General features: G+C 38.7%; 2 protein-coding genes, 1 long non-coding RNA gene, 1 other non-coding gene and 1 pseudogene across 26 annotated transcripts, besides 24 other annotated features; 2 read left to right on the top strand and 3 right to left on the bottom strand.

The window, feature by feature from the left end:
* Positions 8,624-9,481: an enhancer, noted in NCBI's record as "OCT4-NANOG-H3K27ac hESC enhancer chr4:27125408-27126265 (GRCh37/hg19 assembly coordinates)". NCBI's record gives its function as "activates a minimal SCP1, AML or CMV promoter by ChIP-STARR-seq in primed H9 embryonic stem cells {active_cell/tissue: H9 hESC(primed)}" and the evidence as "EXISTENCE:reporter gene assay evidence [ECO:0000049][PMID:30033119]".
* Positions 9,482-10,340: an enhancer, noted in NCBI's record as "OCT4-NANOG-H3K27ac hESC enhancer chr4:27124549-27125407 (GRCh37/hg19 assembly coordinates)". NCBI's record gives its function as "activates a minimal SCP1, AML or CMV promoter by ChIP-STARR-seq in naive and primed H9 embryonic stem cells {active_cell/tissue: H9 hESC(naive and primed)}" and the evidence as "EXISTENCE:reporter gene assay evidence [ECO:0000049][PMID:30033119]".
* Positions 9,866-10,160: a silencer, noted in NCBI's record as "tiled region #8465; K562 Repressive non-DNase unmatched - State 24:Quies". NCBI's record gives its function as "represses a minimal TATA promoter and a strong SV40 promoter by Sharpr-MPRA in K562 cells {active_cell/tissue: K562}" and the evidence as "EXISTENCE:reporter gene assay evidence [ECO:0000049][PMID:27701403]".
* Positions 10,341-11,199: an enhancer, noted in NCBI's record as "NANOG-H3K27ac hESC enhancer chr4:27123690-27124548 (GRCh37/hg19 assembly coordinates)". NCBI's record gives its function as "activates a minimal SCP1, AML or CMV promoter by ChIP-STARR-seq in naive H9 embryonic stem cells {active_cell/tissue: H9 hESC(naive)}" and the evidence as "EXISTENCE:reporter gene assay evidence [ECO:0000049][PMID:30033119]".
* Positions 31,225-31,725: an enhancer, noted in NCBI's record as "H3K27ac hESC enhancer chr4:27103164-27103664 (GRCh37/hg19 assembly coordinates)". NCBI's record gives its function as "activates a minimal SCP1, AML or CMV promoter by ChIP-STARR-seq in primed H9 embryonic stem cells {active_cell/tissue: H9 hESC(primed)}" and the evidence as "EXISTENCE:reporter gene assay evidence [ECO:0000049][PMID:30033119]".
* Positions 41,554-42,153: an enhancer, noted in NCBI's record as "H3K4me1 hESC enhancer chr4:27092736-27093335 (GRCh37/hg19 assembly coordinates)". NCBI's record gives its function as "activates a minimal SCP1, AML or CMV promoter by ChIP-STARR-seq in primed H9 embryonic stem cells {active_cell/tissue: H9 hESC(primed)}" and the evidence as "EXISTENCE:reporter gene assay evidence [ECO:0000049][PMID:30033119]".
* Positions 57,198-57,792: an enhancer, noted in NCBI's record as "OCT4-NANOG-H3K27ac-H3K4me1 hESC enhancer chr4:27077097-27077691 (GRCh37/hg19 assembly coordinates)". NCBI's record gives its function as "activates a minimal SCP1, AML or CMV promoter by ChIP-STARR-seq in naive and primed H9 embryonic stem cells {active_cell/tissue: H9 hESC(naive and primed)}" and the evidence as "EXISTENCE:reporter gene assay evidence [ECO:0000049][PMID:30033119]".
* Positions 73,186-74,385: an enhancer, noted in NCBI's record as "P300/CBP strongly-dependent group 1 enhancer chr4:27060504-27061703 (GRCh37/hg19 assembly coordinates)". NCBI's record gives its function as "activates an origin of replication core promoter dependent on BRD2, BRD4, P300/CBP, MED14 and CDK7 cofactors, with strong dependence on P300/CBP, by STARR-seq in HCT116 cells {active_cell/tissue: HCT116}" and the evidence as "EXISTENCE:reporter gene assay evidence [ECO:0000049][PMID:35650434]".
* STIM2 (stromal interaction molecule 2) lies at positions 107,886-272,426 on the bottom strand. Of its 3 annotated transcripts, none has more exons than NM_001169118.2 (13): positions 271,898-272,426; positions 213,633-213,763; positions 175,541-175,655; positions 137,777-137,888; positions 133,920-134,035; positions 130,873-131,050; positions 130,163-130,340; positions 125,567-125,734; positions 125,261-125,284; positions 124,739-124,839; positions 124,265-124,503; positions 115,283-115,556; positions 107,886-110,748 (listed from the first exon to the last, which is right to left on the bottom strand). In NM_001169118.2, the coding sequence occupies exons 1-13, from the start codon at positions 272,046-272,048 to the stop codon at positions 110,271-110,273; spliced, it is 2,265 nt and encodes a 754-aa protein (NP_001162589.1). In that variant the 5' UTR covers positions 272,049-272,426; the 3' UTR covers positions 107,886-110,270. The 3 variants fall into 3 exon arrangements, with proteins under 3 accessions (NP_001162589.1, NP_001162588.1, NP_065911.3); NM_001169117.2 differs by lacking the exon at positions 125,261-125,284 and adding an exon at positions 112,199-112,266; NM_020860.4 differs by lacking the exon at positions 125,261-125,284.
* Positions 114,949-115,448: an enhancer, noted in NCBI's record as "H3K4me1 hESC enhancer chr4:27019441-27019940 (GRCh37/hg19 assembly coordinates)". NCBI's record gives its function as "activates a minimal SCP1, AML or CMV promoter by ChIP-STARR-seq in primed H9 embryonic stem cells {active_cell/tissue: H9 hESC(primed)}" and the evidence as "EXISTENCE:reporter gene assay evidence [ECO:0000049][PMID:30033119]".
* Positions 115,449-115,950: an enhancer, noted in NCBI's record as "H3K4me1 hESC enhancer chr4:27018939-27019440 (GRCh37/hg19 assembly coordinates)". NCBI's record gives its function as "activates a minimal SCP1, AML or CMV promoter by ChIP-STARR-seq in primed H9 embryonic stem cells {active_cell/tissue: H9 hESC(primed)}" and the evidence as "EXISTENCE:reporter gene assay evidence [ECO:0000049][PMID:30033119]".
* Positions 132,271-132,330: a silencer, noted in NCBI's record as "silent region_15342". NCBI's record gives its function as "represses an Ori minimal core promoter by ATAC-STARR-seq in GM12878 lymphoblastoid cells {active_cell/tissue: GM12878}" and the evidence as "EXISTENCE:reporter gene assay evidence [ECO:0000049][PMID:35858748]".
* Positions 220,146-220,440: a silencer, noted in NCBI's record as "tiled region #12765; K562 Repressive DNase matched - State 8:EnhW". NCBI's record gives its function as "represses a minimal TATA promoter and a strong SV40 promoter by Sharpr-MPRA in K562 cells {active_cell/tissue: K562}" and the evidence as "EXISTENCE:reporter gene assay evidence [ECO:0000049][PMID:27701403]".
* Positions 221,440-222,074: an enhancer, noted in NCBI's record as "OCT4-NANOG hESC enhancer chr4:26912815-26913449 (GRCh37/hg19 assembly coordinates)". NCBI's record gives its function as "activates a minimal SCP1, AML or CMV promoter by ChIP-STARR-seq in naive H9 embryonic stem cells {active_cell/tissue: H9 hESC(naive)}" and the evidence as "EXISTENCE:reporter gene assay evidence [ECO:0000049][PMID:30033119]".
* Positions 258,870-259,804, top strand: PIMREGP4 (PIMREG pseudogene 4; annotated as a pseudogene).
* Positions 271,730-272,299: a silencer, noted in NCBI's record as "silent region_15341". NCBI's record gives its function as "represses an Ori minimal core promoter by ATAC-STARR-seq in GM12878 lymphoblastoid cells {active_cell/tissue: GM12878}" and the evidence as "EXISTENCE:reporter gene assay evidence [ECO:0000049][PMID:35858748]".
* Positions 272,310-272,679: a silencer, noted in NCBI's record as "silent region_15340". NCBI's record gives its function as "represses an Ori minimal core promoter by ATAC-STARR-seq in GM12878 lymphoblastoid cells {active_cell/tissue: GM12878}" and the evidence as "EXISTENCE:reporter gene assay evidence [ECO:0000049][PMID:35858748]".
* On the top strand, positions 272,668-273,643 carry STIM2-AS1 (STIM2 antisense RNA 1). 3 transcript variants are annotated; one of them, NR_134674.1, is made up of 2 exons: positions 272,668-272,757; positions 273,239-273,643. It is a non-coding gene; the product is annotated as an STIM2 antisense RNA 1 (long non-coding RNA). The 3 variants fall into 3 exon arrangements; NR_134673.1 differs by having other exon boundaries at positions 272,668-272,926; NR_134675.1 differs by lacking the exon at positions 272,668-272,757 and adding an exon at positions 273,023-273,129.
* Positions 272,770-272,869: an enhancer, noted in NCBI's record as "active region_21401". NCBI's record gives its function as "activates an Ori minimal core promoter by ATAC-STARR-seq in GM12878 lymphoblastoid cells {active_cell/tissue: GM12878}" and the evidence as "EXISTENCE:reporter gene assay evidence [ECO:0000049][PMID:35858748]".
* Positions 273,644-274,347: 704 nt separating the features above from the next.
* Positions 274,348-556,590, bottom strand: TBC1D19 (TBC1 domain family member 19). Of its 19 annotated transcripts, none has more exons than XR_001741277.2 (23): positions 548,975-549,183; positions 520,026-520,098; positions 518,814-518,859; positions 512,579-512,654; positions 495,982-496,056; positions 494,433-494,496; positions 493,080-493,126; positions 473,560-473,670; positions 466,862-466,934; positions 461,080-461,118; positions 459,379-459,491; positions 449,518-449,592; positions 444,860-444,922; positions 415,250-415,334; positions 413,142-413,186; positions 397,780-397,812; positions 393,294-393,403; positions 390,668-390,759; positions 384,741-384,856; positions 379,377-379,447; positions 368,891-368,964; positions 368,530-368,671; positions 318,938-319,586 (listed from the first exon to the last, which is right to left on the bottom strand). XR_001741277.2 is itself a non-coding variant. In XM_047415903.1 (22 exons), the coding sequence occupies exons 1-22, from the start codon at positions 549,071-549,073 to the stop codon at positions 368,596-368,598; spliced, it is 1,656 nt and encodes a 551-aa protein (XP_047271859.1). In that variant the 5' UTR covers positions 549,074-549,183; the 3' UTR covers positions 363,266-368,595. The 19 variants fall into 19 exon arrangements, 10 of the variants coding, with proteins under 10 accessions (XP_047271859.1, XP_047271861.1, XP_047271860.1 ...); XR_007057936.1 differs by lacking the exon at positions 318,938-319,586 and adding an exon at positions 342,878-344,745; XR_925333.3 differs by lacking the exon at positions 318,938-319,586 and adding an exon at positions 349,912-363,534.
* Positions 275,470-275,519: a silencer, noted in NCBI's record as "silent region_15339". NCBI's record gives its function as "represses an Ori minimal core promoter by ATAC-STARR-seq in GM12878 lymphoblastoid cells {active_cell/tissue: GM12878}" and the evidence as "EXISTENCE:reporter gene assay evidence [ECO:0000049][PMID:35858748]".
* Positions 275,540-275,829: a silencer, noted in NCBI's record as "silent region_15338". NCBI's record gives its function as "represses an Ori minimal core promoter by ATAC-STARR-seq in GM12878 lymphoblastoid cells {active_cell/tissue: GM12878}" and the evidence as "EXISTENCE:reporter gene assay evidence [ECO:0000049][PMID:35858748]".
* Positions 275,950-276,049: an enhancer, noted in NCBI's record as "active region_21400". NCBI's record gives its function as "activates an Ori minimal core promoter by ATAC-STARR-seq in GM12878 lymphoblastoid cells {active_cell/tissue: GM12878}" and the evidence as "EXISTENCE:reporter gene assay evidence [ECO:0000049][PMID:35858748]".
* Positions 345,301-345,420: an enhancer, noted in NCBI's record as "active region_21399". NCBI's record gives its function as "activates an Ori minimal core promoter by ATAC-STARR-seq in GM12878 lymphoblastoid cells {active_cell/tissue: GM12878}" and the evidence as "EXISTENCE:reporter gene assay evidence [ECO:0000049][PMID:35858748]".
* On the bottom strand, positions 430,879-430,958 carry LOC124900179 (small nucleolar RNA SNORD74). The gene has a single exon (XR_007058527.1). It is a non-coding gene; the product is annotated as a small nucleolar RNA SNORD74 (small nucleolar RNA).
* Positions 471,426-471,720: a silencer, noted in NCBI's record as "tiled region #1278; HepG2 Repressive non-DNase unmatched - State 24:Quies, and K562 Repressive non-DNase unmatched - State 15:Elon". NCBI's record gives its function as "represses a minimal TATA promoter and a strong SV40 promoter by Sharpr-MPRA in HepG2 and K562 cells {active_cell/tissue: HepG2 | K562}" and the evidence as "EXISTENCE:reporter gene assay evidence [ECO:0000049][PMID:27701403]".
* Positions 548,866-548,955: an enhancer, noted in NCBI's record as "active region_21398". NCBI's record gives its function as "activates an Ori minimal core promoter by ATAC-STARR-seq in GM12878 lymphoblastoid cells {active_cell/tissue: GM12878}" and the evidence as "EXISTENCE:reporter gene assay evidence [ECO:0000049][PMID:35858748]".
* Positions 553,866-554,160: a silencer, noted in NCBI's record as "tiled region #5841; K562 Repressive DNase matched - State 23:Low". NCBI's record gives its function as "represses a minimal TATA promoter and a strong SV40 promoter by Sharpr-MPRA in K562 cells {active_cell/tissue: K562}" and the evidence as "EXISTENCE:reporter gene assay evidence [ECO:0000049][PMID:27701403]".
* Positions 563,927-565,126: an enhancer, noted in NCBI's record as "P300/CBP strongly-dependent group 1 enhancer chr4:26569763-26570962 (GRCh37/hg19 assembly coordinates)". NCBI's record gives its function as "activates an origin of replication core promoter dependent on BRD2, BRD4, P300/CBP, MED14 and CDK7 cofactors, with strong dependence on P300/CBP, by STARR-seq in HCT116 cells {active_cell/tissue: HCT116}" and the evidence as "EXISTENCE:reporter gene assay evidence [ECO:0000049][PMID:35650434]".

Here is a 576,716-nt window from a genome sequence, read left to right as displayed (position 1 = left end):
TAATTCTATCATATAACAGGAAGAAGAGAAAAGCCAGTTTATGAACACTTAAAATGTCTATGACCATGAGTCTTATCATTTTATTCTTTATCATTCTTAATTTAACAAGGACTATTTAGTGCTAAGTATAGATGTCAGTTTTCAGAAGCCTGCTTAACCAGTAAACACAGAGAAAAACTGCCTAGTAATATATTAAATTTTGGTCACCACTCAGTTTATTTCCCTAGAGAAATCTGGTATAATAAATTCCACTAGCAGAATTCTGGATTCTCCTGTTAGAGTTGGCAATGATGATAACTCTGGGGATATTGTGCCCCCAAATGATACCATTTAGTGGGGAAAAAAAAGGGAGGCAGAGTTTCAGTGTCATTCTTAATATCTATTCCTTCATTTAACAGACAATGATTGGCCGGCACACACTAGTCTATTTCACTCATTTAAAAAGCATTCCATAGCAGTCTATTATTTGGCAGATTCTGTTCTACAAATATGCATTAGCACCTGCAATGTACTAGAAACAAGCAATGCCAAGATGAATTCAATCCAACTCTACCCTGAAAAAAGTACACAGACCAATGGAAGATAGTGGTCATGTGATTAATAGACTACAATGCCAGGGTAGTGTTTGACAGCCAAGTTTTACTCTCTCAGTAAAACTGACCTTCCAGACCCATGGAAAGCCTCAGAATGTCTGCCCTCCTACCAAAACTACAGTAGAGAAAATAGGTAATTGGGTAGGATAAAGTAATGGCCCCACTTCTAGGTCATTGATTTTCAAATTTTCATACATAACAGAAGTACCTAGAAAAACTGATATCAATGTAGATTCTCAGGGCCCATCTCAAATGTTCAGATTCAGTTGATAGAGTCTTTGCTGTCAGACCCATGGGTGACAGTTATGGATTTTACTGTGTCTTCCAAAAACTTCATATGCTGATGTTCTATCCTTTGGTATTCCAATATGTGAGCTTATTTGGAAGTGAGGTTGCTGCAAATATAATTAGCTAAGATGAGTTCATATTAGGGGTGGGCCCTAGTCCAGTACGACTGTTACCTTTACGTATTACTCTGCTTGGGCCCCCATAACAAAATAGCACAGACTGAGTAGCTCAAACAACAGAAATGTGCTTCCTCACTGTCTTGATGCTGATGGTCCAAGATCAAGGTTAGTTTACCATCAGCAGGCCTAGTTTCCTCTGAAGCTTCTTTCAGTGGCACCTCCTTCTCACGTGGACCTCTTTCGGGTCCTCACGTGGCCATCTCTCTGTGTGCCCACATCCCTGGTGTCTTTCCGTGTGTCCAAATTTTCTCTCCACATAAGGACACCCATCAGATTGGACTAGGGCCCATCCTAACCTCATTTTAACTTAATCATCTCTTTAAAGGCCCTACCTCCAAATATAGTCACATTCTAAGGTACCAAGGTTAGAGTTTCAACATATAGATTGGGCAGAGGGAAGGCAAACATAATAGAGCCTATACACCTTATAAAAAGGGAAAATGTAGACATAAATGCACACAGGGAGAATGCCATGTGAAGATGAAGGCAGAGATCTGGTGACATAGCTGAGGCCAAGGACACCAAACACTGCCAGCAACCCATCAGAAGCTAGGGGAGAGACCTGAAACAGATTCTCCCTCATGCACGCAGAGGGAGCCAACCCTGCCGACGCCTGGATCTCAGACTTCTAGTTTCAGAATTGTGAGACGATCCACTTGTGTGTAGTCCACCGTTTGTGGTCCTTTGTCACAGCAGCCCTAGCCAACTGATCCACTCTCCTTTCCCACCACAGTCAATGCCACCAGACGTCCTGGTTAATAGTCCTGAATTTCTTTGCCTGAGACCTTTCCCTGGCTGCCAGAGTTTACAGGCTGGGGTATTAATGCTCCAGAAGCCGCCTTCAAATAAGAAGTGATGGAAGTTGATGTGTAAATACCCCAGATCCCTGCCCCTCAGAAGTAATAAATGTTCTGTAGCACAGAGTTCCTCTAGAGTATTAACCTTCAGTTGCCCCAGCCATAGGGGGCTTGATAACATACCTAAAATCAACTGACTCATCTTCTCTGCCCTCTTCCCCACTCCCCTACTGGGGTTTCCTTCACTGCCCCCACTTTACTCAATGCTTGCCTCAGGCTCTGTCCCTAGGGGTTGCAAATTAAGATATTGTTCCAGGGTAGGGCCTTGAGATTTTCATTTTTTTAAAATTATACTTTAAGTTCTAGGGTACATGTGCACAAAGTGCAGATTTGTTACATAGGTATACATGTGCCATGTTGGTTTGCTGCACCCATCAACTCGTCATTTTAACAAGCTCCCCTGTCACTGGAATGCAGGTAGTTTGTGGATCACCACTGGAGGCATGCTGTTTTGGGGAATCCAAGTTCTATCCCTGAGGCCAGTGAGAGAAACCCAAGGCTACATAATTAACTCCTATTGGTTCCTATCTGGCACAACCGTTGTGCTGAACTGAGCTTTTATGTGACATCCTTGATCATTATAAGTGAAATAGGAATTAAACATAAGTCCTAAATTCATCATAAAACTCTATTTCTAAATTCATTATAAAACTCTCACCATATATATAAAATTTCTCCCAAGATTTTTTTTTCTCTAAGAATTTTATGCCAGAAAATATTAAATTTCCTCTAAGGACCCAGAATGCTTCTCTGTAATAATGAGAGGTGTGGATTTGCTCTTTTTCCCTTTTTGGCCTAGTGACCAGGAAGCTCTAAGGCAAATCAGATGCTCAGTCACTATAATTATGGAGGCCACATTCATATTTGCTTCCCATCTCTTTCATGCTCTTACATTTCAATTCTACCTATATTTCGTTTTTGAAAGAGTCAAGGGAAAGGGAATAAAACAAACATTAGAGTGTGAATGAAGAATAATAAATTTTCTAAGGTTACCGAGGCACCAAGCCAAACAGCTTTTCCTCTACATTTTCTATGATGGAGTTTCTCCCAAGGAAATTTGATGTGGAGCACTTCATTGGCAAAGAATACCTAGGTGAAAGGGACTCTGAGTAAAAATGATTAATGGCATTTGACCTGAGCCAGTTCCCCAGTTACGCCTATTTGGCCTCTAAATCTGAATACATTCTGTGCTAAAAAAAAATGCGTCCGGGAAAAGAAAAAGATTGACTCAGTCAATAGGATCCCCAAAGGGAAATTTTACCATTGCTGCAGAACCGTGGTTGGGAAAGAAAGTACCCATGCACATTTCCTCTTGGGAAACCCCTGTTGAGAAGACAAGAGTTCTATTTTCCTTTCAGTTCAACTCCAGAGTGGCCCACTTCAGACAACTGCAGTTTTCTCTACTGAGTCACACTCCCCAAGCCCAAATTCCTGCCAGCCCCATGGGGGCTTCGAAGAAAGCGTAGAGGCTTTACTGTGCAGAGAACATGCTCAATGGTACCCTGAAAGTGATAGCTTCTCTTCATAAGGAGAGACACAGAGAAAAGACACAGGGACTGATACTCAAATAGAGACAGAGTGTGCAAAGCACAGCTTCATCTTCTCTAGCAGTTGTCTTTGCAGAATGTTCAGCATATTGTAGGCATTCAACATTTTGAGTTTGAGACATAATTTATTGATTCAACAACACATTATTTAATTCTTTCAATGACATCCTCACAAGACAGCTAAGAGAGAAAACCATTTGTATCTCAGAGGTGGGCAAAAAGAGCACAGAAAGATTGTGACTTATTTGAAGTCATATATGGCAAATGACTTAGGACTATTTATTCCCAGTCATTCCCTAGCAACCTGCACCTCCTCTTGGGTTTGATATCTCAGTTGATATCATCGCCACCCACACAACCTCTTTGGCTGAAATTCTCAGAGTCAAGCACAGCCCCTCCTGCTCCTTCCCCTCCTATATGAATTGCCACTAATTGCTTCTGTCTACCCCGGAGTCTAGCCCCTCCTCTCTGTCTTCATGGCCATGACCTGGCTCCCTCTTTGTCTCTCATCAGGACATTCAGCCAGTCAGGTGGTTTCCAGTCCATTCCATTTTGAGACCATGTTTGCAGAATCTGAACTAAGGGACTAAGCAATTGTGTTAAAGGAAGGAGAGGAGTGTTCCCTGCTCCAAAGGAACTTACAGTTGCGAGAAGACAGACAGAAAATTCCAATGTGTGAAAGTGCTAAAATGGGGCCATGGGGCCACAAGGCACAGGCATCCATTAATTAATTCATTGAACAAATACTTACACAAACATTGAACAAACTCTATGCCAGACACTAGGCGAGGTGCTGGAGATCATCTGTGAGTAAGACCATCCAAAGACCCCGTACCCATGGAGCTTGTACTTTCATGGAGGAGACAAACAAAAATACTCCATTGATGATAGATGAGATAAATGACAGATGAATAGAAAGAGGGTAATATAAATTACTGTAAATAAAAAGGAAGCCAGAGGGGTATCAGTGTAGGTTCTAATATAAACAGGGTGATCGAAGAAAGCCTCTCTGAAGATGCCGTGGGAGCTGAGACTGGAAGAAGTGAAGCAGTGCACCGAACACCAGTGCAAAAGCTTCCAGGCAGAGTGAATGGTAAGTATGCAAACTGTGCAACAGGAATGTGCATTTCCCTCCAGCCAGAGCCATAGCCCAGGAAATCCTCACGGAGAAGACAAATGTGTGCTGACTGAAAGAATGAATGAGGCAGCCAGGGATGGTGGCTCATGCCTATGATTCCAGCACTTTGGGAGGTCAAGGAGGGTGGATCACCTGAGGTCAGGCATTTGAGACCAGCCTGGCCAACATGGGGAAACCCTGTCTCTACTAAACATACAAAAATTAGGCAAGCGTGGTGGCATGAGCCTGTAGTCCCAGCTACTCCAGAGGCTGAGGCAGGAGAATCGCTTGCACCCGGGAGGCAGAGGTTGCAGGGAGCCAAGATACCACTGCATTCTAGCCTAGCGACAGAGCGAGACTCCGTCTCAAAAAACAAAAAAAAAGGAATGATGCCGGGCGCTATGGCTCACGCCTGTAATCCCAACACTTTGGGAGGCCAAGGTGGGTGGATTGCCTGAGCTCAGGGGTTCGAGACCAGCCTGGGCAACATGGCAAAACCCCCTCTCTACTAAAAATACAGAAAATTAGTCAGGCGTGGTGGTGCGTGCCTGTAATCCCAGCTACTTGGGAGGCTGAGGCACAAGAATCGTTTGAACCCCAAGAGGGGGAGGTTGCAGTGAGCCGAGATCGTGCCACTGCACTCCAGCCTAAAAGGACACAACGAGACTGTCTCAAAAAATAAATACATAAATAAAAGAATGAGTTGCTGCCAGATGGAAAAGGACAAAGAGCGACCAGCTGAGGGCAGACACAGGCAGAGCACAAAGCCAGGAAAAAGGAGTGCTTTCTCCTGGGATCTCCACATAGAAATATCTGGCCACCAAACGGCTTTGAACTGTGCCACCAGTTTCCTATCCCATGAACTCTCCAGGCTTTTTGCCTCATCTTTGTTCAATTTGAGCCATCTTTTTACACAGGCATTTCACCAAGAGAAGCTCTTTGAGATCGGAAGCTCCTATTAAAAGCTGGCCCACTCGCACCACAGTGAGGGATTTGGCCCATTTCCACACGCTGGACTGGCCTGAGGGTCCTGATGAGAAGAAACGGGGTGGGGAAACCACAACCCTGGCCCACAGGTTCCCGGGGAGGTGCGCTGCAGCTTTCAGGGGTGCTCGCCCTCCATTCTGGGCATTAGCTCAGGATATGGGCTTGGACATCGCTTTGCTTCACTGACTTTTTTGCAACGCTAAGCACTGCCTCAGTGTCTCCATCTGTTACACTAGGACCAAAAGTCTGTGCCCTCCCCTTGCTTTTCAGAGCCCTGTAAGATTATTTATGCATAGCCTATAAAGCCTGGTAAACTCCTCCAAGCACAGCTTTATGCAAATACAAGATTAAGCCTTCATCGGCAAGCAGAAGGTCGGTTTTCATTTCTACATCAGCTCTCTTTATTTTTTTGCTGTAGAAGGAAATCTATCACTCCAGTATTCACAACTGGAGGGGGAAAAAATTCCTGATTTTACTTCCATATAATCCAGAAGCCTATGGCTCCCAGAACTATTGCGGAAGAAGCCAGAAGAGGCCAGATGAGGCCTCACCGGGCAGAAGGAGCACAGCAGGGGCAAGCACTAGGACAAACAGCAGTAAAAGAAAGAAGTAATGGCCAGGTGCAATGACTCATGCCTCTAATCCCAGCACTTTGGGAGGCAGAGGCGGGTGAATCACCTGAGGTCAGGAGTCCAAGACCAGCCTGGCCAACATAGTGAAACCCTGTCTCTAATAAAAATAACAAAAAATTAGCCAAGCGTGGTAGCAGGTGCCTGTAATCCCAGCTACTCAGGAGGCTGAGGCAGGAGAATCACTTGAACCTGGGAGGCAGAGATTGCAGTGAGCTGAGATCGTGCCATTGTACTCCAGCCTGGGCAACAAGAGCAAAATTCCATCTCAAAAAAAAAAAAAAGAAGAAGAAAAAGAAGAAAAAGAAGTAATTAGGCCAGGCTGCAAGAGGAGAAGGGAAAGAAAGTAGGACACACAGCAGAGGTGGACAACCAGCGCTTACCATGCATACATCCCCAGGATCAGGAGGCTTAGAGGAGGCACCAGGAGAAAAACCAGCAGCTCATTGCCTTATCTCATAAACCAACTACTTCTGCGTGACCCCCTGCAATCCACGGAACCACCTGAGTCTCAATCATCTTGCTGAGAACTTGGGTATCATTTTTGGGTCTCCCTGTCATCTCACAGTCTAGTTAAGGAAGCTTGTGAGGCACAAAGTAGGGCTTTAAAGACAACCCTTAAATACAAAGGTTAGCCAGAGTGGTGGTGGGTGCCTGTAATCCCAGCTACTTGGGAAGCTGAGGCAGGAGAATTGCTTGAACCTGGGAGGCAGAGGGTGCAGTGAGCTGAGATCATGCCATTGCACTCCAGCCTGGGTAACAGAGTGAGACCTTGTCTCAAGAATTAAAAATAAATAAAAAGTTAGAGACAACCCTTAACTGGAAAACAAGACTATTCTACCCATGAAGTACCCAGAGCCAGACCACACCTATCTCCTGGAATGAGTTCTCCCATCAAGAAGTGACTCCTGTCTCCAGTCACCTCATCTGTTTCCCAGACCCACTCTCCGCTCCCACCTCCCCATCTGAGGTTTATACCTGCCCTACGGGACCCTTGACTTCTCAGCCAAGAATCAAGCCCCATCCATGCATGTCTGGCACTGACGCTCTATATTCAGGCTTGTTATGTCTCATGTGGAGGGAGGCATGCCAAATTCTACCTCTGCAGTAACTACTGAGTCTTTTATCCACTTATTCTCATGCATTTAACAAATAGGCACACCACTCCTACCATGTGTCACACACAATCGTGAACACTAGGACTCAGATGCACAAGCAGAAGATTCCTGCTCTCAGTTTAGCACTGGAGACAGAAGAAATGCCAATAGGACAGGGGTAGTTGATGGGTGTCTGGACCACTAAACACAGGTGGTCAAGGAAGGCCTCTCAGAAGAGGTGATATGTGACAGATGAGAGAGAGCCCGCCATGCAGAGATGTGGGGGGAGAGAGGTGGGGCATGAAGGAGGACAGCCAGTTCAAAGGCCCTGGGGCAGAATCAAGCTACATTCAGAAACCAGAAGGAGCTATGTGGCTGGAGCAGAGGGAAAGGGGGGAATTGGTAAGAGATGAGAGCAGAGAAGTTCCTCAGGCACCAGATATTCTAGGGCCCTGTTGGCTATGGTAAGGATTGAGGGTTTCGTAAGCGAAACTGGAAGGCATTCAAAGGTTTAAAACAAAGGAGTGATTTGTTCTGATCTGGGTATATATTTAAAGATCACCGTGGCTGCCGTTTGGAGGGAACAAAAGGAAGAAGAGAGGCCTATAGGGGCAGTTGCGGGGTCCAGGTGGGGGAGATGATGGCTCTGGAGAGGGGGCAGCCATGGAGATGGTGGTCCTTCCTGCTGTTCACCTGCCTTCATGCAGACCCTCCTCACTTCTTGCCCAGACTAATACAGTAGCTTCTGAATTCTTTATCCTTCTTCCCCAATCTCTCCCACATCAAATCAGCTCTAACACCACTACCTGGTAATGCATCCTAATGATAGCTGTGGAGCCACTGCTGGATGCCTGTGGAATCCGATTCACCTCCTCCTTATTTGCACATCACCATCACCCAGTTTAGGTTAATGAGAGGCACATGAGAGCCTACAGGGTGGCGCCTCCCAGAAACCTATTGCTTTCCTGAGATAAACAATAACAGACTTGGCTGATATGAGATCTTGGCCCTGTTTTTGCCTATGGTACAGTCACCATGCCCGGAGGTGGCATGACCACCTCTTAAGGATGGTGAAGCTCAAAGCTAGAAGAGACCTAGTTCCCAAGAGCATCTTTGAGCCCCTGGAGCATCCCCTGGATAGTCTGCCTCTGAATTCTTTTTTTAGCTGAGGAAAATGAACCTCTATTTGTTTAAGCCACTGTAGTTGAATTTCTATTAAGAGCAGCTGAACACATTTTCTCACCAAAGCAAGAAGCTCAGGGAATGAATTCACCTACAGCAATAGAAGATGTTAGCCCCAAGCATGTGGCTCATAAAACAGAGGGAGAATCGGGTTCTGATGAAAGCTAAGTCACTATCACATAAGGATTTTCAATAATACAAACTCTTAGTTTCTGTGGGGTAGTTGCTAGAATTCCATGATCTCCATATGGGCAGATGTGCTAATAGAAGAACATTGGGCCAAGGCCCAATGGCTCAGCTCCCCAGGGGAGTTTGTTCTGGATGCCCAGGTTCACTCCCCTAAACTCTGTGCATCGTGGGAGCATCCAGAGAGGCCTCAGAATGTGAGCTCCAAAGCAGTCACCTGAAAACAAATCACGGCCAGGCACAGTAGCTCACACCTATAATCTCAGCACTTTGGGAGGCAGAGGCAGGTGGATCACTTGAGCCAAGGAGTTCAAGACCAGCCTGGGTAACATGGCAAAACCTCATCTCTACTAAAAAATAAAAAATTAGCCAGATATGGTGGTGCATGCCTGTATAGTACCAGCTACTCGGGAGGCTGAGGCAGGGGGATCGCTTGAGTCTGGGGAGGTCAAGGCTGCAGTGAGACAAGATTATGCCACTGGACTCTGCCTGGGCAACAGAGTGAGACCTTGTCTCAAAAAAAAAAAAAATAACTTCCATTAACTGTTGGGTGTCAGAAGGCTAGATAGGGTCTGGAACAGAGACAACTCCTTCTCCTATAATTGTAATAGGTAAATTGTAACCATAATAGGTTCATTGCCTGAAGCACATGGCAAGTCAGTGCACCAAGGCATTGAGTAGTAGCAGAGAAAGAGGTTTAATCACAGGGTCACCAAACAAGGAGACAGCAGGAAACCTCAAGTCTGTCTCCTTGAGGAGTTTGGGGCCAAAGTTTTTAAGGGTTTTGGAGTGGGCCAAAGTGTGGAGATCATTGATTGGTCTGAGAGTGAAGGATTTAAGTCACGGGTCAAGGAGGTAAAGAAGCTGTATTCTCATGCTGATTTGGTTCCTCTGTGAAGGTCTTTTAACTGGTTGGCATCAGCTGTTTTGCTGGAATTCAGGATCTGCTTAAGCAATTCTGAAACAAAAGGCTTAGGATTCTAACATCAGAAATCCTAGCTACAGAAACAATGGGGATGCAAATAGCCAGTGTCTAGCATTGAGTGCCTTTCAGTTACACGGAAGTGGGTCAAAGTGCAGCCTGGTTAATGCTTATAACTATATTTCTGTCCAGAATTCTTGTTAACCATGTGAGAACAGCTCCACTCCAAGGTCCAAAAGAAACTCAGAGATGGGGCCAGGGGCATCCATGGAGGCCACCAGTCAGGCTGAAGCATAACATTACAGGCTCTGGGGGTCAGTCCAGACACAGGCAGGCAGCATCTCAAGGCCCTGTGTTGGAAAAAGGAAGGTTTCCCAGCAGGGAGAGGGCAGAGTATATGAGTCACCAGGGAACTCGTTAAAATACAGATTCCAAGTCAGTTGGTCTGGAGTGAAACCTGAGAGTTGCTAACAAGCTCAGAGGATGCTGAGGCTGCTCAACAGGTGACCACACTTTGAATAATGAGGAGTAAGAACACAGAATAGGGAGTGTGCCCTATGGGTATAACCAGGAAGCTACTGGGAGGTATGTGTGTGTGTTGTGCAGATGTGTGTGCTCATATTTTCACAATTGGGATGAGCAGGGACTCAGTAGCAATCAGATGAGTGAGAAATGGCGTTTAACACTGGGCAGGTTACCTATTGTTGACAAGAATTAAATCCTGTAAAAATATGTAAAGAGGTTTATTCTGAGCTGAATATGAGTGACCATGGCCCTATTTACAGTCCCAAGAGGTCCTGAGAACATGTGTCCAAGGTGGTTGGTTTACAGCTTGGTTTTATTCATTTTTGGGAGACATAAGGCATCAATCAATACATGTGAGGTATACACTGGTTTGGTCCAGAGAGGCAGGCTCACCTTTCCAGACTGAACCAACGTATACCTCACATGGTTTGGTGGGGGTGGGTAGGGAGGAAGCTTACAGATCACAGGTGGATTCACAGATTTTTCTGATTGGCTGTTGGTTGAAAGAGTTATTGAAAAACCTGGAATCAATAGAAAGGACTGTCTAGGGTAAGTTAAGAAGTTGTGGAGACTGAGATTCTTGTTATATAGATGAAGTCTCAATAGGTGGCCACCCTCAGAAGCAATAGATGGCAAATGTTTCCTATTCAGACCACTAAAAGGTGCTAGACTCTAAGTCAATCTCTTCAGGATTGGGAGGCCCTGGAAGGGGAAAGATCTAGTTACCTTAACAGAGATTCTTTACAGATGCAAATTTTCTCCCACAAAAGATGGTTCTGGAGGGTCATTTCAAAATATATCAAAAAAAATCTGGGGATAAAGAAGTTTGATTTTCTTTTTTATCTGTCACATGATGTTATGCCAGAGTCAGGTTGGAAAGTAAGTCATGTCATAAAGGGTTAAATAAAACCCATCTGATGAGATTTTATGGTTTGTAGGGCATGACAAACCTTGGTCTCTCAGATAGGAATTTGGGCAAGAGACGAAAAGGTCAGAGTTTAGTCCTCACTATGCAGAAAAGACATCGCTGAAGAATGTCCCAGGACAAGAGACATCCTTAGGAGCCCTGCCCGGCTGCCATCACTGCAGCTGTGAGCACTGCAGCACATGACTGGGGCCAGCATCCTCTTCAGATCCTCAATCTGTGTGGCTGCAATACACAAACTAGAGAAGCTGTCAAGTTTCTTCCTATGCAGTTCAGGTCTTCCTATGCAGCTGCCAGTTTCTTCTTGTGCACTCGGTTCCGACTGTGGTAACTGAAACTGAGTGCTAGGACTGAGTAAGGTCCTTGGAGTTCTTGGACTTGACACAGAAAAAAATAAAATAACCCAGAAAGGTCAATACATTCCTGCAGAGCAAGCTGGTGCTCAAGCCATGTGATCTAAATATAAGAAGGGATTTGACCTCAGATTGAATTCTAAGCCAGTAAAGCCAGACAGATTGCTTACCTCTATAATCAGTGAAAACAATAAAGCTATTTTCATTTGAAAGAAAGTAAAAATGCATAAAGGGCCTGGCCTTCTGAAAATTGCTCTAGATTGACTGCAAACCCAAGCATGCCCACGCTTTGCCAAAACTTAACCTGTACCGGCAGCTCAAATACTTAAAAGTCACAAGAATGTTCTTCTTTGCTCTTAAATGTGGACATGGGGGGAAAATGAGGAAGAAAAGGAGGCTGGATCTAGAGGAAATATAAAAGCTGGAGTGGATTTTTCCTCTCCTCTTTCAAGTTTGTTTGGAACTTTGTGAAGAAAATGTCCTGGTCTGTTCCATCACCCTCGGTTCTCATTTAAGCTGCACTGAGACTGTGTTTTGAATAAACAGAGCACAAGGGCAGTGCTTCAGAAAGAGCTTCATAGAGATTGAATGGATAGCAGAGAAAAGAGCCTAAAGCATGAAGATCTTGGGGCTCAGAATCAAACCTGAGTGTCCTAGGAAGCCTGTGTTTTCTTTCTCAAAAGTTTCATTTTTCTTCTCATCTCAAATTCTGATATCATCAGTTTGGGGTGGAAAGAGTAAATCTGGGAAGGATTGAGCCCCAGGAAGGAGCCCATTCGATCTGGTGCTGTCCCCAACCTACCCCACATGCATACAAACCTCCAGCTCAGCCTGCAACAGCCCTGACTCTATCTTGCTGGCTGCCAGGAAGTCAACCCAATGAGGCTGGAGGCCACACCTGCTATCTCCCTCCATATTTGTTCAATAACTTTGTTCTGGGATTCTCCGTTGAGGCCTTCGAATCTTTTTTCTCAGGAGATCCATGTAAAAGTGTCCTTAGGCTGGGCACACTGGCTCACACCTAAAAAAAGTGTCTTCATGAGCAAAAGAAATTCCCTTTTATCCTTCTGATATGGTTTGGCTGTGTCTCCATGCAAATCTCATCTTGATTTGTAGCTCCCATAATTCCCCCATGATGTGGGAGGGACCCAGTGGGAGATAATTGAATCATAGGGGCGGTTTCCCCCATATTGTTCTCTTGGTAGTGAATAAGTCTCACGAGATCTGATGGTTTTCTAAGGAGAAACCTCATTTTCTTGGTTCTCTCATTTCTCTCTTGCCTGCCACCATGTAACACATGCCTTTCACCTTGCGCCATGATTGTGAGGCCTCCCCAGCCACATGGAACTGTTTAAACCTCTTTTTCTTTATAAATCATCCAGTATTGGGTATGTCTTTATCAGCAGCGTGAAAATGGACTAATACACCTTCCTTCTTCTCATTGACATAAACCTACCTGCAGAAAGCTAAGACAGACCAGAGCATGTCAATCACCATAAAGAAGGAAAAAAATTTAACACTGATATCATATAGATAAGGAAGGTTGAAAGATTTCTGGAAGTTTTTTAAGCAATATAGCAAAAATGTAAACTTTATAAAAATTAAACTTGTGGACATAGAATTGCTGTGAATCACAGATTCTTTCTTTTTTTTTTTTTTTTTTTTTGGTGGGGGAGGCAGTTAAGGAAATAAAAACTGGCAAAGCATTAAGCTGTTCAATCAGTTTGCTCTTGTGTTGCTTTCAAGTAGTGACCACAGCCTTGCACGTTGCTGCTTGGGGTTCTGGGCTTTCAATTGCAGCTCTTGTTAAATGCATGTTTCATGGTCAATTAGAGCTTGAAAAAAATTGAAGTAGGAGAGAGGGGCCGTCCAAGTGAGTAAGTTCAATTGATAAAAGCCAAAGGAAAAGATCTACTTTCATATTCCAAAGCATGTAGAAAAGTGTCTTATGTTCAGCCCCTCTGATAATAATTAACCCAAGAAGCCGCTCAAAAGATGTACCCCAAAACGTGAGTTGTAAAGCAAAAGTAAAACGTAAAGAAGCAGAAGATGAAACTAGAAAGAATAACTCAAGGGATGAGGCTAACTAGATCAAAAAGATTCATAGTGTGGAAGATGACAGACCTAACAGGATTGAGGAGAGCCCCGAGTCTAGCTCATAGCTGACACAGTTTCTCCAAATCCCTCTGGGAGAGGCTGGAGGGGGCTGTGGGTAGACCTGTGGTGTGCTGTAGTGAAAAGAAAACCAGAATTGGTGATTTCAGGGCCAGTCTTAGATGGTGGTAGTTAAACGTCTCACCCAGTATCCATTCTAGAAATACCTACTAAGGATCTGCTAGGAGCCAAGCTCTGAGATGGACATTATGGTTCTGTCATGAACAGTATAGACAGGCCTAGAAGAATGCATATATATATATTTGCATGTGTAAATGTGTGTATGTGCATATTTATGCCCCTGTGCATACAAATACGCACATACACGTACAATCACAGAGAAAGTCATGGAATGGAATGGACAGCTCTAGAGAAATGCTTATTGAGGAGCGCTGACCTGACCTAAGGTTAAGGAAGCCTCCCTGAGGACGTGATGTTTAAACTGAGCCCCAAACCTTATAGGAGGAGGAGGAGGAGAAGGAGGAGGAGAAAAAGAGTCAGTTGTTGGGTACTTACAATGCATACAGCACTGTCGTAAACATTTAGCATGTATGAACTCATTTAATTCTTGCAACTTTACAAAGCATGTACTATTATTATCCCCATTGGGTAGATAGGGAAACTGAGGCACAGGGATGTAAGTAGCTTGGCTAAAGTATCCTCTCTGATGTATCAGTGATGTTCCTAGTCACCTGCACTGACTTTAAAAAATCTCCAAAGAATAACTAAAGTAAACATGATGTGATGGACAAACTCAAATGCCACTTTGCGTTTTTAATCTCTTCAACCCCCAAATCATTCTCTGCAATAGGAAGAGGCAACAGCCATGTGGCTGTGAGGGCTGGGCTGTGGGGGCTGCCCAGGAGCTGTGCAGCCTATGATGGGATGCTCTCCTGTGCCCTTCAGTCACAGTCAATACATGAGTGGACTCTGGGGCCAGCCTGCCTGGGCTCCAATCCCAACTCCAGGACTTAGCTGAGAGGAGTGGGTGACTTATTTCTCTCTGTGTGCCTCTGTTTTGTCATCTGTAAAATGGGAATAAGTATAGCACCTTATTATTATAAGGTACTTACTATAAGGCATTACTATAAGGAAGCCTTGCCTTTGAACTGGGGTGGAAAATCATTCAACACTAATTTATGTAGTTTTGTCCAAAAATTCAATGCTTTTCCAAAAGGGGTCATATGTGTAAGCCAGAGGTAAAGTCAGGCAAGGCTTCATGGAGGAGACAGAACATCATGCATTCATTCAGCAAAGATTTCCTGAGCAGCTGCTAAGTGCAGGCCATTCAATATTCTAACAGGAAGAGAACAGATAACAGCTAGTGAATTGCTGTTGCTCCAAGCCTCCAGGCCACCCCTGCCCGAGGGCTTCTCCTTCAGGATCCTGGGACTTACCCCCAGTCCACCGACCAAAGAGGTAGAAAGAGACTTCCAGAACCTCAGGACCTGCTCTGAGGCTCCCATACCCATGCTCTTTAGCAGGAGAACACAGTCTAGTGGAGAAGATAAAGAAGTAAACAGCTTCATCCCTGTCCCTACAAAGGACATGAACTCATTTTTTATGGCTGCATAGTATTCCATGGTGTATATGTGCCACATTTTCTTAATCCAGTCTATCATTGTTGGTCATTTGGGTTGGTTCCAAGTCTTTGCTATTGTGAATAGTGCTGCAATAAACATACGTGTGCATGTGTCTTTATAGCAGCATGATTTATAATCCTTTGGGTATATACTCAGTTGTGGGGTGGGGAGAGGAGGGAGGGATAGCATTAGGAGATATACCTAATGTTAAATGACGAGTTAATGGGTGCAGCACACCAACATGGCACATGTATACATATGTAACAAACCTGCACGTTGTGCACATGTACCCTAAAACTTAAAGTATAATAAAAAAAAAAAAAGAAGTAAACAACAAGTTACCAAACAGTGTGGCAAGATCAGAAATAGAACTGCTCAGAGAAGGGAGCACCGGGCAACAGCCTCATGGGTGGGGCATGATAACTGGCTTTACCAAGGAGGCAATTACTGACACCAGGCATAACTAGGAGCCACAGAGAATCAGCACCCCAGGCCAAGGGGACAGCAGCAGAAGAGTCCCAGAGGTGAGAAGGAGCAGACTCTGACATGTTAAGAGGTCCAAGAAGCAAGATTATGGGGCATCTGTTAAGAGTATTTTGAGGCAAGGAGAATAGGAAGGTGGGTGGGGGCTAAACACTGGCCAGCCTGGGATGCAATGAGAAGTCATTCAGGGACAGGAAGCTGGGGAGTGGGTTTTGATAAAATCGCCCTTGCAGTGGAGTGGAAAATGGACCAGAGGTACAAGAGGATGGAGGCAGAGAAGCTGGTAAAGGAATCGGGATAAGAAATGACAAGGTTCCCAATCTAAGTAGGGACAGAGTGGGTGAAAGCTGACAGGGGAATTGCAAAAGAAACAGAAAGGATGGGTGCAGCTGCTGAATGGAGAGTATAAGTGAGGTCGGGCAGTTCAAGGAAGGTGTCCAGATTTCTACCTGATCACACAGTACATGGGATGCCACCTCCCAAGTCAGGGTACCCCAATGGGAAAGACGATGGCCAATGATATATATACGGAGGGGACAAGAGATCATGCAGCCACTGCCATTGTGAGATGGCAGCCAGAGGGATTTTTAACAAATGTGCAAAAGATGACATCACTCCTGTGTAAAATTCCTACAATGTCCCTCTCTCCCTCAGAATAAGATCTAAGTCCTTTGTTCACTTAATCACATAATCAGGCCCCGGCATCTCCCTAACCTCATTACCTATCCTCGGCTTACTGTTCTTCAGGGACACTGGTCTCTTTCTTTTCTTTTTTATTTTTATTTTTATTTTTATTTTTTGAGATGGAGTTTTGCTCTTGTCGCCCAGGCTGGAGTACAATGGCACGATCTCAGCTCACTGCAACCTCCGCCTCCCAGGTTCAAGTGATTCTCCTGCCTCAGCCTCCCAAGGAGCTGGGATTACAGGCACGTGCCAACATGCCTGGCTAATTTTTGTATTTTTATTAGAGACGGGGTTTCACCATGTTGGCCAGGCTAGTCTCGAACTGCTGACCTCAGGTGATCCACCCACCTCGGCCTCCCAAAGTGCTGGAATTACAGGCATGAGCCACCATGCCCAGCCCTCTTTCTTTTCTTTATATCAAACTCATTCTTTCTCCTAGATACTTGTCCTTTGCTGTCCCTTTCATGTAATTTGTGTTTCTCCCTATTTTTCTTGTCATCCAGAACTCCTCCTAATGGTCGTCTTCCCAGAACCACTCTCTCTGACCACATGACCTGAGGTTGCCGACCCACCTACACCCACCCAGCTATTCGCTGTCACCTTTCTTTCTTTGTTTTCTTTATAGTCTGAACAACCATCTGAGATGATCTCAAGGGTGCGCGATTGATTAGTCTTTTTCTAGTCTACCCCACTGAGATGTAAGTGCCATGAGGGTAAAGGCGGGGTCTGCCATTTTGCCCCTGTCCTCCTCAATGCTTAGAACAGTCCTGGCTTACAGTAAATAGTCGGTAAATATCTCTGAATGAATGAAGGGACCCACGTGGGGCATGGGACCATCCACAGTGTTTGGTTTTGACTTTGGGGGAATACTGAGGGGGGAATGGGGTATACAGTATTATCAATCAAGTTGATAATAAGAAACAGACATCACACTCATGGGATGTTTGAGGTGAGCTTAGTAAAGAGACTCTTTACAAACAGGTGTGCAGAATGGAGGAAATTTACAAGGGATGAGGAAGAACCCCAAGGTTAAGAACAGCCAGAAGCTGTTACTTCTCCTGGTGAAAGGTATAAGGGAGACAGTTCCTAGAACCCAGAGGCAGTTGCAGGCACCTGCATGAGCTGTGAGCAACCCAGAGAGAAAGAGCCTGAGAAATAACCTCATCCTCCCAGCACTGGTCTCCTGTCGGTGCCTCTCATTGGATGAATCCAACCAGAAGCCAGGGAGAAGGGAGCCCAGGTGATGAGATTCCTATAGCTCAGCCTCTCAGGCAAAGAATGTGGAAAAAAAAAAAAAAAGAAAAAGTAGAATGTGGCCCTGAAGGACAAAAGGAAGTAACCTGTGCATGGTTTTATCAGCACCGTCAGAACACATACAATAGAGAAGAAGTGATTCAACAAAATGAGGCTGGACGAACAACAAAAGCAACATATTTCCACCATGCGTACAGAGTGACAAAAAAGAGCCTCATTTTTCATCACCTCTTTCTTGTCCCTTTGGAGTCCAGCCTTCTCTTTCTTCCTGGAGCCCCACCCCCAACCCCCTACAGCTTTGCACTGCCCTTTGCTTGTCAGACATGGGAGCAGCACAGTGCTGCAATCTGTAGAATCATCCTTTACATGTTGGCATTGCCTTGGGTTGTGGTGCAGAATAAACTGGAGGCATAAAAACAGATCGCTGCTCTGAAATTCTCACTGAGCTCAAAAGCAGCAGGAGACAGTAGAATAAGAGATTTGAATTTCATGCCCTCATCACCTGGGCCACGAGTTTTGAAAATGCAGAATTTTTAAAATGCTTACCTTGGAAATGACAGGACTCAAGCTTGGAATCCTCAGGAGGATTTGGGCTGCCCTGTGTGTTCCCCCACAGATCTAGGCATCTGCTTTTTCAGCACAGAGTTAAAGCCTGCAGACGTGGGTACACATATTCCATGATTTCGTTGAAGTATTTCATGTCATTTGATTCTTAGGCATCTAATTCTGTGTTTTGTCACAGTCTCTACATCATAGGCATAATCAAGAATTACCTATTAAAATCTTTAAATGTAGTAGTGTTTAAAGTCCCTTTGTTTCATATAATAGAAACTATGTGGAGGGGAGAAGAGAGGGAAAAGTTTAAATTCCATCTTCCTCTTGTCTAAGGAGGCATACGCCCTGTGGGGATGGACATCTTCTACCTTAGGAAGAGCTGGTGCATGAAAATATTCCTGCTTTCAGGACTTGCACTTCAGTGAATGGCAGTGCCAAGCAAGCCTGACCCCCAGAGCTCCAGGCCCTCAGGGGTTACCATTTGCTCCTGGGATCCCCCATCACTGTGAAGATACCTCCCTAATGGGGCCCCCACCATTGAAGGATATCTGTTTTCTTCCCTTTACATCATTAAAATCAAAGATCGATGCTGTGCTCTGGGAGGGATTTTGCAGGGCCAATTGGTGCCCCTGATAGATTAAGCAGCAGTGCCTGATAATCAAAAAATTTTCTCTTTGCAGAGTCACCCTCAGGCTTTAGAAATAGCCTGGAGTTGGACTGGGAGAGCTGTACGCAGGCCCTGGGCAAACGCTGGGCCCTGTGATGGCCCCGCTAGAGGCTGCGTGTGAATAGTTAAGAAGCAAAAGTGGAAAGAGAGAAAATGAGAAAATCGGGGTGGTGGGGGAGAAAAGGAAGCAGAAAAGAGAAGGGAATAAAATAAAGATTAACATAATGTGTCCATGGTCACTCATCTAGAAAGTAGGACAGGCAGGACTTAGATTCAAACCTGGGTCTAGTTGACTCCAAAGTCTATCTTCCTTCCTCTGTAACAGGAGAGGAGCCACAGGCTATTCCCAGCATATGAAGGGTACTCTTGCAAGGAGAATTCCCAGTTGATCTGTCTAGTTCTCCTGACTTCCACAAAAGCATTTTCAGTGTGAGCCGGACAATGGGCTGGTGTTTGAGGCCCAAACATAAACAAGACATAGTTCCTACCCTTGAGGAATCCACAGTTGCACAGAGAGGTAAATGTGCCAACAAATAACTACATCCAAAAAATGTAGTAAAAATAAGAACATAAACAAGTATAAAATGCCAACAGATCACAGATGGAGGAATAACAATTGATCTAGAGAATACGACAATGATATATAAAGATGGGGTTATTTGATATGGGTTTCAAGAAATAATTAGGTATTTCAACAACAGATGATGGCAAGAAAAGATATTACCAGCAAAGGAAGAGTTATTCCAAAAGGGAAATATGGGAACAATATGTAGACATGATGAAGTGACAGATTTGGTTCCATAAAAGCATGAACGGCCCCAAAATGGAGAAACTGTCCTAGAAAATAAGAAATTCCCCATTGCTGCAAAGGTCCAAGCAAAGTGTAGACCAATCGTGTGTCAATAAAAGGGCATCATGGGGAATTCTGCTTAGATTCCTTGATGCTCTTTGCAGTGTTCCTGATTCCCTCTGTCTGTGATTGAACCTTGGCTCACTCTGGAATTGGAATATGGTGCCCTGATGAAGGGCACAGTCTTGAAATCAGACAGTCCTGAATTGGAACCCCAGCTCTTCACTTGCCCAGGGTCATGTGACTGAACCTCTCTGAGCCTCAGATTCTGCACCTATGGACACTATTGCCTACCTCACCTGTTAGAATTAAATGAATTTGTGGTGTAGAGAACTCAGTAGTGTCTGGAGTGGAATATGAGTCCACAATATATAACCACGAACAAAGACATTATGATTACAGCAAAAGGTGGTGATATGATTAGGCTTTGTGTCCCCACCAAAACCTCATCTTGAATTGTAATCCCCATAATCCCCACGTATCAAGAGATGAGGTGAAGGTAGTTGAATCATGGGAGTGGTTTCCCCCATGCTGGTCTCGTGATAATGAGTGAGTTCTCATGAGATCTGCTGGTTTTATAAGGCGTTCTTCCCTTCCTGCCCTGCCAGCTTGTAAAGAAGGTGCCTTGCTTCCCCTTCACCTTCTGCCATGATTGTAAGTCTCTTGAGGCCTCCCCAGCCATGCTGAACTGTGAGTCAATTTAGCCTCTTTCTTTATAAACTACCCAGTCTTGGGCAGCTCTTTATAGCAATATGGAAATGGACTGATACAGGTGGGAACACCACCGAGGAAGAGTAGAAGATAGCTTTGACCTGCTTTATCACCTACGACACTCTTAGGTGCTGGGGTGGCAGTCACTGATAAGTAGGCACCATGGACAGGGCAGGGAAGGGTAGAGGAGGGTGACTTGTCTGAGTGCAGGGGTTGATCCTATCTTTATTTAAAATATTATATTTTGTTTCTTATAGATTATTTTTGCATTCATTTTGATTTTTTAAATATTGCGTTAATATATTATTTATATTGATTCTTGGTGTTTTTTAGTGCTGTCTTAAATTTAGGCAAATGCCTCACTCTCCAAGACTAAATGAAAACAGCTTTTAAGTTTGTGTTAATACCTGACTTCACTTGCTTCATCTTTTTCTTCTTTCTTTCTTTTTTTGCCTGCCCTATTATGAATTTTATAAAATAAAATTAAAAAACTTCAGAATTGGAAGGTAAGAGCTTTCCACTCAAAAATCAGCCTGAATTGTGTCATTACCTTGAGAAACCAAAGGAGTGAATTGAAACTAATACATACAATTCACATAACCTCCAAATGAGTAGTCTTCATGCAATTTTTGCCAAGAGCCTATGCTCAGAGGGCTTGTCAGGTGTAAAGTGCAGCAGGCTTCTACTAAGCGATGGCCAGGCATGTTTTGCAAAGTATAGAAGCCTTAATAAGTCTCCACGTTAGCAACTTCCTTAAGTCCTGGTCCTGCTGACCCTCTGCACCAGCCCTAAACGATGTTGTTAAGTAATTCAGTTTGAAGAACTCTTATGGAGATCAATTTTACTAATGTACACACAGCATAATAGAGACTCAGCTAGTGTAAAGAGAGGAATCACTTTTTTTTTTTTTAAATCAGAGAACAAGAACAAGAATTACCGATCAGGTTGGAGCCGTGGCCTAGGGATGGCTTCCCTATGGATTAACATTTCCTGACTTTGCACTTGGCAGAAAGGTTACAACTATTTATGTTATGTGCAAGCTATGCATAGTAATTAGAACTTCTGCACAGCTTTAACCATGACAGTTTGTGGGATTTCAATGCAGACATCAAAGGGCCTGAATTTCTGATGACAGTTGTCACTCAGAATTGGCAGCAAGAGCCTAGAAGAAGCCTACACTTCTCTCCCTCTCTGCATCACTCTCTCTTTATATATATAAAGCAGTACATATTTTATATACTGCATATATATGTATGTATGATAGCTTCTATCATTCCAACGTAGTCTTGATTCTTTTCTCAATTAACCCTTCTGTTATACATTTTTATTTTCCGAATGTAAACAGTTGCATTGTGAAGTCTGCAACTTAGCGACTATTTGCAAGATAGAGATCTAGTTCAAAGCCAAACCTTGGTCAGTGTAATGACTTATTCAAAACGTGCTGTGTTAATAGAAGGCAGGCATCAACAAATGGCAAACCATATAGAAACAAAGCATTTTAAAAGATGTGGCCTTAAATGCTTTTAAAAAAGCATTTAAAAGATATTCTAGAAACGACTCACAGAATCATTTTGGACAAAGACCAAGTGACTGCCTTGGTCTATTTGGGCTGCTATAACTGAAAGATTCTACCTGGGGGCTGAAAGCTTAAGGGAATGAATAATTCCTCCCTTCTCAGGCCCAGTCGCAAGGCGCAAAACTACTTGCACCAGCAGCGTGCACCAGCAAGATAGCAGAAGCTGGAAGAGAGCCGGCTGGAAGACATATACCCTGGCTGGAAGACACCTACCCTTGAAGATCGAGAAACAGGCCATCTGGGTACCACATAGCAGTTATGTCAGGCTAGGACACTTCCTGTTTACAGGAGACTATGAAACCCCTGCCCCGTCCTCACTTGGGGCTGACACCATTTTAGGCCTCAGCCCGCCTCCACCCAGGCGCTCATTAAAACAGCATGTTGCTCCACACCGCCTCGTGTTGTCTGTTGGCGCGCTCTTGGGGTTCGAACCAATACAAGAAACTTTCAATAACAAAATGCCATAAACTGGGTAGCTTATAAACAACAAAATGTTGTTTCTTACAGTTCTGGAGGCTTGAAAATCCAAGATCAGGTTACCAGGAGATTCAGTGTTTGGTGAGAGACCATCTTCTGCTTCATAGATGGCACCTTCTGGCTGCACCCTCAGATAGTATAAGGGACAAGGGTCTCTCTGGGAATCCCACTCAGGAGGGTGGGACCCTCATGACCTAATCACCTCCCAAAGGCTCCACCTCCTAATACCATCCATTTGGAGGTTTGGGTTTCAGCATATTAGTTTTGGGGAGACACAAACATTCAGACCATAGCAGTGACCTGTGAAGTTTATGCACATTAAGCCGAGCAGTTTCTGATTATGTGAGCAATCAGACTAAGACCCTGTGTATCTTCTGGTGTGCCCAAGTGTTCTATAGAAAATCTATTCTCTTAAAAGCCATGATTTTCCAGTAACAGAGCTCCCCATTTATATGCCTCCGTGACTCAGATTTTCCCAATATAATTTTGGCTATATGTTAAGTGCATTTGCAGCTTGAGCCCACGAAAAAGTAGGACATCAGAGAAGCATTAGATCACCCGGGCTACTTCATACCACTTAGAAGATTAGTAATCTACAAGGACACAAGGACACACAAAACTTGTTTTAAAATGCCTTTTGCTTTCCAGCATCTAACTTGAAATAGATTTCCAGGAAGAGAAGATAAGGGGATGAGAGGACAGGATGAAAACTAACATGGATGGGGCTCTGTTAAGCATCACACACTTTACTAGGCACTCACAGGCCTTCTCACATACTCTAGGTTGTAATGATTTGGAATAATCCATCTTTTTGCCTTTTTCTTTATTTTCAGAGAAACCCATTTACTCAAAGTACCTTGTGTATCTCATTTTAACGAATGCTTTGTATTAGTTTGGTTGCAAGTGACAGAATCTCAATTCAAACCAGTTTTGGCAAAAATGGAAATTTATTGGCTTTACTGCAAATAAAAATTGAGAAAGCAGATACGGGGGAAGAGCAGGCATGCAGCCCAGCTTGATGAAAACTGGAAAAGCCTGGAGACTGAATCTCATCAGGACTTTTCCCCTAAATCTTCTTTGTTCCTTTCGCTGTTGGTTTATTCCTCTTCAATGCACACTGCTTTTATCCTCACGTTGGAGGTTGGGGGAGAGGGGACGTGCCCTCCGCACCCCCACCCCAAGCACTCGAGCGTAACATCATACAGCCTCCACTTCAGGAGGGGGACTAACCAATGTCTCTTAAGACCAAAAATCCCAGAGAGAAGATCCATTGACCTAGCCTGGGTCAGGTGCTCAAAGTGAGGGTTCAAGATGGACATGACTGTGTTGGTGGTCACCATGGTGATGGGACGTAAGCACTTTCCCAGGAGAAAGGGGACAGTCTGCATGAGGCCCCTTTGAGTTCCCTCGACCCATCCAGAAAATCTCTCTCTCCTTGGTAAATGCCTAGTTTTATTCCTAACACATGAAAGGCTTCAGTAAGTATTTGTTGAATGTCAAGGGTTAAAAAACTGGAAGTAGAAGAAAGGGAAATGAGCAGAATAGACAAAATCCAGGGCTGACGATGATGCCAGTTCAAAGTAACATCTCTTTCCTGCAGGGGAGCTCACTACCTACAAAAGTGCCACTGAAAGCCCCAGGGGAAGTCACTCAAGGGTGTTCAGAAGAAGTGAGGATGCCTCTCCCCTCTGCTGGCTCTCAGCTGGAGCAGACCCTCGGTCCATACGGATAAGATGCTCCAGCTGCCAATGTTCCCAGGCTTATTTTATCTTCCCCCGCAACAATATTATTTTTCTTCCTTTTAGCAGCTGGTATGAGAATCCTTCCCCCAGGGAGAGACCCAGTTTTGTCAGGCAAGTGCTTTGATCAACGCACGCAGGGGCTTGGGTCAGCTGGTGCTGGGATCAGAGGAGCAGGTGGGGCTGCTTTCCTCCTGAGAGGAGGGAGAGGTTGAGGAGCAGAGGGAGGAGACAACAAGTCATTGGCACTTCCAAGGAAGCCCCAGAAGAAAAAAGGCTCTAATGGTGTGAGGTGCCTGGGCTCCACTATGTGAGCTCTCCCCATGACTCCCTGCATCCTTTACAAAACATCAGCAAGCCTCATTCACTCAGGAGGGTGGACTTCTTGAGGAAGCCTGAGAAGGGAATAGATTTTGTGGCAAAGTCTGAGTGGGGCACATGAAGAGTCTGACTGCATGGGCAAAGGAGGCAGCACTTGGCTTAGGTTCCCAACGCACAGATGTGAAAATGATCTGCATGCCATGCCATACTGTGCACCTGCTGGGGCCCACGCAGGGCAACACTGCAAGTGTCCAAGGTGAGGACAGCTGGCCTGTCCTTTCTGTTCTGTAAGGGAACAAGTCCAAGTTCTAACAAGTCCATCTGTTATGTCTAGTCCTTGTAAACAGGTCCCAATTTCCTGTTACTTTGCTGGGTGTTATGACCTGAGGTCTTTGACCCTCTCCTCTTCTCTATTATCTCTCTCTCTCCCTCTCTCTCTCTCTCTCTCCCTCTCTCCTCCAATCCACTGTGCTGTGCCTCCCTGTTTGCTGTTTATCCCACTGTTGTCTGGAAAACTCTTCTTTCTCTTTCAGATCTCTCTCTCTGTCTCTCTCTCTCTCTCTGTATGTATATATATATATATATATATATATATATATATATATATATATATATATACTTTAAATTCTAGGGTACATGTGCACAACGTGCAGCTTTGTTACATAAGTATGCATGTGCCATGTTGGTTTGCTGCACCCATTAACTTGTCATTTACATTTGGTATTTCTCCTAATGCCCCCACCCCACGACAGGCCCCAGTGTGTGATACTCCCCGCCCTGTGTCCAAGTGTTCTCATTGTTCAATTCCCACCTGAGTGAGAACATGCAGTGTTTGATTTTCTGTCCTTGTGATAGTTTGCTCAGAATGATGGTTTCCAGCTTCATCCATGTCCCAACAAAGGATATGAACTCATCCATTTTTATGGCTGTGTAGTATTCCATTGTGTACATGTGCCACATTTTCTTAATCCAGTCTATCACTGATGGACATTTGGGTTGGTTCCAAGTTTTTGCTATTGTGAATAGTGCCGCAATAAATATATGTGTGCATGTGTCTTTATAGTAGCATGATTTATAATCCTTTGGGTATATACCCAGTAATGGGATCACTGGGTCAAATGGTATTTCTAGTTCTAGATCTTTGAGGAATCTCCACACTGTCTTCCACAATGGTTGAACTAGTTTACACTCCCACCAACAGTGTAAAAGCATTCCTATTTCTCCGCATCCTCTCCAGCATCTGCTGTTTCCTGGCTTTTTAATGACTGCCATTCTAACTAGTGTGAGATGGTGTAGTTTTGATTTGCATTTCTCTGATGGCCAGTGATGATGAGCATTTTTTCATGTGTCTGTTGGCTGCATAAATGTCTTCTTTTGAGAAGTGTCTGTTCATATCTTTTCCACACTTTTGATGGGGTTGTTTGCTTTTATCTTGTAAATTTGTATAAGTTCTTTGTAGATTCTGGATATTAGCCCTTTGTCAGATGGGTAGATTGCAAAAATTTCCTCCCATTCTGTAGGTTGCCTGCTCACTCTGATGGTAGTTTCTTTTGCTGTGTAGAACCTCTTTAGTTTAATTAGATCCCATTTGTCAATTTCGGCTTTTGTTGCCATTGCTTTTTGGTTTTAGACATGAATTCCTTGCCCATGCCTATGTCCTGAATGGTATTGCCTAGGTTTTCTTCTAGGGTTTTTATGGTTTTAGGTCTAACATTTAAGTCTTTAATCCATCTTGAATTAATTTTTGTATAAGGTGTAAGGAAGGGATCCAGTTTCAGCTTTCCACATATGGCTAGCCAGTTTTCCCAGCACCATTTCTTAAATAGGGAATCCTTTTCCCATTTCTTGTTTTTGTCAGGTTTGTCAAAGATCAAATGGTTGTAGATGTGTGGTGTTATTTCTGAGGCCTCTGTTCTGTTCCATTAGTCTATATCTCTGTTTTGGTACCAGTACCATGCTGTTTTGGTTACTGTAGCCTTCTAATATAGTTTGAAGTCAGGCAGTGTGATGCCTCCAGCTTTGTTCTTTTTGCTTAGGATTGCCTTGGCAATGAGGGCTCTTTTTAGTTCCATATGAACTTTAAAGTAGTTTTTTTCCAATTCTGTGAAGAAAGTCATTGGTAGCTTGATGGGGATGGCATTGAATCTATAAATTACCTTGGGCAGTATGGCCATTTTCACGATATTGATTCTTCCTATCCATGAGCGTGGAATGTTCTTCCATTGTTTGTGTCCTCTTTTATTTCCTTGAGCAGTGGTTTGTAGTTCTCCTTGAAGAGGTCCTTCACATCCCTTGTAAGTTGGATTCCTAGGTATCTTATTATCTTTGAATCAATTGTGAATGGGAGTTCACTCATGATTTGGCTCTCTGTTTGTCTGTTAATGGTGTACAGGAATGCTTGTGATTTTTGCACATTGATTTGTATCCTGAAACTTTGCTGAAGTTGCTTATCAACTTAAGGAGATTTTGGGCTGACAAGATGGGGTTTTCTAAACATACAATCATGTCATCTGCAAACAGGGACAATTTGACTTCCTCTTTTCCTAATTGAATACCCTTTATTTCTTTCTCTTGCCTGATTGCCCTGGCCAGCCCTTCCAACACTATGTTGAATAGGGGTGGTGAGAGAGGGCATCCCTACATTATGCCACTTTTCAAAGGGAATGCTTCCAGTTTTTGCCCATTCAGTATGATATTGGCTGTGGGTTTGTCATAAATAGCTCTTATTATTTTGAGATACATTCCATCAATACCTAGTTTATTTAGAGTTTTTAGCATAAAGAGCTGTTGAATTTTGTCAAAGGCCTTTTCTGCATCTATTGAGATAGTCATGTGGTTTTTGTCTTGGTTCTGTTTATGTGAATGGATTACGTTTATTGATTTGCATATGTTGAACCAGCCTTGCATCCCAGGGATGAAGCCAACTTGGTCATGGTGGATAAGTTTTTGATGTGCTGCTGGATTCGGTTTGCAAGTATTTTATTGAGGATTTTTCCATCGATGTTCATCAGGGATATTGGTATAAAATTCTCTTTTTTGTTGTGTCTCTGCCAGGCTTTGGTATCAGGATGATGCTGGCCTCATAAAATGAGTTAGGGAGGACTCCCTCTTTTTCTATTTATTGGAATAATTTCAGAAGGAATGGTATCAGCTCCTCTTTGTACGTCTGGTAGAATTCAGCTGTGAATCCATCTGGTCCTGGACTTTTTTTGGTTGGTAGACTATTAATTATTGCCTCAATTTCAGAGCCTGTTATTGGTCTATTTAGAGATTCAACTTCTTCTTTTTTTTTTTTTTTTTTGTGAGACAGAGTCTTGCTCTGTCATCCAGGCTGGAAGCATGATCTCCGCTCACTGCAACCTCTGCACTCTGGGTTCAAGCAATTCTCTTGCCTCAACTTCCTGAATAGCTGGGATTACATGTGTGTGCAACCATGCCTGACTAATTTTTGTATTTCTAGTAGAGACGGGGTTTCACCGTGTTGGCCAGGCTGGTCTCGAACTCCTGATCTTAAGTGAACCACTCACCACGGCCTCCCAAAGTGCTGGGATTAGAGGCACAAGCCACTGCGTCCTGCCCAGATCTCATCTTTAAGGATCCTTTTTCTAGGGAAGCTTTCCCTATCTCCCCAAAGCTAAGTCCATGTTCCTTTTATGTGATCAGAGTCTCCTGGCTCATCTCAAACATCACCTTGACCATGTTGAGTTATGATGGTTTACTTGGAAGTTATCTACCTGTCTCTCCTACTAGACTATAAATGCAAGGAGGACAAGAGCTAGGTGTCTGCTTTGTTCGCTATGCCATCCCTAGCCCTCTCCAAAGTACAGTGCCTGCCACATAGCAGGTGCTCCATAAATATTTGTTGAATTTATTGAAGAAACCTACTGATCTGCTAACTCTTATGATCCACCTGGCCACTGTGACAACTTCCAGGAAACAAATACATGAGCCCTGATGGCATCAAATATGTGCTTTCTCTAGGGCAGCTGTGTGAAACCATAGAAGCAATGGCAGAACCTTCTAGAAGCCTCTTCATTGTCCTTGCTCTCTAAGCACATGAAACAGACACAGTACGGTCCTTATTCTCAAACGAGCCTGAATTCCCACGAAGGATAATGGACACACAGAAAGCCAAGGTGCACCCACAAAAGACAACAGCAGAGAGAAGGCAGTGAGCAGTTAAAGCCCACAGAAGAGAGGTCTCTTCCAAGAAGAGGCAGGGACCATCCCCAGAGGACTTGGCAAACAGATAGCATCTGAAAAGGTGGATTAAATTGGCAAAGTGTTGAAAACATGCAGACTCTACTCTTCAAGTCTCTGCAAAAAGGTAGCCATGGGAAAACCAGAGCCGCCCTGAGGTGGGGGGAAACCCTTGTAGCTAGAACCGATGATTCACAAAGGAAGAGGAGAAGAACCGAAAGCCTAGAAACAGCTCAGATAGATCATGGAAGTCTGAACTCCAGGTTATAGAGTTTGCACCCTGATCTCTAGGTAATAGAGAGCCTTGGAGAGTTTTAGGGGCATGTTTCCCTCAAAGTAGAGGTTGGGGACAATTAATCTGGCAAGATGAAGGAAGTGTCAGAAGAAGGAGGCTCCAGCAGCAGAGGGGTAGGCTAGGAGGCTGCAGTAGTGGTAGTGAGGTCAGAAGGGACTCATCTCTTCCAGATCAATCTGGACCACGGAGGCAAAGTGAGGAAGAAATGAGGTGAAGGGAAAGGAGGGCCAGGCTTGGGGGTGCATTGTGAGTAAAGAAGGATTTGATTTTTTTTTTTTTGAGACGGAGTTTCACTCTTGTTGCCCAAGCTGGAGTGCAAGGCATGATCTTGGCTCACTGCAACCTCTGACTCCCCAGTTCAAGCAATTCTCTTGCCTCAGCCTCCTGAGTACCTGGGATTACAGGTGTGCACCACCACGCCCAGCTAATTTTTTGTATTTTTAGTAGAAACAGGGTTTCACCATGTTAGCCAGCCTAGTCTCAAATTCCAGACCTCAGGTGATCTGCCTGCCTCGGCCTCCCAAAGTGCTGGGATCACAGGCGTGAGCCACCACACCTGGCCAAGAAGGATTTGATTTTACCTGAAGTATTTTAATTATTTACAATAAAAATGTATTTATGTGAAACTTAAGTGATTAAAAAGTATTAAAATTTTTTGAAGGAACAAGCAAGGGAAATAATAAGAAAGAAAGAACTAAAGGAAGTTGAAAGAAAAAGAAAGATTGAGGTAGAGCAGGAAGAAAGGAAGACAGGGAAGAAAGAAAATAAGAAAGTATAATTCAGTAGATTCAGGAGGATTACTCATTGAGAAATATTTACTGGGTGCCTTCGATGTGCCAAGTGCTCTTATAGGCACTAGGGTAAAATAATAGATAGGATAGAAAAAATTTCTTCCCTCGTGGAACTTATATTTAATGGAAAAGACAGATAATAAACAAGCTGATGCATAATTCCAAATAGTGATATGAAAATTTTTTAAAAAGCTAGCAGTATAAAAGGAGAGAGAATGTTCCTGCTATCTATTATTATATAAATATCAACCACCAAAGAGTGGGTTTTAATAATCATCATCCTTTGTTTTTTGTCTCGATTCTGCAGGTTGGGCGGGGCTGAGTGGGGACAGCCCATCTCAGCTCTACTCAGCATCTCTGGAGCAGCTCTGAGGTTAGAGGCTGGAACCATCTGGAGCCTTTTTCTCTCACCTGTCTGGAGTTGATGCTGGCTGGCAGCTGGCATCTGACACGGTACTGTTGGCTGGAACATCACATGGCCTCTCCATGTAGTATAGGCTTCCTCACAATATGGTGGGTAAATCCCAAGCGCAAACATCCTAAGATAGATGAGAGACAGGGACAGAAAGGGGGCATGAGTGGCAGGCTGGCACTACCTTGCATCTTCTAATCTAGACTCAGGGGTCCTCCAGCACCACTTCCATTGCATTCTCTTCCTAGAGGTGAGTCACTAAAGCCAGTCCATATTCAAGAAGTGGAAAATTGGATTCCACCTTTTTATAGGAGGCGTGCTAAATAATTTGTAGATGTCACAGACAACAATGTGAGAGAATGGTATGTATACCAGATGGTTAGTAAAGGGGACTCCAAATTCCATATCAGTCAGGATTCTCCAGAAAAACAGAACCAATAGGAAATTAGATAGATAAATAGATAGACAGATAGACTGATAGATTGATAGATATGATACACACATACATATATGCACAGATCTATGTAGATACACATGTACAGTACATATATAAGCCTATATACATATGTATATGTATATGCAGGCATATGTGTATGCATGTGTGTGTGCATGTATATGTAGATATAAAGAGTTATATTTTAAGGAGTTGGCACATACAATTGTGGGAGCTGGCAAGTCTGAAATTCACAGGTCAGGCCAATAGACTGGAAACCTGGGCAGAAGTTAGAGGATTGGGAACCACTGGAAGATTCTGGGCAGGGGAGTAGTATGATCCACTTCACTCCATTTAAAGACAGCACTGGCTGCCGGGGAGGAGGTATGCTGGAAGGATTGCCAAGTGTGAGCAGCTCCCAGGTCCAGGAGTGGGGAAGGATGAGTCGAAGAGGCACTGTGCAGGACAGCCCTGAGCTTCCCATGCCCACTGATGGAGCACAGTCGCCATGAGACAGAAACCAAGAAATCATCCTGGGGAGTGGCTTAGGGATTCTGTTAGAGAAAAATTAGTTTTGAAACAAAAACTGTACAACCCTCTAGAATAAAAGCAGTGGGAATTCAGGCCTAGAGCTGGCCTGCTGGCTCAGGGCTGCAGGTACGCTTCTCAAAGGCAGGGCTTAGAGGTGGTGTCTGAAACCATGGGCCTGAGGGGCTCAGGAAGGGCGAGAGAGGGAAGAGGGCACAAGACCTCCCAGCCACCAGCTCCTTAGGATTATCTATTCATGGCCACAGACAGAGGTTTCACGTGTTGAGGCAAGAAAAAGAAAACAGTTTGAAGAGAACACTCCTCTGTTCTCAGCCTCCTGAAAAGGTCACGCGTGTGATGAGGTATTAAAGGCAGTCCGGGAGACAGTTGAGGGCCAGCAGTATGCAGGCATGCATTACTTATGAGACTCCACTGAAATGTAAATTGGGGTGAGTTTATTGGTTCCCTTGGTCTTAAATGGAATCATAAAGTATTCACTGGGTCCAGCGAAGGCCTTTGAGATCTGGAGCTCTGCAAGAAATATGCGGCATACTAAGGTTACATTAATAAAAAATAAATAAATCCGTGTCCAAGAAACTCTTGCTTGTGCACTATAAAACTGCCCATTCTGTAGATATTAATGTTTAATGTGTTTGTAAAAAGCAGTCGGCTTTGCCGAGCACAGCAACAAAAACATCCCTCACCCCTCAGTACTTAACATCTCAGCACGTCTCCTAAGTGCTCTGGTGGAGAACACGCCAGCCTGGGTGGGAAAAGAGAGTTCTGGACAGTGCCTACTGGAGCCACATTAAAACACTGTTTCCCTAAGAGAAAACGTGCTCGTTTCCTCACCCATCAGCCGCTGCTACTGATGTAAGGGCGAGTCAGACTTGCATGCCCCCCCTCCACATACGACTGGCCTGCCGTGCTCAGGAGAAATGGTAAGAGAAATTGCCGTTCTCAACTGAATACGTAATGACTAGAAATCTGTTTAGAGAAAGGCACTCAAAAGATAACTGCTTCAAAACAAACAAGGTTTGTTTTATGGAAAAGATCTGATAAACACCTGACTCAGAGGAGCACAAATATTTCGCTTCAGACCACAGACGCAACCCCACCTGTTTCCTAGACGTTTCTAGAAAGTTCACACCAATCGATGGGCATCATCGCTTTCCTAGGCACGTCTGATCGGCTGCACTTGGTAGCTGTGATGTTCTGCTTTTGGTCCTGACTCAGTGCAGAGAAATTTCTGCTTCCCCTAAGCTGATCTGCAGTTGGGAAACAGGCTGCCACACCTAGACCTGCTGACCAAGCCTTACCGTGTTACCTTACACCTTGAGGAGCCACTGGGAACTAAATGGTAAAATAAGAACGGACTGTTACACAGAACAGAGCTAAACACTCAGGAATGGGAATAGATCGTTAAACCCAGCATCAGGTGCCCCACCCCACTCACCAGCAAACTGTAGCAAGGATCTGCAAAAAAGGAGTGGGAACAATAGCTAGAGACAGTCTCTCTCTCTCTCTGTCTCTCTCTGTCTCTCTCTCTCTCTCTGTATCTCTGTCTGTCTCTCTCTGTCTCTCTGTCTCTCTCTCTCTGTCTCTCTGTCTCTCTCTCTTTCTCTCTGTGTCTTTCTCCACATTCTGGAATTCAGCAGATCCATTTTCATTTCTGTCTAGACTTCAGCACCCACTGACTGTCTACCTGATGTCATGGACCAAGCTCTCCCTGACAGAACAAGCCTTCTAGCTTTAGAAGTGCTGGGAGAAACTTGGGGCCCTGCTTCTTATATGATAAGTGGAAGTCAGGCTTAACATGCTCCAAAGGAAAAGCTTTGCTTCTCACATCCAGTATTGTGGAGTCAATCGTATTCCCCAAAATATGTGCTGAAGTCTGAATCCCTGGTACTTGTGAATGTGACCTTATTTGGAAACAGGGTCTTTAGAGATGTAATCAAATTAAGATAAACCCCTCCTGGCTTAGAATGGGCCTTAAATCCAATGACTGGTATCCTTGCAAGGAGAGGGAATGGGAGACACACAGACATACAGGGGGAAAGACCGTGTGAAGACGGCAGCAGAGACTGGAGGGACGCTGCCACAACCAACAAATGCCAAGGACTGCCTGCAACCACAAGAAGCTAGAAGAGCCAAGGAAGGATTCTCCCCTAGAGACTTCAGAGAAATGATGGCTCTGCCAACATCTAGATTTCAGACTTTAGTCCTGTAAAACTGTAAGACAATACATGTCTGTCGCTATAAGCCACCCAGCTTGCAGCAGTGTGTTATGGAAGTCCTACAACACGAATGCACCCAGGGATACATGTGGGGAAGCTCAGGAATAAAAAAAGAGAAATGCCTGAGCTCAGTGGCACCAATGAGATCACGGTGAACACGAAGATATTCAGAACTGGCCCCAAAGAGGCCTCCCATTAGGGCCACACTGAGGTTACCAATAAAGCCCAACCAGGCAGGATGTGCTCAGGACGTATCTGTCCTCCTGAAGTTTCCAGGCAGTGTCAGCCACGAGAAAGGTGTCTCCAAGAGCCTTACCAAGGCAACAGAAGAACTGAGATGAGAGAAGTTGAACGCCCAGAGAGGTTGGGAACAGGGAGGAGGCTCAAACAGCTGTGTGCCCAGACAGCCACGTCGCATCATAGTCTGCTCCAAGGAGGGGGGCTGACTATCCCCAAATAGTTCCCCTCCAGCCTGCCACTAAATTGTTGTTTATTTCTAAAATGCCTTAGCTAAGAAGCACATAAACCACTCTCCACTGGTGCCATGACTCTTCCCCACTGGGACCCAGGAGCTGGAGCAGGACCTAGTAGAGACTAGACACTCCATAGCAATGAGCTGAATGACTGCACTGTGAAGGAATGCATGATTTGGTAAAAGCAGAGAGAAGAGAGGAGCCCCCTTTAGATCCCAGAAAGTTAAGCGGAGGAGAGTCGAGGGCTGCAGGAAGCACAGCAGAGAGGGGCTTCTGGAAATGGTGAGCAGAATGGGTGCCTTGGAGGGCGGCTCTGAAATGCCAGGGTCACTTAGTGACCCGGAATTTGCTAACCCTCCAGCCTTCTCTCACTCCCTTCTCTTACGTTTTATGCCCAATTCCTAATTGTTTCCAGTTGTCTGCACTTGCCTTGCTATTTTGGGCATCAGGCCTTTGCGCATGCTGTTCCCTGAGCCTGGAAGGTTGTCCTGTTGCATTCTCCAATACCATTGCTTGTCATCCCCTCCTCTAGGAAGCCCTCCTGGATAACCCCATCCAGTGCCTACTTGCACATCCCATGGTATTGCAACAACCTGGGGCCTTCCAGGGCTCCCTCTTTAGCTCACCTCTATAACTTCAGAAACTGAGACAAACTCCAGGTGAATGTCTCACTTAACTGGGGTGGGATGGGATGGGATGGACAGGATGGGACAGGATGGGATGGGAGTAGGGGGATGTGGAGAGGCAAGAATGACAAGGATGAGGATGGGGCTGGCCCAAAGAGGGGAAATACCAAATGAGGAATGGGCCAATAACCAAGACAGATTTGGGGTCTGAAGGGATTCTGCCTGGAATAAACCTGGTTTTGAGTCGTCCGTGAATGCCCTTTAAAACAGAGTGTGGACATATTTATTTAGGGAAGAAACTAAAGTAACGTGATTTGCCCCGTTTTTTGCTCCAAGTCCTCCTGGTTTGGCTTCTGGGATCTGCTTTCCCTAGACAGCCTCACGCTGGCATCCAGCAGCAAACAATCTTGTGGACAATTAATGTCAGCTGTTCTAGAAAGTCAAACCATGACTTCTTGGAATCAAGTCTGCCATCAGCTCATTGAAATGGACCTGCCTCCTTCCCCTTTTCTCTCTTGAATGATGAGGAAGTGAATGAATGAGTGAATGAATGAATGAATGAATGTGGTTTATCATGGCAGGATAAATAATACTTGGCCCTAACAACAAGCATAGCAGTGTGGAAACAGCACAGGTTTTGGAGTCAGATGGGCCCAGTTTAATGTCACTTCCTAGCTCCATGACCTTCTGCAAATGGCTGTCCCTCTGAGGGGCCCCAGTCTCTCAGCAACAATATGGTTGTTACTGAGAATTAAAGATCAATATATAAAGTTTCCAGCACCTAACAGGTGCTTCGTATCAAGAGTTTCCTTCCTCATTCCTCCATCCTCTCCTTCCTCTCTCCTTTGTTCCTTCCTTACAATCATTAACATTTGATAAACACCTACCAGATGGCAAGCCTTGCATGCAAGGGGCTTTCCTGTACATCTTCTCATTTAATCATTGCTCACATCCTTATAGGGTGAAGGCTAAGGTTAAATACTCTCCTGCATTCGTTTTCTAGGGCTGTTGTAACAAAGTACCACACACCAGGTGCTGAAAATCACAGAAATTTATTATTTGACAGTCTGGAAGCTGCAAGTCCAAGATCAAGATGTTGGCAGGGTTGCCTCCTTCTGAGTGCTGTGAGGGAGAATCTGTTCCACGCTCTCCCGTCGCCTCTGGTGGCTGCTGGCATTCCTTCGCTTGTCGATACATCACCCCAGTCCCTGCCTTCACCTTCACATGATGTTCCCATTGTCTGTGTCTATCTCTGCATATAAATTTCCCTTTTATAAAGAACACCGTCATATTGGCTTAGGGCCCATCCTCATGATGTCGTCTTAACTTGATCATCTGCACCACCCCTATCACCAAATAAGGCTACATTCACCGGTCCTGAGACTTCAACATCTTTTGGGGGACACGATTAGACCCATAACACCTCCCAAAGGGGAGAACCAAGACTCATGCCCGTATCCTTCTGTCTCTCTGCCTTTCTCCCAGAATTGCCTTGAGTTTAGCTTTTCATGCAACAGTTCAGGAAAAATGCAGTGTGAGCGCTCTCACCACAGGGAGACTGCTTGGGGGACAGCAGGTCAGACTGGAAAGAGATCTTAAGTGTCTTCCAGTACGATACTATCATTTTACAAATAAGGATATTGAGGTCCGAAGAGGGACAGCAACTTGTCCAAGGTCACACTGCTGGATAGAAATGAGCCAGGGCTAGAACTCAGGTCCCAGATTCCCCCTGCAGACCTTCTCTCTGCTGCAGAAAATTCCTCCACTAATCCCGCACCAAAAAGCTGCTAGCTCTTACATTCACACTCCCCATTAATGTTGAGAAAGAAAACATTTCTCAAACATAAATTTCTGAATAAAAGTCTTAAACGCTCAGTTGCATCAAATGACTGCAGTAAGCAAAGTGTCTGTTTTAACCAGAGGAAGAGACTATTATTATTATTATCATTATTATTACAATTCTAATACTCAGGTCAAAATTGTCAGCAAGACCAAGAATGCCACTTCTGTCCAGTTTGAAGAAAACAGGTGTAGAAAATGACTCGCAGAAATCGAGTCACAGTTTCAGCTAAATACATTTTTAATTCCTTATGTATTTTTTATATTTTGTTTTGTACAGGACTGTTTACCCAGTTAATGGTGAAGTGGAATGTATTGTCACCAAGTTGCTGGGGGTTTTTTCTTACTCAGTCTTGAAGTGCCCCCTAGTGAAATGTTTTTACATTTAAAAAGTTGAGAATTAAGCCAAAAATAAGATTTTCAAAAAGCAGAAGAACATTTTAGAAAAAAATGGGGACAAATTGGAGGTGGAGGGATGGCTTTGTTTTAAGGCGATTCGAACGTGATTATTTTACAATCCATTCCTGAGCCCTTTTCTATATGCACCCTCACGCCGGTTGCCTTGTAGACTCATCCCTGAGAAAGGAGGGTTTTACCTACAGAGCGCACAGCAGAGAAATCTTGCAAGCTGACTTGCAGCCAGTCAGAGGGGAGTAGCCAGCCCACCACAGACACACTGTGGCCACAAAAAGGCCAGGGATTCCGCCATTTTTCCAAAGAGGTATTGTGAAACCTATGCCAACACTAGGTTTGTGCTTAGGCAGTTTTAGGGAGCATCTTGTGATGTGAGGAAATCTGAGAGTCATTCCTTGGTCACTGCAAACCATGCAATGCTGATTGTATGGAAAACAGCATTTGAAAGGGGAGCTTGCGGAAGGAAAGGGAGAAGGGAGGAGGGTATATTGGAATTCTCTCTAATTTCTGCTCATTTTTGCTATAAACCTAAAATTGCTCTTAAAAAAGTGTGTTAATTTTTAAACAACATTTGACAGAGCAAACAAAACCCAAAGAAAGTGGTCTTAAAAGGCAACTAAACATCAGCTCCACCTAATTGACAGTTTGCAACCTTGACTATAAAAAATGTGCATTTCTAGTACGCACCTTCAGAGGTTCACATTTAATTGGTTTAGGGTGGAGCAGGCATTAGTCTTTCAAAAGCTCCCTCAAGCAACCTGATATGCAGCCTTGGTTGAGAAACGTGGACCAAAATGAGGCCCCCTGCCCAGACACCAAGCTCTCACCAAGTTTCTTCTGGAATGTGCTTTGGGTTCCCTTGGGGTCCTCCTCCTGCAGGCAGGAGGACAGAAGCCACTGGCCATTCAGAAGGGAAGGACATGCGGTATGCCCTATCCCCTGAGCCCCTGTGGCAAGTCACTAAAGTGGCTTCCCAGGTAAGCAGCTCACAAGAGGATTCAGCTGTCCACGTCAACTCAAATAATCTGGGTAATTTGATAAATGGGGACGGGCCACAAAGTAGTGCTGCAGTATGGGTTCCTCCCCAACCAGAATGCAATGCTCAGGAGGGCAGTGTGCCTCCCAGGGAATGCACCTCATACTGATGAGGCTGCTGGGAACAGCCCAGGGGCCACAGGCGCACCACACAGGCTGAGGTCCTAGCCATGCATCTGTCCTCAGCATTTCCTGGCCTCCGTCTGTTCCATCACCACAGGTCTCAGGCCTGGACACTCCCCTTGTTCTTTGCAGGATGGAGAAGGAGAGGCTGGTGGGAAACCCTCCTGATGACTTCATATAAAAACAAGAGCTTCTCAACAGTTATCTCTTTTTCTCCCTTTTAAGAGAAATTGCCATAGGATTCAGCTGTAGGTTGGATATGGCAACAAGCCAAGGGAATGTCCAAGGTCAAACCAGAAAAATGGTGGCAACTACCAGTTTCAGTGGTTCCCAAATGCTAATGCTCTTAAGAATCACCTGCAGCTCTTCAGAAAGATTCCCAGATTCCTAGCCCCATGTAGAGACGCTAATTCAGTAGGCCTGGGCTGGTTTCCAAGATTCCATTCAATCGTTCAGCAAATATTTAATAAGTTCCTACTACATGCCAAGCTCTGTTTCTGGGCCTAGGGACATGGTATTGAACAAATAGCCCTTTGCTGTTGTGGAGCTTACATTCTAGTGAATGCAATCTGCATTTTTAACAAGCTGTGTATGTGTTTTAGGTGCAGGAAGTTCCAGATCATGCTCTAAGAAGTGCTAATCATTCAACGTACTCACATTACAGACATGGAAGTTAAGGACCAGACAGGGAGGTAACTCACCATGAATTCCTCTGTCCTGTCTGTGGGCCGGTTCTGCCAACACCAGCCCCTCTTCTTGGCCACACTGTCTAGAGCCATCTAAACATTCTGCAGATGAGACTTTTGTTTTGGTCGCTCCTTTCCATATCAGAATCGAATAAAGGAAACACCTGCATTAGCTGCTAATCTTATATGTCTGAAAATCAAACGACCAATGGTATGGTTGTCTGATCAGCAGTCACACAGCAAATCAATGTCAGAGGTGCCAAGAATGTGAAGGGTTGTACTTCCCACCCTCTCTCAGGAGCACGGTCCCTGCCCAGGGCAACTGCAGCCTTCCTCTGGCCTTAGGATCGCCACACTCATTGCACTGTGCCGTGGGGCAGCAGTTCCTGTTACTGAAAGGCTTCTGCAAAATGCTGATTCCCAGGCCTGCCCCAGCCATCTCTGGGGATGAGACTTAAGAATCTATATTTTATAAATGCTCCCTGGGTAGTTCAGATGTTATTTCCAGGTGTGGAAACAATCAATATAGGAGGAAAAGCACAAGATTGTATTATGTCAGAAAGATCCGGGGTCAAGCCCCAGCTCTGCCACCTATTAGCTGCGTGGCCAGGGATAAGTTGTTTGACTTCTCTGAGATTCAATTCCTTTATCTGTTAAACTGGAGTAAATATACCTTCCCTCACAGAGTTGAGGGTGAGGATGAAATTTAAGAGTGTTTGCAGGTGTCTGGCTGGGGGGTCCCCCATGTGCAGTGGGGCGCAGTCAACAGATACATTTACTGATAAATTGCAGCCCTGACCAGGTCTGGGAGTAGCTCAGAGTAAGGTTCTAGACCCACTCAACTTTGGGCAAGTTATTTCACTTATCTGAAACTCAGCTTTCTCACATTAAAATGAAGATGATGCTAGTCATCATAATAAATTATTGAGTTGTTTTGAGGATTAGATGAAGGGTGAAGCAAATGTTGGCTGTTTTTATCACATACTCCTTCTGTACCATTGCTCATTCAATTATCTCTTTTTTTGTATTTTTTTAATATTTATTTTAAGTTCCAGGATACATGTGCAGAATGTGCAGGTTTGTTACATAGGTATACTTGTGCCATGGTGGTTTGCTGCAACTATTGACCCGTTCTCTAAGCTCCCTCCCCTCACCCCCCACCCTGCAACAGGCCCCAGTGTGTGTTGCTCCCCTCCCTGTGTCCATGCGTTCTCATTGTTCAACTCCTACTTATGAGCAACAACATGCAGTGTTTGGTTTTCTCTTCCTGTGTTAGTTTGCTGAGGAGGATGGATGAAGCTGGAAGCCATTAACTCTTTTTAAAGCCTAACAATCATTCTACCGCCTCTGTTTATCCCAGCCAGCTGCAAGAAGCCATCAAGATGTAATGGGAAAACCAGAGGCTAAGGAAGCCAAAAGTTCTGGGTTTGAATCTCAGCACATGGTCTTTGCAGTATGTGTCTTTGATTGTTTGCATAACATCTCTGAACCTCAGTTTAAATGCCATCAGTGAAACAGGCATACAACGTTCCCCAGACTTCAGGAATAACATTTCGATACTCATCTAATGCAGTCTGACCCCTCTGCTATGACTTTTATGAGCTTCCTCTCTCATTGTATTCCTGAGAGCCTGTAGGGAACCTTTCCATGTTACAAAAAGCAGCCCCTGCTGCTGCTTGGCAGCCCTCACTTCAGACCCCTGAGCCAGCACCTCTGCTGCTCCCCTCTTGCTGTCATGCTATAATTGCCTCTTCAAGCCAATATGCTCTACATTCTTCTGTATCCCCAGCATGGGACATCCCCTTTCTATTTTTCCTGCAAGCACCAGTAGCATAAGTTGTGGTGTTTTTGTCTTGACCAAAGGCCTGAGCAACGCATCAAGAAGTCTCAATATTAAAAAAGACTCTCAGTTTCTATCAGCTCTGTCAACTGCCCCTGCCCCCAAAATCCATCAGCTTTGTCCCTTCTTGGGGACTCCACTGAGAAAGAAAAAGGGACTAGAACTTCTTGGAGGATGGAGGGACAATGTCTAAAGAGGCCTCGGTGGTGGAGCAACAGCCTAGAACATACACGCTTTGACAACTGATTTGAGATTGTCACCCAAGAAAAAAGAGGAGTCTCTACCCAAGAAAAGCTGAGTAAGGGGATCCAGAGAATGACCACTGCAGAGGCTTTGCAGAGGAGGCCCAGTGGCCACATGGAAACCGAGAACTCACTGCTGTCGATGACCACTGGCTCCACAGGCCCTACGGCTCTTGTCAATGCAGGAGAGGCCAGATCCCTAGCCACTGACTGTCCAGCCAGAGTGACACCTGTCCATGCCACAGCACTGCCTGGCATCATCCAAGACCCCATGTGAATACACAAGAATACCCCAAGACACCTGGGAACACAAAGGTTGATGGACAGGGACATTTCACTGGGTGATGAGAGGACAGAAAGCCTCCCTACTTGTTTCATAGGGAATTCCACACCTCTCCTAGTGACATCTCTCAGGGGTTAGTGACAGCACTCTTTGTGTCTGAGGCCAGCTCTGCTCTTTCCCCACCCCACAGAGAGAAGCGTCATTGTTCTCTGACACTTGGCACCCAGCAGACAAGGGCTCCAGCCAGAACCAATGTGCTGCTTGGCGGAGGTGCTCAGCTCCCTGCTCTCAGGAGGTCCCTCGTTTCTGTATGGAATGCTGGATAAAAGACATCACACATTTGATAAGAACTATGGAACTGTACAACACACAGAGTGAACTCTAACATAATTTTAGTTACTACTACTGTACTAATATGGGTTCATCAACTGTAACAAACATCCCACACCAAGGCAAGATATTAACAGTAGGAGTGCCAGCTGCAGTGGCTCACATCGCTAATCCCAGCACTTCTGGAGACTGAAAGTGAGGATTGCTTGACCCCAGGAGTTCAAGACCAGCCTGGGCAACACAGTGAGACCCCATATCTACAAAAAAAAAAGCAGGAGGATCACTTGAGCCCAGGAGTTCAAGACCAGCCTGGCCAGCATAGTGAGACCCCATCTCTACAAAAAATCAAAAAATTAGCCAGGCATGGTGGCACACACCTGTGGTCCCAGCTACTCAGGAGGCTGAGGTGGGAGGATACCTTGAGCACAGAAGGTCGAGGCTGCAGTGAGCCGTGATCCTGCCACTGCACTCCAGCCTATGCGACAGAGTGAGATCCTTCTCAAAAACAAAACAAAAATAATAGGGGAAACTGGAGAGAAGAGGCCACGGAGAATATGCTGCAATCTCTGTATTTTCTGCTGAATTTCTATAAGACTAAAACTGTTAAATTGTAAAAAGTGGGGGAGCATTGGCCAGGTGAGCTTCCCTTGCAATGGAACGTATGGTCTCACCCATCAGAGTAAGAATCAGTTTAAATGTCAGCCAGGCAAATATATACTCATCCCTGTGCAGAAAAATGAAGCCCACCTGAGCAAATACACACATGTGTATGCCCACCCACTCCAGCCCTTCTGGGACCCCAGCACAGTGGCCCCACAACGAGACCACTAAGTTCGGGGGGCGTGGGGCCACCCTTCATGCACTCCACCCCTGAGGTCAGAGAGGCCCCGGCACCTCCTTAATCGTAATGAGCAGTAAAATCAGTGTAAATGAACCAGCCCACAGGAGACCACCAGTGGGGGCTTTGTATTATATCCCAGCCGCTCTCAGGGCTGGGAATTATTTACTCACAAAGGTGAATACTTTCTCTGGGGCTGCTTCCTGCCAGCAACATTTCCCCGCGTCTGCCTCCTGATAAATGTGTACAGAAGATCGCAGCCAGAAAGTCTGCATGCCCCAGTGGGTGAGCCCCCGTTAAATCTATCCAGGGCTGGTGAAAGCCACGTCTGCCACCCTGACTTAGTCAATTTGTCGGCTCTAAGGGGGAAAAAATTACATGAAAAAGAATGGCCAATTTTAAGACAGAGGTTGCTTTTTCATTATTGTAAAACGTTTAGTGTAAAGGGGTATTTATCACCCTTTGCTTACCGCATTCGGCTCTGCTTGCTAAAAATAAGGAGCACAACATTCCCATTATCCTGCAGGTGGTTACGTTTGCTTTAGCAAAGCTACCAGGGAGTTGAGTAGCATCCCCTCTTTGCCAGGAACACAGCTGAGGGAAGTTTCTGTGCAGCCACCCCACCAGGTGCCTTAACAAATGCAAAATGACACCACATGATGACAATAATCAAGTAGGAGGAAAGCCTTTGGTGGTTTTAAAAAGATGAAAGCATCCCTAATGCAAAATTTTCTCTCTGTGCAGAACGCCAACAGAAATATTTCCAGGAGATGCCTGTCCTCTCGGTGCCTCCAGATTACCCGCTTGCTCACCACTCTCCCAAACGCCCCTCACACATTCCAGGTGGGTATAGGATTCGCCACTCTCTGCTCACATATGTGCCCTTTTAAAAGAAATCATTAGGCATTTACTACAACTTCCTCTCCCCACCCATGTCCAGGAAGAGCACTGCACCTCACAGAAGGCCTGGCCCATAGACAATGCTCAATAGATATTTGTTGCCAGAGCAGAGAAGGGAGGAACAGTAGCAGAGAAAGGTGGGCAACTCGGGCTCCATATACAGGTAGGGAGAAAGCAACTCTCTCCCTAAGCAATCTGGCCATGGTGACAGCCTGGGAAAAGTGATGGTGTTAGAGTAGGTGGCTAGGCTGACATGAGCAGGGCAGAAGAGGCACCCTGCCCTGCCCCCATGCCAGCCCCTGGCCACCAGGAATGTCAGCCAACCATCAAGAGCTTATGGCCAGTTGGTTGTTAAACTGTCTCTGTAAAATAATTGGTTGCTGCCACTGCCAGGGAAAGGCAGTCTCCTAGTAGACAGAAAACACCTGAAGCTGGTGATCAGCCGCTTCCCAAAAAGATCTCAGGAGCTGGGCAAGTGTGCCCAGGCATGTGCACTAAGAGGCAAAATGGCAGAGTTTAACTGGTACATGACCTTCCTCTAGGAACACTAAACTGGTAAGGGAAGAACGCCTCAAGTGAGCACGTGCACAATTTCTGTAAACACACTGCGTGTGGCCCCTCCCAAGCACTGGCAGGGCACCACGCCTGCAGACAGCCTGCTCCAAGGGAAGAATCAGGGGAGAAGAAACACAAACCCCAAAACCATGCCAATGTATGAAACCCCAAGTCAAGGGTAGGATGGGGCACTGGGAGCTCTCAACATCACCCACGTCGTCCTCTCCCAAGCGTACTTCACTTCCTTTGGTTCTTGTTCTAAAACTTGTTAATAAACTCTCCCCCCTGCTCTAAAACCTGCCTTGGTCTCAACCTGCCTTATGCCCCTTGGCCAAATTCTTTCCTCTCAGGAGACAAGGATCAAGTTGCTGCAGACCAGTCCAGATTCACCACTGGTAACAATGGAAGGAGACAGATACAACCAAGAAGACTGATCTGGCCCATGATCTCATGCAACATGGCTCTACCTGTGGACTACTGCTGGCTTTATAATGAGATAAAGCAGCTACGAGCTGCAGTAATCAGTGCAGACCGGCAGACTACCTCTAATGGTGAGCTTAAGAGGCCTTCGGCTCTGATAGATTTTTCTCAGGTGAATATATTAAAGGCAATGTCTCAAATTTGCAAGGTATCCAGAACTGCAGTGGTAGATACCAAGATCAATAATGACAAAAATAATAATTTTTATTAGTAGTCAAAGACCATCAAGGAACACACTTGTGATTGGGTCTGTCGAGTCATTGCAAAGAGAAAGACAACACACCACAGAGAACCATGCCCCATCTCAGCAAGACAGTGATAGAAAGGCCTGGTTTTAAGATTGGGGTTTGTACTGGGGGATGGTGAAAAGGTTTCAAGGAAGCCAGGCTTTGCTCTGGAGACAGCTGGAGGGAGCACTTGTGGAGCTCACAGCCCAGGGACACGGGATCACTGGAAGACTCAGATCTAATCACAGGAGTATAGAACGCTGCCCCTCCCCCAACACCTTGCCATGTCAATCGGAGCTGGAACCACTCAGAAGAGTGACAGGAAGTGGGAGTAATTCTGTGATTGATTGTCCTCATCTAGAAGGCAGGAAGAGCAGGGTTCCCTAAAGACACAGCAATCACTCGCATTGGCCAGGAATGAGGAAGGATTGGTTGTTGGTTGTGGTTTGGACAATGTCCTCACTTTGTCTGCTCTCAGTCTCGTCTTGGTCATGATTTCTCAGGGTCACAGCATGGCTGTGTTGTCTGCTGTTGATGTTCTGTGAAATTGTCTGTGTTTACAGAGAACACTGTGGCCCTGTTTGAGTGTCAGGCCAGCTTCCGGCTGTCAGGAGCTGCATTTTTCTTTCTCAGCACCACTAATGACTACCATTGAGTTATTCATTCAACAAATATTTATTGAGAACCCACTATGTGCCAGGCACTGTTCTAGGCACTAGGAATACAAGACCAAGAAGACTAACAAGGTCCCTGCCCTGTGGAGTCTGTAATCTGGTAGGGAAGAGATACAGTTCTAACAATGAGCAAATAAACATAGGTCAGTATCATGTAAAACTAAGTAGTCTAGAGGAAAATAAAGCAGGATGGGGCTAGAGAGAGACATATAATATTGTTGTGATCAGAGGAAGTCCCCAAAAGGATGACATTAGGCAGAGCCTAAATGAAGTATAAAGCAGTCAACCATGAGAATACTGGGAAAAGCCATCTCAACAGCAGAACAAACAAGAGCAGAGGACCTGAGCATGGAGCGAGTGTGGCATGTTTGGAGAAAAGCAGTCACCAGTATGAGTAGAGGATGGTGAGAGGGGCAGGGTGTAAGAGGTGAGGACTGGGGACATAGGGGTAGGCAGGGGCTAGGTCAAGGCCTCAGCCAGAATTCTGACACTGCACTCAGGGTCCTGCTCAGCCGAGCCTTTAGTGACTTGCATTGTCACTCCCTGTTCTCAACATCTAAAGATTTCCATCACAAATAAAGTTTGAATGGGGCAGGAAGTGGGGAAGCCTGGATTAACCAAAATGCAAATTTTCAAAAGGAACGAGGAGCAGCTCCAGATGAAGTTTGTTGGGTTCAACTCTGAGCCCCACATTTAAGAAGGACAATGATAAACCAGAACACAATCAGGGAAGATTACTGGGTTGTCAGGGAATAGTCTGACAAATCAGATCATGTGAGAAACTTGTCCAAATGTTAGAGGCGTGTGAACCAGAGCAACTCCATCTTGAATAGGGGCTAGGTAAAATAAGACTAAGACCTGCTGGGCTGCATTCCCAGACGGTTAAGGCATTTTTAGTCACAGGATGAGACAGGAGGTCAGCACAAGATACAGGTCATAAAAACCTTGCCAATAAAACAGGTGGCAGTAAAGAAGCAGGCTGAAACCCACCAAAACCAAGATGGCGATGAGAGTGACCTCTGGTCATCCTCACTGCTACACTCCCACCAGCACGCGACAGTTTACAGATGTGATGGCAACGTCAGAGAGTTACCCTATATGGTCTAAAAACAGAAGGCATGAATAATCCACCCCTAGTTTAGCATATCATCAAGAAATAACCATTAAAATGGGTAACCAGCAGCCCTTGGGGCTGCTCTGCTTTTGGAGCAGCCATTCTTTTATTCATCTACTCTCTTAATAAACTTGCTTTCACTTTACTGTATGGATTCACCCTAAATTCTTTCTTGTGCAAGATCCAAGAACCCTCTCTCAGGGTCTGGATCTGGACTCCTTTCTGGTAACTCAAATACCTGAGGCTACTTATTTTAAACAGCAGAATGGGTGGTAAAAAATGGAAATAATCCCTGATCCTGTGCAAGCAGCGAAGTCAGTGGACAGGAGACCTTCTCTTGCCTTTGCCTTAAACTCTTGCCAAAAGACACCTACACCTGTTGGGTATCAATGGGACAACCAGCTTGCAAATCCTATCTTATTCAGTCTCAACCAGCTATTACAATCTCATCATCCAGATATCAGAGAAACTACTTGAAGAAGTTCATATTACTGTAACAACAAACATTGATTAAGCACTTACGCTAGGTCAAACATGTTCTAAGCACCAGTCAAAAATCATTTGCTCTTACCACTTTATGAGGTGAGTTCTTTTGCTGTCCCCATTTTAGAGACAAGAAAACTGAGGCTTAGAGGAGTGGTAACTTAGAAATAAGATATGGTTCCAGGATTTGAACCAAGGCTGTTGGATTCTGGGATCCTTATTCACAGCCACTAAGCAATACCGCTGCCCATAAGTGGAGGAAGAATGCTAAATTTGGAGCCCTAGAGTAGCTAGCCATGGTCCCTTCACTCCTCCCCACTGCCTTCATGCCAAGTGACTAGCTAGTCAAGAATTCTAGAAAGGTTAATAGTCAAGGAAAATAGGAATGGGAGACAGAAGAAGGACAAGAATTTTAAAAAGGAAAATAGCCCCATGTGGTTAGAGGTTGCCCAGGGCTGAAAGGAGAGTGGTGCTCCATGAACATGGGGTTTCCTCTGGAGATGATGGAAATGTTCTAGAACTAAACAGTGGTGATGACTGCACAACATTGTGAAGGTGTAAAATACTACTGAATTGCACACTTTAAAATCGTTAAAATGATCAATGTTCTGTTGTGTGTATTTTATCATAATTTTTTAAAGCATGGCATGCACTCATTACTAAGCACCTTTGAATTCCTGCCAAGTCCCTTCTTGCCCTGTAAGTCTTTTCCAGTTCCCTCCTTAGACTGCAAAAGAGAAGCAGTTGACTCTTCATCAGGTTGGCTTCCACACTATTTTAGGAGTAGTCATCAAGATCCTAGGATAGTGGGCCAATGTGGCCTGGACAAATGCACAGAACGGGAGCCCTGGCTTTCCTTTAAAAATGTTTGGAATTTGCTTCTTAGCTTAATATATCATGAACAGTTTCTCCTATTAATATCTGCATAATATTCCATTTTTGGTTATATCTTATTATGCCTTAATGTTCTGGTTGGTTCACTTTTACAAATGCACTGCAGTGAACATCATCATGTATACATCTTTGTGCCCTCCTCTGGATATTTTTAGGCTCTTTTTCGTGTCTACAGAAAGAGCCAATCTCCTTGGACCCTGCCATCTGTCTTCCCCCGTTCCCACCCAACGAGGATCCCAGGAGCTCACTTCGGCTTCAGCACACAGCAGAAGACCCTGAGAGATTTGCGCAGAATTTCCTCTCAGCCCTAGATCTTCATTGAGAAATATACTCATTCTTTTAGAGGGCATTCATTGATCTTCATTTGCAATTCGAATCATTCATTTAGAAAGCATTTGCAGACATTGTTCTGGGACATTAAACCAGGGCACGGGCAGCAAGGAAGGTAAACCCACTATTTAATCAAAGGAATTTAATCAAAGGGGAAAAAAGGAAAAACATTTTACTGGGGGCTCCCTAAGCTCACTGGATAGTTTCTTTCTTTGTAATAAATTCATCTGAGAATTGTACTTAGCCACGGTCATTTCTGAAGCTCTTTTTCTTTTAAAAAGAAAAAGGGAAGGGGATGTGCGTTTTATGCAATGAGATCGCTGCAAAAGGTTTGTATTCGTTTTGCTCAGTGCTAATCCCCACATTCAACCTCCACGCTGCTGTCGCTGAGTCAGCGCCGTTCCTTTAAGTGACCTGATTCTGTAATTCCATTATTAATATTATGAAAATGGCTTTCCTCTACAATATTTTGTGCTATCAATGGAAAAACCACAGTTCCAAAATGCATTAGCCGTTGCAGGCTCCGGCAGGATTATTTGCATCAATATAAACCGAGTTAATCATCGGTCCATTTGAATAATCAGTCACGTGGTGGCGCCCGCCCCTCGCCGGTGGCTCTGCGGCACCCGCCGCGGGGAGACGCGGAATTTCATTTGGGTCCCGCATTCTCCTAAGCACTGCAGATTTTCCTGCTCGCTATCGCGGCAACATCTTGCCGTTTACTTTGCAATTTTTCCTCTCCTGCCCTGACAGTGATGTAAGCCCGTTTCCAGCCCCCTAATCAGCGGGTGGGAGGTGGTAAATGGCATGTGTTAAAACCGATAAGCGTAAGGAGAGAAAGAAACGTTCATTAGGAAAAATAACGAGTCCGGGAATAATAAATGTCAGAACAGCGAAGATGCCTCTTATTTTTTCATAGTATTAAATTGTCCTTGCTATCTGAGGCCTTGAGCTAATACTAACTGATTTACAATTTTCAAAACCAAAATTAAGGCAGAAGGGGATCTGGGGCAAGGTGGAGGTGCAAATTAGATGCTGAGAGGGAGGCTTTTGATGAGCTCCGACCTAGGCATCTCTCCTTGCTTAAGCCTCCCTGTATCGCCAGGGATTTCCCACCGACAATATTGTTGGCAATTATTACAAAATTAAGGAGTTGAAGGCTGGGGAGAAAAAAAAAAACAGGAGCCAAAGAAATCTTTTTAAAATGCAAAGCAGATCACTTTACTCCACTTAAAACCATACTACAAAGTCCCATCGCTGCCGCAGTGGAATCCAAAGCTCTGCACAAAGCCACATGGGCTGGAAGATCAGAACCCACCTGTCTCTCTGTATTGCTCCACTCTCTGCCCCTCCACGGCCTCCACACAGCCTCTGTGTTCCAGCCACGCTGAGCTGCAAGATCAGAACCCACCTGTCTCTCTGTATTGCTCCACTCTCTGCCCCTCCACGGACTCCACACAGCCTCTGTGTTCCAGCCACGCTGGGCTTGCCTCTTACCCTGGGAGCTGTTTGCTCTCTTGGGCCTCTGTCTTTCTTTGAGCCTATCTGCCTGCCTACAGTTTAGCAGGGGCTTACTCTGCCTTCTGCTTCCAGATGATACCACTTCCTCTGATGCCTAAAGAAGAGGTTGTCCCACCAATTTTTCGAACACCCTACGAGTCCCCTTTGTAACACTCTCCACACTAACAAGTGTTCACCCTCTGTAGTGGGTGGAATGGTGGCTCCTACAAAGATTTGTCCATGTCCTTACCTCTGGAAACTGATAATGTGACTTTATTTGGAAGAAGGGTCTTTGCAGATGTTTCTCTTAAGGAACTCAAGATGAGATCATCCTGGATTATTGTGGTGAGCCCTAAACTCAATAAAGTGTCCTTATAGGAGACACACAGAGAGAAAAAGGAAAACACCATGTGAAGTCAGAGGCAGAGACTGGAGTGATGCAGCCACAGCCAAGGAATGTCTGGAGCCACCAGAAGCTGGAAGAGGTAAGAAAGGATTCTCCCCTAGAGACTTCAGAAGGAGGATGGCCCTGCTGACACCTTGACATCAGACTTCTGACTTCCAGAACTGTAAGTGAATACATTTCTGCTGCTTTAAGCCTCCAAGTTTGTAGTAACTAACTTGCCAGCTGCAGACAACAAATCTACTATCTCTCTTCCGCAGACTGTAAGCTTCTTGAGGCCAGGTTATGTCTACACTGGTCACCAGTCCCTCCAAAGAGATTAGCACAATTCCCAGCACATAGTACAGCTCAATATATCTCTGTTAAATCGATGGATGGATGGATGGATGGATGGATGCATGCATGAATGAATGAACAGTGGTAAAGTGCACAGTAGTATAGGAAGAAATAATTTTCTTCAGCATACGTCTCCAGCCTATACGTATCTAAGTAGAATAATTGAGTACCCTAATGGAAAGAGCTATTTTGTTTGCTAGTGAGAGAAACTAACCCAAGCTATGGGACAGTGTCTTGAGAACAGAAATGGATCCAGACCTCGGAGGACCCAGGAAGAGGAACTGGGAGCAGTGTTATTGCTCTATCTCTCATCTCAGCAACCCCCACCCCAAAAAACACACACATAGCTGCTTCCTTCTTCTCTCTTGCAACATAAGTTTTTTCTGCTTCTGCCTGGGAGAATCCGCCAAGCAAACCTTGTCTTTGGGGCAATCCAACTACCCAGAAAGAGTGACTCTCTTTCTCCATCCCAATCTAAATTCTCAGGGAAAAAATCTCTGATTGGTTAAACTTGGGTCAAGTGTCCACCTTTTGTTAATCGGGGGCAAAGAAGCAAACATGGCTATAAGGAGTAGCCTACCTTTGCAGTTCTTAAAACAGAGGGACTGAGCAGGTAATGCAGTAGACGCCCTCTCCAGCTACTCTGAGCTTGTCCTATATGGCAAATATCTGGGTGGCCTAATGTCTCTGGAGGCACCACAGCCTTCACAAGCTAGCAGCCTTGTGAACAGGTGGACATTCAGTACTTGAGAGTAGACTTTGATAGTCAGGTTGCACTCAGTCCTAATACACCCAGACTTATGCATGTTACCTTTGAATAACTGCAAACCACAGCTGCACATGCAGTGCAGACATGTTTCCTGGGAAATCTCAAGGAAGCTACACCCAGAGCTGCACCAGCCTGAGCAGGAACTGGAGGCCAGCCCTAAAGCTGGAAGATGATTTCCTCATGCACGGCACGCTCACTGCTAACTGGCCAGTGCAGAGTGCAAGAAACACGACCCACAAGAGGACATGCTGGAATTGATGCCTCCCTGAGAAATGAAACCCCCAGAAGCCTTTGCAAAGGACTAAGAGTGAGGTTAGTTTCTGTCTGTACAAGCCAGAGACTCAGGCTTTTGCAGATATGATTATACCATAGGGAAAAGCCACATTAAAAAAAAAAATCCAGAATAAGAGAAAACTACTTAGAGGCACTTATCATAATGAAGCTACATTAAATTACAACAAATAGATGTCCTCTTGAAAGAACTTGCACAGATAAAATGCCTTAACTGGCTGAGGGGGACTAAGAGTGTCAGAACCAGAAATGTCAAAACCAAAAGGGAAACTAACAGGAATCTAATTCAGGGGCCTCGCTTGACAGATGGTGGATTTCCAAGGGGATGAAGGGACTTGCCCTCTCTCATAATAGCTAGTGAGAAAGCCCTGGTTAGAAGTTAACTCTGCCAGGTCCCTAGTGGGTCCTATTATTGCCTCTCTTTCCCCGTACAGCAGTGAGTAAAACCAAGAGAGAGGGTAATTAAAGAGTGTTAAAGCAAAGGAAGAAGAAAAACCAAGAGAAAGCAAACAAACTCATCCAAACAAACCAGAATGCAGTAGTCAAGAAATAACATAGTCGTTCCCTCTGAAACCAGCCTGGGATATGGTAAGTGTGAAGTGAAGAGCATTTCATCAATTGCTAATTGCTGATACAGGGTAGGGCTCATCGTATACACATGACAAAGTCTCTTTTGAAAGGACAACAGTCAGTTTACAAGAATATTCCGTAAGGTCATTTTCTCTTTGCTTCTTTCACAAAACAACTGTGTTCTTTTTTGCATGAAGACAAAGGCTAACAAACACTTACTAGAGGGAGGAGTGGCCAGTGGAGGGGGCTCTTTGAGGGAGTGCCCAAGCCATCCTCCCAGGATGCTGACTCTTGATGACCTTCCCTAAGAAGCTAGGGCAGGTCTACAGGGTGGACAGCTGTTCTACATTTGCTGAATTAAAATAGGAGCACCCCTAACCCAAGCCTGTTCCAGCCGGTCATTGCCACTGGAATCGTGGGTCAAGTTGAGCTAGCTAATGAGCTGCATGAGCCAGGCCTATACATGAACTAGGAAATGTGTCCATAGAAATTAATATATCCGTTTTTGCCAATGAAAATTTTAAACGGTTAACTCCAGTCATCAAATCCATTTGGTGCACACTGATCCTATTGCCTTCCAAACCAAACTTCCCTCACTTCTCTTCCGATTAACTTCCCAGAGGGCAGCTGTGGTTTGGGTAGAACTTCAGAGAATCAGCTCCTCTCCAAAACCTAAAGAGAACACAAGCTGAGCTCTTGTGCCAAGTTACTACATTATGCCTGTCTGGGGGTGAAGGCTTCACACACAGAGATGAGAAGGAGAAGCCGCCACCGGGCCCTGTTCTGTCTCATGTTGCACACTCAGGATAGTTGGGTGTCATGTGTACAGAATAGGAAGGTGCCAGCCATGTTGTGTTCGGTGCTCTGGAAATAGCCACCTTGCTCCCATATCTTGCTCCTAAATTTCTGGGTCCCATTCTCTTGGCACCTTCTTTTTAATTAAAGAACTAAAACTTAATGAAGGTCCTCAACATGGAAAGAGACAGGACCCCAAGGAAACAGAGAAAAAGCAGATGCATTGGGATGAGCAAGGAGTAGGGCCAGAGGATGGGAGGTCAGCAGGCACAAGAGGGTGTGCTCACAAGAGAGTGGGAACAGATAGAGCTAATGGGGTTGAAGTTGTGAGTCTACCCTGAGGCAGACTGAAGAGTCTGGCTGTCAGGAATCCTCTTCTGTGCTGTGCAGAATGGAGGTGATAACCTGTGAGGTCCAATGGGGCCATGGAAGACAACACATAGGCAAAAAGATTCATAGGAAAAATGTATCTTACGTTCTTGCCATCTGCAATAGGAAGGCAGAAGATGCTGTTAAGTCCCATACAAGTTCCAGGCCAGGTTCCAGCAACCATGACATCTCAGATCCAGGACGACCATGCCTGATTCTTCCTTCCTGATCTTGGCCAGCCCACTGATCCCAACTCTCCAGCCTGATAGTAAAATTTTTCAAGGACTCTGTTGCCCTTCACTGTCCCTGGGCCTTGGTTGGAATCGCCCTCCCCGAATGTCAACTTTTGGGCAGCAGAGGTTGAGGTATGGGTGCTTTAATGCCCAGAAGGCAGCTGGACTCCTTGTCTGTGCAGGCACCTTCCCTCCTAGAACTCTGAAGGGGGAGGCAACATTTGCCAAAAGCACAAAGCAATAGTTATAACCAGTTCTCAGGAAAATGGGAGTGTCTTCCCATTACTGGTTCTATGATCCCTGGATCTATCAAAGAAAACAACCTACTGAGTCTGTTTTCTTTTTTGCCAAATGAAAATAAAAATAGATAGTTATTTTGTAAATTTAGATGAGATAATCCATGTAATGCACTGTGCATACACATGCTCCATGAATGCTGGGTATTATATAAAATGCTGCATCAGGCCAAGCACAGTGGCTCACGCCTATAATCCCAGCACTTAGGGAGGCCAAGGCAGGTAGATCACTTGAGGTCAGGAGTTCGAGACCAGCCTGGCCAACATGGCAAAACCCCGTCTCTACTAAAAATACAAAAAAATTAGCCAGACGTGGTGGTGCACTTCTGTAATCCTAGCTACTCAGGAGACTGTGGTGGGAGGATCAAGTGAAACTGGGAGGCAGAGGTTGCAGTGAGCTGAGATCACACCACTGCACTCCAGCCTGGGTGACAGAGTGAGACTCAGTCTCAAAAATAAAATAAAATAAAATAGAATGCTATATCATTATCATTCACCTACAGTTGCGTAAATAAGGATTTTCAAAAGACCCTCTGGGAATGAAGAACTGCTTCAAACTGGCTTTATGCCTCAGCCTATTCCTTTTGCAATTGGAATCTTCTCTTAGCTAATGCCTGTCCTCTTCAACACTTGTGCCAATTAATGGCCCCAGCACCCTGGCTACATCAAGAGTTAATGCAGACGTTTCACTAGATTGCTGTCTGGAGGTTATTCTGCATATCTATGCACTTCGCCATTCATTCATCTCTGACCCCCTTCCACACTCACAAGCACAGCAGCTACTTAAAAAAGAAAATACATAAAAGGCTTTCAGGAGACAGAAAAAATGTCTCATGTAATCCCTGTTCTAGTCTCATGATGCACTGACACAGAGGAGTGTACTAGAGCCCATGTTTAAGTCCATTTGAATTAAATCGTGCCTTTGCTGTGTCTCTGTATTACCCAGCACACAAGGGTCTCTGTCCAATAGTAAAGGTTGCCCACACTTTCGTAGTTCAAACCTGGGGACAGCAACCACTTTGTAAGCATCCAGGATCACCTATGCATTCATTTATCTCCTTACAAAATAGGTCCTTTGCAATTGTCACTTAAATCTGATTAGGATGAGGAAATAAAAGGAAGCCAGGATTTAAACAGGCTAGTGAGCTTAAATGAGATTCTATCGAACACACAAAATCATTAGCAAATGTGAATGTGATTGATGTAATATTGCATTAAGAGCTGTTTTAAAAAGCGTTCCTTTTGCAGTGTTTATTTATGGGAAGGCCGTTGGTCTCTTTCCCTATACATTTCCTCCTCACCACCCACTTCAGTGTTTGAATTGTTTTCCCTCTAAGATGTTGATACAAGAGAATCATTTATTCTAACTGGCTTCCGTTAGGCCCCTGTGATGTTCCCTGAACTGTGCCAACATTGAGACCCAGAAATGAAAACGTCACAGGCCCTGCCTCACCGGGACAGTGGTGGAGTGTGCAGCTGTGCAGGCTAAGGGCTAGAATGCAGACACAGGGAAAATGTCTAGGGTTGCAGACAAGGAAGAGAGTTGCTCATTTCAGAACCCTAAGAAGACATCACCGAGAACACATTTCGGAAGAGCTTTTAGGAGTGAGGATTTCACCAGGAAGAGAAGAGACCTTGTATGTGGAGGAAATAGTAGAGATTGGAAGGAGAGAAAGGGCTTAATGTTTTCATAGACGGCAATCCCAACAATAAGCCTAAAAGGAAAGTGATTCGCATTATGTATCAGGTAAGTTATTGACCACAAGTAATGGAAAGCAATACCACCAGTAAGTTGCCTGAACCATTAAGACAATTATAGTTTCTTTAAGAAACAATCTAGGAGTCTGTGGTTTCTACCTGGTTCCAGGGTCCACTCTGTGCCTCAGCTGTCATCAGATACCAAGGCTCTGACTATTCTTTTCTTCTACCATCCTCAGCGTGTTGGCTCTCTGCCCTCTTGCTTTGAATTTGCATTTGCCTTGCTTGTCACCTCATGACTGCAAGATGGCTGCCACAGCTGCAGACATCACATCCTCATGTTAGTGTCCCAAGAAGGAAGGAAGAGGTGGAGCCAATAGGATTTTTTTAAATCTGAAAGTAAAAGCTTTCCAGAACCATGCCCTCCTCCTCCAACTGACTTCTTCTTAGGTCTAAAAATAGATAATTTTCCACTCCTTATATATAAAGGGAGAAGGGATAAATGAGTATGTGGCAAAGGGAAATGGAATACTGTGACTGGATTGAATCAATCCTGATTTGTCCCTGAGGAAGGATACATGTTTGGGTTGATAACCAACAGTGCTGTTGAATTTATTATGGAATATCTAAGACATACAAAACAGCTTAAAGGATAACGTAATAAATAACCCAGTATTCATCATCCAACTTCAAAACTAATTCATAGCCAACATAGTTAAATCCCCCATATAGGACCCTTCTAGATTCCTCCCCTGTTTCTTTCCTCCCAGGAAGAACCCCGTCCTGATTTTAGAGATTTATCATTTATTTGCATTTATTTTTTTCTTCTTTCTCTCTCATTCGATAGCTCTCTCTCTCTTTCCATCTATCTACCTATTGAGAGAGAGAGAGAAAGATCTCTACTCAACTTACAGAATTTTTGAATACATTGAACATTCGTGTAGATATTATTACTACAAATATTTATTTGCAAATTGCTTTCTTTAATCAACATTATGTCTGTGGAGTTAGTCAATATTGATTCATGTAAGCTCTAGTTCATTCTTTTTCACCGCGATATAAAATTCCATCATAGAGCTTAATTTATTTCTCCCCGAATGGACACTAGGAAGTTTCCAATATTTTACTATTGTAAATCATACTTTTATGATTATTTTTAATGTTTCCTGACATATGTGTGTGTGTGTATATATATATATATATATGTCTATATGTAGATATATGTATGGATATGCACATATATCTATATGAATGTGTGTATATGTATGTATGCACATTATATATATGAATTCATATCAGGTATGTATCTAGAAGTGTAATTCTTGGTAATAGTGTATGAATATCTTCAACTTTACTGGATGTTGCCAAATTTTTCTCCAAAGTGGCTGTAACAATTTTCATTTCTACCAGCAATGGATAAGAGGTCCCATTACCCCACATCCTAACCAAAACTTGGTACCATCATACTTTTTAGTTTGAGTTTTTGTCAACCTGATGGTGTGAAATAATGCCTAATTTTAGCTTGCTTCCTTTATTTATATATTTATTTATTATTATTATTTTTTTTGAGACGGAGTCTCGCTCTGTTGCCCAGGCTGGAGTGCAGTGTTGCAATCTTGGCTCAGCGCAACCTCCACCTCCTGGGTTCAAGTGATTCTCCTGCCCCAGCCTTCTGAGTAGCTGGGATTACAGGTGCACGTCACCATGCTAGGCTAATTTTTTTGTGTTTTTAGTAGAGAAGGGGTTTCACCATGTTGGTCAAGCTGGTCTCAAACTCCTGACTTCGGATAATCCACCCCCCTTGGCCTCCCAAAGTGCTGGGATTACAGGCAAGAGCCACCGTGCCTGGCTTAATGTTAACTTTAATTTGCATTTTCCTTATTACTTGTAAGGTTAGCCATCTTTACATGTGTTTATTAGCAATTGATGTTTCCACTTCAGTAAATTATCTCTTAACCATTTTGCCCATTTTAACTAACTGTTTGTTTTTCACTTTTTGAATTTAAGAAGTTGTTTATGGGGGGAGGAGCCAAGATGGCCGAATAGGAACAGCTCCGGTCTACAGCTCCCAGCGTGAGCGAGGCAGAGGACCGGTGATTTCTGCATTTCCACCTGAGGTACCGGGTTCATCTCACTAGAGAGTGCCAGACAGTGGGCGCAGGCCAGTGGGTGCGTGCACCGTGCACGAGCCGAAGCAGGGCGAGGCATTGCCTCACTTGGGAAGCGCAAGGGGTCAGGGAGTTCCCTTTCCGAGTCAAAGAAAGGGGTGACGGACGCACCTGGAAAATCGGGTCACTCCCACCCGAATATTGCGCTTTTCGGACCGGCTTAAAAAACAGCGCACCACGAGATTATATGCCGCACCTGGCTCAGAGGGCCCTACGCCCACGGAGTCTCGCTGACTGCTAGCACAGCAGTCTGAGATCAAACTGCAAGGCGGCAGCAAGGCTGGGGGAGGGGCGCCCGCCATTGCCCAGGCTTGCTTAGGTAAACAAGCAGCCAGGAAGCTCGAACTGGGTGGAGCCCACCACAGCTCAAGGAGGCCTGTCTGCCTCTGTAGGCTCCACCTCTGGGGGCAGGGCACAGACAAACAAAAAGACAGCAGTAACCTCTGCAGACTTAAATGTCCCTGTCTGACAGCTTTGAAGAGAGTAGTGGTTCTCCCAGCATGCAGCTGGAGATCTGAGAACGGGCAGACTGCCTCCTCAAGTGGGTCCCTGACCCCTGACCCCCGAGCAGCCTAACTGGGAGGCACCCCCCAGCAGGGGCACAGTGACACCTCACACGGCAGGGTATTCCAACAGACCTGCAGCTGAGGGTCCTGTCTGTTAGAAGGAAAACTAACAAACAGAAAGGACATCCACACCAAAAACCCATCTGTACATCACCATCATCAAAGGCCAAAAGTAGATAAAACCGCAAAGATGGGGAAAAAACAGAACAGAAAAACTGGAAACTCTAAAACGCAGAGTGCCTCTCCTCCTCCAAAGGAATGCAGTTCCTCACCAGTGACGGAACAAAGCTGGATGGAGAATGACTTTGACGAGCTGAGAGAAGAAGGCTTCAGACGATCAAATTACTCTGAGCTATGGGAGGACATTCAAACCAAAGGCAAAGAAGTTGAAAACTTTGAAAAAAATTTAGAAGAATGTATAACTAGAATAACCAATACAGAGAAGTGCTTAAAGGAGCTGATGGAGCTGAAAACCAAGGCTCGAGAACTACGTGAAGAATGCAGAAGCCTCAGGAGCCGATGAGATCAACTGGAAGAAAGGGTATCAGCAATGGAAGATGAAATGAATGAAATGAAGCGAGAAGGGAAGTTTAGAGAAAAAAGAATAAAAAGAAATGAGCAAAGCCTCCAAGAAATGTGGGACTATGTGAAAAGACCAAACCTACGTCTGATTGGTGTACCTGAAAGTGATGGGGAGAATGGAACCAAGTTGGAAAACAGTCTGCAGGATATTATCCAGGAGAACTTCCCCAACCTAGCAAGGCAGGCCAACGTTCAGATTCAGGAAATACAGAGAACGCCACAAAGGTACTCCTCGAGAAGAGCAACTCCAAGACACACAATTGTCAGATTCACCAAAGTTGAAATGAAGGAAAAAATGTTAAGGGCAGCCAGAGAGAAAGGTCGGGTTACCCTCAAAGGGAAGCCCATCAGACTAACAGCGGATCTCTCGGCAGAAACCCTACAAGCCAGAAGGGAGTGGGGGCCAATATTCAACATTCTTAAAGAAAAGAATTTTCAACCCAGAATTTCATATTCAGCCAAACTAAGCTTCATAAGTGAAGGAGAAATAAAATACTTTACAGACAAGCAAATGCTGAGAGATTTTGTCACCACCAGGCCTGCCCTAAAAGAGCTCCTGAAGGAAGCGCTAAACATGGAAAGGAACAACCAGTACCAGGCACTGCAAAATCATGCCAAAATGTAAAGACCATCGAGACTAGGAAGAAACTGCATCAACTAACAAGCAAAATCACCAGCTAACACCATAATAACAGGATCAAATTCACACATAACAATATTAACTTTAAATGTAAATGGACTAAATGCTCCAATTAAAAGACACAGACTGGCAAATTGGATAAAGAGTCAAGACCCATCAGTGTGCTGTATTCAAGAAACCCATCTCACGTGCAGAGACAAACATAGGCTCAAAATAAAAGGATGGAGGAAGATCTACCAAGCAAATGGAAAACAAAAAAAGGCAGGGGTTGCAATCCTAGTCTCTGATAAAACAGACTTTAAACCAACAAAGATCAAAAGAGACAAAGAAGGCCATTACATAATGGTAAAGGGATCAATCCAACAAGAAGAGCTAACTATCCTAAATATATATGCACCCAATACAGGAGCACCCAGATTCATAAAGCAAGTCCTGAGTGACCTACAAAGAGACTTAGACTCCCACACATTAATAATGGGAGACTTTAACACCCCACTGTCAACATTAGACAGATCAACGAGACAGAAAGTCAACAAGGATACCCAGGAATTGAACTCAGCTCTGCACCAAGCAGACCTAATAGACATCTACAGAACTCTCCACCCCAAATCAACAGAATACACATTTTTTTCAGCACCACACCACACCTATTCCAAAATTGACCACATACACGGAAGTAAAGCTCTCCTCAGCAAATGTAAAAGAACAGAGATTATAACAAACTATCTCTCAGACCACAGTGCAATCAAACTAGAACTCAGGATTAAGAATCTCACTCAAAACCTCTCAACTACATGGAAACTGAACAACCTGCTCCTGAATGACTACTGGATACATAACGAAATGAAGGCAGAAATAAAGATGTTCTTTGAAACCGACGAGAACAAAGACATAACATACCAGAATCTCTGGGATGCATTCAAAGCAGTGTGTAGAGGGAAATTTATAGCACTAAATGCCCACAAGAGAAAGCAGGAAAGATCCAAAATTGACACCCTAACATCACAATTAAAAGAACTAGAAAAGCAAGAGCAAACACATTCAAAAGCTAGCAGAAGGCAAGAAATAACTAAAATCAGAGCAGAACTGAAGGAAATAGAGACACAAAAAACCCTTCAAAAAATTAATGAATCCAGGAGCTGGTTTTTTGAAAGGATCAACAAAATTGATAGACTGCTAGCAAGACTAATAAAGAAAAAAAGACAGAAGAATCAAATAGACACAATAAAAAATGATAAAGGGGATATCACCACTGATCCCACAGAAATACAAACTACCATCAGAGAATACTACAAACACCTCCATGCAAATAAACTAGAAAATCTAGAAGAAATGGATAAATTCCTCGACACATACACTCTCCCAAGACTAAACCAGGAAGAAGTTGGATCTCTGAATAGACCAATAACAGGAGCTGAAATTATGGCAATAATCAATAGTTTACCAACCAAAAAGAGTCCAGGACCAGATGGATTCACAGCCGAATTCTACCAGAGGTACAAGGAGGAACTGGTACCATTCCTTCTGAAACTATTCCAATCAATAGAAAAAGAGGGAATCCTCCCTAACTCATTTCATGAGGCCAGCATCATTCTGATACCAAAGCTGGGCAGAGACACAACCAAAAAAGAGAATTTTAGACCAATATCCTTGATGAACATTGATGCAAAAATCCTCAATAAAATACTGGCAAAACGAATCCAGCAGCACATCAAAAAGCTTATCCACCATGATCAAGTGGGCTTCATCCCTGGGATGCAAGGCTGGTTCAATATACGCAAATCAATAAATGTAATCCAGCGCATAAACAGAGCCAAAGACAAAAACCACATGATTATCTCAATAGATGCAGAAAAAGCCTTTGACAAAATTCAACAACCATTCATGCTAAAAACTCTCAATAAATTAGGTATTGATGGGACGTATTTCAAAATAATAAGAGCTATCTATGACAAACCCACAGCCAATATCATACTGAATGGGCAGAAACTAGAAGCATTCCCTTTGAAAACTGGCACAAGACAGGGATGCCCTCTCTCACCACTCCTATTCAACATAGTGTTGGAAGTTCTGGCCAGGGCAATGAGGCAGGAGAAGGAAATAAAGGGTATTCAATTAGGAAAAGAGGAAGTCAAATTGTCCCTGTTTGCAGACGACATGATTGTATATCTAGAAAACCCCATTGTCTCAGCCCAAAATCTCCTTAAGCTGATAAGCAACTTCAGCAAAGTCTCAGGATACAAAATCAATGTACAAAAATCACAAGCATTCTTATACACCAACAACAGACAAACAGAGAGCCAAATCATGAGTGAACTCCCATTCACAATTGCTTCAAAGAGAATAAAATACCTAGGAATCCAACTTACAAGGGATGTGAAGGACCTCTTCAAGGAGAACTACAAACCACTGCTCAAGGAAATAAAAGAGGACACAAACAAATGGAAGAACATTCCATGCTCATGGGTAGGAAGAATCAATATCGTGAAAATGGCCATACTGCCCAAGGTAATTTATAGATTCAATGCCACCCCCATCAAGCTACCAATGACTTTCTTCACAGAATTGGAAAAAACTACTTTAAAGTTCATATGGAACCAAAAAAGAGCCTGCATCGCCAAAGCAATCCTAAGCCAAAAGAACAAAGCTGGAGGCATCACGCTACCTGACTTCAAACTATACTTCAAGGCTACAGTAATCAAAACAGCATGGTACTGGTACCAAAACAGAGATATAGATCGATGGAACAGAACAGAGCCCTCAGAAATAATGCCGCATATCTACAACTATCTGATCTTTGACAAACCTGAGAAAAACAAGCAATGGGGAAAGGATTCCCTATTTAATAAATGGTACTGGGAAAACTGGCTAGCCATATGTAGAAAGCTGAAAATGGATCCCTTCCTTACACCTTATACAAAAATCAATTCAAGATGGATTAAAGACTTAAACGTTAGACCTAAAACCATAAAAACCCTAGAAGAAAACCTAGGCATTACCATTCAGGACATAGGCGTGGGCAAGGACTTCATGTCCAAAACACCAAAAGCAATGGCAACAAAAGCCAAAATTGACAAATGGGATCTAATTAAACTAAAGAGCTTCTGCACAGCAAAAGAAACTACCGTCAGAGTGGACAGGCAACCTACAAAATGGGAGAAAATTTTCGCAACCTACTCATCTGACAAAGGGCTAATATCCAGAATCTACAATGAACTCAAACAAATTTACAAGAAAAAAAACAAACAACCCCATTAAAAAGTGGGCGAAGGACATGAACAGACACTTCTCAAAAGAAGACATTTATGCAGCCAAAAAACACATGAAAAAATGCTCATCATCACTGGCCATCAGAGAAATGCAAATCAAAACCACAATGAGATACCATCTCACACCAGTTAGAGTGGCAATCATTAAAAAGTCAGGAAACAACAGGTGCTGGAGAGGATGTGGAGAAATAGGAACACTTTTACACTGTTGGTGGGACTGTAAACTAGTTCAACCATTGTGGAAGTCAGTGTGGCGATTCCTCAGGGATCTAGAACTAGAAATACCATTTGACCCAGCCATCCCATTACTGGGTATATACTCAAAGGACTATAAATCATGCTGCTATAAAGACACATGCACATGTATGTTTATTGCGGCATTATTCACAATAGCAAAGACTTGGAACCAACCCAAATGTCCAACAATGATAGACTGGATTAAGAAAATGTGGCACATATACACCATGGAATACTATGCAGCCATGAAAAATGATGAGTTCATGTCCTTTGTAGGGACATGGATGAAATTGGAAATCATTATTCTCAGTAAACTATCGCAAGAACAAAAAACCAAACACTGCATATTCTCACTCATAGGTGGGAATTGAACAATGAGATCACATGGACACAGGAAGGGGAATATCACACGCTGGGGACTGTGGTGGGGTGGGGGGAGGGGGGAGGGGTAGCATTGGGAGATATACCTAATGCTAGATGACGAGTTAGTGGGTGCAGCGCACCAGCATGGCACATGTATACATATGTAACTAACCTGCACAATGTGCACATGTACCCTAAAACTTAAAGTATAATAAAAAAATAAAATAAAATAAAATAAATAAATAAATAAATAAAAGAAGTTGTTTATGTATTCTAGATATTAATTCTTTATTTCTTCCTGTGAGTTATCTTTTTATTTTCTTAAAGGTAACTTTTGACAACCACGTTTTGTTTTAATGCAAATCAAATTTTTCCATTTTCGCTGTGGTTTGCAAGTTTGGAATACTATGAAATTCTTTTCAACATTATGTTTACAAAGATGTTCTATTTTCTTATAACTGTATTTAAAGTTTCATATTTAAGTCTTTCCATAATTAGGTCTTTAGGCCACATGTTAGGAATCTCATTTGATTATTCTCCATATTAATAACCAATTGCCAAGAAATAAAAACATATTATTGATAAATGCCCAGTTTCCCACCGCTCTGTAATGCTCACCACGCGTGCATGGAATTGTGTCTGGCCTCTCCCTCCTGTGCCAGTGACCTAGTTACCTGCGCCAACACTCTTCATCTGTACTCCAGCTTCACCTCGGTCTTGCTATCTGGTAGAAAAACTCCCCACCCCACGCCTTGTCCTTCCCCTTCACAGTTGTCTTGTCCAGGCATGGCCTTTGGCACAGACTAGAATGTGGAGGCACCCCTGTTCCCATTCAGCCTCTTCCAGCAAGTCTCCACCACTCTGGCTTCTTTACTGTTTAACCCATTAAGAGCATCCCTCACCTTTTCATTTGCACAGTAAGCAAAGAGTAGGTCATTTTGTACTTCTTCAAGTTGAAAGATTCGTTTCCCATTTGAAGCCCCATCTGAAAACCTACCCCATAAATAAGCAGAATTGCATTCACCAGTACAACGCCAGCGTAGCAGTGAAACATGCCCTGAGCTCACTAGTGAGAATTCAGGAGGGGAGTCTGAATTCTCTCATGCTTAACTGCAGCATCCCCCAACAAAAGCCAAGCAAAGCCACCATATAGGGGGACTTCAGGGAATCTCAGAGTCAGATGAATAGCAGGAAAGAATGGGGATTGGAGGGGAGGAGTTTTATTGTGACTCCATGTTTCCCCTCTGTCATCATGGGCTAGCCCAAGCCCCACCGGCACCCTCAATTCACTCTCTTCCCATTTTTTCTTTAACCTGATTGGGCAAGAAAGAACTTTCGGGTCCACCTCTTCCAGGCCTTCCCAGGATGTCCAAGGTCTCAGGATCTAATTTAATGTACAGATTTTCTAATCCAGTTCCCTGCCATTAATCTCTGTTCAATTCTCCTAAGAAACTCCTCATTTCTGTTTATATATTTCTAACTTCTACTTGACAAGTACTCAAATTATAAGCATCTTCCAAAATGTTTTAGGGGAAGGTATAATCTGGATATATGTTCCATTTCACAGAGAAGGAGCTGAGTGTCAGGGACATGAAGCAACTCGCTCCAAGATTTGTGACATATCCAGGGCTGGAATGTCCAGGCCAAGCTCTTTTCTCTTCTTACACATCCCTCCTCTCTCGTTGGCCTTCTGGCCCAGGGAACAAAAACTCCTGTGCCCAGTCTGGATGACAAGGACCTGCCATGCCCTTCTTTGCTAAGAGCTTTCCAGGAAACCACAGTGAAGTGGAACTTGGCTTCAAAGAACAAGGAACTTGTTGCCCCAGCTGTGCGGGGTGTGTATGTGCATGTCGTGTGTATGCACTTTAATAATTAAGTGTGTGCCTGAAACTCTGCAGCAATGGTGACCCCTCACGCCAATTCCCTTTTAATTCCTATGCCCTTAGCACTCCACCTAAGGCAAGGAGTTTTTTAAGCTTTTCACGCAAGGAGGAAAAATCTTGACACCAACTTAAAAGCTCTATTCACCCAGCAGGAACCATCATTTTGCTATTGGCGCGGAGACCTTGACTGATAAGCAGGGCCAGCTGCCCTGTCCAGAGTTCAGAAGCAAGAATTGTGGAGTGTGTTAGCGCAGGTGACAAGGGTCGCAGGGCAGCCTTGCTCAAAGATCTCAGCGGCCACAGGTAGACTCTCCCAAAGGGCAAGCAGGTTGAGCTGGTTGGAACATGTTCATTCCAGCAAGGGCGGGGTGGTCCCTTCGCGTTTGTGTGTGTGCAAATGGTTATCAGGTTCCCCAGCCCTGAGTTCCCCCTCCCATGTGCATCTCATGTCTAATCCAAAGGGCTTGGGGTGAGGTCCAATAATTTGCATTTCTAGCTTGTTCCCAGGAAAGCAGATGCTACTGGAACATGAGCCACCCTGTGAGGACCACAGCTCCAATTAATTCATGGTAAGCACCTCAAATCTGATGATAGCTCTCCGGCTCCGTGGGAACAGAGAAATAAATAGAACACGGTCCGTTCCTCCAGGAGCCTCAAGAATCAAACACCTCCCCTGTCTGCTTGTGGGGTTGCTTCTTATACTTTCGAGATAAGCCTGTGTTTCCAAATCCCAGCTAATCAAAAGAGCCATCCAGGAAGTGAGTCCATGAGCAATTATAAGGGTGACTGCACCTGTAAACTTCAAGGGGTCTGAATAAGGATAGGCATCATCCTTACAAACTAACACAGGAAGCTGATGGCCTGATGGCCAGGAAGCTTGAAAATACACAGAAGCCCAGGCTTCTTCCAGAAAATACAGAATTAGTACATCTGTGATGGAATCTGGGAATCTATATTTTCAACAAGCTCCCAAGATAATTTTCATGATAGTGAGAATTTAAGACAGACTTGATGACTGGGTGTGGTAATCCCAGCACTTTGGGAAGCCGACGTGGGCAGATTGATTTGAGTTCAGGAGTTCAAGACCAGCCTGGGCAATATGGCAAAACCCCATCTCTACAAAAGAAAATTAGCCGGGCACGGTGGCCCATGCCTGTTGTCCCAGCTACTCGGGAGGCTGAGGGAGGAGAATCTCTTGAGCCTGGGAAGCAGAGGTTGCAGTGAGCCAAGATAGTGCCATTGTACTCCAGCCTGGGTGACAGATCAAGACCCAGTCTCAAAAAAAAAAAAAAAAAAAAAAAAAAAGACAGACTTGAATTAAGTCACAGAGTTTTTAAAAGCCCAGAACTTCTACTACCAGGAATGTCTTAAAGTAACCCTTTAGTACTCTCACTTCTATTATCTATTACCTGGCACGAATTATTTCTAAAATAAGCTGGATCTCTCCCATAAAAAAAAATCCTGAATAAAGAGCCCTGGAATAACAGGGAGAAGACAAAAAAAAATGGGTGAGACCAAGGACAGGTACTCTTAGTAGGCCTGGGTGGAAGGCACTGGTAGATTGCAGATGGCCACAATGCTTCAGAGCCCCTCCCAAAAAGAAGTGAAGTCTACCCACCCCTTGAATCTGAGATGTCCTTGTGACCTGCTTTGAGCAATTGAGTATGACAGAAGGGACACTGGACAAGTTCCAATCCTAGGTCCCAACAGGTCTGACAGCTTCCCTTTTTGCAGGGCTTGAAACCCTGCTATCACCCTGGGAACAAGGCCAGGCTAGCCGCTGGAAGTTGAGTAAGACCTCATGGGGAAACTGCAGTCAAAAACCACCCTGATCCTTCCTAAGCCAGCAAGCCCCAGCCTCTAGCCACAAATGCTTGAACAAGATGGACCAGACACGCTGGAGCACAGTCCAAATTACCCGCAGAGTCAGGAGCTAAATGGATGGCCCTTGTTTTAAGCCACCAAGTTCTGGGGTGGTTGTTACATAGCATAAGTTGACTGATACAGGAAGGACACCAGGGAATGTCAGAGCAATCCTAAAAACCAATTCCATCACTGGACCATTTGCCTTGGGCCAGATCTAAGCATTGTGCCCCTGCTATGTGATAAAGCCACCCTCTGGGTCCCCGACGCCTTGCTTCCCCAAAAGTTCAAAGCTTTTCTCTGAGTAGTAAACTGGAAAACTCATCCTTCTAATAACCCAGCTTTGCTCATTGCCTCATTGCCCTAAACCCAGCCATAAGATTCATGAGAGAAGGGAAACAGCAGCCATTACATCACTTGCTTCAATTTCCATATAAGAAAACAGAGCAGGTCTGTCCTCAGCGTACACACATCTGAGTGTCCTGCAGCATCAAAGATTCTCCATGCAGTGGGGCATTCATGCTGAGCTAACTCTTAGCAAATGGGGTTGCTGCCTAAGCAGGTGGCAAAGTGATACGGTACAGTAAGCAGTGGGCCACGGATCTGGAAACCTGGATTCCAGTCCTGCCTGTCATCTTGGGCTCTCTGGATGGGCACTTACCCTCCCTGAATTCCAGGTCTTCAATGGTTGGATTTGATCACCAACACATTTCTAGGGTACCATAGAACAAGACATGAAGCTCAGGTAAGAGATCTGAGCCCCAGTTCTTGACAGAGCTGGCTTTGTGTATATGCGACTGTCATGCCAGACCCCTGTTGATGCCAGCAGGGATGGCACCGTGTCCAAGAGGCCAAGGAAGAGACCTGGAGCTGGCAAACGAGATATAGGGTATAAACAGTGCAGTCCAGGACCAGCGAGCTGGACAGGAAAACTGCTCTTGTTTGTAAAAAACATACAAGTTATGTGGCATTTTCACTTAGGAACCTCCACCTGGCAACTTCTATTTAACCCAGAACAAAGAGCCTCAATCCCCTGTCCAGCATGTGTTCCAAGGGATGGGCCCTAGGGGTTCAGATGGCCTTATAAATAAGGAGTGAGTTTCTGGGTTGGCCACTCCTGGATTCCTTAGCTGAGAGCTCTGAATACACATTCTTCCGAGACCATAGGGTCATTCTCAGGGTATGATTGAGTTATTGCTGTCAGGTGTATCTGCCATACAGCCACCCAGGCAAGTTGCACAGGGCTCCAGGCTCAGAAGATCCCCATACTTGGTTTAATACTCAATTATTGCTATCTTACAATCTTCATAATTTTATCTTTGAACTTGGTGTTTTTTATTGTGTTTTGGTTTTGGATTTTGGAGTTTTGTTTGTTTGTTTTTTGTTTTTTGTTTTGAGACAGAGTTTCGCTCTTGTTGCCCAGGCTGGAGTGCAATGGTACAGTCTTGGCTCACTGCAACTTCCACCTCCCGGGTTCAAGCGATTCTCCTGCCACAGGCACCTGCCACCATGCCTGGCTAATTTTTGTGTTTTTAGTTGAGACAGGGTTTCACCATGTTGGCCAGGCTGGTCTTGAACTCCTGACCTCAGGGGATCCACCCGCCTCGGCCTCCCAAAGTGCTGGCATTACAGGTGTGAGCCACTGCGCCTGGCCTGAACTTGGGTTTTATAAGTGAAGTCCAAAGAGACAGTAGAGCATGCACAAGAGCCCAGGAAACACATGAAATATGCGTATCTGCCTCTGTTCCTTGGTAGTACGTTTGCATACAATGTTCATGGTTCCCAATGAGCACAGAATTCCAGTGCATCCAAGGTGTGTGGGACTTCAGCAAAACTCAGGTCTATGACTGAATACGGGAGACACTGACAGCCCTGAGAAGTCATGCTTTCTGTTCAAACCACAACTTGCTTCAAGAGCAGAAGGAAAGCAATAGCGTTTTATGGCATCCAAACAACCAAAGAGCTTGCTGTGGGTTCAATTGTGTCCCTTGCTCCCCCAAAAATCATATGTTAAAGCCCTAACCTTGAGCACCTCTCAATGAAACCGTATTTGGAAATAGGGTTTTTGCAGATGGTAATTAGGATCAATTAAATCAGGATGAGGTCATACCGGGATAGGAGGCCCTACTGCAATATGGCTGATGGCCTTAGAAAAAGGGGCAGTGTGGGCACAGCACACAGACGGGGAGAATGCTATGTGAAGATTAGAGTTATGCTGCCACAAACCAACCAACTGCCAGGAGCTAGGAGGGAGACCTGGAAGATCATTCCCTATCCCTTTCAGAGGGAGCAAAATCTTGCAATCACCTTGATCTCCGATTTCCAGCTTCCAGAATTGTTAGACAGTAAATTTCGGTTGTATAAGCCACACAGTTGATACTTTGTTATGGCAGCCCCAGCAAACAGATACAGAACATACTATTTTTTCTTCCTCACATTACCTCCCTGTTAGTCAACCACTAATGCAGAAAATGATGACACAGAAGGAAAGGGAAAGACATGCGACCTATAAATCCTTTTCCTTTCTGTCTGTCCTTCCTTATGCATCAGTAAGCAAAATGTGGAGACTGTTGGTAGAATGTGTGCATATCAAACAGTGAAATAGCCAGGCACAGTGGCTCACACCTGTAATCCTAGTACTATGGGAGGCCGAGGTGGGTAGATCACTTGAGCCCAGGATTTCAAGACCAACCTGGGCAACACAGCGAGACCCCGCCTCTACAAAAAATCAAAAAACTAGGCAGGCATGGTGGCATGTGCCTGTGGTCACAGCTATTCAGGAGGCTGAGGCAGGAGGATCACTTGAGCCCAGAGGGTCAAGGCTGCAGTGAGCCATGATCCCACTGCTGCTCTCCAGCCTGGGCAACCAAGCAAAACCTTATCTCAAAAAAAAGTAAAAAAATAAAAAAAGTAAAATAAAAACAATTGAGTTAGTTTTGTGCAGCATTTCTACTGTACTGTTGAGAACAAAATATATATGCATTTACAAACTATGAACGAGTTATATAATTTTGATGATTCTACATTCAAGTTAAATGCTATTATGTTTGCATTTCAAAGTGGCATTGTACAATATAAAGATGAACAGTGAAATTCATGTAAATAATGCAAATTTTAATTTTTCTTTCCTTAGAACAACATTAAAGAGCAAATATGAAACACCGTGGCAAGTTCAAAAAGAGATCAGGGAAAACAGGAAACAGCTTTTTCTATTTCACTACTTTTAACAGCATGTTTGCCCCTGCTTTTAAAAAGGGGGACCTGCATTCCATTTGCATTGGGCCTTCAAATTATGTAGTCAAGAGCTATAGGAGGGCCGGGTGCAGTGGCTCATGTCTGTAATCCCAGCACTTTGGGAGGCCGAGGTAGGCAGATCACCTGAGGTCAGGAGTTTGAGACCAGCCTGGCCACCATGGCAAAACTCTATCTCTACTATTAAAAATACAAAAGTTAGCCAGGCATACTGGCAGGCACCTGTAATCCCAGCTACTCAGGAGGCTGAGGCAGGAGAATCGCTTAAACCTGGAAGGCAGAGGTTGCAGTGAGCCAAGATCACACCACTGCACTCCAGCCTGGGCAACAGAGTGAGACTCCATCTCAAAAAAAAAAAAAAAAAAAAAACAACTCTAGGAAATGCTGTTTCTACTCAGGTGCTCTAAACTTTGCTCTTCTCCAACTCCTAAGTCTGGATCTTTCTGATTTTACCTCTTAATAACTTTACATTCATATAGAAAACAAATGTTGTATAATCACAATGCTCAGGTATGCAAAAATTCACATTTTTTATTTCTCCATGACTGATACTTAGTTCTTGAGACTCCGCTTACCATTTAATGATAGAGGAAAAAAATTTTGAAAACTCAAAGAAACTCAGTGATGTGGAGATTTGAGTTCGGTTAATTCAGGATACTCTCTCTTTCGCTATTTACATGAATTTCACTATTCGTCTTTGTATTGTAAAATGCCACTTTTAAATGCAAATATAAGAGCATTTAACTTGGATGCAGAATTACCAAAGTTATATAAATTGTTCCCAAGGGAGAGATTAAAATCTAAGATGAAATCCTTGACCTCCCACGTTTATCCATGCTGATTTATGTCGAAATCTACAATTCCAGTTAGCCTTTGGTCATCAGTCCTCCTGCCACTGCAGATGTGGCGAAATGCTCACATCCTGGTCTGCGCTCCAGTCCACCCAGGTTCTCTGCATCCTTTGCTCGCTCACTGAGAGGTCAGGTCCAGCAGTTTGTCTCAGCTTCTTCCCGCTTCTCTTGGGTCTGTTAGAGATTCAGGGGTTTGACTTAAGTCTTCCTACCTTGGACCAGGGGTTGGCAAACTATTGCCCAGGAGCCAAATCTGGCCCATTCCCTGTGTTTATAAATAAAGTTTTACTAGAACACAGTCATGCCCATTCATTTACATTTTGTCCATGGCTGCCCGCACTCTACAACTAGAGTTGCAACCGAGACTATATGGCCCACAGCCTAAAATACATATCATCTGGCTCTTTATAGAAGAAGTTTGCCAGCCCGTGACTTAGATACACTGGCTGTTATCTTACCTACTGTCATTTCAATGAAGTAGCTACTATTTTCTTTAGGAAGCTTTCTGCTTCCTTGAGAAGCAAGACTTAAGTCTTTTTTACTTTGCAGAATCCTACAGACTTGCCAGGATTTTCCATCGACTCCAGGGACATTTGCCTATGTCCCAAGATGAAGAACCATCATTGCCTTAACCCGAGTGACATTCTCTCTGCCTGTCGTCTATCACCAACAAGTCTTCAGGTCTTTCTCACCACTTTGGACAAGAAAACTGGCTTTACATCATTGTGCATTGGGCACTTGTATTAGTTATCTATCGACATATAATACATTTACCCCAAAACATAGCAGCTCAGAAAAACAAACACTTAGGATCTCATGCTTTCTCTGGGTGAGGAATTTTGCATGACTTCGCCGGAGGCCTCTGGGGCTCATTGTCTCTCATGAGAGTGTGTCAATCTGTTTTTGACTCTGCCACCATCATCTCAAGGCTCCACTGGGTGAGCATCTGCTTTCAGGACTACCAGCAAGTCTCAAAAGGTCTGCTTCCAAACTCACTCACATCTTCTCTCCACAGGGCTGCCTCGTGACACAGAAGCTGGCTTCCCCCAGAGAGAGAAACAGCTCCCAAGACAAAAGCCACAGTCTTTTAATACTCTGCTTTTGATGTGATGTCCTGTCCCTTCTGCCATGTTCTCTTTGTTACAAGAAAGTCGGAAGTCCAGTCCACACTCAAAGGAAGGGGAATCGAGCTCCACTTCTAAAAGGGAGGAGTATCAAAGAATGTGTGGACATGGTCTTAAAACCACCACATCCCAGCACTCTTAGGCTCATGACAAACTCTGGCCTCAAAACACCTTTTCCAAAAAACCCTAGGCTATCAAGACAATTGTGTCTACCATGATCTCTAAAACTCCATTCAGAAACCTGTTTGAAAACCATTTGGGAGCATCTTTTTTTTTTCTTTTTTTTTTTGAGTCAAAGTCTGTCTCTATCACCCTGGCTGGAGTCCTGTGGCGTGATGTCAGATTGCTGCAGCCTCTACCTCCCAGGCTCAAACCATCCTCTCACCTCAGCCTCCCAAGTAGCTGGGACTACAGGCGAGCATTACCATGCTGGCTAATTTTTTTTTTTTTTTTTTATAGAGACGGGGCTTCACCATGTTGCCCAGGTTGGTCTCGAACTCAGGAGCTCAAGCAATTGGCCAGCCTCAGCCTCCCAAAATGTTGAGATTACAGGCAGGAACCACTGCGCATAGCCCATTCTGGTGACATCTTAATGCTCCCTTCATCTCACTCTTCCCATAGAAACAATGAATAGTTTGGGGGCCAAAAAAAAAAAAAAAAAAGCCAGCAAGAAAAACCTTGGTTATTATCTTCTAATTTTATCCTATGGTATTTACTTGAAAAAGCGTTTTGGATGTCTAAAATCTATCTGCTCAGACAAATAAATCAAGCTGATAAGATGAAATAAATGAATACAGGTAGCCATAGCAATGCACAATAAATCCTCCGCAGTTCTAAGCACATGATTATTTGAGTAAACATTTAGATCCACATAAAAATATTAGCAAGCCAGTCTTTCAGAATCAGATCACTGGAAAGAATTAACTGAAGAAAATCAAAGCCACTGCTCAAATAGAGTCCATTCTTTACAAATATATATATTTTCTTCTCTCTTCCAGGGTCCTTGCTCAACCCCACAACAACGACCCTGGAATTGTAGAAGTTTCATAATGTCCAATTTTAAGATCTCAGCCATGATTAAGACTAGAGTAATCAAGAAGATTAAAAATATTTCTTCACTTTCCTCCTTCTAAGAATAAGTAAGCATAAAAGTAATAGCCGCTAATTCTTATGTGCATGTTACCAGTTACTTTGTTAGGCACTTTACATACATTATCTCAAGTAATTCTCATCTTCACAACACCCATGCCAGAGAAATATTGCTATCTTGTTGGGTTTTTTTTTTCAGATGAGAAAACAGGCTCAGATAAATTAATTTATTTTCCCCAGGTCACATGCTATAAAATAATGAAGCCAGATTTCTAACCCATGTCCATCTGAGTCCTGAGTCTATTCTCTTAACAGTATTACCACACAAGGAATAAACCTGATACACACATCTTCCCGGAACATCAGTAATGTATGAAGATGAAGGCAGAAATACTGTTTCCATATTAAAATAAATATGACTATATTATGTATAGGAAAAATTAATATGCATTAAGATCAAATCAATGTCATGCTTTCAGCCTGTGGATTCGGACCACACATCAACATCTCTGAAAAGATTGGTTTCTCTGGGTTGCAGTCGAGGTTTCCTGCCAGAAAAGAAAGTTCAAGAAGCCCAGCACCCCACACCTCTCCCAAGTGAGTAAATAGCAAACTGAGAAGAATATCAAGATACTACATAAAATTTTTTGATTTTTCATTTTAAATACTGTCTTGATTCCTCATGGGACTTTCCCAACGCGGAAACAGCGATGACTGTACAAGGGAAAACAGATGATTATTTTGCTCGTTCCTGTCCCACCCTGCCCTCCTTGCCTTTGAGTTCTCATGCAATCCTATTGGGATCTTTGCAGGTGAATGAAACATTTTGATTTGCTTGTTGATTTCAAAGACAGCTCCCTGGGAAATACCACAGCGATTGTGTTCAAATTCACCTGAGTAAAATGTTTTTGCTTATTAGAAAACAATCTTTGCAACAGGAGCAAGCCATACATGAGATGCAGAGATCAGAAATGAGAGTCTTTCAGAAGGTTACTGATATTTCCTGAGATGTGCTAATGTGTCATATTTGACAGGAAGGTGAAGAGAGCAAAGTGGGGCCACCTGAAAGAGCACAACTCAATCACTTAGACCCCATTCACTGAAAATTCAGACGTGCCTGAGCTAATAGACAACTGCCTGCTATTTAGAGAGTGAGGATGTGTTACAAACACTGCAGACATGGACCTCATCTATTCCTCATGACAACCACTGTGGGGAAAGAATTGCCATCCCCATTTCACACGTGAGGAAAATCATATGTAAAAATGATGCAAGAGATCTGGGAATTTCCATAGGTCACTGAGCTAAAAAGTAGCAAGGCTGAGCCCCCAACTGGTTCTGCAGGGCCATCAATCACAGAGGCCCGCTAGACCCCAGAAGGTCCTGTATTATAACAGTCATGGCATTCTAATTTCTGATGTAATTGGAAGTCTTTTCTACCAGAGGCTTTCACACCCTTTGGAAGGCCTGGGGAAGCAGAGGCCAGCGAAGCAACTGCTTGAGTTCCTGAACCCATGAAGTGCCAGAGCCGTGGAGAAGCAGTAGGCAGTCCCTGGTGTCACCACCAGGGAGGTGTATTTTCACAGCAACATCCAATTAGAAGATAAATGCAGATTTGCTTTTCTAAACAGAATGCACTTAAACCAACACTCAGCTCTCCTTCCCTGAACAAATTCTCAGGGAAAGCTACTGGCTACAGATGAGCCTTTGCGATCACTTTCAGGTATTGTTCGGTGAGTGATTCCTGCAGGCTCACCCAGAAGCTGCTGCAAACCCCATGATGATCCCACACTTCTGCTGACAGTAACCCTGAAGGATGATATAGCTTCACCTGTTCTTCCACTTTCCAGACCTCATTCCAGTGCCTCTGATTGGCTGAATATAACCCAAAACCAAGCTGGAAACCATCATTCTCAGCAAACTATCGCAAGGACAAAAAAACAAACACCACATGTTCTCACTCATAGGTGGGAATTGAACAATGAGAACACATGGACACAGGAAGGGGAACATCACACACCGGGGCCTGTTGTGGGGTGGGGGGAGGGGGGAGGGATAGCATTAAATGACGAGTTAATGGGTGCAGCACACCAACATGGCACATGTATACATATGTAACAAACCTGCACATTGTGCACATGTACCCTAAAATTTAAAGTATAATAAAAAAAAGAACTGGGGGGCATTTAAGTAGTCCCTGATTCTTCCTTGCAATGCAGAAGAGAGTGGACAAAGACGCAGTAATGGTATTGAGCTGACCACAGCCAATGGTATTAGTAAATAATATATGCATCACCAATTTATTATCCCAATGTATAGATCTGGGACTATTAAAGGGAATTTTTAAAATGGCCGCCACCATTGTATCATTAATCTATGGCTGCGTAAGAAACCACTCAAAAATTAGTGCCTAAAGCAACAACTGTTTACTTGGCTCACAGTTCTCAAGGTCAGCAATTTGGGCTGTGCTCAGCTGGTCCTTCTTGTGTGTCTGTGGTCGGCTTCCAATAAGTCAGGTGGCTCCATTTCTCAGGGTGCACGTCTGGTGGCCGGGACAGTGGGGATACTGGGCCACATTTCTCTCATCTTCCAGAAGATTACCCAGGCTTGCTCCCATAGAAGCTGGCAGAGTTCCAAGGGTGTAAACAAAAGCTGCCAAATCTTTTGAGGGCCGGGCTCAGAATTGCTATCATGTCATTTTTGCCATATTCTACTGCACAAAGTGAGTCACAGGGCCCACTCCACTTCAGAGGACAGAGAAACAGACTCTGCTCCTGAAGAGAGAAGCCACAAACCCACATTCCAATGGGGCGGCATTCACAGAGTGGAATCATGGCGACTTTCGCAAACATTTTGGGAAAGAGTAAGGCAAATAAAGTTCAACATGTTTTTCAAGCCCCTTGCAGGACTTTAATACAAGGAAGTAGATGATCAGTCTCCAAGAAGAAGGCGTAATGTGTAGGGTCCCCACAACTTAGGTAGCCACAAAGCCCTTTTGGTTTGGGGCATCTTGTGGGCCAGTTGCTCTGGGAATCATCTCTGTGAAATACCACTCAGCCCCATTGTGAATTTCCAGTCTGAATCAAGGAAGAGGTCTATTTTAATCACTGAGAGGATGGAATGTCATCAGCGGGGTAGACGTTGTGTGGGGGAGAATGCCTTGTTTTATAGCGGGGCGGAGCGGGAAATAAAGTGCCCTATAGTACCTTAACCTTTGGTTTCCAGCCTGGAAAGACCACAGCATGTGTTCAACAGCCTCCCTAAAGTCATTATTGCTTCCGAGCTAGCTGAATTGCTCGATAATAACAATTCTTTGCACTTATGGAATGCGTTTCCTCCGAGGAGAGCCAAGTAATTTAGAATCACTTATTAATTAATCCTCAGCCCCCACATGAGATGAGGATGGGTTATTACGCATCTTTAACGGATGTGTGAAGTGGGTAAATGAAAACAAAATGACATTAACCGTCTGCCCAAGGTCACTGTGTTGTCAAACTCACTGGACACCCTCCCAGCTCCGTAGACCTCACTCGTCATTTTGGGTGCCTCTCTCACAGTGGCAGCGGAATTCCTCGGAGCTGGGTTCCGGCCATTTCAGGAAAGTCTGTGTTTACTGAATCAACCATGAGGATTTTGCTGTTTCATTTCATGGGGGGGCCGGGGGTGGGGTGGGGGCTTCATTTTTACTATTCCGCTTTTGGGTTTAGTGTTGATTTGAAAATTTAGTGTTCGGGTGTCCAAGAAGAGCTGGTTCTAATTGCACTTATCTTGCATTTTGTTCACAGAGACGTCACTTACTCGGGGAGAATATGCACTCACCAAGCTGAAACAGGGTGCCGCTGCCCACCGCACGCGAAAGCAGGACTCAGAAAGGAGGAGGGAAGCATGTGTTGTCCCCACCAGGGCCGCGTATTTTCACAGCAAAATCCAGTTAGGAGATACATGCAGACTGTCTTTTCTGAACAGAATGCACTTACCCCAGCACGCAGCTCTCCCGGGGTCCACTTCCCTTAGCAGCTGAACAAATTCTCAGGGAAAGCCCCTGACCACGGAGGAGCCTGCGCGATCACTTTCAGTCACCGTTTCCAATCTGTTTCCGAAAGGAGTTCTTCCCTAAATGTGTGTTTTTCCACACATACAAACCAAACCAATCTTAGTGGGTTTATTTTTGTAAAGGGAAGGGAGAACCTGTCACGTCGAAATAGCTACAAAGCCCATCGAAAACTTAGACACTGTGGGGTCTAGTTAAAACCTGTGTTTTAACTAATATCCCCATGGTCAGGTAATGAGAGCCAGGGCCAGCCTTCTGAGTTGCACAAAACCAGCTGCAGCTACCCCTGGTGAATGAGAATAGGCACTTCAGAGGACACAAAAATCCAGGAGCTGGTAAGGAGCTCTTCTTGCACATGGTCACTTTCAGGGTCAACTCGAGGGAAGAAAATTCTGCAACGTTTAGAACTTGGAGAAACACTCTTGATTCGATGCGGTTCGGGTTGTGCAGACTGACGGAACTTCATCTGTCCTTCATTCATTCCCTCTTTCATCAAATGTTTATTGAGCACATACTTTGCTGAAGGCCTGGTTCTGGGGCTCTTGGAGGATGGATCCAAAGCCTGCGGCCTGGAATGAAACATTCAATGAATTCCTTTTCTCTCTCTCTCTTCAGGTCTGTGTGCCAGGCCCAGTGTCAGGCTCTGCCTGGGTACCTTATGATTCCCACTCCCAGAAGCTTAGGGTGCAAATCAGAACTGTCTAGGAAGCAATCTAATTAAGGCTTCCTGGTAGACCCAAATGCCCCAGGTCTCAAAGGAAGAAGACAATGATGGTGGAACAGGAGTTAGAAGAGTAGAGTCCACCATGGGTCCAGATCATGGCGTGTTGTAAAAGGGGATCTCAGGCAGACAGGGGCACTAGAGGGCCAGGGGACAAGTGTATCATTGTGCCTGAGGACTGGCCTGCAGCTGGCAGCTGTTGGCTCACATGGTGAGATTCCCACGGGACTACACCAGCATCTTTTCTTACTTTCCCTCACTGTGAGCCACAACACTGCTTTTTTTGTTCCTGGGTCCTGAGATTAATCTTGCATGTCTGTGTGTGAGAGGTGGAAGTATGTCCTTACACGTGTTTTAACTAATGGCTCATTACTGGCTCAAATTTATCATCTTCAGCCCATCCTTGTCCCTCCCATCTGCCTTCACCTGCTAAATCCTCTCGATCATATTCCAAAGCTATATTTTACTGGTTTGAATCTCGTCTCTGCGACCACACAGCCCTCGGTAAAAGACTTAACTTCTGAGTTTCACCGCTTGCATCTGATAACATTGTGAACAAGAAATGAAACAACCTACATAAAGCACTTGGAACAGAGTTGGTAGCCAGTAAATGTTAATTCTGTTTTATCCCCCTTGCAACTTCTTCCTCTGTGTTCCCACCGCAGGTTGCTTATCCAGCTATATTTGACTAAGGTTAGAGGCTGCTTTGTATAAAAGTTAGTGACAACTGGTCCTTTACATTGATGATGAATAATTTAAAGGGAAGAAGAATCTATATTGACTATAAGGTAACAGAGATAGAAATAAAAGCACAGCCTTGGAGTGGGGGCAGGGCGGGAATCATAGCTGATTTGCATATGCACATTCACCAGGGAGTTAGAACCAGTCATTTGTTTATAACCCAATCCTATAATTTCAAATATTTACAAAGCATTCATCAAATCATACACAACCCTATTTTAGAAGAAAATCTTCCAGACATTGGCCACATAAGAAACTTACTCTATGTTCCAAGGGACAAAAGTAATTGATGGATGATGATAAAACAAATTGCTACCAAAAGGGGACATAAATGTGGAACCAAAGAACCCATGAGAGGATGAACATGTGACACTGCCGAAGGATTTGCTGGCTTTGGCTGGATCCCCGGGTGACCGCCAACGTTAGTGTATATGTAAGTTTCTAAAATATGTACCACATAGAGTGCAAAGTTTGGCAGACACCTGAGAAACAGCAACTAGTGGATAATGAATTAACACATATACCTTTTGGAGACGACTCCATTTTTTTCTGACCCATTTGGAAATGAAGCATTAAAAAGGAGATCCTGTAAGAAGCAAACAGAAATGCCAGCTCTCTACCAATGTTCTCTTTCAAGAATTCTTCCCAAATTTGGTGTGTTAATGACTTGTTAAGAATTAAGTGACCCAATATAAGACAGCAGTTATCTACTGAGTCTGATTTTTCAAAGACCACCCATTTCATGAACCAAGTTGAAAAACATCTTCCCTTATGAGCAAATAAGACTATTTGGGGAAAACAATAAGAGAGTAATAAATTTAACATCTTTTTCGACTCCACTTCTTACACCATGAAGAATGTTTTTGCATCTTCAGCAGGGAGGTTCTTGGTCTAAGTCACCAACCAGGTGCCTAAGCCACAAAAGTACCAGAGAAGGACTAGCCAGCACCTAAATTATCCACCAGCCCTTCCCTGTAACTGGCTGGAGAAAAACCAGAAGCAAATCTTCAAATATCTACCCATTCTGAGCCCTGCTCAGCACAACAGTATTGCTATAATTCCCTGCTCTTAGGGGAAGAAATGTACCTTCACCTGAATTTTATTTTGAATCAAATACACTTTGGGCAATCAAAAAGAGATGATTATTAATTGCCCCCACGTGGCAATGTCTTGGGGCTTAATTCAGAACAGTAATGGCTCCGGGGATAGAAAACATGTTCGAACTCTAAGTCAGCCCTAGCTTAACACATTCCCTCACCAAGCAGGAATCAGGAAAAGTGGTGAGATAGCAAGACAAAGCACAAGGTCACTAGAAGGCGACCTTCCAGTTGGAGGAAGGTGACCACATTTCAGTGGTGAGGGAGAGGTGTCCACCTTCCAGTGGTGGGGTGGGGAGGTGACCACCTTCCAGTTCTAAAGAGAGCAGCAGAAAAAGCAAGAATCAGCAGCTGTTCATCCACAGAGCTGTACTTATATATGACCAGGGAGACACAGACACACAAATTACAGATATACTCACATGTGCAATACACACGCTCAGCAGTGTGAACCACAATAAGGATAGCCCTGTTGGTAAGATGAGTGGGCTTCACACACACACATACACACACACAGAATGCATGCTTTCTGATACACGCACATGTGCACAGATCAGAAACATTTTCTTTAAAGATATTCATAAATGAAGAAATACGCTTTTTCTCTGCAAATTTGGACCTCTGTGACCTTCTGCATTGAAGGCATGGTATGACTAATCTGAGCTAACACAAGCCTGGTCACATTAAGGGTGTGTGCCCACCTCAGTTCGGCGACCTCCACATTTTCCATAATAATAAGAGATCCTTACATCGTTGCAGCTCTACTTAGCATTTGGGGTGTCAAAATCCCCTGGGACCCCAAAAGCCCCCTTTCTGTCACGTATCACAGTGTAGTAGGGCAAACATAATAGATTTCATCCAACCCAACTGCACAATTGGGAGATAGTTTTTAAATTTTATTCAGTAACGAGAGTGGTTTTATTGTTGTAGATACTGGAGGAATACAAATCGGCCAGATTTCTCGTCCATAAAAAAAGCCGGCATTAGAGTTGGGAGGAACGTGAAGTTGAAAAAGAAGAATTCTTCTCAAGATTTATGTGTAAATAAAGTTAAAGCACAAAACGGGGAAACCGGACTCTTTAATATGGCTCTCCTTTAGAAATATTTATACAAGCCTTTGAACCGAGCCCAACAATTCAGAGTTGACGCCATGCGGTGTTCTCAACATCTTATCAAATATTAAAAACCCCATTCTGCAGAACAACGACACTTTACATGCCGAAAAGGCAAAATAATATTTGAGCAAACTCCCCTTTGTTTCCACCAAGAGAAACTTGAGCACTTTTTTTCACCTTTTACATTTTCAGAAGAAACATCTTTTCCTTTGCTGCAGAATCTATAAGAAGCTGGCAACCTGGAAATGCTTATTGCACTCATCCTGGATTCCCCCCACAGGACCTCAGGATCTCAGGCTCTGAGCAGTGCTTAAGCACAATCCCAGGGCCTGGGCCAGATATGGAGGAGGCAACCAGTCTCCACGGCCCTCCTGTCTCCTATCCTGTGTCTCACTCGGTAAGAATGAGACAAGTAGGCTGGGCGCGGTGGCTCAGCCTGTGATCCCAGGACTTTGAGAGGCAAGGCAGGAGGATCACTTGAGGTCAGGAGTTCGAGACCAGGCTAGCTAAATGGTGAAACCTCATCTCTACTAAAAACACAAAAAGTAGCCGTCCATGGTGGTGCACATTTGTAATCCCAGCTACTTGGGAGGCTGAGACAGGAGAATCACGTGAACCTGGGAGGCAGAGGTTGCAGTGAGCCGAGATCGCACCACTGCACTCCAGCCTGGGTGACAGAGCGACTCTGTCTCAAAATAAAAGAACAAGACAGTTAACAACAGTGAAAGTCACTGTGGCCTGAGATGATCTGGGAAAGCTTTCTGAAAAAGGCAGGAACGTAGCTGAGCCTAGAAGCAAAGGGTGTACCTAGACAGCTGTTTCAAATTCCACGTCTTACGTATACTATTCCCTCTAACTGAATGGCCTCTTTTATCTTCTCAGAAAATACCTATGTAAGTCTAAACACAGGACGTCTCTCCACTGACCTACCTCTCAGCCCAGTTCTTCCCGTCCTGCTCCCTCCAGCCATTCAACTTTTGCAAATTCTGCCGATTACACAGCGAGCACTTTGACAAGAGAGCTTGATTTCACATGGGGCCTCCAGACCTGAGGTGAGAGGAGATTGTCCCCAGGTGGAAATAAAGATCTGGTGCTTCCCATAACAAGTTCTCATTAGCCAAAGGCTATAGTGTTGAAAATACATGCTATGTATAAAAGGTGACTTGTCTTCAAATTTTTCTTGTAACTAGAAAGATTGTCAGAATTTTAAATGCTCCACCACCCTAGCCAACATGGTGAAACACCATCTCTACTAAAAATACAAAAATCAGCCAGGCGTGGTGGCACGTGCCTATAGTCCCAGCTACTTGGGAGGCTGAGGCATAAGAATCACTTGAACCCAAGAGGCGGAGGTTGCACTGAGCTGAGATCCCGCCACTGCACACCAGCCTGGGCAATAAAGTGAGACTGTGTCTCAAAAAAAAAAAAAAAAAAAGAGAAGAATGTGGATATTTATTTGCTTGAATTCAGAATCCATTTACCTGGAGCTGAGGCCTATGAAAACCTGGACAAAAAGATCACCAGGCCCCATGCCTATCAGGGAAATCTTTGGAATGATTGCTAATGGGGTGGAGCTGGGCACTGGAGGCACTGAGTGGGAGGAGAAATTCTGTCATGGAGACAGAGGTGTGTCCAGGTAGGCTTGGTGAGAGACACACAGATTCGACATGGGTCCTGAAGGATGCAGAAGGGGGAGGGTGGTGGGGAGGAGGTGAGAAGGGCGTCTGGAAGGGCCAGGAACAGTGTGGATGGGTCAGCATGATCCCTGGTCAGGGGTGAGGGAGGAGACTCTGTGACAAGATTGGGCTGCTTCTCCATGTTGGGCTGCTCTTGCTAACAGGGGAGATGACTGAGAGCAAAGGTTACTTAATGAGATTTTTCTAGACATCTAATATGAGTGTCGCCCAACTGGAACCACAGGCCAGAGTCCATATAGGCTGTGGGAAGTGGGGTATGGCCATAGTGGAACAATGGGAAAACCATCTAAGATTCAGGGCATTTAACTTAGGGGTAGAGAGGAGTGTCGCACTGAAACCCTATTGACTCTAGTGGGGAAGGTACCAGATTCAAGAGGCTGGAGAGGAGACCCAGCGCCAGCAAACAAAACATGAGATTTTGGGGGGGTTTTTTGAGACAGAATCTCCCTCTGTTGCCCAGGCTGGAGCAAGTGGTGCCCTCTCGGCTCACTGAAGCCTCCACCTCCTAGGTTCAAGCAATTCTCCTGCTGCAGCCTCCTGAGTAGCTGGGATTACAAGCGTGCACCACCATGCCCAGCTAATTTTTGTATTTTTGTAGAGATGGAGTTTTACCATGTTAGCAAGGCTGGTCTCGAACTCCTGACCTCAAGTGATCTGCCTGCCTCTGCCTCCCAAAGTGCTGGGATTACATGCGTGAGCCACCGCACCCAGCCCATGAGATTTTACTGGAGGCTTACATACAGGGGAGAGGGCCCAGTGGCCGTGGGCTGGGCAAGATATCGGCCTTCCCTACAGTAAAGTGGTGGCGGCTAGGCAGGAAAACCACAGCTCCTTGCAAAAAGCCCGCAGTTCACGTAGCATTTCTACTTAACACCTTCTCCCTAACAACCTCCACCTGGCAATCCTCACTCAACCCAAAACTCAGGGCCTGAATCCCCGTGTTCCATGGCGTGGGCCAGGGGCTCAGATGTTCCTGATAGACATGGAACAAATCTCCGAGTTCGCCACTCCTGGATTCCCTAGCCCAGAACTCACATTCAGGTGCATCTGCCATACAGAGTCCTTCTCAGGGTACACTTAAATTATTGCTATCATGTGCACTTACCTACAAGGAGTCAGGGTTCAGTAGAAGTAAGGCTGTCTTTCTCATAATAGAAGGGCCAGGTCATGGCAGACTTTGCACCTGGGTTAAGTCGAGGCAGAGAGGTTTCCTCTCATGTGCCATTTCTGAGGAAATCATAGCACCTGCCTGGAGGGCTGTGCTGAGAAGGACATCAGCTCCTCAGAATTTCCCACAGACCTCTGCGTGAACAGCCCTGTTCCCCTCCCTGACTGCATTTCCCACCGCTGCGCTGAGCTGGGCTCACCATGGGGAAAAATGGCCCAACGGTTAGCCCTACCCCTCAGTGGGGCCATCTTTACGTTGACACAATGCCAACCACAACATTCCCATCCCTGAGCAAGTTTATGCAGCAACTGTAACACTTGAACCCTGGCTGGGAGAGGTCCTTGTGGAGCTTTTCCAACTCTAACGTTTTAGGATGGAACCAAGGTGATAAAAACACAAAACTTAACTCCTACTTAGATGGGGCCAAGATGAAATTGACCAGGCTTTCATAACAGAGAACTGCAGAGTCCCTGTTCACCTTCGGCTGTCAAGTGGATTAACCAGTACTCAAAAGGTGTTTCAAAACCCAAAGCACCACAGCAAAGAATTCAACCAGTGAAATATTAATGGGTTGTGCTGGAAGATAAAATTAAATACTTAGTATTTGTCGAGTACCAAAGAAAATTACACCAAATAACTCAAAACGAAATATTTAATTAGCTGCTCTGAAACGGATTTGTTCTGAAACCATTAATCTCATTAACACACACAACTTCCCTTTCACAGTACCTGCTTTGTTTTTGTATGAGGCCGACACGCAGCTCACATTTGTCTACTTGTGTATGTGGATATCTCTAAGAGCCTCCTCGTAATACAAACTGTGTTTCTGCTTCCTTGCTTCCCATATTTGTGGGTAACATTCATTATCCACAAAACAAAATAAAGAAATTGCTCCAAATGAGAAACAGTCGATGTTTCCAACTGCACAGAGAAGGGGCTATTTTTCCAACGTGCACTGCAGATGTGGCAGCTGAATGCATGTGCACACGAAAACGCTAAATGAACAGCCCGCATAATCGTGACAATTATACGTTGCAATATGTTCTGTTTCTACTCATTAACTCGGGAAGTTCCAAGGAGGGGTAAAAAGTCGGTCGTTCTGTTCTCTTAAAACTGCAGCTTTGTGGACTCTACCTGCTTACTGATAAATTTGACATTATTGAAAAAATACTGTAATAAATTTAGAAACAAAGATTATTCCCACTGAAAAATTATATAATTAACATTTTGAAAGCAGCTGGGATCGGGAGTATTGGAAATAATACCAATACAATACTGCCATCTAGAGGAAACTGGGAGAAACCACAGCCCTTTTTTATTTTTCTGATTGCCGTCTTCCCAGTTGTAAAATCAGCAGCGTAATAAAAGGGTTTGCTGGCTGGTATATGTGATAACGATGGGGAAGGGAGACTCACAGTTCCAAATAATGCAATCTTTAGATGAGAGATCTCAAAATTTTTCTTCACATCCCTGAACTCTGAGGCGTCGGAGACGTTGAGGAGGGGCATGTTAACCAGAAAAAGAGGGGCAAACTCAGATCTCCACGAGGCCCGCCAAGAGCCTGAATGCATGTGCAGCCCAGTCTTAGTATTGCCCTTCCTTTTTTTGCGTGTTTTTGGTTGTTTGTTTGTTTAAGGAAAGCTGAAAATGTGTACATGTGTGTGAAATCTCCAGATATTTTAATTTGGCAACTTCTAAAAAATTTAGCTGTGCGGTCTGAATAAAACATGTCTGAGGACCAGCTTTGGCTCAAAGACAGCCAGTTTGTGACAGCCAGTTTGTGATCTTTGGGATAGAAGAAAAAATATTGCCAGTGAATACTGACCAAATGAGAAAGGAAGAGAGAACCCAGGGGGCTGTTACCAGCTTAGAAATGTGTCAAGTGCTTATGTGCCACACTGAAATGCCAGTCTAGACAAGATTCGAACACAGCATTGGATTTAGCTGTCCTGCCCTCTGTAATTTATACAGCTGTGCAGTGTAAGGCTTAATGAAACCGTGCACCGTCTTTTATTATTATTATTATTATTATTATTATTATTATTATTATTACTTATTTAGTTATTTATTTTGAGATGGAGTTTCACTCTTGTCACCCAGGCTGGAGTCCAAGGGTGCGATCTTGGCTCACTGCAACCTCTGCCTCCCAGGTTCAAGTGATTCTCCTGACTCAATCTCCCGAGCAGTTGGGATTACAGGCGCGTGCCAGCACACCTGGCTAATTTTTGTATTTTTAGTAGAGACGGGGTTTCATCACATTGGCCAGGCTGGTCTCGAACTCCTGACCTCAGGTGATGCGCCCACCTCGGCCTCCCAAAGTGCTGGGATTACAGGCGTGAGCCACCATGCCCGGCCTGTGCACCATCTATCTGCAAATGCAGTAAGTGGTTTCCCCACTCACACGCTGATTCATCAGTAGGTTAGGCCAGTCCTTTCTCTACCCTGGTTACACCTGAGAAATCTCCCCCAGGAGTTCATCACCAGTTAATGGAAGACACAATGGGAGAGAAAGAAAGGAGAAGAAAGCACTAAAATAAAGTCAAAGACAGAAATTGCCAAAGAAGACAGGGGCTGTTGTTCTGATGTTTTCAAATAATCACATCATTGAACCAGGAAAAAAAATCATAACTAATAGTGGCCACAATGTCAAATAACCAAAAGAGACTTAGAGAAAAAAATGTGTACAAAGTGATGCCAGGCTCTGTATGTGCCTCTATTGAGTAAATAAATTTTTGCAGGTAGGGAACACAGTGCCAAGCAAGTTGAGAGGTTGCCATTGATTTGCACTCTCAGCTAATTTGCACTGAGGTGCTCCAGCTCGTTTTCCCTCTTGGTTAAATAATTGAGGGGTTATAACTGTCACAGAACAAAGAAAACCATGACATGAGTATCACAACTTTTGTATCTGATTCCACATACTTCTGATAAACAGATTAAGGAAGGACATTTCAAATACGTGTATGGGAGAGATCGGGAGGGAAAGGTTCACGGGCATGAGCAGTCAGAGAGGTGAGGCAGGTGCAGCTTCCCAACTCGCCCTTCTCTTCCTTGTTCCATTGTTTCAATGTATGAAAAAGGAGTGTTGAAATGTACTCTTGCAATTGTGGATTTGTCTGGTTCTTGCCTTAATTGCATGAGCTTTTGTTTCATGCATTTTGAAGCTCTGTTATCATGTACTTCTTATATAAACATATTTAGGATGTGTGTGCTTTGTTGGTAAATTAACCCTTTCCTCAATATGAAATGTCCCTCTTTATATGTAGTAACAATCTTTGTCTTGAAGGCTACTTTGTGTGAAATTGATATAAGCATACCAGCTTTCTTATGCCTACTATTTTGTAATACATAATTTCCCCCTCCTTTTTGACATGTGTATTTATACTTACATTTCATCATTTATGGGCAACACACTGTGGGTCTTACATTTTTATTCGGTCAGAAGTTCTCTGCCTCTTGAATAAAGAGTTTAGGCAGTTCACTTTAAGTAATTATTAATATGACTGGGTTTAATTGTATTATCTTGCTATTTGTTTTGTGTTTTTCCAGTTGTTTTTTTTTTTCTTTTTTCTGAGATGGAGTCTTGTTCGGTCACCCAGGCTGGAGTGCAGTGGCGTAATCTCAGCTCACTGCAACCTCCGCCCCCCAGGTTTAAGCAATTCTCCTGCCTTAGCTTCCGAAGTCGCTGGGATTACAGGCACGTGCCACCACACCTGGCTAGTTTTTGTATTTTTAGTAGAGGCAGGGTTTCACCATGTTGGCCAGGCTGGTCTCGAACTCCCAGCCTCCCAAAGTGCTGGGATTACAGACATGAGCCACCGCGCACAGCCTTTCCATTCTTTTTTGTTTGTTCTTGTTCCTCCATCTCTCCTTGCTTGTTTTCTTTTGAATTAACCAGATTTTTAATATTCTGTGTCTTCCATTGAGGTTTTAGCTATGTCTTATTTTTTATAGCAGCTACTCTAGTGAGTAGAACATTCACCCTTACCTTATTACACACTACAGAGTAATATTCCACTTCATGTGAAGTGCAAGGTGCTTTCAAGAGTATAGTTTCATTTTTGTCCCCTGAGCTATTGTCATATTTTGTTCAACATATATTGTAAATTTCGAAATGCAATATTACCTTTGCTTCAAAGTGTTACATGTTTCTTAAAGAAGTTGAGAAGTAAGGTTGGACACAGTGGCTCATTCCTTTAATCCCAGCACTTTGGGAGGCCAAGGCAGGAGGATCACTTGAGGCCAGAAGTTCAAGACCAGCCTGGCCAACATAACAAGACCCTGGATAAAATAACTTTTCATCTTCCAATTGATCTCAATTTTTAAAAAGATAAAGAAAAAAAGAAATTGAGAACAAAACAGTATTTTTTATATTTATCCATGTATTTAAAATTTCTGGTCTTTGCTTTACTTCCGTAGGTCTGAGTTTTCATCTAATGTCATTTATTTGGAGGCTAAAGAACTTCCGTTAGCATTTCTCATAGTGTAGATCTGCTGGCAACATATCTTTTCAGCTTTTTAAAAATGGATCTGAAAATCTATTTTATTCTAATTTTTGAAGGATATTCATGCTGGATAAAGTTAGCATGAAAACACCTGTCTTTGCTGACAGTTTTCCTTCTTCTTTCAATGAGTTTAAGAAGTTCTTATATGTCTTCTGGCCCTCATTACTTCCCAGTAGAAGGCATTTGTCATATGCATCTTTGTTCTCCTGTGTTGGGTCTTTTTTTCTTTGGCTTCTTTTAAGATTTTCTAAGTGGAGTTCTCTTTGTACTTATCTTGTTTGGGATTTACTGAGCGTCTTGGATGAATATTAATTTTTTACTACCCAATTTTGGGAATTTTCAGGTATTATTTTCTCAAATATTTTTTCTGCCCATTCCCTCCCTTCTCCTTTTCTTGAATCCCAATTATGTGGATGTTAGACAACTTAATAATCTCACATGATCACTAAGTCTCTGTTCATTGTTTTCATCTTTCCACTTTTTTCTCTTTCTTCTTCAGATGGGATAATTTTTATTGATTTCTCTTCAAGTTCACTGTACCTTTTCTTGTGAAGTCTCCAATCTGCTGTCAAACCCCTCCAGTAAAGTCTTCATTTCTAACAGCATACCTTTCGGTTATAGAATTTTCATTTGTTTCTTTTTATAAGGCTCATTGCTCTATTGAGGTTTTCCATTTGAGGTTTTCCACCTGTTCACTTATTGTGGCCATGTTTTCCTTTTTACCTCTGAACATATTTGTAATGGCAATCTTAAAATTTTAGTCTTTACAACATCTGAACTCTATAGTTCAGTTTAGTCTTTACAACATATAAAACTCTATTCCCATTAACTGGGTTTTGTTCCCTTGATCATGAGTAACATAATTCTAACTTCTTATATGTCTAGAAATTTTTTATTGTATGCTGGGCATTAGGTGTGATACATTATGAAGAGTCTAGATTATGTTGTCTTCTTTAAAGAATGTTAGTTTTGTTCTGCAAAGCAGTCAGTTGGTGCCAAGTTCCCCTACTCTGGCTTGGTTTTATTCCTTTTTCAGGGTGGTTCTGTTTTACATTTATTCCTAGTCCAGGACATTATTGCAGGAGTTGGCAAATATTGTGTGCATAGGACCAGGTAGTAAATATTTTGGCCTTTGTGAGTCAAATATGGTCTCTGTCTCATTTTCCTTCTTCCTCTCCTTTCCCCACTCCTCCTCTTCCTTCACCTTCTCCTGATGCTGCTGCTTCTAAAATGCAGAATTATTCTTGGATTGTGGGGTGCACAAATCAAGCCCAGAAGCCAGATTTGGCCACAGTTTTCTGACCTGTGCCCTAGAACATGATCCTACTCCTAGCACGTGGCCTTTATGAGGTTTGAAGCATTCACTGAAAACATTCCATCTGGTTTGTCCAAAACTCCAATGTCTCACAGTACCATACAACCCCTAGCCAATCAAAAGCCACTCTCTGCTAAGCCTCATGAAGCCTCACTCGGTGTATCTGCCTCCTAGCCCTGAGTGAAGGACCCGTAAGAAACCCATATCCTCCTTACCTGCACTAAAGTCCATAAACTGCACCAGACAGAAAGCTGCAGTGACTGTGTGGTTCACTTCTCTCAAGGAATATGGTCTCACGTTACTTGTTTTTCAGTGCGTGAAACTAACTTCCTCATATTTATTGACCTGTTTTATATTTGCTTGTGGCAGATCAGTTACGCTTATCAGAGCCAGAAATGGAAGTCCCTATATGTTATGCTTTGAACAGGTTGTGTTTTAGTGACTCTGAAACCTACGAGTGGAGCTGTATAGGGGGCAGATTATAAGGAATGGGTGGGATGTATAAAAATACAAACTGTTAGTACAGGACACTTGATATTGCATCAAGGGGTAAAAGTTCACAGGGAAAACACACAGTTGATAAGAGAAAAGGGTGAAGGACTGGATCAGGGTAAACACAAAGATGAGAGCTACCTGAGAGCTAAATGGGGAGAGTTGTCCAGTGGAAGAGAGCTCAGCCTTCTCTGGCTTAATTTTTTTCTCTGAGGTTTTACATTTTAGGAATGTCCCAAAGAGTTGTCAGTGTTCTCACTGTCTGTAGTATGTCCTTACCCTCAGGGGACATAGTGATTCAAATCTTATAAAATGGTTATTCATTGCATCTTTGTAAATGATTTTGCTCTCTTCCATTCCAGTATGATCAATTACTGTAATAAAAAAGAGTCCCCCCACCATTGAGTCCTGTCATCAACTTCTGGCTTTTCTCTCATACTTCCCTGAAGGTTCTGCTACAAGCTACAAGCTAAAAAGTAGTCTTTGAACAGACAGACATCCTCAGAACCTCAATGAAAAGGACGAGGTACTTTTACCCACCAATACTTTAATAGACTCATTACTTAAATGAGTACAGACTTCCAAGCAGATACCACTTAAACAACTACAGATTGTAGCAAGGGAGTCAGGATTTTTAGGGCTCTGTTTGAGTACGGAAGCAGCAACTTTGTAAAAGCAGAATGTAGTCTCTAGAGCCAGTGCAAATAATAATTACATGAGACTGAATGAACTGATAAAATGAATATAATTGTGGTTGTGATATTTTTAATTTACTTATTGTGTATTAACATTATTTTTAATATTCTAGTTTATTATAGGCATACAGTGAAGCCCTTTTTCTTTCTTCTTGACCTATCCCTAGCCTTTAAACTAAGGGTCATTGAACTATGGTCCATGGGCTAAATCCAGCTCACTACAGGTCAAATGCAGCCTATGACAGGCAAAATCCAGATATGCCCCCTTTTGATATACTGTCTATGGCTGCTTTCACGTTACAATGGCGGATTTGAGCATAAATCTTACATCAGACACTCATGGCCTGCAAAACTGAAAACATTGTGGTGGCACATGCCAGTAGTCCCAGCTACTCAGGAGGCTGAGGCAGGAGAATCGCTTGAACCCAGGAGGCTGAGGCAGGAGAATCGCTTGAACACAGGAGGCAGAGGTTGCAGTGAGCCAAGATTGCACCACTGCACTCCAGCCTGGAGACAGAGCAAGACTCCGTCTCAAAAAAAAAAAAAACAAAAAACTGAAAACTTTTATTATCTGGCCCTAACAATGAGATCACATGGACACAGGAAGGGGAACATCACACTCTGGGGACTGTTGTGGGGTGGGGGGAGGGGGGAGGGATAGCATTGGGAGATATACCTAATGCTAGATGACAAGTTAGTGGGTGCAGCGCACCAGCGTGGCACATGTATACATATGTAACTAACCTGCAAATTGTGCACATGTACCCTAAAACTTAAAGTATAATAATAAAAGAAAAAAAAAAGTTTGCTGACCCCTGTTTTAGACTATGCTTTCCCATGCTAAAATGAAATATTATTAAAATTGTGTTTTATTCTCACTGACACCTCAAAATTCAGGGACAAATAGTTTTAAGTTTCTTTTCCTTTAAGAACAGGGTAGCATTTGCAAGGAGCCAATAAGAAGCTCTTGTTGTTGTTGTCGTTAATCAAGATAAAGTCAGGAAAAAAATCAATTGTATAACCAAAGCCTTGAAGTGTTATATTAGAATAAATCTTATTTAAGCAGGTATGGCAAGTCCCCATTGATAAAAGGAGTTGTGTTTCATATGTGGAACCAAGGCTCACAAAGCCCTCCCGGGAGATTGGTCTATTCTATGGCTTTTGGAGTTCTGGATATTTAATTAGAGGAGAGAATGACTTCCTAGCAGACTAAGTACCTTAGCAGATTGGAAGTGGGAGGAGGAAGAGGTCGAGAAAATAAATTCATCAATATTTACAGGCACTCTAAGCAACACTGGTAGAAATTAATTTCTTGGGGTTGGTTTCCTAGCTTCAGGACATGAGCACAAATGAGTGATACAAAGTTCTCTGGAATAATATAGCCTGTTGAAAACACAACACTAGATTCCCTGTTAGTTCTTATGACAGAGGTTAATTTTTTGGCCTTATTAGTTGCTTAACACTATATGGCACTATGATCATAGTTCAAGGAAATTTACATATACTAATTAACACGTCTTGCTGCATTGTTAACTAACAGGACAAAATAAAATAAAAACAGCTTTTGAGATCAAGGATAATATTCAGGGATTATTTATGATCACAGAGGATGGCTGTTAGAAAAAGTATCCAACAAAGGAGAAAAACTGCAGCTAGGAGGCAGGACTATCAGCCCCCACTTGGACAGATGGAACAGTGTGTGGAGACTCACATTGTGAACTTTTACTCCAAGAACTACTGCAGGAACATACCAGGAAAACCAAAATAATTCACAGACCCTTTGAAGGAAGCGGCTTGCTGCTGCAAGCTCCCTAAGATAGACATAAAACTGTGAGTGCCCAAAGTGTGAAAAGGGGAAGGCTGCCTCCAAACACACATCTTCACTAGAGGACCTGAAAATCCAGATCACCAGAGAAGGATTTAACCTTACCTAGAGCTGAAATAAACTTAGAGAGCCCAGTGAAATATAAAGGTAGAAGAAGCAGTGAGAAGAGCCCTGTGGGCACTCCCAGTCCCCAGGGAAGCCATTTCTGACTTTGTCTCACAGGGGTCCTTGGGGAGGGCTGCCAGTAGAACTGAGGAAGGGCCATAGGCGGAAGGAAACTTCCAGATGAATTTTGTAATAATTTCATGAGCATGAACCTTCCTGGGCAGAACCTTCCAGGGCAGCAAACAGGAAGTACAGATATGAGCACAGAAACAAGTGGGGAAGGGTGGGGCCTGAAAGCCCTGCCTGCATTCTCAGTGGGGAGGCTTGTAGGTTGGTGCAAGATCTCAGCCCTGCTCGGCCGCTGCCTGGATATAAATTTGGTGCTGGTGGCGAGAGTGAGACTAGCCTTACTGGCTGTGTGGGAACTGGGTGAGGCCTATCACTGCTGGTTTTCCCCCACTTCCCTGGCGACCTGTATGACCCAGCAAAGGCAGCCGTAATCCTTCTGGGAATATAATTCCGTTGGCCTGAGAACCATTCCCCCATCTCCCATAGTGGCCACAGCAAGCCCCACCCAAGGGAAGTTGAAGCTCAGGCTCGCTTATCCCTGCTCCCACTTGATGGTTTTTCTCTACCTGCTGTAGTAGCTGAAGACAAAAGACATAATCTTTTGTGATTTCTATGGCCCCGCCCATTACCTGAGAAACCTGAATACCTATCCAGGTGAACTTAGGGCAAGCCTGTATCAGCTGATGCTCTCTTGAAAGCAAAACCTGGCTGGGCACGGTGGCTCACGCCTGTAATCCCAGAACTTTGGGAGGCCGAGGCAGGCGGATCACGAGGTCAGGAGATCGAGACCATCCTGGCTAACACGGTGAAACCCCGTCTCTACTAAAATAACAAAAAATTAGCCGGGCGTGGTGGTGGGCACCTGTGGTCCCAGGTACTTGGGAGGCTGAGGCAGGAGAATGGCATGAACCCAGGAGGCGGAGCTTGCAGTGAGCCAAGATCACGCCACTGCACTCCAGCCTGGGCAACAGAGCGAGACTCCATTTCAAGAAAAAAGAAAAAGACAGCAAAACCTCCTGGCTGGAGGCCAACCAAATGCTACCACAACCAGCATTTGAGAAAACCAGTGCACGAAACAAAACTACAACCAAGGACCCTCAGAGAGTCCACTTCACTCCCCTGCTACCTCCACCAGAGCAAATGCTAATATCCACCGCTGAAAAACTTGAAGATGAATCACATTACAGAACTCTTTACAGACACTGTCCAGTACCAACCCAGAGCCCTATAGCTCTGCTGTGTGGTAGACCCAGAAAAGCAATAACAATCACTGTAGTCTGGTTCTCAGGAAGCCCCAGCCCTAGTGGAAGGGGGAGAGGGCCACATCAAGGGACCACCCAATGGGACAAAAGAATCTGAACAGCAGCCCTTGAACACCAGATCTTTCCTCTGACATAGTCTACCCAAATAAGAAGGAAGCAGAAAAACAAATCTGGTAATATGATGAAGAAAGGTTTTTAACACCCCTAAAAGATCAGACTAGCTCATGAGCAATGGATCCAAATCAAGAAATTTCTGAGTTGCAAGAAAAAGAATTCCTAAGTTCGATTATTAAGCTATTCAAAGAGGAATCAGAGAAAGGTGAAAACCAATTTAAATAAATTTTTTAAATAATACAGAATATGGACCAGGACAATCTCCAGAGAAATAAATAGCACCAATAGAAAACAATCACAATTTCTGGAAACAAAGAAACACAGAAAAATGCAAAATACACCGCAAAGTTTCAACAATAGAATTGAACAAGTAGAAGAAAGAACTTCAGAGCTCAAAGACAAGTCTTTCAAATTAACCAATCTGACAAAGACAAAGAGAAAAGAATCAAAAGAAACGAACAAAGCCTCCAAGAAGTTTGGGATTATGTTAAATAACCAAATCTAAGAATAATTGGTGTTCCTGACAAAGACGAAAAATCTAAAAGTCTAGAAAACTTATTTGAGGGAATGGTTGAGGAAAACTTCCCTGGCCTTACTAGACAGCTAGACATCCAAATAGAATAAGCTCAAAGAACCTCTGGGTAATTCATTGCAAAAAGATCATCACCTAGACATATAGTCATCAGATTATCTAAAGTCAAGACAAAGGAAAGAATCTTAAGAGCTGTGAGGCAAAAGCATCAGGTAATCTATAAAGGATTATCAGATTAACGGCAGATTTCTCAGCAGAAACCCTACAAGCTAGGAGAGAGTAGGGTCCTATCTTTAGCATCTTTAAACAAAACCATTGTCACCGAATCATCCTGTATCCAGTGAAACTAAGTTTCATAAATAAGGGAAAGATAAAGTCTTTTTCAGACAAACAAGTGCTGAGAGAATTCACCACTACCAAGCTAGCACTACAAGAACTGCTAAAAGGAGCTCTAAGTCTTGAAACAAAGTCTCAAAATATACCAAAATAGAACTTCCATAAGGCATAAATCCCACAGGGCCTATAAAACAATAGCTCAATGGAAAAAAAAAAACCAAGGTATTTGGGCAACAACTAGTAATATGAACAGAATAGCATCTCACATCTCAATACTGATGTAGAATGGCAGAATGGATAAGAATTCACAGAAATTCACAAGTATCTGCTGTCTTCCAGAAACTCACCTAACACACAAGGACTCACATAAACTTAAGGTAAATATAACCTTCAGGGTAAAGGTGGAAAAAGATATTCCATGCAAATGGACACCAAAAGCAAGCAAGAGTAGCTATTCTCATAACAGACAAAAACAGACTTTAAAGCAACAACAGCTAAAAAAACTCAAAGAGGGACATTATATAATGATAAAAGGACTAGTCCAACAGGCAAAGATCACAATCCTAAATATATATGCACCAAATACTGGAGCTCCCAAATTTATAAAACATTTACTACTAGACCTAAGAAATGAGATAGATTGACACACAATAATAGTGGGGAATTTCAATACTCCACTGACAGCACTAGGCAGGTCATCAAGACAGAAAGTCAACAAAGAAACAATGGATTTAAACTATACCCTGCCACAAATGGACTTAAGAGATTTTTACAGCATTCCACCTAACAACTGCAGAATATACATTCTATTCATCAGCACATAGAACATCAGCATATGGTCTACAAGATAGACCATATGATAGGCCACAAAACAAGTCTCAACAAATTTAAGAAAATCAAAATTATATCAAGTACTCTATCAGACCACAGTAGAATAAAACTGAAAATCAACTCCAAAAGGTACCCTCAAAACCATGCAAATATATGGAAATTAAATAATCCTCTCCTCAATGATCATTGGGTCAATGATCTTAAAATCAAAAAGGAAATTTAAAAAACTCCTTGAACTGAATAATAGTGACACAATCCATCATAACCTCTGGGATATAGCAAAAGCAGGGCTAAGAGGAAAGTTCATAGCATTAAATGCCTATATCACAAAGTCTGAAAGAGCACAAACAGACAATCTAAGGTCACACCTCAAGGAACTAGAGAAACAAGAACAAACCAAACCTAAACCCAGCAGAAAAATAGAAATAGCCAACATCAGAGCAGAACTGAATGAAATTGAAACAAAAAAATACAAAAGATAAATGAAATAAAAAGCTGGTTATTTGAAAAGATAAATAAAATTGATAGACCATTAGTGAGATTAACCAAGAAAAGAAGACACAAGATCCAAATAAGCTCATGTAGAAATGAAACGGGAGATATTACAACTGATAACACAGAAATACAAAAGATCATTCAAGGCTACTATGAATACCTTCACAAGCACAAACTAGAAAACCTAGAGAAGATGGATAAATTCCTGGAAATATACCACCCTCCTAGATTAAACCAGGAAGAAATAGAAACTCTGAACAGATCAATAACAAGCAGTGAGATTGAAATGGTAATAAAAAATTGTCAACAAAACATAGTCCAGGACCAAATGGATTCACAGCTGAATTCTATCAGACATTCAAGGAAGAATTGGTACTAATTCCATTGAAACTATTCCAAAATATAGAGAAAGAGGAATCATCCCTAAATCATTCTATGAAGCCAGTATCACACTAATACCAACATCAGGAAAGGACATAACAAAAAAGAGAAAACTACATACCAATATCTCAGATGAACATAGATGCACAAGTCCTCAACAAAATACTAGCTGAGTCCAACAGCATATCAAAAAGATAATCCACCATGATCAAGTGGGTTTCATACCAAGAATGCAGGGATGGTTTAACATATGCAAGTGAATAAATGTGATACCCCACATAAACAGAATCAAAAACAAAAATCACATGATCATCTCAATAGACACAGAAAAAGCATTTGACAAAATCTAGCATCACTTTATGATTAAAACCTTCAACAAAATCAACATAGAAAGGACAAACCTTAAGGTAATAAAAGCTATCGATGACAAACCCACAGCCAACATTATACTGAATGGGGAAAAGTTGAAACTATTCCGCTGGAGAACTGGAACAAGACAAGGATGACCACTTTCACCACTTCTATTCAACATAGCTCCGGAAGTCCTAGCCAGAGCAATCAGACAAGAGAAAGAAATAAAGAGCATTCAAATAGGTAAAGAGGAAGTCAAACTCTCGCTGTTTGCCAATGATATGATCATATACCTAGAAAACCCCAAACACACATCCAAAAAGCTTCTAGAACTGATAAATGAATTCAGCAAAGTTTCAGGATACAAAATCAAGGTATGCAAATCAGTAGCACTGCTATACACCAACAGCAACCAAGCTGAGAATCAAATCAAGAAATCAATTCCTTTTACAATGGCTGCAAAATAAAATAAAATACTTAAGAATATAAGTAACCAAGGAGGTGAAAGACCTCTACAAGGAAAACTACAAAACACTGTTGAAAGAAATCATAGATTATACAAACAAATGAAAACACACCCCATACTCACGGATGGGTAGAATCAATATTGTGAAAATGACCATACTGCCAAAAGCAATCTACAAATTCAATGCAGTTCCCATCAAAATACCATCATCATTCTTCATAGAACTAGAAAAAACAACCCTAAAATACATATGGAACTAAAAATGAGGCCACATAGCCAAAGCAAGACTAAGCAAAAAGAAAAAAGCTGGAGCCATCACATTACCCAACTTCAAACTATACTATAAGGCAATAGTCACCAAAACAGCATGGTACTGGTATAAAAATAGGCACATATGGCTGAGTGCAGCGGCTCACTCCTGTAATCCCAGCACTTTGGGAAGCCAAGGAGGGAGGATCACCTGAGGGTGCGAGTTCAAGACTAGCCTGGCCAACATGTTGAAACCCCATCTCTACTAAAAATACAAAAAATAGCCTGGCGTGGTGGTGGGCACCTGCATCCCAGCTACTCAGGAGGCTGAGGCATGAGAATCTCTTGAATCCGGGAGGCGGAGTTTGCACTGAGCTGAGATGGCACCAATGCCCTCCAACCTGGGCAACAGAGACTCTGTCTCAAAAATAAATAAATAAATAAATAAATAAATAAATAAATAAATAAATAAATAAAAATTTAGAAATAATAATAATAATAGGCACATAAACCAATGGAACAGAATAGAGAACCCAGAAATAAAGCCAAATACTTACAGCCAACTGATCTTCAAAAAGCAAACAAAAACATAATAAAATAGGGAAAAGACAACCTATTCAACAAATGGTTCTGGGATAATTGGTAAGCCACATCTACAAGAATGAAACTGGATCCTCATTTCTCACTTTATACAAGAATCAACTCAAGATGGATCAAAGACTTAAATCTAAGACCTGAAACCAAAAATAGTCTAGAAGATAACAGAAAAATCCTCTAGATATCAGCTTAGGCAAAGACTTCATGATCAAAAACCCAAAGGCAAATGCAACATAAACAAAGATAAATAGATGGCACTTAATTAAACTAAAAAGCTTCTGCACAGCAAAAGAAATAATCAGCAGAGTTAACAGGCAACCCACAGAGTGGGAGGAAATCTTCGCAAATTGTGCATCTGACAAAGGACTAATATCCAGAATCTACAAGGAACTCAAGCAAGTCTCCAAGAAAAAAAACAAATAATCCCATCAAAAAGTGGGCTAAGGACATGAATAGACAATTCTCAAAAGAAGATATACAAATGGCCAACAAACATAAAAAATGCTTGACATCACTAATGATCAGGGAAATGCAAATCAAAACCACAATGTGATACCACCTTACTGATGCAAGAATGGCCATGATTAAAAAACCAAAAGAATAATATATGTTGGCATGGATATGGTTAAAAGGGAACACTTTTACACTGCTGGTGGGAATGTAAACTAGTACAACCATTATGGAAAACAGTGTGGAGATTCCTTAAAGAACTAAAAGTAGAACTACCATTTGATCCAGCAATCCCACTACTGGGTGTCTACCTAGAGGAAAAGAAGTCATTATATGAAAAAGACACACGCACACATGTTTATAGCAGCACAATTCACAACTGCAAAAATATGGAACCAGCTCACAATGAGTGAATAAAGAAAAATGTGGTATATATATACCATGGAATATATACCAGCCATAAAAAGGAACGAAACAATGGCATTTGCAGCAACCTAGATGGAGAGGGAGACCATTATTCTAAGTGAAGTAATTAGGAATGGAAAACCAAACAGCCTATGTTCTCACTTTTAAGTAGGAGCTAAGCTATGAGGATGCAAAGGCATGAGGATGCAAAGGCACAAGAATGATTTAATGGACTACAGGGACTCAGAGGGAAGTGTGGCGGTGGAGGAGGATAAAAGACTGCAAATTGGGTACAGTGTACACGGCTCGGGGGGTGGGTGCACCAAAATTTCTGAAATCACCACTAAAGAACTTATACATGTAACCAAACACCACCTGTTCTCCCAAAACCCACTGAAATAAAAAATATATTTCAAAAAGAAATTGACATAGAAGCCTAACACCTGCCCCCTCCAAATTTGGAGTATGGACAGACATGGATGTCAGGTGGGGAAACGGTTTTCTCTAAGTGGCTGTGTTGGTCTGAATTCAGATTTCCTTTATTGAGCAGTGGACTTTGGCTGGCTGCTAGGATTCATGGAGTGGCTCCTCAACTCTACATTTCAGTCATAAAACAACTTGCAAGTTGCTTCATCTCAGAGAATTTTGAACTGGAAAGAAGCTTATGAGGCCATCCTTCTCCCTTACCTCATGTCATCTTTTCATCTTTTGGAAGAATTTCCATTTAGTGGTCTCTGACCTAGAGTCGCCTGTACTTTCTTCTAAGATCTTCCTGGAAACTGACGTGCAAAATCAGCAGCAGTGGCAGCAACTCACCTTTCTCCTGTCCACATTGGTACACATTTGAACATTTTACTGAGTAGCTCCATAGCTATCTTTTATCTAGATTAAATAAACTTTTTATTTTCCTAAAAAAAAAAAACAGTGTCCAAAACCTGGAATTAAGCAAAAGAGATTTTTACATGTCCTTTTAGTGTTGTGTTGAACATTGCATAGTAGGCCTGCCCAGAGTTCTGATTCTCTAGGAGTGTATGCCTTTATTTGACTTGCTATTTACTATTTAGGATATTTTTCAACTTTGTAAGGGTGGATATTGATTGGAAAGAAAGCTGATAGAAATATAAGTTATTCTTGTTCAATAGGAAGGAAAATGAAACTCATCCCTGGAGAGATGCAAACAAAAATATTATAAGGTTATGGTTTATTTTGTATGTAATTAAACTATCTTATTCCAATGACTTTATATGCCCAGTCCTTTAGGTTTTCTTTAATTCAGCTTTACCACGCTGCTGGCCCTTTCATTAATGAGTTTAATGATTCTTTGACATCACTTCCCTTAAAAAAAAAACAACTTAGATATATAATCATTGGCTATCTTCCTAGATGCTTGGATGAGATATGAAAGCAAGAGAGTAAAGAATTTTTTTCTTTTAAGATAAAGATTTGAGCTTATTTCATAATGTGAAAAAAAGCCATGGAAAGAGAGATGTTAGAGAAACAGTAAAGATGAGACAATTAATGAATCAAATCCCAGAAAGAGCAGGAGGGCAAAAAATTCAAAACATGAATGTCTGGATGACTCTTGGTTACAAAAATAACTTTTCCTCTGATAGTGAAGAAAGGAAGAAAGGCTGGCTGTATGTGTATACACACACACACACACACAATTTTGTAAGTTAAGGGCAAGAATTTGAAGACGTTCATACCAAATGAGCAGTCTTACTGAGAGTCAGGATTGGGCGGTGCAGCACCCGATGTGAAGAGATCATATGGATTTGAATATTCACTGATGGAAACAGGAAAGGGATCTTATTGGAAAAACCGGGGAGTACGGGTAAAAAGAGAGTTGGCTGTACTCATCTGTGACGGGAAATCAGGGATGTGTGGGAAAAGTTGGGATGATTGCAGTGATGTGCTGTGGGATTGAGGTAGGTCAACATAGGAAGGAAAGCCAGTGTATGGAAAATGGACACAGAAAACGTGGGTAGGATCCATGAGGCCGGGCGCAGTGGCTCACGCCTGTAATCACGAGGCAGATCACGAGGTCAGGAGATCGAGACCATCCTGGCTAACACGGTGAAACCCCGTCTCTATTAAAAATTACAAAAAATTAGCCAGGCATGGTGGCAGGCGCCTGTAGTCCCAGCTACTTGGGAGGCTGAGGCAGGAGAATGGTGTGAACCTGGGAGGCGGAGCTTGCAGTGAGCCGAGATCCGGCCACTGCACTCCGGCCTGGGCAACAGAGAGAGAATCTGTCTCAAAAAAAAAAAAAAAAAAAAAAAGGTAGGATCCATGACAAGGCTGAAAAGAAGTGGAAGCAAAGGAGTGGCCCCCTGGAAGAGTAGGCAGTTTTGGCCAAAAAGGCACAGGAAGAGGTTGGGTATAATGAGTCCACAGGTAGACAGTTCCAGAAGATGACAAGATTTCCATGTGAGCATCATTGGTGTCTGTCACTCAAGTAATACAAAGGTCTTATCTCAACCTCTGAAAAGACTTTGGGATGGGATGCCGGAACAGGCTGGGAAATACGACTTCATTGAAGAACATCAGTGTGACATGGAGCTCTCACACACTGGTAAGGAGTTAAGAGGTGCTTTTTTCATAGAATCAGCATTTGACCTACCCCCAAGACACTCCATGTGACACAGGGCTGAAGATCACAGGGAGGGGGAGAAGGGTTCAGTGGACTTACTTGCAAAGGACACACTTGAGAGGGACCCAGCACTGTGGTAAGCCTTTCTCAGGCATCATCTCATGTAATACCCACAGCAATAGTGAAGCAGCATTATTAGCATCCCTACTTCATCCATAAGAAAACAGGCTCTGAGAGGTAAGTTATTTGTCCCATGTCATAGGTAAGAAACGCCAGGGGTCTCATGCTGAGAACTATCAGACTCCGAAGTCTATTTTCATAATTACTACAGCACATAATCCCCCCAAAATAAGGAAACAGGATTCAGGAGAGGGAGAGAAGTGGGAAAAGGCACTTAACGATTTATCAAGATGAGCATTCAGACACTTTGTTTTTTCCAAAGGGGGAGGAAAGCCCTAGGTACCACTACAGAGGTTCCCTTCTACACGTAGTAAAACTGTACCCATGTCCACAGGAAGACATAATGTTTTTAAAAATTGAGAATCCATTAAACAAACATACACCAGGAATACAAAGGAAACCCAAAGCCTTTGTACCTGTTGCTCCTGACTGTTCCATCTCTGCCTGGGATGTTCTTTTCTAGCTATTTCCATGACTGTCACTCACTTCCTTCATCTCATTACTCAGATGCCACCATCTACTTAACACAGGTCTTCTCTGACCACCCAAGTTAAAACTGAGACCCACCATCTCCACCATCACTACCTGGGCACTCCCTATTACCTTCGTCTAACATATTGCATATTTTGTTTGATTACTGTCTGCACCACTAGCATGTAAGCCCCAAGGGTGAGGGGCTTTTTTCTGTTTTGTTTACTGCTATACTCCTGGCATCTAGAAAGATTTCTGGCCCATGATAGAAACGCAAATATTTTAAAATTTATCTCAAGGCCAAGCAAGTGTCCATTGACACCCCTGCATTCACACACATGCACACGCACGTGCATACATGCACACGCACACACACTTGTCCTGAAGAGCAGAGTTCCCAGGTAAAGCTAAACATGAGAACTCGGCTTGTGCCTGTGGCATACATTTCTAACTCTACTCAAAACCCACTCCCTCCTTCTTTCTTATCAGTAGAACCCCAATTGTGTTTGAGGGCAGAAGCATACAATCAGTCAAGCAATGAATCAGTGCTAACCTGCTATATTTATCAGCTTCTGTAGCTGACGATGACTACATGGCATCTCAGTTCTGGCCAACAAGCTGAAAAGTGAGGCTGTCGGGTGAGGCTTCGCAAAAAGCTCTTTACAAGGGAGTAGCATCACTGGCACACACCATCCTGCCTTTGCCCTTCTTCTTCCTGCCATATGAATGTGATGTCAGCGGTTACCTTGGGCCATCAGGCAATTCAGGATGGGTAAGTCTGCTTAGTTTTCTGTGACTTGCAGCTGAATGCGATACTGTCAAAAACCCTGAGGTCAAAGTTGTGCTTTCCACTCTTCTCTCTTTAGCAAAAAAGCCACTTCTTCAGCAAAGCCTGTCCCTGCCTTCAAGTTAAGTTAGGCCCCCTTTAAGTAGTCTCACAGCCCTGTGAACCCTTTTTTCATAGCACTAATAACAAGCATGGTAATTTAATTACTTGTGAATTTGTTCAACAAAGTAGGAAAGGGCTGTGCTTCTTGTATTGTTTGCCCTGCACACAGCACATTGTATTCTCTCACTATTCAATAATTATTAAAATAAGATTGAATAATGTAAGAAATCACATTAATTATCAGATATGTAGTATAGCCATTAAATGCTGAGTGCAGGAGAGGTGGTAGAGACCAAGAGTGGATAGGCTAAATCTCTTTACTAAGCAAAAACCTGAAAGAATGTGTTCCTCCTATTGAGTCTATTCAGATATCACTCATCCTTCAGTGTTCAGCTCTAAAAATATATTTCTCCAAGAAAACATACTGGACATACTGGTCACTTTATGCCACTTTGATCTCCTCTTTTCTTGGAATCCTCCTGTAAGACAATGAAAATAGAGTATATACAAGTGAAAATAACACTCACTTGTATTGGATAATACTCTTGAACTGTTTTCTGGTCATTCCATTTGCAATGGCCTTTACCAACCTGGAGGTGGAAGGCAGCAATACTGTCTGTTGTTCATTTATTCACTCATCAGGCATGCAATGTATTCAGTGCCTAAAGTGCCAGTTCTTGGGAGTTCGAAGCTACACAAAGCAAAGTCTCTGCTCTTATGTAATTCAGTCTGTTGGGCAAACAAGTAAACAGGTCATTGCAATACGATGTGTCAAGTGCCGCAATAAATACAGAAAATTCTGCATATCTAATGGCTTCAGCACAGGAATTCAAGACTAGCCTGGACAGCATGGAGAAACATCTCTACAAAAAAGAAATACAAAAGAAGCCGGGGGACTGGGTGCGGTGGCTCACGCCTGTAATCCCAGCACTTTGGGAGGCCGAGGTGGGCGGATCGCCTGAGTTCAGGAGTTCGAGACCACCTTGGGCAACAGGGTGAACCCCGTCTCTACTAAAATACAAAAAAAAAAAAATAAATAAAAATAGCTGGGCATGGTGGTGCGTGCCTGTCGTCCCAGCTACTTGGGAGGCTGAGGCACGAGAATCGCTTGAGCCTTGGAGGCGGAGGTTGCAGTGAGCCAAGATCGCGCCACTGCACTCCAGCTTGGGGGAAAGAGAATCTGTCTCAGAAAAAAAAAAAAAAAAAAAAAAAAACCAATAATAATAATAAAAGAAGCCTGGTGTGATGGTGCACACCTGAAGTCCCAGCTACTCGGAGACCAAGGTGTGAGGATCTCCTGAGCACCCAGGGAAGTTGAGGGGACAGTGTTTCATGATTGCACCATTGCACTCCAGCCTAGGCAAGAGTAAGACCCTGTCTCAAAAAAAAAAAAAAAAAAAAAAAAAAAAGAGGGGGGGCGTGGAAAGAAAAATTCTGCACATCACAGAAATGGTATCTCACCCAGGTTGGGGGCATGCATGGAAGGCTTCCTAGAGATATCAGAGTTAAAGGTTTAGCGTTAGTTGCCTAAGATGGAAGGGGACGTTCCAGGCAAAAGCAGCAGCTTGCCTTACTTCAGAAATTGCATGAAGTTCTGTGTGACTGATTAGGTTATGTCCACAAAAGCCATGAGGCCAGAGGAGTAAGCAGGGTACAGAACATCAAGGGCCTTTGCTAGTCTTGGTTAAGTTTATATTTTATCCCACAGGCAACAAAAGGCATAGAAAAATTGTATCCAGAGAAAATCCACTGTGCAACTTAGAGAGCTCACCAATGAAAGGATGAAGCGGGTGGTGAGGCTGGGTTCAGTTTGCTTTTTGAAGTGAATAATATGAGAAATGGAGAAACAAAGCCCCAGGGCAGTAGAGAAGCGGGGAATTCACTGAGATATTCGGGGAACGAAATGGACAAGATTTGGTGAGTTGACAACAAATGTACCCTTCCCCTCCTCTCTCCTTCCCAAGGTCTCATGCCCAGGCCTATTTACAGGTTCATTTTCTTACCTTTAAGTCAAAGGCAACCTCTAGTAGAGCAGTTCACTGTTGCACCCAGGCTCCGTTTTACACCCCACACACCCAACACCCCTTTTTAATTTGTCATTGTACTTTTTGCTACAGATACACATCTTAAGTAACAGAAAGCTTTTTTTGTGGAGAACAATCAAGCAAAAAAGCCACATTTCTTATTCTGTAAACGTTTTCCAGTACCTCAGAGCTGGTGACCTTAAATTTCCCTAAAATCTGATGCCACCACACCCTAAGAAGCCAGAGGTCTGTAGAAATAATTCAGCAGTTGATGTTTTCACACATGGGAAAATTAGCTTATGTAGATATTTTAGAGCTAAGATGCCTCCATTAAAGAGGTGGTGCTTTAAGGAGTACACAGAGGATGTTTTTAAGAATGAGAACTGCAACACTGGATGGCTGCTAGCAATAAAAGCCATATCAAACTGAGCAAATCTGAAGCAAGAGATGAACTATTTTGACCCACATAAGATTTCTTAGAGTTCTACTTTTATAGGGAACTAGAACCTGGCAGGGCAAAACAGCACCATGTGGGAAGCGGATGCTTGGCTGTTGCTTCAAGGTCTGGTGATTGAGAATGGCTGAGCCACTGTGACTTCCTGGGGCAGAGCAGCTCTCACCAGCAGAAGGTGAATCGCCCTCCTTCCCTTTAGCTGGCTGCTCTCCCTTACTTTTGGAGGTTAATGAAGATACTGCAACATATCTAGTAAAAATTGTATTGCTTCACTGCTGGAGACTCTGGCCATCAAAATGCTGCAACTCATGAAAGACTGTAAGGCGTTTGTCTCAATCCCATCACACTAACAGGAAATCAAGATGTGGACTGAGGCTTCTCCATGATCTCCTATCTGGGCCTATATGGAACACTGCCCTAGAGAGGACCCTTTGAGAGCCACTTCAGAGACTTTGTAGATACCCAGAAAAGCCCAATCACGGGACTGAGGTCAAATCCTGAAATTTGGCCGGAAGCTCACTTGACATCAGCTGATTGAAGATAGCATCAGGGCTACCCTGACAAATCTGAAGGACAGTGTCTTTCAACAAAGACACTGTTTGAGAGGGGATGAACTGTCTTTAATCTGTACTATCCAGGCTTACATGAGATTGCTCAAATGCGGTGTTTCTGGCAAACACTTTGCTCCAAAATAAGCACCCCCACAGCTAGCAGCAGGTGTTTCCCTGGAGCTCAGTAACTACAAGCTCATTTGGCAGAACCAGGCCACTAGTGAGTAGAAACCCTAAAACTAACTTGCCCTTGGTCCTATACGTTTCTGTCACAGCCAATCTCTCCATGTCCTCAACAAAACAGCACCATTAAATTATCCTTGATTTAATAAATACTTTTGAACTATACAATCCCTCTCCCCACTGGGCCCCACCTCCCCAATATTCGCTTTTCATTTCTATCACTCCACTCATTACAAGGACTTTTGACTGATCTGTCTCCTCTATTAGATAGCAAGTTCCTTTAAAGAAGGCACCTGTCATCTTAGTCGTTATACCTTCAGAGTTTATCATGGTGCTTGGTATGTGGTAGACTATTAAACATTTGTTGAATGAGTTAAGCAGATCCTATATTGTCTCTTGCCTGTAATTTTTTGGGGAAAATCCACCTTGACCATATAAACAATGTGAAACTCTCCCATTCAAGACCCCAAATCAGGAGATCAATAAGACTAAAACTTAAATCTAGGTTTTCTTTCATTTACTTTTAAAATCACTATGAAAAATACATGTATCATTTTTTGAAATCACTGAATAGTTAGTAAATGAAGAATACAAGAATAGCTATATTTCAAAGACTAGCTAACTGTGCCAAAGATTTAGAAAAACAGTAGGACCCCAAGAACTTAATGGGCACAAAAACAAACAATTCACTAAAATAAAAAATACACAAGGCTAAGAAAACACGAAAAAAACCTTCCAACCTTATTAGACATTATATTTACCTATTAAATTAACAAAGTTTTAACCAAATGGTAATTCGGAAAAGGTAGTGTGAAGTCAAAGGGCACTCATACACATTCAAACATTGAATGGAGGGTGGTTATCAACATGGTTATATGAATAAGAAACCTTAAAAAGTTATGTCCAAGGCTTGTGAGACTACATGTGTGTATATATACATACACAGGTACATATATATTAAAATGTAAACTAAAAATCCTTATATTTTTCTGTAAACTTCTAAAACTATATGCCCTAGGAAACCAAAGTGTTGATTAGACTTTATGCAGTATGACTTAGAAATTAAGAACATGGCTCTATCACTAACTAGCTATATGACCATCAGCAAGTTGACTTTTTGGGCTTAGTTTCATCAGTAAAATGGTAATAATAATAAAAGTACCTACCTGACAGAGTTGGTGTAAAGATTAAATGAGAATATAAATTAAGAGTGTAGAACAGTGCCTGGCATATAGAGTGCTCAATAAATGTGAAATGCTCTTACTCCACATATCAGAAATTTAGAAACAGCCAAATGTTTAATGACAGAATACTTCAAAAGATTATGGTAAATTTATACAACAGCATATTATTATACAGTCATTAAAATGTTGCTCATGAAGTTTTAATGATGTTGGGATAATGCTTATATTAAGTGAAAAAGCATGATATAAAATTGAATATATAGTATGATTTCAATTATGTAAAATATACTTCAATATGTAGAAAAAGATCTAGCAGAAAGCATACTAAAATATTAAAAGTGATCATTTTGGATAGTAGTATTTGACCTGCTTGCTATTTTCTTCTTTATACTTTTCTATCATCGATCTTTTTTTTTTTTTTTTTACAGTAAGGAAAATATTGCTTTTAAAATCAGGAAAACACCATAATTTTAAAATGTTAAAGTAACAAATGGATAATTTTAAAAACTTACAGAAATGTCCAACTTTTCACATATAAATGATGTAATACAGAAATTACTGTAGCTTTCCAAAACTCAATAATTTCCTGTTGAATTTACAAATGTGTATACTGTATTAATGCAAAATAATTATCATAAGCAACATAAAGCAGTAAATATCCCTTGGTTGAATTTGTTTATAAATGAGTGTCTGAAATTGAGCACAAACAATGCACATGCTCCCTGACTGAAAACAGCCCACAGTCTCTTTGGCCAGCCTCCTCCACTCTAAGCAGCAGTGCCGGCCCCCAGCTGGTCCTGCTCCAGAGCTCCCTTCTCACCCAGGAGCAGCAGTGGGCCTTGCTAACAGCTCCTCCCATCTTCACTCCGTGCTCCAGCAACTTTTCCCTTCTCTATTCATCCAACTGCAAAGTTCTCATTCCTTTTGCAATTTTCAAAGGGAAGAACTCCTCCTGTCTGGTTATAAGAAATAGAAGGATAAAGTTTTCCCTTCACTCTGAATGAACACTCCAGAACCCTTTTCAGTTCTTTATGCACAACTTTTCCCCTCTCCAACAGCTTTCAACCCTGTGTTCCTCAACCCTACCTCTCAGGTTATCTTATCATTAGTGCAAAACGCTATGTTCATTTCAATCCGTTTTTGCCCTTACAGAACTCAATCTATTAAGTATATAAATATCAGCCAATATAAATACCATTCAAGTTTTTAACAATAGTAATAGAATAAACAATCACAATTTATAGGAGACATCAGGAAATTGTTCATATTCTTACTAAAGCATTTCTTTAAAGCAAATCTCAAAAGAAACTTCTGGTTTATCAATTAGCATTTTCACCTAAATAGCACTGGGTTAGACATATATTTTAGCCATAATGCTGAAAAAGCATTCTAACTAAAATGTATCAGTTGTTCATCCAAACATCCATCTGCATTGCAGTAACCAAATCACTTATGATTGCATATTTTTAAAGTGGTATAAGCAGAAACTCCCTAGATGTTAACATACTTTGTTGCTATATGGAACTTAACTCTCTACTGTTTTTTTAACAACAAAAGCTACCCTTATACAACCCACCAATTTAATGAACACCATACTTTATAAATTAATACAACGCAATCTAAATGCACCATAAATTTATATTTGTTAATCTTGATATTAGAACATTTTTACATTTCAAACTACATAAAAATATAACAATATAAAATAGAAATTTGTTGACAACTTACGTCCAAAACATCACTATTTCTTATATTGCAACTAAGCAACAAGACAGCTTACACAGCTCTCCAGAAAACATAGTGTTTTTTGTGTTATCAACAAAAATCAGCACAATCCCACACAATAATGTCTTCAATTTATTATCTTTTCCACAGTACACATTTTTCACAAACCGTAAATCCTTTGCAGTTATTCAAAGTGTGTAAACAATTGCCTGAATCCCCATATCCCCCCACCTCGGCTTAAGGTTGTGAATGTTTTAAGTCCTTCAATCAAGTTTCAACTCTTCCACTTGCATAAGGAATCAAGAGCCTTCTCTCTTTAAATTATGTGTGTTTTATCATACAGCCTGCAATGCAGTAAATCACAGTGAAAGCCCTGGGGAAAACAAAACAACATGATCTTTACAGCGGGACTTGAAACTTCACAATAGTAAATGCAGTTCAAGAAGCTTCCCATAATAAAAGCGCGGGTTTTCATTTCCAGAAATCAAGTCAATTAGAAACCCTAGGTTCTACTTAAAAACCCATTTTGATCTAAAAGTGAAAACAGTCCCCTATCCATAGTCATTTTATAAACTCTATACAGTTTCACTTGCAGAGATTTTTTTTTTTTCCAGTCTGGAAAACAGTAGTGCAATTACGTTTTACTTCTTTTAAGTTATATAGTCCAGGATGTAAATAGCTCTGTGGAAAGATAAGAAGATGCTCTGGTAAACAAGAAATTTTTGCAAGCCCATGCTGGCTTACGAGTCCATTAAAGCTTGTAAGTCCATCGTGGCTTTCAACAAAATGTTGCATATACATCACTGAGAACAAAGCAGAAATAAATAGGCAGAAATGACTGTAAACTGTCTCATTTCAATGATTTTTCAGTAATAACTGGCTTGATGAATTGATTATATATAGTCACTTAAATAAGCAGACAGTAGACAGTTGCCCTTCTGGATGTTCCACTATGGCATCCGGCCTGGAAAGCCCCAATGGAGTTACATTCCTAAAATTAAACCAAAAAAAAGGTGGGGAGTGGAGGGTGGGGGATAATAGTTTACAGATGCCACTTGAACATGATTCCATCAAGTCAGCCAGTTCACTTAGATTTCTTCTTAAAAAGGCTTTTGATTTTTGATGGCTTTTTGCTTTTCTCTCCATTATGACAAAGGTCATGTGGGATGCTGCTTATTCTGGCAACACTTGGGGCTTCCTGAACTGGTTTACTGTCGTTGCCAGCTGAGGAACATGATGTGTGGCGAGGTTTAGGCACCGGGATGCCACTGGAAAGCTGGTTCATGCTACAGGATTTCTCCAAAATGCCATTGTACACTTTGCTTGCAGGACTGAAGATCATACTCTTAGTTTCTGTCAGACCTACACAGTCGGGAGAACCCCAAGACACATCCACAGTTACAGGCGAATCCCCTCGGGAGGAATCCTCTAGGGACACCTCATCTCTTGATATCTTTCGCGGAGATAATGTTTGGTATATCTCGAGGCTTAAAGGAGGAGACTGTTTCCTTCCAATGGAAGAATTTAAGGAGTCACATTCTGAAGCTGTGTCTGGCACTTCCCTGAATGAAACACAAACAAAGGTACAAATTTTAAATCAGTATGTTCTTAAGAGTACTAGCAGACATTCTAACTAAAACAACTTTCATTGCTTTTTGAAATTTAAAAGAGGGAAATGATATGATTCTATATACATTTCAGCAAAATTAGAACATTACTTCTTTAAATAATATGGCTTCTCAAAACTCAATGCTGGATTTTTAACATAAACCATAATAAAGAAATCTTACAAACTACAGACAATATAAGGTACACCTCCTTTTTGTCAAATAAATTAAAATGTTAAATTTTACGGGTGATTCAGCTATCATCTCAGCTACTTTTATGTTTTGTTTCAATACTATTTTTCTTTCTAAATCAGAGTTAACGCTATTTTAAAAGATGAATTTTAGTCACTGCCTCTCCCTTTGTCATTAACTTGATGAACTATAGCTTTGTTAGGAAGGAAGAAATATACATGAAAGGAATTACACTAAAATGTAAGTTCTACCAAATTTAAAAGGGGGGCAGGGAATCGAGGCACATCAGAGTATGGCAGTGGAGGGGAGGGGCAAACATATGATGCTATTTTTAAAAAAAACAGACATTCAGTAAATTCTCACAGCATTCTTACTTTTGAATGTTTTCCTCCTTTTCTCCACAGTGGAAAAATAAATTTTGTAACCCCAAAACCAACATATAGTAAATGCCATCACCCATTCCTTCAAATCTCTCTCAAATCCACCATTCCTTATTATGTCCCCTGCTCCCATCCTTCCTCTGCAACAGCCAGGAACTCAACTAAATGATTGCAACGGCTTCCTAATTGGTCTTCCTGCTTTCATTCTCATTCTTCCCTCCCAGCTACTTCTCTACACAGCCATTAAAGTGATTTTTAAAAACTCAAGCAAAACATATCATTCACTTACTTGAAACTTCCCAGTGCTTTCTCTCATACTCAGAGTAAGATCCAAAGTCCTTGTCAAAGCGTACCAGGCCGTGTACATGTGGTCCCTGGCTGTCTCCAACTGCACACTCCCTTGTGTTCCTGTAACATGCCAACCTCGAGACCCCTCAGGGCCCTGCATTTGCTGTTCCCTCTGCTTGGTGTTATCTACTCTCCATCTCCACGTGGCTTACTTCTCCAGGGTACGCAGGTTACTGCTGCCTGCCCTAACCACCTTGTCTGAAACAGCATTCTCTTTCCTTTTACCTGTCTTTGTTTGCAACCCCAAAACTTACCAAAACCTAAAATGATATTTTATATTAACTTGTTTATAGGCAGAATCCCAGAAAAAAAGAAATAAATAAGGACAAGGAGCCTTATTAACTTCTGTCTTCTCTGCACTAGAAGAGTGGCAAGTTTACGGTAGGTACTTCATAAAAATGTGTTGGATGAATGAATGGAAGGGTGGGTGAATGAATGAATGAACAGAGTGAGATATTAAAGAACAGGGATCACATCTTACTCACTTTTTTTTTTTGAGAGCTTTACTACTTAGTCTCATTCACTTTTGCACGCACCGAGCCCAAGGTGAATACTGTTCACTCCATGAAAGGAAATGATTGAGAAATGAAAGGGAGAGTCAAGGTAAAAAGTGGCAAAAGAAATACAGTGTGAGAAGGGAACAGAGCTGAAGGCAGAACAGAAAGGCAAGAGCACATATGATTATAACCCAGCAGCTGGAACTAGGCCAGGTCCTTGTCTCACTTGTCTTGGCAGCTCATGTTATAGGCAAATGCACCTCTCATAGCAAGGACTAAATTCATATTTACAAAATGAATAAACTAAATGATCTCTTACCTTAGATGGCCTATGATTAATATCATTTTCATGTTACTGATGTACACATTTACTGGAGGTCTGGCACTTAATTTTGATGAATATTCTATGTTAATACCACATTTTAGATACATATTCAGATTGCTGAATTTAGTCATTTCTATGTACTTTACTCACATATGTCTATGAAGATCGTCTTTACTGCACTACAAGCTCTCGAAAGGTACAAAATCCCCTAAATAACGACCTAATGGTTTCACATAATACACCTACGTGTGCTGCATAATTCTCAAATGCTTTTATAATTCAATAATGGGTAGTGCTAACAGAAAGCAAGAAGCAGTTCAGATATGAGGAAATGATCAGACTCAGAAATCAATCATTGATAGAGGCATTTCTGCAAAGCCTTTTTTGGAATGGCTGTCCATTAATTGAACAGAATATATCACTGTTCCCTGAAGCTGTTCAGCTTCCAAAGTCAGAAGCTGATTCAGTTATAATTTTATGAATATTTTCTCTTCTGTTATGTGGCTTTGCTGCATTGTGTGTGAAATTCTAAGCTAGGCTAAAAGTATTTTAAAAACTAGCCTCTAAACTCTAAACAATGTGTGAAAAGAATACTGATTTAAGTCAGGAGACTTGGGTTCCTAAGATGGTCCTACCATTAATCAGTTGTAAAAGCCTCAGTAAATCACTTGATCTCTTGAGGTCTCAATTTTCCTATCTGTTAAAGTAAGAAAATTTGATTAATCACTAATGTTACCTTCTAGTTCTAACATTTGAATTGCGTAATGACAATAATCCAAAGTGTTGCTTCTTCTGCATAACTAATCTGACTTGGATAATAAGACATAATACAAGTTCAAATTTTATTTTCTTGCAGAGTACATACTCTTTGGAATGTTGAACTATCTGTACCACTTATGCTATTTTTTTCTATTTCTTTTTTTCCCCAGAGTGACATGGAGTTGAATTCACATGTAAGAAAACTCAAAATGAGGTTTAAATGAGCATATATGTGCATAAGGCATAGAACATTCCAACAGAGCGAGACTCCGTCTCATAAAAAAAAAAAATCAGTAAATATTCAACATTATTATTTTGTAAGGATTCTGGTGGTTCAATAGAGGAGAGACTGAAAATGAAGAGGAAGAAAAGTTTTCCAAATTCAAATCATTCTCTTATTTATGAGAGCTAGCTATGAAACTTTGACATTGCTATTGAAATGAGAACTGAACGTTCCATCAATGCAGGAAGTTTTATTAGACAGTGCAGCTCTCGAGTTTTCCTTCTGATTTCCAGAAACCACACAAGACCAGTTCTGTCAGTAAAGGCATCTTGCTGGTGACTATGATCATACTGCAAAGACAGACGAAAAGCTAGTCATAAAGTGTTAACCAAGCAAAGTCGCATCAGATTCTCCAACTGCAATGAAGATATAAAGCCTGCATTATCTCCTTAGGAATATGCTGCACTGATCACTTGCAAATCATAAAATTTTCTTTTACTACTAGATAATTATGAATGAAAAATGATTATTGATGATAATGTCACCTAAAGAGTCACATGATAAAGAGTGTAGACCACTCCCTTTTGCTTCTCATAGAAGAGGGTAAAGCCTTTGGGGACACATAGCTACTCAGTGGCAATACCTGAAACTACCACTCAATACCATACTGCTTTTAAAGAGTAATGTGGTTTAAGAACAGAGCTCCTCAAATTAAGAGTTTCATGGAGCACTGATGTCATTAAGTTGGACTGAAATACGCTGCTGCTATGCCCATTTTGTTAAGTTACTAATTTACTTTTCTAAGTTCCTGACATTTTCTTAAACCTTTGGCATATGATACTGCTTATGTGTTAGCAAGTACCAGCACATAACAGAATAAATCATTAAGTGACAACAAATATTTTTAAGTCAGTCATATCCGATATTTCTTCGTGTTCAAGTATATTCAAGCTCATGCTTTTCCATTTTACATATAAAATTGTTCATGACAAGTTTATGCTCTGAGATCTGAGTCAACCGTGTCCAGTGACCTCTAAGCAGTTACATCTCAAAATATCTACCTACATGTCTGTGGTAGGCAGAATTCTAAGATGGCTCCCAAATTCCCAGCCCCTGGTGTACACACACCTTCTTCCAGTTTTCCAATCAAACATAAAAATAGATGCTGCTGTAAAGGGATTCTGAAGATAAAATTAAGGCCCCAAACTAGTTGATGTTAATATAGAGAGATTATTATTATCCAGGGGAGCCTTTTACATTTTAGTCTAGAGATCAGAGAGACGGAAGTTGGAGACTCAAAGCAAAGGAGGAATCTACAGCAGAGAAATTCTCTATTGCTGGCTTTGAAGATGGGAGATCCTGTGGCAAGGAACAGTGGACAGCCTCCAGGACCTGAGAGCAGCCGCCATGCAGCTGACAGAAAGCACAGACACGGGGACCTCCGTCCTGGAGCCACAGGAAATGAAGTTCGCCACAACCACATGAACTTTGAGAACTGCAAGCTCCAGATGAGAATGCAGCCTGGCCAACACCATGATTTTAGCCTTGTAAGGCCCTGAGCAAAAACCCCAGTCACACCAGGCTTGGAATTCTGATGTACAGAACTAAGAGCTAAAAAATGGGTGATGTCTGAGGCTGCAAAGTCTGTGGTACCTTGATATGTAGCAACAGAAAATGGAAACATGCACCACTCCTCCCGCCCCCTCCTCACACCTTACCCCCAACCCAGCCCCAACATGCCCTGTAGATTATTCACTGCCAATACCATTGCTTTTCAGCAGAGAAGTAAATGGCCTCTTCCTCCTCTTCATTTCGATAAAGCGCAGGGCAACTTGACACTGAGAGGATATCTGGATCAGGGGAAGGCAAGGAGTGTGGTGTGTGTTGCGGGTGGTGAGGGTGCCGAGGGTGTGACGGGTGGGGGGCGTGTGGAGCAAGCTGAGCTCGCTGAGGCTGAGGCGAGGACGGCACAATGCTGCGGCGTGAACGGCACAGGCTGCTGCTTCTGGCTAATGATCCAGGAGGTTTAGCCATGGTCCCTGAAAAACACCAAGAAAGAAACATGCTCATGAAGTCCAGGGTTCCCTTTACAGTCACCACAAATACATACACACAAGAGAACTGATGTCACTAATATGTCACTGTTTCATCTCCCTTTACTGAAGTTACTGTACAGTTATTACCATTCTCTACTACCTACACTAGGAAAGTTAAGAAATAGAAACAAAAAAAAAACAGGTTTAAAAAACAAACAGAAGTGAACATAAACATGAGGCTTTAACAGAAAATCTAAATGTACTAACCAAAAAGGCTTAAAAATTTACCTAAGACAACAAATCTTTAAATTTAAAAACCTGTATTGTATCACAAATTTTTTATGACTGTTAACATAAAGAAAGGACAACAGAATAAAGTAGGCTGCAATGGTATCTCTTGAAATATCACAAGTTCTTTGAACTCAATCAGTTTTAAATCAAGGAAATCACTTAACTACTGTATGCACAGTCTCACAGCTGGTTAGGCAGAGTTCAGAGCAAAACTTGTTTCTTGAACACCCACTACTGTGGAACTAAACAGAAGTCTTAGATCCAACTATTTCTGCTACCAGTCTCAGTTGAGACTCATGCAGGTGGGTAAACAAACTTCCCCTACATCTTCAATATCCTCACTAAATGGGCATTCCATTTCTTACTCTTAACTGAACGAACATAACTCACCTAATAACAACCTTCTCAAGCTGAAGCTGTTCGCTCCTGCATGGTTCAGATGCTATAGCATCAGAACAAAAAGTGGGTGGCTTCGCTCCCCAGTACTGTCTGCACACCCTTACTTCTACAACCTTTTATACAAATGCATTCCTGCTGAAGCGAACACTATTAAGGGACATGACTGAATCTTCCACCTCCACTTCACTAGTCACTTCCTGGACATTCTCTCTCTTACTGGCCCTTACAACCCATCATCAGCATGGGCAACTTCACTTGTAAGGTTAGGCTTTGGGCCCACGTTAGGTATTGGAATAATGAGTCAGTGCTCTGGATAAAAGCCTGGACCTAGAAGGGCTACATTCCTCAGTGAAAGGGTAAAATTCTAACCAATTAGCAAGCAAATTTATTTTATTTCAAGATCTCTAAATATAGCCATTTTAAAGGGCTTCTGTGAAAAACTCAATACTCTGAGCCTACATCTCATATTAGATTGGAGTGCAAGTTCATACTACCAGAGGGTCTATGAAACTGTATTCCAAAGAGTTAATATAAAAAACTGCTCCCAACTTGGTGATATCCTTGAAACTACTGCCAGAAGCAAAGAAAGGCATTTTGAGGGGCACTTTACCACTCACACAGTATTTTCCAGGGTGGAATAATGCCAATCTCCTTAACAATAGCTAAGTAAAACATTATAAAACAGGAGAGAGAAAGCAATCCGCTATGCAAACACAAGAAACTGCTGTAACAATTGACCAAGAATATCAAATAAGAGGATTATCAAATGAAAACTAAAAAATAGGGATTTTTTTACATCATGAAACTATATAACAATAAATTGAAAATATGAGAAAAGAAAGCATTAAAACATAGAGTTGATGAAGAATCAAAGATAACTAATAGAAATGAAAAACAGTAATTAGAGTTAAAAATTCAAAGGATGAGTTAAAACTAGAACTGAAGAAATAATTAGTAAGCTAGAAGGCAGATCTGAGGAAATGTCTCTAAATGCAGCATAGATAGATCAAAAGACTATAAAAAGAAAGGTTAAGAAATGTGGAAGATAAGATGCAATATATAACTAATAAACTAATATTAGCACTAATATTTCTACATAACTAATATTCCAGAAGGCATGAAGAAAAAACAATATTCAAAGAGATAATGGCTAGTGTTTTTTTTTCAGAACTGATAAAAGACACATCCTTCAGATTCAAGAAACACACCAAATATTAGCAAAAAAAAAAAAAAACTGTTTAAATCCACACCCAATCATATTATAGGGAAACCATATGACAACAAAGACAATGAGAATATTTTTCAAGCAATCAGAGAAATGGCAGCTTATCTAAAAAGAACCCGAACCAAGTTGACTGACTACAAACTTCTCAACAGCAACAATGACAACCTCAAAATAACTGAGAAATAATTATTGAAAACTAATTGTTAATCTGGAATTTTATATCTAGTTACATTATTACTTTCAAGTGAGACTGAAAATAAAGTATTTTCAGGCAAAGACTAAGAGAATTTATCATTCCCAGTTGCTCACTGAAGTAGCTTTTACTGAAGAACATATTTTTAAGAAAGAAAAAAAAGAAATGAATAACAAGCAAAATGCAATGATAAACAGAGAAATAAACACATAAGTATATCTAAATTATGACTGAAAGAAACAACAAAAACAGTGACTGTTTTGAGAGACATTTGAAACAAAACAAAATACCAGACAACGTTAACACATAATTTAAGATGCGAGAGCAGTGGCTAAAATTAAAGCCTCTGAAGATCCTGAATTGTTCAAGAGAATGAGAGAAGATAAAAGGTGTGAAAAACAGAAACCACAAAACAAGATTCCAGAGATAAATTCAAACAGATCAGCAAGGAGAGTAAATATATTTGGATTAAATTTAACTTAGCCAGAAACATATTCTCAAATAGGATACAAAATAAAACCAGTTACTGCTATTTTCTTATAGAGATATATCTAGTGTCTAATAATGGAAAAATTTTGAAGAACGTGAAAAAGATACACTAGGCAAATATTAATCAAAAGAAAGCTATTATAGGTATTTCAATATCAGGTAGTATAAACTTAAAGGCAAAAAGCATAGCCATAAAGCAGTGTCCACATAACTATAAAAGGAACAGTTAAATCTGTAAAGAAGGTATTATACCTGAACTTGTATTCACCAATATAACTTAGTACAAATTATATAAAACAGAAATGGGCAGAATTGTAAGGAGAAACTGACCACCATGGGAGATTTTAACAAACATCTCTCTGCAACTCATAGAAGAACAGACAAAAATGTATACGTATACAGAAGATTTTATCCTAACACCTGATTTAACAGACTGTATAGTACCCTGTAACTAACAATTAAGAAAATGTAATTTCCAGATATAGACAGAACCATTAAAATATATGACCAATAAATACTAAGTCACAAGGCAAGTATCAGGAAATACAAAAAAAGTCATATTAACCTATTCTCTAATCACGCACAAGTAGAAATCAATAGGCAAAGATGTTTTTAAAACCCAACAGACAACAAAAAAAAAAACATACATACATATTTGGAAATTAAAACATATGCTTCTAGATAATTCATATTTCAAGGAAGTGACATATTAGTAATTAAAAACCTTTTAATATTTGATGATCATAATCAAATTAATATATCAAAACTTGTGGAGGTGGCTAAGGTGGTTCTTAAAGAGAAAATTCATAGCCTTAAAATAATATGAGAGAAAACAAAGACTTAAAATTCATGTGGGAGGTGTATAAATATTAAAACAATAAGTAAAAAAGTAAATTCCAAGAAAGGAAATAAAAGAGCAGAAATAAACAGACAATATTAACAAAACAAACAGGATTTCGACAAGAGTGAAATAAAATAGACAAACTGTCAGCCTGATAAAGGACACAAAAGAAGATACAGATAAGTAATTATTAGGAACAAAAAAATTTAAAGATGTAACTGAGATTTTTTACATCATATAAAACAGTATAAACAACTTAAAGCCAATAAATTTTAAAACTCAGATAAAACACAATATTCTAGAAACATGTAACTTCACAAATCTACACTTTTAATCATTAAAGAAGTTAAATTAATACTATAGTTTAAAACTCTGTTCCTTGCCAAAACATATATACATCAAGGTCAATCCATAGGCAATGTATTTAAAATCCTCAAAGAACAAATAATCCATACCTTAGACTATTTCAAGGTACAGAATAAAATCATACCATTTAATGGGTGATTATTGTAGCCCACCCAGGGGCTGGTTCCAAGTGTTTTACAGGTATTACTTAATTTAAATTTTGACATATCTCCACAAGGTAGGCTACATTTCACAGAAAAGGAAGCTGAAACTCAGGAGAGTGCCTCCCACTCAGTGTCCTGAGTAAAAGGTAATAGAATTACTACAAGGTGAACAAAGAATCAAACCCAAGCAATCTTGTTCCAGAATTCCACATCTTAACCCTACTTTATATTGCTGCCTCTCTAAAAGTAGAAAAGAATGGAATGAAAGAATAAGGAGTATAGTATTCCCCCTTATCCTTGGCAGATAGATTCTAAGACCCCAGTGGATGCCTGAAACCATGGATAGTCCCAAACTCTATACACACTATGTTTTTCCTATGCATACATACCTATAATAAAGTTTAATTTATAAATTAAGCACAGCAAGAGATTAATAACAGATAATAAAAAAGAACAATTATAATAATATACTGTAATAAAAGTTATGTAAATGCGGTTTCCCCCCACCCCCACCTCGAAATACCTTATTGTACTCTACTCACTATTTTCAGACCACAGTTGACCACAGGTAACTAGAAACCATGAAAAGCAAAACCACATATATGGGCAGAGGGGGACTACTCTTTCATTTATTTTATGATGTTAATATAATCTTGATACCAAAATCTAAGATAGTGTCAGGAAGAAAAATTACTGGCTAATCCAATGTGTGATTAAAGATGCAAAAATCCTAAATAACGAACCAAACGCAACTCATTCTAAAAATTGTACATTGTGACAAATATAGTTTCACTGACACTTAAAGGATTTATTTAAACAGATTAAAATTCAGCAGAATAAAAAACGAATGATCACTTCAAATTACGCAGAAAAATAATTTGGTAAAATTTAATATCCACTGATTAACCAAAAAAAACCATTCTTAGCAAGACAGAAATAGAAATGACTTTCCTTAACTTAAAAGTAATCTACCAAAAACATTAAAAAAAATACTTCCTGGTGAAATTCTGGCAGCATTCTCTTTAAAGTCAGAAATGGCAATCCCTATTGCCTGCAGTCACCATTTTCATTCAATATTTTACTGGAGGTCTTAGCTTGGGCAATAAAGAGGAAAAAATCTACTAGTATTAACATGAAAAATCCAAGACTACCATAAAATACTTAAATATATGTTTCTGTATTTGGTATTCTGTATTCAGCACACCAAATCCAACGGCATTTCCTCATCAGCAACAAGCAATCTGAAATACAGTTTTATAAGAAAGGTAACATATATACCTACCAAAAATTTATTAAGGTACCTAAAATTAATCTTTTTTTAAAAAAAGCAAGACCTGCACAGAGAAAATAAATTATCAATTTTACTTAAAGATAGAAAAGATCTCGATAAATGGAATTGATTAATAATTCTCCACAAATAAATTCACAAATTCAAAAAAAAATTTTTTAAACCCAATGGAACCTTTCATGGAATTTCATAAGCTGATCTTAAAATTCAGAAGATTAGTTAAGGGTAGAAATTCTGAATTTGAACAATAAAGGAAGACTTGGTCTTATCAAATATCAAAACTTTTTATAAAACTCTAGAAACTAAAGCAGAATAGGGCCAGTGAAACAAAATGGGAGAGCTGGGAGCACTTATGTATCTATGGAGAGAAGTGGTATTATAAGTCAGCAAGGATAGAACAGGAATGAAGCTGAGACAACTGTTTACCCGTATATCAAGAGATATATTTAGATTCCAACTTCACACTATGAACAAAAATAACTTCTAGGTGGATTAAAGGGCTAATGGATTAAAGAAAAACTTAAAAACTCTAAGGAGAGCAAACAACAACCTATCATCTGTTGAAAAAGACATAAAAAACACAAATCAGATTCACAATTTGCCATTCAAAAAGCCAAAGTTTAGAAGATATTTGCAACTCTCAAATAACCAGAAAATAGAAAGAACACTTCCACATCAGTATGGAATCTTGCAGGGATTCCACAGCAAGAACAAGCAACTCAGGAAGAAATCTGAACAACAAATGCCAATAAAGGAAATGGTACTCAACCTCAACAGTCATCAAGGAAATAAAAATTTTCATAATTGTGAGGTATCATTTCATACGCATTCGAGTTGCAAAACAAGTAAATCAGGTTATTCCAAGTACTGATGAGGATACAGGCACACAGGCACCCTTATAAAACAGTGGGTATGTAAACTATTTTGAGAGCAACTTGACAATGACTAGTAAAAGGTGCCTTCCCAATGACCCAGCAGTCCGTTTCTAGGTGTCCACACAGAGAAACTCTCAAAGTTATGCACAAGGAAATACAGGTAAAGATGCTTGTTGCACATTGTTTGTAAGGGCCAAGAAAGTAGAAAGTAGAAAAACGGATAAACTATGGATTTTTAAATACAATAAATAAACATATAAGTTATGGTTAACTCATTAAGCAGTGACTTTAATTCATCTCTACATAAACATGAAAAAATTTTGAAACATAACTTTTGAGCAAAAAGAGTTGTAAAATATCACCTAGTTTGATAACATTTATATACACTTCTAAACACGCAACCATTGTATATAATGTTATGGATATATATGTATGTAATAAAAGTACAACAGGCTTTAGCATAAGTCACAACTTTAAAACAGTGGGGAAGGGTAGGCAATGTGGTTTAAGTGTATTTGTAATAGTTTATTTCAGAGAAAAAGATAAAGAAAAATGTTAAAACCTGTTTATCTTTTTGGTAGGTGGGCATATTATTTTCAGTCACTTTAAGTGTGTGTGGATGGCTTTATAGGAAAGTTTAAATAAATTGTTATCACATTCTCACCAAGGAAAGCATTTAGCAGATATTTAAGAATAGGAAAAGACATTTTAAAAAGTAATAGGAAAACAACACCCATTCCCCTATCTACACAGAGCTAACCATTGATATTTTCTGTGTTTTTTCTTTCCATATAATTACACATAGACAATATTATTCTGTGTATATTGTTACAACCTTTTACTTTGTTCTTAACATACTACAGGCATGTTTCCTTGTCATTATTTCAAACTTGTAAAATTTACACATATCCATGGTAAAAAAAAAATTTTAACTGCTCAGGAGGGTATAGAAATGAAGAGCCTTCGTCCTTCCCTAGACTTCTATTGCCGAGAGTTTCCCATTTATCAGGTCCAGAAATTAGGCTTTTGTAACTAAGCAGAGTGGAGTACCTCTGTGGTGCCACTGGGTGGAGGCAGAGCTCTCAAATTGTAATCTTTGACATGAGTTATTTTTTAGAGATAATAAATCTGATCACAGCATTTCTTTCTTTTTCTTTTTTGAGACTGAGTCTTGCTCTGTCGCTCAGGCTGGAGTGCAGTGGCACAATCTCGGCTCACTGCAGCCTCTGCCTCCAGGGTTCAAGCGTTTCTCCTGCCTCAGCCTCCCGAGTAGCTGAGATTACAGGCGCACACCACCACGCCCAGCTAATTTTTGTATTTTTACTAGAGACAGGATTTCATCATGTTGGCCAGGCTGGTCTTGAACTCCTGACCTAGTGACCTGCCTGCCTCAGCCTCCCAAAGTGCCGGGATTACAGGCCACCGTGCCTGGCCTGATCACAACATTTCTAAAACATTAAATTTAAAATCAACTCTTGTACTTTTTTCTGATTTAAAAGTTTAAATTTGCCTGTATTCCACAATCACTTAAAACTAGAATAATTATTCACATTTAGTACAATTGTTTCCTTTTAACGGACATATGGATATCCAATACCTCTGCCCCCAACCCAAAAAGTGTTTTTTAAAAAGCAAAGAAAAAAACTAGTTAATCTAGATAATGCACTTTCATGCACAATTCAGATATTAAACACGGATTTTAAGGAGGAAATTCAACTTTTAAAAGCTATAGTTTTCAAACAAAAGCGTGTACTTATGAATCAGTGTTGCATTTGGCAAGCTTAAGTGCATATAATTCAAATAAACAAATACAAACTGAGAATATTCTAACTGCAGAGCTGGCCCAGATCTAGACATAACTTTGCAACCGTCATGACCTTGCAGTGTGGAGCAAGTGAAATGAATGCAGTCACACACTTCTAGTTTTGCTGTATTTACAATCTGTCCACTCTTCCTGCCTCTTTTAAGAGTTGAGTGCCGCCTCACTCTCCTTGCATTAACTGTCTGCTGTCAAACCAGAGAAGTAAAACCAGCAAAATAATACAAGTACATACCTGGAGTTAGTTAGTGGTAGAGCTAGGATTCAAATCCCTGTTTCCAAGATCTTCCCCTAATTTTTATTCCTACTATACATTAAGCGGCCATTTGAAAGGATATTTTCCCTGAATGCTCAGCACTTCATTCCCACACTGATTTGGCATTTATAGTGTGCTATCTTTACTGTCAATTATGTTTTTATATGACTCCTCATTTCAATTTAATTACAAGCAATGTTTTAAAAAAAGTCTTATATTCAACAATATAATGTTATATATAACAGTTGCTCAAATAAACACTTAATAATCAAATTTATAAAGCATTCAGATTTCTTTAAAGTGTGTGTATAAATATATAATATAAATATACACAAAGTATTGATATATGCATTGCATATGGTATTCTCAAATAGTAAATATTTAAATTACTAACAAAAAGAAAGAGAAAATGAAGGATAAACCCAATTTTTTCTCACAGATTTCGAAGTACATGATTCCTAAAAGGACATAGGAGAAAATTACTTTAAAACCTGTACCAACAATTTTTGTTGAAATTGCCACTTACCGGGAAATTGTGACACTATTGGGGGTGTGTCTTCATCTAAGTCATCAACTCCTCCAGCAATTGGATAGGGTGGAATGGAGACTCTGGGCATCACCACCCAGCTGTGATCAGAATAAAGGGAAGAGGTCAGGCTGGGGAGTCCTGAGTTATGGGCTATCTGAAAGCCACAGATCTTCTCAATTTGTTGCCAGCGAAAAAGTCGTTCTCGTAAACAAGTTGTCAACTCAGAGAGAGCTTTCCTGGAAAAGCCAATAAAGAAATTACTTACTGCATCAAAAGGTCTTTAATATGGCACTGAAAAAAGGCAATACATGAACAGACCATGGCAATTAACTAATTTCAAGAAGAAATAACCCACTCTTAAAACTAATGTAAATTATGTAATTATATAAATGATAAATATAAATTGTTCACAAATTACTCATTTTAACACAATAAACATAAATCAAATAAAAGTGAAAACAACATTCTTACTTTGCTTCCAGAATTTTGTGGTCTACCTCATCTAGGGAGGAGCTGTGTGCAACGTGCAGAGTCCCAAAGACTGTGCTTCTCTTCTTTTTAATTTTTTCTGCCTAGAAACCGAAAAGGACTAAATAAGGCTAGGTTTGAAAAAAATACAGACATTTTTGTATATATAACATAATAAAGTTTGTTTTGGTTTTGAATATATTAGCAATCATAAAACCAGTAGAGAATTACTAGCCAAGATATCCCTGCATTCCAAAAAAGAAAACAGATGAGGGAGAAAACGTGCTTTCCTAAGCCAATCGATGTAATTCAAAACTTTATTCTGGAGAATTTTTCTCTTATTTCTATGGTTCAGGAAGACCCGAATCTTGTACTAAAAGTAACAGAAGAACATTAGCTATATTATACTACAATGGTGCTAGTGAGTGAACTAAGCTTTTAAATTTTTTGGCTAGAATTCAGATTAAGACTTATTCTCATTCCACACAATTTAAGTGTCAAAGTTAATTTCCAGTAACTACTAACCTGAATCAGATATGAAGCAGCAACCTAGAGGAAAAAAGCTCTGTATAAAACTTTTATGATAATGATAAAAAAGAATAATGTTTAAATCACTAAGGTCACTTTGAAAAGTATACACTTCTCCAAATGCAGTAATTTTAATTTAAAGCTTATGATTACTAGAGTCTATTTACACAATAAGTTCCAGTTTGAAAAAAGAATCTGTAATAATAAAACTTTTATTCAGATCTGTGTATCCCAGCTGAGTAATCCCTCTAAGAATGCAGCCTAAGAAACAAATTTAGTAAATTTTGAAATACAAGAGAGTACCTCATCTTTAGCAATAGCTAGCTGCATTTCAGCGTTTTGTCTTTTAATATTGTAGTATTGCACTTCTACTTCATGTGTTAACTGAAGCCATTTCTGAAGTGCATCTGGAACAGACCAACTGCTTCTCAGTTCAAATTCTTTTTCGGCCTTTTTCAGAGCCATGCGAACCTAGAAGAAGGAAAGGAAGGAGGCAAGAAAGGAGAGAGGGAGGAAGGAAGGATTAAAATATTTTTTAGAACCCAAACTAAAAAAAAAAAAAAGCTATTTTAATTATGCTCTTTGTAAACATCGTTTTAAACTGCAAAGTCTAAATACAGTAGATTTCTAGCATTAAAATTAAGGCTGACAACAGAGCGAGACTCCGTCTCAAAAAAAAAAAAAAAATGAAGGCTGAGCTTCAAGTGCATCTTAAATCCACTAAGCAAAGTTGTGAAGGAGGGTAGAGAGGGCTTATTTATATCTTAAGTTGCAATATTTAGTTTTGTATGTTATGAAAACCAGACTCACTGAGGGGGAAAAAAAAGTCAAGGGTATATACAAATTAAAACTGATCATATTTTTCCCATAATGCATATTTCATTTATGAAGTATTATATAAAGAAATGTCCAAAATTGGGTGGATACACGTTCTACTCCTCCTCCTAATGTTTCCAGAAGAGCCTACTGTAGCTCCTTCACTATATACTCACTTTTTAAAAATTGTATTTTTCTGTAGTTTTTCATGACATCCTCTTTATGGCCAGTTATTTCTTACTGTTTCCAAGTATATCTGCCTATTATTGTCTGTTTTACCACTTCCGCTACATAATTCACTGCTTTGAATACACCAGAAACTAGCTAAGTGAACATCTGCAGAGCATGTACAGATTTTGAGAAAACAGATTCTGAGAGTCTACTTGATTTTTCTCATGAGAAACTATGCATAGTCTTCAGTATAACGATGTCATAGTATTTCTTCCACCTGCCCTTTAATGGAGCCAGACAATAAGCAGAGAAAAAACAAAAATGCTTGGTGGTTAGGTGATAAGTGCTAAGAAAAAGTATCATAAGGAAAGCCTCACTAAGGAAAGACACAAAAGGAATAGATAATTCATTCTTGGAATGATTTACTTAAAAACTAGCAAGAGCTTTCAAACTAAAGATATATAAAGACACAGGATGTAATTATGAAATTGTGCACATACACTCACACTCAAGACCTTGAGGCAAAGCTACGAGCGACTACGGAGCATCCTGCGTGTCGAGCACCACCCCGCAGATTAATTTTCCCCAAAGCTAACTAAGGACACTGAAGAGCAAAGGAATGTTTGATCTGAACAAACCCAACTTATTTGAATAAACTTTATAGTGTGCCAGAATAAACCAACAAGAGTACTATACACAAACTTCTGATAAAGAAATAGAACAGCTGTCAGTTAGTGTGAAAACAAAGAATTACGTAGAAAAATATATTTTAAGATTCCAAAATTAAAAACAAAATTCACAATGCAACACTAGGTGACAGTTCAAAAAGACACATTAAAGTAAGGGGAAGAGCACTAACTCACTGCAAACAAATCCCGAGCAACATCTGCCTACATAACTAACTGCAATGGCTTGGGACAATACTGTGTTTAATAAGTCAGTTGGGTAAGCTGTGTGGCGTCCCTGCTAATCTCTCAGGGAGATAAAATTTAAGCTCAGGTTCATGCAGACCTGCATAACACCACAAAATGTAAGTCCGCAAGCCCTTCTTCTCAGAAGATTTTAAAGCTAAAATTTCTATACAATTTTCACTTCCAAGGAATTATACAGAGAATCTCAACAAAATTCATTCAAGTTACTCTCTTTAATCATAGATTTTTCTTAATATTTCCATAAATGTATTTCCCCTAAAAGAGCTCAAAGGAAACACATTTAACATAAAAACTACTTACATATTTTTAGCATAAATTGAAGCTGAACAATGTTCAGATTGATTGCCAAATAATGACTCAAACCTGTGGAAAGTCTGACCTTCCAATAGTGGCAACTATTTAACTGTTTTCTCTGCTATTACTCATGAATGTTTCATTTGATCTAAATCCCAACCCTTAGTTTAAATCACATTGTTGTTTACAGGGGAATGAACACAGAAAAAATTGAGTAATAAACAGCTTTTGCAAACAATAAATAACTGTTTAAAATGTAATAATTATTTACATGATTTTTGTATCTTTGGAATAAAACAACAGTAAGTAAAAACATGATGTCACAAAAACAGCCTAAACATCTGAAAACTTCTTTTCTAGACCCAACTGTATTATTTTTCATCTCTGTAACCTTCAGTAAGTTCCTAAGGCTTATTGTCTCACGTATAATAGGGGTATTATCACTTGCCCTGATTAAAGGCTTCCTGAGACTTTTTCTAAGAAATTAATTTGTGAAAACTACTTAAATCACACAAAACATAAAGCAGTACTATTAGTCACCCAAAGTCTCTGTTCTAGGAAAAATAACACTATATAAAAAACATACCAGATTTTCCTGACTTCTAAATTTATGTTGATTATTCTCCAGACAAAATACAGTAATTCCTTGAACTACGTGGAATTGTGGGTTATGTCATATTATACATCATTTCTCAGTTAAACTTATTTCTACAAGCAAAGCTTTTAATAGCAGTATAAGAAGACACAGACTTTGGAATATGACACGCAAAACCTTGCCTTTACCAGTTAATAGCTGTGTAACCCAAGGCAAGTAAGTTATCTAGCCTCTCTACACAGCTCATTTGTAAATGAAGATAATACCTATGTGTTGTGAGGATTAAAATTTATGAGCAAACCACTGGCAATGTGTGTAGCATACACTTCTGGCACACAGTAAGCCCTCAGAAAATTGTGTTTCTTATTAATACGATCATGCCAGACAGTGTTCTTTTTAAAATACCAATTTCCTTCCTTTAAACCGCCTTTTATTGACCAAGGATCTAATGAGATTATTCATACCAATAATACCAATACATCACATTTTGGTAACTTCGGGGTCTACTGAGGTGTGCATGGTCTCTCTCCCAAAGCTTCAAGTTAGAATGTCCACAATTCTTGGGCCCTTTTTTTATATTGTCTCTTCTCCCTCACTGTGAGGCAGGCACCTGTGAAGTACTACCATCAGTTTATATCTCTGTAGAAGAATTCCAAACTACTGTTTTCTGATTCGCTCTTTTTTATATACAAAGTTTAGAAAGACAGAAATATACCAGAACAAACCGAGAGTTGGATGTCTTGGTGGAAAAAGGCAGGGAGTTCTTACAGGAGTGCAAAGGGCATAGTACCCACTTCTCGGATACCGTATGATTTCGACTAGGCCTTTTTTGTCAACTCCCTGATTCTTTGCTACATTCTGTGCTGATATGGTTTGTTAGTTGAATGAGGCATGACTGTAAAATACATCTAAGAGTCCTTAGAGGGAAGAGCTCCAAAAAACAGACATCTGGGGGTGTGAGAGAAGGAGTGGTTAACAGTTATAAAAAAGATGGCTGTGTTCAGTCAGACATATTCTCATAAAATGACAATCTTGAAGGAAACAGTAATGTATTCTCATGAGTTGACCTTATGTCATTCATCACTTAATTTGCATTTCTTATTTAGCACTCTATTAAGAAGGCAGCAACAGCGCATAAAACAAAGTGGAGGCAGAACACCTAAGTTCTTGCCCCTGCTTTATAACTGAGTCACCTCTAATTTTGAGCAAGTTTTATAATCCTCATTTTGTTCTTCAGTTTCATTATCAGTAAAGAAAGCATCAAAGTCAGAAGGAGGAGATGAGACCACAGAAGTAGAGGCTGGAATGATGGGCTTTCAAGACAGACGAAGGGGCATGAGCTGAGAAATGTGGGTGGCCTTTACCAGTGGAGAAGGCAAGGAAACACGTCCTCCCCTACAGCCTGCAGAGGGAACACAGTCCTGCAGGCTCGCCTCAACTCACTCTGACCTCCAGAACTTTACGATGATAAATTTCTGTTTATTTAAACCACTAAGTTTGTGGCTTTTTTTTTTCTTTTTACAGCAGGAACAGGAAACTAATGCATCTGTCTATAATTAAATTCTGCCAGCACCTCACCTTCTCCAAAGGACTCCGTGCAATGCCTAAATGCCTATATTCTATCTTAAGTAACTGAACAGGAGAAGCAGGTATTGGAAAGGAGCTTCAGAACTTTTAGCAGATTATGTTCTAAAACTATTTAACAGGATTCAAATGGATGTTTAATAGAGATCCTTTACCTTTGCAGAGAAGTTCAAAATTAGATATACTTTATATCTTACTACATTATAGTCAGAAACTTAAACATATTACAGATGTTAAACAAACACCTTAAATTTACTCAAGACAGTGAAGATGGCAAGGTAAGATTTCATGAATGAGTGAACATGATGGTAACTATCTTTCAGTTACTACTGTGTTATTTTGCTATATGAACTTTGATCAATGCTAACAACATAAACAAATGAGTCTTTTATCAACTGAGGAACTACAGTGGAACTAAATGTAGGAAACTGAAGAAAAACAGGACCTGGCTCCTCAGAGTGGCAATGTTAACATCTTTACAAGTGATTTTTTTTTTAATGTAAATACCTGTTCCAATTCCTGTTCTGCATACTGACGTCTACTCAATTCACATTCAGCTCCCTCCCTTAGCTCTCTCAGCCGACAAGCCTCCTCCTTTGCATAATTGATTTCATCCATCATTTTGCGCTCTAAATTTTGCTTTTCTACAGCAACATTTCTGTTTTCTTCCTGTGCCTTTTCAAGCCTTATAGAACAATAAAAATAAAAATTCCTCACAAAAATTTCCAGTTTTATTTTTTTTTACAAAATAATGAATACTGGGTCAAGCGATTAAATACATATTTCAATCAGAAATCATAGCATTTTTCATTAGCCTTAAGTTTGGTTAATACAAATATCAGGCAACTTACTATACAGCTATTTTGGTTATCCTGGGTTCAAATGACAGGGAAAGCAGGGAAATACTCTTCCGCAAAAAGCTTTTCAAAAATTCCTAATTATTTAAATCAAGTTAAAAATAAAATTTAACTACACATCTAATTCCACTATATTTGACTTACCTCCACTGTTCTTCTACTCATTTATTCTCAAGTATACACATTTATAATAAATCTGTAATTATAAAAGTATACTTTTCTAAAAATGTGAAATCAAATATGCATCTATTCCTGATGTGTATAATAACCTAAATGTAAGTATTTAAGCACATGCCCATATCACTTTTTTTACAAATTGTATTTGCCTACATAAATGAGTTATGATTTTTCTGAACTTACCTCTCCTGTAAGTCCATTAGACTTTGCTCTGCAGTTTGTAAGCTCTCTAAATCTTTCATCATTTTTGCAACATGTTCTTTTGATGTCTTATTCTGCGTATAAGCAAACCAGCAGCCTCCAACACCAATTACTATAGAAACTGTGAGGATAAAATCTTTCATCCAGTTATGAGGTGGGCCTATTAAAAGAATTACAGATGATTAAATTAATCTTTGAGTATGACAGGACCTCAATACAAAAAGACATTTTTTAAGTAGTATCTAAAACAAAACCAAAAATTGGAGATCTCTTTCCCATGCACAAGCTCTAGCCTTTTAAAATTCTTTCTTCAAATAATGACTGTGCTTCTTGTAACTCTTTGATATACTAGACTTATAGAAGGGCAGAGGTAAACCCATATAGACACACCACGCCCCTGCTGGTGGGAGAAGGAGTGGTCAAAGTCATGGGGACCCTTGAAAAAGCAACAGCACCTCCAATCATATGCTGCCAGAATGGTCCTCTGTGGGGTGAAGGGAGTCATCAAAAGTATCACCACCATCATCCCAACTCCCTTCCTTCAGTCAAGCTAGGCAGCTGTCACGTTTCTCTCACACTTATAAACCTGATCACTCACCAAAATGTATTTTCCCCAAGGAGGCAGCTATATAACTAATTAGGTTAGGTTAATCAGTGGTTCTCAAGGCTGGTGATAATTCCTCACCCACCCCTAGCAGACATTTGACAATTTTGGGTTGTCTCAACTTGGGGGAGTGGTTACTGGCACCTAGTGGGCAGACATCAGAAGTATTGCTGAACACCCTACAGTGCGCAAGACAACCTCCTCCCTGTGTCCCCTCTGCGGATGACAAAGACTTAACCAGAAACTATCCAGCCCAAAGAGTGACTAGTGCTAAGGCTGATAAAGCCTGGGTTAAATAGTAATAACAATTATTCAGTTTTAGGTGTCTATATGCCAGAGATATGGGGGTTACTGGTATGATGTTAACCCCCAGCCTTATGTCTAAAACAAAGAGTGAGGAGCCAGGGCCTACTGCCTTCAGTGATACAAAACACAGAAATCACTATTCAGATTTCCTGATTTAGCCCAGTCAGTACACACTAATTTTCACGGGGCTCTCTCGAACAGAGACACAATGATAGCTAATATATTATTTTAATGCTCCAAAGAGATACAGCTCACAGTGAAAAACTGCCTAAATGCCCAGGCCTCCGGCAGAAACATATTTTGAAGTTTGGTGACATAAAAGAGTTCTACAGAAGTTCCTAGGCTGACAAGTCTGGGGTTTGGCTATGTTTGTGTAGTGTGATATGTAGCATGCTCTATGTCAGAGACTCTCAGTTCTCCACATTGCCAGAGTGTACACCTTCACCCTTCCACCTGTAGGGGAAGAAATGTACTGCTGAAAGCTACAATCTCAAAAGCATTTTTTATTTCTGCCTCACACTGAGATGTTCAATTCAGGTTCTCCTTCAACTGTGAGCCCTATTCTCTGACCATAAATAACAATAAATAGATAAATAAGGTCCTACACTCAATAATAAGCACCACAGACTGGAAAAGATTAAAAAAAAAAAAACTTTAAAATGTATCTCTGTTCATTTGACAATGCTGGTTTTTAAAATAAATCTAACATAAGTGTTCTGACTATGGGGCACATTCACTCAACCATTCTAAGACAAACATATTTAAAATCATTAACTTTTTAATTGGTTTATTTAAATATTTGTTTACAATCTTTTTTGAGACTAGTTTGATTTCTTTTCAAATGACTTGGTAATATAATTTTTGGGGCTTAGAAAGGGGTTAGTTCCAAGATTAATAAAATATGAGTATTCCTGATCAAGTTGTAAATAGAAACAAATTCTATACTTTAATTCCTATTTTTACCAACCACTCACATGAGAAAAATTGGACAGAATCCCACAGAAGACAATCCCCCAATGGATTCAGTCTGGAAGTGAGGACAAGGAAAAGGTTGGAAAGGGCATCATCTCTATGGAACGCTCGGCATTTCAGTAGTGTTCTATTTCCTAGGGTTTGTAATTTCCACCAACAGTGCATTTCCACCAGCTCTCATATGGGGAGTTCCAGCTGTTTCACCAGCTGCTCTTTTAGCCCAAGCCAAAAAAGAACCACCAGTAAAGTCATAAAATCTATTCAACCAATTCTAGTTACCCTTTTTTAGAAGGGCCATTCCCAAGATGGTATCATAGAAACCTGAAAATCTCCTAACTCCAAGAATTCAGGGAGAATAAACATTAGTTTCCTACTTTATAACTTGTGGAAGGCATTTTTCTTGTATTAATTTTGTTATACTTTTTTGACTAAAAAAAAAAAACATAATTCCTTTAAAAGGTGTACTTTTCAAACACTTTCTCCCAAAGCTTTCTGAAAAAATTGAAATTAAATAAAACAAACATATTAAATTTCTCTTCTGGGGAAAAAATATTCCTGTCAAAGTAAATAAATACAAGGTTTATTTTCTTTACAGATATTGCATAACACTTTCTCAAATGTTTCTCTTCAAAACAATCAAATAACATTTTCTACTTCTTGCTCCTGCCAGTAGAGTTTGTTAATTTATAAAGCTTCAAGTGAGTCTTTGCTTTCCATCTATACCTAAAAATCCATTTTCTTGGTGTTTAGTGAAAACTGTTAGGCTCTATTGCTTCATGCCATCAAGATGGTTAGACTATATTATTTTTTAAGAGATTCCTCAGTGAATATCCAATTATAGTAACATCAACATTAAAACTCCTCCAAAGATCCAAAGTTTTAAATCTAAAAATTCTAAATTAACAGCTAAATATAGTTTTTTATATAACTTCTTACATTAGTAACCAGCTTTGAAAATTTCACACTCATGTTTCAATGACAGAAAATCCTATCTTATAAATCTTTTAAGGTAGTATTACACTTCTTTCACAGGTAATAGATGATTCTTCTTAGAGGCCTACTATCTTATTTTTCTCTTTCCTTAAATAACACAGAGATGATCAGGATATTCTTTTACATCATCCTCTGAGTGAGAGAGAATACTAACGTGTTAGAGGTCCAAACAAAACCACATCCAATGCCTTGAGCTGAAGTTTTTGTCTGTGACTCCGGTCACTGATTTTCAACTGGGAGATCATAAATGAAGGTTCGTGCACTGCTATCCTGTTTATTTGAAAAACACACACACATATATATATATATTAAATGAAAATATTTCTAGTATACAAATTTAAATATTTGAGCAACACATTTAACACTTTACATATTATTGATGATCACTGTTGGAGCTCATCCATGTGTGATTTAATAATTTGTTACATGTTTCAAAAACCTCTTCAGTGCAAACTTAGCTGTAGAAAGACTCCTGTATGTTAATAATTTAGTAGCTACATTGAAAAAGTTTTGGTTTTCTAAGGTTACTTTCTGTTATGACTTACTATGATTTAGAAATTTATAAAGTTGAAAAAAAAATTTTTTTTTTTGAGACAGAGTCTCATTCTGTCACCCAGGCTGGAGTGCAGTGGTTCGATCTCGGCTCTCTGCAACCTCCGCCTCCCGGGTTCAAGCAATTCTCCTGCCTCAGCCTCCCAAGTAGCTGGGACTACAGGCACGTGCCACCACGCCTGGGTAATTTTTTGTATTTTTAGTAGAGATGGGGTTTCACCATGTTGGCCAGGATGGTCTCGATCTCCTGACCTCGTGATCCGCCCGCCTCAGCCTCCCAAAGTGCTGAGATTACAGGCATGAACCACCGCTCCCAGCCTAAAGTTGAAAATATTTTATAGTCATTAATTACTTCTGTCACTTATTATCCTTTCACAAAGGATAATAAAACCATAAGTAACTTAATTTAACATCTATAGCAGACTTTAAAAAACAATTAAGTTTTCAATTTAGATCATATTGATTTTCTTTAAAAGTATCAAAAAATCTATACTTTTAACATTCTAATGTTTAACTGTTTAAAAATTGAACAAAGTACATTGAAGTCACAAGTGGGAAATAAAAAGCCTTCATGGATTGAGGTAGGTAGGTAGAGGAATTTATATAATAATAAGTACTAAACCATTTTATTAGCTATGAAGAAAGCACGTAGGAGGCACAGGTAAAATAAGGAAATAAAATCACTTTATTATGGACTGTAAATACAAGCAACCCAGTACTCAACTAAGATTTCTTAACAACCAAGTATGATGCTAGTAAAGATTTCATTACACAAAGTCTAATAATAATAACAATGACAATAAACACAGGCATATAATATATGCTGGGTCCTGTACCAATGGCTTAATACTCAAGAAAACCTTATAATAGTATTTCCATTTTATAGGTGAAGATACTTGTGAGAGGTTGAGTAACTTGCCTAAGGTTACATAATTAGTAATAGGTAAGGCAAGGATTCAAACCCAAATATGTACGATTCCAAAGACTACTTTGAAACACTACATTTTGTATAGAAAGATATCAGTACTCTCTAAGTATGGAAAAATTACAGGAACTCCTATGAGGCTTCTATAAAACCTTAAAGAGCAAAGAACTGTAACATTCCCTCTCTGAAATGCCTTCCTTTATCTTCTCCACAGGTACTTTCGTATAATGCTTCCCTTACACCTTTAACATGACACTTATCAAATTGCATGAAGGCAAAGACTATGTCGTATCTCTGTATCCCCAAAGCCTAATGTAGTACTTGCCAAAAGTAGAAGCTTGATAAATGTTTGTATAATAGCTGAATGAATGTATGTAGGTATGGATGCATGAATTAATAGCAAACTATCAATAGACTAAGAAAGACAATGAGATGTAGTAAAAAAGAAAATACATAACAAAATTTTATGCGAGATTCAATATGAGTCCAGAGGTAAAAATGATTCCACCTGAGTGGGTGAGGGTGTCAGGGAAGGCCACATAGGCCTGAAAGAAATGAGGTGGTATGTGTCAGGTGAAGACAGCCTTAGTATAATGTTTGGCAGTAAGAATTACAGAGTATAGAAAACACAGCGAAAGGTTTAAGATAACCACTACAGCCAACATAAAACATAGTTTTGGCTACCTTTAGCAAATGTAAAGGGTTTTAATGTCACAGAAAAGAAACATCATAATGGACTGTTGTAGGCCAACTATCTATAGAATATGTAATACATTTTCTTATACATTCTTGTAACTAGTTCTTATGTCTACAGATACCATACAAAGAGCTCTGGAACTTACATAATAATTGAAATTAATTGATATTGCCCCTTTAAGTTGACTCATCTAATTTCCATTACTATATAATAGGGGCTTAAGGAAGAGTTTACTGTTCTCCTTTCTCCTCCACTAAAAAAGGTTCCAATGGGCTGACCTGAAAACTGAAGTTATAATGTTTTTCTATAGTAACATGTTCACTATTTAAGGAGTTGATCTTGACAAGTGTGTGATGTCACAATTTTACCAGAATTGGAAGCATCTCTGATCATCTTTACTTAACCAAAGGAAATGAGTAGCTATAACACTGACTGTCAAAACTCAGATTAGCCTATTTTATTTCATGTTGTTGTTAAACAAACAAGTTTCTCAAAAGGCAACAAGAAAATTCCTATTGTTCCTCATACCCAGGGCAACATATATAAATAAATAAATTCTAATCTCATTTTAATGTTTGACTCTGTTTTAATTTAAGAACTTGTTTTAATTAAAATAACTATATTTTATTTGATTTTTGTCTTCTTTCAAGCATCTAGTTGTACCATGAACATAAAAGATATTCAGTAAGTACTTATCAAATTGACTCTTATCCCTATAATTTCATCATTCTAGTCATGTGTATAATAAAATCAGAAATACTAATGTTGATGTTCAGAATACATTTAAAACAGATTTGAAAACTTTCAACTTGATCAAAATACAAACCTCAAAGCAACAAAGGATACTTATCTAAATAGGGCATGTAAGGAAGTTGACTAGGGACACAATGTATATATTTCATTACATATAATGATTAGATTGTAATAACTGATTAGAGTCTTTTTGGATGTAGGAAATCATCCAGGGAAAAATAAAACTTAAGAAGCAATCTTGTAAGGGTAAAAAATTCTGGTAGAATCATTGCAAATTTTGACATTTAAATCCTTCAAGATTATTAAGTTAATTAAATTAATTAAAAATTATAATTTCTAAATTATATCATTTGGTACTTGCAAATGATACAATTTAGATATAATTTAGAAAATAAAATTTAGAGAACAACTGGATTCAGACACCTAAGGGATAAACTGGCAACCTGGACTTTGCTATCAAATCTATCTGGGTTTAAATGCTGCCTTGGGCAAAATGTTTAACTTGTCTCTGACTTGGTTTTTTTAACCTGTAAAATGGGAAGGACAATATATACCTCATTTTAATCATGAGGGTTAAATGAGATAATATAAAGTACTTCTATGTAGCATACATTTTAAAATGGTTGCTATTTTTTATTAATTTCATTTTTAAAATTCAGGTATAACGTATAGACGCCATAATTCGATGGTTATTGTCATTTAAAATGTCACAAGAAAGAGACGCACATTAATTCATTCAAGTAGATGTGTTCATAAAAATGAATCAGTATCAAATAAAAAAGTTTTTCTTAGATTGGCCAAAAGTTGACCCTTGATGTTATTTACAAATGATATAGTTGACCCATCTTCTGAAACTCAAAATCATGTTCCTTGGAAATAATTTTTCCAAGAGCCTGATTATTTAGACAAGAAAAATTGATTAAAACTTGAAAATGCATAATTTAGAAAGATTAAAGAATGGATATATTTATATTTCCTTTGTGCCCTCAGCCACGGAAGTAACTTGTAGATTCAGTATGGGGAAATGACATCTAGCATATAATTCTCCCTGAGTGGAAAATACATTTGCATAACAAAGACTCACCTGGGAAGTGTCGTTCCTTTGACATTGTTGTCTCTAAAATTCTTCTCATATTGGGGTAGTTCAACAAACTCTATCAACCACTGAAGAGTGTCTTCAAGGGTCCAATTATGAACTGCAGGAGATAAAAGGGGAATGCATATTTTAAACACACCTGCTTTCAGAAATACATATTCTATAATTTCAGAGAATATAAAGATATTAGATTGCATTTTCAATTTAATCAACATTAAGTACCAAAACTGTATCTAGCACTCTATGAGAAGAAGAAAGCCTTACAATCAAAAACAGAAGTGATAGTAAAAGCAATTAGGACAAAGATTAGCATGATTAATTCGAAAATAAACACCTATACAAGTTTGTAAGAATGAAATAATCTATCATTTTTCTGGTTGTAGAAAATTACCAGATACATACTTGTTCATTCTTTCATCTAGCCATCCACCCATATAGTATTGTAATACCGAAAACATTCTGAATACCAGATTTCATTCTAAGCACTGGGCATATGGCAGTGAATAAAACGGATAAAGTCCTTGTATGGAACTTAAATTCCTTTGGGTTTGGGGAGGGGCACTTTATGAAAGAAGGAAGAAGAGGAAGGGAAATTTCAGATAGTGATTAACTTAAGAAAAGCAGGAAAGATGTCAGGGTAAGCCTCTCTAAGGAGCTGACATCTGAGACCTAAAAATTGCAAGGAGTCCCATTGTGAAGACATGGGTGAAAAATATCCCAAAGAGAGGAAAAGGCTGTAAAAAAAAGCCTTCAGATGGAATGAACTAGCAGTGTTTGAGAGACTGGCAGAAAGTCAGAGAGGAGCTAGGTCATGAAAGGCTTTCAAGAACTCTGGACAGTTTTCTAATTTCAATAAAAAGAAGGGGAATAATCTTTTTTTAGAATGTTGTTCTTCAATGTGGAGAATAGATTGTTCATGATAAGACTAAAAATGGTCCAGTCTTATCATGAAATACGGAGAAATAAGAAGACCATTCCTTATATAATTGCCTAGACAGGAAAGGGTCATCATCTTAGACTATGATAGTAGTAGATAAGATGACAACAAGGAGTCAGATTCAGGATATATTCTGGGGATAATGCTATTAAGATGCGCTGATGAAATGGACAGGGGCTGGTAGCTAAACAAAAGCCAAAAGTACAGAGGGTGCTACCATTAACTGAGATAGAAAAGAATGGGGAGGAAAAGATTGGGGAAACGAGCAGGGGCCGGTGACAGAGATCAAAAGTTGTTTTAAGACACGTTATGTTTGAAGTATGCATTTGACATTTAAGTGTAGATAATAGAGCAGCAGTCAGATCTGCAAGTCTGGAGCTTAGGAAAAAGTGAGGTTAGGAACAGAGGTATTGGTGGGAAGTCACCAACATACAGATGATCTTTAGACTAAATGACATCAACCAGAAAAGACAGCTATTAATAGATTCTAGAAGACTGGACCTAAATCAAGAATAAAATAACTAGCATCTCTTCTCCTGGATATTTATTTTAAATTAAGTCCTTTGTATGCATTTTCTTAAGTCTTAAAAAAAACTTACGAGGTTCTAACATAATTATCTTTATTTTGGAAGTTAAAAACTAAAAAGCTAATGGAACCAACAAAGTAAGCAGCAGGACTGGATTTGAACTCAGGCAAACTGTTCACAGAACAAAACTTTATACTACTCTGAAAGTAGTAATACTAAATAACAGTAAAGATATAAACAAGCAGTTAAGCGCTGGACGCAGTTCAGAGGTTTCTGCTTATGAAGAGTAATGATGAGTTTATGCAAAGGGAAGGATGTAAGTGTGCTTACAAATGAATAGTTCTATACTGTCTGCATTTAATTTGAGGGTTAATGCTTATAGACTACAGAAGAGATCAAGGGAGAGTGAAGAAAACGTGAGCAATAAAAGCAGATCTGGGAATCCATCTGTATATAAATAAATCTGAAAAAAATCTTTCTGATAAGCTACATAAAAATATGAATTCATACTTGCAAGCAAAGCTAGGTTTCCATCAATCTGCCTTTTTTATTAAGTGTTCTTTAGAGAAAAAGCTTAAATAAACCACAAACAAAAACCAAAAACATTTAAAACTAGATGTGGTAACTGATAGTTTTATATTGAAACAAAGCCTTGACTGTTCTCCCCTTCATGTGTTCCTACCATAAAACCTGGACATGGGCCTGAGGCTGCTGTATCCATTTAACCAAGTAACAGGATGTCAGCTGAAGGTTCAGGCCCTGGGTGTTTTCCACTGAATTTAGTGCATTCAAAGTAGACTTTTTACTCTTAAGTTTCTTCCTATTCAAGATGAACTGCATTGAGAATTGCCCTGTCCTCACTGCCAAAAAACTCATGGTGCAGCTGTACCTCACACGCCCACACAAAATCCCCAGCCAAGAAAACAAGATAAGATTCTCTCTATGACTGTTCAACAGTGAAAATTCCTGATCTAAACACTTCAGCACATCAAAGTCATCCCACAATTTCCAGTAAGTCAGTACAGAAAGGAAGAAAAATCAAATGAAAAAGAACATATTAAAACTGCCCAAATCTTAGTAATACTCTGCTTAGCAAATTGAAAATTGTAGTGGTCTTGACAACGAATCTTTAAAACAACAGATCTAACAGAACCATTTATTTTGGGGGGAGATTCACTTCTCCTTTTGCTGTGGTTTCCTTGGTGATACTTAGTAAACACCTTCACTTCTCTTCTCATGACCAGGACTTGCATTTTTTATTAGCATTCTCTGTTCCAAATACTCTAGTTGTCTTTCATTTCTTAGGACAGATCATACTATGTCCTTCTTCAGGGCCTCTGTACGTGCTGTTTGCTGAGTATAAGCTCCTTTTTGCTATCCCTCCACCTTTTTGTTTCATTAAACCTTCATATCTCAGCTAAAACTTTAATTCTTCAAGTGAACCTTTCTGAACATTACTATATAACCTTTTTTTTCCTTTTTTTGTAGAGATAGGGTCTTGCTATGTTGCATAGGCTGATCTCTTGAACTCCTCTGCCTCTCAAAGTGCTGAGATTACAGGTATGAGACACCACACCCAGCCCCTGATTATTAATCCCTTAGTAGCTTTTATGCATAGCATTTAAATAACTATAACTACTTATCTGTATGATTGTTACTTCAACAACTGTTTATTTCAGTAAAGTATAAGTCTTCTGCTCATCACTCTAACCCTAGCACTTGGTATAAAGGCACTCAACAAATTATTTGTTGGATGCTGTTGAATGACGTAGAACATGTTTAATTAATAAGTCTTATGAAAATCTAATTTTACATTTTAATGGTGAGACAAGGATTTGTATGTATAAGAAATTCTTTTTTAACATTTTCTAAATTTCAATAGCTTTTGGGGTACAAGCGATTTTTCATTACATAAGAAATTCTTGATGGTAAAAGAATTACTCATTTAAGAATTATCTGGTTCCTTATTACCTGCCTCTCACTGATCTTTTATAGATGCTGTTGCTAAACAACACTTCCATCAGAGGGCAAGCAGAGAGAGATACACCATTCCTTTTAAAGGTATCTTTCCCAATCTGCAGAGCTACAGAAATGCCAGCTTCTAAAATGTTAACTTATATTGTTTCTGCTTGAAGTTGTGGCCAGTGCTACAGGTCAGTGTCTCAAAGGGATTTTTGGCAATTTATTCTAAGACTAATGAAAAGAACTCTGGAATGGAAACAGACCTGATTTTACTCCCAGCTGTGCCACTGATTCAGGATAATATCATAGCCACATTATTTAACTACAGCTCAGATTCTCTTTTTTAAATTGATGTTATACATATGTTGGGAGTACATATGGTATTTTGATACACGTATACAATGTGTGATGATCAAATCAGGGTAACTGAGATATCCATCACCTCAAACATTTATCTTTTCTCCATGTTGGAACCATTATAATTATCTTCCAGCTATTTGGAAACACACAATAAATTACTGTTAACTTTAATTTCCCTACTTTAGTATCAAATACTAGAACTTATTACTTCTACCTAACTGCATTTTTGTACCCATTAACCAACTTCTCTTCATTCCCCTCTTCGCTTCCCAGCCTCTGGTAACCACCATTCTACTCTCTACTTCCATAAAATCCACTTTTTTAGCTCCTATATCTGAGGAAGAACGTGTGATATTTGTCTTTCTGTGCCTGGTTTATTTCACTTAACATAATGATCTTCAGTTCCATTTTGCTGTAAATAACGGGATTTTATTCTTTTTTATGGCTGAATAATATTCCATTGTGTATACATACCACATTTTCTTTATCCATCCACCTGATGATGGACACTTAGGTTGATTCCACATCTTGCCTATTGTGAATAGTGCTGCAGTAAACATGAGAGTGCAGGTATCATTTGGAACAATGATTTCCTTTCTTTTAGACATATATTCAGCAGTGAATCTGCTGAATCATATGCTAGCTCTATTTTTAGTTTTTTTGAGAAACCTCCATACTGTTTTCCTTAATAACTGTACTACTTTACATTCCCACAAATAGTATGTAAGAGTTCCCCTTTCTCCACACCTTCAACAGCATTTGTAATTTTTTGTCTTTTTGATAACAGCCATTCAAACTGGAGTGTGATAATATCTCATTGTAGTTTGGATTTGCATTTCCCTGATGATTAGTGATGCTGAACATTTTTTCGTATACCTGTGGGCCACTGGTATGTCTTTATGCCTACTCAGGTCTTTTGCCCATTTTTTACTCAGATTATTTGTTTTTCTGCTATTGAGCTGTTTGAGTTCCTTATATATTCTGGTTATTAATCTCTTGTCAGAAGGATAGTTTGCAAATTTTCTCCCACCCCATAGGTTGTCTCTTCACTTTGTTCATTGTTTCCTTTGCCATGCAGAAGCTTTTTAGCTTGATACAATCCCATTTGTCTGTTTTTGCTTTTGTTGCCTATGCTTTTCAGGTCTTAACCCAAAAAGCTTCTTGTCCAGCCTAATGTCCTGAAGCCTTTCCTCAATGTTTTCTAATAGTTTCAGATCTTACATTTAAGTCTTTAATCAATTTTGAGTTGATTTTTGCATATGGTAGAGATCTAGATTCATTCTTCTGCATAGAGATATCCAGTTTTCCTAGCACCATTTATTAAACAGACCATTCCTTCCCCAATGCACATTTTGGGTGCCTTTGTTGAAAATGAGTTGGCTAAAAGTGTATGGATTTATTTCTGGGTTCTCTATTCTGTTTCGTTGGTATATGTGTCTGTTTTTATGCCGGTACCATGATGCTTTGGTTATTATAGCTTTGTAATATAATTTGAATTCAGGTAGTGTGATATCTCCAGCAGTGTTCTTTTTGCTCAAGAATTGCTATAGATATTCATGGTCTTTTGTGGTTTCATACAAATTTTAGGATTTTTTTTTCTATTTCTGTGAAGGATATAATTGGTATTTTGATAGGGATTGTATTAAATCTGTAGATCACTTTAGGTAGTAAAGACATTTTAACAAGATGAATTCTTCCAATCCATAAGCATATCTTTCCTTTTTTGTGAATCCTCTTCAATTTCTTTAATCAGTGTTTTATAATTTTCTTTGTAGAGATTTTTCACTTCCTTGGTTAAATTCGTTTCTAGGTATATTTTTTGGTACCTATTGTAAAGAAGATTGCTTTCTTGATTTCTTTTTCAGAGTGATCTCTGCTAATGTATAGAGATGCTACTGCCTTTTGTAGGTTGATTTTGTATCCTGTAACTTTACTAAATTCATTTATCAGTTCTAAGAGTTTTCTGGTGAAGTCTAGGTTTTTCTAAATATAAGATCATGTCCCCTTCAACCAAGGATAATTTGACGTCTTCCCTTTCAATTTGAATGCCTTTTATTTATTTCTTTTGCTTAATTATTCTGGCTAGTATTTCTGGTATTACACTGAATAAAAGTGGTGAAAGTGGGCATCCTTGTCTTGTTTCAGATCTTAGTGGAAAGGCTTTCAATTTTTCCCCATTCGGCACGAAACACACAGCTTTTGGGCTTGTCATATATGGCCTTTATTGTGTTGAGGTATGCTCCTTATATACCCAATTTGTTGAAGGTTTTTATCATGAAGGGATGCTGAATTTATTAAATGCTTTTTAGCATCTATTGAAAAGATCATATAGTTTTTGACCTTGATTCTATTGATGTGAGGTAGCACATTTATTGATTTGTGTGTTGAACAGTCCTTGCATCTTAACATGCAAAATAATAAAATTGATCTAGACCACCTTTAAAATTCATTTAAACTGGGCCGTGTGTGGTGGCTCATGTCTGTAATCCTACCACTTTGGGAGACCAGGGTGGGTGGATCACCTGAGGACAGGAGTTCGAGACCAGCCTGGCCAACATGGCAAAACCCTGTCTCTACTATAAATACAAAAATTAGCCAGGCATAGTGGTAAATACCTGTAATCCCAGCTATTCCGGAGGCTGAGGCAGGAGAATCTCTTGAACCCAGGAGACAGAGGCTGCAGTGAGCCAAGACTGCGCTACTGTACCCCAGCCTGGGAGACAGAGTGAGACTCCGTCCCCCACTCCAAAGAAAAATTTCATTTAAACTGTTTCTATGATTCCATTATAATAAACAAGAGTTGGTATTTATTAATAAAACATTGCTAAAGTGTTAGCCTAGAACAGTAGATTACAGAATACTGAGAGGGAAAGAATGGCCCTAAGAACTTTCAGGATAGCGATGAAAACTGCTAACATTTATTAAGTGTTCATTAAATACCAGGAGATTTGCAAACATTATTTCAAATGATCATTGTAATAAGCCTTTTAAGTAGACACTTTTATCATCATATTGAATCTAAAAGTGTATGGAGTCGAGGTTCTTAATTAGGTATAAAAGATTCGTAAATGGTCAAACCAAGTTTCAGACCAAACCTGTTTCTAGAGTTGTTAAACATTGTGCAGGAACACCGCCTCTTCAAAATAAGCTAAGTGGTCCTAATAATCAGATAAGGTACCACAGATAGTTTATGGTCTAGTCATACTTGCAGCCATACTTGGAGCTTTCTGTACAATGTTCCCCCAGGCCCCACTGTCTCTCCTTCAATATGGAATGTTTTTCCTTTCTTCCTTCTTTGCCAGGCTCGCTCTTCTTTAAGACTTAGATAAGAAGCTCCCTCCTTCATGAAGTTTTCTCTATCCATTCATTTCCAGATTAGAGCTGCTCTTCTTTGTGCTCCTTGGTCACCTATACTTATATCTGCCATAGGATTTATCATATACCATAACGTAATTGTCCATGTTCATCTTATCCTCTGGATGATGAGTTCTTAGAGGGCAGGAACTTGTTATTTTACCTAACACAGTCATGATTAACACACAAAAAAATGCCACATTCCTTTAGGACTATGGGGCTTTATATTTTACTATACATCTTTACATACATTCTCATTTAACCCCCAACAACTATCTTTGAAAGAAATCTATTATCTCTACATTCTATACAAACAACCTAGGCCAAGAGAGGCCAAGTGATCACACACATGGTCACACAGAATAACTGAGAGAGCTAGAATTGAACTCTAACCTTCTGACTGTAAGTCCACTACTAATATAGATGGCTGATTTAGAACAGCTCACTGTTTAAAACTTGAAACATATTTTCTCTTAGAAACAAACCTTTCAGACATATAGTACTAACAGTAATGCCAAAGTTAAACATTATATATGAGCAATCTGCCACAGGCAATTACATTAATGGACTCAGGATTCTCCTAGAGACATCAAGTATACATTGGGGCCTACTAAAGGCCTGGAGGGAGTAACAGAAAAGCTCAATGGAGCTACGTCAGTTCTTCATCATGGAGGTGATTCCTACAACTTGGAAGAGGGGCTCTAACAGCTCGAAAGGCAACATTTCAAACAGCCAGGAGATTCAGAACTGCAGCATGGCTCTGGAACAAAGGAGATGGTGGGGGATGGGAAAGTGGGGACAGGATGATGTATGGAATCGAAATTCCAGGAGATGAGAGAGTATGGGGAGGTAAAATATGGGGAAGGGCGGGACTATACATTTGTGGATTTTCACAGGAACAGAGGGTTCTCCTTTTCATTACTCCTCACCCATGCTGCTATCAAAAGGGCAATTTCTACAACAGAGAATGAGGTTCCTGATTCTGCACCCAGTTTCCCTTTCTTCTCCCCATCTGTCTGCTACTTTCGGTCCCACCACCATGTCACTATTTTGGATCAGCACTTAAAAAGGGATGAAAACTGTGCCTAAGAGCAGAAAGCTTTTTGACAGCAGTGGGGTCCTAATCACAGGGAGAATGAAGAGATTGTAAGGGGTGAAAATAGCCACCAATAGAGAAGAAAAGCAACTGGCTGTGGCCACCCAGCTGAAGCAGCCTTCCAAAAAAGACACGAGTCATGCATAGGTACATCCCAGCTGTACAACTAGGTTTAAGTGAATGAAATACTCTAGCTGAAAGCAATCTCTTTCTCCCATGAATTTCTATACTGCTTAACTATTTCTACAAAATGGCACATCATATGGGCTGCCTTACTTTGTAACTGTTTGCTTATATCTTATGTTCCTGCTATACTGCAAGCTGCTATAAGACAAGGACTGTAGAAAACACACCAAGTTGCCATTTAAGTATTAGCTGAATGTATAACTGACTTTTAGTCTTCCTTAAATAAAAGAACTTGTTTTGTTTTGTTTTTAATTATCAATTTGCTATCCCATAATTGTGTGAAAGATAAATAATACTGTCTGCCTGATATCTCACTTTAAAGCAGCACTGGTGAATCCTTGGCTCCAGAACAGAACCAAAGAGGCTTATAAATAACATAGTGGAGGTAGCAATTTAAAGTTGTGTGGTCGACAGTGGTATCGGAAGAGAATTTGTGTGCCTTGCTTTAAGCAAACCTGATATAAACAAATCAGTATAAAAGATAAACTTTAAAAGATTAAAATATATGTATTTACTTGTTCCTTTCATGTGTAAAAGGCAATCTTACAAAACCAATGCACCCAAAGCACTTAGCCATATGCCTGTATTAAGTTACAAGCCTAAAAATACAAAACAGCCTAGTGAAGTACTACCATATAACTTTTCATTTGTTATATTTAATATAAGTATATACTATCCAAAATATCTTAAAGATGATCTGTGAAATCACCTAAATACTGTGGGGGAAAACCTAACTTCTAATAATAAAGCATTTTTGTGTATGTAGAGACATGTTAATAATAGTAGTACCAAACATTTTGTGAGCACTTGGCAATTTCCAGAAACTCTGCTACATGCTTTACATGAATCCTCTCATAAAACTCAAAAACCCTATGAAGTAGGTATCAGATGTAATATTATAATCCTTGGTTTATAGATTAGGAAGCTGAAGCTCAGAGTTTAAGCCACTTGCTCAAATTCACAGACCAAGTAAGTAGTGGAAACAGGATTTAGAACTACGCCCACTGAGTTCAAAGGCCAACTCTTAACCATCTCCTGCGTTCTGAGGAAACCTCAAACCTCAAGATACAGCCGAATTCACCATCAGCTGTGGCAGACCTTGGATATAACAAGCATACACATTACATGTATTCTGCTTTTCATTTTTTAATAGCTTTCATACTACTTTTTTAAAACTGCTATGTCCTAAATTTATGATTTTAAAAACATTAGTAATGTCATTCTTAATGTTAAGAAAGCAACTGGCTTGTTAATAATTTTTTTAATTAAAAGCAACTGGCATAAAAGTTTCTTTGGGAAAATTAATGCATTTTAGGGAAATCAACTTCTGATATCCTGAGACAGGAGAGTAGAGTTAAAAACAGTACAGACTGTTACAAACAGTATGTGTTACAAACATATACTGCCTTCTCTTAAAGCATGAAAACATCTTTATATCTACCAAAAGGTTTGGCAAGGGGGTCAGGAAGAAGAAAGACTAAACATTATTAATAAAAGTAAATATATTTAAAGTTGGCTATATGAAATGTTGATAGAAGCTAAAAACTTATTAGCAGTTTGAAAAATATTTGTGTTATTGGAATGTTTATATAAAATACCATATTCTAAAACAACACAGGTGTACACCAGTATTGACTACTTTTAAATCCAATTTCAATTGAGTGTTACAAGTTACAAAAAATCTCAGTTTCTCTTTACACTGATACACATAATTTATCACAGGAAAACTGAATTAACCTAAGGTTCAGTATTGCAGGGATTTAAAAATAAGAATTTTTAAACTAATATAAAAGAAAGAAAATAATAACTTTTCAAATCTAAAAGTTGAGTAAGTTTCGGGCCTTTCACATTTCATCCTAACTCAGTTGATTTTATAGACTTCCTGGGGTCACTTCTGAACGAGACTTTAGATGCTCAGCTGCTCAGCACAGTCAAGACAGGTTTATGTTTAGAACAGTGCCAGAATGTGAGCTCCTCATTTGCACAGTGGTCAGCAGGGCATGTCTTTGTAACATGGAGTAAATTCCTGCAACATGCTATATTTGGATACCTAAAGCAACACCCTGAACTTGAGTTCGGATATTAGTAATTGTACCAAAGAGAAATATACACTTTTGCTCATGAGCTCCTTCTCTTTAATTATGCAAGAATTACATGTAATTTTTAGAGACACTAGGTAAATGCTGGCAAATGTTTGAACATTCAGAACTTAAAAATTACCAAGGTGTTTTGTTCCCAACAGTGGTACAGGGGACACTGAGGGAAGGCTTTATTACCTTTCCTATTAGAAACTCCAATCTTATTATCAATGAAACTAAGTGTACTATCAATACCTAGTTCCATGAAGATGGTGAGAAATAACAAAGATATATCTTAAAATTAGAAATTGAAGGCTGGGTGCAAGTGGCTCACGCCTGTAATCCCAGCACTTTGGGAGCCAGAGGCGGGCAGATCATTTGAGGCCAGGAGTTCGACACCAGCCTGGCCAACATGGCGAAACCCCATCTCTACTAAAAATACAAAACAAAATTAGCCAGGTGTGGTGGCATGCACCTGTAATCCCAGCTACTCAGGAGGCTGAAGCAGGAGAATCACTTGAGCCTGGGACACGGAGGTTGCAGTGAGCCGAGATCACGCTACTGCATTCCAGCCTGGGCAACAGAGTGAGTGAGACTCCATCTCCAAAAACAAAAAAAATTGGAGAAATAGTGGGTCTCAAAATCATATGGTTGTTCTGCAGATAGTGTTTCTTATTCATTCTATATTCCCAACATGTTATACAATGCCAAAAATACAGCAAGCACTTAACAAACATGGAATGGCAGGTACATAGTTAGTTGGAACTCAATTAGTATTTATTGGACGAGTGAATGGATGACAAAATGATTCTGTTAACCAAGACTGCCAAGGAAAATGTCACTTTCATTGATTCTTTTTAGAACCATTTCTAGATAAAACAACAAACTTTCAAAAGTGTGACTAAGCTTCATAAAATGAAGAGGGTGCTATTTTCCAAAGTATAACAATAAAGAAACATTTCAATTATAGCTTTTCAATTATAGCTTTACAACTGTTTGCTTTAATTTTCTGCTATTAACACTTTTTTCTCTTAGAATTTGAAAGTTTCTTCAAAAGATTTTCTGTAGGCAACTTGGAATTCCTTCATGCAGCAAATATTTACTGACTGCACAGTAATTACTTTGGGCACTGGATTAAATAAATAAAACATCAGAATCAAGGAGTTATTACCAAGACTACCAGAAAGCATGATGTAAGAAATGCATTAACTTTTAGAGGGAGTTCAACAAAAAATGAATACAAAAGCCTAGTTAATAAATACCTTCTTTATTATATCAAAGGCCAGCTAAAAATTGAGTTTTCACTCTAGTTGCCAAACAACTTCCAGGTAAGAAGACACAATACATTCAGAACTTGTAAACCTTGATTTCTTCAATAATAGAAAAATTAGCCAATTCCAATGGTAGAAATATTTTCAAGGCAACTGTACTCAGAAATTTGTTTGATCTTCAATTATATATGATTTTTCTTAGTGCATTTAGCATTTAAAAATCTAATAATTCACAAATATTATTAAGCTACATTTACCTGGTATATAACATTTTCCAACTTGGCCTTCAGCTGGTATACATAGCAGTGGTTTAACTAATATTATCAGTGGCAAAAATAACTTTTAGGAAAAGTTTGTTTAATTGTAGTACTGACACAATGGTTAAAGGATTAAATTACTAAATAGGCTCCCCATTCATAGGGGACCTTTGTCAACAGCCAGAGAATCATATGAGAAAGGCAAAATGTGAATAAAGTGCTTCAGTCATCAAACTCAAAAAGACTGATTCATTTCCACCAAGTTACTGGATAGTGTGCATTCCGATTTTTCTCCCAAGTTTTTTTTCAATTTTCATATTCATTTCAGTGTCTTTCAATTACCCAGAAGTAATCTGGTCCCACATGGGGATGAGACAGGTTAACAGCAGCTAGTATCTCTATAATGCGGACAACAGGGTGGCAGCCTTGTGAAGGCCGAGGCCCACATAAGGCAGGCCCCTGAAAGAGGTAGCAGCCCGTGGGGTCAGGACCCTGGCTACCTACAGAGGGACTGAGCAACTACGTAAACATATTAAGATAACAGAGTCAAGTTTTCACTGTCAGTGAAGTACAAATAGAAAAAGGAGTTAAGCTAGAATTAACCCAAAGTGTTGGACTGAAATTGGAGTTTATCAGGTATCAGTGTGAATTCATGATTTTCAGTATAAAAAAAAAGAAATATAAGGTGTGCATGTTTCTTAACTCTGTCCACTGAGGTCTGGGAACAACAATATCTCAGTAGCAATGAACATACCTAGTGCCCAAATCTTGGTTTCTAAACAGCAATTCAGCTAAAAATAACCAGGGTTCCTTGGAGAAATGGCTGTTTCCAGGATTGAGGTTAAGACATAACACAATGAGCCTGGATACTTTTTGTGCCAATAAGTAGGGAAGAGCTCAAAAAATGATGGATATAGAAGGATATATAAAAGAATAAAGAATATCCTTAATCCTTAAAAGAGGATACAGAAGGATATAGAAGCCAGTTAGAAAAGGATATTTTAAAGAATATAGAAGCCAGTTAGAAAGGATATAAAAAGATATAGAAGCCAGTTAGAAAGGCCTCCCATTAACTAAATTTGGGACAATTTGAGCATCAAAATCATAATAGTAACAAACTCAAAACTGACTGAATAAAATAGGATATAAATGAATAAATGCAGAAGATCAATCTTCAAAGCATTCATAAGTTTTTGAGAATCAGTCTTTCTCAAATTCCTAGTTTCAAAATATGTCTTTGTTATCTCCCAGCATCTTCACGGACAAGATGTTGATATACACTCTGTTTAATTCTCTTCCTTATAGTAGAACGCCAACTAGTAAGTAGAAGGAATGATGGAATTCAAAAAGTTACCATTTAGCAACCATGTGAGCAATAATTAAGTCAGGCAAAAAAAATTTATAGATGCTAGAACTAAAAAGTGAAATGAGGAATGTGATTTTAAATAGTCTTCAAGTATCTCTCCACCAAAAAAAAAAAAGAATTACACATTTGTTCGGTGTGGGGTAAATACCTTTATAGTTATGGAAACACAGCAGACACTATATTCATCAAATGACAAAGATAACACCATTTGTAATAAGGCAAATGATACCAAGTGCCACCCAAAATGATATAATAAAAAGAATCACTCCTGTGATAGTCCAGCCCAAAATGCATAACCTGGGTCTAACAATGTAAAAATATCAAACAAATCCTAATTTAGTTATTTACTACAAAAGTGATGTTTTTGAAGATTACTGGCCAACGTCGTAAAAGTCCAGGCAGTATTATGGAATTTTTCCATACTGAAGACAACTAGAGAGATAGGACAACCGGGTACAATGCATCACCCTGCATCCTTTGGCTATAAAAGGCCATTATTAGGGCAAATGGTGGCACTGGAAGGGGAGCGGAGGGTATCTAGACACAGTGTATATGGGAGTTATTTGCTCTGGTCCTGCAACTTTTCTCTAAATTTGAAATCACTTTCAATTAAGAAATTAAAATTTAAAAAAGAAATCTTTCAGTTCTTCTTCAATTATGCAGGTAGAGAATTCTACTAATTGCGAGCTTCTCCATTACTTTGTAGCTTGTGATTTTCTCCAAGAAAGTATGGTAGCCTTTTAACAATATTAATAACAGCAAACATTAGGCTTTATTAGCTATCAAATACTGTTCTAAACTCTATATACTTGTTGACTCATTTAATCCTCAGCACAACCCTCTAAGGTGGGGGGTGGGTACTTATTAGCGAGATTTCACAAATAGGGAAAGTTAGGGACAGAGAGATCAAGTTATTTGTCCTGTCCGATGTCACAAATCTAGTAAGTGTTATGTAGAGACTTGAATACAGGCAGTCAAGCTCTGCATTCTTACTCACTTTTGGATTTTGTCTATCTGGGAAAGAATAGCTGTACCTTGGGGTTTCTGTAGGTATTAGTATTTAAGAAGCCTCAGAATACCTAAGTTTACTTGTTGCTGGATATTCATTTAGTTCAAACATCTTTTCGTGCCAGAAAGTAAGGAAGGGCTCCTTATCCACAATATTAGAAGTAAAGCTTCTAATATGTAATCTCGTCAACCCACAATATTGAAAAAGCTTCTAATATGGATTTAAGATGTTTATCTAGCAAAAAAATTAATAAAGCACTATAAAAATACTTATGATACCTTTTGAAAACTAGCCTTTAAAGGAAAACTGATTCCTTTCTTGACTCTGTTTGCATTTGGAAATAATCTGAAATTTTAGCAGTCTTTTTAGAAACACAGTGATTACATTAGTTTAAATTCCTAAAACACTTAAACTTTTCCATTTCTCAACTTTTATGGGCTAGAATTTACAACAATCTTCCCTCAACCTGTTTCAGATTATTTTTCTTTTTCTAATTGCCTATTCAATAATTCCCATTTATATTCCTTGGTAATTCTTTGTTCTCTGGCAACTGATTGATTTCCCAGATCCAGAGGCACGAACTGGTTTTAACTTTTTCCTTTTTTTTTTTTCCAGGCTCCTAGTTATGCCAATGAGGAAGAAAGTATTCTACTTACTCTGGTCTAACAGTGTTGGAGACAAACCAACAAGTTATTAACAAATAATTAAATTCAGAGTCCTTTTTAAATTATAAATTGCCCTTTCTTATACTTGATGTGATATGCAAACAAAATCTTTATTATCTAGGAAGTAATGATTATTTGTTTTAACGGAAGTGTTGACAAACTATAAATGATCTCTAAATCCTGCCTAAACAATTTACTTTCAAAATAAGCAAATTCTTATATTCTATAAGACAAATATAAGACCTATTTGTAATTTATACATGCCTTTAGTCTACACTAAACACTGAACCCATTTGCCATTTTAGATAATTATGATCCTTGCATTCTATTAATTTAAAGAAAAGTGGGGCTGGGCCCAGTGGCTCACGCCTGTAATCCTGGCACTTTGGGAGGCCAAGATGGGAGGATCGCTTGAGGCCAGTAGTTCGAGAACAGTCTAGTCAACACAGTGAGACCCCCATCTCTATAAAAAGAAAATAAAAAAGAAAAATAGAAAATGTTCATAATAACATCAAATGAATTTTCAAAAACATACTACCAAATCTTTCATTAACAAATATAGAAAATGAAGACAGCACAATAAACTATAAAACTACCATTTCTCATAGCAGGTGAAGTCATATAAAAGTACTGCTTTTCCTATATTTGATAACACCAAATTATTACCAATAACTACTTAAAATTTAATAAAACTCTTTGTAATTCCATAAAGGCATGCTCTCCTAGATAATTATCTGGATGCCTTTATATGTTTTAATTATATTTGCTTTAAATGAGTATATTTAAATATTCTCACTTAAATATACCCTCTAAATTTTATAGTTGTTCCTTTTCCTCTTCAGAAGGCTTCATTTGGCAAAAATTCACCAGTAACCCAAACGACAAGAGCTCTAGTACAGTATGAAGACATGGCACTGCAAAAACCTTCCACGTTCTTAAGCTTCAGTACAAAGTGTAACAGTAGTTGGTATTCTTAGATATTACTGAAGTGTGACAATTACTATTTCTCTTTTGAGAGTGGTTAGCTCATGAAGAACCATCTACTCAAATTTACCAGTATTCAGAAAGCATCTCTTTCTCAAGATTTTCAAACTAACTCAGCACAGACAGCGCCTACTTTTTGCTGCCTCAAATTCACTTTTCTCCTCCTCCATTGATGCTTTTAAAAATACCTATGTTTCATCTTTAACAATACAGACATGTTTGGAGATTCTAGGTAAACTCACCTAGGGTTTCAAAGTAAAAAGTACCAGGCAATAGTAAAAATCTGTAATAGCCAGGAAGATTTTGGAAGTTTTCAGTGGTGAGAGTTACATTAGCTCATTTCATTAAAATACCAAAATGGGATTTAATAAAATGTCTCTATTTAGGAAGTGATACACTCAATTACCGTAAAATTCAGAGTGGGACCAAAAGAGGCCTTTCAGAAAATCCATTTATGGTCCAAAAGTTTTGAACTGCAAGTTTCAGGAACTTAGAGATGTTCTGAAAGAGTAGCTATATTTTATATCACATGACCCATGCTGCCAGACACCACCCACCCAACCCTGCATCCTTTCAAGGTTTTCTTCTACCTGCTCTTCTCAAAGTCTAGTGATTCTTGGTCATTAATCTGTAATGGCTGGCTGGCTGCTAGGTTACTCCTTCTCTCTCTTCCTTCTTTGGAGACAAGACTCCAAATCACCCGGAGTAGGCAGATGGGGAAAGAAGTAATCACAGGACCCCATTCTGGAGGTCACAGCAGCAGATCTAGATTTGGCCACAAGACCTAAGCCAGTTACTTTCTGGCATTTCTCTAACTAGAACAGGCAGGCAAGACTCCTAGTTCTCTTTGGCCATGATCCTAGGAAAACATAAGCCTGCAACTGCCACCAGCCACAGAACTAGCCTCTAGGAAACACAGGAGGAGAAAATAACACCAAAATCCAGAAAGAAACAGAGAAAGACAGGACCTGGGCCAGGGTGGATTAAGCCCCTGACTATACACCAGCACTCTCCTATTAAATAGGGATAGTTTTTAAATTAAGATAGTTTGATCTTCTCCTGTATCAATTATTTCTTAACTGGGTCATTCCATATATATATAATATATATTCATATATATAGATTTATATTTTCATATATATGAAAATATATATATGATTTAAATATATATGTATATATGTGTATATATGTATATATGATTAAAATCTCCTATCATTTAAAAAAAATTATTCACAACATTATCTCCCTTCATGTATCAGAGTCCCATTTCTTGGCTCTTCCTTTTTAAAGTCAACAATATTTATTGTCCTTACTTCCTGTTTAATCCATTCCAATCAAAGACTTTTACTTCTACTCCTACAGTGAATCTGTCTCTGTTAAGATCAATAACCTTAACTTCGACTTTGCCAATCCAATTGTCAAGTCTGTGTTGTCATCTTATTCAGATTTCTGGAACATGTGACATTGCTTTTTCTTAAAATGCTTTCTTCACTAAGCGTCTAGGTCCCCACATTCTCCTGGCTCTCCTCCTATCTCACCGGCCATTTCTTCCCCACCTTCTCTCCAGGGTCCTCCTCTACTTCTTGACCTCACAGCACTCAGTCCTTCCCTCTTTGCGCCATGATCTCAACCAGTATTTTTCAATGTTTTCCCCCATTATTAACAACCTCCCCCATGAGACTTCAGATTTCTGGGTTTTTTCCTAATTACTCCTATTCCCAAGAAATTTCAATGCCACATAAAACCTAAGAATGAACTTTTATTCCTGTCCCTGTCCCCCACTAGTAACCTGAATTCAATTCCACAGCAAATCCTGCCAGCTATTTCCTCAAAATATATCATGAAATCAGACTTTCCAGCCATTTCCTTCTCACCAGATTACCATCACCTCTCACCAGTTCACGCGAAGCCTCAACAGGTCTTCTACTTCTACTCCTGACCCCTTCTCCTCAAGAGTCTAATATTCACACAGTAATTACAATAATCATTTTGAAAGATAAGTCACATCACTACTTTGCTCAAAACTCCTAAATGGAGTTATACTTGCAATATACTTACATTATCCATATAGTAAATCTCAAATTCCTTATTGGCCCTACCAGGTCCTATGAGATCTGTCCCTGTCTGTCTCCCTGATCAATTTGTCTCCCACCACTCTTCCCATTCCTTACTACTTTCTAGCTACTTGAGCCTTCCAACAGTTTCCTAAACACTTTAAGGTTGTGTCAGCCGTAAGCCTTGGTGTGGCTGGTCCCTAAACCTGGAATATACTTCACCCAGATTGTCCCCTGACTCACCCTCTAGCGCCACTCTGATCTATAACCAAAAACCTCTTCTTGGGGGACTTCTTCCTTGACCACATTATCTAACTAGCCCTTGTTCCATCTGCTCACTAACTATACTGTTACCCTGCTTTATTTTTTCACATAAATAACCTGTACCAGCAGTTGTGTGAGTGTATATGTAGCTACACACATACATACATGCAAACTTGTTCACTGTCTCTCTAAAAGAGCGTTAACTCCATCAGGGAAGAATATCTATTTTGTTCAATGCTCTATCCCCAAAGCCTAGAATAATGCCTGTCCTGTCTCACAGGAAAAATAATTTTTTTTGTTTTTTTGAGACAGAGTCCCACTCTGTCACCCAGGCTGGAGTGCAGTGTTATGATCTCGGCTCACTGCAACCTATGCATCCCAGGTTGAAACAATCCTCGTGCCTCAGCCTCTCGAGTAGCTGGAATTACAGGTGCGCACCACACCCAGCTAATTTTTGTATTTTTAGTAGGACAGGGTTTCATCATGTTGGCCAGGCTGGTCTCAAACTCCTGACCTCAAGTGATCCACCTGCCTAGACCTCCCAAACTGCTGGGATTACAGCATAAAGTTTTGATTATATATAAATAAAGAAAGCAGGTGAGTCTGATTTTTGTAACTTGCAATCAATCAAATCATTGGTGATGAAGCATCTTTACAATCAACTTCTCATTACTTGAGGTAATTTGAGTCTCCATCTCTTGCCACTAAAAAAAAAAAAAAAAAAAAGACTCCCAAGATGGCCGAATAGGAACAGCTCCGATCTGCAGCTCCCAGCGTGATCCATGCAGAAGACAGGTGATTTCTGCATTTCCAATAGGTACCTGGTTCATCTCATTGGGACTGGCTGGGCAACGTGTGCAGCCAACGGAGGGCGAGCTGAAGCAGGGCAGGGCATCGCATCACCCGAGAAGTGCAAGGGGTCGGGGGATTTCCCTTTCCTAGCCAAGGGAAGCCATGACAGACTACCTGGAAAATCGGAACACTCCCGCCCAAATACTGCGCTTTCCCCAAGGTCTTAGCAACCAGCAGACAAGGAGATTCTCTCCTGTGCCTGGTTCGGCGGTCCCACACCCACGAAGCCTTGCTCACTGCTAGCGCAGCAGTCTGAGATTGAACTGTAAGGTGGCAGCCTGGCTTGGGGAGGGGTGTGTGCCATTGCTGAGGCTTGAATAGGTAAACAAAGCAGCCTGGTAGCTGGAACTGGGCGGAGCCACCACAGCTCAACAAGGCCTACTGCCTCTAGACTCCACCTCTGTGGGCAGGGCATAGCTGAACAAAAGGCAGCAGACAACTTCTGCAGACTTAAATGTCCCTGTCTGACAGCTCTGCAGAGAGCAGTGGTTCTCCCAGCACAGCGTCTGAGCTCTGAGAATGGACAGACTGCCTCAAGTGGGTCCCTGATCCCTGTGTAGCCTAACTGGGAGACATCACCCAGTAGGGGCCAACAGACACCTCATATACGCGGCTGCTCCTGTGGGACGAAGCTTCCAGAGAAAGGATCAGGCAGCAATATTTGCTGTTCTGCAATATTTGCTGTTCTGCAGCCTCCACTGGTGATACCCAGGCAAACAGGGTCTGGAATGGAACTGCAGCAAACTCCAACAGACCTGCACCTGACTGTTAGAAAGAAAACTAACAAACAGAAAGGAATAGCATCAACATCAACAAAAAGGTCATCTACACCAAAACCCCATCTGTAGGTCACGAACATCAAAGACCAAAAGTAGATAAAACCACAAAGATGGGGAAAAACCAGAGCAGAAAAGCTGAAAATTCTAAAAACCAGAGTGCCCCTTCTCCTCCAAAGGATTGCAGCTCCTCGCCAGCAATGGAACAAAGCAGGACAGAGAATGACTGTGACAAGTTGACAGAAGTAGGCTTCAGAAGGTCGGTAATAACAAACTTCTCCGAGCTAATGCAGGATGTTCGAACCCATCGCAAGGAAGCTAAAAACCTTGAAAAAAAGATTAGACGAATGGCTAACTAGAATAAACAGTGTAGGGAAGACCTTAAATGACCTGATGGAGCTGAAAACTATGGCACGAGAACTTCATGACACATGCACAAGCTTCAATAGCCAATTTGATCAAGTAGAAGAAAGGAGATCAGTGATTGAAGATCAAAGTAATGAAATAAAGTGAGAAGACAAGGTCAGAGAAAAAAGAGTAAAAAGAAACGAACAAAGCCTCCAAGAAATATGGAACTATGTGAAAAGACCAAATCTACATTTGATTGGTGTACCTGAAAGTGATGGGGGGAATGGACCCAAGTTGGAAAACACTCTTCAGTATATTATCCAGGAGAACACCCCCAACCTAGCAAGGCAGGCCAACATTCAAATTCAGGAAATACAGAGACCACCACAAAGATACTCCTTGAGAAGAGCAACACCAAGACGCATAATTGTCAGATTCACCAAGGTTGAAATGAAGGAAAAAATGTTAAGGCAGCCAGAGAGAAAGGTCGGGTTACCCACAAAGGGAAGCCCATCAGACTAACAGCGAATCTCTTGGCAGAAACCCTACAAGCCACAAGAGAGTGGAGGTCGATATTCAACATTCTTAAAGAAAAGAATTTTGAACCCAGAATTTCATATCCAGCCAAACTAAGCTTCATAACTGAAGGAGAAATAAAATCCTTTACAGACAAGCAAATGCTGAGAGATTCTGTCACCACCAGGCCTGCCTGCCTTACAAGAGCTCCTGAAGGAAGCACTAAACATGGAAAGAAAAAACCGGTACTAGCCACTGCAAAAACATGCCAAATTGTAAAGACCATCAAGGCTAGGAAGAAACTGCATTAATTAACGGGAAAAATAACCAGCAAACATCATAATGAAAGGATCATATCACACATAACAATATTAACCTTAAATATAAAAGGGCTAAATGCCCTAATTAAATGACACAGACTGGCAAATTGGATAAAGAGTCAAGACCCATCAGTGTGCTGTATTTAGGAGACCCACAGCACGCGCAAAGACTTACATAGGCTCAAAATAAAGGGATGGAGGAAGATCCACTGAGCAAATGGAAAGCAAAAAAAAGCAGCAGTTGCAATCCTAGTCTCTGATAAAACAGACTTTAAACCAAGAAAAATCAAAAGAAACAAGGCTGTTACATAATGGTAAAGGGATCAATTCAACAAGAAGTGCTAACTATCCTAAATATATATGCACCCAATACAGGAGCAACCAGATTCATAAAGCAAGTCCTTAAAGAGCTACAAAGAGACTTAGACTCCCACACAATAATAATGGAAGACTTTAACAACCCACTGTCAATATCAGACAGATCAACAAGACAGAAGGTTAACAAGGATATCCAGGACTTGAACTCAGCTCTGCACCAAGCGGACCTAATAGACATCTACAGAACTCTCCAGCCCTAATCAACAGAACATACATTCTTCTCAGCACCACATCGCACTTATTCTAAAATTGACCACATAATCGGAAGTAAAGCACTCCTCAGCAAATCTAAAGAACAGAAATCACAAAAAACTGCCTCTCAGACCACAGTGCGATCAAATTAGAACTCAGGATTAAGAAATTCACTCAAAACCGCACAACTACATGGAAACTGAACAACTTGCCCCTGAATGACTACTGGGAAAATAACGAAATGAAGGCAGAAATAAAGATGTTCTTTGAAACCAATGAGAACAAAGATACAACATACTAGGATGTCTGGGACATATTTAAAGTAGTGTGTAGAGGGAAATTTATAGCACTAAATGCCCACAAGAGAAAGCAGGAAAGATCTAAAATCAACACCCTAACATCACAATTAAAAGAACTAGAGAAGCAAGAGCAAACACATTCAAAAGCTAGCAGAAGGCAAGAAATAACTAAGATCAGAGCAGAACTGAAAAAGATAGACACAAAAAACCCTTCAAAAAATCAATCAATCCAGGAGCGGGTTTTTTGAAAAGATCAACAAAATTGATAGACTGCTAGCAAGATTAATAAAGAAGAAAAGAGAGAAGAATCAAATAGACACAATAAAAAATGATAAAGGGGATATCACTACCGATCCCACAGAAACGCAAACTACCATCAGAGAATACTATAAACACCTCTACGCAAATAAACTAGAAAATCTAGAAGAAATGGATAAATTCCTGGATGCATACACCCTCCCAAGACTAAACCAGGAAGAAGTTGAATCTCTGAATGGAACAATAACAGGCTCTGAAATTGAGGCAATAATTAATAGCCTACCAACCAAAAGAAGTCCAGGAACAGAGGGATTCACAGCTGAATTCTACCAGAGGTACAAAGAGGAGCTGGGACCATTCCTTCTGAAACTATTCCAATCAACAGGAAAAGAGGGAATCCTCCCTAACGCATTTTATGAGGCCAGCATCAACCTGATACCAAAGCCTGGCAGAGACACAACAAAAAAAGAGAATTTTAGACCAATATCCCTGATCAACAACGATGTAAAAATCCTCAATAAAATACTGGCAAACCGAATCCAGCAGCACATCAAAAAGCTTATCCACCACAATCAAGTCAGCTTCATCCCTCAGATGTAAGGCTGGTTCAACATACGCAAATCAATGAACGTAATCCAGCATATAAACAGAACCAAAGATAAAAACCACATGATTATCTCAACAGATGAAGAAAAGGGCTTCAAAAAACTCAACAGCCCTTCATGCCAAAAACTCTCAACAAACTAGGTATTAATGGAATGTATCTCAAAATAATAAGAGCTATTTATGACAAACCCACAGCCAGTATCATACTGAATGGGCAAAAACTGGAATCATCCCCTTTGAAAACCAGCACAAGACAAGGACGCCCTCTCTCACCACTCCTATTCAACATAGTGTTGGGAGTTGTGGCCAGGGTAATCAGGCAAGAGAAAGAAATAAAGGGTATTCAATTAGGAAAGGAGGAAGTCAAATTGTCCCTGTTTGTAGATGACATGATTGTATATTTAGAAAATCCCATGATCTCAGCCCCAAATCTCCTTAAGCTGATAAGCAACTTCAGTAAAGTGTCAGGATACAAAATCAATGTGCAAAAATCACAAGCATTCTTATACACCAGTAACAGACAAACAGAGAGCCAAATCATGAGTGAACTCCCATTCACAACTGCTTCAAAGAGAATAAAATACCTAGGAATCCAATTTACAAGGGATGGGAAGGACCTCTTCAAGGAGAACTACAAATCACTGCTCAAGGAAATAAAAGAGGACACAAACAAATGGAAGAATATTCCATGCTCATGGATAGGAAGAATTAATATCATGAAAATGGCCATACTGCCCAAGGTAATTTATAGATTCAATGCTATCCCCATCAAGCTACCAATGACTTTCTTCACAGAATTGGAAAAAAACTACTGTTCATATGGAACCAAAAAAGAGCCCACATTGCCAAGACAATCCTAAGCAAAAAGAACAAAGCTGGAGGCATCACACTACCTGACTTCAAACTATACTACAAGGCTACAGTAGCCAAAACAGAAGGGTACTGGTACCAAAGCAGATATATAGACCAATGGAACAGAACAGAGGCCTCAGAAATAACACCACACATCTACAACCATCTGATCTTTGACAAACCTGACAAAAACAAGAAATGGAGAAAGGCTTCCCTATTTAATACATGGTGCTGGGAAAACTGGCTAGCTATATGTAGAAAGCTGAAACTGGATCCCTTCCTTACACCTTATACAAAAATTAATTCAAGATGAATTAAAGAATTAAATGTTAGACCTAAAACCATAAAAACGCTAGAAGAAAACCTAGGCAATACCATTCAGGACATAGGCACGGGCAAGGACTTCATGACCAAAACACCAAAAGCAATGGCCACAAAAGCCAAAATAGACAAATGGGATCTAATTAAACAAAAGAGCTTCTGCAGGGCAAAAGAAACTACCATCACAGTGAACAGGTAACCTACAAAATGAGAGAAAATTTTTGCAATCTAGCCATGTGACAAAAGGCTAATATCCAGAATCTACAAAGAACTCAAACAAATTTACAAGAAAAAAGCAAACAACCCCATCAAAAAGTGGGCAAAGGATATGAACAGACACTTCTCAAAAGAAGATATCTATGCAGCCAACAGACACATGAAAAAATGTTCATCATCACTGGTCATCAGAGAAATGCAAATTAAAACCACAATGAGATACCATCTCATGCCAATCAGAACGGCAATCATTAAAAAGTCAGGAAACAACAGATGCTGGAGAGGATGTGGAGAAATAGGAACACTTTTACACTGTTGGTGGGAGTGTAAGTTAGTTCAACCATTGTGGAAGACAGTGTGGTGATTCCTCAAGGATCTAGAACTAGAATTACCATTTGACCCAGCCATCCCATTACTGGGTATATACCCAAAGGATTATAAATCATGCTACTATAAAGACACATGCACACGTGTTTATTGCGGCACTATTCACAATAGCAAAGACTTGGAACCAACCCAAATGTTCAACAATGATAGACTGAATTAAGAAAATGTGGCACATATACACCATGGAATACTATGTAGCCATAAAAAAGGATGAGTTCATGTCCTTTGCAGGGACATGGATGCAGCTGGGAACCATCATTCTCAGTAAACTATCACAAGGACAGAAAACCAAACACCACATGTTCTCACTCATAGGTGGGAACTGAACAATGAGATCACTTGGACACAGGGCAGGGAACATCACACACAGGGGCCTGTGAGGGGGTAGGGGGCTAGGGGAGGGATAGCATTAGGAGAAATACCTAATGTAAATAAGTTAATGGGTGCAGCAAACCAACATGGCACACGTATACCTAGGTATCAAAACTGCACGTTGTGCACGTGTACCCTAGAACTTAAAGTATAATAAAAAAATACATACATATATATATATATATATATATACATATATATATATATATATATATACACACACACTAAAACCGAAACAATATCCTAAAACAGATTGGATACAGAAGCAGCTATGAGAATCTAACTACACTCCAGTAAGTCAGACATTGAAGAGGTTTGCAAAAATGCAAGACAATGTTAGCCTTCTCATTTTTTTTATTTTGGAAAATATAATCTATTTTAAATAAAAAGATTACTTTTATATTTAAAAAAGACTTAGACAAACTGCTCAAATTTTAAAATGAAACTTTGTACTAAAAGAGAAGATACACTATACTGTAATTTCAAGCCACTCAACAAAGCATGTTGAACAATCAGTTATGCAGAGGAATTTATTAAGCGTTTAGTTTTGTCATAAATTCAGCCTCCCATACTTAATATACTGCAGTTCCACTAGAATCTAGAGTGATTACTCTTTGGGGCATCCTTGAAAACCACTCACAGAATCCAGACACAGTCCTAAAGCATATATTCACTAACTTAAAACTTCACCTTCCCTCATTCAAAAGCTTCCAATTTACACATCTAAAAGATAATGCAGTCTAAGGTCATCAACAGATTCATGCAGTTGAGCATGCTCATTAAAAACAGATGAGAGAAATTTAGACAACTAACAAAGCAGATCAATCTTCAACTATCTCACATTGCAATCTGGGATATGCTTACCTTTGCTAAGGTCACAGGCTCGGGATCAGTGGGAATGTAGCTAGCACACAGAAACCTATTATTATTCATTGCAGTAGAGCTGTAGCACTATCATTAAAAGTCTCCCATAAAATATTTGGTACTGGTCAAAACAGGGAAAATAATGATGTTAGAATTCTATATGCTTACAATATATAATTCAGAAACCAAACAAATGCATAAGCCAATTTAAAAGTTAAGGAATCTCTTGGGCCTCCCTTCTCTAATTACTTGCCCCTCCACTGCCACTTTCCCCAACCCGCCTCCATCCCCTTCCACAAAGTTCAAGACATTGTTCAACAAGGATTGTCACTCAAATTCATCACAGAAAATGAATTCTAAGAAGGATTTAAAAATTGTTAGTGATATGCCTGTGAGTCACTGCCATCCAGCAATGGAGAATTATTCTGTCAGCAAGTTTCTTGCCTTTCTGAGCTTACATTATTTTCTTATTAGCCTAACAAAATCTTTTCAATCCATAAACTGACACAATTATCCATGAAGAAAAAGAAAGCTGACATGAAACAAAATATGTAATAAGGCTGACATAAAACAAAATATATAATAAGACTACCACTAACACATAGTAGGTGTTCAAAAAGTAATTGCTGAATTATTTTTTAATGTTCAACTTTAAAAATATCAGTCCAGTGCTTCCCTTTTGTCTTTTAAGCAGCCCAGATCTACCAGTTCTTAAGAAAACCTTCTACCTCATCAGACTACCCATTTAAAATTACCATTACATTTCTCTCCATTTTCTTGCCTATTCCTTAAATAGGAGGTCACCCACTGTTTCTACTTTGTACATACTCATTCTCTTAAATCCTTCATTGTGGTGAAATATCCATAACATAAAATTTACCATCCTAACCAATTTTAAGTATACAATTCAGTGGTATGAAGTATATTCATATTGTTGTGCAACCATCATCACAATCCATCTCCAGAACTCTTTTCATCTTATTACACAAAACTGAAATTCTGTATCCATTCAACAACTCCCTGTTCTCTCCTCCCCACAGACCCTGGCAACCAAACATTCTACTTTCTGTCTCTATGATTCTGACTACTCTAAGTACCTCACGGAAGTAGAATCCCGCAATATTTTTTACGTGACTGGCTTTTTTCACTTAGCATAATGTTCTCAAGGTTTATCCATGTTGTGCGTATGTCAGAATTTTCTTACTATTCCATTGTATGCATATTCCACATTTTGCTTATCCATTCATTCATCAATGGACACTTGGGTTGCTTCCACTTAAATCTTGCTCAAGATTTGAGTGTGTGTGTGTGAGTGTGCATGTATGTCACTCCGTTCCCCATACCAATATTTAAATTTCCTGAAGGTTAATGATTTTTTTTGGATACAGGGTCTCAGTCTGTCATCCAGGCTGTAGTGCAGTGGCACAAACATGGCTCACTGCAGCCTTGACCTCCTGAGTACACGTGATCCTCCTGCCTCAGCCTCCTGTGTAGCAGGGACCACAGGTGCATACTACCAAGACTGGCGAATTTTTTTCATTTTTTGTTGAGATGGAGTCTCACTTTGTTGGCCAGGCTAGTCTCAAACTACTGATCTTCCTGCCTGTTAATAATGATTTTATTCTTGCCAAATCTAATGGGTTTTTTCACGTATATCATATTTCTCGTGTCAAGCTACTAGCCACTTTTCATCTTTCCTCTCTCTAACCCCCACTGTTGGAGGAGGGGGGAGGGGGAAGAGGAAAGTGGAGGGAAGAAATCACTTACGAAGATGCATACAATGCAAAGAGAATAAAAGATGAAAGATGTCGCTGGACCAGGAAGATAAAATGAAGCTGAGGTAAAGACACTTACAAAATATATGAGATCCTTAATAACAGTTAAAAAAGGCAGACAAAGAAGGAAGCAAAATCAGTCACAGGATTCACAATATAAACACAAAATGTCTGCTCAGCAGTACATCTATTCTTATTACTGAGACCTAAATGAAGAATTATTCAGGAGGACTCTTGGCAGACACTTTGCAATATGGCAAGTCTATGCGCCCTACTATATTACCGTCTATCCCTTCCTGAAAACACTCCCCTCTCTAGATGCTCATGACACTGTGCCTTCCTGATTCTCCCTCCATGTCTCTGATGGCCATTACTGATTTCATTCATCAGTTCTTTGCCTTTGCCTTAATGCCAGTCTTCCCCAAGGCTACTCTCTCCCTTTCCTTCTTTTAGTGAACTCTGAATTTATATGACTTCAATTATTATACCTTTACATGAGTGAATCACAAATCTCTTTGTTTGCTTTTAGAACATTGCCCTTATGCAACTATAATCTCCCAGTGATAAACACCTGTTTTGCATTTTTTTAGCTGATTACTTGGTAAGAAAAGTTGCTGGAAATAAAAACGATAAATTTCCCTCTATGAAAAGTGCCATTCTGTTTCATTTTGTCAGACTGATATAGATTCTTAATTTCAAACTATTAAGTAATTATCTGATTAAAACACTGAAATCAAAAGTATCTAAATGGTCTATTATTTTCAACATCCTGAAAGAATTAATGTCGATGCAAAGAGAGGGAGAAACAGAAGATTATCCAAGGGTTAGAAGAATGCTTACTGAGGACCTTTTATTGAAGAGGTTCTTATCTTTAAAATATAAAACCAGATGAGATGAGAAAGATAGAAAGATATAAGCTTTATTTGTTCTATTCTATGCAGAGTAACCATCCAGAGATTGAAACGGTTTTTAATTATAAGATATAAAAACATGCTAAGTGATTTATTCTATTTTTATCATTCATTTCCTCTGAGCTATACATTTATATATGTAATATATACATAAATATACATATCAGAATCATAGAAATGTTTAGAATTTTTAGAAAGAGCAAAGGTCATATTCAAATTCAAAAGGCTGGCTAATACCTTGGAAAGTTTTAGTTTTCATTGTATTAATATTTGTAATTTACATTATTTCTATTACAGTCGCTATTAAAATGCTAAGTAACATTCAGTTAAATGGGGGGAAAAAGACTTAAGTAAGCATAAGACTTGTCTGAGAAAGAAACAAAAGTTAACTGACCATCTTTGAAGACAATGTCATTCTCAACAAACAAGTCCTTTATTCAAAAGCAGCAAATAAAATATTTGTTCTACATAAAGTAGAATATAATATAGTGACTCTCCTGCAATAACATACATTTCAAAATCTAAAACTATTTCCTGAGTCACTCCTTCCCACCTCTTTCCCAAAACAAAGATGGATAAAGGAAAATGTAACACACATTCATATGCAACTGATTTCCAACTACTAGGAAAAGGGTAGAAAGGACAATATGATGTCCAAAAAAGGCTACTGTTTCCTAGATAGTCCATCACAGTGAAAAGTGGACAGCCCTCATTTTTACCTTCTGCAGAAGGTTCTTTTACTGTACTCCAACCTTGAGGTATCCCTTGAGTCTGTGAACATAGCAGAGGAGAAATGTAGAATTCAGGTGTATAGAAAACCATAATAAGGCAAACTCACAAACAATCTTAGAATAGTACCTCCTTAAATCATAAGAAAAGCTTCACATGTTGAATTATATACTGGAAAACCTGTTATGTGAGAAAAAACAAGGCTCAAAACATTTATTTCACGTGTTCCTACAGAATAGAATTGTCAAGTTTTCTACAGGACAGAGAGATGTAATAGGTAGTGGTCTCTGCATCTTCTTCTGAGAGGGGGTCTCTATTTCAGAATAAAACCAAGAACAATCTATGTAAAGAAGGCAGGATTGTCTCAAAGTATCTTCCACAAACTAAAAAGACAGAATTAATCCCAGCAAATCAGCATATGCAATGATCCAAAATCTCCAAAACACAAGTGTACTTAAGTGAAAGAGGAAGAACTGAGAATAATAAAACAAAAAGAGAAAGAGAAAAAGAAGAAAATTAATAAAACCAAAACAGCCCTGATGGGTAGATTTGAAGTGAAGGGAATAGAGACACTAAAATGCTAACATAAGATCATGATTAAGAGCAATCAGCAACTTACTGTGAGTGCTCTGAACTCATTTGGATAATTTTATAAAAGAAAGTTATTTGATAATAAAGGGAAAAGGGAGCAAACTCTGTATGAAGTACAAAAATCAATTATAACTAATGATTAATACAAAACAATGTTTGCCAAATTTGTAAATTAATCAAGAGAGACACTATTTTTCTAGCAAACCCATGTTAAACTCCCTTAAATGTTGGTTGACAGAGTGAATGAGCAACATACTGGTGTCACCTATTCTCTTCACAGAAGAAACCCGGACTATTAAAGACCTTTTGTTAGTGGTAGAAATGATGACATCTGTTACTCTGAAACTACACTCTACCTCAAGAATGGACCTTCCCTTGCATAAGGTGCTTTCTGTGAACAATTAAAACTCAATCCCTCCACTGTGGCTATAATAAGAGCTTCCCCTAAAGCTAAAAGCACTGTAGGAAAGTGGAAAAGTGTTAAAACCTGATTTACTAAAACAGCACAGGTATTTGTAGCATATTAACAGCCTTGTGTTTTTTCAATGCTCTACATTAAGTACAAATATCCTCCTAGCTATTAATCTAGCACAGCGTCTCTCACTGAAGGAGTGACAAAAGATGAAAGTAAATGTTCCTTAATGCAGCTCGTCTGGCTTTACTTAACTTCTGTAGGTGGATGGACATGCTTTTCCTTTTATTATCCCACAGTGCCTTCTACATAATCTCAGTTACAGATCACAGCACATCCCTTAATTACTTGTTAAAAGATCTTTCTCCAACACACTGTAGATGGGTGGAGGACAGAGAACACATTCTTCATCTGTGTATCTTTTGTACCTAGGACAAGGGCTTTCTCATAATAAGCATTTACTAGAAAATTTTTCCTGTATGAATCAGTTAAATAAACCCCCCCTCCAAGCCCAGTGGATCCAAAAATCACAGGGAGAAAAAAACTGGAATTCATTCTAAACACAGGGGAAAAGTTAACCCAAATCTTCCTTTAAAACACTGCTCAGAATTCAAGTTTCATTCTTCCCACTCAAAGCCACATTATATTCAACTCAATGCTAATGTTCCTGCCAATAGTGAATTTGTCTTTTTATAACTCTTCTACATTACCAGGCCTTCTAAAGCAAGAAGCTATAGTAGCTCTTAATACTTAGTGCAATGATGATAAAATGCTAAAATACACTATCACCTCCCACACAGTAAATATTGCTAATAGATAATTGCTAAAATAATACCCTTTTTTGCTATCAAGACAGATACAGACCAAGCTTCCTTAATACAGTGCTCCAGCGAATCACTATGGATTGGTAAGCACTGGAATATGAGTGGAATCATACTTGCCACTCTTGGAGCTGCCCATCAGATTTACACAGAGACTCACTACAGTCTGGTCTCCTTCTCTGACCCAATCTCCCAGTATTCTCCAACTCAGCTGCCTCTTCCAGCAATATGAGTTTGCAATATCCCATAAATGTGCCATGGTCAGATTTACCTTCCAAAAACAGTAGTAATAGATATCTGTTCATCACTTACTATGTGGTAGACAACTTTTACTCCCATTTAACAGATGACAGAACTAAGACATGAGATGGTTATGCACTACATGGTAAGAGCAAAAGACAAAATTTTTAAAGTGTTTATTATTATCTCACATACACTAAAAATGTATTATCTCTTGTGTAAATTATGCTTATTTGAAGGATTTCGCATTTACATCTGGACTCATTTTAATGTGCTAACTTGTATATCCCTCTCTTATTTCTATGAAAATTTTATCTTTCAAAGTCTTGTTGAAGAGCCATCTCCCTAATGAAGACTTCCCTGTAATAAATCTGTCCATTCTCTTAGATTCCTGCAATCGTGTCATTTATATAGTATTTAATCAAACCTTCTTGAATTGCTATTTAACATTTCATCTGCATACATGCAAAACACTGTTAAACTCCTGGAGGAGAAAGGTTGTCTCTCATACTTCCTTATTTTCTACTAATGAGTGTGATGCATATTGTAAATATACAAATAAATATTTTGTTGATGGATGCCACAAAGATAACACTACCTTATTAGATCTGCAAGGCTTACGTTTTAAGTTCCTCTTCTGATAATGCTAAACAATACACACTTTTCTATTTACAGTTTTTTTATTCTAGTCTCATTGCAACCAACATCATACACTTTAAAGAGCTGGTGGATTTTATCAACATTTAGAAATCCCTTTATACTTTCATACCCAGAAGAAAAATCTTATGGATATAAAGGTTCTAGATATTTTTAAAATATTTATAACTTCCCTTACTTTTAGGAATTTTGTATCAATGGCCAGAAATTTTTTTCTTTATATTTCCTTTTATAAAATACTTATATTTTCGCTGTCCTAAACAAAAAGAAAATACTCTTGGTCATTTAGTCTCTGGCTAGCCTTTAGGTACACTTGAAAATAACCATTATTAAGTGCCTGTATCTTTCTTCTCTCAGACTATTTCAGTTGCTTTAAATTTTTAACCCTTAAATAAATAAACATTATCTTAAATTTCCAAATGTCTATTCAATTTGTAAAGCCCAAAATTAAACAGTGACCTTAGGTAGGTTAAGACTTGTGCTGAACAGGATGGAAAGATTACCTCATGGTTGTCACATGTTATAATAACTAACCCAGTGAGTTTTCATTTTAAAAACAGTGTCTTACTTAATCAGTTTTTTATCTACTATAGTCTCTAAATCTTGTATATAACAAATATTTTCTATGTACAATTTCCTGCATTAGGTATCTGGCTACTATTTAAATACATTCAGTAATTCTCACAATGTATCCAGTTTATCAAAATCTATCTGAAATCTAACACTAGTTTTTAAATGGCTTTCATTTGCATTAGACAGCTGCCATGTGCAACTTGACCAAGCATTCTCTCTACACACAGACACAGACACACATACACACACACACACACACACACACACACACACACACACACACTGCATTAAAGTCATTGCTGAAATTCTATTTGAGGTCAGGATCAACTTCTGCATAAAACAATTTTACTTTCCCACAGTTGACAACATTCCAGAAAGATCTTGGGTACATTTCACTGTCCAGAGTTTGCACACAATGCTGGTAAATATATAGCTTAGTCTGTTCATTTTATCAATAAATATTGTGAGACTAAGTCAAAAACAGTACAAAACTTTGAATATGGCCGAACTTTTTAGTTTATTTCGCATTATTACTGAATGAGAGAATCAACCTTTACTAAGCGCCTAACAGGTGTTGCCATAAATTATGTCAAGTACTTTCACTACATTACTGATTTATGTCACACAAGAATTACATTTTATAAGTGAATTTTCAAAATCTGTCCAATGCCTCACTATTCATAAATAGAAGAGCCAGAATTTAAAGCTGTATAGTTTGAAAGCCTACATACTTTCTATAGCATGCCGCCTCCACTTTCACTTCTAGCAAATTTTCAGGTAACTAAAGAAGGAGGCTGGGTGTGGTGACTCCCACCTGTAATCCTAGCACTTTAGGAAGCCAAGACAGGAGGACTGCTTGAGGCCAGGAGCTGGAGACAAGACTTGGCAACATAGTAAGATCCCGTCCCAACAAAAAATAAAAAATAAGCCAGTCGTGGTGGTATACGCCCGTAGCCTCAACTACTCTAGTGGCTCACTTGAGCCCAGGAATTTGAGGCTGCAGTGAGGTATGATCACACCACTGCACTCCGGCCTGGGTCACAGAGCAAAACCTTGTCTATTTCAAGAAAAAAAAAAGATGCCATGGGGGAGCTACCATTTATGTTCTACTTCTTGTCTCCTTCTAGAACTCCTGGGTCAACCCGAACACCACCTTCTGTGTATAATAGTGAGCTAATCACTCCCTCCAGTGAGCTACCTCCATACCCTAAACTTACTGCTATTATTGTACATATCACCTTATAGTGTAATTATTTGTTTTCTTTGTCTTTCCTACCCAGCAATTTGCTCTGTATACACCAGATTCATGTTTAACTCATCATTAATCCCCAGGATCCAATGCAGTGCTTGTTTACCACCTAATAGATACAGTCTATTTTGCTGCACGTGCTGCTGTAACATGAATTACTTTATGTGCCACTAGTAATTAGGGGTCACATCAACGCAAAAGTCACATCATTTCACATGTGACTTTTCCAAACATGGTATCATTTCACATTGCCAAGTAATTATCAAATGGATGCAAGGTGTACTAACTGCCAATACAGCAAGCTACAAACAGGAGCTTCTACTTACCCTCCTTCTTTATCTTTGCTCAATTTGGCCAGAGCCTCTGTCTTGGAAATGCTTGTTGCTCGGTTCTCATCTTCATGCACTTTGCCCTTGTCTTCATTTTTTAGCAACCTCAACTCTACTAGAACCCCCCATCCATCCTTCTATAAAGTTATCTTCATTATTTTTTAATGTAAATTCCTATATCTACTATATAGTATGTATTGATTAGGAATTTGAAATTCTTTTTAGCGGTACAAGTATTTTTTTTTTTTTTGAGACGGAGTGCAGTAGCGCACTCCCAGGTTCAAGTGATTCTGCTGCCTAAGCCTCCCTAGTAGCTGGGATGACGGGAGCGCACCAACAAGCCTAGTTAATTTTTGTATTTTTAGTAGAGACAGGGTTTTGCCATGTTGGCCAGGCTGGTCTTGAACTCCTGACCTCAGGTGCTCTGCTCGCCTAGGCCTCCCAGAGTGCTGGATTACAGGCATGAGCCACTGCGCCTGGCCTGTACTAGTATTTTTATTAATACTGTTAATGCCATGGCTAATAAGTTGTACAGGTTTTGAGTAATCTCCTTCAGTCCCATTTTTCCCATAAACTGTCATTTTTAAGTCCAAAATTTTAAAAAACGTTAAGTTTTTAAGAAATGCACATAATGTCTAATAACAGAAATGCCTGTACTCAAAACATTTGACCAACTAAATTACTAAGCATCCAATACTTATCAGGCATTACTCTTTCATTCATTCAACAATTATTTACTGAATATCAAAGTGAATATTTACTACTGAATACAAAGTGAATGCACTGTGCTAGGCATGGGAGACACAACAATGATAAGCAAAGAATGAATGCATATATTTGCATGTGTATGTATGTGTGTGTGTGTTTTATATATACATATATATACATACACACATACACACAAACATACACACTTTCTGTATAAATACATATATACACACATACACACACTTTTGTATATATTCAAGTAAACAACCTTGAATTACATGTTATTGTTAGGGGTACATTCTAATCTCTACTTCAGCAGTTTTCAAACTTTTTCAGAAGAACTACTTTTCGTTTCTCCAGAGAAATTTTCAACAGAAACAAAATATAACAGATAAAAGCAGAGCCCGGCACACTCAACATGCCCTGTCCCTGGGACTCCTCCTGGAGCCTGAATGTTTTAAAAACCAGTGCTCTGGCAACAATACCCCACCCTTACATGACCCCTTTAATAAACAGAGTCTGACATGGGTTGAGAAAAATCAATTAGGTCATTATAAAGCTTCTAGTGAAAGTTTATTATCACTTGACTCCTCTCTCTTTCATCCCATACAGCTGCATTACTAGGAATACTGAGACTACTTCTGCCAGACTCTGTAAGGTTATATAGCCAACTGGGGCTTAGAGAAAAGGAAGCAGAGAGGAGATAACTTAGGCCAACTGTTTGAACTGAGGAAATCCCTCATTATCATAATGGTTAGATCTCAGATTAAGGTGAAAGCCTAGGGAAAAAGAGGTTTAAGACGTCATTCAACTTGAAAAGGCCTTAGCTTAAAAAAAAAAAAAATCAAGTAAACAAACATTCTCATAGATCACAAAAGATCTCACCAAAGTCACTAGGGTGGGAAAACAAAAAGGAGTTTAAGAATAGAGTCCTCTTTATTTAGGATACATTAATAAACAAAACATACAACATTCCCCTGCTCTATAACACTTACATTCTTGGGGGTGAGGCAAAGGGAGATATATATAATGAGCAAGTCAATTATATAGTATCTTAGAAGGTGATACACGATGGGGAAAAGGAAAGTGTGAAGCTGAGTAAGAAAGATCAAGAGTACCAGAAAAAAAAATGAGTAAAAGGGGAGGTTAGCAATGTTAAACAGGGTGGCCAGAGTGGTTTCACTGAGACCATAACCCTTGATAAAGACTTTAACAAAGGAGGTGATGGAGTTAGCCATGAGGATGTGTGCATTCCTGCATTTGTTGAATAGCCACAGGTCCAGAATGAATGGAGCACAGTGAGCGAGAGAGATGCATGGAATAGAAGAGGTAAGAGATGAGAGAGAGGTGGAAACAGAAGGCAGAACATGTAGAGGCTTACGGGTCTTTGTAAAGATTTGGACTATTACTCTGAGTCACTACAGAGTAATGAGCAGATCTAATTTACATTTTAGAGTACTCTGCTAGGTGAAGAAGAGACTACAGCAGAGCACAAACACAGGGAGATGAATTAGGCTGTCACAATTATCCAGGCAAGAGACGATGGTGGCTGAACAAAGGTAGTACAAGACCTAAGTGGTCAAATATTTTTTTCTTCATTCAAACACAGTCAAGTGGGTTCCAATCAATGTATTACATATTTTAATCCTTAAAAAAATACTAATAGCAATAGACTCTGTAATGGATCTCCACCTCCCTTCTTAGTATCTATGGATTGCTGAGCTATGTCGTGTCAATAAAATAAGTTTGTTGCTGAGTTCCCCACCATTTTCACTTTTCCTCATGAAACTGATATTTGTTTATTTCTATTCCTATCCGAGCTCATGTTATTTTAAAATGGTGTAGGGAAGAGAAATGGAGAGGTTTTTTTAAAAGTCTATATATTTTTCTTTTAAGTGCATAATTGTTTTCTTCTTTCTTCCCCAACCCAAGTGTATTTCAACAGAAACACATGTAAGCAAGCTATCTACCATCTTCTACACTAAGAAAAATACTGAGCATTGGTGGGACAGTTTTATTTATTTTCCCACTTCTAAATGTTATCATAATGACTCAAGTAAACTTTATTATTTCTTTACACTCTTAATTGGTAATCTGTCCCTTTAATTTCGTTTAATTTTTCAGAGAAAAATATATGCTTACAATATAATTGCTGACTTTTATGAAAGAACAGAAGCATTAGAAAGAAGGAATTTTAGTTGAGTTACTGAAAACAAAATGTAAGTTTAGGGGACTTGTAAAATTTTTTTAATTTTAGTAACTTCCTAGTATATGGAACCAAGTTGAGATTTTTAGATCACAGACTTTTCCTGTACTAAACAATTACTGTCCATAATACACCTTGAGAACTTAACAGTAGAAAGGGAATAAAATACCAATTATCCAATTTTATCATACACCTATTACGAGACATCATAAAGGATTTACTTAAGAAAAAGCTTAACAGTAATAGCCTCCTAAAAACATTAGGAACTATTCTCCACAACTAAAAGGAAAACTTTGTGTTTCCATATGTTTATTTGCTAAACCTTTTATAATAATGTCACGTAATAGCTGAAATAATGCTTTACAACTTTAGGCTCTCAGACATGCATTATCTTATTTATTCTACTATAATTATATGAGAACAGCCTGATGCTTAATGACTCTCAGAAAGATAAAAATCATCTATCAAAAACAAGAAGGGAAAATTATTTACTAAAATATAAATATCCTCACAGAAATGTTATTTTGATTTTTTTGGTAAAAGCATACTATAAGTGAGTTGAGAACAACTAAGCAGGCTAGATGTGCAGAAGGGGAGGGGGCCAGATCACAAAGGCAGTCTTACCTTCTGATGTTTTCCATCGTTTCCATAAATCCTCAATCGTTATATGTTTATCTTCTCTGTGCAGATGGCTGTGTTTATTAGTAGCATCTTTATATTTCATATCTTCTCTGATGAACTATAGAAGAGAAAACATTAAGTTAAATATAAATTCATTACCTTAGTCTTGACAACTAGAGAAAAAGATGAAATCTGATATCCAGTGGGTGACTATTTTCAAACAGTAACTGGCAAATTTTTGGTATTGTAGTCACATTATTCTTACATGTTTGTAAAATGTATTTAATGAAATGTCTTCTGCTACTAATCGTAACGCCACCACCACCAGCAACAGCAGTAGAAGTACTTAGTCAATGTTTATTATTTACCGGGTATTATTCTAAGTTATATAACAAATAGGTGTATACAGTCACCCCCTCCTTATCTGTGGGTTCAGTATTCGTGGGATTGAAAATATTTGGGGGAAAATGGATGGCTGTGTCTGTACTGAACAGGTACAGAGTTTTAAAAATCATTATTCCCTAAACAATATATTACAACAACTATTTACATAGCATTTACACTGTATTAAGTACTGTAAGTAATCTAGAAACAATTTATATGGGAGGATGTCTGTAGGTTATATCCAAATGCTATATCATTTTTATATAAGGGATTTGAGTATCCATGAATTTTGGTATCCGCAGGGGAAGAGGGAGTCCTGAAACTAATCCCCCACAGACACCAAGGGACCACTGTATATCTGTCCATACAGAGAAAGTCATTTACCTTTACGACAGTCCTATAAGGAAAGCATTATTTATCTTCATTCAATAGATGAGAAACCAAGGCCCAAAGAGGCTAAGTAATTTGCCCAAGGTTGAAAAAATAATGAATATCGAGCTGAAATTCCAACGCAAGCCATTTGGTTATATTCAACAGCATAATATACTGCCTCAATATCACTGCATTCATTTTTACCAAATACTTGGTGACAGCGATGTTTCAAAACATAATAAATAATAATCTTCTCAATTACTGCATCATATTTCTATGTTCTTCTGCCTTTTTTAAGCTACTACTTTTAATTCAAAGACATTTGATTATGGTGTTTAGAGCTAAAGTATACTTTACAAAACTGAAGTATACCTTCTATTAATCTTACTTTGAAATATAGAGAGAGATAGGCTGAGGCAGGAGAATTGCTTGAGCCCAGGAGTTTGAGGCTGCAGTGAGCTATGATTGCACCACTGCACTCCAACCTGGGCAACAAGGCAAGAACCTGTCTCTTAAAAAAAAAAAAAAAAGGCATTGAAATCATCTTTGCTAAAAACTAACCTGTTCTATATTACTTTTTAAACCATTTCCCATTGTCTAACAATAAAAAGCAAACTCCATTTTATGGCTTAATACCACTTATTAATCTTATCTCTGAGAATCTTTTAGGCCTTATCTCTTGATACTTTGCTCATATATGTACCCATTACTCTAATTATGTGAAACTAATAGTTTTTAAATTGTTTATGCTTTTTCTACCTCAATATTTTTTATTTTTCTTGTCTCGTTATTTTATATGGTATCTTTTTTTTCTATTGTTCCAAAACTATAAGATCACATAAAAGATTTCAGAAGTCCACAATGCAGAAACTGAAAATTCCCCCACAGCTACAAATGCCAGAGGCATATTTTTCTGACTTTTACACTGGCAATGAACATCACCTTCAGACAAAACACCAAATTCTGCCTGAGTAGAGTTGCTGTCTACTGAAACTAAAAAAGAAAATTTTAACAATTGTATAATATTGAGCAAATCATTTAACTTTTCTGAGGCTCAACAACCTTGGGAGCAAAATAAAGAAACAATGTTCTAGGATCAACAACACTGTTGAACATGTGGTCATTCAGCAGAGTAGTGTCAGCATTATGGCAATTAGAAAACACTTCCACAGCAACTGGGCCGAGCATATGATAAATATGCTCACCTTGTCCACCCTGTACATATATACTGGAAATTAAACATCTGGTCTTTCGTCATCAAAAGTTTGAAAAGTACTAAACTAAAAAAATCTATGTAATCTGTTGTCTGCTCTAAATAGTGCCTTACTCCTTTTTACTAAATGCTGCCTTAAGTTATATTTAAGGGGGCCTGCCTGAATGCTACAAGTCCTCCTGTCATCCAACTCTTCTTGACTGACACCTTCAAAATTCAGTAGAGACTACCAAAGAGATGCTCAGAAGTTGTCTCTATCTTGGAAAAAGTCCAAGAGCTGGAAAGAAATTCTAGACTGAAAATCATAATAATGGACATAGCAGGGAGGAAATCTGCCTTGGAAATGGTCCAATCAGTTGGAACAAATGGCAACTGTTTCATTTACGTAATATATATTAAAGACAATGTCCTAAAAAATTATCTTTACTACATGAACTCAAACAATCTAAACGTGCAGTTCTGTGATTTCAGGATCAATATATTACAGAAAATAAGCAAATTTCCACATGACTAGATGTGGTATTCTAGCCACTTAACTATTTTAGAAAAGCCAGAATGAGCTTATGGATATATGCCAAACATACTTAACAAAATAAAAGATTTTTTTAATTTTTTAAAACTTTTGAAGATACCTATAGCTCATATGGTATAAAAGAACTCCTAAGAATTCCTAAGAATTCTTAGAAATAAAATTTCTAAGAAATTTTATTTCTAAGGAATTTAATTTCTAAGAAATTTCTAAGAAAAAATAATAAAGAATTCCTAAGAAATAAAATTCCTAATAAAGTTGGGTGAAAATTGAATAAACACAATGAATTGTATTTTCCCTGGAATTACCATCTAAAAATACTTCTGTTTTAAAACAGAAGTATGTCTCCAGGATATCACAATAACTCGTAACAAACCACATGAAATAAAAGTATATTCTGTATCTTACAGATCTTCAACATGCTGATCACGGAATGTGACTAGAAACCAGTATAATTAGAAATATTTTTGTTTAGAAAATGTTTAAATGAACCAAACACATTAAAAATCATCAGGTTCTATGGAACCTTTTCCCAGTATCCTAAAGAAAAAAGCATATAATTCTGATTGTTCAGACTTTTCAAAAACTTTATTAAAAACCCCTCCTCATTTTAGCAATGAAGTAGGGTAACTACAGAAATTTTAAAACAGTCACCAATAACTGAAAATGCATACACAAAAGACAAATACTTCTTCTTTGTATTCATTTGTCAAAAGACAAATACTTCTTATTTGGAATTCATGAATTGAGAAATCTGAAAATAGGATCTGAAATTCAATGAAGTGAGTCTTCAAATAATGTACGGCAAATAATGTAGAGTTCCCTGGTAAATACACCCAATTATATGCAAACCTACTATAGGGAATCCTAAATTGACAAGGTACATAAGGGAGTGCTCAGCAAATAAATGACTACTGAATATTCTTTTTAAAAGATTCGCTCAGACGATTCTTTTAAATAAACTCTTCTAGTACCACTGAAAGTTAATGCTTTACATATCCAGTTTGGGGAAGTTAGTTTTCATATAATAAACTGATTTCAGTTTCTCATACCTGTAACTTAAATGTTGTATTTGTGCTGTTATTTTTATGACACCACTTTAATAAAATCTGATATATGTTATTATAGACACATTCTGGGGCTGTATTCAGGCCATACCCTTTTCCCAGACAAATACTCACCAACATTAGTGTAGATCCCTGTGTGTGTCTAGTCACCCCCTCTCAATCTATCATCCATAACCACAGCTATCTGATCAAAGGACTGACAGACACCTCACCTAGAGGAGAACAACCCTGAGCCTGTGCCAGGATGGCAGGATTCTTCTCACAGTAAATTATAACTGAGATCATGAAAAACTGGACCACTTGGCCATGGCTCTGGACTTTTAGGGTGATAAACACACTGATGTTGAATGTACCATTTTATGAGTAGTCGAGACAGTCTAGGTGGTAAGGCAAACAGAGGAAGCCAATAAATATGCAGAAAGAGAAAATAATGAAAGAGAACAGAGGTGACCACAGGGAAAGACATAGCACCAGGAACAGCCTCCATTCTTGGTGACTTTCTACTTTTAGTTCCTCGGGAGGCCTGTTTTGCACAATTTTTATCCTGATTTCCATAAGTCTGTTTCCCCTTCTATTTTTAGATACATAATTTTAAGACGTCAATACTCAGGAGAGGTGATTTATCATCATAGGCATGCAGACTCAAGTCTGACATATACTCAAAACCTGACTCCACTACTTACTATAAGACATTTGCAAGCATTTAAGTGCTCATTAGCCCCATTTTTCTCTTCTGTAGAATGAGGAAAATAAAATTGTCTACTACATAAGGTTACAAAGATTAAATTAAAAGGCATACATAGTATATGCAAAAGTGTTAGACAAAATATTTTGAGTGGTTTTTATATGTCCATGTTGAATCAATGTCAAAGTTTAAAACATGAATAAATGAGCATCACTCTGATTATATTGGAAGGTTTAATACATGTTTTGGGGAATATCAGACATTTATGTAAGGTTTCCCAATACACCCATTTCAGATATCCTGAAACAAAATACATAACAGGGATGGAGCGGAAAACCACCACAGTTTCTTTACTGACAATGTAAGCAGAGACTTTCCCAAACGACACCTGTCATCAAAACAACACAATGTCCAAGGTCTGATATGTGAGTCAGTAAAACAGATGGGTTCTTCATAAACAATTGCAAGGTCTTGAAAATACTACTAAAATAGCTTAGTATAATGTCTCAGAGGAAAAAATCCACAAGAAAAGTACTACTATTATTCCCACTTTTAAAGATGAAAAAACTAAGGCTAAGAGAGAGTCAGTAATGTATTCTATTTCATATAGCTATTTAAAAGGAGACCCAATTCTGGAAGTAAGTTTTAAAGAATTCTAAAGTCTAAGTTCTTCACCACCATGCTCACCTGGATGTTCTGTATAAATGCATGGATCCTAAACTCTTAGATGTGATAACATGTTAATAAAGCATGAACTGCCCATGTTTCTCTCTTCATCTTAAAACTGTTCTATCAAACAGATAGCACAGTGTTTGAGAGCACAGAATTGGTCTAGACTACACAGATATCTCAAATCTCCTACTTGTTTTATGACTGTAGTAAGTTACTTGACTCTCTGTGCTTCAGTTTTCTCCCCTGCAAAATGGTCACCTTCAAAGGGTTATGAGGATTAAGTTCTTTATTTCACATGAAGTGCAAAAAAAAAGTGCTTGGTACATAGTCGACACTCAATGTCAACTATTTTATTGTAAATCATTTATTTTTCAAAATAATGAGCTGAATTTTTACCTTGATTTACATATTCTGTATGATTTCTTGGACACGAATGAAGACAGTGTGAGGTACTACAAACACCAGCTGATAATCACTGATCTAAGAATTAAATCTACAAACAACAGCAATACCAAATCTTAACTGAAACTCACAACCCAAGACACCGTAATTTGTATAGAGATAGAGGTTACTATTAAGACATTCTTTGTTTTAATAACCTTGATCTCATCCTCTGATATGGTTTGGATGTGTCCCCACCCAAATCTCATCTTGAATTGTACTCCCATAATTCCCACCTGTTGTGGGAGGGACCCGGTGGGAGATAATTTGAATCATGGGGGCAGTTTCCCCCATACTGTTCTCGTGGTAGTAAGTCTCACAAGATCTGATGGTCTTGGTCTTATCAGGGGTTTCTGCTTTTGAATCTTCCTCATTTTCTCTTGCTGCCGCCATGTAAGAAGTCCTTTTGCCTCCCACCATGATCCAGCCAAAATCTACCATTAGGCTTTGGCCTCTGATGCCAGAACTCTGCATACCTAAATACCCACTTGAGTGTTTCTTGCCATCCATTACTTAGACATGATCAATACTCACACAATCACATAAGTTAACATTATATCCAATCACCATTACATCAAAAATATATATAGCAAGTCATTTGGAATTAACATTAATATTCATGTTAATATTCACTTTAAGTAGAGGTAAGCATTTCAGATTTAACAAATGAAAAAAATCTCCTTCTGTGTTTTATTTGCTAAACTTTAGTAAGTCAGAATTTGCATTACCAGCAAAGATGAGGTTACAGGGACCGGATTTACCATACTCACAGGCCCTCAAAAAACAACTAAAAAACAGACACAATATACAAACAACAGTTTTCAAGATACTGAACACAAGGCATGAACACAAGGCACTGAACACAAAGAACAGTGATCCCTGAGATGACCAGAAACAAACAACTGTGCCGTATGACTGCCCTAAATGAGTTCCTGGAGAGAATTTCTAGGAAAAGGTGCAAGAAGAGGGAACCCAACAGTGCCACGCAGTTTCCCTGAGTTGAAAAGACGGGACTTTGTGTGGGAAATGGCACATTCGTACATCTGTGGGAGTACAAACTAGTGTAACCTTTGCAGGGGGAAAATTCTAGCAATATCAATTAAAATGTTAAATGCTCATTACCTTTAACCAAGAATTTCTACTTTTCAGAATTTATTCTATAGTAACGCTCAGATAACTGTATAAAAAGTTCAAGAGTTTTCATTGCAATATTATGAATAAAAATTTTATGACTATCCAAACTGCCCACCAGTAATAAACATTTGACAAATTATGACACCATCAGGGCAAAATGTAAAAGCAGGTATATCCGTTTACCCTTAATAAAAAAGAAAAGCTTACAATATAGCTATCTGATATTTAATAAAATTACATCAGTTGAGTTTGATCACTCTGGAATTTGTTTCATGCTGATTAGAAGCTTTGATGGCTGATCTGATACATTTAAAAAAAAAAGAACAACAAACCTATGAAAGCTTCTAATGTACATTTTCATACTCTCTCTTAACTTCTAGCCTAATGTTACTTGGGTCCACCAAGGCACTGCTTGCTAACTCCCAAGAACAACACAGCATTCCCAGAGTCATAGGGTCACATGAAAGGAGGCATTCTATCAAAAAACACCTTTGTCTTAGTCCATTTTGTGCTGCTATAACAGAATAACTGAGACTGTGTGATTATTTATAAAGAACATAAGTTTATTTTTCTCACAGTTCTGGAGGCTGGGAAGTCCAAATCAAGGCACCAGCATCATCTGGTGAGTGCCTTGTTACTACATCCTAATATAGCAGAAGGCTAAAGGGCATAAAAGAGCACCCACTCCCACAGGCCCTTTTTATTGTGGCACTAATCCCCTCATAGTCTAAGCACCTCCCATGAGGCCCCACCACCCACCACTGTTACATTGTGGATTAAGCTTCCAACACATAAATTTTGGGGAACACATTCAAGCCATAATGCTTCTTCCAATCTGAATTTATGGTTCAAGAGAGAATCAAAATTTCTATCTAAAACAGGAGTGTGTAGATTGTACCATAGGTATGCAGTTTTTGTACATAAGATAATACCAATAAGACAAAAATTATATATTGAAGAAGCTTTTAATTTCAACAGAGTCAACTGAAAGCTGTTTTGTGTCATAAAAACATAAAGACTACAATTAGTCTGAATGCTTAAAACATGAAATAGCTGTCACTGGTTCTTTTTGATACTAGAGCTCTAATTAAGTTGTAGAGCACTAACAGTGGAAATATATTGCAGATAAGATTATGTGTTATATGGAAGGCCAGGTAATTATTTCTAGTATCCATCACTGAGAATACCGTGTGTTACACTTACTTTCACGTTAAGTGAGTACCTGTAAGCACTTAAAAGAAAGCTATATTGTATTTATAAAATACAATTTAGAAATATTCTTCATTAAAATATTTTAAGTATTCAATTTGATTAATATTTTTATAAAGCAAAAACGTAAAAACTTATGTATATATTTGCATATGATTTTATGAACATAAAGAATGTTACAGGAGAAAAATCACAAGCAGTAACACTGATAATGAATGGGGGATGGGATGGGCCATCAGGAAGATAAGAGGAGGAGCCAAGGAGGAAATACAATATTTACACATTAAACTGTGAGCACCTGCTTAAGTTAATACACACACATACGCAAATTCAACCATAAAGACCCTGAAGTAAGATGGAGGCATTTCAGAGTGAGACACAGGAAGCAGACCTAAAACTGTATCAGAACTGTTCCTCAAGCACACTGATTAGAGGTTATTACCACTTTCTTTGGAAAGAGAAGCTGGATACCAATTTCATAACCACTATAGGGCCTTTATTTCACTATACATATATATAATAAACCACACATAGTTCTCATTGAAAAAGAAACTTTACATTAGTACTTATAATTTTAATGATGAGTTATATAGTTCATCTAGTCACCAATAAAAGAATTTTACTACTTAACTATGTTAAAATACATAGAGGACTGTGAGATAAAATAAAGGTCAATAATTTAGACCATAAGACAGATCATACCAAAGTAAATTCTGGAGTTGCTACTTTTAGAAATATTTTGAATGAATACAGACATTGATAATTATGAGAAAGCTTTGTGGCACTCAGCATTCAGAGAATAACTCTGGCTATAAATATGGATAATATTAATAAAACCCAAAATATAATGTATCAAAATTAATTTGTCAAGATTTACTATGTAATAGGATAAGGAAAAATAAGAGACTATCTAAACAAAAAGAAAAGCAATTCTATTCTAAGTCCGTAAAAAGTGATATTGGAAGATTAAGACTGAAGAAAAAATAATATTCTACAAAGAAACAAAATGAATACACTGTATGTACTGTGTCAATTCACTAGGGTGTGCCTTACCTATCATCACCACTTAATAGTCATTATTCTGTAGTTCTCCTCATTTTTACTTCTCAAGGAAGCTAACAAGAATCTTCTAACAACCAAAGACTTGGTTTCTGAGAAGTCACTAGCCCTTTGTTACCCAATAATCCCAAGACTACTAATGGTCACTGCAATATTAATTACAATTTCCTTTAAAAAAAAAAACTAAAGAATTAGTAATACATAATTTATCCCACAATGTCAGAAAATGAAGGCATTTCCAGAATACTGAAGGCTGCCTCTTTTAGCACCAAAACATTCTAATTTTAAGCAATTTTAGTGGAAAACATTCTAAAATAAACTGCCTTATCATATGAAGTTTTGGGGAGGGGTTAAGATTTTCTTTTTATAGAGACAATGTCTCACTATGTTGCCTAGGCTGGTCTCGAACTCCTGGGCTCAAGCAATCCTTCCAACTTGCCTCCCGAAATACTAGGATTTCAGGCGTACGCCACTGTGCCTGATCAAATACAAGGCCATCATTTTGAACACTACTTCTTTTTGCAAACATGTCACGGTCTGCCAGTTCGTCCCCTCTGTGGAGATGCATGTTTGAATTGAGGAAGCCTAGCCAATAAGACTATCCCTATTCCACAGGGAGGGGCTGGAGGTAGGCATATGACCATGTCAGAACTATTAGAACCAATATGAATCCCACTCAGCACTTTCGTTGGAACACCTGGAAAAAATAAGCTCTCTCTGCTGTGGCCACAGAAAACTAGCAGGATTTGACCTAGAGCTGTTGAGAGATATACAGGGAGAATGAACCTGAGAATAATACGGCCAGCAAAGAAAGCAAAGCTGAGAGAGAGTGGCAGAGTTCTGATGACAGGTGTTCGAGCACAAGAATCCAATCATACCTGAACAATTCTAGATTGTTCAGCTATATGACCCAATACATTTCCTTTTTGCTTTTGTAAATTAGAATGGAATTTTCACCTGCAATATCCCTATTATGGAATGTTTACAGCATGTAAAAATTTTCCTGATTATAAAGAAAGATCCCTGTATATATATTTTTGCCAACTTCTGATGATTTCCTTTGGATAGGTTCTTAGAAAAAGATAGACATACGATTATAAGGCTTTTGATACACAGAGTCAAGTTGCCTCTGGAACAACTTTTATTATTTTTTTTTCATGTGTGCAAAGTACAGTTGTTAAAAACAAAACAACAGAAACAGAATGAAGAGGCCGTGGCTTCCGTGGGGCAGTGCCAAAGCAGAGCCCCACACACTCAGACCTGGGGAGGAAGCGCTTTATGCTCCAACAGGTCTAGGGCTGGCGAGCAGGAAGATGGGGTCTCACGTGTTGGCCCTCGTGGCAAAGAATGGAGATCTGGTGAGGCTGATGGAGGGCTGGAGAAAGCCTGATCAAGATGCGGCTGTGGCCTCAGCCCCCTCCTCCAAGTCCCACACTTCTGACTGCAGATAATCTGCAAAGAGAGCCCTGGCCCGGCCAATTTCCCCCACTCCCCACCCACACTGGTATTATGAGTACCTGAATCAAGACATTTTCACAAGCTTTATCATTTTATATATATATTTGTACCATTTGAAAAATAAAATGTAATACGTTTCGATATGAATTTATTATAATTTTAAGATTATAAATTCTCAAACTTTTATTAACTATTTGTATTTCGTATGTAAAATGTTTATTCCATACTTATTTTAATATGGGAATCTGTCAGTGTTCTCTCTAATAAAACAGAGAAAGAGAGACAGAGATGAAAGAAGAACAGCATCCCTCCAACCTCCTAAGTTCTGATGTTATCATGGGAGAATACAACACTTGGAGCTACTGCAGCCATGTCCAACCATGAGTAGAAAGCCAATGAAAGAAAAGCTAACGCAGAGACCTACACATCACTGAGCCTCTGTACTAACCTTAAAACCATTTAGCTCCTCACTTATGATAATGCATTTTCAAATATTAAACTCCTATTGTTCAAGCCACTTGAATTCAGGTATTCTATTACTTGCAGCCAAAATCATCCTAAAATATAGTCAAATAAAACTCTAGCTTGCTAGTCCCCATATCTTAGGTCTAGTATACAGGGTCTGGAATCATTTAATGACCAGTAGTAAGCAAAGATGGTTTTTGACACAGGGAAATAACACAAGAGACCGCGAATTATAAGAAACCACAAAACCAAACTGGTAAACTGATGTAATAAACCAGATTATCCAACTGCATATTTTTATGTCTATGCATCCTTTTTCTAAAGATTAAGGGATATAAAGCCATTCAAAATTTGTTTCAGCTTTGTAGGAAGCAAAAGGAAAGGGATATGCCATCGGAAAGTCAGAAAAAAAGAGTGCACAGAAGTGCAAGCATACAGGAGCATGTGGACATACATGTGTGCACGCATGCGTGCGCACACACACACACAAACTAGTCAGGTGACTACAGCAGCAAATAGTGAGGCCCCTCACACAGAGAAGAAAGATATCTGGAAGTAAGAGTCAAAGCTATGACTTGAGCAGTTCCACTCATCAGATTCTTCCTCCATTACTAATCTTAAAGAATCAGGTTTGATCAGACTACATTAAGGGAACGGACAGGTTCTTATCACAGGTTCCAATAAGTTCTGTTAAGTAATCACCTATATTTTCTTCTAATTTTGGTATAGTTTCACATTTGTCAATTTTTTAATATATCTGGTTTATTTTTGATATAAGGTGAAAGGTCAGAATTGAGTTTCATTCTCTAAATCTTAACTCATTACTCAAGCATTACTTATTGAAATAACTTTAATATTCCCAATAATCTGCAACACTATCTTTATACAACTGAAACATGGTAGGACATCAATGTTTGCCTATGGTTCAACTTAACCATAAACATACACAGTTCTGTTTCTGGGATATTCCATTTACTTTTTTCACTTTAATACTAATAGAAGAAAAATAATGATTTTTGCATGTCCAACTAACATTAATGACATCATATACAAATGCAACAATTTTACATATAAGACACATAGCACAAATCTAACTGACATCACTATAATGTTGTAAACATGCCATGGATTCCGAGACTTTATTTTCTAGAGCAGTTTTAGGTTCACAGGCTTGTTAAGTTCACAGCAACACTGAGTGAAAAGTACGAAAAGTTCCCAAATACAACTTAAATTTATGAGAAAAAAAAACCCCATTAAAAAGTGGGCAAAGGACATGAACAGACACTTCTCAAAATACGACATACATACAGCCAACAAGCATATGAAAAAAGCTCAACATCACTGATCATAAGAGAAATGCAAATCAAAACCACAATGAGATACCACTGCACACCAGTCAGAATGGCTATTATTAAAAGTCAAAAAATAACAGATGCTGGAGAGGTTGTAGAGAAAAAGGAACACTTTTACACTGTTGGTGGGAGTGTAAATTAGTTCAACCATTGTGGAAGACAGTGTGGCCATTCCTCAAAGACCTAGAGGCAGAAATACCATTCAAACTAGTGTATCTCATTACTGGGTATACACCCAAAGGAATATAAATCATATCTATCATTATAAAGACACATGCATATGTATGTTCACTGCAGTACAATTCACAATAGTAAAGACATGGAATCAACCTAAACGCCCATCAATGACAGACTGGATAAAGAAAATGCAGTACATTTACACCATGGAATACTACACAGCCATAAAAAGAACAAGATCATGTCTTTTGCAGGGACACAAATGAAACTGGAGGCCACTATCCTTAGCAAACTAACACAGGAACAGAAAACCAAATACTGCATGTTCTCATTTGTAAGTGGGAGCTAAATGATGAGAACACATGGACACATGGAGGGGAACAACACACACTGGAGACTCCCAGAGGGTGGGGGGTAAAAAGAGGGAGAGGATCAGGAAAAGTAACTAGTGGATACTAGGCTTAATACCTGGGTGATGAAATAATCTGTACAACAAACCCCCATGACACACATTTAATGATGTAACAAATCTGCACATCCTGCACATGTACTCCTGAACTTAAAAGTTACAAACAAAAAAGTTCCCAAATACTCTCTATTCCCACAACATACACTTTATTCATTTAAACATTCACCATGCACTATTAGATTTGAAAATCTTTATTGAACCACCTTCACAAATCCATGTACATAAGAATACATACGCATAGAGTTAACAGATAGTGTTGGGGAAAATACTATTCACGTGATTGACGAGAAAAACAGATATTCATTTATTGTTAATTGACAAACAACATTTTGTAACTTTGTGTGAGAAGCTTCTCACAAGTTACTAGAAAAGATTATTACACAATAGAAAAAAATAAACTTTTACAATACTAGTGTGAGCTCCTTGGTATCTTGTCACTCTTAATTGGAGTATTTAGTAATGGCTTCTATTTTAACAAATTTTAATTTGCATTGAGATAAAACACCATGAATGCACAATGCAATTATTTACAAAAATATTTACTGAGTATCTATTATGGACCAATGGTGGGAATAGAGCAAGACAAAAGAAACAAAAATCCCTACCCTCAGAGAGCATACTTCCTAGCATGTGAGACCCAGAAACTAAGAAAACAAGTCAAATCAAAAGTATATTGTTACTCGAAGCAAGTAAGGTTAATCTGCTAAGGAAATAGGGAATAAAAATACTTAAATATTTTGCTTGTATTTTAAAAATTAAAGAACAAGTAAACCATAAAATAAGAGGGGGAAAGGTTATCTTTAAAGGGATGGAGAAAATACGGTATATGAGACAAAGACAGAAGTGATACTTTTTGCATATACTTTGTTTCCTAGATTAGACTGTGGAACCATGTATATATTTGTATAAAACAATAATTATAAAAACAAAATTAATTTTAAAAGGTAATCCTTAAAAATCACAAGTAAAATAAAACAATTCAACCTAACCACATTATCTAGATAGTGGTATAACCATACAGTTAGGAACTATCCTCACTGATTTTAATCATATTTGCCTAGAGGGATATGTCTATAAACAAAAAAAAGAACTCCAAGATAATTAAACTGTTTTTGGTAATTACACCACTGGTTTTAACATTAGTATTCTTATCCTGACTAGTTATGCTGGTATTGTTAAGAATCAAAATTTTCAGTGTGACTACAGGAAAATACAGGGGTAAGACCAATAAAGTTAAATTAAAACCCTGTAGTACTAAATCTGAATCATAAATATCAGACTGAATTCATAGTGTATATTATCTTTGAAAAAAAAGTAACAACAAAATATTTCTTAGCCCCATCCACTGAGAAGACATAGAAACAATGACTAACGGAGCGCTGCTAGCACTTGGATTGGGGTCTATCAGATACTGTTTCTGACTAAACAAAATTAAAGCTCCTTGAAGAAACAGCTGAAGAAAGCAGAACTCTGGGGCCAGAAATGTACAAGCTGGACATGGAACATTTTGTCACTGCGGAAAGCAAGAAACCTATCAAAGGCGAGGTTGTGCCTAAAGGATCCAGGTGCGAGCCTAAGTAAGTTTCCACTGGCCAAAACTGGGGCAATTTAAACAACAACAAAAAAGATAACATAGCCTGAAGCTCATTTAAAATCATGAGTTCATGATACTAAACATACACACAAGCCTGCCTCTCATTGCCTTTAGAGGATCCTTGGAAACTACCTAATTATTTTGAATATGTGTAAATAAGGGGATTCAATCAATCATTTTTCTTGCCTTTCCTATACAAACAGGAAACCAAATAATTGATGTGTTAAAATGTTTCTTTAAAGAGTATTCCAATTAATGAAAAAAAAGGATAGAATTAAAATACTGGCATTTTTTCAACCATTAATAAATTAATGAATCCCAGCAACGATCAACAATGGCAGATGAGATCACAAAACATCAAGGATGATGCCAAATTTTTGGGCCCACTCAAAGATTGTTATAATGCAGCTGTTTAAACAGCAACTCCATTGTAAAAAACAAAGACAAGAGAGAAGAGATTTGAGTCAAGCAAGAAATCAGGACTCAATTTTAAACCTTAAATTTAAGATGACTAATAGATATCTAAGTAGAGATGTTGATGCAGTTGGATATATGAAGCCAGAGCTCAGGACTCGGTTACAGGGTATGTAAAAGCCTTGAAATTAGGTAAGATAACCAAGAGGGTCAGTAAAAATAAGCAAAGCAATGTACAGACTAATACGTGTAGTCCAAGGAGATAAAGGGGAAACCAGCAAAAAAACTGAAAAGCAGCAACCAATATAGTAGAAATAAAATAAGGATGGCATGGTTTCTCTAAGATCAAGTTTTTTAAAAAATTGCTTTAAAAAGGAAAATATATTAAACCATATCATGACACTAGTGAGTGATATGAAGACTGAGAACTGAACACTGCATAGCCACATGGACATCACTAATAAGCACAATAAGAATAATTTTGGTGGTGTAATGAAGTCAAAAGCCTAAGTGAGCTCAAGAAAAAACAAGAGGAGAGAAACAGTACAGAAGTCCTTTTGAGAGTTTTTGTTTTCTAATCAAAGGAGGGAAGAATGAGGCAATAACCAAAGGGAGAAGGAGAGTCAAGAAGTTCTTCTGTTGTGTGTAAAGGTAAGAAAAATAATGCCAGGTTTGAACACATGAGCAAATTACAGTAGAAAAGGGAAAATATGGTTGCTGAGGAGAGAAAAATTGCAAAAGGACTGCCTTAGAGTAGGGATAGGGGATGAGATCAAGTACACAGGTAAAGAAATTCACTTTGCAAGAACACAGACAGTGAATCCACAGTAGTAGGAGAGAAGATAAAGCTTATGGACACAAATGCAGATGGTGAGCCCCCAGTGGTTATCTGACACAGACAGTGAGAGAAAAAAACTTCCCAACCCCAATCGTAACATCTACAGTTAGTTGTTAGATTGCTGGGATAAGATTTTAAACATATCACCAAGTATGGGAAATAAACTAGCAATGGAATTTATTTTTAAATTAGTGACCAAACAATACACAACAGGTTTTACAGTAATACAAAGATTTCTCTTCATTGTCTTCTACAAAAGAAAGTGAAAGTTTTAAAATTTGAGAATCAAATCTCAATTAATACAATTGAGTGTGTAGTTTTCAAAATTCATCAAACTATACACCTAAAATCTCTACATTGAATTGTATATAAAATATAACTCAAAAAACTTTAAGCCATTAAGAATTTGAAGGAATTCATTATGTTATATAGGCACAATTTTATTCATTAAAAAGATACTTACCTTTAAAAGGTACTGCTCATCTCTTAGGATCTTTAAGAAAGCCAATAATTAGGAGATCCCATTAATTTGCTACATAGTATAATTTTTAAATGTCCTTTTTTAAGGGGAGAAAGTAAGAATTTAAATCTCGCTGCCATCAGTGAGATTCAGGGTAATAACTATAACCCATTTCTTTGAACATGAAAATCCTCTATCAATATTCAGGGAATACTGGCTTATTAGGCCTTCTGCTTATAATCTACAGAAAATTTCATTTCCCCCATCACCAAACATATGCTCTGTAACTAATGTTGGACAGGTAAAACACAAAGAGTGAACTGGATAAGGGATGGAAAATGGAAATACGGGTCAAGCTAAACTACAAACCAACAAATACCATAAAGGAATAGTGCAATGCAAGAGATTACTTTGGCTTGGAAGAAGGATGATAGAAGAAAATACAAAAAACAAGAAACAGAGAAAAGATTCCACTTGAACTAAATCTTTAAATTAATCTTAAAAGATGGTTTGACAAGCAAGATGAAACAAGAGACTGAACGAAATCCTAAGGGAAATGCCTGTATACTCATGAGAATACAGGATGTGTACAAAAAGCTGTCTGTCAGTAGGTCACTTTGGTTAAAGTAAAGAGCACACAAAGAAGCTTCACAGTAAGTGATCATGGCTACAAAGGCAGAATATGACCAGACTGTAAAAGATCATGAATGTCAAACTAAGAAGCCCAAACCATATTTGGAAGACTATGGCAGCAGTTCTCAGAGCATGGTCCCTGGACCAGCAGTATCAGCACTGCCTGGGAATCTATTAGAAATGCAAATTCTTGGGTCTCATCCCAGACCTACAGAATCACAAACTCTGAGGGTGGGCCCAGCCATCTGTGTTTTAACAAGTCTTCCTGGCAATTTTAATGCATACTAAAATTTGAGACCACTGGACTATGGGGCTCTAATATAAATTTTTGAGTAGGGGAGAGAATAGCAAAATATTATGTTCTAAAATGTTTAAACTAAGTAATAATTGTCAAAATGGATTTACAAAAAGGAAAAGATAAGCAATGGCAAGACTAGTTAGAAATCAAATAATAATAATAAAACTCAACTCAGAGAGGCAGACAAAGCAGCAAACAAAGATAAGGCTGGAGCACTAAGCCTCCGTTGTAGGTAAAACAGTGATACCACTAATAAAAACAACACCACATTTAAAGAGAAATAAGAATCAGTGTTTTTAAGGAAGGCAGTGATGGGTCCAGCATGAGACTTTCTAAAAAGAAAAGCACAGACAGAAAGCAATGTATTTCATTAGCACTTAGGACACTGAGTTGGAGATCTGCACAGGCCAAACATGAGAATGAAATTGTGGACAGAAGAAAGAACTGAATATTTGCAGAAGTGATCATTAAAACCATGGGCCTGAATAAAATGTCCTAGGAAGTGAAAGAAAGAGGCCCAAAGATAAAAATCTTACCGAAAACATACACACTTATGGTGGAGGAAAGGCAAGAGCAGGAAGAAGGAAAACCAAGCAGGTTCTTTTCAATCCTATCCTCAACAACATTAAGACTCCAGTCAGACCGCATGATTTGCTACTGAGTAAACCAGCACTCAAGGGGCTTGCTTTAGTACTTCCCTGTTCTGCACCTACATCACGGCATGTGCTTCCTATCATCTAAACCCATGAAAACTATTCCCATTTCACAAAGTTCGTCTTAACGACTCTACGCAGAGCTTTGTTTGATGCTCCCCTAACAGATGTGCATCACAAGAGCATGCCACGATTCATGTGTATTACTAGGACATCGTTTGCCGTAACATGCCTTGTGGTATATACATACATGACATTATATGCCCTACTAGACAGTTAACTCATGGGGCCTATATTCAGTTTTTCAATCTGCCCCATATTTAGTACAGTGCTAAATATATAAACGAGAACTTCAAAATCTTACATGTGTTTTGTTTTTAACCAAGTGGTCAACAATGCCCTTAGACCTGTTTGCCAAGCCCTTCAGGAGGCCAAAGAAAAGAAAACAAAGGGAAAATGAGAACAAAACAAAAACCACGCATAAAAATTTTCAAACATCCCCAATTAACACTTAAAAGACATTTCAGGTACTTGTATGATATTAAAAAATAATAAAGGTCAGTTAGCAAGGACTGACAATTAAAGTAAAAGGCTCTTAAATATTCATTATCAATTGTTTGTAACATTTTCAGGATCCCGGCAAAATATTCTTTAATTTTAAAAAGTTATCTTTATCCGATTCAGCCCTTTAGATCCAGTAAGATTATTAAAAGGCCAGTGGGGTGGTACAAAGCATGTCATCAATATTTGGTAGTACCAATGCTAAGTCAAGAACAATATCAGGCCAGACCCAGAAAGGCCAAGATAGAAAGTCTAATACAGATTTAGTAAGCAGGGGAAAGAGGCAAGGTGAATCCTCCAGCCAAGCTCAAGATAAGACTCAAGATAACTCTTGGTAGAGTCCTTAAGATGGACCGTGTCAAATAGGAATAGTTCTCACGAGTTTAGATGATAGGAAGCACATGCCAAGATGTAGGGGCAGGACAGGGAAAAAGTACTAAAGCAAGCCCCTAGAGTGCTAATTTACTCAGTATGGTAAGATTCAAACCAAAATACAGGGAACAAGCAGGGTATGAGGTCCTAGTAAATGAACTAAATACCCAGAAGTTTCCAATATTAACATTAACAGACCATCCAATATTAACAGAAACCCAGTTCAAGAATGTATGCAGAGAGCCTCTTTCAGCTTCCACGGCTCAAAACTGAATACAAGTTAAAAATTTTAAAATTTAAAAAAAAACAAACTGGAAATTATGCCTAAACATGTTATGAAGAATGAACAGTAGTTGGAACAGTTGGACTCTAATCCTAGTGCTCCTTACACACACTATGTAACTTAAATAACTTAATCTCTCTTAAGCCTCTGTCTCCTTATCTATAAGAGAGAACACTTCTGTCCATCTCAAAAAAGTACTGCTGAAGATAACGTGAGACAGCATTAAATGTGAGGTTATCTGAGGATAAGAACTATTTACCTTACACCTCCCTGATATAGCTTAGCACTTTACCTTACGACAATCCAAACAGCTTTCTAGAGCAGAACTCTCTCCTGAGACTATGTGATCAGTGACTGCAGCAGTCAGTGCTTGGAGAACTTCCTGCAGGCTAAATGCTGGATAGGTTCATAGGAAAACTTAAGACTATTATATAAAATTCTTCAGTTATGAAAACTTGGTTACCTTTGTTTTTGTGGTAAAAACACAAAAGATCTACTCTCCTAGCAAAGTTCAAATATATGATACAGTATTATTAACTATAGTAACTAGCTACACATTAGATCCCCAGAGTTTTTCATCTTATAACTGAAAGTTTGTACCCTTTGACATGTGAGGTGATAAGACTGCGATAATAATCATTTCACAATGTATAAAGATATCAAATCACCATATCATATACCTTACATATACACAATCTTTATTTGTTAAATATACCTCAATAAAGCTGGGGACATTTTTTTGTTTTAAAAAAAAAAAGAAAATTTGGGAAAACCAAGAAATGTGCTACTGAAAAAAAAATTCTAAAAGTCAATGAAAGAGTCAACATTATTTTAATATAAGAAAAAGCTATTTTTCTTTTAAAATTTATTTAAAAATTTTAAAAGCTATTTAAATTTAAGCTATTTAAATTATTAAGCTATTTAAATTTATTTCCAGAGGAAAAAAAGACAAAAAATCACTTATCTGCAAAAAAGAAAAAGGAATGGAAAGTTGCTGAGTGTTTCCGTCATGTTAGTAGAAAACAAGCTATACAATACAAAAAGACTCAGACTGATAAACCAAACTGAGGTAGAGCCAGTGTTTAGCAGTAGCAGAAATCTTGGCACAAAACTTAGATCAATTTAATAACAACTTAGTGAGGGAGCAAGACAAAGATAAAGGTAAGTACAACTGAAGCAGGCTGATAAGCCATATGGCGAAGGTGATTATATGGCCCATTTGCTTAGGACAGTCCTCGTTTACACCCTTTGTCTGGATGTAATTATTAATAACACTCTCTTTCACTCAGAAAAAATGCCAGTTGGGATAATAAATTATATGGCCATCCTATCTATAATAATAATAATACAAGGCTAATAATGTTAATGTTACAGTAAAGGCACAATTCAATTCATTTGTGAAATGGGAATAAACAGGTCTGTACTCATCAAAACATCTTTAAGGTGAGATACTATGTGAAGTGTCCTAAACTCGCAAAAAAGTATATTAGATCAATGCAATGCTGTGCTGTGATGCTGAAAAGGCTGAGGGAAGGAGTGGGGAGATGGCAGCACTGGCAGTACCATCAGGCTGGAACTGAAAAAGGGAAGTGCAGACACACTGTCCTGTCCTAATTCACAACCCTACTCCCACTGCTCTGCCCCCTTCCGGTCTGTAACAATGTTTAATAGGAAATTCTTGTTGCAGTAAACTAAAAATTAATGAAACAGAAATTAGAAATAATTTTTAATAAAAAATACATAATTACCATATGGTCTGACTAATGAAAGCAAAAATAATTTGGGAAAGGGGCTAAAACAGTCATTAGTTGAAGCAGGGGTTGTGGCAACTCCCAGAAAAAAGCAAAAGGCACCAGGCACAGTGGCTCATGCCTGTAATTCTAACACTTTGAGAGGTTGAGGCAGGTAAATCGCTTGAGCCCAGAAGTTCCAGACCAGCCTGGCAACACGCTGGAACCCCATCTCTACAAAAAATATAAAAATTAGCCAGGCATGGTGGCTCATGACTGTATCCCAGCTACTTGGAAGGCTGAGGTGGGAGGATGCCTGGAGTCCAGGAGGTCAAGGCTGTGGTGAGTCATGTTCACGCCACTGAACTCCAGCCTGGGTGACAGAGCGACATGCTGTCTCAAACAAAAAAGGCAAAAGGCACTGGGTTGAATGTTTCGATGCTCCATACTATGAAATGATTTCAGAAGTTTTTGGTTCTTCATACACAGATCTCATACTACAGTCAGTTATTCTCAGTTTATAAGTAGGTTGCATTTAAGAGTATGTATCCACTAAGTGAAGCATATCTTTCCACAGAAACTATGTTATGGTGTTTAACTTCCTAGTTCACAAAATCCTATTTAATCTGTATATAACTGAACTATATACAACCAATGGTGTTTCTCAAATGGCCTATGACTAAGACAGCCTCAGCAAGAGGGAACCCCCAATAATAAATCAGAACTCAAGCATAGAGATTAGATAGTCTGGATGATAAGAAACAGTAGAATAAGAGAAAGCTGTTTTCTATTGTGGTTGCTTTGAGGGACAAGCAGATACATGACCACAAATGCTCTGGGAGGATCAGCTCTTATCAAATGTCATAAACAAAAAGATAACTCAACAGCAGTTGGTAAATGAACTGGAAAAGCAAGAGACAGAGAAGAAACTCCAGTAAATAGGTTACTATAATTGTCAGGACATAAGGACATAAGTACTAAACTAAATAAATGCTGGGACCAGGTAGAAGTTTCACAATTTAAGTAAGAAATATTCTAATATAAAATCATCAGATGTTTTCTTAAAATCTGTCTCAATAACTTGCACAATGATTCTTAACCATCTAGGTTACAGAACCATCTTACTTTAAAAACCAAAAGATCCTCCCCCACATAAAAAAGACAAATACAACCCTGCTTTATAGTAACTGAATGTCAATGACTTCCTATAAAACATACAAAGAAATTTTTAAGGTTGAACTTGGCAAAAGTAAAGTCACAAAATACAGGAGCAGAAAACAAGGTATCTTGCAAGAGCATCACAGTAGTATTTATATTTATAAATATTGTGCCTGAGATTAAAAGAACTGTAAAAATATAATGCAAAACTTTAAGATTTATCAAGGTACAAAGAGTAAGTCATGAACCATATTTTCAAAGACCTAATCATAAAAAAAGTAAGATTTGTAACTATACTGTCTACTCATAAAAGGTCAAGATAAAGAGCTTCTGGCTACTATCAGAGTCCTGAAAGTCTAGTGGTTCTCAAACTTCATCAGAATCACCCAGAGGATTTGTTAAAACGGATTGCTAGGTCCCATCCCCAAGCTGCTGATTCAGTAGGGTTGGGGTGGGGCTCAAGAATTTGCATTTCTAACAAGTTTTCATGTTAAGTTAATACTGCTTGTCAAGGGAGCATCAATTTATTTACTCCTTAGAGCAATTTCTTGGAACTACACCAACTCCATTTTCATCTACTTCTTTCCCTCCTTTCTCACTCTGTAAGCTAAATGAGAAGTATTAGGGTGGCCCTAACCTTTTTCTATTTAATATCTTGCTTCTAAAAGATGTATAGAGTGCCTATCTCATTTTGAATAATTTAAACTATAGTTACATATACGTAAACAAAGAAGAGGTAACCAAAATGACAAACAAGTATGTAATGCTCAGCACGCTTTGGTGAGTTGCTGAAGACCAAAATACCTTACACATACCCTATAAGATGACTTCCACCTACATAAGAATCTTTCTTCCAGATTCCTAATCAATGGCGTCCAAAATCATTACTTCCTGGGTCTCTTCAGATCAACAGACATCCACAATCCAGATATAAATTAAATTTTAAAATAGAATTTGCAGCTAAAATATAAAGACATAGTGGCAAATTTATAGGAAAAGATATTTTAAAAAGTTTAATCATGTCTTCCCTTATCAAAATGATATCTACACTTTCTGCCTCACTCATTCTCTGCTTTTTTTCCCTAAACTAGTATAAATAAGTGAACTTTGTTCTTTTTTTTTTTTTTTTTTTTTTTGAGATGGAGTTTCGCTCTTATTGCCCAGGCTGTAGTTCAATGGCGCGATCTCGGCTCACTACAACCTCCACCTCCCGGGTTCAAGTGATTCTCCTGCCTCAGCCTCCTGAGTAGCTGGGATTGCAGGCATGTGCCAATATGCCCATCTAATTTTGTATTTTGTGTAGAGACAGGGTTTCTCCATGTTGGTCAGGCTGGTCTCAAACTCCTGACCTCAGGAGATTCACCCACCTCGGCCTCCCGAAGTGCTGGGACTGCAGGCATGAGCCACCGCGCCTAGCCTTGTTCTATTCTTATATTACCACTTCTTACAGGTATCACAAGTATCAGAACTAATTTTAATCATAAAATGCACAGTGGACATCATTAAAAGGTCAGCAACTAATGTGCTATATGATGAAGAAACCTGCAAACAGTGGCCATGAAAATTAGAGAAGAACAAATATTAACATTAGCAAGTGTCTCTAGAACTTGCTTTCTTGAGAAATTCTCACAATTGTCTGTTCTTATGAAAATGGAATGAAATCTGTGTGACTTATAATATGACATTGCTTTACAATTCATTAGCACAGTGGTCTCCAAATTTGGGTTGCCGACACCCAAAAAGGATGTATAATCTAATCCACTTGAAATTTTGAGAAAATATTAGAATTTACATTTACATTTAATTTTATCTCATTTTTTTAATCTATATTTTTGTGGGTATTTTTTTTTCTTTTTTTGAGATAGTCTCGCTCTTTTGCCCAGGCCAGAGGGCAGGGGCACGATCTCGGCTCACTGCAAACTCCGCCTCCTGGGTTCAAGTGATTCTTCTGCCTCAGCCTCCCAAGTAGCTGGGATTACAGGCGCGTGCCACCACGCCCGGCTAATTTTTGTATTTTTAGTAGAGACGAGGTTTCAGCAAGTTGGCCAGGGTGGTCTCAAATGCCTGAATTCAAGTGATCCTCTCCCCTCAGCCTCCCAAAGTGCTGGGATTACAGGCGTGAGCCAATGCACCCAGCCGTATTTTTGCGGGTATTTTAAAAACATGTAACATTAGTACAATAGTTTGAATGTGTTTATATATGTTATATATGTATCCATACACACTACTTATATACAGCTATTTATTTTAAAATTATATCAGGAAGCACATACTCAAAAACCTTTTTTTTCTTGTTTTTTTTTTTTTTTTTTTTTTGAGATCAGGTCTCGTTATACTGCCCAGGCTAGTCTCCAACTCCTTAGCTCAAGTGATCTTCCTACCTTAGCCTCCTGAGTTGGCTGAGATTACAAGTGTGTGCTACCACCCTCTGCAAAACCCAAAGCATATGATAAAAAACAGTCTGGAAAAATATGAGGATGATAATATAAAAACAGTTTGGAAAAATATGACAGTAGAGCCACTTTTGACCTATAGAAAGTCATTTTCCTTTTTGCTGCTATCAGAAATGCTAATTGATTCAACAATGCCATTTGAAGGACTGTATTTGAACCACAGGTTTCTCCACATTTGCATCAAATCTACTAGGTATCTTTCACCTTTTCCTCAACTTGTAAATCTGTTCAGCAGAAGACTCACTTCTATATCTAAAAATCCATAATTTTCTTCAACATATAATAACTTTTCTGTTAACTTTCCAACTTCCCCTTAATATTTACCTTTAAGTACGATAAAATGTTTTCATAAGAACAGATATGAAAAAATGAAGAATTCCAGACACTAACTTTTTTTTTTTTTTTTGAGCTCTCAATAGCAGTTCTGCAGACTAGAAGTGCTGGCCTATGACTTGCGTGCCCTCTGCATTAAGCGCTAATATATCCGGGGTACAGAGACCTCTTACCTCAGATTCACTCTCCCACAAGCTCTTTTATGTTTTCCACTGTTGCCTTACTTTCTTGATATCCACAGATCATACCAGCATTAATCTGCTGCTTTCTCATGTCTTTTCTCACTTCTAGTCTCTCATGTACACATTGATTCTTTATTACTTCTCAGTTCTTTCAGGACAAGTCGTTATGTGTTTTTTCCATGAAATGACCAGATGCCTTTGTTTATCTTTGCAAAGCCAACATCTAGCACACTGTCTGGCAGACAATAGGTGCTCAATAAAAGACTGCTGAACCGAAGTTAGTTTCTTCAGCTCTTAATTATTTTTCTGTTGTTGACAAGTACTAAGCAGTTGCTGCTGCTGCTTAGCTCCAGAGAGTGCTCCTAACCCATGATCACCATGGGCTCTCCATGGTCACTTACAGGCCCAGGCCATTCCAAAAGTTTGATTTTCCAATATTCATTCGTTAAACAAACATTTATTAGATGCTTATTAAGTACTATTTAGACATTTATAGCCAAGATATACTACCATGAAAAATTTAATAAATGCAAAACAAAAGCATCAAATTTAGCAAACGATGTTCAATTTATCAATTGCTAAAATGACTTTATCTTTGATCAGATGCTACAGTAAGTTTAGTGTCAGTACTAACGAGTTATGTTAAAGTCACTGAAAAATCTGTGTGGTGTTATTTTGGTAGCAATTATCAATTTTCAGGAAAAAAAACTCAAACAAAAACCGACTGACCACTTACATTATGCCAAACTTAAGAGACAGTTTGTATTACAAAAGTTCCTTGTCAAACAGACGTTAAGATTCACCATCCTTTGAAGATTAATAATCTACATTAACACAGAGAAACAAGAAACACTAGAAGTCAAGAACATGGGTTCTGGAGTTGGCCTGGCTTCAAAACCTCAACTCTATCATTTACAAGCTTGTAACTATGGGCATATTGCCTAATCCACCAAACTGTTTCCTCATCTGCATATAAGATAATAAGAGTAGATTCTTAGCTAATACAGTTGTTATAAGGAGTCCATACCATAGTACATACAAAAGTGCTTATACGATGGAACAAATAGTAAATGCTCAATAAATGTTATCTTAGTATATAAATCTATAAATTTAAGTTTAAGAAGTCCTACAAAACTAATCCAGCATTTCCCAATTTTGACCACGTAATCCATTTTCCCATAAAACACTTACTAACATTCTCTGCTACTTTAATTGTGTGCTGATTGCCATTATTTTCCAGAAAGAATTAAAGTCTCTATTTTTATGGTATCGTTATATTAACTAAACAAATCATGAAATTATGAAAATTTCAGTATATAGGAAAGTACCTCAGTAACTGTAAGTTAATAGACAGCAAGACTTCTCTAGCACCTATGCCCTTCCCTTCCCTTTGCCCTGCTTGTTCTTTCAGAAGAATGTCAAGTGATCCTTCAGTCAAACAAATTACACTGGTACATTTGTGCATGTAATTAGAGTCACCATTCACTGCAAAGCTCTACTCAATAGATAACTTTTAATCAGGCTTTAAAATTCTACACATATCCTATTACAAAGATGAACACAATGGGTTTTATTGTGGGACATTTCCAAAACAAAGCCTTTTAAAGGAAATTTTATAACTTTACTGCTTTTATACTCTATATTTCTATGGCTTGAGAATCTCCCATCAAATATTTCTAGTTAGTAAATTATCAAAATAAACTGTGGTAAGCAGTCTCTGAAATGGCTCCCAATGATACCCACATCCTTGTATTTGTCTCCCCGTGATGGTTGGCTGGACCTAGTAACTCACTTCCCATGAGTAGAATACAGCAAAAGTGATGGGACGTCACTTCCAGCATTAGTCACAAAAAGATTATGACGTCCACATTACTGCCCCTTCTCTTTCTCTCAGAGCTCCCTCTCACTCTGAGAGAGTGAAACAGTGGGCTGAGGGAACCCCATTGTCATGTTATAAACTGCCTACAGAGAGACTTATACGGCAGAAAACTGGTATCTCCAACAGCCATTGAGGACCTCTGAGACTAACAGCTATATGAGTAGGTTTTTAAGTGGATCCTCCCCTAATCAGGCCTTGAGATGACACAACCCCAGCTGATATCTTAATTGCAGCCCTGTGAAAGACCCAGAGCCAGAAGACCCACCTAAGCTGCACTAAGATTTCTGACCCACAGAAACCATGAAATGAGAAATGTGTGTTGCTTTAAGCCACTAAGTTTTGGGGTCATTTGTTACATAGCAATAAACTAACACATAAGTTAAAAGTTAACCTTAGAAAACTTCAGCAAAAAATATATGTATTTAATCTTTTGGACACAATACCCCACATAATTCAAAACACACTGTTCAATTTTAAAATGCATTGCCTTCTTTTTTGTCTAATCCTAATTTTGCCTATTTTCTTAAGTGACTCTCCACAGACACATCTGTGTTGTTAACTAAGCTTTCCAACAGGTATAAAAATCATGGCAAAGAATGTATTGTGAAGGCAGCATATGTAACATAAGGAATACTGAAATACTAGGTACAATGGACTTTTCAGATAAGTAGGTCTTAAAGTTGATTTTGTTTTATATATGTATATCAAACAAACTGATAAAAAAAAACCTCTAAAACTACCTATTCCAGGTGGTAAAATGAAAAAGAATAAATAAAAACAAAGAAAAACTAGAACAAGGAAAGGAATGAAAAAAATGTTCATTCAAAGAAAAAGAGGGAAAGGTAAGAACAGAAAACAAAATTCATATACACTAGAATCTATGATAAAACTTTTCAGTCACAAAATGAGCAATAACAATGTGAACTCCACTGCTGTGCTCAGGGCAACAAAACCATTAATTTCTCTTATTTAAATTATTTGTTGACCAAATACCTACACTTTCCAAAATTTCACTAAAATTGACAGACCGTGCAGCCTTGAATGCAATCAACAATTCAATCTTAACAGATCACAGATTCTGCACACATTGACATCTAACCTTTTTTATGTTGGTCCAGAAGATGATGACCTAGACAGCAAAAGCTTTATATCCTATTCCTGATCTGAAGCACCCAAAGTACTCCAAATTCAGTTTTAACATAGCCCTGGAAAGTTATCAGACATTTATTCTCTTATTTGTCCAAGTACTGTACACATGATACACTTTAAGTGTTACCCTCACTTTGCCTGCCACCCTATAGAACATTACAGCCCCCATCATCTCTAACTGATAATGATCCCCCTGCCCCTGCTTACTTATTTTGTTTAGTCTCCTTCCCACAAGCCCTACCTGAATGTTCACTTAAAGGCACAGATTTTGTCTATCTTGTTCCTAATCTATTCCAAGCAACTATTTGAGTATCTGGTATAAAATAGGCCATCAGATATTAGCTCAATATTAAATAAATTATAAAAATAAAGAATTTTTCATATGACCAAATACAAAACAGAGGATACTAAAGAGAAAAAAAAATAAGTTTTTAAACAGAATTTTCAAATGCTAAATACTTTTCTGAATTTTTTTTAGAAAAGCAACATTTCAAAACAAAACAAAAATCACAAGAAATTAAGTACTTTAAAATTTGGGCTAAAATCACAAGAAATTAAGTACTTTAAAATTTGGGCTAAGGTTTCCTATCAAACGTATAAAGTCTCCTAGTGAAGGCCAGTAAAGGTCCATAAAATAATTATTGCTTATTTCTTTCAAAAAGACACCTTAACAAGAAATACAAACCAAAATGCACCTATATTGAACTGAAGGACTATAGTACAAGAACTGCAGAATTAATAATTCATCCTTTAAAGCATACAAACACATCACACAGAGCCTAGATCAGTGCTAATAGAAATAAAATGTGAGCTACATACATAATTTTGTTTTCTAGAAGTTACACTGAGTAAAAACAAAGGAAGTAAATTTTAATATTATATTTCATGTAACCCAATATGTCTAAAATATCTCCAACAGGTAATCAATATTTTCAAATTAGATATTTAATATTATTCTTCTCATATAAGCCTTCAAAATTTCAAGTGTGTTTTATACTTTATAGCACACCTCAACTTCGAATGCTCAATAGCCAAATATGGCTAGTGGCTACCACACTGGACAGTGGATTTCTACATTCTTTTAGGTAGTAGTAAAATATAAAGGCATGTTGTGTTTGCATTTAAATAGTAAGAGAAATACAGAAAGATATCATCTTCTGTTTTTAAATATTAAAATTCACCTCTCATATCAAAGAATTCTAAGCTCTACTTTTTAAGCCTAAGTTTTATTTAGTTCTAACTTTTATTACAACATGCCTAAAATTCCACTGAAATTTAAAAGACTCAATAAGATTTCCACTGAAATATAAATTACACAGCCATGTATGCTTAATTTGTTTTGCAGAGTGGTGATAACACTTTGCACATGTGCATTTAATATCTGATAAACGCTGGTGCATGCCTGTCATCCAAGCACTTTGGGAGGCCGAGGCAGGAATATTGCTAGAGACCAGGCTTTTGAAACCAGCATGAGCCACACAGCAAGACTCTCATCTCTATAAAAGTAAAAAAAATTAAAAATTAAAAAAGTATATCTGATGAGGTAAAAAAGATTAAAATAACTTGTACTTCTAAGAATTATAATGCAATCAATTACAAATAGGCTGTCAAATATCTGCAAAAGCTTCCTTGATACTTTCTCTGTGTATATATCATGCACAATTTTAACTGCTCTTTCCTTTGAAGGTATTTTTAATGATTCAGGAAATGTGGATTTCTGCTATTTTTCATATTTAAATATTTTTGTAATTGTGGTGTGCTATGATTTGAATGTTTGTCCCCTCCAAAACTCATATTGAAATTTGCCATTGTGGCAGTGTTAGGAAGTAAGAGGTAACAGGGAGGTTCTGGGAGGTAATAGGACCATAAGGGCCCAACCCTCAGGAGAGGAATTAATGCCCTTATAAAAGGGCAAGTTACACACCTTTTGCCTCTTGGGCCTTCTACTTCCACCCCATAAAAAGAAAACAGTCCTCCCTCCAGGCAACGCAGCATTCAAGGAGCCATCTTGAAATCAGAATCACCAAACCTGCCAGCACCTTGATGTTGGACTTCCCAACTTCCACAACTGTGAGTCAATAAATTTCTGTTCATTATAGATTACCCAGTCTATAGTACCCTGCTATAGCAGCACCAGACTAAGAAATATATTAATATATATTTATATTATATATTAATATATAATTTATATAATAATTATATATTAATATATAATTTATATAATTACATATTTTTAATAGATTTTATAATTACATTATATTTATATATTTTATTATATTAATAATATTTTTTTTTTTAAGGGTTTAGCAGTTGGCTAAGTTCAGTCAGTTTTTTTTTTTATTCAAGTTTTTTTTTTTTTTTTTTTTTTTTTTTATTATACTCTAAGTTTTAGGGTACATGTGCACATTGTGCAGGTTAGTTACATATGTATACATGTGCCATGCTGGTGCGCTGCACCCACTAATGTGTCATCTAGCATTAGGTATATCTCCCAATGCTATCCCTCCCCCCTCCCCCGACCCCACCACAGTCCCCAGAGTGTGATATTCCCCTTCCTGTGTCCATGTGATCTCATTGTTCAATTCCCACCTATGAGTGAGAATATGCGGTGTTTGGTTTTTTGTTCTTGCGATAGTTTACTGAGAATGATGGTTTCCAATTTCATCCATGTCCCTACAAAGGATATGAACTCATCATTTTTTATGGCTGCATAGTATTCCATGGTGTATATGTGCCACATTTTCTTAATCCAGTCTATCATTGTTGGACATTTGGGTTGGTTCCAAGTCTTTGCTATTGTGAATAGTGCCGCAATAAACATACGTGTGCATGTGTCTTTATAGCAGCATGATTTATAGTCCTTTGGGTATATACCCAGTAATGGGATGGCTGGGTCAAATGGTATTTCTAGTTCTAGATCCCTGAGGAATCGCCACACTGACTTCCACAATGGTTGAACTAGTTTACAGTCCCACCAACAGTGTAAAAGTATTCCTATTTCTCCACATCCTCTCCAGCACCTGTTGTTTCCTGACTTTTTAATGATTGCCATTCTAACTGGTGTGAGATGATATCTCATAGTGGTTTTGATTTGCATTTCTCTGATGGCCAGTGATGATGAGCATTTCTTCATGTGTTTTTTGGCTGCATAAATGTCTTCTTTTGAGAAGTGTCTGTTCATGTCCTTCGCCCACTTTTTGATGGGGTTGTTTGTTTTTTTCTTGTAAATTTGTTTGAGTTCATTGTAGATTCTGGATATTAGCCCTTTGTCAGATGAGTAGGTTGCGAAAATTTTCTCCCATGTTGTAGGTTGCCTGTTCACTCTGATGGTAGTTTCTTTTGCTGTGCAGAAGCTCTTTAGTTTAATTAGATCCCATTTGTCAATTTTGGCTTTTGTTGCCATTGCTTTTGGTGTTTTGGACATGAAGTCCTTGCCCACGCCTATGTCCTGAATGGTAATGCCTAGGTTTTCTTCTAGGGTTTTTATGGTTTTAGGTCTAACGTTTAAATCTTTAATCCATCTTGAATTGATTTTTGTATAAGGTGTAAGGAAGGGATCCAGTTTCAGCTTTCTACATATGGCTAGCCAGTTTTCCCAGCACCATTTATTAAATAGGGAATCCTTTCCCCATTGCTTGTTTTTCTCAGGTTTGTCAAAGATCAGATAGTTGTAGATATGCGGCATTATTTCTGAGGGCTCTGTTCTGTTCCATTGATCTATATCTCTGTTTTGGTACCAGTACCATGCTGTTTTGGTTACTGTAGCCTTGTAGTATAGTTTGAAGTCAGGTAGTATGATGCCTCCAGCTTTGTTCTTTTGGCTTAGGATTGACTTGGCGATGCGGGCTCTTTTTTGGTTCCATATGAACTTTAAAGTAGTTTTTTCCAATTCTGTGAAGAAAGTCATTGGTAGCTTGATGGGGATGGCATTGAATCTGTAAATTACCTTGGGCAGTATGGCCATTTTCACGATATTGATTCTTCCTACCCATGAGCATGGAATGTTCTTCCATTTGTTTGTGTCCTCTTTTATTTCCTTGAGCAGTGGTTTGTAGTTCTCCTTGAAGAGGTCCTTCACATCCCTTGTAAGTTGGATTCCTAGGTATTTTATTCTCTTTGAAGCAATTGTGAATGGGAGTTCACCCATGATTTGGCTCTCTGTTTGTCTGTTGTTGGTGTATAAGAATGCTTGTGATTTTGGTACATTGATTTTGTATCCTGAGACTTTGCTGAAGTTGCTTATCAGCTTAAGGAGATTTTGGGCTGAGACGATGGGGTTTTCTAGATAAACAATCATGTCGTCTGCAAACAGGGACAATTTGACTTCCTCTTTTCCTAACTGAATACCCTTTTTTTCCTTCTCCTGCCTGATTGCCCTGGCCAGAACTTCCAACACTATGTTGAATAGGAGCGGTGAGAGAGGGCATCCCTGTCTTGTGCCAGTTTTCAAAGGGAATGCTTCCAGTTTTGCCCATTCAGTATGATATTGGCTGTGGGTTTTTCATAGATAGCTCTTATTATTTTGAAATACGTCCCATCAATACCTAATTTATTGAGAGTTTTTAGCATGAAGGGTTGTTGAATTTTGTCAAAGGCTTTTTCTGCATCTATTGAGATAATCATGTGGTTTTTGTCTTTGGCTCTGTTTATATGCTGGATTACATTTATTGATTTGCGTATATTGAACCAGCCTTGCATCCCAGGGATGAAGCCCACTTGATCATGGTGGATAAGCTTTTTGATGTGCTGCTGGATTCGGTTTGCCAGTATTTTATTGAGGATTTTTGCATCAATGTTCATCAAGGATATTGGTCTAAAATTCTCTTTTTTGGTTGTGTCTCTGCCCGGCTTTGGTATCAGAATGATGCTGGCCTCATAAAATGAGTTAGGGAGGATTCCCTCTTTTTCTATTGATTGGAATAGTTTCAGAAGGAATGGTACCAGTTCCTCCTTGTACCTCTGGTAGAGTTCGGCTGTGAATCCATCTGGTCCTGGACTCTTTTTGGTTGGTAAACTATTGATTATTGCCACAATTTCAGAGCCTGTTATTGGTCTATTCAGAGATTCAACTTCTTCCTGGTTTAGTCTTGGGAGAGTGTATGTGTCGAGGAATGTATCCATTTCTTCTAGATTTTCTAGTTTATTTGCGTAGAGGTGTTTGTAGTATTCTCTGATGGTAGTTTGTATTTCTGTGGGATCGGTGGTGATATCCCCTTTATCATTTTTTATTGTGTCTATTTGATTCTTCTCTCTTTTTTTCTTTATTAGTCTTGCTAGCGGTCTATCAATTTTGTTGATCCTTTCAAAAAACCAGCTCCTGGATTCATTGATTTTTTGAAGGGTTTTTTGTGTCTCTATTTCCTTCAGTTCTGCTCTGATTTTAGTTATTTCTTGCCTTCTGCTAGCTTTTGAATGTGTTTGCTCTTGCTTTTCTAGTTCTTTTAATTGTGATGTTAGGGTGTCAATTTTGGATCTTTCCTGCTTTCTCTTGTAGGCATTTAGTGCTATAAATTTCCCTCTACACACTGCTTTGAATGTGTCCCAGAGATTCTGGTATGTGGTGTCTTTGTTCTCGTTGGTTTCAAAGAACATCTTTATTTCTGCCTTCATTTCGTTATGTACCCAGTAGTCATTCAGGAGCAGGTTGTTCAGTTTCCATGTAGTTGAGTGGCTTTGAGTGAGATTCTTAATCCTGAGTTCTAGTTTGATTGCACTGTGGTCTGAGAGATAGTTTGTTATAATTTCTGTTGTTTTACATTTGCTGAGGAGAGCTTTACTTCCAACTATGTGGTCAATTTTGGAATAGGTGTGGTGTGGTGCTGAAAAAAATGTATATTCTGTTGATTTGGGGTGGAGAGTTCTGTAGATGTCTATTAGGTCTGCTTGGTGCAGAGCTGAGTTCAATTCCTGGGTATCCTTGTTGACTTTCTGTCTCGTTGATCTGTCTAATGTTGACAGTGAGGTGTTAAAGTCTCCCATTATTAATGTGTGGGAGTCTAAGTCTCTTTGTAGGTCACTCAGGACTTGCTTTATGAATCTGGGTGCTCCTGTATTGGGTGCATAAATATTTAGGATAGTTAGCTCCTCTTGTTGAATTGATCCCTTTACCATTATGTAATGGCCTTCTTTGTCTCTTTTGATCTTTGTTGGTTTAAAGTCTGTTTTATCAGAGACTAGGATTGCAACCCCTGCCTTTTTTTGTTTTCCATTGGCTTGGTAGATCTTCCTCCATCCTTTTATTTTGAGCCTATGTGTGTCTCTGCACGTGAGATGGGTTTCCTGAATACAGCACACTGATGGGTCTTGACTCTTTATCCAACTTGCCAGTCTGTGTCTTTTAATTGCAGAATTTAGTCCATTTATATTTAAAGTTAATATTGTTATGTGTGAATTTGATCCTGTCATTATGATGTTAGCTGGTGATTTTGCTCATTAGTTGATGCAGTTTCTTCCTAGTCTCGATGGTCTTTACATTTTGGCATGATTTTGCAGCGGCTGGTACCGGTTGTTCCTTTCCATGTTTAGCGCTTCCTTCAGGAGCTCTTTTAGGGCAGGCCTGGTGGTGACAAAATCTCTCAGCATTTGCTTGTCTATAAAGTATTTTATTTCTCCTTCACTTACGAAGCTTAGTTTGGCTGGATATGAAATTCTTCTTCTCTCAGCTCGTCAAAATCATTCTCCATCCAGCTTTGTTCTGTTGCTGGTGAGGAACTGCGTTCCTTTGGAGGAGGAGAGGCGCTCTGCGTTTTAGAGTTTCCAGTTTTTCTGTTCTGTTTTTTCCCCATCTTTGTGGTTTTATCTACTTTTGGTCTTTGATGATGGTGATGTACAGATGGGTTTTCGGTGTAGATGTCCTTTCTGGTTGTTAGTTTTCCTTCTAACAGACAGGACCCTCAGCTGCAGGTCTGTTGGAATACCCTGCCGTGTGACGTGTCAGTGTGCCCCTGCTGGGGGGTGCCTCCCAGTTAGGCTGCTCGGGGGTCAGGGGTCAGGGACCCACTTGAGGAGGCAGTCTGCCCGTTCTCAGATCTCCAGCTGCATGCTGGGAGAACCACTGCTCTCTTCAAAGCTGTCAGACAGGGACATTTAAGTCTGCAGAGGTTACTGTTAATATATAATATATATAATGAGAAATATATTTGGTCTTTGTCCTAGGTTCCAGGCACAGAGATCCTAAAACCCTGGAAATTTCCTGATAGGTGAGTCTTTTGTTATTCACTATTGCCCCCATCCACCAACCTGAGTTTATGCTAACAAAGTGATTTAGGATAGGGCCCTAAATAGTTTCAGGATAAAGCTGGTTACTAGAAAGACCAAGTAATTAGAGGGTTGTAACTTTAAGTCCCACCCACTGACCTCCAGGAAAACTGAGCTCTACAAAAACTCTGTTACAAGGTTCAAGATTCAAAGAGCTTCCAGGCTGGTGGGCATATCAAGGTGCTGGGAGGGTGGAATGAAGAAGACATGGAAGCTCTGAGCACACCGCCCCCATACCTTGCCCTATGCATTTCTTCTATTTGGATGTTCCTGAGTTGTATACTTTAAAATAAACCAGTAAAGTGTTTTCCTGAGTTCTGTGAGCCATTTTAGCAAGTCATTGAAACTGCAGAAGCTCAGTTTTTGGGTTAAAATCTAAAACTGCACAGAGCATTCATCTACTTAACACTGTATACTCTCAGAGTTGACATGGAATTTGTTTGACAAAGCTAATCCTGTCATATTGTAAATGACTAAGAAAATGTACAATAATAATTTTAGAAAATCTCTTTGGTTTAGAGAATAAATTACCTCTATAAATTACCTCTATTTTATAAAAATATAAATATAAAAATATAATACAAACAGAGAAAAGGAGTAATGATAATGATGTTGAGAGAATGAATTATCCACTCATTTTAATAAAACGGCCCACAATAAATGACAACTAGTTTACGTTGTTTTCCAATAACAATAAAACTCTTAATAATCCATCAGTTTTACCTCACTCTTCCTTATGACCAACAGAATATACAGTTCAAATACTTTTTAAGTTGGAAGCTATGTAAGATAGAATTATCATATAGTCGGTGGTTCTAGAAATAAATAAATTGATCTACTTTGAATCGAAAGTAATGATTTTGGTATCGCTGGTACTGACTGAGCTCTAATCGAATGATTTTAATCATGATAAATAGCAGAAATCAACTGATGCAGAGATATTATAAGACTGAAGATTTAATATCTGACCTAATAAGCAATTAGAAATCACTAAGTCTCTTAGCTATCACACTCTCAAAGTGATAATCATGATGGATTAGAAAGGAAAAACTTAGAGACAGTAATCTAGACACAAGATTATAAATACCTAGATTAGAACAGAACAAGCAAATAACTAGAATGGATAAAAGGTAGTGGGGAAAGGAAGAAAAAGGAACATATTTTAAGAACACAGGAGCTTAATTTACAGCAGGGGTTGGCAAACTACAGCATGCAGGCCAAATATGGCTGGCTGCTTGTTTTTGCAAATAAAGTTTTATTGGAAAACAGCCATGCCCGTTAGTTCTTGTACTGTCTATGGCCGCTTCACACTATAGTGGCGGAGTTGAATAGTTACAACAGCAACTGCATGGCCCACTAAAGCTAAATAATTTGCCAACTGGCCTGTATTCGTTTCCATTCATTATAGTACTGCCATAATAAAGTACCATAAATTGGATGGCTTACCACGATAGAAATTTATTCTCTTACAGATCTGAAGGCTAGAAAGAAGTTCAAAATCAATGTGTCCACAGAATCATGCTCTCTCAAAGGCTCTAGGGGAGAATCTGTTCCATGCCTTTCTCTTAGCTTCTGGTATTGGCAGCAATCCTTAGCATTCCTTGATTTGCAGTTATATAAAACTAATCTCTGCCTCCACTGTCACAGAGTCATCTTCTCTCCTGTTCTGTGACTCCACATGGCGTTCTCCTCTCTTAGCAGAACACTAGTCATATTGAATTACAGGCCCACCCAACTCCAGTATGACTTTATCTTAACTACATCCGCAATGACCTTATTTCTAAATAAGGTCACATTCTGAGGTGCTGGGGTTTAGGACTTCAACATGTTTTTAGAGAACACATTTCAACCCATATCTTGGCCCTTTGCAGAAAAAGTCTGCCAACATCTACTTTAGAAGAAGAAGAATCGAGAAATAGGTCCAGAGGTGCAACTGAACAACAAGAGATTTAAAATAGCAAAACTGAGATTTTGTTTTACACATACTAAATTTAAAGCAACAGTAAGAGCCCTCTAAAAACATCAGGCAGAAAGCAAAAGGTCAGGGATCTAGACTGGCCTAGAGATAGAGGAATCAGGGCAATCTGAAAACAGATGGGCATTCTCAAATAAACGTTTTGTATAGCAAGCCAAGAAGTGATCTTCAGAGAATGTCTCCGTTAGATAACAATGTTACTAGACACTGTCACTGTTACATCACGAGATAATAATGTAGAAAATAATGTAATTTACTATAATATAATCTGAAAGAGAAGCAATTCAACAGTGACAAATCCAACAAAGGGACTGAAGAGGCCTGAAAAATGACCAGGGGATTTGGTTAGAATGAGACAACACTCAAAGAAGCCAACTTTTAGGGAGAAACTAAGACAGAAACCAGACCGGTAGGGTAAATGGGAATGCTTAAAAACTAAAGACAGTGGGTACAGTAAATTACCATGCTGGTGGTCTCCAAGGAATCACATTTCCTGGTTATCTATATCTTTGTAGAATCTTCTTCCACACAGATTCTGAGCTTAGCCAAATGACTTGTCTTGGCCAATAAATTAGCAACCACTGGCAAGCAGAGGCATGATAAACACTTGCACATGGGAACTTACCCTCTTGGAACACTAGCTGCCGTGCTGTAATAAAGTTTGAGCTAGGCTCCTGAATGATGAGAGGTAACATAGAAAGACATTATGCAGAATAAGAGGCTGTCTTAGATACTCCAGCCCCAACAGAGCTCCCAAGAGAATGCAACTTCCATAGTGACCTCGGCCCATATCTAAGGGTACAGAAAAACTGCTCAGCTGGGGCCAGTGATCCCACAGAATCAGGAGAAATAATAAACTGTTGTCATTTTAAACCACTACATTTGGAGTGGTTTGTAAAGCAACAATAGATAAAATACAGTCAGAATAGGATACATGTTTGAGAAATACAGGAACATGAGATGGAAAATTTTTATACAACTGGGAAGACTTATATCCAAATGGGGGGAAAAACAGAAAAACCATGTAAATGTTTATTAAGGGTAAAATTAACATGTAAAAAGAAAAATTAAAGATGTTGAAGATGAAGGCAATGAGCCACATGAGGAAAGAGAAAATTGAAGACCAGAAACAGAAATGCAGTCATTCTGTTCTAAGACAATAGCAAGGAAAACATTTTTCCACCTACTTCATCACTTTCCTCTACTTCAATTCCACCATCTTTGTCATCATCCATTTGTTTATGTATTGTTTGAAGAGCTTCCAGACTAAATCTGTCTTCTTCTGTAAAGCATGGTGGACTCAGTGACATGCAGGGATCTGAAAGAGAACAAAGGGCAATTACTAACTTGCCATACCAAAACAAAGGCTATAGTTAGAGAGTATAATTTAAAAGAAAACCAACAGAATTAAACTTCAGACTAAGTTAAACTAAGAGACTTTAAAACGTCTAACAGAATATTCTTCACATCAAAAGTATAATATATGAACACAACTGACTAAAAAGAAATAATCCAATTTAATTAACATCAGGCAACTACAACCAGGAGTTATGTCAGTACTAACTTCAGGTTATCTAAAATCTCTACATCTTTAACCATTTCTTCTTATCCAACCTGAATATTTACTAATCATGATTTACTAATCATTCCCCCTACCAAAAAAACAAATGATCTCCTTCCATTAAAAAAAAAAAACACTAAAAAATCACAGAATACAAAGTGCTATTTTTGCACAATCCAGTTTAATCAAAATGAGTCCTAGAAAATATCACCAAAAAAAGGGAAAGGAAATGTAAAATAGTCACATGACCCTTTTGTTTCCATTTTTCTATTTAAGATAATCCAAGAGTCTACCCATATAGCTTTTTTCAAAATACGTAAGTTCTTAGGTTCAACTATGACAACAACAAACAAAAGAAAAAGACTAACCAGATGTTTTTAAATCTTGTTCTTCATGTTATCTTTAATACACATTTACTGGTCAACCCTTTCCCTATGGAATATATGTGAATCCTCACATTCAGGTTGTCAAAAACTAAGTTAGAAAGCATGAAACATTTTTCAATGGCTTAACATGACTGATGGAAATTACTTCCTGTGCACATAACTAGCTAACAACCTATATACCAAAATGGGAAAGTACTGCCGCAGCTTCACTTATACCCAGTCTGGCTGACTGGCGGACTGACAAAATTCTAGGAACTTACTTCTCTTCTATCAAGTCACTACAATAACATTTCTTTAAAATGCCATCAGAACCACATATATTTCCAGAAATAGTATGGCCTTAAAGTTGAAAGTGGTTAGCATAAGACAGAGGTTAGCCACAGCTTAGTTATCTCATCGATAGTCTATCATCTGGCCCTACTATCAATTAGCTGTCATTAGTTAATTGTGGACAAATCACTTGTCCTTGCATCTTAGTTGCCTCATCCCTAAAATAAAGCAAGTAGAGATACTTACTAAGATCTATTGCAGCTATAAGGGCCTAAGAATATCTAATTCTGTGCTTAGGAGAAAAAAAGCTGGGAGAAGAGAAGCCAATATTTGAGGCCCACAGATAATTTTATTTTCTAAAAAAAAAAAAAAAAAAGTCAAACTGATATTACCTAACATGTTCCAATTACAGCTGAAAAAATATTTTGGTGTTTTAACATTTTTAATAGTTTTAATTCAAAATCTAATTTTAATTTCTTTAGTCTTAGAAGGGAAGTAATCAGAAAAGAAAGGAAACTATAAAAGTAGGAAATGCAATTATAAGTTCTGTGTGATATATAAATACGTGTACATACAAATATTTGGAACGCCAGTCAAGATTTGCTAAAATCCAAGAACTCGGAGGCATAATGGTCAATCATGATCCCTAATTCACAGAACAATCAAGACCCTGATGTGCCCGTAAGTTTGGATTTATTTGCAATTATTTAAAAGATGCAAAATAGAAGATAAGAGCTCAGGTACCAAAACAACATATAGTGTAAAGATCTGTATATAATACGTAGTTGCCTCCAGCAGACCTATTTTTTACACATAGTTTAATCTGCTAAAGAACAAAGTGAAGGTGTTCATTCCAACTGGTATATAAGGAAAGGGCCAGCATCTCTCACTCTGGTTAAATAGGCCTTGTTGTGAAAGTCTCTAAGAGGAGTCAACAGTGAGGACCATATAACCACAGGAAGCTTTAAGAGAAATTAGGAGCAACATGACTTGAAAAAGTCATAGGAAAATAAAATTGGTAATTATTTATTTAAATAGGCGTATTTCATAAACACTAGCTAATCTAATAAAATACTCTCTCTCAAGTCTACTTCAAGATGTTAATACTTCTCCATGAAGTCTTTCATAAACACTATTTCCTAGTGATCACTTCCTTCTCTGCACTCCATTCAATCCACTCAACAACTATCTAATGAGCACCTACCAAATGTCAGGCACCAGAAATACCATGGTGAACAAAACAGACAAAAATCCTCATAAAACTTATATTTTACTGGGGACTATGAACCTAACAAGATAAATAAGTAAACGGTATAGGCATGTTAGTAGTGGTAAACATTTAAGGGGAAAGTGAAAAGCAGATATGAAATGTCAAGGGATTTGAAATTTTCGATTTTATCTTCATTTTCTAATCATTCTACCTAAGTCCTCACTTAATGCTGTACTCGATTAAGCTTTAATTGCTTATGTGTCATTTTTGTCCACACAACTAAGATTATGAACAGGGCAGGGACCATGTTTCTCCACTTCTCACATAATACCCATTTTAGCTGAACATATTTTAAGCCTCTGATAAATTCTGTTACTTCATATATTAACTAAATTACAAACTTCTAGGCTTCTATCCTGTGCAAGGCAGTGACAGGCATTAGGAATTAAAGAGATAAGAGAGTATCCATACTCAAAAAAGCTCACAGTTTTGTGAGAAGGAAGACATGTAGACTCCTACAATGTATCATGTTAGGTAAAAGTTTTCTAGAGGTAAACTTAAAGAATTTTAAATCATCTGTAGCTGACAACCTTGAGAAGAGAGAACAGCATGCCTAGAAGCAGCATCATACGTTCAGTGACATAAAAAAAAAAACATAAAACATTAAGAAAAATGCAAGTGGTTTAATATGTCTGTAGTACAAAGATACCAACATACAGAAAAAAGAAGATCAGGTAGAGACTGCTAAAAGGCCAGATCTCTAAAAGCTCTGTTTCTCATACCAGGATATTTGGATTTTTATCCTAAAAACACTGAGAAGCTATTAATGGATTTCAAGGAGGGGAATAACACAATCAGATTCATTTAAAATCTGATAACTCTGGTGACAATGGAATGGGATGATGGCAATTCACCAGATCCCTCTGGTGACAGTGGAATAGGATGGTGACAAGACTGAGAGACACAGCTGACAGTCAGCCTGGCAGCACTCAACAGACCATGCCTCCAAGGAACAGAAACGGTAGATGATGAGACTGCTCTAGGGTTTGGTGTTTTGCCAAGTTTGAGCAGCAGAGGAAAGACAGGAGTTGAAGTTATGGCAACAGTGATCCATTTCTTCACATGAAATTTTATTTCCTTTAAAGTAAGACTCAAGGCTTTTACAAATCTAATTTAGAATAGCTGTGAATTCTGAACTCTATTACCTGTTCTAATGTCTCTTTTCGTTTTTAGTTGTTTACCTTCTAGTTAATTCAGCACATGTGATCATTTTAACTCAAATTAGCTGGCCTATACTTATTTTAAAATATACAACCTGCTAAAAAAGGTCTGTGCCTATAATTATAATGGTTTGAAAGGCAACTGCTACCAATATTGTTCTCCTTTGCTTATATTTTATAGACACTTTCTTTAGCTACCCAAAATGCCCCAGTGGACATCAGGTACTCCATACTAGTACATCTTCCTCATCTAAACAGAATTCACTCGCTAATTTAAACACGATATGCAGTGCCTATAATACGTCAGGCTCTGTGCTTGGTGCTGGGCACACAAGGCAACAACTAAGACAAATGTCCTCCCCTCAGTGCCCTCACCTTGTGTTAAATGCAACATAGTGTGATACAGCTTTTGAGTATTATATGCTAAGCATTCTTTTCTCTGGATTAACAGCAGCACTTTGCGCTGAGGGAAAAGAAACCAGCTGCAACAGAATGAGACCTAACCCAAGTCAGCTATCAACACCATTATTAAATTCCACCTTGTTTTCCTGTAATTAGAGCCAAATGCTCAGTATGGTTCTACAGAAATAAAGTAAAATGAATTAAAATTATTTCACCCACCAAGAAATATCTACTACAGGCTGGGCACAGTGGCTCAACGCCTGTAATCCCAGCACTTTGGGAAGCTGAGGCAGGCGGATCACCTGAGGTCAGGAGTCCGTGACCAGCCTGGACAACATGGCAAAACCCTATCCCTACGAAAAATACAAAAATTAGCCGGGCATAGTGGCATGCTCCTGTAGTCCCAGCTACTTGGGAGGCTGAGACAGGAGAATCGCTTGACCTTGGGAGGCGAAGGTTGCAGTCAGTCAAGATCATGCCACTACACTCCACCCTGGGTAACAGAGTGAGACTCTGTCTCAAAAAATATATATAAATAAAAAATAAAAAAGGAAGAAATATTATCCACTACATTCTAGAAACCAATACTATTTTATCTTCATAATTTATTCCCTGCAACCCTGTATGGGGCAGATAATATCTCTATTTTCCAGATGAGGAAGTAAGACTCATGAGTAACTTGCTTAAGATCACACTCCTAGAAATGACAACTGGGATTCTAAGTATTCACAACTCCAAATCTATGCTCAAGTGTCAGTATAACGAACATAAATGGGTCAGTGTCACCAGCATCAGAGAATTAAGTACCGCTATCACAGATATTGCCAGGACCTGGCTGAGAAGCTGACTGCACCAAGAAGCATAAATGTGCCCCGTGGAAGGAGATCATCAGACACCTGTGGAATGATATTCACAATCTAGAATACATATCTATACTTCCTGCCTTACTTTTCCTTTAGATAATCTATCTCCACTTTAATTTACACTCCCCTTGAACAAACCATTATATTAAGTATATTATATTGTATCGTAACTTTACCCTAAACTTGATTGGGAACATGCATTGTATTAATTTTTTATTCTCAGTATCTACCACAGTGACATATTTGTTGAATGGTTTAAGTATATGTAAATATTAGAAGCCAAATGAATTAGCTTCTAAATACAATTCATTTATGTAGCAAATATCTAAATGCCAGAGTCTAGGTTAGAAGCTGGGTACACAAAAGGTAAAAACAAATAAATAAAGATGGCAGATACAATGACAGATATACAAATAAACAATGGTGACAAAACTAAGGGAATAGTCATGTCTACATGCACAGCAAGAAAGGCTTCAAAGAGAAAGTGACATTTACACTGATTCTTGAAAGATGAGCAAGTGCTCTCTAGGAAGACAGGGATAGGCAAGAACATAAGCTAATGATTATTATATAACAAAAGGGTGATAATAACTATGAATATGGAGCATCCTTGTATTTATATTGCATAAAATATACTTATATAAAAATTAAGTGTTACACATTTCACTTTGCCCACAAAGTAGGCATTATTCCCACTTAATTAGATAATTAACAGAAAAAGTATAAGCGAAGGCCAGATCATGGAGGGATCTACAGATTATCCTAAAGTGACAATCAAGGAGAAAAAAACATTAATAAATTATTCACTGAAAGCCCTAACTTGCAGTTTCCTCCATTGGCAAAGCTCTTTCTTCCAAATATATCCATGGTTGGTTAACTCCTTTCATTCCAACTTAAATGATCCTCCTCAGAGGCTGTCTTATTTCCCTATGTAAGATAGCCTTCTCCTTCACTCTTTCTACTTGTTTAATTTTTCTTCACAGCACTTTATCACAGGGCAGTATATGAGTTGATTCGTTTGCTTACTAACTCTCCCGCCATAATGCAACCGTGAGATCACAGGCTTTGTTTTGATCATTCCTCTTTGCCCAGTGCCTAAACCAGTATCTGGCACACAGTAAGTGCTCAAAATATATTTGTTTACTAAATTACTTATCTAACAGGACTTTCAATATAAATATAGTTGTTTACTAAATTACTTACCTAATTGGATTTCCAAAATGTTTGAAAGAAAAAAGCTTTTCAAGAAATAATTTGGCTGATTAGAAAAGCAGGATGGAGAAATTAACAAAACTCACCTTTTAACACTGAATTTAAACCTAAGTAGTTAGTAGAAATCTAATAACATTACTCTTCTGCTTAAAACTATTCAGTATTCCCCAGGCCTAAAGTATAAATTCTATTCACTGTCATATATTATTGTTTAAATACTTATTGAACAAAATATGCAACATACCATACAAAAATAACCAAGGGGAACTTTAAAATATTTAAGACAGTGCTTAAGGCTCTCATACTCTCGTGATAGAGTGAAAACTCCATGAAGTCGAAAATAAAGTCTGTTTTATTGATTACTATACAATATTACTATGTATAGTTACTATACATAGTATAATACTATATTACTATATATAATTACTACTGTTATACATCTTATATGTAAATTATTATTGTATGTTACCAAATCTAATACATACTTTGCCTGACTTTTACATGTAAGCAATTGCATTTTCAGTGACCTTATGAAAGTGAAACTGGATTTTGGTAATTGGGAGTAGAAAAAGGGAAAACAAGAATAAACATAAACAGGAAATAAGATGAGCTCTGGAACCCACAATAAGCACAGACTGGCTAGCAGGCTAGTTCTCAACTGAGAGTGGTAAGGCCGCCTCCCTGCTCACTCACCCTCTCTCAGCTGCTACTGGCGGTCAATGGCGGGGGTGTTGTGGAGGGCAAGAATACTGAGTTAACTGCAATGCACAAGCCTGACAACTCCCACACAACAAAGAACTGTCCTCTGCTATACCAACAGTACTCCCCAATGGAAAGAAGAAACACCAGCAAAAGACAGGTGAAGTAGCAATCAAAGGTGAATGTGTCCATTTCATTTTTAATCTACAGCATATGTTTGCTACCAAAGAATGCCTATCACAACAGTCTAGGCAAGAAGTAATAGAATATAAACTATAGAAATGATAGTGGGGACAGAAATAAAAGATCATATTGAAGTGAGAACTAAATATATTAAGAGAAAACAGACAAATATGACTGGCATTTCAGGCCTAAAAGTCATCCTAGGTAAAACAAGGTACATTTTCATCTATCTAGCTGAGCCACACCAAACACAGAATTACAAAATGCATCAAATGCTATTCCCTTTGCCTTCACTAGAGGAATAAATATGGCATATTCTATACTTTGTCATCCTAGTCAATTGATATATGTGGGGAATACAGTTCAGAAACTTATGAAATTAAGAGCTTAAGAAAGAAATGAAGCTGAAAAAAGTAAGTGAAGTCTTTAGAGCTAGGTTCCCTCCTATAATATTATTTAAGTCAGCAAATTTCATGCAGAAAAGAACAACTAAGAAGGGGAGCCAGGTGACTCAATCACAAACTAAGGACTGCAGCCCACTAACAGTGTTTAACAGCATATGCCGCCGAGAACTTGGCTTACCACGCTGGCAACTATTTAGTGAATCTCATGATTAGGATTTTCTTCATTACTACCACTGAGAGAACTTTTTAAATAAGTATTGTTTGTATTTAGTACTTCCACTAATCGCTCAAGCATTTACCGAATCAAATACTTCAATACTTCAAATATTCAACGTGAGTATTTTCAGAGTAAATTCTCGAGAAAATTTTCAGGTGTCATTTTTCAATATATCAAAGACCTGATTCAAACTCAAAAGGAAAGTGAATAATGTCTTCCTTCTCTTCTGATACCCTCTCTAGGGCAAAGTCTTTTTCATATTCCTAGTATTCCCTTATATTTCCAGTATCTAGCATACTACAAACACCTAGCACATAACAGGATTAATGGCTATTTCTCCAAAAAGAGTAATGCATAAATAATAAAAGCTGCTGCATATTTTTTAGAGAAAAATGAGTTTCAGCCTTTTATACATGTTACCTGTTACATGATGATAGGCATTCAAAAAATACTAATATTTATTGAGAGCATATATTACATGCTAGAACAGCAAATAAGAAAGGGAAAGTTGTAACTGGACTAGATATACCAAATGCTATACCAGGAATGCTATAAAAATGCAGGAAGAAGACTCTAGATAATCTCTGATTATCTATTCAGACTTTTCAAAAGTTCAACAATTAAAGGAGACAGACTTTACCAACAGAGGGCTGAGAAACCACTGCAGATGTTCTCTAATTATGGCTTAAGTACTATTCTAAACAGAAAATACAGGACCTTTGGTGAAAACTCCTTCTGACTGATGACTGCCTCTTAGAACTCTGAATCTCTGTAATCACTCACTTTGCATAAGAAGTACCTGCTAATTTACCTGGACCCTAGCAAAAACAAAGTAGTTTCCCTGATTGTTAGCTAAAAGTTCCCCTAAATGATTGCTAACTTCATCTATACCTTTCAAATGTTTTATTTCATTTTTTTTATTTTATTTCATTTCATTTTATTTATTTATTTATTTATTTATTTTTTGAGACACACTGTCGCCCAGGCTAGAGTGCAGTGGCATGATCCCAGCTCATTGCAACCTACACCTCCTGGGTTCAAGCGATTCTCCTGCCTCAGCCTCCTGAGTAGCTGGGACTACAGGCGCCCACCACCACGCCTGGCTCATTTTTGTATTTTTAGTAGAGATGGGGATTCAGCATGTTGGCCAGGCTGGTCTCGAACTCCTGACCTCAGGTGATCTGCCCGCCTCAGCCTCTCAAAGTGCTGGGATTACAGGCGTGAGCCACTGCACCCGACCTCAAATGCTTTAAACAGACTATCATACAAACTCAATTCCTTAGGTCCCTTCCCACCTTCCAGAGACATTTAAAAAGTTACCATATTCTGATTATTTCACTCCTACATATTTCCCCACCTGTACCCCACCACACCACCACCAAGCAACTTAAATTCCTGCTGATCTCAGAGCCTCTCTATAGGTGGGAACCAGAAGGTAATGCCTCTACCTCAGCAACTGTCTTATTAATATGCAATTCATTTACTAACATACTCCTCTATCCAAAAAGTATCTACACTTATATTCATGGTTAACCAATATGCTCCTTCAGTGTATCTAAATAAGCGAGTAGGTGTATTCATACAGCTGTATTTATCTCTATATTCACTGACAGCTATCTAATTTTTTTATTTTAGTTTGGCTTTTTGTTTGTTTTTTGTTTTTTTGTTTTTTTGAGACAGTCTCACTCCATCACCCAGGCTGGAGTGCAGTGGCATGATCTCAGCTCACTGTAACCTCTGCCTCCGGAGTTCAGGCAATTCTCCTGCCACAGCCTCCCAAGTAACTGGAATTACAGGCGCTCGCCAACACGCTCAGATAATTTTTATTTTTTTTAGTAAAGACGGGATTTCACCATGTTTGGCTAGCCTGGTCTTGAACTCCTGACCACAAGTGATCCACCTGCCTTGGCCTCCCAAAGCGCTGGAATTATAAGCGTGAGCCACCGTGACCAGCCGGCTTTCTAATTTTCTCTACTGTTTTATACTGTAAATTCCTAGAAAACAATGATGTTTCTGTATATAACATTGTAGCATCTATCATTATCTTAGAAAATAGTTGACTAGGTGCAGAAAAAGAAAGTTAACAGGTGCATGCAAATTTCTTGACTCCTGGTTTCCAGGGATGCTATTGAAAATTTAATGAAAAATGTCTTAAGCAAAAGATTTGGGTACACACATATATAAAATCACAGAAGCAGTTTTCAACTTCTCTCCAAAGATGATAAAAATCTCACTGACTTATACAAGTGAAACCAAAGTGACCAAAATAATTAAGAACCAGGATTCCAAGCAGCACTGGCCCTTTTGAGACCCTAGCTCATGCTACTAACATTTTCATTAACCACGTTATGAGCACAGAGCAGCGGAAGAGCTTTGCTTATTTCTATTTATTTTGTGTTGTTTTGGAAGGCAGAATATGGTAATTCCAAGCTACAACCACAACATTATGATGTACGCAGTGCTACTGAATTGTATGCTCAAAAACGGTTAAAATGATCAATTTTATGTTACGTATATTTTACCACAATAAAAGCTACAACCAAACACAAGCTACAGTGAACAAAGATGATTAATACTATCTTAACTATATCAACACTAGAGAAATAAAGAGAATATTGTTGTTAGTTCCAGGCATTGATCCAAGTGCAATACGTTGTTTTACTTCTCTCTCAGTACAAGGACTTTTAACAACAATCATGCAAAATAAAGTAAGTTTCACAATTTTACAGATGAGAAAGGTTGAATACTCCATAGAGAAAAAAAGAACTTTCAATTCATTCTCACCCTGCCACTTACTATATAACTTCGGGAAAGTTATAACTACTTTGCCTTAATTTCCTCACCTGTAGAATGGAAATAATAGCACCCTTGCAAGGTTATTGTTAGAATTACATGATATATCAATGTATAAAACACCTAACAGAGTATGGCACATATTTGTAACTCAATAGATAACTAAATACTATCATGGACAGAGAGGAGTAAGGTGCCTACAGTAATTAGTTAATAAACGACACAGTCGGAATTCAATGCTAAGTCTCCTGAAATCTAAGTCTAGCTTTTTGTTATATTACTGTTACCTTAACAGTTATCAAAAATATCTTTTATTTTCCTAAGAGACAAGGTCTCACTCTGTTGCCAAGGCTGAAGCACAGTGGCGCAATCATAGCTCACTGCAGCCTCAAATGCCTGGGCTCAAGCAATCCTCATGCCTCAATTTCCCAAAGTGCTGGGATTACAGGCATGAGCCAACATGCCTGGCCCAAAAATATCAGTCTTTCATTTAGAATGAAAATTAGACTTTGTTCTAAATCTTTTGACTGATTCCAAAACCAAATATAGTCTAAAATACAAAGAGAGAGGATAAAGTGGAAATAGAGCATTTACTGTATTATATAAAACAATGACTGTGGCCGGGTGCAGTGGCTCACGCCTCTAATCCCAACACCTTGGGAGGCCGAGACGGGTGGATCACTTGAGGTCAGAAGTTCGACACCAGCCTGGCCAACATGGTGAAACTCTGTCTCTACTAAAAATACAAAAATGAGCCGGGCGTGGTAGCATGTGCCTGTAATCCCAGCTACTTGGGAGCCTGAGGCTGGAGAATCGCTTGAACCCAAGAGGCGGAGGTTGCAGTGAGCTGAGATTGCACCATTGCACTCCAGGCTGGGCGACAGCAAGACTCTGTCTCAAAACAAGCAAACAAACAAACAAACAAAATGACTGGGTGCTTTACTTGATTATCTAATTCAAATGCTGTGTTAGTCTCATACTACCACTTCTCATGATGACTAAACCAAGATTCTCATAGGAAAAGCAATTTGCCCAAGGTTAAACACCTGGTTAACTGTTTTGTTGAAATTCAGCCCACGTCTGTCCAAATCCAAAGAACTCTATCTTTCCCTATATCTCACAACCTGTCAAGAAAAAGGTTTTCTAGTTTTCAAAATACCCAAAAGAGAATATTCTGAAAGTAAATTCCAAAACAGGAACTCTAAAAGCAGGTTCATTAAAGCTATCACTTCCCAGAAGTATAACCTCCAAAGCACTACTTTCAAAAAGGAAATGTTCATTTGAGACGTAAGTGTTGCTATGTGTTTACTGGATTTTTTTTGAACAATTATCTTAGAAAGTTCTTAATGTTTCTAAGTGGAAACATTTCCAACTGAGAAGCAGAGTCCCACCAATTTGGTCTCAGCAACAAAAATGGGTAATTCCCCTTCCGTGTACTGTTCCAAGCTAACAGATTTACAAAGCTATGCTACAATCATAAGGGAAGAGGGGAGAATCAGACATATGTGCGCTGTGCCAGCCACATAGCAAGGGAAATGAGGCCAGACCAGGGACTTGATGTTCAATGATATTTGTAAATTAAGTATTTTTAAGTTGGGAACTGCTTATCCAACATGGAAAGAAACAGCCAACCAATCCCTTTTCTCATGAATAAACCTCCAAAAATAGAAAGCCTCTGTTTTGTTTTGTTTTGTTTTGTTTGGGGAGGAGGAAGTCTTACAAAACCCTTCCATATTAAAGTACGATAATTTAGCTTCCAACACACAAGGCTCTAAAGTAATGCACAGTTGCAAAGTGTACTGAAATCTTTATTGATAATTAAAACATCAAAGCAGAAAATGTAATTGTGTCTCTCAATGTTAAGGAAACTATTTTCCAAGTTTTTTTTAATACCCTCTTTAAGACATCCAAAAGCAAGAGGGAGAAAATGGAGACTTCAGTACTTGTTAACAGCCTGCAAAAAGCCTTCACGTAAAAGCTGAATCAGGCAAAGCATCTGTTTAATAGTTTAAGAGAGAAGTGACAGCTAACTCTAAGATCACTAACTTCATTCTTCACTATGGTCCTTTCTACCTATCCTTTTTCACATAATGTTTTTATACCATATAGTTCTAACTATATGTTCTAAGAACTATATAGTTCTAAGTGTTTACTTCAACTCTTCCATGATAATGATTTAGGGACTCACTCTCTCAACACCAAGTTTTACTGAAAATAACACTAAAAATAATGAAATAATTTAATTAATACATCAAAATATATGCATATAAGTTAATATTGCCCTTCCTATTCAAAAAATTCTCCTTAGGAAGATACCCGCACTTACTCCAACAACTCAGCCACTATCCCAAATGCCTGAGACTCATTAATTACCCAAAACAATTACACCAAAGCACATGCAATGTTTTCTGCATATTCTTTTTTTTTTTTTTTTTGAGACGGAGTCTCACTCTATCGCCCAGGCTGGAGTGCAGTGATGCAATCTCGGCTCACTGCAAGCTCCACCTCCCAGATTCACGCCATTCTCCTGCCTCAGTCTCCCGAGTAGCTGGGACTACAGGTGCCCACCACCATGCCTATCTAATTTTTTTGTATTTTTAGTAGAGATGGGGTTTCACTGCATGTGTTTAATAATAGCATAATTTCTTACATTCAGTGTGCCTTTAAACTTTGGAAACTGCTCAGGCAATCAATCTACAGAATATCATTTCCAGTCCAAATGAGGTATCACATGCTAGGAAAGAAAAACAGATATTCTCATGTGGTCCACAAACTGTAAAATAAATTCCAATTCATTAGCCCTCAAATTTACTAACATTTTATATTTTTTAGAATATACTATTAATATCTTAAATTTTTTTTGAGATGACACTGCATCTTCATTATGATCGCACTAGTCCAATCATTATATCACCTATTGCTGAAACTCTGCAATAGCTTTTCAAAAAAAAAAAAAAAAAACAAACAAACTTGTATTTTGGGTTCATGGATACATCAGCAGGTTTGTTACACAGGTAAACTGTGTGTCACAGGGGTTTGGTGTACAGATTAGCATAATACCCAGGTAATAGGCAAAGCACCCAATAGGTGGTTTTTCAATCTTCACCTCCCTCCCACCCTCCACCCTCAAGTTGACCCAGTGTCTGTTGTTCCCTTCTTTGTGTCCATATGCACTCAATGTTTAGCTCCCGCTTATAAGTGAGAACATACAGTATTTGGTTTTCTGTGTCTGTATTAGTTCGCTTAGGGTAACAGCCTCCAGCTCTATCCATGTTGCTGCAAATGACATCATCTTGTTCTTTTTATGGCTGCACAGTATTCTATAATATCTTAATTTTTAAAAAATAATGATCAAAAAATAACTTCATAAATTTCTGGATTAAAGATATAAAACTGGCCTTATATGTATTTTTAGGTCTATATATTTTATGTATATATATACATATACACACACACATAAACAGCCAACTAAACCAGTTATTAACAGTTAAATACAAAAACAATATAATTTAAGATACAGTAATCCCTTTTATCTCATACATTTTCCAAAATGCTATTTTCTCTGTGTGAACTAAAAGTAATGCAAGTTCTTAATGTATGTGTTTTGTTCAGTGCTATATTCCTACCCAGAACACCACTTGGCACATAGCACTCAGTAAATATTTACTGAATAAATAAATCAGCATAGAAATTTAATACATAGCCATGGATTTAGCCGATTTATATTTTTCTATGTTAATTATGCTACAAAATTTTCTCTTTTTTATAAGGATCAACAAAACACGACCAAGACTGTAAGAAAGGACTAAGCACATCAGTTGACAGCAACTCCATTCCTAAAACTGCTCAGGTCAAACACTCTTTCTTGATTATTCTTCCCACACACATCCATCCAACTTCAGGAAATCTGGCTCTATCTTCAAAATATTAACCAGACTCTGCCCTTTACTAAGCCACCAACACCTCTTGCATAGATTACTGTCCCTCACCCTTTGATGTCCTCTCTTGCTTCCTTTCACAGCTTAACCCATGGCCACTCATCATCACCCACCTACAAACACCCTCGACTTCCTTGCCCTTCTCTTATTTCATCATACTTGGCTAGCAAAGCCATAACCTGGTTAAATCTAATTCGTCAACTACTTTTTATCTCAATATGGCTAATCATGATGCTTTAAATTAATAACCACAGACTGCAACTGAACCCTTAATGCTGCCAGCCAAACATACCATAACTTTCTGGTCTATTCACTCTCCCATTCTATTTCGTATCTTCTTGATCCTCAACTCCAATGCCTCCTTCCTATCTTTTTTCACAGTGAAGACTTTGCTTCCTATACTTCACTGAAAGAAAATATTTTTCATGAAGCTATTTGAAGAGAACTTCCATAAACTCCCACAACCCACTCAACCACCATCCACTGTCTACACTTTCAAACTGTATCTCTGCCCACTGACACAGATAAATTATCCAAGTTTCTATATGTCAATCCCTACACTTGTAAACTAAATCTCTTAGCCCCTCAAGGGTATCACTCCAGGAACTAATTCATCCTTTACATTTTTCTCACAGTGAATTGTTGCCACGGGCATATAAACATGCTGGGCTTTTGCTCCCATCCTTTAAAAAAAAAAAAAAAAAGACAAAACACTCTCAACCCCACTTCACTACTTCTCCATTTCTTTCTTCCCTTTGCAGAAAATCTTAAAAATATTCCCGCTGGCTGTCTCTAATTTTTCTCCTCCCTTTCTCTCTTAAAATCCACTCCAGTCAGGCCTCTGCTCTCACCACTCCACCAAAACTGGCCTGGTCAAGATCACCTATAACCTCAACATTACTAAATCCAATGGACAATCTCATTTCTCATGTTATCGTGCCTATAAGTAAGCATTTGCCACAGCTGATCATTTTCTTCCTCATTTAATTTCCAAGACAGCACAATAGCCTTGTTCTCCTTACTGACTGCTCCTTCTCAGTCACCTCTAACAAAGGGCATGAGAAAACTTTTGGGAATGATAATTATGTTCATTATACTGACTATGGTGATGGCTTCATGAGTATATACATATATTGACACTTAGCAAATTGTACACTTTAAGTATGAATCATTTATTGTCTGTCAATTATACCTGAAAAAATGTTTAAAAAACAAAACAAAGAAACAAACAAAAAACCTGCCAGCCTGTACATGCCATTCCTAGTCTCCAAGATTGCTCAGAGATCATGAAAACAGAATTATTAATGAGAACACATGGACACAGGAAGGGGAACATCACACTCTGGGGACTGTTGTGGGGTGGGGGGAGGGGGAGGGATAGCATTAGGAGAGATACCTAATGCTAAATGACGAGTTAATGGGTGCAGCACACCAGCATGGCACAGGTATACATACGTAACTAACCTGCACATTATGCACATGTACCCTAAAACTTAAAGTATAATAAAAAAAAAGTTGTTTTTAGACCCTAAGATTAAAAAAAAATCCTAGCCACTGAGAACAGTTAGCTCCTTTCTCATCCAATTATCTCTCAATAACTTGGCTCTACCATTTTCAATTAAACAATTATTTTCCTAACAAAAAAAAGAATCAGATGGGTGGTATCGAATTTGACACTTTTTGTCATCTATTATCATTACAGGATCAGAAATAACCTGCTGCCTTCTTTGTTTTTTCTCCAAACCTAACATCTGAAAATGTCTTTTATTATTCTTAGTATTCTTTGCAGGCCTCAGCTGAGCTAGCCTTTAGTATTATGAAGACAGCTGTCAAGAGATTTGTGCCATTTTCTTATTTATTATAAGTTATATATCCTCTTTTCTATCTTTTTATAATTTTATGCTCTTGTCTCAATTAACATTTACCAGTATCAGGTACTTCAATAAATGCCATTAAGAAACAAGCAAATAAGTAAAAGAGTACTTGAAGCAAACAGAAATAACTAGTTCATTAAAATGTTTTGCAAAAATCAAGTACAAGTATGCACGTGTGTATAACAAAACCGTTCAGCTAGTGAGACTTCACGAAAATCAAATGTCCAAGGAGCCTCTCTGGTTACAACTCCAAGCATTTAACAGAACTCATTAGCAATAAGAGATGCAAGGAGACACATGTTGGACAATGTCAGATTTGTATTTTGTAACAAATATTCATACAGTTGCAGAGTATGGATTTAAGGGCAACAGACTAGAGGTAGGGGGCCAAGTTATTTTATTATCCCAAGCAATAAAAGTCTAAACTAAGGCTGTGTTAATGAGGTAAGGCCAAAAAAAACTTTTTTACAAGGAACATTTTACTATTTCGTAGAACTCTCACTAGTTCCACTACAGTATGCAGACTCCATAATACAGAGATGTCACCGAGCAGGAAAAGACCTTATTCATTATCAAGCACAAAGACGGCTACCATTTCCCTTTGTATTTTGTAATATTAGAGAAAGACAAATCTAGGTAGTTAAACTAAATTTATGAATGATTAGATACTAAAAACTAAACACATACTATCACAAACTTTTATTTTTGGCCCCATAAACAACAGGAAGAGTGTTCTTACGGACAATCCAAGAAAACTCCACCTACCACATAGTAGACTGGAACTCTGCAATAGTTCCCCTCCGGCTCAGGACATGAGGAAAGGACAAGATGCAGTGTGGCATCAAATGGATAGAAATGGGCCTTGGAGGACACACTGTCAAAAGACTGACAATTACCGCATTCTTCCTGCCTGCAGAACTCAAATCAGAAATTTCTAAGAAATGATTTTGAATGATCTAAAATGAAAGAAGTCATTCATAAAACAGTGCTGATCATTTCAAAGTAATATTAGCTTTGCTTCCTGAACTGCTGTTACTGTGTAGGTCCTATACTGAAAAGTCTTATTCCATTATTACCATAATCCAGGCATAAATTTGGCTTCCATCTGGAGACACGGCTTTGTCAAGAAAGACGTGATTTCTCTCCTAAATGTAGCTATACTCTTAACACTTAGGATTAAAGTTCTTTGCAGATCAGTAATTTGAAGGTAATCACAAGACTAGGACAATCTTCTAAACACAAACATTTGGCTCTTACTATTTCTGACAGCGTGAGAAAATAAGTGAGAACGACATCTGCATATTTTCTAATTATTAAAAGTTCAAAGCCAGTTCCCTCCTCTCCCACTCTCTACCACTTCCCTAAGAAACAACCTCATCCCTTCTCCCGAAGTGTTCCTGTAATGGTCTCCCTATCTCTAGCACCACCACGCTACATTGTATTCCCCTTTACAGCTACCATATCTCTTCAGAATATGAATCTGGTCACATCACCACTTCTGTTGAAACCCTTCAGTGCCTCCCATTCCCCCAAAAAGAATGAAGACCAACCTCCACAGCATGAAATACAGGCACACTGTGATCCCTGAAGAATCACTTCGCCATTGATTCACTCTATAAAGCCATCCTGACCTTCCTAACAGTTAGATGCTTCCTACTCTGCACTCTTAATAACATTTTATGCATAACTATTATAGTTGCAAGTAACTGTTTACCTATCAACCCATATCCTCCTCCAAATAATCAGTCTCTCAAAGGGATAAGAAGAATTTCACAAAGACCACCAAGTCTGGAGTCAGACCTAAGCTCAAATCGCAATTCCACTATTTATTAAAGATGTAATCTTCGGCAAACTTCTTAACATCTTTGGATCTTAGCTTCCTCCACCACAAAATTAGCATAAAATATTCACCCTCATGGGTTCCTGTGAATAAATTTTAAAAATAAAGAAAGAATAATAAATAGTTCTAGAAAACCACAGATTTAATATCGCTAACAACATCTATAAGGCCCAAAAAGGAAAATTTATTTAAAGGACAAACTCTTCTCTGTGGCAGACGCAAGTTATACCTTTGCAATGAGGATATGTAATAAATGTTTTTAAAAGAAAATGTTCTGATTTTCCAAGGAAAAAAGTCACAAGCCTATAAAACAGCTAAAACAGCATTAAATCTTCCCTTCAGCTTTAAGTCAATAAAAGTATAATGAATTTAATATGTTTATTGAATCCTCATAGAAATTAGTATTTAAACAGAAAGAACATAACCTCAGTTCCTAGAAATTTTTTATTCAAAACACTTGACAAATTTAGCATTTGATGGTGTTACCTCCAAAAAAAACTACAAGTGTGTTGAAAATTACCTAAGTAAAAATTTTTAAAACTTACTGAAAATGTGCAAAACATATTTTCTACAAAGCTACACGGACAAGCACGCTTGAGATTTTAAAACTGCCTCTGCAAACTTGGGCCCCTCCTTGTAGCATGTCCTAGGTGTCTCCCCATCTCTCAGGCAGCAAACACCCTGGAGAGGAAACGCAAGAAGGGAAGGAAAGAGGAAATTCTTAAATGAGATCAGACACAGACCAAGGGACAAGGATCAGCAACTGAAATATGTGCTGTGCCTTTTGAAGGGTGTGGGGAGAAAAGACAATGCTGGAGGGAAGAGGGGTCTGCAGTCTGGGATTTCCTTTTCCTGCTCTTGGCTTCAGTAAGCTACAGCAGTGACAGAGAGGAATGAAGTCCCCTTCCAGGGGATAAGACACTACAAACACTGTGCAATATATTGAGCCTTCAATACTGAGATAATGATAAACCCTTCCATTTGTAGTATCGACTTCAAGAATTTAAAGACAATATTAATTTTCCAGAGTACACCTGGAGAAAATAAGGAATTAAGTAGAAAAACTGGATTCCAAGAAACTATTTCTAACAATTAGCTTGGAAGTTTCATGCCAATTATAAATTAAGATTTTACTAAAATTATACTGAAGTAATAGTTTTTAAAGTAAAATTTCAACTGAATTTCTAGTACAAAGCCATGCAGTAACCACACAAGACTTTACTTCTTACTGTATTAGATTAATTTTAATCCCTGAAAAGTGTAACAAGGCTCTCTTTGTCTAGATTCTGAGCGGGAAAAAAATTCAATAATTACTTTGACAGCAGTTTTAATTATTAGTAACTTAAGAAACTAAAGTCTTAAAATTCCTCTTTCCCCCTAATGTCATGTACACTTTTCTACTTAACTCTTGGGGATAATACACTCAACTATGTACCTGCTAAAGTCAAAGCTTCTCTCAATTACCTAGTATTTCATTTGAAGAAAGGCAAAACTGAAAAAGCCCACTGCTTTGGAAAGCAGGAAGACTGGGTTGCAAGGTCAGTTCTGTACACTAGCTACTTAGAGATAACCTTGGGCGTTTCTCTAGCTTCTGTGGCTTCTATTTCCTATAAACTGGAGGGACTCACACAGATTTCAAAGGCTCCTTCTACTCCCTCTCTTTGAACATTTTGCCTACATTCCCTAATTTCAAAACTTTCCGTTTATGGTTAATAAAAGACTTCTCGGTTTATCCTCATGAAAACTATATGAAATAGATAGATACTTGTTTTACAAATGCAAAATGTGAGGCCCAGAAAATAAGAGACACACTCAAGACAGTAATTGGCAGAGCCAGAAGTAGAACCTAGCTCAAAAGCCCTTCAAAGATTCCTTAAAAATTCATTATTCAGAAATTTTACAAGTGTGAAAAGCTTAAAACACAAATCTAAACAATTGTATTAAAGTGATATATAGTACAAAGTCTATTTTTAAAATGTAATTTTATTCAATATGCTAAATAGTTGTTTACAGACAAAATGTATGTAGCATGTACCTCAAAAAATAGACACAAAACAGATCAATTCAAACTACTCAGGAAAAAGTATTCATCAGTGACTGAATTTTTCACTTATAATTATCAGCTCTGTCATCAAAGAAAGATACTTTTACCCTATATTCTTCAAAGAACTAAAAACTAAACTATCTAGGAATTTCTCCCACAAAGAAACTTCTAAACCTTGATTGTTTCATTAGTGAGTTCTAACAAAAATCAAGGAAAGAAGAATTCCACTCTCAAACTCTTCCAGAGATTTGAAAGAAGAAACTTACTTAAAAAGGTAGTGAAACACTTATACCAAAACCAACAGAACAGTACTAGACACGAAAATTATAAAGCCAGCCTCATTCATGAACATAAATGTAAAGCTCTAAAAATATTTGTAAATTAAATTTAACCACAAAAAGGATAATAATACATCATGACAGTTGAGATCATTCCAGGGACAGAAGATTGGTTTAACATTAGAAAATAATTTAACATAATTCACATTAACAGGTTAAAGGTAGAAAACTCATGTAATCATGGGAATAGACGTAAAACAGTAGCCCATAAAATTAAACATTAATGCTTGATAAAATGTATAGAAATATAAGGGAATACCTTAATCTTGATAAATAATCTATAGCAAAATACAGCCATTAGTGAGGAACAAGAGAAGGGTTGTATTATCTTCATTTCTATTCAAACATTTACTAAGGTTCTATTCTACAGTAAGGAAAAAAAAGAAATCCAAGGTATAAAGACTTGGGATTAAAAAAAAAACTGTCATTTGCAGAGGAATAATCTAGAAATAAAATTAACAAGAATTTAGAAAGATTGCTAAATTTTTTTAAATGTGTAAAAATTAATTGTATTTCTAAATGCCTGCAGACAGAAAATGAATTTTTTAATGTCATCAAAATGCATAAAATGCCTTTTTAAAAATTTACAAATTCAAAATGATACATAAAGAAATGAAAGGAAAAATATCCCATTGGTGTCTTCTGTAGATTGCAAGGATATCAACTTATTAATCTAAAAATTGATACATAAGGGTGAAAAAAATGAGCATTTCTCCTGCCTTTTATCAACTGTATTTCATGAAAACCAAAATACTGATCAAAGTTCTTGACAGTCCAGCTACTAAATGCAGAATAAATCAGAAAATCACTATTTTGCAACACCAATATATTGGATCTAGGCAACAATCATCAATAGTGATGATTAGATGAAAGACTAATGGAAAACCACAGCCACTACATGAAGGATAAATGAAAACTTTTTAAATGGAGGAATGGAGTTGACAATACCTGAACCCACTGATCAAACCTAGTAATTCAAAAAGTGGGAAAACCAAACATGATGTGACTCCTGATGTAATATAACAAGAAGTACACAGTACTTCTACGAGGTATTCTTGTCTAAAAACTTAAGACCAAATCTAACCAAGCTGCTAAATCTTACTATCAGTTTAGAGGAAATGAGATAGAACAAGTTAAATGACAAAATAAGGAAGGAATCAGCCAAATCCAAATTAGTCCAGAAGACAAATCAATTGCCTGAGGAAAAAAGAAGTGCTGTCTGAAAAGTGAACATAACTAAATGCAATCAATCTTATGTGAATTCTCATTTCCATCAACCATTTTTTAAAATACATGTTTGGGACCAAGCACAGTGACTAATGTCTATAATCCCAGCACTTTGGGAAGCCAAGGTGGGCAGACAGCTTTAGCCCAAGAATTCAAGACCAGCTTGGGCAACACAGGCAAACCTCGTCTCTACAAAAATTTCTATAAAAATTAGTCAGGCATGGTGGTGCACCTGTGGTCCCAGCTATTTGGGAGGCTGAGGCAGAAAGATCCCTTGACCCCAGAAGGTCAAGGCTACAGTGAGCCATGTTCACACCTCTGCACTCCAGCCTAAGTAACAGAGCAAGACCCTGTCTCAAAAAATAAATAAAATACATATTTGAGAGAGAAAATGTAAATATGGACTAAGTATTAGATGATATTAAGGAATTATTTTTAAATTAAATATGATGCTATCCTTGTGGTTACAGTTTTCAAATGTCCTAATAAAGGACAGCAATGCATAGTGAGGTATTTACAAGTGAAATGTCATGATATTTATATATCTGATTTTCTTTGAAATACTCAAAAGAAACAAAAGAGCAAAAACGTCATAACTCTTGAAGCTTGATAATAGAAATTTATTACACTACTGTGTCTTTTGTATTTACCTGAAAATGTCCACAGTAAAATCCAATCAAATTCCAATTAGAAAAGCAGTGAAAGACATGAAAAAAGAGGATACAGAGATGACAGATAAAATATGAAAAGATGTTTAACACTGCTGGCCATTAGGGAAATTCAAATTATGACCCCAAGGAGATAGCACCATAGGCCTATTACAACTAAAGTAAAACATACAGAAAGTACCAAATGCTGGTGAGGATGCAGAGAAACTCTCTCTCTCATACTTTGCTGTTGGGAATGTAAAATGATACTGCCACTCTGGAGATCAGTCTGGTAGTTTCTTAAAAAGTTAAACATCACTCCTGGACATGAATGTTTATAAGCATTTTATTTGTAAATAGGCCCATAGTGAAAACAACTCAAATGGACTTCCATGGGTGAATGGTTAAACAAACTGAGGTACCTCCATACAATGAAATATTTACTCATCAATAAAAAGGAACAAACAATTGATACTCTCAACAATTTGAATGGATCTTAAGAGTATTATGCTGAATGAAAAGGGCCACCATCAGAACATTTCATAATCTAGGATTCCATTAACACAACATTCTCGATATGGCAAAAGTATAAAAGTGGAAAACAGGATTTAGGAATAGGGTTTGACTATGAAGGGGAAGCATGAGGGAATTCCTTTGTGATGACAGAGCAGTCCTGTGTCTTGAAATGTGATGGTTATATGAATCTGTACAAAGAATTATACACAAAGAAATACCAATGCCTGCAAAAACTGGTGAAGTTGAAGTCTGTAGTTTACTTAATTGTATTATGCTACTATCAGTTTTCCCCGGTTTTGATAATGTACTATATTTATGTAAGATGTCACATCTGGGGAAAACTTCCAATTTTAAAATTGGAAGATTCAATATTACAATGTACACATAAAACTGCTTGTGAGAATACACTTAGTTCAAAATAAAAGCGTTTTTTAAAAAAATTCAGGCAAGAAGAGTCAAGGCATCATCTCATATGAAGATACGAAATTTTCATGTATGGATGAGAGTGTGGAAGACAGAATTCTAAATTGTTCCCAAGATTCCTGTCCCCTGTTGATACACCCTGTATAATTTAGGACTTGTGAATATGATGGGATTATCACTACTGTGATTATGATACATTACATGGCAGAAAGGATTTTACAAATGTAATTCAGAGCCCTAATCAATTGACTTCACTTCAAAAGGAAATTTATCCCAGGTGGGCATGACCTTATCTAATGAGCTCTTAAAAGCAGTCAAAGAGATGAAAAGTGTGAAAGAGATTCACCTGCTGGCCTGGAAGGCGCAAACTACCATGTTGTGGAGTCATGTATCAGGCAACAACAGGCTATTCCTAGGAGCAACAAGTGGTCAAATCAAGCAATTGAAGACCTCAGTACTACAACAAGGAACTCAATTACCTCAACAACCAGAATAAGCCTGGAAGAGGACTCCATGCTCCAGATGAGGACATGGCCCAACCAACACCTCGATTTCAGCCTTGTGAGAATCTGAGAATTGAGGTAAACCATGCCCAGACTCATCACCAACAGAAACTCTTAAATAACAAGCATATGATGTTTTGAGGTGCTGAGTGTATGGTAATTCATTATGCAGCAGTAGAAAACTAACACACTGAGTTTGATTATTACTCTTCAAACACCCTTACAAAGAGAATGACTTTGAGGTAGTAGATAAGCCAAAAATAGATCCACTTACTTTTCCAAACTAATTTAAAATTTGTCTGAAACTTAGGCCCTCCTGTTCTGGCTGAATGTTTCATGAGAACAAACTACACAAAGAAGTTCCATGGTTTGGGACTGCAACTCTAGTTTGCTCTCATAAATGACAGTGCAAGATGGAGACTTAAAACTGATGAAACTGGGTTATGGACAAATTCAAAAACATAAAAAAAAGTTTCTTCCATTTCTCATCGCAACTTAAGGTCAAAATCTTGCCTTTCTCTAGCCATACTAAAAAAAGTTAGGAAAAGGAGAAAAATATTTGCAAGTTCATGCTTCCTAACATGCAAAAAAACTCAAAACGTATGGATCCATGATGGTATTTGTTATTTTAAACATTGGGAACTGGCAAAACCATTTTGAAAATAAAAACGTTTATGTTTTGAATCAAAGAGTACCTAAGAATAAATACAGTACCTAGGAATAAATACAACAAGCTGCAAGACCTCTAGGGAAAAACTATAAAATTTTATGAGAGCCACTAAAACAGACTTAAATAGAAATAATTATCAAATACTTATTTATGTATTTATTAATTTATTTTGGAGACAGTCTCACTCTGTCGCCTAGGCTGGAGTGCAGTGGCGCAATCTCAGCTCACTGCAACCTCTGCCTCCCAAGTTCAAGCAATTCTCCTAACTCACCCTCCTGGATAGCTGAGATTTCAGGCGTGCGCCATCATGCCCAGCTAATTTTTGTATTTTTAGTAGAGACGAAGTTTCACCATGTTGGCCAGGCTGGTCTCAAATTCCTGGCCTCAGGTGATCCACCCACCTTGGCCTTCCAAAGTGCTGGCATTACAGATGTGAGCCACCGCACCCGGCCAGAAATAATTATCAAATTTTTAGACTGGATGACTGAATGTTATAAGTATGTCAACTGCCTCCAAATCAATTTAATAGAACCAGTGCAGTTCCAATAGGTTTTTTTCCATGCAGCTTCACAAGCTAATTGCAAAGTTTATATGAATATGCAAAGGGCAAAGAATAGCCCAGTCTTGAAAAAGAACAAATAAAACTTGCTATACCAAATATTAAGACATATAAGATGACAGTGACTTAAAAACACTGTGAGTATTGTCAAAGCAACAGAAAAATAGATCAGTGAAAAAATAAAGAGCCCAGAACAGACTCACACACATACAGACACTTGCTATACGACACAACTAGCACCACAGATTAGTGGGGAAAATTCAAACTTGTTAAAAAAAAAAAAATGGTGCTGCAATTGGCTGAACATCCACACGGAAGGAAAAAAATGGAAATCAGACCTGATTCTCAAAAAACACAAAATCAATTCTCAGTGAATAAAAACCTGAATTTGAAATACAAACTAAGTTAAACTAAAGACAATAAAAGACAGAATAGAAAAGGATTACTTCAGTAAGACACAAAAAGCTTTAACTATAAAGGGAAAATCCAGTTAATTTGGCAGTACTCTCATTAAGAACTTCTGTTTATTAATACACCATATATATATATACACACATAAGTATATAAAAAGACAAGGCAAAAATTCGGAAGAGATATTGCAATTGTGATCAAATATAACAGAAATATAAAGAATTAGGCCAGGTGCAGTGGCTCACGCCTGTAATCCCAGCACTTTGGGAGGCCGAGGCGGGTGGATCACGAAGTCAGGAGTTCCAGCCCAGTCTGGCCAAGATGGTGAAACCCCATTTTTACTGAAAATATAAAAATTAGCCTGGCGCAGTGGCGGGCACCTGTAATCCCAGCTACTTGGGAAGCTGAGGAAGGAGAATCGCTTGAACCCGGGAGGCAGAGGTTGCAGTGAGCTGAGATCACGCCACTGCACTCTAGCCTGGGCGACACAACAAGACTCTGTCTCAAAAAATAATTATCTGTAAGAAAAAAACACTCCAACTCAATAAAAAAATGAACAGAAGACTTAAATAGACAATCTCCAAAAGAGGAAATCTAGATAACTAGTAATATGAAATGATGCTCAACTTCAAAAAAAAAATGAATGTTTAATACCAATGTTCGTGACACTGGGAAAGTAAACTGATACATCCGCTTTGGCAAATAATTTGGCATTACTAAGGAAAGCTGATATCACCTAACCCAGCAACCTCCTTGGTTACACACCCTTGAAAAACTCACTCAAAAAATGTGCAATAAAGAAATAGTCACAGAAGTACTGTTCATAAAAGGTCAAAACTAGAAACAAAAGCTTCATAAGAAAAGTGGATAAACTACAGTGTATTCAAAATTGGAATACAGCAATAAAAATGAATGAATGCAGCTACACAGAACAAAATGGACAAATCTCACACTTTTTTGAGCAAAAGCAAGACAGGCAAAAAGCACATACAATGATTTTATTAATATACAGTCCAAAAAAGACAAAACTAAATAATATTATCTAGGTAAACATACACAAATTGTAAAAAGTAAAAAGAAAGGAAAGTATCATGACAGAAATAATGACAACTCTGGCAGTAGGAGAGGTTGTGATTAAGAAGAGGGACTATGGGGAGGGGGAACTTCTAGGGGTGTTGATGAAGTTCTATTTCATGACCTGAAGGTGGTTTAATGGTTCCCTTTATTATTCATTAGACTACATAAACATTTAATGTTCTTCTGTGTATTTTATATGTCACTCCAAATATGTTTCACTCTAAAACTGCATACATTAGTGCCACTATCAAGGACCTGAAGGATGCAGGGGTAGTGATTCTAACACATCCCCATTCAACTTACCTGTTTACCTCATGCAGAAAACAGATGAATTTTGGAGAATGACAGTGCATTATTATAAACTTAACTAGGTAACTCCAATTCTAATTGCTGTACCAGATGTGGTTTCACTGCTTGAGCAAACTAACACATACCCTGGTAACTGGTTTGCAAATATGGATCTGAAAAATGCTTTTTTTCCTCAACGTGTGTTAATAAAAACTGCCAGAAGTAGTTTGTTTTTAGCTAGCAAGATTGAAAGGCAATACACTTTCACTCTTACCTCAGGGTTATATCAACTTTCCAGCCCTACGTCATAATTTAATCCAGAGACCTTGATCAACTTTCCCTTCCACAAGACACCACAACAACCCATTATATTCATGACCTTATGCTAATTGGACCTAGTGAGCAAGAAACTGCAATTACTCTAAGCTTATTGGTAAAACATATGCATGTCAGAAGGTAAGAAATGAGTAAGACAAAAATCCAGGGGTGTCATGGACTGAATATATGCGTCCCCCCCCAAAAAAATTCATATGTTAAAATCCTAACTCCCAAAGTAATAATAGGAATTGAGACCTTTGGGAGGTCTGTCAGTCATGAGGGTGGCGCCGTCTTGAATAGGATTAGTGCTCTTATGAAACAGGAGCTCACTCGCTCTCTCTGCTGTCCACCACATGAAGATACAAAAAGATGGCCGCAAAACAGAAGAGTGCCCTCACTAGACACTGGATCTGCCAGCACCTTGATCTTGGATTTCTCAGCCTCCAGAGCTGTGAGAAATAAATGTTTGATGTTTAAGCCACGCAGTCTTTGGTAATTTCTTAAAGCCTGATGTATTCGTTCATTTTCACGCTGCTGATAAAGATATACCCAAGACTGGGCAATTTACAAAAGAAAGAGGTTTACTGGACTTACAGTTCTGCATGGCTGGGGAGGCCTCACAATTATGGCAGAAGGTAAGGAGGAGCAAGTCACATCTTACACAGATAGCGGCAGACAGAGCTTGTGCAGAGAAACTCCCATTTTAAAACCATCAGATCTCACAAGACCCATTCACTATCATGAGAACAGCATGGGAAAGACCCACACCCAAGATTCAATCATCTCCCACTGGGTCCCTCGCACAACACATAGGAATTATGGGAGCCGCAAGATGAGACTTGGGTAGAGACACAGAGCCAACCCACATCACCTGAACAGACAAGGAGCCTTCCACCTCGGTGAAATTTCTAAGGGTCTAGTGATGTGGTACATGTTGACATATCCCTTCTAATGTGAAGTAAAAGTTGTTTTAGCTAGTCCCTCCTAAAATCAAGACAGACAGAATGTCTAGTAGGCCTCTTTGTATTTGGAAGGCAACATATTCCTTATTTGGGTGTGCTACTCTAGCCCATTTACTGAGTGTATCAGTCAGGGTTTTCTAGAAAAACAGAACCAATAACCAAAAGGGGGTGTGTGTGTGTGTGTGTGTGTGTGTGTGTGTGTGTGTGTATGTATGTATACACATATCTTTATATGTATATATACATGCACAAACACACATATATGTGTATAAATATAGAGATTTATTTTAAGGAACTAGTTCACAAGATTATACAGGCTGACAAGTCTGAAATCTGTAGTGCAGGCAAGAGTTTATGTTTTACTTGAGTCCAAATTCTGTCACAAGAGCAAGCTAGCAAGCTAGAAACTCAAGCAAAATGTCTAGGTTACAGTCTTAAGGCAGAAATACTTCTTTTTCAGGAAACCTCAGTTTCTGCTCCTAAGGCCTTCAACTGATTGGATAAGGCCCACTCATATCATCAAGGGCAATCTCTCAGCATAACTACTTACAGATACTAATCATATCTACAAATTACTTTCATGCAACATCTAGACTAGTGTTTGACCAAACAACTGGACACCACAGACCAGCCAAGTTGACACACACAAAAAATTATCCATCACACAAACTGAACTATAAAGCTATTAGTTCTGAATGTGGCCCAGAACAAGAAAAGGCTTTGCAACAGACTAGGCTGCCATTGTAAGCTGCTGTGCCACTTGGGACATGTGATCCAGTAGATCCAATAGTGCTTCAAGTTTCAGAGGCAGATAGAGCTTCTGTGTGAAGCCTCTACTGACAGGCTCATATAGGTTAATCAGAGTGAAGACCCTTAGGATCTTAGAGCAAAGCTCTGCCATCCTCTCTGGAAAAGTACTCTCCTTTTTTTTTTTTTTTTTTTTGAGACGGAGTCTCGCTCTGTCGCCCAGGCTGGAGTGCAGTGGCGGGATCTCGGCTCACTGCAAGCTCCGCCTCCCGGGTTCACGCCATTCTCCTGCCTCAGCCTCCCAAGTAGCTGGGACTACAGGCGCCCGCCACTACGCCCGGCTAATTTTTTGTATTTTTAGTAGAGACGGGGTTTCAACGTTTTAGCTGGGATGGTCTCGATCTCCTGACCTCGTGATCCACCCGCCTCGGCCTCCCAAAGTGCTGGGATTACAGGCGTGAGCCACCGAGTACTCTCCTTTTGAGAAACAGATTTTGGCTTGCTACGGGGCCTTATTAGAGACTAAATGCTGAACAATGTGCCAAGGAGTTGCCATGAGACCTGAGCTGCCCATTATGAACTGGGTGCTATCTGGCCCCACGATTCATAAAGTGGGGCATGCATGGCAGTACTCCATCACTGAATGAAAATGGAATATGACAGATCAAGATCAAGCAGGCCCTGAAGGTTCAAGTAAGTTATATGAAGAAGTTGTACAAATGCCCACGGTCCCCATTCCTACCACATTCCCTTCTCTCTCCCAGCCCACACCTATGACCTCAGGGGAAGTTTCCTACTATCAGTTGACCGAAGAAAAAAAAGTGGGCCTAGTTTACAGATGACTGTGGACAATATGCACAAACCATCACAAAGCAGATGGCTGTAGCACTAACTGCCTTTCTGGGACAGGGATAGTAATGAAGGAAAACTCTCCTGTGGACAGAACTTTGGGCAGCACACTTGGCTCTCATTTTGCTTGGAAGAAGAAATGGCCAGAGGTGCCACCGTGTACACCAATTCATAGGATGTGGCCTACTGTTTAGCTAGATGGTCACAGAATTGGAAGGACATAATTGGGAAAATGGTAACAAGAGGATCTGGAGAAATAATGTAGATAGACCTCTTTGGGCAAAAAATGTGAAGGAATCTGTGTCCCACGTGAATGCTGACCAAAAGGTGACCTCAGCAGAGCAGGATTTTAATAATCAAGTAGATAGAATAACTCATTCTGCAGATCCCAGCCAGCTTTTTTCCCTAGCCACTTCTGTCATGAACGAAGAGGCCATAGGAAGGAGGAAGGTGGCTCAGCAACATGAACTTCTATGTACCAAGGCCGACCTGGCTACAGGTGCTAATGAGGCCCAATCTGCCAGTTACAGAAACCAATAATGAGTCCCTGATATGGCACCGTTCCCCAGAGTGATCAGCCAACTATCTCATGAAAGGCTGATTATATTGGACCACTGCCATCATGAATGGGGCACTGTTTTGTTCTTATTACAACAGATACTCTAGATATGGATTTCTCTTCCCTGCATGCAAGCATTCTGCCAAACCCACAGAATGCCTTATCCACCATCTAGGTGCTTCACACAGCATTGCTTCTGATCAAGGAACACACTTTACAGCACATGAAGTGTAACAGTGGACCCATACTAATAAAATTCACTGGTCTTACCATGTTCCTCATCATCCTGAAGCAGCTGGCTTAATAGAATGGTAGAATGGATTTTTGAAGACTCAGTTACGTTGTCAGCAAGGTGACAAAAACTTGTGCAATGTTTTCCATGAGGCTATGTATGCTCTAAATCAGCATCCAATGTATGGTGCTATTTCTCCCATGGCCAGGATTCATGGATCCCAGAATCCAGAGAGAGAAATAAGAGTGGGGCCACTCACTATTATCCCTATTGTTTCACTAGCGAAATTTTTGTTGCCTATTCTTTAACCTTATCCTCTGCTGGTCTAGAGGCCTTATTTCCAAAAAGAGGACTGTTTCCACTGGGAGATAGAATGATTCCACTGAACCGACATTAAGACTACCACCTGGCCACTTTGAACTCCTCATGCCTCAGAATGAACAGGCAAAGAAGACCCAGGGTTAGTGTACTGACCAGGGTTGCTGGTTACTAAGAAGAAATTCAACTGCTACCATACAATGGAGGTATGAAAGACTAAGTCCAGAATACGAGAGATCTTGTAATTACTTTCACGCTCTGTGATTAAAAGACTAAGTCCGGAATACAAGAGATCTTGTAATTACTGCCATGCTCTGTGATTAAAGTCAATGGAAAACTACAATAACCCAATTTAAGGACTACTTAAATTGGGTATGCCCAGACCCTTCAGGAACAAAGTTTTGGATCACCCCAACAGGCAAAGAACCACAAAGAGCTAAGGTGCTTGCTAAGGGAAAGGGAAAAATGGAATGGATAGTGCAAGAAGGTAATCATAAACAAAAACCAGCTACGACCATGTGACCAGCCACAGAAAACTGTAACTGTTATGTCTTATTTTGTAACGAATGTATTCAAATATTTAGCAAATATCTTTGTTTTCTTGCTCTTTAATCCCTTTATCATCTGACATAAGATATATTAATAATAGCTAACTTTACATCATGATATTTAAGTTATAGCTTATTAGGGAGAATGAACATTACCCAGGGACTCCGCATCCTCTTCTGGGGAAAGGGTTGGCATGTTTTCAGTTGTTTGAAGGATATTCATATTATGTTAGGCAGAAGTATGACTTTGTTATTGCGTTCATTTGGAGATTAAGTATCATTTAAGAAGATGTGTATGGGCGCCAAGTTGACAAGGATGGACTATGACAGTTTTATGTATCAACTTGTCTAAACTATAGTATCCAGTTATTCAATCAAACACTAACCTGGGTGCTACTGTGATGGTATTTTGTAAACACAGTTAACATCTACAATCAGTTGACTTTAAGCAAAGGAAATTATTCTTGGAAATGTGGGTGGGCCTGATCCAATCAGCAGGAAAGCCTTTTCTGAGAAAGAAATATTCTGCCCCACGACTGCAGCATCATCGCCTGCCCAAGAGTTTCCAATCTGCCAGCCTATCCTATGGATTTTGGATTTGGATTTGGATCTTTTCAATTACCTCAGCCAATTCCTTGAAATAAGTCTCTATGTTTTACCTATGTCTATCTATGTAGATATGTAGATACATGTATAAAACAATTAATTATTTTAAGTTACATCTTTGAGTATTTTAAGTGCAACTAAATAATTGGTAATATAATTACAGATATGCACTATATAAAATTATATTATTAATTTGTAATAATGAACATATACATTCATTCCTTCTGGTTCTATTTCTGTACAGAACCCTAATACAGGGTCTTTTAAAACATTAAGAGAAAAAATAGCCACTCTTTGCTTCAAAGGATACATCTAGAACCCAAAGAAAGTACTGAAAGATTTTAGTTTAATGCAACAAAGAACTTCTCACAAACCAGAACTGCCTACTAATGGAAAAGTTGTTCAGGAGCAATAAGTTCCCAACCACCCAAAGTATCTGAGGAGCTAATGAATGACAGTCTATAAGGGATACACCGGAGAAGTTCCTGTAATTAGCAGACAGTTTGAGCTTTAGGCTTTGTCCACTTCCTTGAGTTCAATCAAAGTCTGTAATTCTGTAACAGCACGGTGTGATCTTAGATTATTAGCAAGATACATCTTAACCCAAGTAGAAAATGAAAGCAACATCAAACAAAACAGTAAAGAAAAAAAGCTCAAATAAATTCTAAGTTTTAAAGGGATCACGGACAAGGCAAGAGGCAAAAAAAAAAAAAAAAAAAAAAAAGTTTAATTATTTGGTTTGGTGCTTATTGTATCTTGTAACATTCAGCAGTTGAACACTACGGGTTGTTCCAATTTCCTAGCTCTTTAAATTATATCCTATAAAGGCATAAGCTTTTATGTCTTTACTTCACAATAAAGTTCATATAACAATGAACTTGATTTTCAGGACAACAGAACAGAAGGGCTTTCACTGTATTTAGCATCCACATATAGCTCCACCTATACCACCTATTACCACCTCCATAGCTAACAAGGGAGCTCTAGCACTTTCTCTCCCCGGACAAAAGCCTACTAATTGGTCTCCCTGCTCTAAGACTAGACCTTCTAGAGTGTCATTTCAGTGAAAGAGCTGAAGTGATCATTTCCAAACATAAATCAAATCATGTCACACTTCTCAAAAACCCTGCAGTAGCTCCCCATCTCAGAGTACATGACATACAATGACAATGTCCTCACATCTTGTAGATGATGTCTACAAGACTGTACATTCTAGCCCAGACAACCTCTCTGATCTATCTATTACTCTCTCCATTGCTTACTCTACACCAGCCCTGTGGTCTCCTGGAAGTTTCTCCAAAAATCCAACAATGGTATCCATCAGGGCCCATGCACATGCCATTCTCTCCACCTGAAGGGTCTCATCCCTCTGTCTCTCCCTTCTCTCTTGTCAAATGTCAACTATGAAGATTTCCCTGACCACCTTAAATAACAGCAAACACACATATACTTTCCCTAACATTCTCTACCTTCTCACCTATTTTATTTTCCTTCATTGCATTTATCATCTCCTGATAAATATTTGTCTACTTGTTAACTGTCTTATCCTCAGTGAAATTAAGCTCATCGTTTTCTTCATTGCTCCAATACCTACAACAATATCTGTAAGTGTTCAATGAGTATATATTGAAATAATATATTAGCCTTAAGCTAAAATTTCAAACAATCTTCTCAGTTATATGAATATGCTCCTACACAGAAAAAGCTTTAAGAAGGAAAAAGTTCATATACTGTCCTAGTTCTCCTTGCATCCTTCTCACTGATTTGGTTTTACAGAGAATATGAAAGTAAATGTTCTGCCCGTCACAGTTCTCCTCTGTTCCACTGAACCTCAAATTATGAGCTCACATAGCCACAACTTCCTTGTTTGTCAAATAAGAGGAACTGGCGCATGGTGATCAGCTTCTTAAAACTCAAGTATCTAAAAATCAGATTTAAAATAAGGTTTATATGTAATTTTCAATAAGCCATAATGGAATGTCTCAGTAATTAGGATAAATCAACACTGCATATTTACATGAATAGACATATACATATATATATATATATATATATATATATATATATATATATATATATATATATAACCTGAGGTGCTAAATTTGGCTTCATTCTCATAATACAACTAGCACTGAATGCTATATTTTCAGTTTTACTGCTCTTATAAACTACATAGCCTGGTAACCAAGGTAAACAATTTGTATATCTGAAAGTTACATTCTGAATTCACCCAGGCAAAACATAAACCTGAAAAAATAGTCAGAAATGAAAACTATGTCACAAATATCACACATTAAAATCCTACATGCTTTAGTTAAAGGAGGATCCTTCATACCATCAAGATTTACAATTCAAGCCTTGATACCCCTATTTTCCAGTCTTAGCAGATACCAAAAAATAAAATGACAGCTGTCCAGTAAATAAGCTGATACAATCATATGCTGATGACTCCATTTATTCACATTCAAAAATAGGGAAGCAAATCTATGGTATTAAAGTAAGGACAGTGGTTAACCTTAGGCAAAGGCACATACTGATTTCAAGAGGACATGAAGGACTTCTGGGTAAAGGCAACATTATGTTTCTCGATCTGGGTGCTAATAACATGTGAGTATTCACTTTGTTAAAAATGGTTGAAATGAGCTGTATACTGATGATTTGAGCCCTTTCCTGTACTGTTATACTGTATTTAAGTAAAAAGCTTTTGGAAAACTAGATATTACAGCAATTCAAAACCATGAAAAATAAGGTTGAACATGAACAGTGGAACACAAATCAACAATCCTTAAGAGTATCTGTGTTTTTGCATGTGTACTAACCCTAATATTGTACCCATTAACTGTACCCAATACATTCTGATTAAGAAAGTAGAGAAATAAGTCACACGTTTTAGAAATAATTTGACTCCAAAATGTTTGAAATAAAGCAAGTTTTATAATTCAAAGGAGTCAAGGTTCAATTACTCAAGAGGCAAGAGTACTGGTTAAGGATGTGAATCTTGTTGTGAGAATTCTGTCTCACCCACTTGCCAGTTCTGTGAACTCGTGTTTAACCTCTCTGGGTCTCCGTTACATTACCTATAAGATACGGATCTACCCCATAAGCTTGTGAGGACTAAATGAGTTATTTCATGTGAAGCATTCAGAACAGTTGCCTGATATACGTAAGTACTCAATAAATGGCTGTTCACTCATGTGGGATACTTAATCCCCCAATGGTGCTAAATAAACAGGGTGTTTCTACTACAGCCAACTGACAGATGAACACTGAAATGCAAAGAGCCCCTTCTTAAAATAGCTTGTACATTACCCTGCCTATACAACGACACAATTTCCTGTTAGTTTTCTTTATATTTAAATTTCCTAAAGCAGTTGCAGTAGAAGCAGTAAGTCACACTCCAGCCCTATTCTGGTTCTTTTCTAAACCTTTATTACAAACAGGTTTAAGAATTAAATAACCATTTCGAGCAGAGCATCATCATAGAAGGAAACTGTAGGATTTTAAAATACAGTAACAGCTAATGCTTTCTAAGAGTTATTATGTGGCAAACACTGTACTAAACATTTTCCTATACTGATCTTTATTGCTCACAACAACCCTATTAAGTGGGTATGTTGTTCACCCTGACTAAAATGGCCTAAGTCTCTTTTACTGGAGAACACATGTTATTTCATTTTTTTCACCTTCCTAACCAGGCACACACAGTCTCCCACATCGAAGGGGCTCAGGACTGTTTGCAGGAACTGGTTCGTTATACAGATGATTGCCTGTAACTCTCAAGCCCAACTTGCATTTGGGTGAGTTCTACAGTGAGCACCTTCTTTTCCAGAGAAATATAAGGAACTCAGGTATCTAATACCATTATTTCAGTCCCATTTGAGATAACTTCCTTGGTTTGCTGAGAGGCTCATCCATTTGTGACGTATTAATCAGGTAACAATCTGATAATACTACTGTTCACAGTAACTTTTCAAAGACTAAGATAAATGCTGAGGATCAATTTCATGGCTATATAATATGAAAATAAGCTATCACCATCATACCAAAATACATAACCTTGCAGATTTACATGGCTCACTCAGCACAGCTACACACTCTAACACTGTACATGGTGCTTTGTTTCTGTCAATTACAAAAGGAACATTTGATACAGCATTAAGTCTCCTTCAAAGAGATTAATAAACACAGCAGTAAATTTTCATTTTTAAATTAACCTTCAAAGAGTCTTTTCATATCTTATTTTAATTATACAATTCTATTTTTACTGCAGCTGTGTTACAAAGAATGGATCTGTTAAACTGCTTTGCCCACCATAATGTAACTTATTATACACTTTCGGCACCTCAGGCAATGTCCCAGCATATACTAATATACCTCATTCCTGTGTTTCTATAATACAGTAATTCCAAGACATTGTGCCAATCCCTCTGTTTTCCAAGGGAAAAAAATACCTAATTCACTGAACACCAAATTATATACAATATAAGACAGGTATATATGTGCATACATATGTTTCCAATTTAATCCTTACCATGACCTTGAAAGATAGTGATTATCTCTTTATTTTTAACCCAAGGAGAAATTGAGGCAAAGAGATTCTGAGTTAGCAAATAATATACCATTTACATGCAAGTTTATTTATAAAGCCTAGTTTATTCCTCTATTTCACACACTGTTTCCCTCCCAACCCTCCCCTCTTTCTCATGCTTCAGGGCAGGCTTCTCTGATCATCAGTCCCCATGGCAGAAAAGACACACAAGGCCGGGTACAGTGGCTCATGCCTGTAATCCCAGCACTTTGGGAGGCCAAGGTGGGCGGATCACCGGAGGTCAGGAGTTCGAGACAAGCCTGGCCAATATGGTGAAACCCCGTCTCTACTAAAAATACAAAAAAAAAAAAAAAATTAGCCAGGTATGGTGGCGCATGCCTGTAGTCCCAGCTACTCGGGAGGCTGAGGCATGAGAATCACTTGAACCCAGGCAGCGGAGGTTGCAGTGAGCTGAGATCGCGCCACTGCACTCCAGCCTGGGTGACAGAGGGAGATTCCATCTCAATAAAAAAAAAAAAAGAAAGAAAAGGAAACAAGAAAAGACACACAGATAGCACCTGGATTTACATATAGTAGTTGAAGCCATAAGAAGAGACTAATGGGCCAGGTACCGTGGCTCATGTAATACCAGCACTTTGGGAGGTCAAGGCAGAAGGACTGCTTGAGCCTGGGAGTTCAAGACCAACCTGGGCAATATAGGGAGATCCTGTCCCTACAAAAAATACAAAAATTAGCTGGGTATGGTGGCACATGCCTGAATTCACCTCCAGCTACTAGGGAGACTGAGGCAGGAGGATCACTTGAGCCTGGGAGGCAGAGGTTGCAGTGAGCTACAATGGCACCACTGCACTCCAGCCTGAGTGACAGAGCCAGACCCTGTCTCAAAAAACAAAAACAAAAAAAAAGAAAGAAAGAAAGAAATTTAAGAAACTAGGTTTCTAGATAAAACCAGAATTACAAGGGGGCATTGCTTCTTGGCCTTTTGGCTAAGATCAGGAGTAGAATTACAATTGGGGGAAAAAAAATTAGCAACAACTGAAACTTTACAAAACTGGAAAAAATGAAACCACAATTAACTTATTATTAATAGAAAGCTCAACCCTTTTCATGATAGCACATTTTTACAAGAATCACCATAAGAGAATGTCAGAAAAGAATCAGTCTTCATCTTCTCATTAGTTTAACACATCTTTTGCTGGAGCAATCTCAACCCCCAGTTACAAGGGACAGTGTATTTAACAACACAGAAAAGGGAAACCAATCATACTCTAAATAATCAAAGAAATAAAAACATGACATTTCACTGAAAATACCAAAGATTCTGTTTCAATAAAAACACTATTGGGCACTCAAAAACACAATCCTTCCAGAAAGCAATCTGTCAGTAAATACATACAAATAGATATTTTTTAAACCGTAAAATATACATATCTTTTAACTTAATAGTATGCTTCTAGGAAGCTGCCCTTAAAATCCACAGTGGAGAAAAGATTTAGGCAAATAAATGTCTACAACAATATTTTTTAAAGAAAAACTGAAAACTATCCAACAATGAGAATCTACCCAACAATGAGGAAATAATTTATATCTTCCATTCAATAGTTAAGAAAAAGCTCAGGATACGTTGGATTTTTAAAAGATGCAAAATTCCATCTAAAAGGATTGCAACTTGTCTTAGTCCACTCAGGTTGCTATAACAAAATACTTTATACTGGGTAATTTAGAAAGAACAGAAATTTTTTTGCTTACAGGTCTAAAGGCTGGGAAGTCCAAGATAAAGGCACCAGCAGATTCAGTGTCTGGTGAGGGCTCTCTTGCTTTACAGGTGGCACCTTGTTGCTATATCCTTACATGACAGAAGGGAAAGGCAAAAGTGGCTTTTTTTTTTTTTTTGAGATGGAGTCTCACTGTGTTGCCCAGGCTAGAGTGCAGCAGTGCAATCTCAGCTCACTGCAACCTCTGCCTCCAGAGTTCAAGCCATTATTCTGCCTCAGCCTCCCAAGTAGCTGGGACTACAGACATGCACCACCACACCGGGCTAATTTTTGTATTTTTAGTAAAGACGGGGTGTCACCATATTGGCCAGGCTGGTCTCAAACTCCTGACCTCAGATGATCCACCTGCCTAGGCCTCCCAAAGAACTGCGATTACCAGCATGAGCTACCGCGCCCAGCCCCCGTCTGGCCTCTTTTATAAGGGCACTAATCCCATTCATAAGGGTTTTGTCCTTATGACCTAGTCACTTCCCAAACGCTATAACTCTTAGTACCACCATCACCTTGAGGTTTAGGTTTCAACATATAAATTTTGAGGAGACACATATATTCAGAACATAGCACAACTACATAAAATAATACTACATATACATATAGAAAAGAACAATACCAAAATGGTTCTTTCTGAAGAGTAAAATTTGTTTTATTCTCTTGTCTACACTTGCATATATTTTCCAAGTTCAAAATAAGAGAACCTATGTATACAAGAGAAGAATAAAATAAAAATAACAAAGTACCAATTTTAAGAATTCTAAGATCTTTGAAAAAAATCACTTCTAAAACATTTTAAGTTACCGTATCTGGTTTAAAATGCATTAAATATTTCCTCTAGCTTAATTCTAATTTGGCTGTCTATCCTCGGGAAAAAGAAAATTAGATATATATATACATATATATATATTTACATATATATTTACATATATATTTATATATATATTTACATATATATTTATATATATATTTACATATATATTTATATATATGAAGGTTTATGCACAAAAGGTATGAACCAAGGCATTCATCCAAAAAGTTTTATGTAGTTACCTATGAGACACTGTGTACTATCTAGATACTACATGAGTACAAGGGCCCAATCCTTTTACAGCTTATATTTCTGTGGATAAGTACAGATAACAAGTTAATAAGCATATTAAAATGTAATTTCTGGTTGTAAGTATTATAAAGGAAATTAACAAAATACCGTGTATGTTTATCAGGGACAGCAAAGACAGAGCCTGCTCCTATAGGAAGTCACCAAAAAAAGTCCTGAAAAAATACAAAACCAAAAATATACTGCATCCAGACATGCAAAAAGATGAGAAGGAACAATCAAGATGTGGGAAACCTCAAGCGCCAGGGCCCAGAAACAGAGAAAGAGTTTCACATACTCCAGCAGCAGAAAGGAAGCTGGGTAGATGGAAATGGTAAAAACAGATGAAGCTACAAAGGTAGACAGGGGCCAGATCATGCAGCAATTTGCAGGCCAGCATAAAAGGTTTCTATTCTATCATAATTACATAAGCCTCTAAAGCGGGGGGAGAAAATTATCTTATGTGTACTTCTGAGATTAGACTGCAGAAGGTAAAGAATGATAACAAGAAGTTAGGAAGGTACTGCAGGAATCCCAGTAAGAGGGAATGGTAGCCCAGACCAGAGTGATGGCAATGAAAATAGAAAAAAGCAGAGAAACTCAAGACATAATGTGGTGGCTAGAACCCATAGTATTTACTGGCAGGAGGTCAGAATGTGGGCGATGAGGGCCCAGAACAATCAAGTATACCTCTTAGGACTCTGGCTGAATCATTACTTACAAAGCTAAAACTTAAAGTGTGTTTCTAATGACAAGGAATAGTTACATATATTATGAAGTATCCATGAGATGGAATATTACTAATGTTTGTGGAAGGCTTGCTTCTCTTTACTATCTATGAGATAATGGGCATGATACTTACATAGTCCTTCGGTTTCCTCAAATAATTACTACATATAATACCTACTGCTCTCATAGAGTTGTTGGGAGAATTAAATGTGAACCTATGAAAAACTTAACACAATGACTGTGTAAAGCTATCAGAATTCATAGTAATAATATCTCACCACCCAGAATAAAAAAGGTATTCAATAAATGTTTTGTAATTGAATAGACAAGCAGATAAAAGAAATGGTATAATATCCCAGGTCACCTGACTCAATCCCATAATCCTTCTACAAAACTATGCATTCTTCACCACAGGCAGGTAAAAAAAAAAAAGATTAACAGTTTCACAACCATTAGATTGTGAAATCAACTAAGTGAAACCATGAAATCCTCGTTAGAGATTTTTGGTACAAACTATACAAAAATGGAAGATCTATGCTGTCATGTCGATTACATAATTAAGTAACTACATAGTCAAGTAGATTAACTAGAATTATAGGTAAGTTTCTGAGTCACAAAAGTAATTGAAAAGTTTACTGGCCTACTTACAGGCTGATGAGTCAATCTGAATGCAATACAAAAAGAGCACACGACAGGGGAGACAAAGCAGCAAGAAAATATTAAAATAACGTCAAAAGTTAGATGGTGATAAGGTTTGGCTCTGTGTCCCCACCCAAATCTGACCCCCAACTGTAATCCTCATGTGTGGGGGGAGGATCCTGATGGGAGGTGACTGGCCCACAGGGGTAGTTTCCCCCATGCTGTTCTCATGATAGTGAGGGAGTTCTCATGAGAGCCGATAGTTTTAAGTGTGGCACTTCCTTGCTCTTGCTCTCTCTCTCCTGCCACCATGTAAGATGTGCCTTGCTTCCCCTTCGCCTTCTGCCATGATTGTAAGTTTCCTGAGACCTCCCAAGCCAGGTGGAAATGTGAGTCAGTTAAACCCCTTTTGTTCATAAATTACCCAGTCTCAGGTAGTATCTTTATAGCAGTGTGAAAATGAACTAATACAGATGGGGAATACAAGTCAGTGGCTAAATAAGAGAACAGAACACAAAACCTGGAAGGAAAAGAAAAAGAGATATACCAAAAATCAGGATTAGTCAGAGTCTGAGAGACAATTACAGACTAGGAGAAGCAGGTAATTACCTCTCCCACCCACAAGGCCCAGGCAAAGATCCACTGCTCCTAGGGGAGAGATAGAAGTAAAAGCCTACTATGCTTCAAGGACACAGAGACCCTCCTGACCCATGATCCCATACCAAAACTAATCAGAAGTATACTACTGCTAGGGGAAGGACAGAAAACTCTCTGTCCCAAGTACTACCTCAGTCACAAGGCAAAATTTGGCTGCCATGGGAGGGGAAAGATTAGGGGGAGAAGGGACGACCGAAAAGGTTCTACTCTCAAGACTCAGGCTTACGAGCCCTACCTAAGACTGAGGGTAGACCAGGAAAACCAAGAACTTCTCCACCCCCATCACAAACCTAGCACATATAAAAAAGAATCCACTATAGAACAGGATGTTGCTGATAGCTGCCAACAGAGCAGTGTCTTAGTCCCTTTGTGCAGCCATAACAGAATATCTGAGACAGTGTAATTTATAAGGCACAGCAATCCATTTATATTTCCTCACTGTTCTGGAGGCTGGGAAGTCCAAGATGAAGACACCAGCATCTAGTGACAGCCTTCTTGCTGCATCACTACATGGCAGATGGGCAAAGAGAGAGACACAAAAGGGAGCCATGCTTGCCCTATATTTTATAACAACATTAATCCCACTTATGAGGGTAGAGCTCTCATGGCCTAAGCACCTCTTAATGGTCCCATTTCTCAGTACTCTCACAAAGGCAATTAAATTTCAACAGGAGTTTTGGAGAGGACAAATTTTCAAACCATAGCAAGTAGGAACACCACTCAGTCCATCTAAAGCACAAAATAACAGCAACTTGCCGCCAGAGAAATTTAGGTCTGTGGTGCACTGAAGGGGATGGTAGTAACAACAGAGCCATAACCAGCCCAAGCAGTGACAAAACTAACTCAACCTACCATACCAACAGTGTGACAGAGGAGGTATACGCATTTCTAGACACAGGTTCTTCTATCATTCAAAAAGTATGACACATTTAAAGAAGGAAAAAAAAAAAAACAACCCATCGTCAAGAGATAAAGCAAACAACAGAACCAAACAGAGATTACCCAGATGTTGGAACTAATCAGAGATGTTAAAATAACTATGATTCATAAATATGTTAAAAAAGGTAAAGGAAAAGATTAATATGTTAAAGGATCTGGACAACATAAGAACAGACAGGAAATTTTAGCAGGGATACGAAAACTGTAAGAGAGTCAAATGGCAATGCTAAAATTAAAAATAAGAATTTATCAAAGATGGAGAATCCCTTTGACAGGATTCTTCATGAACTTAGGTCAACAGAAGTCATCCAAACTGAAACAGAAAAAAAAGGGAAGGTGTGTTTTTTAAAATAAAGAAACCATAAAGGAACACCATTATCAAACAGTCTAACATATACTTAATTGGTGTCCCAAAGGGAGAATAGAGAAAGCAAAGGAAAAAAGAATTATCTGAAAAGATAATAGCCAAGATTTTCCAAAATTAACAAAAGACAACCAAGATCCAAAGAGGTCAGAAAGCCCTCTTAAAATTGGTTAAGTTATAGTTACCTTAAATCAGGCAAGTCAAAGCAAAAGGTTAATACAAAAAAATACAGCTTGAAATAACTATTGGAAAGTATATATGTAACAGATAATGTAAAAATATTTTCTATCACCTATAAAAAGATGACATTCTATTTACCATCTCCACATGAAAATAAACTCAAATAGTCTAAAACAGAAAAAAAGACAGTAAGAGACAGAAAAAACCTGAACTGTAAAGTATAATCCAATAATTAAACACATACTATAGTTTTCTGCCAAAAGCCACTAAACCAATGAAGACATTGACTATACTGCTTTGGCCAAAAAACTGTCAATTTTCAGCAAGTACATTAAATAAAGGCATTTGGTTATGAGTTACAAAAACTATTATATATAAATTTAATAAATCCTCTAAGATGATAATTCCACTTTGTGAAAATTCTAATACCCACAAATTTATTTATGGTTTCTCATTTCCACTATTGTGAGACTTTTTATGTTAGAGTAACTGGAAAAAGAAGGGATCTAGAGATTGATAAGAGTAAAGCAAGGCAGGGCGAGTTTTAAGACTTTTAAAATGCAACCCTGAGTTAAAGGAAACCTAGGTAAAGTCCACTTGACCTTAAAAGTGTATTCCTGTGACTCAAAAGTGGGAAGTGCTACGATCCAAAGACCTACCTAAGTGGTGGGAACAGAGCCAGGAGAGACTGTCTAACATCTTCATGTCTTAATATAAAGGCTCTACAGGAAGAATTCTAATTTTACCAATACCCTGTTACTGAAGTGGTTTCATCCATAGTAGCGGAGAAATTAAAGACTTCTTAAATAAGTTTACCCCAAACCTTTTCCATTTGATTCATCCAAATCAGTCAACATGTCTGAGACTGTGTGGACCCCCAAGACATGTGAATCAACAATTCCAAGTAACAAAAACAAGACATCTAGCTTTTCCATGGACTGGATACTGAGCCACTAATATGCTCCTTTGTGTACATACTATATACTACAAGCGAAAATGGTTTTTCAAACATCTCATAAGCTACAGAAGGAAACACTGAACTCTTCCTAATAATAAAAGGATGATAAATGGAAACTAACTTTTCTGAATTACTAATTCAGAACACGCAAATGATTACTATGGTACTTTCTTTTAGCGAATATAAATATTAGTAAGGGCTTTTGTGGGGCTACAGTATCTCTAAAGCCTATTTTTCCCAAAGGTCTGTTTTTCAATTTGAAATTCTGCTAGTATAAGATTTTTCAAGAACATCCCCATAATAATTAGAAAGGAATTGTCTATAAATATGTCATGTCTTGCTTGGGAATTTGTATTTAACTAAAAACAGCTCCCATTTGTCTAGAAATCTTGAAGACTGACAAAATACAAAGACTTATTATCTTTTCATTCCTACAGAGTGTTCTCACGTTGTTATATGATAAATTAGAGGCCTGAGACACATACAGGCTTCCTACTCCTTTACTAATCTAGAATATAAAGAAAAAATAATCCTAATTATTAACATATTTAGGGCTTATGATGAATCTATCATGACTACCAGCTACCTGCTTGAAAACAAACTTAAAGACTTCAAAACGTAAAACTAAATTTTTAGTACACTATAAAAGTTACCAGATAATTTTATAAACACGTTTAAACAACTCATCATAGATTATTCATATATAAGTTTGGTTACATTCAGAGGACCGGCATATGTGCATATTTCTATAAGATTTTTGAACAGATCTCATAAAAAATACTATATAGCATATGGCAAAAATAACACAAAACAAGGAGTTAATAGATCTGAGTTCTAATTTTAGGTCGATTACACTAAGTTAAACTTGATAGTAAGTTAAGAATATGGATATGCTTTGTATAAAACTCAAAGAGATTTATCATTGTGAATTGTATAACTGATACTATGAGTTAAAAGATTAATCAATAAAACCAATATGCCATTCAGCTTCAATTAAAGGAATCTGCAAACTAGTGAGTACTGGAACGCGTAGCAATCATAATACGAAGAAGCTGCCAATTTTATTCTAAGATCACATACTGCATGTAGCAAAACTACATTTGCCCAACAAATAACCACAGCATTAAAAGTAAAATTATGACAGCAGCACCTTCATTAGTTTAGTTTTCTCCTACTTCTCCGGTACCTAAAAAGTGTCTGCTGTCTAGCACACAGCAGACATTCAAACATTTGTTTAATAAATATCCTCCACAACTAAGTGGCACAATGTAACCTCACAGTCTATGCCTAATACTTACTGATTTTACTACTTCCAATTTCATATTAACCAGCACTTTTTTAATGTTCTTAAAATCTGTGAGACTATAAATCAAATATAATTGTAACCTTTTAAATAATCCCATTCTTTTATTTCCCTAAACTCGAAAAGATATGAAATTATCCATTAAAAGAGGAGAGTTCATACTTAAGCAAAATGAGTAATATATTAACAATAACTGCTTGGTTTATGTAAATGAAGAACTGAAAGCTGATCCTATAACATTTGTCCACTAGAAGTTACCAGTCACCAATAAAGATGTGCCACAGTTCTTCCTAAAAGTACTTTACAGTACTTGGCGTCGGGCAGACGTTGGGGGTGCTGGGCCCTAGTGGTCAGACAAGACTCTTGGGCAGGCAGATGGCTTCTCAGCGGCAGGGTGTAGGGGCCTCTGTGCGCCGGAGATCTCTCCAGTACCAGGAGCAGCTCAAGAACAGCAAGGAGCTGCAGCCTGTGGCCAGCCATCCAGGAGACCCCTGCCGCAGCCCTGGGTTCCCTGTGCAGACAGTTCCAAAGGAGGCTGCCCCTGACAGCCATCAACCTCAATCTCTGGGGAGACCCCTCCTGCAAACACTTGGAAACCCCAGAGCCAGGGCAGCAGAGCCTCCAAGCTGCAGCTCGCTCAGCTAAGAGTACCTCAGGTGCCAAGTCCCAGAGAATCCAGGAGTCCTGACACCAAGTGGCTGGTGGAGACTCAGGTGAAGGCCAGGAGGAGAAAGAGAGGGGCACAGAAGAGCAGTGGATCCCTGACTCACAGCCTGAGCCAGAAGAGCACCCAGCTGTCTGGAGGCGCCCCTGTCCACTCAGCCGCAGACCCCTGGGAGAAGGAGCATCACTGCCTCTCTGCCCGGATGGGTTCACGTACCCACCCACTACGGCGGTTGAGGCGGGAGTCTGCCTTGTAGAGCCCCTTACCCCTTGACAGAGCCCCTCTGCTCTCCCAGTGAGTCTGACAGTGACCTAGAGCCTGTGGAGGCAGAAATTCAGCATCTCCAGAAGCTGTCCCAAGAGCTGGATGAAGCCATTATGGCAGAAGAGAGTGGTGACATGAGCGTCTCTCTCATTTATGACTAAGGAAGTGCCCTGCAGGAAACAAGCCCTGTCTGATCACCAAAACTTCACACCCAGTATGTCTGTGCTTCCCCATGAGCTTCCTGGACAAAGTAGTCAGAGTTACCCTGGGCTACTGCTAACAAGGAAATAACAAGGGACCCAGAGCCCCCCTGCTCTGGCCACATCTAGCCACAATGATTTAGTTCAGAACTAACACAGTAGCGATGAGAATGGAAAGGACTTTTTTTTTTTTTTTAAAGACGGAGTCTCACTCTGTCACCCAGGCTGGAGTGGAGTGCAATGGCACGATCTCAGCTCACTGCAACCTCCACCTCCAGGGTTCAAGTGAGTTTTTCCTGCCTCCCAAGTAGCTGGGATTACAGGCACTCACCATCATGCCTGGCTAATCGTTGTATTTTTGTAGAGATGGGGTTTCACCATGTTGGCCAGGCTGGGCTTCAACTCCTGACCTCAGGTGATCCGCCCGCCTCGGCCTCCCAAAGTGTGGGGATTACAGGTGTGAGCCACCACACCCGGCCTGTTACCCTCTGAATTAAACCCAAACAAGGTAACAAGGTCTATGAGGCTCTGTACCATCCAGCCCTTCCCTTTTCTATAGCCAGATCTCATCCAACATTCCCCCTCCCTCAAGATGCTGGGTCAAAATGATACTCTTTCATTTCTTCAAATAATTCCAATTCTTTCTTGCCTCACAGTCTTTGTCCATGTGGAATGCTATTCCCCAATTCTTCAGACTTGGCTCTTTATTGTCCTTCAAGATGCCACCTTAAATGTGACCTTCTCAGAAGCCTTCTCTAACTAGCCTACCTAAATTAAAAAGTACCCCACATTATTTTCTATTTTATGTCTCTCTTGTTCCTCAATAGCATTTCTCACAACTCAAAATAGTATTTGTATTTTCTATCTTCCCAACTGAAATGCAAGCTCCATGAGAACAAAAACCTCAATCTCATTCATCTTTGTGTCCCCAATACTTATCATATGCTTGTAATATACTTGGCATTCAAATATTTACTAAGTAATTTCACATTTTTAAAAAATCACTCTATGAGCCTATTATTAAATATATCAATATGCATACATATCTATAAAAGATTGTAAAAAACAAAATTTTGATGTTATCTTTGTTATTTTTAGCTGTTGAAGTAGATGTATTTTCTATATTTACTTTTCAGTATGTTCTAAATTTTTTATAGTAAACCTTTAAGCTCAGAAATTAAAGATTTTAAAGTCTAACATTTCAACTGCAAAATGCTTTAAATCTTTAAATCATATAAAATAATAAAGGTACAAAATGACTCAGGCTTATGATACAACTAATTTTTTTTTAATATCACACTGCTTCTCAATGTCACTGTCTATACTTAGCTTCATATTTCTACAGAGTTTTAACTAATCTCGGACCACTCATGGTCCGGTTATTTAGATCAACTAACTGCCTCAAACTATGTCTTCATACTTTTTTAAATGCAACATAAAATATCTTAATAACACTCAATAAATCAAAGCACATTTCTACAACTATCCTACCTCTGTATCTATAGATAAAAAGAATAATGGTTAAGTCAATAATACCTGAATACTTACCCTTGCCAGGCTCTATTCTAAGCACACACAGAGTAATTCATTTATTCTTTGCATCCCATTTTAGAGATAAGGAAATTTAGGCACTAACAGACTAAATCATCTACCCAAAATTACAAAACCACTGTCAGACTGGGATTCAAACTCAGGAAATCCTGCCCTAGTCTAGAGGCTATGCTCTTCATCACACTATACAAAAGTGGAAACAGGCCAGGCATGGCAGCTCACACTCATAATCTAATTACTTTGCGGGGCCGAGGTGGGAGGATTGCCTAAGCCCAGGAATTTGAGATCAGCCCTGGGCAACATACTCAGACTCTGTCTCTACCAAAAAAAAAAAAAAAAAAGGGTGAAAACAGACTTATGGGCCAGATAAAAGTTCAAGATATAAGATGCTATGCTTCTTAAAAATTACATTCCGTCATCCTTGTATTTATGAAAACAAAGCACAAACAGAAATTACGCACTTACTGAAAAGCCGAGTCAAACTGAACAAATCGAGTCAAAGTTTAATTTTAAAAAGGACAAATTATTGGGCCTCAGATATATTTTATAGGAGTCATATTCCAAGATTTCAGAATATTTAATAGCAAAATTTTGTTATTTACCAGAAGTAAATGAAGGAGAAACTCATAAGGCCATTGGACAATAAAGATCTACAATGTAACATTAATCACAATGTTTGTATCTGCTACTTCTCCAGCCTCATTTCCTGATTCAACTCCATATATACCTTATGCTTTAACATAAAGATCCTTGGCACAGGGGGGTTTTTTAAAGTACGAACTATTTGAGAGCAATCCTAAATTTCTGTTATATGTACTAACTCATGGAGATAACCTCACAGGGATTCTCTAAGGATTAAATTGGATGAAACATACAAAATGCCTGGCAAAAATTTAAATCCCACATGCAAATATGGATGCTGCTGCACTGCGAACAGGCCCAGCATTGACTCTGTCATCCTGGGTATTTGGTAATTCACAACCACATTTAGCATTCTCAAATGTCAATGCCTATAATAATCTCACTCCCCACCCAGCTTCCTCACTTCACACCTATGGTTTTCCACCATGCCTTTCTCTGTCTGACAAACTCATACATTCTCGGCACATACTTCCTACTCTGGATATTTAAAAAAAAAAAAAAAGGATTCACTAATAACCTACTAATAACCTGCATCTCCACATCAAAATTAGTAACTCCATCTTTGCAATTCAGTAAAATACAGCACATAGCCTTAGGCCCTTTTACCCTTATCACAATGTATCATCACCCTTTAAGTGGGTATGCCTTCTAGTAGACTACAAGCTAGGGTGAATATCTTACTGATCTTGAAATTCCAAACACCCAACTGGTGTCTGGCACATGGGACTCACTGAAATTTTTTGTTTGCTTGCTTGTTTTTTAATAAAGTATACAAAAGAGTGAAAAAGGAATGATACCTGAAAACATGTACATCTATCATATATCAGTTAAAAATTTTTTAAATTATAGTTATTTATAATTATACTTTGTTCCAAAGAAGGGGGAAGGGAGACTTATTTTTTAATACTGCAAATGTATAACAAAAACTTCCATTAAATATTCTAACATATATTTTGTTATAACTTCAGTAAGGCATAATGACAAAAAGTAGATATATTTAAGGTATACAATTTGATCTGATATATGCATACATTATGAAATATTCACCACAATGAAGCTAATTCACATAATCCATCACATCACATCCTTACCTTTTTTTTTTTTTTGGTGTGTTAAGAACTTTTAAGGTCTACCCTCTTCACAAATGTCAATTACAGTATATGACACTATTAACTACAGTCACACTGTTGTACATTAGATCTCCGAACTTATTTATGTTGCATAACTGAATCTTTGTACTTGAAGTTTCAACATCTCTCCATTTACTCCTTTCCCTAGCCCCTGGTAACCACCATTCTACTCTGTAAGTTTGATATTTTCAGATTCCATGCAGTATTTGTCTTTCTATGGCTGCGTTACTTCACTTAGCATAATGTCCTCCACGTTCATCCATGTTGCCGCAAATGGCAGGATTTTCTTCTTTTTTAATGCTGAATAATATTTCATGGTGCAAGTGCGTATGTATCACATTTTCTTTATGCATTCATTGATGAACGTTAAGGTTGTTTCCATATCTTGGCTATTGTGAAAAATGCTGAAAAGAACATAGCAGTGCAGATATCTCTAACATATATTTTCAGTAAATGTAGCAAGGATACTAGATAAGCTACCACAGCAGTGGCCTTTTAAGAAACAAAATATTTATACATATTTTCATATTTTTAGATTATGCAATCCACTCTCAGGCAATTTTCAGGTTTACATTTTAAAAAGTTTTTTTTAATTAGCCATCTGTGGTGCCTCACAGCCTGGGAGGCTAAGGCGGGAAGATTGATTGAGTCCAGGAGTTTGAGGCTGCAGTGAGCTATGATCATGTCACTGCACTCCAGCCTGGGCAACAGAGTGAGACCACATCTCTAAAAATAAATAAATACATAAATGTTTTTAAATAGTCAATTTCAGCATCTTTATATTTCCAGTTACTCATACCATAGCTGGCACAAAACAGTCACTAAATAATGTTTAAAACTCTATGCACACACAGACATATTCACCAACGACTGGCTTTCTCACTTTAACCCTCTATAGTTCTTTTTAGGACCCATATGTAACAGACCTAGAACCAAACAAACTTTTTTCTTCCTTTTTTTTTTTTTTTTTTTTTGGAGACAGGGTCTCACTCCGCCGTCCAGGCCAGAGTGCAGTGGCCTGATCAGGGCTTGCTGCAGACTTAACTTCCCCCAGGCTCAGGTGATTCTCCCATTTCAGCCTCCTGAGTAGCCAGGAATACAGGCGCACATCATCACGCCCAGCTAATTTTTTTGTATTTTTTGAGGAGATGGGATTTCACCGTGTTGCCCAGACTGGTCTCGAAGTCCTGGGCTCAAGTGATCTGCCCATCTTGGCCTCGAAAAGTGCTGGGATTACAGGCATAAGCTACAGCGTACGACCCCAAACAAACACGGAATAAACATCAGAGGGTATAGTTACAAATGCAAATTCAAAAATAGCCAGGGGTACCTATAATTGCACTTTAGCTTTTCTTTCTTAATGTGGTACCCAGAAGAAAGAAACGGCGAGGATTAATACAGTCTGAATATGTGTGGCAAAGCAGAAATAAGAGCTAAACATGACAATGGTTCAAGGCATCAGGGAAACAGAGCAAAAATTACATACACGTCATTAATGAAAACGTTAGAGATGTATTGCTGGACAATAGGAATAAAGAAGGGGGATTAAGATTATCTAGTTATCCAACATCAGATTTTTTAAAAAAGAAAAAAAAGACAGTAATAGAAAACATGGGCCTGTGCAACTTGCAGTGTGCTGAGTAGGAGACAAAAACTTCAAACAAGGGTTTAAAAAGCCTTTTTACTTATTGAGAATATTGTAAGAAACTACAAATCACTTTCACTACCCTAGGGGGTTTTGATGAGGCTGCTTATGATAAGGCTGTTTAGTATTCTGTAATCACATAAATGAGATATTCATTTCAAGCATTTTTTAAATTAAAATCCCAGCACTTAATTAAACAAAACAGTTTTTGAGGTGTTTCAGTTCCATATAATGTCAAGTTTAGGAAGATCAAAAAGAGGTAGAGAAAATGAAAATGACTAGAGAAAAAAGTTACACAGAGGTCAAGATCCATAAGCACACAAAAAAACAAATCCATACGCAAAAAGAAACACTTGGACAGATACAGGTACTTGGGCTCTGAGATGAATGTTAGTCCAAGTAAACTGCGCTTGCCAGGCTCTGTGGCTCCAATCAGCCTGTGTGTACTGGAGGGGAGTTACCACTATCTTATGAAAACACTGAATAGACATTATTAAACATTCTGCAACTGCTCCTAGCCTTAATCCTGAAATTGTTTCACTTTAAAGGATATGGCTGACAAAGCCTAGTAGAAAGGAAATTACTCTCGGGACTGCAGCCATGATGCTTGTGCTATAGCACACCAAGGGCCAAAGGAAATAAAGCCAAAAATCAAATCAATCATTGGCCTGGGGTTCCCTACCCCCAATTTAGAACTTTCCTAGTAATGAAGTTCTCTGAGGAGGAAATGTTCAGCTAGACTAGAGGAAGAGGAGGCTGAGAACAGAGACTTAAGAGGGAACCACCCTTAAAATCAGCAACAATGAAACCAGTCAAGGAAAACAGTTACAGAAGGTAGAATTAGACAGTGTCAAGAAAGACTGAATATCCAATGTATACTAATATAAAGATCTAGATAGCTAAAGAACAGAACAAACCTTTTAGATTTGGCATTAGAAATCATCATCTATAGATTAAGCTTGAAATTCACACAACAATGAAATTTAGGAGTTAATATTGAAACAAGTAATATGCCAGTAGTCTGAAATATTGTTATTCATAGCTAAGGGGTCGGAGAGACTTCGACTCTTGACTTATAACTTTAGTTTAATCTGGAAACACTTATCCTTTTTATACATGGAATTCTAAAAGCTTTATATAAGCATTTTATGGCAAATATATTGTCTTTGGATATCAAAAGTTGTTTGGTTTTATTTGTCAAACAACTGGCAAATACATTTGCAACTGTTTTTCTGTCGACAACTTTGTAAATCATCACATAAGCCCGATTATATTTTTTTAAAAACTAATCTTTATATTAAGAAATAGGCACATTTGAAATAAAGAAGATTCTCTATCACAAATAGTGTGTTTCTTCTTGGATTTTTCAAGGGCTTATACTAATTTAAATCATTCTATAAATTCTGTATGCTTAATGCTAAAGGTAATTTTTATATCTTAAACTTCATATAAATAGCCAGATTCCTAAGCTAAGAATAAAGTCGATTTTATAAAATTTCATCTAAACATTTTCATAGCCACTCCATAATTAGAATTCTCAAGACCTCTCCTTCTAAATAGTTTCCTAACTGATATCCTTATCTCTGTTATCTCCTCATTGCCATCCACCCAGAATTAGCTTTCTCAAACACAAAGGACATGTCACCCCCATCTTCAAAAACCACAATGCCTCTCACCTCCTAATGACAGGATATAGATTTGCAACTTCAAGAGTTTATTAACAAAACACTCTGAAAGTTCAAAATGCCTTTTACCTTAAAAATTAAAATATATGTACATTTTCCCTAACGTGCATATTTAGAAACCTTCAAATAGTTTTATATCTCTCAAATAATCTAATAAAATGGATATGCCAAGAAAAGGTACCATATTTGTCCTGGATGTCTCATTCTTGCCAGTATACAGCCGAGTACCCCAGTTTTAAATGTGCTGACATTTTGATACATACTGAATACACTAGGGGACTGTAAAGCTCTTGATAATTTGGCCCCAATCTTCTTCCTTCTTGCATTCCCCACTACTCTACATATACCTTATACTTAACTCTAAAGAAAAGTATTTATCCCCTATTCTTGCATATGCCTCCTCCCAGAAAGCCTTTTCACTTATCTCCACAAGAAGTCCTACCTATACATCAAGGTCCAGCTCAAATCCTGCCCTCCTCCAGGTAATACTCTCTAACAGCCTCTTCCTTTCTCCTACACTTTGCAGTCCCTTGTGGTGCTAATCACAATCCATCGCATGTTGTTTGTATAAGGATGCATACAACATACCAGCTAAGAATCCAAGCTTTGGAACCAGAGAAACCCTGGTCAACCTCTAACTCTGCTACCTACTAGAAGTGAGCTTGGGCAAGTTACTTAAGATCATCCAGCATGTTTCCTAATCTACTATATGAAGATAAAGACAGCAACAATAGAAAACTGAGGACTACTTGTGGGGGAGGTAAGAGGAGGGGTAAGGGTTGAAAAACTATTGAACTATTGAGTACTATGCTCAGTACCTGGGTGACAAGATCGTTGGTAACTAAAATCTCAATATCATGCAATAAACCCAGGCAATGAACCTGCATATGAATCTAAAATAAAAGTTGGAATCTAAAATGAATCTAAAATAAAAGTTAGAAGGAAAAAAAAAAACAGTAGCTATCTAACAGGATTAGTCTCAGAATCAAAAACAGTGATGTATAATATAAAAAGCACTTAGCACAATACTAACACATAGGAACAGTTTAATAAATGTGCCTATTATTACCTAGTCTGAGTCCAAAATGGTCACACCTACATCTTATTCTTTTTTTTAATTCTTTCCCACTTCTCTTTTGTGTTATGCTGCTTGTACTTAATAATTATTTAGTTAATAAAATCTGATCAATTCAGAAGTAAATTCCTAGGTAGATCTTAACAAGGTGAAGTCCAAACTCCAGTAAATGTCAAAAAATGGCTTATTATCCATATTATTAGCAGTTAGTTTTAGTATTAGCTTAGCCAATATATACATTAACTATCATATTACATAAATGCAGACGTCCAACAATCATTGTGAAAGTGTTCACACCACAATTATCATCAATGATTAGGCCACTATCAAAAATCCTTGATATCATTACGCAAAAAGAGCCTAAATTAATCTGAAAATACTAGCATGTATCCAGCCACAAAGCAAGTCTTTGGCAAGCTAAATCATCCTGTGTCCTCCTTTTGCATAAAAGGAAGCTAAATCTTGGATCCACTTTTCTAACTGGCCCTCTGAATGCTTCCTGTTCTATGAGATTCCCAACAGAGGCCAGTTCTGCCATGTATTCTTAAGAGTACCAAGGGATGCAATGTTTCCAGACCAATTAGATTACTATCAATTCTTAAATGTTCAGAATCGACTAGATCAAATGGATATGAAGAGATTCTTTAATCCTGTAGTTAGCAACAATAATACAACTACAGCAATGACCAAAGACTGGTGAAGAAAAGCACTGGTAATGATACTAAAGGGGAAAGAGAAAGAGAATACAGTAAATGATGGCTTTAGGAAGTTCAGAAAGAACAACGTCATAAGAGGAACAAAGGTCTCTCAGGCTATCTGAATCCACTTTGAGTCTACGGTCACAATGGAAACATTAACATGTGTAAGTTATTTGTAAAATATTACTGAAAGCAACATATATATCCCACAGGCAAACCAACTACTAATAAAAATAAATAAGGAATACAACTGATTTCATTAAAAGTTCAGTTTCACATTTTGCCAATGACAATCATGCTAATTTGAGGTATTTCCATCTAAATTAATGAAAGCCCCACAACACAGATGTGTGTAACAGTACTGGGTAAAGTGGCCATTCTAAATGCTATTATATGTGGTATTATATGTTGAACTAAGAATATATTAAATCTTAATTGAGATTTTAATACTTCCAAGAAACATGTTTTTATATATGTTATTTCTAATAACATGCCAAATCAGTGAAATGGTATTACAGTTAAGATAAAACCTTCACATAGGCACTAAAGAATGTTACTTTAATTCATTCTTTAAAAGGATAGAGGCAAATATTTTCAGTTAAAATTTGTTCCCAAAAATTCTGAAACAATTCCGTAAGAAATAATGTAATGTTTCAATTATTCGGCATTTTTTTGTTTGTTTGTTTCCCTTTCATAAGCTATTTCTCAGGGACCCTATCTGGATGAGATCGGTCACTCCCTACCAGGATCAATTCATCAACTCTAAATCTGTTAGACAAAGAAGGAAAAAAAAAACTATTGTTTTGAGTTATTAAAGCACTGCTTTAGAATACAATCACCAAGCTCTCAGTCACCTATCCCTAACTTGCTTTAAATTTCAATCACTTTCAAAGTAAGTGCCCTAAATATATAAGCGCTGTATATGTAATTTAAAACCCTTACTATATAATGTTATGAATATTGGTTCTGTCTCACCAAAAACATTTGCACACTGAATTCTGAAAAGGTAATATTTAAAAAGGAAAAGAAAATATAAACCTGTATTCATTATGACAATGGGTCTGTTTATTTGGATGATTTGTATAGTTTTGAGCAATAACAGTTTATTTGAGCAAATAAACACAGGATAATTTAAAGGCAATTTACTCTTAAAGTACACTAAATCCCTAAAGTAAAACACTTGAGAGGCAAGCTGCAGTGAAAAAGAATGTTTTATACATTTTATTAGTCAAAGGCTAACTCTTAGGGAGCTTCTAAAGGTAAGTATTAAAAATGCCAATCTCGAGAAGAAAACAGAAAAGTGATTTTGGCTGTCATTTTGCAGAGCTATTGAGAATACTCACAGCTAAATCACAACTTTAATCAGGAGACAAAGAGACCAATTCTTCTCTCAGAATGCTTTCAAAAATTTTCAATTTTCAAAATTCACGTGACGTTTAGTTCTCTTATTACTGATGCTCTACTCCATCTCTATCCATTAACGCTGCCTACAATATGATACCACACCACAGTATTTTGTAAATTCAGTCTACGGTTTTACTTCCTGAAGTGTACACTAATGCTAATAAATTAGGTTCTAGGCTTTGCATAACATTTACAAATAGAACCATAAAAGAAAGCACTATTCATACACTCTTAAGAATGGGAAAGAGCCCTATAGAGGCCATATAGTTCAAAGAAATTTTCAATATTTTCTAACTTCATCATAGATTTTCAGTTTACCTTTACCAAGATATGGGTGCTATTGACTGTATTTACATAAACTTATTAAAATAACAATTTAATTTGTATATTGTGTAGTTTTATGATTTAAACTTTAAGTGGAAACGTTTAACTTGTTAAAAATCAATATTCTGACAAAAGGAAAGTAAAAGAACGTTAGAAATAATTCCAGGGTATTCTTCTAGCAAACTTATTTTAAAGCCCTATGGCACAAACTCATTTTGTGTGATACATCGGATTTTTTTCCAATAAGAATCACCTTTTTCCCCCATGCCTTAAATAAGTATAGAGAAATTTAAGTCTTAAAAGGGATTGTAAATGGCTTATTAAAATTCCATCTGACCAATTTTCTTGATGTGATCTACACAGTATAAAATATACTTATTAGCAGTCAATAAATACTAAATTTTCTGAATTGCTTGCCTTTTTACCAATTACTTTTTCACAGAGCATTAGCCAATTATGTATTAACCACATTTTTCTGCTCGAGAAACCTAGAACCACTTATACCTTCTAGAAGCCTAAATATTCCTGCTCCTTCCCTTCCTGCATGAGGCATTAAATCTTCAAATTATAGTCTTATTTATCAACTTTCCTAATAATCACTATTCTTCACTATACTGTTACTTGCCACATTTTTATTTGGAGAATAAATACTATTCAAGCATAAAGCTGTCTGACCTATCTTCTCACTCAAACTGTACTATGCTCCTAATACTGATTATTCTATAATCACTTTATCCCAGTTACCCAATTGGTAGGTTTGATGTATCAAGTTCCATTTAATAGGGCTTGATATGCTTCAGGGTAAAGTTAAACATGCTGACCATTATGTTCTATACTCTACATCCTCCAAAGCTTTTAAAGTTTACCAACATCCTTCTTCTCTCTAGAATAGTAAATATCCTATCATAGAAATCAGAGAAACTGCTTGGCTTTAAAGAATACAGTTCCTGAGCACTTGTCAGAGAAGCTGTTAGTAACTTCCAGACGCCCGCAGGACTATCATTTTGGTTAAATTAATCACGGGTCATCTTCTGCCACTTTAAACTTTTTAGTCTTACAATTATTGTAGGAAATCTACAGATCTACTTTAAAAATAAGTGAAATACTAAAAAAAAAAAAAAAAACCATTATTTTAGCTCCATTACTTTTCCCAAAGAAATCATTTCAGGGTCCTTATATAATAACTTTTACTTAAACCACAACTGATCAGTTGTACATAACACCGGAAGGCTTTAAAAAGGATACAATTCTGCACTTAACCTTACAAAACACGTTTCCAAGTTTTCAATTATGAGATCGTTCTATATATTAAAAAAAAGGTGCTAGTGCAGTCTATCAGAACTGTGCTGCCAGCTGCAAGCCCCGAGTATGCTGCACTTTGCAAATTTTAGGTATAATTTCTGGTTACCTGCTGAGGTTTCTACACCCTTTGTCACCCAGTGATGCTCCCACCACCAAACACTTTCCATCACCACTTAAAACGGCCTCCTTCCACCCCGCAAAAAATGCACTGTAAACTTAGGCATTTCTGCATACTAACACGGAACCACTAATATCACTAGGTATTATGGCTCTCAAAGAATCCCCTTTAGCAGGCTCCCCTGGGACGCTGTGCTCAAGCGGAGCTTTGAACCGGTGAGACTCGCTGCCAGCTGCCTTTGCAAAAGCAGCACCAGAGGTAGACTCAATACCGCAATGCTGCTGCTGACTTTTTCTAGCAGCCTCAAAAAAAAAAAAAAAAAAAAAATCAGCCCAGTCCCCTGCAGACCCTGCTGGCACTTCTGCAGCACGAAAGAGAAACCACCGCATTGCTCAGCTTGGAAGATCGGAGAGCCCGACTGAAGGGAGGGGAATCAGTGCCGTCGAGAGGCTCGGCGAGGGCGGGGTGTCGGGGTGAAAAGGAAAGACGTCCGGAGTGCAGGGGACCGCGACGAAGCAGCAGGCAGGGCTCCGCATCGCGCCCTGGCCGGAGCCGCGGAATAGCGGACGTCCGGCGGAGATGCTGACCTCTGCACGGGTTGGGGGTCCCATCGCTGCCGGCCGAGCCCCGCCCGCCGCCCCCCGGCCCCTCACCTGTCATGAGCGCCGGGCTATCGCCGGCCGCCGCGGCGGGAGAGGAGGCGGCAGTTGCGGCAGAGCCAGTCGCCCGCCGCCCGCGGAGGTGCCGGGGCACAAGCTCGCATCCGTCCGCCGCTCCGGCTACCAGCAGCCCGAGCACCAGCAACGCAGCCCAGCGCCGCCGCCGCAGCAGCCAGCCCCACGCTGGGCCAGGAGTCGAGGCGGGATGAAGGCGCCGAGGAGAAGCCGGGTGAAAGCGCAGCGGCGCCCCGGCCGCCTGCAGCTCGCCGGCTCCGCGAGGCGCCACCACCGCCGCCGGCGACTCCTCCGGCCGCCCCCGCCGCCTCAGACACGGGCTCCCGCCGGGCGCCAGCCTGGTCCCATCGGCACCGGCGGCCTCCGGAGCTCTGATCCCGGCTGCGTTCATTGGTTCCGGTTATTTAAAAAAAAAAAAAAAAAAGGTGGGGGGTAGAAAGGTACGGCGTCTTCAGGCGGTGCACGACACCCGCGCTGCTGCTGCGGCGAGACCGGGATCCGCTGCTCTGGCGCCGCCAAACACCAACCCCAGCTCCCGCGCCGCCGCCGCCGCGGCGCATCCCCCCGCCCCCTCCGGCCCGCGCTGGTCGTAGTACCACGCTCCGCCGGGACGCCTCCCTCCCCTCGCACATTCGCTCGCATACCAATCCCCCGCCTCCCTCAGGCTCTCCACGGCGCAGGCGCGGCGCTGCTGTACTGCGCGTGCGCGGCATCCCAGCCCCGCCCCGGAGGCGTTCCTAGACGGACGGTAGTACCGTGGGGCGGCTGATAACGCTTTAGCGAGCCGCGAAGATAGGAGGCGGGGAAGAAGGGGGACGTGTACCTCTCCCTCATTCACGGTACCACCGCGAGGGGGAGTGGGGGGCTACAAGGGGACGGAGAGAAGAGTCCAGACGTCCCACATCCTGAGGGCGAGTTTCAGCCTCGTAGAGGGCAGCGAAAGTAATTGCATGGATCAGGAAAATCTTGCAATCGGAAAACAGCAGCGTCCCCGTAATTTCAATATAGGTGGGGCTTACAAGTGGCTGGCTGTTTAGACGCGGTTAGCATAGCTTAGCGTTTTATTTACTTGCCAAACATTTCACAAAGCGCGTGCTATGTGTGAGTGTACCAGGCATTGCTCTAACCGTTTTACACATTTACATGCTATAACTCCAAAATTATCGTTACCCCCTTTTACGAATGAAGAGACTAAGACCTAGAAATGTGAAGTAAGTTGTCCCCAATATCCCACAGCTAATTCATGGGAAATGAGCGAGATTTAGCAGCCACTGAAAAGGCCTATTTAAGAGAATTTACTTTAGCCTCTGACTCTCCTAGGTACATTTACCTGAACTCATCACCTTCCCACCCCCATCCCATCGACTCTGTGCTGTATCCTGAACCGGCTGACAGAACAATGATGTAGACTTGACTTGTTTTCGCCAACCTGGAATGAAGCAAAGCTCTTGTGCACCCAAGATCTGCTCTCTGTTGTAAATCCTGTTCAGACCTGGTCTAATTGGTTTGAATAAATAAAGAACCGGAATCTTTCTCATCCAAACTAGTTGCCAGCATATTTTTAAGGCCACCTCCCTTCAAATTTAAAAGGAAGTGTTGAATGTACTGTCACTATAAATTAAAAGCCCTGGAAATTCACACGCAAGGAGGCATTCTTTCTCCCAGGGGCACAAAATTGTTTAAAATTTGCAGATAGGGTTATTAAACACGAAGATCCTTTTGCTATTGGGTTTTGTTGGTTTCATTCTGCTTATTGGTTTGTTTGCTTGCTTTCTCAAGCCAAGAAGATACTCAAATTACATTCTCCTAAAGTATTTCTTAGGTAGCCTGGCCAAGATAACCACAAATATCGTTTATTGTGGAAGGGCAGATGCACACTTTAGAAAAGAATCAAGGATGTCTTTGAGGCTAAGTCAATCTATCAACAGTTATTTCTCAGCAGACTTCTTGTGGGCATAGTGTTCAGGTGGCAATTCTTTATAGGGCAACCGGGAGATTATATTTCCCCTGCTGAAAGGCACAGCGATGAAGTCACACCAGAGTGCTGAGTGCCCACCAGAGAAGATAATTCTGCTAGGGGACCAGAACAATATAAATAACAAGCTTGTTCCTGCTCTCCAGGAGGCATTTCATTTATTAAATGTTTACTGAGTACCTAGTATGTGCCAGGCAGAGTACTGAGTGGTGAGGGTTAGGCAAGAGAGACACTTGAAAAAGGCAATTAAGTCAGCAGTCAGGGCTATGAGATAAACAGCACAGTCCCATGACTAAGGCATCTTACAATCTTTTTAAGGAGATAAAATGTACACCCATTAAACAATTAGAGGCTAATACAAAGTAGTAATCAGTTGCTAAATGGTGTAGTGCAAACTGTTACAGTAGTAACAGTATAAAACCACGAACAAATTAACAAATCACAGGGGCCAGGATTCTTTAAACAAAGATGATTTAGTATTTTTTTTTCTTCTTTTAAAGATAGGGAGGGTATTGACATTGAGAGTGTATTGGACTGGAGTTTTAAGTGTTTATTCCTCTCACTACTGGAACCGGAAAGGAACTAGGGATCCGGCAAGCACTCAAAAGACCAAGGCCAGGAAGGCCAGGGGCCAGGAATAAACCCTCCACCGCAGATCATCTTTGCCACAGATATAGAACTTTCCAGCTGTTAAATGAATAGCCGGAATGAACCTTGCTGAACAGAGAGAGGTACGTGTCACTGTGCATCACAGCATAAACCTAAGAACAGAAAGGAGAAAATCCATTCCTTGGCAAGAAAAGCCCAACCCTAGAATTATATATGCTTCTATTTGCAAGCCAAACATAAACACAAGACTCCAAATGAGGCAATCGCTTACCTTTCTCCCCAGGTTTCCTTTCCCACCTCCACGCTTTTGTTTTCCCTTTCCCTTCCCTTGTTCTCACCACCCCAAAGCTTTCTCTCCTTCCCTGTCGCCAAATCCCATTCAAAAGCTACCCTGAGGCCCTTTTCCTTGGCACTTACCCGACTCCTACAGCCAGCCTATACCTCTCAATGTCCAAACCTCATCATATGCCTTTTTTTTTTTTCAGAACGTCTTCACTGTCCCATTTTCACCAAATCATGACTTCAAACACCTGATGGGCAGCATTGAGCTCTAGAATCAGGCAAACCTGAAAGAAATAGCAATTCCACCACTTTTCAGCTGTGTTACGTGCAGACAGGTTAATCTGTCCTCAGTTTCCCCACTTTTAAATTGGGGATCCAACCATGCCCGCCCCACAAGGTTGTTAGCGGCGGCGGGAGAATAAACAGGGAAAGCCCTTGCGCGGAGCCCGGCACACAGGTGCGTTGCCATCCCTTGGGGAGAACTGGCTCTGGGCGTGCATTCTAAGCGTGTTCTTGGCTTAGGATAAACGCATCGCACTTTGCCCATGTTGTTTGATTGCATTTTCTTGCAAATCCCAAACTACTGGGCGCGCCCTGCACAGAGGCACAGCAGGATCCGTGCACCGGCTCCTCCCCATCCCAGAGGCAAGCCTGCCCTTCCCAAATGTCGGGCTCCCTATCTCCCTCTTCTCCCCTCGCTCCCGCACAGCCCACAGCGCGCCGCCAGCTCGGACTCGGAGAACCGGTTCCCGACTGGCGGGCGCGGCAGGGCGCCTGCGCCACCGCAGCCCCGCGCATGCCCGCTGCCTCCTGCCGGCTTCCCCCAGGTGCGCGAGTTCTCAAGCTGCTGGGTTCCGGGACGCCGCGCGCCGCTGCCCGCCCGGCTTCCGGCTCCCACTCTGTGGGCGGGGCGCCCGGCAGCCGCGAGATGGCGTCACCGCGTGGGCGGGCGCGGCGGGCTGTCAGTGGGGAGGGTGGTGGACGTGGGGCGGTAGTAGGGGTGGAGGTATAGAAGTGGGGAATTCCGGCGCCTCGCCCTCCCACTGATCTTCTCCTTCCCGTCTTTGACTTCCCTGCGTGGCCCTGGAATGTCGGGACAGACCCAGCAGGGTGGTCCAGCCTGGTTCGCTTGCTCTTGATGGTGAAGCCCCTCAGAGAGCTGCCTTCGGTGGAAACGCTGTTAGGTATCGAGTTTTCCCGCTGACTCTCGACAAACGCTAACAAGGGACTCGAGGTGCTGAGAACTTTGGAAACACCTCTAAAGTGATATAGACAATGTGATGGCTCCATTCGATCAATGAAGCCCTAGCATAAAAATGGGGTCCTCAAATTGTTTAATAAAGCACTAGGAATAGAAGTGACACCGTGGAAGTAACTCATTAGCAAGACCCTTCCTCCCTAAACCCAATAAAACATGAGATAGTCCTCAAGTGGTGTAGTGAAGGTGGAAAATTTTATTGCTGCTTTCTCTGGGAGCAGAGGAAGGAAGTCTTTTTAAGTGTCTTGCATCCAGGATAGGGAGTTAAAAACTCTAGATTTAACTAACATAGTTTTTTAAAAGCCGCTCAACAGAAGCGAGTTAACTTTGCCCGCTAAAGCCCGGTGCAATCAGAGGGCGTGTGGGGTGAGTCGTTTATATTATTAAATAGGATGTGTTTGCTCTATACTGCTTAATTTGAGGTGTTACATGAATATTATTGATCACATGATAACTGACAGATGCTGAAGCAGCAGGAATGTTGACATTTTCCACAAAAAGAGGACTAGAATTGTGATGGAGCTAAAGTAAAGATCATAACAATTGAAAATGGTGAGAAAATGATGGCTATTATCAAAAAGACAAATAAGTGTTGATGAGGATGTGGAGAAAAGGAAACCCTGGTATACTGTTAGTGGAAATGTAAATTAGTATACCCATTTTGGAAAGTAGTATGGAGGTTCCTAAAAAACTAGGAATAGAATTATCATATGATCCAGCAATCCCACTTCTGAGTATATATCCAAAGGAATGGAAATCAGTATGTCAATGAGATATCTGCACTCTCATGTTCATTTCAGCATTATTTACAATAGCCAAGATATGGAAGCAAACTAAATGTCCATCAACAGATGAATGGATAAGGAAAATAGGGTATATATACACACAGTGGAATACTATAGAGCCTTAAAAAAGAAGGAAATTCTTCATTCACTGCAACATGGGTGGAACTGGAGGACATTAGGCTAAGTGAAATAAGCCAGGCGTAGAAAAACAAACATTGTATGACCCCACATATGTGGAATCTAAAAAAAAGTTCATCTCATAGAAACAGTATAAAGGTGATTACCAGAGGCTGGTAAGTGTGAATGGGGCGAGGGATGGGGAAAGGGAAGATGCTGACCAAAGGGTATAAGGTTACTGTTAGACTGGAGGAATATGTTTGAGTGATCTATTGTACTTCACAATAACCACAGTTAATGTCTATTTCAAAATTGCTAAAAAGATAGATTTTTAACATTGTCACTACAAAAAAGGTTAAGTCAGTGAGATAATAGATATGTTAGCTCAGTTGAATTGTTCTACAATGTACATATAGCTCAAAACATTGTACTCCATAAATATACACAATATTTGTCAATTAAAAATTAATTTTAAAAACATTCATAATGTCTGTGAATTATGAGGCAGGAAGCTGCCAAGGGGTTCCCTACAGCACTTGAAGAGATTATCTAAAAAGGAATTACCTACTTTCAATCTTAAAGTATACAAAACACCTACTTTAGAAAAAGATGCCACAGAAACATATATCAGCAAGGAGAAGAAAAGTGGGCCTGTTTAAAAGCTTCAAAGGGCTGCCCACCTCCCTCTTCTTTGTGGAAAATCCATCCAGGGACTGGAAATTTCAACTCCTTAAGTTTGAATGTATAAAAAAAATGGCCATAAGTACACCCAAGTACACCCATCTGAAACGAAAACCCTTCGTAAGGTGAGGAACTCCGGTATTTTTGTTCCAGTAAAACCAGGTCCTTATGCTAATACCTAGATAGAGGGTTGTTGTAAAGTAAAAATGATTGTAAAGCTGCCTGGTGCATAGTTAGCTATTATTATTTAAACCCTTAAGGTATGAAAAACAAGAGCTCGTTTTGAGTTGAATTGTGCAAAAAAGGAAAGTAGAAAAAAAGAATACACGAACAATCTACAAGAGCACATACAACAAAGGTACGTACACAGAAGTCTTTACAGGGCCATATGCCTAAAGTGACAGTCAAAAGTTCTCTAGAAAATAGGACCCGATGCAAAGGCCCATATAACAGTTCCTTAGAGAGTAGGATTTCCTTCAACAATTCCTTCAACCCCAGTGAAGCAGAAGTAAGGGGAAGGGAGACATGAGCCACGCACAGAAGGAGGCAGAAAAATATCCAGGTGATGCACCACTGAGCTGGCTGCTCAGTCTCTCACGATGCCTCCATAGTGGAGACCACTCTGTTTTGGAACAGTGCGAGAAGAAGGGAGAAAAATGGAACTTTTGGCTCCCATCAGTCAAAGGTTTCTGCAGGAGATGCAAACTCGCCCGCACTTTTCAGTCATGCCACCTGCCGCTCCAGGCAGCTGCCAGAGAAGCCAGATCCCTGAACAGCAGTGGCATTATCCATGCATGAGCTAAGCCAGCAAGTGAATGGGTGCCACTGTCCACCTGCAGCCTGCAGTATCCCAGGAGCGTCTACCACCTCTGTAACAAAAGGGAAGCCCCAGAGGAAAAAAAAAAAAAAAAAAAAGGCTGGAGATTCAAGGCATTAACCAGGCATTATTAAAGTTGTGCCCTAAAGCAGCATGAGAGACCTGGAGCAAGGGGAACATCACATCTTGGCCCCTACCACCAAGGCAGCCACAGAGCTCAACAAGTCACGCTCCAAGGAAGATTGAAACATCCCTTCTGCAACCTGTAAGGATGCTGTTATGGTGTAAAGTTCCTGGATAGTAATAGTAGCATTCAACATAAAACTATTACCAAGTAAATCCAGGGAGGCACATAAGCTGGGTTCAAATTTATGATAATGGCAAAGACATAGGAGAGCCAAGGCATTGTGAACTAAGAGAAGCCGTTTGTGTTCATACATCAAATATTGAATGCATTTTAGGGTCGGGTACTATATTAGGTGCTAAGATCAAAAATTAGTAAGATAATTTCTAGTCCAGAATCCAAGGAGCTCACAGCCATACAATAGCACCAAACAGATATGTATTTCTTTTATTTATTTATGCTTTGTTAATTGTTTAAAAATATCTGTCACCATGAAATTCTGGTTCCACAGTCTCTGGTATAGTTAAATCATTTTAAGGAAATAGTTTATTTCAAGATGTTCTTGCCTCAAAATTTAATGTCAAGTGAAGAAATGATCTCATATTTCACATAGTGTAGCTGCCAGGAGATGGTAAAATCAGGCGTTTGTCTTGACGTGTTTATATTTACACAAAGGTGTTTCAGAATGTGTTTGCAATGAGGAAGAAGAATAAGTAAAAGAGAGTTTGAGGACAAGCCTTCTGATATGGAAACGAAGGAAAACAGAAAGTCTGGAAATGTGGATGTTTGAATTACGGATGAGCACATTCCCAGAGCATTATTGTAAATACGAAAGAAAGAAGATCAGATTTTAAAAGTTGTTTCTTGGCCAGGCGCGGTGGCTCACGCCTGTAATTCCAGCACTTTGGGAGGCTGAGCTGGACAGATCATGAGGTCAGGAGTTCGAGCCCAGCCTGACCAACATGGTGAAACTCCATCTCTACTAAAATACAAAAATTAGCCAGGCATGGTGGTGCACACCTGTAATACCAGCTACTGAGGAGGCTGAGCCAGGAGAACGGCTTGAACCTGGGAGGCAGAGATTGCAGTGAGCCGAGACCGCACCACTGCACTCCAGCCTGGGCGACGGAGCGAGACTCTGTCTCAAAAACAAACAAAAAAAAAAAGTTGTTTCTCTAACTGGGACAAAGTAGTGCTATTTAGCCAAATTTATTGGGCCCGCTACTATGTGACAATAAGAAAAGAAAATGTCTGCTTTGATGGAATTTTATATTCTAATTGGGAAGCTGAAAATATGGGAGATGAAAAAGTAAAATATGTTGTATATTAGATAATGATAAGTGCTAAGTGGGTGGGGAGCTGGAAGGGGGGAGATAACTTTTGACCTGAACAAAATGAGAGAATTGTACAGATGTCTGGGGAGAGAGGATTTCAGCCCACAGAAAAGTTTTGGGGAAAGGATGTATGTGGTTTGTTCACAAATACCAGTGAGATCGATCTAGCTAGAGTATCTGACAGAGAAAATAGTGGATAATGAAAGAAAAGTGATAGGGGCCAGAACATGCAGGGCTCTTACAGCTTTTTCCTCTGAATGAGTTTGGAAACACTGAAAGGTTTTGAGTAGAATCATGGCATCTGACATATGTGTTTACAGGATCGCTCTGGTTGCTTCATGGTAGGAGCGGGGACGCCATTGCGGAGGCTGCTGCACAGTCCAGACAAGAGATGATGTAGTTTAGGCCAGAATAGTGGCAGAAGTGATGGTTAAAAGTGGTAGAATCCGGCCGGGTGCAGTGGCTCACGCCTGTAATCCTAGCACTTTGGGAGGCCGAAGCAGGTGGATCATGAGGTCAGGAGATCGAGACCATCCTGGCTAACGCGGTGAAACCCCGTCTCTACTAAAAATACAAAAAATTAGCTGGGCATGGTGGCAGGCGCCTGTAATCCCAGCTACTCGGGAGGCTGAGGCAGGAGAATGGTGTGAACCCGGGAGGCAGAGGTTGCAGTGAGCCAAGATCGCACCACTGCACTCCAGCCTGGGTGACAGAGTGAGACTCCATCTCAAAAAACAAAAGGGGCGGGGGTGGACTTCTTGGTAAATTCTGAAGGTAGAATCAACAGGATTGATATTTATTTATTTATTTAAGACAGGGTCTCGCCCTGTCACCCAGGCTGGAGTACAGTGGCACAATCACAGCTCACTGCAGCCTTGACTTCTCGGGCTCAATGGATCCTCCCATCTTAGCCTCCTAAGTAGCTGAGACCACAGGCATGTACTACCACACCCAGCTAATTTTTGTATTTTTTTTGTAGAGATAGGAGTTGTGTCATGTTGCCTAGGCTGGTCTCGAACTCCTGAGCTCAACTAATCCTCCCGCCTTGGTCTCCCAAAGTGCTGGGATTATAGGTGTGAGCCACCACACCCAGCCTCAACAGGATTTATAGACCAACCGAATACATCGTGTGAGAGGAGAAAGTCAAGGATAACAACGAAATGTTTACCTTAAGCAACTGGAAGAATGGAGTTGCCATCAACCAAGATGTGGAAGACTGTGAGAAGAGCAAGTGATGGCAGAAGGACAGTAGAAACTCAGTTTTGCATACGTTCACTTTGAGATGCCTAATAGGCATCCAGGTGGAAACATCAGTAAGTAATTGGATAGAGGCCAGGAATTCAGAGGAAAAGCCCAAGCTGGAGATTTAGATTTAGGAGTCACCAGCATATGGACAACATTTAAAGCAATTAAATTGTTTACATTTTCCCCAGACATACCCTTTCTGTCTCATCCTCCATGCACTAAGTAAATAAAAGAACTTGATAGCTGAGCGTGGTGGCACACGCCTGTAGTCCCAGCTATTGGGAGGCTGAGGCAGGAGAATCATTTGAACCTGGGAGGCGGAGGTTGCAGTAAGCCAAGATCGTACCATTGCACTCCAGCCTGGGCAACAGAGTGATACTCCATCTCAAACAAAAAATAAAAAAAGAACTCGTACTTCTCACAGCAAGGTACACATTTATAGACATCACTACTCATAGAAATACTGTAGTACAAAATAAATATTTAAATAGAAAATAAGGTTTAGTTTAATAGCCAAAAAGTAAGTTTATGAAGGGGAATTCAGTAGCTTGAGTTTACATCCTTTGCACCCTCCACCTGAAGTTTGAGGTGTTAAGGAGATCATTTCACAGTAATAGAAAAAGTCTCTGGAACTGTTCAACCCTGGAATCAGTCCACTCTCCTTGCTATTAAGAAAGGAATTACATGTCTGTATTAGTTTGCTAGGGTTGTGTATTAGAGTTCTCCACAGAGATAGAACCAATAGGATGGATGGATAGATGATAGATAGATAGATAGATAGATAGATAGATAGATAGATAGATAGATAGATAGATAGGGTATTTATTAGGGGAATTGGCTCATGCCATTATGGAGGCTGCGAAATCCCATGACAGGCCCTCTGCAACCTGAAGACCCAGGAAAGCTGATAGTGTGGCTCAGTCCACATCTGAAAGCCTCAGAACAAGAGAAGTCAATGGCGTAACTCAATCTGAGGCCAAAGGCCTGCAAACTTGGATTGAGGGGTGCTAGTGCCAGTCCCAGAGTCTAAAGGCTGGGAAACCTGAAGTTGTGATGTCCAAGGGCAGCAGAAGAAGGGTGTCCCAGCTCTAGAAGAGAAAGAAACAGAATTTGCCCTTTCCTTCCCTTTTTGTTTCATCCAGGCCCCTAAGCAATTGGATGGTGCCTGCTCACATTGAGGGTGGATCTTTCCCACTCAGTCCACCAACTCACATACCAGTCTCCTCCAGAAACACCCTCTCAGACAAGCCCAGAAACAATGCCTTGCCAGCTATCTAGGTGTCCCTTAGTTCAATCAAGCCAACACCTAAAATTAACCATCACAGGCTGCATAAAAGTACCACAGACTGGGCGGCTTAACCAACAGAAATTTTTTGTCTCACAGTTCTGCAGCTACAACTCCAAATCCAGATGTCAGCAGAATTGGTTCCTTCTGAGGACTGTGAGCAAGGGATCTGTCCAGGCCTCTCTCCTGGGCTTGTAGATGAACATCTCCCTACATCATCTTCCTGCATGTCTGTCTCTAAATTTCCCCTTTTTCTTTTTCTTTCTTCTTCTTCTTTTTTTTTTTTTTTTTTTTTTGAGACAGGGTCTCGCTCAAGCTGCAGTGCAGTGGCACGATCATGGCTCACTGCAGCCTCAACCCCTCTTGGTTCAGGCAGTCCTCCCACCTCAGCCTCCCAAGTAGCCGGGACTACAGGCGTGTGCCACCAAGCCTGGCTAATTTTTCTATTTTTTGTGGAGATGAGGTTTCACCATGTTTCCCAGGCTGTCTGGAGCTCCTGGGCTCAAGCGATCCACCTGCCTCAGCCTCCCAAAGTGCTGGGATTATAGGTGTGAGTCACCGCGCCGGGCCCAAATTTCCCCATTTTATTAATATAAGGACACTAGCCATACTGAATTAGGACCCACCCTAATGACCTCATTTTAAGTTGATTACCCCTCTGTAAATAAACTATCTCCAAATATAGTCACACTCTGGGGTACGGGGAATTGGGACTTCAACATATGAATTTGGGAGGGGGCACAATACAACCCACAAAATGCCTAAGTAAAGCAATAAACCTAAATCTCAAGACTGTCTTGAGGTTTAAATGAGATACTTACAGTATCTGATCCTGTACCTGGCATATAGCAGCCAATCAAATGGTAGAGTGGCAGAGAATATGATTTAACCGCCAATAGTAATCTAAGTACAATCCCTAAAAAAACTTTCTACGTAAGTTGGCTATAAAAAATAATGAAAATGTTACTTTCTCTTAGAGCCAACCAAATGTTGCAGGTGTAAGTATGTTTGGGTGACCCTAAAACCTGAGAAATGGATTTAGGATTTAAAGTTGGCATAATATGGATTTAGTGGTTCACCCAACAACAAGAGGATCTTCATTTATCTGTGTGATAATTTGAAATGAAAGCTCTTTCATTTGCAAAGGGCATTAATCTTTCATCATATATGTATCAAGTGACTACTAATGCCAGTCACTTGCTGGGCGTCTGAGATTAAAGAGACAGATCACTTACTCCCAAGATATGTTCCATCTAATGATGGAGACAGATTAACAAGTATTTACAGTAAAAATGTGATAATCAGGGTAAAAATAGAATGCTACATAACCACAGTCCAACTGGGGCACTAGGGAAGATTTCTTAGAGGAAATAACAGTTGAGATGACTTTGAAGGTCAAGAAGGTATTACCAAATTAAAGGCTAACCAGAAAAAGAAGAAGGAAAGATATCCTAATCAGAAGTAATATCTGAACCTTTTTAAATACATAAAGTGAAACTTTCTTACAGAAGAGTAAATATGCAGTCTTTGAAGAACAGCCATATTGTGTTCAACATTTTCATGTGAATAATTAGATAATAGATCTTTCTTGGCATTATGAGGCCCGTGTGTGTGTGTGTGTGTGTGTGTGTGTGTTTGTGTGTGTGTGTATCATTTATTTTGACACAAAGTCTTGCTCTGTCATCCAGGCTGGAGTGCAGTGGCACAGTCTCAGCTCACTGCAGCCTCAACCTCCTGGGCTCAAGTAATCCTCCCACCTCCTCAGCCTCCTGAGTAGCCAGGACTACAGGCATGCAACATGATGGCCCAGCTAATTTTTGTTTATTTTTTGTGGAGACAGGGTCTCAAACTCCGGGACCCAAGCAATCTACCTACCTCAGCCTCCCAAAGTGCTGGTATTACAGGTGTGAGACACCACACCCAGCCACTGTTTGTGTATTTTAATACTGAACCACTTGGAAAGCACCTAGTACACCATATTATCTGAAAGATGTAAGCCTAAAAGCCTATTTCTATATAATAAGCAATGTGATTAGACAGATGAAAGAAAGCTACATTAATGTGTACAAACAGGAGAAGAAATGGGTGGGACAGGAGCTTTGGAAAAGCTAGCAGCTTACTGTTATAAAGTGTAGAAAGAAGTAACAACAGCAAAAGAGCTTCTGAGAATTTGATAAATGGCATTTATTTTTTGGCTGCCAGGGAGCTCAAAGCTAACTTTGCTGTAAAATTTTAATAACCATGTAGAAACTTAAACCTATGTAACAGTTTACTCTTTTGTCTCAGTGTTCATTCCTGTTCTATGAAAATGGTGGTTCTACAGATACAAGTGAAGAATAAAAAAGAAGAATCTATTGAATTTGGGTTATGTTTAGTTGCACATGTCCTTAGTACATGCAGGAGCAAAAGTGCAGTAAGCATTTAAATGTAATACAGAGAGACAGAGATTTAGTGTAAGAAATTGGCTACATGATTATGAAAGCTAAAACCCATAGTCTGTAGTTGACAAGCTGGAGACCCAGGAGAGCCAGTTGTATGGCTTAGTCTGAGGGCAGAAGAAAACTGATGTCTCTGCTCAAGTAGCCATGCAGAGAGGGAGTGAATCTTCTTTTCCTCACCGTTTCATTCTATTCAGACCCTGGACAGATTGGGTGATGCCCAGCCATATTTGGGAGAGCAGTCTTTAATCAGTCTACCAATTCCAATGCTAATGTTTAACCAAATATCTGGGCACCTTGTGGCCCAGTCATATTAAAATTAACCACCATATCACAGTATCTTAATGACTACCAAATCCGTTACTGCAGCTGAGAGCTGGACTCATACTGATAGTGGATACTGATAGTTCCACTTGGATGCATAATTAGCATCTCAAATTCACATGCTCAAAAACCATGCTCCTGATATTTTCCCCAAAACCTACTTCTCCTGATAGTCCCCATCTTAGTCAATGACTGCTCTGTCCTTCTTCACGTTTACCAAATCCTGTTGACTCTATCAATGAAATAGAAAAGTCATCTGATCTTTTCTTACCACCTTACAGGTACCACTCTGGTACAAGCAAACATCAACTCTTGCCTGGGTTATTGCGATTTTCTCTTAAATGCTTTCCCTGTTTTGCCTGTGCCCTCCAGTGTCTATTTCTGATGCATCTGCAAGAGGTCATGTTCTCTCTTTAAAACCCTTAAACAGCTTGGAGTAAAAGCAATAATGATCAACAGGCCCCTGCATGATCTGGCCCCAGATACCTTTCTGACCTCATTTCCTATTGCTCTCCTTCCCGTTCAGTCTGCTGGAGCCATTTAGTCTCATCACCGGTCCTAGAACAAACCAGGCACAACCTTTCCTCAGGGACTTTGCATTTGCTTTTCCTTCTGCCTAGAACGTTCTTTGAACAGATACTCACAATAGTTACTTTCTCATCTTTCTCCTTCAGCTCTTTGCACAGATGTCCCTTCTCAGTGGAGCCTTGTCTGACAACTCACTTTAAAATTGTAACCCTCACATCCACCCACAGATGCTTCTTAACTTCCATGCCTGCATTGGCCTTCTCCATAGCCCTTATCACTACCTAAAATAGTATAGATTGCTTGAGCTTATAATATTGTCCGTCTCTCCCATGAGAATGTGAGTTCCATCAAGGTAGGCATTTTATCCCCTGAGGCTAGAAGAGTGTGTGGTAGCATAGGCATTCAGTTACTATTTGGTGGATATTAAACAAATCAATGACTGAACACATAGATTCAAAACCCAAGTAGGAGTTTCTGCCAAAAAAAGGGGGATGTCATTCACATATGGGTGTATGGGTGGAAGCTGGAATTGTGATCAAGTGGCAGGTTACTGAGTAGAGAGAATGTACAAAAAGAAGATTAAAGGGTTGAAATCCATCTTAGGAGCAGGCAGAGAAAGTTAGAATGAAGGAGCCTGAAAATCAGTAAAAAGAGTGTAGAAGGAGAACCAGGAGAGAGTGAGCAAAAAGAAGGTAGACATACTCTCAATAAGAGTGGTTGGCAGTGTCCAGTGTAGCAGAAAGGTTAAGACTAGCACTAAAAAGTATTCATAGATATTGCTTAGTTTTTAAGAAAATAAATAAATAAATGGAGATCATCTTACACCATATATCCAACTCCAGATGGGTAAAGTGTTGAATGCAAAAATTTGATAAAGAAATATAATCTTGATGGGAAATAATTTTCTAAGCTTAAAATAAATTATATAATTTACAAACTGATAAATTTGACTCCATTAAAATGAAAAACATTATCCATATCAAAAAGAAGCTCAAAATGAAAATGGTAAAATAAACTGTAAAAATATGTGCAATCCATTTGACAATGGGAGAATTTTTTAGATTTGAAAAAGCTCTTACAATAAGAAAAATCTTAAGATTCTGATGCCTAAAAAGGTAAAAATGTAAACAAACATTCCACAAAAGTATAAATACAAGTAGTTGAAAAATGATCTACTTGACTAATGAAGTGCCAATTAAGACAATAAGTTTTTTCTCCTATTAACAAGGTTTAAAAATATAATTATGGCATATGAACTGAAACAGAATTACTTATATTCTATCAGTAAAACTGAATGTGTACAATCCATTTTACACAGCCATTAAAAAATATAAGATATTCACAATAGCCAAAAGGTAGAAACCACTCAAATGTCCATCAACAGTTAAATGGATAAATGAAATGTGGTGTAGATTTAGATATATACACGATGTCATATTATTCAGTCTTAAAAAGGAATACAATTCTGATACATGCTACAACATGTATGAACCTTGAGAACATTATGTTAAGTGAAAAAAGCCAAACACAAAAGGATAAATATTATATGATTCCACTTATAGGAGTGATATGGTTTGGCTGTGTCCCCACCTAAATCTCATCTTAAATTGTACCTCCCATAATTCCCACATGTTATGGGAGAGACTTGGTGGGAGATAATTGAATCATGGGGGCAGTTTCCCCCATACTGTTCTCATGGTAGTAAATAAGTCTCATAAGATCTGATGGTTTTATAAGGAGAAATCCTTTTCACTTGGTCCTCATTCTCCTCTTGCCTGCCACCATATAAGATGTGCCTTTGCTGCTCCTTCACCTTCTGCCATGATTGTGAGGCTTCCCCAGCCATGGGGGACTGTGAGTCCATTAAACCTCTTTTTCTTTATAAATTACCCAGTCTCAGGTATGTCTTTAGTAGCAGCATGAGAAAAGACTAATACAATGAGATACCTAGAATAGTCAAATTTCTAGAGAAAGAAAGTAGAGTAGTGGTTGCCAAGGTCAGGGGAGGAGGGAATGGGAAGTTACTGTTAACAGAAGTTCAGTTTGGGATGATGAAAAAGTTCTGGAGATGGATAATAGTGATAGTTGCCAAACATTGTGAATGTATCTAATGCCACTAAATTGTACACTTAAAAATAGTTTAAATTGTCAATATTATATTATTTATTTTATATTTTACCACAATAAGGAAAGTCTTGAAAAAACATAGAAGTTTACAATAACCCAGTAATTACACTTTTTGAAATGACTCTTGTAGAAATAGACCAAAATTTAAGTAAAGATGTTTATCAGAAAGTTATTTATAATTGCAAAACAACTCTCAGAAGCAATATAATGGTAAAATAAATGATGGCACATTCCCACTAACCTGGCAGCCCCAGGACATCAGGGACCTTGGCTGTTCTTGTTCTCTATCTCATCTCCACCACCTTCCTGTACTTGACACGTAGAAGATAATTGTTGATTTCATTAATATGGTGAAACACTATGTATGAGAATATTTATACAGGATTTTAATGATAGGAAAATGGTCTGTTATAATAAGTGAAAAAAACAGGATAAGACTTGTATATATAATTTAATTTCAACTATACAAAACAGAGGTTCTTGGTATGTGAAATAATGAATTCCCTCATTGTTTCAGCCAATCTGAACTGTGGTTTATAACACCTGAAAACATCCCAAGGGATCCTTCCACCCACACAAGAACTTTACTCATAAAGAGTTCCTCATGCTTTCTCATAGGTTATTAAGGAGAAAAGCGGAAAGTAGAAAAAAATAGTGGTACCATTAATAAAAGTTAGCTGACAGCAAAGGAAAAAACAGGAAAATATTTAAATAAAACACAAAAAAAGCAACTGTATCCCCATAAAACACAGCTGGCTGCAGCCATTTAGCATAGGATCGCAGTTTTACAGACTTGAATAACTTCTTCAGCTATTCTTACAATAATGGATATTTGTAATAATGATCCTGAGTCACTAATACAAATGTCCAGTTTGTGCAATATATTTTGTTTGAGAAGACAGAGCATTCTATAACACAGTTTAGAAGGATTTTCATTACAATGCTTTAAATATTTCAAAGTTTTGGGACTTATGAAATTAAATTCTTCTGGAAATCCACTTAGCTAGAACTTCTCATTTTCCCGATAATATTCAAGAGAAATGAAAAGCTATTTTATTTGACGATCTAAAATTCTTGTATTTATGTTGGAGGTTGGGTTTTCCTAAAACCTGGAGTACATAACAGGTCACCTAGGATGGGGCAGAGGGCTGATTTAAAATGCAGTTTTCTCAACTCGTCCCCTAAAGATTCTAATTTAGTGGGTCTGGGATGACGTTGAAGTACTGGCACTTCTAACAGACACTTCAGATGTTTTAGCCTAGACCTGAAATAATGGAATCAAGATATGAAGACTTAATTTAGGAATTGCTGGAGAGTTACCTGCTTTATTTTAAGGTTATATAGTTTGGATGTCCCCTCCAAATCCCATGTTAAAATATTTTCCCCAGTGTTGGAGGTGGACATGGTAGGAGGTGTTTGGATCGTGGGGCCGGGTCCCTCATGAAAGGCTTGGTGCCATCCCCTTGGTGATGTGTGAGTTCACACGAGATCTGGTTGTTTGAGAGTGTGTGGCACTTCCACACTCTCTTTCTCTTGCTCCCTCTCTTGCCCTGTGACAGGCCTGTTCCTGCTTCACCTTCTGTCATGGGTAAAAGCTCTCCAAGGCCTCCCCAGAAGCTGAGCAGGTGCTGGTGCCCTGCTTGTACAGCCTGCAGAATCATGATTCAATTAAACCTCTTTTCTTTGTAAATTACCTGGTCTAGGGTACACCTTTATAGCAACACAAATAACTGCTTGACACAAAGGTAGTTGAGGATCGTATCTGTCTTGACTTTACCAAGATTATATGATTCTGTTTTTAACTGGAAGGAACTCTTGCTCTGCTATTAATAAAGTTTAAAATTTAGTTTGGGTTAACAACTTTATCTCGGATGTCATATTTACTGTTGATAAAATTGTAATATAGTATATGCCGTTAATGGTCTCCGATGTCAATGCTACATTTTACCAGATGTCTTCATGGTCAGCACTATCTCTTCTTTCTCTATTTGAGATGTTGAATCCCAACCTCTGATACCTAGATGAAGGATGGGTTATCTGTAAGACACTGGGAAAAGCATTATGTGAATATAGAAGAGTCGTAATGAAATGTATTATGTGACTGAAAAGTTTGGGGAGACATAGATTTACTTGGATGTGACATTGATATGTATGGACCTTAACCAAACAAGCATGAAGCTTTAAAAAGTGTCATGTGAACACGTTCCAAAAAATTTTTAATACAGGAATTATTTTGCAACTCATTAATTTCAGTTATGTTTTATGTTTCTGGCAGTGGAAGAATTGTTGTTCCTGATTCTTCTCCTTCCCCTTTTCTTCTCCATGACAAGCCTGTGCTCAGAAATAACTTCTAGTCACCCAGATAGCTGTAGAAACGTATCATGCATGCTGCCTGAAAGACCTGTTCATTCTTAAAACCACAGATCATATATTACCTCCTCCAAGAGCCTTTTCCTAATTGCCCAGGAAGACTTAATTCTTCCTTTTTCTGTGAAAGAACAGAGAAAAATGAAAATGTTTCTACGATTTCATTCATCCATTCAACAATTTAGCAACTACTCTGTTACAAATGTGTGTCGAGATGATATTTCATTAAGAAAACATGGAAATAGGCCAGGCACTGTGGCTCACGCCTATAATCCTAATCCCAGCATTTGGGGAGGCTGAGGCAGGCAAATTGCTTGAGCCCAGGAGTTCAAGACCAGCCGGGGGCAACATGGTGAAACCCCATCTTTACAAAAAAATAAGAGAAAGAAAGGAAAGAAGAAAGAAAAAGAAAGAAAGAAAGAAAGAAAGAAAGAAAGAAAGAAAGAAAGAAAGAAAGAAAGAAAGAAAGGGAGGGAGGAAGGAAAAGGAAAGAAAGAGGGAGGGAGGGAGGGAGGGAAGGAAGGGAAGAAAGGGAAGGAAGGAGAAGGAAAGCCAGGTGTGGTGGTGCATGCCTATAGTCCCAGCTACCCTGTGGTGGGGGGATCACCTGTGCCCAGGAGTTGGAGGCTGCAGTGAACCGTGATCACACCACTGCACTCCAGCCTGGGTGACAGAGTGAGACCCTGTCTCAAAAAAAAAAAAAAAAAAAAAAGAAAAGAAAAGAAAAGAAAAAGGAAAACAAGGAAATGTAAAGGGAGAAACACACTTGAGGGATGATGTCAGGTGAGAACATGTTGAGCTTGAGTTGCCTGCAAACCCCCAAGATACAGCAGGTCTGGAGAGGAGATGCAGAATCCAGACTGAAGATGTAGTGGGGAACCATCAGCAAAAGCAGGCCTGGGCAGAACCAGGTATACAATTTGTGGGGCCTGATAAAAAATAAAAATTTGGTGGCCTTTGTTCAAAGAGCAGGAAAATTGCCATTAAAATGACTAAAGATACTAAGGTCCTAAAATATAAACTATTCCCTTTCCTCCAAGATCTCTCTTTCTCTCTCAACATGTCATGGTGAGTTTTTAATTCACTATTTAATATTGCTCTAAATAAAGATTTTAAATTACTGGCATGAATTTTACTGTTCATCTTTATATTGTGCAATGCCAGTTCTAGATGTAAATATTAGAACATTGAGCTCCTGTCAGAATCACTGACATCACACCATTCATATTTTATGGCTTGACCCCGGATGGTGTCTCAAGCTGGTCAGAAGAAATGAACACAAGCCAGACTCAGAGAAGCTAAAAGGAGAAAGAAAAGGTTCTCACAGGCACAGAGTGGCCCAAAGGATCCAAAAATACGCGTAGGGTAAGTTCAGACTCTCCCAGATGCTCTGGTTGCTGCCGTGGGACTTGGAAGTTCCATATGCCCTTGAGCCTGACAGCTGCCATGTTCCCCCTCTCACCAGCTCGCATGCACCACACCTCAGTGAGGGGCTGGGAAGTCAAGTCAGGCATCTCCACTTTCCAAGAGTCAGTTGTCCCAGCCCATAGCAGATGGGCAATCCCAAGGATATTGCAACCTCTGCATCAAGATGTGCTAGGGACTTGGATCACAGGGGGTAACAGGCTGACCCTCAACAAGTCATACACTTTTTTTTTTTTTTTTTTGAGACAGAGTCTCACTCTGTCACCCAGGCTGGAGTGCAGTGGGGTGATCTCAGCTCACTGCAACCTCTACCTCCCAGGTTCAAGCAATTCTCTTGCTCAGCCTCCCGAGTAGCTGGGACTACAGGCACACGCCACCATGCCTGGCTAATTTTTGTATTTTTGGTAGAGAATTTTGTATTTTTGGTTTCTCCATGTTGGCCAGGGTGGGCTCAAACTCCTGACCTCAGGTGATCCGCCCACCTTAGCCTCCAAAAGTGCTGGGATTACAGGCATGAGCCACTGTATCCAGCCTCATGCACTCAGGCTAGGGTGAGGACAGCCACTGTTGCCAGGCCTTGACTAGAGATGCAGGTGCAAGGACCCCAACCCTTCTTACACCTGCACTCAGCTTCCTGCCAGGGTGGAGGATAATGGCAGTCTTGGGGGGAAGGGTTAGAGGAGGAGAGTGGCAGGACCTGGGTCGGGGAAGGTTGAAGGAACAGGTGGCCAAGAACTCTTCTCAGGCTGAGAAGTGAGAAGAAGGGCAGTGAGAAGGACAGCGCTTGAGCTGAAATGCTAAGTCCCTGGCACATGCTCGTTATCCCATCGTATTTCACTCACAAAACATAAATTCAGAGATAACGTAAGAATTTCAAGATAGCAGCTGCAGAGCACTAACCCATGAGCATGGAGCCCTTCTGAATGTGGGGCTCAGGGCAACTGCACTGACTGCAAGCCCAGGAAGCTAGCCCTGGGTCTACAACATTTCCCACGAGGAGGAGAAAATAGAAGGGGACTAAGAAGGAACACAAGGAGCCTCAATATGATTGAGGTAGGTATGGGGGCCAGGGGAACAGCAGAAAAATGGGCAGAAACAAATAGGCAGAACCTATAAAGAACCAGGCCCAGAGGGCAAGAGAACCATAGACTCATCTACAGTACAGTCTTCTCCTCGGAGGTCTACAGTGATGTCTACTTTCCCTACAAGCATTAAACGAAAATTGAGCCAATAGTTAGAAATTAGAGGCTGGGTGCAGTGGCTCACACCTGTAATCCCAGGACTTTGGGAGGCCAAGGCAGGCAGATTGCCTGAGGTCAGGAGTTTGAGACCATCCTGGCCAACATGGTAAGACCTCGTCTCTACTAAAAATACAAAAATTGGCTGGGCATGATGGTGGGCACATGTAATCCCAGCTACTCAGGAGGCTGAGGCAGGAGAATCACTTGAACCCAGGAGGCGGAGGTTGCAGTGAGCTGAGGTCACACCACTGCACTCCAGCCTGGGCGACAGAGTATAACTCAGTCAAAAAGAAAGAAAGAAAGAGAGGAAGAGAGAAAGAGAAAGAAAGAAGAATTATAAACATTCTCATAAAAACCAAGTTTTCTTTAAAAAAAAAAATCAAAATATTTATCAATGCGGTGTCCACATTCCTCCATGACCAAAATCAACCAGAGACAGCAGCAGCTGCTACCTTAGAAGGGACACATGCCCACAGTTGGACAGGCTTCCTGTGACTCACCCTACGCAATACCAAACCCAGCTTCACCTGTGTAGACTGCAGCCAGCCTATGGGCATGTGAGTTTGGAGCCTCGGGTCTGCATTGCATGTGCAATGCCGCAGAAGGTCAACCAGGAGGAGACCTAAAAATAGGTCATTGGATCTGGCAAGGAGGAAAGCATTGGTGATCTTAATGAGAACAATCTGAATGGAGTTTTGGGATGGAAGCCAGATGGCAGTGGGCGGATAAGTGAATGGGAGGTGATGAAGTTGAGCCAGCAAGGGTAGAGACTAATTTTTTCAGCATTTTTTTTTTGACAGAAAGGGCGGGGGGGTGATGGAAAAGGAGATTGAACCCACCCTGCTATCCCTATGCCTCCCTCATGCTCCTTCCCACACATCTTCTTTAACTAAATAAAGAAGGAAAGTAACATGAAATGAAGCAAGAGCTCTGTTTGAAATTTTACACATTAGAAAAAAATCGATTCAAGACCAGAAGTGGAAATTAACTAGGCTTTTACTATGTCCTATTATAAGTATCATACTCAGAGATCTCAATCATAAGTATTTATTACTGTTGGAATTGGTGGTTAGAAAAATAAAGTTAGGCTGCTTGAGACTAATTCATAGGTTTTAATTTTTTAAAGCCGCTTTAAAATTTTTATCCTATGACGACATCGTTTTTATGGCAAGTTTAAGGAAAAAAAAACCCTTTTTGTTTATATTGTGGAAAGAAAGCAGAGTTGCACAGTTTAGGAGCTATTCTGAAAACCCAGGAAACTATTTGACAGCCCTATGCATGTTTCAAAATAGCAGGTAAACTACTTAAATCCTAAGATGTTGTATAGAATAAGCAACATTCCTCCATTCGATTGTTGAATAAACGAATCTTAAAATAAATGATGACATCTGTTTCCACCTACTGCACTGTTGTTTGGATGTTTCGTGGGCTTGTTTGTTCATATAGAATGTAATTTGGAAGGCTGATATTTTATTATGAACATATTTAGGTTGGGGTTTAACAGGCTCTGCATTTTATGAAGGATCTAACTTGGTCAAATATTCCCTATCCCAAAAGTGGAACTTACCAGAATTATCAGGCCATAAGGCCTCTTGCTTGGTGCTACTGGAAATGCTCTTTGATTTGTTAACAGATTCTGAAAGGCGATTTAGATCAGGTTTTGGAATCCTTGCGAAGTAATCAGATTTTAACTTTGACTTCCTCCAGTCTGACAAAGTACAGGAAGTCTGCTCCCTCCCGCTGTGGCCTACTCTCACCAACTGTTTTGAATGTGTTCTGCAGACTTCACCAGGGGTTCAGGAGATATGGAGCTTTTAACATATATACTGTGTTGGTGTGATTTTATGACTTCTAGTGGATGTCAAGTATGTAAGAACACAAGCGATGCTTTTTTTTTAAAGGGAGAAAATTGTATAATTCTTTTATTCCCGTTTTTCATGAAGTCATATATGTCAGCCAGCCTTTGCTTAATAAACTGCTAGATGTCTTTAATAAAAAACTTTGAGCTGGTGTCTACAACTTTAAGTACCAACCTTTGACACTAATAAATACTTTCAGCCTCTACAGTAAGCTGATACTGGTCACACAGACTGTGTCTCTCTGAAATCCAAACTTGCAAGTCAGTGAGCCAGCTTCGTATACATACGTCCAACAACTGGCCCATTCTACACTCAGATGCAGGTGGTATCGGAAGTTGCATGGGTGAGTAGGCTGAGGGTATGAGGAGGGAAGGACTTGGTGGCAAACAGAGGAAATGGATGGGAAAGGGGCCAAGAGAATGGGAAAATGAGCCATTCTCATTGCCTTGTTTCTTATAATTCAACCACTCTTTAGCCACAAGAAATATAGATTCTGTCCCCACTTAATCATTGAAACTGTTATCTGCAAACCCAGTGGATTTTTCTTCAACCTTTATTCTCCTTAACACCTTGCAGAATGTGACAGTCATTTTTTAGGGGAAAAAATGTCCAATTTTTTTATAAAATCTCCTTCTCTCTGGGCTTATGTAGCACCAACTGTCTTGGTCCTCCTGCTATCAATACTTACCATCCTCCTTTCTAACCAGCCTTTCTCTTACCTCCAACATTTCATCCTTCCCAGACTCACCCGCACCCCACATGCATCCTTGTAGGTCTGGCTTCTCTACTCTTGCCCTTAGTGATCTCATCCGGTGTCCTGTTTTTGCTTGTCTCCTCCATACAGATGATCGCTAAATCATGTTATGTAGCCTCAGCTTCTTTGCCCAGTTATAGATCAATATCAATGACTAGTGAAAAGAGCTAAGAGATTGGAATTTAAATCAAATGATATCACATATGTGAAAACTCCAAGTGCTATACAGATGCCAAATATTATTCTCTGCCTTCCACAGCTTTCAAGCCACTTTCATTCTTCCTGATATCTTCCTGACATCTCCTAGGGGCCCTACCTTCCAGTTAAACAGGGGGAAAATTGTGGTGCCATCTTTGATTTTCCTCTCTCATTCATCTCATCCAACCAGTGCCTCTAAATACTACATATTTGCTAGTCTATTGCATCTTTCTTTTTTTTCCAACTCATCACACTCACCACTAAGCAAAATGGTCTTCTCCATGCCCATCTCCCATTATGGCACTTGACTCAGGCCTCAGTGAATCTCTATTGCTTACCAAAACCAGTACAAACTTTTCCACCCAGTATTGGAGCTTCTCCATTATATAGACCTTTTATGCCTCTGTGGTTTAGTGACTTGCCACTCTCCTATTCATTCACTATGCCCTAACCAAATAGGTTGATTTTCACTCTCCACAACCCCTCCAAACATTCCCATTCTGGACACTTGCTTGGGGCAGTCTCTCCAATGGAATGCCTTTCTGTCTTCTCCCGCTATCCTGTCTTCAAGGCAATATGGGTCTGGGTCCAGGCTCGAAAATAGACTCCCACTCTAGATGTTTCAAACACAGGGAATTTGATACAGTGAATTGATTTCCAAGGTGCTGGGAGGTTTGGAAGAGTAAATGGAAGAAACAGAGGGGTTAAAGGAGCAAGAAAAGAAGCCATAGCTAAAATTCCTTGGGCTGAAGTCCCTACATTCACACTTGCTGCTGTGAGGCTTGCCAGTTCTGGAGAGACAAAGGGACATGGCTGGAACTGCTGGAAAGCTGCTGCCTCTGCCTGGGCTGCTGCAATCTGGAATTCTCCTCCTCCCTGCAACCCCTGCTGCTGCTCCAGCAACTTCCAGCAGTCTTCACTCTCAAAACTAGAGCAGGACTCTTCTCTCTGCTGCTGCCTTTGGATTTTCCTCTGGACCCAGCTGGCAAGGGAGCCTAGGAAATGTAGTTTTCAGACACCTGTTCGTACCTCTACAGAGCATAATATAGAAAGGCAGCTGGGGGTGCAGGACAACAGCTCAAAAGCTGGACAAGGGCCCAGTACAAACACTACATATTCCCTGAAGTGTTTCTTGATTCCCACCTCCCTCTGCCCCTCCAACACCATCAGCTTCAAAAGACTTCTCCCTCTTCTCAATTTTGTCCATGGGTCTCTTTGAATTCATTTAAAATACATTTGTTGAGGAACCCCTCTGTGCCAGGCACTGTGCTAGAAGCTGGAAATACAACTATGAGTAAGACAGACTTGGCTGCCATTCTTCTAGAACTTCATGGAGTTTAAAGTCTAGTTGAGGAGACGTACAATTAAATAAGCAATTACAATGTAGCTTGATGAGCATTAAGACAGGGGAGGTCGAAGTGTCAGGGCACATAAGAATGACGTTTAAACCAAACTGGAAGGGTCAGGAAGTGCTTCCAGAGGAAGCCAAAGTCTGAAGCCAAAGAGGCAAGGGCCAGGGAGAAATGCTCTTGATAGAAACAAAATCATGTCCAAAGGCCCAGAAGTGATAGAGAGAGAGAGAGAGAGAGAGAGAGAGAGAGCACTTCACATGCAAGAACCAGAATGCATGTGGTATAGGCAGCATACGTATTTTGAAGGGGAGAACAGGAAAGAAGAGAATGGGGAGAGATAATGGCTAGGGAAGAAAATAGGCATCACAGAACACAAGCCTGGTGAGCCACATCAAAGTTTGAACTTTACCCTAAGGACAATGGGAAGCCATTGAAGGTTTATAGTAGAAACGTGACATGATCAGGTTTTCATTTAGGAAGTTCATGTTGACTTCAGGGCAAAGAATAGGGTGAAGGGAGGCAGGGCAACTATTTAGGAAGGTGCCAGAGAAATCAAGAATAGTGGCTGAGACTAGGTTATGGCAATGGAAAGAAATGGTAGATTCGAGAGGTGTTCAGGAAGGAGAGTGGATGTGTGCACCTGGGAAACGGAGTCAAGGATGGCTCCTACGATTCTGCCTTGCCTTTATGAACTGCATGAACAGAAGTGACACTGCTGAGATCGAAAATGTAGAAGGGTGAGCTTTTGGAAGTGTACTCATTTCTTATTGCTGCTGTAACAAATTATCACAAACTTAGTGACTTAACAGAAATTTATTATCTTATAGGTCTGGATGTCAGCTGTCCATGTGGGTCTCACTGGGCTAAAATCAAGGTGTTGGAATGGCTGCTTCCTTCTGCAGGCTCTAGGGGAGAATCCATTTCCTTGTGTTCTCCGGCTTCTACAGGCTACCTGCATTCCTTGGCTCATGGCCCCTTCCTCCATCTTCAAAGCCAGTAGAGCTGCATCTTCTAAACTCTCTCTATGATTCTGACACTCCTGCCTCCCTCTTATAAGGACACAGGTGATTACATTGGATTCACTCACATAATCCAGGATTATCTTCCCATCAAGATCCTTAACTTATTCACATTTGCCAAGTAAGTCCCTTTTGCCACATAAGACAACATATTCACAAATTTCAGTGATTAAGAGGTGGACATCTTTGGAGGCCATTATTCTGCCTACCACAGGGAGTAAGGGCTAAGGGCTCAAATATCAGTTCAGTTCTACACACATAGAGCTTTGTGAATATGGCACATCCAGGTGGTGATGCTGAGTAGAAAGCATGATAGCTGGGTCTGAACCTTGGGAGCGGGATTTGCTTGACCATCTAAATGTGAGCATCATCAAAGTATAGATGGAATTGAAAACATGAACGTAGATGGGGTCTCCCTGGCAAAATAGTTAAGAGTGAAAAGAAAAGAGGAAAAACCTTGAGAAACATCATCCCTCAATGGATGAGGAGAGAATCCTATGAAGAAGAATGAAAACGAGTAGCCAGAAAGGCAGGAAGGACTGGGGGTGAGTAGTTTTGGTCTCTCTTCAGGACCCCAGAGTCTCCCATCTCCACTTCTTTGCACATCTTTCCTCAAACCAGACCTTCACTATATTGGTGTGTGCACCACCCCCGCCCCCCATAGCCACCAGCCCAGATTGACGATTGTCTTTTATGCCCAATTTAAAATTCCAGGAGAGAAAATCTGATGCCCCCAGCTTGAGTCTAGGCATTGATCCAACCCCCAACACTGTCCATGATACATAATGGGCACTCAATATTTGTTAAATGAATGAATATTTGTTGAATTAATGAAGTCAGAGATTCACCTGTGGCCTAACCAGCTATGACCACAGGGCATTATCATAGAGCACACACATGGCTCTGGGAGACCAACCTGTATTAGTCCATTCTCACATTGCCATAAAGAACTACTGAGTAATTTATAAAGAAAAGAGGTTTAATTGGCTCATGGTTCTGCAGGCTGTACAGGAAGCATGGCTGGGGAGGCCTCAGGAAACTTACAATCATGGCAGAAGGCAAAGGGGAAGCAGGCACATCCTACATGGCTGGAGCAGGAGGAAGAGAAGGAAGGGGGAGAGGGGCCATACACTTATAAACAACCAGATCTCATAAGAACTCACTGACTATCACGAGAACAACAGGGGTAACTCTGCCCCCATGATCCAGTTGCCTCCCACCAGGCCCTTCCTCCAACATCGGGGATTTCCATTTGACATGAGATTTGGGCAGGGACACAGATCCAAACCATATCACCACCTCTGAGTGGGGAAGATTTCTACATAAAAGTATAGGCTGAGCAGACAGCCCAACATATAGCCACAGCTCTAAAGCCTACTTGGTATAATTCCTAGCACAAGGCAGTCATCAGTAAATCTCTGTGAACCCACCTACTGGCTGGGGCTTTGGGAACTCCCTGGCTAGCCACTAAGAGGCAACAGAATGTTTAGCGACACATTGTGTGGAAGTAACAAACCTGCACAAGTTCCATTATCCATGGCAGCTTTTGTAGCACAAGCTTCCTTTACGAACAGCTCCATCTGCTTTAAGATGCTTTAGAAACATTTCAGCTCTAAGAAGCTCCTCTTTGCTTAAGATTTAAATCTCACCTTTACTGCTACTGACTGAATGATTCCATTTATTTGACATTCTGGAAAAGACAAAACTATAGGGACAGTGGTTGCCAAGGGCTGGGGAGTGGCCAGAGGAGTTGACTACCAAAGAGTGCAAGGGAATTTTTGTGTTGGTAGAAATATGACTTCATGACTCTATGTATTTATCAAAACTCATAGAAATATACACTAAAAAGGGTGAATTTACTGCTCCTAAATTATACCTCAATAAAGCTGACGCACACTCCCCAAAAAAGGACCCCTTTCTTCCTGCTGATTCTTGTGTATGCATTGCATCCTTGATTTTTCTGTTGTGCCGTCTTCTAGCTTGGCACTTGTGAAGTCTGATTCCTCATGTCAACCTAAATATATCTGTTACCTGGCAATGTAAAGTCTTTCTTCGCTTGTCTGTGTGTGTGTCTGCAACTACGATTTCACCTCCTTGATGGCAGTGGGCAGAGCTTACTTACATTTTGATTGTTTTCCTTTTGTTGACTCAGCACTCACTGATTTTTATGTGGTATATTTGTTTTTTGTTTTGTTTTGTTTTTGGTTTTTTGAGACAGGGTCTTGCTCTCTCATCCAGGCCAGAGTGCGGTAGCTCAATCTCGGCTCACTACAACCTCCACCTCCTGGACTCAAGCAATTTTCTTGTCTCAGCCTCCCTAGTAGCTGGGATTACAGGCACATGCCACCAAGCCCAGCTAATTTTTGTATTTTTAGTAGAGATGGGGTTTTGCCATGTTTGCCAGGCTGGTCTCTGGTCACCTGACCTCAAGTGATCTGCCTGCCTCAGCCTCCCAAAGTGATGGGATTATAGTCGAGGGGGTATGTTTTCATCCAGAAGAGTGGTTTTGATTTTGATGAACTTTTTGGTAGCCTTTCATTCATTTGGTGTCCAGTCCAGCTCCTTCCTCTTTTTCCTCTGAAGTCATTTGTTAAAACCTCACTAGATGTTATTGTACACATATGAAATGTTCTAACCAGACAGCATGTAAAACTAAACATTAAACAGGAAGATAGAATGTCTAATTATTCCAAATGTGACAAGTAATAAGAGGACCGGTGTTTCTACTCTTTTGTCTTGAAAAGGAAAGGAGCTGTAGACTTCTGGAGCATTATATTTTCTTTTTTTCTCCCCAGTTGGACAAGCCACAGCCTGAAGCCTGGCAGGCCCAACATGCATGTGTTTGCAATGCCAGAGTCTATGATTCTAAAAGGTATCCGGTTTCCAGAAAAAACAGAATTCTACCTGTGGAGGATCAGGGAAGGATTTCCCACCCAGAGTGAGGCCTTAGGGCAAAAGGATTGTTTTACTGCACTCATTTGCCAAAAAATCTGATTTCCTTGAGTTGCATGAAAAGACAAATCATAGTTTAAAGAATATAGTTTTATTTTTGTCTTATCCCCTGGGAAGATTTGGCATGTGGAGTTCTTGATTTTAACTGTTAGGTGTTTAACATCACCCACAGCTTGCCCAGCATGTGGAAATATTTGTTGAAATTATTTTCATTTCAACACAACAACCAACAGGACAATACGATCAGGTATTTTGTTTTTGCAAAGCAGCTTGAAGTTGGTACACATCATGAACATGGCAGATATGGGAGCCTTACCAATTTCAATCAATAGCATCCTTAAACCTTTAAGAAAGGGATTAGCTGCTGGGTGTGGTGGCTCAAGCCTGTAATCCCAGCACTTTGATCTGCCGAGGTGGGCAGATCACGAGGTCAGGAGATTGAGACTATTCTGGCTAACACGGTAAAACCCCGTCTCTACTAAAAATACAAAAAAATTAGCCAGGCGTGGTGGCATGCACCTATGCACCTGTAGTCCCAGCTACTTGAGAGGCTGAGGCAGGAGAATCGCTTGAACTCAGGAGGCCGAGCTTGCAGTAAGCCAAAATCACGCTATGGCACTCCAGCCTGGGCAACAGAGACTCCGTCTCAAAAAAAAAAAAAGAAAAAAAAAAAAGAAGAAAAAGAAAGAAAGAAAAAGGAAAATAAAGGGATTAGCAAACTGCTGCCATGGGTCACATCTGGCCTTCCACCTGGTTTTGCAAATGAGGTTTTATTGAAAGCCCATCACACTCATCTGTTTACATATTGTCTACAGCTGCCTTTTTTGTTTCTTTTTACTGTAACAGCAGAGTTGTGTAGTTGCCGCAGAGATCACCTGTCCTGCAAAGCTTAAAATATTTACTATCTAACTCTTCTGAGAAAAGTTTGATGACCGCTGCTTTAAGAGATTGCATTTCTCAGAGTCAGTTTCAGAATTCCCATCAGTCCTGCACCAGGCCTCCTTATTTTTGAAGATGAAAATGGAGACATAGCATCTGCAGTGTGATCATCTCCCTCATAAGTATACAGATTTTATTTTCAATTAAAATAGGAAAAAAATAAGATTATAGAGGTTTTTTCCCTAGAGAAAACCTTAGGCAAAGTTTCCAGTTGGCCCTCTTTGTGATATATGAAATTTGTGTCTGCGTGTATGTCCACATGCAACCTAAATAATAAATCACTTAAAACAATTTATTGGAAAAAGCAATCACTCTTAAGCTTTTGGTGAGTTATAGACCCTTTTGGGTATCTGCAAAGATCTAAATATCCTCTCCTCAGGGCTAAAAATGGGCATATACACTTCACTCAAACTGTGTGTATAGTTTCAAGAGCTCGCAGAGGTCTGAGGCTAGCGTGTTCAGTCCAGGCAAATTACTCCTTTACTGAAGGATGAGTCTCTATAGGCAGAACTCCAGGCATTAACCAGTTTGAGGACAGGAACACAGGAGGTGTTAGGACAGTTCCAGCATTCATACAATCACATCTCAATCACTTTATTTTATAAAACACGAAGCCTTAAAGAGTTTTCAGGTCAAAGATGCCAGTTTGGGCCCTGGTTCTTTGTAATCATAGGCAGAAACCAAAACTTTGAGAGCCTCTGAATTGTAGAAGCTTCAATCTGGTGGTTAGGAGATACCCAGTAACAGAAGATAACTGCAGAGGTCAGACGGGAAAAAAATCCCAGAAATATGCAAACACTGTGTAACTCTGAGAGTTCTGTTAGCACCCCAGCCCCGCCCCACTTCTAATTACAAGGTCTTGATCCCTTTCAGTTCCATCTCCCCACTAGTAGTGTGCAATGACACTGGTTTTGCAGGAACATCAAGTCTGCAGAGGTGGGATGTCACCTACACTTAAAGGAACTAAAGCAATATGAAGATAACCCAGCTAAGTTAAAGATGGGAGCTGGGAACCACCCAGTAGAGTCTCCCACAGTGCTCAAGAGTCCTGGTCATTCAAGGGTGTTTATTGTTTGCATATACGCATTACTTATTCAAAGGCAAAAAGGGGGGGTAATTTGCAAGTGCCAGTCAAGTTGAGTAAACAGTTATGTAATCTTCCTCCAAATTCAAATGTGAGGTTGAGTATGGCTCTGGTAGGCTCAACTTCTTACACTTTTATGGGCCATGGACACTGTGGGTCAGGAAACCATAACCCGATGGAATGGACAAATCACTAAGGCCCTAATCCCTCAAATCCAGCTCCTGATGGCTCCTGGACTCTTTTATAGGCATGGAAGGGGTGCAGAAGCCATTGCCATTCCCCGAAGGTAAGATGCCTCCCCACTGGAGAGCCCTGTCTTACCAGAGCACACTGGGCTGACACCTATATCAGTTTACGTTGCTTACTAAAGTCATTCCGGGAATGCAAAACCCCACTGCTAGATGGTCAGCCATGCTCTTTGTCCACATGTATCACAAAAAGCTGCCAGGACTCAACATAGCAACAGGTTTTAGTCCTGATGAGGTAAAAAACAAATGAACAAACCTTACCTGCCTCTAATAAACTTTTACTTTGAAGACTTGGTGATTCAGATTCATTGCTTAGCCTAGACACTTTCTCAGCTCAGTTATAATTGTTTCTGTAGGTATGTGATCAATTTATCCCTTTTTCTGTGTGAGAGAGGGGAAAAATGGGAAAATTCCACATCTTCATGCAGCAGCTTCCTTTCCTCCCTAACACCTACCCAAGACTGAAGATGAGTTAGAGGAAAAGGCCCTGAAATAGGAGTTAAAGAAGTGGGTGTTGATTTGAGCTTAGCCAGTTGCTAAGTGGCCTTGGGCAAATCATTCTAGCCCTTTGGGGATGTTTCTTCAGCTATAGAGGGCTTACGATGAGAGATTTCTAAATTCCCTTCTAAATCTGAAATGTGTTTTTGTGATTGCTTTGGAATACTTTGGGACATTCAAAGAAACTTTGACTCCCACAGCGAGAACAGAGACTCAGGAGGGACATGGTCTGTGTATTATTTAAACAACTGAACTGCGATAAGGTTTTTCCCATTAAGGCATTTGGTGCAGGCAACCGTTTTATAATAAACTTCCCATGAGCTCATTTAAAGCTCCATTTGAAAGCAAACATATTTTTCAAAGTGAGCTCCTTCTAATTACTTGTTATTTGAGCTTCATGTTTCCTTCCAATCTTGAGTTCTGGGCATCTGTGGATGCCCAAGCAAAGTCCATAGCTCTTAAGAAAGATAATTGGTTTGATAAAAGTTGTAAATACAGTGACTAAGGAATATAAACTAAATGGATTTGTCCTAATCTCCCTTCCTGAGTTCTTTCCATTCTCCTGCATCACAGCCTCCACCATCTAAAACAGTCCAGTAAAATCTAACATGTACTCAGTGCCTACCAATGACCAAGCCCTAGTGTAAGGGCTAACGTTAAACACAGCACTTACAACATCCAGGCACTGTGCTAAGTCCTTTGTATTTGTTAATTTATCAGGGTTTCCTTACAGTCTTAGAAGGTAGGTACTTTTATTATCCCTATTTACCAATGAAGAAACTGATGCACGGAGTGGTCAAGTAATTTGTTCAAGGTCACACAGCTAATAAGTGGCAAAAGCAGGATTTGAAGATGGGGGTGCTCCCGAGCCCACACTCTCAACCGCTTTACTTTACTGCACTATACTTGGACGTGCATAGATTTGGGGAGCAGTGTCTTAGAAGTTTTAAAAATGTCATTTCATCAAGTATTTTACCATTCAAGCACAGGCTAGTCCAAAGATGATTTGGAAATGACAAAATGGTCTCCTTTTGATAACCTTTCAACACAAAACTACCAGCTCCAACATTCTATGAAACAGCCAAAGTTGTCTCAGTACTTTCTTTTTGGCTCTGCTCCAGTAACGGAGTTCTAGCAAGGCTACCAGAAGAGCCTCCTTTAGGCCAAGCTAGAGTTCACAGGTCATGTTGCCTCCTTCTAAGGCAGTTGAAGCTGGAGCCTAAGAGGCTGAAATTCATGTTCTTCAATGACATACTTTAAGTCTACCTAAGGGTGGTGATCAGAATGGGCATCCCTTGTGTTCAAACTCACAGCCTGTTGGTCCTCTGACAAGCCCATTTAATAGAAGGGGAAATCAAGGCTCAGAGCACTTCATAAGCCTCCTGGGGACTACACGCCTAAGGAAAGCCAGAGTCAGGGCCAGAGCTGGGGAGTTCTGACTGGCGGTTCTGGACAGTTTCCATCTACCCTTTAACCCCATAGCTGTCAAAGCATCTGCCAAACGAGATCTTAGAGGAACCATTTCAAAGCTATTTTAAGTATTTTCAGATATGGATTTGTCAGGTGGCCTACGTTAATCTCAAAGCCTAATAAAATAGCTGGGCACAGCGGCACACATGCCTGTATTCACACCTACCCAGGAAGCTGAGGCAGAAGGATTGCTTGAGCCCAGGAGTTCGAGGCTGCAGTGTGCATTATTGCACCTGTAAATAGGCACTGCATTCTAGCCTGAGTGTCATCGCAAGACCCTATCAAAAAAAAAAAAACAAAACAAAAAACAAAAAAAGAAAGCTCTAATAAATTGGTTCCATCCTCAAAAACATTTGCTTGAAGTTAGGGCTGAGTAGGTGAGTGCCAGCCTGATTTTGTTTTGTTTTGTTTTGAGACAGTCTTGCTCTCTCGCCCAGGCTGGAGTGCAGTAGTGCAATCTTGGCTCACTGCAACCTCTGCCTCCGAGATTCAAGCAATTCTCATGCCTCAGCCTCCTGCGTAGTTGGAACTGCAGGCGTCTGCCACCATGCCTGACTAATTTTTGTATTTTAGTAGAGACGAGGTTTCTCCATGTTGGCCAGGCTGGTCTTGAACTCCTGGCCTCAAGTGATCTGCCTCCCTTGGCCTCCCAAAATGATTGGATTGCAGGCGTGAGTCACTGTGCCTGCCAATGCCTGATGATTTTGACCCAAAGGATAGATTTGGTGATGAAGAAGAGAGATTCCTGAAACAGTAATACCTTTAAAGTTGGCTGTTTTAATTAAGTGAAGATGAAAATAAAGTGTTTTCCATCTTTATAAGCATTTGCCACTTACTGTGATTGAATTTGTGTTAAGGAGCCAGGAAAGGCTATGGAAGAGCAGTCTCCATCAGTTCACCAGAAGTATCATGGCAAGGCCAAGCTATCATGGTTAAAAGTTAATCATTAGTTTCCTTTCTCCATGATACGATTCAATAAACACATTAACAGTTTATAAAAGAGGTAGTGAAACCTCCTGAGGAAAAAAATATTATGTAACCAGTTTAGGGGAGAGACTTGCCTCGCCTCATATCTCAGTAGGGGGTTGAACTGCACGGCTGGGAGGTTCTTTCCGGTTTCATAACAGTTATTATTTCTGGAAGGGTTTATCTTTTATTGCTAATAGCACTTCACTTTCCTCCATGCTCTGAATCTACGTCACCACCCACACCCGGAACCATTATAAACATCCACCCGCCACCGGGGCAGTAACCCTCATGAAGTTAAAACAGTAGTCTTTCCTGCTCGCCAACAGTTATAGACCTTGAAATGCCATTAGGCCAAACTTTACTGGACTCTATTCATTGTTAGGGTTGTGGAATATTGATCTAAACTCAATCTAACAAAATACACGCGGACATCATCTATAACAATGATTTTCAAAGAGAGAATTTTGAAAGGTATATTGGAGAGAGATGAGAAGCATTTTATGTTTGTAACAGCTCTAATATCTTAATAAGAATGATCTCTTTGTTTAGAATTTAAAACTTAGTAATAATGACACTTATTTTTCCCCCCTCTAAATAATGTTCACCTACTATGAGCAGACAGTAAGGGCACAAATATAAATCAACTTTAAACTGTTTGAAATATCCTTCTATTCATGATTATTGCTGTCACTGAATATGTATCCAGCAGCTGGGCAGGAATTCCCTGATACTAGAGTTAAACAATGGGCAGGCAGAATGCGAAGTCCTATGTGCAGTGGGAATTAAATTGTTCTTTTATTACAAAAATATGATCTTTGAATTTTTTTTTCACTTTTTATTTTTGAGACAAGGTCTCTTTCTGTCACCAAGGCTGGAGTGCAATGGCACGATCTCAGCTCACTGCAACTTCTGCCTCCTGGGTTCAAGCAATTCTCCTGTCTCAGCCTCCTGTGTAGCTGGGATTACAGGTGCATGCCACCAAGCCTGGCTAATTTTTGTATTTTTAGTAGAGATGGGGTTTCGCCATGTTGCCCAGGTTGGTCTTGAACTCCTGACCTCAAATGATTCGCCCGCCTAAGCCTCCCAAACTGCTGGGATTACAGGCGTGAGCCACCATGCCCGGCCAGCTTAGCTATTTTCATATGCCATTACTAATAGTTAATGTTTATTGCAGGCTTAACTTGGACCAGGCCCTGTTTCAATGGCCTTATTCATCCTACTGATATTATAACAATTCTATGAAGGAGATACTATTAACCCTGTTTTACAGTTGAGAAAAATGAGGCACAGAGATTTTTAAGTAATTTTTCTGATGTCACACAACTAAGTGGTAGGGCTGGGAGTTGCACCCAAAAGTCTGGCTCCAAACCCCTTTTACTTAACTAGTATAACCACACAATAGCACCTCTCAGATCATGCTACTTAACTAATTTGTGGCAGGTCACTGATAGAGAAAATTGGCAGCAAATCTTCAAAACAGTGAACAATGAGTGTTTCCAACCAAACTACATTCACTATGGCCTGGATTTTTTTCTTAATGTTGAAAAATTAAAGAAAATGTCATTGAAAAAATAAAAATTACTGACTAATGAGGCATGCCCTTATATACCTAGTTACTCCTGAAAGAAAAGTTTAAAAATCCTAAATCAGCCAGGCGTGGTGGCTCATGCCTGTAATCCCAGCACTTTGGGAGGCCAAGGCAGGCGGATCATGAGGTCAAGAGATTGAGACCATCCTGGCCAACTTGGTGAAACCCCATCTCTACTAAAGATACAAAAATTAGCTGGGCGTGGTGGTGTGCACCTGTAGTCCCAGCTACTCGGGAAACTGAGGCAGGAGAATCGCTTGAACCAGGGAGCTGGAGGTTGTAGTGAGCCAAGACTGTGCCACTGCAATCTAGCCTGATGACAGAGTGAGACTCTGTCTCAAAAAAAAAAAAAATCCTAAATTATTGCAAATGAAGAGGCAAATCAAGAAAATATCAATATAGATAGCCAACAAACATAAAAAGAAAACATTCGTCTAGTAATTGAGGTGACAGGAATATCCAGTGTGTGTGGAAGAGCTGCCTTGTTATAAATTTAAATAACCTTCTGCAGAGCAGTTTGGCAATGTATATCGTTAAACAGGCATGCTCTGTACCCAGCAATTGTACTTCTAGAAGTTTATTCTATACAAAGGAATGCATAAACATGTTTGCTTAAATGTTATGTGGAATACAAAATTGGAAAAAGTTTAATGAAGAACTTACTATGCATATGGCCATGTGAATTTATTCTAAGGAATGTCCAGAAATATGTGCAAAGATGTATCAACACAGATGTTCATAATACTAAGAAGTAAATGATAGCAAAAAAAAAAGAAAGAAAGAAAGAAAATGACCCCACTGTTAAAAAGAAGGAATTAACTAAATTGTAGTGCAGTAATATAATGTGGAAACTATGTTGTAGAAGTTCATAAATATGCATACGAAAAAGACCCAGAGGACATACACTCAGAAGCTGACGGTCATAATTTCAGAGTCATAGGACTACAAGTGAATTTTGCTTTATTTATTTTTGTTTGTTTGTTTTCTGGATTTTCTGCATTGAGCATTCATTAGTTTTATACTAGTAGAAAATAAGAATATTATGATAGAGAGAAATATATTACTGTGAAAAGATACTTCATATCTGTGTTAGTCAACATTTGAAACTGCAAATGACAGAAAATCCAGCTGCAGTTGTCTTAATAAGAACGAAGTTACTGCTTCACATGCTTCCGGCATGGCTGGATTCAGGCCTCACGCACTGTTGCTAGAACTTGGTCCTTCTCTTATCATCTCTTTATCTCTCGTCTTTGTTCTCTATTGCTGCATGTTCAGGAATGCTCTCCCCATGTGGTGGCAAACATGTCCACAAAGATGTTTAAATCTTCCCTCAGCAAATCCAGCCAATTGTCTTTTAAGTAAGAGTTAAAATAAATTCCTGGATCTTATTTATACTGGCCATCTTGGGATCATGCACCCATCCCTGATCCAATCAAATAGCCCTGTGAATGGAATGCCCTATTAGTTATGCCTGGGCCATGTGCCCATCACTGGAGCCAGCGGTCAGGCAGTCAGCCCGGGTGGCTCACTAAGAGTCAGTGGGGTTCTGTATAAAGAAGGAAGAGGGGAGGAATCCTGCAGAGGTAAAAACCATAACAAAGAAACAAAAATACACTGACGACAAGCTTTCAGTTTCTTTAGATGCTGCCTAAGGTCTGGCTAGAAAGAGTGTTAGCAACCTTAAATCACTTAGGACTCTTGTGGTTGCAAGTGACAGAAAACCTAGAACAAGCTTAAGCAGCAAAGATAATTTATTGGCTCACCTAGCTGAGAAGTCCAGAGGCAAGACTGGCTTCTAGTGGGTCAAAGCCACCCAGGATATGGCTCTTATCATCTCTCCACTGGTGACAGACCCATCTCCAGATTCCACACAAAGGCCCCCGCAACTCTGGGCTCTCTCCCCATGGTAGCAAATTGCTCTGGCAATTCCACACCCCACATCTTCACTTCACTCTAGGTGTGGTCTGGGAACAGAGAATCTCTTCTGTGTATCTTCCACAGAAACACTGTTATTGTCACCTCTCTCATTAACCCAAATTGTATCACAAACCCATCCCTGACCAATCAATGTGGCCTGAGGAATAGGTACATGGATGGGTTTGAGATATGTTTTGGCTGCATCCCCACCCAAATCTCAGCTTGAATGCCCACGTGTTGTGGGAGGGACCCGGTGGGAGGTAATTGAATCATGGGGGCAGGTCTTTCCCGCTGTTCTTGCAATAGTGAATAAGTTTCACGAGATCTGATGATTTTAAAAATGGGAGTTTTCCTGCACAAGCTCTCTCTGTTTGCCTGTTGCCATCCATGTAAGATGTGACTTGCTCCTCCTTGCCTTCTGCCATGATTGTGAGGCCTCCCCAGCCACGTGGAACTGTAAGTCCATTAAACCTCTTTCTTTGTAAATTGCCCAGTCTTGGGTATGTCTTTATTAGCAGCGTGGAAACAAACTAATACAGCTTGAGTCAAGTACAGTCTACTCCTGGGCAGGGTCAGTCTGGTCTGGACCACTATTGAGAGTGGAAGGGTAGAGTGATCCCAAGGAAAATCAAGGTGGGGAAGGGTGGGACTGGATCCCTGCTGGAGAGGTAACCAGCAAATGTCTATCATGTCTCTACAAGAGTCTGACATGTTTTAAACTCTATCTAGTCATTCATTTTAGAATGGGAAATATTTATTCAAACTATTTCCTGTTTGTGGCTTAGTGCTTCCCCGCTGTTGCAGATTGACTGTAGCTAATGTACTTGCCTAAATGAAGAAGTATACATTTATTACAGGTCTTCAACCGCATCTCAACGTTAACCATTTAAACGAGCCTGCTGTTATCAAGAGGGGTCGAAACAATCATAGCATTACGTAAAGGGCCCTACATAGTCCACTGGCAGCCTTTTTTCCTCTTGGGCTGTAATAACCCAAAAACAGGATTTTTCAAAAAAATATATATTTCCATGGAACTTTATTTAGGGAAACATATGGGGCTTGGAAATGTCAGCACACTGGGAAGAAAGCAGGAAGTAAAAAGGGTTTCGTGCTCCTGTCTCTCTTATTAATGAAGTGGGTTCAAAGTCGTGTTGGGTTAGCAAGAAAAACAAACAAAATGATTCAGGCCTGCTCTGGGTGACATCTGTCCACTAGGACAGTCACTCACATTTGGCTTGGAAAGCTTTTCAGTAGATGGCACAGGCCAGGAAGGAGATGTTTTCTTTTCATCTCCAGAAGGAAGTTTGCACAAATCCCTTCAGAGCCAGGCTTTTGTGTGATAAATAAATGTGTCTCTGCCAGAGAGAGTAACAAGAAAACCCCAGCGACTGACAGCTTAAGACAGGGGTAAAAAATCACCATGGCTAATGTCATCACAAATGAGGGACAGCTTTCAAGTTTCCGTGATTAGAAATGCTTTGCACAGGCAACAGCGGGGCTTGGCAGATGATGTGACTAAGTGATCTGTTTCCCCATGTGGCGACTGCTGCAGAACAATTCCCCATCTTGTCTTAGATGAGTCAACAGAATTCTGCCAAAGTGTCATAAAATGTCAAGGAAAACATTTCTGCCACCAGGGCTCAGGAGAGCATGCAGGTGGAAGTGGAGAGAGAAGGGCCGTGGAGAAAAGTGGTCCGCCTGGCCACCAGAGGTCTGCCACACATAAAGAACGGGTACCTGCTGACCTGTGTGTGATGAGCAGACAGGGACAGGGACTTCCAGCATGACCACGGTGAGCCCCGCCATGGCTTCTGACTCCCTGGCACAGTTACAGGACAGCCCCACCATTGAACCACTGGGCCAGGACCTGCATTCGCAGGCAAGTGCAGGGAGACCTTTCTCCAGTCTCTCATTCTTGCAGGACTATTTTATCTGCCTAATTTTCCAGGTCCAAGATCTAGGTCCTGTGAGATTTCAAGAGCCCAGAAACATGGCTAAATCCCAAAGGAAAATAATTACTGCCTCAAACACACAAGGAGTACTACAAAACCTGTTAAAATAAATACCTGTTTACATGAATGCCCACAAAGCACAGAATTACACTTATGTGATCAACTGTTGAATTATTTAGAAAAATTTCATTACATTTGAAAACAATGTTAATGGTAGATTTTGTTTTACTTCAAGTGTGCATGATGACTGCAGAGAATCAGAGCCAACTGAAAATTCAATGAGTTGTTCCTTGCCAAATGATTTCAAAGACAAAACTATGATACTCCTTTGAAAAAATCTCAGCCAAAATTCTGTTTCATGGGGAAGGGAGGAGCATTTAAATATCTTTGCTAAGATGTGGGGTGAGACCCTCAAAAGAAAGTGTGGCAAGGACACGAGAAGCTTTCATACAGTCTGGAACTGCTAACTGCTCTTCATGTGCATGCTTGATTGCAAACGTCCTTTCTTCCAGGCGCCATATTGGCACCCATGCATCCCTACACTAAATGCAGTGTAGGGGCCAGAGGGATACAGAAAGCTGAGTCGAGTGAATACCATTCATTTGGTAGCCAGTCAACAGATATTTTTATATGCCCACTGTATTCCAGGTGATGTTCTGGGCACTGAGAAGACAGCTGTGAAAACAAATCCCTGTACTGATGAAGCTTACAGTCTAATGGGGGTAAAGATGATCACCAAATGAGTTAAACATATAATATATTTTATGGAGTAGGTGCTATGGTGAAAAGTAAACAGAGAGAGGGAAATTAGTACCACCATTTTGGAAAGCAGCATGGAGGTTCCTCAAAAAAACTACATATAGAATTAGCATATGATCCAGCAATCCCACTTCTGTGCATATATCCAAAAGAATTGAAATTGGTATGTCAAAGAGATATCTGCACTACCACATTCATTTCAGCATGATTCACAAGAGCCTCAGTGCCCATCAATGGATAAATAGATTTTTAAAATGTGGTATTTATGTACAATGGAATACTATACAGCCTTTAAAAAGAAGGAAACTCTGCCATTCACAACAACATGATGGAACTGGAGGATGTTATGCTTGGTCGAAATAAGTCAGGCACAGAAAGGCTAATACTGTATGATCTCAACTTACATGTGGACTCTAGAAAAGTCAATCTCATAAAAATAGAGTAGAAAGATGCCAAAAGCTAGGGTCCAGGTTGGAGGATAGGGGTGGGCAGGTGGAGAAGGGAAGAGATGGGGAAGAAAAGATGTTGAACAAACAGTACAAAGTTTCAGACTGCAAGAATAAGTTTTAGTGATCTCTTGTACTGCATGGTAACCATAGTGAATAACAATGTATCACATATTTCATAATTGCTAAAAGCATAGATTTTTAATGTTCTCATCCTCCAAAAAGTAAGTTACTAAGATAACGGATATGTCAATTAGCTTGAATGAATCTTTCTACAATGTACACATAGATCAAAGCATCACATTGTACCCCACAATTATATGTAATTATTGTCCATTAAAAAGCAAAGCAGAGAGAAAAATGTTGAAGTTTGCAATTTTAGAGTAGGAATGGGAAGGCCTCACTGAGAAGGGGTTATTTGAGAAAAGGACCGAAATTGGTGAGTAAGAAAGTCATGTTGATATCTGAGGGACGAGCATTCCAGGTCAAGGGAAGGGAAAGCACGGTGGCTCTGAGTCATGAGATATTTGAGTAGCTTGAGGAATAGCAAGAGGCAAGGGCAGTTGTAGATGGGTGACCAGGGCTGAGACTAGTATTTGATAAAGTCAGAAAGGTGTCTGAGAGCCATACTGGGTAGGGCCTCATGAGCCACAGTAAGGAGTTTGAAATTTACTCTGAGTGAGATGGGAAGCCCCTGGAGGCAGAAGTGTGACATGATCTGATTTCAAGGTTAACAAGATTACTGTGGTCACAATGTTGAGCACAGACTAAAGGTGACAAGAGCAGAGGCAGGGAAGCCATAGCTTTTGCCATGATGATGACTGTGGCTGTTGCCATCATCTGGGAGAGAGTCAGTGGCAGCTTGGACCAGGGTATATGTGGTAGAGATGATGAGAAATGACAAGATGCTGGATCCATTTAGACCATCAATTCTTTCTTGTGTCCATGTGGATGCTTCCCTCCTCTCTCCACCATTCCCCTCTCTGTTGAGGGGAAACAGATGCAAAACCACCCCAGAGCTGAAGCAGGACTCCAGGAGCACAGGAACACTGGCAGATGCCCAGCAGTCATTCCCACCAGGGGACGTCCTACCTTCACTACCTTGATAGCTCACACCCCACTGGTGCCCAAACTTCAGGGGCCACTGCCCTGGGAGAGGAAACAGACACCCCAGGTGAAAGCAAGCTGCTCACAAACACAAAAGGGAAAAAGAAAAGGTCAGCTACTCTTTTGTTTTAGGAACCAGTTAGTCGCTGGGGATTTCTTTTGTCTTTGCTTCCAGCGGCTGCCCCAGGAAGTCACTACCTGCCTTTGCCTGTTGAGTGTCGGTCTCCCTGGCATCCACTTCTTTGGGGATACCACAACCATTGTTTCCAGAAGCATAGACAGTGTTTGCACAAATAAGCTAAGCCCTGGGCTTTACCTTGCACCTGACATTAGGAAGGATGCATTTTTCCAGAACAGCTAATTTCCAGATTTTGATAATTATACAGTGGTTATGTCCTTGATTTTAGTACACACACACTGAAGTATTTACGGGTACCTGGGCAACTAAGGTGACCAATTGACTTGGTTTGCCCAAGACTTCTGGGGGTCCTAGATGCAGTACTTTCAATGTTAAAATCAGGAAAGTCCCAGACAAACTGAGAAGAGTTCGTCATTGTAGCCACAACTGACTCTAAAAAGGTTCAGGACAAAAATGTGTGTTTGTGTGTGTAGATATAAAATAAGTGTGGTAAATGTTAACATTTGGGGAATACGAGTAAAGAATCTGTACTCTTCTTGCATCTTTTATATGTCTGAAATTATGTCAAAATTTTACATTGAGGCCAGCCGCGGTGGCTCACATCTGTAATCCCAGCACTTTGGGAGGCCAAGGCAGGCGGACTGTTTGAGCCCAGGAGTTCGAGACCAGCTTGGGCAACATGGTGAGACCTTCCCTTCTCCCTGGCAACTCCCACCCCCATCTCTACAAAAAATACAAAAAATTAGCCAGGCATGGTGGTGCATGCCTGTAGTTTCAGCTATTCAGGAGGCTGAGGAAGGAGAATCATTTGAGCCCAGCAGGACAAGGCTACGGTGAGCACTGATTGTGCCACTGCACTCCAGCCTGGACAACAGAGCAAGACCCTGTCTCAAAAATAAATAAACAAGTAAATAAAAATAAAAATTGAAAGAAAAAATTCCAACACCGTTTGAAGATGTGTTCTCCAAAGCAGCTTTGAACTTGTTTTTTTGTGTTGTGGCAGTACACACAGTGGCCCAGAGTTGGCACTACAAAAAGCAGAGCCCCATTCACATGGCAGGTGCCTGGACTTCAAACCACACCCCCACAGTATCCCAGCTGGAGAACTGGGACTTTGTCTTAGAATACTATTCATATATATATATATATATATATTTTTTTTTTTTTTAAATGGAGTTTCCACTCTTGTTACCCAGGCTGGAGTGCAGTGGCATGATCTTGGCTCACTGCAACCTCTGCCTCCTGGGTTCAAGAGATTCTCCTGTCTCAGCCTTTCAAGTGGCTGGGATTATAGGCACGCACCACCACGCCCGGCTAATTTTTGTATTTTTAGTTGAGACGGGGTTTCACCATGTTGGCCAGGCTGGTCTTGACCTCCTGACCTCAGGTGATCCGCCCACCTCAGCCTCCCAAAGTGCTGGGATTACAAGTGTATGCCACCATGCCCAGCCTAGAATACCATATTTTAGACCCTAAACAAAGTATGAGACCAGTCAGAAAATGAGTGAAATTCAGCTGTTATTGAATCCCTGATTGATTCTGTGCTGGGCACCATGTTGTGCACTTTCCCTCAGCTAAACACTTCCAAACCCCACAGCAACCTGGGGGAGACTGCCTAGCTTCACAGATGCAGGAAAAAAGTGAGTTGTAAAAAAAGTTGAACAGCTCCTCCAAGGGCACGCAACTACCAAGTGGGCAAGGTGGGATCCAAAACCAGCTCTAAATAACTGAAAACAACACTAATGCCTATTAGTGGGGGTTGGTTAAAGGACGTTTGTTGATCCCTTCTGGGGAATATTAAACAGCTGTGTAAAAGTATGAGCTGTTGCTGCCTAAGCTGCCGGCGGGGTGCGGGAGAGGGGGTATCAATGACTGATCATTGAGTCAAGATAGCCAGGCAGCATTCAGTTTGGTTGTGGATTCCATTTAGGCATGTGGGTATGAGTTTAATTTCTACAAGAGTGTATGTGCAAAACTATATGCATACACACACAATTTGTGTTAACAGAAAGGTCAAAGACAAGAGGTCTCTCAAGCTTTAGAGTAAAGAGCATAAGCATCAGCCGGTGAACTTGTTAAAATGCCTGATAGTACATCGCTCTGCTCCTACTAAAGTAGCATAGTGAGGGACCCAGAAGCACGTAGAATCTAGAAGCCCAAAATTCAAGTTATTTTCAGCGGTTTTGTCTCAGAGAGTGGGGATTTTTATTTTTAACTTTAAAAAAATTTCATATGATTGGAATATTTTTGAACAGGCAGGCACCACTTTTATACTACTAAAATGTAGTACACCCAGCTTTTTTTCCATTCTTTAATCTGGAACAGTTCCTCATTCTTTGTCTTTCATGATATTGACATGTATTAGGTTTGTGCAAAAGTAATTGTGGTTTTTGCCATGAAAAGTCATGGTAAAAACTGCAGCTATTTTTGCACCAACTTAATATGTAGAATGCCCCTCATCCTGGGTTTGTTTGATGTTTTCTCATGATTGAATCCAAGTTATTTATTTTTAGCAGGAATCCCACAGAGGTACCTGGTGTTGGTTTATCACATTATCAGGTATATTAACTTTGATCATTTGATTGACGGGATTTCTGCCAGGTTTTTCCACTGTAAATTTACGATTTTCCCCCTTTGGAATTTATATGCATGTTGTGGGGTGATATTTGGGGATTATGCAAATATCCTGTTTTTCATTAAACTCTCCCACTTGTTTTCTTATCCACTGAAAACCTCTGCCAGAATCAGTTATTTTTACAATGGGTTACCCAATGATTGGACTTCTTTTGTGAAAACATTTCACAGTGCAGAATCTTCGTAGGTTTGTGGAGGAGACAGGCAAATCACAGATAATTGCGGTGTAATGTAGCAATTGCTCCATAAAAAAAGTAAAGTGAGGGATGGCAAGCTACAAGCCCCTGGGTAAAATCTAGCCCAAAGCCTGTTTTTATAGGTAAAGTTTTGTTGGAACACAGCCATGCCCATCTTCTCCTTACCTAGTGTCTGTGACTGCCTTTGAACTACAATGGCAGTTGAGAGGTATAACCAAAGGCACGTGATTCACAAAGCCTTATAGGGTTGCTCCCTGGCCCTTAGAAAAAAGTTTCCTGACCCTTGATACAAGGCCTGTGGAGAGAACTCCTCTGAATGGTGCTTCAGTTCTGTGGAACTCACACACAGGGAGCATTCATTCGCTCTGCAGGCCCTCGGGGGGTATTCCAAGGCAGGAGTGTTCCTGAACTAGAACCTAGTCCTATGTAGGCTTTCCCATTTAGGTTAATACGCACACTACAAAGGAGCCATGCCATCTCTTACTTAAAAGAGATTAACTCTGTTTTGTTTAGGTGTAACTATACATTACCGACAAGACAGGAAATTATACCAAGTCAGAATGACTAAATACAATTACTGTAATTAGCCTGACCAAAATCTTTTCATGTCAAGGCACTGACGAGTCCTGTCAGAATGGCCTCTTTTTTTCTAGTACATATTTTGTACAACAAAACTCTGGAGAGGAAGAGCATTTAAACCATTCTCAGAGTGTGTAACATGAACACAGAACCTGTTTTGGCACCAGCCTGGTAAGGGTTATTGGGGAGGTCAAGAGTATCAGTTATTTACATGTGAAATCATGTTTATTTCCAGAATGTGTCTTGTTCACTAAAGTTCCCAACAGGATTAGGCTCAACTGAATGCATTGCTCAGAAAGCTGTGTTTTGTGGTAGTAAGAGGAAGTTCTGGAAAATCAATTAAGAACTCAAGAGTAACTTAATCTTGTTGATTGTTCTCTTCTATGGGGAACACCCATGTAATGCTAGAATGGCCAGCTCCAGGAAAGATCAGCATTTTGGGCCAAGCTTCTGTGATTAAAGGAAAGGAGAGAGTTAAATATATTTCTGGTGAATTTTGGCCACAAAAAGTTGATCTGGATTTTTCTAAAGCCAAAGCCACAATTTCTTATTGGCAAATGCCATCCACAGCAGATTCCTGTTTGACACAGTGTTGGGATGAGAAGGAGAAGATAATTTTAATGAGTGATATAGTTGTTATTAAAAATTATTGCTTTATGCTCTAGGGAAGAATGTGACTTTATTTATTTGGTTTTTTTTTTTTTTGAGACAAGGTCTCACGCTGTCACCCAAGCTGGAGTGCAGTGGTGCAATCATAGCTCACTGCAGCCTCAACTTCCTGGGTCCCGGTGATCCTCCCACCTCAGCCTCCCACATAGCTGGGACAACAGGCGCGTGCCACGACATCCAGATAACTTTCTGAAATTTTGTAGAGACGAGGCTCTTGCCATGTTGCTCAGGCTGGTCTTGAACTCCTGGCCTCAAGTGATCTGCCCACCTCAGGTTCCCAAAGCATTGGGATAATAGGCATGTGCCACCATGCCTGGCTGCATGAAATTCTAAAGCAGATAAAGCTATAAAAACACTGGACAAAATGCTAAAGATTTGGAAGGACATAAAGATGAAGCCCCAGATGATTCCAGAATGGCAGAGGATGGAAAAGGAAAAGTAGATTGATCAGTATAAGACTAAAGCACTGTGCTTCTGCCCAAGGCACTCACAGAAGGCAGATAGAAATTAAGCACAGGCAGCAAAGGACAGCTGGAAAGAAGAGAGGACCTTCCTTTTCTAGTCATCTGTAGCCACGTCTGATCTCAGAGTAGGGCATTGTTATACTTACCTTTAAATAAAGCAAACACCCTTTTACCCAGAAGAGTTGGGGGACAATCAGAATAATAAATATTCTACTTTCTCAAGAGCTCTTGAATTCCTTGCATTTCTTAAGAGTTTCCTAGACATTTTCACATATATCAATTTGTTTATTATCACCGCACACTCTGAAATAGGAATTATTAGCTCCTTTTTACAGATAGGAAAACAGAAAAGTAAAGTGACTTGCATCCTCAATTCAAGCCTCTTGATTTAAAATCAGTGCGTTTTACAGGGCACTACAGGGACCGTGGTCTACCAATGTATCTGTTATTGGATGTGTTGCTGGTTCAAATGGAGAGGCTCAAATGGAGGGGCTGCTTACGAGGTGTGGGCTGGGTACCGAGAACAAACAAAGATCAAGGTGCCCAGAGGCCTGCAAGAGTGGGGAGCAGTTACTACCTCTAAGAGCTGATGGTGCTCTCCACTCTCTGAGTGTTGGAGTGTGAAGTCGGGCTGCTTGGCAGGAGCTGGCATGAGGAGGGAGACAGGCGGTGCCAGTGACAGGCACTGAAGTGGGGAGGAAACACCCCAGCTTACCGTTCTCCCGGCCCTCAGTTCTTCAGCCAGAGCCTCCCACTGGCCATCAGGGAAGCCTGCTGGCATGAGGCCATCCTCATGGGCTGCCTCCCTGGGCAATGGAGTAGAATCCAGGAGAGGCGCGGGGAAGGAGTGAGGCTGTGAAAAGGAAGAGCTGGCACTTTGGCTTCCACAAAACTGGAAAACCCTGAAAAATACCTAACACAAAATTCAGTTAAACATAATTTGTACAGGGTCAGCCCACAGTACCTTATCTGAAGCTCTGTGGGCCAGATGTGTTCTAAAATTCGTAATATTTTGTATTCCAAGAAGAACACCATGGATATAAACTATATATTATGTAGCACACCCCAGCAGGGTCTAAGACAGCACTTTATAAAAAAACGCATTCGCATTTATGTACTGTAAGTGAGCTAAATAATAACTATAAATAACTTCTCATTAATTTAGGTCAGTGATTGCTATTACATGAATTTTGGGGCTAAACTTGCCCCTAAAAATTGGATTTCAGAATTTTTAGGATTTTGGAATTGTGAAGGAGGGATAAGAGATTATTGAACAGTTTTCTATTTTTCAAAAGATATTCAAGTATTCCTCTTTTCTTTTCTTTTTTTTCGTTTGTTTGTTTAAGACAGGGTCTTTCTCTGTCACCCAGGCTGGAGTGCAGTTGTGTGATCTCAGGTCTCTGCAGCGAGCCTCTGCAGTGAGGCTGTTCACTGCAACCTCAACCTCCCGGGCTCAAATGATCCTCCCACCTCAGCCTCCCAAGAAGCTTGAACTACAGACATGAGCCACCACACCTGGCTAATTTTTAAAAAGTTTTTCTAGAGATGAGGCCTAATCATGTTGTCCAGGCTGGTCTCAAACTCCTGGATTCAAGGGATCCTCCCACCTTGGGCCTCCCAAAGTGCTAAGACTACAGATGTGAGCCAACACACCTGGCCTGATATTCTAGGATTTTATGGCATTTTATTGTCATTATTATGAATGCTGGTTGTCCCTGTATAGTCTTTCTTTTACTATCAAATTGTATATATACATATATATACATATATAGACACACACATTCATATATGTATATTTATATATGTATATATGTATTTTTTATATATATATCCTTTTTTGAATACCAGAAAAATGGGTAATTTACCTTATATAGCTTTAAATATTATTAATTAAAAGATAAAAGAGGATGGCAATTTAGTTTGCAAAAAGAGGATTTGTCCTGGAAATGATTCATAGCAGCATTCCTCTAAATAGTAAGCACACTGGTAGTTACAATGTGGCTTTGTTGACTAAAAGCAGAGTTGCACACTCCTTTTCCTGTGTGGCATTGACTGCTATGTTAATAAAGGGTGGGTCCCTGAAAGTGAAGAGAACCTCTCTGGGGCTCCATCCATCTGAAGGGTTGGTGCTCTCCGGAATGCCCAGGTGAGCAGTGTGAGGAATTGTTTCTTGGAATTCCGTGGGGATCGTTCATGGTAATTGCGTTGGCAGGCATTCCTGGTCTCCAAAGCTCTGAAAACTGCAGTTCTCAGAACGACTTAACAGGAAGCCTCACCCACTAACAGAGGAAGCTGAGGAAGGAAGGAAAGATGGCAGTGCTGGGGGAGGGTCCATCTATTAAACAATGAGCAAAGTCATGTGCCTTGGGACCAAGTCTAGGTGGCTAGAGGAAGCACCCCCATTCACATCTTCCTCGCTGCCTCCCAAGGCTCTGCTAGGTCCCTGTGTTCCTGCTGGCCCAGATCATTCCTCATTTCCCAGGTTGATTCAGAAATGTCCTTCCTCAGGACATTTGTGCTCAGGGCTCTGAAGCATTAGAGGCATTTGAACTAGAGCAACTCTATCTTGAATAGGAGCTGGGTAAAATAAGGCTGAGACCTACTGGGCTGCATTCCCAGATGCTTAAGGCATTCGAAGTCACAGGATGAGTTAGGAGGTTGGCACAAGATACAGGTCAAAAAGGCCTTGCTGATAACACAGGTTGCAGTAAAGAAGCCGGCCAAAACCCACCAAAACCAAGATGGCAACAAGAGTGACCTCTGGTTGTCCTCACTGCTACACGCCCACCAGTGCATGACAGTTTACAAATGCCATGGCAATGTCAGGAAGTTACCTCATATGGTCTAAAAATGGGACACATGAATAACCCACTCCTTGTTTAGCATATCATCAAGAATTAACCACAAAAATGGGCAACCAGCAGCCCTCGGGGCTGCTCTGCCTATGGAGTAGCCATTCTTTATTCCTTCACTTTCATATTAAACTTGCTTTCACTTCATAGATTCACCTTGAATGCTTTCTTGCATGAGATCCAAGAACCCTCTCTAGGGGTCTGGATCGGGACCGATTTCTGGTAACACTATCTCTGGACTACTCTTCTCCATGCTCCTCGTCACCTCCAATTCCACTGCTCACTTATATCGTCCTTCATGACCTTCAAAGTCAATGCTCACTTCTTTCACGAGTCAGTAACTGCTGCCTTCTCTCCACTCTGGCACCCACAACACCCAGCACTCCACGACAGGCCCCATTGTGTGATGTCCCCCTCCCTTCGTCCATATCTTCTCATTGTTCAGCTCCTGCTTATGAGTGAGAACATGCAGTGTTTGGTTTTCTGTTCCTGTGTTAGTTTGCAGAGAATGATGGCTTCCAGCTTCATCCATGTCCCTGCAAAGGACAAGAACTCATTCTTTTTTATGGCTGCATAGTATTCCATGATGTATATGTGTAACCTTTTCTTTATCCAGTCTATTGTTGGTGGTCATTTGGGTTGGTTCCAAGTCTTTGCTATTGTAAATAGTGCTGCAATAAACGTATGTGTGCATGTGTCTTTATAGTAGAATGATTTATAATCCTTTGGGTATATACCCAGTAATGGGATTGCTTGGTCAAATGGTATTTCTGGTTTTAGATCTTTGAGGGATTGCCACACTGTCTTCCACAGTGGTGGAATTAATTTACACTACTCACTTACTTCAAAAAAATTAATTCATCAAGAATTTAGTTAAAAACCTACCCCATGTAGTATGGTGCTAGGCTTGGGATTTGAAGATAGAGTTCCTGCATTCTGGAACTTACTGTCTAGTGGGAGAAAATAGGCAGCATCAGAACAGAATGGCTTGATAGCACAGAAGAGGGACGTGCGACCCAGACTTGGTGTGTGCTCATAGGGTGTGGTCAGGGAAGGCTGAATCTTCAAGGACAAGTGGGAGGTGGGCTAATGAATGGTGGGTGAAGGATGCTGTTGGCACGGAGAACAGCATGGCGCAGGGCAAGCAGTTGGAGGGTCAGAATGTGTCCCGAGAACTGCAATGAACTGACTGTGGCTGCTATATGAAGGTCAAGCAAGAATGTGGCAAAGATAGGACCAGAGAAGGGTCAAGCTGGATGGGGAGAAGAGGCCTGATCATACAGGGTCTTGCAAACCTTGCTAAAGAATTAGAGAGTTTAGTCCATGGTGCCTTGTAAGTGGCCTGGATAGATGAGGCACTCAGTTATGTCACAGGTCAAGATACAATTACCTGGTATCTGAGGTTGAGTTCCCACAGAAGCGATTCTGAGACAAAGATTCGAGTGCAAGTAGGTTCATTGGGAGATGATCCGAAGAGCTACTGGGGGAGTGAGGGGAAATGGGTCAGGAAAAAGAAGGCAGCTGATACAGGGTGCATTGATCAGTAGGTTGCTGCTGTGAGCACCTCGGCTCAGATTGCTGGAAAACTGTAAGACATGCTTCAGAGACATCCTACTCAAGGGTGGAGGAGCCATTGTTTGGAGGCTGCTCTCAGGGGCATGTATTCCCCATCACTGTGGCCTGCCCTGTGTGAGGGCAAGAAGGAGTTGCCAGCTGGAGAGAACACACAGGCAGAGAGCGCTGGGTGTCTGAAGAAGCCCTGGCCCCTGGCCATGTACAAGAACAGTGAGTGATAGGGTGCAGTGGGGCTCAGCGTCTGCCACATCTGGTTATTCAGATGGAATAATGTGGAAAAACATTATTGGCTCTTGCTATGAGAGTCAGGACCGTAAAGAGGTGGCATGCTCAAGGGGGTAATGGAAGAGAGTTTGATGAAGGGACGATTCACAGAGGCTTGGGCAGGGGAAGCACCAGGAGCTAATCCTTCTAGGCCCCAAGAGGAGGGAACCCGGCCTTCTCACCGCTCAGGTGTGATAACTCTGAGGCTGGCTCCCCACCATTGCCCAGCGGTCTCAGCTGAGCTGCTCAGCCATACACCTGCTCATCAGTGCACCCTGTATTGGCCACATTTGCTCCTTCCTTTTCTGATCCACTTCCCTACTACCCTAAGTAGTCCTTCTTGGGATCACCTCCCAATTAACCTACTTGGTGGAATAGGGTGAGAGCCAGAGTTGAGGGAAAGAGGGAACATTTTTGAGGGAAGTTGAGGGAAAAAGGGAAAGAGGTTTCCCAACAACCTCTTTCTCCTGCCCAATAGGAGTGTGGTCTTAGGTAGAAAACTGCAGCCCTGCCAAATTACAGCTTGTTGGCAGGAACCGAAGGCAGAAACAGTGTCCCCTCTCTTGTCCAGTCCCTCAGCCATAGGAACTGAAAAACAGAGGCCAAGGAAGCCCTAGCAACATGGTCTGTCCTGAGAGAAGCGTCTGCAGGGCACAGAGCAGGGAGAGAAGTGGAGAGCTCACCTGGAGGGGCAGATGGAGAAGACCCAACATGCCCTTCTCACAGCAGAGTAGCTTTTCACCTACCCTATTCAGACCAGCTTCTACACTGCCAGAAAACTCATCACTTCATGGCAAAGCACAACTTTACCCAACAATGTCTTTTATTTGTGAGCACCTTACCATTTACAATCACTTTTCACTGACCCTGTATTCCTTTTGCCACAAAATAATTGATCAGCTGGGCAGAGCAGGTGCTAATATCCACCCTCTGTTTGAGCCAAGAGTTCAAATCTTATCTTTGGATTCAGAGTCCAGCGTTCTCTTTCTTACATCATGTCTTCCCAAGAAACAGCAAGTCAATGCTGCTCAGCAATGACCACATTATTCATCTTTACTATGACATCTTTGAAATAGCTTAGTTGGTACTTGGAGTCAGTTACCAAAGCCATGATTTCTAGAGGTCCCTCTTAGCTACAAATTTCTTTTTCTTTTTCTTTTTTTTTTTTTTTTTTTGAGACAGAGTCTTGCTCTGTCGCCAGGCTGGAGTGCAGTGGCACGATCTCGGCTCACTGCAACCTCCACCTCCCGGGTTCAAGCTATTCTCCTGCCTCAGCCTCCCGAGTAGCTGGGACTACAGGTGCCTGCCATCACGCCTGGCTAATTTTTTTTGTATTTTAGTAGAGAAGGGGTTTCACCCTGTTCAGGATGGTCTCAATCTCCTGACCTTGTGATCCACCCACCTTGGCCTCCAAAGTGCTGGGATTACAGGCGTGAGCCACCGCGCCCAGCCAGCTTCAAATTTCTTAATATAATAATGATTTGATTTAATGTGTCATCTTAGAGGTGACCTAAAGTGGGAATATCTTAGCTCCATAACTGTGCAGTTCTATGTAAAATCTACTTACGCAGAGGGAGACTCACAGAACTAGAATCATTAGATGCCTACTACGTGCCAGGGAACTTGTGTACGTCATCACTTTGCAGATGGATAGTATCATCTGACTCCACATTCCATATTCTTCTGCTTCAATAAAGGTTGCTAATGGATTATGGCTAAGAAAACCCATGCTTGTTATTTTTAGAAACACAACAAGCATAAATGCACTCAGAGGAATCATTTTTTGGGTCCTCAATGACGGCATGACGATGTCTCTTGCAAAAATGTACCCTTCAGCTTTGCAGTCAGCAGTGGCTGGGAGCCGGGGCTCTGGAGCTAGACTGCCTGGCATCAGCCTCTGGCTTGTGACTTATCACTTTTTCACTAGGTAACCTCGCTTCATTCCATCTCCCGTGCCTCAGTTTCCCTGTCACTAAATTAGAGCTCATAACACTCCTTACCCATAATAGTCATTACCCTTGTAATAAACATTGAAGTTAATGGTGCCTCGCATAGCATAGGTACCTCAGTAAGATCAACTGTAATGATTATGTCTGCATTGTCCTATCAACCTGATATGTTCTGTAAATAAGTATGTCTTCAACCCATGGCCTGGCCTAGAGAATGTAGGGGGTGACCTTAAAAGGCCAAGAATCCAGGACCTAGAGAGAGACCTACGGGGGCTGGGTGCTTTCGTGCCTGGGCAAACTGATAATGCCACATGCAGATGGGAGAGATGAACTCGCCAAGCAAGTGGCACACTGAGGGGTGGGCGGTTCTAGTAGGAAATATATTTTGGTCTGTGGTTCCTCTGAGCCATTTTTGTCTTTGCCAAATGAGCCCCTTGGGAAAATGAAGCAGCTCGATCTATATAAATAACCACCATTTGGGAGAGGAAGTGAGAGATTTCCCTAGAGAGGGCAGGAAAGGGCTGTGGGGCTCAGTGTCAGGCCCAGCACCTGGCCCGTGGGGGACACTCAGAACTATCCAACCAGTGGATGGGTTTCAACGGCTTTCATTGTGAAAGGCCTTCTTCCCTCCTTGGACAGAGGACATTGTCTTGTTGCGGGTGGCGGCTATGGAGGCTCAGGTTCTGTTGGGCTTACCTTGGCTGAGTCAGGTCGGATACCGGTCTCCTCACTTCTAAGTTGAGGATGGGGGACTCTGGATCCCTGCTGCGTCTCCTGAGAGAATGAAGGTTGCCGACACCCCTAACACACTCCGTAGTGATGCTACAGGGGAAAGGACAGGGAGAGCTCTTGCCTTTTCATGGGAGTCAGAGAGTGCCGTGGGAAGGGGGTGTCTTCAATTTATTCACTCACTCACTCTCTCACCAGTGATTGAGTGTTATATTAGTTTCCTAGGACTGTGGTAACAACTAGGCGGCTTAAACCTTCTGACATTTATTCCCTCACGGTTGCAGGACCAGCCTCCCTCTGAGGCTCTAGGAGACGACCCTTCCTTGCCTCTTCCTAGCTTCTGGCATTTACCAGCCATCTTTGGCATTCCTCAGCTTGCAGTTACTAACTTCAATCTTGCCTCTGCCGTCAGACGAGTTTCTTCCCTCTGTGTCTCAGTCTCTGTGTCTTCACATGGCTTCTTGCAAGGACACCAGTCATTGGTTTTAGGGCCTACTCTAATGGAGTATTACCTCACCTTAACTAATTGTGTCTGCAAAGACTCTATTTCCAAATAAGGTCACATTCTAAGGTTCTGTGTGGACATGAATTTGGCAGAGGGCTGGTGGGAGGACACTATTCAACCCAGTACAGGTGACTTCTTCATGCCAGGCACCCTGACAGCTGGCCTGGATGTGAAGATGAGTAAGACCCCACAATCTGACAGTTACTGAGGAGGCAGACACATAGTGAGTCACTGTAATTCCATGAGATTAGCATGAGCTAATATCTGACATTGATTGAACTTTTACTAAGTGCCTGGCACTATTCAGTGTACATTTAAACTCATGATCCTCATAGCAACCCTAGAGGTATGTAGTACTATTATCCCCATTTTACAGATGAGGAGGCTGAGTTCCAGGGAGGATGAGTACTTGCCACAGGTCACAGGCCTGGTCTCCCTGCCTGTGGAAGTCAGGGCAGGCTCTTCTGAGGAAGTGGCACTGGAGTAGAGACTTGGATCAGGAGAAAACAGCAACTATAGGAAGGCTGGAGGGCGGATGGGGTAGGCAAGTGTTCCAGACAGAGGCAAAAGCCATGCCAAGCTTGGCAAGCTTGAGTCAGGCTCAAGTTTAGCAGGCATAGGGAGATGAAGGAGGCACCTGTGGCTGGAGCCAGTGCCAGGCAGCAGAGTGGGGTGAGGTTAGAGAAGCAGGGCCTCTGAGGCCGTGGTGAGGAATCTGGGTCTGATACTTTTTCTTTCCCTTTTTTTTTGAGACCAAGTCTCACTCTGTCATCCAGGCTGGAGGGCAATAGTGCGATCTCGGCTCACTGCAACCTCAACCACCTCCCAGGTTCAACCGATTTTCCTGCACGCCAGCACTCCTGGCTAATTTAATTTTTGTATTTTTAGTAGAGACAGGGTTTCACCATGTTGGCCAGGCTGGTCTCGAACTCCTGACTTCAGATGATCCACCCACCTAAGCCTCCCAAAGTGCTGGGATTACAGGTGTGAGCCACTGTGCCCGGCCTGATTTGTTCTTTACACAAGTCTCTCTGGCTGGGAATGGAGAATGGACAACTGTAGGTAAGGGTGGAGGTGGGGAGCCCAGATGGGGTCTGGGTTATCCCTAGCAGGACTTGCTGATGGATGTGAAGGGTGAAAGGGAACGAGAAAGCACTCACGTTAGGCCTGAGTGACTGAGGACTGAGGATACCCTGAAGAAGATGGGAAGGATGGGGTGGGGCAAGAGGCACGGCCTGAGGAAGGACTAAGTCAAGGACTAAGACTGTTAGGCACCCAGTGGTCCTTGAAGCTGCGGGACTGAATCCGGATGAGGACGCTGTGGCTGAGAATCCTGCTGGTACCCATGGCAGGGGCTGGGGTTCCCAAAGCTGGCTGCCCAGTAGAAACCCCTGGAGAGCATATTCAAAATACAGATTCCTGGGCCTCATCCCAGACTGAAGCTTAACATACGAGGGTCCAGGAATCCGTAGTTTCAACAGACCTAGAATGATGTAGCAACAGCTTACTTTTACTAAGCACTTCCTTTATGGACTTTTTTAATCTCATAAGAATTCTGCGAGCTAGATCCATGTCCCCACCCATGTTGCAGCTGAACACACGAAGGCTCAGGGCAGCTGGGTAATTTGCTCAAAGTCTCACAGCAAGTTCCAGCATCCGTGGGAAGAGGAGCTGAGCCACGTGATCTCAAACCCTAAGCGGATTCCAGGCATCTCCTGAATCTTCACGCTGCTTCCTTTCCATCCGGAGATTTCTTTATTGTCTGGGGCTGACTTCAGAAAAGCCATGTTCCGCTTGCTCCTGAGTCTCGGTTCCAATATCTCAGCTGTCTGCCCATCTCCTCTTTGAGTAAATGTTTAAATCGAATTTAAATTTTCCCTCTTCAACCTTTCTAAATAAAAATAAATCTTGCCTTCTGGACTGTGTCTGCCGCTTCCCGTTTATTGGAGAGCTCCATTTATCGCACACAGCGCTCAAATCACTGACACCTGCGAACAGAGCAGCTCTAGGGAGTCCTGGCAAACCCGGGCCCGCCGCCTCCGCGGCTGCTCCCGCCCGCCGGGCCTGCGCTGCGCCGTCCTGGGCTGCGCCCGGTGGGGTCTGGGCCTGCGGCGTGAGGACCTCTTTCGCTTCTGGGCTCTTTGACCTTTTCATTTAGCCGCGGTCCTACTGGCTCCCTCCAGGTGAAAGGCTAGCGAGGGGCCACGTCCCAGACTGACTTCAGGCCCACGGTCACCATTACCAAGCTTCCAGCTTTTAAATAACACAGACAGGGCAGCGCACGTGTGGCTCACGCCTGTAATCCCAGCACTTTGGGAGGCCGAAGCCAGTGGATCAACTGAGGTCAGCAGTTCAAGACCAACCTGGCCAATGTGGTGAAACCCCGTCTCTACTAAAAACACAAAAATTAGCCGGATGTGGTGGTGGGCGCCTGTGATCCCAGCTACTCGGGAGGCTGAGGCAGGAGGATAGCTAGAACCGGGGAGGCAGAGGTTGCAGTGAGCCAAGATCCCACCGTTGCACTCCTGCCTGGGGGACAGAGCGAGACTCCATCTCAATAAATAAATAAATAAATGATTAAATAAAAATTTAAAAGAAAAACACAGACTCAGCGGCTTTTTTTTTTTGTTTCTGTTTCTGTTTTGTTTTGTTTTCTTTATTTTTAAGGAGTTAGGTCCCTGGATCCTTGAGAGACAAATTGTCTGAGTGAGGAAGGGAGACTGCTGAGTTTGCCTGCCTATTGAATCCCATTTCATTTCCAGAAAATTCCCTCTTTCCTACCTCCATGCCCCCTCCCCCGTCCCCTTCTCTTTGCTGCAGTTTACCAAGATATACCAGCAGTAAAGATTCTTGTTCAGAAGGCCCTGCAAAATCAAAAATGCAAAAGAGACATTTTCCTCTCCTTTCCCCAGCCGTCCTCTCCCCTCCTTGTTCTGCCAGAAACCCCACCAGCTTGCCAGGAGCCACCCAGGAACAGATTTCCTCTCTAATCTGTTGCATCTGTTCACTCACTCCTACTCCCTGTTAATCCCTCCAAATGCACCGTTTGCCACAAATGGGCATGAGACAACTGGCAGCGCGACCTCAGGGCTGATTCATGTGGCTCCAGCCACTCTCATTTGTTCTGTTTCTCTCTGAAATGCAGGGAGGCAGCCACCTCCATTCTGCTCAGCGAAGTGACACTTGAGAACTCTAGTCACAGGGCCAGTTCCAGTCTGTGAAGCCAAGCCTTTGTCATTTATATGTTTGTGCTCATCGATTTTACGCTGATGATTTAGTTATATTTATCTGGGAATGGTTCCGATTCAAGCCATGGGAAAGTCAGGAGACTTGGGTGGTATTTATGGTTCAGTAATTGCCTTGTTGTGGGGCCCTGGCTCAGGAAATAATCCTCCCGGAGCCTGCATTTCTCCATTTTGAAAACAGTGAGAAATCTTCCATGTAACAGCTATTTGTCAGGTGCACTGAAATCTCTTCATAAAAGTATTGGTTTATTTATTTTTTTCTTCCTTTTCCCTTTCAGTTATTCTGTAGTACCCCCAATGCATCCTTGGCACCCAGGAAATCTGCATAGAGAAGTGAGTACTGCACTGTTAGGGATGGCATGCGTTCCCCTCAAATTCATATGTTGAAGCCCTAACCTCCAATGTGATGGTATTAAGAGGTGGAGCCTTTAGGAGAAAATGAAATCATGAGGCTAGAGCCTTCATAAATGGGATTAGCGTCCTTATCAGATGAACCGACACTAGAGCTTCATGCCTCCACCGCATGAGGATACAGTGAGAAGGCAGCTACCTGCAAGCCAGGAAAAGAGGCCTCGCCAGAACCTAATCAGCTGGCACCTTGATCTTGGACTTCCAGTTTTTAGAACTGTGGGGAATAAGTATCTGTTATTTAAGCCACCCAGTCTATGGTATTTTGTTATAGCAGTTTGAGCTAATACATTATCATTCTAATAATTTTTCTCCGTGTTAATATGATCACCTGTAAACATCAATGTGCATCTTTACAGATACATATATAAAGTATATGCCATTATTTCATATATTTTTTTCTGTATCTTGCTTTATTCCTCTAGCACCTAATGGAGCCACTTTTGTTTTTGTTTGTTTGTTTTTGACACAGGGTCTTGCTCTGTTGCCCAGGCTGGAGTGCAGTGGTGAGATCTTGGCTCACTGCAACCTCCGCCTCCCAGGTTCAAGCAACTCTTGTGCCTCAGACTCTCAAGTAGTTGGGATTACAGGCACCTGCCACCACACCCAGCTAATTTTTTGTATTTTTAGTAGAGATGGGGTTTCACCATGTTGCCCAGGCTGGTCTCAAACTCCTGACTTCAAGTTATCTGCCCGCCTCGGCCTCCCAAAGTGCTGGGATTACAAGTGCCAGTCACCATGCTGGGCCAAGGAAATCACTCTTAATTCACCTGGTTCAGGTTCAATTTATACTTTTAAATGGCCACATATAACTCTGGTGCAGTTCTATTATAATTTCTTCAGCTATTCCCATGTAGATGATACTCACTTTGTTTCCTGTTTTTTGTTTTGTTTGTTTGTTTTTTGCCTGTTTACAAGGTAGTATACTTCTGTGTATCTAAGCTTTTTGGTTTTGAAGCTTTTGTTCCTATGGGATGGATTTTCAGGAGTGTGACTTCTGGATAAAGGTGTATATATTTTAATCATAACAAATGTGGCCCAGATTTCTTTCCAAAAAGACTGCATTAATACAGTCTTTCCAATACAGTATAATAATACTGTATTTCCAATCACAAATGTACTAAAGTCCCCACATTCTCTTTAGCAGTAAAGATTATCAATCTCTCTCATTTTTTCACCTGATCAGAGTAAATTCTTGTCTCATTGTAACTTTACTTGGTAGCTCCCTGATTGCACATGAATTTGAACCTCTTTTCACATATGCGTTGGTCACATGGATTTTTTTGTGAATTGCCTTTTCACGTCCAGAAAAGTACCACTTTTCTGTCTTGGTACTTATCCCTGTCTTGTTTGTTTTGAAGGAGAACTACAAACCACTGTTCAATGAAATAAAAGAGGATACAAACAAATGGAAGAACATTCCATGCTCATGGGTAGGAAGAATCAATATTGTGAAAATGGCCATACTGCCCAAGGTGATTTATAGATTCAATACCATCCCCATCAAGCTACCAATGACTTTCTTCACAGAATTGGGAAAGACTACTTCAAAGTTCATATGGAACCAAAAAAGAGCCCGCATCACCAAGTCAATCCTAAGCCAAAAGAACAAAGCTGGAGGCATCATGCTACCTGACTTCAAACTATACTACAAGGCTACAGTAACCACAACAGCATGGTACTGGTACCAAAACAGAGATATAGACCAATGGAACAGAACAGAACCCTCAGAAATAATGCCGCATATCTACAACTATCTGATCTTTGACAAACCTGACAAAAAGAAGAAATGGGGAAAGGATTTCCTATTTAATAAATGGTACTGGGAAAACTGGCTAGCCATATGTAGAAAGCTGAAACTGGATCCCTTCCTTACACCTTACACTAAAATTAATTCAAGATGGATTAAAGACTTACATGTTAGTCCTAAAACCATAAAAACCCTAGAAGAAAACCTAGGCAATGCCATTCAGGACATAGGCATGGGCAAGGGCTTCATGTCTAAAACACCAAAAGCAATGGCAACAAAAGCCAAAATTGACAAATGGGATCTAATTAAACTAAAGAGCTTCTGCACAGCAAAAGAAACTACCATCAGAGTGAATAGGCAACCTACAGAATGGGAGAAATTTTTTGCATTCTACTCATCTGACAAAGGGCTAATATCCAGAATCTACAATGAACTCAAACAAATTTACAAGAGGAAAACAAATGACCCCATCAAAAAGTGGGCGAAGGATATGAACAGACACTTCTCAAAAGAAGATATTTAGGCAGCCAAAAAACACATGAAAAAAATGCTCATCATCACTGGCAAACAGAGAAATGCAAATCAAAACCACAATGAGATACCATCTCACACCAGTTAGAATGAGGATCATTAAAAAGTCAGGAAACAACAGGTGCTGGAGAGGATGTGGAGAAATAGGAACACTTTTACACTGTTGGTGGGACTGTAAACTAGTTCAACCATTGCGGAAGTCAGTGTGGCGATTCCTCAGGGATCTAGAACTAGAAATACCATTTGACCCAGCCATCCCATTACTGGGTATATACCCAAAGGATTATAAATCATGCTGCTATAAAGACACATGCACACGTATGTTTATTGCGGCACTATTCACAATAGCAAAGACTTGGAGCCAACCCAAATGTCCAACAACGATAGACTGGATTAAGAAAATGTAGCACATATGTACCATGGAATACTATGCAGCCATAAAAAATGATGAGTTCATGTCCTTTGTAGGGATATGGATGAAACTGGAAACCGTCATTCTCAGCAAACTATCGCAAGGACAAAAAACCAAACACTGCATGTTCTCACTCATAGGTGGGAATTGAACAATGAGAACACATGGACACAGGAAGGAGAACATCACACACCAGGGACTGTTGTGGGGTGGGGAGACGGGGAGGGATAGCATTAGGAGATATACCTAATGCTAAATGACGAGTCAATGGGTGCAGCACACCAACATGGCACATGTTTACATATGTAACAAACCTGCACATTGTGCACATGTACCCTAAAACTTAAAGTATGATAATAATAAAATTTAAAAAAAGAAATGTAAATGTCCAACAGGCAATTAAATCTATACACAGTTTTTTAAAAAAAAGAATTCTCTGTATATTATAGCTATTCACCCTCTATCTGATCTCTGAGTTGACAGTCTTCCCCTGCTCCCCAAGCTAGTGTTTACCTATTGCCTTAGCATCTTATTCCGGTTGGGCTCCTACAATAAAACATTTTAGAGTGGGTAATGTATAAACAACAGGAATTTATTGCTCACAATTCTGGAGGCTGGAAAGTGCAAAACTAAGATGCCAGCAGTTTTGGTGTTTGGTGAGGGCCTATTCCTCATAGATGACACCTTCTGTGTCCTCACATGGCAGAAGTGATGAACAAGCTCCCTCAAGCCTCTTTTATAAAGGCACTAATCCCATTCATGAGGGCAGAGCTCTTATAACCTGATCACCTCCCAAAGGCCTCACCTCTTAATACTATCACCTTGAGGATTAGGTTTTGACATATTAATTTTGGGGGGACACTTAAAATTCAGATCGTAGGACTTAGCTTCTGGTATCTTTTCCAAACAAAAGTTTTTCATATTTATCTGGTCAAATATGTGTATCTGTCCTTTTATAGCTTCTGAGTTTCCAACCTTAATTAAAAAGCTCTCACCCACCTTAGTTTTTTGTTTGTTTGTTTGTTTTTTTCCTCTTTGAGACAGGGTCTTGCTTCATCACCCAGGCTGGAGTACAGTGGCTTGATCACTGCAACCTCAACCTCCCAGGCTCAAATGATCCTCCCATCTCAGCCTCTTCAGTAGCTGGGACTATAGGCCCCAATACCACACCCAGTTAATTTTATTTTATTTTTTGTAGAGATGGGGTATCTCTTTATGTTCTCCAGGCTGGAAAGGTCCATTTTAACTTTCTTCTGACTGGATAATCATTCTAGCATCTCTACTTAATACCTAATTCCTCCTCATGGGATTAAAAATATCATTTTTCCTCTTTATTTTTATTTCATTTTAGATTCAGGGGTTATATGTGCATGTTTGTTAGCTGGCATATTGCATACTAGTAGGAATTGGGCTTCTAGTGTATCCCTTACCTAAATAGTGAACATTGTACCAGATAAGTTTTTTTTCAACCCTCATCCCCCCTTCTACCCTCTCCCATTTTTGAATCCCCAGTGTCTATTATTTCCATCTTTGTGTTTATATGAATCCATTGTTTAGCTCCCACTTATAAGTGAGAATGTGCAGTATTTGGTTTTCTTTTTCTGAGTTAGTTCACTTAGGATAATGGCCTTCAGCTCCATCCATGTTGCTGCAAAAGACATGATTTCATTTTTTATGGCTATCTAGTATTCCATGGTATATATTTCTTTATCCCATCAACTGTTGATGGACACTTAGGTTGGTTCCATGACTTGAATAGTGCTGCAATGAACATATGAATGCGGGTGACTTTTTTATAATGTGTTTTCTTTTCCTTAGTCTCACTGCTAGTGAGACTGCTGGGTTGAACTGGTAGTTCTGTTTTTAGTTCTTTGAGAAATCTCCATACCATTTTCCATAGGGATTGAACTAATTTACATTCCCATCATCAGTGTATAAGCATTCCCTTTTCTCCACATCCATACCAACATCTGTTGCTTTTGACTTTTTAATAATAGCCATTCTGACTGGTGTAAGATGGTATCTGATTGTGGTCTTAATTTGCATTTCTCTGATAATTAGTGATGAGCATTTTTTCATGTGTTTGTTGACTGCTTGTATTTCTTCTTTTGAGAAATGTCTGCTCCTGTAGACATGGCTAGGATTGCCATTTTTAATGGGGTTGTTTGTCTTTTTCTTGTTGAGTTGTTTGAGTTCCTTGTAGATTCTGGATATTAGTCCTTTGTCAGAGGCATAATTTGCAAATACTTTTCCCATTCTATAGGTTGTCTGTTTACTCTGCTGATTATTTATTTTGTTATGCAAAAGCATTTTAGTTCAATTAAGTCCCATTTGACTATTTTTATTTTTGTTGCATTTGCTTTTAAGGTCTTCAGCATAAATTCTTTGCCTAGGCCAATGTCCAGAAGAGTTTTCCCTAAGTTTTCTTCTAGGATTTTTATAGTTTCAGGTCTTATACTTAAGTCTTTAATATACCTTGAGTTAATTTTTATATATGGTGAGAGATAGGGATCCAGGTTCATTCTTCTGCATATGTCGAGCTAGTTTTCCCAGCACCACTCATTGACTGGGATGTCCTTTCTCTGTTGTTTATTTTTGTTGACTTTGTTAAGGATCAGTTACATGTAGGTATGTGGCTTTATTTCTGGGTTCTCTGTCCTATTCCATTAACCTATGTGTCTAATTTTGTAGCAGCACCATGCTGTTTCAGTTACTATAGTTTGGTAGCATAATTTGAAGTCAGGCAGTGTGATGCCTCTAAATTTGTTCTTTTTGCTTAGGATTACTTTGGCTATTCGGGCTCTTTTTTGGTTCCCTATGAACTTTAGGATTGTTTTCTTCTAATTCTGTTAAAAATGATGTTGGTAATTTAATAGGGATCGCATTGAATCTGTAGATTGCCTTGGGCAGTATAGTCATTTTAATGATATAAATTATTCCAATCCATGAGCATGGGATGTTTTTCCACTTGTTTATATCATCTACAATTTCTTTCATCAGTGTTTTGTAGTTGTCCTTGTAGAGATCTTTTACTTCTTTGGTTAAATGTATTCCTATTTTATTCTTTTGTGGCCACTGCGGGGATTGAGTTCTTTTTTTTGGATTGAGTTATTGATTTGGTTCTCAGCTTGAATATTATTGATATATAGAAATGCTGCTGATTTCCATATGTTGATTTTTTATCCTGAAACATTACTGAAGTTGATTATCAAGTGTAGGAATCTTTCAGAGGAGCCTTTAGAGTTTTCTAGGTATACAATCATGTCATCGGTGAACAGAGATAATTTCACTTGTTCTTTTCCAATTTGGATGCCTTTTATTTCTTTCTCTTGCCTGATTGCTCTATGACTTCCAAAAATAATTTTTTAAAAATAGCTTTTTTGAGGTATAATTTATATACCATAAAATTTAACTTTTGTTAAGTGATTTTAGTAAGAAGTTGATAGTTTTACAACCATCATTGCAATTCAATTTTAGAACATTTCTATAACCTCCAAAAGTTTACCTGTTTACCTTCCAGCCTAGGTAATCTCAGATATGCTTTCTGTGTCTGTAAATTTGCCTTTTCTAGACATGAAAAATCATTTTCATCCTATTTGAAACATAAATATATTATTACATCTGTTCAGGATTCTCTATTTTCTTTTTAAATGTTTACTTTTATTTTCATTATTTTTGAGGCAGTCTTGCTCTGTTGCCCAGGCTGGAGTGCAGTGGTGTAGTCATCACTCACTGCAGCCTTGGTCTCCTAGGCTCAGGTGATCATCCTGCCTCAGCCTCCCAAAGTGCTGACATTACAGGCATGAACCACCACTCCTGGGTAGGATTCTCTATTTTTTCCCATTGAGTCTTTTGTCTATCCTTCAACTTAATAGAAATATGAGCAAAGAACATAAAGAGTTTTTGGGAAAAAAAATACACATTATTCTTAAAAGATACCCTCACTCCTGATAAGAAGTACAGATGAAAACTATGCTAAGATGTCATTTTTCACCTCTTATATCAGCAGCAATCCAAAAGTTTAGTGACATACTGTGTTGACGAGTTTTGGGTGAACACACTCTCACATTGCTGGTAAGAGCATAAGCCCTGGGCAATTTGGCCAAATTTCAAATGCATATTCCCAGCAGTTCTACTTTTGGAAGCTTATTCTATATATATTTTTTCATTAAGAAGAAAAAGTACATATTTTGGAACATTGCTTTTCGTAACAAAATGTTAGAAACCATGTCCTAGGGGACTCGTCAAATTATAGTATATTCATATGATGGAGACATGAGGCTGCTGTATAATAAAGGACAAGAAAGCTCTTTTTGTACTACAAATACCTTAGAGGCATATTAAGCAGAAGCAAGATTCAATGTGTACAGTATTAACATTTGTGTAAAAAACAATGGAGAAAAGATTTTTGTACTCATATCTGCTTGTCTATGTATAAAGAAATTCTGGAGGGATACATATGGTGGGGGGTAAGATGGAACTGGGCAGATGTGGGACAAAGACAGAAGAAAAATATTCACTGTATGTTTCTGTAACTTAATTTTAATTTTATATTAAAAATTTACCTATTTTCTCTTAGCTATCTTAGGCATTGACTTTTCCACATAACTTCCAAGATAATTTTATTCAGTTTTCACCTTCCCAACACTATTGGCATTAGAAGAGTAATCACATCAAACTTATATCTGAATTTTGAGAGGATCAAGTTTTAAATGACAGTCATCCCTCTGTGCCCAGGACTTCCTCAGGTACTCAGACTTTCCTAGAGAAGAGCCATCATGGTGGAGGAGAATAAACAGCACCAATCATCCTGTAATCATTGATTCAATTCATTCAAACATTTTTTGAGCACCTGCTATGAGCCAGGGGATACGATGGTGAACAAAACAGGCAAAAAGGTCCCTCACAGAGCTTACGTTAGAGTGAAGGCAGATAGACAGTAAGTGAGTAAATAAGTTAAATCATGGTGCATTAAATGGTGATCAATATAAGGAAAAAATGAATCAGGGAATTGTAATAGTAGCTACCACAAGTTGGAGTAGGGGGATGCCATTTTAAATAAGGTGATCAGGAAAGGGCTCCCTGGAAAGTGACATTTAAGCCAAGAGAAGGTGAGGGAGCAGAGCCTTTGTAGAGCTGGGAGGTGCATTCCAGGACGAGGAAATCTGGTCAAGGGCAAGCCTGCCTGTGTGAGGGTAGCAAGAAGTCCAGTGTGGCTGAGCTGGAACGAGTAAGGTGAGTCCAGATAAGTGAGGCCTTGGGGACCAGCATATGGAGTTTGGCATTTTCCTGAGGTGGAAGCCACTGGAAGTTTCTGAACAGAGGCATGGCATGATCTGACTTACGGATTGAAAGGATCACTCTGGCTGGTAGCTGGAGAACAGCCTAAAGTGGCAAAGGCAGAAGCCAGGAGACCGGTCAGGAGCCCAACACAGTAATCTTGACAAGAGATGGTGGATGATGGCAACTTGGGCCAGGTTCACACCAGGGAACATTCTGGATATATTTGGAATGCAAAGCCAAGACAATTTTCTGACTGATTGGCTGATTTTTTATTTTTGCAGTTATATTTAATTAATCTGCTGTTTTTTTCTTTTACTACTGAATTACAGAACTTTAAAAAAATTTTCTATGGCCTAGAATTATTTAAGTAGCATTTTAACTATCTGTTTGTAAAAGTTAAAACTCAGCTATGACACCATCTGGTATTACTGTCTGTTTCAATGTTAGTTTTAAAGTCACCTTTTCCATATTCTCTATGGCAATTAATGTTTTTTAAAAAATTTCCCAGTTCTTTTCTGATTAATTTTGATATTTTGTATATTGTTTAAAAGATCATACTTTTTTGTTTTCACTTTGTATCGATTTATGACTTTTAATTTCTTCTGTAACATGGTTGTACCTCCTTTTTTATTTTTAAACTTACATGTTTTTACCCTCTTTTACCCTTGATGAAGTTCATTTAATCTATTTATCTTTTCAAATAGTTTATTTTCATTTATTCTTTCATTATTTTTATTGGTTTATATTTCAGTAATGTTTGATTTTGTCTTACTAATTTCACCTTATAATTTCTCCTGGCTTATTTTCTTACTTTTAAAAAATTTAATTTCAAGTTTGAAAGAATTAATGAAATAAACCTGAAAATATAAATAACAGCAATTCTTGGCTAAAATAAGAATTTTTTTCTTTAAAAGTAAATTGGGATTAGTAGGATAGAACAGATATCAATATTTCTTTTTGCTCCTATAATATGCATCTTCCTTGTTTTTGGCAACTGAACATCAATCTCCTTTTGGGAACATGTTCTCCTTCATCCTCAGTCTACGTGATCCCACCTCCAAGCTCCAAGTACAGGCCTGTAACTCAAGACTAGCTAATCAGGGTTCTGTATCTGTCTGGGATCAGCCAATGGTCACATGACCCAAGATGGACCAATCAAATCTCTTCCCAGCATTTGCTAGAACTATTGGAAAGATGGTCCCTCTGTTCTTCAGAGGTTTCAAGTACTAAGAAGTAAGTTGATCCGGAACTGTCAGAGGCTATCTTTGTTGCCATTAGAACCAGTCTGAGAATGAAGTCTGAGAATAAAGTCAACATAGAACAGGAGAGAAAGAGATGGATTCTATTTTTTTTTTTTTTTTTTTTTTTGAGACGAAGTCCCACTCTGTCTCCCAGGCTGGAGTGCAGTGGTGCGATCTCTGCTCACTGCAACCTCCACTTCCTGGTTTCAAGCGATTCCCCCACCTCAGCCTCCTGAGTAGCTGGGATTACAGGCACTCGTCACCATGCCCAGCTAATTTTTGTACTATTAGTAGAGACGGAGTTTCCATGTTGGCCAGGCTGGTCTCGAACTCCTGACATCAAGTGATCTGCCCGCCTTGGCCTTCCAAAGTGCTGAGATTACAGGCATGAGCCACTGTGCCCAGCCAGAGATGGATTCTTAATGACATCAACTGTACCATTGGTTGTCATGTCTGGAGCTGATTTGATCCCTTTGAACATTCTAGTTATGTGGGCAAATAAACTCCCACTTTTGTTCAGTGAGTTTGAATTTGGTTTGTATCACACACCGTAGGATGAATTTTGACTGACACAGACCACCTGGTGCCATTTTCCATGAGAAGCGGGTCTCCTGGCCGAGAAGGACTAGTCACCCCAGACATTTCAGGTCGTACCTCTCTGGCTTTCCCAGGTGCATCCCTCACTGTTCCTGACTTCCTCCTTCTTGGAAGTGCCCATCCCTTGGCCTCTTCAGCACTGCAACTTCCACATTACTTGGTCCTCCAAGTCTTCTGGTTGTCTGTTAGATGTTGGTATTTATTTAAGAATATCAGGGGGGAAAAAGTAACTTTTAATTAAAAGCTGGATGCAGTTTGAACTTTTGACTTGGGAGAAAGGCAGAATTGCTTAATTTTTTGGTTACAGAACCACATCCTTAATAGGCCCATTTTCCTGGAAAAACAGGAAGGCTGCAAAGAGCCCAGCCTGGCCAGGGTAGAGGAAGGAGGACAGGAAGGAGCTGTGCTCAGGAGCAGAGGCCTGGAAGGCCTGGCTGGAACCCAGCTTCTCAGACTAGTGTATGCATAGCCTTTGCAGTACTGCAGGGAAATAGGACAAATACAGTATGTTTCTTCTGGGGGATCCATTGTACTCAAGGACTTGGAGAGAATAGAGTACTTATAAATTAAAACAGATTATTGTTCAGAATAAAAGGAAAAATTCAAGTGCATCTTTAAGACTTCAAAGAAATCGTATGCTTACGCAGGTTGCTTCAGCCAATGCATCCCAGATGTTCTGGTGATATACAATTAAGATATACTTTTCCCACCTTAAGGCCTTTTCCTGACCCCATATTCGCCTCCAGCTGGGCCTGTTTCATCAGATTCCTTTATAGCAAAACTCACTCAAAAAGTGGTGTCTAAATTTGCCATTGCCATTTCTTCTCATCCTATTCTTTCTTGAATCCACCCAATCAGTCTTTTGCTCCAATTTCACTTCTGTTAAGTCCCTAGTAGTTTCCACGTTGCCAAATCTAATGCTGTTATCTGCCCTCAGCTCACTGTTCAGCAGCAGAAACTGACAGAATGTATAAACCTCTTCTTTTTTTTAATAATAAGTATGGTTTATTCATATACTGGAATATTATACAACAATGGAAATGAACTAATTACGTTACACACAACAACCAGGATAAAAAAAAAAAGAGTTTATTCTTAGCATAGAAAAAAAAATGCATAAACCTCTTCTGGAATACTCTTCATTGACTTCCAGGACATTACATTCTGCTAGGTCTTGTCTCACAGTGGTCACCTCTTTTCAGCCTCCTTTGCTGGTTCTTCTGAATTCCCAGACCACCTAGTATGAGGGTCCCCTCTGATGGCTGCTCTGTCCATCCACATGCTCTGATCTGTGATCTTAGCCAGTCTCACAGCTTTAAATATCATCTATAGGCTGACAACTTCCAAATTGATAGCCCCAGCTTGGACCTTTCCCCTGATCCAACTGCATACCTGACATCCCCACTTGGATGTCTAATATGCATCTCAGACTTAATACACTCAAAAAGGAAACTCATCTTCCCTCAGTAAAACTGCTCCTGTCCCAGTTCACTAAATGGCAGCTCTATCTTATCTATTGTTAGGCTTCAAGCCATGAGTCTTTATTGATTCTTCTTTTGCTCTTATACCCTACAATCAGTCAGAAAATTGTCTCGGCTTTATGTTCCAAATATATCCAGAATTTTCCCTGGTGCCACCCTGGCCCAAGTTGCCGTCATCCATCATCTCTTGCCAAGATTACTGTGTTGGGCTCCCAACTGGTCTCCTGGCTTCTGCCTTTGCCATTTCAGGCTGTTGTCCAGCTACCAGGCAGAGTGATCCTTTCAATCCATAAATCAGATCATGCCATGCCTCTGCTCGGAACCCTTTAGTGGCTTCCACTTCAGGGAAAAGCCAGCTGGTCCTCAAGGCCTCACTGAGCTGGACTCTCCTTGCTCATTCACAGGTCAGCTCTGTGAGGGACCTTTTTGTCTATTTTGTTCACCATTGTATCCCCTGGCTCATAGCAAGTGCTCAAAAAATGTTTGAATGAATCGAATCAATGACTGCAGGATGAATGGTGCTGTTTATTCTCCTCCACCATGGTGGCTCTTCTCTAGAAAAGTCTGAGATTCTCTGTGGGAAGCAGCCAAGGGCCATGCAGGGTTTGGAGCAGGGAAGAGACTGGTGACAAAGAGTTTTAGAGCAGTTGTTCTGGGGATAGTGTGGAGAATGGATTTGGGAGTGCACAGAGAGGATGCAGAGAAAACTAGGAGCAGGTTGACCAGTAGGAGGTCACTGTAGTTGTCAAGAAAAGAGCTAAAGATGACCTTGGAGTTTAAGGGACACCCGACATTTGGAACAGGCTCTACCCCACAGGCAGACTCAGTTACCATAAATAAATGTCAGTATCACCTTATCATTTCCCATATAAGCAAATTATTTTAATAATTATTTGAATAGAAAAGTGAAAATATTTTTGCATAAAACTCCATTTGGCTGAAAAAAATGTTTAAGTTGTCTGTCTCATTCAGACTATATCTCTTTGAGGAAAGTGACAGATTTTTGTTTTTCTTCAAGAAACATAGGAAAGTACTAATAAATGGCTCAACATATTTTTCTGTAATGCCATCTCTTGCCTCCAGAATGCAAACTTTACAGCTGTACAGTAAAATTTAATATTATCTTGGTGATAATCTAAGAAATAAAACTCTGTGGCCAACTGCCTTTGCAACCCCTAAACATAATTTTGTCTCTCTTTCTCTCAATATCTATCTATTTATGCATCCATCCATCCATCACGGTAATATCAATCATGGTTATAGCTCATCAGGTATGTTCCAGACACTATTCTAGTTCCAGTCACATATGTGACTTCATTTAATTCTTATAACAACCTATGAGGCAGGTTGACTGCTGTAAAAAACTCACCCTAACTTCTCAGTATCTTAACACAATAAAATTTATTTTTACTCAAGTAACAGTTCAGTGGAGGTGTTTGGAAGGCAGCCTTCCACATGGTGATTGAGAGGCCAAGGCTCCTCTTATCTGATGGCACCATCATCCCGCAGGGCCTCAGAGTCCTCTGAAGTAACCTCAGCCAGCAGATAGAATAAGAGAGAGTACGGAGGACCACCCAGAAAGTTTTGTTTATTATAAATTTAGAAGGTACAGGTGCAGTTTTGTTACATGGATATATTGCCTAGTGGAGTCTGGGTGTTTAGTGTAGCCATCACCTGAATAGTTTACATTGTACTCATTAAGAAATTTCTCATTCCTCACCCTCCTTCCACCCTCTCACCCTTCCAAGTCTCCAGTGTCTACTATTTCACGCTGTATGTCTGTACATTATTCAGCTCCCTCTTTTAAATGAGAACATGCAATATTTAAATTTTTGATTCTGGGTTATTTCACTTAAGACAATGGCCTCTAATTCCACCCATGTTTTTGCAAAAGACATGGTTTCATTATTTTTTATGGCTGCATAGTATTCCATGGTATGTATACTCCACATTTTCTTTGTCCAGCCATCCATTGATGAACACTTTGACTCATGACTTTCCTATGGTGCATAGTTCTGTGATAAACAAATTTTTTTGGTAAAATGATTTCTTTTGCCTTGGGTAGATACCCAGTAGTGAGATTACTGGATCAAATGGTAGATCTATTTTTCATTCCTTGAGACGTCTCCATACTGTTTTCCATGAGGTTATATTAATTTACATTCTCATCAACAGTGTTTAAGCATTTCCATTTCTCTGCATCCTCACCAACATTTGCTATATTTGACTTTTTAATAATAGCCATTCTGACTGGTGTAAGATGATATCTCACTGTGGTTTTCATTTGCCTTTCCCTTATGATTAGTGATGAACATTTTCAAATGCTTCTTGGCCATTTGTTTTGTCTTCTTTTGAAAAATGTCTGTTCATGTCCTTTGCCCAACCCAGAAAATTTTTATGGGCCAGATCTGGAAGTGACACATCATCCTCTGCCCACATTCTATTGGCTAGATAATTTAATCACACAGCAAGTCTAACTGCAAGGGAGGCTGGGCTAGAAAGAGCAGTCTGGCTGCCTGGCCAGGAATTGGTTTTAATTGGCACTTACCAATCTCTGCCAAAGGCCAAGTACTCAATTACACATGGGAACACCAAGGTATAGAAGTTTAAGAAACTTGCTCAAAGTTAAATTAGCAATAAATGATGGAGCTAAGATTCAAACCCAAGTTATTAGTCTTCAAACTGTGGGTTCCTTACATTACAACTATGTTGAAGATACACTAAGGTCAATTTGAGGTGACAACTACCCATCCACATAAATGAAAAAAGGGAAAAAAAGGTAACAATGACTTCCAGCAACTCCAGGGTGCTCCCATTTACTTGCTTACTCTCAATCTGCTGTTTCCCCTGAAATGTTCAGCCAAGAAGGCCAGTAGCTCAGCGACTCCCACCCTAAGTGCTTGAGAATTTGAGAGGCAGCTTCAGGGATCCTCCAACTGCAAATACTTGTCTCTAGAGCATGTTGTCCTCTTAACAGGAAGCCGACTTGATAGGTAGGTAGGGTCATGGGGTGGGAGTAGGCTAATTGGAAGGAGGGAAGGGGCTGGTGGCACAAAGGTTTTCAAAGTGGTCCTTCTTGACACATTTAATTTCTGTCTAGGGGGCTATGTTCAGAATGTCACAGCAGATTGCTTATTGTAGGTTCTCTCATGGGGCCAGGGCAGCAGAAAGAGGCCTAATGACTTTGCTTTCTCTCTCTTCTCTGTTATCCACTGGTGGTGTGGCTTTGAACAAATCACTGAATCATGCTCTGTGGGCAAAATGAGGAGTTTAGGTGTCACAACATAGAGAGAGGATCTTAGAACCAAGAGTATCTGATTAAAACTATGTGCCCTCTTTGCACAAAATGCACATACCCACCTAATTTTGCAGTTTACAAACTTCCTGATGAGTATCCGGGAACCTCCCATTAAGAAGAGGTGGATTCTAGGCACTTTTCAGCTCTAATGCTCTTGCTTTCCAAAAGCAAAACAGAACCGCTCCCCTTGACTCTGCTGCCTCCTATGGAAGGAAACCTTCCAGGCACCCTCTTGGTTCCTGTGTCAGCCCCCCTGTGTGGTTTGCTTGGTGGTAAAGCACAGCCCCTCCCCTGAACCCAGGGCCCCTGGGATCCCATAGTCACCTGGAACCATGCCGTGAAAATCAGCTGGCAGCCGGCCTTCTCTGCAGAGGCTTGTGAAAGGGTGAGTCACAGCAGATCGCTCCTCTGATTCACAGGTAGCATTTATTTGACAAAGGAGGTTTAAGGGGACTTGCTTCCCTTTGTATCATCTAATCTTTAAAAATCACTTGCTTCTTAACTGTCAGCCGAGAGTTTCTGTAGGCAGCAGTCTTTCAGCTGCTCCCTGGGGAGGGAGGAGAGTGCTGGCTGCCAGAGTCCTGCAGCTGTCCTGGGCACAGGAAGTCCACAGCTTCTTGTAAAAGGTAAGGGGAACTATAAATACTGTAAGAAGCCAGGAGCTTCCAAGTTCAAAGGAAGTCCGGATGTTGTCAAGGTCAGGCTTAGAGGAAAGGGGGTCCAGAGGGAACGTTCCTACTTCCTTCTGAACCTTCAGTAACCTCCATGAATCTCCAGGGAAAAGCCAAATCTCGTGACTTGACATGAAAAGCATGTCAAGTCCTCTACACTCAGGCTTCAATCTGCCTTTCCAGCCCCACAAACTTGTGGCTCTGGGAGCCCCCTCAGTGACACCAGATGCAACTCTAGCTTTTCCAGGCACACACTCTCATAGTGCTGCCCTTTCGTCAGAGACCGCCCTTTTCCTCTTTTCCATCCATCTCCATCCGGTCCTTTCTTCAGGCCTGGCTGTAATCCCATGTCCACCTGGAAACTTTTCTAGATCATTATTCATATTAATAAACCTAGTTTTAGACAGGCGCTGTGGCTCACGCCTGTAATCCCAGCATTTTGGGAGGCTGAGGTGGGTGGATTGCCCGAGCTCAGGAGTTTGAGACCACCCTGGGCAACATGGTGAAACCCCGTCTCTATTAAAATACAAAAAATTAGCCAGATTTGGAGGCACGTGCCTGTAGTCCCAGCTACTTGGGAAGCTGAGGCATGAGAATGCTTGAGCTCAGTATGCAGGGGTTGCAGTGAGCCAAGATTGCACCACTGCACACCAGCTTGGGCTACAGAGTAAGATTCCATCTCAAAAAAAAAAAAAAAAAAACTAGTTCCTCTTTATTATGTGTCTACCACATGCCAGGTGCTTCACAAGCCTTGTCACATTCAATTTTCTCAACAAGCTTGCAAGGCAAGTATTATCACTCCTATTTTATAAGTGAGGCGATTGTGTTTGAAAGGGTTAATTAAATCTCCTGAGGTCATGTAGCTAGTAAATGGCAGAAGAGCAACTCTTGTCTAATTGACTTCAAAGATACTGTGTAATGCTGCTGCACTCATGCACCCACCCACCCATTCATCAACCGGCCATTCGGCCCCATCTGGCTGCCATCCTTCCATCCTTCCACCCACCCATCCATCCATCCATCCATCCATCCATCCATCCATCCATCCAGGCATCCACCCACCCACCCACCCACCTATCCACCCACCTGTTCATGCTACCATCCTTTCAACTGGCTATCTATCCATTTACTTGCCCATCCCCAAAAACCTACATGCAGCAAGACAGCTCTCTCCCACCTTCAAAGTCCTGTGACACTGTGTTTGCAGCACCACCCCCCGATGTTGGCCCAGTGAAATACTTCTCCTTTTCTAGTTTAGGCACTGCCTCAGCCTCTCGAGTAGCTGGGACTACAGGCACTGGCCACCATGCCTGGCTAATTTTTTGTATTTTTAGTAGAGATGGGGTTTCACCGTGTTGGCCAGGATGGTCTCGATCTCCTGACCTCGTGATCCACCTGCCTCGGCCTTCCAAAGGGCCGGGATTACAGGTGTGAGCCACCGTGCCCGGCTGGTACTACTTCTTTAACTAGACTGGAAGCTCTAAGAACTGGGATCTGGTGTCCCTCACAAAGCCTAGCCCAGCACTTTGGCGACATTGAATACTCACTGACAACTGGCTAATGACTGAGCACTCACCCTGCTTTTATGGGCAGCCACGTCCCAGGAGCAAGAGGCAAGGTGGCTAGGCTTAAACGAGGCCATTCAAGAAATGTCAGCAGATGAAGGGTCTTTTGCCAAAGTCCTGAGCCAGTGCCTCCTGGAACCCAAAGAAACCCTAATTTCAAACTCTTTCAAAACCTTTTGACAGGGACACACTGCTGTCAAGAAAATCCTGTAATGAGCATGGAGCTTTAGCCTTGAGATTGTAATCACAGGAAATGTAGTGTTCAGTTTCCTAAGAAACCATTATTCTTTTTCTTTCCATTCTGCCTGCCTACCCCTGTGTATTACAATGGAAGCCTCTGGTGAGTGGAATACAAATCCAAAATACTCTTCAATAGCAGCCAAAGTGGTATTTCTAAAAAGTTCCTAAAGACCCCAGTGCTATGTGGCACAAAGAAAAGGAATGATAAAAGCAGCAGTTGTCTGAAACTGAATCTGTTCCTGTTCACATATATGAACAGACAAGCAGTTGTATTTACAGTCATCTCTACACACACACACACAGTGTACGTCTGTGTGTGCATGCAATGCCGTGGTCCCCACCCAAACACCTGCCCATCCAGATTGAGTTCTTTTTCTAGTCCTGCTCACACTTTGTGCATTATTTTTGCCACACTGTACTATGATCTTTTGTTTACCTGAATACTTCCTCCACTAGACAGAGAACTTCTTGAGAGGAATAACTATGTCATCATCATCGTCATCATTGTCATTGTAGTAATAGTTAACTTGTGTCACTGCTAACTATTGACATGGTTATCTTTTCTATGTACATTGTTGGACTTCATCCTGCCAAAACAACGCTGTGCTCTTACAGTTCTTGGGTGCCATTTTGTTCTCTGAAGTCCTTTGCATATTTCAGCAAGGTCTATCTTACTTTTATTTAATTTTTTAAAAGTTTAATTTTAAAAAGAAAAAGAAGCAACTATTTGGGAGAAATGTTAGGCTATCCCTACTTTTTCCCTTTATTGAATTTGTCATCCTAGAGACACTTTTGAATTGGATTGTAAAAACTACCAATGCCATGTCAAAATAATAGCTAGAGTGGGTAGGGAGATAAAAAGACCTAGATCTGAAATGGCTTCTAACATTTCAAATGGCTATGTGATTTTGGGCCAGTCCCTGCACCACTCTGAGCCTCAGTTTTAACTCATGTGAAGCAGTTTCTTTTGGTGGATATTGGGAGAACTAGGGAGGACCTAGGCCCAATGCTTAGCATGGCGTGTGGCACCAATAATAAGCAATAATAAATTGTGGTTATTGTTACCATTATTTTCATGGTCAACATTCACCCTTTGATACTGGAGAGTAACATAAGCTGGGATTTAGTATGAATGTATATCATGGCAGTTTTTAATTATCTAAAAATTATTAGCCAATGCTCCCCAAGGCAGAGAACTACTTTTCTTCTCATAAATTCAGAAAGTGCTTAGTATCAGAACATGAACCTGCTCTCCAAGAGATATAAGGATACTCAAGCATGTTGTCACTGGAGGCCTTAGGAGCTTTGTAGGCGGAGGAAAGCAGAAGTAGACAGTCTTGGAAATGTCTCTTTGGTATGTCAACAGTGAGAAGAAACTGTGAGAAGATTTGGGAATGTCCATAACAAAGGTTTCTGATGGGCAATTGGGTGGATTGCCCAGTGTTTCACCAGCCCAGCATACACTGGTAGCCTGAAGAAGCAAGGTGAGGATGAGGCTAGCCATAGCCTAAGATCTGAGGTTGGGCTCCAGGGCTCCTGCCAAGTGCCTTGGGTAGTCACAAGATGGCTATTGGCCTGAGAGATAAGAGGCTGACACAATAATTTTTAATCTCTCACTGCCTTCTCAATACTGGACTTATGGAACAAAGAGATGGTAGTAAAGACCCAGTCTCCAAGATTCTTTACTAGGAGACTCAATTGGAAGAAGCCCAGGGGTATCTCCTGGGATTCTGGGTAACCCTTGCTCTAATGCTGTCAGTCACCATAGCCTTTGTCTTAGCCTGCACAGTTTCTCTACCCCTACCTTAGTGTGAACAAGTTCATTCAGGTTGTTTTGTATGCCTGGGAAGGATGAAGAAGTTTTTATTGAGGGTGAAAAACTGGAAAGGCAATTTGAAGCCAAAGCCATTGAGTGGCCAAAAATCTCAACAAGATTAGTACACAGGGCTTCCAGGAGGATGGAGGATAAGTTCAACTCTGACCTGGTTCCCTGGTGACCAACAAAGAAACTTGAAGGGGGAGTTCTGGAGATGGCAACCACCAGAGGCACCTCTGGACCATTCCCAATGTTTTGAATTTAGAGAACATACTTGGATGCTCCTCATAATTTGGTGGCCTAAGATGCATGGTGGCCTAAGATGCATGGTGGCCTAAGATGCATGGTTGCCAGGCATTGTAGGGGAATTATGAGCAGCACATGTTTCTCCAAATGCAAAACCATGAAGAGCATTTCTTCTCAACTGATTCATCCCCACCCGCATCCTCCTGTCTTATATCTCCCCCATCTAGCTATTATTTTGACACTGTATTGCCAATCTTTACACTTCAGTTCAAAAAGCATACCCCCTTTATTTCTCAGAGATGACAAGTTCTTTTGCATAAAAGTGGATAAATAGGATTGGCTAATATTTCTACCAAATATCTTTTTTTTAAAAAATGTGCTTTTTATCTTGGAATAAGACATTCCAAATTGTTCTGATTATTCTGTTCAAAATGTTTGAACACTCAAAACGTTTTTCAGGAGACCTTCAATCTGAAACCAAACATTTTTCCCTCATTCATTTCAATAGGTGTTTCTCTAACATATGGCAAGTCATTGTCAGTGATGAGCATTTAGAATTAATCACTCCTTATGCCTTTAATTAAATCTTCAAGTTGGAAACTATGAGATACTTTATTCCAAATACCCAGAGAAAACATGAGCAGCCTTCATTTCTTGTTGTAACAATGCCAGTTTTCCATAATCTGACCTTCACGTGACACCAGTGGACCAGAACCTTTCTTCAAAGCACTGTATGTATTTTTATAACCTAGATGCTCAAGATGACGACAGAGGATTATCTTCGATTATTAAAGATGTTGGAACATTCTTTATTACAGATGGAAAAAATAGCCCCGCGGTTAGTTATGATCCATGCTTGAAGCTGATTTGAGTTGTCTTTTGTTGTCACAAGGTGTGGACTCCAACTGTGGATTGTACAGGATTATAAGTACCTATGTTCTTTAGGAACAATATTTCAAAGCAGATTAGATACATGACTCACACATTCTGCAGTCGTATTTTGCAGTAAATTGAGAGTCATGTTTGATCATAAAAAATTCAAATATACTTACAAAGAGAAAACAATCTGTATTCTCTTTCCTGAGCAAGCTGGTTTTTTTTTTTCTCAAGGAAAACTTTTGGATATATTGCTTTTGGGATATATAGTATGCTCTGTTTTCTTATTCCACACTCTTTTGTTTGTTTTATTAAAAAAAAAGTCAATGTTTTTAATCCATACATCCTTTTCTTCTAGAATATGAATAAATAAATGATTAGTCACTAGAAACACTGGCATAGCCACAAGATGCCAATGTCAAAAGCAATCTAGTTTGACAGTAAAGCTTTTGGTTTAAGCTTTGTCTCTCAAGCACAGAAAGTACAATGCTAAATTTAAGAGAAAGATGCAAAACTACATATAATTAAGAGTCTAATTCCAGTTTTGACGTTTGGCTGCTGACAACTTTCAAGCCCCGTGACTGCCCTTTCCATTTGGTTCCACATCTGGACAAGCTGATAAGAAAACCCCAGTGCACCAGTGAGAAGTTCAAACCATGCAGTGTTCAGTCTGTGTGCAGGAGCCCTCCACTCAGCCCCACACTCTAACTGCGATAAAAACCCCAAGCTAGTCTCCTTTCCCTGCTTTCTCAAGCCATTTATGGACTTCCTTGGAATCCTACTCTGCTCTTTCTAGAAAGCCTCATTATGCAAGAAACCTTTCCATACCCTCTTAAGATGTATGTGTGACATCATCAGTTTTGACATCTGAACCAAATTTTGGGTTGGGGGGAGTCCATCCTGCCTCTGCGGGGTGATAAAAACAGTAGAGTGTGATTTCATTAAAACATCTTAAATATAGATACATATCAACCATTACATATGTGAGCAGGAAGAAAAGCCACAAAGAAATACACCAAAACATTCACAGTGATTATCTGGGCAGTAGGATATGTGTGCTTGCTTTCCTCTTCATGTTTCTCTGTATTTTCTAAAATTTCTGCTATAAAGGTATATTTTTTTTATAAGCAGATATCAATGTAACATGGAAGTGAGTAAAAAATGTTCTGCCTTAAGAGAAAATAATTAAAATGCTCAAATCATTTTTATTAGTTTTTAAACATTTGCCTAATCCTGAATTACAAATACAAAAAAAAAAAAATCAACCTTGATGATCTATTCTTCCTCTCTCTTAAAAAGAAAACAAAGGAAACCTAAGTAGAAGTTAAGTTTCACTTTTTAGTAAAGTTGTAATCTAATCTTTGAAACTATTTGGATGTAAGTCAGCATGGGAAAACATATTTCTGCTAAAAATACCATTATCCTCAGGACTTAAAGGCTGAACCAAACTCATTTAAACCTAGAACCACTTAAAATGTTAATTAAAAAGGTATTAACATCAGCATCCTGCATGTGGCCAATCTTGCAGATTTTTACCCTAGGAACAGTAGGTCCTGTTCTGTAAATTTCCTTTTAGATAGATTGGGGTGGCGAAAAGAGAGAAACTACATAGGCCAGACACACACGACCTCCCAGTGGAAGAGGTTTTATTTCCCCCGTCTTAGAGGTGAGAGAACTGACATCCAAGGTCACATCACTAGGAAGTTGCAGAGAACCAGGTAACCTGACTTGAGAGCCTCACTTTGTTACCCAGCCCCCCTTACCTCTAGAGAACCCCAATTCAACCTGATTTAAAGGGGCTCAACAAATAATGGTTTGATAAAAGCAATGGCCCTCAAACTTGGACTTGCACCAGAATCACCTAGAGAGCTGGTGAGACACAGAATTCTGTATCCCAGCACCAGAGATTCTGCTTCAGTAGGTCTGGGATGGTGTCTGACAATTATTTCTAACAGGTTCCCAGGTGATGCTGATGCTGCTTCCCAGGGACCACACTGAAAATAGTAAGTGAGAGCAAGAACCTCAACTCTGGACTTTCCAAGGCACATAGTTCAAGACCTGGATCCTAGAGGCCCTAAGTATTTATGTAATTTATTTGATGCTTAAGGCTGCCGGAGGGCCTGTGTAGCCACTGAGCCTTGCCATCTCATAGATGGCAAATCTCCACACATCAGGAACTTCCCTCCAGAGGTGCCAGGCTTCCTCCATTGTCCTCAATTGGCTAGTCAGCTACCCCTTAGGTGAAGTTTTACTAGGCCAATGACTCACTTCAGGGCCAGGAAATGTCTTCTCTCATTTCAGCCCTAAAAAGCCTACATAGAAATAGTACTCTCAAGGGAGGTGTTACAAGGCTGGGGCAAGTGAAGACAGGAACTTAAGTCTACTCAGACCAGTTGCAGGAGACCAGAAGCCTGTCGCAAGGGCTGAAACAGATTGCACTGTGGGTAGCTGGCTACTTGCTAGCTGGGACACTGGTCTTGGGCAGTTTGTTGAGCCACCTCATCTGGGAAATGAAGTTTTTCCTTGGCTGTCCTTTGGGAAGCAATGAGGATTAATTATCATCTGATGCTGTTAGTAGGGAGGAGAAACCTGCTCAATCTCTGAGCCACATTGCCTCTTTCAGTTCCCAGAGTAGCTTTCCCTAAATGGTTGGAAACTGTAAGGAAATTAAAGAGTCTCAAGAATCTGGGTGAAAAGTGTTATTCCGCAGGGTAAAAAGGTTATGTTCTGACGACCAGTTTTATCTGGCATGTGGTAAGATGCCTTGTTAACTAGTGCTTAGGAAAATGTCATTGAATAAGCCCCAAATAAATGTGGGACGATCCTAATTTAGAAACAGATTTTAAGAATCCTCTACTTGGCTGCCTTTATGTTGAATATCCTAAGGTCTCAGTTTTTCCCTTCTCTTTCTGTTCTTTCCTGTCAAAGCTAGACAAAGTGAATTAGTTTGCTCTTCTGTAGAGGTTAACTTTTGGCCCAGTGGAATTCTGGGTAAGTGTTTCGCCATCTCAGAAATGGCCAGCTAAGGCTGTTGAGGATTCCTTAGCCCTGGCATGTCCAGAGGGAAGCCCTTACCTAGCTACACCAGCAAGATTTCCCACTCTGCCACAGGCCAGGGGATGAGTCAAAACTTTGGGATACAGCCAAACCCAGTGTGGACCTGCCACCACACTCGACAAGTCCCACACAACCTGCTGATGACAGTTGCTTGGGTCTTGCCAAGGGAAAAATATGTAAATTATAAGCTGGAGTGAGAATAGTTCATGTTCAGTCCTGCCAAGCTATCAGACCACATATTGTGTGTCATGAATGGATCTGTGATGAAAAACAAATCAAGTTCCATCATGCCATATCTCTTAGGCACTTATCCCCAGGGCCCTTCTTATTCTGCTGGCTTAAGCTCCTCTGTGTTATGGCCTGAGATTTTGCAGTTTTGACTTAGTCCAAAACCCAAGTAAGCACACAGCAGACCAAGCAAGTGCCCCAGTTGCTGCTGGGAAGCCTGGAGACAGGAACCCAGGGAAAAGAAAGAGAAGGACCCGGGGAAAGAAAGGTAGACAGATGGTGAAGGCACAGGCAATGAGAAAAAAGTATGTGTTTGCAAGAACTCTTGCCTTGGGGCTGCAAGCAGCAGCCTGATCCCAACTGTCTGGCACACCTAGGTGGGTCTGCCCAGCACCAGGTGTGAAGTAACCTGGGGAGCCTTGTAAGAGCCTGCAGCACCTCCACCCCTTCTCCCGGAGTTCCTTTTTTGCTCTCAGGTGGAGTTAGAAGGCCAGGACTGTGCCTTAGAGAAGCTTTCCTTGATTAGATGCTATTTGTATTTATTGACATTGTTGAAGGAGGCTTCCGGTAGTTTCATTTAACTCCAGAAACTTTTAGGAGCAGCAGAAACTACCATTCGAGAACTTGTTAGAAATGAAGAATCTCAGGCCCCAAACTAGATCTACTGAATCAGCATGTGAAGATGAGAAGCTCCCAGTATTCTTAGGAACATGAAGGACTAACCGTACTGTTTTAAGACCTAGCTCCCAAACATGGCTATACTTTGGATCACTTGGGGAGTTTTAACATATGCTATGCTCCATCCCCAGAGATTCGGATTTGATTTAATTGATAGGGGTTGTGGCTTGGGTATCAGGAATTAAAAATTATTCCAAGGGATATCAGTATGCCATAAAATTTGAGAATTATAGCCTAAAATACCTTTAGATTTTTCTCTAGACCAGTGTTTCTTAAATTGTAATGGAGATTGAAATAACCTGGAGATCTTATAAAAATTCAGAATCTCATTCAGTAGGACTGGAGCAACTGAGATTCTTCAGTTCTAATGGGGTTTCTGGTAATGCCAATGATGCTGGTCCAAGGGCTAGATTTTGAGAAGCAAGACTGTAAGGCATATGAGAGTGACCATCTGAAGGAAAAGCAGTGAAATAAACTCAGAAAGGACCCAGGCGGCAGGGTAATATGGAAAAAAGACCTAAAGATTCATAGTTGAGCAGACCTCGGTTCTGGTTCTTCCCCTACCACCTGTGGAATCTTGAATAAATTATATAATCTTTCCTTTCCTTTTTCCTTTCCTTCTTCCCTTCCCCCTTCCCTTCCCCCTTCCCTCCCCTTCTCTTTCCTTTCTTTCTTTTTTTTGAGATGGAGTCTCACTCTGTTGTCCAGGCTGGAGTGCAGTGGCACGATCTTGGCTCACTGCAAGCTCTGCCTCCCAGATTCACGCCATTCTCCTGCCTCAGCCTCCCGAGTAGCTGGGACTACAGGCTCCCGCCACCATGCCTGGCTAATTTTTTCTATTTTTTAGTAGAGACGGGGTTTCACTGTGTTAGCCAGGATGGTCTCAAACTCCTGACCTTGTGATCCATCCACCTCGGCCTCCCAAAGTGCTGGGATTACAGGCATGAGCCACTGTGTCCGGCCTCTTTCCTTTCCTTCTCTCTCTCTCCCTCCACACCCCACCATGTCTCCCTCCCCTCCCTTCCCCTCCCCTTCTTTTTTTCTTACAGGGCCCTGCTCTGTTGCCCAGGTTGAGACGCAACTGCATCCTCAGCCTCATGGGTTCAAGCAATCCCCCCACCTCAGCCTCCTCAGTAGCTTGGACCACTGGCATGTACCGCCACGCCCTGTTAATTTTTTATAGAGACAGCGTCTTATTATGTTTCCCAGGCTAGTCTTGAACTCCTGGGCTCCAACAATCCTCACACCTTGGCCTTCCAAAGTTCTGGGATTACAGGCATGAGCCACCATGTCCAGACAAAAAATCTTTCTGATTATCAGTGTCCTCAATTTAAAAATGGGGGTAAGAGGCCAAGAGCATTGGTTCAGACCTGTAATCCCAGCACTTTGGGAGGCCGAGCCTGGTGGATCACTTGACGCCAGGAGTTAGAGACCAGCCTGGCCAACACTGCAAAACCCTGTCTCTATTAAAAAGTACAAAAATTAGCCAGTTGTGGTGGTACACGCCTGTAATCCCAGCAATCCCAGCTACTCTGGAGGCTGAAGCATAAGAATCGCTTGAATCCAGGAGGCGGAGGTTACAGTGAGCCAAGATTATGCCACTGCACTCCAGCCTGAGGGACAGAGAGAGACTCTGTCTAAACAAACAAAACCAAACAAACAGGCAGAGTGCGGTGGCTCACGCCTGTAACCTCAGCACTTTGGGAGGCCAAGGTGGGCAGATCACCTCAGGTCAGGAGTTCGAGACCAACCTGACCAATATGATGAAACCCCATCTCCACTAAAAATACAAACATTAGTGGGGCATGGTGGCGGGCACCTGTAATCCCAGCTACTCAGGAGGCTGAGACAGGAGAATCGCTTGAACCCAGGAGGCAGAGGTTGCAGTGAGCCAAGATTGCACCATTGCACTCCATCCTGGGCAACAAGAGTGAAACTCCGTAAAAAAAAAAAAAAAAAAAGAAGAGAGAGAGATGCCTAATAGAGCTATGTAAAGATATAAAGTGGCCTGTCCCAGCGTTTCCTGTAGAATAACACCAAAACAAGGAAATAAAATAAATTCTGCAACTATAGTTCTACAAGCTATAATTCAACAAAACGTTCTTGAAATAAAAAAATTTGAAATTACATATTGAAAGAGCACACGATGAACTTCAAAATGTGAACACAAAACAACAAACAGAAAGATATATATTAGTTATTACTTGGCTTAATGAAAAGGAAAAAAATCCTTACAAAATCTAGGCAAAAACTGCAAGTGATTTATAAGGGAAAGAAAATTAGATGACCATCTAATTTTAAGCCAGAGAAAAACAGAATAACATATTTAAGATACACAAGGAAAGAAAATGTGAGCCAAGCATTTTACATGTAACTAAACTTACTTTCAAGAAAAAGAGTACATACAAGCTCTTATCAACATATAAACTTAAGAGATTATTTTCTCCCATGAGCCCTTCTTGAGGTATCTAAATAGAAAACAAGCTTCAGACAACCAAAATGACTAGGATGACATTGACACAAGTACAGATGGTGGGTATTCAATATAATTACTTGTAGAACTAAGACTAAGGGGTTAAATGGACTAGGATATAGTCTGCTCTGGCTATATGCTCTGACAATGTAGACATAGTGCAAAATTGGGAAAAACATATAATACAGACATTTACAAACTCTTCTGTTGGGGTGAGTTTTGTTATCTTAAGACTATTATATGTGAATTGTTGGATAAAGCAAATGAATGATTATAGATATTTTATCCCATCACCTCTTGTATTCTTGAAAACTATTATTAGTATGCAGAAAAAAATTATATATATATGAAAGCTTAAGTAAAAATACAAAGTCTGTATTTGAATTTGAAATTACCTCTGAGCACCTGAAAAGGCCTAATAACAATGACCAACCTACTAGCAATGATTAGACCTAACGATCAGATTGTGGCCTTAAAATATTGTTTACTACTAAAAGATACCATGACTTCTTTGAGAATTGACTAATTTCAGGTTTTGGGTAGAAAGTGTATAAGATAAACTTGGAACATCTTGTCATACCTGATGGCAAGTAAGCTTTCAATGATGACTAGAGTCATGACAAAAAAAACTTTACTCCTTGAAGTGGCTGTCACTGACTGAAGATGGGAAACCTTGAACCTCAATAAGGATAAAAACTGCATGGGAATGAAACCCATAACATATCACATTTAACTACATAAGTTCACAATGATATTAAAAAAAAACTGACCACCTTTGAAGAATAATAAGATACCAACTCATTGCCTTGAAAACTGACAAATAAAGGGAAAGCCCTTTATTTGTCAGGATCAAGCAAATCCTGGCTTTCCTGTATGAATTTGTCTTAGTCCATGTTGTTCTGCTATAACAGGATACCTGAGACTGGGTAATTTATAAAGAACAGAAAGTTATAGTTCTGGAGGCTGGGAAATCCAATATCAAGGTGTTGGCATTTGGAGAGGACCTTTTTGCTGTGTCATCTGATGGTGGAAGGGCAAAGAGTAGCCACCCTGAAAGCCCTTTTAGTAAGGCACACATGAAGCTGGAGCCCTCATAGCCTAATCATCTCTTAAAGTCCCCACCTCCCATACCATTATATTGGCAATTAAATTTCTTTGTTTCTTTCTTTTGAGACAGAGTCTCGCTCTGTTGCCCAGGCTGGAGTGTGGTAACACAATCACAGCTCACTGCAGTCTCCACTTCCTGGACTCAAGTGATCTTCCCACTTTAGCCTCCTGAGTAGCTAGGACCATAGGCGTGTGCCACTATATCTGGTTAATTTTTAAAAATGTTTTGTAGAGACAGGGTCTCACTATGTTGCCCAGGCTGGTCTCAAACTCCTGGGCTCAAGTGTTTCTCCAGCCTTAGCCTTCCAAAGTGCTGGGATTACAGGTGTAAGCCACTGCATCTGGCCTGGCAATTAAATTTCAACATGAGTTTTGGAGGGTACAAGCTTTCAAATCATAGCAGTACTGCCCTAAATTATTAAAATGCAATTTACCAGTTCTCAATACTAACATACGAAAAGAGAAAACTTATATGGTTATTCTCAATGGATACAGAAAAGTCATTTTTACAAAATTCAACCTTAGTTCCTAATAAAAAAACTCTCAGCAAACTTGGAATAGAAAGGAAATTCCTTAACCTTACAAAAGGCTGAAGCCTGCTGCTCATATGTAATGGAGACAGAATAAGTGCTTTCCTTCTTAGATTAAGAACTTGTGAGGGATATCACTCTTACAATGTCTACTCAATGTTTTCTTGGAACTTTTAGCAATGCAAACAGACAAGAAAAAAATAAAAGATATTGATATGGGAAAGGAAGCAGTAAAACTGCCTTTATCAGCAGACAATATTATCGTTTATGTAGAAAATATTAGATAATCTACAAAAAAATCTACTAGAACTAATAAGTAAGTTTATCAAGGTTTCTGGTTATAAGATCAATATACAAAAATCAATTGTATTTCTATATAGTATAACAATCCAAAATTGAAATTAAACAACAGCACTTATAATAGCATCAAAAATATGAAACCCAGGGAAAATTCTGACAAGAGATGTTCAAGACCAGTACGCTGACAACAAATGCAGAGATATACCATGACAACATTGCTAAGTGAAATGGAAAAAGATTTAAATAGAGAGATATACCATGTTCATGGATTGGAAGATTCAGTATTATTAAACGGATTAGACTTTATTGTGGAGATTGACAAACTGCTTCTATAATCACGTGTCAAAAACTGAACTAAGAGAGTGCTGATCTGCCAGGAATCAGCATAGCTGATTAAGGCAAAAAACTAAAATGAAAATAAGAGTCAAGCCTTTAGTCACTTGCTGTACTATGATGGTATAAGCAATGTGCCACCTCCCTTTATTTTCCCTGTAAAACAGCTCTGGTTGAGGATCAGGTGGATCAGTGCAGCTGTGGGGAATGGTCTCAATGCCAAAGGAGCCCTGCCCCCCAAAAGGCTCCTGGTGTATTATGGACCTGGGGACCAGGAGGTGAGAGAAGGGAAGGGGTAGGAGAAAAAAAGTACTGAGTATTGGGTTAATGCGGAGAAAAGCATCAAGTGTCCCCTATTTCTACCTAGATAAGGAGATCTTAGCAGAGGCACCTGAGGAAGGCCTCTGCAGAAAGCCCCTGTGCAAGGCTTCTAATAAAGAGGCCTCCAGGCAACACGTTACCCAACTTCAAACTATGCTACAAGACTACAGTAACCAAAACTGCATAGTACTGGTACAAGAACAGACACATAGACCAATGGAACAGAACAGAGAACTCAGAAATAAGACCACACACCTACAAACCATCTGATCTTTGACAATCCTGACAAAAACGAGGAATGGGGAAAAGATTCCCTATTTAATAAATGGTGCTGGGAAAACTGGCTAGCCATATGCAGAAAATTGAAACTGAACTCCTTCCTTATACCTATATAAAAATTAACTCAAGATGGATTAAAGACCTAAATGTAAAACCCAAAACTATAAAAACCCTAGAAGAAAATCTAGGCAATACCATTCAGGACGTAGGCATGGGCAAAGATTTCATGACAAAAATGTCAAAAGCAATTGCAACAAAAGCAACAATTGACAAATAGGATCTAATTAAACTAAAAGCCTTCTGCACAGCAAAATAAACTATTATTAAAGTGAACAGACATCCTACAGATTGGGAGAACATTTTTGCAATCTATCCATCTGACAAAGGTCTAATATCCAGAATCTACAAGAAACATAACAAATTTACAGGAAAACAAATAAACAAACCCATTAAAAAGTGGGCAAAGGACATGAACAGATACTCCTCAAAAGAAGACATACATGTGGCAAACAAACATATGAAATAAAGCTCAATATTACTGATCATTAGAGAAATGCAAATCAAAACCACAATGAGATACTATCTCATGCCAGTCAGAATGGTGACTATTAAAACGTCAAAAGCAACTGATGCTGGTGAGGTTGTGGAGAAATAGGAATGCTTTTACACTGTTGATGGCAGTGTAAATTAGTTCAACCACTGTGGAAGATAGTGTGGTGATTCCTCAAAGACCCAGAGACAGAGATAACATTTGACCTAGCAATCCCATTACTGGGTATATACCCAAAGGAATATATATCTTTCTGTAATAAAGATACATTCATGCATATGTTCATTGCAGCACTATTTACAATAGCAAAGACACGGAATGAAACTAAATGTCCATCAATGATAGACTGGATAAAGAAAATGTGGCACATATACGCCATGGAAAGTATGCAGCCATAAAAAGGAATGAGATCATGTCCTTTGAAGGGACATGAATGGAGTTGGAAGCCATTATTCTCAGCAAACTAAAGAAGGAACAAAAAACCAAACACCGCATGTTCTAATAAGTGGGAGCTGAACAATGAAAACACATGGACACACAGCAGGGAGCAACACACACTGGGGTCTGTTGGGGGTGTGGGATGAGGGAGGGAGAGCATCAGGAAGAACAGCTAATGAATGCTGGGCTTAAAACCTAGGTGATGGGATGATCTGTGCAGCAAACCACCATGGCAGACGTTTACCTATGTAACAAACATCACATCCTGCACATGTACCCCTGAACTTAAAAGTTGAAGGAAAAAAAAGATGGCTCCCCCCCACCCAGAAAAAATAAAGAGGACTCCAAATGGAGGTACTTAGGTGAGGAATGCAGGCATGTGTAAGAGCATGGTCAGCCAGATGGGCCTGAGTCTGTGACTGCAAGACCCTTCAGGGACTGCAATGCTCTGGCTGTGCACCAAGTCTGGTGAGGGGGTAGTCAGCTTCCTCCCTTGAGACCTGCGAGGTAAAGCCTTTGTAATTGCCTATAGTAGGATCTGAAAAATCACATGTAGACTTTGGCCAGGAGCCGGACTCCTTAATAAAGAGATGCAGAGAATCCACAATAGCCATAATTACTCAAAAAAAAAAAAAAAAAAGTTGGAGGGCTAAAACTACCTTATGTCAAATTCACAGGCATGAAGTTGTCCATAGTATTTCCTGCAGTTATATTATCTCTCTCATTTCTGATATTGGTAATATTTATCTTTTCTCTTTTTTTCCCTAATCAGTCTGGATAGAGGTTTACTAATTATACTGACTGCATTGAAGAACCAAAGTTTTGTTTTAATGACACTACTGTTTTTGTTTTCTATTTCATTGATTTCTGTTCTGATCTTTATTATTTCCTTATTCTACTTATTTTGGGGTTTAATTTTTTCACTTTTTTCTAGTTTGAAAAATGTGATAAGAACACTTAACATGAGACATACCCTTTGAACAAAATTTTAAGTGTATAATACAGTATTGTTGACTATAGCACAATGTTGTGAAGCAGATCTCTTGAACTTATTTATCTTGCATAACTGAAGCTTTATACTATTGAAAAACGACTCTTCATTTCACCCTCCCCCATCCCCTGGCAACAGCCACTCTGCTTCTGAATTTGACTATTTAGATACCATATATAAGTGGAATCATGCAGTATTTGTCTTTCTGTGACTGGCTTATTTCACATAGTATAATGTCATCAAGGTTTTCTCATGTCATAGATGGCAGGATTTTCTTCTTTTTTAAGGCTGAATAATATTCCATTGTATGTATATACCACCTTTCTTTATTCACTCATTTAGGTTGTTTCCATATCTTGACTATTAGGAATAATGTTGCAGTGAACATGTGTTCAAATCTCCTTGAGATCCTGATTTCAATTCTTTTGGATAAATATCCAGAAGTGAGATTGCTGGATTGTATGGTAGTTCTATTTTAACTTTTTGAGGAACCTCCATACTGTTTTCCAAGCAGCTGCACCATTTTACATTCCCACTAACAGTGTACAAGTGTTCCAATTTCTCAACATCGTTGTGAACAGTAATCTTTTTTTTTTTTATAATAGACACCTTGACAAGTAGAAGGTGACATCTCATTGTGGTTTTAATCTGCATTTCCCTGATGATTAGTGATATTGAGTGTCTTTTCATATGTCTGTTGACCATTTGTATGTCTTTTAGTTTTTTAATAGAAACCAAGATCACTGATGTGAGATCTTCCCCTTTTCTATAATAATATTGGTATTTATAGTACAAATTTCCTAGTAAATACTGCTTTGACTGAATTTCAAAAATTTTGTTGTTTTATTTCCATTTTCATTCAGTTCAAAATACTTTCAAGCTTCCCTTTTGATTTATTCCTTGACCTATGGGTTATTTAGCAATCTGTTAGTATCCTCAATAGTTCAAGATTTTTCCAGATATTTTTGTTATCAATTTCTAATATTACTCATTGCAATCACAGCACATACTTTATATGGCTTGAATCCTTGTAAAATTGTTGAGACCTGTCTGTTTTTTGGCCCAAAATATATTTTATACTCATAGAAGTTCTGTCTGCACTTGAGATTAATGTATAGTTTGCTGTTGTTGGGTGGGGTGTTCTATAAATGCAGTTAGACATAGTTGGTTAATAATGTTGTTCTTCTGTTATCTAAAATTAGTCAGATTTCAACACCCCTTTATCAATTATTGGTGGAATAGGTAGAAAAATCTAGAAGAAATAAGAACTATAGATTTTTCTACTTACTCATTCCACCAATAATTGATAAAGTTTGTTGAAATCTGATTAATTGTAGACTTGTCTGTTTTTCCTTGCAATTCTATCAGTTTTGCTCCATATATTTAGAAACTCTGTTATGTGCATAAATGTTTAGCACTATGCCTTCTTGATGAATTCACCTTTAACATGATAATGCTTGCTGCTTTGAAATCTCTCTAGTTTACTTTTGATTAGTGGTAGCATGATCTTTTCTCACCCTTTTACTTTTAACCTAATTGTGCCTTTATATTAAAATGGGTTTCTTGAAGGCAGTATATAGGTAGGTCTCATCTTTTTTAATCCAGTCTGACAATCTCTGCCTTTTAATTGAAATTTTTGTATTTAGATTTTTTATTTAATGTGATTATTGATATGGTTGAGTTTTAATCTACCATGTTGTTTTTTTTTTCTATTTTTCTCCATCTGTTTTTTGTTTCCTTTTTATTCCTTTTACACCATCTTTTGAAAACATATTTTATGATTCCATTCTATCTCCTTTATTAGTTGTAACTCTTTGTTCTTTTATTTTAGTGGTTGTTTGAAGATTTAAAAAATATACGTATTTAACTTATCACAGTCTACCTTCAAGTGATATCATTTCATGTATATATAGAATAAGAACCTTATGGCTGGACTTGGTGTCTCATGCCTGTAATCCCAGCACTTCTGGAGGCTGAGGAGGGTGGATTGCTTGAGCTCAGAAGTTCGAGACCAGCCTGGGCAACATGGTGAAACACAGTCTCTGCAAAAAAAATACAAAAATTAGCCAGGTATAGTGGCAGACACCTGTAGTCCCAACTACTCCCTGGGAGGCTGAGGTGGGCGGATTGCTTGAGTTCAGGAGGTTGAAGCTGCAGTGAGCTGAGTTCACACCACTACACTCCAGGCTGGGTGTGAGAGCAAGCCCCTGTCTCAAAAAAAAAAAAGAACCTTAAACTATATATTTACATTTTCTAATCCTACTTGCTGTTGTGCTATTGTCATACATTTTACTTGTACTTCTATATAAATCTCATGATTTATTATTATTGCTTTACACTGTTTATTTTTAAAATAGATTTAAATAATAAGAAAAAGCCTTTCTATTTACCCACATGGTTATTATTTCTAGTGCTCTTCATTCTTTTATGTAAACACACATTTCCTTTTAGAGCCATTTTTCTTCTGCTTGAAGGACTTCATTTACCATTTCTTTCGAGGCATGTCTGCTGGCAAAGATTTCTTTCAGCTCTTGTAGGTGTGAGAAAAAATCTTTATTTCATATTCATTTTTGAAAGATGTTTTCACTGGATAAAGAATTCTAGATTGACAACATTTTTCTTCCAGTGCTTTAAAGACATCGGTCTACTGCCTTCTAGCTTGTAATATGTTGTCATCCTTAATCTTGTTCCTCTCTACAGGACAGGACTTCTTGGGCTGCTTTTAAGATTTTCTCTTCATAACTAGTTTTAGCTAAATTTATTATCATGTGTCTTCTTGTAACTTTCTTCATGTTTCTTCTGCTTGGGGCTTGTTGATCTTCTTGGACAGGAGAGTTTTAATTTTCATCAAATTTAGAATATTTTTGCCATTATTTTTTGAGATATCCTCCCCTGCTTCCTTTGGAGATTTCAATTACAAGTATATTAGGTTGTTTAAAGGTGACATACAGATAATTGACTATCTTTTTATTATTTTATTTTTAGTTTTTAATCTCTGTATTTCATTTTGGATAGTTTCTATTGCAATATTTTCATGATTCACTAATCTTTTCTTCTAAATTGTCTAATCTGCTGTTAAAATAAGCAGTTCCTTTTCATCTTAGACACTATTTTTTAAATCTAGAAGCTTTTTAATATCTTCCATGTCTCTACTTAACATGGCCAATTTTCCTCTGGCTTCTTTAACAAATAGGACAAAGTTATAAAAAGTAATGTTCTTGCTTATACATTCTATCATCTGTGTCATTTACAGTCCCTTTTGATTTATTAATTTTGTTCCTATCATGAGTCTAATTTTCCTGCTTCTTTGCATGTCTGGTAATTTTTTATCAAATGCCAAGTATTGTACATTTTACTTTGTTTGAATGCTGGATATATTTGTATTCTTATAGTCTTGAGGTGTGCTGATATGGGGTTAAGTAACTTGGCAGTCATTTAATCCTCCTGAGCCTTGCTTTTAAGCTTTGCTAGGTTGGACTAGAACAGCATCTAGTTTAGGATTAATATTCCTTCCTGAGGCAAAACCCTTTTGAGTATTCTACCCATGAATGCTGGTAGGAATAGCCACTCTTCCTGGCCTGTGTGAGCTCAAGAGATTACTCCCTTTAATCCTTCTGAGTAATTCTTTTTCAGCCTTGGATAGGTTCCTCATGTGCATGTTCTGAGGAAAGCTCCCAGCTGAAAAGTTGAGGGGATCTTTTGCAGATCCTTAGAGTTCCCTCTCTGTGCATCTCTCTCCTCTCTGGTACTCTGTCTTGTGAACTCCTGTCTTGGCCTCCTGGAACTCCTAATCCCATCTCTTCAACTCAGCAAGAAATCCAGGTTCCTCCTGGGTTCCTCCTTTTTATGTTGCATCATGGAAACTTTCCACAGGCAGCAAGTTAGGGCAACTGTAAGGGTCACTGTCCTTAGTGCTTGATGTCCCATATCTTGAGAACTATTATTTTGTATAGTCTAGATTTTGAGTTGTTTCAGATGAAGGGTAAATGGGTAAATTTGATTCTGGTTACTCCATTGTCTTAATCAGTGCAAGCTGCTATAACAAAATTTAGCAGCAGGGTGGCTTAAACTACAGAAATTTATTTTTCACAGTCTGGAGGCTGGGAAGTCCAAGATGAATGTGCTGGCAAGGTGAAATTTATTCTGAGACCTCTAGTCTTGCCTTATAGTGCCACCATCTTGTTATGTGCTCACATGACCTCCTCTTTGTGTGTGAGAAGAGTGAGAGGGGAGAGAGCTACGTTCCATCATGGTGGCTCTACCCTGATGACTTGATTACCTCTCAAAGGCCCTGCTTTCTATACCATCACATTGGAGGTTAGGGCTTCAACATATGACTTCTGGGAGTGGGGCATAAACACTCAGTCCATCTCGGACAGAAATGGAAATTTATTCAAGTGGTGTTTTGAGGAAGACTATCTCTGTAAGATATTAATAGTTTGTGTATATGCAATGCTGAGAAACTGTGGGATAAATGGAGTTATTCAGGTTGTTTATTGCAGGAATTCTCAGAGTATATAATGGACTAATGTGCAGTATAAATCTCCATGAGGAAAATACAGCACAAAACATTTCATTTATTTATTTTTTATTAATCAGTTGACTGAAATAGAGTCTCACTCTGTCACCCAGGCTGGGGTACAGTGGCATGATCATGACTCATTACAGCCTTGAACTCCTGGGCTCAAGCAACCCTCCTGCCTCAGCCTCTCAAAGTGTTAGGATTACAGATGTGAGCCTCCATGCCTGGTCTCGCAGATTTATTGCTCATGAAACCCTAAAAATGGCAGAGCACTTCTGATGTGTCTTATTGTTCTGAGCTTGCTATTTTATGCATCACTACATACCTATTAATTGTATGTCCCTTGATGATAAGAATAGATTTCTTCTTCTTCGTAAAGTGTTTAGTATTAAATATTCTATATGCATTATCTCATTTAACCTTTAGAGTAACCAGACCTATTTGGTACTGATTTACATTTTGTAGATGAAGAAATCAAGGCTTAAAGGTTAAGTAATATTACCAAAGTCACACAGTTAGTAAATAGTGGAGCTGGGATTCAAGTGCATGCCTGGTAAAATCTAAACAAAAAATATGGGTATATTGTGAAAATATTTGTTTGCAACAGTAGTGACTATTCCTTCTGTCTCCAGTCCAGGTGTTACTAATATGCATAGTTCTCCACAAAGCATGGGTGTAGAAACTCTCCCCTCCTCTTTCAACTACCTCCCTCACATGGCATAGGTGTCTGGTGGTTACTTAGGAGTGGAGAAAGACCTGAGAATCTGGAAGGTGTCCTCACACAGTGGTTGCGTATTTATATTGGTAAGAGAAGTCTGGAAGGTCAACCAAGGTATTGTTCCTATTCTCTAGCTGAGGCCACTCAACTTGTCTTAGGGCTGAAACGCTGGGTTGGCCTTCTGTTGAGGAGAGTATAGTTCCTGTTCCTCATACAGTGCTCCATTACAACATTTCTGTATTTGGCCACCAGCCTGGCATTATTCAGACCTCTGACAGAGTTGGGGAGCACTCTCAGGGTGAAGTTCTATTTGCCATCCTCAGACTCAAATCTTTCTTTCCAGACATGTATTCAGTTCTTTCCTCTTTCTTTAGGCTCTCACACATGAAATACTCATTCATCTACTTTTCTCCTATGCTAGGGGAGGAAATCCATCAATGTAAAAAATAGTATGCCTCTCTCCATATCTCTGTCTTTCACAAACACTCTCCCCACCTCCCCACCATGGGTCAGTCCATCACCCAAGTCTTGGCAGTGTATCGTGCATGTGTTATGGGTGCAAATTAAGTTGTGTATCGAAAAGAATTTGTTGCTTTATATTTCAAAAAAACCTTGCAGTGATTCCATTTATAAAGGAGGAATTATTTTGTCTGAAGATAATCCCTCCCCATGCCCGAAGTAAGTAGAAACAACAAATAGGCAGAAGTCAGAAGAGAAGAGAGGAGAACCAAATTCACTAGATTAGAAAAAATAGGTGAGTCACCAAACTAGTGTAGTGATAGAGCAGAGACTACCACAACTCCTGCTGTCTAAGAAGCAGCTGACTTTGATTAGACCATATCAGGCTTCCTGAGGCAGTAGGTGCCCCTCCCCAGAGACAAATGATCTAGACCACAGCAGTAAAGTTTATTGCTCAGTCACCTCTGAGGAGACGGTTCACCTACACATCCCCGTTTATTCCACTCCTTATCAGAACTTACTCTCTAGGCATCAATTACCTAAATACTTTCTTCCCTTTATCTGACCTAATTTGCTCCCCACTTCTCTCATCCCCAAATTCCCCTCCTTAATAAACCATCCCCCCCTACCTCTTTGGAATTCCCAGCCCCCAATATGAGTTCATTAAAATCCTGGGTTTTTCAATCTCTTTTCTGGAGATCTATTCACAGTCTCACTTAACTAAAAGCAGGCTATATCTTGGGGACATGGTTTCTCTGAAACCCTTTCAAACTTTTTTTCTCTCCTCCCCGAAAGTGCTTCAGCACCAACCTTACTCCTCAATGCCAATTTTAGAGTGTTATTCCTCCTTCCTTCTTGCAAACCCCCTCTGCTCCTTTGAGGCTCATGCCATCTGGTTCTACTACTCTTCCGCCTCCATCCTGCTGTCGCCTACTAGTAGTCTCTGGGTCTTTCCTCCTCATTCTCAGGGAAGTGAGCTTGCAACTCAGTTTTCTTCTTTATTCCTACCCTACTCCTATTGTCCTTTGTGGCTTCAACATGTACTCTCATGATTCATCTAACATCATGGATTCTTGGTTTTTTGACTTCCTCATATTTTCAATGATATTTTCTTCTACCCTATTTCAGCTATCCATATGCCTTACATTTTTACATCAATAAAAATGGCATCATCTCCAAAATTTCAAATGCAAATATCACATTCTGACTACCAATATTAACCTTCCACGTTATGTGCCTTCAAAATTACCATTCTCTCAGAAGCACTTTTACTTTTTTGTTGTAACCTTTAATCCATTTACCCCTCTTTATCCATATCCATCACCAAACCCTCCTTACCTTTTATTTCTCTTCTTTTCTAGGTTATATTCCATGACCCATCATTATAGGTTCTTCCTTGCAACCTCAACTTCTTTGTTCTGTTGAATGAGATTTGGAGTCCAATAAACTGCACTCTTCTTTCTGCCTGAGTTCAGCAGTACTTGAGAGAGAAAATTAAAATCTAGGCTGATGAAAGCAGATGAAGATGATATATCATCTTTCTTACTGCTAAAGTTAATCCCAAGGAATGTGACTTAGTTTTATAGCAAGGACTTTTAAAAACTGAGTTAGTCATGGGCTCCTCAGCTTTTAAAAACTGAGTTAGACACAGGCTCCTGAACAACTACAGCCATCTCCTTCCCCACCCCCAATTCCATACCATGGGATCTGGACTCTGTAAAGCTCAGGGAATAGAGGAGCAGTGCAGAACTGTTCACTGTGGGCAGCTAGATTCTGTGAAAAAGATGAGAGAAGGAGGTTGGCTTTAAATGCTCACTGTCATATCCCGACTTCATCAATAATATAATTCATTCTTCTCCAGGGGAGGAGGGAGTGAGGGTCAGCAATCAGCCAAAATATTACATTGATAAATATCTTAAAATACTTGTTAAACTTATTCAAAAAAGAAGTACATTTCATTTAAAATTAGGTGAGCTGTAACACTTTTATACTTGATTGCAAATTCTAGTCAGCAAATAAGAAATGAAAAACAACAGGCATACATATTTGAAAGAAGCAAAATTGCCTATTTATAGATAACATACTGTACATCACCTAGGGGTGCTGCAAAAAAGGATAGTAGAAGTAGTAAGTTCAGCAAAGTCTCAGGACACAAGGTCAGTTACACCAGCGAGCTCCTTCCACACAGAAGAAAACATTAGGACTTGGTGATAGACTTCCCCTAACACCCCTCTTCCTCTATCACACTTGCCCAACTTTCTGTGGTCTTTTCCCTGTCAGCACCAGAACAGAAGTTTGTATTCAAGATACTTTTATGTATTTTATCTTACTTGTGTAGACCCAGAAAATCTGAGACAGGTCTCAGTTAATTTAGAAAGTTTATTTTGTCAAGGTTGAGGACGTGTGCCCGTGACACAGCCTCAGGAAGTCCTGACGACATGTGCCCAAGGTTGTTGGGATGCAGCTTGGTTTTATACATTTTAGGGAGGCATGCGCCATCAATCAAGTACATTTAAGAAAGACATTGGTTTGGTCCAGAAAGGCGGGACAACTCAAGGCGGGGAGGCTTCAAGGCTATAGGTAAATTTAAACATTTCCTAGTTGACGGTTGAGTTTGTCTAAAAACCTGGGATCAATAGAATGTTTGGGTTGTGGAGACCAAAGTTTTATCATGCAGATGAAGCTTTTAGCTAGTGGGCTTCAGGGAGAACAGGCTGTAAAATGTTTCTCATCAGACTTAAAGTCTGTGTTGATTTTAATGCTGGAGAGGTATAGTGAGGCATGTCTGACTCCCACTTCCCTTTATAGCCTGAACCAGTCTTTCAGGTTAAATTTTAAGAGCCCTGGCTGAGGAGGAAGTCCATTTAGATGGTTGGGAGGTCTTAGAATTTTATTTTTGGTTTACATTCGATCATTATCAAAACCACACAAGAGAAATTAAGACAGGCAGAATCACCTATTTTATAAAAAGGGTTATTAAAACAATGTGAATTTGTTATTTTCATACGTTACAGTTAATACAGTAAACTTAATTTAGCTGCGAGGAGACAGATTATCTCTTATTGCTGTCACAAACTATGACCCACATAGGAGCTCAGAACAATACAACATTATTATCTTACAGTTCTGGAGGTCAAAAGTCCTACAATCAAGGTGTCGGTAGGGATGCATTCCTTCTGGAGGGTCATGGGAGACTCCATTTCCTTCCAGCTTCTAGAAGCTGCCTGTATTCCTGGCTCATGGCCCTTTCCTCCAGTTTTAAAGCCAGCTGTGTGACACCTTCAAATCCCTCTGTGACTCATACCCTCCTGTTTCTCTGTTTCACTTTCAATTATAAGAACACTTGTCATTACATTGGGCCCACCTGATAATCCAGGATAATCTTCCCATCTCAAAATTGTTAATAACATCAGCAAGTCCCTTTTGCCGGTAAGGTAACATATACAGTTTTCAGGAATTAGAACATGAATATCTTTGAGGAACCATTATTTTTCCTATCACAGGAAGGATGGCGCCATTACTTTAAGAAAGAGGTGCTAAGATTCTATTTTCATAGGGGGTACTGTCTCTTACCACATTTGATACTGAAAAAGCAATCACACAAATACCTGTATACATTGAAGGTCCAGCAGAGTACCTTGCTCAGAGTAAGTATTCAATGTTTGTTGAGTAAGTATATGTACACTACATATCTAAGAAAAAAGTTTTAAGGATAAAGAATAGTTGAATAAGTAATTAAAAACCATTTTCTAATTAATATGACAAAGGCATTGATAATACCTGAAGCCAGCTGTTTAAGTTAAAAGGATAATTTTAAGAAGCCATGTGAATGATCAGCAACATAAAACTTAATCTATCTTCTCTGTATGTCAGTATTGCTCCCTACCTCCTTCTGAATCTGTCTCACTTTCCCCTACTGTTTTATTTATTTATTTATTTTGAGACAGATTCTCACTCTGTCACTCAGGCCAAAGTGCGGTGGTGCAACCTCGGCTCACTGCAACCTTCATCTCCCAGGTTCAAGTGATTCTCCTGCCTCAGCCTCCCAAGTAGCTGGGATTACAGGCATGTGCCACCATACCCAGCTAATTTTTCTTTTTTTTGTACTTTTAGTAGAGACGGGGTTTCACCATGTTGGCCAGACTGGTCTCAAACTCCTGATCTCAAGTGATCCGCCCACCTCAGCCTCCCAAAGTGCTGAGATTACAGGCGTGAGCCACCGTGCCCATCCTCCCCTACTGTTTTATAGCTAAATTGGCCAAACTATTGTTTATAAATATTGAAAAATATTTGTTAAACTTATTCAAGAAATAAGTACATTTCCTTTAAAATTAGGTGAGCTGCAACACTTCTGTATTCAATTGCAAGTTCTAGTCAGTGCATAAGAAAAGAAAAAAAAGCATACCTATTTGAAAGAAACAAAATTTTATTTATTTATGGATGACATACTGTATATATGGAAAATCCCAGGGAGGCTATAAAAAAGGATAGTAGAAGTAGTAAGCTTAGCAAGGTCTCAGGATACAAGGTCAATATAAAATATCAATTGTATTTTACATTTTAATAACAAAAGATTGGAAATTGAAATAAAATACCATTGTTTAAATACAATAGCATCAAAAAATGTGAAAGAAGTAGGGATAATTTTAACAAAATATGTGCAAGAACTGTACATTGAAAACTACAAAATATTACTGAGTAAAATTAAAGCAGATCTAAATAAATGGAGAGATATGCCATGTTTATGGATTGGAGGACTCAACATTGTTAATGATATCAATTATTTCCAGGCTGATCTATTAAGCCAATGCTATCTCAATAAAAATTAACGCAGACTTTTTACTTCTTTTGGTGCAGATTAAAAAGTTCTTTAGAAATGCGAAGAAGCTAGAATGGCCAAATAGTTTTAACATACGTGAATAAAGTTAGAGGACTTACACTACCTGATTTCAAGATTTACTATAAAACTACAAAAATCAAGAGAGTGCAATATTGAAATTAGGTTAGACAAAAATTCATGAACAGAATAGAGGGTCCAGAAACCAGCCCATACACATAATCAGTTAATTTTATACAAAGGTACTGATGTGAAAGGGAAAAGACAGTCTCTTCAGCAAATGATTTATATCCACGTGCAAAAACAAAACCTCAACCCTTAACTTGCACCATACACAAAAATTAACTTGGAAAAAAAGCGATCATAAACCTAAATGTATGAGTTAATCTTTAAAGTTTCTAGAAGAAAACATAGGGAAAAAAATATTTGTGACTTTGACTTAAGCAAAGATTTCTTGGAGAGGAAGCAAAAAATATAAACCATAAAAGAAAAAATAGATAAATTGGATCTCAACAAAATTAAAACTTTTTCTCTTTAAAAGACAGTTAAGAATATTAACTATCTCATAGTTAAGAAAATTAAATATCCTATAGGCTGGGAGAAAATTTTGCAAACCATATGCTACATCCAGAATAAAGACTCCTTACAACTTTCTTTGTTTTGATACAAGGTCTCCCTCTGTCATCCAGGCTGGAATGCAGTGGCGGGATCACAGCTCACTGCAGCCTTAACCCCCAGCCTCAAGCGATCCTCCCACTTCAGCATCCCCACCACTCCCACCAGTAGCTGAAACTACAGGTGTGCACCACCATGCCTGGCTAATTTTTTTTGTATTTTTTGTAGGGATGTGGTTTTACCATGTTGCCCAAGCTGGTGTTGAACTCCTGGGCTCAAGCCATCTTCCTGCCTTGGCCTCCCAAAGTGCTGGGATTATAGGTGTGAGCCACCACACCTAGCCTATAACTTAGTAAGATCATTGATTTAAAATGGACAAAAGATTTGAACAGATACTTTACAAAAGAATATGTATAAATGGCAAATAAGTATGAAAATATGCTCAATATCATTAGGAAAATACAAATTATAACCACTTATTAGAATGACTAATATGACAACACCAAGTGTTGGTAGTAAGGATTGGGAAACACTGGAACTCATATACTGTTGGTGGCAACGTAAAACAGTAGAACCACTTCAGAAGAGTTTGGAGGCCTCCTTCTAAGTTAAACACGTGCTTACACATAACCCAGAAATCCTACTCCTAAGGTATTTACCCCAGATAAATGAAGATATATGTCCACATGAAGGCTTGTGCACAAATGTTTATAGTAGCTGTATCCATAATACACCCAAACTGAAAACAACATGAATGTACATTAACAATGGTAAATAAAAAAATTGTGAAATACTCATACAATGAAATCCTAGGCAGTAGTAAAAAGGAATGAACTACTATCACATAATATGGATGAATCTCAAAACATGCTAAGCAAAAGAAGCCAGACACAAAAAAGTACATATGGATGATTCCATTTACGTGAAACTCTAGAAAAGATGAATCTAATCTTTAGGGACAGAAGCAGATGAGTGGTTGGAGTGAATGCGTGTATGGGGGATTGGATGGGGAGGGGCACAAAAGGAACTATTTTGGGAGATGGAAATGTTCTATATCTTGATGTGGTGGTGGTGACATGGGTATATACATTTGTTAAGACTTATAGAACTGTACACTTAAAATGCATTTTATTTTACATAAAATATACATATAACTTTATTGTACATAAATTATACTTAATAAAGTTAACTTAAATGAAAAAAAAGAGTGACTGAACCATTTCATTTTTTCCTCTGAAAATATTCTTTCCTTTTGGACTTCCAAAGGCAACTCCGCAAATTCCTTTATCAGTAAATGAGTGAATTAGAATAGATGATGTCATTCGTTCATTCAATAAATATTTACTAAAGTCTATTATGGGGCAAACACAATGCTAGATTCTAGAGATATATGGCTGAAAAGGAATCCAATTTTGTCCTCAAGGAGTCACAGTCTAGTGGGAGTGAAAGACAAGCTAACTTGATTATAATACATCTTATGTATATGTAGGGGTTAAGGATTCTTAAGAGAAGCAGTCTTCCCTGATGATGCAATACCTGAGGTGGGTTTTGATGTACAAGTAAGAGTTAGGTAAAGAGGGAAGAGAAGGCATTCTAAGCAGAGGAAGCTGTAAGGGCAAAGGGCCAAAGGCAAAATATGTACCTTGTATTAGGTACTTCGAGTAGTTCAGTAGGTCTGAAATATACAATTTATCCTTGTAAGGTCATGGTTGTGTCTTGATTAGAAGAAGTTAAAATATACTACTCTAGTTTGAGCAGTGTGTAGACAGGGGTTCTATACCAAATAATGATACCCCTTATTATTGTGCATCACCTAAAAGGAAAATAACTGCCATCAGTTAGGATCCTTTCTGTTGCAAAGAAAATCCTTTGGGTCTTGTAAAAAAAATAGTCCAGAGGTAGACTGGTGCAGCACGATCTGGGGATCAACAAGGCCAAAAGAGCAGCTTTTCCTTCTCTCCATTCCTAGACTGCAGCAGCTACACAACCTACATTCTTTCATTTTCATATCCAGCTTCCCTGAAAGATTAAACCAAAGCTTCCTAATTAAGTTTCACTAGCTCTCATTGGTCTCGATTTTGCACTGGTCCTGAAGCAATCCCCATGGCCAGAGGAACAGTACATGGTGACTACTTGGCTAGGACCCAGAGGTCCTGGGGATGCAAGTCAGCCTCACCTGATGCACATGGGGAAGGGGTAGATCACTAAAGAAAAATCAGAGCATTTGTGGAAGAAGGAAGACTAGATACAAAGGAGAAATTATGTTTTATAGAAAACAGATCCCAACAATTTCTGAGTAGGTCAAGGGATACAGACATACATGGACAAATTTCTGCTTGCATCTTCCACATTTAGGACAGACAAGTAAATGAAAACTGCCTTGAGAATAAAGTGACAAAATCAGAACACATATCCAAAAAGCTATCACTTAATACTATAAGCATCATATGAGTGATGAACAGTTTTATAAGAACAAGGAGAAGGGCATAATTAATTTAATTTATAGGCTCCATGGTATCTTCACAACAGAGAAAAATTTTGGGGGAAGGCCTTGAGAAATGGAGAAGATTTTGGTGGAGACAAAAATAAACAGCCATATCTGGTTGAGAATCAGCATGGAATCTGGAGAGGCTGAAGTACAGGATAATGGATCATTGTGGGAACATAGGAATGAAAAGACCAAGCGATGAAGAATTTTTCCTGTTATGCTACAGAGCCCAGCTTTTATCCTTTAAGCAATGAGAAGTTGTTGAGTTTTTCAAGCATAGAAATGGCACAATCAAATCTGCATTCAGAGAACTACAGGACTAGACTAGACTAGACTAGACACTTCTTAATGCAAGAAGGAAGGAGATAAATCTGGGGGGAGAGAAAAAGCTAAATTCTGAAGTAGAAGGCTGAGACAACTCAAGCTTAATGGTCTCTATTTTCCCTGCAAAATAGGAGAAGAGAGCACATGCTGAGTATGGGGTGTTGTGAAGTTAAGACAAGCTGGAAATTTCTATTAGCCAGAACACTGCCTTACCAGAGCATTCTCAACAAAACCATTATTCAATAAACTCTTCTATACTATAAAGTCATAACATATCACATTAGTGGGTGAAATGACACCCTGAAGAACCAAATACAATTTGCCTATTAGGCTACATCAATGCCAATGTATCACTGTTTACTCCAATCTTTGTAATCACTGGCAGAGCAGATGTGAAGGGGGTGTCAGGGGTTGGAAGGAGATGGCACAGGAGGATGCAAGAGGAAGAAAGCCAAATGAAGGAGCCTAAGGAGGCGTGGTTAAAGATGGAGCGGACAGGTCCGGTGTGGTCACTCACGCCTGTAATCCCAGCACTTTGGAAGGCTGAGGCGGGTGGATCACTTGAGGTCAGGAGTTTGAGACCTGGTTGGCCAACGTAGTGAAAACCTGTCTCTACTAAAAATACAAAAACTTAGCCAGGTGTTATGGCGCATGCCTGTAGTCCCAGCTATTTGGGAGGCTGAGGCAGGAGAATCACTTGAACCCAGGAGGTGGAGGTTGCAGTGAGCTGAGATCGCATCACTGCACTCCAGCCTGGGTGACAGAGCCAGACTGCGTCAAAAAAAAAAAAAATAGCATGGGTAAGGCAGCCCGATGACCCTCAGTGCAGTGTTTTAACAAGCAGCCAAGAGCACAGCTTGGCAGAGAGGGGTCTGCGGAAGCAGCAAAGTGGGTGGTTGTCAACCAGGTCTGGCTTTGGGATTCAGATTCAGATCTACTGCCTAGAGCCACCTGTTTCAAATGAAAGGATCTGCTATGGCATGGTCCATTCATCTTTACAGACATAGTCTTAAACTATCAGGTTAAATGATAGAAATGCTAATGAAGTTGTGCATTCTTCATATATCATCTTCTACCACTTGACCTTAAAATGTCACATACAAACTAAGTACCAACAATATCCTTCATTTGCTTGGTGCTTTGCAGTTTAAAAAATTACTTTCAAATATAGTATTTTCTCATTTGGTCCTACAGGTCCTTACCTACCTGCAAGGTAAATGGAGAAGATACAATAAGTTCCTACCATTTGTTGCCAGTCCCTCAACCCCAGTTACAGATAAGAAAGCTTACATTATCTAGGGATTTACAGGAGGACCAAAATTCCCCCATCTGAGGACCAGAATTCTCCAATCTAGTGTACTAGACTATTACGTTGCCTCTTTTAAAAAAGCTAATGCATATTCTCCTAAAGAAAAAAGCCAAAGATGGGCATATCTGTATGCATGTGAACGAGATCATTTAAAACTCACTCTCTTCCTAATATTTAGCCATTTTCTCAGAGTAGATAATAGTCATGGGTGTGTGCTTGTCCTGTCAATTAATGTGCATTTGCAAACAAAGAATGACAAAGCATAGGATTATAACTGCATCACCTTCAAAAGCAATAAAATGGGGTTTATTAAGAATCAATCATGGAATAAATTATTATTCAGCTCTTAGTAAATCAACAAGCATTTTTCCTAATACATACTGCCAAAATAAAAGACTCATAAAATACATTTGGGTAAAACTGAATAAAATTCTAGGCAATCAATAAGCGTATCAATCTACTGATTTACAGTTTTAGTGAAGTGATCAGCATCTTAAATTTGAAACTAAAATCAAAGGACAATAGTTTTTGGACTTTTTACCCCACATACTATTATTCCATATTACAGAAATGGTAGGTCTTTAGGAAGTAATACAAAATAAGACCCTTCACTTATAATAAAGCCCAAAATAAGGCTGATGCCTTGCATAATGTCTGCAGTTTAGAATGAATGCCTACTACCTACTTTTAATCTCTCTCAGCTGCTCTGCCCTAGAAGTAAATCTTGTTAAACCAAGCTTCAGCAAAAGTGAATGGGGTTTTGACTCCTCATTCTCTTGGGTGTCTTCCTTGTATAGTTACAAAGTAACAGAAGCTGGCAACAAGCATCGGCAATGTCAAGTCTTCTAAGCAAGAGAAGGAAGGTTGAGAAGTGAAAAGGGATCACCTATAATTTTCTGACTTTCAGAGAGTCAAGCATAAAATATTGTCAAATGGAGACAATTGTATTCGACCTTCCCCAGTAGAGATGTTTAAAGAGAGAAATAAAATGGAGAGAAATGTAGAAAATCCCTGGGGTGTAAAAAGTTGCTTAAAACACCATTTAAGCAACTTTTGAATTCCTACTTAAAAACATTATCTTTTTCAAGTGTTCTCACACCCTACCCCACCCCTGGCTCTTAGTGAGGAGCAATTTATGAGACAAAACAATACATTATCTAGAGATAAATTTATAAACTGACATAAAAGAATTATCCAAGAAGCTACATTACCTCTTGAAGTTTATTACAGTATCTTTAGTTCTTATTGCATATATTATTACATGCCATTGACAAGTCAGGATTATATATATATTATAATATTATATATATAATGCTCAATTTAGCAGAAGTTGTGTTTATTGCTTCTCTCTTGAAAATCAGCAGCATGCGATGCAATATTTGGTGCAGAGTTATTGTTTCAAAAAGTGAGAAACTACTTAGGTTTAACTGAAGAGGGAACATGATCTTTATTGGCTTATATGCAAAGTTTCATTTTGGTTTTATGCAGAGTTTGCATAGTTCATGATTTGTTTCTAATGAAAAACTAGATGTGTTGCCAGTGACTGTGAAGAAGATCAGGTGACAGTAGCAAACAGAAAAATCTGAAGAAGAGGCATAACTTTTAAAGTAGAAAGGTCAGCAAGAACTGCCTGAAACAAAAAATAAAAAGAATTATTAATAGCAAAGCGAAGTCTATGAAATAAGGTAAACATAATTACAATGTAATTTTGACACTAAGCTCCTTCTTTGGATTTGTCCTAAATCTTAATACTAAAGCTACAACTTTCCTTCTCTTTTCAGAATATCTTAATGTTAGTACATGTGCAAAATGCTGAAATGTGCTGTAGAAAATAACCTGGATGTTAGCCTCAGTCTTCTTCAAATATACAAGGTAGCATGAGTTTATAACAGGTTTAACATTTCAACTTGCTTCTATAAATAAGCATACATTATGAATCCTAGTCCTGTTATTCTAGTGTAAGTAGTAACTGACTGCAGGAAATCATTTTGAGATGGAACTAATGTTTATTCAGTTACAAGATGCATAAACATCCTCTTCCCTTTAAACAAAAATGCAGGCAGCTATTTTAAGGAAAAATTTATATTTCTGTGAAAGATAACAAATAGAATAATACAGTAAACACTATTTAATTGAACCATATTTCAGGTATAAATTATACCACTGAAAAGAAATCAGCTTTAAATAATTAACTCACAATTTAAAATAACCAAAAAAGCCCATGTATCTTCACTATATCATCCAAATACATGCTCTTTAATTCTCTCAAGTGGTTTTTCTTCTGTGAAAATAATGCATGGACATGAACGATAAAAAAATGCAACATAAACCCCAATTGTTTCCATTAAAATTACCAGGTATCTGGTTTCCCATATGGTTATAATGGTTTCCTATAATAATCTTGTTTATTACTCCTTCATAAGAAGACTTTTCTCAAGTAATTAAAGAAATTTGAATCCTTAAGTATTATTAGCTCAGAACTTAACAGGTTTTACCCGAGTTAAAAAACCTGGCTACAAGTAACGCGTGTCCTATGCAACAGACACTAAAATGACAGCCTGGCAATCTCTCAGAAACTATTTCCATCCCATCTGAGTGAAACTTATCCTTACTTCAGCTGCAGCCAGTGATGTCACCTCCATCAGGTTCACTGCTCGGAAAGCAAACACGGCAGCTGCCAGCACTGGAAAAGAATGCACACTACTTCAACTGCTGGCCTACTCATCAGCCCGGCACGGTTACTGCTATGCTATGCCCAAAATCCACTGCACGGAAACTCAGAACTAGTGCTTTACACAACGGACCACACCCCCGCATTCTGAATTAAGGTCTTGTGATGAATGGAAATTGTCTGCTCTAGAGGACAGTGCCTGATGGCCAGACAAACTGAATACCACAGTTTTGAGAAAAAGGAAAATTCAGTGTTCTTAAAAAAAAGCCATTTTATAAGTTATTTCTTTCAGACCTACAACTTAAACCACTTTAAAATGGCATGAAGATCTAATGAGTTTTTTTTGTTTTTGTTTTTGTTTTTTGGTAGAGATGGTGTCTTACTATGTTGCCTAGGCTGGTCTTGAATTCCTGTGCTCAAGTGATTGTCCTGCCTCACCCTCCCAAAGTGCTGGGATTACATGGGTGAGCCACTACGCCTGGCCTAATGACTGTCTTACTGATTAAGGTTTATTTTGGTGCAGGTATTTCTTACTAATATAGTAGACAGACTTCTGAAACGTTATACAGAGGCTGAATTTTTAAACAGATTATGTTTCATATGTAACAAGGAGGTGTCCTGATAGAAACATGGCTTTAAAGCCTTTTCTTAAAAAATATTTTTATAATTTTTTGTTATATTTTTATACACAGCACTGACTTTCTTAGAGTGTCACAAATGGATATATCTGTAGGGAGGGCTGCTGTGGGATTGATCCTGACATTTAATATAATGTTGGCTACAGGAAAAAAGAAGTGAAACTTCAAAAAAATCCAAACATTACAGGACAACTTAAAGGTCAATAATATACATTAAGTAGAAAACAACACTGGAGGCCAAGCATGGTGGTGCACACCTGTAGTCCCAGCTAACTGGGAAGCTGAGGCAGGAGAAGTGTCTTGAGCTCAGGAGTTTGACAGCCTGGGCAACATGGCAAAAACCCGTCTCTTAAAAAAAATTAAAAACAGCATTTGGATTATTTTTTCCATTAAACATACGCACATGGAAAAAGAGTAATGCTAACATGCAAAACTTATATAACCTACCATAAAACTCCATGTGAGGGAGTGAGTCATAAACAACAGAAGGACCCATTTGAAAGGCAGGTGACCCTGATAAGGAGATGGTACTGCTTGGAGCTAACTCTTGACTTATCTCCTTTTCTCTCCATCACCAGTGATGGTAGTGGATTCTCTACCCAACAAGTCATTGAAGTTTAGGAAATTAATGGTAAGAAATATTCAAAATACTGGGCACAGTGACTCATGCCTGCAATCTCAGTGCTTTGGGAGGCTGAGACAGGAGGATTGTGTGAGCCCAGGAGTTGAAGAACAGACTGGAAAGCAAAGCAAGACCCTGGTCTCTACAAAAAATTTAAAAAATAAGCCAGCCACTGTGGTGCATTCCTGTAGTCCCAGCTACTCAGGAGGCTGACGCAGAGGATTGCTTGAGCCCAGGAGTTCAAGGCTGCAGTGAGCTATGATTGTGCCACTGTGCTCTAGCCTGGGTAACACAGCAAGACCTCGTCTCAAAAAAAAAAAAAAAAAAAGAAAGAAATATTCCAAATTATTTGGAAGACTGGTTCCTAGGTATACTGCATACCTAATGCAAACACATATATTTTTTAAAATACATTTTTACAAAGAGAATAAGTCATTCTCATACCAATTCTGTGAGTTAAATACTATTAATAGCCCATTTTACTAATATAGAGAGTGAGGCATAGTAAGTGGGGTGACACGTTCAGAGGCACCCAGGTAGAAAATAGTAAAGCCAATACTCAACCTTGGCTCTGGAGTTGTGCATCTAACCACTATGTGAAGATACTATTGAGACTGAAAGTAAGCAGCAACTACTCATCTCTGACATGAAAATCTGTGTGCTTTCCTAAAAATCATTGGCTCTGCTGTCTATCAGAATGGCTTTCCAGAGATGGCATGAAGGATGCTGCTACAGTGGTCCTGGTCATTGTGCCTAAGGAACAGAAGTCAGCAGCCAGGTCTCTTAATTTCCCCAGATAAAGGCCAAGTGCAACCAGTAACTGGGAAGCACAGGCACTTTTCTAGGGGACTAGAGATTTTGGACAGTCGGGCAAAAAAGCATTAGAACTCGTCAGAGAGAAAAATTCTGGAGAAAAAGATGAGAATGGTAAAATTTTAAAAGTCAAGTCAGCTGGAGTTAGTGAATATGTAACAGTAGATACAAGAGATCTGCAACAAAGGATTTACTCCTTAACTGAAATGAAGAAAACATGAATACTTTAAAGTCACTGAGTTTCATGTTTACAAGAATATCAAAGAAAACTATTTCTGTAGACCAACAATTTTTTACCACTTCCTAATATCTGGAATCATATTTTATATAGTGCAGGCATTTTAGCAGTTAAAGAGTATGATTACTACTTCCTTTTTTGTATATAATTGAACATAGTTGCTGAAAGCTTGACAGTCTGGCCAAATTTTCTGCTCCAGCAGGAAAGAGTTTTACACAGTGGGAAACTGTTTCTCCAAAGGTAGATAAGAAGGGGAAAAAAAGAGCAGTTCACTAATTGACCTCAGCATCCAAAATGCTTATGTGCTCATAACCTTTATTTATCTTGGTGTCACATCACAGAAGTTCCTTTCCATCTGCCTCATGTTTGGTTTGCCCAGCCCTTCCACAGAACAGGTTTGTTTGCCAGGGAGGAAAGGTCTACACTTTGGGATATTTTCAACTGAAATTATGCTTCATATGAAATATAGAGGCTCTAATATTTTCTTTTGGTCTTATTACTTTAATTCTAAGCAATTCTATCGAGAACATTAAGATAACTTTGCTTTAAACTGTTCTTCAAAAGGCTCTAATTAATTCACAATTAAAGCCAGTGACATTTATGAAAATATTTCTCAAGACTACATAGTAACCCACTTGATCAGAAAAAGGTGATTCCAAAATACTCATACCAAAAGTATACGAAATAATCAAAACTAATTTGTATACATTTACATGAAATTATCTACCCTGTGATTCTTTATCTGAATTCCATGGTAGGGGAGCTTCCTTCAGTCTAGTTCCATTTCTAGATGTTCCAGAATTCTTCCCTGTAGATTTTTTTAAAGCACTCAGGGAAAATGGGTGGAAGCAATAATGCAGACTACATTTCTACCTATTCTTCAGTAACGTTTTTATTAATTATTGAGCTCATAGAAGAGTGCCTGGCTTACAGCAAATACAGTATTCAACATACATTTATTTCTCTTTTCCTTCAGTTTGCTAAGGGATGATAAGGCACAGAATGAGAGAATTTAAATTGAAAGAGGGCTTGGAGGTTTTCTAATTCAACATTTCTTTCAAGGTATGAAACCTCTTGACCCTTCACATAACAGTTAAAGAACCCATTCTACTTTTTGAAAGTCCTAATTATTAGAAAATATTTTCTTAGACTGAGCCCTCCTTTTAAACATGCTTTAATGTCTCTTTAAAATGATACAGAAAGCTATACACAGTAATCTTCAAATTTTCTGGCACACTCAGAGGACAGACATTTGGTTAAAAGTCTACAATTCTCTCACTTGAGAAATGACAGTAGAAAACAAGGCTACTTAGCTTGGAAAATAGAAGACTTTGGGGAGAGGCGAAAATGTGAGAGTAGAGAAAACATGATAATTACTTTGGTTTAATAGGGGTACATGTAATGAGCCATATTATCCAGAAATGAAATGGGCCACGAGGTAAGGCAGGGATTGCCCAATACTGAAGTGTCCCAGCAGAGGATAAGAAAGGCTTGTGAACAATGTTTAGAAAAAGTTATACTCAACACCCTTGAGGATTCCTTCTCTTGCTAGATTATATATGTTACTGCCATTCAGCCAAAAGAAATGAGGGCAGACCATTATTTCCTAAATCATATTTGTATAGGTTTTTAAAAAAATTGAGACAGAACACTAGAAGTTGCTAAAAACATTAATCAGTGGTATCTCTGATTATACCAGGGTAATTGCCACCCAGGGACATATGCTACCCAGTAACTATAACTATAGACTTCTCAGCATTCAAGAATATGTTAAGGCTGGGCCTGGAGGCTCACACCTGTAATCCCAGCACTCTGGGAGGCCGAGGCGGGTGGATCACTTGAGGTCAGGAGTTTCAGACCAACCTGGCCAACATGGTAAAACCCCGTCTCTACTAAAAATACAAAAATTACCTGAGTGTGGTGGCAGGCGCCTGTAATCTCAGCTATTCGGGAGGCTGAGGAAGGAGACTCTCTTTAACCCAGGAGGTGGAGGTTGTAGTGAGCCAAGATCATGCCACTGTACCCCAGGTTGGGCCACAGAGTAAGAGTGTCTCAAAAAAAAAAAAAAAAAACAACCCGAATATGTTAATATGATACCTAGAGAATCTTCCTATCATATTCTTCTTCAACTAAGCTTTATTTCCACAGCAGCCCAGAGAGGTGATTTTATAATGCTATCAATTTAAGGTATGGAAACATTCTGCCAACTTTTCTGATCCCTATCTATTGTGAAAACTTTGTAATTATTATTTGAATTTCCTGGTAATCTCACTAATAAAGTAATTGAGTCTATTGTGCACAAGAGAAGCAAAATAATATAATTAATAAGAAATATATGCCTTCTTTGTAATCATATAATTGCCTTGGGCATACATCTGTTGTAAGAACTGCTTAATTATTAAATAAAAGATAAATTTGTGGCTTTGAAAAAAAGATGAAATAGTTTTTGGCCTGAGAGAATAAAAGGGGAAACTCAGCCACCAGGGAGGAAGTCAGAGACTGTTAGCAAAAAGGAAAAGGTTTTAACTTCATTTATAAATAGACACAGAAGAGCTGAGGTTTCAGCCATGTAGGGAGGCTTAGCCTCAGTTTGGATCTTAGGTGTTGAGATGGGGCATAGAACAGACTGCTAAGGTAGCCAGGGGAGTCCAGAGTAGAAGGGAAGTATATCTACACTCTGCTGCACAGACCTCATAGGTGTTGGGAGATAGTGAGACCTAGCTGGACTAAAAGGGGAGAGGGAAAGGGAAGGGAAAATGAACTTTCCTGGGAGCTGGGAAGAAAGACTAGAAGTAGGCTGGTATTGTGCAGTTACATAAAAGTATCAAGACTGCAGTTTTTGTTCGTACTTATCGTCAAAGCCAGATATATCTATTAATTGTTCATGAATTAGAAGTGACAAATAAATTCCAGTTACGGATGGTGAATGTTAGGAAGAAAAGGGGACTTATTATAGAAACAGCATGTGTTCTACAAACAAGCATTTACTCTTACCAGCAAGAATTTCCAGAGAGTTGTATCCTAGGATTCTATCCCATAAAAGCAAGAGCTGATCTGTAGCTAAGTATCCAGAGAAAGCTCGAACCATCCACTTAAATGATATGCGAAGTCTATAAGCAAGGAAAAATAAAAATTAATGTACCACTGAAATTTTTTCTCATGAAAATGCAATATCAGAAGAACCCAACCAATTCTATTCAAGAGTCTTAGAAATCACCTGGGCATTTAAAACTTAAGTACTTTCTTGAAAGCTGCAAGAGTGCAGTGGTGAGAAACCATAAGTCCTCAAATTAGTGGTCTTAAAGTATTAAGAGGAAGAATTACACATGCTGGGTCCTCCTTTACTCTAGAGGTCAGCTTTTATAAAACCCATTTCTACATTCTGTTTTTCAGAGTGTATACTACTTAGCTATCAATGAGCTGACCTTCTGACAGTCTTAACAATTCCAGGCAATCTATAATAATTTGAATTTTTATTCAAAATACTTGAAAGATTGTTCAATGCCTGCATATTTTCTCAATTTAATAAATTATTTTCTACATTTCAGTCAAATGGCTATATAGGATGAATAAAATAAAATAACAAGTATGAGTATAAGGACAAAAATAGTTTTAAAGCTATGAGACATTAGAAATAGATTTCTGATTTCAAACACTTCATTTTAGTTAGGAGGTTATAGAACTCTGAAAGATCAGCCAGAAAATTCAATTAAATTCCATTTTGCTAAAACAATTCTAAGATGTATGAGATCTTACTACTTACAAGTAGGTTATGTTACAATAACAATTTATCTCTGAAATCAGGAAATGAACTCTTTGGCTCTGGTGCCTTAAGGGATCAACCAGTTCTTCATATTTCTGTATTATCTATTAGCATCTAATATCACTTGACTGTCCCTGACAGGTACTAGCTAAACTGTTTGCTGGAATTATCATATTTTGTCAATAAACATCTGTGCTATTCTCTTAAAAGACAGAAAAGGACCCAGAGGTTGCCTTGGTTGGTGTCATTGTATTAATTATCTTAAGACTGAAAAAGATCCTCAAGTTTCAGAAATTCCTCAATACTGCATAACTATTGTTCTAATATAACAAAGTACATGTAGGCACTAGTATTGACTAAGCTTTTTGGGTGGTTTTAGAATATCTCTTTATATATACAAAAGAAACTTTGGGCCACTGGATATTTTAATAACTTACAAAATACATTTGAATTTAAAGTCAAAATTATTAACTTCAGCTTGCTTCATTTTACTCAAATTCTCATAGTGTCATATTTGAGGAATAGTGCCACACATCCCCACCCACCAATATAGAAATAACATAGCATAGCTTTTTAGAAATAAAGCTTATTGTGCTATAATTTATGTATAGTCATCCTCCTACGGTTTCACTTTCTGTGGTTTCAGTTACCCATAGCCAACTGTGGTCACCAACAGTCCAAAAATATTAAATGAAAAATTCCAGAAATAATCCATAACTTTTAAATTGTGTGCTGTTTTGAGTAGCCTGGTGAAAGCTCGCACGGTCCCACTCCAGATATGAATCATCCCTTTGTCAGGTGTATCTATGCTGTACGTGCTACCCACATGTTAGTCACTTAGAAGCCACATTGGTTATCAGGTTGACTGTCCTGGTATCACAGCGCCTGTGTTCAAGTGACCCTTTTTTTTTTAACTTAATAATGGCCCCAAAGAGTAAGAGTAGTGATGCTTGCATATTGTTATAATTGTTCTATTTTATTATTAGTTATTGTAAATCTCTTGCTGTGCCTAATTATAAATTGAACTTTATCATAGTTATTCATATATAGGGAAAAACATCATGGTGTATATACAGGGCTCAGTACTATCCACAGTTTCAGGCACCCACTGGGGGTCTTGGAATATATCTCCCACAGATAAGGGGAAACTACAGTATAGCAGAAATTACCCTTATTAGTGTACAGTTCAATATGTTTTGTATGAAGAACCAGATGGAAATTATAGAACTGAAAAATACAATAACCGAAAAACCACACAAAAACATCTCACTAGATGGGATCCAATAGTAAAATGAGAATGATGGAGGAAAGAGCCAGAGAATTTGACTATAGATCAGTAGAAAATGTCCAATCTACACAATACAGAAAAAGGATTAAGAAAAAGTGAAGGGCTGTGTGTGGTGATGGCTGTAATCCCAGTGCTTTCGGAGGCTGAGACAGGAAGGAATACTTGAAGCCAGGAGTTTGAGACCAGCCTGAGCAACAAAGCAAGAACCTATCTCTATGGAAAAAAAAAAAAAAAAAATAGACCTGCAAGGACCTGTGAGAAAATAACAAACCTTATTTTTCTTCATCTTCTTTTTTTCTTTTATATCAAAAGTTTGAACATTTGTGCCACTGGATTGCCAGAAGAAAAGAAGAATGAGTATGGTGCAGAAAAAAATATTTAAAGTAATAATGGGTCAAAACTGCCAAATTTGGCAAAAGACATAAACTTATAAATTCAAGCTTAGCAAACACCCAAGAGGATAAATCCAAAGAAATCTATGCCTAGATATATCATAATCAAAGTGGTGAGAACTGAAAACAAAAATCTTGACAGTAGCCACAGAAAAATAAGGATTGATATCACTTCTTCCTGGAGTGCTTGGTAGAATTTGCCAGTGAAGCCATCTAGGCCTGAAGTTTATTTGAAGGTAGAATGTGATTAATTAAAGAAGTATATTGGCTGGGTGCGGTGGCTCACACCTGTAATCCCAGGACTTTGGGAGGCCAAGGCAGGCAGATTGCCTGAGGTCAGGAGTCCGAGACCAGTCTGGCCAACATGGTGAAACCCCGTCTCTACTAAAAATACAAAAAAAAAATTAGCTGCGCATGGTGGCGTGCACCTGTAATCCCAGCTACTTGGGAGGCTGAGGCAGGGGAATTGCCTGAACCAGGGAGGTGAGGTTGCAGTGAGCCAAGATCGCATCACTGCACTCCAGCCTGGGTGACAGAGTGAGACTCCATCTCAAAAAAAAAAAAAAAAAAAAAAAAAAAAGAAGTATATTGTAAACCTCATGGCACCTATCAAAAACATACTTTAAAAGTATAAAAATCTAATAGTGGAGATAAAATGGAATAAAAAATGTTCAATTCAAAAGTAGGCAGAGAATGAGAAAAAAGGAATAAAGAGAACATGGAATAACTAAAAAAATTTAGTAATATAGTTGATTCCAATTCAATAATATCAATTTTATTAACTATAAATGGTATAAACACACCGATTAAGAAACAGACTGCCACATAGGAAGACCCAACTTTCGATAAGAAATCCACTTAAAAAAAGATATTGATAATCAATATGTTAAGTAAAAGAATAGAAAAGAATGTATCATGCAATTATAATCAAAAGAAAGCTGGAATGGCTATATTAATATCAGACATAGTAGATTTATTACTAGGAATAAAACAGGACATTATATAATAATAAAGTGATCAATTCTCCTAAAAACAAAGCATCCAAATACGTGAAGAAAAAGACAAAGCACTAAAGGAAGACATAGACAAAATCCACAATTATAATTAGAGCTGATCACATTTCTCTTTCAATAATTAATAGAAAAAGTAGACAGAAAATTAGTAAGTGTATACAAGGTTTGAACATCATTATTAACAAACTTGATTCCTTGACATTTATATGACATTCTGCCCGATACTTGCAGAATACAAATTTTTTTCAGGTGCACATGGACCAAGACAGATCATGTTCTGGATCAAAAAACAAACTTCAACACATTTAAAACAACTGAAATCATGTGAAGCATGCTGTTTAACTGCAACAGAATTAAAACAGAAATAAATGCCAGAAAGATAGCTTTCCAAATATTTAGAAATTAAACAACGTACTTTTACATAACCCATATTCAAAGAGGAAACCACAGGATAAATTATGAAACATTTCTAATTAAATAAAAATGAAAATATAACATATCAAAATTTGTTAGGTGGAGGTAAATAAGTAATTTGAGGGAAATCTGTAACATTAATGCTTATATTAGAAAAAAAGAAAGTCCCAAATCAATGATCTAACTTCTACCTTAAACAAGCAGAAAGACAAGAGCAAAATAAATCTAATGCAAGCAAAAAGAAGAAAATAATAAATATAAGAGTAAAAATAAATAAAATTAAAGTAGAAAAACAACAGAGAAAAAGAATCAATGGTACAAAAAACTGATTCTTTCAAAGATGAATAAAATTGATAAACCTGCAGCCAGAATAATCAAGAAAAAATGGGAGATAATACAATTACTAATCTCAGGAATGACAAAGATGATGTCACTACTAACCCTATAAATATTAAAAAGGCTAAGCATAGAGAATATTATGAATAACTTTCTGTTTATAAATATGATAACCTAGTAAAAGACATAAACTACTGAAGCTTATTCAAAAAGAAATAGATAACCCAAGTAGTCCTATATCTATTAAAGAAATTAAATTCAAAATTAAAAAACCTTCCAAAAGCTTCAGTTTTTAAAAAAATGATTTCTACCTTGACAATTAGAATTTTTACACTTTTCCTATATAGGAATTTTAATGTTTATCATGTCATTGAAATAAATTTATTTCTTTTAATGAGTAAAGTATACAAACAGGCTAGAAAAAATATTTGTTTCTAGTAATGAACTAAATGTCTTCATCCTAGTAAAGAAAACCCTACTTATACTCCAATGTTCATTTCACAATAGCAAAAAGAAGTCAATTTACTACAAGAATAAAAGTCTTATGCTCAATATAAAATATTTCTGAATCATGAATAGAATTTTGTTTTTTAATGGCTATAAAGGAAAGGGTATCCACTCAGTATTATCAATGGATGATATGAGGTATTATTTTATAAAGGCCATCTCTAAGATGTCTGAAATTCAATGGTACTTTATAAAAAGGAGATTATATATCTACCTATCTCTATCTCCATCTTGATTGTTATCTCCATCTTTATAATCAGTCAATCTTGAAACAACTCTGCAAGGTACTAATTCTCTTGATTTTTAAGATAAACAAACTGAATTATCTTAACGTAAAGAAATTGAGGCTTTGATAAATTAAAAAACTTCACCAGGATTACAAAGCTTAACAGAAATGGAATTTGAATCTGGATTAAATTTCCACCCACTGAGCTATCTATTTGCTATGGATTCAAGAGTGGAGAAGACAAATGCTATACTATTCTATCTCCCACTAACTTCTTTTGTGGCCTCAAGGAGTTAATACTTTTTTCAAATATGCCCTCCTTAACAGGAGAAAATAGCTGCACAGAGAAGACAGGAAGAAAACACTGATAAACCATTTGGAAAGTTCTCTTGCTTTAGACATTTTTTTTTAAAAGAGAGAGATAGAACCAATAATCTTGAAGTCCAGAGATACTATACATATTCACTTATAACTCATGCTGAGACCAATGAACAAAACTCAAATTTTAGAAAGGAGAAATCACAGTGTACAACCATTGATAGGTACCTGATTTGCTTTCCTTTAAGAAAAGACAGCCAACTTTAACTTTTATAGTTTTCATAGGTTATTCTCTGATAAATGTGGCCTATATTGAATTAAGTTTAGTATGATCATGTTTCTCAGGTAGTATTTGTTTCCACAAATGTTTGCTTCAGTTTTGGCTGACACCTTTCGTTATGAATAGAAATTGGTTCATTTTGGTGATTCTTGTACCAGACACAAAAATCCTAGTAAATAAGACTTTATTAGGATTTTGGTAATTCTTTCAAGAATTTTTGGAACAATGTTATTACAATTTACTAATTGATAATTATAGTTTTATTAGGAAAACTGTTAGCTTAATGTCTCTGAAAAATTACGTATTTGCAAGTGCTCTGCAATGAGGAAAAAAGAGCTTTCTGTGAAACTATCTATTCTTCAATTAGGAGAGAAAAGTACTCACGGTTGAGCCCCAATTTCTCGTAGATGATAAAAGAGTTGGGGAAGATAAGTTTGAAGAAGAGTTTCAAACAGCAGACAGAGTGACACAATACCCTGGATACAATAATGAATCATAAGAGAAATAGATATTTTAATATTTAAAAATTAACTATGCCAACAAATTATTCAAATGGAAAATGAGAAACTATCAACATAAATTTTCTTTATACTGTTTAAGAGTCAAAAACATGAAATGTATTAAAGAATCTCTAACATTGTGTTTAGAGATAAACTTTATCCTCTTTATATATACTCACACATACAGATGTGCTAAAGAGCCTCCCTTTTTACACAATATGCTCCCCACATAAACCAGTATATAATATTTGGAGAGTCCAAGGAAAATATCACCTTACAGAAAACTTGCTACTTTGCAAGCCACTATGATTACTTAGCCCCAGCAAAATTAGTTTTTATCTGAATGCATTCCAGTTTCCAGTTATTTCCCTAGTGCTATATAGCCACCTTCACTCTCCCTCCATATGTCCCTTCCCCTCCAGCCTCACTCACTAGGGAAAATACTGCCTGCTTTTCTCACTCTTTCTTTGAAATCTACCCCCAGGAAAAGACTAGCAGCTAGCTGCTTTAAATTTGCTTCAGAAGTTATTGAACAAGAATGTTTGATTACTTAGTATACACATATTTTTTAAAACTAAAATCTACTGTTTTTAAAAGGGCATTATTTGTAAAGTACAAAACCAATTTAAGCAGATAGTTTTTCAAGTACATTTATTATTTGACAACTCTGAATAAAGTCTTTCCTGCAGCTTAGCATTCCTCAGAGTTTATCTTTGTAAGGAAGTTTTAATCCTCTTTTTGTGTTTCTAAAGAAAAAAAGACTGTCATGGTTCCAAATAGTTCAGTCTAGCTGCAAGCCAAAAAAGGTGGTGACTGCCCGTAAGTTTTTACTCCTCTGAATAAAAAAAAAAAAAAGGACAGAGGCAGGCCTGGCTCAATCAATTCGCTGAAAAAGAATACCCAGGGCCACCAGCATAGAGATAGACAAGAAATACCCAGAGTTGCCCAGTGCCAGGCTTCAGTGCTCTGCACAGGGAGAACACCATGGGTGTGTGCTATGCAGCCAGTTTTTTTAAACTCTGAAGCATAAAATGGCATAGAATATGAGCATAGAAATATGATACTTAGAACTGAATATCAGAAAAGAATTATTAATCTTTTTTTTTTTTTTTTTTTTTTTTGAGACAGAGTCTCGCTCTGTCGCCCAGGCCGGACTGCGGACTGTAGTGGCGCAATCTCGGCTCACTGCAAGCTCCGCTTCCCGGGTTCACGCCATTCTCCTGCCTCAGCCTCCCGAGTAGCTGGGACTACAGGCGCCCGCCACCGCGCCAGGCTAATTTTTTGTATTTTTAGTAGAGACGGGGTTTCACCTTGTTAGCCAGGATGGTCTCGATCTCCTGACCTCATGATCCACCCGCCTCGGCCTCCCAAAGTGCTGGGATTACAGGCGTGAGCCACCACGCCCGGCCAGAAAAGAATTATTAATCTTAATTATTGGTCATATTTCTGATTATTCCAGATTAAATATTAAAGTAAGATAAGAACAAAATCAAGTTCTCTTAGAGATAAGAAACCCAGGATAACTGGTGTTGCTTCATTTGTTTATCTGTAACATCCTGGAATTCTGTGATTTGCCAACTTTCACTAGCGATGTATGAAAGCAAAACTGGAGATGGAGGAAGGTGAAATAGGAATATATAGGCTTAGAATGGGGGGATAAAGAACAGCTATTTAATTTCATAGCAATAATACAGTTGCCTCTTTGGGGAAATTTAGTAGCCCTGACATATATTCCAATTGAATGTTTCACCTGGAGTAGCAGTCATGTTACCCACAGCAGGTCCAAAGGGGGAAAAAAAGCATAACTGAAATAAAATAAATACTGCTCTTAGTCAGGTTTATGGGAAGGGAAAAAAAAGATATGATAAAGGAACAGCCAAAAGAGAACAGATTAAAATGTTCAACTCCTAAATATATGCTTTTCCTTGATTCTTATATTGTAGGCCAAAGGATCATTTTATTGAATACAAAGAAAATATGTACTATTATAACTGATAATTAGCCAAATATGAAATTGGCAAACAAGTGACAAATCAATACTTGATTTTCACTAACAAAGAAGAATGATGATTATAATTATAACAACAACGGCCATTTATTTACTGAACACCTGCGAGGAGCCAAGCACTAACTACACTGAGTGCTTTGTAGACTTTTCTACAGCACTAGAGATAATATATTATTTACTTCATTTCATAGATAAGAAATGAGAAAAGAAGGTAGGCATCTTTGCTAAGAATAATAATACAGACATTCTAATTTTTTTAATATGTAAAAGAAAAAAATCATTTAAATGTAGTTGACAAGAGACTTTTTCTGTTTAAATTATTACCAAAATATTTAAATATCAATTTCATCTTCTCTGTCATTTTTGCAATAAAAACACATTGCTTGACATCACAAATTAAAATTTGTTGCGTTAGAATTTGAGTAGAAGACTTTTTCTTAACAGAAAGAAAGAATAGATTACAATCCAACCTAATTTGATCAAGTTTTTCTTATGAACTTACAGAAGGATGAGAAGAGATGGAATGGAGTCTGAAGAAAAAACGCACATACATCTCACGGAATATCTGATACAATTTGGAAGGTTCATGGTATAGAAAACAAAGTGGTGCAACTGAAAGAAAAAAATTAATTTATAATACTGCAGAACTACTGAAATGTTAAGATAAATTTATAAAATATGTCATAATAAATCACTATTTTATAGTAATCATATACACCACCAGACAAGTTTAAAATCATACTACTTTTTTTCATTTTGAGAGGGGAATATATGCATATGTAAAGTTCAAACAGCCATTAAATATTATACAGAAAGGAATATATTACAAACTATTATAATCCCAATTTAACAGATGCCTAAGAATGATATTATGGAATTATACAGAAATATGAAAAGTTCCAAGTAACTTATAAAAACTACATAAGTCAAATCTCTCCTTTTTTTAATTGAAGTAATAAGAAAATAACAACCAGGCAGCTTATTTTTACTTTCTCTCACAAAAGATTCAGGCCACATTTCAAAATTTTTAATTTTGGAAGTCAGGTAAGTAAAACAGATGATTTATGACTTTTAGAATCATGGTCTTCAATTAATTCAATTTGAAAATAAAGATTTTGAGTAATAGCTGTATACTACTGGTCTTTATCGCTATATCCCCATATATATTCATCAACTGAAAACAATCCTTAGGCAGAAAGGATTTATTTCTCTAATGAATGTAGAATTGACTGCCCCCAGTTTGTAGCAATTAAGCACAGCTGGGTCAACTCAACCAGACATTCCACAGTTGAATGTCAGAAAGTCCTAATCTTGGATTGGCGACCTACCTGAGCATGTGATTATTCTACACTGACAAAGGTGGTCATGCTTTCCATCTTTTCAAGCCTTAAGTATTTTAGGCAGCATAGAGACAAATTTATAATGCAGATAGATACAACTGCATTACCTAAATATTAATTTTAATAAAAAATGCCTTACAGGGTAATTTCAAACAATATGTATTGGACAAGTAAGAATTTCTGGGGCTCTATAATCTGTTGGTAATGCTCTGAGGGCAATAAGCACTAAGTAAGCAAGGAAGTCAGTGGGCCAGTTGTGCTCTCTTCTTTTTGACAAAGTAAAAGGAAAAATAGTAAAATATTTTAAATTCTTTCAAACACAAAAGTTCAATTTTCTGGGATAAACAGCAATGCACAGTATTACTGATAAATAAGTCATTAAAAATTAGCATTGCAAGTGAGAATTTTTATTTTTTCTGAAGGGCAAAAGAGAAATCACTTTTGGGGGTAAATATCTAAATTCATATAAAAATACATACTTGTATATATATAGAAAAATGTATTACAATATGTATTATAAATAAAATTTAAAAAAGACAGGTATGTCTATTTCAAGACTAATTTTTAAAACTTATTTTACTATTAAATAAATTGCTACTTATAAAAACAGCCCAAATTAGGATATTTCATATATTTACAAATAGTAACTCATGCTCTAATTACAATAACAACCTAAGAAACAACAGTGTGGTACAAATATATGGTATTATTATAAATCTAAGACTAAGGTTTGGAACTTCTTTATTTTTAAAAAATGATGCATATTTTTTCCTCCAATTCTTAGATATTGATATGTGAAAACTTATAACCTGAATCTGAAGATGGTATGGATTCAGTAATTATTAATGAAAATTTCCAGTGAAGAAATGAAAAGAGAATTTTAAAATAAGCATGTTTCTACGAATACATAAAATATAAAAGAAATTTACAATTAGTTTTTATTCAAGATACCACAGTTGTTTATGTTGAATTCCTTTATATAGCTATGAAATGGAAAAGCTTTAGTCCATTATAGATTATATGTAAAAAAGATTCTACATGACTTAATTTTTAATTTTAAGCATCCTTTCCTATTTGGTTCTTCCATAAAAATAAATTTAGCTAATTATCTTTTAAACCAATGAAAGACTATACTGTAGGAATTTATGACACCATAATATACTATACACCTACAATAAAACTTCATTAATCTGCATAAATAGAAGAGCAGAAGGTATTTTAAATTAGAGAAGAGTTCTGAGTAAATTTTAAAATAAATTACTATCTTTTGGTTTCCTTTTTAATGACAGCCTATCATTAAAGATCTGTATCAATGTTTAAAAGAGATAAGTATTATAATTTTAAAGAAATATAGTAACTAAAACTGAAATGGCAAAGTACTAACTAGAGTTCCTTAGGGATGATTTGTGATTATTTTTGTACACTGGTTCTAAATAAGTGGTTGCTGGTAAAGTTTTTGTGGATGTTTAAAATAGTTTTCTAAAATAGTATAAATAAATTCCATATCAAACATTTTGCATCATTGTTAGCAAATGCTTTCCCCTTGGGTGTATAAACTGTAGCCTATTTAAATGACCATAAATGTGAATAGGCAGAGGCTGAGTCAATGATATATTTTAAACACCAGAAGATCTTGCTAGAAGATTTAAACTTTGATGACATCAAGTATCCTCCAAATCATTCAAGTACAACTTCCAAAAACGATTTACTTGAAAAATTTTTGCAGTTGGAACTATTAAAGTAGAAAGATAAAAAGTGAACATTTTTATTATTAGATGTAAAAATTTATATTATTAATCTTTTTTGGTTTTCTATTTTAAATTCTTCACATATATAAGATAAATACGCTGTAAGGTCTCTATAACATTATGTATTATGTTATGAAATTTTGGTTGCCCAAGAGAATAAAGCTGAGTACCCTATAATTCAAGCCTGTGACTAACACCAAGTATAGCATAAAGTCCCTAGGTACTTTGACTCGTTTTCATTGAACGATAGTTTTATATTATGTCATTCACCACGACCATCTGATGTTGAACACTGATGTTTACAAAGAAAAGTGTTTATTGCAGATTCTTGGTACAAAGGCAAAACATTAATGTATTTCTGTTCATTCTAAAGGTAGGGGATAGAAATAAAGGGGACAACAATCTTTAATAAGTTTATATGTAACACTTGAAAACTTAAAAATTAAGTGGCATTAAAGTGTAGAGAGTTCTTCCTTTTGCTAATCTTCATAAGCTTCTTGCATTCCTCATTTAATGACACATGAGGCCTCAGAGACACTCAGAGCTCTCAAGCCTGCATATGCATCACCCACGTGTATCTCAGGTGACTGAATGCTCTGATGTAATTGTGGCTGTGCATATAAGTAGCCTGGAGAAATCATGAGCTCAAACTCAGTACTGTTCCTTCCTTAGCATTCTTTCTGACCTATTATTTTCAAAAAACTCTTAAGAGAATTACCTTAGGAATTTAAGCCATCTGATTTTACACCTATTAGAGCTAAATATTAATATGTATCTCTAGTTTCCATTGGACTAAAAAATGGTAAACCACAGGACCATTTTCACAGTATGTTCTATTTTTTTATTATACTTTAAGTTTTAGGGTACATGTGCACATTGTGCAGGTTAGTTACATACGTATACATGTGCCATGCTGGTGCGCTGCACCCACTAACTTGTCATCTAGCATTAGGTATATCTCCCAATGCTATCCCTCCCCCCTCCCCCAACCCCACAACAGTCCCCAGAGTGTGATGTTCCCCTTCCTGTGTCCATGTGATCTCATTGTTCAATTCCCACCTATGAATGAGAATATGCGGTGTTTGGTTTTTTGTTCTTGCGATAGTTTACTGAGAATGATGATTTCCAATTTCATCCATGTCCCTACAAAGGACATGAACTCATCATTTTTTATGGCTGCATAGTATTCCATGGTGTATATGTGCCACATTTTCTTAATCCAGTCTATCATTGTTAGACATGGGTTGGTTCCAAGTCTTTGCTATTGTGAATAATGCCACAATAAACATACATGTGCATGTGTCTTTATAGCAGCATGATTTATAGTCCTTTGGGTATATACCCAGTAATGGGATGGCTGGGTCAAATGGTATTTCTAGTTCTAGATCCCTGAGGAATCGCCACACTGACTTCCACAATGGTTGAACTAGTTTACAGTCCCACCAACAGTGTAAAAGTGTTCCTATTTCTCCACATCCTCTCCAGCACCTATTGTTTCCTGACTTTTTAATGATTGCCATTCTAACTGGTGTGAGATGGTATCTCATTGTGGTTTTGATTTGCATTTCTCTGATGGCCAGCAGCCTCCCAAAATGCTGAGATTACAAGCGTGAGCCACCACGCCTGGACTATTAAACTCAACATTTTAAAACGTTCATAATAACTTGTGGGTGATTAGAAATAAAGTGGTGTTCTTTTTGTTCAATTTTCTAATGTGTAATAAAAATAATAATTAAAAAAAATGAAGCCCCTATGGGGAACTAGCATGCATTTCACTTTATTTTTTCCTTTATTGTTTTACTATAGTAAAACAATTATATCTGTCAGTCATTATTTTTTAAATTGACAGATAACATTGTATGTTTTGTGTACATTATGATGTTTTTAAAGCCCAACTTACCATACATTGAAAATCCATGAAAAGGGATAACACCTAAAAAAAAAAAGGTATTTCTTTTCAATAAGTAGTAGGCCTACTGATTATTAGGTAAGCTTTAAAAGATTAAAACTGACAATAAAAAGGTTTTCTATTTTTGCTTCAACTCTGTTCATAAATGTCAGAAAGACTTAGTGATAGTAAACAATAAAGAGATATTTTTAATACCTTCAGAAAAGTAAACTAGAGGCTTTAAAACATATATCCAGTTAACATTCTATTAATATTGAGAAATCAAAGCTTTGAATATATATATGTGTATATATACGTGTATATATGTGTACATACATATACACATACACACATATGTGTATACAAATATACACACACATGTGTATACATATATACATATATACATGTGTATACATATATACATGTGTATACATATATACATATATACATGTGTGTACACATATACATATATACATGTGTATACACATATACATATGTGTATACATATATACATATACATATGTGTATACATATATACATATACATATGTGTATACATATATACACACATATATGTGTATGTACACATGTGTGTATATATACACACACATACGTATACATATACACACACAAAACAACAGGACAAAAACATAACGAGACAGATCACAGAATTAAGTTTAAGAACTAATTATAATGGTCTCAGAAAGTCAATAGATTATGTCCCTCCTGAAACAACTTCACTGTGTATATTAGAATCGAATATGCTAAAAGATAAGTGAGCTTTTCAAGGCACTTCTTGAAAACATTTGCTTTACAGAAAACACTATGGGTGTTAAGTAAACTAACTGAAAATTAATCATGGGATATGGCTTTAGAAGAAATATTGGCAGAAATACGATACAAATTCAGTATAATCTTTGGCAATAATTACACACAAGTAAAGTACACATCCTTTTCAAATAAATACTCAAAGCCTAACTTGGTGTGCTAAACATCGTCTCACATTCCAAGTAAAAAATTTGAATTTGTACAGTTTAGTTCAAAACAGAAGTTTTGTAATATATACCACCATATAGCTAACACTACTAAATCAGGTTGCAAACACAGCACAGAAGAAAGCTGCTAAGTTACATTTTTGAAAAATAATATAGAAATGCTTTATTCAGACATGTTCACAGGCAAAAATTTTGTGCTTGTGGTCATATAGAGTGAGTTCTAATAAATGATAGTTCAGCCTCAGTTTAAAACATGTCCAGCGATAGCAGAAGCATTAATTCCCAATGCAACTCATTACAATTTTGAATGGGTTTAATTTGGAAGGAGCTATTTTCTCATAGTGAGCCAAACTCTGGCTCCCTGAAATTTCTACTTAGTATTCTTAGTTCTGACTACAAAGGTCACACAGAACAAATCTAATTTATCTTCTATGTGAAAATGTTCAGAAATATTTGAAGACACTGCTCTCTCTCCTGCTCTATCACCATCAGGATTTCTTGCTCCAAGACTTCATGAATTTCTTCAAATTTTCCTGAGATGAGGTGGTCTTGAAAAGCTTCCATATTTTATTTTATTCTAACCAGTTACAGTTCACTGCAGTCCTTAAAGTGAGCTGACTAAAATCTCTAATCATTTTCCCTCCCTACACACCCAACAGCTAAGACAGTGTTCTTGGACAGTTGTTCCCGGACTTCACGAAAGGGTTATATTTTTATCCCTATTACATTTCTTCTTTGGTGAACCACTCCAGTTAGAGATAATAATCCTGAATTCTATTCTGTTATCTAATGCATTCTCTAGTTCTCCTGATTCTACAAAACTGAAAAATTTGATAAGTATACCATGTCCTCATCAAAAGCAATATAAAAATGCTGAACATGACGGGGTGAAGACTAGAATTATCAGTAGAAACTCCTTTCATATTGATGTCAATGCATTAATCAGCAACCTGTTGCGATAAGGGCATGGACTGGATGTCAGACAGACTTGGTTGGGTTCATCCGGTTCTATCACTAAAGAGTGTGTGTGTGTGTGTGTGTGTGTCTTTGCATATGTCTCTTAACTTCTCTAAGCTTTAGCTTCCTCATCTGTAAATCAGAGATAACGCTAGAACTCACATAATATGATTAAATGAGATAACAGTTGTGGCTCAGCCATTAATAAATAGCTTAGGGCCTATACTATTTATTTAAATAGCTTAGGCTATTATTTGTTAATAAGCAAATGTTAATTGTTGATGTTATCATTTACAAGTTAGTTCATACTTCTTTGTTGTTTCTAGAAGCAATTTTATCAAAAATAGTATGAGAAAAGCCAAATTATTCTGAGCTGGTATGCCAGGCCAACCATCTTCAGAATTTTGTGCAGCACTGCTTTAAGCTCACAAGTGAAAATTCTGAGGATTGACATTTTCTCTAGTCTTCTAGCACACAGATTCATGTTCTCCAACTTCTGCTGAATTTTATGTTGTGTATCAATTTTCTTATTCCTCTCTATATGATTAGCCACCCCATTCTTTCAAAATTTCCTCCCTTTTCAAGTGTTTAACACTGAATTGTAGACTTCACTTTCTCCTCACTACGAGGCTGATGCCATTGACATGAACTCCTTCCTTTGGCTGTTCTTCATATTTCATGTTTTCTCACTTACAGCCCAGAGGAGGATGTATCCTTTTTCTTTTTCACCCAACATCTTCACCTGTGCTCTAAATCGTGTTTCCTTGACTTTCAGAGTGACTGGCAAGCAGCAGTCAGGTTTGCAGCTTGTTTATGTGTGGCCTGTGAGCTAAGAATGGCTTTTACATATTTTAAAGGATTATTTCAAAAACAACAAAGAATAATATGGGACATGGACTGTTTGTGGCCAGCAAAATGTGAAATATTTACCATCTGGCTGGTTAAAGGAAAAGTCTGCCAAACCCTGCTTCGGACTCCTGCCCCATCAACCATCCCTTCCCCCTTGCTGCACATGCATCATTCCACACACATGTGCTGTGTCCCTGCGATGTGCCAGACACTGTTCTAAGAACTGTAGCTGCCATTTGATTAGGGACAAAACAATCATAATAAAAATAAGCGAATACATGTCAGATAGTAATAAGGGCTATGAAGAAAAATAATGGAGGGAAGGAGGACAAGGCCAGGCTAGGGCGGAGGAGGACTTACTGATAAAGAGCCCTTAAGCTGTGGAGGTGAGAATCATCTGACAAGGGTGACCTGGAAGCCCTAGCTTCATGTGATGATTGTCATAAACAGGGTTACCTTTACTGAGGGCAACTGGTCTTCAGCCGGATAGTGGTGGGATCTGCTCTTTACTCCTCTAACGAAGCAGAGTAGAAGCAAGGGGTGGGTGTATCTTATCAAAGTAATCATATCTTTAGTCTTTCATATTTCACTGCATCCTTTCAGCCAAGGATGTTACGAATATTCTTACACATAATAATAAGAAGAAATAAGAAAGAAGAAGAAAAAATAGGAAGGAAGGAAGAAGTAGTCAATTTTTTTTCCCGGACCCTACTTTCCCATCAAACAAATCTCTAATCTCGCTCATTTTCTCAAAGCCAGGCTTAATTTTTTTTAAACTGTATTGACTTCCTTTACTTCCTTATTATGTATCCTCAAAATCTCGCAAATGGTTTCCCATCCCTACGGACGTAACTTCTGATTGCCAAATCCAGGGGTTTCCCTTCTTTGTATGCTGTACTTAATGGCCTCACAGTCAAACTTGAGTCTACCACGGCATTGATGACACGACGCAGATCGGGCTTCTTGTCCCACAGAAACTTTTGCTGCTCAGTTTTTTGTGAGTGTTTGTTTTGTTTCTGGCAGTTCTCTCTTCTGCGCACTCCTTCAATATAGCTCTGAGACTCTGTATACTTGTTTTCTCTTTCGCTCTACCAGTATTCTCATTATTAATCCATAATACCAACCTTAAAAGCCCAGTATCCTCAGGCTCCTTCTGGTCTCTATTTTTGTAAATGACTCACCACCTCCCTAGTCATTCAGGGAAGAAACTTTTGAGTCATTTTTGCTCTCTTGTTCTCCCTTAGCCCTTATACCTAAATGTGATTATGTACCTCTCCTGTCTCTTTTGGATAAGGACCACTTAACTCTTCAGTCTTCATTCCTTCTCTGTACCCCACAAGCACTGCTCTAATCCCTCCAAATTGATCGCCACCCCTTCAGCCTCTGGGTGCAAGACAAGGGCTATAGGCAATGTTCTCCTCTACCTCTGGCCCTGTCCCTGCCCTACTCCTTCATAATTTTAAACAATAATCTTCCTAGAAAGATCTCCCTGATAGCCTTGATCCCTCCCCCTAAGCAATTCATTAATCGGTCCTCTTCTTTCAGTTGATTTGCCCTCATTGATTGAGGTACTACTCCTACACACTGTGCAATTCTGACTCCAGCACTTTCTACCTGTGTACGCTTACGTATGTTACTTAACCTGCTTCCTCATCCAAAGCTGCTTTTAGACTAAGGCACAGGGGCTTGAGCTGAGGGCTCTGTGACCCTCCTCCGGCTGTACTCCTTATCCAGAGCCAATGTTTCTCCTTCCAGACCACATCCAAGGTACCCAAGACTCTGAAATTCTGAGCCCAAAGGCTCCTAAGACAGCTTCCAGAGCCTGCATGTTCTCTTTGGTGGGGAAGAGAAGAGAAGGTATACACCTCCTGATATACCTGTATACCTCAGGACAGAGAGGTGGCCAAAGGCTGGCTATTTGTGGAAACTGTGAACAGAGGCTGGACCTGCAGGCTTCTGTCCATGAAGCCTGTCCAAGGTGTGAAGTGGAGCCGTAAATGAGAAGTGGGTGGGGATACCACAGGCTAGGGAAGGATGAAGAGTCTGATAATTCTGAATTCAAACCTGGCCTTCCAGATTGTTATCAAAGTATACGTGTCAAGGAAAGAAAATAGAGTAGACTTTATCAGTTTATGAGTCTAATTTATAACTTTTATATATTTTGACTTATGGTAGGTGGGCCTCTATTCGTACTTCTGCTCTGGGCCCTGCAAAGGTTGGAGAGAAACTTGCCTTCAACAATCAAGTGGGAACAATACCAATGAGGTGGTGAGGATTAAATATTATAATATATGCAATATGATTAGCACAATATTTGATACAAAGGCAGTACTTAAGAATTGTATTCCTTTCCCTATCTTACTGTCTTTTAATAATTTTTTATTTTTTTCTCTCCCAGTAGAATAAATCCTTTGAGCATGGGAACTGCTTTTTATTTATGTATCTCTATATCCAGAGACCAAGCACAGTGCCCAGAATATAACAGGTACTCATTAAATGCTTGCAGAATGAATATATGCATCTGTAGGGAGTCTACCTCTATCATTTTTTAACCTTTTATTTCCTTCCATACTGCCATGATCAGAATTCTGTCCCTAATAAACTCTTACCTATGGTTCTGTAAGAGCCTCCTAATTGGTATCCTTTCCTCCAAACTCTCAGTTCTCTAACCAGTTTTTGACATTAGAGAGCTCAAGTTATCTTTCAAAAATATTAATGAGACCATGAAAAAGTTCTCTACATCCACTGAGGACTTTCCACTATTTATCCATCTACCAAATATTTGCTGAGCTCCTACTCATCTAATTAACAAATATTTAAAAACCTACTCTGTAGCCTCTGGAGATATTAAAATAAATATGACATTGTCCCTGTATTTATAGAGCTCACACTCTAGCCTTATAATATAGGCTAAGTGTATACACAGTAAAATTCAAGACCTTTGATCTGGCCTTAAACATTCATGATTATGTCCTGCAACCTGAGCTACATCTGCCTCCCCCTTGGCATACTATCCTAACTCCATACTCTCCGTAGTATAGTCACACTAGATTATTTATCATCACCAGTATCCCTACAGTTTGATAGCTCTGAACTTGATAATTCTTTATTCTATTTAGCCATCAAAACCTTACTAAGGTCAGCTATAACCTCAGACAAACATTTCCTGATCTCTTAATCATAATTAAATGCTCATTCTTCTGCATTCTCATGGTACTTAGTTCATATTTCCAACACTATGATTTCACTCTGTTTTGTGTTATAATTAGCTGTTTAACAGGTTGTTCCTGAGGATAGGAAATATATTTTATTCATCTGAGTATACAACTCATGGTGCCACGTACATAGTTGATGATATACATCTTTGCAGAATGAAGAGATGAGTAAATCATAGGTACAGAAGCAGCAAGAGAAGTATTGGTCTCTAGTTAGGAGATCAAAGTTCAATTGTGGGCTTAACACAAACCAGCTGGGTAACCTTAGGAACGTCATCAAACCTGCTGAGCTTCAGTAACCTGCCTGACACACAAGGGGACTATGATTGCCTCTGATGTATTATCTAACTCTAAAATTAGATGTTAACAATTAAGTCTAGAGGAAATGCGAAAAAAATTGTGAGACTTGAAGAAAACAGTACCTATAAAGATTTTCCAACAGTAAGACTCTTTTCTTTTTTTCTTTTTTTGAGACGGAGTCTCGCTCTGTCGCCGAGGCTGAAGTGCAGTGACGCGATTTCGGCTCACTTCAAGCTCCGCCTCCCGGGTTCAGGCCATTCTCCTGCCTCAGCCTTCTGAGTAGCTGGGACTACAGGCGCCCGCCATCACGCCCGGCTAATTTTTTTTGTATTTTTAGTAGAGACGGGGTTTCACCATATTAGCCAGGATGGTCTCGATCTCCTGACCTCGTGATCCGCCCGCCTCAACCTCCCAAAGTGCTGGGATTACAGGCGTGAGCCACCACGCCCGGCCAATAGTAAGGCTCTTTAACAACTTAAAGGCCCTTTGCATTCTAGAAACTAAAAAAATTAAAAACCAGATTAGAAGGTCAATATTCCCAATGACACTATAGCCACCAGCTTCATTTCCAGGGACCATCTGGAAGGAGAGCTCAAAAAACATTTCTTTTTCAAGTCTTTCTCTATATTCTTTGGTTGAGTCTCTTTTTCTTCCGCCCATCTTTTTTTTACCTTCCTACTGCCTCTGCTGTTTCATGTTATTTCCTTTACTAATTATAAACTTTTAAAAAATAATTACAAAGTTTGTCTTTTCTAACTTTTCTTCAATAAACATGTTGACATGTGAAAGAAAAACTCAGAGAGAAAAATAAGTTAATAAATAGTAGGCATATTTTGATGCCTTATAAAAGTGTAAGTACATATTATATCTTTCTAAATACTAAATCTCAAAGCAGATTGCTATTATATAAAAACCTGACAGCCTTACTTAAAAAACACTTTTGCCTTCCTCTTTTAAGCCACTGCACTGCAGAAACATTTCAACAAGTGGCTAAGGTAGTCAGAAATGAAGACATTATTAATATTTTCATCTTATAAAAATACTTATTCAGGATCTGCTAAGTGTAAGAATACCCTAGTCAGGACAAGGCACTTTTAATAAGAAAGCTTACAATAAATTAATTAGTGAACTATGAAGCAGCAAAAAGGGATGCAAGTATTAAGATGAGTCATGTTTAACCACTTTTACTACATTTCCCCCAAGTTCTGAAATCTATAGCTTCTCTTTAAGTAGCTAGGATACAAGCTGTTTGAAGAAAGAACTGTATTTCATACTGTGTATTATCTTCAGCATCCAGCACAGTGTCTTCCACAAGTGAGATGCCCAGTAAATGTTAATGATGGAAATTTGAGCATTTATAAATATAATCAAGGCTTATAAATAAAATACTAAAATATAAAATTCATTTATAAATAAGTAAGATATAGAACAGAAGGCTTTTGATAACTCAATGTTGAAAGAACAAATGACCAAAGAAGTCATATAGACATGAATTTGAATCCTGTGTGACTCTGGGCAAGTTACGAACCCTTGCTGAAACCATATTTTCATTTCTGAAAATGGAGATAAACAAGATCAACTTCATTGGGTTGCACTACAAAGCACAACGGAGTTAATTTATTTAAAGTGTGCCAGTGTGGTGTTCAGTCCATAGCAGATGCTCAATAACCCATACCTATTTTATGCTCTCAGAAGGCAAAGTGCCACATTAACATATCAGCTTAAACCTAAGAAAATCTTTTTTTGTCAGTATCAGATAAAGGCACACTCAGCTTAGCCAAGATTAGTCTGGGCTTAAGGCTCCAAAAAAAGGCTACACAGTCCGCTTTGTTGAAGGACGAGTCAGATTCTGGTAAACAAAATCTGGAGGCATAAGAAGCAGTGAAGAATCCATTAACACTGTAGGGTGCATACTACCTAGAACATTTCTTTGATCTTAGAGGTTGTCATGTTCTTGGCTAGTTTTTCAAAATCCTTCCCTTTGCCTCTCATCACTTCAGCCTTTCAAGGGTCAAGTTTCATTCACCTGACTACCACCCAAGAGCATGTTTCCAGCAGGCGTCAGGATGCTTGGGGCACATCTCATAGCTGGCCTCAGAGTTCTTCTACAAGTCTGCTATAAGTAATTATTTTCAGATTCTAGCCTTTCCTTATGCATCTGAAGAAAGTCTAAAATATTAACTGCCTATTCCACTCAATGTGAATAATTTTATAAAGTGATGATTTATGGGCCTTTGACAAAGCTCAGAATGGCAAACATCGTTAACTAAAATAAATCTTGAACTAGATGAGATATAAATAGTAAATATGACTCAGAAAATACCCCAAATATTAACATGCTTTGCACTTATTAAATATTCTCTTCATTTCCTCATTGTCTCTATTAATACTTAGCATTTATCATTGTACCGTAACTCGCCTATCTGATTCACTTCAACTTCACTCCAGCTGAAAGCATATTATTACTTAGTACAGTTTATTTAATTCATTTGTTGAAGTAATCAATTCCTCTGTTTATTCTCATTCCATATGTAGCCTACAGGTCAGTAAGAATAGAGATTGGGACAATGATTAAATTGTTTTCTAGTTATTTCCATTATCTTTCTGAATTAGAATGTCACATTATGGTTTTGTTACTCTATTTCAGTAGTTAAAATTTCACAAAACATAGGAACATAACCACATTTAAATATCAATCTGAAAATCTTACTTTAAAATTTTAGTGAGGTTTTCACTGAAGTCTAAAGTTATACCTCAAATGAATTTTAGAATATGAGATAGTTTAAATTTATTTAATTAATATGGATGACAAACTACATTGCTATTTATTAATTTGACACTTGCAAGAAGATTTAAAATGATGTACTTTGATTATTTTTCTTCTAAGAGCCTTATCTAATCTTTGTTGTAAGGGGCTGTCCAGTGTACTGTAGGACGTTTATCAGCATCCCTCTCCCCTGGCTGACAACCAAAAATGTCTTCAGACATTGCCAAATGTTTCCTGATGTGTGTGTGTGTGTGTGTGTGTGTGTGTGTGTGTGTGTGTGTGTGTGTGTGTTGGGAGAATTGCCACTGGTTGAGAATTACTGCTCTAGAGTACTGAAACTCCCCTACCCAATATTCACTGACAATTGTTTTCTTCTGTCATGTAAGAAACAAATGGTATTAACAAATTTATGATGGTTGTTTATCACTTGTAATTAAGTCAGTCAGATACATGTGTATTTTTGCTACAAGTCTGGTTTCCTTGCTTCTATTCTTATTCCTCTGTATTCTATGTTCATTTTCTTATTTATTCCCTCACTTATTCAATAATGTTTACTGAGCACAGACTTTATGCCATGCATGATTCTAGGTGCTAGATATGTTGATCACCAAAACTATTAAGGTCCTTGTTCTCTTGGAGCTTACATTCTAGTGACACTTTTATTCTACACAGTAGACAGGATGATCGTTTAGAAGTATTAATCAGGGTTGGGCATGGTGGTTCATGCTTGTAATCCCAGAAATTTAGGAGGCTGAGGTGGGCGGATTGCTTGAGACCAGGTGTTCAAGACTAGCCTGGCAACATGGTAAAATCCTGTCTATATGAAAAATACAAAAAAATCAGCCCAGCATGGTGGTGTGCACCTGTAGTTCCAGCTACTTGGGAGGCTGAGGTGGGAGGATCACTTAAGCCCAGGAGGTCGAGGCTGCAGTAGTTCATTATCGGCCCACTGCATTCCAGCCTGGACGACAGAGCAAGACTTTGTCTTGGGGGGAGAAAAAAAGAAAAAAAGAAAAAGCATTAGTCAGGAATTGGAGGAGAGATGTCACTGAGAAGAGTGGAGTAGGAAACTCCCAAACTCCATTCCTCCATTAAAGCAATGGTTAAGCTGGCAGGAACTGTTAGAATCAACTTTTTTGAACTCTGGAATTTAATAAAAACTTACAACCACCAGGGGAATATTTAATGAAGAAAGAATTTTAGTAAGAGAGCATATGGCATTTTAATTTGCCCACCTACCATACCCTACTCCCCAACTTGGCAGCAGCCATGAAGACCATGGCTCACATTCCTGATGCAGATTGCTGGTACCAGGGGGATCTTGTATCAAAATATTGTGGTTGTGTGTTTTGACCTATATAGTAGCTAACTGCGGGACTGGCTCAGGAGATTGCCTTCATTTTATTTGCCTCATCTCTGGGCTTTTTCAGGACTGACATGGCCTGCCAAGAGGCATTTGTCAAAAGCATTTAAAGGAAAATATATACTAGCTGCAGCCACCTAGGAGAAGGAATAAAAGATGGGAGTGGTGGTATACAGATTGAAAAGCCTGGGAAGAAAGAGGCTGGGGTAGGAGCTACTTGGGGCATGAGGGCTTTGGAAAGCATCTGTGTATACAGGGGAATCTAAAACTTACCCAAGAAGACCTTAGGCTCCCACTTCTGACTGCCTTTGAGGCTCTGTGCAAGCAGGAAGTGAAGGCTAACATACAGTTGTAAACAGCCTGGCTAAGCCTTGAAGGAGTGCCCCAATACCCAGCCAATCTGCAAAGACTGAAAGAGGGGTTTTTATTTTTGGTTCTAGATATTTAAGAAAATCTCTGTCAAATCACTAGCTGACTGTTACTCTACTAAAATAAAGACTTCAGTGAGCATATAAGATGAAAAATATCTTTATAAAAATATCTGTATAAAATATCTTTATAAAAATATTTAGAAAAGTCACTAAACAACACCTAGAACCCACAACAAGCAACAACAATGAATTCTTGGGGAGGGGGACAGAAAGACTCCCATTTCCAGTGATACCACAGTATAATATTCAAATTATTCCATTTTCAACAATAAAACAATTACTAGGCATGTGAAGAAATAAAAAAGTATAACCCATTCACAGGAAAAAAAATAATAAAAAATCCCTGAGGAAGCACAGACATTGGACTTACTAGACAAGACTTTAAGTCAACTATCTCCCTAACTGACCTAGCTCCATCTACCTTTTCTAACTCACCTTGTATCAGTCAATGCTTTGCTCACTATTGCCAGTCACACTGGCCATCTTGGTGAGCTTCAGACTATCAAGCTTATTCCTGCCTTCAGACATGCTGTGTACTCTCTTCTGGAACGTTCTCCCATTTCATTGCATAGCATACTCCATATAGTCTGTCTCTGTTCATATTCCACCTCCTCAGAGGCACCTTTCCTGACTACTTGATCTAAAATGGCTATGCCCATCCCAACTTCCTACAATTTCTGCTCCCTTTCATTGTTAAGTTCATCATTCTTTGAAATTACTTTCATTCATTCATCCTTTGTTGATTGACTGATGATTGACTGATTTTATGTTCCCCTTACTAGAAGGTAAGCTCCTTGGCAGCAGGTACTTTGTTTGTATCATTTACTGTGGATCACCCTCCTACAACAGTGACCTAGGCTAAATAAATATTTATCAAATGAATAAAGACAATTTATATGTGTTGAATAACAACAAAAAATATAAAAAGCTTATAAAATTCTTCTGAGAAGTCTCCCTTAGTTCAGAAATTTTGCTCACTAGCTGTTTGGGGAATCTACTAGAGGAAATCTGTCCATTGGTGATTCTTCAAATGAAGTGAGAGAACAAAATGTCTGATGCCACCATAGCCTGTCATTTCCCTCCCAGGGAAGGTAATCACAGGCATGTTGGGGGTAGTGGTGAGAAAACCTCTGCCACCCTGTAAGCACTGGCCTGGTCAGGGAATGAGAGTGTGTCAGTGAGCTGCAGGCTAACCTCTATGTGTGGTCCCCTGAGACCAAGAAAGCCACAACAGTTTTGGTGGTAGTAGTGACAGAGGTGTCAAGATTTCAAAGTAATAATATCTTTGGCAGAGGTTCAAAACAGGGTGGGTAATATAAAAATGCTGCTAAGTATTGCCTTGAGTTAAAAAAAAAAGCGGGGGAGAGTAGATTGACTGGTCTTTGTCTCTTCTTGTTCTGAAACTTCAGAATCATTGCCCAGAGAAAAGTGTCCTCCTTGATTCTGGCAAGTTCTAAAACAACCTGAGAGGAGAAATGATTCTGTAGAACTAAATTTATGAACAGCTGTGGGCTTATCTCATTAAGGATTAAACAGTTTTCATTCTGGATGAAAATCTTTCTAGAACCTATCACATACATCCTCTACCTTTTTATTACATTAACTACTTTCCTTTCTTCCCAAATTCACTATAATGAGCTCAGCAACATCTTCTGAGGCAGTAGGGCATCCTGATAAGAATGTTGCTTCTGAAGCCAGACAGCTTGGATTCAAAGCTTGGCTTTGTCACTCACCTGTTGGGCAGGTTAACACTCTATGCCTCAGTTTCTTTATCTGTAAATAGGGATAATATTAGTACCTTCCTCATAGGTTCTTGTAAGGACTAAATGAATTAATATATGTCATATACTTAACACATTGCCTGGGATATAGTACTGCTTGGAAAATGTTTGCTGCTGCTGCTATAACTATACTGTTACAATTATTACTATAGCGAGATTTTTTTTGGTGTCTTGAGCTCATTATAAAGATGCTAAATTATAATATGCTGCAACTTAGTGATACCTTCTTAAAGGGCACAGTGTTACTAGCTTTTACATAAAATGGCCCCAGACTGATTTGCTGGAGTGGTCTAATACGCTGTTTTATAGCTCCTGTATTTTCCTTTGTGAAGTCTCCTTTTTACTTCTCACTGTTGTTGCTATTTTTTCATATCTATATCAGCCTTTTCCATGCTTCTATTTTTGTAGGAGGCATAAAAAAGAGTTAACCAATTTGTTAGACATGTGTGTTAAGTAAAAGCTAATATATTCTAAACTAAGTTGAAAAAACACTTCTATGGATGGAGAGAAGAACTTGAGTCCATGGACAACTCTTTTGGCTATTCAGAGGTATTTTGTTATTGTTTCTTGCTTCTTAGATAAAATATAAAAAGTTACTATAAAAGTAAGTTTCTGGGATAATAGATGTAACAATGGTAATATATAAAGTTAAAATTAACAAACCTCTAATTGAGTTCAAATAAATACTCATTACAGTCCTATTACATGCTAGATACTGAGGCAACAAAAATGAATGATATGGCTCTGAACTACAAGAAGCTTGCAATTAAGAGGAGGAGATAAAGTATAAACAAACAATATCAAGATAACATAGCTAGAGATACCAAAGAGTTTAGACCAGGTACTATGGGAGTCTAGAGGAAGGGCCCTTAGCCTAACCTGGGGATTCAGGGAAAGCTTCCTGAAAGAGGATCATGCCTAAACTGAGCTTGATGACAGCCAGGTGAAGAAAGGTTAGATGGGCTATTCTAAGCATGGAAACATGAGAAGTGATGAGACAGGAAGCAGCATAGTGCTTTCGTGAGAGTATGTAGCTGTGGGTATAAATAATAAATAGTTTGATATTGCTATAATTAAAAATGAGATGGGAAATAGTGGAAAATGAAGCTAGGAGGTAGACTATAGGGATCAGACTCAAGAGGTCCTCATATGTCATGCTGAGAAGCTTGAATATCACTTGTTAAGAGATGGGAAGCCATTAAGAACACTTTGAGAAAAATGGCAATTTGCAGATTTTCACTTTAGATGTATAACTCAAATGAGCAGTGTAAAAGACAGCAAAACTAGAAAAGACTGTGGGAAGAGGGACCAGTTAGATGGTTGTTGCAATTAACAAGCTAGAGATAGTAAGAACTGAAAGGAGACAAGGCAGCGGGGATGGTGTGGAAGAGAGGGTTCCAGACGTATTTGGAAGATAAAATTGGAAGGTCCTCGCGACTTATTAGATGAGTTGGGGACAAGGTGGAGAGAAATCTAGGATGGCCTTGAGTTACTAGGAAGATGACAATTCAATTAACTGAGAGAGAAATAGGTGGGTTTTTGTTTTTTGTTTTTTAATTTAGTTTCTTCTTTTTTCTTTTGGGGGTGGGCATAAGAAGATAAAACAGTGAGTTCAGGCTGGGACATATTAAGCTTTAGGTAGTTATGGGAGAGGTACGAACTGGATATATTTTAGAGTAATTAACAATAGATAGAATCATAAAAGCAAATGGCAGCCCCTAGATAAAAGTAAGAAAAGAGAAGAGCAGCAGAACAAGAGTGAGATATTAAAAGAGGGACAGAGGTAGATGGCCCATGAAACTGAGATTCCATATTGAGAGACACAGGGAGAGAACAGCGCCATGAAAGCCAAAGCCACGTATGAGTTTTAGATATAGTGATCAGTAAAGTTAAACACACTCATAACAGCTACATCTTCTGAGCACTCACTACATGTCAGGCACTTTGTGGTTTTATATACCATATCTCATGTAATCTATTATCCACATGGTACAGATGATGAACCTGAAGTTCAGAGAAGTCATGTAACTTACTTAAGGTCATAGGATAAGCTGGAAGAATTGGGATCTGAACCCAAGTCTGCTGGATTACAAAACCCATGTTCTTAACTCTGCTGGAGTAAAAGAACTTCTTCAGGATGCAACTTAATATTATCATAAGGACTGCTATATATTGCTTTTCCAAGAAGCATATCTTAAAACCTGTCTAGTTATCTCAAAAGAATATTTAATGTCTAATGAGGTCATTATATATTTGATCACTTTATAACATCAAAATAGGTGATTTCAGTGATACCTTTTAATAATATTTTTGTTTCATAAATACTACATTGGTCAAATTATGAGAACAATAAGGTGCAATACAAGATAATCCACTCAATTGAGTAAAGCCCAGCTCCAAAAAACCCAAAAGGAAGGTCTGCATTGGATTAGCTAGTGTTCTTCACAGGAAAATGAAGTGCCTTGGACTTAGATCTAAGCATACTCAGCTTTCTCACAGGTTTACTGTTGGTCCCAGGGAGAATCAGAGAGAGTATGCATAATTTAGCACAAACCTACCACAAATGTGGAGGATTTCATTAAATTATACATTCTATGGAAGGTTTATTTTAGATAATAAATGATTATCCATTAAAGAGAATAAGAAAGTCACATTTTGATTATAAAAGTTGTAATTTTTTCACTTCCCACTAGAGGAAGCAATAGCATTACTCTTACCATTTGGTGGGTAAAAGACAGCATATTCTTCCAGTCCTAGTTTTCCTATAAGAGAAAACCATAGAGGATTTCAATATGATTAAGTAAATAAATCTTTAAAAATCAACTTATTTTGTGAATGTACTAACAACGGAATTTTAAAAACTACTATAAACTGATATGTCATTTCATGATATGAAATTAACTTAAAAATGTACCAGCCAATCTTTTGGTATTAGCAAACCCTTTCATCAATTAAAGTAACACGAACATAAGTACAACAGAAGCGACACAAAACAACCAAAAGAACAAACGCTTTCAAGTTCCTTAGGCACTTAAGAAGAGAAGTATCTATTTATTATGCATAAAATTGTTTTGCTAATTACAAATAAGTCTAATCTATTCATTAAAGCAAGTCTTAAGCTTTGTAATACTGTGTGTACACTTTTATGGAATGTGCTGAAAGTTAAAAATTAAATGACTAGCTGTATGGTGGTCATATTTTCTGAATACCAAAACAGTTCACATGATTTCAGAATGGGGCTGAATATTTGAAATCAGAGTTGTCCCAGAAAAGTAAAGTATATTCACAATAGTCAAATATTTAAGAGAGTTTTAAAAAGTATCTTTCCTTTAAAACTCTTAAAAGTTCTCAGTTTTTTCCACCTTCCACTGAATATCTTTAAATAGCTTTTACTTTGACAGTTTTTCTAACACTTTTGAGTTTATTGAAAAGTCACTTGTATTTTTATACTGGGCTAAGAGTAATATTTTTAGTTAAAAAAAGTTCTTTTTATTCTTGTTAGGGGTGGTGACAGAGACGAAATGAAGAATAAGAAGTGTGAGCAGTTCAGGTTAGGGTGGAAACAAAAAGGATTGATCTTGTGAGCAAGAAGAGAATGGAATAATGAATAGGTAGGTAGGTAAGTAGATAAAATTGATTACTGGGCTAGATGCTGAGAGGCAAACATATATATGTTCTCTCAACCATGTGGTTTATAGTCCAGACTAAACCATGAAACATTAGGGTATATTTGCTAACTTTTCTAGCACAGACTTTAAGTGTTTAGAAGTTCAGAGGAGAGAGAAATAGATGATGGGTTGGTGGACATGGTGAGGTACTGGCTAGTTCTTCAAGGACCTATGATTTTTAAGGTTGGAAAGTGGGAAGCCTTCCACATGCAGGGACTATAGGGAGGCTAGAACGAATATGGGGTATTGTGGAATAATCAGGGAAGCAAAGTTAGTTAGGTTAGGACAGTATCAACTGGTCAAAGGCCTTAAAATCCTGGCTGAGTTTAGAGGTGAGCTCAGTAGATAATTCAGTTTACAATCAGTTTTTCAGCAGAAGACTTAAAGAAACAAACAAAAGGTTTCCATAAATTCAATTTAGAAGCAATGGACCTAAGAAAACCTTATGTTAGGGGTAGCTGAAATCCAGCACAAGGTTATGTGGCCTCTCCTAGGGTAGGAGGTGGAGCAATCAGGCAGATAGTTCAGACATAAGAGATACAGGAGAAAGTTTCTTTCTTCATGGAAATGGCAGAATGACCATACACAATGAAGTCTGAGCTTTCAGTGTTGGGTGTTCACCATTTAATAAAAAGGAAAAGTTGGGAAGGGCATTCAGCTGAAGTTAATTGTATCTTCAGATGATGGCAGGATATTGATATTTTATAAGCAGCTGGTGATAAAGAGGAGAAAAATAACTAAACTAGACATTGGAGAGCTAAAAGCATATAAATTGTATCAAAGTTTTGTGTGTGGTGGAGCGTTTTGAGAGAAGTATAGATTGTTAAAAAAAGTAGAAAAAGCAAATCTGTGTTATAAACTTAGAAAGAAAAAGAAAAGTCAACAGATATGACATAAAAACAACAATAAAGGGTAGAGCACACAGGGAAGACAGAGAAAGTAACTTGAAATGCTGCTTCTGGGAACCACTTTCCCGTGATTTGTGATAAATTACTTGGGCACTGATTTGAGGTATGAAAGGATAATTACGGTCATCTGAGAGAAATCTTAAGTAATTTATAATAATTTGGCAACACCACTATCTCCAAAAATAAAACAAATATTCTTGGCATGATTATGTAAGTCTTAATACTTCCTTAAAATTATTAAAAATTTACCTCTTATGTATGATTTTGGTGGCGAGGCACTGTTGAATGCAAAGTGACTCAACACAGATGTATCCCGGGAAAAACAAAGTAATACCTGAATATAACATTGGAAAAAAAATAGCAATTAAGCACTATTATAAAACCAGGTAATTCATTATTTCCTACTCAGGAGGCATCCTTCAAGTTCAAGTACCGTGCCTTGCGGTGGGAAGAATGCCCTTTATCGGTATACCTTTGGTAAGCATTACAGTGGGATGCCAAATTCTTCCAAAGAGTTCTCACCATTTGCTACCTCAACTTTGAAGAGCAGAAAATGCAAACTGCTAACTAACAGTTGACTCTTCTCTTGTGTTTTCTATCTGGACAAGAGAAGCACCTGGGGGAAATTTAACAGATGAAAAATGTATGGAGAAGACCCTGAGTAACTATTGTGACATAGAGCAATTTGGGAAGTGCAGGAAATGAACTTGACTCATACTGGGATGCATCACGCAGTTAGGCATGTCAGGGTGGGAGGGAAGGCAACTCGTGGTACTTAGAAAGGACAGCAGCAGCAGTAGAACAAGTGGTTGCCTAATAAAGGGTAGAAGCTAGCTGTCCTGACCAGTAGGGTAGAGTATGTCAACTCTATGTGGAGATGAAAATAGGCACAGTAGAAAGTCAGGATCAAGGATGTCCATTAGGAGGTACTAGATTGAGGACACCAGCCTGGAATTTGGGAGCAGCAGTCCAAGACCCAGTAAGGCCATTAGTGACAGGAAATCTGGGTCTCAGTATTAGAAGACCTGGGATTCTAAAAATATTACCAAGAAAAGAACTCAAGATGACTGAAAAGGCAGAACAGGTGCACAGAGTCAGGCTGAACTAGCAGCAAGAGTGAAGGGAGAGGAAAAATCCTTGTGTCCAAGACACAAGAAAGGGGATACAGCTTTGGAAAAAAGGATAGGTAATGGAGATTGGGAATCAGTCAGGTTCACTGGTGGAATGCATATCAACCACTGCCACTGCTTTGTTTTCATTATATTTTAAATGACTACATAAGTGGTACATGTTAATGACAAATTTAGAAATACAGAGTATTGGCTGGGCATGGTAGCTCATGCCTATGATCCCAGCACTTTGGGAGGCCAAGGCAGGAGGATCACTTGAGCCCAGGAGTTCAAAACCAGCCTGATCAACATGGTGAAACCTCATCTCTGTTTAAAAAAAAAAGATTAATTTTAAAAATAAAGAAATACAGATGATAAACAAAAGGGGAAACAGCCATAATCCCATCAGTCTTAATAATTTGAGGTATATCCTTTCAGACTGCTTTTTAACATACTCATACATATAATTTTTTCAAACCAAACAGGATTATATGTAGTTTCTTTTCACTATTGTAAGATAAATATTTCTTACACATTTTTATGTTGCAGAATATTCCACTGTATGAAAGAACAATAATTTATTTAACCTGTACTGTTGTTGAACATTTAATTATTTCCACTTTTCCCCAACTACAAACAACACTAGAGTGAATTTACTTATGACTAAATATGTACGCCTTTAGTTATTTAAATTCCAAAAACTGGACCACCTGTCTGGTCAATTGCTTTGGGCATTTTTAATTGAACGATGCCTCTCCCACATTTTCTTTATTTACTTCTACCTGACTCCTGTAAGCTGTAAGATTTACCTACACGTATTCAACCTGCCATGCCTTTTACTTACTTTTATCCCCCCTGTTCCATTCTGGATGACTTCCTCAGATTATTTTTTAGTCAGTTCACTAATTCTCTTCTTCTGCCCCTACTATGCACCAGGCACTGTTCCTTGTGTTTGGAATACATAAAAGGAAACAAACAAAACACCTCTTTTATGGAGTTTAATTATGATGGAGCAGAATGTGTGTAACAAATAGCAAATATGATAGATAATTACATTATATAGTGTATTAGGTAGCAAGTGCTATGGAAACAAGATAAAGGGGAACAGAGAAAGAGTGGGTGACACTTTAAAGAGGCTGTTCAGTGTAGGCTTCCTTGAGAAGGTGATATCTAATCAAAGATTGAAAGGAGTTGAGAAACTTAGCATGCGGATATATGTGCAAAAGCATTCCAGGAGACTTGTTAGGAGACTATTGACAGTGGCTTTCACTAAGATGGCAGCAGTGTGTGGCAGATGTATGACACACCACCCAGAGATCCTCCTCTAGGAATGAAGGACTAACTATAGCAGCTGGTAGTGCTGTAGCAAATAGCCCTCAGCAGCCAGCTCTTTTCATGGACTACCTCTGCTGGAGAGAGCTATTTTGCTCAAATATCAAGGTCACACCCTTTTCCTGAAATGGCCTATATCTGATGAAGAGGATGCAAGGGAAAAAGGTCTGAAATGCTTGTCCCCAGCTCAGGATGGGTCTGACAGTTTATTCCATCTTTAGAACTCTCTGCAGCATTGGCTGAGGGTTTCATTTAAACTGTATTGCAGCTAGAATTGTCCTTATGCTCAATCCTGCTTCATTAACTGCACTTATACATGTGTTGATTCCAAGAGCACTCGCTAATAATCCTTTGGTATCCTCGTCTCCATCTAAATTGGCTTCCCTGGGAACCCATCTTACAATACAGTGAAAGTGGGGAAAAGTCAGATTCTAAATACACTGTGACGGCAGGGCCAACGGGAGTTACTGATAGATTGAGATGATATTTTGGAGAAAGACAGCAGTCAAGGAGAGTAACATGTGGAAGTTGAAGGTAGAAGGATGTTTGATCTCAGCGAGTGGAACACCTTTAACTGAGACAGGGAAAGTGGCAGGCAGAACAGTTTGGGGAGTGAGATCATGGGTTCATTTTTCAACATGCTAAATTTGAGATGTCTGCAAGACATCTAAATGGAAAAATTGAAGAGGTAATTGGAGATACTTGTATGGAGTATAGAAGAAAAGTTTAAACTGAAGATACAAATTTGAGAGTTATCAACATATAGATGGTAGTGAAAGCCACAAAATAGGTGAGCTTGGTGGAATCATCAAGTGAGTGAGTGTAACTAGAGAAAAGAAGACCAAGAACTGAGACTTGAGGCATTCTAGGATATTGGAGAAAAGAGAAGGAACCAGCCTAGACAACTGAGTAGTGAGTAACCATCAAAGGTGGATTTACCATGATGCTCTGTGAGTGCTGCAAGTTGCTGGGAGACGCAGAGTGTCCTAGGCAAGGAAAGTAAGTCAGTGTGTAATCAGAAAGCATTTCTATGTATGCATTTCTAGAAACTGTTTCTAGAAAAGGTAAACTGTTTAATAAGATCTCAGAAGAAAAACACCTGAATCTCTATAGTTCTAATAATCTGTTACAAATTTTTCCTCATTCAAAACAAAAATATGTGTTCTTATCTGGTTTTGTATTTATAATATGATATTCTTTTTCTTAAAGAAGGCCTTCCAAATTTTATAAGCTTTAGGTCCGCAAAATGCTGAATTTGCCACTGGTGACTAGAAAAGTAAGAGGAAAACTAAAAAGAATGTGGTGTCTTGAAACCCAAGTGAAGAAACAGCAAAAATGAATCAAATGCTGTTGAGAGATTAGTTAAAAGGAGGATGGATAATTGGTCATTGGGTTTAGTTCTTGATGACCTTGACGAGAGTAGTTTCAGTTCAAGTGGTAGGAGCACCATACACAATGTTTGGTACCTGCTTCTTAAAACAACATGGCACATGTATACATATGTAACTAACCTGCACGTTGTGCACATGTACCCTAAAACTTAAAGTATAATAAAAAAAAAGAAAAAACAAACAAACAATGCATTAAAGAGATCTTTTCATATCAGTATATACAGAGCTGCCTCATTCTTTTTAATTTTTTTGGTAGAGACAGGGTCTAATTATGTTGCCCAGGCTGGTCTTGAACTCTTGAGCTCAAGTAATCCTCCTGCCTCAGCCTTCCAAAGTGCTGGGATTACAGGCGTGAGCCACTGTGCTTGACCCGCTGCATTCATTTTTAAAGGGCTGTATCATGTTTCACTGAATATGTACTCCATGATTCATTTAATGGGTTACTCCCCAATATATGAACATTCATTTTCAACTTTATGCTGTTTCTGACAATACCAAAACAATTAGCCTTTTACTGTATCATTTTACACATATGAGTGTCTCTGTGGAACAAATACATAGGAATAGAATTGCCCAGTCAGAGAGTATACACATTGAAAAATGTGATGGCTATTTGGCTGTATATTTATATCCCTTGTGTTCTTTTTCCAGCATTTCTATATGTTTACAGTCTAAAAGGGAGCTGTGTGAACAAGCCCAATACCTTATGTTGCCTAACTCTATTTTCTATTACATAGTCTAAATCATTATTACTCATATTTAAAAGAGTAAGGGATTTTAATATTTTATTCAGTAAAGAGGCAGTTAACTGAATCATCTTATTAGTTCTACTGGCTTTCAGTCCAATCCCTTGAATTTTTAAATAACTATAGTTAACAATAATGTTGTGTCCTTTCTGTTATTTATTATTTTATTTTTCTTATTCCATTGTTGAGAAATTCCAAAATGATATGTTCTTTCCTTCCTTTAGTGGGAACATCTCTAGTATTTCACTAATGAGTAACATTAACTTACATTAATATTGCAAATGTTGGTTTCAGATAAATACTATTATGTCAAGAAAATATATTAATACTTGATTTCTAGTGTATAAAAAGTATAAAAATGAATATTAAGTTGCAAAACAATGTGAATATACTTAACAGTGCTAAACTGTACCCTTAGAAATGGTTAAGTGGTCAATTTTATGTTGTGATTTGTTTTACTACAACTGAATACTTTTTAAAAATCGATATTATCAAATATGGTCTCAAATAAATTTTTGGCGTCTATTAAGATAATCATGTGAATTTTTTTTGACCTATTAATATAATAAATATTTTCCAATAATTAAGAAAAACCATTAGGCTCTAAAAATTCTAAATTTATAAATATTAATCTCTTCTCCTGCCAAACTTTCACATACCACTGTGGTAGGTAGCATAATGGCCCCCGAAGATGTCCACATCCTAATCCCTGAAATTTGTGTGCTACCAGTTTGGATATGGTTTTTTCCTGTGAAAACTCCTGTTGAAATATGATTCCCAATGTGGTAGTGTTGGGAGATGGGCCTAGTGGGAGGTGTCTGGGTCATGTGGGCAGATCCTTTATGAATAGATTAATGTATCTCTGTGGGACAGGACTAGCTGCCATGAAAGCAGGTTGCTCCTTCTCATGTTTGGTCTCTTTGTATATACCTGCTTACCCTTCCATTTTGTGCCATGAGTTGAAGCAGCATAAGACCTTCACTAGATAGGCTGTTCAATCTTAGACTTTCCAGCCACCAGAATCATGAGCCAAATAAGCCTCTTTTCTTTATAAATTACCTAGCCTCAGGTATTCTGGTATAGTCACACAAAATGTGACTTATGTGACAAATGGGATTATGCAGATGTGATTAAATAGAAGATTTTTAAATGGGGAGATTATTTAGGATTGTCTGGCTGGGCCCAATGTAACCAAGGATTCTTATACATGAAAGAGAGAAGCAGCAGGGTCAAAGTCAGAAAGAGATGTGATGATGCTCTCTGCTGGCTTTGAAGACAGAGGAAGGGGACACAAGCCAAGGAATACACTAGGTTCTATAAAGGGCACTCTAGGTTCTATAAATGGCAAGAAAAACCCAGATTCTCCTCTGGAGCATCCACAAGTAACACAGCCCTGCCAATGCCTTGATTCAAGCCCAATGAAACCAATTTCAAACTCAACTAAATTTATGGCAGCAATAATAAACTAATAGAACCAATCAACAAATACAACAATAAACATATATAATTAGGGTAAAATAATACAACAAGAAAATATACTTACAAACAACTTTCTACTATTGCCTAGAGGAAAAACAATTCCTAAAGAAACATTTGTATTAACTTTCCCTTAGTTTAGCAGACTCGTAGAAGCACAGTAATTTTAGAAGAAGCTCTATGATTAAATATATCTCCCTAGAGTCCCTGTTGCCCTAGAGAAGACAAGCTATCTGAGACTGCTCTAAGGAGAATATTGGCGATTGTAAGGTGATAATGCCAGAAGTGGTATGTTAGACAGTACGTACTGGTGTGCAATCCTGTGATACAAGCAAAGAGCTGCCAACTCTTATTCTAACCTGAGTTGTTTTAACTTCTGAGATTCTAATTTTTGTATCTGTATGGAAATGACAGTTCAATTGTAAATCTGCTAGAAAATGGTATGATTATATGAAGATGACAATTTCAATCAAATTAACTAGAAAATCTAACCTGGATTAATTACCAATTAAGTAAAAATTAAACTTCATCAGGATGAAGCTACACATGATAGTAATTTACTTCATTTAGAAGAGTTATAAGAAACTGAATGTGTAAGTCTGAACTATGCTAATACGGCAGAATTATACCTAAAATGTCTACATATAGCCACAAAAGATTTAGTTTGTCCTAAAGCTTTCTCTTACTTCTAGAAAATATATTTATGGTAAATGTTTCTGAGAAATAAATTATTTTTATAATAAAAAGCACATAAGAAATGACATATAAATTGGGCAATCACTTTAACGTAAAACTATTATAAAATTTTTTTCATTTGTGATACTCTTACATTTTTATCCAAATTTAGAAAATTTCAAATGATAAATTTTCAAGAATCACTTTTTAAAACACTCTGCCCTCACCTGTCAAAAACAAGCAATGGGGAAAGGATTCCCTATTTAATAAATGGTGCTGGGAAAACTGGCTAGCCATATGTAGAAAGCTGAAACTGGATCCCTTCCTTACACCTTATGCAAAAATTAATTCAAGATGGATTAAAGACTTAAATGTGAGACCTAAAACCGTAAAAACCCTAGAAGAAAACCTAGGCAATACCATGACATAGACATGGGCAAGGACTTCATGTCTAAAACGCCAAAAGCAATGGCAACAAAAGCCAAAACTGACAAATGGGATCTAATTAAACTAAAGAGCTTCTGCACAGCAAAAGAAACCACCATCAGAGTGAACAGGCAACCTACAGAATGGGAGAAAATTTTTGCAACCTACTCATCTGACAAAGGGCTAACATCCAGAATCTACAAAGAACTCAAACAAACTTACAAGAAAAAACAAACAACCCCATCAAAACGTGGGCGAAGGATATGAACAGACACTTCTCAAAAGAAGACATTTAGGCAGCCAAAACACACATGAAAAAATGCTCATCATCACTGCCATCAGAAAAATGCAAATCAAAACCACAATGAGATACCATCTCACACCAGTTAGAATGAGGATCATTAAAAAGTCAGGAAACAACAGGTGCTGGAGAGGATGTGGAGATAGGAACAGTTTTACACTGTTGGTGGGACTGTAAACTAGTTCAACCATTGTGGAAGTCGGTGTGGTGATTCCTCAGGGATCTAGAACTAGAAATACCATTTGACCCAGCCATCCCATTACTGGGTATATACCCAAAGGATTATAAATCATGCTGCTATAAAGACACATGCACACGTATGTTTATTGAGGCATTATACACAATAGCAAAGACTTGGAACCAACCCAAATGTCCAACAATGATAGACCGGATTAAGAAAATGTGGCACATACACACCATGGAATACTATGCAGCCATAAAAAATGATGAGTTCATGTCCTTTGTAGGGACATGGATGAAGCTAGAAACCATCATTCTCAGCAAACTATCACAAGGACAAAAAACCAAACACCGCATGTTCTCACTCATAGGTGGGAATTGAACAATGAGAACACATGGACACAGGAAGGGGAACATCACACACTGGGGACTGTTGTGGGGTTGGGGGAGAGGGGAGGGATAGCATTAGGAGATATACCTAATGCTAAATGACGAGTTAATGGGTGCAGCACACCAACATGGCACATGTATACATATGTAACAAACCTGCACATTGTGCACATGTGCCCTAAAACTTAAAGTATAATAAAAAATAAAAAAAAACACTCTGCCCTGATACAAATTTTCAAAAAATAAAGGGCAATGTGGCTTACTAGCTTTGAAAATAGACACCCCTGGCTTGGGGTCCTGATAGCTGTATGGGCTTGGGATCTAAGCCTCTGCTTCTTCATCTATAAAAGGCGAATAAAACTACCTCCTAGGGTTGTTGTAAGAATCATCTATAAAGTGGATTCTGGGAAGATGGTGCAGTAGGAAGCACCAAGAATCTGTTTCCCCACCTAGACAAAAATTGCACTGGCAGCTACTGTCTGCTGTAATTATTTTAGAACTCTGGAGTCTACTGAAGTCTTGCAACTTTTAGGAGAAAGCTTGGATGGTAAATTTCAGTTAATTTTGATCAATGTCAGCTTCTAGCATAGCCGCATATATGCATCACCCACCCCAATCCCCTCAACAGGCAGGAATGCATGAGTCCCAGGAACAGCTTACAAGCAGCTTAAAGGACCCAGAAAGGGAAAAAAGCACCCCATCCTCCAAATGTCTGGTATCTGTACTCTGATTGCTTCTTCTGACCAGAGAGGTGCAAACAAAGAAGTAAGGGTGAAGATCGGAGGAAGGAAACACTGTTGTTGAACTTCCCTTGATTGTTGCAAGCCCCTTCCCCTCTGGCTGAAGTAACTTTCAGAAGATTTAAAGGAACAATGCTCTCCCTCCTCTTCATTTTCTCTTTTATTCCCTTTGGGAGCCAGATGTTAAAGACTAGGTCATTCAAAAACAACTGTGTATAAGGGGGAAATTAGAAAGTGACCACATGCGCTCAATGAAAAGTGAAGGCTAAGAAAAGTCCCAAGATGTTAGATTTATACCTCAGGCTGATCCTGGGCAGAAGGAGAACAAACAACATTCAAAAAAACTAAAACTAAAACAATAACAACAACAACAAAAACGCTGGGAAGAAAAAGAATCTGATTTCCAGAGATTCCCCATTATTAGATTTATATGTCCCTTTTTCAACAACAACAACAAGATCACAAATAATACAAAGAACTTGAAACATATGGCCCATTTAAAGGGCCAAAAAAAAAAAAATTGACAACTGTCCTTGAAAAAGACCTGATGGCAGATTTGCTATAGAAAGACTTTAAAACAACTGTCCATAGATTCTCAAAAAACTAAATAAATGTGGAGAAAATCAAGAAAAAATATATGAACAAAACAGAAACATCAATAAAGAGATAGCAAACCAAAAAAGAAACCAAAAGGAAATTATGGAGCTGGAAGGTATAATACTAAAATAAAAACTCAGTAGAGGGATTCAAAGGCAGATTTGAGCAGGTAGAAGAAAGAATCAGCAAACTTGAAGATAGGGAAATGGAAATAATTGAGGCTGTGAAACAGAAAGGAAAAAAAATTGAAGTTAACAGAGCCATAGGAACTTATGGGACACCATCAAGCCAACCGATATGCAAGGTAGGAGTCTCAGAAAGATGAGAGAAATTGAGGAAGGGGTAGAGAGAATATTTGAAGAAATAATGGCTGAAAATTTCCCAAATTTGATGAAAGACATTAATATAAACATCCAAGAAACTCAATAAACTCCATGTAAGATGAATTCAAAGAGTCCCACACTAGGACACATTATAATCAAACTGTTGAAGGTCAAAGGCAAAGAGAGAACTTTGAAAGCTGCAAGACAGTAATGACTCATTAAATATAAAGGATCCTCTATACAATTATTAGCAGATTTCTCATCAGAAACTTGAGGACCACAAGCAATGGGCTGACATATTCAATGTGGTAAAAGAAAAAAGCCATTAATCAAGAATGCCATATCCAGCAAACTGTCCTTCAAAAGTGAGAGAGATATTCAGACTTTTTCACATAAATGAATGCTGAGACCTGACCTTCAAGAAATGCTCACAGGAGTCCTACAGAGTAAAATGAAAAGATACAAGACAGTAACTAGACTCTGAGTGAAGAAAGATCTTTAAAAAACACACATGGGCAGTTATAAAAATAATACTATTGTAACAAAGGTTTGTAACTCCATTTTTTGCTTTCTGTATGATTTAAGAAACTCGTACATTTGAAAAGTCATTATTTAAAAATCAGTATTATTGTAACTTTGGATTGCAACTCCACATTTTGTTTTCTACATAATTTCTGGGTTTGTGTACGCACTGTACACAGATGTAACATTCTGATATCATCAAGTGAAAGGGGTGAGGATAGAGCCGTAAAGTAATACAAATTTTGTATGTTACTAAAGTTAAATTGGTATTAATTTAAACTAGAGTGTTACAATTTTAGGTTGTTAAATATAATCCTCACGGGAAGCACAAAGAAAATAGCTGTGGAATATACACAAAAGAGAAGAGAAAATGAGAAAGAAATGTAAACATTTCACTACACACACACACAAAAACCCCAACTAAACCCAAAAGAAGACAGCAATACAGAAAATGAGAGGCATAAAAGCTATAAGACACATAGAAAACAAATAGAAAAATGAGAGAAATATCTCCTCATCAGCAATTACTTTAAATGTAAATGCATTCAACTCTCCAATCAAAAGACAGGTTGGCAGAATAAATTTAAAAAGACAAAACTACATGTGATCTATAAGAGATTCATTTTAGATCTAAAGACATAAATATATTAAAAGTTAAAGGACAGAAAAAGACCCTCCATGCAAATAGTAACCAAAAGAGAGCAAGGTGACTGTACTTATATCACACAAAATAGACTTTAAATAAAAGAGGTTATGGGAGACAGAAAGACATTATATATTAACAAAAGTTTCAATACAGCAAGAAGATACAACAGCTATAAACATTTATGTACCTACAACAGACTTGAAAATGTATGAAGCAAAAACTAACAAAAAATGAAAGGAGATATAGACAATTCTAGTGTAACAGTGGACTTCAATATCCTATTCTCAATGATGGATAGAACCACTAGACAGGAAATAAGGAAATGAAGTATTTACATGATAAACCAACTAGAGTATTTACATGATAAACCAACTAGATCTAACAATATACTGAACACTTTACCCAAGAACTACAGCATACACATTCCATGTAAATGCACATGGGACATTTTCCAGATAGATCATATATTAGGTCACTAATTAAGTTTCAATAGATTTTTAAAAAACAGAGATGATACAAAGTAGCTTCTCTGACCACAGAGATGGAGGTAGAAATCAGTCACAGAAGGAAAACTGGAAAATTTACAAATCTATGGAAATTAAACAACACAGTCTTAAACAGCCAATGGATTAAAGAAGAAATTATAAGAGAAATTAGAAATACTTAGAGACAAATGGCAAAACCATGACATATCAAAACTTACGGGATTCAGTGAGAGTGATGTTAAGTGGCAAATTTATAGCTATAGAGGCTTAGATTAAAAAACAAGAAAGGTTTCAAATCAACAGCCAACTTTGCAACTTCAGGAACTGGAAAAAATGGGCAAACTAGGCTAGAAGCTAGCAGAAGAAAGAAAATAAAATAATAAAAAGTAGAGCAGAGATAAATGAAATGGAGAATAGGAAAACAATAGAGATAATAACTGAAACCAAAGTTGGCTTTTCAAAAAGTTCAACAAAATTAACAAACCTTGAGCTAGAAGGACTAAGAAAAAAGAGAGAAGACTCAAATTATTAAAATAAGAAATGAAACTGCGAATATTACCACTGACTCTAAAGAAATAAAAAGGATTATAAGAGAGTACTATGACCAATTGTACACCAACAAATTGGATAACCTGGATAAAATGAACAAATTTCTAGAAACACAAAGTCAACCAAGACTAAATCACAAAGAAATAGAAAATCTGAACAGACCTGTAACTAGTAAAAATATTCATCAATAATCAAAACTCTGACAAAGAAAAGCCTTGGTCCTGATGGCTTCACTGGTTAATTCTACTAAACATTTAAAGAAGAGCTAACACCAATGTTTCTCAAACTTTTCAAAAAATTGATCTGGGCATGGTGATGTGCAACTATAGTCCCAGATACTCAGAGAGTTGAGGCAAGAGAATTGCTTGAGGCCAGGAGTCCAAGGGTACAGTGCATGTGCTATGATCAAGCCTGTGAACAGTCACTGTACTCCAGCCTGGGCAACATAGGGAGATCCTGTCTTTCAAACAAACAAACAAACAAAACAAAACAAAACAAAAACTTTCCCACACAATTAAAAAATAGAAAACACTTCTTAATTCATTCTGTGAGGCCAGTATTACCTTGATACCAACACCAAAGACCCTACGAGAAACCCCAAATAGCCAAAACAATGTTGAAAAAAGAAGAACATATCTGGAAGATTCCTATTTCTTCCAGATTTAAAAACTTCCTAGAAAGCTATAATAATCAAAACAGTGTGCTATTGGCATAAAGACAGATGTACAGACAAACAGAATAGAACAGAACTAGAAATAAAACCTTGAATATACGGTCAAATGATTTACAACAAGGGTTTGTGCTTGTCCTTTCTCCCATTACCATTCAATGGGAGAAAGTGCAGTCTTCCAACAAATGGTGCTAGGAAAACTGGATATCTATATGCAAAAGAATGAAGCTGGGCCTTTATCTAACACCATATCCAAAAATTAAGTCAAAATGGATTAAAGACCTGAATGCAAGTTCTAAAACTATAAAACTCATAGAAGAAAACATAGTGCAAAATCTTCACAACATTGGATTTGGTGATCTCTTGGATACAATACCAAAGGCACAGATGATAACAACAAAAATTAGGCAAACTGGACTTCATGAAAATTTTAAAATTTTGTGCATCAAAAGACACTATCAACAGAGTAAAAAGTCAACTCACAAATGGGAGAAAATATTTACAAATCACATTTTCAGTAAGACATTAATAACCAGAATATTTACAGATCTCTTAAGACTCAACAATAACAACAACAACAACAAAAAAAAACAAGTTGATCCAAAAATGGCCAAAGGACTTCAATAGACATTTTTTTCCTGAGTAGATATATAAATGGTTAATGAGCACAAGAAAAGATGCTCAATATCATTAATCATTAGGGAAATGCAAATGAAAACTATAATAAGATAACATCATTTCATACCCATTAGGATGGCTACTATCAAAAAAAGAGAAAGTAACATGTTGGCGATGATGTGGAGTAACTGGAAACTTTGTACACTATTGTTGGAATATAAAATGGTATAGTCACTGTGGAAAACAGTATGACACTTCCTCAAAAAGTTGAAATAAAATTCATTTCTTATAATATTATATTTCTATTCTGAAGCCATCACTAAGTTCTGCACTACTCCCAGAATTTATTTTCCCTTTATCTATATTTGCATAGAATTTATATATATTTCTATTGGGGGATTTATCAAATTATAACTATGAATTTGTCTTTCTCTTCATTTTTCACTAAGTTGTGAGCTTAATAAATATCTTCTTTTGCTAGCACCTAACACAGTGCCTATATCAGAACATACACCAAATAATCTAACTAGATACATGAACAAAGAATATCTGACACATTTGGACCTTTTTAACTCCATTCAATAGCGTTAAAATATCTATAACTATGTCACACTTCAGTATCTCAGGACTACTACTAAGTATATGCCAGATAAACCAAGCATATGATGGAAGATTCGTCATACAACAGAAAGAGTAAATCTCCATGTCTTCCCTTTTACTATATATGAATTCTTTCCTATGAATATCTTATATACTTTGGACAATATGTTAACTTACGTAGTTTGTGAAAATTCCACTCAGTATTGAAGTCTGAAAATGGTACTGTCAAACTACTCAGTTTACTTCCATTAAATAAGAGTTGTCTTCTGTTTGAATACATTTTGAAACTGACATAATTTAAAACTTACAACACTTAAAAATGGGTACTTTAAGAATTTCATGCAAAATAAAAACTAACTTAACACTGGAATACTAAAGGATTGGCTTATTACTAAAAACATTATTTCTATAATATTCAGCATTGTTGCCTGTAAAATTTAGGAACATTAACATGAGGTACTCAGGAACAAGTGCCTGCGTATCCTTGTAACATAGGCCCAGATTTTCTTTTTTCTTTTTTTTTTTTTTTTGAGACGGAGTCTCACTCTTTTGCCCAGGCCGAATTGCAGTGGCACGATCTTGGCTCACTGCAAACTCCACCTCCCTGGTTCACGCCATTCTCCTGCCTCAGCCTCCCGAGTAGCTGGGACTACAGGCGCCCGCCACCACGCCCAGCTAATTTTTTTTTTTTTTGTATTTTTAGTAGAGATGGGGTTTCACCATGTTAGCCAGGATGGTCTCGATCTCCTGACCTCGTGATCCACCCGCCTTGGCCTCCCAAAGTGCTGGGATTACAGGCATGAGCCACCGTGCCCGGACATAGGCCCAGATTTTCTTTAAAGAAGGATTACTGGATATTTTCTCATCTGTATGTAAACACAGCAATGCCACATGACATCTAATTTTGCAGTGTAGTCACAAAATCCAATAAATCGGCTATGACCAAGAACATGGCCAGGAATATTAAATTTGCTATACATTGACAATTTTCCTATACAGCAACTGTGTTGCTAGGCAGCTCTGCTAAAGGAATGCCTGTAATTAATGACAAGAACAGGCTTTCTTCTGTCTTATTACACACATGCACACACACACACATGCACACACACAATTTTTTCTGAAAGGAAAAAACAGAACTCAATTTCTGAAAACAGAATATTTACAATGCATACAATTACATACGTTTTTATTAGTTAAAATAAATTTCTAATAATTCAGACTAATTGTAAAATGAATAATTAAAAAGTATCACCATGAAAGTGTTTTCTTAGTAATTATCCATATAAGGAAAATTTATTTTTACATAATTCCCAAAGAGAGATGCTTAGATGTTGTAATTATCCATCTATTTATGTTATGGGGATAGAGATCCACATTAAAGCTTATTTAGACAGATGAAAGGATAAAGAAAATGTAGTATATACAATACAATGGAATATTATTCAGTCATTATAGAGAAGAAAATGAGTTACATGAGGCCACATGATCCTGGAGGACATTATATGAAATGAAATAAGGCAGTCACAGAAGAACAAATATTACATGATTCTACTACATGAGGTATCTAAAACAGTCAAACATATAGCAGCAGTTGAATGGTGACTGCTGGGCCCGGGGGCAGGGGGAATATGGAGCTGCTATTCAATTGGTATAATGTTTCTGTCATGGGAGATGACTGAATTCTAAAGATCTGCTGTACAGCACTGTGCCTATAGTTAATACTACTATACTGTACACTTAAAAAGGTATTAAGAGGATAGACCTTGTGATAAGTGTTCTTACTACAGCATTTAAAACAGGCTTATTTAGTCATTTCCAAAGTACTAAAAGCAGGAGAAGTCATGAGACCTATGACTGAAAAAATTATGTAAAATCTAAAAACAATACAATTTGGACTAAAATATTAATAGAAATGGAAAATAAAGGTTAAAGCATACTCCTATAGTACTTACTGTTTGTGATACTGACTTAGCACCTAATGCTTTATATAAACACTTTAAAACAATTTCAGAATATTTTGTATGTTTGTGTCCTGCCCCCTTAACTAGAATGTAAGCCCATCAAAGGTGGTATCGTTTACACATAGTATAAGAATCAGTATTTTTTTTCTATCAGAGTCACTGGCATTCATCAACACTCTCAGATGTCCCCACCAACACAGGTTTCATCAGAGGTAGATCAATAAATATTTACTGATGCTCATTCTGCTTTTTCTCAAAATATGCATCCACTTATTAGTTCAGTTACTTATAAGTTTTCTTAGAAGTTTTCTTGCATGTAAGTCACTTACATGTGGAAAAGATAAAAATGAATGCTCCCTTAAGGGTTAGTTCTGGCATTATTTGGAGAACTTGTTACTGCTCTCATTTAAAACAGATGCCCTCACTGACTCTGTTTACCAAATGAGGCAGATTTATTACCTGTCAAGCCCCTTTTTACCACCACCAAAGAGGCTTTGTAGTTGTAACTTAAAAATGGCAATCCTCTTATCTCTGGTGACCAAATGGGACAAACTTCTCAAATGTATACTCTCTCTACCCACACACTGAAGTAGAATAGTCACAGATTACTATGAGTCATGCCATTATTGGCCTTTGGCTGATATTATAATTTATGTGTTCATATGTTTGGTGTCACAACAGTTTCATGTTCTGGATCAAAATGGCATAAGAAGGACCAAAAACTTTTAGTGAGTTAGTTAAATTTTTGCCAAGTGGTAGATATTTAGTTTATGTGGGTTTTTTTTATGTCTTTGTGTGACATTAACTAATCTGTTTATGAGTCAGTTCATAAAAAAGGATTCATTACAACTATACTAAAATCTAAGGAAATCTAGAGCCCGATAAAATGATGGTAAAATATCAATTAGCCTACAAATTACTAACATTAAGCTTTTAGATAAAAGAAGAAAGCTTCCTTCTCAATAATGAAAAAGATAACCCCATCAATGAAAACAAGTACACGATGTTAAGGAAAATTTTTACTCAGTATCTACAGTATACTAGGCATTGGAATTAACAATAAGGACCAAAATACTTAAGAATTTACCCGGGAGAGACAATTATAAAATAATCAAATAAACTGTGATAAGCACTATAAACAAAAAGTATGGAAAGTACTACACAGTACTTCAAAAGCACATATTAGATAGCCATCACTTTGTGTGTGTTTGTGCAGATGAGTGACGGGTTGGTCAGGGAAGGTGTATCTGAGTAAATGATTATTTCTTTAAGCATGGTTTCCTTTGGCTCTCTGAATATATTTATAATGGCTGCTTTGAAGTTTTTGTCTGTTAAGTCCAAAATTGAGAAATGAAGTAAAAATAGGAGTTGACTAGGTGAAGAGGGGAGGGTAACAGTCTTGCTTATAAAAGGAATTGCAGATCTTATAGGACTGAGGTAGAAAGGAGTATAGTGAACTTATGAAGTTAAAGATCAGGGTGGCTGGAATATAGAATGCCAGAGTGTCAGGGAGAGAAGTGAACAATCCACCCGGAGAGGTGGGCCAGGTAATGCAGGGTCATGTAGACTCTTGTGAAAAATGTGGGTCTTTTGGTTTTAATCAAACAAGTGACATGAATTGATTAGTGTTTTTAAAAGACCACTCTGACTTTACTGTAGAACATGGATTAAAAGCAGGGGTGGCCAGCATTCAGCAAGAGAGAAAAATAGGAAGGCCAATTTACTTTTTAGTAGCAGTAAAGAAATGTAATAAAATACCCATAGATTAAAGACAATATAACTATTCTTTCTTTAGGACAAAACCAATAGAATTTTCCTGCATAACAAATTATGAAACTTTCAACAGATAAAATCCCACTAACTAATAACTCTTGAGATAAAAGAATTTTAAAATCCACATTTAAAAAGAATAAACAATCTGTAATCAATACTTTTATGGAAAAATCTAATTGTTCCTTTTATGGCAAATCATACAAACTTTTTTTTTGTACCTCTGATATCTACATAAAGACAGTTTAGTCTAAACTCTCAGCTTAATGACAATAATATGAAGGCCCATGAAGTTCTGGTGAATTGCCTAAGGCCACAAAGATATTTGAAGACAGAACTACTGAAACGTGAGTTAAATAAAAGAAAAAAAATGCCATTCAATATTTATTTCAGCACTTTTGAGATAGTTTCATCACCTTTGGCTTTTGACAGTTTGACTATGATATGTCTGGGTATGGATATCTGTGGTTATCCTACTTTCAGTTTGTTGAGTTTCTTGGATGAGTTTCTTGGATGTGTAGATTAATGTTTTTCATCAAATTTGAGACATTTTCAGCCATTCTTTCTTCAAATACTTCTGCTCCTTTCTCTCTCTCCTCTCCATCTGATAGTCCTATTATAAATTTGTTGGTGAGCATGTTGTCCTAAACTTCCCTGAGGCTCTGTTTGTTATTTTCTTTGTTCTTTGAATGACATAATTTCTTTTTTTTTCTTTTTCTTACCCCTTTTAATTTCTTTTTTATTATTATTATACTTTAAGTTCTAGGGTACATGTGCACAACATGCAGGCTTGTTACATATGTATACATGTGCCATGTTGGTTTGCTGCACCCATTAACTTGCCATTTACATTAGGTATATCTCCTAATGCTTTCCCTCCCCCTTCCCCCCACCCCAAAACAGGCCCCAGTGCGTGAAGTTCCCCTTCCTGTGTCCAAGTGTTCTCATTGTTCAATTACCACCTAAGAGTGAGAACATGTGGTGTTTGGTTTTTTGTTCTTGTGCTACTTTGCTGAGAACGATGGTTTCCAGCTTCATTCATGTCTCTACAAAGGACATGAACTCATCATTTTTTATGGCTGCATAGTATTCCATGGTGTATATGTGCCACATTTTCTTAATCCAGTCTACAATTGTTGGACATTTGGGTTGGTTGCAAGTCTTTGCTATTGTGAATAGTGCCGCAATAAACATATGTGTGCATGTCCCTTTATAGTAGCATGATTTATAATCCTTTGGGTATATACCCAGTAATGGGACGGCTGGGTCAAATGGTATTTCTAGTTCTAGATCCTTGAGGAATCGCCACACTATCTTCCACAATGGTTGAACTAGTTTACAGTCCCACCAACAGTGTAAAAGTGTTCCTATTTCTCCACATCCTCTCCAGCACCTGTTGTTTCCTGACTTTTTAATGATCATCATTCTAACTGGTGTGGGATGGTATCTCATTGTGGTTTTGATTTGCATTTCTCTGATGGCCAGTGATGATGAGCATTTTTTCATGTGCCTGTTGGCTGCATAAATGTCTTCTTTTGAGAAGTGTCTGTTCATATCCTCCACCCACTTTTTGATGGGGTTGTTTGTTTTTTCTTGTAAGTTTGTTTGAGTTCTTTGTAGATTCTGGATGTTAGCCCTTTGTCAGATGAGTAGATTGCAAAAACTTTCTCCCATTCTGTAGGTTGCCTGTTCACTCTGATGGTAGTTTCTTTTGCTGTGCAGAAGCTCCTTCATTTAATTAGATAACATTTGTCAATTTTGGCTTTTGTTGCCATTGCTTTTGGCGTTTTAGACATGAAGTCCTTGCCCATGCCTATGTCCTGAATGGTATTGTCTAGGTTTTCTTCTAGGGATTTTATGGTTTTAGGTCTCACATTTAAGTCTTTAATCCATGTTGAATTAATTTTTGTATAAGGTGTAAGGAAGGGATCCAGTTTCAGCTTTCTACATATGGCTAGCCAGTTTTCCCAGCACCATTTATTAAATAGGGAATCCTTTCCCCATTTCTTCTTTTTGTCAGGTTGGTCAAAGATCAGATGGTTGTAAATGTGTAGTATTATTTCTGAGGGCTCTGTTCTGTTCCATTGGTCTATATCTCTGTTTTGGTAGCAGTACCATGCTGTTTTGGTTACTGTAGCCTTGTAGTGTAGTTTGAAGTCAGGTAGTGTGATGCCTCCAGCTTTGTTCTTTTGGCTTAGTATTGTCTTGGCGATGTGGGCTCATTTTTGGTTCCATATGAACTTTAAAGTAGTTTTTTCCAATTCTGTGAAGAAAGTCAGTGGTAGCTTGATGGGGGTGGCACTGAATCTATAAATTACCTTGGGCAGTATGGCCATTTTCACGATTTTGATTCTTCCTATCCATGAGCATGGAATGTTCTTGCATTTGTTTATATCCTCTTTTATTTTGTTCAGCAGTGGTTTGTAGTTCTCCTTGAAGAGGTCCTTCACGTCCCTTGTAAGTTGGATTCCTAGGTATTTTATTCTCTTTGAAGCAATTGTGAATGGGAGTTCACTCATGATTTTGGTCTCTGTTTGTCTGCTATTGATGAATAAGAATGCTTGTGATTTTTGCACATTGATTTTGTATCCTGAGACTTTGCTGAAGTTGCTTATCAGCTTAAGGAGATTTTGGGCTGAGACGATGGGGTTTTCTAAATATACAATCATGTCATCTGCAAACAGGGGCAATTTGACTTCCTCTTTTCCTAATTGAATACCCTTTATTTCCTTCTCCTGCCTGATTGCCCTGGCCAGAACTTCCAACACTATGTTGAATAGGAGTGGTGAGAGAGGGCATCCCTGTCTTGTGCCAGTTTTCAAAGGGAATGCCTCCAGTTTTTGCCCATTCAATATGATATTGGCTGTGGGTTTGTCATAGATAGCGCTTATTATTTTGAGATACGTCCCATCAATACCTAATTTATTGAGAGTTTTTAGCATGAAGTGTTGTTGAATTTTGTCAAAGGCCTTTCCTGCATCTATTGAGATAATCATGTGGTTTTTGTCTTTGGTTCTGTTTATATGCTGGATTTGGTTTATTGATTTGCATATGTTGAACCAGTCTTGCATCCCAGGGATGAAGCCCACTTGATCAAGGTGGATAAACTTTTTGATGTGCTGCTGGATTCGGTTTGCAGTATTTTATTGAGGATTTTTGCATCAATGTTGATCAGGGATATTGGTCCAAAATTCTCTTTTTTTGTTGTGTCTCTGCCAGGCTTTGGTATCAGGATGATGCTGGCCTCATAAAATGAGTTAGGGAGGATTCCCTCTTTTTCTATTGATTGGAATAGTTTCAGAAGGAATGGTACCAGCTCCTCCTTGTACCTCTGGTAGAATTCGGCTATGAATCCCCCTGGTCCTGGACTTCTTTTGGTTGGTAGGCCATTACTTATTGCCTCAATTCCAGAGCCTGTTATTGTTCCATTCAGAGATTCAACTTCTTCCTGGTTGAATCTCTCCTTGGGAGGGTGTTTGTGTCCAGGAATTTATCCATTTCTTCTAGATTTTCTAGTTTGTTTGCATAGAGGTGTTTATAGTATTCTCTGATGGTAGTTTGTATTTCTGTGGGATCGGTGGTGACATCCCCTTTATCATTTTTATTGTGTCTATTTGATTCTTCTCTCTTTTCTTCTTTATTAGTCTTGCTAGTACTCTATGAATTTTGTTGATCTTTTCAAAAAACCAGCTCCTGGATTCATTGATTTCTGAAGGGTTTTTTGTGTCTCTATCTCCTTCAGTTCTTCTCTGATCTTAGTTATTTCTTGTCTTCTGCTAGCTTTTGAATGTGTTTGCTGTTGCTTCTCTAGTTCTTTTAATTGTGATGTTAGGGTGTCAATTTTAGATCTTTCCTGCTTTGTCTTGTGGGCATTTAGTGCTATAAATTTCCCTCTACACACTGCTTTAAATGTGTCCCAGAGATTCTGGTATGTTGTGTCTTTGTTCTCATTGGTTTCAAAGAACATCTTTATTTCTGCCTTCATTTCGTTATGTACCCAGTAGTCACTCAGGACCAGGTTGTTCAGTTTCCATGTAGTTGAGCTGTTCTGAGTGAGTTTCTTAACCCTGAGTTCTAGTTTGATTGCACTGTGGTCTGAGAGACAGTTTGTTATAATTTCTGTTCTTTTACGTTTGCTGAGGAGTGCTTTACTTCCAACTATGTGGTCAATTTTGGAATAAGTGTGATGTGGTGCTGAGAAGAATGTATATTCTGTTGAGTTGGGGTGGAGAGTTCTGCAGATGTCTGTTAGGTCTGCTTGATGCAGAGCTGAGTTCAATTCCTGGATATCCTTGCTAACTTTCTGTCTGGTTGATCTGTCTAATGTTGACAGTGGGGTGTTAAAGTCTCCCATTATTATCGTGAGGGAGTCTAAGTCTCTTTGTAGATCTCTAAGGACTTGCTTTATGAATCTGGGTGTCCTGTATCGGGTGCATATATATTTAAGACAGTTAGCTCTTCTTGTTGAATTGATCCCTTTACCATTATGTAATGGCCTTCTTTGTCTCTTTTGATCTTTGTTCGTTTAAAGTCTGTTTTATCAGAGACTAGGATTGCAACCCCTGCCTTTTTTTGTTGTCCATTTGCTTGGTAGATCTTCCTCCATCCCTTTATTTTGAGCCTATGTGTGCCTCTGCACATGAGATGGGTCTCCTGAATACAGCACACTGATGGGTCTTGACTCTTTACCCAATGTGCTAGTCTGTGTCTTTTAATTGGAGCATTTAGCCCATTGACATTTAAGGTTAATATTGTTATGTGTGAATTTGATCCTGTCATTATGACGTTAGCTGGTTATTTTGTTCGCTAGTTGATGCAGTTTCTTCCTAGTATCGCTGGTCTTTACAATTTGTCATGTTTTTATAGTGGCTGGTACCGCTTGTTCCTTTCCATGTTTAGTGCTTCCTTCAGGAGCTCTTGTAGGGCAGGCCTGGTGGTGACAAAATCTCTCAGCATTTGCTTGTATGTAAAGGATTTTATTTCTCCTTCATTTACAAAGCTTTGTTTGTCTGGATATGAAATTCTGGGTTGAAAATTCTTTTCTTTAAGAATGTTGAATATTGGCCCCCACTCCCTTCTGGCTTGTAGAGTTTCTGCCGAGAGATCCGCTGTTAGGCTGATGGGATTCCCTTTGTGGGTAACCCAACCTTTCTCTCTGGCTGCCCTTAAGATTTTTTCCTTCACTTCAACTTGATGAGTCCGACAATTATGTGTCTTGGGGTTGCTCTTCTCGAGGTGTATCTTTGTGGCATTCTCTGTATTTCCTTAATTTGAATGTTGGCCTGCCTTGCTAGGTTGGGGAATTTCTCCTGGATAATATCCTGCAGGGTGTTTTCCATCTTGGATCCATTCTCCCCATCACTTTCAGGTACACCAATCAGACACAGATTTGGTCTTTTCACACAGTCCCATATTTCTTGGAGGCTTTGTTGACATTTCTTTTTATTCTTTTTTCTCTAAACTTCTCTTCTCGCTTCATTTCACTCATTTCATCTTCAATCACTGATACCCTTTCTTCCAGTTGATCGAATTGGCTACTGAAGCTTGTGCATTTGTCACGTAGTTCTCATGCCATGGTTTTCAGCTCCATCAGGTCACTTACGTACTTCTCTACAGTGGTTATTCTAGTTAGCCACTCGTCTAATCTTTTTCAAGGCATTAGCTCAGAGCAGTTTGGTCATCTGAAGCCTTCTTCTCTCAACTCGTCAAAGTCATTCTCCATCCAGCTTTTTTCCGTTGCTGGTGAGGAGCTGCATTCCTTTAGAAGGGGAGTGGTGCTCTGACTTTTAGAAATTTCAGCTTTTCTGCTCTGTTTTTTCCCCATCTTTGTGGTTTTATCTACCTTTGGTCTTTGATGATGGTGACGTATAGATGGGATTTTGGTGTGGATGTCCTTTCTGTTTGTTAGTTTTACTTCTAACAGTCAGGACCCTCAGCTGCAGGTCTGTTGGAGTTTGCTGGAAGTCCACTCCAGACCCTGTTTGCCTGGGTATCAGCAGCGGAGGCTGCAGAACAGCGAATATAGCTGAAGAGCAAATGTTGCTGCCTGATCATTCCTCTGGAAGCTTCATCTCAGAGGGGTACCTGGCCATGTGAAGTGTCAGTCTGCCCCTACTGGGGGATGACTCCCAGTTAGGCTACTCAGGGGTCAGGGACCCACTTGAGGAGGCCGTCTGTCTGTTCTCAGATCTCAAACTCCATGCTGGGAGAACCACTGCTCTTCAAGCTGTCGAACAGGGACGTTTAAGTCTGCAGAGGTTTCTGCTGCCTTTTGTTCGGCTATGCCCGGCCCCCAGAGGTGAAATCTACAGAGGCAGGCAGGCCTCCTTGAGCTGAGGTGCGCTCCACCCAGTTCGAGCTTCCTAGTCACTTTGTTTACCTACTCAAGCCTCAGCAATGTCGGTCGCCCCTCCCCCAGCCTTGCTGCTGACTTGCAGTTCAATCTCAGACTGCTGTGCTAGCAATGAGTGAGGCTCTGTGGGCGTAGGACCCTCGAGCCAGGGGTGGGATATAATGTCCTGGTGTGCCGTTTGCTAAGACCTTTGGAAAAGTGCAGTATTAGGGTGGGAGTGACCCGATTTTCCAGGTGCCGTCTGTCACCCCTTCTCTTGGCTAGAAAAGGGAATTCCCTGACCCCTTGTGCTTCCCGGGTGAGGCAATGCCTCACCCTGCTTCGGCTCACACTCGGTGGGCTGCACCCACTGTCCTGCCTCCACTGTTCGACGAGCCCCAGTGAGGTGAACCCGGTACCTCAGTTGGAAATGCAGAAATCACCCATCTTCTGCATCGCTCACTCTGGGAGCTGTAGACTGGAGCTGTTCCTATTCGGCCATCTTGGAACTGCTGAATGACAATTTCTTATGATGTCTTCCAAGTTCACTGATTCTTCTCTGCTTTTTCAAATATACTTTTGAGTCCTTCCAGTAAAATTTTCATTTCAATTATTGTACTTTTCAACGCCAGAATTTCGGTCTGGTACTTTAAAAATGTAATTTCTATCTCTTTAAAACCTTCTGTATTAGAGGAGACATTGTCATCACACCTTACTTTACCTTTTTTTTTTTTTTAGACCGGGTCTCACCTGTTGCCTAGGCTGGAGTGTAATGGCATAACCACAGCTCACTGCAGCCTTGACCTCCTGGGCAAAAGTGATCCTCGCATCTCAGCCTCCTGAGTAGCTGGGACAACAGGTGCATGCCACTACACCCAGCTAATTTTTTTTCTATTTTGTAGAGACAGGGTTTTGCCATGTTGCCTGGGCTGGTCCCAAATTCCTGGGCTCAAGCGATTGTCCTGCCTCAGCTTCCCAAAATGCTATGATTACAGGTGTGAGCCACTGCATCTGGCCTTACTTTACTTTTTTAAGCATGGCTTCCTTTAGTTCTTTGAATATATTTATAATGGCTGCTTTGAAGTTTTATTTGGTTAAGTACAACATCTAAGCCATCTTACAAGCAGCTGGGGCTCATGATTGTTATTTGCTTATTTGTTTAGTGACTTGGTTGAAATATTTCATTTAAGTCTGTTTCTCCCAAAGTGTGAAGCCTCTGATGTACTTCAGAGTATGCCGCCTTGAGCATACACACAATCATCCTTCAATGACACTGGCTTTAGCAGGGTTTTTTTTTTTTTTTTTAAGACAGTCTTGCTCTGTCACCCAGGCTGGAGTGCAGTGGTGCAATCTTGGCTCACTGCAACCTCTACCTCCTGGGTTCAAGCAATCCTCCTGCCTCAGCCTCCTGAGTAGCTGGGACTACAGGCATGCACCACCAAGCCCGGCTAACTTAGCAGGTTCTTTGTCTCTTCCCCTGATCTCTGTGTTAAGCTTTCTGTCTTTCTCGATATCACAGCCAGATATTAGGTTCCTCTAATTGCCAGCTGATTATTCTACTGTTTTCAACAATGTCCTCATGCATAAATTGTACCACAGTCTGATTCAATTAAACGTATGGTCCTTTGTGAGGTCATTTTTGTGGCCAGTCTTTGAGGTTTGTCCTATCCCATCAGGACTCCTCCTAGTTATCTCTGTCTCTGGCTTTCTCTGGTAAACCAGCTGCTATGCTTTTAGCTTGTTACTCTTAAGTGTTTGCTATTAAAATCTTCATTGTTCAGAGACCCATTAGGTTGGAACTTTCCTATACTCCATATAAAGTTAGTTCTTTGAGGAGAGCTTCAGAGTTACTGTTGTTAAAGCTGTCTCCCATTCTGGCCAAAATCTCTGAGTCATTTGCCCTGGAGCCGGATTGTGGACAGTGGCCTACTTCTCTTGGAGTGACACTTCTGCTTTGTGAGAAAGACACTGGTGAGGGTGGTAGCCTCTGGTCTTCTCAGCTTGCCTTTCCCATGTGGAACCTCTGTCCCCTCTATAAACAAAATGAGGTGAAAGCCGTTGAGGCCCTAGTATTTTTGGCCTGCTGAGTGGAGTCAGAGCTTTTGGGCCAGATCTCTGCCCTATGGGAAGGAATCTGACAACTTCCTGATGGTACTCTCTAGAATTTAGCATCTGCAATGGAGGTGAGGGAGATAAGAAATACTGGCCATCTGCCCCTCCTGTGGAGATATTGTAACCGTCAACTAGAAGCTGGAGGGAAATGGAGCCCCATCTTCCTGGCCACACATGGCTGAATTGAAGCTTCTGTCATGCTAATCTGGGGGTGAGGGGAGGCAAAAAGCAGGTCATGACTCAAGGGCCACAAATTATTTTTACCGAGATTTAGTAGCTTTTCTCAAATAAATGTTTTCTTCTTTGATGACTTTTTATGTAACCTTAGGATAATTACCAGAGACTTTAAATACTTTTAAAAAAATAGTTTTCACTAGTTACAGTTTCCTGCTGAGGATGGTTCTGTGGAGCTTCTCTCAGACAACCATTTAAGAACTGATAATTTCCACTCTGTATTTCTGAAGTACAGAGGTTATTGGCAAACTAGTATTATTGTATAAATGAAGAATTAATTTTATTTATATAGGCATACCTTGGAGATATTGCAGGTTCAGTTCCAGACCACCACAATAAAGTGAATATCGTAATAAAGCAAATCACACAAATTTTCTGGTTTCTCAGTATGTATAAAAGCTATGTTTATACTACACTATAGTCTATTAAGTACACTAGCATATGCCCAAAAATATACATGCCATAAATTAAAAATACTTTCTTGCTAAAAAAAAAATGCTAATAACCATCTGAATCTTCAGCAGGCTGTAATCTTGTTGGTGGAGGGTCTTGCTTCAATGTGTATGGCTGCTAACTGATCCAGGGTGGTGGCTGCTGAACATTGGGGCAGCTGTGGCAGTTTCTTAAAATAAGACAACAATAAATTTGCTGCATTGATAGACTCTTCCTTTCACAAAATATTTGTTTGTTGGCACTTTACCCACAGAACTTTCAAAATTGGAGTCAATTCGCTTGAACCCTGCTATTGTTTTACTAAGTTTATGTAATAGTGTAAACACTTTGTTGTCATTTCAACAATGTGTATAGTAGCTTCACCAAGAGTAGAGTCCATCTCAAGAAATGACTTTCTTTGTTTATCCTCAAGAAGCAACTCTTCATTCATGTAAGTTTTATGATGAGATTGAAGCAATTCAGTCACATATTGAGGCTCTACTTCTAATTCCAATTATCTTGCTTTTCCCACCACAGTGACCGTTACTTCCTCCACTGAAGTCTTGAACCCCTCAAGGTTACCCATGAAGGTTAGAATCAACTTCTTCCAAACTCCTTTTCATGTTGATATTTTGACCTCCTCTCATGAATCACAAATGTTCTTAATGGCATTTAGATTGGTGAATCCTTTCCAGAAGCTTTCAATTTACTTTTCCCAGATCCATCAGAGGAATCACTATCTATGACACTATATAGCCTTACAAAATGTATTTCTTAAATAAGATTGAAAGTCAAAATGACTCCCTTATCCATGGGCTGCAGAATGGATGTCGTGTTACTAGGTATGAAAACAACATTTATCTCCTTGTACATCTGCATCAGAGATTTTGGGTGAATATGTGCATTGTGAATGAGCAGTAATATTTTGAAATGAATGTTTTTTTCTGAATAGTAGGCTTCAACAGTATGTTTACAATATTAGGTAGACCATGCTGTTAACAGATGTGCTGTCATCTAGGCTTTCTTGTTCCATTTATAGAGCACAGGCAGAGTAGATTAAGCATATTTCTTAAGGGCCCAAGGATTTTTGAAATGGAACGAGCACTGGCTTCAACCTAAAGATACCAGCTGCATTCGCCCCTAACAACAGAGTCAGCATATCCTTTGAAGCTTTGAAGACAAACATTGACTTCTCCTCTCTAGCTATGAAAGTTCTAGATGGCATTTTCTTCCAATGGAAAGCTGTTTCATCTACACTGAAAAATCTGTTGTTTAGTGTAGCCACCTTTAACAATGATCTTTGCTAGACAGGGACAATTTGCTGTAGCTGCTACATCAACACTTGCTGCTTCACCTTGCATTTTTTAAGTTATGGAGATGGCATTTTTCCTTCAACCACATAAACCAACCTTTGCTAGCTTTCAATTATTCTTCTCCAGCTTCCTCTCCTCTCTCAGCCTTGATAAAATTGAAGAGATTTAGGGCCTTGCTCTGGATTAGGCTTTGGTTTAGGGGAATGTCATGGCTAGTTTGATCTTCTATTCAGACTACTAAAATTTTCTCCATATCAGCAACAAGGCTGTTCTCCTTTCTTATCACTCACGTGTTCACTAGAGTAACACTTTTAATTTCCTTCAAAAACTTTTCGTTTGCATTTACAACTTGGCTGTTTGGTGCAAGAGGCCTAGCTTTTGGCTTATCTTGGCTTTGGGCATGCCGTCCTCACTAGGCATAATCATTTCTAGCTTTTGATTTAAAGCCAGAGACATGTAACTTCCATTCACTTCAACATTTCAAGGCCACCACAGGGTTATTATTGGCCTAATTTCTATATTGTTGTGTCTCAGTGTATAGAAAGGACTGAGGAAAGGGAGAGAAATGGGTAATGGCCAGTTGGTAGAACAATCAGAACACATGCATTTATCAATTAAGTTTGCCATCTTAAGGGTGCAGTTTGTGGCATTCCAAAATAATTACAGTAGTAACATCAAAGATCACTAATCACAGATTACTAAATCAGATATAATAATAAAGTTTGAAATATTGTTAAGAATTACCAAAATGTGACACAGAAATATGAAACAAGCTCATGCTGTTGAAAAAAATGGTGCTGATAGACTTGCTCAATGCAGGGTTGCCACAAACCTTCAATTTGTAAAAATAACATATCTGTGAAGCACAATAAAGCACAATAAAGTGAGATACACCTGTATATTCAAAAATTTACTGAGTACTAAGAATTAGGTACAGGGCTACATATTAGCTACATAAACTTTTAGAAGAAGATTTTTGTATTCTCCAACTTTTAATTAATAACTAACTTTATATTAAAATGGAATTTTAAGTCCACTACTTAAAAAAACAAAAAATTTTAATTATGCATTTGAAATCACAGGAATCTCTTAAAATTGTTTCTGGGGTTATTTAAAATTTTAACTTTATAAATAAGTCTTATAAAGTCTTTATACTTTAGCTCTTGGAACATATGATAAACCTTCTTGAAGATGCTTATTTAAGTTTATATTCTCTCTTAAACACATATACACCACAATACCATTTTCAAACAAAAACCTGCTCATACAAACAGCAGGGACCAATTTACATTTAATCAAGCAGAAATTGCTGTGTAGAATCTAGGTATTTCCTTTATGACATTTGTATTGACATTCATTCAAAATCAAATTATTAATATGTACATATCTTTTTAAAAAAGAACATCATGTAAGCAATTCTATATAAATTACATATTTTCTATTTATGATAAATGATTTTATTCTAGATGTGAAAAAGTAAGAATCCAAGCATCCACAATATCTGCAAATGAAATGATCAAAGGATAATCACGACACTCCAAATTGATTTTGAAACATTATTTTTTCAATATCTTTAATTTTAAAAGTATAATGCAAAATGCTTTCTCCAAACATCTTGGAATGGCTTAAATAAGAATTTGACATCTGATTTAAGCATCTATGCCAATAACAAAGATAGAAAACTTACCTGCCAATAATACCTCCTTGATGTACCATATATGACAAAAAGAAACAATTGGGAACTCTTATTCTCCTATCTAATTTCACAGTAAAAACAAAAGGTAATCTTATCCCAAACTTAGAACATTTCATCCGACAAGCATGCCATGGATTACAAAAAGATTTAGTCAACAGCAGAGATATCTCCTAAAGTATCATGATATAGAGAACCTAAAACAAGAACACTATGTATTTTTATTTTTAAACTTACCTGATATAAATAATCTTCAAATACAAAATAATAATCATCATTGCTTGCTGTCAACTTCACATCCTATAATTAAAAGTAGACAGTACTGAAAAGAACTCAAACAGATCTGTCTGTAGTACTAAAGCATACACATGTATTTAGAAGCACTACTGCAATAAATTTATTACTTTATGATTATAAACTTCTCAATTAAATTTTATCATTGCTATGTATTTACTGAACTAATATATGTGACACATTATTTGAACTCGAATTCCTCATACTTTTTAAGGTCCCATTAGTAATTCTTTAATATTTATTTCAATTTTATCTCCTTTTAATCTAATATTTAGATGGCTTAAAGCTAAAAAAGAAAAGCGGATGCAATCATAACATCCAGAAGCAACCATAACGATCTGGCCCCAAATTACTGTTCCAATCTCACTGTTCAAGTCCAAATTCTTGCCATTCCCACAAAAGACCAAATATCTTCCATGCCTTTGTGATTATTCACTTGCAAGTCACCACTTGTTACTGAGAGAGCAAGAATGTTGATTTTCTGTATTATGAGTTTAAGGGCCAGTTCACTGACTTCCCCTGGATAGCATATTAGTTTCCTTCTTTAAATATATTCCTATTCTCACTTTCTGACTTGAGTCTACCTTAATGATTTCTATGAGCCTCCCTATGACACTTTAGCCACTTTGAGCTCCAACATCTTAAATGTTTTTTGTATACGTAGTACCACCACAGTGCTTAGCACCTAAATACCCAATACATATTTGATGAGTGAGTAAAAATAAATATGATAAAATTATTAATAGAAATTAATTATATTTTCCTGTGATATAATTCATAAGTATATAGGTACCCCTCCAATAACAAGCAAACAAATGAACAAAAGTCTAGAAAAATGAACTAAAGCATTTGTGTTTCCCCCAGGATTGCCTCTGAATATTATGTCCAGAGTTGGAAACTGCTGCTTGTGTGCTTCAGTGTAAAGAACATAAAATTCCAACAGATTTAACTAAGATTTGAAATCCAGTTCCACTACTTTTAGCTGTATGACTTTGGTCAGTAACTCTGAGGCTAGATCTCCATATCCATAAATGAGGATACCACTGCCTCCTTCAGAAAGGATGGGTAAATGCCTAGCACAGTATCAGATAAAGAGTAAACATCCAGAAAGCTTTTTTAAAAAAATTCACCAAAAGCCCTTTTACTTATAATAGTGTTCATCTATTTATAAGTAAATATAGATCCCAAACCTTACATGTATCCAAAATCTCCAGATGTAACTATACCATGCTTTTAGACCCAATATATAATCAATTCAACAAGTACTGATTGATTGGTTGGGATGAAGGATACAAAAATCAAAACTTCAAAAAACAAACAAACAAACAAAAAAGAAGACAAATAATAAATGTTTACCATCGAGCAGTCTACAATCTCACTGGCAAGATAGTAAAAACATGGGAAAATCACAAAGAAATGTTACAAAAATCCATGGTCAAATAGCTCTAACAGTCTATAAAATTCAACCAGGCTGTTGAGCAAAGTAGCAATCAGGGGAGGATGGAAAGAGTCATAGATGACTCTGGGGTTAGCGAATGTGTGCTAACTCTGAAAAAACCATAATGACACAGATTAAGGAGAAAGAAACAGTCCAGCCTTTTATGTCAGAAGACAACCCAGACAAAGGTAGAGATCATGCATTCTCAACAGGGGGATACTATTGCCTCTGTGGGCATGAAAACTGGTTCCTGGAGGTCAACAAATTTTACATATTACAATGGTATGTGGCCGACCAGAGCTCATCCCTACCCATCCAAATCTTATTTTTTGTTATTTACTTTTTCTTATTAGAGAGAAGTTAATTAATCTTTCTCTCCAGGAGCGTGATAATGAAGAAAGGTTGAAAAACACTAGTATAAATTATCAGATTATAGTAAATGGTTGAAAACTATAGAAAGTATGGATACAAGGCAAGTTTGTTAAAAAAAAAAACAAAACACAAAACCATTTAATAAATTAGCTTAGGGAGGGTTCAATGATGTTCTGTACTCACAACATCATTGGCTCAGAACATCTATGACTTTCCATCCTCCCCGATTGCTACTTTGCTCAACAGCCTGGTTGAATTTTGTAGACTGTTTGAGCTATTTGACCATGGATTTTGTAACATTGCCTTGTTCCATTCATTCCTTTAACCTTTAAAAGAATTCCACCTTGTTTTCAGTTAAATTTAAAATAAGTTTTTGCTATAGGGAGCTGTAATAACAGGGATTTTTTTTTTTAAATGATCATTCCCTTAACGGCTGACTTCAATAATGTTTGGAGTGATTGGCAGAGCCCAACTAAGTCAAAAATAACCAGAGACAGATATCTTCCTAAAAACATTCACGTTGCGCACAGCTTAGATGCCATTAAAACTTTCATCCAATTCCTCAGGCACAAATTACTTCCTTCTTGGAACAAATTTTCTTTACTGACTCAAACTGAAATTTGTTTTGGTGACAAAGAGAACTCTCATCCTAGCACTCCTTACTTTTTTTTAGCTTTTTCACGTGTGAGTTTCCTCTCATTTGACTAGAAAAGAGGCTAATGGTCTTACAGGCCAAAAGATCTCTTACATTTTTGATAAAATAATCCACTGAGCATAATAATTTGACCTCAAACTTAATAGTAGTACCTGTGATCCAAATCTAGTGAAAAACCTCTGTGAAATACAAGACTTTCCATCAAAGGACTGTATCCTCTAAACTCTCATTTCCACTTACTGTAGAGCTTAGTGGTTAAGAATACAGTTCTGAAGTCAGATTGGCTAGGTCTAAATCTTGGCTTCACTACTTCACATGTTAATTTAAACAAATTTCTTTCTTTATCTCAATTTCCATAACTACTTTCTGCTTTGTTATCACACATGTGTCACTATGTTGCTGGTAAGTAAGGAAATGATGTTAGTATAACATGGAAATTGTATTGGTTCAGATGCAATTTTTCTTAAGCAAGAGGAGCTGGAGCAGAGGGAGGAGAATTATAACCAACAGCAGGAAAAAAAATGTCTTCAGCTCAGCTGCTGCTGCACAGGCATGAGACTTTACAGTTGCTTTTTAAGAACATTAAAAACAGGCATTGGCACTGGGGCTTCCTCTTGAGAGAGGCACGCTCCCAGCCCAGCACATTTCTTCACTGCTGTTCTCTTGTGCACACCTTAACAGTAGCCCCAGTGGCCCAGAGCACCACTTCCACTTGCATTATTTTAGCATTTCTGTTTTATTATTTTTATACATTTTTAATAGCTCCTACCAGAGTAGCCTGCCTGAGCTGTCTGATTCTTCTCCCAGGCCACCAATGATTGCTTTTGTTAGTACTCTGATTACAAAGTTGCAAAAATTTTGAGTGGGTCTACCCCAACCCTGTTTTGCCCATAAGCTCTGTTATTTTCAAAGCGTGGTTTTACAGAATGCAAGTTTTTCCGCAGAAAAACAATACATTTATAATGCATAGCCTAAATGTTGGTATCTGCTACTCTTAGGTAGTTGTATGCACTAAATAGTAATCTATGTAAAGGGTTTGGAATACTATATGGCACAGTAAGCAGTCATTTGTTAGTAATAGTTATTATTACCCCTGGCCATGTTCTACTCAGACACATTTTCAGGTCCTCAATATGTAATCTTCTTTTTCCCATTTCTGAGACCTATAATAATATGCCTTTCTCTCTTATATTTCAAATCTAAATTTTAAATCTAAGACTTTTAAACTGCCTAATATTAATTCAGAATTATTCATATCCTATATTACACATAAAGTGTTAGCTACACCAGACCAATCTGGTTCAACTTCTATGTAACACAGTTATGAGCTGTTTTTCAGTTGCCATGGACCTCCAGGTTGAAGGTCACGTAACCTGAGCATGGCCAGATGAACCAAGCACGCAACCACAGGTGGAACCTATGTGACAGGACTAAAGAGTGGGGTCTGAATTAAGAAGTGGACACCACATGGCAGTATCCAGGATTCAATCAGATCAAGCCCTGGCATCACCCCATGGCAGGATCCAGTCCGATCAAACCTTTCTAGCTACAAAAACCCAGTGCTTTGGTGCTTGGCTTTCTATTGTGTACTGGAAAATGGACCCTGTTTGGCTCAGTGATGAAAGCGTTAACTCAGCTCTCAACTTGATTATCAGATGCTTGGAGGCAAAAACTCAATGTGTCTCTACCTTAAAACCTGAGATATACTTAGCCATATGTCTAGAAACTAAAAGAAATTAAAAATTAAAAATGACTTCAATATAAAGAAAATAAACAAGTGGGCCCTAAAGAATCATAAGATAAAAATATTATAATCCGGTTTTGCTTTTCAGTTGCCTTTTTACTTGGTTTGTGTAGAAAGCTTGAATTTAGAGATATAAGAAATGCTTATCTTAATCAAAAAATAGGAGGACTAGGAAAGAATCATGAAGACAGCTTCAAAGGGAAAGAAGATAACAGAGAATGCAAACTGCAAATTTTGAACACCAACTTTAACTTTATATGTATAAATCTAATCACTTAAAATTATTTTTCAAGGTTAATATATATCATACATAGCACAGGCTCTGCATACTGAAGAATCTCAATTCTAAATTATATTAATGAAAAGGAAAAACTAAGCTGACTTTTACTTACTTTATAGATTAGACTGTCCACCAAAAGGTCATGTTGTATCACATTGGTCTTAAGCTGCTCATAATACAAGACATCCTAAATTTAAAAGTAAAACAAAAAAATTAAAGGTCAATCACATTTATAAAGTCAGCCTTAAACTCAAATAATAATAGTATTCTAAACACTAAGAAGGGCAGGAACTCAGTGTTAGGCACTACTATAACCCTCATGCCTGACTAATAGTAGATGTTCAACAAATATACTTACTTCTATCACTTAGGATAACATCTGGCACCTGGTGAGTATTCCGTCAATATTTGCTAAGTTAACTATAATTTAACTTTAATAGCAAATACAGTATTTATTAAGTACTTACAGGTGCCAGGCACTATTTTACCCACTTTACAAGAGTTAACTCATTTAATCCCAAACCAACAAAATGAATTAGGTCAGTGATTATTATTCCCATTTATGCTTGAGAAACTGAAGCCAAGAGAGAAAAGTAACTTGCTATCCAAGGCCATAAAGCTAGTAACATTTAACCTCAAGAAACCTGGCCCCACAACCTATACAAAAAACTCAGAAGGATTACTTTATACTGCCTTTCTAATATCTAAATTATTACAAAATAAAAAGTTTAAGCATAACAAAGAACTCCTGGTAGTAAAAGCAATCATATAGGATATAAAGTCAGCTTTTAATATTAGAATATGGTCCCATATGCTTGAACTCAGGAGTTTGAGGTTACAGTGAGTTATGATTGAGCCACTGCTCTCCAGCCTGGGCAACAGACTGAGACCCAGTCTCTAAAATAAATAAATAAATAAATACAAGAATATGGCCACATAATACTATAAAATCTGATTAACTGCACAACGATGAGATTAGGCTAATGTAATAGAGAATAAGAAGTGGAAAAGAGGGAAAATGGAAAGTGGAGAGAATAAGGGAGGAAAGGAAGAAGGGGGAGGAGGGACTAGAGACAGTAATCAAGTTAAGCATCAGGTTCATAGTTGGTCAGGGCATTAAGGATGAAGGTAGGGATCAACTGGGTAATAGTTATGCTAACAAGAGATGCAAATAGTGTCTCGTTGCTTTAGCTGACATGTGTATTGCTCCAAATCCCTCCTTTCACCTCTCAGGCACTTTAGCCCTAGCCTCCTCTCAAACCCAAAGGCAATTTAGGACAGCGGATCTGTATGACTCCTCCTGACCTCACAGAAGAGTTGTGGGATAGGGTCGTCTGAGACAAGGAGGAATATTTACTGCATGTAGCTGCCTGGCCAGGATAAAATCTGACTCTGTGTTTCCTGAAATATGATTTCTTCATTGCAAAAGATGTTTAATACATAGTTCTTTGGCTTGAGTCAAAGTGCTCTTTGCCTAATGATGATCAGGGCATTTACTGGCTATTTTTAGTCATTTAAATTTTAATTAAAAAGCCTTAATTGGTCCTTATTGATGTTTTCATTTTTTAACTAAAGCAAAATTATTTTACTATTTTATTTATATTCCATTGTATCTACCGAATCTATCTCTCTGGCTAGAATGCAGGCTCCTTAATGGTAGAAACAGCACCTAATTCAAATATCAATTCCTGCCAGTTGTCATAAGTAGAGTAATGCAAAAGCTACGTTTAGGGGTTTGCCTCTATTTAAAAATAAGTTTAAAATTACAAACTAATATATGACCATTAAAACAAGTGAAACAATCTAGAGTAAAATAAAGAAAAAGTTAAACATCCTTTTTCCTTCCATTCAACTGTCCCAAAATAATTAATATTATTTGTATTTGGTATTGTATTTGTGGTGTTATTTGTAATTTGTATTCTTCCATGCTTATACCTATCTCCATGCTTATATGACTATGTAATCATAGTTGGGCGTTTGTGTTGTTGTTTTTCAATATGAAATGGAATCATATCATAGTCATTATTCAGCTTCTCTAACCTAATGCCATATCATGGTTTTCCTTCTTGTTAAACAATACACATTTAACTCATTCTTTTTAATAGTTACATACATTTTAATATTTTTAAAGCTGTGGTATAGATTTGTCACAATTTGTTTAATCATATCCCTATAGATGGATACTCAGGTTGTTTGTCCCTACAAATAATGTTGTAATAAATATCCTTAGGCACTATGTTTTTATATCTACAGAATAAATTGGCAAAGGCAGGATTATAGACTGAAGGCTGTATATATATATATTTTTTTTGAGACGGCGTCTCACTCTGTCGCCCAGGCTGGAGTGCAGTGGCACGATCTCGGTGCACTGCAACCTCTGCCTCCTGGGTTCACGCCATTCTCCTGCTCCAGCCTCCCGAGTAGCTGGGACTACAGGTGCCCAGCACCATACCCGCCTGATTTTTTTTTTTGTTTTTTGTATTTTTATTAGAGACAGGGTTTCACCGTGTTAGCCAGGATGATCTCCATCTCCTGAACCTGGTGATCTGCCCGCCTCAGCCTCCCAAAGTGCTGGGATTACAGGTGTGAGCCACCACGCCCGGCCAAGGCTCTATGTATCTTAAACTGGGCCACAAATTGCCTGACTAATCTCAGAAAAAAAATCAATTCAAATTCCCACCAGCAACACGAGAGCACATTTTATCTATGTACTCACCTCTTTTAAACATTCTCATGCATGAGAAACATCTCATTTTTGTATTAATTTGCACTTTCCCAACTCAATATAGTTGAAGAATCTTTCATATATTTATTGGCCATTTGAATTTCCATTTCAATGATTTGTCATTCATAACATATACCTATTTTTCTATTAGATTATCTTTCTTGGATTGAAAACAGAGTTGAAGCCATTAGGGAATAGGTGACTTGTGGATGAGACAGTTCAGGGAAAATGAATAGAATAAGATCAAAATGGAATTCTGAGAAATACATGCACTTAAGAGCCAGCAGAGAAATCCAAATGGAGACTAAATAAAGAAAAACGAGAGAAAGAAGAGCTAAGAAAACAGGGTGAACTAAAGTTAAGACCAAGAATATTTCAAGGATCAAATAGGCACTGGTATCAATACTGTAGGTATAAGAACTAAAATATGTCCACTATTCCTTGGTGACTTTAATTAGGGTAGTTGTAGTTATGTAGTGGGGGTGGGTGTATGTCAGACTACAATCAACTGAGTAATTAATGAGATCAAGTGATTAACTCAGCATTACTTAACTCATATTAATACAATCAAGTAATTAATAAAATTAAGTCTAGCACAGAATTTTGTTTCACAGGTGTAGCTGTGAAAGGAAGGAAAGGGAGAGAGAGATGGCTAGGAAAGACATGAGGTTTAAGATTTACTTTTATTCCTAAGATAGAAAAGACTTGAGAATGTACAGTGCTATGAGAAGGAGTGAGTAGAGAGGAAGGAAAAGGCAGAAAAAAAGATTTTTTTTAAAAGTAGATGGAACATGTACAAACATAGGGTAAAGAGAAAGTATGTTAAGGTGTTTAAAATACAGGATTTTTAAAAGTGTTTAACCAGAAGAGCTGAGATATCAGATGTATTAGTCCATTATCATGCTGCTATGAAGAAATACCTAAGACTGGGTAATTTGTAAAGGAAAGAGGTTTAATTGGTTCACACTTCCACATGGCCGTGGAAGCCTCAGAAAACTTACAATCATGGTGGAAGGCACCTCTTCACAGGGCCACAGGGGAGAGAATGAGTGCCCAGCAAAGGGGGAAGCCCCTTATAAAACCATCAGATCTCAGGAGAACTAACTCACTATCACGAGAACAAAATGGAGGAAACCACACCCATGATTCAATTATGTCCACCTGGTCCCATCCATGACATGTGGGGATTATGAGAACTATAATTCAAGATGAGATTTGGATGGGGACACAACCAAATGATATCATTCTACCCTGGCCCCTCCCAAATCTCGTGTCCTCACAATTAAAAACACAATCATGCCCTTCCAACAGTCCTCCAAAGTTTCAACTCATTCCAGCATTAACTACGCTGATGCAAGAGGTAGACTCCCATGGCCTTGGCCAGCTCTGCCCCTGTGGCTTTACCGAGTACAGCCCCACTCACAGCTGCTTTCACAGGCTGGCATTGGGTGTCTGCAGCTTTTCCAGGCACACAGTGCAAGCTGTTAGTGAATCTACCATTCTGGGGTCTGGAGGATGGTGGCTCTCTTCTCACAGCTCCAGTAGGCAGTGCCCCAGTGGGGACTCTGTGTGGGGGCTCCAACCCACATTTCCCTTCTGTACTGCCCTACCAGAGGTTCTCCATGAGGGCTCCATCCCTGCAGCACACTTCTGCCTGGATATCCAGGCATTTTCATATATCCTTTGAAATTCAGATGGAGGTTCCCAAACCCCAATTCTTGACTTCTGTGTACCTGCTAGACCACCACCACATGGAAGCTGCCAAGTCTTGGAGCTTGCACCCTCTGAAGCAGTGGCCTGACCTGTATCTTGGCCCCTTTTAGTCATGGCTGGAGCTGAAGCATGGGACACAGGGCACCATGTCCTGAGGCTGCACAGAGCAGGGGGGCCCGGGGCTTGGCTCAGGAAACCATTTTTCCCTCCTAAGCCTCTGAGCCTGTGATGGGAGGGGCTGCTGTCAAGGTCTCTGACATGCCCTGGAGGCATTTTCCCCATGGTCTTGGCAATTAGCATTTGGCTCCTCATTACTTATGCAAATTTCTGCAGCCAGCTTGAATTTCTACCCAGAAAATGGGTGTTTCTTTTCTACCACATTGTCAGGCTGCAAATTTTCCAAACTTTTATGCTCTGTCACCTCTTCAATGCTTTGCTGCTTAGAAATTTCTTCCACCAGATACTTACCCTAAATTAACTCTCTCAAGTGCAAAGTGTGAAATGAAAATAAATCTTGGGGTCCCCAAATCACTAAGCTAAAGGGAAAAGTCAAGCTAGGGACTGGGTCATGCAAAACTGCCTCCCCTTTTGTTTCCTAAAAAAGATGATTATAGGACGAAAAGCTACATACCTCCCCCATATTTTACCCACAAGGAAATTCCTAGTGAGCTCAAAGATCTTTACTGTAAGGTGTTTCTGTTAAAATTTCACTACCACAATGTAAGCTGATAGCTTATTTTTACAGGTGCAGTCACCTCCCTGCCCACCAGACAAATGCATATCTGATTGTTTCCCTGTCCCATTTTTTTCTATGTTATCTCATATAAAAATGCAGATTCTCCACATTTTTCCTCACTCCATTTGTCTATGTCATCTGAGGTTGAAAAAAAAAAAAGCAGTTTCGCTGAGCCAGGCAAAGGCATGAATAACTATTTTTCCCTGCCCACCTCTTACATAAAAATTGTGTACTTCTCAATACCTCGCTCTTTCCCCTTTAAATTTGGAGCCCTCAAAATCATCTTTGGAGAAGGCATAGACCTGTTTCCAGGATGCACATCCTTAACTTTGGCAAACAAACCTCCTAAAATAATTGAGACTTGTCTTGTCATTTTTCTCGACTGACGAAAGTTACACAGATCTCTAGGGCAGGGACAAAATGCTGCCAGTCTCTTTGCTAAAGCATAACAAGAATCCCCTTTATTCCAGTTCCCAACAAGTTCCTCATCTCCATCTGAGACCATCTCAGCCTGGACTTCATTGTCCATATCACTATCAACATTTTGGTCAACGCCATTCAACAAGTCTCTAGGAAGTTCCAAACTTTCCCACATTTTCCTGTCTTCTTCTGAGCCCTCCAAACTATTCCAACTTCTGCCTGTTAACTAGTTCCAAAGTCGCTTCCACATTTTCAGATATCTATAGCAGCACCCCACTCTCTGCAGTACCAATTTACTATATGAGTCCATTCTCATGCTGTTATGAAGAAATACCCAAGACTGGATAATTTATAAAGGAAAGAGGTTTAATTGACTCACGGTTCCACATGGCTGAGGAGGCCTCAGGAAATTTACAATCATAGCAGAAGGCACCTCTTCACAGGGCAGCAGGGGAGAGAATGAGTGCCCAGTAAAGGGGGAAACCCCTTATAAAACCAAACCATCAGATCTCGTGAGAACTCACTCACTATCATGAGAACAGGATGGGAGAAACTGCTCCCATGATTTAATTATCTCCACCTAGTCCCTCCCATGACACATGGGAATTATAAGTACAATTCAAGATTTGGGTGGGGACACAGCCAAACCATATCACCAGATTTCAGTGTTTAAAAAAGCAGGGTATTGGGAGGCCGAGGCAGGCGGATCATGAGGTCAGGAGATCAAGACCATCCTGGCTAACATGGTGTAACCCTGTCTCTACTGAAAAATACAAAAAAAAATTAGCCGGTGTAGTGGCGGGCACCTGTAGTCCCAGCTAATCGGGAGGCTGAGGCAGGAGAATGGCGTGAACCTGGGAGGCGGAGCTTGCAGTAAGCCAAGATCGCACCACTGCACTCCAGCCTAGACGACAGAGTGAGACTTCGTCTCAAAAAAAAAAAAAGGATTTATAGGGAACAAGGCTGAAGTCAGAAAGATAAGGTAGAAGGTTTTGTTTTTTTTTAATCCAGGCAAGAAATGATGGTATTTTGAAATGAGAGTGGTAGTGAAACATGTTTAGGAGTTAAATCAAGAAGGAATTATTGAGTAGTATAATTATCGAGTAATACAATATGATATTCAGGAGCTAGGGATGACACCAGGTTTCTGGCTACGGTTCCTTGATGGACAGTGGTACTGAAAAAGGAATTTAGGAAGAGTGTTGACATCTTGAATTTGAGGTGCTTGTGAGATACACGAGTGCTTAGGTTCACTAAGCAGCTGCATTTAAAGTTTAGAAAAGAGAGATCTGAGAAGAAGGCATATAGATTTGAGGTAACTGGTAACTGAGGCTTTGGGAGTTTGTAATATTTGCTAAGGAATGTATGAAGAAGAGACAGACCCTCAAGAATCCTAACTGATAAGACAAAGAAGACCCTCCACAAATGAAGAATGCCAGAAAGAGCACTGTGTCACAAAAGCAAAGGAATATGTCAATAAAGGAATAGTCAATGAGGTTAAACACTGACAACAGGTATAAGAGGTAGACATTTCTTTTTTTTTTTTTTTTTGAGACAGTCTTGCCCTGCTGCCCAGGCTGGAGTGCAGTGGCGCGATCTCTGCTCACTGCAAGCTCTGCCTCCCGGGTTCACGACATTTTCTTGCCTCAGCCTCCCAAGTAGCTGGGATTACAGGCATGCACTACCATGCCTGGCTAATTTTTTGTATTTTTAGTAGAGTCAGGGTTTCTCCACGTTGGCCAGGCTGGTCTCAAACTCACAAAATCAGGTGATTCACCTGGCTCAGCCTTCCAAAATGCTGGGATTACAGGCCTGAGCCACTGTGCCCAGCCTGACATTTCTTCCATTTAAGTAAAAGTAGTTGAGGAAAGGACCAGGTACTGATGCAATTAAGTTTACAAGTTTGGCAGGAAGAATTTGAATGAATTTCTAATGATGACTTCTGTTTTCTCTAAGTATCAGGAGGTTAAGTATTTTGCTAAGACTGAAGAGAAGGGACTGAAGAGAGTGAAGGTCAGAAACAGGCACCGTGAAGACTAAGTGAGCTGACCACAAAAATCTAGGCAGATCAGGCATTGTTAAGAGCCAATGTAAGGTTGTAAGAACCTTCCTAAGAAATTATTAAAGAAAATCTTAAATGTTAATATTAGTCTTGGCTATTGTTATCAGTAAGCAAGTACCTAGAGCAAAAGTAGAAGAACATTTTCTGTCTTTAATTTAGCAAACTGAAATTTAAAAATTTTTAAAATATGAACAATGTTTACTAAATATGGATATTTTGACACATACCTAGAAATGCGTAGAAAAGGAAATATACAAAAGCAATCTTCTTAAACCTATCATAGATTTTCTTTAAAAAATGAAAGTTAGATAATATTCTATTCAAAGTATGAAAAGAATTAACTACTAGGAACCACAAGTATTATATCCAAAGTCTTTGTATTGAAATAGATTTTAAAGAATAGCTTTATGTTTGTGAAATGTAGAATCTTCCATTTATGTCTAACTCCTCAACTATGACTACAATTATATGTGCAGCTTATTTTATGTGATTGAAAAGCGATTCAACAAAAAATTCTAATAAGGTATTCCTAATAAGAAGTAGTATTCTTTTTCCTTCTCTCTTTCTCTCTAAAGTACCACCTACAACAATTATTTTGGAACTGCTATAGTTCATTGGGGTCACACTTTTATAGCTGAAATTAACTGTAAATGATAAAAGATGCTTTAATAAAAAAATCAGGGTTGCTTTCCTGAAAATATTAATTTCTATTTACAGATATTGAATAGACTTGTCACTTTGCAATTAGAAAACTCAGATGGCTATTAGCTCCAAAATTCAAGGGTAAAAATCACCTTAAAAATTTTTTTCTTTTTACAAGAAAACACCTACAAGTAGTAAAAATGATTTTTGAACACTGTAAAAAATGATTACCTGGGATTATTATTTTATTATTACGTGGGGTTATTAGGATGATACTTCTGGAAATATTCTAAATTTGTTTTAGAAATCGCAGTGATTCTTCTGCGAAGAGATAGAATTTGTTAATACAATTTCTATACAGTTAAGTTGGCAGTGCATCTACAAAGTTAGATCAGGACAAGAGTTGTATCTTCTTCTACAAGAATTGATACACTCACCAAAAAAAGGCCCAATATATACTCAAAACTATTTTATAAACTATTTTCTCTAAAGTGTCACAATAAAAAGTCAGCAATATCATTTGTCTAAAACTGCTCTGAAATAAATTGCAAGCTTTATTGTTTCACAAAGGAAGCAAGTGATTTTTGACAGAACTGTTCAGAGGGAGATTTAAAACACAGTATACACACATGCACGTATACATAGTTTGCAAGGGTTAGAGGTATAGTTTTTATAACAATATTAATAATATTTGATTTTCTTTAAAAACATCATTATTAATTATAATTAATTTATAACATGATTAAATGTAATATGTAACTCTTATGATTACTTTTATTAATGGTGATCATTTATGTTCCAGGCACTATGTTAAAAGTACATGTACGTTATTTCATTTAATTCTGACGATTATGTGATATAAATATTATTACCTATATTTAAGTGTGGGTTAACTGAGGTTTGAAGAAATTTAAGTACTTGCTCAATGATATATTTCTAGTAAGCTGGGTGAGCTAGAAGTTGAAATCAGGTCTGTATGATTCCAAAACCCATGTTTTTAAACACCAGGCTAGAAAACTATTAGTGTGCTATTCATTAAAATTTTTTAAATGGATAACTTCTATGATTAATGGGCTTAAGCAAAAAACAAACAAAAAAATCCCCACTAAGAATATTTCAAGAATCAATGTCTTACATAGTTTTGCTTTATTTAATCTATTACCCATCTGCTGGTGATCTCTTTTCATATTCATATTTCCTAAAATAAAATGTTCTTACATATAGAAAAATAACATTCCCACTTAATCTGTCAATTTCTAGAACCATAAAAATAGTGCATATTTCAAAAGTACCTATAGGGACAAAGAATCCATTTACTTAACCTGAGTTGCCTTTCTTTATTTCTCCGTAGTCTAACATCCGTATTCAACCACACATCTTCACAGATCTAAATTGTCAGTCTCCACTTCTCAAAATTTTACTTACTGTTTTGTTGTATATGTAAGGTCACACCATTTCATTAATTATTAATAACAAAAACTTCAATATTAAGCAGACAATATTAAATTATATGTTAAATCTTATTTTAGAACCTAAAACTATAGTGATTTTGAAAATTTAAAAAGGGGGTTAATAATAGATTAAGAAACAAAAGTTTTTTCAATTTTGAATAACTGGTCTTTGAAAAATAAATACCCCAAAGCTAAAATCTGACCCACCCTTTTTTTCTTCTTACCTCAGGTTGGCTGGAAATATTCAAAATGAGAGCCCACAATTCAGCTCTCAGTGCCGTGGGACTTCCTTGTCTGATGTACTGTTGAGCAGCAGCACTATCTTGTTCTGCTAGAACTATCAAAAGTATATGAAAATCTCCTTTGAAAACTCAGAATGTAAGAAACATCACTGAAATCTTCAATTATAAATCTTTTGGGAAGCTGATATTCAGTCTTTCTATCTAACATAATTACACCGTATCTTTACCTTTTAAAATTTATTCTCTGGATTTCAATACAGCCCTATTTGCAGCCCTCCCAGTTGCAAGCCTTAAGCTCTTCCACCTCCTACCCAGTGTGGATAAGGAGGGACTTAATGTAAGGACTTTGAGATCACTTTGCTTTAACTATAGCTCCATGGATCTGAAACTAGTATTGTGTGTGTGTGTGTGTGTGTGTGTGTGTATATATATATATATATATATATGAAATAATTTTTAGATTCCATTATCAAGTTAATTCATAGCTACGGAAACCCCAAATTTCTTATGCATATTCTACTACATCATGAATGTTCTAATATTTGGAAATGTATGGTACATGAAGTTTCATGCCTAAGAATTACAATATATAAGAATGTTAGCTATCTATTCTATTAAATGACTTCTTAGTTATTTGCCAAAATCAACAGAAAACAGGGATTTTCAAAGACGTAGAAACAAAGATCTCATAACCTTGCAAGAAGGCTCAAATTATTCTTAAAAAGCCAAGTTCACACAATCAATATGTTATCTTTTGCTTTCATTTTAATTTTTATTTTCTTTAATAAAGATGTCAGCTATTCAGTCTGGAAATAAAGGTCCAAAAAAACAAAATGAAGCAAAACCAAAAAAAGACATATCAAAACAACTGCTAATGTTTATCTAACCAGTATTGTTTTCTTATATTTTCTTCTTAAAAAAAATCTTATATTAAATGAAAATGACATGAGCAGAAGAAACAAAGGAATCATGAAATAAAAAAGAGATGAAGCATATTCTTTAATTTGAAATTGCTCTTAATAAAAGTGTCAAATCATACAAATAAATTCTAAATAAATACAATTTTTAAAAATTGAAGTAGGGATTTGGTACATGACAATATAATTGCCATAGAAGGTTCATTCTGACACAAAGACCAATCTGTACTTCATATCTCAAAGACAAAAAAGGATTTATAAAAACAAGGAAAAGAATCTTCAAAAGATAGGGAAAAACTATTCCCCAGAATACTAAAAGCCACTTTGGTTATTAAGCCACACCACTGTGAATGGTCACTGGGAACCATTACAGTTATATTTTCTCCTGATGCGGGAGCATATTCCCATTAACTCTAATGAGAGGTGTGTGGGTGCATCAAAGACAGAACCTGCCTCTTTGATTTTAAAATGAAATTCTACTGCCGAATGGATTAAGCTAACATCCCTGAGGAATATGTGTCTGCATTTCCTTTTTAGTGAACCAGCTGTGTACTTCTTTCTCTGACATTTATTGACAAAGCCAAAATGATGCATTTTCCCTACTTATAAAGATTCTCATTATGTAATCTACATGGTTAAATATTACCCCTCTTTAGGTTTTTCACTTTTCAGAGATTAAATTTCACCTGGAGGTTATCTGAGGCAGACATTTAGCTGGGACTGTCTCACTTTTCAGAAATAATAACATTTATAATTAAAAGCTTACCTTTTTGCCCAATACGTACATGTTCATTTTCAAAAAGTTCTAAAAATTAAAAAAAAATTAAAATTATTAGACATGAGTATGAGCAATCACATTTAGAACAACATTAGATACATTTTTCTGGTATTGATACATTTAATGATTTTTAAAGCCAGATGGCTCTACAGAAAACTAAAGAATATCTCATATGTAAAAAAGTTTTTTCTACATTTTTTAAAATTAAAACAGAGTTATGAGCATTTAATCAAACAAAAAAATTGATGAATGAATTTTCCCTTTGTTAAAACATCTCATAATAAAGCCAAACAATTTTTTGTTTAAAATTAAAACAGTTATGAGCATTTAATCAAACAAAACATTGATGAATGAATTTTCCCTTTGTTAAAACATCTTCTCATAATACAAAAATGTTCCTATTCATTCATCTTTAATTTTTTCCTTAAAGAAAAACAAAACTTATTGACAGCTTCATTTACAAAACCCTACTTCCACTCCAATCTACCATTGGCTATCTAATAAAAGCATATCTAATAAAAGCCTTACTGCTATATAGGAAAAATCTCGCTCTACAAATGCCATTTTAAAAGATTCTATGATGAGATTTTTTTAAGTAGAAATCATAATGGAAAAAGATTCATGAACTAGACTATATTACATTTTTAAAAAAAAACTTCTGTTCATCAAAAGCACTGTTAAGAGAGCGAAAATGTAAGTAACACAGTGGAAGAATATATTTGCTGTACATATATCTGGCAAAAGACTCCTATTCAGAATATATAAAGAACTCCTGGTAGACAAAGACAGATGACTCTCAGACACGAACAGGCAAAAGACTTAAATAGAGGCTCTTCACAAAAGGAGTGACCTGAAGGACCAATAAACATATGAAAAGCTGCTCAACCACATTGGTCTTCAGGGAAATGCAATTAAAACCACTATGAAATACACAACCACCACAATAGCTAAAATGAAAAGACTGACAATTCTAAATGTAAAAGATGTGGAGCAAATGAATTTCTCATACAAAGCTAGTGGGAGTAGAACTTGGTACAAACACTGTGGAAAAGTGTCCAGCAATAGCTACTAACACTGAACATATGTGCATATCCTATGATAATTAGCAATCCACTCTCAGTTATAAACCCTAATGCATACATATGTGCACCAAGAGACATGTACAAGAATATTCACAGCACCACCATTGATAATAACCAAAAATGTAATCAATACCATCAGCAGGATACTAGATAGTGGCATATTCATACAATAGATTACAATACAGCAATGAGAATGAATGATTTATAATTCTCTACAACACCTTGAATATTATAAAGAAAAGCAAAAGAAGCCAAACACAAAAGAGTATATACTATATGATTTCATTTCTATAAAGTACAAAAATAAGCAAAACTAATCTATGATGTCAGAAGGCAGAATAGTTTTTACCCATGAGAGTGACAGAATCTGAATGTGTGCCTAAGGGGGCTTCTGAGATGCTGGTAATATTCTGTTTCTCGGTCTAGCTGGAGGTTACGCAAGTGTGTTCACTTTGTAAAAATTCACTGATCTGTATATACGTGATTTGTATACTATCCAGTATGTATGTTGTACTTCTATAAAAGTTATTTAAAAATTAGCAGTCATTTTTCTATTACCTGCAGTACTTGAAAACTCTAGTTTTGAAATATAAAATTGCAACACTAAAGAAAAATCAGAAGAATTCTCTTAATCAAAGAAAGATTAATGTATGTGTGGTACATTTTCAGTATTAGATAATTTTTTAGTTTTAAAAAATAATCCATAAAGCTGTTTTTTCACTAGAGTATTTGAGCCAGAATGCCTTATTCTTTTAGTTTATTGTAGTCCTAATATTTCTGAAGTAATTAGTTGAACAGATTATACAATGACTAAGGAAAGTGTCTGGGATCCGTAACATAAATCATTTATATATATAAAATGATTATATATAAAAATATATATAGTCTACATATATATGTATATAGTAACAATACAGTTTCATTTTAATCAGCTATGATTTCTGAGACTTAGTGACCAAAGCAGACAATGCTTCAGTGAACACTATAATAGCATGAAACAGCAGATGTAATACTGCAGCATACTATAGTGGGGCGAAGTTCAGTAAACTTTCAGAAAATAACAAACAGTATATTACAGGCACTGGAGACAGTTTTCACATAGAACCCCATAACTGGTTCTTCTCAGTTATCTTGATAAGCACATCACAAAACTGCCCATAACAACTCGATTCTTTTCATCCTCCTTGACTAAGGATTAAGTTAAAATTTCTCTTAAGATTAAAATTATAATCCTTTATGTTCATTTCAATCAATGTAGTTTATACAGTTCAAGATTTTCTTCTCATAATATGCCAAGAAATGTTTTATATTCATAATTTTCACTGAATGAATAAAGAATAGTTGAATAATCAAGTAAAAATAAGTTGCCAGCCAATTCTCATTTTCTAATAAAAGCAGAGGATATTACTATATGATAACAGTGCTTTATTACCCAAAGTAGTATGAAATAACAATAATCAAACAGACTTCTTTAAAAAATTTAACTATTCAATTATGTGAAATACAATAATTTTGCTTTTTAAATGCTATTTTCTGTCCTAAGAATAAGAAGCCTAAAAAGTCAGAACCAAAATCTCCAACTTACACTCTAATTCTGTGTTTTTCAGAGTGCCCTGAGGACCATTATGTTAACAGATGCACCTATATTAATAGATCTTGCTCAGGAAAAAAACTTCTGTTAAAATGATCTTGGAAGATGCAAAGCTAAAATAATTTAGTTAAGACTTCTCATAGTCTTTATAAGATAGTAACATACACTGTGTATCTTAAGAAGGTATACAATACAGCCCTTCTCAAACCCTATTTGACAACAAGATTCTCTTTTTCACAGGGCATCTTATGAGTGCTCCTGAGTATAACACTTCAGGAAATACTGCACTAACTGAGTATGATTTTTTCTTTTAGAAAGAAAATGTCTATTTAGTAGAACCCTCATCTAATAAGATTCATTATTACGTACACTCAGACAATAATATCAGACATATGACCTCCTTTATCATGAAGGCTTATGAAAGAATGCTGAGCTTGCTCACTCTGTTAACATCAGTCTTATAAATGGTTTCCATAGTAAATGTGTGTGTGTGTGTGTGTGTGTGTGTGTGTGTGTATGTATTTAAAATAAATGCAATGCATGTTCATGAGAGTTTGTAGAAGTAATGGCTATGACTTTTTTTATTATTGTTAAATAAGGATTCTATAGTATAATTGTAAGGACTTTTTCTCCTGACTTTTATATAAAAGCTCATAAGTAAGAAGTGCATTTCAAATATAATAATTGAATAGCAGTAATGATAAAACATAGGTAACAGAGGTTTTAAAGATGCGTAAGAACACAATTCCCTTAAGCCACGCTTAAACTTAATTCTGAATATAAAAAACTTGCCTCTAGCCAAACACAAGTATTAGCAACATTTTCAAACATTAGCATTACATTTCCAACTTAATTGAAGTGAAAGACACAGACTAAAATATAAAATAAGAGGTCATTGGCCTCCTTCAAGCAGGCTTAGTATTCTATGCTCCAACTGCCCTTTAAATGTAATAACAGCAAATACCACACTGTATCTTATCTGTCACTTACCACTATTTTTTCCCCTAAAAGCAGAGATTATGTCTTATGTCTATGTATTCTATGTATATCTCTGCATTCACCAGTCCCTGGCCCTCAGCAGGGTCTCAAAACACATTTGTTATATTATGAATGAATCAAAGAAGGAAAATCTGCACTGTAGTTTAAAAATACAGTATATTAAGTCTTCTAAAGCATAGATACTATGAGATTTAGAATAATTTTAAATAACTCAAAGATTATTTCAAAAGTAAAAAATAAAAATATAACTCAAGGCTGTGTTACTACTTCCTTTCCTTTTCTTATATGACTATCATTTGCCATTAATAAAAGTATAAGATATTTTATTTTATAAGATATTTTATATCTTCTTATAAAATAAGAAAAAGCTGTCAAAGGTGGCAGGAGGGAGGCAGCACAGGGTAGCAGACTTTGGAGACAGATTGCTTAGTTTTGAATCCTGGCTCTACCACTTACTAGTTTTGTGACCTGGAGCAAGTTACTTAACATCTCCACATCCTCTACTTTAATATGGAGATAATAATCCTACATCACATTATATAAGAAAATTAAAACCATACTGCAATACCACTATACTCTGCCAGATTGACTAAGACAAAGATGAAATACACCAAGCATTAGTGAGGACATACAACAAAACTACGACTCTCACACATTGTTGGTGGAAGTGTAAACTGGTACTAACACTTTTGAAAACTCACTGGCAGTTATTTACTAAAAATGAACATATACAAATATGAATATGAGTGAATGAATGAATGAATATTTCTAGGACCTAGAAAATGCACTCCCAGGTATATACTCCACAGCAGAATATAGATACGTTCACCAAAAAACACATACTAGAATGATCATAGTAGCCTTATCTGTACTATCCTCAAACTTGCAACTTCCCAAATATTTATCAACCGTAGAATAGATAAATAAATGTGTGGTATATGCATCCAGTGGAACACCAGAAAGCAAATGATCTATAAACACATATAACAACATGGCCAAATGTCACAAATATAATTTGAACAAAAGAAGTCAAACATCACAGAGACACACTGTATGCTTCTATTCATATGAAGTTCAAGAATTTGAAAAACTAATCTGTGCTGCCAGAAATCAGAATAGTAATCTTTGTAATGGGGATTACAGATTGAAAGAGGGTAGGAGGAGGGCTTCTGTTTAGTGTTCTGGGTATTTTAATAGGTGTATTCAATTTGTAAAAATTCATTAAGCTGTCCTCTTATTATAGATGTATTCTTTTATATGCATTATACATTAATAAAGTATTTAAAAATGAAAATTGATACCATATAAAGTTGCTGAGAGGTTAAAATGAGACAATATAGATGCAACATATAGTATGTGCCCAATGGTTATTTCTGATTACATAGTAATAATAATAGTAATAATTATGTAATATTGCTATTATAATAGTGGTAAGAGCCAACTTATTTATTTTATAGAGGAAGAAACAAGTCCAAAGATGCATAGTGACTTGTGCAAGTTACACAGTTAGCCAGTGGCAGAGGAAAGACTAGAATAGTCTCCTAACCCCTATCTAGTATTATTTCCACTACAATACGGGGCTCCCATACTTCAAGTAAATTTGTACTTCATTTTTATTATAGCTAAATACCAGTGTAGTATTTAATAAAAAGTATATTGAATTTATGCACAAAAAGGGAAAAGTTAGGAAAACTGCTTGGATTATTAAGGTTTAAAACACACTATTTTTAAAGCCTAAGTTGACTCAAGGTAGACGTCAGTGTTCACTTAACTTGGTGATACAAAAGTAAAAACAGATGCTGATGGCCAGGAAAGGATGTTGCCAGTAAAGATTCTGACAACAAAAATGACTTATATATGTCTAATGACTTTTCAAAATCATTTTAAAGACTTTCAAATAAAAAGACAAAATTTAGTTGAAGTCTAATAATTACAACATACAGGATTCTATTCAATAAATAACAGTAACCAAGGAGAGGCAAAAGCATGCTTAGTTTTCAGATATAAAAAAATTGCTAGATTAACTTGGAAATAGCAATATAAACCTTAGGCTCACTCTCATTTATCATTAATTATATGCCGTTGGAAAAATACTAACCAGGAGGCACTTGTGTAGAATCATCTATACCCAGTTGTCCTATATTTAAGCCAAGTTCCACAAAGCATTCTTTCTGAAAAATAACATACGTAGAATTAACATAGATCTCAGACTTTGCTGCACATTGTTAAAAGATCACCTTTGCCTTAACATTAGCTTGAATAAAAATCACAGTGTGAAATGAGGCTTTGCTTTATTCAAATACCTAAAAAAGAAAAGGACATATTAAACATCTAAATAATAAGGCATTAGTCCAAAATTAAGGAATAGAATAACCAGTGATTACTATATAATATTTATTATTTTCATATAAAATAATCATGAATAGAAAAGATATAAGCATTTAGGAAATATAAATATATAATGGGAAAGACACAAACATATAATGTTTATCCAAATGGAGAGCCATTAGCAATATTTTTCTTTCTCCTAATTTTTCCTACCTAATAAAAGTTTTACTTCTTGCCTTTTGACCAATGAGTGCTGCCATTGTTTAAAAGAACTGTTTTCCAAAAACAGTTCTTGATTTTGCCTTTTTAGGTAACAGACTACTCAGTAAGGTAAGGAATGATAATTATCCTTTCAGTAAAAAACTAACTTTAAACCTTTCCTGAAACACACACACACACATACAAACACTCAGTATGCATATCACTTACCAATTTTATCTTCTAAAATCATTGTCTAAAATTACCATTATGATCCTGTATTTGTGCTTTCTATGTTACTGTACTTCACTCAGATCTTAATCAACTAAACACTGCAAATATCCAAAACAACTTAAATTAATTTTTAAGTACAATTGGACCATCAAGTGCTCTGCTAAAATAAGGATAAATCAGATTTATTCTCCAGACTTCCTCTACTTATCTAGTAATGTCTAAGAAAAATAATAATGTTTGTCTGGTATTTTTTAAATATATAAAAACCTCACATTATTCACATTTTTATGCCCAAAGTAATTAAATATTTCTATTAATATTTTCCTCAGCATTTTGTTAACTATTCTAATTGCTAAACCCATACTTCCTTGTCCTTTAAAAGATGGAATTAGTTTTAATCCTTACTAATTATCTATTATTACTTAAGTTAGTGATTTATTAATGTCCTTTACAAGACAGTTATTCAGCCTAACATACACATATACACATTTCATTTTGTATAGATTTTAAATAACTACTACTATATTTCAATTTTTAATCTTTATCTACCCTTTAAAAAGTACTGCATCTTGTCCATGACTAAGATCTACCGCAGACCCCTGGACTGGCCTGCTAGCCCATGTTCTGATGTTAATGACATCGAAGGCACCCCTTCCAAGGAAATCTCAACTGCACGTCCCCTACTATGCCCCAGTTCAGCAGGAAGCAGTTAGAGCGATCGTCGGCCAACCTCCCCAACAGCACTCGGGTTTTCCTGTTGAGAGTGAGGACTGAGAGCCAGGACTAGCTGGATTTCCTAGGCCAACCAAGAATTCCTAAGCCTAGCTGGGAAGGTGAATGCACCCACCTTTAAACACGGGGTTTGTAACTCAGCTCACACTCGACCAACCAGGTAGTAAAGAGGGCTCACTAAAATACAACTTAGGCTAAAAGCAGGAGGTAAAGAAATAGTCAAATCATATATCGCCTGAGAGCACAGGGGGAGGGACAATGATCGGGATATAAACCCAGGCATTCGAGCTGGGAGTGGGCAATCCCCTTTGCGTCCCCTCCCATTGTGTGGGAGCTCTGTTTTCACTCTATTAAATCTTGCAACTGCAAAAAAAAAAAAAAAAGTACTGCATCTTATGTTACCAATTTCTAATGACTGAAGAGGTAAAAATGTGTTATTCTTCCATTTTCAACCATTGTTTTCCATTTATTTTAAGGCACTCTTCTGTAATTGAAATCATTTGTATTTTTCTTTTTAAAAATAACCTTAATCTTCATACTGCAAAAGGGACTTATACCCAACAAATGCTTTAATATTAGGTTCTATAATTAAAATGGAGAGTTTTACTTAGGCTAGGACATGTTAAAAAGCATGAACAGAACTCTGGACATCAATTTCCTACTTCATTGCTCTGGACTATTTTTAACTCAATGTCAGCAGACATGGACCCTAATCTCAGATTTCCTTCAAAACTCACCCCAGGTATGACATCTTCAGAGAAGCCTCCCTTGACATTCCAGGCTGATATAAACAACTTTTTATGCACATATATTATCCTTTATCAACCTCTACCCAAGCACACAATCACATCATATTGAAACTGTATTTTTACTGCCCACCTCTCCACTAGCCTGCAGCTCTTGGAAGACAAGCACTGTCTCTTACACACATTTGCACTCTGCTTTACTACTTGGCACAGGGCCTGACATAACAAAAGGGTTCAATAAATATTGAACCACACTACTTAGCTCTAGTCCTAACTAGCTGTCTCCACATAACCAAATTAGTAAATAGGAATTTATCACAACTACACTTTAGAGTTAATACATCTCAGTTATAAGGAATTTCTGTTTAATATGTATGAGTCTACTTAACCTTGTAATTAGGTTTAAGGGCTATCCATTACAGGATCACAGGACTCACTGAGCCTCACCAAGTTCAATACTCGCACAGACAGACCAGGGTCACAGATAAACCAAGTATCCTGGAGTCAGAATCATTATATTGCCAGGCTGCATGATATAGGCAAGGCAGGGACAACTACCCATAATGACTGAGGAATAAAAGGACTAACTATACTCTTAATCATATAGCTACAATTTCTTGAAAATTAGCTACAAGCTTTTGGTTCTCCAATAGCTAAGAATGCATTCGCATCAGTTTAGGGTCTCTTCAGACAGACAGAATACATAGTAGTCTCATTCACACATAAGCTGAAACTTTGTCTAAATTATCCTTTCCCTGCTTTTTTACCTAGCAAACTCCTTCAAGTTGGCTGGTTTCAGAGTGTCATCACCTAATATTCATATGAAATTGCCTCTACATGCAGCAGTTTCAGATATCATCTATTGATTTTATATGGAAAATGAGGATTTTAGCTCATGCACATTCTTTCCGTCCTTCAGTCATCATTAATTCTTAATTAAATCCATATTAAAAGTTTGCATTATTGTGACTATGTAAATGTTTCACTGGTGAGGCATGTGGTACTTATCAATGTTTTCATTCTTATACTTTTTTCCACACTGTTTATAATTAAACTGATTTTTCACTTATACAATTTTCTCTAATCATTTACGTCTTTTTCTTAAACCCATAACAACTCTGAAAAGACCCTCCTTAATATAATTTTGCATGTGGTCAAGCCTGTGAGATCATCTGTACTTTTGGTGTTTTTCTTGCAGGCATCCATCCTGGAACCTTCCAACCTCCTGCTCCAATCTAGGATTGTTGTGTTTCAGTCCAGTTGTACAGCCTTTGTCCTGGAACTTCTCTTTACTATCATTTCTGGGAAACTCTCCTTCTCTTTGGTTGGGATCCTGTTTTCTGGGTCCCATGTTTTGCTTCTTGTTTATGACCTTGTTTGAAGCGCTTCTACCAAGAGCTCCCTAAATAAGAGTAAATATTTTAGATCAGTACATCAGAAAATGTTTACTCCTCCTTAACATTTGATTGATTGTTGGTTACATATAGAATTCCAGGCTTGAAATCACTCAGGTTTTTAAAGACATTACTTCAAAATCTTCTGGCTTCCAGTGTTGCTGCTGAGAGTAAGATGCCACACTGATTCCTGACACTGTATATACTCTGCTTTTCTTTTATAAAAAAATTTCAGTTTTCTCGTTTTCAAGTGCCTTGGTGGGGATCTTCTTTCATTCACGGCACTGGGTACTTGGTAAGCCTTTTCACTGGACAGCCACATCTTGCTTAAATTCTTATAAACTTAATTACATTCCCTCTGTTTCCCTTTTCTGGAACTCCTTTTGGTCAGATGTTAATCTTTGTAGATTGATCTTGTAATTTAAGAAATCTTTTCCCTCCTGTTTTTCATTTCTTTGGCTTTTTGCTTCATCTTCTGATAAAGATTTCCTCAGCTTTGTTTTCAACTCATCTATTGATATGTATTTTTTGGCATACTATATTCTTAATCCCAAAACCTCCTTTTCATTCTCAAGTGTTTTCTTGCATTAATGAAATTCTGTTCTTGTTTTGAGTAATATCTTATCGTTCTGAGAATATTAATGGTTTCATTAAAGTCTCCTTCTGGGAATAAATGGTTAACATGTCCATTTGAAGATGACATTGGGTTTACCTTCTCCCATCACTATTGCCCTAAAAGTGTACTGAATCACAAAAAAAAATTCTAAGAGAAATGTCCCCACTATATTGCTAAGCAATGTTATTTACTGAAAACATACGATCCTTGACTGGTAAACGACATCTGAAATGGAAAACTGTGAGTAGAGTATAAAAACTGACTGGAAAACACAGGCCTTAGCCACCTGTGTGGTATCTCTTGAGAGGACTTGGAAGCTATGCTTATGTGCATTACAAGAAATGATTCCTATTGTGTATGAGACTTCCCTATGTTGTGCCTATGTGACTTGTCATTTTCAGTTGCATACCTTCCTTGTGAGGGTTGGGAAGTAGCATTTGGATGGCTGTAAGGACTCTCCGTGATGATGTACCTGCTAATGGCATGCTAGTATACTGTCATGCTGTTTTCCATTCTGTTTCATTCACAAATTTAAGTGAACCTGGGGCCAGGTTATCGTCTATTGCATCCTGTGAGTGTCAATGTAAATCAGAACCTGAAATGCCTATTAGTGGTCATTCCCTAATTTGGCTATTTGGGTTTTGTTATTGTTGTTGTTGTTTGGTTTTGCTTTAGTTTGGTCTCTGCCTCTCATACTGGAAGAATTCAAAAGTCTGGGGTTTCTAGGTTGGTCGTTCCGATTTAGAAATGAGGTAATAAAGAACTGACTGGAAGCTCTGTCGGCAAGGGTCAGGCATAGAATGCAGTAGGCTTCACTGTGAGGCAATTTTATAGCCAGCCAACCTCTTTTTTGTAAGGGTTCCCTGAATCCTTGTTAGTCTTTTCTCTGGCATTCTAGAGTTGGTTGAGGGTAAGGAAAAAGAAGGTGGAGGGTGGGGAAAGTAGGGTAGTGGTGTTAAGAATGAGAGTATTAATCTCACCATTCAGCAGACTTTCACTTAATTGCTGTTTTCAATAGCTCATTCCTGTCCTGCTCTATGTCTGAGGCCTCCGAGTGCAGTCTTTCTGCATCTGGATCTCTAGTGAATACACCTCTGGTCTTCTGTGGGGGAGGAGGAGTCATCTGAGTAGGCATGGTGATGGGAATCTGGGGGACTAACTTCTCCTGATCCAGACTTTCACACAATCTACATTTTCAGCCCTATGGCTCACTATGGTTTCCTCTGACATGTGGTACCTCCATTTCTTGAACATTTCTAAGGCTCTATGGAGAAAATCATATTGCTTCTTGCATCAGTCAGTGTCTAGTCAGGAAATAGGTCATACCAGAAATGTGAACAGGGAAAAACAGAAGAAGCAAATGCAGAAAGCAACTATGACTTCTAGGCTAAAGGAAAGTAAACAAAGAAGAAACTAAGAACTTAGAAAAGGGTCCCCTGGCCCTGAATGCTGAGATTCATACCTCTGTAGAGGGGCAGTGTAGCTGCCACACAAAGGCAGACCAGGGGTAGTGGAAAAACTTGTCAAGGGGCAGCTTAGACCTGGACTATTGAGGACTACTGAGGTGAGTGTTATTGAACCTCCTGCATCCCAATCTGCTGACTCCTACATACAGGAACTAGAAATGGAAGCCCCTGCCTCCTGCTATGGCCTTGCAGTGTCCCTCTAGAACCTTCTGTTGACAAACCCTAACATCAGGCCTGCTGGCAAAGGGGAAACGTTTATAGGGTCCGGCTCCAGCATGATAAAGCAGAGCAAAAAGGAGAATTTGGAGCTGAAAGATAATAAACTGATGACTGGCAAAAAATATAATGCCATAAATATACTTTAATCTCATTCACACTTTCTATCTTCTAGAGACATTTAGGTTTGATCTTCTCCCCTGTTTAAGTCATTTATCATCAGTGCTCTATCTTAATACATTAATGCCCAGAGTTATAAGTGGCTTCCTAGTTTCACCAAAGACAGTATTTATATTTCTACGCTCCTTATTGTTTTAGGGTGACTTTGAAAGAAGGAGTGATAATTTCTTAATTCCACCATCAGGAAATCTCCCTACTTTTCATTTTAAAATGAGCTTCCTCACAAAAATATTACGGTCTCCAGAGCAAAGCCAGTCTCTAATTAATTCTTATGTTCTCCATCTCCCTAAGTGCCTCATCTTGTTACAAGCTCCATAAAAGTTTGTGAAATTAAATAAAATGTACTTTTTTAAAAATAATCTTATAAAACTCACAATTTGTCTCAATCAGTTTTATAACCATCCAGCAGACAACTCAATCCCAACAAGCTGTCTCATAAATCTATGCTGCTTATTAAAATACAAAATAAGCAAAAGCATTTATATGTCAATGTGAACTCATTTTTAGTTCTATTAGCAAAACAACTTGCTCTCTCTATATACATATTTGCAATAAAAGAATCAACGTCACTTTATTAATTTGTTTAATGAGTAGATTACCCTATTGCTTTACATACATGCTGTATTAAAACATTTTTCTAATGGTTATCTTCTAAATGATGTTTATTTTTAAGTTTCTATACTTACCAATTCAGGGATGTCTTTTACTTTCAGTGGAACTTGAATTAAACCCAAATGAGTCCTGAAACTAAGAGAATCACCGTTTTCATAATTTGGGTTGCGAAGATTAATTAATACCTTTAAAAACAAATCCAACAAAATTGGTTAGTTTCTTTCCAGGATGTTTACACTTATAAAATTAGCAGGGATATTCTTAGTGTATCACCACAAAATTAATTACTATTTGGGTGATGCACATACTTTAATTACATTCTAAAATAGTATAAAAGTATATTGAAATGTTAATATATAATGCCATAAATATACTTTAATTAGGATGGTTTTATATTCCAATGAATGATCTACAATACAAAACTCTACCAAGTTAAGAATTTACTTAAAAATAAAAACTTTTTGGTGGTTAGAAAAAATAAAAATTGCTTGATTATAACACTTTACCAGAGAAGGTGATAAGAAAAAAATCTTGCTTGATTGTAATATTTATCAGGAAAAATTTTAGAATCAATTCTAACACATTTAAAAACAAATTGACAATATTTGTAGAAAGATGATGAAGTAAGATTGCAAGGCATCTCTCTCACCACTCCTATTCAACATAATATTGGAAGTTCTGGCCAGGGCAATCAGGCAAGAGAAAGAAATAAAGGGTATTCAAATAGGAAGAGTGGAAGTCAAATTGTCTGTTTGCAGATTACATGATTGTATATTTAGAAAACCCCACCGTCTCAGCCCAAAATCTCCTTAGGCTGATAAGCAACTATAGCAAAGTTTCAGGATACAAAATCAATGTTCAAAAATCACAAGCATTCCTATACACCAATAACAGACAAACAGAGAGCCAAATCATAAATGAATTCCCATTCACAATTGCCACGAAGGAATAAAATACCTAGCAATACAATTTACAAGGGATGTGAAGAACCTCTTCAAGGAGAACTACAAACCACTGCTCAACGAAATAAGAGAGGACACAAACAAATGGAAAAACATTCCATGCTCATGGATGGGAAGAATCAATATTGTGAAAATGGCCATACTGCCCAAAGTAATTTATAGATTCAATGCTATCCCCAAAGCTACCACTGACTTTCTTCACAGAATCGGAAAAAACTACTTTAAACTTCATATGGAACCAAAAAAGAGCCCGCATAGTCAAGACAATCCTAAGCAAAAAGAACAAAGCTGGAGGCATCACACTTCCTAACTTCAAACTATACTACAAGGCTATAGTAACCAAAACAGACTGGTACTGGTATAAAAACAGATATATAGGCCAATGGAACAGAACAGAGGCCACCAAAACAACACCACACATCTACAACCATCTGATCTTTGACAAACCTGATACAAGCAAGCAATGGGGAAAAGATTGCCTATTTAATAAATGGTGCTGGGAAAACTGGCTAGCCATATGCAGAAAACTTAAACTGGATGCCTTCCTTACACCTTATACAAAAATAAACTCAATATGCATTAAAGACTTAAACATAAGACCTAAAACTATAGGAATCCTAGAAGAAAATCTAAGCAATACCATTCAGGACACAGGCATGGGCAAAGACTTCGTGTCTTAAAACACCAAAAGCAATGGCAACAAAAGCCAAAATTGACAAATGGGATCTAATTAAACTAAAGAGCTTCTGCACAGCAAAAGAAACTATCATCAGAGTGAACAGGCAACCTACAGAATGGGAGAAAAATTTTGCAATCTATCCATCTGACAAAGGGCTAATATCCAGAACCTACAAAGAACTTAAACACATTTACAAGAAAAATACAAATAACCCCATCAAAAAGTGGCCAAAGGATATGAACAGACACTTCTCAAAAGAAGACATTTATGCAGCCAAGAAACATATAAAAAATGCTCATCATTACTGCTAATTAGAGAAATGCAAATCAAAACCACAATGAGAAACCATCTCACACCAGTTAGAATGGTGAACATTAAAAAGTCAGGAAACAACAGATGCTGGAGAGGATGTGGAGAAATAGGAATGCTTTTACACTGTTGGTGGGAGTGTAAACTAGTTCAACCATTGTGGAAGACAGTGTGGCGATTCCTCAAGGATCTAGAACTAGAAATACCATTTGACCCAGCCATCCCATTACTGGGTATATACCCAAAGGATTATAAATCATTCTACTATAAAGACACATGCACATGTATGTTTACTGAGGCACCATTCACAATAGCAAAGACTTGGAACCAACCCAAATGCCCATAAATCATAGACTGGATAAAGAAAATGTGGCACATATACACCATGGAATACTACATAGCCATAAAAAAGGATGAGTTCATGTCCTTTGCAGGGACATGGATGAAGTTGGAAACCATCACTCTCAGCAAACTATCACAAGAACAGAAAACCAAACACTGTATGTTCTCACTCATAAGTGAGAGTTGAACAATGAAAACACATGGACACAGGGAGGAAAACATCACACACCGGGGCCTGTCAGGGGGTCAGAGGCAAGGGGAGGGACAGCATTAGGAGAAATACCTAATGCAGGTGACAGGTTGATGGGTGCAGCAAACCACCATGGCACATGTATACCTATGTAACAAAACTGCACATTCTGCACATGTACCCCAGAACTTAAAGTAAAATAAAAATAAATAAATAAATGAAGAAGAAGAAGAAGAAGAAGAACAAGAAGAGGAAGAAGAAAGAGAGAAGGAGAAGGAGAAGGAGAAGGAGAAGGAGAAGGAGAAGGAGAAGAAGAAGAAGAAGAAGAAGAAGAAGAAGAAAGATTGCAGGGCATCTCCTCTAAACCAAACTCACAAGGAAAAAAAAAATTTGAAAAGCAGAGCTTAAAAAAGGTCATTTATATAATTTTCAAAAATAAGTGTCTGGGCGCAGCAGCTCATGCCTGTAATCCCAGCACTTTGGGAGGCCGAGGCAGGCAGAGTGCCTGAGCTCAAGAGTTCACAACCAGCCTGGGCAACATCGTGAGACTCCATTGCTACTAAAATACAAAAAATTAGCTGGGTGTGGTGGTGTGCTCCTGTAGTTCCAGCTACTCGGGAGGCTGAGGCAGGAGAATTGCTTTAACCCGGGAGGGGGAGGTTACAGTGAGCCAAGATTGTGCCACTGCACTCCAGCCTGGATGGCAGAGCAACACTCCATCTCAAAAAAAAAAAAAGCAGATAAAAGCCAACTTAGATACTGACATACCATTTAATGTAGGAATCTTACTTCTGTAAGTATAAACATAGAATATGATTCTAAGGAAAATAAATATGTTTGCTAGGATCATAAAGAAATAATGTTAGTGAAGTACAGCTTACATTGGAAAAATATGAAACAAATAACTCATTAGAAGGAATTATTTAAATAAAGAATGGTTAATTCATATAATAAAATACAGTATAATATGCCTCAATTAATATGGGTAATGACATGAAAAATGTTCATAATATATTGTTATTTTAAAAGTATAGTAGTTATTGCTGTGCAATAACATTGTGTGTTATTTTATTTCAAATTTTATTCTCACATATAGTAAGAATAAAAGAGTAGTTATTGCTGTAGAATAACATTGTGCATTATTTCAAATTTTATTCTTACATATGCTTTTTTATTTTTCTAATAACATGCATTTTTCAAGACAGAATAATAATAATTTTTAAAAATATTTTTAAGTAAAACTCTAGAGAGAAAAAAAAACTATTAGGAATCTAGTGGAGGGGGTGGAGCCAAGATGGCCAAATAGGAACAGCTCCAGTCTACAGCTCCCAGCGTGAGCGACGCAGAAGACGAACGATTTCTGCATTTCCAACTGAGGTGCCAGGTTCATCTCACTGGGGATTGTCGGAAAGTGGGTGCAGGACAGTGGGTGCAGCGCACTGAGCATGAGCTGAAGCAGGGCGAGGCATTGCCTCACGCAGGAAGTGCAAGGGGTCAGGGAATTCCCTTTCCTAGCCAAGGAAAAGGGTGACAGATGGCACCAGGAAAATCAGGTCACTCCCACCCTAATACTGCGTTTTTCCAATGATCTTAGCAAACGGCACACCAGGATATTGTATCCCGTGCCTGGCTCGGAGGGTCCTATGCCCACAGAGCCTCACTCATTGCTAGCACAGCAGTCTGAGATCAAACTGCAAGGTGGCAGCAAGGCTGGGAGAGGGGCGCGTGCCATTGCCAACGCTTGACTAGGTAAACAAAGCAGCCAGGAAGCTCGAACTGGGTGGAGCCCACCACAGCTCAAGGAGGCCTGCTTGCCTCTCTAGACTCCACCTCTGCGGGCAGGGCATCGCCAAACAAAAGGCAGCAGAAACCTCTGCAGACTTAAATGTCCCTGTCTGACAGCTTTGAAGAGAGTAGTGGTTCTCCCAGCACGCAGCTTGAGATCTGAGAACGGATAGACTGCCTCCTCAAGTGGGTCCCTGACCTCCGAGTAGCTTAACTGGGAGGCACGCCCCAGTAGGGGCAGACTGACACCTCACATGGCCGGGTACTCCTCTGAGACAAAACTTCCAGAGGAACGATCAGGCAGCAACCTTTGCTGTTCACCAATATCTACTGTTCCGCAGCTGCCGCTGCTGACACCCAGGCAAATAGGGTCTGGTGTGGACCTCCAGCAAACTCCAACAGACCTGCAGCTGAGGGTCCTGATGTTAGAAGGAAAACTAACAAACAAAAAGGACATCCACACCAAAACCCCATCTGTACGTCACCATCATCAAAGACCAAAGGTAGATAAAACCACAAACATGGGGAAAAAACAGAGCAGAAAAATTGAAAATTCTAAAAATCGAGTGCCTTTCCCCCTCCAAAGGAATGCAGCTCCTCACCAGCAATGGAAAAAAGCTGGATGGAGAATGAATTTGATGAATTGAGAGAAGAAGCCTTCAGAAGATCAAACTACTCCGAGCTAAAGGAGGAAGTTCGAACCCATCAAAGAAGTTAAAAACCTTGAAAAAAGATTAGACAAATGACTAACTAGAATAACCAATGCAGAGAAGTCCTTAAAGGACCTGATGGAGCTGAAAACCAAGGCACGAGAACTACGTGACGAATGCACAAGCCTCAGTAGCTGATTCAATCAACTGGAAGAAAGGGTATCAGCAATGGAAGATCAAATGAATGAAATTAAGTGAGAAGAGAAATTTAGAGAAAAAAGAATGAAAAGAAATGTCAACAAAGCCTCCAAGAAATATGGGACTATGTGAAAAGACCAAATCTGTGTCTGACTGGTGTACCTGAAAGTGATGGGGAGAATGGAACCAAGTTGGAAAACACTCTGCAGGATATTATCCAGGAGAACTTCCTCAATCTAGCAAGGCAGGCCAACATTCAAATGCAGGAAATACAGAGAACGCCAGAAAGATACTCCTCGAGAAGAGCAACTCCAAGACCCATAATTGTCAGATTCACCAAAGTTGAAATGAAGGAAAATATGTTAAGGGCAGCCAGAGAGAAAGGTTGGGTTACCCACAAAGGGAAGCCCATCAGACTAACAGCAGATCTCTCAGCAGCAACTCTACAAGCCAGAAGAGAGTGGGGGCCAATATTCAACATTCTTAAAGAAAAGAATTTTCAACCCAGAATTTCATATCCAGACAAACTAAGCTTTGTAAGTGAAGGAGAAATAAAATCCTTTACATACAAGCAAATGCTGAGAGATTTTGTCACCACCAGGCCTGCCCTAAAAGAGCTCCTGAAGGAAGCACTAAACATGGAAAGGAATAACCGGTACCAGCCACTGCAAAAACGTGGCAAATTGTAAAGACCATCAAGGCTAGGAAGAAACTGCATCAACTAATGAGCAAAATAACCAGCTAACATCACAATGACAGGATCAAATCCACACATAACAATATTAACCTTAAATGTCAATGGGCTAAATTCCCCAATTAAAAGACACAGACTGGCACATTGGAGAAAGAGTAAAGACCCATCAGTGTGCTGTATTCAGGAGACTCATCTCACATGCAGAGACACACATAGGCTCAAAATAAAGGGATGGAGGAAGATCTACCAAGCAAATGGGAAACAAAAAAAGGCAGGGGTTGCAATCCTAGTCTCTGATAAAACAGACTTTAAACAAACAAAGATCAAAAGAGACAAAGAAGGCCATTACATAATGGTAAAGGGATCAATTCAACAAGACAAGCTAACTATCCTAAATATATATGCACCCAATACAGGAGCAACCAGATTCATAAAGCAAGTCCTGAGACACCTAAAAAGAGACTTAGACTCCCACACAATAATAATGGGAGACTTTAACACCCCACTGTCAACATTAGACAGATCAACCAGACAGAACGTTAACAAGGATATCCAGGAATTGAACTGAACTCAGCTCTGCACCAAGCGGACCTAATAGACATCTACAGAACTCTCCACCCCAAGTCAACAGAATATACATTCTTCTCAGCACCACATCGCACTTATTTCAAAATTGATCACATAGTTGGAAGCAAAGCACTCCTCAGCAAATGTAAAAGAACAGAAATCATAACAAACTGTCTCTCAGACCACAGTGCAATCAAACTAGAAGTCAGGATTAAGAAACTCACTCAGAACAGCTCAACTACATGGAAACTGAACAACCTGCTCCTGAGTGACTACTGGGTACATAACGAAATGAAGGCAGAAATAAAGATGTTCTTTGAAACCAATGAGAAAAAAGGCACAACATACCAGAATCTCTGGAACACATTCAAAGCAGTATGTAGAAGGAAATTTATGGAACTAAATGCCCACAAGAGAAAGCAGGAAAGATCTAAAATTGACACCCTAACATCACAATTAAAAGAACTAGAGAAGCAAGAGCAAACACATTCAAAAGCTAGCCGAAGGCAAGAAATAACTAAGATCAGAGAAGAACTGAAGGAGATAGAGACACAAAAAACCCTTCAAAAAACCAATGAATCCAGGAGTTGGTTTTTTGAAAAGATCAACAAAATTGATAGACCGCTAGCAAGACTAATAAAGAAGAAAAGAGAGAAGAATCAAATAGACACAATAAAAAATGATAAAGGGGATATGACCACTGATCCCACAGAAATACAAACTACCATCAGAGAATACTATAAACACCTCTACACAAATAAACTAGAAAAATCTAGAAGAAATGGATAAATTCCTTGACACATACACCCTCCCAAGACTAAACCAGGAAGAAGTTGAATCTCTGAATAGACCAATAACAGGCTCTGGCCGGGTGCGGTGGCTCACGCCTGTAATCCCAGCTCTCAGGGAGGCAAGAGGTGGGAGGATAGCTTGAGCCCAGGAGTTCGAGACCTGCCTGGGAAATACAGTGAGACCCCGTTCTCCACAAAAAGGAAAAACAAAAAAATAACAGGCTCTGAAATTGAGGCAATAATTAATAGCTTACCAACCAAAAAAAAGTCCAGGACCAGATGGATTCACAGCCAAATTCTACCAGAGGTACAAAGAGGAGCTGGTACCATTCTTTCTGAAACTATTCCAATCATTAGAAAAAGAGGGAATCCTCCCTAACTCATTTTATAAGGCCAGTATCATCCTGATACCAAAGCCTGGCAGAGACACAACAAAAAAAGAGAATTTTGGACCAATATCCCTGATCAACATCAATGCAAACATCCTCAAGAAAATACTGGCAAACCGAATCCAGCAGCACATCAAAAAGCTTATCCACCATGATCTAGTGGGCTTCATCCCTGGGATGCAAGGCTGGTTAAACACATGCAAATCAATAAATGTAATCCAGCATATAAACAGAACCAATGACAAAAACCACAGGATTATCCCAATAGATGCAGAAAAGGCGTTGGACAAAATTCAACAACACTTCATGCTAAAAACTCTCAATAAATTACGTATTGATGGGACATATCTCAAAATAATAAGAGCTATCTATGACAAACCCACAGCCAATATCATACTGAATGGACAAAAACTGGAAGAATTCCCTTTGAAAACTGGCACAAGAGAGGGATGCCCTCTCTCACCACTCCTATTCAACATAGCGTTGAAAGTTCTGGCCATGGCAATCAGGCAGGAGAAGGAAATAAAGGGTATTCAATTAGGAAAAGAGGAAGTCAAATTGTCCCTGTTTGCAGATGTCATGATTGTATATCTAGAAAACCCCATCGTCTCAGCCCAAAATCTCCTTAAGCTGATAAGCAACTTCAGCAAAGGCTCAGGATACAAAATCAATGTGCAAAAATCACAAACATTCTTATACACCAATAACAGATAAACAGCCAAATCATGAGTGAACTCCCATTTACAATTGCTACAAAGAGAATAAAATACCTAGGAATCCAACTTACAAGGGATGTGAAGGACCTCTTGAAGGAGAACTACAAACCACTGCTCAATGAAATAAAAGAGGATACAAACAAATGGGAGAACATTCCATGCTCATGGGTAGGAAGAATCAATATCGTGAAAATGGCCATACTGCCCAAAGTAATTTATAGATTCAATGCCATCCCCATCAAGCTACCACTGACTTTCTTCACAGAATTGGAAAATACTACCATAAAGTTTGCATGGAACCAAAAAAGAGCCCGCAGTGCCAAGACAATACTAAGCCAAAAGAACAAAGCCGAAGGCATCACGCTACCTGACTTCAAACTATACTACAAGGCTACAGTAACCAAAACAGCATGGTACTCGTACCAAAACAGAGATATAGACCAATGGAACAGAACAGAGCCCTCAGAAATAATGCCACATATCTACAACTATCTGATCTTTGACAAACCTGAGAAAAACCAGCAATGGGGAAAGGATTCCCTATTTAATAAATGGTGCTGGGAAAACTGGCTAACCATATGTAGAGAGCTGAAACTGGATCCCTTCCTTACACCTTATATAAAAATTAATTCAAGATGGATTATAAAGACTTAAATGTGAGACCTAAAACCATAAAAACCCTAGAAGAAAACCTAGGTAATACCATTCAGGACATAGGCATGGGCAAGGACTTCATGTCTAAAACGCCAAAAGCAATGGCAACAAAAGCCAAAATTGACAAATGGGATCTAATTAAACAAAAGAGCTTCTGCACAGCAAAAGAAACTACCATCAGAGTGAACAGGCAACCTACAGAATGGGAGAAAATTTTTGCAATCTACTCATCTGACAAAGGGCTAATATCCAGAATCTACAATGAACTCAAATAAATTTACAAGAAAAAAACAATCAACCCCATCAACAAGTGGGCGAAGGATATGAACAGACACTTCTCCAAAGAAGACATTTATACAGCCAAAAGACACGTGAAAAAATGCTCATCATCACTGGCCATCAGAGAAATGCAAATCAAAACCACAATGAGATACCATCTCACACCAGTTAGAATGAGGATCATTAAAAAGTCAGGAAACAACAGGTGCTGGAGAGGATGAGGAGAAATAGGAACACTTTTACACTGTTGGTGGGACTGTAAACTAGTTCAACCATTGTGGAAGTCAGTGTGGCGATTCCTCAGGGATCTAGAACTAGAAATACCATTTGACCCAGCCATTCCATTACGGGGTATATACTCAAAGGATTATAAATCATGCTGCTATAAAGACACATGCACACGTATGTTTTCTGCGGCACTATTCACAATAGCAAAGACTTGGAACCAACCCAAATGTCCAACAATGGTAGTCTGGATTAAGAAAATGTGGCACATATACACCATGGAATACTATGCAGCCATAAAAAATGATGAGTTCATGTCCTTTGTAGGGATGCGGATGAAGCTGGAAACCATCATTCTCAGCAAACTATCGCAAGGACAAAAAACCAAACACCGCATGTTCTCACTCATAGGTGGGAATTGAACAATGAGAATGCATGGACACAGGAAGGAGAATATCACACACTGGGGCCTGTTGTGGGGTTGGGGGAGAGGGGAGGGATAGCATTAGGAGATATACCTAATGTTAAATGACGAGTTAATGGGTGCAGCACACCTACATGGCACATGTATACATATGTAACAAACCTGCACGTTGTGCACATGTACCCTAAAACTTAAAGTATAATAAAAAAAAAAAAAGTTAGAACGTTGAGATATTATGCCACAACATGGATGAAACTTGAAAACAGTAGGCTAAGTAAAAGAAACCAGTCATTGGTTATACAATAAACATATGTGGTATAATTTCATTTCTATGAAATGTCTAGCACAGGCAAATTCATAGAGACAAAAAGTAGATTAGTGGTTGCCTAGGGCTGCATGGGGAAGAGAATGAAGGGTGACTACAAATGGGCATAAGGTTTCTTTTTTGGGTAATAAAAATGTTCTAAAAATGTGGTGATGTTGCACAATTCTGTAAATATACTGAAAACCACTTGAGTTGTATATTTTAAATGGCTGAAATTTATGCTGTAAAAATTCTAGCTCAATAAAGCTGTCAAAAATGCTGGGGGTATTGGGAAAAAAAAGAATCTAGTGGAGGAGATTATGATGACAGAAACGCTATCATATTTGAGGAAGACATTAATGAACTGATAGCTAACAGCTGATAAAATATATGCTATAATACCAAAAAAGTTTCCTAAAATTGCAAACACTATATTGACACTATAAATATAAATAGTATTTGTTTAAAAAAAATTAGCAAAGAATCTACAATTTTAGCCTAATTACCTAACAGCACAATTTTAGCCTAATTACATAAATAAGGAATCATACTACAAGGGAAACTGACAAACATAAAAGACAGGAAAAGGAGAAAAAACTGTAAATACATGAGTAACAGAAAAATAAAAATATTAGAAATGTAGAAACTGTAATTAAGGAAATAATTATTTAAAATATTCGTAATTTTAAAAAGATCTCAGCATGAGTAATAAAAGATCAATTAAGGAACTGTCCTCAAAGAAACAATGTTACGAGCTATTAAGGAGAAAACATAATAAGAATAAGAATAAGAATATAAAAATTACATAAAGTTTCAGCTTTTAAGTGCTAGAAAAGGGAAGAGTTTGGGAGAAACTTTTAGTAAGCTAAGAGAAATAAAGCCATCATCATAAAGGCAGTTTTTTACTAACCTGTCTCTTCAACATTCAAAGTAAACTGTTTACAATTCCAAAAGTTCTGAAATAATTTCTAACCAAGTTTTACTTTAGCAAATGTAAAGAGATAAAATGTGAAACCTTCATTCATTGATTCATTTATTCATTCATTCAGTAAATATTTATTGAGCAGATTGTGCTAAGCACTGTTCTACTTGGGGACAGTGCAGTCAAAGACAGGATTAACTTACAGCTGACCTGTGGTAGTGTTATGCTAATCTCCAGAAATACCTGGAAGTCTGGTAGTGACCCTTGGCCAAGATGCAGTGACATGTACTAACTAGTCAGTTGTAATATGCTATTTTTATGACCAAAACTAACCTGGAGGCATTCCACAACTGTTTATTTACATTGTTTATTGAAAATGTAGATTGGTGGTTTGCATCTGATATAACCAGTTGGGTAGAAACGACCCCTCAAAAAACTTGTGTCTTGGCTCTCTAGGCCAAGATATCTCACATGTATCTTGATGGTTTATAACTGAAAATCTAAACACATCCTGTGTAACTGAGAAAGGGCCCTGAGAGCTCTGTCAGAAGTGTGGATCTCTTTGTGTTTGCAGGTTCATTCTTTCTCTTGCTGAAAGAAAGCCACATGTGGGTGTACCCTGAGAAGTCTTGTGAGTGTTGTCAATTATTTGACCCTGTGTGACTGCTGAAGCAGGGAACAAAACAGAATTGAAAAGCTCTTGCCCCTGTGGAGCTTCCTTTGTAATGGAAAAAGGCAAGCAATAAGCAAAATAAATCAATAGTATGTTACATACGTCATGATAGATGCTGTGGAGGAAAACAAAGCTGGAAAGGGTATAAGGAGTTCCAAGCAGAAGAGCCAGTGAAACCTTTACTAAGAAGGTGATATTTAAGCAAAGACACAAGTAGTGAGGGAACATGCAGGTAGACATTTAGGGAAAAATCATTGCCAGCAGATAAAACAAAGAGCAAAGACACTCAGCTGGGAGGAAGCCAGGGGTAAGCAAGGAGGCTAAAGTAGCTGGAGTAAGACCAATCAGAAGGACAGTAACCAGAGATGAACTCAGACAGGTAATGGGATATCAAATCAAATGGGCTTTTATTTAATAAGTAGAATAAGATGGGAAGCCACTGGATAGCAGAAGAGTGGCTTATTCTGAATTGCATTTAAAGGCCTTCCTCCGGAAGCTGTGCTAAGAACAGATTCTAGGTGGGAAAAGGTAGAAGTAGGAAGACCAGTTGGGAAGCTTGGATATAGCAGTGGTGGTGACAAAAACTGGCTGTATTCTGGATATATTTCAAAGATAAATATAATAGGATTACATGTGAAGTCCAAGAGAAAGAGTGAAATCAAACGTATGAATTAAAATAATGAATTCCAAGTGTCTACTGAAGGGTTCCACTTGAATATTTGATATGTCTCTGTAACTTAACTCAGCTTATCACCTTCACTAACAGCCCTGTTCCTCCTCCTGTATCCTCTATCTCATGTCAAGTAACTTCTAGCCAATTACACAACCTAGATACTTGAAGGTGATCATTATCTTTTCTTTTTCTCATAGACCCCGTATCTGATCAGTTCCCAAATCATCCTTAAAATCTCTTTCAAATCCATCAAATTGTTTCCATTTCCAGTGTTGTTGTCTTAGTTCAGACACTCATCATGTCTTCTGGACTACTAGAACAGGGAATGGAATAAAAAAGAAAAAGATTTCCTGAGTATGTATATGTGCCAGGCAGCAGGCTATGTGATGTACAGTCACTATTCTTTTTCATTATTTTACTTTTTTTAAATTATACTTTAAGTTCTAGGGTACATGTGCAGGTTTGTTACATATGTATACATGTGCCCGTGTTGGTTTGCTGCACTCATTAACTTATCATTTACATTAGGTATTTCTCCTAATGCTATCCCTCCCCCATTCCCCCACCTCAGTGTGTGATGTTTCCCACCCTGTGTCCAAGTGTTCTCATTATTCAATTCCCACCTATGAGTGAGAACATGCAGTGTTTGGTTTTCTGTTCTTGCGATAGTTTGCTCAGAATGATGGTTTCCCACTTCATCCATGTTGCTATAAAGGACATGAACTCACCCTTTTTAATGGCTGCATAGTATGTGCCACATTTTTTTAATCCAGTCTATTATTGATGGACATTTAGGTTGGTTCCAAGTCTTTGCTATTGTGAATAGTACCGCAATAAACATATCTGTGCATGTATCTTTATAGTGGCATGATTTACAATTCTTTGGGTATATACCCAGTAATGGGATCACTGAGGCAAATGGTATTTCTAGTTCTAGATCCTTGAGGAATCACCACACTGTCTACCACAGTGGTTGAACTAGTTTACACTACCAATAGTGTAAAAGCGTTCCAATTTCTCCACATCCTCTCCAGCACCTGTTGTTTCCTGACTTTTTAGTGATCACCATTCTAACTGGTGTGAGATGGTATCTCATTGTGGTTTTGATTTGCATTTCTCTGATGGCCAGTGATGGTGAGCATTTTTTCATGTGTCTGTTGGCTGCATAAATGTCTTCTTTTGAAAAGTGTCTGTTCACATCCTTTGCCCACTTTTTTTTTTTTTTTTTTTTTTGAGACGGAGTCTCGCTCTGTCGCCCAGGCTGGAGTGCAGTGGCGGGATCTCGGCTCACTGCAAGCTCCGCCTCCCGGGGTCACGCCATTCTCCTGCCTCAGCCTCCCAAGTAGCTGGGACTACAGGCGCCCGCCACTACGCCCGGCTAATTTTTTGTATTTTTAGTAGAGACGGGGTTTCACCGTTTTAGCCGGGATGGTCTCGATCTCCTGACCTCGTGATCCGCCCGCCTCGGCCTCCCAAAGTGCTGGGATTACAGGCGTGAGCCACCGCGCCCGGCCCTTTGCCCACTTTTTGATGGGGTTGTTTTTTTCTTGTAAATGTGTTTAAGTTCTTTGTAGATTCTGGATATTAACCCTATGTCACATGGGTAGATTGCAAAAATTTTCTCCCATTCTGTAGGTTGCCTGTTCACTCTGATGGTAGTTTCTTTTGCTGTGCAGAAGCTCTTTCATATAATTAGTTCCCATTTGTCAATTTTGGCTTTTGTTGCCATTGCTTTTGGTGTTTTAGACGTGAAGTCCTTGCCCATGCCTATGTCCTGAATGGTATTGCCTAGGTTTTCTTCTAGGGATTTTATGGTTTTAGGTCTCACATTTAAGTCTTTAATCAATCTTGAATTAACTTTTGTATAAGGTGTAAGGAAGGGATCCAGTTTCAGCTTTCTACATATGGATAGCTAGTTTTCCCAGCACCATTTATTAAATAGGGAATCCTTTCCCCATTTCTTGTTTTTGTCAGGTTTGTCAAAGTTCAGATGGCTGTAGATGTGTGGTGTTATCTCTGAGGCTGCTGTTCTGTTCCATTGGTCTACATCTCTGTTTTGGTACCAGTACCATGCTCTTTTGGTTACTGTAGCCTTGTAGTACAGTTTGAAGTCAGGTAGCGTGATGCCTCCAGCTTTGTTCTTTTTGTTTAGGATTGTCTTGGCACTGCGGGCTCTTTTTTGGTTCCATATGAACTTTAAAGTAGTTTTTTCCAATTCTGTGAAGAAAGTCAGTGGTAGCTTGATGGGGATGGCATTGAATCTATAAATTACTTTGGGCAGTATGGCCATTTTCACGATTTTGATTCTTCCTATCCATGAGCATGGAATGTTCTTCCATTTGTTTGTGCCTCACTTTGGGCAGTATGGCCATTTTCACGATTTTGATTCTTCCTATCCATGAGCATGGAATGTTCTTCCATTTGTTTGTGTCCTCTTTTATTTCATTGAACAGTGGTTTGTAGTTCTCCTTCAAGAGGTCCTTCACATCCCTTGTAAGTTGGATTCCTAGGTATTTTATTCTCTTTGTAGCAATTGTAAATGGGAGTTCACTCATAATTTGGCTCTCTGTTTGCCTGTTATTGGTGTATAAGAATGTTTGTGATTTTTGCACATTGATTTTGTATCCTGAGACTTTGCTGAAGTTGCTTATCAGCCTAAGGAGATTTGCAGCTGAGATGATGGGATCTTCTAAATATACAATCATGTCATCTGCAAACAGGGACAGTTTGACTTCCTCTTTTCCTAATTGAAAACCTTTATTTCTTTCTCTTGCCTGATTGCCATGGCCAGAACTTCCAACACTATGTTGAATAGGAGTGGTAAGAGAAGGTATCCCTCTCTTGTGCCAGTTTTCAAAGGGAATGCTTCCAGTTTTTGCCCATTCAGTATGATACTGGCTGTGGGTTTGTCATAAATAGCTCTTATTATTTTGAGATACGTTCCATCAATACCTAGTTTATTGAGAGTTTTTAGCATGTAGGCTGTTGAATTTTGTCGAAGGCCTTTTCTGCATCTATTGAGATAATCATGTGATTTTTGTCTTTGGTTCTGTTTATGTGATGGATTATGTTTATTGATTTGCATACATTGAACCAGCCTTGCATCCCAGGGATGAAACCGACTTGATCTTGGTGGATAAGCTTTTTGATATGCTGCTGGATTTGGTTTGCCAATCTTTTATTGAGAATTTTCACATCAATGTTCATCGGGGTATTGGTCTAAAATTTTCTTTTTTTGCTGTGTCTCTGCCAGGCTTTGGTATCCGGATGATGCTGGTGTCATAAAATGAGTTAAGGAGGATTCCCTCTTTTTCTATTGATTGGAATAGTTTCAGAAGGAATGGTACCAGCTCCTCTTTGTACCTCTGGTAGAATTCGGCTGTGAATCCATCTCGTCATAGACTTCTTTTGGTTGGGAGGCTATTAATTATTGCCTCAATTTCAGAGCCTGTTATTGGCCTATTCAGTGATTCAACTTCCTGGTTTGGTCTTGGGAGGGCGTATGTGTCGAGGAATTTATCCATTTCTTCCAGATTTTCTAGTTTATTTGTGCAGAGGTGTTTATAGTATTCTCTGATGGTAGTTTGTATTTCTGTGGAATCGGTGGTGATATTCCCTTTAGCATTTTTTATTGCATCTATTTGATTCTTCTCTCTTTTCTTCTTTATTAGTTTTGCTAGCATTCTACCAATTTTGTTGATCTTTTCAAAAAACCAACTCCTGGATTCACTGATTTTTTGAAGGGTTTTTTGTGTTTCTATCTCCTTCAGTTCTGCTCTGATCTTAGTTATTTCTTGCCTTCTGCTAGCTTTTGAATGTGTTTGCTCTTGCTTCTCTAGTTCTTTTAATTGTGATGTTAGGGTGTCAATTTTAGATCTTTCCTGCTTTCTCTTGTGGGCATTTAGTGCTATAAATTTCCCCCTACGCACTGCTTTAAATGTGTCCCAGAGATTCTGGTATGTTTCTCTTTGTTCTCATTGGTTTCAAAGAGCATCTTTATTTCTGCCTTCATTTCGTTATGTACCCAGTAGTCATTCAGGAGCAAGTTGTTCAGTTTCCATGTAGTTGTGCGGTTTTGAGTAAGTTTCTTAATCCTGAGTTCTAATTTGATTGCACTGTGGTCTGAGAGACAGTTTGTTGTGATTTCTGTTCTTTTACATTTGCTGAGGAGTGCTTTACTTCCAACTATGTGATCAATTTTGAAATAAGTGCGATGTGGTGCTGAGAAGAATGTATATTCTGTTGATTTGGGGTGGAGGGTTCTGTAGATGTCTATTAGATCAGCTTGGGGCAGAGCTGAGATCAAGTCCTGGATATCCTTGTTAACCTTCTGTCTCATTGATCTGTCTAATATTGACAGTGGGGTGTTAAAGTCTCCCATTATTGTGTGGGAGTCTAAGTCTCTTTTTAGGTGTCTCAGGACTTGCTTTTTGAATCTGGGTGCTTCTATATTGGGTGCAAATATATTTAGGATAATTAGCTCTTCTTGTTGAATTGATCCCTTACCATTATGTAATGGCCTTCTTTGTCTCTTTTGATCTTTGTTTGTTTAAAGTCTGTTTTATCAGAGACTAGGATTGTAACTCCTGCTCTTTTTGTGCTTTCCATTTGCTTGGCAGATCTTCCTCCATCCCTTTATTTTGAGCCTATGTTTGTCTCTGCATGTGAGATGAGTCTCCTGAATACAGCACACTGATAGGTCTTGACTCTTTATCCAATTTGCCAGTCTGTGTCTTTTAATTGGGGAATTTAGCCCATTGACATTTAAGGTTAATATTGTTATGTGTGGATTTGATCCTGTCATTATGATGTTAGCTGGTTATTTTGCTCATTAGTTGATGCAGTTTCTTCTTAGCATCGATGGTCTTTACAATTTGGCATGTTTTTGCAGTGGCTGGTACCAGTTGTTCCTTTCCATGTTTAGTGCTTCCCTCAGGAGCTCTTTTAGGGCAGGCCTGGTGGTGACAAAATTTCTCAGTATTTGCTTGTCTGTAAAGGATTTTATTTCTCCTTCACTTACGAAGCTTAGTTTGGCTGGATATGAAATTCTGGGTTGAAAATTCTTTTCTTTAAGAATGTTGAATATTGGCCCCCAGTCTCTTCTGGCTTGTAGGGTTTTTGCTGAGAGATCTGCTGTTAGTCTGATGGGCTTCCCTTTGTGGGTAACCCAACCTTTCTCTCTGGCTGCCCTTAACATGTTTTCCTTCATTTCAACCTTGGTGAATCTGACAGTTATGTGCCTTGGGGTTGCTCTTCTCGAGGAGTGTCTTTGTGGTGTTTTCTGTATTTCCTGAATTTGAATGTTGGCCTGCCTTGCTAGTTAGGGAAGTTCTCCTGGATAATATCCTGAAGAGTGTTTTCCAGCTTGGTTCCATTCTCCTTGTCACTTTCAGGTATACCAATCAAATGTAGATTTGGTCTTTTCACATAGTCCCATATTTCTTGGAGGCATTGTTGGTTTCTTTTTACTCTTTTTTTCTGTAAACTTCTCTTTTCACTTCATTTCATTCATTTGATCTTCAATCACTGATACCCTTTCTTCCAGTTGATCGAATCGGCTACTGAAGCTTGTACATGCATCACATAGTTCTCGTGCCATGGTTTTCAGCTCCATCAGGTCATTCAAGGTCTTCTCTATGCTGTTTATTCTAGTTAGCCATTCGTCTAATCTTTTTTCAAGGTTTTTAGCTTCCTTGTGATGGGTTCGAACATCCTTCTTTAGCTCAGAGACGTGTGTTATTACCGACTTTCTGAAGCCTACTTCTGTCAGCTCGTCAAAGTCATTCTCCGTCCTGCTTTGTTCCACTGCTGGCAAGGAGCTGCGATCCTTTGGAGGAGAAGGGGCACTCTGGTTTTTAGAATTTTCAGCTTTTCTGCTCTGGTTTCTCCCCATGTTTGTGGTTTTATCTACCTTTGGTCTTTGATGATGGTGACCTACAGATGGGGTTTTGGTGTGGATGTCCTTTTTGTTGATGTTGATGCTATTCCTTTCTGTTTGTTAGTTTTCCTTCTAACAGTCAGGTCCCTCAGCTGCAGGTCTGTTGGAGTTTGCTGGAGGTCCACTCCAGATGCTGTTTGCCTGGGTTTCACCAGCGGAGGCTGCAGAACAGCAAATATTGCAGAAGAGCAAATATTGCTGCCTGATGCTTCCTCTGAAAGCTTTGTCTCAGAGGGGCACTGGCCTGTATGAGGTGTCAGTCAGCCCCTACTGGGAGATGTCTCCAAGTTAGGCTACACGGGGGTCAGGGACCCACTTGAGGAGGCAGTCTGTCTGTTCTCAGAGCTCAAACACTGTGCTGGGAGAACCACTGCTCTCTTCGGAGCTGACAGACAGGGATGTTTTAAGTCTGCAGAAGTTGTCTGCTGCCTTTTGTTCAGCTATGCCCTGCCCCCAGAGATGGAGTCTACAGAGGCAGGCAGGCCTCGTTGAGCTGTGGTGGGCTCCACCCAGTTCGAGCTTCCCGCCACTTTGTTTACCTACTCAAGCCTCAACTATGGCGGATGCCCCTCCCCCAGCCAGGCTTGCCACCTCATAGTTTGATCTCGGACTAGAAGTGAGCAAGGGTCTGTGGGCATGGGACCTGCTGAGCCAGGCATGGGATATAACCTCCTGGTGTGCCGTTTGCTAAGACTGTTGGAAAATCGCAGTGTTTAGTTGGCAGTGTTCTGATTTTCCTGGTACAGTCTGTTATGGCTTCCCTTGGGTCAGAAAGGGAAATCCCCCAACCCCTTGCCCTTCCCAGGTGAGGCAATGCCCCTCCCTGCTTCGGCTCACCCTCCGTGGGCTGCACCCACTTTCTGACCTGTCCCAATGAGGTGAACCAGGTGCCTCAGTTAGAAATGCAGAAATCACCCGTCTTCTGTGTTGATCACGCTGGGAGCTGCAGACTGGGCCTGTTCGTATTCGGCCATCTTGGAACCCACTTCCTACAGTTACTATTTTTTAATCAAAATTATCCTAACTGATTTACTCAATGCTAATCTTTCCATATTCCAATATATTTTCCAAGGGTAATTTTCAAACACAGATCTGATCATGTCATTCTACTGCTTCAGTGACTCTGGGGCTTTTTACATGCTAATCCCTCTGCCTTGATATATTTTTACATCATCATTTATTCACATTATTCATTCATTAATATATGTGTATTTATCCAATAGAACCTACCTCAAGAAAATCCTTAGGTGCATAAACAGGTCTGAAAAGGCTTAAATCTAGAATAAGATAGATTATAAACAAAATTTCAGCTAATAATATATGAAGGCTTATTAAATAAATGTTAATCATTCTTTCACATGTTATCATACAGATAGATTAATTCAAACATTTCTTGAGAATGCATACACTGCATTAAGTACAGAGAACATTAAAATGAAAAGACAATTTCTGCCCTTAACATCCTAGATGACATATTCTGGAAGAAATTAAGAGCATCCTATTCACAAATTGTAATTATTTGTAACTGAATTGGCCAAACAATGTCAATGTAACATAAAGGTACTATATGAGAATTCTCAATGTACTTAAAATACAAACAATGCATTCTTAGTGAATTCCTCTAGTTGTATTAAACTATTCCCCCTTTTGAACTCAAATAACTATATATAATAACTCTATTATGGTATTTATCTCTTACCTAGTCCCCTACATGTATTTTTAGCAGTGGTAAAGGAAGGGGAGGAGGAAGGGTTATGTACATGTCTGTCTATACAATTATAGGCATCTATCATAGTAAATGAAATATAGTTGTTATTCATTTTATATTTACAAAATTGACTAGATTTTAAATATTAAAATGAACAAAAATAAATTCTTTAAAACATTTTAAAGTCTTCAAACGTATTTTTCACTATTTATCCTATTTTTAACAACCCAATATAATTAAGCTTGCACAATATTTACCTTAATTAAAAGACAAGAATCTCAAAAATCCACTGGATAATTTATAATTTTATAAAAATGTTTTTAAAGGCTGCTTTAAAAAAGGATAAATAAGGCCAGGCGCAGTGGCTCACACCTGTAATCCCAGCACTTTGGGAGGCTCTGGTGGGAGGATGGGAGGATTACTTGAGGCCAGGAGTTCAACAGAGAGAGCCAGGGCAACATAGCAAAACCCCATCTCTACAAAAAATAAAAAAATTAGCCAGGCATGGTGGTGTGTGCCTGTAGTCTTAGCTACTCAGGAGGCTGAGGTGAAAGGACCCTCTGAGCCCAGGAGCTTGAGGTTAAAGTGAGCTGTGATCATGCTACTGTACTCCAGCACAGGTAACAGAGCAAGAACCTGTCTCTAAAAACACAAACAAACAAAAAGCTGCTCCTGATGTCTGTATTTATTAGTTGCATGTGGTGTCTGGGAGTTTGAGTAGGTCAGTCTAATTCTGGTTTTCCAGATGATAGAAAATTAATGAGAAGGAAAATTGCAATCTTCCCAAAAGAATTGTTAATTATGTTATTTTGGATCCACAGTTAAGAAGGCAATTATTTTTCCACTACTACATTCAGAAAAAATTGTTCACATACCTGGTTCATCAGTTCCCATTTCATTCCATTTATTAAGAAGTTCTTTCTGTTCTCCAACTGGCCTCTGGAAAAGGTAATTTTGAAACTGGTTTCATTTCATTTTTTGAAGTCTAGCAATACAACTAAAAACAAGAATCAATAACTTATTTAAAAGCTAAATAAATGACCATAACAGTATAATTTCATTAAACATGTTGAATTTGGGGGGTAACTGCATTTAAATTATTATTTAACTATTATGTTATATCTAGTCTCAATGGCTTAGTTAGAACATGGTGCTAATGAGTCCAATAAAAGAAGGTAAGTGATCTGTACTGGCCAGTAAATTTCACAAAGAAAAACTGCTCCTCAGCCACATACTACTTCTCTTACCCCCATCCAGCAGTCTCAGAAAAGCATCACAAGGGGGACTGGCCAAGAGAGTGTGACTAAGAGTCAGTAGCATCATCTTCCTATAAGAAAGGCAGTATATTATACAATACTACATATTTAGACAGTTTTTAATATAAATGTATCCCTTTTTAAACACCATCCTTCTGGTGCCTTCAGTAATTTTTCCTTGGATATTATCCAAAGTATACCTACTACATCCTGTCCAACAACAGGGAATAAATAGCAGGTAGGGAGAATGAAGTAAAGGGAAACTGACTCTCTCCTACTTGTGAGCAGCTACAAAGAAAACAGAACATCCCTCAAGTGTTTTTTCTTTTCTTTCTCATCTTTTCTCCTCAATGCCCAGAGTAACATAAATGTTGAGTATTAGATCTAAATAGAATTCCAGTTCTACAGAGAGATGACAAATTATCCTTTTCGTTTCCTACGTTAATACCGAAAGATGGTACCGTATTACCTATTACAAGATCACAGTATGCCTGAACTCTATCTGTGATTCAAGGAATATGACTGTTGTGCTAATTAGCCAAAAGGTAAGGAGACTAAAGGTAATTAAAATCTTTAAAGCATATTCCTAATCTTTACAGCCAAATGTCTAACTCATCTGTACTACAGATTCATATTTCAATTTATTTGCAAAGATACAGGTTTGTTATAATAATTATTATAGCACACAAAATAGAAATCCATATAGAATATACCCACATAATTGGCCTTTTACAGATTTTTGTTTCAAACCAAGGTGATATACTAGTAAAAATACATAAATAGGCCGGGCACAGTGGCTCACATCTGTAATCCCAGCACTTTGGGAGGCCAAGGTGGGCGGATCATGATGTCAGGAGATCGAGACCCTCCTGACTAACACAGTGAAACCCCGTCTCTATCAAAAATACAAAAAAATTAGCCAGACCTGGTGGCGGGTGCCTGTAGTCCCAGCTACTTGGAGGCTGAGGCAGGAGAATTGCTTGAACCCAGGAGGCGGAGGTTGCAGTGAGCCAAGATCGCGCCACTGCACTCCAGCCTGGGTGACAGAGCAAGACTCTGTCTCTAAATAAATAAATAAATAAATGTGCCTAACAGTTATATAACTTCATGATACTTTCTGTATTTGATTCACAATGAAATACTTAAACAGAAAAATGTTTAAAAGTACCTTTCGTGCCAGTGGGATACTCAGTTCAGTGCACATACTATTTAAACTCTTCAAAATTCTTTTTTCCCAACTTCCCTGAAACATAAAAAACAATCAATTATCTTTTCCAGTAACAATACTAAAACTAATAAAAAAATTAAAGATATTACAAATTATATAGAAATGGTAAGGCTGGTTGAGATTGGTTATCCTTATTTATTAGTCCACTCAACAAATACTGACTATTGCCTACTATATGCCAGATACTATCCTTTGTGCTATGAATTAAGCAGTGAATAACAGAAAGCCTCAGTCCTCAAATAACTGATATTTTAGTTGAGGATGGGAATGAGGACAGATTTTTTAAAATGTCAAGAAGTCATATGGTAATAAACATTATATGGAAAATATCAGATAAAAAGATAAGTTAAATTTAAGTATTTTATAAATGTTTAATACTTAGGAATCTCATTAATGATCTAGTAAAAGGTAAAAATGTACAGAAATTATTACATTGTAATTTTTCCAAAAATGAAATTTTACCCCTAAATACATCAGCATGCATATTCTTAGAATAAGGACATTTTCCAACATATCACAATATCATTATCATACCTAAGAAAATTAATATTTCATGATGTCATACTTAGTCCATATATACTCAAATTTTCCAGTTGTCTCCAAAATATCTTTTATAGTTTTTTAAAATCTGGGATCCATTCAAAATTCATGCATTACATTTCATTGGTTGTTATGTCTCTGTCTTTCAGAGCAGTTTAATCCAGAATCTCTCTATTCTTCTTTTTTTTTTTTTTTTTATGATACTGACTTTCTTGAAAGGTCCAGGCCAGTTATCTCTTAGAATGTGTCACAATCTAGATTTGTCTCACTATTTTTCATAGTATTGATTACCTTCTTCATTATCTCTTCTATTTCTTATAACATGGAAATTAAGTTTTAATAGTCCTAGGTTTGATCATCCATAAATACCATATTTTAATATAATATTCTTTTCAATGACAAGCTAAAATGCCATATGATGTTTTTTGTCTTTTTACTAAATGTGCCTACAGACCACTTCTGGCTCACTGAAACCAAAATAAAACAATACCAAAGTCCCAAAATTCAGACCTAATAAGGAAAGAAGGGGAGAATGGTATATTACTCATAAAGAACAATTAATAATCAATAATCAATTAATGAAAGTGGAATAATAACAACAGTTCCCTTATATGGCTGTTACAAAGATTAAAGATGTTAATACATGTAAACTGACTCAAACAGTGGCATAATATGATAATTATCATTCAATAAGTGATGGCTTTTACTACAGCTATCATTATTCATAGCTTCTTCAACACACACATTCAAATACATTAGTCTTTATCTGAAATTTGCTCTCCAAGCTCAACTCCCACCTCCAACATTCTTATTCTTGTCTAAATAAATCTTATTCACCTTTTAGGTATCAGCTTAAATATCCCTTCCTCCATTAAAACTTTTCTCACCTGGTCCCCAACCAAGATAGCATTAGGTGACTTTGCTTATGGGCTTTCATAACACCCTGTCCTCCACCTATCATGGTACAAATCACACTATGTCTAGCACATAATAGATGCTCAATAATTAAACATATTTCTACTCTAAGTAATGTTGCAAGTATTTTAAAAAATTTTAATGCAATGGCCCAAGCAGTGACTGAACAGAAAAAATTCTTCTGAAGAATAAATATCGAGCTATGTGAAATGTATAAAGTTCAGTTTACTACATTTATAGAAATAGATTTTCAAGAATAAAAGCATACTCAATACATTACATGAAATAGCTCCCAAATTAACTCTATTTATTGGCTTATTTTAATTCTCTCCTTAACTATAAATAATTCTCTTAGATCCCAGACTTATTTGGTACCTCTTATTTGGGTACATTGTTAATGAGCAAACATTAATTATAATGATACAACCTACCTTCCACATTCATTATCTTTACACCCACCTTATTTAGATAAATCTCATTCACCTTTCTGATGTCAGATTAAGTATCATTTCCTCTAACAAGCCTTCTGTTACCTGCTGCCTCCCACCCCAAATGGTGGAGAAAACAGGTAAGAAAAAGCTTATTAAAAAATACTTCTAATTAAATGATCACAATAAAATAAAATTTGCATACATATTAAAAATCCAATCCCTGGATTTTTATTTATCCTATTATAAGGAACCAAATTGCTAGTTATTAAATTATGGTTACAAATATTCTCATTTTCAATCACTCATGCAAACAGCTCTAGAATTGATAAAAAGGCATTAACTCTCAGACATAAAAACAAAATTAAAGTTATTAAATACAATAGACATGAATGTGCAGCTCATAATATACAGAGTTGGCACGTGAACAACATAGGCTTGAACTGTATGGGTTTACTTATATTTAAATTTTTTCCAATAAATATACTGGAAAAAATTCTGGAGATCAGCAACAATTTCAAAAAACCTCACAGACAAACCATATAGCCTAGACATATTGAAAATTTTAAGAAAAAGTTGGGTTTGTTCTGAATGCATAAAATATATGTAGATACTAGTAGTCTATTTTATCATTTCCTACCGTAAAGTATACACAAAACTATTATAAAAAGTTAAGTTTTATTAAAAACGTATATATACTTTCAGACTATACATGGTACCATTTGAAGTTGAGAGAAATATGAACAAACATAAAGACGCAGTATTAAATCACAACTGCATAAAATTAACTGTAGCACATACTATATTACTGTAACAATTTTGTAGCCACCTCCTCTTGCTATTGAATTCACAGTGAATTCAAGTGCTGTGAGTATCTGCTTGAAACCCTGGGTGATGCTAATCATCTCCATGTGAGCAGTTCCACAGGCCTGTAAATTGTGTATTGCAGTAAAAAGTGATCTCTCGCAGTCTCACATTTTTTTATTGTGTTGAGCACAATATTGCCCCTGAATAATGCCATGGGACCCATACAAAAAGCCACTAGTGATGCTAGAAATGCTCCCAAGAAGAAAAGTCATGACATTGCAAGAAAACATTGAATTGCTTGATATGTACGGAAGATTGAGGTCTGCAGCTGCAGTTGTCCATCACTTCAAGAGAAATGAATCCAGCATAAGGACCATTGTAAAAAAAGAAAAGGAAATTCATGAAGCCATGGCTGTAGCTACACCACCAGAGGTGAAAATCTTGCATTTTTTTTTTTTTTGCAAAATACTCTTTTATCTATCTAGCATTGAAAATACAGCTTTTATGTGGGTACAGGGTTACTAAAGGCATACCCATAGACTCCAAATATGATTTGAGAAAAAGTGAAGTCATTACATGACAATTTAAAGCAAAAGAAAGGTAAAGGATCTAAAGCTGGAGGATTTAATCCCAGCCAAGGATGGTTTGACATTTTCAAAATCAGTTTGGCTTAAAAATGTCAAGATAACAAAAGAAGTAGCTTCTGCTGACCAAGAGGCAGAAGATGAGTTCCCGATGCCATTAAAATCATTGAGGAAAAAGGATATCTGGCTGAACGGGTTTTTAATGCAGAAGAGAGTGCCTTATTCTAAGGGGGAAAAATTGCCACATAGGACTTTCATTAGTAAGTAAGAGAAGCAAGTACCAGGATTTAAGGCAAGAAGAAATAGGCTAATTCTACCATTTTTTGTAAATGCAGTTGGATTTAGGAACAGGACTGCCGTTATCTGTAAAGCTGCTAACCCCTGAGCCTTGAAGGGAAAAGATAAACACCAATTGCCAGGCTTTTGGTTTTAAAACAAGAAGGCCTGGACAACAAGAACCCTTTTTCTGGATTGGTTCAGTTTATGCTTTTTCCCTGATGTCAGGAAGTACCTTGTCAGTAAAGGACTGTTTTTAAAGCTGTTTTGATATTGGACAATGCCCTTCACCTCGCAGAACACCACGAGTTCAACACAGAAGATATCAAATTGGTCTACTTACCCTCAAACACAACGTCTCTAATTCAGCCTCTTGGTCTGGGTCATAGGGACCTTTAAGGCTCATTATATACAGCATCCTATGGAAAAGATTTGCCAATGCTATGGAAGAGAAACCCAATACAGAGATCATCATGAAAGTCTGGAAGACTTATACCATTGAAGACGCCATTGTTGTTATGGAAAAAGTTGTGAAAGCCATCAGGCCCAAAGCAGTAAATTCCTGCTAGAGAAAACTGTTTCCAGATGTTGTACAGACTTCACAGGATTTACAAGAGAGTCAATCAAGGAAATAATGAAAGAGATTGTAGATATGACCAAAAAAGGTTGGGAGTGAAGGGTTGCAAGATACAGATTTTAGAGAAATTCAACAGCTAATAGACACCACACCAGAGGAAGTTAATTAAAAACAACTTGATGGAGATGACTGCTTCCAGACCACTGTCAGATAATGAGGAAGAACACGTAGAAGAAGTGGTGCCAAAAAACAAATTGACATTAGACAATCTGGCAGAAGAGTTCTGATTATTCAAGACTGCTTTTGACTTCAGTGTCCATATCATAGAAGGGTCCATTTTGCAACATGGACCCTTGAAACTAAAGCAAACAGTGAAAGAGGACTGGAACCATATAGAAATATTTTTAGAAAAATGAAAAAGTAAAAATGTCAGGTGGGAGTTACAATGTATTTCTGTAAAACTGCACCAAGTGTGCCTGCCTCTCCTGTATCCCTTCCACCTCCTCTACCTCTTTTGCCTCTGCCAGGCAAGACAGCAAGACCAACCCTTCCTCTTCCTCCTCCTCCTCAGCCTACTCAATGTGAAGATGATTTATGATCATTTAGATGAAGATATTTATGATGATCTACTCCCACTTAATAAATAATAAGTATATTTTTCTTACTTATGATTTTCTTCATATTTTCCTTTCTCTAGTATTCCTTATTATAAGAATATAGTATATAATATATATAACATATAAAATATGTGTTAATCCACTTAATGTTATCAGTGAGGTTTCTGGTCAACAGTAGGCTATTAGTAGTTAAGTTTTGGGGGAGTCAAAAGTTATATGTGAATTTTTGACTGCATGAAGGGTCAGCACCCCTAAACCCCACATTGTTTAAGGGTCAGCTGTACTGTACAAATTTTCAAGACTGCAATACACAATTTTAAAACAGCATAAAACTTACTAAAAATTCAAACATGAAGGCCATTCAAAATAGAAAGATAACTTTTGGAATGACACCTAGACAAGATGTTGAATATTTGTTAAATTATCCTTTAAATAATTATTTTGGCAAAAACAGCTCATTCAGGTATTTTCTGTAAAGTGATGAATCACAGTTCTCCAAATATAGATATCCCATTGTATCAAGAATTTCAATTTACCAACTCTAAATTTAACATTAGATGTAATATATAGAGAAAACAGTCAAGAGAAAAAGTTACACAGAAAAGAAATTAGACATCATAAGAAAGTATTCTCAATGGAAAGAGTTGATGAAACACAACTATGTGATTTACATGTGTTTATGATGTTATTTTACTAACCTATAAGATGTGTGTCATTACTATCATTTTACAAATGAGGAAACTTAAAAAGTAACACATGAAAGCACAATGAGAAAGACTGTTAAGAATGTAAGAAGTGCTGATTAAAACTTATTTGATTACCATTTTTTTCTGAGCTACACAATTAAAGCAGGAACTTAGAAATGACCCGGAACAGAGAAATACTATGACTAAACATTGAGGAAAGAAAAGAGTATGTCCAATTCAGAAAAGTGGGGTTTTTTAATAACTAGAACAGGGGAAAATGAGGTATATTATCTGAGTTTTTAAATGATGAAAATACATTGATTTAGCAAATATTTATTAGCCACCTATTAAATACATGCCACTAAAGATGAATAAAACAGCATTCCTGTCACTAAGCAACACATCACTTTTTTGGTGGAAGTCAGGAGGATAAGACAGATATACAAATAATATGGGACAGAGATAGTTTGCAAAAAGTTCATAAGATCTGTATCAGTCCATATGTCATAAACTACAGAAAAAACATGAAAGAATGAGCAAACAGAAAAGCTAGATATGGCTAAACTTGAACATTGTCAATTGAACATATACCACTTCCTTGAAAATCCTAAACATAAGGAAAGAAAAGTGACCCCAGTTGCTGGCCATGTCTATCCTCTGTCCCATATCTATAACACTATGTCAAGGTGGAGAGGTCTTTTCCAAGGTATCTCTTGCAAGAACTTCAGTCAGATGGTAAGTGAAGTCATTTCCATTGAAATCTTGGATGGTCAAAGGAGTCAGTTCCACAGTTATCAGAAACAGGAATAGAATTTCCTGACAATGAGGGGAAATCCAAGATGAAGAAGCAAGCAGCTGCTTTCAAGCTTGGCCATCCTTTAGGTTTCCTCAAGAACTCTAATCTTAATTAAGTGGTATCCATTCATTCCTTTATTCACTCGCTGACTCACTGACTAATATATTAATATACTGAATGCTGTCTATGTGCCAAGCACAAAACGAGGACCAGTGAGTAAATGTAGTAAGGAGCAGATGATCATTTAATATTAAAAAAGACACTTTGCAACAAGTAGAAATATTTACCTCAAATATAACTTAACTCAGTGAAATTATGAGCTCCTTGTTTCCAGAAGTCCTGGAGCAAAAGGAGATGAGAAGTGAACACTTGCCAGAGTTTGGAATGGATAAACTTGAGGTCCACTCTAGCTCCAGTTTTATAGACACAATTTTTCTCAGGTCCTATTCATGGAGGTGGATAATTAGGCCCTAAGTCTTAGAAGAAATGCCAAAAAAAAAATCATGATTATGCCTGTGCTATTATATAATAATTTCAATGTACATTTAGCACCCCAAAATAAATAAATAGATGGTTTCTACCCAAAAGACTTACAAAATAAATTCAAAGCTTTCATGTTATTCAAAAGGAAAGTGAATGGTTTTTAACATTTAAAATGTTCAGATAGGAAGACATCTACCTTTTACCCAAACCTATATCCTCTCTAAATGAAATTATTGTTGCCTTCAAGTAAATTTCCCTAATAATTGGAATCTATGGTATTGACTCAAAGGATTTCAGGAGTTTCATAAATAAAGCAATTTCTAAGTATGAGAAGCAAAAAATTTATAAAAGATTCATGATCATACTAATTTTTTTAAATTAGTATAGCATTACTACTTTTTAATAACAATGAAGGTAAATAAAATGACTTTTAAACCATATATTAAACAAATAGCACGTAAAAAAAACAATGAAATTATAAAATCAGAAAACTATTTTCTTCACTGTGACAAAAAAACTAATTATAACCCAGCTATCTAACAGAAAAACATTTTAGTAATTCTTCTCTGATAATAAAAATAATACATCAAACAAAAACAACCAATATTAATATATTTTCTTTCATTTTTCTATGCATGTATATGTGTGTAATTGAGACATAAAAACATATATATTTTGGATTAAAGTGAAATTATGTTGTTTTATATTTTGCTTTCTCCATATAAGATTATAATGTATGCCTTTTCCTATTCATTATAATTCTTCAAAAATGGACATTTTTGATGCCTATGTAACATTGTTTCTTTTGGAAACAGCATGTCATATTTAAGCAAGCTCTACTGTTATTCATTTAGATTCTTTTAAATTTTTTACTATTATTACGAACATAAGTTTCTGTGTTTCTGATTCTTTATACAAGGTTCTAGAAGTGGAATTACTAAGTCAAAGGGTCTGAATATTTTCTAGGAATGTTCTCTATTTTTTGTTTATGCTATTCATTCATAATTTTTTTAAAATATCTATTATCTACCACGGGCTGGGGACTGTGCCAGATGTTGGAGATACAGTGGTGAAAAGAGAGACTCAGGTCCTACTTCACAGACACTAAAGAATCTAAGTGATGATAGAAACAACCCAAGTATTATAGTAGAGAAGTATAGGGGGCCTCTCCTGTGGAGGATGGATGAGACCGGAAAAGTACCTGAGTATCTGAGATCTGGGAGTCAGAGAGCCATCCTAAACAATCTATCATCTCACTTGATAACATAAATGATGTGCAGAAGCTAGCCAGAAATATATGGGATGAGAGGAGGCAGTTTCAAGTATACCCAGAAACATATGGGATGAGAGGAGGCAGTTTCAAATAGACGCAGTGGCATAAGCAAAAGTTCTCCTATTGCAACAAGTGGAAGAGGTCAAGTATGATTAGAGAGAGAGAAAGTATGTGCATGGCAGGTTGGGGAAGAACGGTGTGAGAAGGCAAGAGATGAGACTGGAACTAAAGAGGTCAAGATCATTTCTAGCTTTGTAAGCCATAATAAAGAATTTGATGGGGATGGCATTGAATCTATAAATTACCTTGGGCAGTATGGCCATTTTCATGATATTGATTCTTCCTACCCATGAGCATGGAATGTTCTTCCATTTGTTTGTATCCTCTTTTATTTCATTGAGCAGTGGTTTGTAGTTCTCCTTGAAGAGGTCCTTCACATCCCTTGTAAGTTGGATTCCTAGGTATTTTATTCTCTTTGAAGCAATTGTGAATGGGAGTTCACTCATGATTTGGCTCTCTGTTTGTCTGTTATTGGTGTATAAGAATGCTTGTGATTTTTGTACGTTGATTTTGTATCCTGAGATTTTGCTGAAGTTGCTTATCAGCTTAAGGAGATTTTGGGCTGAGACAGTGGGGTTTTCTAGATATACAATTATGTCATCTGCAAACAAGGACAATTTGACTTCCTCTTTTCCTAATTGAATACCCTTTATTTCCTTCTCCTGCCTAATTGCCCTGGCCAGAACTTCCAACACTATGTTGAATAGAAGTGGTGAGAGAGGGCATCCCTGTCTTGTGCCATCAAGCTACCAATGACTTTCTTCACAGAACTGGAAAAAACTACTTTAAAGTTCACATGGAAACAAAAAAGAGCCTGCATCGCCAAGTCAATCCTAAGCCAAAAGAACAAAGCTGGAGGCATCATGCTACCTGACTTCAAACTATACTTCAAGGCTACAGTAATCAAAACAGCATGGTACTGGTACCAAAACAGAGATCTAGATCGATGGAACAGAACAGGGCCCTCAGAAATAATGCCACATATCTACAACTATCTGATCTTTGACAAACCTGAGAAAAACAAGCAATGGGGAAAGGATTCCCTATTTAATAAATGATGCTGGGAAAACTGGCTAGCCATATGTAGAGAGCTGAAACTGGATCCCTTCCTTACACCTTATACAAAAATTAATTCAAGATGGATTAAAGACTTAAACGTTAGACCTAAAACCATAAAAACCCTAGAAGAAAACCTAGGCATTACCATTCAGGACATAGGCATGGGCAAAGACTTCAGGTCTAAAACACCAAAAGCAATGGCAACAAAAGCCAAAATTGACAAATGGGATCTAATTAAACTAAAGAGCTTCTGCACAGCAAAAGAAACTACCATCAGAGTGAACAGGCAACCTACAAAATGGGAGAAAATTTTCACAACCTACTCATCTGACAAAGAGCTAATATCCAGAATCTACAATGAACTCAAACAAATTTACGAGAAAAAAACAACCCCATCAAAAAGTGGGCGAAGGACATGAACAGACACTTCTCAAAAGAAGACATTTATGCAGCCAAAAAACACATGAAAAAATGCTCACCATCACTGGCCATCAGAGAAATGCAAATCAAAACCACAATGAGATACCATCTCACACCAGTTAGAATGGCAATCATTAAAAAGTCAGGAGACAACAGATGCTGGAGAGGATGTGGAGAAATAGGAACACTTTTACACTGTTGGTGGGACTGTAAACTAGTTCAACCATTGTGGAAGTCAGTGTGGCGATTCCTCAGGGTTCTAGAACTAGAAATACCATTTGACCCAGCCATCCCATTACTGGGTATATACCCAAAGGATTATAAATCATGCTGCTATAAAGACACATGCACACATATGTTTATTGCGCCACTATTCACAATAGCAAAGACTTAGAACCAACCCAAATGTCCAACAATGATAGACTGGATTAAGAAAATGTGGCACATATACACCATGGAATACTATGCAGCCATAAAAAATGATGAGTTCATGTCCTTTGTAGGGACATGGATGAAATTGGAAATCATCATTCTCAGTAAACTATCGCAAGGACAAAAAACCAAACACCGCATGTTCTCACTCATAGGTGGGAATTGAACAATGAGAACACATGGACACAGGAAGGGGAACATCACACCCTGGGGACTGTTGTGGGGTGGGCGGAGGGGGGAGGGATAGTATTAGGAGATATACCTAATGCTAAATGACGAGTTAATGGGTGCAGCACACCAGCATGGCACATGTATACATATGTAACTAACCTGCACATTGTGCACATGTACCCTGAAACTTAAAGTATAATAATAATAAAATAAAAAAATAAAAAATAAAATAAATAAAAATAAAAATAAAAAATAAAATAAATAAAAATAAAAATAAAAAAAAGAATTTGAGCTCTATCCTCAAGGTATTGGAAATTTTAGGAAAAGGAGTGACAGTATAGAAGGCAAAAAGACCATTAGGAAGAGGGTGAGAACTGAAGTAATGCAAAATTAACAAAATTATCATTTTTGCCAAGGTTACTGGATTGACAGAGAACAGAATAAATTCAACCACATAGTACATCTTGAGTTTGCCTGAGCATTTCTGAGCTAGATAAACAGACTGAACATCAGGTAATGTAAATTCTGGAGCCAGGCTGACCAGGTTCAAATCTCAGCTCTACCACTTTCTCATTTTGTAAAGTGAGAACTAAGACCACATTAGTAACCCACCTCATAGGGTTATCATGAACATTAAATGAGTGAGTACATGTATAGCACTAGAATATTACCTAGGATACAATTAGGGATCTATATGCTTATTAGTATTGTTTCACAAGAAAACTCATGCACTTATATTTATCACACTGTATGTCTTCAAATACAGCTTTCACTGAAGGGCGTAGCAAAGTATTTCCCAAGGTATTTTACATGGAAATAGGGTTTCATGATCAGTAAGCTTGAACAACACTGGATTAAATAAAATTAAACAGGTTTCTTTCCTGCAGAACTTCTCCAAACCTTTAACATGCCACAATAATTTGTGCACAACAAAATTAAAAAATATTAAAACTCAAAGTAGAAAATGAATATCCATGAGTCCATACTGATGTAAATAAATAATTGAATACATAAATAAATGGGGAAGGAGAGAAACTCTTTCATGCAGAGGAATTCCAAATAATTTATGTAGATACCCCTCCCTCAAAGAGGTGGAACATAATTCTCAACTCCTTAAGTATGGTCTATATGTAGTGACTTCCTTCCAAAGAGTACAGTATGGAAAGAGGGAAAAAGAGTAACATTACAGTGGAGAAGGCTCACAAATACTACCTCAGTCAGATGATCAGGGTTAACACCTACAGCGATAAATCATGCTAATAGTATGTACCCTGATATGATGTGATAAATGTAAATGGCACTTTACATCTGTGATCTTCCTCCAAAAAACCCACAATCCCAGCCTAATCATGAGAAAACATCAGATAAATTCCAAGAGAGGGATATTCTACAAAATATCTGAACAGTACTTCTCAAAACTGCGAAAGTCATCAAAAACAAGGAAAGTCTGAGAAACTGTCATAGCCAAGAGAGTCTAAAGAGACATGACAACCAAATGTAATGTAGTGTCCTGGATGAGATCCTGGGTCAGAACAAGGACATTAGGTTACAACTAAGGAAGTGTGAATAAACTACGGACTTAAGTTCATAATAATGTATCAACCAATATGGCTCATTAATTATAACAAATGTACCATACTAATGTTAAGATGCTAATAATAAGGGAAACTGCGTATGAGATCTATGAGAACTCTCTGTGCTAACTTCGCAAAACTCTTCTAAAATACGAAGTCCAGTAAAAATAGTAAAATAAATTGTGAGTCATCAAGAGGAAAGCAGTGTTCCTCAATTTGCAAACTTCCTTGTCCAAGGAACCATTTTTTGTGGAGCATCTCTCAAGGTTAGTATTTAGCAGAAAACATTCTGGGAAATGCTGATACAGAATAAGAAGCTTCATAACCTCATGAGCCCAGAAAATTAAGTACCAGTGTAGCTTGCCAGAAACTGCAGGAAGCTGATTTATAACCCAACTCTGAAGACATGATCAAGAGCTAAGTGAAGTTAAAGTAATTCATAAAACTTTAACTGAAAAAAAAAAATGAATTGAATTTTTCCAGGGTACAATTCAAAATATTTTCTACCCGTGTTTTACTGAATACAAAGTGAAAAGAAACACTAACTGGATTTTTAAAGCTTCTTTTTCATTAAAAAGGGCAAAGAATAACCTGGTGGGAAACCACTTGTATACTACTCCTTCCCAGTGCGTGGACGAAACTTCCTAGTCACTTCCCGCTAGTCACACAGCACTTTTTACTTTGTATTACATCTAGTGTCCAAGTCTTATTTCAATTACTAAACCTTGCAATTACTTGAAGGCAGAATCTGTATCTAATTTATTTCTGAATTTCTGCAGCATAGAATCTTCTACTGAGTAGGTATTCAGTAAATATCCTTAAAATAAATAGTGTAATAATTGGGAAAATAGATGGCTAACTCCTTTACTATCAATCCAACATAAAGTTACTAAGCTCCTGCTACATAAAGGCCAGTGTACTAGATGCAGCAGTTATGTAAAAATGTTTTTAAACTGTTACTTCTTTCAAGAGGCATATAATAAATGTCAGAAAGATGTATACAGAAATTACTATAATAGGCCGGGCATAGTGGCTCACGCCTGTAATCCCAGCACTTTGGGAGGCTGAGGTTGCAGTGAGCTGAGATCATACCACTGCACTCCAGCCTGGGTGATAAAGCAAGACTCAGTCTCAAAAAATAAAAATAAAAAAAAAGCAATTACTATAATAAATTGCAATTTGTGCTAAGGGCCATAAAACAACAGGGAGCTATTCAACAGAGTTCAAGAGAGAGATCCCTTTCAACAGGGGTAATCAATAATAACATCAGAGAAGAGATGCCATCTGAGCTGACCCTCACAAAATAGATAGGACTTTTGTAACACAAAACAGGCAGAAAGGGCTTTCCAGGACAGGAAAACAAGTGTTAATGATGCAAGAGGGAAAGGCAAAATGATTCACTTGGACAGGCACATAGGACAGTTATAAGACAGCAGAGACTGACAAAGTGGAAGGGGAAGGCTGAGGACAGACAGTAAAAATTCTTAAATGCTGGGCTCTGGAATCGGAACTTCATTTTTTAGGCAACTGGGAATAATCATTGAAAGTTTGTTAAAAGGCAGTGAGCTATAAGGGTTCGTCTGCTTATAATTAAAGTTAATAGTATTGAGAGTACATAAGGAGATTGGGAGAGATAGACTGAAAGTTGGGAGGTATAAAAATAAGATAAGGATGTGAATTAAAGCACAATGTCTAAAATAAAGTAAACAATAAAAGGCAACATTATCAGCATTATCACCATCATCATCATTATTGTGACTACTATGGTAACAGCCTTGGTAATGAAAAGAAAGAGGAAATTATAAGACTATGGGAAGAAATAATATATAGCACTTGATCACTAGTAACAAAAACAGGAAGTTCAGGAAGAGATGGTCATTTTAAAAAGAACACAAACAGTTTTAGACATGTTAAGTTTGATCTCACAGAAAAAAGATGTGCAGCACACAGTTGATCTTAGAGGATTGGAGCAAAAAGAGATGTGGCAACAAAAAAGAAGGAAGCTGTGGAAGCTTGAATGAGATAACCTGAATATTCTTTATAAAATATAAGTGAGAAATGCTTAAAATGAGTGAGACAGAGGTTGAATTAGGGGCCACACAAGCATGAAAAAGTTTTAGAACAACCTAAATGGAAGACAGACAATGAATAACAAATATAATATTGGCAGACAGCAAAAAGAATCCACTGGAAGTTAAACAAATGAATTGAGACTAGATAATGGTTAACACAGAAATTACATGATTTTCTCTTGAAGTAGTCAAAAGTTTGGGAGAAGAGAGAAAGTAAACAGTAAAAGTAGCCTTAGACTAAGGAGTAGAATGGCAGACAGAACAGAAGTCTGTTGGGGAAGAGATTATGAAACGTAAGGAAGAACATGATGCAATACAAGTCATGTGATCCAAACTAGGTAGCTTTCATGGAAAGAAGAGAGAATTGCCCCCCAAAATAGGGAGCTAAACAACTAAGTGTCTCAAAAAGAACAAATATAGAAAGACAGATAGATACTTACTGATAGGGGAGGTAATCAGTATGGCCATGGTTAAAGAATCAATTAGCTCAGCAAACCTTATCAAGAGTGTTCTGTGGGCTGGGTACTATGCTAGATGCTGACGATAAAAAGCACAATCCCTGCTATTGAAGAATGAATAATTTAGTGCGGGGATAGGCAAACCTTGTATGAAAGGGAAGATAGTAAATATTTTAGGCTTTGCAGTCCATGGGTCTCTATTGCAACCACTTTAGGCTGTCACTGTTGTGCAAAAGCAGCAACAACCAATATGCAAATGAATGAACGTGACTATTTTCCAATAAAACATATCTTAGTGATTCATATAGTTTTCATGTGTCACAAGATTATCCTTATTTTGATTTTTCAACCACTTAAAAATGTAAAAAAAGTAAAAATAAAATTCCTAGTTTGCCAGCCCTATAAAAATAGGTGGCAGGTTGGATTTGGCCCAGGGGCTGTAGTTTGCAGATCCGTGATATACATGGGAAAGTCCAGAAAGAAAAGAGAGGAGTATCATACGTGTACCTATCACTCACATATATTCTCAGCAGCTAGCAGTAAGCTCTAAGAGTCGACTTATTATTTACCTCTCTATCTCTTCTTTTCAGTCATGATTTAAAAAAAAAAATTTATGTTTTGTTTCTTACACCTAGTATGTTAAAACTGATACTTTCTCTATACTGTTTAGAAATTTTCAATTTCACTAAAAAATATTCAGGCCCAACCTTCTTAGTTTTATTTTACTGAGTTTAAATCTTTATTATTATTATTATTATACTTTAAGTTTTAGGGTACATGTGTACAACGTGCAGGTTTGTTACATATGTATACATGTGCCATGTTGGTGAGCTGCACCCATTAACTCGTCATTTAGCATCAGGTATATCTCCTAATGCTATCCCTCCCCTCTCCCCCCACCCCACAACAGTCCCTGGTGTGTGACGTTCCCCTTCCTGTGTCCATCTGTTCTCATTGTTCAATTCCCACCTATCAGTGAGAACATGCGGTGTTTGGTTTTTTTGTCCTTGCAATAGTTTGCTGAGAATGATGGTTTCCAGTTTCATCCATGTCCCTACAAAGGACATGAACTCATCATTTTTTATGGCTGCATAGTATTCCATGGTGTATATGTGCCACAATTTCTTAATCCAGTCTATCGTTGTTGGACAATTGGGTTGGTTCCAAATCTTTATAACAAAAAAAAACCCACAATTCTTTCATATATGTATTATTTATTATGCTTTATGACAAATTGATAAATAAACATTAACTGATTTCCAGCCCTAAAAGATACCACCTAGAGATAGAAATATATACTTCCTCAAATATCTCCAAGGTTTTTATTTATATTGCTTCTTTTCACCATCTAATTTTTTGATGATTTTTTTAAATAAAAATAAAAGTCGAAAAAAGTGCCTAATTTCCACTGTTGTGGAATGTGATGACTCTGCAGAAAATTTTCAAGAGCAGAAGAACCATGATGATAACTGTGGAAGCTGAGTGATGGGTTCATGGGAGTTCTTTGAGGTACCTTTGAAATATTCCATACCAAAAAAGGTTTTAAAAATCCATCTCTGAGGCTATGCTGAAGAATGAAGGTCGACTGACTGTGGTGCTCATTACGTGCCTCAGCAGTGGCAGTCACAGAGTCCTACTCAACCAGCACTGTGAGGAAGGCTTACGGACAGGACTGGACTGAGGGGAGGTGAGTGAGGCTGTGCTGAGATGAAGGACAGTTAAAAGAGCTAGGGGCATGTGCTAGAACTTCTTGAGCTTCCATTTTAACAACTATTCATAGTTTTTATACTTAAATTATTTTATTTTGTCATTTTATTCTTAGTTTTTTGCCAACCCATTTTGATAGCAGGTTTATCAGAGTTCTACAATAGCATACAATTAATAGGTGACAGCCTACTGCGAGAACAAATATATTTTAAATACACTTTCAATAACACTGGCTTCAAAGGCCAAAATTTTAAGGAAAGAGGGTGTCAGTTCATTCACATTTCATTCCTTTAATATCACAGGCCATGAAGAATAGATTGCCACATTACACTTGTACCATATTTTAAATTGCAGGCCAGTATAGTAGATGATTTTTCCCCTTCTACCCCATTTTTTCCAGGGTTGCCATAGTTAAATAGGTATGATCCTTGGTTACTGAATATAAAATGGGAGAATATACAAATACTATTAACATAAATTTAGTGGTTCTTACCCAGTATTTCATAATTAATAATACATACTCCTGACATCAGTAATGATCTTTTGCTCTGTATTACATAACTTGGCATGAAAAAATAAAATGAAATTGAACAATAGCCAACCTGTGCTTTCCTCATGTATACCAAAGGTTCTTTAAGATGTTCAGGAGGTGCAGCAGGATGACTAGGTAAAGGAAACCTAGGAGCAAAAAGAGGCAGCTAAATATCACACATTATTCTCTTGGTTAGATATTACTTACCTCTGTAGTCCATGTTATAAACTGTTTTCCCAGTAACATTTCATTTTATATTCAAAATGTACTGTTTTTATTAAGAAAATAGATTGATGTAGTCAACAAATACTTGGGCCATTCTAGGTACTAAGTATAAGGTGGTGATTGAGATAACATTCTCTGTTCTCATGGACGTAACATTCTCGTGAAGAAAGCCAATAATCACAAACACATACAAATAAAATAATATCAGATTGCAGTAAGTGCCGTGAGAAAATGAAAGCAGGGTAATAAGACACAATAAATTTGGAGGTCAGTGAAGTCCTCTTGGGGATTTTATATTTAAACCAAGACATGAGTGTGAAGGAGCCAACCATGCAAAGATCTGGGGGAAGAATATTCCAGGCAAAGGGATGGCAAGCACAAGAATTCTGAGGAGGTAATGCTTGAAATGTTTAAGGATCAGAAAAAGTCAGGGCCACTGGAACATAATGACTGAAGTGCAGAGTGGTATGAAATCACAGATAGAAAAGGCAGTAGGAAGACATGATGGTTCAATGTTTATTTGGAGATTCCAATCCATTTCACAACAATATATAACTCCTCTTGAAATTAGTCATCAGACTTGTACCTACAGCAAAACAGTCATGTTCCAATAATCAGGAACCATAGACTGAATTCTCAATAAATTCCTGGTCCAAAGTGGGACAAAAACATGTAAAAGGTTAATAATTTTCAAAACCACTTGCATCTGTCCTGGAGCCTACATGTAAAAGGCTAAACTGTCCATAGAAACATTGCTGGAATAGAGAAAGGCAACCTATCCAACCTAATCTATAAGACAGCTTCACAAATTGATTATTTCTGGCAAATTATTTTTCTACTAAAATCTACATTTCATGTATCTTTCGCATTCACAAATGAAAAAAAATTTAAGTCTCTAGATACCTTGATATTTCTTGTCTTATATGTAAGACAGTTTAAAAACTATCTCACATTGTCCAATATACCATTTGCTTCCACTTTTAATGGTAATTATGTAAAATTTAATAAAGCTTAGAAATTTAGGATTAAGGCCAAACGTGGTGGCTTATGCCTGCAATCCCAGCACTTTGGGAGGCCGAGGTGGGTGGATCACGAGGTCAGGAGCTCGAGACCATCCTGGCTAACATGGTGAAACCCCGTCTCTACTAAAAATACAAAAAAATTAGCCAGCCGTGGTGGCACATGCCTATAGTCCCAGCTACTGGGGAGGCTGAGGCAGGAGAATGGCGTGAACCTGGGAGGCAGAGCTTGCAGTGAGCCGAGATTGCACAACTGCACTCCAGCCTGGGCAACAGAGCAAGATTCCGTCTCAAAAAAAAAAAAAAAGAAATTTAGGATTAAAATTTGAGAGACTTTACTGATGATCTTAATAGTTATTTAATGATCAAAGAAACATATCCAAAATACAGGTAACAAGAGGAGACAACTTGAAAGTCATTCATATTAAGACCAAAATCAAGTTAGATATTTATTTTTTCAGAAATATTTAATGACAACCTACTCAATATAAAAGAGATACAGAAGTGAACAAAACTAGCTAAAATACCTGCCCTCATGGAGCTTACATTTAGTAATATGCAGAGATAAGAGTTGCCAGATAGGAAAAATGCACAGAAACTTATACAGCACACTTGACTCTATTTTTTCTTGTCCCCCAAGTCTCCCTAAATAACCTAAGATGTTCTACCCACTGACAGTAAACTATTTTAGGCAACCATTATTCCTTGCCTACATTTATCCAGCAGGTTCCTAAGCGCTTCCAGACTGTTTTCAACCTATTCACCAATTTGCCTGGATGTTGGCCAGAAGTGATGTCTTCCTTATTCACCAGTAATTGTAACTCCAGCATTGAGCAAAATGCCTGGTACACAGTAGATAACCAATATATTGCTGAATGAATAAAATGCAAATTTGATCATGTTACTATTTTACTTACAATTTTTAAATGGCACCCAAATGCTTTTAGGATCCAGTCTACAAAGTCTTAAGAGGCACAATCCTGTTTATAAATCTAGAATCGTCCTTAGCCATGATCCCTTCACCTGCTACCATTCAGCCATACAAACTTTTGTACCATGTTTGCACCACACTCTTTTCCATTTCTAAATCTCTGAGCCTGCTATTCCCTTCTGCCTGAAGTGCTTTTCTTCTCTACTCTTTCCCCTGAGAAACTCTAGCTTAGCTTTCTGATCTCAGCCTGGATATTGCTTCCTTTGGTAAGCCACCATGACATCCCCAAATCTAAGTTAAATGCCGGCCTTACGTGTTCCTTGTATTTCCCTAATCATTGCACTTATTTTACTGTACTGTAATTGCCTCTTTAAAGTCTGTATGCCCAACTGGGATGTAAGTTCCAGGAGGCAAAGACTGTCTAGCCTGTTCATTAACAACAGCACCTGGCTCTGTGCACAATAGCAAACATACAGTAGCATTTCAAACTAAGAGGGCAAAGAAGAACTGTATGTTTAGGACGTTTCAGAGGTACCCAGGTCTACTGCTTGAGCACTCTCCCAGCGAAAGCCATGAATGTGTACGAAGACTTACCCAAATCTGTGGTCTAGTGTAAGGTATCCATTATCTAACATCCTTCCATTTTAGACCCACTACTGTTTGACACTTGTAACTCTCTAAGGTATGGTAGACATTTGCATATATCTACTATAACAGCAAACTATGCTATATGTTTTTATAACATGCACATATAGAATAAGATTGTTAAGGTTTATTTACTTCTTTATGTTCCTTGAGGGAAAAAGAATAGGTCATCTAATTTCTTATAAACTGCTCTGTACAAAGTACAATGAAGACTAACACACAGAAATAAATTGATCTATTTTCATTTTGCATGTAAAGATTGTCTTAAATACAGTAAGGCTAAGACTAATAATTGCACTGTCTCCTCAACTCAACAAATATTTGTCATGTGTTAGCATTGGTAGGTGGCTCAATAACTATTTGCTGACTCAATGTCATTTATTTGATGCTATAGGAAATATGAAAGAAATGTAAGACACAATTTTTGTTCCAGAACATTTTTAATCCAGTCAAGAGATAAGACATATACCTATGTGAGACATAGTAAAATGTATGGGCTTTGGAATTATATAGCTGGAGGTTAAGGCCTAGCACTGCCATTTGCTAGCTATATGATCTTCAACAAGTTACTTAAGTTTCTGCCATGGTTTGAATGTTTGTCCTTTCCAAAACTCATGTTAAAATTTGCAATTGTAACAGTATTAAGAGGTGGGATCTTTCAGAAGTGATTAGGCCATAAGAGCTTCACCTACGTGGGTGGGATTGGTGCCATTATAAAAGGGTGGGTTAAACCCCCTCTTGCCCTCTCACCTTCTGCCATGGGATAATGCAGCAAGAAGGCTCTCACCAGATGCTGGCACCTTGATATTGGACTTCCCAGCCTCCAGAACTGTGAGCCAATAAATTTCTGTCCATTATAAATTACCCAATCTCAGGTATTCTGTTATAGCATCACCAGACAAACTAAAACATGGTTTAAGCCTCAGTTTTCTCTTCTGTAAAATGGTGATCATAATAAATTTTACTTCATAGGGTTGTAATGAAGATTATATGGAATAAGCCAATGCATATAAAGTGTTGGCATAAAATAAGCATTCAATCACTGTAAATTATCATTAATACTAAATAGCTATTAACACAATAATATATAACTAATTGTTTTAAATGAATGGAAAAGATAATTAAAGTATGCAATCTGAAATGGAGAGTGCTAACCTACACTAGTTTAAAATTTCATGTAAATAAAAAAATACAGAAAATTTTCTAGTGTATTTGTTAAATAAGAAACTGACTAAAATCTTTGTAATGCTTACTAAAACAAGTAAAACGAAGTGTGCTGTTTTCAGTCTGTATAGTCTGTATAGCTCATGTGTTCTATACCTCTATTAGGCATAAGGATGTGTATTTTTTATCTCCCATTGTTTAATATTACCTAATGAATATTCATACTTTCCTTTTTGCTTTCCTTATTCATCCATCTAATGGTTGCTGCCAATGAAAAATGCAACAGAATACGCTAAGTCTTCTTTATTCTTTTGACTTATGTTAGGGGAAATGTTTCTTCCCCACCCTTGATGTGCACTTCCATATGAAAAGAGTTCCATTACTGTAACATTCTTGGACTCTCTCTAAGGCTTAACTCAATACACCACAGAAGAGGTTTAATGCCTTATTCAACTTTTAAATTTGAGAAGAATAAACTGAACATACTGCCCCTGATCCAATGCTATTTGACTGGAAGGTTAAATCCATTTAATTCTGGAGTTCAGCTGAAAGACTAATTTTGCTCTCATACTAAGCTATGTCCTCCTATCTAGTCTTTATCGGTAATGAAAGTGTAATTTTGATCTCCCATCTGCTTTTTTGTTTTATCTTGTTTCTTAATTTGTTCAGAACCCAAATGAGGAATAAAAATAATATCACTGGACTGCTTAAAAAAAAATCCCAACGAGTTATTCAGAAAATATATACTTAAAGTTCTATTGTACAGAATGCCAACAATATGATAATGAATAAAACATAGTCCCTCCCCTATCAAGTAAAAGGTCAGTAGGTCACACAGAACAATTTTCAGGAATATCAGTAATATTGCCTCAGATTGAGAATCCAGTGTTTGGAATTATACACAACAGGCACCTTTAGTACATATTGTAAATTTAAAACCTTACTTGTCATGATAAATATCTATTCCTTTGGTGACTGCCAAAGGTACTGTCACAGTACTGCTAAAGGTATGGTCACAGTCAACTTCAATTATTAGATAGCACTTATATCTAACATTATTTAAGAATTCAAATCCAACTGGGAAGATGGATTTGAGCAAAGCAAAGAAGCAAATGCTAATTCTTTAAAAATTGTATCTAAAGCACATGTGCATAGGGGTTCATCTGAGTCTCTTTATTTTAGAAACAATTCTGGTAAGCTGCATTATGTCATTTCCCAGTTAACAAACTGGAAAGGTCAACTTGAAAATGGGAATGTTAAACACTAGAGAATGCTACAGACATAAATACAGTGATAGCAGTAAAGGAAAAAAAAAAAAAGCAGACGTGCAATTAGACTTGGGAACTCTGTTAGACTATGAACTCCATGAGGGCAGAAATTGTTTATTGTTCTATACTATATGCTCAGTGCTTAGTACGGTGCTGCCACATGGTAGGTATTCAATAAGTAATTGACAAGTAACAGAATGTTGGAGAAACTACAAAAGCTAACATTCTGGGTCTACATTTTTTTTAAATGGCAAACAGTTCTATACACCTTAATAGACCCTGATGTTAAATCTAAATAAACAGAAACATGGATATTCTTAATAATGACAACAATTTTGCCAAAGAACAAAAAAGATAATCATGATTAGAATGGATAGTTTATAAAGACATAAAAAAGTGTAATACCCAAAATGAGAACAATAAAAAGAATATTAGTAAGCTTCAGTTATCTGAAATATTAACTTCAGAGAAACATCTTATTCCCTAATTACACTAGATAAATGAATTGTTAATATAAAATAATGGGTGGGGCCAGGCACAGTATCGCATACCTCTAATCCCAGCACTTTGGGGGGCCAATGCAGGTGCATCACTTGAGGTCAGGAGTTCGAGACTAGACTGGCCAACATGGTGAAACCCTATCTCTACTAAAAATACAAAAATTAGCCAGGTGTTGTGGCAGGGGCCTGTAATCCCAGCAACTTGGGAGCCTGAGGCACAAGAATCACTTGAACCTGGGAGGCGGAGGTTTCAGTTAAGCCAAGATCATTGCACTGCACTCCAGCCTGGGCAACAGAGTGAGACTCCATCTCAAAAAGAAAATAAAAAAATTCAATAGTGGGTGGTAAAAAACAAAAACAAAAACACCTATTTCTTATTATTTGTCAGGCAAGACGGTAGTAATTTTTAATTGTATCAACTTACTTGAAATGCTGTATAAATATTAATGATAAATAATAATACAACAAGTATATATAACAATACTGGTTTTATTACTCACAAAGTAAATATAGCTAAACAAAATACTATTGTAAAATAGGTGGGAAAACTCACACACTCAGTTCACTATAAACAGCATTCTGAAGTTTCTTCTCCCAACCTGTTTTTTAAAAAAAGAATAAAATATATGAACATACTAGTTTTTAAGTAAACATACATTACAATTAAATTTATCTCAATAAAACTTTGGCATCATATTAATTTGTGAAAGAATTTTGTCAACTGCCAATCCCTATGTAAAGCGTTATTAAAGATTATTTCCTATACACTTACCATATCCCTTGTCTAACACTGAGTAGCAAAGTCATCAACATGATATTTTAAAATAATATCATTATTGCACCATTTTACCAAGTTGGGAGGAACATTTCCTTTTTCACTATCAAAGTGCTCAATGAATGTCAAAATCTTCAGATGTTGTACTACTAAAGCTATAAGGAATGTGCCAAGGGAACGGCAAAAAACAGCCACCTGAAGATAGATGACAAGTATCTAGTTATAATTCACACGTCAGCAAAGTCCTGGACGACAGAGGCAGATTATTGTGAGTTACCAATAGTCAGACAAGTTAGCTCAGCTGCTAACTATCTGGGTCAACCATTTAACATCTCAGTTCCCATATACAGATGTTGGACTAGGGAACCTCTCTCTCCTCTTGCTCTATGAAAAGTTAGAATTTTCTTTTTATTTTCTGTGAAAGCATACAAGGAAAAAAGTCACAACTGAAAAGTAAAATGAAAAATTACTTAACTAAGGAGATACTTAACACCTTATGGATGTATTTATCCATCAGAATATTACCAGTAAGGTAAACAGTATTTAAAACCAACTAATGCAAAGGAGTCTTTCTCACAGAGTTCTTGAATTTTTGCACCATTTTGTTAAAATGTCTAATAGTTCTAATTCTCCCTAAATAGAAACCTATTTGGCCATAGTTTTCACAATTTTGAATGAGTAATTGGAAGGCTGGGGATAAAATATTATTTATTTTGCCTTACAAGAGTATCCAAGAGAGAGAATACAGTCATGGGTTCTTAGTTTCTGTTTCTGACTGGGCCAGTAAAGCCCTTTCCTCATCTCTCTTTTCTGCTTATCACTAGAGACAGAAACCAAAAACCATGGCTTCAGGCTGCTAAAAGCCTAAAACAAAACAAAACAGAACGACAACAAAGTAAGGTGGTTGTACAAGCTTGAGGGCTTAAAGAATTAGGAATAAATAAAACATTTTCTTATTTTGCCTTAAGTTATTAGGAAAAACTTACAAACCTGATATTTTAAAGAATTCCTTAATATCTTCTTTCAGTGATTCAAGTTTAATCTCAGGTCTCTGAAGACTGGCCTAAGAATAATAATAATAATAAAAAAGAAAGATAAGGAAGGAAAAGATATCCAAAGTAAATCATTTGGGTTGATATTTAGAACAAAGGAAATGTTTAAAAAGGAGTGTTCAAAAATGTATACTACTTGAAAAATCCTCTTTGAAGATAGAGCTTAGAACTATCTAGAATAGCTTATAAGAAAGAAGACTTTCTCACTAACTCTTAAAGGATCTGTGATAGTATACTAAAGTCTACTAAAACTATACAAACTTGGAGATTATGAGTCCTTATCATCTTTATCTAGGGTCTCAAGTTGGAAAAATACTCAGATTTTATAAATTCATTGCCTTGATATTATATTAAATATATATGGCACCTGTATCTAATGACTAAAAAACCAGTTGCATCCATGCAAATGGATCTTTGCACAGTGTCTTCCTCTTTGGATTGCTTCTCAATGTAAATGCATTGTGTATATTTGTAGAAAATACATAAAACTACTAGTTCATAAATGTGTGTTATTAGTGTTTTATCTTCAAGTGCATGTTTCCTATTCTACTGGTTTTTCACACTGTAATTTTTACCAAAAATATAATTTTTCCTACTTGTAATGGCTTTGATTACTCTCAAAGTGTTGATGTTCCATCACCTAGCTCTGTCAAATTCTAGCAGCATACCTCTTCAGAAGGAATTTCTATTAGAGGATCTCAAATAGAGTATTTCAAACCTAAGAAATCAAAAACTGGTCTTATCCTCCACTTACTGTCTTGTTCCTTCTCTTACATTTTTTAAATCTTCATCAATAAAATTACCATTTACCAGATCTTCCAAGTTAGAAACTTCAAATTTATTCTCAATTCCACACTAACTCTTCCGTGATTCAATCCCTTTCTGGGAGATGGCACTGGTGGCAGTGAGATTTTTTAAAAAACCTCCTTGATTTCCACATAAAAACAGACCAAGCAACTAGATAGCAAAGCCAAATCCTTTGGAAAATATTCACAACAAAACTAGATGATAAGCTGTCCCCCAGAAATACAAGCAGCTGAGGATAAACCAACTGCCACAAGACCTCTAAGACATCAACATCTGTACAGGAAGAAGCAGAAGAAAGCAACTGACTATCTGATGTAGTGAAAACAAAAGAACCCAAAGTAGTCAACAAACATACATTTGAACACATGATGAGCCAACTTTAGAGCAGAAGTTAAAACAGGGAACGGTTTTGCCTAATTCAAATATAGCCAGGTGATATCTGAAGAGACTGGAGCAATCTAGTACCTATAAATTCTTAAAACTGACAAATCAACGCTCCCTTTCCAAAGTCTGGAAATGTTGATAGAGTAATAAAAAAGAAGAATGATAGGGAACTAACTCATTACCTTAAACACTGGTAAATAATGAAAAAGGCATTTATGCTGCCTTTCCTATTGGCACTATACCACTGGATATCCACACAGTAAATGAGGGGAAATGATTCTTTGCAAAATAATTCTAGCTAATAACTAAAACAGATATGATACAATTAGAATATCACAACTTTGCAATCCCCAATGAATTACTAATTCTAGGCATTGAGCAAAAACAGCTGCTCACATTGCAAAAGAGATAATCAGACATTATGTGGTTTTCAATGAAAGAACACTCTACTGCTATTGTCAGGCCAAAGGGATAATACCTGAGTCTGATGAAGCTTCTGGGTCCACCTGTCAACTTATAAGACATACAAAGGGCAGAGGAACATGTTGAGCTATACCATGAGTTTACAACAAGAAAGGTCTCCAGGCTATGGGAAATTCTAAAGTCAAATAGCCTAGTTCTTCAGCTGATAAACTGTAAGGAAAAAGAAAGGAAGGAGAGAAAACCTATAGCTTAAAAAAAAGACAAAGACATTTTAAAAATAGGCAGGACTAAGTTATAGTATCTAGAGACATATATTTGATTAATAAAATTATCAAGGAATGCAGAAAATATAAAAATACTCAATGTCACTAATCACTAAAGAAATGCAAATCAAAACTGCAATGAGATACCATTTCACACCAGTCAGAATGGCTTCAATTAAAAAGTCAAAAAATAACATGCCAGGGAGGCTGTAGAGAAAAGGGAACGTTTATACACTGCTGGTGGGAATGTAAATTAGTTCAGCCATTGGGGAAAGCAGTTTGAAGATTTCTCAAAGAACTTAAAACAGAACTACCATTTGACCCAGCAATCCCAATTACTGGTATATATCCAAAGGAATATAAATCATTCTACCGTAAAGACATACGCATGCCTATGTTCATTGCAGCACTATTCACAATAGCAAAGAAATGGAATCAACCTAAATGCCCATCAACAGTAGACTGGATAAAGAAAATGTGGTACATATACACCATGGAATACTACACAGCCATAAAAAACAACGAGATCACGTCTAGCAACATGGATTAAGCTGGAGACCATTATCCTAAGTGAACTAACAGCAGGGACAGAAAAACGAAACCCACATGTTCCCACTTATAAGTGGAAACTGAACATTGAGTACACATGGACACAAAGAAGGGAACAATAGACACCAGGGCCTACTTGATGGTAGAGGGTGGGAGGAGGATGAGGAATGGAACTACCTATTGGGTATTATGCACACTATCTGGGTGACGAAATAATCTGTACACCAAACCCCCGTGACAAACAATTTACCTATATAACAAACCTGCACATATGCCCCTGAAACTAAAAGTTAAGAATAATAAAATATCTAACAGAACAGCTAAAAAAAAAAAAAAAAAGAAATGCAGAAAAGTGATTACCATAAATATCATGTTATCAGAAACGGAGGGGTTTGTGATTGGGATGGGGCAAATGGAGAGGTTTCCAGTGTGGCTGGCAAAGTTTCACTTATAGGGTGGTCATTACAAAGTCCTTCACCCCATAACAATACATTATAGATTTGTATCTATAACATAAATATAAATTTATATACTTATGGGTTAAAAAGTTTCAAAAAAGACAGGAAAAAATGTCCTCCCAATCTATACTTTCTCTCCATTTTAAAGTCCCACATTTAGTCTAAGACAAGTCTTTCTCATTTGAATTACTGCAACCACCTCTAAATTGGGCTTCTTGCCACCTTACTTAAATTGTGACCACTTCCACCTGGCACTCTCAAAACTCCCTTACTCTATTTTTTCTTCTTACTTAGCATTTCTCACCTTCTATTATACTATATGATTAATTTATTTACTATGTTTATTGGTATATCATCTATCTCATTACATTGCAAGCGGTAAGCTCCATTAGAGCAGACATTTCTGCCTTTTTTTTACTATCCGTATCCCAAGTGCCTAGAACCTAAGTTGTTTTCACACAGTAGGTGCTCAATAAATGATTATCGAATGAATGAACCAATTTTTCCCTTTTCCAATCTATCTTCCAGCATTTCTTCCTAAAACATAAGTCTTTCCCAGCTGTGGCACTTCACAGCTTACACAAGAAGTCTACATTTTTTAACAGGGCATACTTGGTCCTTCACAATGTAGACCCAACTTATCTCTACAAATTCATCTCCTGCTGTTGCTCCACCAAGTTAACAACATCCTCTTCTCACACCTCCTCCCCACACACCCTAGCCACAGTGAACTATATTCACTGATTTCCCAACTGTCAGTCCTTTAAGGGCTGTTCATATTTCCTCAGATGGAAGTGCTCTCTCACTACCTTAGCAAACACCTGCTAGCTTCCAAGACATCCTTCAAATATCACCTCCTTTCCCTAGGCCAGGCAGCAAGGATAGAACATTATGTTCCTCTGTTTCAGCAATTATCAGATTACAATGTAATTTTCAGCTCACCTATTTATCTTTCTGACTAGACTATAAATTCAAAGGCAAGGAATGGGTCTTTATTTTTGCATCCCAAGTATCACCCTGGCATTAATTATTGCTTGACAAAATTATATTGCCCAAACCACATTCTATTTTTTTAAATTTTATTATTATTATACTTTAAGTTTTAGGGTACATGTGCACAATGTGCAGGTTTGTTACATATGTATACATGTGCCATGTTGGTGTGCTGCACCCATTAACTCATCATTTAGCATTAGGTATATCTCCTAATGCTACCCCTCCCCCCTCCCCCCTCCCCCCACCCCACAACAGTCTCCAGAGTGTGATGTTTCCCTTCCTGTGTCCATGTGTTCTCATTGTTCAATTCCCACCTATGAGTGAGAACATGCGGTGTTTGGTTTTTTGTCCTTGCGATAGTTTGCTGAGAATGGTTTCCACAAGTCTTTGCTATTGTGAATAGTGCCACAATAAACATACGTGTGCATGTGTCTTTATAGCAGCATGATTCTATTTTTACCCAATTTCCTCCCCCCCAAAACAAGGAACTTGATAAAAAATATATTTAAGTGAAGAGACTGTTTTCCAATCTGTTACTCCTAGAAAAGATTTTTAAAAGCTGCAAAAACCCTGCTAATTATTCAAATGTACTAAATCAAAAGTAAATAAGCTGTCTTATACTAGCCTGCATTTGAAAATGATTCGGAGAGAAGACAATTTAAAGAATTTTTTAAAAACTGGTTATTTTTTCTAAACACTTTCAGTACTTTAAGGTTGCTATACCTCCTAGATATACTTTGCACCCAAACTAATTATAAAAATCTTCAAGTTTTTGAGGATCAAAAGCAGGACAGTGACAACATGGTAAGGCACAGTGGTTCCCAAACATGATTTAGCAACAGAACCTATTTTGCAAATGAAATCGAAACCCTATTAGGAATCCTATATAAAACACATTGAAAATGATATTACCAAACAATAAGAACAATGAGCCTTTTCTTGTTTGCTAATGTTGTGATTAACATTAAAAAGGTACAGCTTTATTCTGATATAGCCTCAATATCCAATTTCTGTATTTTGTTTTAGTGGCTTAGCATAGAGAAAAATCCCAATCAAAGACATGTTTGCATTTTTAATAGATTTCCTGGTCATCTCAGCACACTCCCAAATTAAAATGATGTAGGAAATTGAAAGAAGCAGACTTGGAAATTTTTATTTTGAGATAAATCCTAAAATTTATCACAAATGCAAAAACCAGACAAAGAGCTTCCAATACTGCTAAAATTCTGCATAACATGGTTTTACTACTACATGATGTGGTATGACAAGTTCACTTGCCTTACATCTCAGCAGTATACCATCACTAGGGGCCTGTGTTGAACAGAAGCACTTGTGCTTTGCCTGCCCAATCAACCCCAAACACAGCATACCCACTGCATTAAGGTTCATCACTTGAACAACATTCCACAAGCACACATGTGCAAGCCCAGATATTTTAAAGGACCGGTGTAGAATTATATCTTTATCATCAAGCATGCATTTGTAAGAAGTGTCCCAAACACACGACAAAAGATAAGAGAAACAGGTTCTATTCTGGGATCACCCAGAAACAAGTTAATCTGGAAGCACAGTAGTGGATTATGTGCTAAACACTTGATATTTAGTGCATCTGAAAGAGTGTTGTTTCTTAGTGTAATTTTTTAATTAAATATTTTTAAGTGAATATGGCTTATCAGAATCCTTAGGTATAATAGAACACAGTTTGAAAACCACTTGGGACTAAATGAGAGTGGGATTTGGCATCAAAAGATCTGGAATCACCTCTCAGCCTAATTTACTAGCTTGTTCAAGTCACTTAACCTCTCTGTATGGCAGTTTTCTTCTTTATTTAGTAGGAAAAATAATACCTTAACTGAGTTATTATGAGTCTCAAATAGAAAATTTTTCAGTTATTTTTAGGCTGTGAAGTCCAATATAAATTAAAGTTGCTGTGCAATAAAATATAATATGTCCCAGATGGCAATGGACTAAATATTTGTAAAAGACTGTCAGGGAGGTGGGTGAGGGGGGCTAGAAGTAGCGGCTTTTCAAATATCTATGACAAAAGTTAAGTCTTCTTTAAACAAAATGCCTCTCACTCACTTTAAGAGCTAGTGAAGACTATGCTCAAAAATATAATCTAGTGAGAGAGGGTACAGTACATTTGTGGTATGGTCCTGCATACATCCTTCATCCATTTAGTTATGCTGATTCTGACATCCTCCACCCTTCTGCACTCCTAGAAACACATGACCAAACCTCTCCCCTTCCCACACATACACAAATCCAGTTTCTTTCAATTCCTACCAGAATAGTCTTAGTCCAAAGTACTGGCCACTAGCAATCTTAAATTTCTAATCTTGATGAACAAAGGGAACTGGAGAAGCAAAGCAGCTAAAATAGTAGCTGGGCCAAAGAAGCTGCGAAGTAAGCTGAGGCTAAATCTCCATTAAGTACAAATGAGGGCATAGGAAGTTCTACAGAAAGGGATCCAAGGATCCTTTAATTCCCTCTAAAGAGACCTCATCTTTCCTGCTTTTCACTATGCTATCATGCTAATCCTGAACTTCATCATTCTATGCCCCATGGAACTGTAGGGTTAGAAGTGATTACAGAATTCTTCTATGTTGACTAACCATTTAATGCTTGATTATCCTCTCCAAATGATTTTCTGGCTTCGAAACTCTAAATTTAAAACTCTACCTTTCTAACTTAGAAACTGTCTACATCCCTACCTTACTCAATTCCATCTCTGAACTATTCTACTGGAAAATTCTTACTATGAGATTAATTCTCCTTAAGATTCACCATCACTACTCCCCTCCCCTCCACCACTCCATCCTGGGGTCACAGAAATAAGCTTAATGTCTCTTCTGTGAGAGAGCTTCCTATGTGAAGATAGCTTCCTATTTGAAGATAGCTATTGGGTCTTCTCTGAAGGCTTCTCCTTTAAAGTCCACAATATATTCCTGGGTTCTTCAAGTTCTCTTCATATAACAGAGCCTTCTTACCACCCTGGCCATTCCTCTCTGAGCAAGGTCCAGTCCAACTTGTTCTCCACTGTTGTAGTTTCTTAACTGGCCTCTCTATTTCACTCATTCCACTAGACCACTGATATTCAAACTTTTCAGTCGCAGGACCCTCACTCTTAAAAATTACTGATGAGGAGACAGGTATAGTGGCATATACCATACCTGTGATCCCAGCTACTGGGGAGGCTGAAGCCAGAGGGTCACTGGAATCCAGGACTTTGAGACCAACCTGGGCAACACAGTGAGACTACATCTCAAAAAAATTATTGAGAACCCAAGAATGCTTTTGTTTATGTGGATGACATCTATTGATACTTGCATTGGAAATTAAAACAAAAACAATTAAAATATTTGTTTATTAGAATGGTAGTTCTTCAAAAAACAAATAACCCCATCAAAAAGTGTGCAAAGGATATGAACAGATACTTCTCAAAAGAAGACATTTATGCAGCCAAAAAACACATGAAAAAAATGCTCATCATCACTGGCCATCAGAGAAATGCAAATCAAAACCACAATGAGATACCATCTCACACCAGTTAGAATGGCGATCATTAAAAAGTCAGGAAACAACAGGTGCTGGAGAGTTTGTGGAGAAATAGGAACACTTTTACACTGTTGGTGGGACTGTAAACTAGTTCAACCATTGTGGAAGTCAGTGTGGCGATTCCTCAGGGATCTAGAACTAGAAATACCATTTGACCCAGCCATTCCATTACGGGGTATATACTCAAAGGATTATAAATCATGCTGCTATAAAGACACATGCACACGTATGTTTTCTGCGGCACTATTCACAATAGCAAAGACTTGGAACCAACCCAAATGTCCAACAATGGTAGACTGGATAAAGAAAATGTGGCACATATACACCATGGAATACTATGCAGCCATAAAAAATGATGAGTCCATGTCCTTTGTAGGGACATGGATGAAATTGGAAATCATCATTCTCAGTAAACTATCACAAGGACAAAAAACCAAACACCGCATGTTCTCACTCATAGATGGGAATTGAACAATGAGAACACATGGACACAGGAAGGGGAACATCACACTCCGGGGACTGTTGTGGGGTGGGGGGAGGGGGGAGGGATAGCATTAGGAGATATACCTAATGCTAAATGACGAGTTAATGGGTGCAGCACACCAGCATGGCACATATCTACATATGTAACTAACCTGCACATTGTGCACGTGTACCCTAAAACTTAAAGTATAATAATAATAAAAAAATAAAAATAAAAAAAGAATGGTAGTTCTTCAAAATATTAAACATAGAGTTCATATGATTCAGTAATTATTCCACTTTTGAGTACATAGCCAAAGAAATGAAAACAGACACTCAGATATTTGCACACTAATGTTCATAGTAGCATTTTTATTATTATTATTATTATTATTTGAGATGGATTCTCGCTCTGTCGCCCAGGCTGAAGTGCAGTGGCGCGATGATCTCTGCTCACTGCAAGCTCCGCCTCCCGGGTTCACGCCATTCTCCTGCCTCAGCCTCCCGAGTAGCTAGGACTACAGGCACCCGCCACCATGCCCGGCTAATTTTTTTTTAATGTATTTTTAGTAGACACAGGGTTTCACTGTGTTAGCCAGGATGGTCTCGATCTCCCAACCTCGTGATCCGCCCACCTTGGCCTCCCAAAGTAAAGTGCTGGGATTACAGGCGTGAGCCACCATGCCCGGCCCATAGTAGCATTATTAACAATAGCCAAAGGTGGAAATAATCCAAATGTCTATAGATGGATAAATGGATAAACAAAAATCATATGTACATATATGTTAGTACAATGGAATATTATTCAGCTCTTAAAAAGAAAATTCTGGCCGGGCGCGATGGCTCACGCCTGTAATCCCAGCACTTCGGGAGGCCGAGGCGGGCGGATCACAAGGTCAAGAGATGGAGACCATCCTGGCTAACACAGCGAAACCCCATCTCTACTAAAAATTCAAAAAATTAGCCGGGCGTGGTGGCAAGTGCCTGTAGTCCCAGTACTCGGGAGGCTGAGGCAGGAGAATGGCGTGAACCCGACAGGCAGAGCTGGCAGTGAGCCGAGACCGCGCCACTGCACTCCAGCCTGGGTAACAGAGCGACACTCCGTCTCAAAAAAAAAAAAAAAAAAAAAAAGAAAAAGAAAATTCTGACACATGTTACAACATGGATGAACGTTCATGATATCAGGCTAAGTAAAATAAATCTGTCCAAAAAAACAGATACCATATGATTCCACTTATGTGAGGTGCCTAAAGTGGTTAAATTCATAGAGACAGACCATAGAATGGTGGTTACTACAGGTTGAAGAGGGGGAGAATGCAGAGTTATTATTTATGGGTACAGAGTTTCAGCTTGGAATCATGAAAAAGTTTTGAAGATGGATGGTGAGGATGGCTGCACAACAATGTGTATGTACTTAATGACAATGAACTGTATACTTACTGATTAAAATGGTCATTTTTATGTTATGTATATTTTACCACAAAAATTTGTTCACTTTATTTTAATATAACAGTAAAAAACTCATTGTATAGTAACTTATTTTTGTTTAAAGTAATTGTATTTTCAAAAATAAAGAGAAAAGAGGCACTGTTTTACATTTTTGCAAATCTCTTTTGATGTCTGCCTTAAAAGAAGACAGCTAGATTTTTTCACCTGCCATAGTTTTAAGTCTGTGGTACTGTGTTGTTTTGGTTGTTGTCCATGAAAAAAATCCACCCTCATACATATATGTAACTGGAAAAAGGAAGAGTATTTTAATATTCTTTTTCAGATAAATGGGGATATTCTCCTTTGATAGTATACCAAAATTTTTAAGCAGTAGTTTCCTAAAGATTAGTTTTGATGTAGAATCTGACCATCAATAAACTTTCCATACTTTATAACATAAAAATGCATTGATCAGCCTTGCACTGTGACTTAATTTTTTACGTATCATACATAATTTTGTAACATTATACACTGATCTTTTCAAATATATTGGTTAACTAAGTTATAAAGTGAAAACATATCATTAAATAAAAGTAATGTTCATTAATATCACCACCAATATCATCAGAGAAGTCTGTAAGTATTGCGATTCCATCAAGTTCACAGTGGCAGAGACAAGTTTTGCAAAACTAATTTTTATTTAAAGCTTAAATTTTATCGTTGGCAACATAAAATGGCTTTCTTTGAAATGAGAGGCTCACTTTGCCATTTTTGAGAAAATACATCCCAATGACCCAAGTATAAATAACAATAATTTTTTGTCAGTCACTCTTCCAAATGTTTGATTTAAAAAAAGAAAAAAGCATTTGAGCTCATACCTCCAATAATCACATACCTGCTTTTCTTCTAGATAACCATCTTATTTCTGTATGCAGAAGTGCCTTATGTGCACTTTCCATTCATCCAACAGAATATTAAAAAGATGTGTATTCAAGGGATGAGATGTAATACAATTAATAATTATTTACTGTTTCTTCAAAGACACTCAAGTAAAACTGGTTCTTTTTTTTTTTTCACTGTCAGTGTGTGGTGGAAAATAATACAATAGAGCTGGCTGGGCGTGGTGGCTCACGCCTGTAATCCCAGCACTTTGGGAGGCCAAGGAGGGTGGATCACAATGTCAGGAGATTGAGACCATCCTGGCTAACACGGTGAAACCCCGTCTCTACTAAATATACAAAAAATTAGTTGGGCATGGTGGCGGGCGCTTGTAGTCCCAGCTACTCAGGAGGCTAAGGCAGGAGACTGGCATGAACCCGGAGGCGGCGCTTGCAGTGAGCTGAGATCGTGCCACTGCACTCCAGCCTGGGTGACAGAGCAAGTCTCCGTCTCAAAAAAAAAAAAAAAAAAAAAAAAGAATACAATAGGGTTTGGTATCAGTTTCTTGATATGGTTTAAGTCACCAGCAGTTCTAACACATCACCATTGCTTTTGTGCCATTAGTATAAATGTCTGCACAATAAATAAAGCCCCCCAAAGAAGTCTTAGTATTATTATAAAAGCTTTGACCTGAAAGGATCTTAGAGACCACCAGAGGCCTACAAACCATACTTTGAGAACCACTGCATTAGACTATAAGCTTCTTGAGAAAAATGTTCTTTCATCTCTGTATCCCAAGATCTAGCACAAGAGCTATCACATGGTAAGTACTTCTAATTAATGTATTTGTCCCTTCTTTTATGCATGAAAGATTTCAACCTACAAACTACAAAACCCCATGAGAAACACACGAAGAATAAGACATTGTCCTTGTTCTCTGGGACTTGTTTTTATTGTCCAGTAAGCAAGATAGCCAATTTTAAAACACACCAAAAAGCCATTATAAGAAAGAAAAGATGTCACAACAGAGGTACCTCCTATAGAAAAAGAAACAATTCTAATTAAAGAAACTGGAAAACGGGAGCAAAGCAATAGAGGCTGAGTGAACAGACTGAGCAAAGGCATGAAAATGGTTTTGTACAATGTTAGTTTATGGAACAGCAAAAGATCCAATAGAATGTAAGAATCAAAAAGAGTAGAAGGTGAAGCTAAAGCACTCACTCCAATTCCTATCTAACCTGCTCATCTGTGTCAGATTAATGTTCCTAAAAACCAACTCCATGCCTTCACCCTCCTCAGAATATTTCATTCAAGTATTTACATCCCTCTAAAACTCTAGTTCTACTCAACCTAGATAAGCTTATTTCTCTAGAAATACCCTATAAGAGAGACCCTCTGCTTAGCCTTCTTACTGTTCCTACATTGGGAACTCACTCCCATCTTGTCACCTTGAGTGCTATCCAAGACTTCCCCAATCTCTAGCCATTTCCTCTCAGTATATTTATACCTTATTCATTTGCATTCTTCTTTCAATATACTCAGTAACTGGCACATAGGAAGTGTTCAATAAATACAATGGAATACTATTCAGCCCTTAAAAAGGAAGAAAATTCCAACACACACTACAACATGAATGAACTTTGAAGCCATCAAGCTAAGTGAAATAAATCTTTAAAAAGACAGATACTGTATGTTTCCATTTGTATGAGGTACCTAAAGTAGTTAAATTCATAGAGACAGACCGTAGAACAGTGGTTACTACAGGTTGGTGGGAGTGGGGGAGAAGGAGAGTTATTGCTTATATATGTCTCTCTCTATGTATATATGTATATATATATATAGACATACACAATATATATAAAATATATAAACAAAAAGCTAAAACAGAAGTGATATTTTAAAAGGATATGTCCTTTCTCACATCAATCCCCGAAATATCCTTATCATGAGCTTAATTGTTTTGTACTTTTCTAATTTCTCTCAAGAGCCCAACCTACCACAGATGAGAGGCTCAATTAAAATATGTTGAATTACTACTATCTTTATTTCTTCCTAATACTTATGGTTCTTTCTAAAACTGTAGACTGGACTTGTTTCTGTAATCCTAGTCATCCCAGTGGACACACATTGTAGCCAGGAATAAGCTCTAGTTTCAGATGGAAAGTTCTGGCTCTGCAAAAGCTGACCATGCCTTATACTCAATCTGCACTGTATAATTTCAGCCCTGCTCTGGTTTCTCTCACCTGAGGATGGATCCCTCACTGGTTTTCTTTTGCTGACATCCCCAAGCTGACCCCCTTCTCTTCCAGCACTGGCTGTCTTGTCCCCTATTCATCCGCATCTCTATTCTTAGCCTCCTTTCGTGGTATACTCTATGCCTGAAAGTATTCACTTCACATTTAGTAACCAATTTTCCACCTTTTATTTCAACTTGGTCTTACCTAATTCAACCCTACATGACCTTCTATAAACAATGCAGTTTTCTCTAAAAGCTGAAATAAAACATGAAGAGATGTACTTAAACCAAGCAAACCCACATTTTAGTACTTCTCTTATCCCTTACATATGTATTTTCTATGGAGACAGGAACTTTCTTATTTTATAATCCTGTACACCATTATTCATTTCTTTACTGTGTTTAACTTTTCAGGATTAAAGGACAAACAGCAGCCAAAATAAATATGGGTAAGTATCACAGCACTCCATGGTTCACACCAAATGTAATCAGGGTTCTTGACTTAGGACAACAACCTATTAGTTGCATTATTCCTTCTCTCTTCAAAGCCTATCTTCTTTCAGCTTCCTTCCTTTTGCAATTCTATTATTTATAATGACAATCTGAGCAACAAAACATATTAAACACTTAATGGAATGAAAATAACATTTGGGGTATTACACAACATCCATTTGAAATACAAATAATGCATGATAACATAAAATAACATTGCTGATCTGATGCTAATCACCCCATCATCTAGAAGATGAGTGAGCAAATTCTTTTTTTTTTTTTTTTTTTTTTTTTGGAGAGACAGAGTATTGCTTTGTCGCCCAGGATGGAGTGCAGTGGCGCGATCTCAGCTCACTGCAACCTCTGCCTCCTGGGTTCAAGCAATTCTCCTGCCTCAGCCTCCTCAGTAGCTGGGACTACAGATGCACGCCACCATACCCAGCTAATTTCTTTTGTACTCTAGTAGAGACATGGCTTCACTGTGTTGCCCAGGCTGGTCTCAAACTCCTGAGCTCAGGCAACCCGCCCGCCTTGGCCTCCCAAAGTGCTAGGATTACAGGCGTGAGCCACTGCACTTGGCCAGCAAATTCAATTTTAAGATGCAGGTTGACTTCATAAAGTAACTCAGAAAACGAAAAACATAGCCCTTTTCTAGAGAACACAAAATTCCACACTCTCTTTAACAAACTTCAACACATAAAGGGATATATTAAAATACAGTCAACGTTTAAGAGAAGAGCTAATGGTGGGGGGTGGGGAAATCTAAAAATCACTTATATTTGGCTGTGAAATATTCTGTGTGATTTTATATTTCCAACTAAGTTGGGCCAACACTGCTCTAGCACTTTCTGGATATACCCAAACAGATAAAACGAAGGCAGTACAGAAGATGCTGGTGGCAGGAAAATGCCCTCTTGATTAAATTTTAAAAGGCTTGTAACAAACCACCAGTTGTTTAAAAGTATATTATTAAAGCAGATTGTAAAGTTGCCTTTAAAGAGTTATTTCTATTAAATGTCAGTGCTAATGGATATAAACTAAGGCAAAGTTGGTATCACAGATTCTCTTACAAGTCCAAGATTATTTTTAAAGATACATAATCATATTCTTTTAAAGTATGAATCTATAATATTATAGATCTGTCTAATAAATCTACATTGATTTTACAAATATACATATATATAATATAGATGTTATTTTATCTTAAGAACCAGCCAAATACTTTTTTGAGTTTCTTGTGTAATCATCGCCAGACTCCTGCTTTATCCTTCTTTCTATTCTTGCCCAACTTTCTATTTTGTCTATTTTCTAACTTTCTAATTTTCTATTTTTTCTATTTTTTCTTTCTATTCTATTTCTTTCTATCCTTGCCCAACTTTCTATTACTTCAAGGATTCACCTCCTGATGTTATATGTACAGATTCATAATCCTTTTTTGAAATCCTGAAACCTGAAAAGCTTTGCAAACCAAGTTTTTTCAAAACTGAATTAGTGGCAAAATCTTTCCTGACTTGAACTCATGTGATACTAAATTGACAGAAGTATATTTAGGGCCGGGCGCGGTGGCTCACGCCTGTAATCCCAGCACTTTGGGCGGCCGAGGCGGGCGGATCACGAGGTAAGGAGGTAGAGACCATCCTGGCTAACATGGTGAAACCCCGTCTCTACTAAAAATACAAAAAATTAGCTGGGCGTGGTGGCGGGCGCCTGTAGTCCCAGCTGCTCAGGAGGCTGAGACAGGAGAATGGCGTGAAACCGGGAGGCGGAGCTTGCAGTGAGCCAAGGTCGTGCCTCTGCACTCCAGTCTGGGCGACAGAGCAAGACTCCGTCTCAAGAAAAAAAAAAGAAGAATATTTAGTCATTTATCATACATAGTGTAAAAATTCATGCATTTTGCTGCAGAAATATTAATGTATACAATTACAAGGTACTGCCGGATCCTGATAGGGATATTAAATAACATAAAATATGCATGAATTACCTTTCTATAATTTAAAAAATAATATGAATTCCTTAATATCTGGTCCTTAGATTTTGCACAAGGGAATGTATGGACTGTATATACTTATTTGTAATACTATCATCTCTTCATGAGAGCAAAAACGATTAAAATATGGTTAAGAATGAATAATATTGACTAAATATTAATGCTGCAATATGATAAATAGCAATGTCTTATGAAATGTAAAATATATACAGATTTAAAATGCATGGCAAAATAACACACAAAGAAAGGGGTGAGTACATTGTTCTAAGTTCTAGCATTATATTACAGGAAAATAGTGAAAGTAATAATTTATATAAAACTATAATTAATCAAGAATAAGTGCTGTAACTCTAGTGTAGCTACCTAAAGAACAGTACAACAAGCTAATGAAGAGGAAAACATAATAAAGAATTTGAATAACCCAAAAGAATGCAAAAATGAGAGAAAACAGAATATGAAGTATATCAAATAAGAAACAAACATTAATGTGAGTTATAAAACCATATAGATGTGAGTTATAAAACCATATAGATCAGTACATTCATTAAATGTAAATAGACTATACAATTAAAAGACTATTTAAAAAAATACAAAGGCCAGGCGCAGTGGCTCACGCCTGCAATCCCAGCACTTTGGGAGGCTGAGGCGGGAGGATCACCTGAGATCAGGAGTTCCAGACTGCCTGGCCAACATGGTGAAACCCCGTCTCTACTTAAAAAAAAAAAAAAAAAAAAGACTCTAGCTGTCAGTCTGGATTTTTAAGAAAACTATATGACGTCTTTACAAGATATACATTAAATACAGTCACAAAGAAGGTGAAAATAAAAGGATAGAAAAAGCCATACCATGCAACTGCTAACCAAAAGAAACCTAATGCAGCTATAATAACACCATACAAAATGGACTTTAAGGCAAGAGCCTCACTAGAGATAAAGAGAGATACTTCAGAACGATTAAGAGGTTAAACCAACAGGAAAATATCATAAGATCAATCTGTATATAACCACTAAAAATAGCCTTTAAATACATAAGCAAAAATCTGAAAGAATTAAAAAGAGAAATAGACTAATACATAATCATGGTGGGAGATTTTAACATATTTATTTTAATAGCTGATGGAACAAACAAAAAAATCCAATAAGATTATAGAAGAGCTGAACAGCATAATTTCCAACTTGGCCTCAGTGACACATATAGGTAATCTAATCCAACAATGGCAATATAAACATTCTTTATGAGGTCACACGGAACATTCAGCAAAACTGAGTATATTCTGGGCTATAAAGCAAGCCTTAGCAAATCAAGCAAATCAGCAAAGCAAGCTTCAGCCTAGAAATCAATAACAAAAATATCTTTTAAAGTATCTCAATTGCTTGGAAATTAAGCAATATACTTCAAAATAGCCCTTGAGTTAAATATTAGAAAAATTGTAGAAGATATTAGAAAACATTTTAAACAAAAGGATAATAAAAATATGTCTCATTAGGACTGTGGAATGCAGTCAAAGCAGTGCTCAGAAGAAAAATTATAACCTTGCATGCATGTTTTATAAAAGAGGAAAGACTTCAAGTGTATGGCACAAGCTTCCATTTTAAGAAACTAGAAAAAGAACAGCAAATCAATCTCAAAAAAAAAAAAAACAGGAGGAAAGTAATAATAAAGAACTGATCTGAAATTAAGAGAAAATTAGTAAACCCCAAAACTGGTTCATTGATGAGACTAATAAAATTAATAAGCCCCTAGCAAAATTGTTCAAACACACTCTCTCTCACACACACACACACACACACACACACACACACGAGTTACCATTATCAGAAATGGTAACAGATTTTTTCAGACATTAACAAGAAATAGAGGTTTACTATAAACAACTTTAGGCCAATAATTTATACAATTTAAATAAAAACAAATTCCTTGAAAAATGCAACCTATCAGAACAGACAACAGAAGCATAGAAAATCCAAATACTTCTATATCTATCAAAATGCAATCTGTATGGGCCGAGCACGGTGGCTCATGCCTGTACTCCCAGCACTATGGGAGGCCGAGGCAGATGGATCATATGAGGCCAGGAGTTTGAGACCAGCCTGGCCAACATGGCAAAACCCCATATCTACTAAAAATACAAAAATTAGCCAGGCATGGTAGCACGCACCTGTAATCCCAGCTACTCTAGAGGCTGAGGCAGGAGAATCGCTTGAATCCAGGAGAGAGAGGTTGCAGAGAGCTAAGATCATGCCACCACACTCCAGCCCGGGCGACAAAGTGACACTCTCTCTCAAAAAAAATTTTTTTTAATTAAAAATAAATAAATCTGTATTAAAAATCTTGCTAACACAATACTGAAGTACAACAAAGTTGGAGAATTCACACCACCAACTTCAAGACTTATAAAGGTATGCAATCAAGCCAGTGTGGTATTGGTGAAAGAATGGACAAATAGATCAACAGAACAGAATAGAGACCTAGAAATAGATCCACATAAACATCACCAACTCATTTTTGACAAATGAGTAAAGGCAATACAAGGATGAAAGACAGTCTTTTCAGGAAATGGTACTGGAACATCCACATGCAAAGGAGGGGGGAGGAAGAGAAAGAGAGGGTGGGTGGTGGGAGTGGGGGGACAAGAGATGGAATCTAGAAACACACCTTAGACCTTTCACAAAAATTAACTCCAAATGAAGCATAGACCTAAATGTAACACATAGAAATATAAGACATCTAGAAGACAACATAGGAGAAAATCTAGATGACCTTAGGGTTTAGCTATTAATTTCTAGACACAATACCAAATGCACAATCCATAAAAGAAAACAATTGATCAATCAGACTTCATTAAAATTAAAAATTTCTGCTCTTAGAAAGATATTGAAGAAAATAAAAAGACTAGCCACAGATTGGAAGAAAATATTTGCAAAACAATTCTACCCAAGTATACAAAAAATTCTTAAAACTCAACAATAAGAAAACAACCCAATTAAAAAATGGGCAAAAGATCTGAAAAGACACCTGACTAAAGAAGACACACAGATGGCAAATAAACATAAAAGGATACTTAATATCATATGTCATTAGGGAATTGCAAATTAAAATAATAAGATATCACAACACACATTAAGATGGCTAAAATCCAAAACAGTGATAGCACCAAATGCTGGGGAGGATGTGGAGCAACCAGCACTCTCATTTCTTGCTGGTGGGAATGCAAAATGGCACAGCCTCATTGGAAGACAGGTTGTCAGTTTCTGATGGTTAACCACTCTCTTACCACGCAATCTATCAATTTCACTCTTTGGTATTTACCTAACATGGCTGAAGATTTATGTCCACAGAAAAACCTACACATGAAGGTTTATACCAGGTTTTCGTTGTTGTTGTTTTTGAGACGGAGTCTCACTCTTTCGCCAGGCTGGAGTGCAGTTGTAGCGGGATTTTTTAGGGAATCAGAGAGACCGAGGGGTTGAGGAGGATATTTATTATTTAGGTGCACCGGCTCAGTCGGATTAACATCCAAAGAACTGAGCCCTGAACAAAGAGTTAAGTTACGTTAGCATTTCATGGGGTAGGGGGAGATCTGTGCAGGGAGAAGCATATAACAGAAGCAAGAAATAAAGACAGTTATTCAATTAATTGAGACATGCATTACATCATTTCTTACTTTTCAAGGAAAAACATGTTTTACGGCTTGAGTTTATCTGTCTAATGACCTTGCAGCTGCACAGCTAGAGAAACAGGGTCTTTACAATGCCTGAGAAAGGGAGAGATAAGGCTCACTAGTCACAGAAAAACAGGCAGTTAATTTTTTTTTTAAATTATACTTTAAGTGCCATTTTGGTATGCTGCACCCATTAACTCGTCATTTAACATTAGGTATATCTCCTAATGCTATCCCTCCCCTCTCCACCAACCCCACAACAGGCCTCCGTGTGTGATGTTCCCCTTCCTGTGTCCATGTGTTCTCATTGTTCAATTCCCACCTATGAGTGAGAACATGCAGTGTTTGGTTTTTTGTCCATGCGATAGTTTGCTGAAAATGATGGTTTCCAGCTTCATCCATGTCCCTACAAAGGACATGAACTCATCATTTTTTATGGCTGCATAGTATTCCATGGTGTATATGTGCCACATTTTCTTTATCCAGTCTACCATTGTTGGACATTTGGGTTGGTTCCAAGTCTTTGCTATTGTGAATAGTGCCGCGATAAACATACGTGTGCATGTGTCTTTATAGCAGCATGATTTATAATCCTTTGGGTATATACCCAGTAATGGGATGGCTGGGTCAAATGGTATTTCTAGTTCTAGATCCCTGAGGAATCGCCACACTGACTTCCACAATGGTTGAACTAGTTTACCATCCCACCAACAGTGTAAAAGTGTTCCTATTTCTCCACAACCTCTCCAGCACCTGTTGTTTCCTGACTTTTTAATGATCGCCATTCTAACTGGTGTGAGATGGTATCTCATTGTGGTTTTGATTTGCATTTCTCTGATGGCCAGTGATGATGAGCATTATTTCACGTGTCTTTTGGCTGTATAAATGTCTTCTTTTGGGAAGTGTCTGTTCATATCCTTTGCCCACTTGTTGATGGGGTTGATTGTTTTTTTCTTGTAAATTTGTTTGAGTTCATTGTAGATTCTGGATATTAGCCCTTTGTCAGATGAGTAGATTGCAAAAATTTTCTCCCATTCTGTAGGTTGCCTGTTCACTCTGACGGTAGTTTCTTTTGCTGTGCAGAAGCTCTTTAGTTTAATTAGATCACATTTGTCAATTTTGGCTTTTGTTGCCATTGCTTTTGGTGTTTTAGACATGAAGTCCTTGCCCATGCCTATGTCCTGAATGGTATTGCCTAGGTTTTCTTCTAGGGTTTTTATGCTTTTAGGTCTAACATTTAAATCTTTAATCCATCTTGAATTAATTTTAGTATAAGGTGTAAGGAAGGGATCCAGTTTCAGCTTTCTACATATGGCTAGCCAGTTTTCCCAGCACCATTTATTAAATAGGGAATCCTTTCCCCATTGCTTGTTTTTCTCAGGTTTGTCAAAGATCAGATAGTTGTAGATATGTGGCATTATTTCTGAGGCCTCTGTTCTGTTCCATTGGTCTATATCTCTGTTTTGGTACCAGTACCATGCTGGTTTGGTTACTGTAGCCTTGTAGTATAGTTTGAAGTCACGTAGTGTGATGCCTTCAGCTTTGTTCTTTTGGCTTAGGATTGACTTGGCAATGCAGGATCTTTTTTGGTTCCATATGAACTTTAAAGTAGCTTTTTCCAATTCTGTGAAGAAAGTCATTGGTAGCTTGATGGGGATGGCATTGAATCTATAAATTACCTTGGGCAGTATGGCCATTTTCATGATATTGATTCTTCCCACCCATGAGCATGGAATGTTCTTCCATCTGTTTGTATCCTCTTTTATTTCATTGAGCAGTGGTTTGTAGTTCTCCTTGAAGAGGTCCTTCACATCCCTTGTAAGTTGGATTCCTAGGTATTTTATTCTCTTTGAAGCAATTGTGAATGGGAGTTCACTCATGATTTGGCTCTCTGTTTGTCTGTTATTGGTGTATAAGAATGCTTGTGATTTTTGTACATTGATTTTGTATCCTGAGACTTTGCTGAAGTTGCTTATCAGCTTAAGGAGATTTTGGGCTGAGACGATGGGGTTTTCTAGATATACAATCATGTCATCTGCAAACAGGGACAATTTGATTTCCTCTTTTCCTAATTGAATACCCTTTATTTCTTTAACCTGCCTGATTGCCCTGGCCAGAACTTCCAACACTATGTTGAATAGGAGTGGTGAGAGAGGGCATCCTGTCTTGTGCCAGTTTTCAAAGGGAATGCTTCCAGTTTTTGCCCATTCAGTATGATATTGGCTGTGGGTTTGTCGTAAACAGCTCTTATTATTTTTGAGATATGTCCCATCAATACCTAATTTATTGAGAGTTTTTAGCATGAAGGGCTGTTGAATTTTGTCAAAGGCCTTTTCTGCATCTATTAAGATAATCATGTGGTTTTTGTCATTGATTCTGTTTATATGCTGGATTACAATTATTGATTTGCATATGTTGAACCAGCCTTGCATCCCAGGGATGAAGCCCACTTATCATGGTGGATAAGCTTTTTGATGTGCTGCTGGATTCGGTTTGCCAGTATTTTATTGAGGATTTTTGCATTGATGTTCATCAGGGATATTGGTCTAAAATTCTCTTTTTTTGTTGTGTCTCTGCCAGGCTTTGGTATCAGGATGATGCTGGCCTCATAAAATGAGTTAGGGAGGATTCCCTCTTTTTCTATTGATTGGAATAGTTTCAGAAGGAATGGTACCAGCTCCTCCTTGTACCTCTGGTAGAATCTGGCTGTGAATCCGTCTGGTCCTGGACTATTTTTGGTTGGTAAGCTATTTATTATTGCCTCAATTTCAGAGCCTGTTATTGGCCTATTCAGAGATTCAACTTCTTCTTGGTTTAGTCTTGGGAGAGTGTATGTGTCGAGGAATTTATCCATTTCTTCCAGATTTTCTAGTTTATTTGCGTAGATGTGTTTATAGTATTCTCTGATGGTAGTTTGTATTTCTGTGGGATCAGTGGTGATATCCCCTTTATCATTTTTTATTGTGTCTATTTGATTCTTCTCTCTTTTCTTCTTTATTAGCCTTGCTAGTGGTCTATCAATTTTGTTGTTCTTTTCAAAAAACCAGTTCCTGGATTCATTGATTTTTTGAAGGGTTTTTTTGTGTCTCTGTTTCCTTCAGTTCAGGCAGTTAATTTTTAAAGGACTCCAGCTCTTTCTCTTTCTCAAGGGGAATTGGGTTTCTTACATATAACTGAGTTTCTGCTTACACATTCTTTAATTTTTTTTAATTCCTGTTCCACAGTGGTGCGATCTCAGCTCCCTATAGCAGTTTTATTCATAAGTGCTAAAATTTGTATGCAACCAAGATGTCTATCAACAGGTGAATGCATAAACAAACTGTGGTACATCTATACAATAAAATATTACTAAACAGAAAAAAAAATCAGCTATCAAGCCACAAAAAGACAGAGAGGAACATTAAATGAATATTGCTAAGTGAAAGACACCAGTAAAATAACTACATACCACATAATTCCAACTATATGACATTCTTAAAAGCAAAACTATAGAGACAGTAAAAAGTGGTTGCCGGAGTCTCAGGGGGAAGGGAGGAATGAGCAGGTAAGCCACAGGGGATTTTTAGAATACTGAAACTATTCTGTATGATACTGGAATTGTGAATACATAAATACAGGACACCATGTATTTGTCAAAACCCACAGTAGCCATGTACATGGGTGAACACCTGGAATTCCAGCTACTTAGGAGACTGAGTCAGGAGGATCCCTTGAGCCCAGGAGCTTGAGACCAGCCTAGCGAGACAAACATAGCAAGACACTGACTCACAAAAAAAAAAAAAAAAAAAAAAAAAAAAAAACAGACCTGCAAGACAAAGAGTGAACCTTAATGTAAACCATGAACTTTAGTTAATAATAACGTATCAATATTAGTTCAACTGAAACAAATGTACCACACTAATGCAAGATGTTAATAATAGATGAAAATTGTGCAAAGGAGAGGGATAAATGGAAACTACTTTCTGATCAATTTTTCTGTAAATCTAAAGTCTATTAATTTAAAAATATTCTCAAATAGAAAACTGCAGACACAGGCTTCATTGAAGAATTCTTCCAAACATTTAAAAAATAACAAATCTCATAACACTCTTATGGCAAATAAAATTTTAAAAGGGAGGCAGCACTTCCCTACTCATTTTATGAGGCCAGCATAACCTTGATATAAAACGTGACAAAGATGGTTACAAGGAAGGAAAATTACATACCAATCATTCTCACGACATTATAGCAATATTTATACCCTAATTCTTGGAGTTCTGTTAGCTCCACTGTAGAAAGCCACTATAAAAGAATGTCACCCCCAGCCAAATAAGAAAAACAGTACAATATTCAAAAATCATACATTCTGAACCCATCAGTAAACTGAAGCTATAAGACAACCAAGTGAATTAAATTCCAAGTAGTAACAAGCTCCTTCAAGGACAAATGAGATTCTAAACTACTTCACCTTTGGCAGAGCACAGGAGGAAAAGGAAGCTACCATACAAGACAGTAAGAAATGAACTAAAATGTTAACTATCATAGACAAGATGTAGGCTAGTGTGTCGGTTTGGAATAATTTTGGAACCCAAAATGCAAGGGGAATTCACACACATTTGCATAGTCTTTTCCATAGGTCTATGCCAGGTGCCCATACAAAAGACTGAGAGCAGAAATCTACAAAGAGCACTCTGGTGGCACAGGTGTGCAAAACGAGATAGGCTGCCACTGCAGGACAAGCATAAAACTGCTACCTTGGCCAAACTCTCCTCTCATCTGAAGCAAAGGACTAAAAACACTGGGGAAGGTTCAGAAACCCTCCCATTCTGAAGACAAGGCAGTAATTCACTGCTTTTGGGGGTGGGATAGATACAAAAACCCTCAACCTCATAGGAAAATAAGAAAACTCTCTTGGGCCCAGGATCCTACAACAATACAAAGCAGAGGTAAATTAGCACTAGGGCAGGGCAGGTATGGGTCTTTCACTCAATACCACAGACACAAGGCAGAACTGGGCTGCCAAAGGGATAAGGGGATGGAACATGCCAAAGCTGGGAAAGCTCCACATCCAAGGATAAAGCACATGGACTGAGTCAGAAAAACAGATGACTCCTGCACCTACTGTGAGCCCAGGACTGAATAACAAACAACAGACTTCTGCTGGGGACAAGAGCACAAAGAGAGATCTCCCCCTGAGGAACAGGCAAGGAGACAGAAGAAAGTCAAGGATGTAGTAGAAACAATGAGAAAAACTCTGTAGTACCCTAAGATCTATGCCAAGCACAAAGTAACAGCAGTCTACTACTGGGTTTTGTTGTTGTTGTTGTTGTTGTTTGTGTTTTTGAGATGGAGTCTCGCTCTGTCCCCTAGGTTGAAGGGCAGTGGCACGATCTTGGCTCGCTGCAACCTCCACCTCCCGGGTTCAAGCAATTCTCCTGCCTCAGCTTCCCGAGTAGTTGGGATTACAGGAATGCACCACCACACCTGGCTAATTTTTGTATTTTTAGTAGAGACAGGGTTTCACCATGTTGGCGAGGCTGGTCTCAAACTCCTGGCCTTAAGTGATTTGCCCACCTCAGCCTCCTAACTACCTCTAGTTTCAAAGGAATCTGAAGCCTGTGATATACTGAAGGTAATGACAACAATAACAAAACCCAAACCCAGCTTGATCCTTGTCTATATTGACTGAAGCCCCTACACTCAGTAAGGATATAGAATACTGAAACAAAATTGCCTACTAGACCTAATTGACAATTATGGAACAGAAACAGCAGAATAAGCATGCTTTTCAAGTACATATGAAACAAACAAGATAAAACATATTCTGGATCATAAAAGTAAGTAAACAGCTAAAATCATACATATTTTATTCTTGACCATAAGAGAATTAAACTAGAAATCAATCAGAGAAAGATAGTGGTAAACAACACATTTATAAATAACCCATGGGTTATTAGAACCCATAAAATCACAAGAGAATTTTTTTAAATTTTAATTGGGTGAAAATGGCAATAGACTATATCCTAATTTATAGACACAGATAAACCAGTACATAGAAAGAAATTTAGAGCATTTAATTAGAAGAGAATAAAGGTCTCAAATCAAAAATTTAAATTTCACCTAAATAGCTTTAAAAATGCAAATTAAATCCAAAGCAAGCAGAAAAAAATAATAAAGGAAAAAAATCAGAGCGATTGAAAACAGAAAAACAATCAAACCAAGAGCTACTTCTTTGAAAGTATTGATATAATTGATAAATCTCTAGCCAGATTAATTAGGGAAAAAGAACACATGGCCAGGTGCGGTGGCTTATGCCTTTAATCCCAGCCCTTTAGGAGGCCAAGGCGGGCGGATCACGAGGTCAGGAGATCGAGACCATCCTGGCTAACACGGTGAAATCCTGTCTCTACTAAAAATACAAAAAATCATCTGGGCGTGGTGGCAGGCGCCTGTAGTCCCAGCTACTCAGGAGGCTGAGGTAGAAGAATGGCGTGAACCCGGGAGGCGGAGCTTGCAGTGAGCCGAGATCATGCCACTGCACTCCAGCCTGGGCGACAAAGCGAGATTTCACCTCAAAAAAAAAAAAAAAAAAAGAACACATATGACAGTATAAGGAAGGAAGGAGGGGCTATCACTACAAATCCTACAGACACTAAAAGGAATATAAGGGGATCATATAAACAATTTTATACCAGTAAATTCGTTAAAATAAATTAAGTGCGGCAACTTCTTGAAACATAAAAACTACAAAAGCTTACAGAAGAAGAAATAGATAACCTGAATGGCCTGCATATATTTTTAATTGAATTTTTTTAATTAAAAATGTGTCCATAAAGAAAACTCTAGGCACCAGTGACTTTGCTGGGAACTCTACCAAATATTTAAGGAGCAAATAATATTAATTCTACATAAATTCTTCCAGAAAATAAGGAACACTTCCCAACTTATTTTATAAGATCATCATTAACTGGTATCGAAAGCAGACAAAGTGTTACAAGAAAAAAAAAAACTACAAAGAAATATCTTTTTTTTTTTTTTTTTGAGACAAGGTCTGGCTCTATCACCCAGGCTGAAGTGCAGTGGTGCGATCTCTGCTCACTGCAACCTCTGCTACCCAGGTTCAAGCCATCCTCCCACCTCAACCTCTCAAGTAGCTGGGACTACAGGTGCGCACTGCCACACTGGCTAATTTTTGTATTTTTTGTGGAGATAGGGTTTTGCCATGTTGCCCAGGCTGGTCTCAAACTCGTGAGCTCAAGCGATCTGCCCACCTTGGCCTCCCAAAGTGCTAGGATTACAGGCATGAGCCATCGCGCCTGGCCACAAACCAGTATCTTTCATAAATACAGTTACAAAATCTTCAGCAAAATGTTAGCAAATTGAGTCAAGAAATATATAAAAAGAATAATGCATCATAACCAAGTGGAATTTATCTCAGGAATACAAAATTGGTGCAACATTCAAAGCCAATCAGTATTATTCATCATATCAACATGAGCAGGAAAAATAATATGAACATATCTACAGATATAAAAAAGTACTTAACAAAGTTCAACATCCATTCATGATAAAACTCTCAGAAAACTAGGGATAGAATAGAGCTTCCTCAACCTGCAAAAAAGCATCTGCAAAACATTGCACTGGAGGCATTATCCAGTACAGTAAGTCAAGAAAAAGAAATAAAAGGCACACGGATTGGAAAGGAAGAAGTAAAACTGTCTTTAGTTCATTATGATACATGTACCTGGAAAATCTTAAGTAATCTACAGAAAAGGTACTATAACCAATATATAAGTTTAGCAAGTTCTCAGAATACATGGTAAATAGATTAATATCAATTGCATTTCTGTATGTTAAAAATAAAAAATTAAAACTTAAGTCACCATTTATAATAGCGTCAAAAACCACAAAATACTTAAGGGGAAAATCTCAACAAAGAGTATGCAATATTTGTGTGCTGAAACTACAAAACACTGACAAGAGAAAATAAAAACAACATAAATAAATGAAAAGATAAACTGTGTCCATGGGCCAGAAAATTTAATATTGCTAAAAATCTCGATTCTCCCCAAATTGATCTACAGATTCAACATAATCCCAATCCAATTTTCAACAATTTTTGTAGTAATTTATAAGAGGATTCTAAAATTTATATAGCAAAGCAAAGGACCTAGAATAGCCAAAATAATTTTGGGAAAAAAAGGAACAAATTTGGAGGACTTTGATCTCAAGGCTTACTATAAAGTTACAAAAAGCAAGACAGTGTGGTATTGTATGATGAACAAATAGATCAATGGAACAAAATAGAGAGCCAGAAATTTTGTGTGTGTGTGTGTAATTGATTTTCGACAAAGGTGCCAAGGAAATTAGCAGAGAAAGGATAGGTTTTTCAGCAAATCAGTAATGGAAATACTGGATATCCATATGCAAAAAAAAAAAAAAAAAAGCTTACCTTGCACCATATACAATAATTAACTCAAATGGATCACAAAATGGATCACACTTCTACATTTAGGATCACAGACCTAAATGTAGAAGCTAAAACTATAAAACTTCTAGAACAAACAAACATAGTAGAAACTTTTTTAAGACCTTGAGTTAGGCAAACACTTTTAGGTAGGGAACAAAAAGCACAAATCATAAAACAATTGATAAAAATTTATGTCACCAAAATTAAGCATTTTTCTCTTTCAAAGACCCAGTTGAGAAAATGAAAAGATAATCCACAGACTGGGCAGGGTGTGGTGGCTCACGTCTGTAATCCCAGCACTTTGGGAGCCTGAGGCAGGCAGATCACTTGAGATCAGGAGTTCAAGACCAGCCTGGCCAACATGGTGAAACCCCATCTCTACTGGAAACATAAAAAATTAGCTGGGCATGGTGGTGGATGCCTGTAATCCCAGCTATTCAGGAGGCGAAGGCGGGAGGATCACTTGAACCTGGGAGGCAGAGGTTGTAGTGAGCCGAGATCACACCACTGCACTCCAGCCAGGGTGACAGAGGAAGACTCCGTCTCAAAAAAAAAAGATAATCCACAGACTGGGAGAAAATATTTGCAAGACGCACATCTGATAAAGACTTACATCATATAGAAAGAATCCTTACAACTCAACAATAAGAAGACAACACTATTTTTTTTTTAATGGGCAGAAGATTTGAAGACTACCTCACCAAAAAAGATATAAGCACATAAGAAAATGCTTAATATCATTAGTCATTAGGGAAATGCAATAAAAGCTACAATAAGATACTATTACACTTCTACTAGAGAAGTATAATTAATTAATAAAAATAAATAAAAGACTGGCAGCATCAAGCGCTATCAAGGACGCAAAACAATTGGAACTCTCAGAATTGCTTGTGGGAATGGAAAATGATACAGCCACTTTGGAAAAGTGTGACAGTTTCTCATAGAATGAAACATTACACTTACCATACAAGTCAGCAATTCCAATCCTAGGTATTTATCCAAGAAAAAAAGAAACAAATATCCAAGCAAAATCGTATACTAGAATGTATATATCAGCTTTACTTATAATCTCTAAAACCAGAAAGCAACCCAATGCCCTTCACACAATGATGAATAAACAAGCCATTGTACATTCAAACACTGAAATATTACTCAGCAATAAAAAGGAACAGAACTACTGAAATATCAACAAAATGGATGAATCTCAAAAGCACTGTGTTAATGCCAGAAAGCAGGCACAAAATGTACAAACTGTATGATTTCATTTATATGAGTCACAAAAAGGCAAGGATCTCAATCAATCTGTGCATCCTCAGTGCCTAGCATGTTATAAAATATCCAATAAATGCTAGGTGGTGGACGGATAGACGAGGAATAATTGCAGGGAGGGTAAACTGCAAGAAAGTGATACATTGACGAGAAAGCAGAAAGGTACTTGGGGGCCCAAGTCCACCCACAGGACGGAAAAAGTGAGGGAAGGCATGGTCCAAGCTACCTTCAGTGAGTCCAGCAGCTTAAAAAATTAGACCCTGTAAATGACTACAGGAATAGATAAATGAGTAAGCGTTTCTCTGGTCTGAAAAAAAGGTGTGATGCGCCCCACCCTTCTTTAAAAATCTATTAACCACGCCTGGGGCTGAGGCAGCACAGCTTGCACCGGACAGGGAGGTGGGGTTTTTTTGTTTTGTTTTGTTTTTGTTTTTGTTTTTGTTTTTGTTTTTGTCTGTTTGTTTTTTGAGCACCAGAGCGGAGCTGGAGAGGTCAGAGGCGAGCTCTGGCTTGGGTGAGGAGGGTGAAGAAGAGACATCGCCGCGGCCCCGCCCGTCTGCATCCCTTCCCACTCGGCCTCACTTACCCAGGCCTGCCGTTCCAGCTGAGAGTACAAATTGGAGCCCTTGAGCTTTTGGACTATCTGGGCAATAATGAGAGAGAGGTCCGACTCCTCCTGCAACATTTCCCCTGCCCTAGCCCGCCAAGCCGCGGGGACAGGCCGCCGGCGCGGAGCGAACGGGCTACCGGGTCCCACTCAGGGCCAGTGACACTTCTCCGGGACCTTATTACACTGGGACTCCTCCAGCGGGCGTTACCAGGCAACTGCCGAGCCTTGTGTCCGTCCCTCTCTGGTCCCCTCAGCGCCTGAAGGCCACAGCATCTGCGTTCCGCCGGCGGAAAAAGACCGGGGCGGGGAGGACGCTTTTCACACCGTTGTTCCTGCCTTGTCTATGGTTGAAAGGCAAGAAAGCTCATTCTTTCAGAGCCACAGCGCCTCTGATGCACAAGGGGGACACGGAGAATTGTGCGTTTTACTATATAAAGGATCATTCTCTTCCACCTCTCAATTTCTGCAGAAACAGGACTGTGGCACGCAATGATACTGCGAATTACAACCACGAATTGTTAGGCTCTGACACTACCTGCGTAAACGTGTTACAGTTTCCGCCTCTGTAAAATAACACCCAGTTTGCAGGATGTTGTGATGATTAGCTGAGGTAAAAATCGTGAAGGTGCCTAGCACTGTACCATAGCACTCCATTTTACTTCATTTTCTCTCGTTTCTATTCTCTAGAGTCTTATACCAGGAATAAGTAGACAATCTCGTCTCATCTAACAACTACAAATTAACCAACAGGCATTATTTGTAGGTTTTCTGCAAAGCATTAGCAATTCAAGGATGAATAAGACATTGTCCAAGTCTTCCAGGAATTTACCGTCTAGATTCATCCTCTTCCGTATATTCATTCATTCAAGCATTTATTCATAATTCATTCAGCTTTCAACTTATTGAACATTTACATAAAAGGAACTGTGTGGGCACAAAGGTTTAATAAAATATGGTTCTTGCCTTCAAGGAAATGCACAAAAGATTTTTAGCAGAACTAAAAGTAACTGACTTAAATTATTGAATGACATCCCCAAAGGCCAACGGCACCTCCCTTCCCCCCCCAAAAAAGGCCTAGTGAAAAATACATTAGAATAACCTCACAAAAATAATCAAAATTGAGTTCAAATGTGTATATGCATATTTTAAGCAAAGCAGAAGTAGGATTTTAAGAAAACAAACCAAGATTGCTGCAAAAGCTACTCTAGACTAACTAGAAACAAAGAGATCTCATTCAATCAAATGTAGATTCTAATTCAATAGGACTCTGGTGAGAACTGGTAAACCGCATTTCTGACAAGTCCAAGAAATTATGATGCCGATGGTCCAAAGACTACATTCTGAATAGCAAAGGACTAAAGCAGGAAATAATATGAATTCAAAGGGACTGGACCCGGGCCTCTATGCACAGCACTCTGACATTTATAACACCACCATCCAGAATACTGGGATGATAAGTACAAATTCTAAATAATTTGGTAAAGTTGGTTTATCAAACCAAGTTTAGAAAGAGGCAGCCAGGAAAGAAACAAAGCACTTAAAGGCAATTAATGACAGACTCTCTAAAGTGCAGTTTCTCTACAAAACATTCTCTCACAACTCAGAATTTCTCAAAGCTGCAGATAAGTAGATATTGTCAACTCTTTATAGTCCTTCCATCTCAACTGTCCACCCATCCATGAATTCCCACCACAAACCTCACTTTGAACAGAGAGAAAGAAGAGGCAGAGAGAGGAGAGAGAGCACTACCATAACAGTCCCTTTGAGATTGAAAGAAGTGGAGTGATTAGCTGCCAAAGAGATAAAGATGCTTCAGCTGAAAAGATTAGTAGAGCGTTGAAGGGAAGGATGAAGCTGTAGAGCAGAAGAAAAGGCATAGATAGTGCCTGGAGTCAGAAAACATTCTGGCTTCCTTCCTAGTATGTACCCTGGGAATTGCATGAGTCTCTTTCCCTATCAGTTTCATTTTCTTCTCTGTATCAAGAGTGTAAAATATCCAACTAAGGAGACAGTATGAGGAACAAATGTACCAAGTATTAGACTATTAATATATATTAATAAATTAAATATTGAAACTGTGATAATTAAATAAAAATAATGCCCAGTACTATTGACAAGGGAATGGAAAGTAACTAAATAAACATAGCAACATATGTGAAAGTGCCCAGAACTATTCCTTGCACAGATGGAGACTTAAATAATTTTGTTAAAGAAGAGAACAATTATAAGCTTAAAGCAACAATTACGAAGTTTGGCTCTAATTCGGAAAGCATGTCCAAGCAAAAAAAAAAAAAGTCCCTTAATCCTAATATCTTTAAATTGTTTTTTACATACATAGAAGCAGATGTGTCGGAGTATAATTTAATTACAGAATGGTCTTTGTTCTCTATTTCCAATTCGATTTAGCAAAACTTTTCAGAACACCTGCTCTAGGCAAGAAATGGCAAGGAATACAAAGATAAGTAAGAAATGGTCCTTTCTTTCAAGAAATTTCAGTCCCAAAGGAATTATGTGGCTGCTATACAAAGAGTTATAATGATAGATAGACCACTTCAGTCTCCCACCTGTGTGTCTGGAAATTTTATTACTGTAAAGTCATTGTCTCACAAGAAACTGAAGGTACAGATTACCATCTCCATCCCACAAGGCGGAATTTGGCCTTGAAAATCTGGTGGCACATATACACCATGGAATACTACGCAGCCATAAAAAAGAATGAGTTCATGGCCTTTGCAGGCCATGAAGCTGGAAACCATCATTCTAAGCAAACTAACACAGGAACAGAAAACCAAACACCCCATGTTCTCACTCATAAGTGGGAGTCGAGCCATGAGAACACATGGACACAGGGAGGGGAACATCACACACCAGGGCCTGTTAGGGGATGGGGGGCAAGGGAAGGGAGAGCGTTAGGACAAATACCTAATGCATGCGGGGCTTAAAACCTAGATGACAGGTTGATGGGTGCAGCAAACCACCATGGTACATGTATACCTATGTAACGAACCTGCACGTTCTGCACATGTATCCCAGAACTTAGAGTATAGTAAATAAATTTTTTAAAAAAGAAAATCCTTACTGTACCCAAGGTGGGTAGAGAACAGGAAAATCCTCTATTTCTGACATTTCAGAGTGACTAACAGATGAATAGCAAGAGGGGGTGCAATTTTATCTGAATAGTTAAAACTATACAAAGAGAGACAAAATTAAAACAGATGCAGAGGGAAATCTCCTCAAAATTCTCTGAAATTTAGGACAGAGGTACTTCTGGGCCAACATGTATAGGGCTCTGGGCCCAACCCTGCCTTTCTCAGACCTGCTTGGTTTGATCTATTCTTCATATAATGCTGTGTCAGATTTTACTGGGGAGGGGCAGAGGATGCATTTGAAAACCACTGACTAGTGGTATCACATGGCAAGGTTGTGGAACGCATTAAAAACAACCTGCCAGCCTAACTCAAAATTGAAACACCCTTCAAGGGTACACTGAAACATATCTTTACTTTATTCACATGAGGGTGGCTTGTATAAACTGTACCATCTGCAGTGAAAAATACTTTCCACTGTTGTTTTAGAAAGAGACTGCTTTTAACATGCCATGTCTGCAGAATAAATTCAACTGTTTGTTGACAGGAATTTACTTAGAATAAACAAAAATCATGATGTGTGTTGTGTGTATCACACATGTCACAGGCCTCACTGTCTTTGGGAACAAACGAGGTCATATTGATGTCAATTACCTGTCACTGGATAGTTAGCCCCATTTGTTGGCACAAGACCCCAGGCCCCTCTTCAGAGTCTCTTCACATTCCAGGAGTCCTCAGGAAGTAATACATGTATGCTTAAAAAGAAACTGGCTCATTGTCTTCTACTCTGCCTGCCTCGGGATGTCTGATGCCCTCAAGCCACTGTCCAGGGTGCTTTTCTGGGTGCTACAAAAGCACCAAAGGTGCTTAAACCCCAAGGTTCACAAAGACCTTTATGGGGGAAAAAAAAAGCCCCTTCTGCTTCTGATTGCCACCTCTCATTACAATGGCAGTCATACCTCTTTTCTGAATCCAGGCTGAGTATCAGACTATGCTCTCCTCCTCCACTTTCCCGTCTTTCATTCCTGTGGTCCCAGACAATTTATGTGAATGGGGAGGACTGGGCTACTGGCTCCAGGAGTAATCTCAGGGACCGTGTTGACTCTATGCAAAAGGGAAAACTTACAGGAGAAAACCTAACTGTGGTTTAAATAATAAGATCTTTATTATTACCAACAAGTCTGGAGGAGAGTCCCAAGGTTGGTTCAGTGTCTCAGAAACATCAAGTTTCTAAGCTCTTTCCATCTTTTCCATTCTACCATGCTTAGCGTATTGACTTTCCCTCCCTGGCTTATCGCCGCAGTCTCGAGATGGCTGCTGCAATTCCAAATATCTTGTCCTACCGCTGTCTTGAAAGGCAGGAAAGAAGATGAAGTTGGAAGCCATCATTTTCAGCAAACTAACACAGGAACAGAAAACCAAACACCGTATGTTCTTACTCATAAGCGGGAGTTGAACAATGAGAACACATGGACACAGCTAGGGGAACAACACACACTGGGGCCTGTTGGGGGTTGGGGGTTAGGGGAGGGAGAGCATTAGGACAAATACCTAATGCATGCGGGGCTTAAAACGTAGATGATGGATTGATAGGTGCAGCAAACCACAATGGCACATGTATACCTATGCAACAAACCTGAACATTCTGCACAGGTATCCCGGAACTTAAAGTAAAATTTAAAAAAAAAAAGGCAGGAAAGAAGGGAGAAAAATTTTAAAAGTTCTCAATGTATACATTTCTGTTTGAGTAAAGAATATTTTTCCAAGAAGCTCCGAAGAAGACTTCCCCATAAATCTTACTGCCTGAAGCTTTGTCACATGATCACCGCTAGTTACAAGAGAGTCTGGCAAGAGATGATCTGGTGTTTCGTCCTCAATTCTTGGAGAGAGATGAAGGAGTAGAAGAATGTATGGTTTCTTCTGCCGTGATGTCCAAAATGACTTCTATGTGAGAGTGGTACTGGGATATGAACCCCTGTGAATGATATTTGGGCCACAAATAGACTACTTAAGAGTTAGACAATATCCAGATTACTGACCATTCACACAGAGTTGGTTGTGTGTGGTTTAGACTGAGAATCTAAATTATAGTACTTATCTAGGTGGCATTTGCTTAGTATCGTGGTGACATTTTGAAAGGTAAACACAAATAAGGCTAACCCATTGCAAAATGAGGCCTATGAGTAGCAGATTACATGACAGGAGCAGAATATTTGCAAATGTCATTGTAAAAAAGACAAAAATTGATGACTTGTGAAGAAAGCAGCTTGCTCATAAATTGCTTTCAACTAAGGCCTCCCTATATCTGTTAGCCACTCTACTGGAATTTGAGATTATTCCCTCTGTTGAGTTGTACAAAAGAAATGAACATCAGAAATAGTCTATTCTCTAATACAATCTGTACAACTTGGGGCAAAAGAGGTTTACTGATAAAAAATGATGTTCTAGTTTTTCTAGGCACTTCCTCTAGGTTTCAGCTAACAGTAGAGCAGGATTCACTTGGCCTATTTTCTCCTCAATTCTCTGATCACTACTCTCTTCTCACCTCCTCCAAACTACACCTAACACATACATAATTGCACGTGCTCTCTCTCTCTCTCTCTCTCTTACATTTCTACTCCAGAATGTTTCCTTTTTCATGGTTCTTTCTTATTTTGGGCTTTCCTCCATTGCCACCTGGGAAACTTACATGCCTTTCACCATCTTTTTTTATCTTTCTTGTTCTTCCAGTTCTCTTGAAGGCCTAGCAATATCTACAAGACAAGCATATGTTATGAGAATAGGACGGCTGCAATATTGGTCCTTGAGATCAAATTGAAGATTGCAGTTGGACCTGTCTCCATCCATTATGGAAGTTAGCAAGTTGTCCATATGGACACAGATGGGGAATTAGGATCAAGTTATAGGCCTGGAAATGTCAGAGGCCCAGTAATTTGGGAGCAGAGCCAAATGTGCAGGCACAGCAAGGAGCTCTACTGCATAACTGGCGGGCCCACTGTAAGATGCCGTGCACAAGAAAGGGGACTAGGGCAGGGACCAAAAGCCTGTTACCAAGACTTAATCCTGAAACAAACTCCGTGTAGTGGACAGAGCAAGACCATGGACCCTGGAACAAAGTGGGTGTCTTAGCAAGGAGAATCCTTTTAAACAGGACACTGAATTAAGTGTTTGACACAAAGGAGAAGAGAGAAGAAAAAAGACAAAGACTGCACTAAGACAATAGTTCTTAGCTCAAAATTTCCTTGAATGCTCTTGTTTTATCTAAAAAATTTATGAAACTATGTATGTATTCCAAAATATGCATGTGTTTATTATAATATAAAAAGGTTTTAACAATGCGACATCCAGAAAATGAATGCACCATTTTTATCCTTGATTTTCAGTACACTCCGGGCATACAGCTGTAGGCTCCCATGCAGTCTCTCATAAGTCCTAGTGACACTGAATCCAGTGGCCCACAGCCATTCCCTTCTTGTTAACATGCCCTGTTGTGTCTTCCTTCCCTTCCCTGTCTCACTTCCCCACTCCCCTACCAGTGTTTCCTAGAATTACCTCTACCTATTAGACTCTTTGTACTCAAATTCTTATTTTAGCATCTGCTTCTGGGGGAACCCAACCTGTCTAGTACCTAATATGTTGCCTGGAAGGTAACAAGTACTGAAGATGTGCTGGTTGAAGAAAAGAAAACCCATTTCCAATTTTCCCCAGGAGGGGACTGTTTGGCTGGGTTCTTGCAACTTTAAGCATGACTTTCCAGACCAGCAGAGTCCTCCAAGCCTTGCACTGGAAACAAAAAATGACAAGAGAGGTGTATCACTCAAAGTTCCCAAGAGGAGTCCAACAAATAGGAGAATACACACACACACAGACACACACACACGCACACACACACACACACACGAGAGAGAAGAGAGATTTTAAGGATTTGGCTCATGTGACTGGGGAGGCTAGCAAGTCCAAAGTCTATAAAGCAGAGCAGCAAGCTGAATGTTCAGTTAAAAAAAAGTTGATATTGCAGTCTTGAATCTGAAATCCATAGGACAGACCAGCAGGCTGAAAACTCAGGCAGATTTTCTATGTTCCAGCTTTAAGGAAGAATTCCTTCTTCTCTAGAAAACCTCAGTTTTTGCTGTTAAGGCCCTCAACTGATTGGATGAGTCCCACCCACATTATGGAGGGTTGTTTTACTTGAAGTCAACTGACTGTAAATGTTTTTCACATCTACAAAAATACCTTTATAGCAACACCTAGATTACTGTTTGACCAAACAACTGGGCGCCATAGCCTAGCCAATTTGACACACAATTTTAACCATCCCAACAGATACAACAGGTTCATGACATAGCCCTTTACCTGGTCATACCTGGCCCTTGTCCTGGTCATACCTTCATCCCAGAGTCTTATTTTACTGTGGCCCCTCTCTTCATCTCCCTGACATCTGCTAGTGGCTCTGTGGCTCTCTGCCCTGCTGTGTTGTTCTTCTGTCCGTGAATTCTCTGCTGAATTGGACTCCACTCTTGGGGACTGACTTCTTGAGCGGGGTCCAAAGTCCCTTCCAGAATGCCCCCCCCGCAGGAATTTCAATCCAGTGATTTGTTGTGTAGAGCCTCAAACAAAGTGTGAGATTCTTTCCAGATTCCCCAAACAAAATGAAGTTTAGTTCATGGAACTACACATAAAATATATGTCAAATAGCACTTTTGTTAACGAAAAGGAAAGGTGGCAAAATCAAACTGCAGCCCCTGGGGAGAAGGGGAATGACAGCTGTGATTTATCACTAGCATTTTTGTCAGAGCATTTTTTAATGCCGTTACTTACTGTCAAAGCATACTAGAAACACTTTGAAAGCGCACCACTGACACATTACATCAGATAAATAAATGTTTCCATCTCAACTGACTCATTCGCTGGAACAACTTCACTTGACAATACAAATAAAGAAAGAGGACAGGAAATGTGGATGCTTAAAAAGTACATTTTTTGGTTTTCAGGGTGAGTGAAGATGTAACATTTTTTATAAATTTTAAGAATTATTTTTATATTCCTGAAACAAGAGCCATCAAAATTAGAACAAACTTGGGAAGTCAAAAATTTCATCTCCTTTTGACAAGAGTGAAATGTATTCTTTCCAAGGGTAAAATTAAGAGAATTGCTTCGAGTCACACAACAAGATGGAGGCAGAGTTCCAAGTTCAAAGCCAAATTTTCTGACAGTTTGTCCTGTGATTTTCTACTATCTTGGTGTGGGTGACTTGTTACTGTGTCTTTTCTTTTCTTTTCTTAATTTTTCTTTTTTCTGCTCCCTGCACAGATCCACAGAAAGAAACTAATGTATCTCATTTAACCCTTGTAACACCTCACAAGGTAGGGGTTATTTTCTCTAATTTTAACAGACTAGATAATGAACACCTGAAAGGTAGATAACTTGTCAAAAGTCACAATAAAGTCCAGAATAACAGCTGGGATTTGCATGCAACTTGTTCACATTTCTTCTCTGGGACAAATCAGAGTAATTTTTGCCTCACAAATGTTCAGGTTTCACTTTTCTCTAACAAGCCCAACTGGTGATGAAATTGACAATTCCAGAAGTTTTCAGAACTCCTCCTTTCTAACAGTGACTATATTTAAATTCGATAACTTCTATTGACTGAAAAGCTTATAAAGTATAAAAGAGGAGAATATTTCCCTTTTTCCATTGTGCATTCTTCACATCTCTGGGAAAACTTCCTCTGGACATCTAATATCTTCCTCTACATTATTAATTTCTAGATATTAGAAGAATAATAAGATTTTATTACATCTTAGAGATGCAATCTTAAAATGTCAGAAACATGATTAATAAAGAGAAAAGAATGTGGGGCTTTGCAGCTTGATAATACTATTTTGAGCTATTCTTTTTGAAAATATATAATATTTTCTCTAATAAATGGATAGACCTAAGGGTCGGTTTTGCTATTTCTCACTTCAAAGATAATAATAAAATTTAGAGAATTGTTAGTTTTGTAACAGAGAGCAATTATTTCTTCAAGCTATTTCTTGATTTAAATAAGCCTTATTAGACTTTGAAGTACCTTTGCATTTATCCAAGAGACTATTGTTTCCTTGGAAGGATAGTTATGAGTCCAACTTTTTTCTTTAGTAACTAAATGACCTTGTCAGAGACACTGGGATATTGTTATGTTCAAAACAATTATTTGGAAGAATCTGATTTAGATGTAAACGGGATACATTTTCTAGGCTCTGCAAAGAATGGAGATGATACAAGCAGAAGGGTATAGTGATCATGAGTTTGGAGCTTATGGTCAGGTAGACACAGGTTAGATACTGCTACGGTATAGATGCTTATCCCCTCCAAACCTCATGCTGAAATTTGATCCCCAGTGTTGGAGGTGGAGCCTAAATGGAGAGCTGTCTGGGTCTTGGGGCTGATCCCTCATGAGGAGATTAATACCCTCCCTTGGGGGTGAGTGAGTTCTCTCTTTATTGGTTCTCATGAAAGCTGGTTGTTGCTTCCTCTGTTGCCATGTGCTCTCTGCACATACCACCTCCCCTTCATGAGGTCTTCACCAAATGCAGATGCCCAATCTTGGACTTTCTAGCCATTGAAATTGTGAGTCAAATAAAACTGGTTTTTTTTTTGAGGTGGAGTTTCATCATGTCCTCCAGGCTGGAGTGCAATGGCGTGATCTCGGCTCACTGCAACCTCTGCCTCCCAGGTTCAAGTGATTCTCCCCACTCAGCCTCCCAAGTAGCTGGGATTACAGGAACTTGCCATCATGCCCAGCTAATTTTTGTATTTTTGTAGAGACAGAGTTTCACCATGTTGGCCAGGCTGGTCTCAAACTCCTGACTTCAGGTGATCCGCCTGCCTCGGCCTCCCAAAGTTTTGGGATTACAGGTGTGAGCCACTGTGCCTGGCCTAACTTTTTTTTTCTTTTTTTAATAAATTACCCAGCCTCAGGTATTCTTTTATAGCAATGCAAAACAGACAGAGACAGATACCCAAGATCTTACCAGTTGTATGATCCTGGGTATTTTTCTAAGGCTCTTTACACCTCAGTTTTCTCATATATAAGATGTGGATAATAATGCTTCCTGCCTTATAAGGTTATTACCAGAATTAAATAAAACACTGAGTGTCAAGTGCTTAGAAGCATGCCTGGTCCCTGGTAGGCCTCAGCGAATGTTTAAACCAGTGCTTCTCAAACTTTGGTGAGTGTTAGAATCATCTAGAGAACTTGATAAAAATATGAAGACTAGGGGCCTAGTCTATTTCAATGAGGTTGAGACTTTGTACTCTATTAGATTTCTAAGTGGATACAGTGTCAATATCTATTTGATACTGATACATATCAAAGATTGAGAACTGCTGGTTTAAACAGCGACAAAAAACACTTGTTCATCTTTTAAATATTCCAGGTATTTTGTTTAATGCCAAGAACACAAAGAAGAATGTATCAGTTAGGGCTCAGTTACAAAAAACAAAAACCACCCTAGCTTTCTTAAACAGAAAGAAATTTGATCCAGACCATTAAACACAAGGTAGTTGGAAAGTCTTGGGAGCTAGTTATAGACTTCCTTTCCAAAAATAGCTCTCAGAATCACACTGCCAAGGTGGCCCACCAAGGCAGCTGCTATCTTCACCATGATCAGGGGGAGGAGGAGTCAGAAGACAGCCATCAAGAACTGTTGAGTTTGAGGATACACTGCCTTAGCTGCCACCTACTGATCAAGAGGCTACCTCAACCACCGCAACTCTCTCAATACCCTCTGAACTGGGAACTGGATACTGCCATGCTGCTGCAGAAAAACACAGCACCTCCACGACTGTGCTTGTTCCGGCAACACATGCAACAGCTGAAGATGGCCCCTGCCTCACTTCCACCTTTGAAATCTTACATGAGGTCATCTAATTGGGGGATTTAATTTACATTTGCAGACTGGAAGAAAACAATTTTTTTAATTTTATAAATTTTTAATATTTATTATTTGCACATGATAATCATATTTGTGGGGTACAGTGTGATTTTTCAATACATGTATGCATTGCAAATTGATACAACACAGGTAGCTAGCACGTTCATCACCTCAAAGTTTTATCATTTCTTTGTAGTGATAACTTTTAAGATCTTCTTTTTTAGCTGTTTTGAAATATACAATGCAAATGCCCATTAATCAACAAGTGGATAAAGAAACTGTGGTATACATGTATGATGGAATACTACTCAGCCATAAAAAAGAATGAATTAATGGCATTTGCAGCAACCTGGGTGGGATTGGAGACTACTATTCTAAGTGGAGTAACTCAGGAATGGAAAACCAAGCATCATATGTCCTCACTCATAAGTGGGAGCTAAGCTGTGAGGATGCAAAAGCATAAAAATGATGCAATGGACTTTGGGGACTCAGGGAGAAAGGTGGAAAGGGGATAAGGGATAAAAGACTATTTTGGATTCAGCGTATACTGCTTAGGAGACGGGTGCCCCAAAATCTCACAAATTATCATTAAAGAACTTACTTATGTAACCAAATACCACCTGTTCCCCAAAAACCTATGGAAATAAAATTTAAAAAAAAGAAATATACACAATGCATTGTTACTTGCTATAGTCACCTTACTATGCAATAGAAATCCAGAACTCTTTCTTACTATGTATCTTTCCCCATCTCTTGACCCCCTCCCCGCCTTGGCCTCTGGTAACCACTATTCTACTCTCTAATTCTGCGAGGTCAACTTTCTTTAGATTCCACCTTTGCATGAAATCATGTGGTATTTGTCTTTCTGCGCCTGGCTTATTCCCCTTAACATTATGTCCTCCAGGTACATCCATGTTGCCACAAGTGACAGGATTTCATTCTTTTTTATAGCTGAAGAATATTCCCTTGTGTGTATATATACCAAATTTTTTATTCATTCATCTACTGACAGACAATTAGGTTGATTCCATTTCTTGGCTGTTGTGAATAGTCATGCAGTAAACACGGCAGTGCAGATATCTGAAAGAGAACATTGTAAGCTCTCTGGCAGTACAGAACCAGGCGCGGGAAGGAGGTTGGAAGGGATTCTGAGTGTCAGTCTACCATATTCACCATAGATGATTGTATTAGTCTGCAAGGGCTGCCATAACAAAGTATCACAGCCTGGGTGGCTTCAGCAATGGAAATTTATTTCTCATAGTTCTGGAGGCTAGAAGTCTAAGACCGTGATGCTATCAGGATTAGTTTCTCCTCAATCCTCTCTCCTTGCCTACAGACAGCTGCCTTCTTAATGTATCCTCACGTGACCTTTTACCTGTGGGCATGAGCACTCCAGGTATCTCTTCTTATAAGGACACCATTCCTATTGGATTAGGGTCCCACTTTTATGAACTCATTTAACTTTAATTACTTCTTTAAAGGCCCTGTTTCCCAATAGTCATATTGGGGGTTGGGGCTTCAATGTATGAATCTTTGGAGGAGAGAATTCAGTCCATAACAATGAGTAAGACAGACCTCTGCACTGGAAGAATTTGCCCCAGGAGAACAGGTTATAAAAACACATAGACACAGTTGCAGGTGCTAAATGTCACAAATGAAGTATCTAGACATTATGGTGAAAACAGCACAAGATGTAGGTGAACCTTTGGTGATGAGTTATATTTTTCTGTACAGAGCTTATAAGTAGAACTCCTTACCCTTATTAGTTCTTATTTTCCATTCTAGATGTAGGGTTCTAATGCAAACTCTAGTGTTTAATAGTGAGGAAAAGAGATGGTACAAGACGTACCTGTAGGTGGTTGCTGAAATTCTACACAAACTTCCACTCCTTTGACTTCAAGAGTAACCTAGTTGTGGAAGGAAGGCAAGAGAGCTTTTCTCACTAGCACCCTGTTTATTAATTGAAAAATACATAATAAAGGGTAACGGTATTGAACATTCAATGAGAAATACATGTATATCTCCTTTAGGCCTTATCTCAGAATTATCTAGACTTTACAGCTACTATGGTCTGATTATTTGTGTCTTGTTAAAATTCAAACATTGAAATCTAATCACCAAGATATTGGTATTAAAAGATGGGGCCTTTGGGAGATGATTAGGTTATGAGGGCTCTGCCTTCAAGAATGAGATTAATACTCTTATAAAAGAGGCCCCAGAGAGACACTGTCCTTTATATCATGTGAGGATGCAGCTGGAAGTTCCCATCTACGAATCAGAAAGTCGCCAGAAACCAAATCTGCTGGCACCTTGATCTTGGACTTCAGAGCCTCCAGAACCGTGAAAAATAAATTTCTGTTGTTTATAAATTATCCAGTCTAAGGTATTTTTGTTATAGCAGTTTTCACTGAGTAAGCCAACAGCTGAGGAAACTAAGTGACTTACCATGGATCACATGGAAGAAAATGGGAGAACTTGGATTTGAATCAGGGCCATCTATTTCCAATGACTCATTTCTTGTGCCAGAAATTCTTATCCTCTGTCCTTCTGACTTGTCCAGGATTCTAACTCTTAAAGATCATTGCAGGAAGCATCCCAATCCTGCAGTTAAAACCTTTGTACCAATAGCTGACTTTTTTTCCCTCTACTTTATTTCTACTTTTTAATCTTTTTGCTGTCCTTTGAATATTTACCTGTAAAATCATTTGGTGCTAATTTTATTTTTTACATCCTTTCATGCACTGGCTCTGCTTATTTTATTCAGTCTTCTTTTTTCCAATGTCTCTGTTTGTCTTATACTTAATAGGACTTTCTTTCCATGTAACCCTTGATGGCAACTTTGAACTTAGTGTTCTAGAGGAAAGAGATCTAATTAAGGCTATGTGCTTTAGACACTCAAATATTCACTTAACACATATTTTTTTGGATTAAATATGGATTAAATATGGATTAACACATATTTTTCACGTGCCATGCTCTGTCCTAGACACTGGGGATTCAGCAGCAAACAGGATGGCCAAAGAACCTGATCTTATTATGCTTATACCCCGTGGAGGAAATGGACTGTAAACACATAACTGAATTTTTTTTAAGGTGACCAGTTTAGATAACCATGGTTGTTTTGAAGAAAATGAAACCTGATGATGGAGTAAAGTCTGATATGTGGGTTGAGTGGTCAGGGGTTGTCTCTGAGGTGATGACATTCAACAAGGCTGGGCCAAGCTACATTAAATTATTTTCATCATCCAAATAGTACGTACATAAAGGTAGTTACTGCTTGTGTGAACAAATAAAAAACAAAGAAAACAAAGCCCCAGGTTCTAGTGATGAAAGGTTAAGTAGCTATGAGCAGACCGATGAATAAATGTGGACAAAACCAGACCTTTCTCATTTGGTACAATCTCCTGCTTTAGTAGGTTTTTTTCTCCTGTTTTCAGGGCACCGGGGATTTCTTTGCAAATCTCCCAGACAGATGAGTGTGAATCCTTAAAACTAAAAGTGATGGGTGGGCTGGGCGTGGTGGCTCACGCCTGTACTCCCAGCACTTTGGGAGGCCGAGGAGGGCGGATCAGAAGATCAGGAGGTCGAGACCATCCTGGCTAACACGGTGAAACCCTGTCTCTACTAAAAATACAAAAAATTAGCCGGGCGTGGTGGCAGGCCCCTGTAGTCCCAGCTACTCAGGAGGCTGAGGCAGGAGAATGGCGTGAACCCAGGAGGCGGAGCTTGCAGTGAGCAGAGATCACGCCACTGCACTCCAGCCTGGGAGACAGAGCGAGACTCCGTCTCAAAAAAAATAAATAAATAAAAGTGATGTGTGAATATTCCCTCCTAATAGTAATCAGTAGAGCTCAAGGCTTAGTGTTCTAGAGACCCTGCCATTATACTGAAATTTTAAAATTGTTATCGTAATGAGCATTTACATATATAATACATCTCATTATGCTGACAGTATGCTAGCTTCTGATTAAAAGTTGCAGCTAGATTGCTTCAGCCCTTTCTTTTACATGATATTTTCCCTTCAACTAATTTTTGATTATATGAGTTGTGCTATTTCATATCTAACTAAGCTATGTTCATTTATTAAGCCAGTAATCATCAAAATCTGTGGCTTAAATTTTCAATTGTAGTCTGTGTAGAAATAAATTGTTATTTGATGATAATACAGATTTTACTGGGTTCATGACTAGAAATCTAGATTATAAAAAATTCAGGCAGTCATATGATATTTACAAATAGCTATATGTTTGCCATTATGTGGCTAAAATACCCAGACAATTGACTGTTTGGTTTGGTTTTTTGGTTTTGGTTTTGTTTTTATTCAATTTTCCTCCAGATGATTCAGAGTAGATGCATCCAAGGAAATCTTTGAATTTTAAGTGCTCAATTTTCATGGCATATTACAAACTTCTACAATCAGCATGAGTCATCAGCTTTTCTCAGAAAGAATGGTTACTCTAAAGACTAGGATCTTGGTTTCTCAGTCAGTATTATTAGGAATTCTTTGATCTTAATCTTGCGTGTAACCTTTGCTCCTTAAAATGAGCTTCTGAATTTTAAACACAAAATGAAAATACTGAGGAAAACATTAAACAAATAGATGATTAAGACTTTAATGGCTTTATCATTCAGCTAAGTGTTTTCCTTCCTCATGAGGCCAAGCAAAACAAAAAACAGCTGAAAGGAAAAATCAAACACATCATCTAAGATTGTTTCCTGTGATCTCATGAAGATTGGGAAAGAACTGCTAAGTCTCCTGTTCTCTTCCGGAATGAATTTATTCTGACGAAATCATGCTAGTCAATATTCCCTAGGTTTGAAGTATATGGAATAAATGTCTTTCCGGAGCCACCAAAGGCTTCTGAGCTGATAGAATGGTGTCTTGTGATATGGCAGACAGAGACCTGGACTTGGATTAAGGGAATCAGGCTCTCATGTCAGCTCTGCTGCAAATTAGGGGTATAACCCTTTGGGTCTGTGTCTCATTTGAAAATATGATGTGGCTAGACAAGATGATCTTTCAAGATCTTCCATCAAAAATCTATGACGGGCTGGGCGCAGTGGCTCATGCCTGTAATCCCAGCACTTTGAGAGGATCACTGGAGCCCAGGAATTTGACACCAGCTTGGGCACAATGGCAAAACTACATCTCTACAAAAAATACAAAAAAAAAAAAAAATTAGCTGAGTGTGGTAGCACAGCTGTACCCCCAGCTACTCAGGAGGCTGAGGTGAGAGGATCACTTGAGCCCAGGAGGTCAAGGGCTGCAGTGAGCCATGATTCTGCCACTGTACTCCAGCTTGGGTGACAGAGCAAGACTCTATCTCAATAAAATAAACTCTATGATGCTGTAAAGCTAACAAGAAGTCCAGCAGCTCAACAATACCATATTGTAAGAAAGGAGATATTTGCTAATGTGATGGAAGAATCCATTATTAAAAAGCATCAGTTGACTTTTCTAGTATTCTTCTATCTATTAAGTGTCATAAATATGAGATAATTACAATATAAAAGATTAATGTGGGGCTGGGCACAGTGGTTCATGCCTGGAATCCCAGAACTTTGGGAGGCCGAGTCGGGTGGATCAGGAGGTCAAGAGTTTGAGACCAACCTGGCCAACATGGTGAAACCCTGTCTCTAAGAATACAAAAATTGGCTGTGCATGGCGGCACATGCCTGTAATCCCAGCTACTCAGGAGGCTGAGGCAGGAGAATTGCTTGAATCTGGGAGGCAGAGGTTGCAGTGAGCCGAGATCACACTTGTGCACTCTAGCCTGGGCGACAGAGCAAGACTCTGTCTCGGGAAGAAAAAAAAAAAAATTAATGCAAGTAATAATGAAATACCGATTAACCTAGGGACAGAAGGTAATGATTATACAGATGAAAATAACAAATTGATAGGCATTGGAGTAGTAACATCTCCTACTGCTCAGACGTAGTTCTGTTACCTTTATGGAGCAACAACAAAAAAACTACACTATGCTCTGCCTGTAGGTCTAAATAACAACATATCTCAAGAGACTTTCTTGGTCAGCTAAACATTTAGTCCTCCGATTTTCAGTTTCCTTATTAAAGCATTTGGATCTTGCGGATCTGACTAATCAGAATGATTTAGAATTTCTTGTTCTCGATTTCTTATCTATAAAATAAGGGGTTTCACCACAATAACGGTAAGATTCCCAAAATCTCTAAAATTCTGAGATTTTATATTTTTGAATGGTTTGAAAATCTGGACTCAAAATTAAATTCAACCAATCTAAGGAGTGTATGCTATCAGCTATGCAGAGCTGGAAAGAGAAATACCTTGCCAGTAAGCAAAATGGCTTCCTAAATGTGAAATTATTTCAGGGATCTAAAATAAGACACTTCCGAGTGTTATGTTTTCCCTTCCCTCCAGAAAAATCTCTCCTACTGCCTTACTTATAGAATTAGAGATTCATCTGTTTAACTTATCTTCTGATAAAATACAAATGCCTCTGGAAAGGTCACACATTTAACATTATCAGCCATTCTTTCCTTTGTTGAATGATTTTTTTTTTATTTGACCCTGTCTTCTTACAAAAAGGATTTGAAGCTGCTTATTAGGAATGAGTTAAGCAAATGCATTTCTGAGATCAGATGTGATGAAAGCCCACAGGAGCCAGGGAAGAATGTAGGAAGAAGGACGCCACCAGCGAGAAAAGCTCTATGTAAATTTCAAAGGGCTATAAAAGTATTAGAGATCATTACCAATAACAGGGCAAGACTGGATGCTTAAAGATAAACCTGGCCTATTTCCCAGTAACTTCAACAGGTCAGATTACTCTTCCTTCTTCTTATGGGGCTTAATGTTCCTTGTCTAATTCTTTGGACATCTTATTAAGCAGAAATCTATTCATAATTTGCTCTTTACCTTCCTCATGTTGTTTTCTTATTTCCTGAATGGAACAAAATTCTATTAGTCACAGTTCTGCCTCAAACCATATTTACACAGTCTCATGATCTTCCCCATTTCCTGGAAATGCAAAGATCCTTTCTCTGTCTTTGCATAAATAGGTATCTATTAAGCTCAGGAAGGAAAAAATGACTTTAATTTTAAATGGCTCCCTCAACACTGCCAGAGCTTATAGTAGCCCAATGGGGATAGTTCCAGAGTAATCAGCAAAGAAAAGTAAAAGTCTATTTTTCAAAGATAAAGTTTTAGCCACACATAAAAGCTGCCAGAAGTTTTTTAATGGGACTATAAAGATTACACATGGTTTAAGTCACAAGGACAACATAAACTTAAGAAAGAAAGGAAAAGGCAGTTTTGAACCAAGAGAATTGTTCTGAAAACATCCCACCTTACTGGAAGATGCCAGCCCAAGAAGAAAATCTACCATGGGGACAGAGAGCCAAGAGAGAGAAGCAGGCTTCTTGGTGTAGGAAGCTGGCCTTTTGGAGTAGCCTTTTTGGCCCTGCTAGTAGAACCTAATCTTTTATTTACTTATTTATTTATTTTAGACAGGGTCTCACTCTGTCACCCAGGCTGGAGGGCAGTGATGAGATCACAGCTCACTGTAGCCTCAATCTTCTGGGCTCAAGTGGTCCTCCCACCTCAGCTTCCCAAGTAGCTGAGAATATAGGCATGTGCCATCATGCCTAGCTAATTTCTAATGTTTTTGTAGATACAGAGTCTCACTATGTTGCCCAGGCTGGTCTCAAATTCCTGGGCTCAAGTGATTCTCCCACCTGGGCCTCCCAAACTGCTGGGATTATAAGCATGAGCCACCCACTCAGCCTATAACCTAATCTTGAACACATAATTAAACTATTCTATTAAGAAACTTTTAAACCACTACGTAACTACTGACCTGAATTAGCAGTCTTTAAAACAGGACTGTGGGATCAGGATTAGAAGTTCTATTTATATGCATTTATCTTAAAAAAATGAAATTAGCCTTCATTATTGTATTAGTCTGTTCTCATGCTGCTAATAAAGACATACCCAAGACTGGGTAATTTATAAAGAAAAGAGATTTAATGGACTCACAGTTCCACATGGCTGGGAGGCCTCACAATCATGGCAGAAGGTGAATGAGGAGCAAAGTCAAATCTTATATGGTAGCAGGCAAGAAAGAGTGTGTGCAGGGGAACTCCCCTTTATAAAACCATCAGATCTTGTGAGACTTATTCACTATCATGAGAACAGCATGGGAAAGACCCACCCCCATGATTCAGTTACCTCTCACCAGGTCCCTCCCACGACACATGGGAATTATGGGGGCTACAATTCAAGATAAGATTTGGGTGGGGACAATTGTTATTTACTAGAAGCATGGTCCACACTCAGTCACCTATTCTCTAGCCATGTTGCCCACTCAGCATGGGAGGTGTACTGGTGGAAGAATCCCATGAGGAGCTGACAGTGGTAGCCACATGTACTTCACTTTCAGCAGTTTGAGGCACGTGGGCTTCAGCCAGGGGAAGTAGATTTACAGAGGTATGCTCAAATTTCAGTTAAATCAACCTTCCCAAGTGGAACAACAACAAAAAAAAGATGTTGCAGAGAAATCATAGACCAACTCTATCACGTTAATAATGCAAGGATGCACACAAAATGGCAAATCTGTTATTTTGTGACTACCTAGTACAAGCCCTTTATCAGTCACATGACAATTTGTAAAAGAAATGTTGTAGAGAAATATATGACTAGAAGTTGGCCAAAATTTCTCAAAAATATTAATGTCTATCTGAAATATAGGTTTATATCCACTCTCACAAATGATAATCTTCTTTGTAAATGTATCTTGTGTGTGAGATATTAGTTATTGATAGTCTAGAAGCATCACAATTTGCAAGACCCTTAAAGGCTAAGCAGGCAAAAATTATGGGGAGACAGCAGAGTAGGAACCAACAGAATCTATCTTCCTACCTAGACAATAATTACACTGGCAGAATCAGTGCAATATAACTATTTTGGAACTCTGGAGTCTATTGAAGGCTTGCAAATTCCAGGTGAAGGTTAGAACAGTAAATTGCAGTCAATTTCAGCTCTTAGCTCAGCAGCAGCAATCCTACAGGGTGAAGTGAAAGGACACTGGACAGTAACTTGAATCAGTATAAAGATAAAAGATCCCAAGAAAGGTAAATACATGTGCAGTTATGAAAGGAAGTATTATTGTAACTTTTGTTTGTAATTCCACATATTGTTTTCTACATCATTTAGGAGGTGGCCAATGAAGTAAAAAAAAAATTGGTTTATGTTTTAGGGCTTACAATGTAAAAAGATAATGTCATGACATCAATAACTAAAAGAGATGGGAATAGAGTTGTTAAGGAGCAGAGTGTTTTTATGTTATTGAAGTTAAGATGGTATACATTCTAATTAGAGCATTATAACTTGCAGATATTAAATATAATCCCCAAAGAAATGACAAAGAAAATAGATATAGAATGTAAAAAAATGAAATGAGAAGGGAATTAAAACATTTCACTACAAAAATATACAACCAAACACAAAAAAAGATAGTACCACAGAAAATGAGGGAAAAAGAAAAGCTATAAGGCACATATAAAACAAACAGGAAAATGACAGAAGTAGTCCCTTCTTATCAGTAATTACTTCAAATGTGAATGGATAAAATTCTCCAATCAAGAGATAGATTGGCTAAATGGATTTTTGAAAGATCCAAATATATGCCATCTACAGGAGACTCACTTTAGATACAAAGAAAGAAATACATTGAAAATGAAAGGATAGAAAAAGATATTTCATGTAAATAGTAACCAAAAGAGGGTAAGTGTGGCTATACTTACGTAAGACAAAATAGACTTCAGATCAAAAAAATTTATAAGAGGCAAAGAAGAGCATTATATGTTAGTAAAAGGTTCAATATAGTAAGAAGATGAAGCAACTATAAACATTTATGTACCTAATAACAAATTATCAAAATATATGAGCAAAAATGAACAGAATTGAAGGGAGAAATAGACAGTTTTACAATAATAGTTGAAGATGTTAATAGCTTTCTGTCCATAGTGGACAGAACTGAAGAGAGAAATAGACAGTTTTATAATAATAGTTGAGGAAGTTAATAGCTTACTGTCAATAACGGACAGAGCAACTAGACAGAAGATAAGTAAAGAAATAGAGAACTGAACACATAATAAACCCACTAGATCTAACAGACATATACAGAACACTAACCAACAACCGCAGAATACACGTTCTTCACAAGTGCACATAAGACATTTTTCAGGATACAGCATATATTAGTTTTAATAAATTTTAAATGATAGGTATCTAAAAAGTATGTTTTCCAACTATAAGTGAATGAAATTAGAAATGAGTAACAGAAGAAAAATTGGAAAACTTATATTATTCAAAATTAAACATCATACTTTTTTTGAGTTTAGGTCTCACTCTGTCACCCAGCTGGAGTACAGTGCAGTGGCTTAATCATAGCTCACTGCAGCCTTGAAATCCTGGGCTCAAGCAATCCTTCCACCTCAGCCTCCTGAGTATTTAGGACCACAGGCACCCACCACCATGCCTGGTTATTTTTTTTTTCTTTTGTAGAGATGGAGTCTTGCTATGTTGCCCAGGCTGGTCTCAAACTCCTGGCCGCAAGCAATCCTCCCAAAGGGCTGGAATTACAGGCATGAACCACTGCCCTGGCCAACAACACACTCAAACAACCTATGGATTAAAGAGGAAATCACAAGGGTGATTTAGTGATGAATGAAAACAAAAATATGGCATACCAAAACTATGGGACACAGAAAAAGTAGTGCTAAGGAGGAAATGTATAGCTATAAACACTAATATTAAAAAGCAGAACTCAAATCAACAGCCTAACTTTACCATTTAAGGAACTAGAAAAAAGTTAAACCCAAAGCTAGAAGGAAGGAAATAAGAGTCAAGTGGAGAGAAATGAAATAGAGAGAGAAAAACAATGGAGAAAATCAATAAAATCAAAGATAGGTTGTTTGAATAGATCAACAAAGTTGACAAATCTTTAGCTAGGTTGACCAAGAGAAAAAAAGAGAGACTCAAATTACTAAAATCAGAATGAAACTGGGGACTTTACTACTAATTCTACAGAAATAAAAAGGATTACATGAACAACTGTATTATAACAAATTGAATAACCGAGATAAAATGGACAAATTCCTAGAAACACAAACCTACCAAGACCTAATCACAAAGAAATAGAAATCTGAACAGATCTATAATTAGTAAGGAGGTTAAATCAGTAATGAAAAAAATCTCCCAACAAAGAAAGCCCAGGACCTGATGGCTTTACTGGTGAGTTCTATTAAACATTTAAAGAAGAGCTAACACAGATTCTTCTCAAACTTTTTCTTAAAATTAAAGAAATGGAAACACTTCTTAATTCGTCCTATGAGGGCAGTAATACCTTGATATCAAAGTCAGACAAAGATACTACAAGAAAACTACAGACCAATATTTCTTATGAACATTGATGCAAAAATTCTTAACAGAATACCTGAAAATGGAACCCAGCAACATATTAAAAGGAATATATACCATGTCCAAGTGGAATGAGAAGATTGTTCAACATATGAAAATTGATAAATGTAATACACCATATTACTAAAATGAAGAGGGGAAAACCCAAATGATTATCTCAATTGATGCAGAAAAAGAATTTGACAAAATTCAACATTCTTTCATGACAAAAACCCCCAACAAACTAGAAATAGAAGGAAATTACCTCAACATAATCAAAGTAATATATGAAAAATGTACAGTGAACATAATACTCAAAAGTGAAAGACCAGAAGCTTTTCCTCTAAGATCAGACCTAAGACAGGGACATCTGCCTTCATCACTTCTATTAAATACAGTACTGAAAGTTCTAGCCAGAGCAATTAGGCAAGAAAAAGAAATAAAAAGCATCTATATTGACACTTCCTTTAAAATGGAGGGGGTGTGTGTGTGGATGGGGGTGTGTGTGTGTGTGTGTGTGTATCTCTGATTTCATATTGACCATTCTTCCATTAGATAAAGGAATAATATTTTTTCAGCCCGTTCTCCTCCTTTGAACATTGTATGAAAAGAAAGTAAAAGTTACCAAAGCAAATTCAAGAAATTGAGAAGAAACAGAATTGTTCTTCCTCAAAGAAGAAAATTAAATCATCTTTGAGAACAATTTGGGTCGTCTGAACTCTCTGGAAGCATTTGTATAAGACTGGATTTGCCTGTTCCAATATTTGGTAGAACTAGCTATTAAAATCATTTTGACCTGGTGGTAGTTCTTCAGTTTCCCCTTCTCCATTTTCTCCTCTTCCTTCTTTTTTAGGAGTGGTAGAATAGAGTTTTATATAATTATAGATTCAGCATCTTTAATGATTATAGGTCCCTTTGGTTTTCTATTTCTTCCTGACTCAGTTACGTGAAATTATATTTTCCTTGGAAATTGTTCACTTTATATAAATGTTCAAATTTATTTGTATAAAGTCCATATGATTCTTTTTATTATTTTGATATCTGCTTTATCTTAGTTTATCTTCCCTGTTTCATCTTAATATATTTATTTGTACTGTCTCCTTTTTAATTTTTAAAAAATTTCCCCCAAATATATCCATTGTATTAAACAAAATATTTGATTTGGTTGATTTTCTCTCTTGTATTTAACAGGAAGAGAAACTTATTTCCAAAAAAAAAAAAAAGCATCCAAATTGGAAAGGAAGAAGTTAAACTATCTCCATTCACAGATAATATAATTTTATAGGTAGAAAACTTTAAAGATTCCACAAAAATTTGTTAGAATAAACAAAACCAGCAAAGTACCTGGATACAAAGACAACATACAAAATTAGTTGCATTTCTATACACTAACAATGAACAACCCAGAAAAGAAGTTATGAAAACCATTCCATTAATAATAGCATCAAAAAATAAAATACTTAGGAATTGACTTATCCAAGGAGGTAAAAGATTTCTACAAAGGAAACTACAAAACATTGCTGAAAGAAATTAGAAAAGACATAAATAAATGGAAATATATTCACAGATTGGAAGACAATTTGTTAAGATGTCAATACTATCCAAGTGATCTACCAGTATGATGCACTCCCTATCAGAATTTCGATGCTGTCTTTTGAAGAAATAGAAAAGTTCATCCTAAAATTCATAGGGAATCTCCAAAGACCACAAATAGCTAAAACAATCTTGAAAAGGAAGAGCAATGCTGGCGGACTCACACTTCCCGGTTTCAAAACTTACTACAAAGCTATAATAACCAAACAGTGTGGCACTGGCATAAAGACAGACATATAGACCAATGGAAGAGATAGCCCAGAAATAAACCCTCCCGTACATGATCAAATAATATTCGGACAAGTGTGGCAAGGCCATTCAGTGGAGAAAGGACAATCTTTTCGACAAATGATGCTGGGATATCTGGATATCTACTTGCAAAAAGTGAAGTTGGACTCTTACCTAACACTATATACAAAAATTAACTAAAAATGAATTGAAGTCTAAAAGTAATATATAAAACTGTAAAACTCTTAGAAGAAAGCATAGGACTTCATGAAATTGGATTTGGCAATGATTTCTTGGGTAAGGTACCAAAGGCATAGGAAATTTTTTAAAAAACAGAAAATTGGACTTCATCAAAGTTTAAAAATATTACATGTCAAAAGACATTATCAGGTAAAAAGGCAACTCACAGAATGGGAGAAAATATTTGCAAATAATATATCTGCTAAGGCATTAATATACAGACTATACAGAGAACTCCTAAAACTCAACAACAAGAAATTTAAAAACACAATTCAAAAACGGGCAAAGGACTTGAGTAAACATTTCTCCAAAGAAGACATACGAATGACCAATAAGCACATAAAAAGATACTTGACATGACCAATAATTAGAGAAATGCAAATCAAAACTACAAAGAGACACCACCTCACACCCATTAGGACAGCTACTATCCCCCCCGCCAAAAAAAACCACACACACACACACACACACACACACACACACAATAATAAGTGTTGGTGAGAATGTACAGAAATTGGAAGCCCAGTGTGCTATTGGTGGGAATGCAAAATGGTAGAGCTGTTGTAAAAAACAGTATGGTTGTCTCTCAAAAGATTAAAATAGAATTACCATATGATTCATCAATTCAACTTATGGGTACATACCCAAAATAATTGAAAGCAGAGTATCAAAGAGATACTTGTAAACCCATGTTCCTGACAGCATTATTCACAGTAGCTAAAACATGGAAGCATCTCAAGTGTTCATTCACAGATGAATGTGTACATAAAATATGGTACCTACATACAATAAAATATTACTTAATTTTAAAAGTGAAGGGAATTCTGACATATGTTACACATGAGTGAAACTTGAAGCATTATGCTAAGCAAAATAAGCCAATCACAAATGAAAAATACTGTATGGTTCCACCTATATGAGGTATTTAAGGTAGTCAAAATCACAGGGACAGAAAGTAAAATGGCAGTTGCCAGAGGCTAGGGGAGGGAAGAATGGGGAGTTATTGTTTGATAGATATAGAGTTTGATTTTCACAAGGTGAAAAGTGTTCTGGAGATGGATGCCTGTGGTGATGGTTGCACAACAATATGAATGTACTTAATACTGCTGAACCATACACTTAAAAATGGTTAAAATGAGAAATTTTGTATGTGTTGTGTCACAATAAAAAACCAACAAGGCAAAACATTAACGACCCCAACCACTTTTCAGAAGTATTTAAAATCATGTGATATCAATCTAGTACTTTATAACTACATTTCACAAAATTGAATGATAAATATTTAGAATGGCCATATGAGATGTCTTAAAACTGAAACCAAGCAAGCCACACAGCACTGGAAGTAACACTCATTTTTCCCATGGTGGTGAAAACTGCTGAAACAATGCGCTGAAAATAATACTGTTACAAACAAATAGATATTCATCTGTCATAAAATATTGTTGGAAGACGTACAAAAAAAAAAAACACTGCTATAAAATGGACCAAATTAGAATTGGCACAAGCTAAATGGTTTGGGAGGTTTATTATTCTGTTGGGGGAAAACACAGATGTTGCCAGCATGCTTTACCTGACAGTTTGTAGCATTCTGTTTCAGTAATGAACATAGGAAGGACTAATTTTGTGTGTGTGAACCTCTAAGGAAAGCTGTCCAGTAGAATTCAATAGTGAATTCAGTAGAAAATGACTTTTATTTAAAAAGGGGAAAAAACATGCCACACTAACACATCTGTGTTACCTGTGTGATATGGTTTGGCAGCGTGCCCACACAAATCTCATCTTTAATTGTGGCTCCTTTAATTCCCACATGTTGTGGGAGGGACCTGTGGGAGATAATTGAATCATGGGGGTGGCTTCCCCTTTTGCTTCCCTCAGATTCCCTCTTGTCTGCCGCCATGGAAGATGTGTCTTTCACTTTCCACCATGATTGTGAGGCCTCCTCAGCCATGCGAAACTGTGAGTCCATTGAGCCTCTTTTTCTTTGTAAATTAACCGGTCTTGGATATGTCTTTATCAGCAGTGCGAAAATGTACTAATACACTGTGTTAGTGTAACTCCTGATAGGGCAAGAGTTTGATGGGAATAAATGAACACATTTGAGGAAAGTTTACAAAGATAAATTCCTTTAGTGGAATTTATATAAATATGCTTTAGTGAGATGAGGTATGACAATAAAATACTTGGGAACCTGTGGTGAACTAAATTATTGGTCTCAGTTCTTTATTTTTCTGCTATAAAATTCCATTCCCTTGACATAGACTCATGGTGGGTGGAGTGTTCTTACCACCCTTGACTTTGGGCTTAGTGTGGACTCATTTTGGCCAATGGGATATTAGAGGCTGTTGCATGAGCAGAGGCTTGAAATATGCTTGCCAATTTGGCTTGGCTCTGCTCACTTCTGCAGCTGTCATGAGAAGAATATTCCCTGGTTGCTGGTAACCATTAGCCTGATCTCTGCAATATGATGAGTGCAGCAGGCCTGCCACCTGGCATCAATCCCAATCACCCACAGCTGGAAGCAGAGTTGCCCCAGACCTGTGAGCAAGAAATCATGCTTATGCCAGAGACAACTGAGATCCTGTTTGTCACCATTGAAGCAACAGTAGGTTAACTCAGTACCCCACATACAATGTGGTTATCTCAAGGTAAGATTAATGTCAAACATAAATATCTTCTTCATTTTTCCTTTATGAAAAACATAAATACTACAAATTTGCTAACCTTTTCTGTGATGACAAGTAAATGCCACTGGAATGCAACCTCGCTGGTTATTTTTAAGATAAGTAGGGTGAGGGGCAAGATGGCCAAATGGGAACAGCTCTGGTCTGCAGCTCCCAGCGAGATCAATGCAGAAGGCAGGTGATTTCTGCATTTCCAACTGTGGTACCCAGCTCATCTCATTGGGAATTGTTAGACAGTGGGTACAGCCCATGGAGGGCGAGCCAAAGCAGGGTGGGATGTCACCTCACCCGGGAAGTGCAAGGGATTGGGGAACTCTCCTCCCTAGCCAAGGGAAGCTGTGAGGGACTGTGCCATGAGGAATAGTGCATTCCAGCCCAGATACTATGCTTTTCCCATGGTCTTCACAATCCGCAGACCAGGAAATTCCCTAGGCTGCCTATGCCACCAGGACCCTGGGTTTCAAGCACAAAACTGGGCAGCCATTTGGGCAGACACTGAGCTAGCTTCAGGAGTTTCTTTTCATACCCCAGTGGCACCTG

Source organism: Homo sapiens, chromosome 4 (genome assembly GCF_000001405.40).
Source record: "Homo sapiens chromosome 4, GRCh38.p14 Primary Assembly".
NCBI classification, from domain to species: Eukaryota; Metazoa; Chordata; class Mammalia; order Primates; family Hominidae; genus Homo; species Homo sapiens.
The sequence above is the reverse complement of the archived record's forward strand: the minus strand, read 5'-3'. Positions and strand labels throughout refer to the sequence as shown.

Bases quoted from the DNA above. Each gene is read 5' to 3' on its own strand.
- TBC1D19 (XM_047415903.1), bottom strand. From the start codon at position 549,073: ATGTTGCAGGAGGAGTCGGACCTCTCTCTCATTATTGCCCAGATAGTC. The intron at 461,119-466,861 runs GTTAGTATTTTT...TTTAATTTTTAG, and splicing joins TTCTACACAAGTGCCTCCTG to AACTTTTTGAAAATGAACAT. The intron at 384,857-390,667 runs GTGAGTACTTTT...CCTTGCTTATAG, and splicing joins CGAGAAATTGGGGCTCAACC to ACTTCGCATATCATTTAAGT.